This window comes from Nilaparvata lugens, chromosome 4 (genome assembly GCF_014356525.2).
Source record: "Nilaparvata lugens isolate BPH chromosome 4, ASM1435652v1, whole genome shotgun sequence".
NCBI classification, from domain to species: domain Eukaryota; kingdom Metazoa; phylum Arthropoda; class Insecta; order Hemiptera; family Delphacidae; genus Nilaparvata; species Nilaparvata lugens.
This window is the reverse complement of record NC_052507.1, coordinates 58,092,069-58,668,784: the sequence shown is the minus strand read 5'-3', so window position 1 is coordinate 58,668,784 and position 576,716 is coordinate 58,092,069. Positions and strand designations below refer to the sequence as shown.

The 576,716-nt window shown below is 34.2% G+C and overlaps 9 protein-coding genes and 1 long non-coding RNA gene across 22 annotated transcripts; 7 read left to right on the top strand and 3 right to left on the bottom strand.

Moving 5' to 3' along the window:
- The first annotated feature begins 1,538 nt into the window (after window positions 1-1,538).
- On the top strand, window positions 1,539-126,036 carry LOC111055029 (endothelin-converting enzyme homolog). Of its 3 annotated transcripts, none has more exons than XM_039425983.1 (18): window positions 1,539-1,679; window positions 69,766-69,997; window positions 71,645-71,877; window positions 97,979-98,174; window positions 105,837-105,932; window positions 108,977-109,197; window positions 110,169-110,243; window positions 110,721-110,852; window positions 111,634-111,729; window positions 112,778-112,902; window positions 114,350-114,533; window positions 115,985-116,161; window positions 117,204-117,307; window positions 117,751-117,806; window positions 119,925-120,196; window positions 121,818-121,976; window positions 122,814-122,890; window positions 123,253-126,036. In XM_039425983.1, the coding sequence occupies exons 2-18, from the start codon at window positions 69,772-69,774 to the stop codon at window positions 123,350-123,352; spliced, it is 2,529 nt and encodes an 842-aa protein (XP_039281917.1). In that variant the 5' UTR covers window positions 1,539-1,679; window positions 69,766-69,771; the 3' UTR covers window positions 123,353-126,036. The 3 variants fall into 3 exon arrangements, with proteins under 3 accessions (XP_039281917.1, XP_039281915.1, XP_039281914.1); XM_039425981.1 differs by lacking the exon at window positions 1,539-1,679 and adding an exon at window positions 12,123-12,422; XM_039425980.1 differs by lacking the exon at window positions 1,539-1,679 and adding an exon at window positions 37,383-37,602 and having other exon boundaries at window positions 123,253-126,032.
- A 3,227-nt stretch (window positions 126,037-129,263) lies between these two features.
- On the bottom strand, window positions 129,264-131,758 carry LOC120350881. Its single transcript, XR_005571077.1, has 2 exons — window positions 129,947-131,758; window positions 129,264-129,742 (listed from the first exon to the last, which is right to left on the bottom strand). It is a non-coding gene; the product is annotated as an uncharacterized LOC120350881 (long non-coding RNA).
- Window positions 131,759-133,503: 1,745 nt separating this feature from the next.
- Window positions 133,504-145,264, bottom strand: LOC111055026 (zinc finger protein 664). Of its 3 annotated transcripts, none has more exons than XM_039425977.1 (6): window positions 145,212-145,264; window positions 144,369-144,458; window positions 143,244-143,538; window positions 138,767-140,258; window positions 137,951-138,025; window positions 133,504-135,627 (listed from the first exon to the last, which is right to left on the bottom strand). In XM_039425977.1, exons 3-4 carry the CDS (start codon window positions 143,446-143,448, stop codon window positions 139,216-139,218), a joined length of 1,248 nt encoding a protein of 415 aa, XP_039281911.1. In that variant the 5' UTR covers window positions 143,449-143,538; window positions 144,369-144,458; window positions 145,212-145,264; the 3' UTR covers window positions 133,504-135,627; window positions 137,951-138,025; window positions 138,767-139,215. The 3 variants fall into 3 exon arrangements, with proteins under 3 accessions (XP_039281911.1, XP_039281913.1, XP_039281912.1); XM_039425979.1 differs by having other exon boundaries at window positions 145,118-145,258; XM_039425978.1 differs by having other exon boundaries at window positions 145,207-145,242.
- Window positions 145,265-163,238: 17,974 nt separating this feature from the next.
- LOC111044601 lies at window positions 163,239-187,973 on the top strand. Of its 2 annotated transcripts, XM_039425976.1 has the most exons (12): window positions 169,254-170,077; window positions 171,022-171,145; window positions 172,000-172,172; window positions 173,043-173,215; window positions 174,118-174,302; window positions 175,512-175,762; window positions 178,060-178,332; window positions 179,391-179,586; window positions 180,512-180,638; window positions 181,395-181,517; window positions 187,124-187,189; window positions 187,505-187,973. In XM_039425976.1, exons 3-12 carry the CDS (start codon window positions 172,076-172,078, stop codon window positions 187,517-187,519), a joined length of 1,506 nt encoding a protein of 501 aa, XP_039281910.1. In that variant the 5' UTR covers window positions 169,254-170,077; window positions 171,022-171,145; window positions 172,000-172,075; the 3' UTR covers window positions 187,520-187,973. The 2 variants fall into 2 exon arrangements, 1 of the variants encoding a protein (XP_039281910.1); XR_005571076.1 differs by lacking the exons at window positions 178,060-178,332; window positions 179,391-179,586; window positions 180,512-180,638; ... (1 more) ...; window positions 187,124-187,189; window positions 187,505-187,973 and adding exons at window positions 163,239-163,841; window positions 164,396-164,536; window positions 164,828-164,959 and having other exon boundaries at window positions 165,726-170,077; window positions 175,512-175,700.
- A 3,555-nt stretch (window positions 187,974-191,528) lies between these two features.
- LOC111057093 lies at window positions 191,529-398,280 on the top strand. Its single transcript, XM_039427042.1, has 16 exons — window positions 191,529-192,114; window positions 205,685-206,276; window positions 379,761-379,966; window positions 380,860-381,040; window positions 381,880-382,077; window positions 383,000-383,152; window positions 384,071-384,226; window positions 385,103-385,284; window positions 387,791-388,082; window positions 388,837-389,133; window positions 390,037-390,251; window positions 391,129-391,412; window positions 392,174-392,805; window positions 393,416-393,652; window positions 394,377-394,589; window positions 395,068-398,280. The coding sequence occupies exons 2-16, from the start codon at window positions 205,797-205,799 to the stop codon at window positions 395,509-395,511; spliced, it is 4,170 nt and encodes a 1,389-aa protein (XP_039282976.1). The 5' UTR covers window positions 191,529-192,114; window positions 205,685-205,796; the 3' UTR covers window positions 395,512-398,280.
- Window positions 398,281-398,661: 381 nt separating this feature from the next.
- LOC111057094 (major facilitator superfamily domain-containing protein 6) lies at window positions 398,662-422,854 on the bottom strand. Its single transcript, XM_039425975.1, has 12 exons — window positions 422,394-422,854; window positions 418,262-418,682; window positions 417,285-417,610; window positions 416,194-416,350; window positions 414,942-415,097; window positions 411,992-412,105; window positions 411,477-411,573; window positions 408,742-408,903; window positions 404,585-404,715; window positions 403,521-403,689; window positions 401,902-401,993; window positions 398,662-401,650 (listed from the first exon to the last, which is right to left on the bottom strand). Exons 1-12 carry the CDS (start codon window positions 422,780-422,782, stop codon window positions 401,492-401,494), a joined length of 2,373 nt encoding a protein of 790 aa, XP_039281909.1. The 5' UTR covers window positions 422,783-422,854; the 3' UTR covers window positions 398,662-401,491.
- Window positions 422,855-426,137: 3,283 nt separating this feature from the next.
- LOC111057099 (ornithine aminotransferase, mitochondrial) lies at window positions 426,138-451,126 on the top strand. Of its 5 annotated transcripts, XM_039425974.1 has the most exons (9): window positions 426,159-426,385; window positions 427,087-427,215; window positions 432,460-432,586; window positions 433,815-433,946; window positions 434,770-434,994; window positions 439,481-439,704; window positions 442,226-442,480; window positions 449,781-450,033; window positions 450,940-451,126. In XM_039425974.1, the coding sequence occupies exons 3-9, from the start codon at window positions 432,517-432,519 to the stop codon at window positions 451,104-451,106; spliced, it is 1,326 nt and encodes a 441-aa protein (XP_039281908.1). In that variant the 5' UTR covers window positions 426,159-426,385; window positions 427,087-427,215; window positions 432,460-432,516; the 3' UTR covers window positions 451,107-451,126. The 5 variants fall into 5 exon arrangements, with proteins under 5 accessions (XP_022200219.2, XP_039281908.1, XP_022200220.2 ...); XM_022344527.2 differs by lacking the exon at window positions 427,087-427,215 and having other exon boundaries at window positions 426,138-426,385; XM_022344528.2 differs by lacking the exons at window positions 426,159-426,385; window positions 427,087-427,215 and adding an exon at window positions 429,059-429,879.
- A 45,702-nt stretch (window positions 451,127-496,828) lies between these two features.
- LOC111057098 lies at window positions 496,829-514,327 on the top strand. The gene is made up of 5 exons (XM_039425972.1): window positions 496,829-497,285; window positions 498,655-498,884; window positions 506,309-506,495; window positions 507,581-507,677; window positions 514,178-514,327. Exons 1-5 carry the CDS (start codon window positions 496,850-496,852, stop codon window positions 514,230-514,232), a joined length of 1,005 nt encoding a protein of 334 aa, XP_039281906.1. The 5' UTR covers window positions 496,829-496,849; the 3' UTR covers window positions 514,233-514,327.
- Window positions 514,328-517,073: 2,746 nt separating this feature from the next.
- LOC111057096 (ornithine aminotransferase, mitochondrial) lies at window positions 517,074-538,639 on the top strand. The gene is made up of 7 exons (XM_039425971.1): window positions 517,074-517,258; window positions 525,718-525,908; window positions 527,632-527,856; window positions 529,262-529,485; window positions 531,816-532,070; window positions 535,611-535,866; window positions 538,119-538,639. Exons 2-7 carry the CDS (start codon window positions 525,728-525,730, stop codon window positions 538,280-538,282), a joined length of 1,305 nt encoding a protein of 434 aa, XP_039281905.1. The 5' UTR covers window positions 517,074-517,258; window positions 525,718-525,727; the 3' UTR covers window positions 538,283-538,639.
- Window positions 538,640-541,175: 2,536 nt separating this feature from the next.
- On the top strand, window positions 541,176-564,721 carry LOC111057095 (modular serine protease). Of its 4 annotated transcripts, none has more exons than XM_022344522.2 (9): window positions 541,176-541,380; window positions 542,804-542,855; window positions 543,445-543,683; window positions 543,877-544,086; window positions 551,696-551,857; window positions 552,694-552,812; window positions 557,641-557,850; window positions 558,644-558,803; window positions 563,989-564,721. In XM_022344522.2, the coding sequence occupies exons 1-9, from the start codon at window positions 541,308-541,310 to the stop codon at window positions 564,186-564,188; spliced, it is 1,425 nt and encodes a 474-aa protein (XP_022200214.1). In that variant the 5' UTR covers window positions 541,176-541,307; the 3' UTR covers window positions 564,189-564,721. The 4 variants fall into 4 exon arrangements, with proteins under 4 accessions (XP_022200214.1, XP_039281903.1, XP_039281904.1 ...); XM_039425969.1 differs by lacking the exon at window positions 551,696-551,857 and adding an exon at window positions 549,016-549,177 and having other exon boundaries at window positions 541,186-541,380; XM_039425970.1 differs by lacking the exons at window positions 543,877-544,086; window positions 551,696-551,857 and adding an exon at window positions 549,016-549,177 and having other exon boundaries at window positions 541,186-541,380.
- Window positions 564,722-576,716: the final 11,995 nt, after the last annotated feature.

Here is a 576,716-nt window from a genome sequence, read left to right as displayed (position 1 = left end):
CAAATTGAGCCTTTAAAGTAATTTTCGATGATTTTTCAAGGTAAACTCGTGATAAGGTACTCGAGATAAAACAAGCTGTTTCAATCAATAATATGAACTGCAATAATATTATTACAAATCACTCGATAAACACGGTACCGGTATAGTATTTTTCACCAGTTGATCACAAAATTATTGTTTTCTGAAAGCTTCCAAATCACAGTCAAGTCAAAAACAACTTCCAGAATCTAAAAATTTCAATGGGGAAGTTCCCGGACTAACCAGAAAAATTTTCCTCTCTCCTCGTCAGAACTATTTTATTTCGGGTTATAACATTGTGGAGCGGCGAAGGTTTCAGAGAAGGTATTAATTTGATAGTGTTAAAAAATAATGCATTCATAATATAAATGCCTCTGCTTCCTTCAACCCTTCCACCCTTCCCTTCGCATTACTTTTCAAAACTCCTTCAGCTATCTTTTCTGATACTCTCTAACTTTGCCTATGATTTCACCCTTAGTCATTACTGCCTACAGTAACGTAGAATAATCTGCAATTATTTTATACGAGATCAGATCACATCAATCCAGGTAAGTTGGCAGTGGTAAAGGAATATAGGAACGTGCTAAACTCCTACCTGACTACTGCCAAACTATACTAGCAGGGCCGGTTTAAGGGTTAAGCAAAGTACGCGGTCTCGTAGGGCGCCAACAAAAGGGGGCGCCTAAGCGCTCTCGTATTAGGATATTAGAAGGAGACTAGACTTTGAAAGTCAATTGCCAAATTGAAGGAGTAGTGGAAAGGAGTTAGGGTGAATCATATACCGAGGTGGGACCATTGTGCATACTCTCACTACTTGATTTAATTCTATTCCCAAATAATAACTGGACTCGTCTGTTGAGCATCCCTCTGTTATCTACTTGGACTCACCCGGCAGACGCCGGGTTACTTGATTACGCCGATTATTGGTTTTTGAATTTTTCAAATGTTTCATTCTATAAATATGGCCAAGCTTGTTAAACACTTGTTGATGGAGTTACCCAAGTCTTTTTTTTCATAATATGAATAAGTCTTTACTTATATTTAAAATATTATTTCGCACGTTCTTAAGAATTATATTCACTCGTATTTTGAAAGGTATCCAGAGATAATCCTTACTACCATATAAGTGTTTTTTTTGCGGAGGAATGTTGTTCGCTTACACTAGAACCGGCCCTGTATACTAGTGGAGGGAAACTACTGCTGTTCACTAATATCCTACGCAACAAGAAGCTTGGAATCATAACAATTCGACTAGTTTCAAATCTACAAGAAATACGAACTTGACTCTGGACTCGACTCAACCAATCCAAACTCGACTCTAGTCTTGACTCAACTCAACAAATTCAAACTAACTACTACCTAGCCTCTAGATTCGACTATAGTGAGATTCACTGTCCCATTACCAATGCTGCTTACCAATACTCCTCATTTGACCAATGCTGACAGTATGAAGAGAATCCAACAATAGCAGTCGACACACCTCTAAATCTAACCAGTGTTGAATTTACTGTTTGAGATTGCACACGAATCGCTACGCGTTGTGAGAACTGTATTATATTATCGATTTAGCCGCAAATTCACTCTGATGGTTGCTAATCCGTTGAAAACGGTGTGGTTGTCTGGTTGATGTGTGGTTTTCCCTTCTAGATTATTCCTGATCGGTGAGTTTTGCCACAATCTGTTTGTTATTTCAACCTATCCGCGTTCGGATATGCATGATTTGATAGGATTTTATTTATTGAAATTCAGAGTATCGCTTTATCCAATAGAAGAGTGCTTTCAGGGGCAGGTTTATGGCCTATCAAATTTATGATCCGACTTCAGGACTCTTTCCTACGGTCCTTCAAAGTTAACATATAATCCTTATGGGAGAAAATTTGTGAGCTGACCACACACAGAAATAAAAATCAGCTGTTATAATCATTGCGTCATCCAACAGCATCTGTTTTTTGTTTCTACTGATTTTAATTTTTATTTTTTTCAATTCCAATAAGAATGCCGCGGTACGAGCGACATCCAAACTTGGGTCGTAGAACTTAAAATGCTGTAAATTTAGAATATGCACGGGAATTAAAATACAAGGAGATTATACCATTCTATTTCCCAGCAAGCTGCATTCAACTATATCTAAAAATACAAACTGCTACACAAAGGGAGTCCATATTGAGATAAAATGTAAATACTGGTTGTTGGATAGTTTTCATAAAAATGTAGTGCATCAGATCAATTGGGCATTTTCACGGAGTACATTCAGTAATTCTGTAAATACAATAGTATTCTGTGACTAAACTATCGATTCTAATAAGCAACTATCGATTCTAAGCAACTATGGATATCGATATATATATATCCATGACATCATACTTATTGTGACGTCGAGACTCTGCTCTCCTCCTTGTGAAAAAGTGTTCACCAACATTAGAAGCCTGAGGTGCTGGCAAACCAGTCGGTTGCTATGACAACGGAAGGCTTTTTGAGGATCGCATGGCTGCAGCGATCCTACAACCAGTCATTGTATAGAAACTAACAATTCTATAACAAAAATATCGATCTATGAAGACTGTCTTCGTATCGATAGTCGATAGTATCACACTACAGACGACAGACCACGTTGAAAAGTTTTGATTTGAGGATTGTAAGTGATGGAGTAGGCTAATAAACGAAATAAACGAGAATATGTAACTGATCGTGAAATAAACAAAAGCTATATTTATTCTATTGATAAATTTATTGGATGATTGGATATTTAGTTAATAACAATTGAGAATTAAATTGAACTTGAGAAGTTTGTAAGACCTCCAAATCTTGAAAATTCCACACAAGCCGTAAGAGTTTGCGTGAGCGCTTAGATACAAGCGGCAGTTAAAAAAAATAATTATTGTGCTATTGTATTTCCAGACTCACTGTTCAGTCAGTCGAAAATTTCAATATTGGAATGAGGGGTATTTTGGCAAGCTGAGCAGAAAAATAAGGTCCTATGCACCTTTTCGTTATATCTTCAAATGAAAAATGAGTTTTGTGGGTTGTCAAAACTCCCTCTTAAAGGGAAACTATTCAACTTTGTCTATCTTTTATTAAAATAACAATGATCATCCATCCATCTATCCTCTTCTATCTATAATAAAGGAGGAAACTGGATTATGCATGTATACGCGTGTAAAGTATAGGAAAATTATGTTTGACGCATCATCACGTCTGAACTACTGGACTGATTAACTTGAAATTTTGCATATAGATTCTTGCTCAACCGAGGCTGGTTATAGACCTATATTCAATTCTTCAAGATTTGATTACATCAAGTTTTCAAATTAATTATTTGTCATGCTTCCAGTTGTTGTATGGAAGCAGCTGAACATTTCTCTTAAAAGGGAAATTAGAAGATAGCTATGATTGGGAATCCGTTTCGAATGATAAAAACAGGTTTTCCGTCGCACCCAATTTTTTTGCCATTTTGAATCCAACTTTTTTTTTATTGAAAGGTGGGCATATGATACATGATTTCGATACAGGACTTCCAGAGAAAAGGTATGGTGAAAACCACACATTGATATTTCAAACCTTTCAAAATTTATTCTCATTCATTTCCTTTATTATAGTATAGAACTGGCTCAAACACATATACACGTGTTAAGTATGGGAAAATTATGTTTGACGCATCATCACATCTGAACTACTGGACTGATTTACTTGAAATGTTGCATATAAATTCTTGATCAACCTATTCTTATAGGCTAGTTTCAATTCTTCTAGATTTCATTACGTCAAGTTTTCAGTTTGTCAAGTTTTAAAATAAATTTAAAGCTATTTCAATCAGAGCTATTCCAGGGAATAATATTATATAACTAGCAGGTAACCTGTGCTTCGCGAAGCACACCAGTTACCTTGCGAAGCACAGGTTACCTGCTAGTTATATAATATTATTCCCTGGAATAGCTCTGATTGAAATAGCAGTGCCCAATCAATTTTTCCGCTATAAATACGCATTTTATCTTCAACTTGGTGCCAACCTAACAAAGTCAACTCGCTTAATGCCAACCTGACAAAATTATTAATTTAGTTACCAGTTAACAACTGGTACTTCAAAGAAGTACTCTCTCTCTAGATTATCATTCTATATTAACATAATAGCAGGTAACCCATGCTCCGCAAGGGCCTATTTCAGAGCTTGGCAAGCTGATAAATTGACATAATAAAATCTAGAAGAATTGAAAATAGGCCTATAAGAATCCTCGTTTGATTAAGAATTTATATGCAACATTTCAAATAAATCAGTCTAGTAGTACAGACGTGATGATGCATCAAACATAATTTTCCTATCCTTTAAACATGTAAATGTGTATAAGCCAGTTCTTTCCTTATTATAGCGGAAAAACGGGAATGATTTAGAACTCCAAATTTTGAACATAGATTCTAAAAATATCAAAATCGTGCACCTCGAAGCCCAAATTTCAATTTTCTTTCTAGATTTTTCAGAAATTATGTTTAAATTTGATTCATGGAAAATCATACGGCATACCTACATTGTTGTAGATGTGTTTGTATAGAGGAAGCTCATAGAGAAATTGATACTCTGGTGTTATGTGTGTTGCAATACAGGAACCTCATACCGGAGATTTGATATAAATACTGGCAGCTTATGGCGATTGTGATAATATTATATTATTGTGATTTGTTAAGTTTTGAATATCAACATTTTATTGATTCTCAATCTTTCAAATTTTCGAAAAGCTGTTTTTGTCATCTTTAAATACGATATTAAACACTAAAAATCATCTACCATTATACAACACTACCGCCGCCGGTACGAGCGGTGAGTTAAATTATGTAAGAGTTTTGATTTTAAATGAAATCAATATAGTAATATAGCCAACATACTATATTATTTCACTGACAAATTCACAAATCGGTGAAATATTGACAACTTTTACTTAACATAAGAGATGTTTTCAAGTATGATGAAGGTTAGGTACCGGTACGGTACCTCATCTATCTATAGTCTACTGAAATCTGTGTATCAGAAACGAAAATTTGTTGAACCTAATTGAAGAGCTATATTATTCAGCTTTTTAAACAAACATTTTAAATAATATATGTCGGATTATTTTCGAACAATGTGCTATAAATAATCATTTTCTAGCTATTTTGGGGGCGAAATCAATCGCAGTCCAAAATTTAACAGCATATTCGAATAATGCCGGCATTTTCTGCAATTTATTTGTATCACTTCATAAATAAATGCAAAAATTAATGGATATAGTTATGAATCATCAGACAGAAACGAATTGAATCTTTATAAAAATAAATATGCCACATTTATTTTCATTCTATCACTGAAAAGATAGGCTAGGTAGGCTACGGGATGACACAAACTGTTCCAGTAAGAGAAAGGATAATGTGATGGAGGCTATAAGGTTGTTACAAGACAATACATTCCAATAGCACTCGTGGCGTAAGGGTAAAGAGCTCGGCTTCAAAGCGAAAGATACTAGGTTTGGGTCCCGAAGAAGTTTCAATTTTTTGGTTCTCAATTTATTCCCTCGAAACGTACTATAGTGAGGTCCATGTTATAATGGCAGTGTGTGATTTGCAATGGTTTTGCTATCCTTGTCTATCAGTCGACAAAGCAGATAGCGCTATCTCTTTCACGCTTTGCGATGTTGCCACATCGTTTATCAACAATGTAGAAATTCAACTAATTGACAAAATATTTAATCTCAATCATAAAAATTTATTATTACATCTTTAAAAAAATATATTTTCTTGGCAAATAAAATATGATTAACTATTTTCAACAATAATGAACAGTTAAATTCATCAGATATAACCAGTATCAGCTGTTTGGGTGGCAAGACTGAGATCTGGCAACCCTTTTCTCCTATCTTCCTACACTGCCATTATAACGTGGACCTCACTATATTATCTATATAAATAAAAATCGAGCCTCAAATTTTGACGTTCAATAACTTTTTTATGTATGCACCAAATTTGATGATTTTTTTTAGTTGTGTTCGTTATGTTTAGGACCAGGTTTATGGCCTACCAAATTTATAATCCGACTTCAGGACTCTTTCCTACGGTCCTTCAAAGTTTACACGTAATCCTTATGGGAGAAGATTTGTGAGCTGGCCTCACACAGAAATAAAAATCAGCTGTTATAATCATCGCGTCATCCAACAGCCGTCGGTGGATCTGTTTTTCTAGTTTCTTTCTTTTTACTGATTCACAAAATTTTAATTCTAATAATAGGCCTATTTATTTTAACATGTTTAGAATTTTAACATTAGTATAATTTGTGGATTTAAGTGAAATTTTTTATATTTTTTGTGATTGTGAAGGAAGATTTTGGTTTGGATTTGTATTTTGAAATTAATTAATCTGATAAATCCAAAATTATTGTAGTACATAAATTTTTTGGACTTAAAATAGTGTGTGAATTAAGTTATTATTTTACATAGGTAACCTCTGGTCCGTGTATTCCAAATTAAGGTTTAAAGCAGTTTTGGGCGAATGCCTGTTGTTTTTACCAGCATTGTATCTATTGTCTATGAATAAATAAAATGAAATAATGCCGCGATGCGAATGACGTCCAAACTTGGGTCATAGAACTCTGAATGCTGTAAATTTAGAATATGCACGGGAAAACCAGCAGCAAGGAGATATACCATTCAATTCCCCAGCAAGGTGCATTTAACTATATCTAAAAATACAAAATGCTGTACAACACTAGCACATAGGAAGTCCATATTGAGATATAAAATACTGATTGATGGATAATTTTCATGAAAAAATAGTGCATCAGATTAAGCAAAGACTAAGCACACCTGAGAAGGCACGGCTTGGCGATACAAAGTGTTGATCTTATGGAGATTGCTTTATCACACTGTTCCACGCCATGTCCGAATCAGTGTGTGTGAGTTCTTCCATTCAAACAAATAAGCAAGAAGCACCTGGCTGCAAACCGCATCGCGCCTCCTCCAGGTGTGCATCCAGCTAAAGTTTGTCATGTATGCATTAACTGTTTGGCGTTACGAAGTTCGCCGGGACAGCTAGTAGGAAATAATTGCTAAGCTGTGTTTTCTTTTAAGCAATTATGGAACATCATTATTACCAAATACTCCGCAACGTAACTCGGTACCGAGGTAATGTGATGATCAAATTATATTTTCCGGCATTGAGATTCATGAAAGACTTTATTAAACAAATATATGAGCCCATCATCAATTTAGAATAAGGATATTGTCATGTATATAAGATTTTGTGAAGAGGTAATCCTTTTTTTTAATAATGAATTTCTAATCTTTCATTGTGTTTGATTGAATTTTTCCTGAATAATTCATTCCATTAGATGAGAATACCGAATAATTAGTAATAGGGTTTCCTTATTACTGATTAGTTATAAATAATTTATAAAATATTTCAATATTTTTAGAAAATCGTTGTCTTAAAAAAATTTTTTTATTCAAAATTTCTTTTCAAAACCCATACGACAAAGATTTCAGTTGGCATGTTTTGATGCGAACACACGAACAAACGAACAAACACAACCCTACTCTCTCTTATTATATAGATGGTAAATGGTAATGGTATGAACATTCCAATTATAATTAAGAGATTGGAATAAGAAGAATATACATGCTAGAAGACGAACTTTAAACCCTTAAAAACCAGCCTTAGGGGTGGTTGCTCAGTATCAGTTTAACCTAAGTTTCATTTTAAACTGAATTAAATCCATATCAAGTCTTGTTCGTTATAATGTGGTTCATTTTTAGTTCAAGCCACCAGCTGATTAAATTCAGTTTAAGCTTTGACTGTGCAAACGGCCCTTAGAGTTAAAATATCGCCAATGAAGATTCTTTAGTGAGCACCTAGGACTTATAAGGAAGCTATATTTCAAGTTTTGTTGCAATCCGTCCAGTAGTTTTCCAGAAATTATTGTGATCAGTGAGTGAGTGAGATACGGATTTTATCAGTATAGAAGATTACTTTATAGTTATAGTGAGTAATCATGATATTATATTTCATATAAGAACAGCATAATATTCAGTTTCCAATACAAAAGTGATGATTATTTGCTTGTCTCACGCATACTTCTAGTTATAATATAAAGGAATTGAGCTCTAGAAAACAAGAATGGGTGGACAATAAATCAAACTTCTATTTATCAATATAAAATTATTACAATAATCTATAATAATAGATCATCATCCGAAAGAGGAAAACTAAACTTAGTCTCCACTATTCCTTCTTCAAATTTCAATGTTGATGGAGCTCTGTTCTATTTAATTGGAGTTGTAAACTGGAAATAAATTGGAATTTGATTCAATACCCGAAATAAAAAAAAAGTCTGGTGTAGTATGCTTTTCTAATAAAATATACCTGATTTTGAACCAATAACTTGATTAAAGTTTTTTCAAACCAGAATAATATTTTCTGAAATTGATAAATTGAGAAATCGAATTCGTGAAATTCGATTTATCCGAAATATTTTATTTGATGTATCCACGAAATTCCATCAATTTATCTGCCACCTATTCTCAATATATCAACACTATCCAATTCTTTAAAATTTCAAGAACAAGTGAAACGTTTCCAAAAACACATCCACAAGACCTTGAATTATTGACTTTTTCATGATGATTTTAAAAATCCATTTTTTAAATTGTTTTTTGACATTCTGATCTTGGTGTCTCTGAGAACGAATCTGCAATCAGAATTCCTCTATCTTGAAAAATAACGAAGAACCCCAGCTGCTGATCATCCGGCAACCGTCAACAGTCATACTGCAATGCGGCGGATGCGGCCGAAACACTTCCCGTTCAGACACGCTTCTCAAATTACAACTCAGCCAAGCTGTGCCTGTGGGAAACCAGCTTGCACTGCGGCGCAAGGTTAGTAACCCCTTCCACCAAGCACAATGGTCGACATAGCTCCGCCTAGCGGACAGATTCAAGATCAATCCACATCCAGTCGGTAGTCAGAGTCAGAGTCAGACATGTCTGAGCCGAGCGGTGCGTCAGTTTAGTTCATTCGTATTTACCAGTTTCAGTTTCATTATTAATTATATTTGGTATATAATTATTGTTTCTCAATGGAAGAAGATATCATTGCAGCAATTTTTAAACGAAGAGCTATTGGGATCCAACTGATAAAATGAGGAAAAACGCGAAAATGTTAACAACATTATGGAACCAAGTAGCAGAAGAAACAGGAGTTGATAGTAAGTAATATTTTTGTTATTTGAATCTCATATCTCTGCTTCTTAACGAACATACTAGATAGTTTTACCAATTCAACAGATATGGAAATAATTGAAAGAATAAGACTTTGATATTGTCAATACCACTTTTATTTATTAGAAAATTAATTCATAATTCAGTACCAGGTTTCATGGTAAAACCTACCACATCTTCAGCTGAACAAACTTATTGTTTGTTGTTGTTGGAGGAACAGGAAATTCAATTTTAGGTTATGTGTTGGGATTGTAAAAAGGTAAGGAGAATGAAAATTGTTAGTAGGAATGGATGGATTAATGATGAAATGAAACTATGTTAATATTTGAAGAATTGAAAATTATATTTTAAATGGAAATCTAGTCATCTTAAAAAATATATATATATACATATACATCAAATTTGGTTGGTAGTTTACAACTGGTGATTGTATGATCATTTATGGTTTTGAAATTTTGTCTCAATTATAAAGGTTATAATAATATTATAAAATTATAAAAACAAAGGGTATTATTATGAAAACAATACATAATAATATTGTGATTAGTCTAATTTAAAACATAATAAATTTATCTGTCTTATCTATAAAAAATTCTCCAATGCTTCCTTTAGGTTGGTACTGGTCATGGCACCAAATTGAATATAAACTTAATTTTGAGAAATTTATCAAACTAGAATTAAAAATCACTTAACCTTATAAGGTGCTTAATGTAGTGAAGAGGGGAGAGAGCTTAATCAGAAATTTAGTAAAGGGGTGAGGGAGATCTTAGTAATTGAATTATTCTGTTCAACTTTGGAATTAATTATTATTGCTACTAAGTAGTAGTTGGAGATCATGGCCTGAAATTGAGATCCCTCTTGGGTTCATAAGTTGAGTAATACTAGATATTGGAGCTAAGTATGAAAATTATTGGAGCTAAGTATGAAAATGATATTACCCACTGTCCACTTGTTATGTTAGGTTATATTGACCAGATCTTGTAATGGGAACTGAATTGGAATGTTATCAAATAGACAATAATATTGTTTATACTTAAAACTATGTGTAGTTGTAAGCAAGTAGTATGATAATATTTTAGTTGAGTTTTATATAGGTAGCCTACTCAAGTCAAATTCTTATAAAAAAATCTGGTGTTGCGCAATCATACAACTTTCCTTGCTGTTATGAAAATTGATCACCTGACGCTAGTGTTCCCGCGCATCTCAAGTCTACTATTCAAAGATTTGAGCCAGCTGGTGACAGGGCAATAACGCTGGAGACACACATGAGGTCTGCTATTTCTTCATAGTGAATGATTTAATAGAATCAACAATAATTTTTTAAATAGAATCAACATTTTCTCGAATTTGAAGCTTATTTTCAATTTTAGGTGAAAATGTTACTGAACATTTATTGTAGAGATTTTCATGTTCAATCTACTCCACTTGATTTTTTTTGTTTCAATTGTATCTGAAGCCTGATAATTGGGAATCTATCTGCATTGATGGGGCGGAGCTCCTGAAATTTTTACAGATATGGGACTTGTGGCATTTGATAGAGCTTATTGATGATTATTTTAGGTATGAATTTAATCAAAATCGTTGGAGCCATTTCCGAGAAAATCACGAAAAACCCTGTTTTTGACAACATTTTGCCATTTTCGCCGCCATCTTGAATTGCATTTGATCGAAATTGTTTGTGTCGGATCATTATAGTGGAAGGACCTTGAGTTCCAAATTTCAAGTCATTCCGTTAATTGGGAGATGAGATATCGTGTACACAGACGCACATACACTCATACACACACACACACATACAGACAATACCAAAAAACCAGTTTTTTGGACTCAGGGGACCTGAGATGTATAGAAATTTAGAAATTGGGGTACCTTAAGTTTTTTCGGAAAGCAATACTTTCCTTACCTATGGTAATAGGGCGAGGGAAGTAAAAATCTGAGATTATAATAATGGATATGTACAAATTAATTTAAAATTAGGAACTAATGTAATTGGGTCTACAGGGGTCTACAGTACCTGAACTAAGTGATATAAGTACCCTAAAAGTAGAAGAACAATATAATTGAGCTCATGTGGATTGTTTCATAGACTATGAACTAGAATATAACAACTATAATAAGTTCTCAAGTTAATGGTGATGACTGTTATTGATTTGTGGAAGTTATCTACTTGTTATTAATATCAATTCGCTTATCCTACAATTGAAATATTCAACTTGTTCATTCAAGCTTGTGGATTCAAGCTGTCTGTTTTTGTTTTGATTCAAGTGTCTGTTTTTAATTTGAAGATTTCAATGGCATTTAGTACATTGAGTAGTTTTTTTTAGCCTGTGTGCAATATTTGGATGTTATTGTTGGGGTTGAAATTGTGTCCAGAGTTTATAAGGTGTTCTGAAATTGATAAATTGAGAAATCGAATTCGTGAAATTCGATTTATCCGAAATATTTTATTTGATGTATCCACGAAATTCCATCAATTTATCTGCCACCTATTCTCAATATATCAACACTATCCAATTCTTTAAAATTTCAAGAACAAGTGAAACGTTTCCAAAAACACATCCACAAGACCTTGAATTATTGACTTTTTCATGATGATTTTAAAAATCCATTTTTTAAATTGTTTTTTGACATTCTGATCTTGGTGTCTCTGAGAACGAATCTGCAATCAGAATTCCTCTATCTTGAAAAATAACGAAGAACCCCAGCTGCTGATCATCCGGCAACCGTCAACAGTCATACTGCAATGCGGCGGATGCGGCCGAAACACTTCCCGTTCAGACACGCTTCTCAAATTACAACTCAGCCAAGCTGTGCCTGTGGGAAACCAGCTTGCACTGCGGCGCAAGGTTAGTAACCCCTTCCACCAAGCACAATGGTCGACATAGCTCCGCCTAGCGGACAGATTCAAGATCAATCCACATCCAGTCGGTTAGTCAGAGTCAGAGTCAGACATGTCTGAGCCGAGCGGTGCGTCAGTTTAGTTCATTCGTATTTACCAGTTTCAGTTTCATTATTAATTATATTTGGTATATAATTGTTTCTCAATGGAAGAAGATATCATTGCAGCAATTTTTAAACGAAGAGCTATTTGGGATCCAACTGATAAAATGAGGAAAAACGCGAAAATGTTAACAACATTATGGAACCAAGTAGCAGAAGAAACAGGAGTTGATAGTAAGTAATATTTTTGTTATTTGAATCTCATATCTCTGCTTCTTAACGAACATACTAGATAGTTTTACCAATTCAACAGATATGGAAATAATTGAAAGAATAAGACTTTGATATTGTCAATACCACTTTTATTTATTAGAAAATTAATTCATAATTCAGTACCAGGTTTCATGGTAAAACCTACCACATCTTCAGCTGAACAAACTTATTGTTTGTTGTTGTTGGAGGAACAGGAAATTCAATTTTAGGTTATGTGTTGGGATTGTAAAAAGGTAAGGAGAATGAAAATTGTTAGTAGGAATGGATGGATTAATGATGAAATGAAACTATGTTAATATTTGAAGAATTGAAAATTATATTTTAAATGGAAATCTAGTCATCTTGAAAAAAATATATATATATACATATACATCAAATTTGGTTGGTAGTTTACAACTGGTGATTGTATGATCATTTATGGTTTTGAAATTTTGTCTCAATTATAAAGGTTATAATAATATTATAAAATTATAAAAACAAAGGGTATTATTATGAAAACAATACATAATAATATTGTGATTAGTCTAATTTAAAACATAATAAATTTATCTGTCTTATCTATAAAAAATTCTCCAATGCTTCCTTTAGGTTGGTACTGGTCATGGCACCAAATTGAATATAAACTTAATTTTGAGAAATTTATCAAACTAGAATTAAAAATCACTTAACCTTATAAGGTGCTTAATGTAGTGAAGAGGGGAGAGAGCTTAATCAGAAATTTAGTAAAGGGGTGAGGGAGATCTTAGTAATTGAATTATTCTGTTCAACTTTGGAATTAATTATTATTGCTACTAAGTAGTAGTTGGAGATCATGGCCTGAAATTGAGATCCCTCTTGGGTTCATAAGTTGAGTAATACTAGATATTGGAGCTAAGTATGAAAATGATATTGGAGCTAAGTATGAAAATGATATTACCCACTGTCCACTTGTTATGTTAGGTTATATTGACCAGATCTTGTAATGGGAACTGAATTGGAATGTTATCAAATAGACAATAATATTGTTTATACTTAAAACTATGTGTAGTTGTAAGCAAGTAGTATGATAATATTTTAGTTGAGTTTTATATAGGTAGCCTACTCAAGTCAAATTCTTATAAAAAAATCTGGTGTTGCGCAATCATACAACTTTCCTTGCTGTTATGAAAATTGATCACCTGACGCTAGTGTTCCCGCGCATCTCAAGTCTACTATTCAAAGATTTGAGCCAGCTGGTGACAGGGCAATAACGCTGGAGACACACATGAGGTCTGCTATTTCTTCATAGTGAATGATTTAATAGAATCAACAATAATTTTTCAAATAGAATCAACATTTTCTCGAATTTGAAGCTTATTTTCAATTTTAGGTGAAAATGTTACTGAACATTTATTGTAGAGATTTTCATGTTCAATCTACTCCACTTGTTTTTTTTTGTTTCAATTGTATCTGAAGCCTGATAATTGGGAATCTATCTGCATTGATGGGGCGGAGCTCCTGAAATTTTTACAGATATGGGACTTGTGGCATTTGATAGAGCTTATTGATGATTATTTTAGGTATGAATTTAATCAAAATCGTTGGAGCCATTTCCGAGAAAATCACGAAAAACCCTGTTTTTGACAACATTTTGCCATTTTCGCCGCCATCTTGAATTGCATTTGATCGAAATTGTTTGTGTCGGATCATTATAGTGGAAGGACCTTGAGTTCCAAATTTCAAGTCATTCCGTTAATTGGGAGATGAGATATCGTGTACACAGACGCACATACACTCATACACACACACACACATACAGACAATACCAAAAAACCAGTTTTTTGGACTCAGGGGACCTGAGATGTATAGAAATTTAGAAATTGGGGTACCTTAAGTTTTTTCGGAAAGCAATACTTTCCTTACCTATGGTAATAGGGCGAGGGAAGTAAAAATCTGAGATTATAATAATGGATATGTACAAATTAATTTAAAATTAGGAACTAATGTAATTGGGTCTACAGGGGTCTACAGTACCTGAACTAAGTGATATAAGTACCCTAAAAGTAGAAGAACAATATAATTGAGCTCATGTGGATTGTTTCATAGACTATGAACTAGAATATAACAACTATAATAAGTTCTCAAGTTAATGGTGATGACTGTTATTGATTTGTGGAAGTTATCTACTTGTTATTAATATCAATTCGCTTATCCTACAATTGAAATATTCAACTTGTTCATTCAAGCTTGTGGATTCAAGCTGTCTGTTTTTGTTTTGATTCAAGTGTCTGTTTTTAATTTGAAGATTTCAATGGCATTTAGTACATTGAGTAGTTTTTTTTAGCCTGTGTGCAATATTTGGATGTTATTGTTGGGGTTGAAATTGTGTCCAGAGTTTATAAGGTGTTCTGCAAATTTGGAAGTATCTAGTTTTTTGTTTTTGAAGGCTGATATGTGTTCTTGTATTCTAGTTTTAAATTGTCTCCCTGTTTGTCCAATATAGCTATGCAGTCTCATTGCAGTCTCCACAATATATTCTACAGACTCCACTTTTGTTTTCTATTCTGATGGGGTCTTTGGAATTGAAAATGCAGTTGAGTAGTGGTGAGGTCTTGTAGGCTTCATTCAAACCTTTCATTTTAAAAAGTTTACCTATTTTGTCCAATACTTGGCCTATGTAGGGAATGGTAATCCAAGTATTGTTTTAATATTTAGTGAGTGAGACTGTTGATTTCATGGTGTAATGCATTTTCCTCTTCTTAAGAAGTTTGATTATGGTTCTCCTGCTATAATTGTTGTTCTTTCCTAATTCAAAAATAGTATTCAGTTCTTTGTTATAATCTTTGTGGTCTTGTGGTATTTTAATGAGTCTGTCTATCATAGAATGGAAAGTTGCCATTCCATGATTGAATGGATGACATGAGTGGGATGGGATAAGAGTGTCTGTGTTGGTGGGTTTTCTGAAAATCTTGAATTCATGTGTATTTTTCAAGGCAAAAAGTCTTGGGGTTGAAGCATTCATTGATATCAAATTTCTCTTTTCTCATGAAGTAAATAATGTCTCAGTATCATTAAGATTTTTCCACTTCCTGATTGAATTTCTCTGTTGTATCTTTGTCAATTGGTTTGAATTTGTTCTCTCTAATAAAATTTTCAACTTTGTCTGTGTAATCTTGTATGTTGAGGATGACTGTGGAATTTCCTTTGTCTGATTTAGTTACTATTAGGTCATTGTTTTGTACTTTGTATTGCAATGTTTTGAGTACATTTATTTCCTTTTGTGTGGAAAGGATTTCATTACAAGATCTACCCTACAAGATCTGGCCAATATAACCTAACATAACAAGTGGGCAGTGGGTAATATCATGTTCATACTTAGCTCCAATATCTAGTATTACTCAACTTTTGAACCCAAGAGGGATCTCAATTTCAGGCCATGATCTCCAACTACTACTTAGTAGCAATAATAATTAATCCCAAAGTTGAACAGAATAATTCAATTACTAAGTTCCCCCCCACCCATTTACTATATTACTCATTAAGTTCTCTCCCCTCTCCCCTCAATACATTAAGCACCTTATAAGGTTAAGTGATTTCTAATTCTAGTTTGATAAATTTATCAAAATTAAGTTTATATTCAAGTTGGTGCCATGACCAGTACCAACCTAAAGGTAGCATTGGAGAATTTTTTTTTAGATAAGACAGATAAATTTATTATGTTTTAGATTAGACTAAGCACAATTATTATGAATTGTTTTCATTATAATATTATTATAACCTTTAGAATTGAGACAAAATTTCAAAATCATAAATAATTATACAATCACCAGTAAGGTACCAACCAAATTTGATGTATATATATATTTTTTAAGATGACTAGATTCCCATTTAAAATGTAATTTTCCATTCTTCAAATATTAACATAGTTTCATATCATCATTAATCCATCCATTCCCACTAACAATTTTCATTCTCCTTCCCTTTTACATTCTCAACACATATCCTAAAATTGAATTTCCTGTCCATCCAACAACAACAAACTTATTAGTTCAGCTGAAGATTTGGTAGGTTTTACCATGAAACCTGGTACTGAATTATGAATTAATTTTTGAATAAATAAAAGTGGTATTGACAATATCAAAGTCTTATTCTTTCAATTATGGAGAAATAACACAACATCTCATACCATACAATCAAATTATAGATATGGAAATAATTGTAATAGGTAATATTTTCAGATATAAATATTCCTGAAAATATTTAGATAAATATTTTCAGAGTAATATTACTTTCCTTGCCCTGTTACCATAGGTGAGGAAAGTATTGCTTTCCAAAAAAATTAAGGTATCCAAATATCAATTTTTCTATACGTTTCAAGGTTTCCTGAGTCCAAAAGCATGATTTTTGGGTGTTGGTCTGTTTACGTGTGTGTGTATGTGTGTATGTCTGTGAACACGATAACTCCATTCCTAATTAACCAAGAGTTTGACGTTATATTCACCATAGTAAAAGTTGTTGGAATTGGATAAATCTCTCGGATATTGTATTATGACTATTTTTGAGCTTCCAAATGGCTGAATTGATCCGATATCCTCGAAATTATTGGAATTACAGACGATTTCTTGAAAATCGACATATTTTTGCCGCCATATTGTTTTTTTAATGATGACTAACATTTTTGAGATTGCTATCATGTATAATCTCTTTCTACACATCATTATAAAGAGATTGATACCATTCCAAAGTCTGTACCGTACCTTGAAGGAGTCATGAATTGCACGGTTTTCTAATTGTTGGGTGTGGCATTTAGTGGGAAAAGTGTGTTTTCTGCTGCAAACAGTACTTTTTACTCTTTTTCTGATGATCCTCCAGCCATAAAATATGGAATTAAAAGTCTCCAACCAGATGTCATTTTGGAGCTTTGGAAATATTCTACAACACTGTGCCAATAATACTAGTGTTTTCCACTGGAAATACATATACAGAGTGGAAAGTGAAATATTGTCCCCGAAAAATGTATGTTTTAAGTTTTTGAAGTTGAATAGATAATGGAAAGGGTGGTCGAAATGAGATGATTCTCTTGAACATCATAGTTTGGTTGATTCTTAACACTTTGGTGGTAGAACCAATCCGATATCTATCAATAATTGAATAACAAGCGATATAAAAATTTTTGTCAATAATAACCGCCATCATGAATTTTCCAATGATGTCGAATATCTTCGTTGTTCCATCATCAATATTCTTATTCGTCTTGTTGTAACGAAGAGATTGAGATCATTTGCAAGACTCTATCTTGAAGAGGTCATGGAAAAATCGATTTTATAGTTCTAGCTTGTTACCTCATGCATATGGAAAAATGCTCCAGAAATCATGCAAGGTTTTCTTTGGAGGGCGCTGGAGAACTCATTTTCTGACGTACAGCGCATAAAGATATATCGTTTCAAAGTTGAAAAAACGCTCTGAGTTTCAAAGATTTGAAATTTATCTATATCTCTTGAACAAAAAAAGCTATAATGGAATGAAATTTGAACAAATTTAGAAAAAACGTTTTTTGGGCTTTTGAAGGTTATAATTAAAAAAATATGCGTTTTAGAGGAAAATTTTATAAAACAAAAATTATACAGATAGATTTTGAAAATATTTCCATCTAAAGAACGGTTGAATATCTTAAACAGTTATTGAAATACAAGCGATATAGCAAAACCCTGAAAATTTTGGCGGCCATCTTGTTTCCGAGGTGTTCGCCTGTGATTTCGACTTATCATCATCACGATCCTTATCATGCTAGACCTAACGAAGAAATTGATACATTTTCCACGGCTGTTACTCAAAAATGACTACAGAATGACATTTGCGCCCGGAGTATTATGAAAAGAACACATAGTCAATATAGGGCCTATTTCATCTTTAGAATAGCTGTTTTGACAAATTTACACATATACAGTAGTCTGATTGAAGTTTCAAATATGTTGCCGCCAATCGTCATTATGTTATTCCCCTAAATTATTCTCGTTTGAGAATGAGGCTTACAGTTCAATGAGCAAGGAAAGTTCTGTGAGTGTACCACGCCAGATTTTTTCTCAGTTCTCCATATTCATTGTTAATTTATACGTATTTTGCTAGTTAATATGTATTCCAATAATTATAATATGGTACTCCAATAATAAGTAATCCTATTATATTAAGCAAGCAATCTCTCTCTATATCTATAAAAGGCTAAGCCCCGACAGACTGAAATCACTCCACAGCCCAAACTAATGAGCCTACAAACTTGAAATTTTGCACAATTGTTTATGATAGCCTCAAAACATCCACTAAGAAAGGATTTTCAGAAATTTGCCCCCCTGAGGGAGCTGGGGCCCCCAAAAAATTTTGTACTTTTTAACCGCTCATTGCACAGCAAAGTCATGAGGAACTTTTTTGTTAAGCTACGAAAAAAAATTAGATCTATGCAGAAAAATTCTGACCAGGAGCAGAGAGGGGTCCAGGAGAGGGCATTTTTTGAAAATGTCCATGTAAAATCACACTATAGCTCAAAATAATTGGCCTACAGACTTAAAACTCTGCACAAATATTCTTTAAACATGCTAGACGCGCAATAAGAACGGAATTTGAGATATTTTGCCTCTAATGGTTTCAAAGGATGAAAAAGGATCCTATTTAGTAAGGTTATGAACATGGTAAGTAAGTTGAATGCCATATGGAACTGAAATAATTGACACATGATATTCTAACATAATATGTTGTAATCATTGGAAAGCTTAAAATAATTTTATCAATCAGCTGATCAAATTTAATTCTCTTTGGATCAAATGCGCAAGCTTGCCATGAGTTTGTTCCATTGTTACATTCCAATTAGAACAGAGCACAGAGATTTTCTTTGGTTAGGAGTTTTTCGATAATTATTTTTTCAAATTCAAATTTTATTGCAAACAAAAATCACATTGAAAAATTTCTTAATAGACAACAAGATTACAAAAACGAGATGTCAAACATAAACCTACATTTATTTGTAGCAAGGCCAGAAAAAGACAAACTTGAGTATGGTACTAGCCGTGAGTTCATTCAATATACTGTAACTTATATTTTTGTGTTAATATTTTGTGAACAAAAAGTACGAGTTGATGAGAGATGTGAGTAATTTCTTATATTTGATCTTAATGGTTATTAATATTGTAGTAGTCGGGGTCACTTCAATCAAAGTTTATTATTTTGTAACTAATAAATTTCATACGTATTGATTGTCCATAATGGAAGTGATTGAACTACTCAAAATTAATGGCTTACTGGTCCTTCATAGAATTTATAGTATTCCTGGTGATTGAGCCTGTCTTTTTTCAGCATTGACTATCAATAATAAAGCTTTATTTACAACTAGCTTACCTGGTGAACTTCGTACCGCCAAAAAGTCAATGTATCTCATGTCACACTTTACTTTATTTGGTGAATCATGAAATGTATCTGACAATCAATATTTTCATTTACATCTGAATACGGACTTCCTATGTGCTTAGTCATGCAGCATTCATTATTCCCAAAACATATTCTTCTCAATCAATTGGTAGTAATATCTAACAGTAAAGTGTTGAATTAAAAAAAAATATATATATATAGGATAAATCAGTGTTTCAAAGATGACATATTCTCTCCATCTTCCATTTTAGGATGGATTTAAGCTAAGCTAAATTTAAAAAAAATGTAAATTATTCTGCCATTGATGAATGCAATATGAACAACTCTCTTCCATGAGGTGAATAGTTTTTTTCCAACATTTTCTGGTTACTCATTGATAGAGGAGTGATAATTATTCGTATAGGTCTTCTAAGGAACCATTATCTACAGCCGGTATCAATCAACTATACTTCAATCCAAACTACCGTTGTAATACCAGTAGCCTATACAATTTATCATAGGGTGACGTGTTTATTACAGCTGGTAACTTTAGATGCCAAATCATAGGCCTATTATCCCAATATGATCTTGAATCATGATCATCTTTCCATTCTTCGGTAGCCGCTAGGCCGACAATTTCGAAAACATAGGTCTGTAAAATGGATTAACCTAATAAATAATCATTATCAGCCACCCTATTAGAATTTCTGGTCAGAAACCATCCCCAATATTCACACAACATATTCTCAAAATTTCATGCCGTTATGTCAAGTATTTTTCAAGTCATAGGGAACAAACAAACACACAAACAGACATATAGAAGATATAAGATTCCGTTCGGCTCGAACAAAAGCCTCTCTAAATGGAGGTAGAATGATAAGGTTGAAAACTGAAAACTTTAAGTTCTGTTGTTTTAACATTTGGTTTCAAATCACTTCCAAAAAGTTCATGTAGTACCTACTATTGTGTTTGAGACACTTCTGGCGCTATCATAGTTCCACAACTATTCTGTTCCACACTCCTATCTCTTGCAGTTGTTAACCATATCTATAATAAAATAAAGAGTTGGCTTAAACACACGTATGGGATAGGAAAATTATGTTTGATGCATCAACACGTCTGAACTATAGGACCAATTAACTTGAAATTTTGCTTATAGGCTAGATTCTTAATTAACCAAGGATGGTTATAGGCCTATTTTCAATTCTTCAAGATCTCATTATGTCAAGTTTTCAGATTATCAAGTTTGAAAATAGATCCTTGTGAAGCACGGGTTCCTGCTAGTTTCTGTATATTTGTATTCTTATATCTGGTTATTTATGTTAATGGATCTCAAAAACGGCTCTAAAGTTTTTCACGAAATTTGGAACATGGTAGGTTTATGATATAAAAATTCGATTGCACTAGGTCTCATCCTTGGGAAAACTTGCTGAACGACATTAAAGGATAATTCATCCTTGGCTGAAACAGCTGTGGATAGTAAAAAAGTGAGTGAGTGAGTGATTCTGTCGAAAATATCACATCCCCGAAATTCATAAGCTGAGCTGAACGTATAGCTAGCTGTAAAATATGAAAAAAACACGATCATTTTAGAGAATCGTGTTCTGTTTATCAATAAATAAAAATAACGAGCAAAGCTCGGTACCCCGATATTCTATTTTATATTGGAACAGCATTACGTTTCAGAGTTTTCAATACAAAAGTGAGAGTATTATATGCTTGTCTTAGGCATAATTCTAGTTAATATTATGGATTTGAGCTCTAGAAAACAAGAATGGGCAGACAATTAATCAAACCTTTATAATTATCAATATAAAATTATCACAATGATCTATAATAATAGATATCATCATCCAAAAGGGGAAAACTAAACTAACTTAAGCTGCGTTTACACCGGAGTTAATAACACAAGTTTTTAAAATTTTTGTTATTAACTGATGTTAATTACAAAATTCATTTCGAGCTGCGTTTACACTGGAGTTAATAACACGAGTTGCTAGAAAAAGTTATCAACTTGACTGAATCGACAAAAAGTTCTCCAAACAAAAGTTAATAACTCGTGTTTTTAACAGAAAATTTTCTTGTTATTAACAAGATTTATGTTATCCATCGAGAGTTTGTAAAGATCAAAGGAAATGTGTTATGATACTGTTAAGAGCAATGTTATAATTCGGAAAAAGGGCTGAAACAAGCACTTCGTTCTAGCGTGTTTCGGACGCTATTTTCCAACCGATAATCATGAAAATGGTACCAAATTGTTCAGAAAGATTTGGACATCTCGGGCTGTACCGCAAAATTTTGATATCACTTATCAATTTTTTTTCTGTTGAATGTCAAACTTTGTCAAATTTTCTCCAAGTTCATCGAATTTTAAAGTCATTTTATAGTTGGAAAATTGGAATTTGGCGGTACGGCGCGAGATGTCCAAATCTTTCTGAACAATTTGGTACCATTTCCATGATTATCAGTTGGAAAATAGCGTCCGAAACACGCTAGAACGAAGTACCTGCAAAGTACTCTCAATCGAGAAAGCTTCAATTCCGTACTAGCCTTTCGAAAAAGTGTGGTCGAACTCACTAACACAGTCCCAAACTGCTATAATTGTGAGTACACACACTCACACACAACCGGTGAACTGGAAAACTGGTTTTCGGTCATCGAAATAATTGATTGTTTTTGTTCAATGAGTTATTGCCCATCTTCTTGTCTGCGCTATTGTGTTTTATGTTATATACTATATTCATACATGCTCTATTATTCTATATGCTTATACAGTAGTTTGACATCCATATTATTATTTATTCCCATTTAATTTCAATATCACATGAAATCTGTACTATATTCTATTTGTACAGCGATTTGGGAGACATAGTTCATTCTTCTCTCATCGAATTCTTTATTATCCACGTTCGGCCATGCATGGCAATTCAAATTCAACCCAAGAACTTTACATGATAACACCCGGGAAAAATTTAGTTTTGGAGAGATCAAGTTTTACACGTTTTTTTATTATACTGTAATTAGAAAACCACCAATCATTTGTAAATTCTCGAGATAAAGTTAGTTATTGGATAATATGAATAATAGTTTATGCTTCAACAAAAATTTCTGCAATAAAAAAATACTTTTAGTTTACTGCAAGATTTCCAAGATAAGCCAATTCTCTGTTCACTTTTTTTTCATTTACATTTACTTTCTTTGAAGTGGTAATAGGGTACAAGTATTCAATTGGAAGAAAGGTGAAATGCAAAAACTAATGTACAGTATGACACTGTACATTGTCATTGTCCAGGAGTGGTAACGTTGGGGGGGGGGGGGGAGATTGAGCAGACTGCGTCCTTGTCATTGTAGTGAGGGGGGGGTTTCCAATAGAGTCAATATTGTAACGACTGACGATCTTCTTGTTTGGAATGTTTTCTGAATCCTGCAGATCACAAATACTTTGCTTCTGAATAAAATTATGCTTATATGAATCATAACTTTTTTTGGGTTTAGGCGCCTGCTGGCGCCTGCGCGGTAGATTCTATTAAATTCATAATTGACCAGAAATGAATTCGATTGTTTATAAAATAGAAAAATAGACAGTTATCAACTGTCCATTATTCAGTTGTTTACAGGCCGTTGTACATGGTGATCTGCACTTGTTTTGGTGAATCAGGAATTAGGTACATCTCGTAATATTTGCTACCGTATATTAGCCCAGTTCTGAATCGTGCTAATACAGTCACAAGTACTTTGCTTCTGAATAAAACTAAGCTTATGAATCATTGTAGCAATATAATATTTAGCGTTGTTGTATGATTTGAATTTTTGTGCCCTGTTAATTATTTATTTATTTATTAGATTAGAACAAACAATATAATGATCGGGAAAGAAAAAACAGGTTATTGCCCAAAACTTTTTCAATTTCCCAATTCAGTTTCAAATTATTGTGCAAATATTATACATAGGTTATGTCCATTTCAATTTTCTACACCAAATCACAATCTGAGAGTATAGATTAGAATAAAACAAATAATTTTAAATTTTGATAGATTGATAGTAAAACTTTTGTAAAAACATGAAAAAAAACGTTAAATTCACTAAATATGAATAAAACCACTCAAATTTTGAGCTCGAAAATATAACGTTCACCTTAGCTATATAACAGCTGTTTCATGTTATCATGGATAATAAAAACCAATTTGATTTGATTTGATTTAATTTAATTTATTATATTATTGGAATCATTTTTTGTTTGTGATTTTCCCTGATAATATACATAAATACATTGAAATATTTGATCCTGTACTCCAAACAATATTATTACTGGAAAAATTAATTCCTATCTAGAATCAAAATAAATTTATTTAAATCTCAAGAATGAAGAATCATGATTTTTATTTGTCTATGCATGAACCATTTTATCAACAGCCTTCAGCACTTACTGTATCTATATAATATTGGTCGTCAGGCTCGCTTGCTCAATTGCCCTAATCAATCGCCAATGCCCTAATGGCTCAATCGCAAATGCCCTAATTGCTCAATCGCCATATCCGTTTGCTAATACTTGTCGACTTGGACAATTCCATTAAAAATAGATTTCTTAAAATCAGCTTGATAAATTGACAACCAATAATCCAAATATATATATTAAATTCTATGGTATCTAATAGATTTCTTTGTAATGAATATATATTTTATCTCAGGGTGCAAGATTCGGCACCTGACGGAATAAATAGAGCAATTCATCTAGTGAATCAGAGCTACAACAAACTATCGCAAATTAAATTGCAGAAATTAATGATCATATGAATGTGTATTAACAGCCTAGATTTTATACTTCTTTGATTTATAGAACTTCTGATATGTATTGACTCGTTACTTTTCTAATAAAATACCTTTAATACTACATTTACTTGCGCAAGTATTTTTTACCAAATTCTTAATTTATTAGAAACCCTTTCGACAAGCTAGCTTTGATTCTTATGTAATTTCGAAGCACTGAGGGCGCCCTATCACTATTTCAATATTTTTCACTCACGTGTCGAAATTTTCTTATGAGCTGCTGATGTCGATCCAACTCCTGGTGGTCCTGGATTATTGTAGCCGGAGTCGTCTCTTCCAAGGGGTTATAGAATTATTTAAAAATGAAAATGACTTTTGCTTTATAAGAGCATCACAAAGTCTTATAAGAAATTTAGTAATTCAATTTAACTTTAAATTATCACAAGATATAGCAAGGTATTATGCTCTATGATTTTTAGTGACCTCTCATGGTGGCATTTGGCAGGCGAGTGTCATTCTCCTTTCTCAATTTTACAATTCTCATTTCCGATTTCTAAATTTACATAAAATTTGAATATCCTAGTCCTCCGCCATTCAAGGCTCAAATAGACCGTACTGAAATATTAAATTATTACTTATGTTATATATTTAATAGTTTCTTTGCCTTCGGGCCATATCCAAAACATAGACTATACAACTATTTTATACAAATTCTATTTATTTGTAGAAATATATACAAATATTTTTGAATCGGCTCACTATTGCCGCCTATCAATTGCCATTATGTGATTGGTGCATGCAAATTGTTACAGTATTCATGCACCTGGTAACCTCCTATTTCCTTAATACATTTAATTATTTTTATTGGGTTTTTAAATATGCTCTCTACATGCTAATTAATTTTTTATATGTTATTATTTGTTTCATGCATCATAATAATTAGCCACGTGAGACCTTTAGTTCCTCAAATTGCATACCGTTTTGCCACAATAAATTTCTGCCAAGGTGTTTGGTCAGATTCTACATTGTATGGCTTGGTCGATCGTTAGGTCGCCGATCACTAAATGTTTATGCCTAACCTCAATTTTCAATATTCTATATAATATTATATATTAGCAAAAAATTATTTCAATTCCTCTTAGGCTGTTGTACAGTTTAGCCAGGACGTCTGATATTATCTAATCTTTATGTTATCTCTTTGGCGATATTAGCCAATTACTTCACTTAGACCTATAAATATTCCAGCTTCTTCTTCTTCTTCTTCTTCTGGCATTACAGCTCGATGTGAGCTTTAGCCTCTCGCACTAGAGCCCTCCACACATCACGGTCACATGCCTTTCGTCTCCATGCCACAACTCCCATTCTCCGGAGATCATCCTCCACTTCATCACTCCATCGATTGCGTGGCCTCCCTTGTCTTCTTCTACCCTCCATCCTGGCCTTATACATTGCTTTTGGCATTCGTTGGTCCGCCATTCTCTCAACATGACCAGCCCAGCGCAATCTTTGCGATTTGATGAATCGTACCACATCCTCACCCTTTAGGATTCCATTTATTTCATCATTTGACCGTCTCCTCCAGACTCCATTGTCATTGATGCCTAGGTGAAAAATATTGCCTTGATGAAAAATATTTCAGCTAGGGATTTTTATTTATCCATCCAAATTACAATATGTTACACGCGCCCCTGGATTTGAATTCAAAATATTTGAAAATCACAATGTTTTTAATGAAAATCCATCCTTCAACACATCGACATATTCCATACTTTGTCTACAAAATATACTCTCAAAATTTTACAATAGTTCGCAGATCTTATCTGCTGCGCTCCCTTTAGACCTCTATCAAATACAATAACAAATTCTCCTTATCAACACAAAAATATCATAAATATAACATCTTAGACATATTCCTCATTTCCACACTTGTAACACAGTATTTTTAAATTTGCCGCTTGCAAGGCCGCCAACCTAACTACACACATTACACTTGATTCTCTTATAATAGATTTCTTTCAAACAATAACTTCGATGTACAAATTTTCTGGGGCTTATATTTTATTGTAATTCCTAGGTCTTAATATAAATAATTTTCCATATATCAGGTACATTTCCTTTCTTTTGCAACATGGTTTTTTGGCTTTAGGTAACTAGCATTCAATTGAGATTTTTTAGTGACAAACATGTTATAAACTAATGGTAATAACTATAAAACATATAAATAAATATATTAACATTGATAAATACAATAATAACAATGATAAATAACGTTTTTGGGTGCAATATTTTTCCATAATCATATGTTTAACAGACATTACATATTTGATTTAGGTGGCTTTGCCCAGCTGGTCACTGGCTCTACAGAATTTGCTGTCGAATTTCATAATTAACCTAACTGCTGCATTTTTTTTTCTTTTAAAGGTAATTAACAAATTTTAATTATACTATCCCCGCTTGTGTCCTTTTTTATCTGATGTATATTATTAAATTACATACTTAAAAAATTGTTATTTGACTGTTTCAGGCTTCTAACAGTTGGAAGGAATAAAAACGCTGGATTGTTGCCATGCGGTCTAGGTCAAGATTAAATTTATCATGATAGGTCAGTAATTCTTCTGATAATGACGTTTTCTCTTGATTACTTATCATATTTATTTCAAATTCTGTGATATTGCATGTAAAATTTCATGGCTTTCCCGTATCTTTTGGCTTTCTGCTTGTAGCTATACGGTAGGCCGGTTAGGTTATCTGCTATCCATTTGTTGTTGATAGATGAGGCTGTCCTAATTGATAATTTATCTTCATGAATTTAAAACCCATGTATCTGGTGTATCTTTTAAAACAATTCCTTGATCTGGTTCTGTTTTCTTCCTTATTATTTCTATTTATTCCGTTGAATCTCGATATTTTCAATTTAGTGGCATTGTTTATAATTCTAATTACACCAATAAACAACTTTATAATATAAAGCTTCCAATCATCTTCATCCGATACTTTCCACTTAAATTCATTATTAGTCTTCATCATCATAATAAACAATTCAATAATATAACACTTCCAATCAACAATAATAAATTCTTTCAACAATAACATGGTCTTAATTATAACATCAATAGCATCACTTTTCAATATTATCACAGCCATTATAACAAACATTACACACCATATCAAAACATTTATCATCTTTTCAATAGTATAATCTCTAATCATATAATATCCAGGTACTTCCATTTTATTTATATTATCTTTTAATTCTTCCAATCTTATTAGCCACCGTTTATCCTTTATCAAACTCAATACGTAGTCCACTTTATTATTATCATCCACACATGAATCAATCGTAGTTTTCCTATCCGTTCCATTTTTATCCATTCATTCGATCCGTTTTTATCACATTTCTTTAGCCTATTCTTCCTGTCACATCGCTGATTATCTGCTTTAAAGCGAATGTGCCGCGGATGCATGCCGTCGATCCTCTGTTCCTGTCCTCCTCGGTGTCGGTTCGATGTCCTCCTCTGCCTCTTGAAGCGTGCATGCGGCCGGTATGCGAGCGCGCGGTTCCTCCTTCGTCGCTTCTTCTGCCTCCGGGCCTTGCGATGCATCTTCTTCTTCTCCCGAATGCCGTCCTCTCGTTCTTGATGTCGGTCGGGTGTCCTCGGGCGCCTCCGTCTCCGGGCCTTGCGGTGGTCGCTCCTCTTGTCCTGGATGCCGTCCTCTCGTTCTTCCATGGGGTCCTTGGTTTGCCGTGTGGTCGAATGATGCGCGGGTGCGGTGGCAGTCTCCTCCTGGCGACTGTTTGCATTTGATAGTGATTCTTCGGTGGGGAATAGTATGCTTAATAGAGGTTGATGCTTGTGGGGTGTTTTAATTTCATGGTGGGCGGCGGTTTTTTGTGGTAGGCTGTCTTGTATGGGGTTCTGTTTTTCCAATAGTATTTCCGGTAGATCATTCCTATAAGTAGTATGTGATGCTGAAGTTTCTTTATTTTCTCTATTTGTTTTTTCTGTGCTTTTATGTGTTATATTGGGGGTATCATATATTCAGAATTTAGATGTAGTCTTCTCTGTGTCTGGTGGTGGGTTATCTTGTGTTTTTTGTTGATTTAATCTGGACGCATGCTCTATGGTGTAGTTTGTACTTATTTGATGAGGTGGCAGTTTATGATTCCTGTTATAATTATTGTGAGCATAACCATTATTTGTGTTAAATCGATCACGGCCATCATAATAATTTCTTTGATAGGTTTGCTGTGGATAATGGTTTGTTTGGCGATTTTGAAAACTTCTATCATTCCAATTATTATTGTGTTTATGATCATTGCGGCGTTCAAATTGAGGAGTAGGTCGTGAGCAATCATATGGTACTGATTCATAAACTTGCCTGGCATACTGATTGATCTTTGAATTAGGTTGATTCTGTGCATACATTTGATCTGACCGGTGATTTGATTTTGCCATCATAGATTGTATATTGTATAAATGATCTATCAGCTGTTTGCAACTAGTTATTGGCTGTGTTGTAGTTAATGCTGTTCTGACTTGGAAAGGTAGCTTTTTTACAATTATATTTGCTAGAACAGAATCAATTATTGGCTCATCTAATTGAGCATTTTTCAGTTTAATTGTATTAACAAAATTGATGTATGTGTCGTCTGTCCTAGAATTATATTCGCTAGCAATGATATTGGCTAGTGCATCCATTTGTCTATTTTTACTCCAATATTGTTCCAGGAAAGCTGCACTGAATTCATCCAACGTCCTGAATTCGTGATTATGGATCTGGAAGAACATCAGAGGTTCACCGCTTAACAAAACTGGATAATTGAAGACGCCAAAAATTCCAAGAGGTGGGTGTTAATGATTGAACTAGCTTTATCTGATCTATAAATTCTTTAGGTTGGAGATAGCAGTCTGTATTGTCAAAACGGCCTAATTCATTGAAACTGTGCAGTGAATCAAACGTTGCTATGGGGATAGGCTCTATATTCTCGTGCGGAAATTGATGTATTTGACTTTCAAGTTGTACTAACTTCTCTTGGGCCTGTTTCCAATGACTAGTAGCTTCCGTTTCATTTTCTACTACTTCGGCATTTAATTCAGATGAAAATAATTGCTGTTCTCCAACGGCTGTCTCCAATGAATTAAGTAGTACTTCATTTTGATTGTAATCAGAATTTAGGTGAGCTATTTGTGTAGGTTTACTATTCTGTTGTTTATTTATGGAAATAAGTTGACTATTGTTCCTGTTTGTAGCTATTTCATGAATTTGCGAAGTGTTTTGTGCTGGTAGACTATCTTTTCATTTAGTTCACAGGTAACTGTATCTATTTTTGCTGCTAAGTCGGTTGTAATTAGTTCTTGATTTTCAGCGGTAGATGCTGGTATTGTGTCCGCTGTTTCCTTACCCATTCTTACTGATGTATCCTTCAATAATCCCCACATTTCCTTCATTTCCGCCTTCAAGTCCTTCATTACTGTGGTCATTGTTTTTTCTAAACTATTAGAAAATGACTTGATCATCCCCTCTACTATAACCCTCCTTATTTCTTCTTGAGAGACATTTAATGATTTATTACCGTTTCCAGGATTCTTGGCGGTGATTGGAGATATCTGGGCGTTGGACTCCATCGCGCCCCCTTCAGCGTCGATCACCGCTACTATCGCTGTCTGCAGTGTGTCTGCTACCTTACTTTGCGTGGACGAAAAGAAACTCATATTTTAAAAATGGATTAAGTGTCAAGTGTTTGTAAAACAAAGTGAAAGTTTTGGTTAATAAAATATTTAGGACACAAATGAGGATAGGCCTATGGACATTACAAGCCAGGTAACCTATTTATTACTTAAGCTCTTATAATATAATAATACTATTCATTGATTTCTGACTAGCTTATAGACTGTGACTTATACTTGAAATATTAATGACAAATTTCAGCAGTTTAGGCCCATAAAATATAATAGCTCTCTCTATAAAATATATTCTCTACAATAATAATAATATAAAATTTTCTTTAAAACACATAATTTCTCCTTATTTAAAGCTATTGATTCCCCAAAAAGTAATACAAGAAATACCCTGCCTGCTTTTCTTAATACTCCTATATCTATTATTCTATTATCCATCCACGACAAATTTCAATATGACTAGACTTGTCTTTAGTTATTATCCTCCATATAGGTCTTGACTTAATTTCAAATAATTATTTAATGAGCTCAGCTCTCATCATCAGTCCCACGTTGGTACGACATGTTGTGTCACATTATTTTTTATATTTAAATAATGATTAGCCTCCTGCTTGGCATCAGTCGGTAGAGCATGAAATATTTTAATAATTATAAAAATTAGGTCGTGGTTTTTCATAGGATACAGTCTCATAAAAATCTTTATAGGCCCAGATATGAGCTTCCACTATAATTCTGATAATTCATTAAAAAATATATATATATGGTACTTATCCTATAGTATTGAGGAATAAAAAATAAATCGCACACCATGAACAATTTGATACATATATTAACAAATATTGCAAAAAATGTATAGAGCGATAAAAAATATATAATATAAAATAGAACAATAATCGAAATCAATAAAATATCACAGGCTAAATACTATTCTTTAAATTTTATAGCACGAAACGTTACCATGTGCTTTTATTTTTATGATCATATGAATTTATTTGCATGTAGCTGCGATATCAGCTTGCCAATACCTGTCGACTTGGACAATTCCATTAAAAATAGATTTCTCAAAAATCAGCTTGATAAATTGACAACCAATAATCCAAATATATATATTAAATTCTGTGGTATCTAATAGATTTCTTTGTAATGAATATATATTTTATCTCAGGGTACGAGATTCGGCACCTGACGGAATAAATAGAGCAATTCATCTAGTGAATCAGAGCTACAACAAACTATCACAAATTATATTGCAGAAATTAAAGATCATATAAATATGTATTAACAGCCTAGATTTTATACTTCTTTGATTTATAGGACTTCTGATATGTAGATTGACTTGTTACTTTCCAATAAAATACCTTTAATACTACATTTACTTGCGCAAGTATTTTTTACTAAATTCTTAATTTATTAGAAACCCTTTCGACGATCTAGCTTTGATTCTTATTTAATTTCGAAGCACTGAGGGCGCCCTATCACTATTTCAATATTTTTCACTCACGTGTCGAAATCTTCTTATGAGCTGCTGATGTCGATCCAACTCCTGGTGGTCCTGGATTATTGTAGCCGGAGTCGTCTCTTCCAAGGGGTTACAAAATTATTTAAAAATGAAAATGACTTTTGCTTTATAAGAGCATCACAAAGTCTTATGAGAAATTTAGTAATTAAATTTAACTTTAAATTATTACAAGATATAGCAAGGTATTACGCTCTATAATTTTTAGTGACCTCTCATGGTGGCGTTTGGCAGGCGAGTGTCGTTCTCTTTTCTCAATTTTACAATTCTCATTTCCGATTTCTAAATTTACATAAAATTTGAATATCCTAGTCCTCCGCCATTCAAGGTTCAAATAGACCGTGCCAAAATATTAAACTATTACTTATGTTATATATTTAATAGTTTCTTTGCCTTCGGGCCATATCCAAAACATAGACTATACAACTATTTTATACAAATTCTATTTATTTGTAGAAATATATACAAATATTTTTGAATCGGCTCACTATTGCCGCCTATCAATTGCCATTATGTGATTGGTGCATGCAAATTGTTACAGTATTCATGCGCCTGGTAACCTCCTATTTCCTTAATACATTTAATTATTTTTATTGGGTTTTTAAATATGCTCTCTACATGCTAATTAATTTTTTATATGTTATTATTTGTTTCATGCATCATAATAATTAGCCACGTGAGACCTTTAGTTCCTCAAATTGCATACCGTTTTGCCACAATAAATTTCTGCCAAGGTGTTTGGACAGATTCTACGTTGTATGGCTCGGTCGATCGTTAGGTCGCCGATCACTAAATGTTTATGCCTAACCTCAATTTTCAATATTCTATATAATATTATATAATAGCAAAAAATTATTTCAATTCCTCTTAGGCTGTTGTACAGTTTAGCCAGGACGTCTGATATTATCTAATCTTTATGTTATCTCTTTGGCGATATTAGCCAATTACTTCACTTAGACCTATAAATATTTCAGCTAGGGATTTTTATTTATCCATCCAAATTACAATATGTTACAACACATTATAATTTTTCACATTAGATCAGATGAATATCATTATGTTAATGATCATACATGTTTCAATTTGAAGTATTTTAAAGACTATTTTTTGCTTTTTATTCTGGCTGTTATATCATATGAATAGTCTCGTCAAATGAAATCATGTGGAAGTCGATTATATTGATAACATGGAATTTTCTGTTAATAACACGAGTTATTAACTTTTGTCAAGAGAAATTTTTGACGATTCAGTCAAGTTAATAACTTTTTGTTAATAGCTCGTGTTATTAACTCTGGTGTAAACGCAGCTTTAGTCTCCACTATTCGTTCTTCAAATTGCAATGTTAATGGAGCTGTTCTACTGTATTTAATTGAAGTTGTAAGCTGGGAATGAATTTGGATTAGAAGTATTATTTTATTAATAATTACCGTATATATTATTATTGTAACTATGATTTATAATTGTTGGATTTTATAGGAGGAAGATCATTAATAACACCATATGATTTTGTCAATGTTATACTGTACTTCTTTAATAACCAAAGAGCGCAGTCAAAAATACAAATTAATGGAGTATACATAGGTTATTTTTTTATTAATCTGTAGAATATTCAATATAATTTATTTATTTTGAACCGAATAGTTGACAATCTATTAATAGCAATATTGCCAATCCTCCCCTCTAAGTTATATGGGGAAAATTCTTTAGGGCTGTTGCTTCTCCCTGCGAATAATGCTTTTGGGGAGAGCATAATCGTTTTGCCATGAGACTAAACCAACACCATTTAAGTAATCCCTATATTTATCGCAAATTGCCATTGCACAATCTATAAAACGATGATTAACTGGTCTCATATCATTTAGGATATGGCATTCTTGAATCGCTTGGCCTTGTGGAACAGTGTATTTTTTCTTGAGTGATAACGTAGTTGTGTAAAATGCAAATAGCCTTCACTACACCACTAGCATGCTGAGGATTAGTTTCAAAGCACTTATTCAGTATCCTCCATTTTAGACGTCATCATACCAAAAGTGCATTCTACATTGTCTCTAGCGCGGCTCAATCGATAATTAAAAACTTTGTTCTCATTTGAGAGGTTTCTAGCAAGATATGGTCGCATCAAATATGGTAGTGAGGGGAATCCTTCGTCAGCTATTAGCACAAATGGTGCTTGTATGTTTGAGAAGGACAGATTTTGCCTCATAGGAATATTAAGTGAGTCCTCTTCTAAAGAACGGTAGAGAGGAGATTTCCGGAAATCACACTGTTAATTTCTCTCCCTGGAGTACCCACATCAATGAAGATTAATCTTCTATTATCTGCATCTACCACAACTTGTTGGAGAATTATTGAAAAAAAATGTTTGTAGTTGTAGAATCGTGATCCAGAATTATCAGGTGCTTTAATCATTATAGGCTTACCGTCCAAGGTCCCCAAACAATTCGAAAAATTCCATTCCTCGTGGAACTTTTCAGCAATGGATTGTCATCTTTCTACAGTCAGAACCGGAAGATATTCTTTTTTTAATGCATGTCACAGTACCAAACATGTTTCTATGGCAATTTCGGATATGGTAGTCTCTCCAATCTTGAATCTTGTTGCTAGAGAGGCAAATGAGTCCCTATGGGCCAAATAACTGTAATGAAAAGACAAAAATTGACAACTGAACAATTTTAAATCAATTCAAAACACATTGTCTGAACAAAATGGGTTCTTCTGTATGTTGCAGTGAGAGTTGCCAAATCCAAATGGAAGCATCTACGATCATACTTTGTAAATGAATTTCGGAGAATAAATAAAGTGCCAAAAAGTGAAAGCCACGGTTCGGAGAAACTCACAAGCTCTTGGGCATATTTCAACCAAATGATGTTTATACGAGATACTCTTGGGACATATGATGAAGGAAGAGCCGATAGTATCTCCACACGGGACAATTCAGTGCACAGTGTAGGTGAAGACGTTGACAAACCAGAAATGATCGTGCCTGATGAGGTACTAAATGAGCTTCAAGATCCATCATCTTCTCAATTCGATTCTTCAGGTAATACCGTTGAAGTCATCAGAAGGAACATCAATAAACGGAAATTGGGGACGGAGCAACGCCAAAATGCAGTTCAACATGCAGCAGAATCTCTTGCAGTGGAAAAAAGGAAGGTTGTGCTACTTGAGACGGAGAAAGACATTGAAAGTAATTCGGATTTACAGTTTTTTAAAAGTTTAATCCCGTTCATGGCAAAACTGAAGCCTATTCAAAACTTAAGAATTCGATCGAATATTCAGCAGATGGTTCTGGAGGAATATGAAATTGCCTCTTCTTCGGACTAAAGTTCAGGTTTGATTACAACACGTCAAATTACACTGAAATTCAATATTTTCTTTTTATTTTTCCATTCAATGTCAATCAAATCAAATTTCAATTTTACTATCTTATCGTTAGACAATCTGGAAAGCTATATTTTCTACCTCCGAACTGTTGTCAAATCGTTTGTTGACAGTGAAGGTGCATGATGAACTATTAAAATATTAATTTAATGTCAATTGTAAAAAGGTATTATTAAATCATAAGAAGATATGTTTTCTTGACAGTTAGAATATATTTGTGATCATTATCAACAAGAATCAGCAATAATTAATCAGTTATACAGGAATAACTCGAATCATAGCTATCTAATGCAGAAGGCGGTAGTAACAGAGAATGGGCAATTCGTTAGTCCTATAATTTTTACTGGCTTTATTAAGTTAATCTCACTAGTGTACAATGTAACTTATGACAATGTGTAGGACAAAAATGATTGATTATTTATTTTTAGTAATCACAAAAACAAGGAAGACTACAGTCATTAAGCCCAAAACTATCTTCACTACTATTTACAATCATATTGAGGTAGTTATGAAAAAATACATGAGAAAATTAATAAGAAGTATGAAAAAACATAAGTAATTGAAATTAAATTAAGTATCAGTAATAGATAAAATACAATGATGAAAGAATTTATAATGAGAATACAATTGGCGAGAGAAAACATGTTAATTAGTTAAGGTAAACTAAATACAATCCAATTACGGAATTGAAGTCATTTTAAGAACAAAGCTATTATATGAATAATATATAAGTGAATTATCAAGATGAAATTCAATGTAGGATTGAACAGAGCAAGGCTATAGCTGCTTATACAAAAATAATAATATTAAGCATTAGTGTTATGTGTTTGATGATTGAAGATTGATGATAACAGAATGAAAAAAGGAATAAAAAGAACGTAGTAATAATAAACATTTGATTATAACAGTTGACGAATAATAAGTTGATTTATTTATACTTACTGTATCTTATCGGGCTCCTGGCTCTACTGGTGATGTTGCGTTGGCTTGTTTACTAATAGGTACTGTACTTAGTCAACTTTTCTATAATTTACTATTTCTATTGTAGGCCAAATTCTTACATTAAAGCTCAATTTAGATTTTGGAGCTGTAGTTATTTATTGTGTTATTCATGCTGCAATCTGTTTCTAACTTATGATTTCTGCTGAGAGTATAGAATACTTCTAAACCCTAATATTATAACATTTCATAAGTTACTCGTTTTATAAGTTGGATTGATGAGGCAATAAGAATTTTTTAATTGATCTGAAATGTGAGAGAGAAATTTGAATGCTCCTATTTATTCACAGTCTCTTGAAAGATGATATCATCGCCTTTGTCGTCACAGTTCAATAAACTCAATTTTCCAAGAACAAGTATGATGAGCTCATTGTTCCTGCATTTTCAGTTGTAAACAAATATAACAATTGTCAATGGAGGATGAAATCCTTATTATTAAGAATAATAATAATAGTATTAAACATAATAGTAATAATAAAAATGCAGCTGAAATGCGAGGAACTTGCACCAATGCGAGTACTTTTGAATGCGATTACTTGCACAGCAAGCATATTAGTAGCATTCACTTTATTCTTTCCAGACAACTCAGATGACAAAAGCTGCCGAAGAATCCTCTTATATTTGCTGCGTAGAGCCTGTTTTATGCTTACAGCATCATGGAATTGATTTTAATGGAATCCAAGATACCTGTAGGTCTCTCCAGCATTCAGGGCTCTTATTATGGTGCTATTAACCAGCTGCATTTCCTCGCATTTCAACTTCATTTCTATTATTATTTCAATAATAATAATCCACTGACCACCTATAGAAGGGGTATAAGGATTTGTCAATTTGTCATTAATCAAACAGTAAAATGTTATCTATATTACCTCCATCTTGAGGTTTGTAAAAATCTTTATATTCCTCCACTGAGTAGGCACATATGGATAGCAGCTCTATCTATCTAACCAAGGTTCTGGTAATACTGTCACATACAACTTGAAATTTTCCAATTTTGTTTTCAATGTCCCATTTTTCTTTATAACTGATGTCGCGTCCTGAATGTGTAAAGAAAGGATTTGATCTATAAACAAACCGTAGCTATCTATTAACTATATAAATATTCCTATAAACTATACATCTATAAACTAACAGCTCTACAAACAGAAATATACGCGCACATCCTTGCAGATAGTCAGTTGTGATTTTCTAGATCAATCTGCATGTATTTTAAAAATCGAAGAAAACGCATTCGCCTGCTGTGATTTGATTAAATGAGCAGTGTTGGATAGTTTACGAGTGTTGAACAAAGGCGCGCGAAACGCCGAGAGTTTGAGGCGACGCTCGAGCATTTCGATTTCTGCGCATGCGCAACTTAATTGAAGCGGCGATCGATGAAGTATCGCGAGTCTTTCAGTCTGGCCCAGGCGCCGCAATGTTTAGCACGCGCTTCACAACTTAGCCGGTAAGTACCGCCGGACTTAGCACTATTTGCCGAACTTGGTCGAGTCTTTTGGCTAGATTTTCGGCTTATTATATGAAAAATTCCCCTTACTACAAAAATACTCGTTTTTCATACTTTTTCAAACGTTTGTAGCCTGTTTTATAAAACTTGGAAGTACTTGTATTTCAAAAACAGTTTATTTCACTGTTTATATAAGAAGCATGCAATTATTGTTATAAAGTGATTAGTCCTTGAATATTTTTTTCGTTCTTTCTTCAATTTTAAATTGTTTAACCTATTTCATGAATTCTTTATCCTGTTTCACTTAGTTGTAGTACAGGGACCGCTGATTTATAAATTAGAGTTATATTAAATGGTGGAAGTTCTGTATTATGGGACATACAAGAAGTTCTATGAGAGGTTGAATATTTGAATTATAAGTTAATTTTCAATCAATTAATTAGAAATTCGACAACAGAATATTCAGTGTACTTTTAGTGTTTAATTAAATGCTGAGTAATACTTTTAAGTAATAAGAAATTCGACAAAAGTACTTTCAGTGTACTTTGAAATGCACTTTCAGTGCTTAGTTTAATGCTTAGACAAAACAACATATAAGAGGTTTCCAAATTATGATTGTTCTGTTTCTTTTTAGACAAGAAACAGTTTTGTCACACTTTGGCCCAGGTTGATTTTACTTGAGGGTTGTTGAATCTAGAGACAAGCGTAATTGGTAATTTTCATTACTTTCAAAGTTGTACGCTATGACCATGCGGCTCAGAATTCATTATGTTCCAGCATTGCTGATTTGTTTCTTGAATTGGACAATTGAGTTGTCTGATAGAGCCACATGATAAGAGTTTCATGATGAATATTTAGGAGATTTCAAATTTCTAGTAATACGTTTTTGTGGGTGAATAGAAAATATTTTGATTACTTTGTAAATAATGTTTATCATATTGGAAAATAATTATATCAAATTAATGGTTTTCTATGCATAATGACAAGTTTGTAGTTTTAAAAATGTAACCAGACTGTGGTTCTTCAATAATTAAGTTGTTCATGTCTACATGGCTCGAAAATGACATTGCGATTTTTCCAATGTCATGTTTATGATCAATTATTGGTGAAACACCGCTCAATTCAAAAATATTTCAATGTCACAAGAAATCTGTTACCTAAAAATATGAACTTTTATCGAATAATATTGAATATGAATATTTATTTTGCATCAAGCAAATTCATGCTCTTCAATATCCAATATGATTCTCCCTAACATGAGTTGTAAGCAGCTCTCAGAAAAATTTCCAGATTCCTTGCTCATCAAAACATAAAATTTGGTAGCATGGTTGTAATATTGCTATTTCAGTACTCATTTCTCACAATGGAGGCTTTGTAATTGCTGTTGATTTCCATTGATTTGTATCCTACTGAATATTCTTTCTTATCCTATGGATAATCTATTGTTGAATCTAAATTATTGTTATCAATTTTATAGGTACAGCTAGCTATTAAATTCTCAAGTATAGAATTCCCGTATTTAGCAGGACCTTGTTTTTGAAAATAGAACTATGAACTGTGTTCATTTTGCACTTTTCGAAATCTGGCATAATGTTCGTATTCGAAGTAAATTATAGCTGGTAGTGTCTCGTTTATTATCGGGGCTCTGTTTCACAAAGTGCACCGGAAGGTGTGCGGCACTGTGCTATATCTCACAAATAAATCACTACCACTTGCAATAAATTGGATTTTTGCCCATTCTGGTGCTTTCTACAATATGGCTTCCATTGCTAGTCTCCTTTCTTCGTTTTCAAATCATAAAAAAACTGGGAAATGAAGGGTGAATAAGTGGTGGAGAGGGGACAGTAAGACGAGAAAGAAAAAAAGAAGAGAAAGAAAAAGATGGAAAACAACAAGAAGAGGAGAAAAATACGAATTGTAGGAAGAATAAGATAAATAAGAGAGCTAGTTCATTACTACAGAGAAAAAATTTGATTATAGAATGAAGATTACATATTATTTGAAAGTGGAATGTATATGATCTTGTCAATCTCAGCCACATCTCTGTGTCTAGTGTGAATATTAATACTCTTTGAGATTGTATGGAAATCAATTTCCTAAGTAATGAAAAATGCTGTTGAATTTTCAAAGTTCCTGAATGAAGTTTACTTGAGTATTATCAAATAATACCCTCACCATTATAGAGTAGCATCGATTTTCAACTGGAAATCAGATTTGCTGGCAAAAGTGGGATGAAAATTTTGAAATCACATCCCAGTACAACTCCACCTGAAATTTATGTTTCATTCATCTATGACTTGCAAAATTGATTCCAATAAAGTTTTACAAGCCAAGGGATCAGGAATATGATGCTTGTGGTAACACAATATCATGATCCTATTAATTGTTATTTACCAAATTCGTTATTACTGTACAGTGAGATTTATGTCATAGATATTTATTCCAAATAGGTACTCGTGTATATAATAGATTACATAATTGTTTGCATGTTTGCACACAGTAACAGGTTTTGCATGTTTGATGGAATCCTTCAATAATTCAATATTATTTTCCAGAATCACTTATTATTCCACAAATAGCTGGCCCGGCGAACTTCGTACCGCCAAATAGTTAATGCATGTCATGACAAACTTTAGCTGGATGCACACCTGAGGAGGCGCGATGCGGCATTTTGCATCCAGGTGCTTCTTGCTTATTGGTTTGAATAGAAGAACTCACACACACTGAATCGGGCATGACGTGGAACGGTGTGATATGACAATCTTCATAAGATCAACACTTTGTATCACCAAGCCGCACCTTCTCAGGTGTGCTTAGCCTTAGCTTAACCCTAAAGAGACGCACTGGGGTGTTTCACACCCCAGGGATTTTTTTTCTGTTCTGCAGTTGACAATATCAAACATATGGGAAGTTAATGCCCAGTCTAAATTAGGTTTGTAGTATTGTCAACTACCCTCCACCACTTCCAGTCAGTAATAGCATTCTACAAGGTCACCAGCTCATATTGTTCTTCGTTTGGGGTGTCTAACACCCCAGAGTGTCTTTTACGTAGGACTTTTATCAAACACTTTTATTACAAAGATTTACTTGTATTGTCACTACGAATGTGGTATGGGATGATGGATCAGATTGGAATGAATGCTACGATTCTCTACAACTTGAGATTCAAAAACAATAAAATGAAGAGACGTGAGTTTTTGATAAAGTTGTCATAGGCAATGATCAAGCCATTCGTTCAAACCGGATTAGGAGCTCCAACACTTAAGCGGAACATACGTACTTCTAAAATTAGTATAAATATTGATAAGCAGTGCTTTACTTTTGATTTCTGTATGCACTTGGAACAAAAATGATTAAGTATGGTCTAAGTAACTGTTTTTTTTCATATTTTTCAACGAAAAATGCAAAATTAGATTGGGGTGTTCAACACCCCAGTGTGTCTACTGTGTTAGCATAAAGTAAGTGTGTCTCTGTAGGGTTAATCCTATATCACTAAATTTTTATGAAAATCATCCAACAATCAGTATTTACATTTATATCTTAATATGGACTTCCTATGTGCTTAGTTAGTTGTGCAGCAATTTGTATTTTTAGATATAATGCAGCTTGCTGGGAAATTGAATGGTATATCTCCTTGCTGCTGATTTTAATACCGCGGCATTATTAAGAACGACGTAAATAAAAAAACAGATTGTTTTTTTTAGTAAATTGAAAAACAGATTTACCGACGGCTGTTGGATAACGCAATGATTATAATAGCTGATTTTTTTTCTGTGTGTGGCTAGCTCACAAATCTTCTCCCATAAGGATTACATGCAAACTTTGAATGACCTTAGGAAAGAGAGTAGGAAAAAGAGTTGATTGTAAATTTGATAGGCCATAAACCTGGTCCTGAACATAACGAATAAACCTATAAAAACATCATCAAATTCGGTGCTCACATAAAAAAGTTATTGAATGTCAAAATTGAGTCTCGATTCTTATTTATATAGATAATAATACGTACTGCATTCAATGTCCTACTTGAAAAATCACTGCTTGGTTTAGAAAATACACGAAACCTCAAAATAAGCACAAAAAATGAAATTATATTCATTTTCTCATCCAATAAAGAACGTAATATAGTACAAAACTTTCTTCTCTACAATTTGATATTCAATTCAAAGAATTTATTACATCTAATAGATCTCACCAATCACACTAGCTCAGTTCTAGTTCACTCCCATACTCAAGAAGCTACACCACTACGATTGGTTGAAACAATCCTCATTTCAATTATCTCATTGGACTGCTGAGTATTTGATATACAAATCCATGTTACAGAGAAGTTGATTTTATATCGCATACAGCTCTTATCATTTCATCTTATCCTCTCATCTCTTATCTATTTTCCCAATCTAGTTGCTTTTAACAACTAGAAAATATAACACCTACTGAACTAGTTTCATTTCAATGAACAAAACTATGTCATGCATCTAAACATATCAATTTTAGCGGTTGCAAACACTTATAAGAATTTCAAATGAACTATTCAGAAAACCATTTGTGGGAGGCACAGTTTCCTGTTCTCTATCTATCACTTGAATGATTGGAATCTATGAATAAGACATTCAAGCCTTCGAGCTGATTCTTTTCTCTCCTTTTTTGGTTGGTTTGGTTGGCAGCAACTCTCCATTTCATCCTTCTCCACCACTCTTATTAACGAATAAATTATACGAAAATGATAATGAATAACAACATAAGAATGATAACCATTCTATATCACAATATACAGAGTGATATTCAGTGCTGTTACTCTATTTCGTGTGGTAATTTATCTCCAATAAAGGAAAAGTTTTTTCCGCATGAAATTGGTAGCCCTACTCAATCGGAATACAAAATGCAGTGCGAGTTGGTTATCCTTGGGTGATGTAGCATTCTGTGGGAATTCCAGTCCAGTCGTTTTATGAACAGAATGTGTTTCACCATGGAACATGAATATTAAATGGTGAAAGGAGTCAAATAGTATATAAATTACCTCAATGTTTGGACAATCAGAAAATATTCTTAGATAATCTTTAGTAACTAAGGAATAAGTAATGAAATACTACCTTGATGTTATAAATGTTTTATGATCTCCAAATTCATAAGCCGATCATCAAACGATCAAGATAACAATTTCACAGAATCTTCAAATTACTCAACAGGTCTCACCAGATAATCCCAGCCCAATAACAGTTCCATGAACAGTAACCATCTCAAGATGTTCACGAATAATTTATCATTAGAGTAGCCACGTAACTTGGGAGCATTTTTCCATTCTTATACTTTCTTTATAGAACGATAAAAGGTTGAATGGAAGATCACCAGGGGAGACAGAAAGATGCTGGCTTCAGGGATGAAAAGGAGGAGGAGAAAGAGAAGGGAAGGAGGAGGAGGAAAGAAATGAGGAAGTGCTGGAGTAGGTGGTGGAGGAGGAGGAGGAGGAATAGAAGAAGAAAAAGAGAAGATTGAGTGGGTCGAGGTTGAAAAGGAGAAGAAGGGAGCGGAAAAGAAGATGACGAAGAGGTAGGAGTAGGAGTGAAATGAAAGGATGAGAAAGAGCAGACATTGAGTAGGTGAGGTGCAAAGATGAAGAGAAAGTGGTCGGTTTGGGTTGGGGTGTGAGGGAAGAGGAGTAGGTGAGAGTGAAGGAGGCGGTGTAACAGTAGAAATAGCAGGAGAAGTGGGTGGACAGGATGATACTGAATACTTCATGATAGCATCTCTGCTAGAGTTTAGTCTCGAACCTGGGTCGGTTTGTTAAACTGAGAGAAGAAAAAAGCGTGGAGAAGTCAAAGAAGAAGAAGAAGAAGAAGAAGAAGAAGAAGAAGAAGATGAAGGAGGAGGAAGAGGAGACGAAGAAGAAGAAGGGGAAGAAGAAGAAGAAGAGGAAGAAAGTAATGAGATGAAGACGATTCCGAGTAGTGATAAGAGATGAGAAAAGAGCGAGATGTAGATTGGCTTGTTGGAAGGTGAGATTATTGTTCTGTTGGAAATGGGAAATACAGTAGTGAAAAGACATAACAAAAGGTGCTTCAGTCAGTGAATGAAAACACCAATTCAAGTTGAATACACTGTCTGCCAAACTGACCGACGAATCAAGTGAGATATTGATACAGATCAATAATTTGTGGGTGAGTGGTGAGGGGGATGAAAAAGGAGACGGTGAATGGAGATCGTTCAATAGGTGGACTATATTCTAGACTGGAGATATAAAACATTGCTCTTCAGTCTGTGGATGGAAACTTTTCAATCACAATTCACAGTATGAAATGAATGGAAATTACTGTTTAGAAAATTGTAAATTGATTCAATCTGTGAATTGGAAGGCTAAAAGAGAATGGATCAAGATGAATCAAGTATGGAGAGATTAGAATGAAATGAAATAAATCAAATGAAAAATATGGATCTAATGGAAGGGAATAATGAATTGAAAAGAAATCAACTGAGGAATAGGAGTGGCCGTAGTCGAGTGGATTAGATGCTGGCTTTGAAATCCAAAGGCCCGAGTTCGAATCCCAGCCCGGGCAAGATCATTTTCTCGGGCGACTCCCGTGTTTCGGATGGACACACGTTAAGTCGTCGGTCACGGCTACCTAAAAAGCAGTCGTTAGGTCATGTGAGAGGCCCTGAAATTGATCAGTTGCGACCTGGAAACTCTGACACCAGACCTGAGCCAGCCAGGTCACACGATATTATTAAATTGAGGAATGAATCATGTTGATTGGATATCTACATCAATTTTCCGAAACACGGAAAAGACACCTCACCAGTCACTGTAGGCAGAATATTTATATTCCCTATTTATAGAAGGAGAACGTTATCTAAAGTGATGAAGTGCACAATTTTCTCTTTTTCTTGATATACAAAAAGTAGCAACCTACATCACTTGCAGCTCATCAATAGATAACTACATTTTTCATCTGACCAAGTACATAATTATTCTTAACATATAATCAATAAATCATTCTGCATCTTATTCTCCCTTATTGCATGCAGAAACTGCATCAATTTTTGAAATTTTAAAATCTCTACAGCTCTTCAAGGATTCGATTCGCTGCAAAAATACACAAATAAATCAACTCCCGTTCTTGGTGAATTATTTTCACGCTTTTCAGTTGAATCGATACGATTCGTTCAGAGAAGGCGGTGTTTATCGCTCTAGACTTATCGAATGCAAAAAGAAAAGCCTCATGATAAATGAATGGATTACCTACACCTACAGCAAGTAAGCGCCTCGCGGCGTGAAGTATAAGAATAGGAGGAGGATGGGACAGGAAGAGGAAGAGAAGGAGTAGGGACAGGAAGAACAGGAATCTCGAGGATGAAAGTGAGAGGTGGAAACAGGAAGAACAGGAGAACCGCGGGTGGAAGTGAGAGGAAGAGGAAAAGAAGCACACGCACAGAGGAAAGAGTGTGAAGGAAAAGGGTTGATAGGGAGAGAAAGATGTAGTTGAGTACTTGAGTAGGTAAGTGAGAGAAAGAGAAAACTAAAAAAAATAGAAGTGAATGTGAGACGTAGAGCAAAAGATTCAAGGATGAGAGCAGATAAAAAAAGTAGAACACAATGAAGATTGAAGGAATAGCAAAGAGGATTAATGAAATACGAGTGAACTCAAGGGAAATGTTGAGGGAAAGAGAAAAAAATAGGCAAGGAAGACTGGAGTAGAAGCTGAGAGAAGATGAAGTAGGATTTGTAAGAGGGAATGGAAGGTGGAGACAAAATTCAAAGGAGATGAGTTTATTCTATAGTCGATTTTATTTCTAAGGAAAACTTGAAAATTGATTGAACATTCTGAAACTAGTTTTCATTGTATTTTATATTAAAACGTTTTTGAAAAAAAGAGTACTATGAAATCATTTTTCAACTAACAAATAGTCCTAATGGAAAACGTTATTAGAAATTTAGAGGATATGGAGGAGAAGTAAGATGAAAGGAGATAGCGAAGAAGAAGTCAAAATTGAGACAAAGGACTGACTATAAAGGAGACAATGATGATGATGAGTGTGAAGGAGAGGATAGTGTAGTGAAGGCGAAGTGGAAGAAGACGAGGAACTTGAGTGATGATGAAGAGGAAGAAGAAAAAGGAGGAAAAGCAAAGAGGTGAGGGAGAATGGGAAGTAGAAGGAGAGTAAAGAGAAATCGACGTTGACTTCGATAATCGAACGAACGTGTCAGCCATTGAGCGGATAGTTTGATTAATGGAAGACGAGAAGGAAATGGCTAGCTCCATTAGAGTGAGATGCCATCCCTGCAGGGGTTTCATGTCTCAGATCCGACAGACCCTGTCTACTCCAAACAGGCGGAGGAGTAGTGAGTAGTAGTCTACTTCTCCAAATGGGAGACAAGTACAGCGACACCACACACTGACCCAATCCAATCTTATCCAATAAAACACTCCAATCGAACCCTCAACCACTTCCTCTAATTCTGTTATCTAACTTTGTCTCACGAAATCATTGTTTCAATTCATCTTCGACTTGGGAGTTGGTCTTATTTTCCTCCTCCAATAACAGCTCATCCTTTGACAATGAGTTGAGTTCTTGTTATGGATAATGTTAGAAATTGTTGAATTTTGATGACTCGAGGTCTGTTTTGTTATAACAATAATTTCCTCAAACTCATGGAGCTCCAATACATACCAGAATACGTTGAGAAATCGTACCTCTAGTCAAGTCAAGGAAAGGTTATAGAGGGAAAAGTTGGGAAGACAATTTTTTACCCCGCAGTTCTGTTTAGGGCAGTAAGGAGGTAAACATATCAAAAGTCTCCACCCCTACCCCCTGTGCTAAAGGGGTGGGGGTGGTTTACAGGTACCATTTTTTTCGCATAAAACTCAAAAAGTATGTACCCTAAGGACTTGACTATCATGTAACAAATTGAAGCTTACATAATTTCTAGTTTTCGAGATATCTGCTCTTGGAGGTGTGACAAATACACATTTGCAAAATACATTTGAAAAAAAAACACATTTGACAAATACACATATTTTGGAAAAAATCTGGTGTGGCGTACTCACACAACTTTCCTTGCCGTTATGAAACTTTATCACCTGACGCTAGTGTTCCCGCGCATCTCAAGTCTACTATTCAAAGATTTGAGCCAGCTGGTGACAGGGCAATAACGCTGGAGACACACGAGGTCTGCTATCTCTTCATAGTGAATGATTTGAAGAGATAGCAGACCTCGTGTGTCTCCAGCGTTATTGCCCTGTCACCAGCTGGCTCAAATCTTTGAATAGTAGACTTGAGATGCGCGGGAACACTAGCGTCAGGTGATAAAGTTTCATAACGGCAAGGAAAGTTGTGTGAGTACGCCACACCAGATTTTTTCCTTCCCGATGACTTGGAAGTCCAAAAATCTGAGACCAGTCAAGTTTTTTGAGATTCAGATGACTTCAAAATTCTTAAAACATGAGCCTAGAAATATTTCATAACACTGAAGAATGTGGTGGAGATATAAATTGAAGAGAAGTGCTATGCGGATCATGGAAATACTATTTTTCCACCCTACCACCAAAATCTCTATTAATTTTTTTGCTAAATAAAAATTCAAAGGACTATCCGATTACAACGCTACTTCTTGTATATTTTGTATATTACTGGATTAATCAACCTAAAGTATTCAATGTCATTCATAGTAAGTTATTCCTGGTGCCATTGATTCAATGTTATTCCTGGGGCCGATATTTTTGTGGGTTAGTGGTGGTACAGATTACATGACAAGCATATTGTGTGGGATGCAGCATTCTAGACCGTCGTCATCCGTGATCGGATCGGAGTGGGTTCGGATTCGGAACGCTGCATGACAAATGTGACTCCAACATAATCCTATTCTAATCATGGCTAGGCATTTGTGCGACTCAGAGATAGAGACATAGGTAGATAATTACCTTTATTCATCGCACTTTAAAATACAACAGAGCTGTGGAGTTGTATTTTTAACTCGAAACTATTTTTTCAAGAATAGGAGTAGTCCAGGCAATGAATGCTTGAAAAAGGGTATAGAGGGAAAAGTTGGGAAGACATCCAATGTTTGACCCCACAGTTCTGTTTAGGGTAGTAAGGAGGTAAAAATATCAAAAGTCACACCTTCACAAAGCGAATATCTCGGGAAGTGTTGGGAATATCACAAAATTTTACCAGGCAAAAAGTGTAGAGAATTTATCAAGCTTCAATTTTGAATGGTTGGTTATGTCGGTTGAACGCATTGCTCTCAAGATATGATCGTTGAGAAATACAAAACGCTGAGAAATGCAACTTTTGAACCACCCTCATCCTCTTAGCTTATTAGTTAGGAATGGGGACTTTCGATATGTTCTCCTTCTATATCGAAAGTCCCCATTCCTAACTAATAAGCTAAGAGGATGAGGGTGGTTCAAAAGTTGCATTTCTCAGCGTTTTGTATTTCTCAACGATCATATCTTGAGAGCAATGCGTTCAACCGACATAACCAACCATTCAAAATTGAAGCTTGATAAATTCTCTACACTTTTTGCCTGGTAAAATTTTGTGATATTCCCAACACTTCCCGAGATATTCGCTTTGTGAAGGTGTGACTTTTGATATTTTTACCTCCTTACTACCCTAAACAGAACTGTGGGGTCAAACATTGTCTTCCCAACTTTTCCCTCTATACCCTTTTTCAAGCATTCATTGCCTGGACTACTCCTATTCTTGAAAAAATAGTTTCGAGTTAAAAATACAACTCCACAGCTCTGTTGTATTTTAAAGTGCGATGAATAAAGGTAATTATCTACCTATGTCTCTATCTCTGAGTCGCACAAATGCCCAGCCATGATTAGAATAGGATTATGTTGGAGTCACATTTGTCATGCAGCGTTCCGAATCCGAACCCAATCCGATCCGATCACGGATGACGACGGTCTAGAATGCTGCATCCCACACAATATGCTTGTCATGTAATCTGTACCACCACTAACCCACAAAAATATCGGCCCCAGGAATAACATTGAATCAATGGCACCAGGAATAACTTACTATGAATGACATTGAATACTTTAGGTTGATTAATCCAGTAATATACAAAATATACAAGAAGTAGCGTTGTAATCGGATAGCCCTTTGAATTTTTATTTAGCAAAAAAATTAATAGAGATTTTGGTGGTAGGGTGGAAAAATAGTATTTCCATGATCCGCATAGCACTTCTCTTCAATTTATATCTCCACCACATTCTTCAGTGTTATGGAATATTTCTAGGCTCATGTTTTAAGAATTTTGAAGTCATCTGAATCTCGAAAAACTTGACTGGTCTCAGATTTTTGGACTTCCAAGTCATCGGGAAGGAAAAAATCTGGTGTGGCGTACTCACACAACTTTCCTTGCCGTTATGAAACTTTATCACCTGACGCTAGTGTTCCCGCGCATCTCAAGTCTACTATTCAAAGATTTGAGCCAGCTGGTGACAGGGCAATAACGCTGGAGACACACGAGGTCTGCTATCTCTTCATAGTGGATCATTCAATAGAATCAACAGTTGCCAACAGTTTGCAATTGGATGATCACATTTTCTCGAACTTCGAGCTTATTTTTAATTTTAGGTAAAAATGTTACTGAACATTAATTGTAGAGATTCTCATGCTCAATCTTTTCCAATCGGAATTTTTTGTTTGAATTGTATCTGGAGCCTGATAATTGAGACTAAAATCAAACTTTGCATAGATGGGGCGGAGCTCCTGAAATTTTTACAGATATGGGACTTGGGGCAGTTGATAGAGCTTATCGATGACCATTTCAGATATAACTTTAATCAGAATGGTTGGAGCCGTTTTCAAGAAAATCGCGAAAAACCCTGTTTTTGACAACATTTTTGCCATTTCAGCCGCAATCTTGAATTGAATTTGATCGAAATTGTTCGTGTCGGATCTTTATATTGTAAGGACCTCACGTTCCAAATTTCAAGTCATTTCGTTAATTGGGAGATATCGTGTACACAGGCGCACATACACACACACACACACACACACACACACACACACACACACACACACACACACACACACACACACACACACGCACGCGCACACACGCACACACACACACAACACACACACACACACACACACACACACACACACACACACACCACACACACACACACACACACACACACAACACACACACACACACACACACACACACACACACACGCACACACACACACACGCACACACACACACACACACACACACACACACACACAACACACACACACACACACACACACACACACACACACACACTAAAAGCCTTCTGTATTCATAATACTGATTTGAACAACTATACTTGTAGTATAGTTTGAATATCATATTCATCATCATCATCAAATCATCGTCGTCGTCGCTGATTGAGCTTTAAATCCTGTTTCGGCGTCTATCTCTTCCTCGGACTACTAATATTTCTTCTGCCCTATGGCTTCTGGAGTAGGTCATTCATATTAAATATCATCTATAACATATATGACTATGAAATATTTGTAGCACATAACAGAAAACACTTCACAGTTTTATAATAATAATTTGAACAGGAAACACGATACAGATAGATTGAATACACTGAATACACTTAGAAACTTGCATTATTTTTGGAAATTTTCGGTTGCACAGACACCGAAAATTCCAAAAAAAATGTAATTTTCCAAGGTCCATTTGCACAGTATAGATCGCTAAACTGGTTTTCTAAATTGGTTTTCTCAGTGCATTTACTAATCCAGTTTAAGTGAAACTAGTTTAGCGTTAAGTTGATAATAGAATGTCATCGTTTATAACAGGAAGGCTGATTTTTACAGGAAATTTGTTATTTGTTTACTCACAAACCATCAGTAAATTGTGGTTATACAGCTATAATAAAATATTTCGTTGTTCAAAATCCACAGAGTTGTAAGCTGTACGGTAACAAAAGAGAAAAGCTATCAAGAAATTCTTCAAGAAATGATGTAATGCTATATTACTATTTAATACAAACTTATATTCAGTTGGCAGCACCAAAGAATATATTTTAGAAGGTATAGGTTTTAGAATATAATTATATTTAAGGTGAGATAAAAAAGTGCTCTTGTTACGCTTAAATCTACTACTGTCTTCCCCGATTATTAGAAATCTCTCAAAAGCAAAATATCTCAGTTATGTGTTATTAAAAACATGTTTTCTAATGAAAGACCACTGTCTTATTTTCTATCAAGTGGTTTATTTCATCAAATACTAAATATTGGCAGTTGCTTTACTTCAAAAACGGTGAACAAATTCTTTATCATCCCAGAAATTTAAATGTTTCATTCTTTGCCCAATTTTTCTCAGTTTCAAAATTTCTTCACAGTCATCTTTATCAATCGAATAAAAAACCTTTATCAATTCCTCCATGATAATTATTTATTTATACGTTCAAATAATGATTCACTAAAATCTTGAATACTATTTTTATCGATATCGTCTACAGAAGCATTAAAAACAACCATTGATAAATAATTTACAATCAGCTTTTTCCCCATCAAATCTTTACAGATGTCAAGTTAATTCAAATTATTTGTTTTAAACCTCCTGCTTTCGATGTCATGTAAACGATTTCATCATTACATAAACTCAATACAGAGTTTAAACTGATATTGTGCAAACGGAATTTTAGTTTAAACCGAAAAAATGCAGATTTGGTTTAAGCTTTAGCTTAAACTTACACTGTGCAAATGGCCCTAAGTGTATTTGATCTATCTGTATTGTATTTCTTCTCTAAATGACTATAAACTTTGATATATGATTATATGCTATATTATATATGATATAGAATATCTTTTACTCACTATCTGGAAGCTCAAATGTTCATTTGAAGCCCTCGTCAACTTTAATTTCAATATATATGCAAGTCAGGTATGAATAATAGAATTCGTACAACATTCATTCATGTCATGTAAAACATATGTAAATAATGTCTGACAGCCCCAGAATAGGAAAAATCTGGTGTGGCGCACTCACACAACTTTCCTTGCCGTTATGAAAATTGATCACCTGACGCTACTGTTACCGCACATCTCGAGTCTACTATTTGAGCCAGCTGGTGACAGAGCAATAACGCTGGAGACACACATGAGGTCTGCTATCTCTTCATAGTGAATGTATTAATAGAATCAACAATAATTTGCAATTGAATAATCACATTTTCTCGAATTTAAAGCTTATTTTCAATTTTTGATAAAATGTTACTGAACCTTAATTGTAGAGATTTTCATGCTCAATCTACTCCACTTGATTTTTTTTGTTTCAATAATTGTATCTGAAGCCTGATAATTGGGAATCTATCTGCATTGATGGGGCGGAGCTCCTGAAATTTTTACAGATATGGGACTTGTGGCAGTTGATAGAGCTTATCGATGACTATTTTAGGTATGAATTTGATCAAAATCGTTGGAGCCGTTTCCGAGAAAATCACGAGAAACCCTGTTTTTGACAACATTTTCGTCATTTTAGCCGCCATCTTGAATTGCATTTGATCGAAATTGTTCGTGTCGGATCCTTATAGTGTAAGGACCTTAAGTTCCAAATTTCAAGTCATTCCGTTAATTGGGAGATGAGATATCGTGTACACAGACGCACATGCACTCATACACACACACACACACACACACACACACACACACACACACACACTCACATACAGACCAATACCCAAAAACCACTTTTTTGGACTCAGGGAACCTTGAAACGTATAGAAATTTAGAAATTGGGGTACCTTATTTTTTTTCGGAAAGCAATACTTTCCTTACCTATGGTAATAGGGCAAGGAAAGTAAAAAGTTGTATCGATAAGAGTGTGTGAAAGAGTGAGAAGCATCTCATTGAAGGGAAAGTAATAATATTTTTGAAAATAAACTGTCAAGAGAGAGTTTTCAGGAAGCAGTGAGACTGAGAGAATTGAAAAATAATAAAGGAATAGGAGTAAGGGGAGAATGAGTTGAAAAAGAGTGAGATGGATATAGTGTAAGAAAGAAGAAAAGTCGAGAAATAGGGAGATGATATTTGGGATTTGGATGGAGAATTTCCGCAGCTTCCGTAATCAGAGAATATAACAAGTTTTATCAAGTTGTGCTATCAGAGTTCCCTTAGCGTTTGATTATTTCCGATTACATGAGAGCCGTGAAGTTGTAGAATATGAAGAGAAAAAAGAAGAGGAGAAGACAGAAGAAGGGGGAAGAGAAGAAGAAGGATAAGGAAAACAAGTAGAGGGTGATGAAGAAGAAGATTAACGAGAAGAAGAAAATAGACGGAATAAGAAGAATATAATGATGAAGAATGTTAAAGAAGAAGAAAGAGAAAGGATGAACGACCAGGGCTAAATAAGTGAAAATGGACAGTTGAAAAACAAAAAAAGGCGAATTATTGGAGCGGAAATGAGAAGGATAAGGAGGTGAAGAAGGTGAAGAAGGAGGAGAAGTGATTAGTTGGAAGAAGATGAAGATAAAAAGAAAGAGAATAAGAATATTGTTGAAGATGCAAGCGAGAAGAGAGAAGAATAAGGGAAGGAATAAATAATTACGAGGATGATGAAGAGAAAGAGTAGGATAGGAAGAAGAGAATGAAGTGATGAAATTAGTGAGACCAGAAATAGAGAGAATAGAATATGATTGAGTATATTAGAGAAGAAGAGGAAGTTGATCGAGAAAAAATGTCGAGTAAGTGGTGGGGATAGTGGAAGAGTATGAGGAAGAATAGGATACAAAAATTAAATATTCCAATTGTTCATGATTCAGTGAATGAGAGGAAATTGGAGCCAAAAACTCGAAAACTGGGAGGACGAGGAGAAGAGGAAATGTAGGCAAGAAGAAGATTATTCTGTTTTATTATTTCCGCTTTGCATAGGAGACGTGCAATTCTAATTGGGCACTCTGCTAATAACGAGTTGCAAGTAGAAAACTTCCTCTTCCTTCTCTTCTTCTTCTTTTTCTCCTTCTCCTTGTTGTTCTTCTTCATCTTCTTCCCTTTCACTCTCCACCCAACTTTTGCAAGGGGCTCCCAGCATACTCTTCATCCTAATTAAGTTGGTATAACGATGACAAACATTTAAATGTGGAGTGTGAAGTCTACGCTTCCCAGTTTCAGGATTAATTCTCGTGTACATTTACATGATTACATTCTGTATTACATTTTGTGTCATATTAGAGAAAATCCATCATAAAGAGTGAACATAAGACTGTATTTTTTGAGGGTCGAAGAAATCTTGTTCCCAGGGAGTGTGGTGTTTATGCTTTTGAATTTCCCTGTGATTCATATAATTTATGTAGTCATCCATTACTACAATTTAGTCTTTCCAATCCTTACCACTGATATGATATCTCAAGTTCATAGCAGAAAAAGTTACTGATTGTGAAACTTATTGCAACAAGTTTTGTTTTGATCTCCTAAGCAGATATAAATTACTGATCTTGGAACATATTCTAACAAATTCCGTTTCGATATTGTCAGAGATGACACTTTCCGTTAGATTAGTGATTATTCATATCACTACATCACAAAGGTTATCAGGATTATTCAGATGACATAGTTATGATTACTTGGACTAACCAGAATATTAATCATCCATTGATAGATAGATACAATATCATTGTGAACCATGAATGATTGGGAAAGGAACAATAGGCTTGAAGCCCAATTTAAGGAGAATAAAAGCTATCCTTGTACATTGACTATGAATATTGTTGAATCATTATCCTGATCTTGAGAATTATCTTGATCTATATAAGTGAAGATATTCATATAGTTGAGAAAGTATCATGCAACTGTCATCTCAAATACAAGTCTGTGGTAGAATTCGGAATGGAAGATGTGGAAATTATCGAATATATGATAAAAGCCCAATATTGTTTCCTACAAGAACTTTTCTATTCGCATAAAATAGAGTTTCCAAGTTCATGGCATTATTATAGATTCCATGATGGATTAATACTCTGTGGCCCATACTCGCTTCTGAGATGTGTTCCTGGAAGAAATAAAACTGATGTTGATGCAAATGTTATGCAATAGAACTATTCCCATAGGAATTGACTAAATGAAATAAATTGTTTTCATTCTATAAGTATTATTTCACTGTAGAATAGATTTTCTCTAGTAAACAATTCGAAAGGTGGAGGAGGATATTAAAAAGTATGCAAATGGAAGCACACAGAACAAGAGAGCTATTGCAGGGAAATAAACAGACAATAAGAGAGATTGAAAAAAGAATAAATGAGAGATCACTCAGTGTGAACTGGTCGAATTGATTCCGCCATTAGATGGAAGGGTGTGAAGCGGATAGAAAAGTGAGGGAGAATGGAGAGGTATATCGAATAAAGAGAGATAGGCGATTGAGAGCTATGGGGGATAGACAGAGAGGGAAGTTCGAAAAAAAGGAGCGTGGCAGTAAGAGTAAATTACAATTCCAACTGTTCTGTGGAACAGAAAGGTATTCGATGCCGGAATTGCCACTGTATATTACGATCGCGATTCCTTTGAAGAGATCTGTTCGGTTCGTGATTTCCAGACGTGGAATGTCTGTGCGATTAAAGAAGGAACGGTGAGAGACAGAGAGAGAAAGAGTGTTTGAGGAGGGTGGAAGATTGTGGTGGGAGTGGAAGGAAGATATTGGGGTAGAAAGGAAAGAGATGGAAGTTAAGGTAGTGCATTGTTCAAGAAAAAGGTGGAGGAAAATGAGGTGGAAATGTGGATGAGAAAACGATGTGGAATAATTATAGATAAAATAAGGACGAACAAGGAATTGAGTATTGAGAGAGGAGAATAATTCAAAAAGGAATCAGATGAAAGGAGGAACGTGACCGGGGATGAAAGAGGAGAAGAATCAGAGAAAAGGACGGTTGTTGTAGCCAAAGAGAAAACCATAGATGAGGAAGAGAATAATGATAATTAAGAAGCAAGAAGAGTATAATATGGTTAATACAGGTATTAACAGATATAGGTAGCATGGACAGGAAAGAAGAAGTATATCATAATATAGGATAGATAGAAACATAGAAACAGATCAATAAGGTGCAATTTTGGTATAATTCTAAATCGAAGTATACGAAGTGAAGAACTAAAAAAAGAAAATCGAAAGTAACGAGAGTATTGAGAATAGTGAATGTGAAAATAGAATAATATAGGTTAATATTTAGTCGAAGGAGAAGAGAAGTGGAAAATCTTAAGGAGGCAAAGGAAAGGACAAAATCATAAACACGAGAGTATAGAGAAAACAGGGACGGAGAAAGATAAGTGAATGGTGGAAGAGTATCATTTAGAAGATAAGTGGATCTATAGAGTGGAACAGAAAAATAAAACTAATGGGGAGTAGTATGACACTGAGTGGATGAGAAATGAAAAGAGAAGAGAAAGGCTAAGTGAGAATGAGGAGGAAAAGGTGAATAAATGAGTTGGAGGAGAAGGAAAAGAGGAAAATCAAGAAGAAATTAGTGTAGTAGTCAGCTTGAAAGACAAACAGCTGGAATAAAAGGCAAAAGCTTGCAAGGTTTATTGGTTTGGTTGTGTGTCGAAAGCTTTGAACCTCACCACCGGAGACAGGAAGGTAGGGCGAAAGGGATACAAAGATGTAGGAAGAAGAAGGGTGAAGGAAAAGGGAAAGACGGAATATCAATAACCTCTCTCACCCTAACACCCAAACAATTTCGTTCACGCTTTGACCCTCTTCCACATCGCGACCCTCCTCCACATCGTCCAACTCCTTCTTCTCTTCTACCCTTCAGCCTTACCCTTGTCCTTCTCCTTGTCCTTCACATTCTTCTCCTTCTTCTTCTCATTCTCATTTTCCTTGACCCTCTCCTTCTCCTTCTCCTCCGTCTCTTCCTCCTTTTTCCCGTTTTCTTTCTCCCTCTCCTCACTCATCTCCTACTTCTCCATCACCTTCTCTTCCCTTCTACCTTTTACTTTTCCCTCTCTCAGTTTTCTTCCGAAAGTACTGTAACCTTTTAGCCTGGCTCGTATCTCGTGGATTTGAAAGTAAGAAGGCGTGACTCCAGAATGGATTTGGGAAGATACATTAGACCGCTTTCAGGTTAGGAGTTTTATAGTGTGATTCACTAAAAATTGTCAGCATTCCTCACATGCAGCATCAATGCTCCCCATTCATCCAATGCTGACAGTTAAACTGAATCTGAGTGTAGGTGAGTCCACTTTGGTCACCGGAACACCAAAAGTCTCTTCGATTGTTTCTTATAGTGGTCACTTGCCAAGAATGGATCTCATCGTGATGTTTCCACTCTTTTTGTCTCTCTTTCCCACAATCCAACATGATCTCAGCATGTTCTAGGATAGTGGTGGGATTATTTGTTTGCTGAATAGAGGTAGGCTAAGTATTCGATTGTTTGTATTACCCACATGTATTGTGGGTGTTAGCGATGGGCTAATGACATATCTGAAATCAAGTATTTCAGATCCAGTATTTTTTTGAAAGCAATCTGCATATAACTTACTTTATTATAACTGATTATTTTCAGTAGCCAATAATGATATAATTATCAATAATTATGATCGGAATTATTGATAATCTGAAAATATGAAATTATTCCATCAGTAATTGCAATTGTTCATGCTTTAGATCATGTGGAATTTGGACAGGGATGATCACTCCTCCAAGCACAAGAACACACCCTCCCCCCTGTAATTGGGGAAAATTATGCTACAGTAAAACTTACAGATGAAAATGTCGAGATCTCATAATATGCTATGGAGAAATTTAATTATAATTATATGCCATGAAATGTACACATTACATATTGATTGTAACCATAACTTATTTCAATGTACACAATAATAATTATTGTGTTTTCATAACATGCTCAATGTAAACGTGTAATAACATAATATATTATGATATCTCGTAACACTTCATCTTTGTTACATTTTACGTGTTGCTTTTGATAAGCAACATGCTCGTCTGCTTCTCTCAGTAAAACCATTGTTGATCTGCCAAGTATCAGTTTATAGCCAACTTTCATAGAGAGACCCTTCATGTTACGTATTCTCACTTATTTATGTGCTTGAAACTTTTGAATGCCAGTCCCATGATGAGATAAGTTTGATGAAAGATGAACAATGTCGAATGTGAGACTCATCTGTTGATGAAATACCTTTTGTGTGGAAAATTCGTGTTGTGGAATATGGCAGACTGTTATAGCATGAAGCATGGTATCAGATTAAAAGCTTCTCAACATATAATTTACGAAAACGGGTTGGGACTTCCACCTACTGGTAAAAAAGGGTAAGATATTACAAGAGAAATAGAAGAGAGAGAGGGAGAAGAGAATATCAAGAAGAAGTACTCAGTACAAGCAATACTTAAGATTCTACTGTACACCTCTGAAATTTCGTATTTTAGTTCCGTCACTTCCCACTATGACAGATTCAGCGCTGGAGAGAGTTCGTTTGGAGGAGTAAAGACATATTGGAAGTCTAGAAGTGTCTCCCCCACCAATTGACCATTGCTACAAGTGAGCAACAAAAAGGAGGGAGAAAGAAATGACAAAAACCTCTGTCTCCATTCATGATTTCTGGTTCTGGAACAATGAGTCACGTTCCAACCAAGACACGACAAAGTATATTTGGCTACTACGTTATTGAATGCTAGAAAAGGGACAAAGCTATTCTCATGAGTGCTGCTCGTATCTTGAAATGCAACATTCCAACCTATTTCACACCAATTTGAACAAAATCATTGCTAGATTCTCTATTATATCAGTAGGCCTATAACTGTTATACAGTATGCATAAATCTGTTATACAAAAATAATTATTTATATTGATGACTCTTGGCCTTGTAAATGAGCGAGTAACGAAAAATCTTTCATAACAGGCATTTGTAAATTTAAAAATAAGAATAAAATTTATTTCCGTAAAATAATACATTGAAAAAATTATTAGTTTTGTAATCTACAATCAATTGTACAATTCAAGTCAAATCTAAATCGAATTTTTAGCATTATAGCAATATACATAGGCTACAGTTTACAATAAATCAAACTTGCATTAACAATAAATCAATAATAAATAAATATACAAATAAAATGAAATAATTGGAAATAACCCATAGGTTACAGAACCTGTTTGGGAAGAATGAAATTGTTCTTTTGAACAAGATGATTACAGTATGGAAAAGATTAGAACAAAAAAGATTATAGTAATGGATAAATAAATAAAATTGAAAATATATAAATAAAATAAATAGAAAAAAGAATAAAAATAACAGTTAAACATTTTCTTGGAACATTAAAGCCTCTAGAAGTGCTGCATTCACCAGCTATTTTTTAATCAATTTAGACGGATTTGTTGGAAAAATTGTGTAGCTTCAAGTAAACATGCTAGATAATGTAAATTAGTTTTATAGAATAGGATTAATTATTAATTTACATAGATAAACTACAATAAGTCAGAAGATAATTGAATTATATCCTAAAGGTAGTCAGCCCAGGAATTCAATATCACATAAATATACACTATACTGTTACTAGAACTACTATTACACTAGAAACTGAAGCTACTATTATACCCTACAACTTCAAATTTATCAATATCAGAAGAAAACTTTTCTTTGTGAGTTTTCTCAAACACAAAATGTGTGCGAGAAGTACAAACTCATTACTTGTTTTAAAATGGAAAAATTAATCTAAAAAAGTATTATTAATAATAAAAAAAGAATATAAAAGAAGTAATTGAAAATATATTTCTATGTATTTTAAATATATATTTCAGCGGAAGTTGAGACAGATAAGACGATAAAATATTTTGATGGTCTTCAAACAATATTACGTGAATTTTGAGAAATAATAAGCCTTACTTCTTCTTGTTCTCCTTCTTCTTGTTTTCCTTCTACACCTTCTCCTCTTTCTTCTCTTATTCCTCCTTCTTCACCTTCTCCTCCTTCTTTTTAATCTTTTTCTCATTCCTCCTTCACCTTCTCCTCCTTCTTTTCCCCTTATTCTTCTTCTCCCTCTTTTCCATCCACTTCTCCTCACTCTTTCCGTTCTAAATCTTCTCATTCTCCTCCTCGCTCTCACTCGTTTCTTTCTCTTTTTCTCTCTGCACAAATGCCCTTACCGGTGCAATGAACAATGAAAAATGACTTTGTTAAAAATGAAAATATTGAAATTTTGCAAAATTGAAGACACAAATATAGAATTGAACACAAACCATAACTACTACTATAAAAGGAGAAAAGGAAGAATAGTTATGTTTGTATAATTGATTGTGTTTGAGGAGATGTTGTGGTATTTCTCCATAATGGAAAATAAAAACAAATATTGTCACATACCAATTATTTATTATTAAAACTTACATTAAAGTAATGTAAGCCTAGGCCATTATGAAACCTAGGTACATTACTTTAATGTAAGTTTACTTTAATAATACTTTAATGTAAGTTTTAATAATAAATAAGTGGTATGTGACAATATTTGTTTTTATTTTCCAGTTATGTTTGTGTCATCATTATTTCTTCTTACGTGCTTCTTGCGCCTCAATAATCCAATCTGGATTTCGAATTGGCATTGAACGCGTGTGTCGAGGATCAACAAGTTCCGGCAACACACAGTCCATATAAAAATTTTTCACTTGTTCAAGAATCTTCGAACTCCAGAACTGCTCATCTTTGTATACAGTAACAACTTCTGTCCCCTTTGGCGACCATATACAAAATAAGCAGTACTGACGTTTCGTAATGTGGAGTTGTCCCTGTATTTGATAGTAGTAGTTATGGTTTGTGTTCAATTCGATATTTGTATCTTCAATTTTGCAAAATTTCAATATTTTCAACTTTGCTGCTTCCCTTGGGAGTAGGTCCTTTATTGTCTGAGGGCATTTGACCTCCACAATACCATGCCCATCTTCTAATAATCCATCCGGTGATGCTGCCAGAAATGGAAAATCGGCATCAATGAATAGCCCACATTTCAAAATTTTTTGTCCAGCTATCTCACTAACTTTTTTTAGAGCAGCCTCCTCGTTCATCCTCCCATACTCCATTGCTGAACAATTTTTACCGCCCCCATACAATAGTTCGCGAACTACATTTTCACATCCGGTATTTGGCCTTCTCTTGCTTATTCGTCCAAAATTTGATGCAGTAATCCTTTTCCGTCTCTCTTCAAGCCATTCAGCGGAGTGATGCTGCAGGACAGTCCTCCTTTCCAACTGGTGACGGCTCTCTTCTGATAACACCAGTGAGGCTAAAAACCTATTTTTCTCAATGACAAGTTCTTTTTCACGTAATTCGAAGTCAATAGGAATAGAATAGAAAAAGTATTATTCACTAACAAGGATTGTCTAGAATAAACAAGGCAAAACGTTTCTATAAATGAAAACCCATAGTAACTTATCACAAATGACTGGATGAACTGTCACTGTCACGTTTCAACGAACTAATAAGTCACACATGGCATGGATATGGCAAAAGCTAGCTGGAATTGAGAGACAGAGAGAGTGTAACAGACTTCTCATCTATTCCCCTCCCATTCCCACTCTTTCTTGTGGTCATTCATTCAATTCATTCATTGATACACTGCTGGGCAGTCTTAGTATGTAAGTAGTAGGTGGTGGGGGTTACGTTTCAACAGTAGAGCTCTCTGGAGAATAACCCTCGAACTAGGTTGGCAATGTAACGGTTCATTTTTGGTTCAAATTTGCAATTTAACGACTCAGTTTATTGCAAAACTATTAGGAATTTGAACAAAATTCAAACGGATTTAGATTTGTGTTGTTATTCTAAAGGTCACTGTATTTTCAAATTCGTTTCTCGATGCTTCTTTTCCAAAATAGCAAATTCATGTTTAAATAGCTAAAATAAGAAAAACTTGAAGAAATAATGAAATTATGAAAAGCGTATGCTCTCTGTAAAAGCATATAGTTGAGTCCTACGAACTTTCAAGGAAATAGTTCAATCCATTCTTGAGGTATGAGTGTAAGCAATATGCTTACTTTTCAGCTTGTTAGGTGGGTGTGCAGTAGAATCTTAAGATTAAAGATAGAGATTGATTGATTAATTGCCTTTATTAGGGCGGAGTTAGGACTTCTGGTCCTCTCTACCACACAACCCTTCACAATGAGAAAAAAATAACATAAATAGATTACACAAATACATTACAAAAATAATTGATTACATATTGTCACGTGGTATTTTAGCACCACAAAATATTTTTGAAATGAGCTATTGAACTTTAATAGAATTATAAAATGGAAAAGAAAGATAACCTAGTCAAAGAACCACTCAAGAAAAATCGAATGTTGTTAGTGATAAAAGAGTAATCGTATTATCTAAAATGATAAGAAAAAACATGCATAATTGTGATTCAACAACTATGAGGATCCATTGGCAGAATTACAAATTATAAAGCGGCTTATTTATCATTGGCAGATCATAAAAAATAAAAGTTTGCATGTACATTTGAGGTTAGAATTGTTTATTTACACTTTTAAATTAATCAATCGATCTAGGATAAATCGATAGTTATTTGAATCAACACCTAACGAATCAGCTGATTGTTCGATCAACCAGTACAAGTTGAATTATAAAGCTTACTCACAAAAGCTGTATTATATACACTGAGGAAGATTTATGTAAATGAATAGGGACAACTATTATTGCTGCATAAATATTTATTACAATCTAAGAAAGTACAAAAATCAAGGGTATACAAAACTCGTATAAAAAAACTGAATATATGTTACATGTTAGCATCGTATATCGCGATTTATTTATCAGAATAGTTTAAGACAATCACTCCATATATTTATATAAATACTTTTATTTATTTTTTCTATTATAAAGTTGAAGAAACCCTGAATCTGAAGCAACTAATTGTATGGAGTTTGTTAAATTAAAAGCCAATCAGAAAGAAGCTTACAAATCGTTCAAGGAAGAGATAAAATTTTTCTGAAAACCACTTTCTTCTGGCTTGTGATCTCGTTCTGAAAGGATGCACATAGAAATAAGGGTTCTTTCTTCCTTTGAATTTTAAAAATTATCAAGCCAATCCCTTTTTTAAATGTGAACTATTTGTAATTAATGTTCATTTATCTGTGAACTCAGTGTTGTTGAAGAGTTCTTAATTGTAACCAATTCCCATAAATATATCTTTAATACGGAAAAAAGACTATAAGAAATCTGGACCACGCGCGAGCCCAGCCGAAACGAAAAGGACCTGCATAATTAATTATTGGAAATAATTCATTCATTCTACGAGACCGTCAAGAACATCATTAATGTGAGTGTTAGATCAAACGAGCTCGTCTTATAAAGGCCTTTTGTTAAGAGTTGGGGAATTAATCGAAGCGCTGTATAAATAAATTCAAATCAAGGAAATTTCGCAACGTGTTGAGTGCTATCATATAGTTTATAAGAACGTTTTATGAATTTTATTTGATATATGTAGGAAGCTTACTTCCATGCACGGCACGGACTCATTAAAAACCCTGAGATTTTATTTTTTAAATATCAATTTCATTAATTATTATTTGCTAATTGATCAAAACTTGTCCTATTAAAGCTATAGACCGAACAGGTTTTAAATTGTAGAATTATGAATTGACTTGAAGTCCACGCATCAGTATTAAATATAATATATTATAATCTTTAAAGCTTACAATTGTGAATGCTAGTAAACCTTGTGATAATTATTCAATATTAGAAAATAATTTATTCAAAGAAATTATAGATATAAAATATTTTATATATATTGTTTTATGGGAATATATTTGTGTTTTATGTCAGCATACAAAATCATACAAGTTTATTTTATCCTAATTCATCTCGTGATATACAGTTTGTGCTGTCTCAGTACCAAGAAAAAATATTCTGCAGCATATAAAATTAGTGAATCAATTAATATTGATCTTATTAAGAGCATTCAGTACTTATCATCCTTTGATGATAGTCACATTAGTCCGCAAGAAAAAATATATTGATAATTATATTAATAAGGTTCCAGTTATATCATATAAGGATCCAGAGAGCTTCAAGAACTGGCGTTGTAAGTTCTAAGGAATTTCGGAAGGATAAATTGGTGGATACCTGTATTCATGGTGAGCGTTTTAGAAATCAACTAGAAGAAACTATAGTTGGTCTTCATTATTCTCAGTTGGATACATGGTTACTGGTAATCAGTCATCAACTGTCTTTTTGATTTCCTTATTGGTATTCTTCAAGAACTTCATAGAAGCAGCGGTAAGAATTATTAATCACCAGTCATTGAACCTTGTGGTGATTAAATATATTTTGGAAAATTCACGTATCTACCACTGAGCTAGAGCTGCGGTTTGAACCCAGCAATTTTGCGAGCCGGACGGCCTTAACTATTTGCGAATTTATTCGCAAATTAGGGACTTTAGCAACTGCTCTTATATATACTAAATTTACCATTTCACATAATGGCTTCACAACGTGGGACTCTATCATAAGAGATAAACCCCCAGGAAGTACGTCTTTACAATATTATGTAATAAGATTACATAAGATTGATAATAGAAATAAATAAAATTCTTAATAAGAATACAATCACAGATAAAAAGAGAGAATCTTTTACTCAATTTATTAATACAATTGAAGAACAATATTTTAATAGAATATTTTACTTGATAAATCCTATAAGAGAACCTCTAAGAAATTATGATTAGATTGAGAGAGAGAGAACAACGATGTAATCACAAGAATAATGTCAATTCCTATTGGCTGTTGTCGTGAGTACGAAATTTCTGCCTGTTCGCTGATTAGATCATGATAGGCTTATACTTTTCTGTTAATCAATTCCTATTATCTGTCATTATGATGATGAAATCGCTGCTCTTTCATTAGCTGGCTCGTGATAGGCTGGATTTCCTTACTCAACTCCTATTGGCTGTTTGCATGACAATGAAATCGCTGATGCTCTATTTTTCAATGCCCAGCAAGTAAAATAAGGAAATTCTTTAGAAATTTCAGTCTAGATTTCATTTTCGACTGTCTATGCTGTCAAAATCCATGACAGATGGATTTCTCATTGAGCTTTCTGCTTTCACTTGAAAATTGTGTCGATTAAAGTTCGAATTAGTTATTGTCTTTGATATTGTAATGTTGCCAGTAAACATTCTCAAGTCTCCTACATTTGATCAGTCAGCCGAACTGGAAGAAGGAAATTTGCCTTTAATAATGGCTCTATTACTGTTTGGTCCTCACCTGAAATCAGCCTCCAGTTTAGTTGACGGATTACATTGAAGGCAGATCTCTAAGTAGAAGCTCACTTCTTTAGATGAGACTCTAGATAAGTAGCCTAGTAGTAGCTTAGTTTGATTTAGCTAAGTAGAAATCAGTACTTTATCAGAAGTAAAAAGAAGCACACTACTTTGACAAAATAAAAAATGAGAAAAAGAGCCAAAAACGAAAAACAAGGAGAAAAAGGTAAGAGGATAAAAAAGTATACTAATTTGACAAAATGAATATAAGAAAAAGAGCCAAAAACGAAAAACAAGGAGAAAAAGGTAAGAGGATAAAAAAAGTATAAGAACCGAAGAACTCAAGAAGCAAGAAGTTATCTGGTAGTGGACTAGAGAGAATAACATGTGTCTGAGAAACGCCTCCACAAACGAGCTTGCCAATTCAACACACGTAGGCAACTTCCAATTCCATAGTGTGATTCACTTAGAACTGACAGCATTGGTTGAATAGGAATCCTTGGTAATATTGACAAGGGATGCTGAAATGAATCTCACTGTAGGCTACTATACGGATGGCTGCAGTTGTGATCCTCACCGAGAGAAGCGGCCTCCGACCATTAGAAAATCCAGCCCTGGAGGAAGAAAATGTCCGGAAAAGTAGGGAAAGTCTCCTCACGTAGCTGAGTAGTCGTGTCGGGTCGCGTCCAGCTCCACAAGGTCACCTAGAACAGTAACAGTTTTGTACGTCTCAAATCAGCAGAAATGGGGAAGCTACTATTTATATCCATGACTTTTTCTCAATTATTTAACTGATATTCATTGAGTTCTTTACATTCCAAACCGTTCCTTTACGTATATAATTTACAAAAAACATACGGGAAAGCGTTATCACTTACTTCCATGATTCTTCACTCAATTTATTCATCTATCACTGAACCTTTCAATAATGTGTCACATTTTCAAAACATACATCCGAAAAGTGATTCAATTTTCATATTTATTTCTTGTACATGGTAATCTTCAATACAGTTTCTAAACTTACCTTTGCTGTGTGATACGAGAATATCCTGTATATCCAGCACAGATTTTCATCCGATGTAATAGTTTCCAGAAGATTTACTAAATCGTTTAAACAAAATGTGGATTGGGGAGTAGAGCAGATTAGGTATGCTGCAATATAGCATAGTTGCAATAGTGTTGTTTGTCTAGAAGAGTTCCCAACAGAATAATTAAGCTGCGAACAGAACAGTAAAGATTTCGGTTTCAATCGATGCCACGAATCAGCTGTTTATGATAATAAAAACATTATAATATCATCATGCTGAACAAAAATTGAAACTCAACCGTACTTTTTACTTCCAAGCTCCACAATGTGTCTGCCACGAAGGACGTTCGCGACAGAGCGATCTTAAGCTGGGTTTACACCAAAGTTATTAAGAAAACTTAATCCTTAATAACTTAATCCTTATAGATTCTATTAGATTAAACGAATCTTGACAAACACATATGTTCATCATGTGTATGATAAGATATGTTAAATCTATAAGGATTAAGTTATTAACATTTTGTTATTAACTTTGGTGTAAACGCAGCTTTACAGTTCTGTTCGTACCCTAAGAAATGAAACAATCTAGGACAAGCAGCTAAATTGAATAGAATCCATGGTTAGAAATTGATTACAATATGTAATAGTACACAGATTCAGTTAAATCTAAATGATCGAGCAATCTCGATGTATCTAACCCATCAGTATGATACAACAGTCTATTCTGACCTTCAACCACACAATTACAACGAATGGAACAACCAATACCATTTTGAAGCTGATAGACAATACAATGCTGGAACAGAAAATGAGCAATAATTGTGAATGTGATGTACCATGCACCACTGTGAACGGTCTCGACAGTGGTTGAATCAATACCATTGAATAGCTAGTGAGAATTTCTACTACTGTAACTTTGATGGTGTGTCATACAATGAGAATGTGTCATCGAATTTTATCCATTGTGCGTTATAGCTTGCAATCTCGTTTCCATACTAACAATCTAGAATTATGATGGAGTGATTGTAATAAGTAATTGGGAGAAAAATTGCTTGTTATAAAAGTTCAATATGGAGGCTACATGCTCTCACGTTGAGTGTTGAGAGAAAAATACATGCAAAGCTCTCATTTGCAGTTCATAATGCTCAATATAACTAGAAGTATATAACTATGAACCAACTAAATTACTGTTTTGAATTTGGGAGTTGGCCAACTCGTGTCAAATTGAACTCGAAATTTGCATTTCGTTGAAGTAGGTCAATTGAGGAGATACATTGAGGAAATTTCCTGAATTGCTTTGAAGTTTCATCAAGTGGAAGAGCCTATTGTGGTGTATTATACTAGTAATGGTTATAGGGTGAAATCAGAATCGTTTTCAATAAAGAGTCATTGCACTAGCTTGACGTGATGAAAATTTTGATCAGTTCGTATAACTTGTTTCCCTTGCATTGTTAGAATAATCATTAATTGGATAAATAGCGACTTACAGTCGATTTTCTACTGTAAGAGTTTTTTACTCACATTGAAAAATTACAATAAACATAGTTGCTTGCTTGTATCTCAAGTCACAAGTATGATGTAATCACAAGTAGTGATTTGATGAGAAAGTGAGAGAATCACAAATAACGGAAATTATGCATGAAAATGGTTGTTAAGTGAAAATGACTCTAAAACTGAAAACACAAATTTAAATTTTCAACCACTACTTTTTACAAAACTTGACAGTTTTACAGTTGTGTTGTAGTACTTCTCCATAATGAAAACACAAATTTTAATTGTCAACCACTTTTTAGTAAAAAGTGGAATCTACGTTTTGTAAAAAGTGGTTGATAATTTAAATTTGTGTTTTCATTATGGAAAAGTAGGCTACCACAACATCACTCACAACACAACTAACTGTAAGACTCTAAAACTATTCAAATTTTGTCGAAAAGCTGTAATAGTTCTGTAGAACAAAATCTAAGTAATTTTCAATCAAGATACAGTATAATCATGCTGTCATCAACAGAATGAGTTTTCTACTAAAGTGAGATACACGTAATAAAGTCCGGACCTGATTAACACTGGGGTTACTATCATTGTCTGTCATTAGACAAAACACACAGTTCTATCCTTTACTACCTTGCCAGATTATTTTTGAACGATGTAGAAATATGATGAATTATTGAAATATTCAATCTCGATAATTGAAATTTATTATTATTCAATTGAAAAATATATTTCCTTGACAAATGTACAATTAATATCACATCAGATTTCAGGATTACAGGGTTAATAGACATCAGGGTTACACTGGTAAAGCAGACAATCGGTAACGCTGTTGTTATAGCTTTTCCACTGACTTTATAACTTGGACCTCACTACAGCATACTTACATTATTTAATTAGAGGATAAGAGCATAATTGACCAATCCCTCATAAATTAATGCTTATCAGTTTATCGGTATCCCAAGTTGAAAAGAAGATTTATCATCACTGTTTGTGATGGATATCAAGGAATTCTCAATCCAAACCATTATATTATCTTGCTTTGATTTTCATTATTTTCTTGTGCAATTTCTTGTACTGTCAGTGTTGAACTGAAGGTGATATACTGTATTGTGGTAGATAAGTAAAATAACAGCTGTAGATTGATGTCACTTATTTACTATTCAGTATTATTTAGTCTTTCTTGAAAATTCCGTTTTAATTCATCATCCATTGTTACTTGGAATTCCCCTGAAGATTTCTACTAAATGCAAACTCCAAAGAATAGCAGAGTGATGTATGATAAAACTGATTCATATACAGTTGGGGATCTGAATAGTGTATTTTATAGACAACTGGATTGACGGTGGAAAGATTGGAAACGCGATTTATTTGTTTGGACAGGCTGGTGTGTCAATGTCGGAGCACGACAGGGAAGTTGGATGTTTCCATCACAGTCGGTTCTGCCAGCGAGTCAATTTCATCCCAACATGTTTTGGTCCTTTTTCTGTTTTTTTTCGGAAGAGACTGTGACAACTGCCAATTGAGAGCTGCTTCAGTGTAACATGTTTTTATCGGCAGTTTTGTTTGAATCTGTGACTTGGAATTGGTATTTTGTTGAAGATTTCGAGCTGTATAACTGTATCCAATTGTTTTTGAATAGAAATTGACATGGATAGAACAATTTCAATCTGGCTTCAGTTTTAACTCCAATCAAGTGGTGGAATTTTTGTCAACATTATAATGTGGTTTGATGGTTTGCATTTTGCCTTCCATAAGTATCAAAGCATGAGAATTGGAGAGTATACAACGTTCATCACCTGTATTTACATCACAAATTACAAAATGCACATGCATTTGTCTAAGTGACTTTTGACTTGGTCACTTTTTCTTGTAAGCCGACGAAATATAAAAAACATATTTTACCAAAAACTGAACGATCCTTCTCCTTCCTATTCGCAACTAGTATCAATAAATAGCACGTAACCCGTGCTCCGCAGGGTCTGTTTGAAGCACAAATAGATTGAATTTAGCTTCATATTTCTATGCTAATATGGAAAGTATCAACAGTTGTAATAATATTTACAATAGATGAACGATTCGATTGGGCTTCTATTGTAACGTAAACTTTGTGTCACAAATTTATTCTAATCATGATAAATCGATTAAAATAATAAAAATAGACCTATGATCATACTTAGTGAATAAAGAATTGGTAAGCAAAATTTCAAGTTAATCAGATGAGTAGTTCAGACATGATGATGCGTCGTTCGTGAATTTCCTATCCCGTACATACTACAATGTATTACAATGCTTTATGCAATGCTGTATTCTGTGGTTATACCAACTCTTTTCATTATGATATTATAAATGATCTATAATCATTTTTTTCGTTCGATTTTCTCCTCGCTATTTGCGACTTGTCAATTATTGATTAGAAATTTCTTTTTTTGTTTGTTGATAGATAAGAATGGAAGCAAGCAGCACGAAATCGCAGTCAAGTAGCAACCAACCGGAGCCGTCTAAGCCACCCCTCAGCAGGCAGTTGTCGCAACAGGACAGACCGCCTCCAGAGCCATCTGCCGCCCCCAAGTCGACGGCCCCCACGGCACAGCAGCAGCGACAACAGGCCACCTTCAAGCAGCAGGGATCCATCAGGCAGCTCAGTCATGGACATCCACATCATAATATGGATGGTCAGCATTCTTCAACATCATTGTAGCTGAATGGCATCATGCGTTTCAAAAAGTGTAGAATTCGATAACTTCGATTCCATAACTCATACATAATCAAACTCTCATGTCGGCTTCACCCTAGGTAAAGGTAGGATCATGTTTCATGGTCTTTGTTTATGCGACCTTCGCCGACGATCGAAGAAGAAAACCGTTGGTTATTATTGGATTGTTCACACATTTACAGTTGGCGAATGTTTGAAAACTCCCATGAGAACAAATTCTCTCCCTCGTTTGCCGTGGTCGCATAAACGAAAACATACAGTTAAAATGAGATAATCAGAAAAAGGAGAAACAGGAAATTAATCTCAGATTTACAGAACTGTACTACAAACACGGAAACCATTTGTCACTTCATCTCCATTTGACTATTTGCTACTACAATATAATTGTTGAATCGTTTTCTATTTCCTACTACAATATCATTTTTAGTTCTCCAGTTACGTAATGAATTCATAAATTCGGATCCTATCATATTACGAATTGAGCTTACTGCAATATTATTAGTTGACTAGATGAATATATTTGAATTATTATTTTTATCATCATTATTAATTTATTCTGGTTCAATATCCACAATTATCTATTGAAATTTGGGGAAGGGCCAACAGGATCAGCCCAGAACTGTTCCTCTCCCAAATTTTGATTTATATAGGTACTAGTCAAGAAAAAAGGTTCTGTTCCCCACTATATGAAATCTCTGTCCAATTCACTAAGCAAACACTCAGAAACAATAAATCTGTTCAAAACGATTAGAAATTTGGCAAAGGTTTGTGGATGAATGTGAAAGAAATTCCCGAGCCTCCACTTCAAACTCAGAGTACTCGCTTGTCCAATAAATACCAATATATCAGCATATTGAATGAAAGAGACTAAGAAATTGTCAAAAAACCACTGACTTATTATAAATCAGTGGTTTTTTGACAATTTCTTAGTCTTTTTCATTCAATATGAATAATTACCACAATATCAACTTCTCAACTACACAAAAAAAAAAAAAAATCAGCATATCACTAGACGTGTCCGTTACAGTGGAGATATTACTTTCCTGACTTCCTATGGGATTATTAAAACTTAGCCTTGCCGAACAAATAAGTGTGAGAAGTCCAATTAGAACTTCATTATAACTCGTGTCGTATAGACTGTATCTCCATATAAACTGTGATAATATTTTCATCGTCCGAGACACACCGGACACTGATAATTGTGCGGGAATCATTATAATGTTAAGGTGCTTACAGATTTAAGCGACACAAACCCGCGCATTCCGCTTTTCATCAGATGACTATAATCTGTAGCTTACTGTTTCTGTGCAAATACAGCTTTTTATCAGCTGATGAGAAGTGAAATGCGCGTGTTCGTGGCGCTGAAGTCTGTACGCAGATTTGTGAAAAACTGTTATGCCACGTCGCTGGGCCAGTAAGCTGGCCCAGACTGATAACGCAAAGTAGGTCAATGTGGGCCAGTGAAGACCAGCGCTGGAAAATCACCCATCTACACACTGGCACTTGCTGTCATTGGCCTTCATTGGGATGCGCCATTATAATAATATCTTGATTCACCATTTCTCTAGTATTTATCAATAATTAGTTTGTTTGATTTGGCCATCAGGTGTGGAGGTGGAAACAGGGGGCAACAACCAAGGGGCAGGGGGCGTTTTCCCCGAGGCAGGCAGCTGGCTGTGTTGCTTGCCCTGTGCCTGGCTGAGGGGCAATGCAAGCGTGCACAAGGCGTCACTCACAGTCGCCATGCTGCTAGTCATGTCACTGCTGGTCGCATCACCCGTCCTCTTCCTAATCAGCAGCGCGCCTGGTGGTGATGTCATCAACAATTGTCATGCATTGGTGAGTCCTTGAACCATTCATATAAGTGCTTTATACAATCAACAGACATAATGTATTATTTCATATATTTCTGAATTTTGTTAGCAGTCTTGGTAGACAGTTCATATTTCAATTTTGCTATTTTTTTTCAATAGGCATTTTATATTTTGGATTTCTATCCTAACATACTACTGGAAAAATTTGATACCAAATTTCTCATTAGGATCTCTTAGTGTAATTGTTTAATTTATATGTGAACTTATTGACTGCACTAAATTCTGCTAGATTGATAGGAAATAAGTTCGGCCTGAGTACAGCCAACCTCGACAGACGCACGATTTATACAGAATATTCGATGTATCATGAAAATAATTGTGAGGACACAGGCAGTTCTATCGCCATATTCTCATATCCACTTACAGTACATTATTGTACCGTATTGTATTACGGTACAATATTGGGCTACTTGTATTTACGTGACCACCTCTTAGAATGCTGTATTGTTGCAAAATGCACAAGAAAATATGTCCTCTTAATTTTCAATGACAAAGCTGTTGAAGTGGATTATTATCGAAATATTGGCATAGGTATATAGAATCACTTGACACGAACGAACATAAAAATTTAAAATCAAAATACAAGTACCTACCCTTTCCAACAATTTTTTCATATAAATAGGTGTTGGAAATGTAACTTTTATTTTGATTATCATGTTTATTGTCCTATCACTCATATCTGAGGCTCAGTTCCCGAAATCCAAGTATATTATTACTTCAACCTGAAAATTACAATTTTTATCCGGTTTTGTTTATCAATCCTTAAAATTTAGTCTTTGTTCTAGAATCAAGTCGTTGCATTGAGAACCTTAAAGTTTTGTAATTCATCATACATTCAGAATAATTTCAGAAATCGACGTATATTATTGTATAAATGGTAACTAATGGAAGGACTACTGAATTAAATACATTCTACATTCTCAATTCATAATACTCTTCTATAACTCAGATTGAAAGCCTCTATCTCTCTCTCATCCCTATGATTCCATTTATCCCCTAGAGGACACTTTTGGTTCACCTCACTAATCGGTCAGACCACAACCGACAGCCAATAATGGGATATGATGGATTAATAGCTAATAAATCATTCATGAAGAGCTGCACTGGCTAATAATTAATCTCAAAATCTATCCGCCTCATCAATGTCAGCAGAACGAATCATCGGTCGCATTAATTACTCTTATGCAATTGTTTGAATTATTGAATGGATGGAAATGGATTTCGTATTCATTTTAGAACCAAGCTTGCTCAATCCATCACATCACATCATAGCAATTCTAATATAATGATTAATGAAATTTCTATGTTGATTGTGTATAAAATGAACTGGAACTAGTCAATTACAATTGTTTGACAATGACTCATTATTATCGTTAGATTATACTAATAATTTTATATTCCAATTGATCTTAGTGTACTAACAAATTATGTGCCTTATTGTAACCTTATTGGTTTGAACCACTGAGAAGAGTATTCTATAATAATCGTCCATATTCAAAGCTCCTATAAGGAATAAAATTCATGTTTTTTTTATGAAACACGTGAACGAAGGAGACCCGAAATTAATCAATTGAAATCTCCAATCAATTATAATTCACAAGAAAGGTTTGCTTCAACAATTGATACAATCAATGAGACAAGAGTTCAATGTTCCAATCATAGATAATATTCAGTTCATGTAGACTAGAAAGCAGAATTTGATTTGATTTCCTTGTATGATTTATGGAATAGGAAAATAATTATGAATCAGTTCAGAGCCGGAGAGTATAGTATACATTCTATACTCTCTGTTCAGAACCGATACACGATTCTGATTTGAAAGAGAATCATATTGAAGTTTGGTTTGATGAAAACTTGTTGTGAACATTCCAAAAAAGGAAACTGATTTGTTTTTGAGAGGTTTTAGTATTTGTAGCGAACGGAAAAGTGATGATTCAGTTGCAAAATACGAATCAGAGTTTATTGAGAGGGATTATTTATGGATATGTGTACAGATTCATAGCGAGTGATAGCTTTTGTACCCAAAATCACCAGATTATCAGTATTCGTATGGGTATTTCATACAGAAAAATAGAAGGGAAATTCCTAGCAGTGATGCTTTTTATCCAATTTGGATGGACTGCTATTTTTCAATTTGCAATCCTTTACTGAACAATATAGTCAGATAGTTCCTAGAAATGCATAAAGCAAACTTCCAATCAAAATTCCAATGGGCTCGTTCCATTGAAATCGTACTCAATGGTAGCAATTTCTATGGTGGAAAACTTTCCAATTATCAAGTTCTATGAATAACAAAGTGTTCCACTATTGATTTTTTTACTCTGTAGGCCTTCCTACCAAATGTCGGGATGAATCTAATTAAATAAAAATTCTGATTATTAATTTCATCATGATTGTAGGTCCACTCATCTGCACAGTTGAATTTTTTAGTAAAAAATTGTTGTGTTGCATATCCATACTTTTTCACCATTAATTGAAAAAACATGAATCAGTCTCCCAACAGTCCCCGATCAAATAAATCTCGTGCTCAAACTCTTTGAAAAAATAGTTTACAATTCAAAATTACCGCTTCACTAACGCATCCCTCAACCGCCACACCATCATCCATAGCTATCATCTTTCTTCATACATAAACTTGACATTAGAGTGAATTTCTACAGAATGATGATGACCCACACCAGGTCGAAACGATCGTCACCACTAATAGTAAGTGCATTTTCAGTTCATATGTGTTTTTTAAAAAAACTGTGCTAAGTTTGCCTTTCCTGCAGAAAAAATCTTTTTAAACCCTCACTGTAATATTTATCAAGGCAAGTGGTCCTAATTCAAAACTTCATCTGAAACTGTAGTAGGTCAATTCTTCATCTCCCCTCAGTAATCAGCCCTCACATTACTTACACAAAAACCCAGGGATGATGTGAACATCACATTTAGAGATACATAATGATAATAAACCTTTGTGATTGTTGACGTTGATGACACCACCCAAACCAACTTCTCCCTTCCAACTTGAGAGGAAGGCTCACGTCGCCAAAACTCCGTCGGCTTTTTTTATCCTACTTGCTATGCAAATGGCCTGGTCACATTATGTAAATTGAGATCGAAATGGGAGCGAATAAGAGTTGGTGGTGCGGCGGGGAAAGTGATGAAGCTTCCTGGTTACTGTCACATTCAAAGCAATAATTGAAAAAGTTTACTGGATGAAAAATTCAAATGATGAATCACAATTTTCATTGATTGAATCGTATATTATACAATTGTGGAAGTGAGAGTTGGGATGGAAAGAGTGATGGAACTTTTCAAAACCTGTCACATCCAAAACAATAATTGGAAAAGTTTATCTGGATGGAAATATTCAAATTGTGAATCACAATTATTGATTTAATGCTGATTAAAATGGGAACTGTGATCAGAAGAGTGATTGAACTTTTTGATAACTGTGACATTCAGAGTGATTATTGGGAAAGTTTATTGCGTGAACATTTTTCAAATTGTGGATAACAATTATTGCTTGAATGATGTACAGTTCTACATAGAGAAACTATGCTGAGGAGGGTGAGTGAGTAATGAGATACATTTTCGGTCAACTGTAACTTTTAGAGCAATAATTGGAAAAGTTGATTGAGTGTAAATATTCAAGCTAACAATCATTGCTTGAATGATGTACAGTTTTGGAAATAGAAACTGTGATGAGGAGGGTGAGAGAGTGTTGAGATACATTTTTGGTCTACTGTAACTTTCAGAGCAATAATATTGGAAAAGTTGATTGAGTGTGGATATTCAAGCTATGAGTCACGTGATTAAGAATTGACTTGATGCAGAAAAGATGAGTAGTTATCAAACTACCCAGTTGGTTCAGGCCTGGTGTCAGAAAGTCAGAGTACTTTGATAAACTTTTCAAATAGAGCTGCAGTACTTATCTAGTGGCAATTGCAATTCGTGCACATAGAATCGATGAAACCAATTATTTGGGAGTACTGCATCATTATTATCATATGACATCTGAAAACCTCCTAACTTCAGTATTTACCGGGGTTCGATGATCAGTATCAATAATTATCAACTATAATATTATTCAAGAACGGTAGAAAGTGCGATACAAATAATAGAAAATCGTAAAATTTGATTCATCAATTGGATATTCCATGTTATTTGGAATTACTTCAAGTTTAGGTTGCTTCATAATTCAATATCGGGGCACCGAGCTTCGCTCGGCATTTTTATTTATTGATAAACAGAACGAAATTCTTTAAAATGATCGGGTTCATATTTTACAGCTGGCTATACGTCAGCTTATGAATTTCGGGGATGAGATATTCTGTTTTTTCACAGACGCACTCGCTCATTCACTTTTTTATCATCCACAGACGACATAAGTCTCAGCTATTTTTCCATGGATGAGTTATCCTTTTTTAATGTCGTTCAGCGAGTTTCCCCATGAGACCTAGTGCAATCGAATTTTTATATCATAAACCAACAATTTCCAAATTTCGTGTAAATCGTTAGAGCCGTTTTCGAGATCGTTGGACATAAATAAGCAAATATAAAAATATATACAGATATAAAGAAATTGCTCGCTTAATATAATAGGATACTATAAATGTGCGCACAGTACTAGTAAGTCGCGGTGAAGATCGATGCCACTAAACAGCTGTGTCATGATAAAAACATTATTTGGTTCATTAATAATTTAGGAGAACCCTAGCGAGGTGAAATCTACATATCGACCTGACTGTTCTGTTCATATTCCTAGATTACTGTGTCCAATGAGCATAATCCCAATTGTGTAGGCCTCAGTAATCATTATTAGGTCTATGCACTAATTATTAAGCCTTCCCTTCTACTAGTCTGCTAACACACTGTAGCCTACTTCAGCTGCTCCAATAATTGCAGCAATGTTTGCCTATAAGAAAATCATCGTCTTTTTGAGTTATTTATCTTTGTCAACCTACAGTTTCCCCCTCCTTAGTTCGAGTTCTGCCTTCTCCTTATGTTTCTTATCCTTTTCCGGCTTCCTGTTTTTCATTCCCGTCCTGTCCCCTCACCCTCTCCTCCAAATCACTTTCTTTATCCGCTTCTGGTTTCCCTTCTCGCTTCCCTGTCTCCCTGTCATGCAGATTCTCTTCTTTGTCCTTCTATCCACTTTCTTATTCTTGATTCTTCTCGACCTTCTTCCTCCTTCTCCATAATCCTCTTTCTATCTTCTCGTATATTTTACTAAATTTTTATCACTGTTGAAATCGATTATTCTCCATATTCTCATTCTTCTTTTATTTCTTCCAATCCTCTCTTCACTCTTCTTCCATGTTCATAATCTCAATCTGTCTATTTTTCCTATACAAGTCTATTTTTCCGCTCTTTTTTCACCGTCTCTTCTGTCTCTTTTCTCATCCTACTCCACTCACTCCTCTTCCTCATTCCTTTCCAGTTTTTCCTTTCCTTTTTCATTCTTCTCCTCTCACTTTGGCTTTATCCCTATTTTTCTCCTTCATACAACTGTTCTCCATCTTACTCTTATTGATAGCTTCATTTTTTCTTTTAATCCTACTCACTTTCCCCCTCTAATACCTATTTTTCTTCATTATTTTTCTCTTTTCGACTTTCCATCCTACCTCCTTCTTGTACTTTCTTTCTATCCTTATTATACTTGTCAACCAGACTGTCAAATACTGAGACAGTTCCCTCCTCTATCCACAACCTCACTTCCCTCACTTCCCCTGGTCTCACAAATCTTGAAAGACATCCAATATAATATGATGGCATGGTGGCAAAAGCAGGAAGACGCCTCACAGCAATTTATCATAATATTACGTCACTGGTGACATCATGATTGGAGGGGAAGGGCGATTTGTAGGGGAGGAGGGGCAGTTTGATAGCAACCTGAGTTTAAACTGTCACCAGTTGGTGCTGGAGAGAGAGGGATGTTGGGGAATTCGATGAGGAAGGGAGTTGGAGAGAAAGAGTAAAACTAGTGGTGAGAGACAGAAAGGCATTGAGTAAGGTGTTAGGAAGATAGAGTGGTATGTGTTGAGATAGAGAGAGTTGAGAGAGACATTGAGTGAGGTGTGTGTGTGTGTGAGAGAGAGAGAGTGAGTGTGTGTGTGTGAGTGGGTGAGTGATGCGTGAGAGAAAAGAGAGTGAGGAAAAGAGATTTTCTTCGAATTTGACCTGGTAGCTGAGTGAGTGTGAACTGTGTATAGTGAGATTCCTTTTAACCGTCAGCATTGATTGATCAGGAAGCTCTGATGTTTTTCTACAAGGAATGCTGACAGTTGAAAATGACACTATATTGTAGTGCATTGTCTGCTCACCCTATAAGTTGTGTGGCTTCTTCACTGTCATTCACCGACAAACGCGAAAATTCATTCACTTCCCTATTATTTATTCACCTTTCAAAACTTAAAAAGTTATTAACTCTTATCTATTGTTCTTCCTATATCACATTATTCCCATCGAATTTTATTCTACAATATTTATTTATCAATTTATCGGGAGAAGGAAAAGAAATTACATTATATTTTGGACAGAAAAATCGCTCAAAACATTCATCTCTCTATTGCAGGTCCCTCATATTAATAAAAAATGCGTGTTATTATTATTCTTATTATCACAGAGTTTCACTGTAGAATCGTAAAGCATCAGTCCACTAATATTGCTGATTGAAGACTGTGACTCGTTGGCTATTTTGTTATTTTGTTATTTTGCTCTATTGGCTAATTATTTGTTATAATTGTCATTAAGTGCTATTGGATATCACTCTTATTATGATCCTAGTTTCTATAACCTTCAATTTTTCTCTCGCGTTTATCCAGCATCTTGTACAAAAAATCAAGTTGATGTAAACTATGAACTACAATATTTGAACAAGTCAGCAAATCTGGTAAGATAGAAGCAATACAATTCTCCACGTTATAATCTGTTGTTACTTTTCAAATGATGTGTTAAATTATGTTGGTTTCCCCATGAGTCGTTAAATTCCAATAAATTTTGCTAAATTCACCAATAGGAACCGGTTAATAGAGGAGTAACATTCAAGATGATTGATTTGACATTCAAAAAAGTGATCAACACTCATTCAATCAATGAAGTTCGCCATCCATCAATAATTCAATCACTCTTGAGGGAATCATCAATCTGGATTAACATGATTTTTTCACATTAGAAACTTCCCCTCACAACTGAAAATATAGTGGTACATCAATTTCGTTTCAAAGCCACTGTAGTGAGATTCGCTTCGAACTTTCAGCTGTTGTGGAATGAGGGAGCATTGATACTATCCATGGGGATGATGACGAATTGAAGTGAATCTCATCATAGAAATGATGTCAGGAGATGTGAACGGTCATGAGGGAGAACAACAATACCTGTTGTACCCCAAAGAGTGATAAAAAGAAGAGTGGACATCACACAGAAGCATAAATCAGCTGCAACCGGGAAGCGGACAAGCAAACAAAAGCAGTTAGCTTACCAGAGTACGTGAACAGGGGTTTGATGGGGCGTACGTTGGTGATAGAGGGTGGATTTTAGGGAGGGGGGACTTCGCCGCAACAACAAAGAGCTGTAGCAGTTGTTATGAAACATCCATGAAAAAGTTGACATCAAATGGCTAACATAAACCCACATCACATAGTTTCAAACTTTCATTAATTTCTGTTTCAAACGCGGTGTGGTTTGTCATAGCCAGGGCTAACCGGTTAACTATGAAGTATGCTTGAAATATGCGAGTTAATAAGCTTGGAGAAATTCGAAAATTTTGTTTGAAGCGAGATATGTGTTTGACAAGTCAGGAAAAATATGTTTCGGAACATGAAATGATTTGTTTGAAGCATCAATACAAGTAGCCTAAGTTGTATGCAAATATCTATGTTCATGTTGTAATAACTGTTTGTGAAGTAGGTTAAATTGTAGTTTTGAAGTCCATTCATTTGATAATACGTATGACAATTTCCTAAGCTTAAGCCTATTGAAACAAAGCTTCTTCAACAATAGATGCAAAGTGAAGAAAAATAAATAATACAATTCATAATAATTGAATTAAATAACTAGCAATTGATCAATTGGAAACGAGAGTGAGTAATTTTGATTGTTATAGCATTATTAATTTCTTGTGAATTGAAATCTTAGTCAGCAGCAGAATGTATATTGGAGCCTTGAAACCATATGATTGATAGTTTGCGAGAGTAACAAGGTGAGTCTGTCATTAACTGAAGCAAGACTCTCTCATCGTGGGTGAAACATCTATGTAACTGATATTTATTTTCCTCAGGCAAAGTATGGACACCCCACTCAGAATGGGCGTTTTCAGTTTCAGCCAATGAGAGCCTTTCATCTTGAGCCAAGTAATCCAACTACTAATCGTATGGTTCCATTTATTGCCTATACTGCTACTCCATACTGTTGAAGATTAGTGTTTGGAGAGTGATAATCGTGTAGAGAACAAGATACAAGTAAATTGTTTATTCTATATTATGAGTGATTCGGACAACTTCAGTTTGTCTCATTCATAAACATAATCTTACATTGGGTCTTAATTCTGCATCTGCACAGTTGCATTTCGGAAGTTTCATGTGAAACATTGTTTTTCTGATGAGGAAGCATTATCTCTTTTTTTATTATGAAATAATATTATTCAACAACTCAATGTCAAGAACACGGAGAATCCTTGAGAGACAAAAACTACTGAAAATCTTTCCTCCGTTTTGTATGCTATAAGTTCCCTCAACGTGAATTGAGTGAGACATTCTGTGAATTTCGCTAGTAGTTTTTCGTTAGGGAAGTGTGCTTGTGACATTCTTGTGAATTATTGAACCGTCCCATGTCCACTTCGATATAAAAAATCTGACACGTCTGGAATTGGTGTTTTGGTGCAGGAGAGATTGGACCGTCTTCTATTCAAATTCAGACTGGACCAGATTTATGGTTTGGTAGATTGTGGGGGTTGCTTGACAACTGAGTGTGAACAACTGAGTATCTGCAACTCTTCATTTTCACATCATAAACTTGTTCTTATCTTTACCTAGCCTTGTATATACTTTTTTACTGCATGGCTATCGCTTGTTGCAATTGGAGAGATTTCAATTAACCGCCATTGTACTATTAACTAACAATCTTCTTATTATTCATAAAATTATTTTTTTCCATTCATGTTCAAATAGTATAATAGTTGATCATCAGTCATCAAGCTTATATCATTTAGAAAAGTTGATTCTTCAGCTAATATATTTTTATTCATCTATACAAAATATAAACATCGAGGATGAGATTGAAGATCGGATTGGAAGTCTATTTATCATTACATTTCATGATGAAATTCGCTTCAATCTACGTTCATATCGTTCAATGTGACGGTGTTCATAAGCATGGCGATCAATAAATCTGAATCAGTATTTTGTGTTTCTCATTCAATCATGAGACATCCACAGACAATGACTTAGGTAATTCGTAATGATATAGATAAGATAGATAAACTCTTGGCTCTGTGTGGGTGTTGGTTCGAAGGAAATCAATGGTGAATCTTCTATTTCGAATATTTTCGTATTACTATTTTGTGTAATGAATTCGCATATTGAAAAAATCGCGAAGATCATTGGAAAGTTTTACGATTACTGAACATGATCTGTGAAATGCATCGATAATGTTTGGGCTATGGGACCCACGGCCCCGGTCACTTGTTGTCACCCTTTTAGAATCAAAAACCCAAAAAATATCAGTGAACACTACTTACATTTTTTAAGGCCCTCATGTGGGCACCCCTGTTAATTAAATCAATATACAAGTGTTTCAAAAAGCATCATGATAAATCAAATAGATGAATGAATATCCAATATGTAATCATAATTTTTAGAATATTAATGAGAAATAATATCTATTTTACTGATTATCCTGATGAAACCCGTTTCCATAAGTATTCGTATTCTCATTAAAATTCTACAAACTGGCACTTATTCAAATTCAAGAGAGCCACGATAGCTCTTGCGGGAGAGGCGAGAAGACTAATTCAACTAATGACAGTAATTAGAGATTCTCGAATTCCCCCAAGTGATTATTTCGAATCTCGGATTCTCCATTTTGACAAAGAGCGTCATATTTCTTTTTCACTCAGAATCATAGTGGCGCTCGTCTTGGCATTCAGTTGGTATATAATCAATTACGGTATTGTCTCAGTGGATCTGGAAGATATTACTGGTTTCATTGTCGGGTTTCCAATGAGCAATTTTTTTAATTAATTTGGAAAAACAGCTTTTCTCTACCAATTATTTATAAGGAATGATGATGCTCATGGGCTTCTTCTCAATATCGCTGAAATCATCTCAGAAAAGTTGAGAATCCTTATTGCCTATCATCTCTCATTTTTCATGCTCGAGGGTTTATTAGAAAATTGTCTTTCAAACTATAAACATTCTCCCAAATTTAGTAGGGAGTAGGGAGTACTGTAGATCTTATTCAGTATTCCGCTTTCATCCTATACTCACTCTTCCACCACTAAGTTCTTCTTTTTCTTCAAGTCTGAGAAAAATCATCTTTAGGTGCATTTTCGTTCGTGCGTAAACTTCCGCAGTCGACGACGACAAGCATTGTTGACATTCATATTGTCCAAATTTCAAGTGTGCTAGAACAACTGATCGAATAGCTTTTCATTATTAATTTGTGTTTATTATTCAAGAATCAAAAAAATTCTAATAATATCAACATATTGCCATTTGAAAGTATGGAAAAGTATAAAATTGACCTCCCCCATTAAAACATAATTGAACATAATGTTTTAGGTTATTCAGACAAATTGGAATATACCCAATCTGAGATTCTCACCCTGTCGTGGTTGACGACGGCATTCACGCACAAACGAAAACCCAGTTTAAAGATGGAGTAAATGAAAATGTACAGTACTTTTTTTGAATTTTATAAAACCATATTCATCCAAATTGACTAGTATCCACTCCCACATATTATATATTCGGAATTCTTACACATACATGAATACTATTGATGTATATTTTTAAATTGTTATGTTTCAGAGTAACATAAATTATGGAATGAGAAGTATATCTTATACCAAAGATACAATGCTACCAAGAGTAAATTTTTATTCTTATTCCAATCGATATCAACATTCGATTTTAAATCATTATTTCTCAAAATAATATCTTTCTACATTGAATTTACAACTTCCTATGTAACTTCTAACTCCATGATTAATAACATTTATGACTGAGAACTGTTCGCCAATTTCAAATACGTTTTAAAATGTCTGTTCTACTTTATGATAATTAAAATATATTAGTCAAGTTTATTGTGAATGTATTTGTTGTACTACGCATATATTATGAAATTATCTCCCACATTTCTTCAACCGTATATCATGATATATTAGAATCAATCTATATCTAACAAGAATTAGCTTCCAAAAACTTCCAAGGTCATTCAATTCATATTTGGAGAGAATGTGAAGATTAACTTCCAATCAAGGTTTTCCGCAGTATGGATGGTGTACTATTTTCTATCCTGATTTATTCAACCAATCAGCAAGTATTCCAGAGCTGAGCCAATCTCTATAATTTTCGTTGAATTTACTATGTGCTAGAGTGAGAAAGCTACTGCAGTCCCGTATGTGCACACCCACCAATCTATTGTTTTGTGCTCAGTGGTCACATGTTTCCTCTGCTGCCAGTGTCAATAGCAGATGGTGTATAGTGAGAATCACTTTAAAGTGTCAGCATTCCTTATGAATTACATTAATGCTTCCCTTTCAAACAATGCTGACAGTTTGAGGCGATTCTCACTGTAGCTGAGTTGAAATTAATAGAGTCATCCTACTTCCCTTCCTCCTCCACTCCCCCGCAAATCAAACCTCCCCCCACCCATCGACACCACGGCACAATCCTCAATCCAAACACAGCTGCAACACTGTACGTTGGTTCATTGAGTAAACTGAACTTAAAGTGCATAACTGTATTATGTGGGAAAGTTTATTAATCTGTTAAGCTTTTCATTGTGTTGATAAGTTATCAACGGAGTATGTACTGAACGGATGTATGAAGTCCCTTATTGACTTTTACTTGTCATTGCTTCAAGTAAAACTATAAACAACTATTCATGCTATATCCAGTTATGCTTTAGTTATACGTTATATAACTATACAATATCTTATTACTCAATGTTGTAACTGTACCAGTAAAACTAATTCCACTTGAAATAATTATATTAGTAAGCCATTAGAAGATTAGAAATATTGGAACAGGATTCACATACCATGCCTACAACGCCTATTTGAGTTCATAGAAAAATGATGTATTCTATTGTGAAAGTTTTGATAGCTCATACAAGAAACTGAATTTTCAGATCTGAATTCAGTCATTCATGAATTGAATCATTGATTAACAGAAACATCCATCACATTACATCATTAGTAGATTCTAAATTGAAAGAAGTCTAATATAATCAAAGCAGTCTACTATCACAAGTTAGTTTCGAATAATGAGTTTATCCTTGAGCAAGTCATGAATTTACCGAATATATGACGATCAGCGTCATATGTATTATCGTCAGATTAGATTCAGTTCAGCATGAATGATGTCCGCTCTCAGTTTGGATGACCGCTTGACACCAGTTTTGCTGAAGTTTCTAGTTCGTCAATAACACTTCTCGATTGTTTGAAACCTACTTTTTTGAGTGGATTTTTTATTTTTACCTCATTAACCATGTACATGGCTGAGGTTGATAAGGGCATCACTGTCAGAAAAAATTATAAGTTTCAAAACAAGCCCACACTTGCCAGTGCTAAGAAATGATATCTCGGTAGGTGCGTACAGATTTACGCGCCGCGAACATGAGCAATTCACTTTCAATCAGCTGATGCCAAGCTTTTTATATCTGTATCTTACCGTTTCTGTAAAAATACAGATATAGTCAGCTGCTGATACAGTAAAGTGAATTGATCATGTTCGCGGCGCGTATATCTGTACGCACCTTGTGAAATATGGTTGATTCCAATATTTACTAGTAGCTCTGTGAACAGTAGACCTCACGCAGTATTATCATCCACAAGTACCTGATTGAAACTATAGACCTTATGGAAATACAGCAATAGACTGGCTTCCCCACACATCTGTGTAATCACTTGTCAGCTGATTTATGATGAATAATTCTATAGTCTGATTTTAACTCTAATATTGGCGTATGAAGGAGGCTCCTTTTTCCTTTTATATTATCCTTGAAATGCAAAATTTCCAAAAAACCTTGTACATACGTCGACGCGCAATTGAAAAAGGAACATACCTGTCAAATTTCATGAAAATCTATTACCGCGTTTCGCCGTAAATGCGCAACATATAAACATTTAAACATTCAATGACCGTATTTGATCAACTTTGGTTTTGCTATCCTTGTCTATCATTTGACAAAGTCGGTGGTACTATCCTTTTCTAGGTCCACAACGATGCCAATTATGTTTTTGACAGTGTAGAAATATAATTAATTAATACAGAGAATCGGCATCGCTATTCTTTTATCTTTATCCACTGCCATTGTAACGTGGACCTCACTATAGATAGTAGAGAATCTATACACATGATATCTGTACTAAAAATATTTGAATTAATGGAAATTTTAATGAGTTTCAAAATATGGAACCCCACAGTATCAAAAGGAGATTTTGAAAAGAATGTTCTAATCCTCTTTGTATCGGAATGTAATTATGAGCCTACAAGCCATACGCCACCCACATCTCATGTACCGACAATGTTGTCATGCTTTTAAGTGACTGGCTATTGTGTTTTACCTGCTGCCTTTGAAAACAGCAACATCACAGGCTAAAAGGATTTTCTCACCCGTTTGAGTCTCGCAAAGCCAGTTAGTTCACTGAGTTACACCTCCCCCCTCCCCCCCACCACTCACCAATCCCTCCAACGAACACATTGTATTTAACTTGATTTCAAAAGCTACCAACTAAAATAAACCACCGTATTCGAGGAGTAATCTAGTTATGATCATATCTATAGTTATACAACAAACCAACTTCATACGTAAATGACGTCCTAGTTACGTTTGTTCCTGTTATGAAAAAGTCATGTCAATGTCAATCATTTCGTAGACTAGTTGTTTTCAGAGCAAGCAAACTCAACAGTATTGCTACTGTAATATTTTTTCCTGTAAACATTAGTTTAGAAATTGAATCTGATAACACTTTAAAATTTATCAAAAATATAACTTGATGTTATCAATGTAAAATGTGAAATAACTGTGGTAAACTCTCCTAATTTCATCCAATTGAATATCCAAATGAGAATAATATCAAGTCCCGTTCTAAACTATCCAATCCGTACTAGAAAGATTGTTTCACAATGATTGAAGTTCACCAATTCCTTTATTATTGTGGTAGATCCCCTCATGAGCTTACAGTTTTTGCACAATGATAAAAATTCATAGATTTCTTTATTATTGTGAAAGATCCCTCATGATTTCACAGTTTTAGCGTTTCATTCATAACGGAAAGTGCAAGGGTGATTTAATGAGATAATGAATCGTCCATGCCTACCAGCGGGACTCGAACCCACGACCAGGTAGCACTAGCAGACTGAAGAGTGTAACGTAGTAGTGTTAGTCGTCTTGGCTAACGTCACCAAAAAATATGGAGCCAAATTATCAATATCAAGAAGTGGAAAACAATGTCACTTGATATCATGAAAAGCATTAACACAGAAAGGTTAACTCACATGAGTTTCTTATAAATAGGACCTAGACATGTTTTTTTCGAATTATCATCTTGGATTAAGTGATCAGGTTTTGAAATTTTTCCCTTCTTATATATATTTCGGACAGATGTTTATCAATAAATCATTGTAGAATCCAAAACAGTAGAATCCCAACTAGGATTCCAAGATTTCCTCCATGCCTGTTTCTCCACTAAATGTAACGTGTAGATGCAATGTGACAGGGGGCCACTTGAGATGTTTGGAGAGTGTTGGGTGGGCACGATATCTTGATGAATGATCCCACTTAGAGACGGATTGGATCCAGTCATCCCTCGTCCCACATTCCCACTCCCAATCCCACTTGACAGGGAAGCAGGTGCCTGTTCCCATTTGATATCAGGCTAAAACGTTGCTCTGAAATGCTCCACATTCATCTTGTATATATCTTGAGCTGCTGGGAGAACCGACACAAATTCGAGGATTTCACATTGCTTCTTATGGGAGCTCGTGTCGATTCTCATATTTGCTAACATTACTGTAGCGAACGTCCATACCATATATTTATATCCTAAGTTTATCTCCATGAACGTATATCTATATTCACTGTATGTGCAGTATGTATCTCAATAACTGCCACTTTCGAATGATCGATCTTCTAAGGAATGCTCGGATGAATATGAATGGAGATGCAATATTTAGATGACATGTTGCTGGGATGATTGGTGATGGAAGGAGGTTTATGAGGGTGTAAGAGGAGGAGGAGGAGGAGGAGGAGAGGAGGAGGAGGAGGAGGAGAGGACGACGATGGTAGAAAGGAGAGGCTAAGAGGAGGAAGGAATGATGAGGAGGATGAGAGGTGGTGGTAAGGAGGAGGATAAAAGATAAAAATGAGAAAAGGAGAAATGATAAAAAGAAGAAAGAAGAAAGGAGAACACTCCCAACTTAAAACTTATATCTAAGAGATATGATCAAATTGTAATCCTGATAGATAATAAGTATTTCAAATATGATGTGATATGACCAAATCCTGTTTAAAGATCATATTCCTTACCATACCTAACTCAATTTCCTCATTTTAATTGACTTCTACCATAGCCACCCTTAATACATGTATTAGAGGTTGCTATTTTTACTACTTTCCCACTTACTTCTATTTACTTTTCTTTATTCGTTTGTGTTTTTGTAGATAAATGAGTAAATAAATAGAATAAATCAATCATAGCATAACAGTGACAGAGCACTCACAAATTCCAGTACGATTAACAATGGAAATCAATCCGAAAATATTTGAAATAAGCTTGTAGTCTCAACTAACTTGTTCAGGCATATCACCTTTCAAACTAAAGTGTTCTTGGAAGGATCTCCATTCCCATGAATTTGTGATGGAGCTGAACAACAGTCTAGAATTTCCTTAGTAGATCTTATTTCCTTATAGATCTCTCATTAAGTGAATACACTAATGATCAAGTTTCTCACAGCTTTTGGGAATAAAATCCCTATCCCTAAGACTTCACTAAAGTTTCAATCCACTAACTTATATTATGCCTTACTTTTATTTTTATCTTTCTTCATAATCTCTATCGTCTGTCCCAATCCACTTTCCATAAATATCATTATCAGCTTCTGAAGTTCAATGAAGATGAACCGTCCCACTCCAAAGAACATCAGTGATTGGGAATATTATTTTTCTCTCACTTAACAAAGTACTTGAACGTTAAGAATAATAAGTGAACTCTAGGGAACAATAGAGCTCGTTCCAGTTATTTAGAAGCAATTCTGCTTAAGTAAGATTTACTTCGAACTGTCAGGACTGCTTATGGATAACATGTATATTTTCCAATCAATCAATGCTTACAGTTTGAATGTCTCAATATAGCATATTTGATTGAATGGATAAACAAACAGGTGTTGAATATTGGCCTATTTGTTTGTCACCCAGTAGCTGCTGCCATCCACCGACCGAGTTCGGAAATACATTGCTGTTCAATCACAATATGTCTATAGGCGTGGTAATCTGAATTTGGTTCTTCATGGGTCCCGATCAGTGAGGATAGAATGTAGAATTACATTCTTGAGGGTAGAATGTAGCATAGAATTACATTCTATACTCTCTGGTCCCGATGCTATCATGCTCTGCCCGATTCAATAATTATTGATTTTGGAGCTCAAAATGTATGTGTTTTTATATCATTATTTTGTGAATTTGAAGTTTGTTTTATGTTTCTACGGAAGTTTTATTCACCCAAATTCAAAATTGTTCGTTTTATTCTGATTTGTATATTCAGATTGATGATATAAATTGAAATGGACATAACCTACGTGATATTTGGACTATTTTAGACAAAATTGAGAAATTGAAGAAGTTTTGGGCAATATACTGTTCTTTTATTTTCCCACTACTGTATTGTTCACTTTATCCAATAAATGAATAAATATTCTCATTTCAAATTTCACCTAATTTATCGAATATTGTTGTTCATATTCTTGTTTTATTCATATCGTTCTCTCCTACTTTTTCAATATTCAATTCATCTTCATCCATTTCTTCATCCCATCCATCCATATTTCTCCTTTATCCATCATTATTGCAGATAGACATTCAATACTTCTTACAATCCTTCCTATAGTCTTCCTCTCTTCATCTCCAGTACTTTCAAAATCCAGCCTTAAAATTACTTGCTGTGTCCGTTTGGCCAAGTTTCTCGTACAGTACAGTTTTTGGATTCTTCTCAACTTAAAAACTAATATACATACTTCTTTTTTTACTAAAAAACAGGGGCTCATTACTAATAAGACCAACTGAACAATATGAATGTCAGCATTATGTTGTCTACAAAGCAAGTAACGTTAATTCAACGAAGAATTACCAACACTTATGATACTAAAGATTGATAATGATGTTGTAAGAACTATTTTTTTAATAAATAGGATGTGAGTGATTCAAGTCGTTTTTTGAATGGTAATAATTCTGTTCTGTTCACTATACATTCTTCAACAACCAGTAGTATATTATTTTTGATATGCTAGGAATGTACATTATTATTGAATCCGAGAATTCCTGACCATCGTAAAATTAATAGCTATTCACCACAGATTGCATATGAACAAGTCCGGAATATTCCTGTTTCGGTAGAAATTCCTGCACATTCCTCTGATGTACCGGTAGGAATTCTAGCAGCCCAGGCACAACTTCGAGATTTACGTGGAAATTCCGTCCATTTTACAACTTGGAACAATGTTAGTTCAATAAATTCAATCGAGAATAGCGTTGAATATTCTGGCTCCACATTGTTTGTTGCTCAGGATTTCAGTCGTATCGAATTGTTCCCTGGTTTGTTGCTTGAAGCCACATAGTTTGGAGATCCAATGAATTTAATTGCCATCCAAACTTGTTTATACGATAGACTCTATTCTCTCGATTAAATACGCAGAACCAATAAAATCAATGAAAAAGCTGACGAAGTGTCTTTTCAATTGAGCAATTATTAATCAATAGAGAAAGTGTAATGAAAAAAATGATATCCTAGCATTATTGAGAAGCGGGAAATATTATTTGATAGATGAATTGCTCAGAAGTAATATTTTGTAAGCCCATTTGTGATGCGCCTATTCTGCTCTCCACAATAATTATTGAAATTATCACAAGAGTATTAACTAAAATTAATGTAATCAATCCAAACTATCAACTACTTGATAATAATAATAATAATAATAATAATAATAATAATAATATAAATTTATTTCCTTTGAAAAAATACAATCAAGCAATTAAAACATAAAAAGTACAAAATATCTACAATACAATAGGCTTATGAAAAAAATATGGGAATTTTTCATATAGCTATTGTTTTCATATAACAACAGTTATAGAAATTTTGGTATAGTGTAATTTTAGTGGTAATTTGATACATTGAAAGCGAATACAGTCATATCATCTTTAATCAACTCCAGAATATTTCAACTTCATTCCTTCCACAATTATTAATAAACTAAAAAATCATTTTTTTCTAGTTTCAATAAGAGTACATACTGATGGAGAACAGAGTATCAAAAATACAGTCATGTCAACTTTAGTTAACCACAGAAAACATTGACCCAATTTCTGTTCGCAATATGGTGAGTCCAAACTAATTAATGATGCTGTCAACTCCCAAACATTGTATGTAAGATAGATAATGATTCCGGCTGGTGACATCTTGACGAAACTAATGCTTCCTGACATCGTGATGTATTTTCTTCCGAAGAAAAGCTGAGAAGCTTTCGCTGACTTGACACTTTTTGAAAGGTGACATCCCCTGCGAGCAAAGATGATTTTTGCTCACGCGATATCGCTCGTGAATGTCATTCATATTTCTCATTTCAAAATTAAAACTCGCAACTTACAAAGATTGTTCTCTGTGGTACACTAATTAATTTCTTTGCGTTCTGATTGGTTATCACTGGAAATTGAAGAAGCAAGAAACTACTTATTTTTCAAGTTTTGGATCTTTTACATCTTCAATGTTGAAAGCATACTCCTATTTTTCAAGTTATAGATCGCGTTTGTCATTTTCAACAATGTAAGCTATTGTTTTCAAACTAAGCCGTTAGTGTTTATCTTGGAATAATTCAAACATGTTGCATGTAGTTTTTTGTTGTGATATGCTCACATCAGCCCTAGGCCTGTGCGTAAGTGATAGGAAGAATGCTAATACTGTATGAAGTTAGATTTATGCATCATGTAAGTTACAATATGCGACTTCACATCCTAGTTTCCAATGATTCATTCGTAATATGCTATATCCAATTCAATATTTTATGAATTTCGCCAAGTACAATGTGAAGGATTATTTATCATGGTAATTGGTGATAGCGAATTCACTGGACTGATTAACTTGAAGTTTTGCATATGAATTCATAATAAATAATAATAATAATATCGTGTGACGTTGCTGGCTCAGGTCTGGTGTCAGAGTTTTAAGGTCGCAACTGATCAATTTCAGGGCCTCTGGCATGACCTAACGACCGCTTTCATAATAATTTACCAAGGATGGCTATAGGTCTATTTTAAATTCTCCAAGATTCCAGTAGGTCAAGCTTTCAGTTTGTCAAGTTTTTAATTAAACCCTTACGTAGCACGGGTTACCTGTTAGTCCTTCATAAAGTGGAGAAGTTTGAATCTTTCAACGTCTATTCGTGGAAATTGTGATGAGATTCGAATGCTCTTGATAATTCGTTTTTGAATTATTTTTGACGACACAACAATCAGGTTTTATGAATAAAACCCTGTACTCACGTGGAGCTATTTCGGGTTTCGAACCTATTTTCAACACTGCTGCCTTCATCTCGTTGTCATTGGTAGGTAGGATGGTATCGGTGATGTTTTATATGAGTTTATTATTGGGTCAAACAGTTTATGGAACTCAAAGTTCAGTTGCTCGTAGTGGAATAGATGGTTTTTGATAAGTTTTAAACTAGTGGCAATTGACTTCCAGTTTTATTTTGAAAACTATTGGTTTGAAAACTATTGCTTGAGGCAGACATACTTTCAAAAGGAATGTTCTTTACCTAAATTGAGCGATTGTAATATATCACTCCAACAGCTGGACTAAACACATACCAATAATGAAATCTTCAGAACAAAAATCGTAAAAGTAGAGTGAAGTTGCCTCGAATTCAACAAACGCTACCAATTGTAAGAAAAGAAATCGGGCAACTGCTCCAACAACAATCATTTGCAAGAGAACAATACAAGAAAAGGAAAAGGGGAATTAGGAAGTGAATAGAGAGGAAGGGAAACGAATTGAGGAGGGAATAAGAGGGAAAGAGCATCATCTGTTCAAGTCAACCAGCCTCCTGAATAATTTCGGTGAACTCGGTCTATCTCTATTATATTCAGACTACACATCGTGTACAACGCAAATCACGATGCTCTCAGGAATTCCTACTTTCACTCTCTTGTTTGCAACTCGTCTCCTTTCACTTTCAGCCTCTTCCTCTCTTACTCACTCTATCACTCTTCCTTCCTTATTCATTTTCTCGTACTCTTTTCATACGGTAGAACACACATTAGTTTCTCCCTTCAAATTATTTTTCTCTCTTTATTTCGTAGCTAATTTTTCCCCGTCTCTGTATTTTTTACTGTTTCATTTCTCTCACCTCTCCTTGTCAAATACTCTCGAATTACCAATTCTACTCTCTTGTTCGCAACTCGTCTCCTTTCACTTTCCTCCTCTTTCTCTCTTAATCACTCTTTCACTATCTCTTTCTTTATTATTTTCTCGCACTACTTCTATATTGTAAAACACACATTAGTTTCTCCCTTCAATTATTTTTCTCATTTCTCTACACTGCTAATTTTCTCCCGTCTGTGTATTTTTCAACTGTTACTCAAATTTTCCTCTCTACTCTTTTTGTCACATACTCCAACACAAAACTGCACACATCATGATTCTCTCTCTAATTCTCTCTTCTTCTGTTTCTCGTTACTGATTCCCCAATTCTCTATTCCACTGTCCTCCTGTAGAATACTCTCTCTGTCTTTCTTCACTCTCCATGTATTTTCAATTTTCCTTTGTCTCCCTGTCAAATATCCTGACACATTACACAATGCATATTCGTGGTGAAGTGGTATAGGCGACATTACAGTCCAAACTTCGTCACGCTACAAATAAAAAAGCAATTCTATTCTATTCTTTTCATATCACGATTCTCTCTTCGATTCTCTTTTTCTGCTTCATCGTCTTCCATTTCCCTGCAATCATACTCTCCCTGCTTTCTCCCTGTTATGTATTTTTTGCAAACGTTTACCACACTCTCTACATAACGTTTAATCCATTATACTCTCTATAACTCCAACTTTCTTATTCCTTTATCTCCTTCATCTCTCTGTTCCGCTCTTTCGATCTCTCTACCACTACTCGCCCTCAACCTTACTCTCTTTTTCTTCTTCTGTTCTCTTCTTCTTCTTCTTCTTCTTCTTCATCTTCTTCTCCTTCTTCATCTTCTTCTCCTTCTTCATCTTCTCCCTCCTCTCTTCCCTTACTCTCTCTCACTTTCTTTTCACATGAAACCAAATCACCATAAATGAACTTTATGGTACTCTCTCCAATGCACATTGTCTCTTTTATCTCCCTTCTTCATTGCTCATTTCTCTTACACTCTCGATCTATACAACCTGTCTCTCTCACACTCTCTTGTTTCCTCCATTCTTCCCACTCCCTTTTTTTCTTTCTCTTCTTTTTTTAAACAATCTCTCCTTTATCTCATTGTCCCTATAACATTCCACCTTTTAGTTTCTCATTTATGGCTTTTTTTCTCCCTCTCAATCTCTCTCTCTCTCTCTCTCTCTCTTCCTTCCTCTCTCTCTTCCTCTCTCTCTCTATTTCACCCTCTATCACACTCTCTCTCTTATTCAATATCTCTCCCACTCCCTCTTACTCACTCTTGGTCTTTCTCTTCCTCTGTTATCTTTCCCTTTCTCTTACCTGCAATCTCTGTTCCTGAGTGGATCATCATCATCAACATCATCATCATCATCATGATCGTCATGAACACAGATCGCTGAATAAGACAATCAGTTAGCCGCCGCAGAACGACAGTTCTCAGTTGGGTTGCTCGGCCTGAATGTGAATCATGGAGTCCCAATTGGCTCAATTTGCCCTTCTAATTGAACATAGCAATCGATAAGCTGCCGTTTCCATTGCTGTTCCGCTATTTCGGGATGATCCAGCATTCGTGAGCAGTGGGTTGGGAATAGTTTAGTCGAAGATGGATTGTGGTTTGGCTTCCTGAGGCTCGGTTATGTGATGCAATATTCAACCGTAACTGCTTTATTCGTAGATGCAGAATTGCAATTGTATCGTACTGTTGTCTGTGGAATATGAATGATTAGTTCTGGCTGATTTGGTCCTTGAGATAATCCAGAAGTCAGGGGAGTAGAATTCTCAGCTTTAGTCGAAGATGAATGTGTTTCAGTTCCGTGAGGCTCAGTTATCTGATGTAATTTAACCGTAACTATTGGATTGTTCATGTATATTGCAATAATATTGGAATGAGCTACTGTAACACTGAGCTCATCTATATAGTTTGCAACTGTATTGCTATTGACATTGAAATTACAGACATTTGAATCATTCCGATTGATAATCTTTTCTGTTTTGAGATGATTCAATTATCAAGGGAAATGTTTGTTTGTAACAGGTCGTATAGCATCCAGGATCTACGTTATTCAGGTCATGTTATCCAGTTTGAAGTTTTAAAGTTGATGATTTGAAATCATTCATGTAGATTGTGATGTTTTTTTTGAAAATTAGCTGTGGCAGTTTCCATGGATCAAAGGCGTTTAATGTGTACATGGAATAACAGACCAATTCATGAATAATACAGTTTTGAGAGGTTACAAACCTGCGGTTTGTTGAAATCAATATTATCTGAGAAGTCTATTATAGAGCTTATCACTATTGTACACATTTGCATTCATGTAGTTTACATTTTAATCATAATGATGGTTTTATAGTTTGAGTCATTTCGATGAATTCGTCTGTATAATTAAGTAGACCAATGTTACGTAAATTTTGAATGATGGAAAAATGATATAGAGGTTTATAAAAATTATTGTGATGTTTTAATGATCAATTTGGAAATCCGATTTTCTTAGTAAACCAGTTTCTTGTTAACAAAGTATCAGCACATAGGTTTTTTCTCAGCAATCTTTACTCCCACCTTGTTAATGCTCTTTGTCTCTCCAGTGTTAAAACAGTCAGGATGTTGGCTTTATAACACCAAGGCTTTACAAAAGAGATTAAAACTGGGTACTTATATAATCTTGGATGTGGCTGGAATTTGCAACATATGCTTACAGCAGTGATGATGTTCTTTCTTCTCTTCCTCTTGCACTCTCTCTCTATTCATATGCATGTCCACATTATCTATCTTTCTCCTCACTTCTTCCTATCAAAACCTTCTTGTTTTATCCTTGAACTCCAAATTCTCCTCCGTAATTACGTTTTCTTCTTCTCCCTTCTTCTCATTCTACTCACCCTCTTTCTCCACCACTTCCTTGTCCTATTATCTTTTCTATTAATAACCTCCTCCTCCTCCGATGCCTTATTCTCGCCTTTCTTATTCACCCCTTACTCTTTTTTCTCTTTCTCCTTCTTCATTTCCTCCTCCACTATTTCATTCTCATACCTTCTCGTCCTCTTTTTTGTCATCCTCATCGATCCTCTTCTTCCTCCCTCTTATATTATCTAATCCCTTATCTTCCTCAAAAGCAATCTTCCTCGCCAAGTACCGAAACTTCCTACTTTTGTTATTAGTTGATCATAATTGAATTAGCTTGGCACGCCTATTCAGACGACAGTAGACAAACTTCCCCAGGTTAATACCCGCAGTTCCTTCCTTCCTTCCTGATCTTCTCTTCCAACTTGACATAAGACAGGATTTGCACGCACTTCAAAACAACAGACCGCCAAAGTTCATCCACCAAATCCTTGCTCTATCTAATAACTAAGATTGGTGTGAGATTGTATTGAGAGAGCACAAGACAAAGAATGATTCGAAGATGAATGAATTATTGTCCAAAAGGGTTGTCTTGATACTTGTTCTACTTTCTCAACATTCAACACTATAAAGCTCTGAAATCTCTGAAGACAAAGACTTATTTTGGGATTATTTGAGTTGATGTTGATCATTGTTCCTTACCTACATTACTACACACTTTCTAAACAATTTTAATTACAAGTTTGAATTATCTCCAGTTGTATATATGCTCGTTTTTTGTAAAAATTGAAAAATAGCTAGAAATAACATAGGCCAAATTCCGATTCAAATTTTTGCAACTTCATTGTAGGCTACAATGATGTAAAATTCATTAAATTTCAGCTTCATTTGTTTTAGAACAAAATTTCTATTGTTCAACTGTAATCAAAACTTCTAGAACACGTTTGTCCTGCGAACCCGCGATCAAAGTTTTGTTAGCTTCCACTCCCCCTTGGGATGAAAAATGGATTATGAATTTTCTGGTATCAAAAAGTAATTTGTAAACTCTTTACAGAATTCATTACAAGATTGATTTTAATGTATACATAACTCTCATTCAACAACAAAGAGCCTTGCAACTGAAACAGTTTTATGTATGACTAGCAGGTAACCCGAAACCCGTGATCCGCAAGGGCTAATTGAAAACTTGACGTTATGAAATCTTGGAGAATTGAAAATGGCCCTATAATCATTCTCGGTGAATTAGGAATCTATATGCAAAATTTCATCTTGTTGCTGCAATTGCGGGTGAATTCACCAATACACCAATACAGATATCGTTATCACGTCCCGCAATAACAGAAAAACGGGAAAAATCAAAATAAATAAAGGTGTAAGACAAGGGTGCCCAATGTCGCCTACTGTCTTCAATATATACACTGACGAGATTCTGGAAATTTGGAATCGATATGTTGACGCAGGAATAGAGCTCTGCAATAATGTTTTTATGAATTCTCTACTATATGCTGACGACACTGTGGTCATTTTCAACACGGAAGATAAACTACAATATGCTCTTTTCAAGTTGAACGAAATTGGGTTGGACTTTGGTATGAAAATCTCACCTCAAAAATCAAAGATAATGGCATTCAGGGGAAAGTGACCAGTCAGATCAAAAATCGTGATAGCCAATCAAGCATTAGATCAAGTGAGAGACTTCAGCTACTTGGGATGCCGCATTTCATTCGATAAGGATGAAGATGTTGGTGAAAAAGTGGCGAGATTCAGTACGGTCTGTGGCACTATAAGACGAGCTATAGGAAGGAGAACGAGACAAGATACCCAGCTGAAGTTTTACAGAACAATGGCGATACCGTTAATAACATACGGTAGCGAGGCATTGGTTTTAAACAGACAAACTGAATCTCGTAGACAAACTGCTGAAATAAGATTTTTACGAGCGGTCAAAGGGTTGTAGTAGACTGGATAAAATAAGGAATGACAACATAAGAGCTGAATTCAATGTAGAACCGCTATTGTATATTCTGGAGGAATATCGGGAAAATTGGTTACTCATTTATTCAGAATGCCATCCAATAGGCTCCCAATATTAGCATGGGAGTACAAACCCGAAGGACAGCGAGGCATAGGAAGACCAAGGAAGAAATGGATGCCGGTACAGGCCAATAGAGCGTAATCCTTGTAAGAAGATGATGATGATGATGATATGCAAAATTTCATGTTAATCAGTCTAGTATTTCAGACGTGAAGACATATCATTCGTGAATTTCCTATTCCGTACGTTATACCAGTACGGAATAAGCCAGTCCCTTATTCCTCGTATTATAAATATTATCATCACATATCATCCCATACGAATTTTATTGAAATATTCTCTCAATTGTGTGCTTCCAGGACGACGAGGAGCCTTGCAACAGCAACAACGCGGTGTGCCAATCAAACGCGTGTCGCGAGGCGGCTGAACGCGTGAACGCGGCGCTCAAGTGGTCAGCTGACCCCTGCAAGGACTTCTATCAGTTCGCGTGTGGCGGCTGGGGCAGGCATCAGGCCCTGACTGCTCTACAGGAGCGTGTCGACAATGATCTCAGACGTGAGTAGCTCTAGCAATTCATCTCAGACAATTGTTTGCTAATGTTACATTTGCAACAGGAGTTGAAGATTATTCAATTAAAACATTTATTAGAAATACGTACTTAATGAGAAAACTCATTAAAAATACTAAATGGTACATGAATCAATCAGTTACGAATCTGAAAAAAAATCTGAATCATAAGTAATTACTCACCCGACCAATATCAATATACATTTAGTTATCCACTTTATTCATACATTTTAAATCTCCAAAACTCATATCTCATCTTCTCTTGGTAATGGGCATCGGCAAGAATAAAAAGGTTTCAAAGATTCTTATCTTCGTATTCATGTTATGTGCTGAGACTTGTTGAATGATTGGATAAGGCAAGTAGATGAAGTATTCAGGAGAGAAATTGTGGAGGCTCATGACTTATTCTGTTCCAGTACAATAAATCAATAGAATGATCGAATTGAACTCAACGTAGTGTTCAAATTTACATTCAGATCACGGACATGCACATTTACATTTGGAAGTATAGAAGTATGAAGAATTGTGAAGTACTCACTTGATAGACTTCACTGAAAAGAGTTTCTTATGAGAGGAGCAATAAGGTTGGATTATCTTTCCTCATTGTTTCATTATTTTAAACGATATTCTAAGATATATAAAGTAGGAGTAATAAAAACAATATAAAAACTTGTAGTACCCTTTTATTAAAACATTTTAAAAAACTTTAAAACATATTAACGACTATTTTAAAAATGGCCAATGGTCGAAACCAGTCGATGGAATGTTTTAAAGGGTTTCAAAATGTTTTAATAAAAGGGTACCACAAGCGTTTATATTGTTTTTATCAATTTGAAAAAAGTATATCATATGAGTGAAGTGTTTTCATAATTAGGAGCTTGCAGTTTCACATGAATACTCTAAATCCAGAGTATTCAACTTGAAAAAGAATATGCAAAGAATAGCCTACGCAAACCGTTAGGAATTATAGGGATACTTTAGGGCCGGTTTCCAAGCTCGGGATCTTGCCAAGCTCTAGACTTCAAACAGTTGGAGTAAGAAAATTGGTTTTCCGAAACGGGGCGTAGTCGCAGTAAAACGATTAACGAGTTTTAAATTGAATTTATTAAAACTAGAAAATTGAACACAAAATCAAATAAAAATAAAATAGTGTCAAGTTTCAGCAATTTTGAATTATTTAGGAATGTTTCATTTCAACAAGGAGAAAGGTTTCCTATTACAGAAATGAGAAAATAAAGATTATCATAAAAACTGTGACTACGCCCCATTTCGGAAAGTCAGTTTTCTGACTCCAGCTGTTTAAAGTCTAGAACTTAGCTAAATCCCGAGCTCAGAAACCGGCCCTTAGTGCTTTTATTATAGGAATCCATCGAGAATATTGATTAAAAGTCTGACAGAAGCTCTCTGAAGACTCAATCCAATGTGCATTCATGCATTGAAAGCACGGGGTAGATGCGCTCTAGCGATTTCTAAAAATACCTCAAAAGTAATGATTAAAGTAGAAACGGACTAACCGTGTATTGATCTTGTCTGAAGCTCGCTTGTTTTCAGCCTTGTATCAGGCCTTTTTAGCCTTATATCAGACCTTTCCAGCCTTGTTTTCAGGCTTATCTTCATCCTTTATGCTTGCCTGCCTGATCAATGCTTATCGCTCTGACGTTCTAAGTATAGAACAGTGCCTCAGGCTTGTTGGATTTCTTCCTTCTCAACTGAGTTAACCCTACAAATGATAGACGTCGCATTTGCGACCCAAAAAATCCTTCCTTAAGTGATAACGTCGCAAATGCGACGCATTAGCAGTCGATCGCAGAAATCGACTTATCGACCGAATCGACTAATCGAATGTATCGAGTATCAATTCCATTCGATAGAGAAAATTCTGGTGAAGATTCTGATGTATGATTTTGTGTAGTTAGGTTGGCAACATTTCGGTCAGTCAGCCGTCAAAACAGCCATCTCTCCCGGTCGACTCAGTTCGCAACCCGAGCGTTGCGAAATTTAAAAATTTATAGAAAAATAATGAGTGGACAAATGTTTTATTTCTATACATATTTTGAAAGAGGACATAAATGCGCATATTTTGTATATCTTGGAATTCCACAGACTTGATTCTTTATGTGATTTATATGACGTGTAAGTCAAAAATACAAAAGTGAAAAAACTGTCTACATCTACATTTTTGTGTACCACTCGTGAAGGAGACAGATTGTGTTTGTCAACTTTATGTATGCTAATAGTTCATGATTTTCTGAGTAAAATGATATATAATAATATTGTGTTTATAGCATTTCCCTATTTATTATTATTTTTCCAAGATCATGTTGCGCGCTGCTTCAAAAAAGCCCATCACTTAAGGCAAAACAGCTCATCAGTTCTAGGGTTAATCGCCTGTCATGCTCACGGTTGTTCGAAATTGGAAATTGGAAAGTTGAATTTTCATGAGAAATGGTGATAGTTGATCTATAAACCCGACTTCTATCTTCAAAATCCCAAGCTAATGTTTAAGATGGAAAATTGGAAAGATGATTCAGAGAAAAAATAATGTTCTATCTCAGAATGTTGACTTCTCATTGGAAATTTTGATAGTGATACATTTAAATCGGACCAAGTATGTGCCTACGCAGATGATGTTGTACTCATTTCACGGTCAAAACAAAACCTACTGGATATATTGGGAGTATTAAAAGAAGAAGGAAAGAAAATGGGCCTGGATATTAACACAGAAAAATCTAAGTACCTCAAAATGACTGCAGAAGATAGACGCAGACAGATAACTGACATAAGTGACATTACAAGTCTGGGTCAACAGCTAAAGGTTGACGAGCAAGGAGTAACGCAGAGGTGAACGTGTTCCTGAATGGAGAAGATATTGTGCGTTTCATCAAAGCGCAGAGAATAAGGTGGCTTGGTCACGTGACAAGAATGGGAATAGACAGGTTACCCAACAACTTGATGAACGCACAAATGATGGGGATTAGAAAGCGTGGAAGACCAAGGAAGAGGTGGTGGCTACGGGATGTGGAGGAGGACTTGCATATCATGGGAGTGCGGTCGTGGAGGAGAAAGGCAGAAGACAGAGAAGCATGGAGGCAAATCGTGAGGGAGGCCAAGGTCCACACCGGACTGTAGAGCCAGCGAAAGTGAAGTAAAGTAAGTAATAGTATCATACTGGAATTACTAAATAAAATTCATGCATCTGTGAGTGACGAAGTTGAATTTGACTAGTTGAAGAAGACTAGTCTTTTTAATTACTGAATGTTGAAGAAGCTGACTTACCCCTACTCTGACTCTTGTTTGAATTGCTGAAGCTTAGTTTTGTTCCAATTCAAACTTCAACTGAATATTCAAAAATTCCCTACTTGGAAATGATACAAACCACTAATCTATTTACGTCAATTTAAAGGTTCTAAATTCGTTTTATTTTATTATGAATAGAACTTTTGAATAAAGCTTCGTTTACACTGGAGTTGATAACAAAAGTTTTTAACATTTTTGTTATTAACTGATGTTAATTACAAAAGTCATTGACATAATGATAAAATTACGAGATAAACTATAACGAATTATCTCAACTCTCATCCGATTCGTTGAGAGACCCTCAACTCTGAACCAACCAGGTCACATGGTATTATCATCGCACTTCAATTACAGCGAGCAAAAATTGTTATTACACGTTCTCGTATGTCGTAGAAAAGTTCTAATGAGCGAATTTCGGTGGCCGGTGAACAAGATTCACCCTTTCGCGTAATTTGGAAGAGCGACGCGCGTGTTGGAGCGGAAATTCTGGCTTCAATCCAATGTTTGAGAGCGTCAAAAGGGTTGCAAAAGAGAGAAAAAATGAAATTACTGAGCTTCAAATGAGAGCCGGCTTTGCCGCCCTGCTATTAGAACATGCTCTTTTTTATATTTTTGAAATCCCTCTCCAGAGCCCTTGGATCAAATCGTGAGATTCACTCCAGTCTGTCAGCATTGGATGAATGGAGAGCTTTGATGCTATTTATGTCGAATGCTGACAGTTTCAAGTGAATCTGAAGCTGCTTCTCCATAGTCAGATTCAATTCAACATTGTCAGCCTTGATTGAATGGGAAGTATTGTAGTTGATTATGAGGACTGCTGACTGTTTGTAGTGAGTCCTTCTGTAGCAAAGTTATTTGAGAGTACGAGCTGTTGAATATAGTGGTAATTAATGGATCACGATATAAATGTGTGGATGTAACCGCTTGGAAGTTTGCTGATTCCTGTGCGGAATTAATTTTTCCCAAAAGATTAGCTTCGTTAATGTAATTTGAGAGGTAGGAAATGGATACTAAGCGATCCGAAAGCATTATTAGTCAGTCAGTGAATATTTTATGTTCTTTGAATGAACGTGTCTGCGAGATATCGTTTTTAGCGTGAGAATTCGTTGATGTAACATTGCAGTTTCTGATGGATAAAACGTAATTGAATCATACATAATTTATAGATAATATAGAAAAAGTACAAACCGTATGTAGTCACCTAGTCACAATTACAGTCACAATATTTAAGTTAGGATAAACAAGCCCACGTTGAGACACCAACATTCAAACAGCTATAACTTAGACAAAAATAAAAAAAAATTACATTTTTTAATTTTATATTTATTGTATTCGCTTACACTTTCATCCTTGAGGATGGCAACCGCATTGATTGTCAATTGATTTTTTTATTGCAAAAACAATTTTTTGGGGAGTGTCCCAATCTGGGCTTAAGACCGGCCCACGATGGGACTTCCCTTGCCCAGGTTGAGATATTGAATTAAAAATAAGCAATTCATTATTTTTGTCAATTTATAACATTTTATTATAAGTATTGATAGTATATATACATTATTTGAAATTTTTTTAGTAAAAACTATTACCAAAAGTCATGTGCACAAAGTGTGTTTGAAATGGCTACCTCTGAAGCTACATTACAGGGTATAATCATATATCATATTTATTCATAATTTATTTCATTGATATGTAGCCTACATTGAGTAAAATAAGATTCAGAAGCAATGCTCATCGTTATAATATGGGCATTTTTTATCATGATTGCAGTGTCCCAATGTGGGCTGTCCCAAGGTGGTCAGATGGTCATGGCTTTGTTTTAGACAGAATAACTGGATTAAAAATGAGAGTATAATAATGTTCTACATATAAAAATATTCATAAAATGATAAAGAATGCATATTAGCTGTGAGACTTACCTTAAATGGTAAATGTTCAAAGTAAAAATTAAAATTCCTCTTCTCAAAAAAAACTTTGAGGTTACAAAAACATGTCTTTTATTTTTTCTTAATAACGACTGGTGCTTCATCTGAAATTATTATGTCTGTAATTAAGGCTTTAAACAGCTGATAAAACATCGCAGTTGTTGCCAACCTAACACTCACTAATTTCTCACAAATTGAAGTGTCCCAACGTGGGATTGTCCCAACGTAGGCTGGTTTACCCTACTATATACAGTAGCTTTAATGAATAACAATTATTTGTCTTGATACTCAAGTCGTTTTAATCCACATCTCTATTTATATAGACCAGATGCACTCTGAAGTACCTGTAATTTGCAGTTAATATAGAAAAACTGCCTATATACAGTACTGATAAGTAAAAAGGGGTTAAGTCACAAAATGTCGATTTTGACTTTTCTAGATGTTCTTATTCAGAGAAATTTGCTCTTTTTTTGTATAAAGGATTTAAGTCTTTGTGGTATTGTTTTAGAGTTATTCTCATGGTAAAATGGATAAATCTCAGGAAAATATCATTCATGTTTGATATAAATTATACAAGTCAACTCATAACCTTTAAAAGGTGAAATTAAAACTAATAGGAATGGCGAAAATCATATAAGTAAACTTATAACTTTCAAGAAATGAAATAGGTATTGATATAAATGATATCAGTCAACATATCCCCTTCAAGACGCGGTAATAGGGTAGTGATATAGATGATACAAGTCAACTTGAATCAAGATCAAAAAGGGTTAAGTCATAAAATTCTTTGATACAAAGGGTTTAAGTCGTACATATTTTTGTTTACACCTGTATAAAAAATGTCAATATGTAAGAAACCATTATTGGGCACAGTAAACATGTGAAGAAATATGTAGAGCAACGATTAGCGTTGTAATACTTTCGATAATTATTCATAGATTTCATTCAGAATTTTTTGAACTTTTTGTTTTTGCTCTACTGAAAAATTATGAAAACTGACTTGACACCCTTATACTTATCAGTACAGATAGTCACAATTACAGTTACAATATTCAAGATACTATATATTCTACCTTACAGTTACTCCAGTCACAATAAGGTAAATTATTATCATAATAATTGTAGATTGAAGTTTGAGGTATAAAAACAGGAAGGTGATTAATAACATACTCAATTATAAAATGTAATGGACGATGGAATGTATATAATATGTGTTGTACAAATTCATGCACTTTCGGCCGCAGAATAATATTTGTCAACATGCGAGCAATATGATAATATCCAACAAGTTTTTGGAATACATTATCCAATATTACTCATAATCATACTATATCCTCGTACATTACATATGCATATTTATGCATATTATCCTCGTGATACCATAGCATTAACAATATGTTTAAAAAATCTCATTACGTATGTATTGTTGTATGATTGTATCATTATATCATTATTGTATCATTATCATTATTGTTGTATGTGTTGTATCATTACGTATGATTGTTCATTCTATGGTAATACGTAATACCAAAAATGCAAACTAACTCTCTCTATTTTTATTTAGTCTATGGTAATATATTATCAAACAGATGCATTTTCTACGCAACATATAATTTATCAACCTGAAATGTATATTTGGAATATTATTCACTTGGCATTGTATTATATAATGTTGATTAAAATATTTTCAACTGATATGTTTATAAAATAATGGCTAAAGTGAATACGATAACTGTTGTGGAGCAGTTTGGAAAATTCTAATCGCACCAAAACCAGTCATCATAATGCGGTACCAACAAGTCGCAAGCCACATGCTGCAAGTCAAATGTTGCATGCCACATGCTGCAAGCCAAATGCTGCATACCACTGGCTGTATGCCACATGCTTTGAGCCGAATACTGCTTGCCCTATTCTGTATGCCACTTGCTGTATACACCGCATGTCGCATGCTACATCGGTCCAATTTTTGGCCTGTTATAATACGGGTGAGTGAATCTGTTGGCCTTCTGCCAGATCGCGTGGAGTGGATGTGGTTGATATATATTTTACGCCCTATAAAGCTGGGGTTCGCAGCTTTCAACAGTGCGGCGGAGAAGGCCCAAGGATGCCAAAAAGCAGAATTGGGAAAACTATAGTGAGATTCTTAGTGAGATTCTTCACTTCAAACTGTCAGCACTGTTTGGATGGGAATCATCTGTGTTATTTTTAAGGAATTCTGACAGTTTGGAGTGAGTCCTACTATATAGTAGGCCTAGTGGTTTTGGAGATTAAAGTTTTGTCAAAATATTATATTGTTGCAGACAGTTGGAGGATTTTTGATTTGTGTAAAAAGAGAGATTTCTTAAGAATTATTAGAGATTTGCAATAATTGAAATGGAAAACAATCATATACAACAATTTCTTTTTAGATCATAATTGTAAGTTTTCTTTACAGATTTATTGAGCGAGGCAACATCAGGAACTTTCAAGAAGCTGGGTGATTTCTATCAGAGCTGTGTGGGTGCCGAGAGTAATTCTTTGCTGTCACCTAGTAAGTACAGATTATGAAAATCTTATATATTTTATAATAATATTTTATGAGAATGTTGTCTCATATTAAACCAACAGAAAACTGGGAATATTTCAATAACTTTTAAAATAATGCAGCATGTAGGGCTAGTGCAACAATTGCACGAGCATAATATTATTTGTTTTGTTGATGAGATTAGATTTTTTAATTTGTACAAATTATGATAAAAATTGAAATTACTAATGATATATTGTCTTGAACTAACATAGAATATCTATTTATTCTTTTTTTGTGTAGTTGAGAAGTTGATATTGTGGTAATTATTCATATTGAATGAAAAAGACTAAGAAATTGTCAAAAAACCACTGATTTATTGATAATTAGAAAGACCGGTTCGGTTATTACACCATTGTCAATCTCTGATAAACTGTTTATCAGAGATTGACAATGGTGTAATAGCCGAAACCGGTCTTTCTAATTATCAATAAATCAGTGGTTTTTTGACAATTTCTTAGTCTTTTCCATTCAATCTATTTATTCATTTATTCCATTGACAATCACAAATCATAATTAAAATATAATAATATGATATGATTAGCGGTGTTTGAACGTATAACTCCGTAAACGATTTGAAGAACATGACAATTCTCCAAAACGATATAGAAAATTACCTCTTCTTTAACACTATGCATCTATAGCGCATTGTTGGAGATAAGAGAAAGAGAAATATCATGAAGGAACATGAAAAAATGACCGTAATTCATATAAGCCTACTTCTACATTTTCTAATTCTGTCTTCTGGTAGGGGATTCAGTAATACTAAGCCTTATACAGTTGAAAAGATTGTTTTCGATTATCTTGAAATAATGTGATAATATGGGCCATATTTTGCTCTTATTTCTAGGATCGCTTAATAATTTTTTTATATAATAGATCATATAGCTTGATATCATCAAAGTACAAATTATAAACTCATAGTGTGCTTACATATATGAATAAATCTTCTCATATACAGAAATTTGGAAAAAATTAGAGTTATTTTACTCATAAGTTCAAATAAAAAAGAACCCTGTTGATGAGAATGCTTTAAGCTCCATATGAATAAACATTATTTCATGCATTGGCTTTGCATACAATTATTATCCTTTTCTCATGTGTAGAATTAATGCATGAACTTCATAATCTTCCTTTTTCACGAAATCCTATTTATTCTCGTATTTTCTTCATTAACACTCTTCCATTTTTCTCAAAATTCTAATCTATTCTCATATTCTCTTTATTATCAACACTCCTTCATTCAAATCACATATTTTCTCATGAATGTGCACAATTAATGCAAAATTCAAAATTTCTAGGATAACCCTTCCATAGTGAGATAATCTTGTAACTGTCAACATTGGTTGAATGAGAAACTCTGGAGGTGTTAATAGAGAATGCTGACCGTTTAAAGTGAATCTCAATGAAGAAGGCTCCATGTATTTACGTAAGAGCTATGAACAGTATCAACTTTCTGGTTACGTTGACCTCTCCTTAATTTTCCAGTAGCTCTAAACCTTTTAGGAGGGTGTGGCAGGGCAGAAAAGCCATCAAAACCCTTCCAAGAAAATTAGGCTGGCCCTTATCTTCACATAAGGATGAATACTTTATGTTGTAGGGAGTAAAAAAGTCTTGCACTGAAAAGGAGAGGCTTGTAATTGCAATGAAATAGTAAATGGGTTTCATGAAATGATAAGATACAAGAAATAAAATGTTTTTATTGGAATGTGTTTTCATGACTATTCATCAATTTTATAATATCATCGTTTTCGTCATTTGTGACTTAATATTGTGAGTTAATATTTTTTATTAAGCTTTAATTTTTTCTCATTCTAATATTATTAATATGATCAAACATATTAAACGAATGTTGAAGCCTATAATGTCGCTTTCTCCAGTTAATATTGTTTTCTCGTTATTGTATATAGTAGGTATATCTGATGTGTAAAACGTATATCGTAGTTTTCTCAATTCAATTTTTCATCCATACCTCCATTTTTTGTGCTATTTCAACTTTCGAGTAAACTTTAAATAATTTTTTTATGCAATTTCCTTCACGTGGGCCTACCATGCATTTCGATGATAACTCCCACAGAGGATTCGATTGAAAGGACTAGGCCTACATCAATTTTCTCAAAAATTATTCCATTTTGTATTGTGATATTGTGTCTAATTCCATGAAAAATTAATTCTCTTTTCATTATGATTACAATGAATCCGTCAAGAAACGTATGGTACATAACTATTCCATATTTGCCTATCATATACTTATTGGATATTTTTTTTTCATAAATCATAATAAAGGTAGATACCATAATAATGATCTTCGGAAAATATTTTCTTCAATAGAGGCTTGGCATTAGGTTAAAATAGGGCAGCCATAAAATTGATGAATATATATTTTATTATATATCACGATTTTTTATCAAAATTGGTACCTATATCTAGTTTTCAAACTACAAATTTTCACTCAATATTTTTCAAGATGTCAGACCTGCGATGTTTCTCAGACAAGATAGTCTTGTTAGATACTCCATTTACAAAACTTTCCAACTACTTCCCTGAGATCCGGTTTTTAAGATGCTCATTGAATCTAATAGACCATCAAATTCAAAACTATACGTGTAATGGTCCATTGAATTTTATAAGTGACCCAGAAACCGGGTCATCAACGTCTAAAATCCTCTCTCCCATGGGAAGCTTTCTAAAAAATTCAAAGCCCAATTGGAATATGATGGCTCCCTATTAAAAATTGTATTAAATTGAATCAATTATTGCTCCACGTAATTGGAAAAGCGATTCAATTCCCAATTCTCAAAAATAATAAATGAATCAATGTCATGTATGAATAAATATGAGGTATGCCTTATATTTAATATGTTAGTTTGATTTTTATTTGAGTTGGTATCAATTTCTCATTTTGCTAACCTTTGACTTATTCGTTTTGCTTATTTTATATGTTAGTTTGATTTTTATTTGAGTTGGTATCAATTTCTCATTTTGCTAACCTTTGACTTATTCGTTTTCAGTGTTCGACCTGCTAGACTCGTTGGGCGGCTACCTGCCTCCGTCTTCACAGGGCTTTGTCGACGTGAGCCTCCTGCTGGGCCGCCTGCTGCGGGTGAACGGTGCACCCATGTTCGACGTCTACGTGGACCGCGACCTGCAGAATGGCACACGACATGTCATCTTCGTCGACCTGCCGCGGCGCTTCGGCCATACCAGTCGACTGTTTCACCGTCCTTATGATGTGAGTCAACAACTCAATAGATAGGGCAAACGTAGAATCAATTAATATAGTTTATTAAATAGAATTATAATAGGCCTAACCTTTTTTTGTTGAAATTAATGGAACAATAGATTGAAAATACAAATTATAACTAGATTTTTGTGTATCCATACCGCAAGTTATAATTTGTATTTTTAATCTATTATTTTATTAATTTTAAAAAAGCATGGGTACTATAATTCCATTTCATAAATAAATATAAGTAGCCCTGAATTCATAGATTTCAAGAAAATCATTAGAGTGCCTATATCGAGATTTGTTATCAAAACATTATAATTGAATAAGGCTATATATTCGGTTTGTGAGCTAGAAATTTTGATTTTATTCGTCATATTGAACTTTTTGTTTTCAAGATCATCAAATCGGGGATAATAGTTTTGATAAGATGAATAAAAAAATCTGATATCTAATTGTCATCTGATGCAGTTTCATTATTTTATCGAATTGTATTAATCTGATTTGTGTAGCCTATTTTTCAAATTAACTTGCAATGACAATTTTGATAGCAATATTTAACATTTCAGAATTTATGTCAATATGATGTTGAGTGGTAGAGAGGACTCAAAAGTCCTAACTCCGCCTAATAAAGATTTTTTTCATTTCATTTTCATTTCAATATTTCCATATTGGGCCCTACATGCCATTCTAAGGAAAATCCTACAGACTGTGAAACGAATGTGATCTTTCCAATTGTATTTTTTACAATTAGCCTAATTTATTATTGGAAAAAGCTAATTTGCTGCACTTTCTAACAGTGTAACGCTATGTGTGTTGATTATTTTGAGAAATGATGAATATTATATGAGGGAATGTCCCGCCAAAATGTGGCGCCAATACCTTACGAATTTTTATTCATTTCAATTTCTCTATTCATTCAATTATTTCTAATGTAAATTGAATAGTCATTTCACCAAACTATTTTCATTTTATAGGTAGATGACTTACCGACATTCTCAAGCAGAGAGAAGCGATATACTGATGAGAGTCGAGCTTATATTTACTTGAAGGTGAGTAGCCACTTATTAATTACTATACTGACTTATCAACTCATCACCGAATAGTACTCATCACCAATCAATGCCAGTATTCCAATAAACTGTGATGTATTCTGCTTTCCCAATGAGATTCCATGAAGAAATTTATTCACATGAGAAATGCCAAATTTTCAATTTTGGACTACAATAATCCATATCTAACTTCTCTCTCAATCTATCAAAATTTTATAATAACATCTTATTATGATATGATGGACAAAATACTGATTGTTTATCAATATGAAAATGATTGCTCTTAAATTATATACAATTATATTATTCAAGTATACAATTGAATACAGCAGAAACATTTTGTTTCAATTTCAAATGCAAAAATATTTATGTCTCCAAAAGAAGTGATCGAGTAACTCCAGAAGTATTACTTTGTATATATTCTCATTGTAGTAATACCTGTATAAGTCATTGTAGAATTCTTTTATGTGATTCTAGGACAGCTCCGAAGAACGAAGATTGCTGACGATGGAAAGCCTAATCCAGAAATTCCTGCCAGCCACAATGGACAAAGATCAGAAAGTGAAAGAGTCCCACAGCACCCTGCTCTTCGCTTCCATGCTAAGTAAGGTATTATCCTTTGTTCTTCTTCTATTTCTGTCTCTTTCTCTTCCTCTTCTTCATTCTTGTTTGTTTCCTTTCTTTTATGCATTCATCTCTCTTGGTAACATCTTCTCTACTGAAAACTATTCTCTGTACTCCTTGGATTGTTGTCTCGGAAACTTTTTATTTACCGGTACAATACCTATAATATCAATTATTTTCGAACTTTAATAATTCTGTAGATAATTGAAACTCTACTTCTGATAGATCTAAATCTCATTCTTCAAATTTATTATCAGGCCTTAATTTTCTTACAAACTTGGACAGGAAATTGTCCAATAATTTATAAACTTCCAAGATGAATTTGATTATAATATGATATTTTGCTAATCAAAGCACTCAAATATCAGTGAGTCGTATTCAATTCAAGATACATATTGAAATTCAACGTTTTTCATAATTATAGGTCTACCGTTAACTATCTTATTCTATGAGATCATCATTAATTTATAACTCCTCCAAAACCTACGTTTCGAGTATTTATCCCATTATAAAACTTTTTATTTACTTTAAAACTTTTAAAACTTTAAGAAAGTCCGAAACTTGTTATTTCTGAAATAAAATATAATATCATAATTCAGGGTACCTACTAGTAGCTATACTTTGCAATTGGACTTTCAAGTAACTCCATCAAAATACTTGAAAGATTACTCTACTCTGATGTTGTCTGGAGAAAATTACCAATATTTATTATTTCAAACTGTTTCACCCTATTTCCTGTTAACACTCAACATGTATTGTGTTGCAGTTATATCCAAGAGCCAAAGAAATAGCGCATCGTTTACAGCATGACGATTCATATGAATATCTCAACCTGACGCAGTTGCAGAAAACTTATAGTTTTGTAAGTATATGGAAATTCTCCTATCATTCGTGTTGAATCAATATAATAATTTTAGTCTTGAGTACAGCCTACTGCTTCCAACCGTAAATGTATGATTTTACGAGAGGTAATATTTTTCAGAGGTAGTCTAAGATTCTGCAATGAATGTCATAGGCTACGTTAAAACTCGTTCTTTTCCATTGCAATGAGCACTAATTAGAAATCTTAAACGAATAGTGTTGAATCTTTTTTAACTGTATCTTTCCTCTATGCACTATATGGCTATCTATATTTTCTTTATTTAGCTTTAGCACTTCTGAATATCAAGTAAGCCAATTATCAAAAAGTTTTTAATTGAATGATAACGGTTTTGGAAGATAATGTCGACTGAAATATCTAATTACCTTTACATAGTTCATATTTCCACAAAATTTAGCCCAATGTTTATGAGAACTTCGTGATTGTGATAACTCATTTTGAGATTGACAAAATCTGTTCAACTATGCCAATAATAATTGTAATTGTGAGGCGAATCAAATATGAAACAATTTGTTCGATAAAACTCTAAAGTCGATTATTTGGGAAGATAGCAACAATAATGGAGAATTTTTAAACAAAATTTAGTGATTATCACAAAAAGATATGATTCAATTTTTTTCAAAAGTTAACATTTCTGTTTGTCAAGAATCATTTTTGTCACTCAGGTTCATTGAAAATGTCTCATTAATGAGGTTTAATAGTGATTATGACAAAGAGATTATCATGCGAATTTTTCTTTCGAAATTTCACATGATTGTATTTTGCCATCCAAGCTCATTGAAAAATCTTTATTCCTCAAAATTTTGGAGATATTCGTCAATATCCATAATAATTATTATTATTACCGTATTTTATAACTATCATTGTTACCACAAATAAAATCATTATTATTATTTTTATAGCATTGTCTATTAAAAACACTTCACTTATATGGGCTACTTCATTCAAATTAATAAAAACAATATAAAAGCTTGTAGTACCCTTTTATTAAAACATTTTAACATTGCCTATTATTATTTTTCTGCCTCAGGTACAGTGGAAGCCGCTATTCGAGCATGTTTTCTCTACAAGTATATCCTCGTCGGATACCATCTATGTGATGGCTCCAGTCTACATGCAACACCTCGGTCATCTGCTTTCTCACTTTCAGACAAGGTAACAGGTGCGAGCTTTTCCCCCTCAACACCTTCAATATTATTATTTCATATCACTTAATGATTTTTATTCAACTTGGTCAGACTGAATGAGATTGATAAATTCAAGCTATAGTTTTTAAAAATTCTTTGATATTCTAATATAAACATGCCAATTTTCAATTCTCATGAGAGTTATATTTGATTATGAATGGAAGGAGAATCTATTGAATTTTACAGGCCTATTTATTCAGTCAACTCATCACCAAACTGACTCTATTCGGAGTCTACAAGGCATAATATAGATCCCAAAAATGGAATTAATCTATAATATAATAGAAGAAAGAATTGGCTTCTGCACGTAGGTCTACGGGATAGGAAATTCACGAATGACGCATCATCACGTTTGAACTACTGGACATGAAATTTTGCATAATTCTTAATTTACCGAGGATGGAGGCCTATTTCAAATTCTTAAAGATTTCAGTAGGTCAAGTTTTCATTCTGTCAAGTTTCTAATTAAACCCTTGCTGAGCACGGGTAACCTGCTAGTGGTAAATAAAATAATTATCAATTTCTATCATCTCATCGTTCCAGCAGGAAATTGTTTGTATTTGTGCAAAAGACATCTATTTAAAAAATTCAGTGATAAATTAAGTGATTGATGTTTATTGTGATTAGGCTACTTCAATAATTCTAGTTCCATTTTAATGAATGTATTACTTAAATTCAATAAATTTATAAAATTACCTTCCAATAGGTGACTTGGTATTATATTATAATGTATATATTGGTATTTTTGTTGAAATTATTAAAGTGATAGTATTATTCATGAATAATGCTTCAGAATAATAATTATAAGCAACTACTGCTTTAGACAAGAGTTGCAAATTTGAGTCCACATTAAAATATTATCATAGAGAAACAATAGCATAAGTAGATATCCCATGGCATAGGGCGTTTATGTCGCAACTTTTACTGTTATCTCAAGCCGATAGCCCACGCAGTTCTTCCCCGTGAAGCTTTATGACGCTGGTAGTATCTCATATTGTGCCGTTTATAAACTCTTACCCGGTCAAAAAAGTGAAAATCAACAATAATCGACAGTAAACGACTTGGGATAACAGTAAAAGTTGCGACATAAACGCCCTATACGATGGGATATCTACTTACGCTATTGTTTCTCTATGATATTATGTACATGAAAAATGGAAAATCGAAGTACATTTCTAACATTATTTATTAATGAAAATAAATGTTCATATATGGTACTTTGATTTAAAAATGTCATGTATATCTAGGCCTACATCTAAGCATATTTTACAACGAATAATAGATACCGCTGATAAATAGTGAGTTGAGCGTTTTGTTACTTTGATCCCAAATTGATTAATATGGTATAAATGATTGATGATTGGGTACCGCTAATATTAATAGAGTTGAGCTTTTCAATGGATGCTGTGTTCCAGGGTGATGCACAACTCTCTGCTGCTGATCTACGCGACTGACATCCTGCATGAGTTGGTGAACTCGACGACCAGCAACCGGTCGCTGTTCTGTGTGCGCGTGGCTGCCTCCGTCTACAGCCACGCCGTCTCCGCCATGTATGTCACGCAGTACTCACCCAACTACATTCAGCAGCTGGGTGATCGGGTCAGTATATAGCCACATTCTTTCTGAACTTTTACCATTAGTTGACAGATTGTTGACAAACAAACTTTGACAGAGTTTGAAATGGAAAAGACGCCCCCCCCCTAATCATTTGGGGACAGGATCAGTGGCTGGACAAAAATGAATTGATCAGAAAAAAATGCAACCATTATATTCGCGTATCATGATAATGTGTTGTTGATCAAGCTTGTTTTTACCAAGCACGTGAAATATTTTATACAATTCTTGATGTAGAAAGTGTTTACTCACTGATTACCCTACTCGGAATACGACCGTTTCGCTATTTTGTACTGGCATTTTTAGATATGCTTCTTACCCAGGAACAATGCCCTAGCCCTATAGTATAGGAAGGGAGTTCGTAAACACTCTGTATATCTAGGAAAATGCTAAGATAATATAGCAAAATGGTCGTACTTCGAGGAAGCAATCAGTGAGTATAGGCCCAAATAGCCATACTTTCCACTTCATATAAGTTTCAAAAGTTGTACCGGTATATTTAATATATAGGCTACCATATTTTTTATTTATTTATCTATTCATTCGTGGACAGAATCACAAATCATATAAATATGATTAGGATGGAACAACAGGCTTGGCCCAAATCTATTCCATTCCCAAATTCTGATAAATTAATAAAATGTCCAAAAAATAGGTTATGTTCCCACTGTAAAACGTTGAAGTTCAATTTTCTTCCAAATATATATATATATATATATATATTATATATATATATATATATATATATAAATGTTTAGCTTATTTATATATATATATATATATATATATATATATATATATATATATATATATATATATATATAAGCTAAACATTTTGAATTTAGAGAAATTAAAACACCAAACTATATTTGAATATAACACTTAATTATCACTTCATATTGAATTAATCAAGTTATTTTATAAAAATTTGAACTCAAAAATACAACTTCTCTGCTGTTGATCTACGCTACTAACTTCAGAAATTTCAGCCAAACTAAAATTCAGCCTACGAAAGAGTAATAAATTTATCAAAAATAAATTTGATATAATTTAAATATGAAAATTACCAACAATGTAATGTTTAGAATGAATTATTAACAATGTATTTCTGCAGCACAGTTTCATGGATAAAAATATTAGTTAGCTTAGGCTGTTATTTTGGACTATGGATATAATAAAATATTTTCATAATGCATTTTGTACACTAAAAATGTTACTGATTAAAAGGTAAGGCGTATTTATGGAAGATTTTGAAGAAAGTGAGTTTCAAGATTAAAATCAAATTCGTGTTACTATCAATAATAATCATTGCATTCACGTTTCTTGTTGATGTGATAAAATAGTTCATGTGGACATGTGTAGTACAGTAAGACTATTTTTGGCTTATATTGTATATTATGAACGAAACTAATACTACTATTTTTCTCATCTATCAGGTAAGAGAAATGTTCAATAAGCTGAAAGGCACGTTGGAGAAGAGGCTGAGAAGCGTTTCGTGGATGGATGACGAGACAAGAGTGAAGGCACTGAAAAAGCTGGCTGCTCTCAAAGTAGAATTCGCCACCTGGCCTCAACTCTCCAATCAAACGTTTCTTGACAGTCTTCTACAGGATGTGAGTGAGTGGAAGAAATGAGACATTTCGTTTTTCAAATAATAATCAAGTTTTTACTGGAGTATTTATCAAAAAATATTATAAGAAACAGGAGAATAATTTTTGATAACATTTATCACTACACTGCTTTAGTACATACAGGCTAGTTGGTGTATCATTTATTTGCATATATTGACGGACGATAAAATTTTTCTTGAGATATTTTGTTACAAGAATCTGGAAAAAAATTATATTCTCAATAATTCCTTGATATTGAAATTCAGGATAATTTGGATTATTTTTAAATCCAACAAAAATCAGACTTCACTTATTGCTTCATATTTAGGCCTAGCCTATCCTAATTTTGATGAAAAAATATGATCCAGCTTCTTCAAGTGTATTTTTGAGAAACCAAAATTACATTTTATTGAACTGGAACTTTTATCTTCGATATAACTATTGATATGAAAAAACTAAAAAACGGGTGGGTGTGTCTTCGGCTTCTGGGAATTACATGCTTTAACTTTCCGGAAATCGCGCCCTACTCAATCACACGAGCAGTCGCATGTTGTAATTTTTACAACAACCTATTTTTTATGCGTTACCGTATGTCCTCTGTTTACTGTCAAAACATATTAATTAATTGTATAATTGATATTTACATCTCATTGGATTATTTTACGCCTATGAACATTTGCATGATTACCTTTTCTTGGCCCAATAAGGTACACCAAGCAAAGCCAACAATTCTGTATTATTGGTTCGTTAGCAGTCTGTTTCCCCATCATTATGGACTGTCTATCATATGCACTACTTATGCACTGTCGCGACTAAATGGCACCTAAAGACTGAACCATTGCTCGGTTGATACTGCAACTCAGTGGAGTGATGGGAAAAAAGTTTTGGAATGCATTGGTGACTCATTCACTAACACCACCCCATCCAATAGTTTTGTGCAGCAAAAAAACTGACATCATCTCGAATTAATTAGATAGATTTGCATACTCTTATCTTTTATGACAAATAAATAAATTGTTTACCTCACATTGTTTGTTGCTTTCAGGTTGACGTATCGCGTGAAGACTTTTTCGGAAATGTTATCAACAGATACAGGCAGATGCGAACGTACTCTGTTGATTTTCACAAAGAGCCTTCATCGGATAAAAAGTAAGGATGTTATCTGTATATCTCCTTGGAATAGATTTTTTCAACTTTTCTGTGTGACAATACGGATTTCTTATTGTTCATTACCAGACAAATGACGTATTGAAATTATTGAATGAAAAAGACTAAGAAATTGTCAAAAAACCACTGAGTTATTGATAATTGGAAAGACCGGTAATTATCAATAACTCAGTGGTTTTTTGACAATTTCTTAGTCTTTTTTATTCAATATGAATAATTACCACAATATCAACTTCTCAACTACACAAAAAGTGAACAAAATATATTGAAATTATGTTGATACAATATAGGTCTATAGTGTATGTTATTATATTTCTGAAGAATGCGAGAATTTCAAAGGAATCAGCATTTCAAACTACATTTGTTTATTTAAATTGAGTCATACATAATTTTACCAATATTGATCATTCATAATTTTTTTCCAGGTGGGCATTCCCATTCATCGTCAATGCGTTCTATGAAGTGACACTAAATACAATAGGTAAGAAAAACAATCTTTTTAATTGGGTACGGTATGGCATCTCAAATCTCATGAGCCTCAAGGTTTATCCACCACACTAGACACTATTCCATCTTATCCACTTTCTCAAATCCTATATTTATTGTGCTGAGAGTTTTCAATCAATTAGATTTCTAAGTTATCGTTTTGCAGACAACCTACTAATAGTAAAATGTTCAATATTCTACCTTTCAATTAGGCCTTTATGATCCCAATGACAATTTTCACTATACCTATCGTCATTATTATTATTATTGATTGAATGCTAAAGAATTTAGGAATTCCTTAGCTCTACTCCCGAAACTTTGTTCCAATAATCTTACTGTACTGTACCTATACTAGCCTACGGCACTCAATTTCAATGACTAAAAATTTACAATAATTTTTAAATCCTGTTCATAACCAGAGATTAAGAACGGGATAATTTGTAGGCCCATATAGTACCTCTATGTTCTATAGTGAGGTCCACGTTATAATGACAGTGTTTGATTAGCAATGGTATTGCTATCCTTGTATATCATTCAACAAAGCGGATAGCGCTATCTCTTTCTCGCTTTGCTCTGTTGCCAGATCGTCTTTTAACAATGTGAAATTAATAATTGATCAGCAAAATATTTCATCTTCATTATGGAAAATCATTATGAAATTATTGAAGAATATAATTTCTTGCTTAATAGAATATAATTGATTATTTTAAACGAGAATAAACCGTTAATATTACATCATTAAACATGCATCAAAAACAGAGAATCGGCAACGTTTTCTCCTATCTTTCCTCATTGCCATTATAACGTGGACCTCACTATAGCCCCTACCGTGTATGTAATACTATCTTCAATAGGCTAATACGGTACTCAATTTTAATGACTATAAATTACAAGTTTCTCAAATACTGTGTACACCAGTAACTATTAAATTAAAACGGGATAAACTAGTACATCTGTTTCCCCTATAGTGAGGTCCACGTTATAATGGCAGTGTAGGAAGATGGGAGAAAAGGGTTGCCAGATCTCAGCCTTGCCACCCAAACACCTGATACTGGTACATATCTGATGAATTTAACTGTTTATTATTGTTAAAAATAGTTAATCATATTTTATTTGTCAAGAAAATATATTTTTCCTACAGTTACCTTGAAAAGTGGCCATTCCTGCACTGATTACAGAACGCAAAGAACCACTTTTCCGCTCTAGTGCGGGAAAAAAATTTTCTGCACTCCAGATTTGCAACATGGCAACGCAAAATAGTTAGTAGGTTATATGGTGCACCAGTGCAGCAAAATCAAAATGAAGTTGGTAACAGTGGTATAGTGAGAGGTGCACACGTTATAATAATATTAAGGACAACGAGGACAGCGACATGAGTGACAGCCGCCCCTTCATTCATTTACTACTACATTATTCAATTTTGAATAAATTAAGGTTTTTATTAATAATAAAATTACACAGAAAAACATTTGATGGATTTCAGGGAATTTTACCCATAATTACCCACTTTTCATATTCAATGATAACTGTAGGGAAAATTTAATGTGAAATTCGTGCGGAAAGTTCCTCTGCTGCACTCAAGAAACTCAGTAAACGTTTCTTTCGGTGCAGCAAACTGTCACTTTGCGCACTAGTTGTACAAATAACTAATTTAAAGATGTAATAATAAATTTTCATGATTGAGATTAAATATTTTGTCAATTAGTTGAATTTCTACATTGTTGATAAACGATGTGCCAACATAGCATCGCAATACGTGAAAGAGATAGCGCTATCTGCTTTGTTGAACGATAGACAAGGATAGCAACACCATTGCAAATCACACGCTGCCATAATAACGTGGACCTCACTATATGGTATAGAATAGCATAATATATTTATTTATTTATTCATTTATTCGTTGATATAATTACAAATCATATGAATATGATCGGGATAGAACAACAGGCATAGCCCAAAACTATTCAGTTCCCAAATTTTGATAAATAATGAAATGTCCGAAAAAATAGGTTATGTTCTTACTGAGGAAATTTAAAGTTCAAAGTTCTGTTCAAGGATATATATTAGCTATATATGAATGTTTGTGCTCGAAACCGGTACTTTTGTGTTGCAGTGATTCCACTCTCGCTGCTGACGCAGCCCTACTTCCGCAGCGACATGCCTCACTATATCCAGTACAGCACAGTGGGGCTGATAGTGAGCCACGAGATAGTGCACGCATTCGACGCACTAGGTGCAAGGTGGGGCGAGGGGGGCGAGCACCATGAGTGGATGTCGGCCAGCAGTCGGCTGCGACTCGAAGCCCGACTGCAGTGCATCGCCAACCAGTATGCGGCCAGCTTCAGGCGCCAGGTCGCTTTCAGGGGTGTGCCTATCGAGATTCAGGTGATCGCCATTCCCATCAAATAGCTTCTATTCATTGATAAAATAATATTGTCATTGCACGCATTTACAATAATATTGAAAAAATAAAACTTGTAATTAAATTACAAGTAACTCACCCTTTTTATTTCCATTGTTTCACAGATAATATGAAAAGGATACCTGTGATTATATTTTTTATTTACTCATTTTTATATGAAAATTTTTTATGATATTTTTATATGTACCGTACCGCATGATAGAATTTTCAAGTAGCCCTATATGGAAATAAATGAGAGATACTAATAATCATATTTTTTATTGTGTCTTGAAAAATATAGAAAGAGTACCCACCAGTAATTCTATGTAGCCTAATACAAAACGTTCAAGTATCCCTAAGCCTACTGAAATACATGAGAGATGTTAATAATCTTTTTCCATTGTCTCAAAGAATATAGAAAGGGTGCGAGTTATTCTATGTAATAAAACTTTCAAGTTGTTCTAGGCCTCTTGAAATGAATGAGAGATACTGATAATTATAATTTTTTATTGTGTCTCAAACTTTCAAGAAGCCTTAGGCCGATTGGAAAAATGAAAGAAATAATTATAATTGGAATTCTCATTTTTTATTGTGTCTTAAAGGTCATAGAAAGGATACCAGTAATTATATGTGGTAAAACTTCCTTTAGGTTCCAAGTAGCCCTAGGTATATTGGAATGAATTATGAATATTGATAACTCCCTAACTACAACAACTGTATTTTTCTCAATTCAACTGTTAAGTTTGAACGCGTTTCTTTTGACACTACTGAGTCCCATCTTCAGCAAGCAGTCAGGCAGGGAGTACAAAAAAAGTTGAAAAAGTACTACTAAGTTTGAACGCGTTTCTCAGGGCACTAGGCCCCATCTTTAGCAGGTAGAGGGTACAAAAAGGAAGTTGAAAAAGTACTTTCAAGTTTAATTGCTGCATTTCAGGGCTTGAGGCCTCATCTTCAGCAAGCAGGGAGGACAGAAAGCAACTAGGAAAAGTACTGTTGATGTAGTGATGTCCACGTTATAATGTCAGTTCTTGATCAACATTGGTATTGCTATCCTTGTTCATTCATCATTCGACAAAGCAGATAGCGCTATCCTTTTCTTGCTCCGAAATTTTGCATGATCGTTTTCAACAATGTGGAAATATCATTTATCAACAAAATTTGTAATCTAAATTATTGAAATTTATTATGAAATCATTGAAGAATATTTTCTCTTGGCAAAATAAAAATGATATAATTCATTATTTTTAACAAGAATAAAGAGTTAATATTACATAAAATATACTAGGTATGAGCTATCTTCTATAGACGTCAGTGGCAAGGCAGAGAATCAGCAGCGATATTCTACTATCTTCCTCAACTGCATATTTTATAACGTGGACCTCACTAAAGAGTGAAAATGATGATGTATGATATTATTTATAATCCAACAGTTCATGTTATGATGAAAAGGTTGGAAGGAATTGATCAATGAAATAGGCTATCTCATGTATAATACAAAAAATTGTATATATTCTAGGTTCACATCAATATTTTAGTTTTAATGGAATAACTATGATAGGCCTATTTTAGTAATTATTTGATCTTTTATTTTCTGTTGTTTCGCAGTTTGATTGGAATATCACCAGGAACGAGAACATGGCAGACATAAGTGGCTTGCAGATGGCATACGAGACATGGCTTCGGTTGCAAGACAAGCACAGGGACCCCAGTTTGTCCACTTTGAATTTAAAACCGACTCAACTATTCTTCCTACATGCTGCTCAGGTCAGAATCAATATTAAAAATATCAGTAATACTCTTAACCATGACTCATAATAATGAGACATGGAAAATAATATGCAGAAAACACTTCACTCATATGGGCTACTTTTGTACAAATTTATAAAAACAATATGAAAGCTTGTAGTACCCTTGATTATACAAAAACTTTAAAATATTACAACGACTAGTTTTGACCATAACTTGAAAATGACTTGAGTTATGGTCGAATCTAGTCGTTGTGATATTTTAAAGTTTTTAATAATAAAGTGTACCTACTACAAGTTTTTATATTGTTCTTATTAAAATAATATGATCATTATTTGAAAAATAGTTTAAATATTACAAAGCATGTATCAACCAATTTTTACGATTTATGAACACGTAGGCTACATTTATCTGGCTATAGACGAATCTGGATTTTTGATGGTAGCCTACAGATTTTCTTCTTCTGAATTTATCGACGCTCTACTGATAGATTATCTAAAAGAAGTCTATTCCAAACAAACTTTTGAGTGAATACTTGAACCCTATTATCCCCATAATATCAATTTACTCGCAGCATAATTATAAGAATAGAGTTCCAATGAATTTATGTTTTTTTCAAATCTATATTTATATTCATTAAAAACTCACACGAAACAAGAATTAGATAGCAGTGGAAGATATTGTAAAATGCTGTGATATTGGATGATGAGAGTGGAAGGGTTATTTGCTCTTTACTACTGGTTTGAAACTTTCAAAATCATTTTTCAAATACATTTATACTCGTATATCTCTATTCATTTTTATAATATATCTATTCATACCGTACATCATGTATATATTTTTTCCTATTTCCAGGTGTATTGCATAGATATATCGCCAGAAGACTACATTGTACTGGTCGAGAAGGATTTCCATACGCCAGCACCAGAAAGGTAGAATCTCATTTTGAAAAAGTACCTAATGATGTTCTTTTAAAAGGTTTTGTAGCAAACTATACAGGACCGAATTCTCTTGAGGAATTCATCAATGTGGAATGGATTATGAAAATTATACGAGGGTATCAGGCTTTTATATTGAGATTTTAAGTAAGATTCGAATTCAGAAAAAGATGGATCATCAACGGATGATATGTAATTAAAATTGATTTACATTATGAGTGACAATTATTGAGCGCTTTAAGACTCAAATGGAGGAAAATGTAATATGATTAATAATACAAATTGGTTGTATTATGAATTAGGAACTGTTCATCAAGAAAATGTTATTGTAAATAATGATGTTTCTCATTGTACAGGGTCAACGGAATCATGATGAACTCTCAAGGATTTTCGAATGCCTTCAAGTGTTTGATCGGAACGAAAATGAATCCAGCTAAAAAGTGTTCAACCTATTGAATGAAGTACGGTAATAGTCCAAATGACAATATTCCAATAATAATTGATTGTCAGTCAGTGATTGTAACACCATTAGTTATACAGGCGATGATCATTTTATAAATAGTATATAATTTGTATATCTGTGATATTTCATTGTAAGCAATAATATTTAGAATAATATACCTCTGTTATTGCTGAGGAGTCTACCTTGGTGCTTTGAATTGAACATTTTTTAATGATGATTGGAAATCCATGAGAAAATATTTATTTTATAGTAATTATTGATTTCTCTTGGGTGTGAGAATTTTTATAGATAATCCGATTTTATAAAAGAACAATAAACATTCCAGTTACAATACTGTTGAATCAATCCTGAAACAGTTATATTCATGTAATTTGAAACCAGTCCACGACTCAATAATAATTTAAACTTGGAGAAAAGATAGCTTTGGTATTTTTCAAAAAATGACTTTGGAGTTGACAGGTCCATATTCAGCACGTCCGCCTATTATTCACATGCTGCCAACATATATAAATTATTTAAATAAATGCTGGTATCAAAGAATTTAGTGATTGAGTAGTTTTATGATGTTCTTAAGAATAACATTTTTCTAACATTAATCAAGATCAATAAAACAATGTGTGAAAGTATTCTCATCAACTCTAAACACTGAACTATTTTTTTTAAATAGGCTACCTATATTAATTATCAATTATAAAGAAATATATAAACTTATGAATAAGATTCTACCCATTCAAGTTGATTTGATAAGATTGAACACCAAAGAATCAGATTTTGAAATGATTTAATTTTATATTGACGACATTGCGATTTTATGAGAAGTTTTAGGCGATTCTACCCAATCTTAGCTGAAGCAGTCGATTTTTATTCAAGTGATGTATGTTAAAAAAGTTGACTAGATATTTATATTATATCAATGAACGTACTCATAAACGTATGCACCGTATGGTTGAGTGATTTTAGTCATAATTTCATTTGTGTCTGAAAACAACTCGTCTACATGCAATCTATTGTAAATCAGAATTTGAAAATGTATTCGCCACAGTAGATAGAGAATGAATTTGGTACATCATTCTACAGAAAATGTATTTGCCACAGTAGATAAATAATGGATTTGGTTCATCAGTTTGAAAATCCTATCCTTTGAATTGTAGCCTTCCAAGTTGTGTATCTTTGTCTGGTTCCAACTCAAAACAATGAAAATTCAATGAATTATTTCCGTTGAAAGAAGTTTTAGAATTTTAGGTATCTTTACTTGAAAGTTGCAATACATGATGATAGATAGAATTATTTAGAAGTCTGAAGAATAATATTATGATTTTGTCATGCTGAAACCGAGCTTATTAATGAATATATTGCTCAATGAAAATTGAAAATTGCACGTTTCAACATTAAAATGTACCTACTAATTATGTAGGTACATAATTAGATTATTCATTTAATTATTTTCCGAAATAGGAATCACTGGTGTGGTGAAGTATTAACCCCTGTATAGTAGCCCAACTATGCGGTACTCTATAGACACCGGTATGTCATCAAATCAATGACTTATGTAGATACGCCAATCAATGTATTGTTGAAAATGTTACGGTACCTTTGAAGTAATTTAGAAAAGTAAAATATTATATGGCTAGTGGTGAGTATCTATCTGTATAATTTTTAACTGAATTAAAATAAAAATGGATATGAGTAGCATGATATTAAATTTACGTTTCATACAATATTGTTATAATTATTTGAAATATAATTACACAATAGAAACAAAACATTTCCAAAGTCTATCTTATTTACCCTAGATTGTTTTTTTTTTTTTTTTTGTAGTAGAGACCTGTTAGGAGAATGCATTTATTGAATACACTCAACTGTGCAAAAATTAACTAGGAATATTATTATTGTTGCCTTTATTTTATCATATTTTAGATACGGTATTTCAAGATAGGCTATTAATATATGGCAGTTGTCGACAGTATAACATATTTAAAACATGTAGTTAAATGAGATACCTGTACAATATAACTTTAAAAAACTTTACTAAAAGATTTTCATGCTGTTTTGTATCAGAAATTGAGTTACTTATCAGAAACATTATTTTGTACCAGTATGAAATCTTGTAGTTTTGCTGATGGTTTTTAGTCAATCTATCTGTGTTTTTCTCATTTGTAGGTATTCATAATGTAGGGTTTTTATTGTAATTAAGCAGTAGTTACCAAAAACTGTACTTCCAGTCAATTTGTTGTATCCATTAATATATTTATACACGTTTTTGAAAATGCCATCCTATTATCGGTTTTAAAATGTGCAATAAATTGAATTGCATTTCATGATTAATTCAATTATTGAAAAGAGATCCTTTCTCCGATTCAGGCATTTACCTTAGAAAATTGATGATTTTAGAGCTTTTTCCACTATTACTATTGTCACTCATCCAAACCTCTTGATGCAGATAGTAAGCATAATGATTGGATTATAAGCAAAATTATTGTAATTTACCACCTATTACCTAACAACGTAAGTGCCAAGTGAAGAAATCAAAGAAATAATGTAATAGATTGTTATTCAGCAAAGAAACAGCAATAATTTTTTACTGCCTGTAATAAGATTATGAATCATTGTTTGTAATGATAATTATTGTAATAATGTTGAAAGCTAATTGATTACATGAAAAGATTTGAAACATTAACCTTCTCTATTCATTTACCTAAATGGACCTTCTGAATTATCTAGCAGCCACTATATTATTGCATTTGTTGAAGTAAGCATAGGATTCAGATAATTCCAATACCGTGTACCGTGAAGATGAGGTAAGATAATAGAGTATAATCATTATCATTGGATAGGCCTATGCATAAAAATGGAATCATGAGAAAATAACCTAGAAAGTACTATTGATGAAATTTTGAAATGATTTTTCTGAATTTGTCGGATTCTTGACGTTATTATTGTAAGGTAAAGTCGATCTTTTTGGTACCGAGACAAGTTGATTATCGATTCATCGACTGTCGTGGATTTGGCCGTTTAATTTAAATGAACGCATTTTCGGAATGTTTACTCAGAAATCTCAAATTCAAGTCCCAATTTTTCAGGTTACTATTTCTATTGAACTTTTGCCAAATACTTACACTTGATCTTCCGGCTATCGCGCTGTTGTAAAAAGTACAAGTGTCAGTTTTTTCGCTGCACAAAACTATTGAATGGGGTAGTGTCAGTGAATGAGTCACCTATGCATTCCAAAACTTTCTCCCCATCACTCCACTGAGTTGCAGTTTCAACCGAGCAATGGTTCAGTCTTTAGGTGCCATTTAGTCGCAACAGTGCATTAGTAGTGCATATAAATGATAGACAGTGCATATGATAGGGAAAGAGACTGCCAACGAACCAATAACACAGAATTCTGGGCTTTGCTTGGTGAGCCTTATTGGGCTATGAAAAGGTCATCATGCAAATGTTCATTAGCGTAAAATTATCTAATGAGATGGAAATATCGATTTTACAATTAATTAACATGTTTTGACATTGAACAGAGTACAAAGCACATATAAAATAGGATGTTGTAAAAATTACAACACGCGACTGCTCGTGTGACTGAGTAGGGCGCGATTTCCGGAGAGTCGTCTTAACCGTAGAAGTGGAATTTGGAATGTTTACCTGGTACAAGTTGAACTTGGAATGCTGGCAACATGGCCAGCTTGATTTGTTCTGTAATTCTAGATTGATGATATTGAAATAATAGAAAATTGTTTCTATCGAAGATTCATAAATTTATTGGGATTAGAAAAAACATTCATTAGTGGATTCGCTCTTGATTATTTTTAATTTTATAATTTTTCAAACACTATTATCAAGTTGGCTTGACCGGCAAATTCAAATTATCAGCCGGCAAATTCAAAAACTAATAAAAATTAAAACTAACAAATAATTATTATGTATATAGCTTATATTCACTGTAATAGTTGAAATCTATTGTTTGGTTCTATTTATTGATTCAATTGTAGGTTTTTCAGTTGAATAGTAATAGCTTTAAAGCCATTAAACTGTTATAACTGAATGTAGGTATTCGGTTTCGCCGGTACAAACTGCTTTTCAGTTTAACCGCCAAGTTCAATTTCACAAAATCAAAATGTAACTTGCAGAGTCCCAGCAAACTGCATTGAATCTAATTGCATTATATTTTCTTGACCTCATGGATACCTCGAACTTTCAATAAAATTCACAATAAATTGAACAAGAATTTCGTAGTGATAAATTATCACTAATTTATTATCACTATTCGTGGAAAAGGTATTACATACAGCTTCTGTCTATGCTGTAGAATGATAGAAATCACTCGAAAAGTTAAATCATTATTTAACATGCTCATCATTTTAATCATTCATTCATACATAAGGTGTCCCTATACAGAAGGGGTACCCAGTTTCTTATTTAGTATCTTCACTGCCATTCTTATCTTTCTTCCATGTTAATCTGGATCATCATATATTCGACCAACTTAGATGTAACAAAAATTATTCATTTGTTTATCAGTCAATCAAAGAAGTCTGCCACATGTGTAAAAATAATTATATTATCCTAACATAATACTTATATTATTACAACGTTTGTATCAACTCATTTTTGTTCTTAAAGATAAAAATGGTCAAACAAGGTTTTACAAATTAGAACCTACTATAGGCCCCAAAACTGAAATGAACTTATGATATGATGATGTGAAAACAGTGCGTTTTTTATTTGTGGGGCCTGATATGTAAAAGTAGGCCTACAGTACCGTACTAAAAAAGGTACAGCACTACTTTGTACAAACTTGTATGACTGTGGGGACCTTTAAATACATGACAAATGTATATATATAGGCTATGCCAATTAGGCTTTTCAATTTTCTTCCCACAAATAATGTAGGAACAATGGAAATTAACTGTTTTGAAAGGTTTGTTAAAGTGGTGCCTGTATAATGTACGAGGTACATGAATTATTTTATACTAATTTTATGTTTTATTTGCATGATTTATAATGTTGTGCTATGTTACTGCTGTAAACTGAATATTGACCAGTTGGCCTAAATAGTTTTTGTTAAAAGAACTCACCTTTTCATGTGATTTGGTTCATTAATAAGAAACAAAGATATTGACAAATTTCACTAAAAATTTATTAAAAACTTTAAAACAGAACCATGGTTTCACGTAGTTAACCAACGCATCATCAGCTGTACTCATTAAATTGGTTCATTAAATTTTTTCCATAATTTCACTCTATTTCCTATTACTAAAGGCCCCCATTCACGGTCAAACAAGTTTGTACAAACTAATACCGCGTACTTAACAACATCACACCCCAAAACACATTGTAATATGATGTGAAATTTAGTGTTTATTCTATTTGTGGGGCCTGACAATTTAATTATGTAGGCTATTAGTTTGCGCAAACTTGTTCGATCGTGGATGGGGGCCTTTAGGCACAAATTAACATGTACCAATGATTTTGGTGATATCATTATGATCTTTCAGTCAAAATATTGCCGTATTCAATATTCACCTTCTTCTTACAAGTCAATTGACACTTTCTTGACTTTGACACGTTAATGGACTGATATTGTTTCCATCATAACAGGCTACAACTCATTATTTTCCGCATTTGGTTTTCAAAATGAATACTAAATATTATTCTACGAATATACAATTTTTGTTATATAATGGATCTTCTAGTACTCTACGCTCTAATGAATCACCACTGCAAACTGCTTGTGCACTAAAACATGATAAAATGTAGACCATCTAAATATTTAATAAAAATATGAAGCATAGAAGGATTAACTAGAATAAATAAATAACATTTTAGTCCCAGGATAGTAAGAATCTACTAGGATCAGTAGGGTTTACTAGGATGATGTGTTGAAGTGAAATAATAATTCCCAACATTAATAGAATTGAATTTATTTACAAGCATACAACATAAACAAGAACAGCTGAACAGTGACGTGGTGGTGGTATGTCACTGACATTTTGGCACTCCATAATTATAGGCCTATGGTCCAATGCACACTGGATTGGCATTTCGCCAAGCCACTTCTGTTTGCATTCAACCATTTATGTTTGTATGTTAAAAAGTCAGCGCCACTCCAAAGCCACGTCATTTCGATGTGAATTGGGCCTATAGGCACTTATCTGTGTCGTACCAGGAGTCTTGAAGCTCAAATACTAAAATTAAACACATGGAGAACATGCTAAGGCTATGAGTCCCCCAGCTAACGCTGTATTATCTGCTCAATGGCAGGGGTATCATCGGCGCCACCCGACTCACTGTAGCTCTTTCTGCTATGTTTGTTCCATGCACTTTTGACACCAGTAGAGTTGATCTAGCCTGTTGATGTTCACAAGAGAAATGAGACGGGTGTGCTGAAAAAACAAAGGTGTTATTCGCACTACATTACTCATCAAGAATTCACTATTCAATATTAATAATTATCTAGAAGCTACAAGAAATATTGAAAGTGTTTTGGAGCTAGAAAATGATAATGGGGTGACAAAAATGCAAAAATTACATTCATCAAGAACAGACACGAAGCTGGAAAAGTTAAATCATAAGATAAGTTGTCATACCTTTCCAAGTATTGGGAGAAATCTAAGAATTTCGAATCAGATGTAAAATTTGTTTTTTAACACCATCTGCAACAGAAAAAAGTATAATTAAATTAAAAAAATATCAGTTACAATCGAATCATTGAGGAAAGGTTAATATTGGTTTGATTATCACTCGGTGTTGATAAGCATATGGGCATATAAGTTAGCTTATATTCATATATATTTATATATATGATATATATAAATATATTATATTTATATATATATTAGCTTCTTTTTCTTATTCTTTGTCATCGTATTTCAAAATGTTTGTAGCTTCTATTACACCATCTGCAACATAAATGGAAAATAGTTATTTTGCGAACATTTTAATTGTACCACAAAGAAAAATTTATAGAATAACGTTTTCGGTGTTGATTTTAGTTTTTGTTGAGCAAACATTAAATTGGGATGTCATTTTTCATATTCCTTGTCATCGTATCTCAAATGTTTGTAGTTCCTATTACACCATCTGCAACATAAATAGAAAATAGTTATTTTGCGAACATTTTGATTGTATCACAAAGAAAAATTTATAGAATAACTTTTTCGGTGTTGATTTTAGTTTTTGTTGAGCAAACATTATATTGAGATATATTTCTCATATTCCTTGTCATCGTATTTCAAATGTTTGTAGTTCCTATTACACCATCTGCAACATAAATAGAAAATAGTTATTTTGCGAACATTTTGATTGTATCACAAAGAAAAAATTATAGAATAACTTTTTCGGTGTTGATTTTAGTTTTTGTTGAGCAAACATTATATTGAGATGTATTTCTCATATTCCTTTGCATCGTATTTCAAATGTTTGTAGTTCCTATTACACCATCTGCAACATAAATAGAAAATAGTTATTTTGCGAACATTTTGATTGTATCACAAAGAAAAAATTATAGAATAACTTTTTCGGTGTTGATTTTAGTTTTTGTTGAGCAAACATTATATTGAGATGTATTTCTCATATTCCTTTGCATCGTATTTCAAAATGTTTGTCGCTCCTATTACACAGTTATAAAACGTAGGCAATCAATCATTGTATAAGATTTCATTGAAAGTAAGCAGCTGGAGCAATAATGGTATGAGAAACATAATAAATGTAGCACCTGAAATTGACAGCATTAGAAGTCACACTAATTTAGTTATGAGAAAATATACAAATATTTTATAGATACAATATATACAAATAATATATTACATTATAAGCACCATCATAAAACACAGGCAATCAATCATTGTATTAGATTTCCTTGAAAGTAAGCAGCTGGAACAATAATGGTATGAGAAACATAATAAATGTAGCACCTGAAATTGACAGCATTAGAAGTCACACTAATTTAGTTATGAGAAAATATATAAATATTTTATAGATACAATATATACAAATAATATATTACATTATAAGCACCATCATAAAACACAGGCAATCAATCATTGTATAAGATTTCATTGAAAGTAAGCAGCTGGAACAATAATGGTATGAGAAACATAATAAATGTAGCACCTGAAATTGACAGCATTAGAAGTCACACTAATTTAGTTATGAGAAAATATATAAATATTTTATAGATACAATATATACAAATAATATATTACATTATAAGCACCATTATAAAACACAGGCAATCAATCATTGTATGATATTTCATTGAAAGTAAGCAGCTGGAACAATAATGGTATGAGTAACATAATAAATCTAGCAGCAAAAATTGACAGCATTAGAAGTCACACTAAGTTAGTTATGCACAGGGGGCATTGGGAGTTGGGGGGTTGGGGGAGCTTTGAGTCGATCATCGTACTCAAGAATGTGTTGAAAACCAGAATTAACCCACAGTATCCATGCTTGTCGTAGGAGGCGACTAAAATAGACCTCAAGGCGACTCCAGAAGTTGCCTTCACTTCAAACCCAAGGGATCTGCCCCATCAGGGCAGTTTCGGAGGGGCAAAAAGAAAAACCCAAGAGACCAGAGATGGGTGAAATTCCAGGCACAAATGTAGGTGAAGAGGCTAAGTCGAGGGTCACCAGATGACCTAGAGGCAATTTGGCGACCCCTCCTACAAAAAGGACCTACAAAGAAGCCAGGAGTGGAACTCACGTAGGTCACGAGTTTGTAGGTGGATAGGCCAAGACTCACCACTGCTCAAAGAAGGCCGGCCATTTAGGCAAAACTTCTTGAGAGGTGAGGCTTTTGATCCTGCAGAGTTTCGGAGGGGCAAAGAGAAAAAACCATGAGACCAGAGATGGTTGAAACCCCAGGAACAATTGTGGGTTAAGGGGCTGAGTCAAGGGTGGCCGGGCGCCCTAGAGGCAGCTTGGCCACCCCTTCCTCAGCGGAAGGACCTTCAAAGAAGGCCAGGAGTGGAACTCACGCAGGTCACGAGGACTAATCAGTCTGAAGAGACTGCCAGGCATATCACACTGGATTGCAACAAGCAACCGGGTGATGAATGGGATGTTAGTATAGGGAGAAACTCCTGGTTCTTGTAAAGAACACAGGTATTGGTTTGTCTAACTAACATACTACTTGGGAACACTATAAGCTTCGGTTGACGTGTAGGGTTATTTGAACCTTTGGATCCTTGAATCGTCCCTTCAAAACAATGAACAATAAGTTAGTTATGAGAAAATATACAAATAATATACAGATACGATATACAAATAATATATTTCTTAATAAGCACCATTATAACTAACAATAAACAATAAGTTAGTTATGAGAAAATATACAAATAATATACAGATACGATTTACAAATAATATATTTCATTATAAGCACCATTATAAAACATAGACAATCAATCATTGTATGATATTTCATTGAAAGTAAGCAGCTGTAACAATAATGGCATGAGCAACATAATAAATGTAGCACCTGAAATTGACAGTATTGTAAGTCACACTAGTTCATGACAAGGCTTCCCTTGTCATGCTTAATTAATAGCACCTATTGAGATTTTATTACAAAGAATCTGGTAGAGAACCTCATATCGATTGATGTTGGTTTCGATAGACTTAGTCTATTTGACTATAAACTATCAAAAATAATTGGCAACGTAAAAAATTGGATGTATTAATAGACGTGATTCTAATTTAAAAGTATGAAGTTGATTTAAAAATATCAATGCATGACTTAGTTAATATTTATTTGGTTATTAGTTAGGTAGTTGTTTATTAATTTGGTCAAAATTCATAAGTTCATTGTAATAATATATAAGACAACTAAGCAAATTAATAAAAAATGGATCAGAAGTAATGAATGAAAAGTAATATTGTTAATCATTTCAAGAGCAACAGAATAGAGAACTTGTTGCCAAAGAATTGGTGTAATAGCAATTGTATAGTCTGCGTGGACTTGTAGAGGTAGAAGATTTTGTTCACAACTTTTTCAGTGTTTCTCATACTGGTTGGGAAACAAAATTTTTTTTTTAGAACAAGGATATCCAGAAACTGCCTCAATTTGTTGAGAACTCAGTTAGTTGACAACTCTTGTGTGAATGTGGCCTAACTTTAACAGCAAATTAATTAAACAACTTAATTATTGAGTAATTCTAGTTTATTGCAGAAAAGCTACATAGCCGACATGAATTTTGCATTTAGTAATGAGGCATCTGATCATATAGTTTATTGAAAACCAAATTAATAGTATAAAAAGTTATAACAGCTTATTTCGATTCAGTAAAGTATGACCATCATGCCTCGTTATGCATAGCTAAGCATGATATTACTTTTTTGCAATAATTTACATCAAAGCACATCTTTGACAATCTCGGCAATATATTGATTTCTTGTGTACTAGACAATTAGTAAAATATTGAAAAATTATACTATGAGGGAAGCTTTTTATATTAATGCAATATCAAAATTAACTAGATGATATATAGTGCAGTTAAGGAAAGGTTATAGAGGGAAAAGTTTAGAAGACAATTTTTGATCCCGCAGTAATGTTTAGGGTAGTAAGGGGGTAAACATATCAAAAGTCCCCCCCCCCAACCACTTGTGCTAAGGGGGTAGGGGTGGTTCAAAGGTAACATTTTTTGGTTTCTCACATATAACTCGAAAACTATGTATCTGATGTGTTTGGTATGAGGGACTTCAAGTGGACTGTATTATACCAAGTTGAATGAAATGAATGAAACAAATCAAACTCACCGTAAAACTTATAAGAGTAAAACTACTAAATACCTGGTAGCAAGGTAGACGCCAAGAAATTGTAAGACAATGTAACAATAACAAATGATTGCATTTATTGATCTAAGTGGCACTTTACAAATGGCCCTAAGAGTTATGATGACTACACTAAGTAGGAAACAGGACGTTTAATGAAAATCAAAAATAACAAATAGTAAATTTCAATAAGCAGTAAAAAAGGAATTGACAATTGATTCAAGTTGGTTACCATAATACAAAGTATTCATATAATAGTTGTGTGATGTCAAAAATGATAGTGCAATGTAGCAACATTTTCAATATTGCAACTAGTGTCAACTCAGCGGTTCCACACCTTCAACAGAGGGGATAAAGATGTGCACTTTTGCTATGTTTATCTACTAACTAGTCCAATTTAAGCTGCAACGTCAAAAATTGTGTCACAGACACCCGCTTCAAATTTCATTGCCAAATGAATAACTGTTGTAGCATTGGAAATTTCATCCCCTACATTAAAGTTGATATAAAAATGAAACAAAAACTTTGAATAGTGGAATAATACACCATTTCAAAGAGAATTTAATGTTCTACAAACTTACGATACGCATTGATTTTTACGATACATTGTTGGAGAGTTATAGGCCCTGAAAGAGCAAAAACCTGTTATTTCAACAATTGCACACCTTCAAGAGCGAATATCTCGGGAACGGTTGGGAATATCACAATTCCACTGAACAAAAAGTGTGGAGAATTTATCAAACTTAATTTTTTAATAGTTAGTTATGTCGGTTGAACGCATTGTTCTCAACATATGAGCGCGGAAGCAAAAAGCTGAAAAATTCAACTTTCAAACCACCCTCATCCCCTCTCACTTAACACTAAAGCTATTGCAACACTTGTAGGGAAGTGCGTAAAAGTGATAAATTATACATCAAATTGAATAGAATTTATTGCTCTATGAGCTCATAATCTGCATTGATTTTTCACATCAATATTGTTAAAAAGTTACAAGAGTAGAAATAGAAAAATATTGGAGGCGAATATGTTTTTTTTCCAAAAATGTCACAAATTTAAGAGAGTATATTTCGAAAACTAGAAAAGTTGTGAGATGAATATTGTAGGAAATTATATAAGCTTTACTTTTGTATGTAACAGCTATGTCCGTAAGATACATAGTTTTCGAGTTATATGCGAGAAACCGAAAAATGGTACCTTTGAACCACCCCACCCCCTTAGCACAAGGGGTAGGGGTGGGGACTTTTGATATTTTTACCTCCTTAACACCCAAAACAAAATTGCGGGGTCAAATATTCATATTCAATAGTCTTCCAAACTTTTCTCTCCATACCCTTTTTTGAGCATCATTGCCTGGACTATATAATAATAAAGTTATGATGTTGGATGCTTGGTTCCTATTGTTAGATGCAGAATGGAAACTTGGTAACACACACGATGGCTTTTGATGTTCACGCTTTCTATCCGTCCATCTACACTGTGTAATATGTTTTGGTGTCTGAAAGAGAAAAAAACAAACGAATTATTGATTGATCGAATGATAAAAAATAAGTTGGTGAAATTTGAAAATAACATTAAAAATTTTCAAGTTCTAGCGATAGGTAGGAATGGTAGAATAAATATTTTGTAATATACTTCTACTTACAGTTCACTAAGCATAAGACCCAATTCACACCAAAGTGGCGTAGAGGATTCTCACACCTCTATAATTATAGAAATATGGTCCAATGGAAACAGAATGGACTTGGTGCTACATCTCTTCTGTTTGGACTATATTATAGGCGTTTTGCGCAAAGACTGATTTGCTTGAACAAAGTGAGGTAGGAACATGGTGTATTGGGTAGACGGGGAGATTTCCAGGGAAGTTAGTGCTGATTTTTGAGGGTATTAATGTAAGTCGGGAATATTCCCATTGGGAAGAAACTTATGATTGAGTAATATTTCTCTGCCCAAGAAACCATGGGAATAAATTGCATTAAAATAGTTTATATTTATCAATTTCAATCACATTTGACAATCATAATCAATAAATCATCCATTCAAAAAAGCAGTGTAAAAAGCTCACAAATTACATAAATTTTTTAGACTTTACTTTGAGTGAATCAGTGATATCCTATATCGATGAATCAAGTTGGGTTAGTTAGATAGTATTAATTAAATACTATCGATTTTAATGATTCAAGCAAAGCGTCCCTTTCTTTATTCTTTATCATAATAAGTATTTCTTTATTCTTTATCATAATAAGTATATCATCAAAATGATAGGGAGAGGAAAAATAAGGTGACCCTGTGCTGTTCCTCTCCCAAATTTAGATAAAGTTAGCCTACACATAGTCCGAAATATGTTAAGTCTTGTAGTTCTTCACTTCACAAAATTTTCAGCCCTAGAATATTTTCAAATTTACATGCTCCAAAACCAAGCCTTCGTAGAAAGAATATAACACATTATTATCACAAAAAATTAAATATTCACATACTAATGAAATTTTGAAGGAGCGAACATTCTAGTATGTTCTTTATTATTTTATTTGTGGGTTTAAATTATTGTGAGCTTCTTTGCAAAGTAATAGATGATTTATCATAATTCAATTTCTTGAGCAATACAAGACGAAGTGAACCCAAAATTCAACTTCTTGAGCAATTCAAGACGAAGTAAACCCAATATTTTGTTGACTAAGCTTACTTGACTGTTAGGAATATGAGTATAACAGATTTAATTTACAAGACATAAAATGAAAGTAGCATCATAATAGTGGTACCGTATACAATAATCAAGGATGTGCACCACGCTTTTTGATTCTTTTTACTGGTAAATTATCAAAGTATTACGAATTGTATACTATCAATTTATTTATATATTTGACTAATTTCAAGAAAAAACTTTTATCATTTTTACTTTTTGATATATTGGGCGCTTTGAAAGCGCCAAAAGTTCAAATCTTGGGGTAGATCCATTACATCATAAATGATAGCAAATTAATTCATACTTTGAGGATGGATCTTTCCCAATATTTGAACGTTATGCGCTTTTAACGCGCCTAATATCAAAACGAAAAAATTATGAAACTATTTTTTCCTTGGAAATATTATCTATTCAAGTATCTTGATAGAATTCAAATCAAAATACCTTCGAAATGGAACCAATAATAAGTTTACAAAAGCGTGGCGCGGGGCATTAAATTATTAGAAAATGAATGCTTATTCCTCCTCACACTCATCAAGAAGTGATAAATAATTATTTATTTTTATTCTAATCATTATTATAAATAATTATTATCATAAATAATTATTTATTCTAATCATTTCAATATAACTTGTTTATAACTGTTTATATGATTATCAATAAGTTTAGTTAAAAAGGCGTTTTCTTGGTAATCATACAAAATAATCATAAACTCCGGGCATTTATGAATTTTGGGAATCAACTCCCAGGGAATACATGTTTCTGATCTTGAATTTCTGGGAATTTTGCATCATAAGTTGAGAGATGTTTGATTTGAAATTGAGTTCTTAGTCAATTACCAACTCAATTTAAAATCATACACCCTCTTAAACATAATCACTGACGAAACAATTTATAGGTTTAATGGTCGAGTTAGATTTAATAAGTGGTGTCCAAGATTCAATAATCCATTAGATTTAATAAATGGCCTAGAAACTGGGCATAAGCGTAATATAATCTGACAGTTTTAAATTGGCAGGCAAGTGAAACAAGTTTGAATGTTCTTGTTTGGGGATGAGACTTGTTTAATGGATTCTAGATATTTCCGAATAATAATTGTTCATCTCTAAGACCAATGATCAAGTAACGCATTACTCACCGTCAAAGTATTTTGTGTCTTCATGAACAGGCCTCTCTACACTGACATGGGGGTAGATTACAGACTGCATGTTTTCTGAAAAATGAGAAAGTGTTGGATATGAATGGGAAGAAAAAAAAACTAAAATTGTAAACAAATTAAGAGTTTAAGCTAGGGACTTGCTCCATTCAGGATGGATTAGAAACTTATGCCACAAAACTCCTGCAATCATTATTTTTTCCTGAAGAATAAAACATAATTACTTATTTCAAACAAGAATGAAAAGTTAGGTAATAATATTACATCAGATATCCTTTATAGAAGACAGTAGACAGAGAATCGGAAACTCTGTTCTTCTATCTCTCTCTCCACTGTTATTATAACAATAATAAAAGCATATTATATTATAATATAGTAATATTTGTAAAGTGTCTATATGTAGACAAGTATGCACAATTGAAGTGCATTAAAAACTTGTGAGTCTATAAAGATCTAGATAGATAACAATAATTTTTACAGACGCCATTTAGTAAAAATTCTAACACAAAATAAATTATTAATGTCAAATGCATTATAAGAATATTTACATGCAATTTAAGATGCATTATAAGAATATGCAATTTACAGGGCTAGGGCAAATCTTCCAGTAGCAATGTTTGTTGGTTTTACAAAAAGTTATGCTACTGGTTACGGGAATGAATAATTATTGATAATCCTGAAAAGCTAACTAAATCATAACAATAATAAAAAGGCAAAAAATTCATTATTTTTTGAATAATAAATTGGACCTGTTTATTTTTAAAAGTTTGATTTTCAATCAAAATTTGTTTGTCTTACCTGGAACCTGGTACAGTGAAGAATAACATCAATCTTCATCATTATTTTATGTTATCATACAGCTATATAGTGTAGCTCAAATCGATTCTGAAAAATAATTTTATTTTGAAACTTTGGCTTTTGTAGCTAAAATATTCATATAACTTGCAAACTAATAATTATTGATTATAAGTAAACATAACCATTATTTTCCGCTAAAATTACAACATAACCTACAAAGAATAAAAACATGTCTCGTAACTCTCGTAGTTCCAAGTTCAGCATTCCAAGTTCACTGTGAAGATCGGCCGCCATCTTGGTAAACATTTCAAATTCATCTATCGCAGTCATGGGATTTGCAATAGTATGCGCAAGACTTTATTCACGAAACATCCAAGAGAACAACAGGAAACGTCCCAAATATGCATATAATTAGAAGATTCCAAAAAAACAAAAGATGGTAAAAGTTTTCAGGTGGAATCTGGATGCATGCGCTTGATATGTCTCTGTAACTGCAAATCGCGCATAAAGCCTGCATCACAACCAGGCCTGCCACACATGAAAGGTTTGACACCCTCATGGAAGGACATCCTATGTCTCTTAAGAGAAGTGTAGTCACCATACTTGGCGTCACACTGGTCACACTCGAACCTCTTCACACCCGTATGTGTCAACTGATGCACTTTCAAAATCGAGTTCCTGGAGAAACACGCCCCACATGTAGGGCACAGGAAAGGTTTGTCATCACTGTGAACCGTCTTCATGTGTGATTTCAAGCTTGACATGTGTTTGAACCGAGAGCCACATAATTCACAGGCATGTGGTTGATCAAGGGAGTGTGTTTTGGCGTGGATTCTGAGTTTGGCGGCGTTGTAGAAACTCATGCTGCACTGGTCACATTGATGCTGTTTCTGTCCACTGTGTGTTGTCAGGTGGTTCTTCAAATTCGTCAAACTACTGAACCTCTGTTGACATAAATCACAAGAGAACGGTTTTTCTCCAGTGTGTGTTAGCATATGTGAGCGTAATTTTGAAGGGTAGGCAAACCTGGCATGGCACTGTTCACAGGCGTACTGTTTTCCTTCTTTGTGAAGCTTGGCATGTTTGTTGAGGTTCAAACTGCAAGAAAACCTAACACCACATTCGGCGCAGCTGTAAGGCTTCATGCCCGCATGTGAATCGGTCATATGTTGTTGCAGCTTTCTCACACTATTCACGATTTCCCCACAGATTTTACACGGGAACCGTTTCACAGGGTGGCGTGATGCAATGTGCAACTTCATGTCCTGCCTGTCTGTGAATCGGGCGTCGCAGGCGTGGCACTGGAACGACGCCATTTTGGAATGTGTTGCTTCGTGTTCGATCATTTCCAGCTGATCCAGACACTTGAAATCGCAGAAGGAGCACACAATGCCCGCGGAAATTGTGTCTGTTGGATTGGTGGCACTGGAGATGTTGTCTGTTGGGTTAGCTGAACTGCATACGTCACTGTTGACCGTCAGTTTTATGGCATCTGGAAAAATCACAAAAATTGAAACAATAATGAAGTTGATTTCTTAAGCTGTAAGCCTCTATTATGTTGTAATACATCGATTGATATTAATAAATTAATACATAAATTGTTTGAAAAAATCATTACAATAGTGAGATTTACTTCAGTATCAGTTGAATGAAAAGCAAAGATGGTTTTACAAGGAATGGTGCCAGTTTAAACTGAATATCGGTAATACAAACGACCGAGCCTATTGTGCAATGAAATTGATTTCTGGAGAAATTACGTTGTTTGTAATCTCATCACAGCAAAGTTCATTTAGAGGATTTTAAAATATATTTGAAGTAATCTTCGAGATTATGGTGTTTTTGAATGAAGAATCTGATTCAGAATATAATACATCTGAGAAAAAATTCCTGGTTTAAATATTTTTAGAGTGAAAATTGAACTTAAGTTCATCGATTTGAAATATTTTCTACTTTTGGAACATATCTACTTCAATAAATCGATTTATTGGAAACGAAGGAACGCATTAAAAACAATCAAAGCCACTCCATGAGCCGAACTCCTCTAAATACTCATTATGGGAACTCCTCATTTATAATTTTTGAATTCGCTTCTCTATTGGAACCCACCTACTGGTGTAGGTTCACTCATTTCTCATCATCATACGTCCTATTACCAAGGCAAAAGCCTAAAGCTCATGTGGGCATAATATTCAGAAATAAATCTACGAAGGAACAGTATTAGCCTGAGAGTGTTGTCCTTTCAATCCTTATAATGATTTTTGTATCTATAAACATAATATAAATGTGAAAACCCTTAGAAGTTGGAATAATTACAAAACTGATGACAGCCAATGTGAATGTTATATTGGATGGATTTGAATGTTATACATTCCATTTTCACCAGAACAAACATGAGTGGGTTCTATGTTTTCAGGCTCTATTATTTTGTATTTTGAGAAAAATTATAGGGAAATCCTAAAGGATCAAGTCCGAGAGATATAACTTTCAACATGGAGAGCGGTAACCGATTTCTCTTTCCACAGTTTGTAGCATGGACAGAGTAGTGGACAGGAGTAAGCAGCCTGCACATCCTTTCGTTTGAACAGTTGTGTTTCTTTTCTGGCTCAAAATTTTGCAAAATTACTCAAGAATTTCCAATATTTGTAGAGGTTTGAGTGAAATATTTTTGTTTTTAATTAGTTTTTAAATATCAAAATTTAACATTTAATTAGTTTAGTCATTAGTTTTGAAGTGGGAATTGGACTTTTTAAAGTGAAAAGTGAAATCTTAACCTCATTCTTTTTTGAAACTTTTATTTGTAAAAAAAATGGGAGAAGACAGTTTTGGGCTGTGCCTGTTGTCTTTTCCCAATCAAACTAGGCCTATATATTATAATTATGATTTGTGATTGTCAATAAAATAAATAAATAAATACGCTCAATTGGATGCTGACAAAACAGTAGGAGAATGCTGTTAGGTAGAGGGAGTGATTAGTGAAGGAAAGAGTATCGGGCCTCTGTCTCCAAGTAAGAGCCATGTAAAAAGGAATATCTCTCGGACTATAGTTAGATAAGGTCCTAACTGTGAATAAATAAGATGTTATCAGTAAACTACAGTTGTTGTAATAATAGCAGATTCAAATCCACAACAAATGCTTGTCATCATCAGATAATCACTTCTTCTGATCGAAAACTACACAACATCTTGAAGAATTTGGAAAACAACAGTGTATATCTAGGCATTTGAAACTCATGAGTTATATAATTATTTGTTGCCATACGCTAAATAAATAATAAAATCATTTTATCACCTACCCACAAAAAACTTATGTGAGTTAAAACGTATTAGTGGAAGAACATTTATGGGGAAAATCCACTGAAGCACAGTAAGTGTAATTAATTACAATTTTCTCCAGAAATGTGAGTCGAAGTCAAAATCAGCCTACTGTTTTCTCAGCTCAGTTTCAACATGTAGGGATGTAAGACAAGAAAAATACTCAATCCTTCTAGTGTCAAAAGGATTTATATTTTTCATGCATAGAGTACCGAGTTATTTATCGAGTACGAATGGAACAAGTACCAAGTCTTTTTAGCGTAATTTATAGCGTTAAGGAAAAAATTGCCTATTGCAATTTTTGCTGATTTTAAATATCAATGTAGCAGAAACAATAGGTAGACAACTGGATATTGTGCGTGACATCAAAATAAGGAAGTTAACATACTCCGGGCACATTATGAGAGGACTTAAGTACTTGATTTTGCACCACATAATACATGATAAACTGGTTGGTAAGCGTTCAGTGGAACGTAGAAGAATGTGTTGGTTGAGAAACCTGAGGGAAGCTTTCAACTGCACGTCACAGGACCTCTTTCGAGCAGCAGTTAACAAAGTTAGAATTGCCATGATGGTAGCCAACCTCCGTAATGGAGAAGGTACCTGAAGAAGAAATAGCAGAAATAGTTATACTCTGAATAAAGCAAGTTGGACATAATATATAAGATGCAGAATTTTCCAATTATTATTTATGTGCCAAACGGGCTAGCCGAGACGACTAAGGCGTTGACCCGTCAGTCTGCTGGCACAGACTGGTCATAGGTTCGAGTCCCGCCGGTAAGCATGGACGTTTGAATCATCTTATCAAATGACCCACGCACTTTCCATTACCCACGTGAATGCTAAGATCTCATGTGAGTATGCCTAAAACAGTCGTTAGGTCATGTCAGCGGCCCTGAAATTGATCAGGTGCGACCTGAAAACTCTGACACCAGACATGAGCCACCAGGACACTCGATATTATTATTATGTGGATATAATTTTGCGACCTTTTCATGCATGCCAATGTGATTGAATTTATTAAATGAGACAATCCTGCATCTACTATGTTGTCAAATTGGATGCAATTCGACCATATGGGCTTGCATGATAAGGTTGCAATTTTAAACAATTCGGCAACGCGGGTATTTTGTCCGTCTAAAATTGTTTTCAAAGTAGGATTTACCGTCTTCTTTGTCAACTGTTGCTTCGTTGTGTACTTTAGTATCGACCTCCTCCTCCTCCTGCTCCATCTTCTTCGCCATATCCGAATGAATTTCAATAAAAACCTCATGCGGGTCATCATCAATATTTGTCATCAACTCTCCATCGTTTACGTTTCTCTTCTTTCTTGGGACAGCTGATTTGCGTCTACTTAATGACGTCATCATTACTCTCGATTAGATTCCAGTACCTTAGACGGTGTTCCAATGTGGTGATATAATTATTTAATGATATCCTCAGGTTTGTTAATACTGCATCTGGAAAGTGATGAATAAAATATTGCAATAAGAAGTATTGGAGACAGTAATTTTTGTAATAAAGTAGTTATGGAGAAGAATAACATTGCTTAATAACTCTAGCCAGATTTAACTAAAAAGAACATTAAAATTTAGAGTATCTTCGTTTTGGGAGAACTAGCTAAAAAATTATTTATTCATGATTAGCCACACTGACTCTAGTCTAAGCATGACTCTAGTCTCCTATGAAATAAGATGTATGAATCAAGTTAGTTACATAAAAGCGAACAGCCATAAGCACACGGAAAAATCCCTCCCCAGATTATCAAATGTTGCAACGCAACAGACGTCTGTCTCTGCTTATGTCTGCATAAGTATGCCTGTTGCTGTGTGCGTTCGCATCTAGGTTCCCGTAGGAAGAATCGATTGTTATTGTGGAATGACTTAATTATGTTTATCAAAAAATGAATATGAAAATCATGAATTTTCTAAGTTGAAAATAGGTAAGAGCTTTATATTGTCAATACTATTCAATCGAAAACAATGAACCTAATCATCATAATCTATTACTCATGATTCATTGAGTAAGGTAATTCAAATAGAATATTTTAACACCGGATCTGATAAGATTACCAATTAACTGTTTGGTTATCTTACAACAGTTAATTAGTTGATATAGGCCTATCGACAATCTGCAAGCAATTCGAATTATATTCAGCCTGTGAGAGATTTAGTCTATATTACATTTTGTCACAAATCTCAACCACCATTGGTTTGTCATAGATCAACCACTGGTGGCCAAATGTAAAACATGCTGGGAAACCAGTGAAATATGAGGATTAGCTGCTCACCTGCCCAGCTGGCGATTCAAGTAAGACATCTAGGAAGACACTGGGTCGCCAAATCTGGCGGTTGCCGCCAGAATCTGCCAATCCGGTTGTCTATAAAATACAAGTAGTATTTTACATTGTAATAACTTATCAAGGCCTTCCTAACCAATCAAAGCAATATTTTTTGTCATATTGTTACACAAGGTTTATGTCGTTTGAGAATCACCCGTTAGATGTAACTAATTTCAGAATTTGCTAGAGGGTAGGCGCTTAGTAGGACACCTCAAGGATCAAAATTTCAAACAACACTAATACAGGTGTAATGACACTGGACCTAGAGTTACGCCCATATATTCTGACAGTTTGACACAATGATCGGATCTTCTCCGATAGTGACCCACCGGCTTCCAAGACCAATGCTCAAATATGTAATACGAGCCTGGATCTAAGAGTAATAAGTTAATAAATAATCATAATTTTATTGGATCCTTTACCAAAATTCACGTAGGCCTAGCTGGCTAACCATTGGAACAAATTGATATAGATTGATGAATCCGAAAGGCTTCTAACAAATATTTGTTGAATGTGGGTCAGGAAAAATAGCATATTATTCAGCACATTATCGACTTAATTTTACGAGTGTGCAGCATAAAACAATTGATTGAAATTGCATTTGAATTAATGAGCATGAGATAACCTACTTTACAGATAGCTTCATTTCAGTAGATTTAAAGTGGTGGTGAATTAGATAGCAAAATTCAGAGACTTACATGAAATAAAAAATGCAAATACTAAATAATATTATTGAAGAATTATTTATTCAAAAACAATAATACAAATTTAAAATAATGGACTTAACCTCACTTTTGCGTTTTGCTTCTGCTTATGCACAAACCATAATAACAACAACAACAGCTGCCTGTTGAATAATAGATAGCTTGGACAAACGTAGTTTAATGACTTTTTATTGATATTACCAATAGTGTCATTTCATGAATAAAATATTCCAGAAAAATTATAGATGTTGAATTCAAGTGAGAGACTTTGTGCTTGAATGTTTATTAAAACTATAAGATTCTTTGAGGATTCACTGTGAGTGAACCAATCAGTTCCACGTTGTGGGAGTTGATCCAGAATTAATGTTCGTGAAAATATACCCACGCACAGAGCTGTGGCTATTTTGTTAACTAAAAAGGCCATAGTGACGTCCTGGTTTTAATAGCATTAAAATAATATCGGGAGAGCTTTGCTCTGGAATGTAAAAGCACAGGAAATTTGTAACGAAAGATTGAATTTATGAATTTATAGCTATTCATTTTATCAGTTGTACAATTATTTTTACAGTTATAATGGCTCATATGAATAAAACCAGAGCAAATGCTCATGAGCAAAAGCATGGAGCATAATAATAATAAGAAGAAAAATAATAAGAATGATAATAATGAGTTTCTGTTCATGACGGGGTCATAGGTATGGCCAAAAGTGAACAAGTCAAGAACATAAAAAACTGTCATAAGACAGGTCAAGAACAAATACACGTCAGAACACAAAAAGCAGCAAGCAGAAGAAGCAGCAAGACTAATGCAAGAAGTACCTCCTGAGAAGGAGTGCAAGAGTACAGTCTGAGGATCACAATCATAAAACTCCCTCAGAGAATAAAAGGGGTTCTCCTGAAGGAAAGCCCTCAGTCTCCTCTTCAAGACTGTCCCTGGCAGAGTCCTGGCTGAAACTGGCAGCTTGTTCAAAATTCTAGCTGGCTGGTAGATGAGGCTGTTCTGGGTCCTCCCCAATCTACAATATGGCAGGTCCAGTCTCAGCCTGCCTCTGGTGTCATGATGATGCACATCACCCCTGGTACGGACACTGTGGAATGCCTTTATAGCTGACCTGTAAATGTAAAAATTGAATACAGTGAGAATCTTTTCACTCACAAAAAGAGGCTAACAATGCGCTAAAAATTATGCCCAACAAAGAATCCAGATGGCCTTCTTCTGCACCAGCAGTATATCTTCTACCTCAGAGGCACCACCCCACAAGGTGATGCCATATGCCATCACACTTTGAAAGAAGGCAAAGTAACACATGCGGAGATGGGCCCCTGCTATGCATCTTCTCAGGCTCCTGAGCAAAAACAGCACCCTGCTCAACCTGCCACAGACTGCCTGAATGTGCCCGCCCCAGAAAAGTTTACGGTCCAGAGTGAAGCTAAGGGGCTTCACTGGAGGGAAATCATATAGTACTTCATTCCTGAGGCCAAACACAATTCTTTAGATCTTCTCGCCATTGAGAAGGAAGAGATTTGCCCGAGACCAGTCTGCAACAGCCCTCTCGGAAGCACATATCTTCCTGCTCACGTCAGTCATGTCACCACTGATATCCAGCATTGAGGTGTCATCAGCATAACACACCACAGTTCTGCCTCTGAAAAGGGCAACATCATTAATCATGATGAGAAACAGCAGAGGCCCCAGTACAGAGCCCTGGGGGACCTCACAGCTCACTGATCTGACTTGAGACTTCACACCATTTGCCAGCACTATCTGCTCACGTCCTTCCAGGTAGGAACGGAGAAGCATCAGAGGGCTGTCACCAATTCCATAGGAAGCGAGCTTGGCCAAAAGATAGCATGGTCCAGGGTGTCAAATGCCTTGCTAAGGTCACACAGTGTGAGCCCAGCAAGGCCTACCTTCTCAAAACTTGCATGGACCTTGAGAACAATATTCAACAGCCTCCACTTTCGATTTCCCCACTCTGAAGCCAAACTGTGTACCTGAAAAACAAATTATTCAACTCACAAAATCCATAGAGTTGCTCAGCTCACCATTTCAAATATTTTGAACAGAATAGTCAAAATTGAAATGGACCTATAACTATTAGGGTCACCCCTAACCCTCCTTGAACACAGGTAATACCTTTGCCAAGGTTTATGCCTTTGAGCATGAGGTTTTGTTTATGTGCAAAAGGTAGAAGCAAAAGCATTTGCTCATTTTTATAAGAATAAGCTGTACCTTATACTCTCACCTTGTGCTTCTGGACTCTGGAGCAAATGCTCAGGTATTTTAAAGATTTTTCATCAGCTGATTCGCTTTATTCGTTTTGTAGCCTTCAAGGTCTAGCCTTACTTTGTTCTTATAGCTCACGTCTGCTCTGTTTTCTATTTATGAATAGAGTTTTAGGTTAGTTGAGTTTAAAATTTTGAAATATAATAGCATGAAAAAATATCATCTCTATAATAATCTTCAGAATATTTTTATAATATCTTATAGTCGTCTACACTCTCATCTTCTTAAATGCCTATATCCTATTTTGTGATGGCTATCTTTATATCAGGTAGCTATCTTTTGTATTTATCCTTTTGTAGGATAAAAAGAGTGAATCTAAAAAGAGTTTTATAGTTCTCAACTATTGGATGTGATCTTATCTGGTTTAGTTTCCTCTTCCTCATACAGTTGAGCCATTTTACTCTGAGCAAAATGTGATAAGCTGCTCCAGACTAGACTCACCTCTTTTGAAGCATTTGCTTCAAAAATTGAGCAAATGTTCTAGTTTATTCATACAATTCAGAGTATAAGCTTTTATTTTTAAGCAATTGCTCAAACTATTCTTTTGATGAGCATGAGCAGAAGGTTTTGCTCACATTCATTCATAGAAAATGAAGCAAATTCTCAATATTTTAGAAGTAGGCCTATAAGCAAATGCTCAACTTTATTCATATGAGGAGGCACAACAGGCTTATGCCCAAAACTGTCCCTTTTCAAATCTATACTACAGTCCAAATCAAAATCTAGGTTAAGCTACTATCACTCATCAAAATAACAATAATTTATTCTCTCTTCAGAAAACAAACACAACATCAATTACAAAATTAGATATAGCCTACTATGAATTTGATTTAGAATGATATATGTTGCCGTGCTACCAATTTCTCCTAAATAGGTTGAATAGCATTTTTCACCTATTAACCTAAAGAAAGTTATCGGCTCCAAAATGGTAAATTCTTGATAAATTATGAATGGATCTATTGCTAATGAATAGGAAATCCAGTTTTCAGAGCAATTCAACTTATAATCTTCAGAAGAATTTTGGCAATATACAACACAAATCCACAAAACAATACCTTACACACTAAAACATCTAGCATCATTACAAGCTAAAATACTTATCCATTTATATAGTTGAAAACAATGGCTATAGGCTTGTAGACACACAAATCAAATTATACAAACTTAGAACACCATAAAACTGTTCAAATCTCAAATTAAAACATTATAAATTCCAATTAAACAGAAAAATATTCAGAGAGCACAAAACACTTTTCCATAGCCAGCCACCATTTTTTAGAGAGAAGCTAACAAGTACAGAGCAAAGCCACACCTCAAACCAGTGATGACGTTATGAATACGTCATTGATATTAAATTCCAAAAAATTATAAATTACAAGTTTAGAATTTACATTTTACATTTGTTCTCAATAAAACTTTATTTCAAAACTGTTATTTTAAATTTATATATATCCTCTATATTTATAATGATCTGTTAATTCTGTTAACTCTGTTTCGGTGATACCATGGAATGTGCAACACAATTATTTACGATAAATTCTCAGTTAAAAGTTGTCCGCATATCGATTACTCTGATATTTACTATCAAGTTTTATAGATCTCGAATTGAAGATTCGATTTTAATCGAGAAAAAATGTAATATTACAATGTACTATGTTTGCTACAATATTTATTAATATACTATGTACTATTCTACACTGACAGCATCTAGTTACTATTCTAGACTTTCTGAAGTAAACATGTTTTCTAAAAAAAAGAGAAATAAATGAAAATAATTTTTCTTGCTGAATTATTCATCTTGTGAGATCAGCTGAATGATCCCACACATGCACTCATTCAGCACTAACTTCCATTACGGTATCGACAGAGGACAAAATTTCCAGCTGTTTTTCCAAGGACTTATTTATCCTTTGTAACATATTAAATTTTGATAAGCAAGCAAAATCGCTAATGGAAAGAATTTTTATAGGTCTTGAGCAAACAGCTGCTCTATTATTGCCAAGTGTGATAGCAACAAGTGAAAGATTAGATAATAATGGGTACCATGGCTAAAATTAGAACAGCTGAATAGAAAAGAATTTTATTCCCTATTTATTATATTATATGGAATATTGGAAATTTGAGGTTAGGCTATAATACCTACTGGTCGGCAACCTAATAATCGATCAAGCCATATAATGTGAAATCTAGCCAGACACCTTGGCAAAAATTTTGTTGTAAACAAATAGTATTCAACTAGAGGATTTGGTAAGCACATGGCTACTTGTAGAGGGGAAAACAACTTATACATTTCAAAAATATTTATTATTCATAATGAACATTGAACATATATAAACCACCAAAAAAATAAATAAAAATATTAAGGAAGTAGGATATTCATAGGCGCATGGATACATTTGTGAATTTTGCATGAACCAATCAAATTACAATAATCGATGGGCGGCAATAGCAAGCCAATTCAAATTTATCTATAAATATTTTTATAAATGATAACAATTTATAAGTGATCACTACTCAGTTTATGTATCAGATGTGGTCCGAGTAATTATAAAATGTAATACCCAAGATATAAATAATAATTTAGCAGATTGGCACAGAATATTTGATCTTTTTAATGGCATAGTAGTGGAATATTTAAATATATGCAAATTTGTAAGTCGGAAGTATGATTGTAGAAAATAAGGGTAGAACAGACCCCACTTGCCTGCCAGACGCCACCATGGAATACCACTAAATTTTATAGAGCACAAGTCCCTTTGTTGAATTGTACATTTGAAAGACTTAAAGTTTAAATTCATTAATTAACTTGTATAAGACTTAGTGATGCTGTATTAAAGCGTGAGTCATTAGATATTTATTTATTCCCTTGGAGAAGATGACTTCGCCCACCAAAAAACCCAGGATGACCAGGAAATTCGGATCGCCACCATCATCTTGTGAAAATTCAGCACGTGAGTGATAAATATTACCGAAATATATAAATTTAGGGCGCCCTCAGTGCTTCGAGTGAAACAAAAATATAAAAAGCTAGCTTATTGAAAAGGTTATAAATATTAAAAATTATTATAAAACTTGCGCAAGTCTTACAAGGTACAAGAAACATATATTACTAGTTAAATGAATTACATCAAATGATGCATATATCCAAGGATACACAGATTAAATGAATATTTGAAATTAATATTATAATGGAAAAATGCTCACTCAATCATTAATTTTGTTAGCAAATTGTGAAGATATAAATATAGCTCTTGTTCATTGGATAAATTGATTTATCTATTTCCACCAGAGGCCGAACCTTAAGCCCTGAGAGATATATATTGAGAAATATACTGAGATCTATACATATTATTATATTTGAGATTTATGATCTATCAATTGATTATTTTTATGATTTTTGGAAAGGAGATATATAGTGAGATTTTTTAATTGACAAGCAGCAGCAAGTTGATATCTGAGCTGCATAGAATAAATAATGCATAGGATTAATGAATTAAAAGCACATGGTAACGTTTCGTGCTGATATATTTGACCTTGGTGATGTGAATGAAAGTCATACATAATTTTGCTCCTGGGTTTTGGAAGATTTTGTGTTATAAATAGTCACGGATAAGTACAAATTTTGTATTAATTTCATTATTAATTGTTTCTTGATTACGTTTTATCATTTTGTTTTAGATTTTAATTCTTAATTCTATTTTATAAGCCAAACATCGTTTAGAGGTTATTTTGAGGTTAGGTTTTCGAGATTTAAAAATAAACATAGATAGTTTACTTGACTAAAATTATAACCAAATTAAAATCCTATCATTTATAAATCAATTATTATTATTGCAAGTAATATAATTTCTTAGATAGGAAGATGAGCTCAAGTAAAACACCGAAGGTTAATAATAGAAATGTAAACATAGCGAGAGTACTTACGCGTTCCCAAAACCAAAATTCAAAAACGCCAAAACCAAAAACCCCAGTTCTTCAAACTACTTTAGCCGAAAAAGTTGCTCAACTACAAAGTAGCCACACTAATTTAAAAAACCAATTAGAAGTAACTTTAAAAACGTCTGAGGAAGAAAGGTTAGGGATGGTAGAAGAAATTAAATCTTTGGAACTGATTATAAAATTACAAGATGAAGACCATAAAAAAGAAATACTAAATCTAAAAAATCAATGTAGTCTAATGTCGGAGGAAATAAAGAAACTAAAATCTAAATTTGATAATACTAAATGTATGATAGAACCTCCGTCCAAATGCAAAAAAATAGAATCTAACCTAAATGATGGGAAATGCTCTGAAAATGGTCGAAATAAAACGTACAGTGAGGTTTTGAAGACAGCAACCAAAAATATAGCTGAGGGAAATAAAGATAGGAAAGGGAGAGTTCTGCTACTGACGTCCAGTCATGGACGTGATTGCAGTGATCTCCTTGATAAAAGATTAAAAAATAAATTTGATGTCCAATGTTTTTTCAAGCCAAGTGCATCAATTAATGCAGTTGTAGAGTCAGCTAGGGAACAAACTAAAGACTTTGATGAAAATGACTATCTAATTGTACTGGGTGGCTCAAATAATATAAATGAACCTAACTTGAATCATCTTCCTCAAGTAACAGAAAAAATCAAGGAAATTGTGCCACTCAGCAAAAAAACAAACTTAATAATAAGTACTATTCCTAATAGGTTTGATAGGCCAGAATTAAATGAAGCAATCAACTCGACAAACAAATCAATCCATAATACAATCAACAGCCTAAAAAATAAGAATTCTAAACAACTGGGGATTTGTTTTCTAAATGAAAGGCTGAAAAGACATAACTTCACTAATCATGGGTTGCATCTAAATCGATCTGGCAAAGTAATCTTTTGTAATAGATTGGCAGAGCTGATTGAAAGCCGTTTGCAATCCTCTGGTTTAAAAACAGTCAAAAAAACAAATAACGATTTTTTAGTAAATTGGCTCAAAACGGAAAGGGAAATAGCTACAAATGCTAGAGATAGAGTAGCACAAGATGGTAAGGTTTTTAGTATTTATCATCAAAATATTCAGTATCTTCGCAACAAAATTGACAGATTAGAAGTATTTCTTAAACAGGAGGATCCTGACATTGTTATTTTCACAGAGCATGGCTTAAAAATAAAGGAAATAAATCAAGTTAGGATTCCAGGCTATTCACTGAGATCAGAATTTTGTAGAATAGCTCATAGAAGTGGTGGTGTATGTATATTCACTAGCAATGCTAAACATACCCAAACTTATGAACTGGATTTTGTTAAGAGTTTTTCTGTTGAGATGGATTTAGAGGTGACGGGACTAAGGTTAAAAATTGATGATCGATTTGAGGTAGCAGTGTTAGGTATCTATAGGTCACCAAATGGAGACTGGCAAAAATTTTGTGAGCTGCTCCATACACTTTTGGAAATTACAACCGCTCGTTTCACAAATGTTATAGTAGTAGGAGATTTCAATACCGATTTTGCCAGGCAGGATAAAATGACAGAGGATATTAGAGATATTATTAATATGAATAATTTAGAAATTAAGGTCCACGAATATACAAGAGTAACTCGAACTTCACAGACAATTATTGATAATATCCTCACAAATATAGAAGGTTGTAATGTCAGGTTAGGTAGCTCAGATCTATCAGATCATAACTATCAAATTTTAGATGTTAAGTTGCAGGGCCAGAATCCAAGCAGAAAAAAAACTTTTGTGAAAGAAATTCAGCAATATGAGCTAGGAAATATAAATTGTTTGAAGCAGGAACTGCTTCAAGAAAATTGGAGTAGTGTTTATAACAGTTGTAACCTAAATTACAAATATAAGCAATTCATTGATACTCTAAGATTTCACATTAGTGTATGCTGTCCAATAAAAAAAGTCAAAGTAAAAAGTAAATTAAACAAAGTAGATGAATGGATAACTGAAGATATTCTTACTCAAAGAAATATTGTTAGGGAAGCTTATGAGGAATTTAAATTAGTGAGGGATGTTCCGAGTGAAGTCAAATACAAATGTCTAAAGAAAAACTATGCAAAAGAAGTGAGGAAAGCTAAGTGTAAGAAAACAGCTGAAATATTAACAACTAGTACCAATTTTAACTCTGCTGTTTGGGAGGTAATTAATAGAAATAGGAGAGCAGCTCAAAAAGATACAGTTACTAATGTCCCTAGGATAATCGATGAACATGGAATTATATGGATGATAGTATAGACATTTGTAACTTTTTCAATAAGTATTATCAACAGGTTGCATATAATCTCCAAAAGTCACTGAACACTAATACTTATAATACAACTACATTAAATGCTGAGCCAATTGAAAAGGTATTTAAATTTCATCCATTATCAAGAGATGAGTTGTCAAGAATAATAAAAAATTTGAATAACAAAAAAACAGTAGGATTGGATGGGGTCTCAAGCAAAATTTTAAAAGAATGTGAAAATGAATTACTGGACCCTTTATTGCATCTCCTTAATACTTCACTAGAGCAGGGTATTTTCCCTGATGATCTGAAACAAGGAAAAATTTTGCCAATTTTCAAGAGCGGTGATTCTGAAAGAGTTGAAAATTATAGACCCATTAGTATTCTAAATGTAATAAGTAAAATTTTTGAAAGAGTAGTTTTAAATAGGCTATTGATGCACCTGGAAGAAATTAATTTCATATGTGATGAACAGCATGGGTTCCAGAAAGGGAAATCTACTAAGACTGCAATAGTATCCCTTGTTGAAAGACTAATAGATATAATAGATTCAGGTGAGAAGGCAGCCGCAATATTTCTTGATTTATCCAAAGCTTTTGATTGTGTGAACCATAGAATATTATTGGAAATACTAAAAACTGTAGGTGTGAATGGTATAGAACTAAAATGGTTTGAATCATATCTCATAGGTAGAAACCAGTGTGTTGAGCTTACCAAGGTGGATGGGAATGAAATAGTAAAAATTAAATCTCAAAAACTGGAGGTCCAGGCTGGAGTACCTCAAGGCTCAATTCTGGGTCCCTTACTGTTTCTGTTGTATGTGAACCAATTACCAAAAGAGTTAAAAGATCACAGAGCTCTGTTGTTTGCTGATGACACATCGCTTATCTTTAACAATTATTTATTAGATAGTCTAGAAATAAATGCTTTTACTGGAGTACAGTCAATTGTCCAATTCTTGAAGCAAAGGCAATTAACAATAAATAGTAAGAAATGTCAATTCCTACAATTCAAAAGTAAATATAATTCAGTAGAGGATAGAGAAATAAATGTGTTTGTAGAGGAAAATGAATTAGACCAAGAAGAGAAAGTAGCATTCTTGGGAATTTTATTGGACAGGAAATTAACATGGCATCCTTACATTGAGAGGATATGTAATAAGATATCATCTGGAGTATTTGTCCTGCGGCAGCTTGCTAGGCTGAATGATAAAAAACTACTGTTAACTGCTTACCATGGACTTATACTATCTCATATTAGGTATGCTATTTTAGTATGGGGTAATTCATCTCAACAAAATATGGACAGGGTGTTTAAGATTCAAAAGAAGGCACTCAGATGTATAGAGAAAGTGAATAGGTTAGACTCTTGTAGGCCTTTATTTAAAAAGCTTGGTCTATTAACTGTGCCATCTTTGTATGTATATGAAGTTGTAATGCATGTGAAAACGAGTGGTGTGATCCAGAATTCAGATGTTCATGAGTATAATACGCGAAACAGAGCAGATTATCATATAATGGGTCACAATAGTAGGTTATTTGAACAAAAACCAGATTATATTGGTAGGAAATTTTATAACAAGCTACCTCAAATCTTGAAAAGTAATGATGATTTGAAGATTTTCAAAAAACAAATTAAAAAATATTTAGTTGATAGAGCTTTTTATAGTGTACAAGAATTCCTTTCAAACCTAAACTAGGTTGAACTACTTAGTGTTAGAAATATTATGTAATAACATGACTTGTCTTATACTCCATGACTGGAGTCTTTAGGACGTAATCTTAAAAAAAAAAAAAAAAAAAAAAAAAAAAAAAATAAAGAACTAGTGAGCTAATCTGTGATATTTTATTTTTGATATATTTGACAAGCAATATTTTATTATTTTTTCTTATTGCTCTGTATATTTCTATATTTATTTGTTCGTGATATTTTCCTGTACAATATATGTATCAAATTTTTTATGGTGTATCCTTTATTTATTTCCCCACTTCAATGCATGACCAATCTCATATTTATTTATCAAGTTACCAGTATTGAAATATCAAGAAAATTACCATCCGACTTTATTCTTCACCGAATAAGTTGGTTCAGTCAGCGATATTTAGCATTGATAATCAAATCTTTGGAAATAATACGTTCCAGAGATTTTTATAAATTGTCCAAGAGCAGTGAACTGCGGGAGCTCCTGGGCGAGCCTATAAGAATTTTGTCTAAGTTGTATTCTAAGAACCACAACCAGAGTTGTATAATTTTTTACTCATGCTTTACCGACTGCAGCCAAGCCAGGCAAACCGTTATTCACAAAAATAATGTTACACCTTTTAATGTCCTTCAGCGAGTTATCCCAGGAATGAGACCTAGTGCAATCGAATTCTTATATAATAAACCTACTTAGTTCCAAATTTCTTGAGAATCGTTAGAGCAGTTTTCGAGATCCAGTCACATAGACTATATATATATATATATATATTATATATATATATATATATATATATATATATATATATATATATATATATATATATATAAACATAAAAACATATAAACAGAAATTGCTTGTTTGATATATAGTATAGGATAGAACAACGTTCAATGATACCGGTATACTTACATACTTATTCCTTGGCTCCACAACCCATCTAGAGTGTTGTCTCTCCATATTTATCTCTATTTTTATCTTTTCTTCTCTATCCTCTGATACCCATCTGCCTCAAATCAGTTTCAACGTCAACTATCCAACGCATCCTTTAGCTTCCCCTCAATCTTTTTCCTCCTGGATAATTTCTTCGGACGCCATGAGAAGTTTTGTAAAAGCATTGTCAGCAATGCTACACCGCAAACTGCATCCAGCCCAGCACTGAAAAACTTTCTCGCGTTCACTACTCTCATTTCTTTTGAGACAGAAAAGTTTCTAGCATGTCGAGAATTCCATGTTTTCTACTCGAAATGACCCAACACTGATGAACATAATCATCAATAAATTGAAAAATAAGTATAGGTCGAATAAAAATGATTCAGACACCAATAGTAAGAAGACATTCTCCCCGTTATTTTGATAAAATAATTCTCACTTATTACGACATCCCATACAATTTTGAAAGGGGAGTATAATAGATACATATTTCCACTATTTTTTTTATCAAAAAATAACATTCCTTCAACCCTGAAACTTTTTTAGCACTACTGGAATATTATGGATGATATTCTACATCCAATTCTGATGTTGAATTTGTGAAAGTAGCAATTTTTATCACACGATTTGGCAACTCATTTTTCTCTATTCCTTTTTGGGAAACCAATTTTTCTTTCGTAATTGGATGGCCAAGTCTTAACTTATTCTATACAAACTATATTCTGCCAACTTTGCCAGAGTAATGTGGACCAAGGGGTTGACTTTGCAGAGACATACCCAGCCAAGCATGTGGCTTCCCTTGACCTTGAACGTGGATCAGCGTGGTCCGTGGATTGCGTGGGTATTTTTTTTTTGCGGCGTGTACTTTGGGAATACTATTCCAGCTGGAATATCTAGGTTATTGTATAGATCTTGCAGCTCTTTAGTGCGGATCTTATTCATTCTTCATCACTGAAGACAGAGGTTCATTAATTTTTTGGAGTGGTATCTTATTTCTTTCAGTCTTTCCCAGACATTAAGTAAGTTTTCTTCCCTTTGATTTAGTGTACCTTTGATACCAGTATATCAGATGTAACAAGTAGTTCTGTGAACAGTAGACCTCGCGCAGTTATAAACCGCAGCCTCCTCTTATACTGTCCATCAGAGTGAATCCTGTCTGTTGTCCTGTCGTCGAGATAATTATATCAGTGTGAAAACGGCTAATGACTATATTGGGGTTGGTGTATGAAAAATGCTAACATCAAAAGCTAATCTCCTTCAAGACATACTGGCAACAGGACAGCCCAAGTTCAAAGCAGAGAAAGTTCGAGAAACAATAATTATGTTATTTTAGTTATTAATTGCATCCGATATTGCACGCAATCAATAGTTCATTTATTCATTCACAATGGAAACAACGGATTTCCCCAAATATGTCTCCTTAACAATAAACATTGTACAGATACAAATATGAAAAAAGAAAATAATGATAAAAATAATACGAACTTATGAAATAATAAATAATAAAACAAAAATACCACCTAATTCAAAAATGAAAAATACAAAGATTTCAAATAATTATGAAAAAATAAAACAAATTGAGAATTCAAATTCCAAAACTTATAAAAATAAAAGAATATAATAACAAATAATAAACAAGAATTTTATCAATAGAATAAATAACATTTTTATAACTGAACGACGTCCCAAACCATATGCACATCCACACTTATAGGCTACACCAACTATTTATTTGATCAGATCATGCTTACACAAGATTTAAATATCAGGGCACTGAGCTCATAACTCGTTATTTTTATTCATTGATAAACAGAACACAATTCTCTGAAAAGATCGTGTTTATATTTCACAGCTGGCTATACGTCATTTTATGAATTTTTGGGATGCGTATATTATGATTTTTCAAATACTCACTTTTTTACTATCCACAGCTGTTTCAGCCAAGGATGAATTATCTTTTTAATGTCGTTCAGTGAGTTTTCTTGAGGATGAGACCTAGAGCAACCGAATCTTTATATCATAAACCTACTATGTTCCAAATTTAGTGAAAATCGTTAGAGCCGCTTTCGAGATCCGTTAAACATTAATAACCAGATATAAATATAGCCAGATGTAAAAATAACAAGATATATGAATATAGAAATTGCTCGCTTAATATAATAGGATCATCAAATAATGCTTTCCGTTATTTAGCGCGAGAGAACCAGAGGACATCTAGGCGCCCTGACAAGCTGTTGTTATGAGTTCTTTGCATCCTATTCAATAGTGCATAAAAATTGCATTCGATGAGGCATGCAATTTATAGTCTACACAGCTGCTGATTTTTTACCCGGTTACATTGAGATATTGAATTGCATGCGTCATGGCATGCGATTTATAATTCACTCGACAGCTGATTTATGGTGAATAATTCTATAGTCTGATTTTTACGGTAATATTGGCGTATGAAGGAGGTTCCTTTTTCCTTTTATATTATCCTTGAAATGCGAAATTTCCAAAAACCTTGTATATACGTCGACGCGCAATTCAAAAAGGAACATACCTGTCAAATTCCATGAGAATCTATTACCGGTAGGCCTACCGCGTTTCGCCGTAAATGCGCAACATATGAACATTCAAACACTAAGAGGAATGCTAAACCGTCGACTTGAATATATTAGACCTCACTTCGCTCGGACAATAACTGTTCATTCTAGTTCAATCAATCATATTTTATTTGTCAAGAAAATATATTCTTCGATCATTCAATGATAAATTTGCATAATTGAGATTGAATATTTTGTTGATTGATTATATTTCTATATTAAATTAGAAGGCGATCTGAAAGCATTGCAGAACTAGAGAAGGATAGTTCTATTTGTTAAATGATAGACAAGGATAGCAACATTAATGTTAATCGATACTGCTATGATAACCTTACTTTATAGTGAGTGCTGCACGCCATAGCAAAAGTGCCTCTTGAAGAATTTAATTTTTTAAACAATAAGGAATCCGGACTTATGAAATAATAAATAATAAAACAAAAATACCACCTAATTCAAGAATGAAAAATACAAAGATTTCAAATAATTATGAAAAATAAAACAAATTGAGAATTCAAATTCCAAAACTTATAAAAATAAAAGAATATAATAACAAATAATAAACAAGAATTTTATCAATAGAATAAATAACATTTTTATAACTGAACGACGTCCCAAACCATATGCACATCCACACTTATAGGCTACACCAACTATTTATTTGATCAGATCATGCTTACACAAGATTTAAATATCAGGGCACTGAGCTCATAACTCGTTATTTTTATTCATTGATAAACAGAACACAATTCTCTGAAAAGATCGTGTTTATATTTCACAGCTGGCTATACGTCATTTTATGAATTTTTGGGATGCGTATATTATGATTTTTCAAATACTCACTTTTTTACTATCCACAGCTGTTTCAGCCAAGGATGAATTATCTTTTTAATGTCGTTCAGTGAGTTTTCTTGAGGATGAGACCTAGAGCAACCGAATCTTTATATCATAAACCTACTATGTTCCAAATTTAGTGAAAATCGTTAGAGCCGCTTTCGAGATCCGTTAAACATTAATAACCAGATATAAATATAGCCAGATGTAAAAATAACAAGATATATGAATATAGAAATTGCTCGCTTAATATAATAGGATCATCAAATAATGCTTTCCGTTATTTAGCGCGAGAGAACCAGAGGACATCTAGGCGCCCTGACAAGCTGTTGTTATGAGTTCTTTGCATCCTATTCAATAGTGCATAAAAATTGCATTCGATGAGGCATGCAATTTATAGTCTACACAGCTGCTGATTTTTTACCCGGTTACATTGAGATATTGAATTGCATGCGTCATGGCATGCGATTTATAATTCACTCGACAGCTGATTTATGGTGAATAATTCTATAGTCTGATTTTTACGGTAATATTGGCGTATGAAGGAGGTTCCTTTTTCCTTTTATATTATCCTTGAAATGCGAAATTTCCAAAAACCTTGTATATACGTCGACGCGCAATTCAAAAAGGAACATACCTGTCAAATTCCATGAGAATCTATTACCGGTACCGCGTTTCGCCGTAAATGCGCAACATATGAACATTCAAACACTAAGAGGAATGCTAAACCGTCGACTTGAATATATTAGACCTCACTTCGCTCGGACAATAACTGTTCATTCTAGTTCAATCAATCATATTTTATTTGTCAAGAAAATATATTCTTCGATCATTCAATGATAAATTTGCATAATTGAGATTGAATATTTTGTTGATTGATTATATTTCTATATTAAATTAGAAGGCGATCTGAAAGCATTGCAGAACTAGAGAAGGATAGTTCTATTTGTTAAATGATAGACAAGGATAGCAACATTAATGTTAATCGATACTGCTATGATAACCTTACTTTATAGTGAGTGCTGCACGCCATAGCAAAAGTGCCTCTTGAAGAATTTAATTTTTTAAACAATAAGGAATCCGGACTAAATAATATTAAACAATTCTGAATCACAGTGCTAGGGGGATTTCTTGGGACTTGGAAAATGACTCTCTGGGAGGATTCTGTTTATTGAATAAATGAATAGGAGGGTATAATAGGAATACATAATGGGAGGGTATTATCTATTGAATGTTTCAGATTTTATTCAATTTTGGGATCTTGAAACTGTTACTGAGTAGGCTATATACTGCAATCAAAGTAGTAACAAAAAAAACTTGTCCATGGTACATTTATTTTATTCATAGTCTGGGTTGACATGTCAACCATTTTGTCTCTTCAGGGATATAATAAATGGTTTTATGTACCGTACATTATTACATGAAATATTACAAAAGTATGTTATGTGAGAAAATGTTTAATAGAAAAAAATAGGACATCAGTACGGTATTCATTCAAATTTTGACGTTTTGAATATTTGTTTTAATTCTGTAATCTTTCAAAAAGCTTTAAAAAATGTTAAGTTTATTTTTATCTCATTATTTACTCGATTTATATAATTAATTTGTATTATATTTCAAAAATATTCTCTCCACATCAATTTGAAACTATCATTTGAAAATATATGTACTTAGTAACTTCACTGTGATTCTTCTGCTCTGTTTGGCTATTAGCTTTTATTTTGGTAATCTTCGTAAATTTAATTACCATTTAATAAGTTGTTCATATACGGTACAGATTATTTGAGTTCCTTTCTCAAAAATAATGTGGTGGAATGGGTTGGCTACGAGGGATGTTGAGGAGGCCAATCATTATTGTTATTTTAAAAATAGAACCATATGCATTGTAAATGTCATTCTTCTCACAATAAAGAATTTGGACTAAACAATATTGAACACTCTCGAATCACAGCACTTGGGAGAATGATTCAGATAAATACTTCGTTGAACCGTCGGTCCAGTGTGCCTAAAAATCGTTAGGTCATGTCAGAGGCCGTGAAATTGATCAGGTGCTACCTGAAAATTCTTACACTAGACCTGACGGGTCACTCGATATTATTATTGTTATTATTATAATAAATTTTGACAAGTTACATTACAGTAATATATGTTTCTATTTGGGAATGTTTGTGAATCATGTTTATATAATGTAAAAACTGTGTGAATTGAATTGAATTGAATCGCTGCCTTTATTAAAAACCTAGGAGGGCGAAGTTAGGGCGCAGCCGGCCCTCTCTTACACTTAACCCTCCATACAATTCTAAGTTACAACTAAAACAACATCATAAACAATGAACTAAAGTAAAAGAAAACAATAACTTAGAAAATTTACAAGAAAAAAATATATAAATATAATAACTATATTTAATTTTTTATTATATTATAATTATTTATAATTATATATAAATATAATAAGAATAGAAAAAAGAGAAAACTCGAACTCCTTTCGAATTTGAGTACGTAAGGTGGTTATGCAGAAAGGAAGAAGAGAAAAGTGAATACAGTTGAGAATTTTCAGTCCAAATCCATAGATTATTCCGGTAGAAGAAAGGGAAGAAGGGAGAAGAAAGAAAAGAAAAGGAAGAGAGAAAGAAGGAAGAAAGAGAGGAACCACACATACACACACACACACACACACACACACATATATACACTATATAGACTTGAATTACGGGTTAGGGAGCATTCCAGCCGAGTCCACCACTCGGGTGGTGGTGGTCCACCACTGTGTGGTGAGAGAGGAGCTGGATATAGGGATGTTGAGGTGACAGTAACATTAATAGGTACTATATTATTGTTATCAATAAAATCACTGAGTTTTTCCAAATTTAGACCTGCTGAATAGGCCTATTTGTTTTAAATCAAATAGTTGTGTTTGTAAGTAATCTATAATATTCTCTAATAGTCTAATTCACACCTTTTTGAATTATATTTTCCGGCTTATTCTATTCAACTTCCACTCCAACAATTCAATTGTTGTTTACACTTCATTATTTTATATTTTCATTGTATTTTACACTTTTCCTATCATTCTGTTTTCTGTTGGATTTGATGGGTTTGTGTTCACACAATATTTTACTATTGCGATAGCTCATTCTCTTCAATTGTTGTTTACACTTCATTATTTTATATTTTCATTGTATTTTACACTTTTCCTATCATTTTGTTTTCTGTTGGATTTGATGGGTTTGTGTTCACACAATATTCTACTATTGCGATAGCTCATTCAGGTGTTCTCTTATATATATTCCAAAAAATGTTTTATGTTTTTTTTTTAATTATATGTTGATATTTGATTATTTTTATTAATTTTACTTGATTAAATTCACCAGGACCTCCTGAATATCTGGTATTTAGGAGGTCCTGATTCAACTGCTATAAGTACATGATTAATTTTGTTGCTGTCTGTCTAAACGTCCAAAGACTATACCCAGGGATTTTCAAAGTGATTTTCAATTTAAGGGCATTTCTACTGATTTTTTTCATGGTTCAATATGTGATTCAATGAAAAAAATATTTTGATCATATGGCCAATTACTGTTTATATAAATTATGACAGTGTTGTCAATATGCATGTTTTGTTTCTAATCTTTCCATGTACTTTATCGGTTATTTTTTAAAGTGTTTGTATAATTTGAGCTAAATGTGATTTATTCTTATCATCAATTATTAATCATTCTGCTATTTTGAAACTTTTCATGGTATTTTTAATTGTATTGAACTAGACCCTCAGACCTACATAGAGTTTTATGAGGTCATCAGACTGAGTTTGATGATGAACTAATGATTTAATTATGGAAAATTTGATAAGATTCTTGTCAGTTTTAGTAATTTTTTCATGTGACTTTGACTTTTTAAAATTCGTAAACTCCAAACCACCAGACAAGGATCAAAATGAACAGACATTTACACCAAGAATCCAAATACGTGCCATACTTATCAGGTGTCCTCAGCACATTATACCTGATAACAAGGTTAGGGCTGGGGGGACATCCAATGATGATAAGGTGATATCTGTGCTGCGAACTGATGACATTATGCGATTCTCAGGATTTGACAAGGATGAACTGTTGATGCATTCTGAGGTAAAGAATTGTAAAAGGAAAATGATTATTACGATGATGATTAACAATTCAGGAAGGGTAAGTATATTTCTCACAAAAATTCTGCTTTGCATTAATCAATGTTATAAAAACGTTGGTATCTTCTAAGCTATTAAAATTCTTAAGTCTATTATCAAATTTTGTATAATTTACAGCATATAAATAATAAAATGTGCATAGTTCAATAGTTAATAAGATCAACAAAAATAGCCTCTCTAATAAAATTTAATTGTAACTCACATGAATATGTTTTTGAACATGAAAAAAAATTATACTGGTATGCGTTAGTTTAATAATTCGTTTAGTTTAATAACGATTCATTATAGTTATTAAATAGAAATACAGATGTATACCGGTACTCCAGTTGTCTCAGGGACTGCTATAAGCAGTCGCATATTTTTTTCAAAATAACATCAATATTCGCAAATCATACAAAGCTGACAGTTTGAAGTGAATTCAATTGTTGAAACTCTTATTGAAAGATGAAAAACTGCAGTTTTTATGTTTTATTGTTCTGAATAACAAATTTAATTCATTATCAGTCGTATATCTGCCCTATGTGTTGATACTACAAGTCATTTTCGTATTTTCAGACGGTTACTGAAGAGGAATTTGTAGTGGTAGATCATGTTTATGATCCCGATCTCCATAAACGATCACGTCTGCTAAATCCATTAGTTTTCAAGATAAAACAAGACGCTGTTTTGCAACTTTATGGCATGCGGTATCTTCAGGTATGAATTACGGTATCTAATCAATTAAAATAATCATTTTCTGCTTGGTAACCCATCTCAAAGTAGAATAATCATATTATTTCAGGGTACTTATACTTTTGAAATAAAAATTATTTCAGTGATGATATATGAATAAATAACTATCATTATAGATTCCACGAAAGGCTTTTAGATGAGCTGGCAATTATAATAAAATATTGTATATTCAATTATATTGTTCTATTCAATGTTCTGAATTTGTTCATAAAAAGTTCTTCCTGAATTGGAATTTGAATTCGGTTTGTTTTGCAGTCTGTAAACGCTATGGCTAGAGAAGAAGTGCTCAATAAGGGAATGAATAACTTCACAGGGTGTGACACCACATCATCCCAGCCCACATGCGGAATGGTGTTACATAACAAGCGAGTTGTCCCGTTCAGTGAGGTGAGAAAGTAACATAAAATATTTTTCTTATAATCGATCTTTCATTTAAAATCAATACTGTGATCGCAATAATGGAGCCCAAAATGGAAAATGAATCGATTTAAAACTATTTTTATACTGGTACAATTTTAAATTTGGTTCTCAACTCCTACCTGAAATACTCGATATTTTTCAATTTTGTGAAAAAATTAAATTTTTAAAACACTTATTATAAAGTGAAAATGCACTTACTATTAGCAGTGAAGATCGCTTCGACCTGGTGTGGGTCATCATCAGATCAGACTCAGAAACAATTGTCACTACTAATAGTAAATGCATTTTTCACTTCATAAGTGTTTAAGAGTTTACTTAATTATTACCGTAGTGGAAGAGGATGGATATACAACACTCCAATTTTGTGTTACCTTATGAAGTAGGCTAGCTTTCTCTATAGTATAAGAATTTTAAAAACTGGAATAAGTATATTAAAAGTATATTAATCATCAATCATCTATCAGCATCAGGAACACGTTCACTGTTTGAAGTGAATCTTACCATTGGAAAACCTATTTAAAGAATAATTATCTCTTTATTTCACCTTTCACCTTGAATCCATCGATCAATCATTTATTTCCATTCCAAATTACAGAACCACACGCATCTTCACACTCTTCATTCCCAATTGTACAGTAAGTTGATAATTTCTATTCTTCATTTTTAAATTACCGTATACCTACATTTTCCGTCATCTTCATTTTCAAATTTCAAATTTGTTTTTTTATCGTAGGGATTCTGTTGCTCTTGTGACTCCTATGTGAACGTCCAACGGCAGCCGGGGTTGAGCATTGTGCGCCAACAGAAACAGTTCTCAGATCGCAAAGAGAGTCATTTTGCTGACGAGAAAAACTCCAACGATGCTGACAAATATTATCACGAAAAATCGAAACGAGATGTCAATGAACCGAAAGATGATAAATATCTACGAAAAAGAAATAAAGAGATGGAAAACAGAGATTATTCAATAAAAAATTCCAACAATCTTGATGTGCTACGCTCGAAATACATGGCAAGCGATTTCGATTTCGCAAAAAACGGATTCTACACACCGCAAATCGTGAGAAAAAGCAGTTTGGGTGACACTCTAAACAAATTCTCAAATCCTGAAGACAGTCTCTCGTGGGAACAGCACAAAGGCAGATTGTATGATAAAAGTAGTAGAATACTGTGGAATAACGATAATGCCAATCAGATGCCGAATAACAGCGAAGAGGACGAATTTGAAGATGGCGATAGTGAGGGGAAGAAGAAGAGAAGTGCGGATGAAGAGGGAGGACAGAGTTTGCATGAGGAACGGAAAAAGATCACAAAGAGAGAAGAAGGTGAAGAGAGGAAGGGAGAGGGTCACGATGAGGAGGGAAGAGAACTTGAATTGAATAGTGAAGAGAAAAATAGAACTGATTCAAATTATGAAATTAAGGAAAAACTTGGAGAACGAAATGAGAATTTACAAAGAATAAGGAGGGATGAGAAAGATGCTGGGATGGAAGAAAGTGAAGATATGAATTTGGAAATAAATAAAAAAGGAATATTAGATAGTATTGGAAGAAGTGGAATTGACCATAATAATTATAGAATGGAGAATAGGTATGGTATGTTGAATACTCGAAACACAGAGGAAGGGCCTGGACATAGGTTGAATTCGTATAAGAAAGACATTGATAATCTTTATGATTTAGAAAGAGGGGAAGAAAAGTTGAATGTTGAAGACGAAAATACGATTAATGAAAATAGTGAAGTTGAGGCAGATCCTGGTACAGACTCTGATCATTTAGATGGCTTGAATGGAGTTGAAAAAGAAATTTACGACGGAGATTTAAAAATGAAAAAAGTACGAAGTGTTCATGATGAACCAGAGAGCTTGATGCGCAGTAGCCTGAGAGTGACCGAAGAGAAACCATACTGGCTGAGACCGAAAGATTGGACGAGCCTGAAGGCGCTGAAGCTCAGATTGAAAGGTCTGAAACCCAATTCTCCACAATTTCAAAACTCGTATCAACCCGCTCACAGATACGTGAAGGTTCTAGAAGAAAATCGCCCGGTTATGGAAAACGCCAAAGGTTTCCAAGTGTCCGACTTTCGACCTAGTTGGAACCCTAGCTCAAAAATAAAGTTTCATAAACCTTCACCCTGGGACATATTCCCTAAAAAATGTGCCACCGATAAACGTAAGCACAGTATACTTCGACTTTTGACTAAACTCAATGAGGAACGGTGTCATCCTGATGAAGACTTCAAAATTTCAGATAATTTGATGAAAAATTCTGGACAAGATTCGAAATTATTTGATAGTTTGATGAAAGATATCGAGAGAAAGCTGGTGCGGAATAGCAGGAACAATGTGAATGAAACTGAACAATCCAATTTGAATCATACTGAGAGTCTCGGCGAAGAGTCATCCAACAAATTTAGTAAGAATGATTGTGCGGAAGCGTGGAGTGAACTTCAAACACTCCTCTTAGAAGAAGCTATAGAGGAGAAGTTATGTCTACATGATAGAAATAGAACCTCAAATGAGTCAAACATCGCTTACAATACGGAAGATAAAAACATTATTGATAGACTAAGGCGACAAATCGATCGTTGGGTTGATGATTATTTTGAAATAGATGCATCGAACATTCATGATAATTCAAGCAACAAATATATGAACGGTGATGATTTGGTAATGCCTGTAAACGAAGGTGATTATCTATATTTCGTGGACCCTGCTCAAAATCTTGCGTCATCGGATGGGTTGTTAAGGTATCCTTATAGGAATATCGGGGAGAATGGAGAGGTTGGAGGTAGGAATTCTCAAAATTTTGTTTTTGACGATGGACAAATGTTTCCAGGACTGGATAATATTGATGCAATGTCCGAGAACGATAGGAATGCTAGTAGTTTGTATGAATTTCGTCAAAGAAATAGGAATGCACTGGGTCTGTTACCAGGAGCTGGGAAAATTTTCAACTCTGATGAAGATAATTTCTATGGAAATTCACGTGAACAGTCGAAAATTGATGTTAAGAAAAATAATAATTGGAAAAGTGCTGTTGATGAAAATTTGGTATTGAATTATCCAGATTTGCCACTAAAAGAGAAGATTGATGGGAAAATTCACCCAGAAGGCTCTCTAGTGAATGATTATGATAAAAACCACATGATGATTAATAAAGAAGAAGAAAATAGTGGTCCAAACGAATTTCATCTAAATCCACCACTACACTTCCATAGTGATTCTGGTCCTGTATTCATTGATGTAACCAAGTATGGTCCACTATTGGATACACGACCTTTGGAAATATCGAAGTCCTCATTCAATTCCTTTCCATTGATACATAACGATCTAGATCTAATCAATTCTCCAGATTTCGATAAAATGAGAAGTGTTCACAGTAAATTTTCAATAAAATTGAATTCACCAGAGAAATCCTCCCCGGAATTATTGGATAGTAATTTGCAGGATCATAGAATAATAACGGATGGATCTGGAGAGAATTCAAATAGGAACTTTCATAATGAAGAAACTGAACATACAGGAAAAATTTCAAACTCAGGAAGTGATAATCCGAATTCGAAAGGAAAAGAAAGTTCAGGATTGAAACATAATTCAATGTTTGATAGACGAGATTCTTACTTCATTGACAATAACTCAAATACAAACAGGGATGAAAGTTCTCTCCTCATTAATAACAACTTCAATTCAAACTCGACTAAACTTGGGGGCTTCAAATTTGGGAGGGATTTTGATCAAAATGCTAGAAATTATCCGGATCCTAGTAACAGATTGGTAGGCTCAGGAGCCAGTAACATGTATAAATTTGAAGATGAGAATTCTTATAAATTAGCAAATAATGCTATGATGTTTGATGATATGCCTGTCCCCAATAATGTGTCTCATATGTCGCGAAATGATAATTTGTCTCACAAATCCTATCATGTTTACAAACAGGAAATTGAGTCACCGTTTATTATCGATACATCTCATGATAAACATAACCCAAACTTTAAAGTCATGAATTCTAATGACAATGATATTGATGATAAAAGATCACATTTCTTGGAGGTTGCCACAGAATTCGGGAGCCCTTCAATATTGAATACATCGGATATGCAGTATCTATTGCAAAATGCTATGGATAGTGGAGGGACTGAGAATTCAACCTCATCCGTTTCCAAAAACGCGTTCAAAGGTGAGTTTGACAATACAACACCATCTGATTTCCAAGAAAGTTTTTTGTTCAACACCTCGAAAGCGGCCCCTATTCTCATCTCCGGAAATGTAGGAAATATCTACGGCCAAAAAGGGAAACTCATTTTTATTCCTGATGATGATGATGATTCTGAAGAAGTGACTACTAAGAAACAAGTCCCCTATCGAGGAAATTTCATAGGAAACTATAACTCAAGGTTATATCCACCAATGAGTGAATCCAATATGAGTTATCCTGGCTTGATGAACTCTGGGGGAACATGTAATGTGGGGAAACAAGGCTATGGGATATCACATATGGGAAAAGACAATATAAATGTCAAATCGAGGATATTTCCTTCATTTTTGAAAAACTGGTCAAGGACTCCAGATGGAAGTTATCTGGATACAAGTCATGTAAAAGTTTCCAAAATTAGAAGTGTTTCTAATACTGATAACTCACAATCAAATTTAGTACAAAGGAACAATAAGTTGAATTACAGTTCGAATGAACATATTACTTGTGAAATGAGAGTTTCAAATGAACTGTCAAGCAATGAAGCTGAAATTCATGATAATTTTGTCTCGCCCAGACAAATCTCAACGCTAGACAAATCGTTTAATAATGTTGACTCATTCAGTACAGTTCCAAAGAAGATCCTTGATAAATATGGGTTAAAAAGAGACGTAAGTGGGTTGATGGAAGATGAGAAGATTGAGAAACGAGACATTGGGAAGGTATGTGAATCAAGACTGAAGAAAAATTCGAAAAAAGTTAGGAGACAAGTCAGTTCAAATGGGAATCAAATCAGAGGAGGTCAGAATTGCATTGATCGATATGTACCTTCAGGAGCCAATCCCATAACTTACCATGAAAGTGCACATTGTTTGAGATTCAGCGAATTATGGTAACTCAAATCAATTAATTGTCAATCTATTCATCACATTATTGATAGCGTTTTCATAAAGTCCAATCCCATGATAATAAAGAGCTGATTTTATCCTACAAGCTCACTATGGAAGAGCGCATTGCTTGAGATTTAATGACTCATGATAGGCCAAAAACTATCACTGATTTATCCACTCTTATTGAAGGATATTTATCTTATATCAATATGGATTTCCACATATCAGTATCAGTGACTGACAAATTGAAAATATAACATTGATGAGTTCTGTTTGGACCATTCCGACTTAGCAAGGCCCAGCGAGTATGAATTGTCCCTTTAGAACTTATGGGAATAATGTTCTCATTTTACCGGTCTCCTCCACTGATACTATGAGGGGATTCAGCTTCATTCATGAAGTTCTTCACAAATTTCTATATTTGTTCCTCAACATTAATTACTCGTATTATTATAGTTCAAAGATAATCGAGAGCGAATCTCACGAGTTATATTAGAAGCGTACATTGCTTGAGATTCAGTGTCTTCTCTCAAAGCTTAGGGTGCGTACAGATTTACGCGCCGTGAACATGAGCAATTCACTTTTAATCAGCTGACTATATCTGTATTTTTACAGAAACGGTATAAGATATAGATATAATAAGCTTGGCAACAGCTGATTAAAAGTGAATTGCTCATGTTCGCGGCGCGTAAATGTGTACGCACCTTTAGGTCTCAAGTAGCCTACATGGTAATTCTCAAATAATTTTCATGATGATCACTTCCAGTACTAGAGTGTTCACAACTTTTAATTAATGTTAATCAGTGCTATCAGAATATTGTTACAGTTGCCAACAACATACTATTATCAAAGTAGTTTGTTGATAAGTAAGTCATATTTTTATTTCCAATATTGTTTTGGAATGTAATGATCAATTATTCATAGAATTGGCATCTACTTGTTATAGGTACTCTGTGTACACCTTGAAAAAGCCAAGTCTTGATCATTCCCTGCACCTTCAAACTGTATGAGAAAGCTAATTTCCCTCATGCCACTCATTGGGAAGAGCTGACCAGAGGAATTACCACTGAGTGAGTTCAAAATATTTGTGATAACTAATTTTTCATCAATAAGGCTAATATGGAGTGGCCGTAGCCGAGTGGATCAGATGCTGGCTTTGTGATTCAGAGGCCCGGGTTCAAATCCCGGCCCGGGGCAAGATATTTATCTTGGGCCACTCCCGTGTTTCGGATGGACACGTTAAGTCGTCGGTCCCGGCTGCCTAAAAAGTAGTCGTTAGGTCATGTCAGAGGCCCTGAAATTGATCAGTTGCGACCTGAAAACTCTGACACCAGACCTGAGCCAGCCAGGTCACTCGATATTATTTATTATTATTAGGCTAATATCACTATACTTTAAGAGACATCACAATTTAATGCGTGATTTGTTTTCTAATAAAAAATAATCACTGTCAGTTATAGTCCGAGAGATATTACTATTAACATGAGAAGGGGAAATGGATTTCTCCTTCCACAGTTTGTAGCATGGGCAGAGTAGTGGGGAGGAGTAGGCATGCTGCGCACAATTGGATGCTGACACAATAGTAGAGAGGATGCTGTTAGGTAGTGAGAGTAATATTAGTGAAGGTGAGAGCATCGGGCCTCTCTGTCTTTGGAAAAAAGCCGTATAAAACGTATTATTTCTCGGACTATAGTTGGAGAGAGGCAACTAATCTAATATTCTTGTTGTCCATTTTTTTTCAACAAATTCAACAGTTGTAAACGGAATATAGCGTTATATTTTAGTTATACAGCCTATTTCTTAAAAAAGGAGAAAAAACGATCCAGTTTTATAGAATAATTGGAGAATGTTTCAGTAGCTCACATATATTTTTTCATTGAAAAATTACTCTACTTCAATAATTTTTCATTCGGTTGAATTGCAGTTTGGGAACGGGCAATCGGCACATAGAAGATGGCTACTCGACACTGTCATTCACGTACATTCCACTGACCGACCTGATGCGAGGGGACTTCTGCCTAGACGAGCACAGGGCCACCCTTCTCGTCCCGGAGTCCCTGCCTCCTGATCTGGCTGCCAAGTACCCTCAACTCAATGGTGAGGCTTATTATACAGAGGCATAAGTGTGGCCGTAATTAGCGATTTCATGATTGAAGTTTGACCTAAAGTAACTACTTTAGGATTGAGCTCACCTGGCCCAAGTGGTAGGCCGGTCCTAGCAGTTTTAATCATAAGTGTGTGTGTATACAGAGAGAGCAGTCAGTCTGACTGAGACCTTCTGTTCACGTTCTTTATGTTTATATGGACAGAATGGCGGCGGACAAAATAATATAAGCGGTCCAATTGGATTGGGGATAAATTGAAGAAATACAAGATAATATTATACATGAAGCTAGTATCTGTAGCTTCAGTATAAATTCAATGATATGATAAGCGTATCTCTCTCGTTCTAATTCAATGATCAACTTCAGCTTCCAATAATGCAGAGCTCGGGATGACTAACAGTTCTCTGTGTGCATACACACTAAATGTATTCTTTGATAAAATTATGTTTTAATGCTCTGTTCCAACAAGATTTTGGATCCTATTCTATTTATTAAATTACGGTTCGTCGAATCGTCCTGCTATTTTCCTACAGTTTCAGAGTGAAAATTCAATAATTCAACAGTTATTTAAGCAACATAACATGTGAAAATTCGAGTGGAACTGTAATTGTCAAATTATATCTATTCACTGAAGATTGTGGTTTGAGATTACTGCTAGCTATAGATTGATTATTTAACTCTGTTTCTATACACATGGGAGATACTCATGTGTATTATTTCCTTCCATTGGAGAATTCTAAAATACCTCTAATTCGTGATTGCATGAATTGAATGAATGAATAATACTTATGCTTGGTCTTTTGAGAACTTGAGAATAATTTTAGGCTGCACTTATTTAAAAAACAATTATTTGTGTCGTTAGGTAGTCCAAACGAGTATCTGTTGGTGCAGAGTGACGACATCTCATTGGAGGGTGACGAATGTAACAAGGTGGGAACTAGTTTCGAAGGTTTCGCCACTCAGCCTGACAGGTGTGCTCAGCCGCGAGGTACCTGTCTGCAAAATCAACCGATTGATATGTGGACTCATGATATTGTTAGTACTTTCACCATTCTTGTATTTCACTAGATTTGATATTTCAACCTCAGAATATTGAATACTTCAATTAGTACGCTGATTCCACTTTTGATATTGGGATTACTATTATATGATTTGATCTGTTAGATCATCTTGTCATAATATTAATATGATATCCTCACATTCAGCTTGCTTTAAAAACTATTCTTGCAATGATTATACAGATAACAGAGGACCTTATCTTGTAAAATTTCCACTCCAAGCAATAATTTGTTCAAATTAAAAAAAGATCATAAAATAAATAATAATATTGATATTAAGGCTATTTAATAAAATTTGCAAGGCACAATGAATACCATTGGAAAGATTGTGTTGCTGGAAATATGGTACTCGATACTTGGCTTACAATTATATACTTGAATAATTACTTATCAACAAATTACCTGAATCTCATATATAATAAGCTCTCTGCTTTGTTTGTGCTTTGTGCAACTTCAAATTCAAGGGCCGGTTTTCGAGCTCGGGATTGAGCTAAGTCTAGACTTTGATCAGTTGGAGTCAGAAAATTGGCTTTCCGAAACGGGACGTGGTCAAAGTCATAGTCAGAGTAAGGTTTAAAGTAAATTTAGAGAAACTAGAAAATTGAACACAAAATAAAATGAAGAGATGATAGTGTAAAGTTCCCGATATTTTGAATTATTCAGGAATGTTTCATTTCGTCAAGGAAAAACGTTTCCAATTATAGAAATGAGAGAATAAAGATTTATTTTGCTGCAACTACACCCCGTTTTGGAAACACAATTTTCTGACTCCAGCTGTTCAAAGTCTAGAACTTACCCAAATCCCGAGCTCAGAAACCGGTCCAAAAGTAGTCAACTCCTTATCAGTACTTAATGGTTCTAAAGTTTACTTTTCTGTAGATGGCACGCGATGAGGGAAGACCTGGCAAGTTTTTCTTGGAGAACTATGCAATTGTGGCCGAGCAGCCTCTTCTAATGAATCACTCCTCACAGGAACAGTCTCTGGCTCTCGAATATTACAGACAGTTCTCCACCATCATTGAAATTGAAGTCAAGTCAGACTTGAATGCGATTGTACGAACCGGGTGAGTTATTTGTATTTAAACCGGGTTAATTATAAAGGAATTATTATAATAACGTACCGGTATTGTAATTTTTCAAACAAAATTGTGTTCATTTGGCTGTAATAAATATAATTGACTGTTTAAATGGGCTAGTGAGATCAATGGGCTAAACTTATTTGAGACTATACTTGAGACTCCACATGAGTCTATTACTGCTAGAGATTTCACATTACACATATTATTATTATTATTATTATTATATTATTATTATTATTATATTATTATTATTATTATTATTATATTATTATTATTATTATTATTATTATTATTATTATTATCATCATCATTATTCATTCATACAAACACTTCCACTTGATACTAATTCTGTGGCTTCATTTATTCGATGAATTGATAACAATAATAATATCGAATAAACTTGCTGGCATAGGTCTTTGTCAGAGTTTTCAGGTCTCACATGATCATTTTCAGGGATCTGACTGTTTTTAGGCAGCCAGGACCGACACGGGAACGTGTTCATCCGAAATACGGGAGTGGCCCGAGAAAAATATCTTTCCTGGACCGGGATTCGAACGGCCCGAGATGGATTATAGAGCCAGAATTCACTCGACTATGAATTGATATTGGTTGGATTGGAAAAATATCCTGTGGAGACTGGATGAAAAACCATGTCAGCATGAATTGCACCATCAGATGCAACTTTACAACTAGATTTATGATTGTACTACCTCTAATGCAGTCAACCAGGACAACCATTCAAATTGATGATAAAAGAATTACAACAGTTGTAACTTGAATTTAAAAATGATCTGAAATAAAATGTTTCACCTCTCACTCATGTTCTCTCCACAATGATGATGTTTCACTATTTCCATCGAGATATATCATATTTTCATTTTTATATATACTTATTAGTCTATTTTATTATTAGACAATTATCTATATTATTGTCTTTTTTTCTTCAGTGCTACTTTTCAATATAAATAAGAATATAAATCTGAGTACGTTTTTTAAATTATTCCGACATCACAATGTTTCGGCTACTAATGCCATTTTCAAGACATGAAAAGCATTGAACATATCGTGACGAAATAATTTGTGAAGGGTACTAAGATTTATATATCCATTAATTATATCTATATTATGTACATATTTTTATATTTATTGTTTTCATATTCATATCTTAAATATTTTTGTGTGTGATTGTGACAGCGAATCAGGCCAACTGTCGGAAATATACGTGGACAGCACGTGTCACTCGAACACGAAGCTCACAGTGATCGTAACCAACCAGGGCCTGGCCTCATCTGCCTACTACCCAAAGCTGTCCAATTGCCCCGTGGAACTGCCCGAGGTGTGGACGCACAACGTGGGGCCTCTCGTCATGATAGCACCCCAGCACCGCCATGTCTTCCAGATGACCATGTACGGAGAGCTGCCCGTCGATCGCTTTCATTGTTCTGGTGAGTCGGTGGATGGTAATTCTCCACAAACTGAATACTTTTTCTCTCTGAGGTGAATGTTCGTCACCGAACGGCCACTTCCACACTTACCGATTGTCAGCCGACATTCATCGTTACGACACCCAGAATGTCCTGCGATTGACTAAGGACCAAGCCACATTAGCTGTTTTTCATACGAGTCTATTATATTCAATTATATTATTTGTACTTTTAATTGAATTCTCCGTATTATGTATATTTTATTATTATGCCTATTATGTATTATTTTCGTGTATTATTTTGAGAAAATAAATCAATTTGATTCGAGTTGGAACGGCACAGCACAGCACACTGATGCTTATAAAACGTCGAATAGACGTTACCCCTTAAACCCTTTGAAACGTTTAGAAAACGTTGTATGTTGTTGACCATAACGTTTTCTAAGGGTTTATTCAACCTTCAGTTTGGTACTGACCTTCAAGTTTAATAAACATTTATTTAAACGTTGTATTCAACATTTTGAAAAACGTTATATCAACGTTTTGATGTTGTTCCACTGAAGTGCAATCTTCCAACAGTGACTTCTGTTAGCTGCTCACCGTGGAGCAGCCTTTTGTTGAGCATTTGATTCATTGGAGTCAGTACATAATATCTTTAGGCTGGGCACATACTAAAAGGAGGTGCAGTGCGAAGCAGCACGGCATTTTGCATCCATAGGGGCTCTTTCCGTATTCATTTGAATGCAAGTACGCGCAGTGGATGAGGAGCGTTGCAAATGAGGAGAAATCTAAAATACCAATACCATCTTCTTTCATCACCATGCTGCATTGCGCCTCCTCCCACATCCAGCCTAAAGATAGGAACTGTCTCTCAGAATTCCAATGAACCTGCAACCATATCCATTTACTTATTGTACTAATAAAATTCTATCCTTATATAACTGACTCACTCACTCGCCTATAGCAATTACTGGAAAACTATACAATTCGAAAAAACAGGAAAATTCATAGGTGACGGCGCAGCACAAGATCAGGGGCCTGTAACATAAAAGTTACAAGTCCTGTAATACAGGAGAATTACCATTCCAATTACATGCTCAATATAGCCGATAAAATCAGCTGTTCCTGTATTACAGGACTTCTTAATTTTTATGAAACAGGCCCCTGTACTAGAATTCAGCTAATAATAAAACCAAACAGGACAGGATGCTCTCCGATTAACTGATTAGAGAGAGCTTCCTGTAGTGCCGACTGAAAAGAAACGCCTAGTGTGGCTTGGCTCTTATATTATCACCAACAGCTGATTCTCAGCCAATTGGATGAAACTCTGGGTATCATGACGATAATTAATTTCGGGTGACAATAAGTGTGAAAACGGCCACTGGTGTAACAAAGGGCATCAACTTATCTGAGAGAGAAAAGCTGCACTTCACTCTCTAGAAGTACCGTAAACAACATGTTTCCTCAACCTGCATCAACAAAATATATAATTTCTAAACTTCCGTTTCTCAAGATCCTTTGTTCAAAAAATCTTGCTCTTGTCCAACCTTGCTGCTCGGAGATAGCCTCTCCGATAGAGAACGAATAATAAACTCATAGAGAAGACATCCATGTTATTGGAATCGGATTAGACCTTAGGTTGAAGACTCTCAGACCTTAAGTCGTAAAGTAACTAATTTAGTGAAGTATCAGTCCAGTTAAGTATCACCATAGTAAAAAAAGCATGAGAAGATATCTCATGGTATAGAGCGTTTATGTTTCAAATTTCAATGTTAACTCAAGTCGATAGGCTTAGTAGCTTTTTTCGTGAAGCTATGTGACGCTGGTAGTCTCTTATACTGTGCAGTTCTTACTCTCTCACCCGGCCAAAACAGTAAGCTTAATAGTCGACAGTAATCGGCTAGAGATCGTCTTGAAATCGACCCAAAAAATCGTCTTGAAATTTGGAACATAAAAGATCTATACCATGGATATTTGCCAATCTTCTCATATGATTTTCTCTCTATTGTGTAACGTTATCTAAATTCAGGTGAGGAATAACACAAGGTTACCCTATTTTTTCTCTCCCTATGGATATTTTACCATGGATATTTGCCAATCTTCTCATATGATCTTCTCTCTATTGTGTAACGTTATCTAAATTCAGGTGAGGAATAACACAAGGTTACCCTATTTTTTCTCTCCCTATCATTCTAATAATGTACTTATATTGTGGGAATAAAGAATGAAACTGTAATGAAATTATTTTGAATTCAATATGATTTCCAATAATTATTGCAAACAGATACTATATTAAATTTCTATATTTTTCGTCCACAGTTGAACTAATGAACGACAAGAAGGAGCTGGTAGCCACCAGGCGAGTGCGCATCCAGAAGCACGACCGGTGCGTGTGTGTGTGGCACTGTTTGTGTGCGTGCACCGCCTCTACGGACGGCCTGTCCTGTGACGTCATGTCGCTGCCTCACTACCATGCCGCCGGCTTCCTCGGCTCACTGCCCCTCGTCAACCTCCATCCGGAGACCCAGGTCGAGAGGGTCATCAGGATAGCCATGCCGGTATTCATTGTCATCGGGTTCAGTCTCATCATAGGTATGTATAGGTACAGAATAGGGTTTCAATCTTCTCATTTTCCTATTTTACTCCTCAAAGTCTTCTTCTCTTCCTCCTTGTTCTCTCCAATCTCCTCCGTAATCCTGCTTTTAATTTTAATCACCTTCCTCTTCTACATCTCCATATTATCCTCAATCTTCTCTTTACCTTCATCACAATATATTTTTCTACTTCTTCTAAATCGTATTATGCTTCTTCTTCTCAACCTCCTTTTCTTTTTGCTTTCTTTTCCTTAATATTCTCGCTAATCTAATAAATCTTTTTTGTCCAAATTTTCTCCTCCATTACTTCTTAAATCCTCTGCGATTCCTTCTTCCTCTCATCCTCCTTCTCCTTGATATTGAGATCCTCCCTTCGGTTCATATTTGTTTCTCCTTTTATTCTCTCCTATGATTATTCATATTCCCCCTCTTTCTTATCTTTATTCCCTTCCTCTTATCTACTATAATCAATCATTTTCCTCCTTCACAATTTCCTTTTCCTCCTTCTGATTCTCTACTCCACGATGTTAAGTTCTTTCCTTTCCTCCATATTTGTTTCTCCTTCCATTCTTTCCTATTCTACTTTTTATTTTTATATATTTTCATCCTGCTATTACTTTTACATCTTCTCCTCACTTTTCTCCTCAATGTATTCTCCCATCGTCACCACCTTTTTCTACTACTCCCTTTTGTCATTCTTCTTATCATTCTTCATCTCCCCAATTCTCTTCCACTCCTCCTTTTCATCTACTACCCCTCCCTTTTCTTTTCCCTCTTCTCTCCATTTTCTATCCCCTTCTTCTCTAAAAGTCTCTCTTGAAGACATTTATTGTCCTGAGAAGTGATGAATTCAATCGAGCCAGAATCTTTGACAATATTACAATATTCCATTTTTGTCTCCATTGTACTGAATTTTCTCATAAAAACAGATTTTTAGGACTTATTGCATCTACCCTCTGCCTGTGTTTTTATATTGTGGTATCTTTGAATCAGAGTTAATATTCGTGTTCTGTTTTCATTACAGGCCTACTAATTTTTTAATCTCAATAACTTCAGGTCTGTTCAAAGCTATTATCGGCCTGTGTGTCGCGGTTGTGGGATCCTATGGACTGTGGGCAGTTTGCAAGAACACGTCAAAGAATCTGTCGGCCTACAAGGAGGATGATCTGAAGGACTTTGACGTTGAACATGATGTCCAATCATTTGCAGTTCATCCTGAATCTCATACTCGCAACATTAAACTGTTTAACAAGTGAGCTGATATATTTTCCAGTTGGAAATTATGATCAATATAACTATAATTTATTGCTGTAATTCTGACAATAGTTGAGATCAAGTTAAAATGTAACAACTGACAACTCTTCTAATGAGTTTGGGTTGATGTCTTAACGTGTAAACGTGTTTCATTTCAATCAATTCATCCAAATTCAACTAATCAGTTTCTACCTTACTAGAGCTAGAACTTTAGGATTCATCTGAGAATCATCACCCACTTGGAATTACCAAAATCTCATTTAACATATGAAGCAACTCCATTCAAGAATCACCCACTTGGAATCACCAAAATCTCTCCTGAACTATTGAAGAATTAAAAACATTTTTTCTTCTCAACAGAGAAAAAATAAGATAGGGAATCAGAACGATTTATAATTCTGAGAACTCTGAAGTTTAGAGTTAGTGATAATAATTCAGATTAGAAAAAAACTTAGATCCAATTGTTGTTATTTTGTGAGAAGTTTTGTTTCTATATTATCCACTGAATTACCGGGATTAGACATCAACAATAGGAAACAAGAATCATACTCTAATTACTAAACTTATATCTCACCTCATTTGATCAATTTTGTTCAGTTTAGAGTTATGTGTGATTGACAACAGTCAATGTATTTGTCGATAAACTTGAATTACATTCCATACAATTAGGTAGGTACTTCATTTCACTAATAATGTTTCTTATTAATTTTTACAACATTCTTGAAATCACAATTTTATAAGTTTCCACAACTCTTACAATGAGATAAACCATATAGAAGATGTTGAGTATATAATGAAGTAGTTCCTCTATTTAGTAAATTGCATAGCGTTAATATGAAGATTTTTCGGCGATATTGATTCGTTTCATAATCCGAATTCTATTCTGAATTCTCCTAATATATTTCTTCCTTTGTCATTTTCAGACTTTCAGAGTTCATACTCAACATATTCTTTGTGTTTCTTCTGATATGGGAGTTTATACTATTCATTTTATGCTGCGGCTGCCTGTCTGAAGAAGATGAGGAAGACGATGATGATGAGGATGATGAGGTTAGAAACTATTCTCATTTAAATTATTATGAATATCAAGAGCTACTTTCACTAATAAACAAAAACGAATATAGTACCTTTCTAAATCAATTTATTTTTGAATCAATCAATTATTTAATTTTTCATATCCGTTCACCAGAAGATGAGACATGTCGCTGAAATATAAGCTAAAGTACTTTTAATGTTTTAATAATTCGAAGAAGTGACTTGTGTTTCTATTGTGTTTCTTGTGTTCCTATTCAGATTTCACTTGAGAACATTTTCATTCCAGTATAAGAAGAGTTTCAAAATAACACATATTCAGAACGGGATTCTAATAGTTCATTGCATAATGTATCATTTCCATTTATTGCAATTTCAAGGTATGGCACAGTCGAATTTAAATGGAGTTTCTAGAATAATAAATATTTTTAAAAGTGAATATAAGCTACTCGACCAAGGAGAGGGATCTACGAGAGGATAATCATTAGAAATTCACGACATTCGATAATGCTAAACTATTTGAATATCATTGTAATATTTAAAAAATTTTCTATCAGTGTTATCAATAGAGCTAAACTAGATGGAAATTCTCTTTTGATATATTTGCTCAAGTTCAACACCGATATGGCATATAATTTAAGAATTTCCTTATTCTGAGTTCTGTTATTGTACATTTGCATCTCTTCATGTAATTACTGAATTTTGGGAATTGGAAATTGATGGATACATGAGATAAGAAGGACATTATATGAATGAAAATCTCTTTTTTTGCAGTCTGATGAGACGTCAGAATTGGATGATGATGATAGCAGCACCAGCAGCAACGAACTGGAAGATGAAAGTGTTACTGTCAATTCTGTTATTGAAGAGAGGAGACGCTGTGTGGAGGACGTGAAGGTATAACCTTTTAGAAGAATTTCTATAATAATCAAACATGTTTTTTCTAGAATTACAATTGATTATTCCACGAAAATAATGTATCCCACAAAGTACAGTAGTTTATAAAGATGATATGAGGATGATGATTATCTCAGTATCAAGATAATGTACAGTGCAAGGTACTATATCACTTTCTCTCTGTGATAAGTGTTATAGCCCAGTCAATAAAGGTTTTTTCGATCCGAAAATTAAATAAAAGCTGAATCTTCTACCATCGATAGAACCCTCCCAGAGGGTCATTCTCCCAAAAGTCCCAAGAAATCCCCTTGGAGCTTTCCCCCCTAGCACCCCTCAAAGTTGAAAAATGCAGGTAATCACGGAAAATCAATCATCTCTGTACCCATTGATCGGAAACAGCTCTATTATATGCCATTCGATCAGTTACATTATGGACTACAATATTTAGTTTCATTCATTTTTTCAATAAAATTAACAGTTTTCTTGATAAATTAATATATATGTAAAAATTTAGGGGGTTTGCGATTTGATTTTTTTGTTTTCTTCGATTAACTTCGAAGCAAGTAGTTTTAAAGAAAAATGAGCCGAATAATTAATGTAGCCACTCTTATTGCAAATCCATTGATGTATATTGTTATGTATTGCGATTCGATTTGACGCCGTGGAAGGGGAAACAGTCAACGCGGAACGGCGCGGCTGACTCTCTTAGCCATAGTAAACAGCAAACTGGAATTCAATTATCTCTGTAAACATTAATCGGGAAAAAATCTATCATATGCCATTCGATTCGTCAAATTAAGGACTACAATATTAGTCGAATTAATTTCCTCATAAATCGAACAGTTTCTTGATAAAATAATATAATGTAAAAATTTAGGGGTTTTTCGATTTGATTTTTTTGTTTTCTTCGATTAACTTCGAAGCAAGTAGTTTTAAAGAACAATGTGACGGATAATATTATTGTAGCCACATTCATTGCGAATCCATTTATGTATATTGTTATGTATTTGCGATTCAAGTTGACGCCGTGGAAGGGGAAACAGTCAACGCGGAACGGCGCGGCTGACTCTCTTAGCCATAGTAAACAGCAAACTGGAATTCAATTATCTCTGTAAACATTAATCGGGAAAAAATCTATCATATGCCATTCGATTCGTTAAATTAAGGACTACAATATTAGTCGAACTAATTTCCTCAATAAATCGAACAGTTTCCTTAATAAAATAATATAATGTAAAAATTTAGGGGTTTTTCGATTTGATTTTTTTGTTTTCTCTGATTAACTTCGAAGCAAGTAGTTTTAAAGAACAATGTGACGAATAATTATTGTAGCCACATTCATTGCGAATCCATTTATTGTTATGTATTTGCGATTCAAGTTGATGCCGTGGAAGGGGAAACAGTCAACGCGGAACGGCGCGGCTGACTCTCTTAGCCATAGTAAACAGCAAACTGGAATTCAATTATCTCTGTAACATTAATCGGAAAAAATCTATCATATGCCATTCGATTCGTTAAATTAAGGACTACAATATTAGTCGAACTAATTTCCTCAATAAATCGAACAGTTTCCTTGATAAAATAATATAATGTAAAAATTTAGGGGTTTTTCGATTTGATTTTTTTGTTTTCTCTGATTAACTTCGAAGCAAGTAGTTTTAAAGAACAATGTGACGGATAATATTATTGTAGCCACATTCATTGCGAATCCATTTATGTATATTGTTATGTATTTGCGATTCAAGTTGACGCCGTGGAAGGGGAAACAGTCAACGCGGAACGGCGCGGCTGACTCTCTTAGCCATAGTAAACAGCAAACTGGAATTCAATTATCTCTGTAAACATTAATCGGGAAAAAATCTATCATATGCCATTCGATTCGTTAAATTAAGGACTACAATATTAGTCGAACTAATTTCCTCAATAAATCGAACAGTTTCCTTAATAAAATAATATAATGTAAAAATTTAGGGGTTTTTCGATTTGATTTTTTTGTTTTCTCTGATTAACTTCGAAGCAAGTAGTTTTAAAGAACAATGTGACGAATAATTATTGTAGCCACATTCATTGCGAATCCATTTATGTATATTGTTATGTATTTGCGATTCAAGTTGACGCTGTGGAAGGGGAAACAGCCGACGCGGCTGACTCCTTTCACCATAGTAAACAGAATAATACTGCTGTCTACATTGCATCTCATTTACAGTATGGCGCTCGAAACAATCAATTTTGTCTATTGTTTTGACATGCGCTGTATATAGATTTTCACTTTTCAATACTCTTAAAAAATATTACAATTTTCTTGATTTAACCATGCTCATGATAAAAATCAGGAATTCGTTGTTTTCTCACAGAATTTATTATATTAATTTGAAGTGTGCCTTCTCCATACGAGTCAGAGGTAACACAATTTGATAACTCTAGTTTCAGATATTGATGTTTTTCATCAGTTTCATGATATATTATGTGTCCGACTCCTTCATCTCATCCTTATTTTGTAAAAATTAAGATTCAAAATTTATTTTCAAGAAAAAAAAAACAAAAAAATTTTCAAGCTGAAAGTAGATCAATTTGTTGCACATTCGGTTCAAATATTAACAAATGTTATCAAATATATTATCACATATAGTGAGAACGAATTATTCTGAAGCTTACTATTCTCACTGAACATGAAGAGGCAATACCAAGCCAGAATCGCAGTTCCGTTCAAATCATTATTATCAGAGCTTTCAAATTGATGCTATGTAACTATGGATGTTATCCCCATCTCACAATTTCCCTATTTATCCTTATCCTGATTCAGAATAAAGTAGTTGATCTCTATAATCACAGAAATCAATGTACAGTACCTATAATAAATAGTAAAAATAACAAAATTTCTAGTAATAATGCAACTTTTTCTAGGTATGAATTTCAAGGCTCATAAAATGACTTTTTCTCAATCACAGGCAGAAATTCCAATGATTATCATAATAGTAATTTAATGAAAATTGTTTATATTGTGCATTGTTCGACGTAAGATAAGCTACATCTTTAAGGTAACCAACGTATTTAGGATTATCATGTTTATGAATGAAAGCGAGACTGTGATAGAAGATTGGTCAAACTGAAATATAAACATTATAGACAATCCATATTTCTGATCAACTATAATTATAAATGATAGTATCAAGCCGTAATGAATTGAGCAACTGAATTTCAAAGTTACTATCCACTGTTCAAATCGCACTGTGATTTCCTTTTACTTCCAAATGGATTGACTTGCCTCACTCTTCAACGTAACAATTATTGAAAAAAACCAGTGGAATGTGAACGTCATCCAAAAAGCATTTGAATTTCAATTTTCATATCATGAAATTCATAAAAAACTAATTCTTGAGAGAATAGTGATGAATTGCAAACAGTGCAAGTAACATTGATACAAAGCGATTCAATGAAAGTCAACATCGATTAATTTGATATTGGACTTATCAAATTTATATTATTTTTAAAGCTTATAAAATGTGGAACCAACATTTTAAATTTTCTCTACTGGAGCAAAACATCGATAGAAAATAAAGAAGAGCCCATCATAAGCACAATATACTTGTGTACTAGAATTCACTTGAACTAACTCATCACTTCAACCCTTCAATGATCACAATGAACTAGAATGGTATAAAAACCATGGAATTGATAATCAGGTACATTTTTCAAAAAGCTTCACCCAACTAAATCTGTAAATAGATTCAATTTGAATGCTCCAAATAGAAAATGATCTATCCTTTTGGTGCCCTAATCAAAATCAATTTCAATCAACATTAATCGACATAAAGAAAAGCTTCTGCCAACCTTGTATAGTGAATGACAAGATGCGAGTGGAGGTGAAAAATCGATGTGTTAACAAAAATAATAGAAGATGATGAATCGTCTTTCAATTAATCTTATACGGTAGGGTACTTTGTGGTTAAATGTGAAACACTTTCATGATTTTCCTACCTTTTATGCATGCTTACTCTTCCTTAATTTGTATTTTTGCATGGCTTTCATCTTTAGAATCTACTGAATTTTCATATTGAACTGTCTAAATAATCTAGATTCAACTTGTAAGAACGGAAGATAAGCTACTTTACAGAGAGAATCATAGAAAGTTTCGACTCAACTATCCCAATGTATATTTTTTTTTATGCCTCAGCCGTCTTATATATTTGGCTCAACTGAAGGTATATTATCAACCTGGCTTGAAGAATATTAACTGTAGAAAACAGCTAACACTGCACGCTATGATTTTTCAGGAAATTGCCACTGTTAACACTATTGTAATCTATGATTTATCTCAGTTTTTGACAAAACTTATGATAAATTTTAGCATAGAATTATAATCATACACACATATTTTAAATATGTATTATTATGTAATAGTATGAATATTTTATCGGTTGCAAACAATATCTTTGTCTGTCATAGAATGCATGATTTAGCACATCTATAACAACAAAATGATTTTAGAGAATTTAGAGAATTAAAATGTGAAAAATTAGTTTCATCGCATGTCATAACAATAGACAAAATTGATTGTTTCGAGCGCCATGGTGTGAATAAGATGCAACTTAGAAAGCAGTAGGCCTACTACTGTCGTATTTTACTGTTTATTATGGTGAAGAGAGTCAGCCACGCCATACCGCGTCGACTGTTTCCCCTTCCACAGCGTCAAATCGAATCGCAAATGAATAACAATATACATCAATGGATTCGCAATGAATGTGGCTACATTAATTATTTGTCTAATTTTCTTTAGATTATTTGCTTCGAAGTTAATCGGAGAAAACAAAAATCAAATCGAAAAACCCCTACATTTTTATGTATATATTATTTTATCAAGGAAACTGTTTGATTTATTGAGGAAATGAATACGACTAATATTTTAGTCCATAATGTAACGAATCGAATGACATATGATAGATTTTTTTCCGATTAATGGTTACAGAGATAATTGATTTCCAGTTTGCTGTTTACTATGGCTAAGAGAGTCAGCCGCGCCGTTCCGCGTCGACTGTTTCCCTTTCCACAGCGTCAAATTGAATCGCAAATACATAACAATATACACCAATGAATTTGCAATGAGAGTGGCTACATTAATTATTTGGCTCATTTTTCTTTAAAACTACTTGTTTCGAGGTTAATCGGAGAAAACAAAAAAATCAAATCACAAACCCCCTCAATTTTTACATATATATCATTTTATCAAGAAAACTGTTAATTTTATTGAAAAAATGAATATAACTAATATTGTAGTCCATAATGTAACTAATTGAATGGCATATGATAGAACTGTTTCCGATCAATGGTTACAGAGATAATTGATTTCCCGTGTTTACCTGCATTTTTCATGTTTTAGGGGGTTGGGGCGGAAAGCTCCAAGGGGATTTTTTGGGACTTTTGGGAGAATGACCCTCTGGGAGGGTTCTATCGATGGTGGGGAAATTCAGCTTTTATTTAATTTTCGGATCGAAACTGCTTTTTTGGACCTTCATTGACTGGGCTATTAGTTCTATCTTAATATTTTCTGCAGTGGTGTGATTTATTAGAAAATACGGCTATCCTCATCAAAACATCTTTTCTTGCAGGGCTACAATGTTGACTTATCAAACCAATGCTTGATTTTTGTGGGGAAAAACGAAGATAAGTTGAATGTGAGTTCCATATATTTCCTTTTCCTCTTAATATAATCTATCCTTCACAGATTTTCGATACTCCTAAATGAACGGGAAATTCCAATAACCTTAAATGTTCAACCGGGTTGGATGAAAATCATTTCAAAGATGGTGGAGAATGATTAAAATACGAATTCTTTTCAGAATTTGAGTCCGAAAAATTTCATATAGCGGGACAAGTTTCGGCTTTCACAACAAAACTATTGTACTGAATTAGTTTAGAGCTAATCTTAAACATTATTCTTATAGGCTACCATTTTATTTTGGAGATTAATTTATTATTCCGAATTACAGAAAACTCAGACATAAAACGTTGGATGAAAACTAGCTATCCTAAAGCTGAGATCAATAAGAACGAAGTCTCACAAGACTTTGGTTTCTTGGAGAAACCAGAGTATCTTTTATGAATTTAGAAGTTGGAATCTGTATCAATGGAATTGCCTGAGAATGGAATCACCAAAATGGAGTCATGTTCATGAAATGAAAATCCCTTCCTAAAATATTTTGAAAAATCGCAATGTTGTTTCCTGTTTGTATGGACTGTTAGCATACTTTCAATTTGGAGAAGAAATACATTACCGATACTCTATAAAGAATTTTCCAAAATTATGTGCGGGAAGAATGTAAACAGAAAAGTTCAACTGTCAATATTGATGGCTAGAGAGCAATATAGATGTCAATGTTCAATGGCATTGAAGCATGTGAAAATATCAATTATACGTTCTGGGAAGTCAAAATATATGAATTGTCATTTTCTTAAGCTATTCAAATGAATACATTCTATTTTTTTATCATTACTTCCATTAAAACTAGTCACTAGGACTAACCATTAATTTTGTTCTCTTATTTCTCATCCTAAAATATTAATTTTTATTGCTAAAGTCTTCCAGTGAAGCCTACAGTTCCAATCTATAATTCTTCTACTTTTAAATTCTTTCGCTACACATTTATTTTAATTTATACTTTTTTCGCTTCACTAGCACTACACCAACTCGAAGGGCTTTGTTCTCTTCAACCTCCTTGTGAGTTCAGTGCTGTCTAGTAGTTGGATGACTTCGATGTTGTCGTGTTGATGAAGACGTGACTCATGATGGGCTGCCAATCTTCTTATTTCACTGGTCACATAGGGGATGTATAGATCTCGGTGCAAATCGCTGTTCCTTATGTACCAGGGCGCATTCACCATGTTCCGCAGTACTTTGTTTTGGAATGTTTGAATCTGATTGATGTTAGTTAGATATTCTCTAGAGCAGCCCCAAAGCTGAATACCATACGTCCAGACAGGTTTTAGAATTCGTTTATAAATCAATATTTTGTTGTCCAATGAGAGTTGTGATTGTCTGCCCAACAGCCAATAGATTTTACTGTATTTGAGTCCCAGCTCACTCCTTTTCATCTTATTTATTTATTTATTTATTCGTTGACAGAATCACAAATCATATAAATATGATTAGGAAGGAACAACAGGCTTGGCCCAAATCTATTCCATTCCCAAATTTTGATAAATTAATAAAATGTCCAAAAAATAGGTTATGTTTCTACTGTAAAACGTTCAAGTTCAATTTTCGTCCAAAAATAAGCTAAAGATTTTGAATTTAGAGAAATTAAAACACCAAACTCTTGATATGCTCTTTCCATTTCAACTTGGCGTCAAGAGTCATTCCAAGGTATTTTGCGGTGTTGCTATGTGATACTACATTCCCATTTAGATTTATACGAATAGGATCATTGATATTTTTGTTTGTGAAGTTGATATGAATGGACTTCATCTCATTCGATCGAATTCATTTTTTGGTCCAGTCACTGAATTTGTTGCTAGTATTCTGTAGTTTAAAATACATTCTAAGCGTTAAATTTTTATTTTTGCTACAATATAATATACCGGTATTGAAATATAGTGCAATATTATTCCACTGAGTATTAAGTTATAAGTTTTAATATTAAAGTTTAATATAAAATTTTAAGTTTTAAAATATTATTGCATTCTTATAATTTTTTTTCTTCAATTATTATTGTGATATTGAAATCCTGAGTTTCCCAAAATTTACTTACTCGCGCATCGCTAAAAGATCAGTAATAGCAGTTGAATACAGGGCATCAAGGACTTCTCCTTGTTTATCCTGAATCTGAATCCTTTTCGATGCTATCAAGAGTATATTATTCAGGCCCTCATTATACCGTCATTGTCCATCAGTAGCAGGAAGCTGCAAGCGTTGAACACCGCTTTGTCTGCTTGTTTTTTGTCTGCGATGTAATGGCGAATTGGCCCAAATTCGTGGCACGGTTCTGACACGCAAGATTAACGAAGAGGAGCGATGGATATATGTAGTGTGCTGGAATAGTTGACGGCGAAACATCAACTAGACGGAATAGGATGTGAATTAACAACTAGTTGAAATATTAACGTGTTTATAAAGTATGCGTTACAGTCCAAAAATTTTATGGAAAAGGGTGCGAAGAATAAACGTTTACCAAAAGTAATAATCAATCAACATGTTTACTGAATAGCAACACTATTTTCAATATATATATTATATATGATATTTGAATCACTCATAGTTGTCAATAATCTTGTAACTTAGAGTTCTTATCTTTGTTGAAGCCTTATAAGAATCATATATTACAGTCCTTGATTGTTTAGAGCTCCATTGATTTTATCATTTATACGGATAAAATACATGAAGCTAGTAGCTCCAGGTCTATTGAATCGTTTTCAGGATAAGTCGTCACAAATTTCTAAAAATAATTCAACTCAACTTCAAACTTTGATAACATTTAATACACAGTCATATAATACATTTAATCCACCATCACTATAGATATTGTATATTTTTGTCACCCCTTGCAAATTGTATAAACATTTTGTTAAGTTGAAGTAACCACTATTCTATGCGCTCGATCCCCACTAAATGGGTGAGCACTCTCTATTAACTAATTTACAACTAAATAAGGACCTTTAGAAACCGAAAACGTGTGTTCGTGACACACCCCCGACCAAATACATTACTTGGGATTCATTATCCATCTGAGTAATATCAAGTTCTATATTATGAGTAACTTAATGTATATAGAATTTTAAGTGATGTTGGGCTTTGATCAATATACCACATTCTGCTAACCGTATTACCAGAGATTAAATAAAACTTTTTTACTTTCCTCGCCGTATAACCATAGGTAAGCAAAGTATTGCTTTCCGAAAAAATTAAGGTATCCCAATTTCTAAATTACCACAGGGTTATTCGCGATTTTCTCAAAAAACGACTTCAACGATTTTGATCAAATTCATACCTTAAATAGTCATTGATAAGCTCTATCAACTACCACAAGTCCCATATCTGTAAAAATTTCAGGAGCTCCGCCCCATACATGCAAAGTTCAGATTTCCAATTTGAACGAAAAAGTGGAAAAGATTGAGCATGAAAATCTCTACAATTAATGTCCAGTAATATTTTCATCCAATATTAAAAATAAGTTCGAAATTCGAGAGAATGTCATTATTCAAATGCAAACTTGAAGAGAGAGGCAACTGTTGATTCCAATTTGCCTAAAATGTATTCTACATACCTCCATTGATCCTATTAAATTATTCACTGGAGGAGATAGCAGAATAAATTGATCTTGTCAGCTGATTGATTTCAAATTATAATGGAAACTTTCATAACGGCGAGGAGAGTTGTGCGAGTGCGCCACACCAGATTTTATTAAGCATTTCTTTTCTTCAGGATATAACATACCTATAATAATACTGTACTACAATATTGCTCTCGGTAACGATAAATATTCGATAAAGCCTGACTCTTCAGATGATCAAAAGTTTTCTATTTGAACCTCTCTATTCTGTTCTAAAAACTAACTGTAGCCTACCTTTTCAAATTCGATCAAAACTACCTAGTAATTAATTGACAATGCAAAGTACCCAAAATGTGGGTAGTCGACAATATTAGTGATAAGGCAAACCAGTTGCATATAGTTGACGTCCATCGTTATTCAACTAGTTATTCAACTAGAATCAACGTGGACCGAACTCAGATGCAGTGGTCTTTTCGGATTCCCCCCTCCACAATTCTAGCGGTCAGATCTCTGCTGCTGATGATGATGCTGGAACCCGGAGTCAGCTCGTGTGTGCCTTTTTTCGTGAGTGAGAGAGAACGCCTACAAGAGAGGATGAGTCGGACAGTGGAAGAGGTACGGTAATGGGCGGGAGAGAAAGAGAGAAAATGATTGAGTAAGCTTCTAGTTTCTTGTGGACGCTCCTTCCAGTTCTTCAGAGCACTGAAGATGCGAGATGCGAGTATCTCAGTCCTACTCTGCAGTCAGTTGTAAACAAACGCGGTCTAGTTTGACCTCGCGTAAATTCTAACCGGCGTTTGTGTGTTGATCTGAGCATAAATTGATCGTTTCCCAAACTGACAGTGTAGAAGTTATCAATAATATTGTTGTAGAGCGTAAATTTTGATTGAAGTTTGTTCGTTCATTTATGAATTGACCGTGTTTTAAAATTTGGAATATTGTAAACAAACGAGTTGCAAGAGTGCACAGTGTTATAAGTTAGTTGACTCCTCGTTACTTTTGACCGGCTCTCGGAAGTTGATGTGTGTTGACCTTTTTTTAAGTTGACAGTTATATTGTGAAAGATTCATGATTGATTCTGGCGCTCAATTATAATTCAATAAATTTTCTATTCGATGGAAAAAATCGCATTTAATTTGAAAATTGATTAACAGGAAATTATTTTATTTCCTATACAGTGACAACAGTGAATAGTGAGGCTGATCTTGCCATCTATCTTCAGGCATACCTTGATTGTTTATCGTTTAAGTGAAGTTTTACTAATTCTGTTTGGAAGTGCATATTTGACTACGTTAACTGGAATCATGTCTTGAAGAAGCTACTACTGGAATCAAGTGAGTTACTGAAAATCATGAAATTTAGATTATCTAGTATCTTACTATCTCAGTATTGCCTTTGCGGGTGATTAGGCCTACATTAATTTGATACAGTATATCAAATAATTAAAAAAAATGATACTCACCCTATGAAACTGTTAGGAGTTTAGCTTTAAATCCTCAGAAGATTTTTTGTTATTCGTTAGAAATAATAGAAAATCATCTTTCGATGAAGATTGCAATTTTTTTGCTTATTCGAGAGAATAGTAGCTTGAACACTCATGTATCACGATTTGTCTACTATAACCATAATTATATTATTAATGAGTGTCCATGAATGAATAAATGAATGACAAAAATAGTTATAGGAATAATTATTCAACTATAATTGTACTTTCACAATAAGAAGATGTTTCAAAAATATATGAGGATTTATTGTGAAAATATAATAGATATTTTTGAAATACAGTGTTTTGAATACTTCAAAATAGATTGGATTTGGAGGATCAACATGAATCAGAAAATCATTGTATTCAGCTTTATTCAACTTTTATTATTAGGCCAATTGTAGGATGTATGCAAAACTCCACCCACATATCCTATGCATTTCATGCAAGCTCTGATGCTAATAAGTTCAATAGCTGTGTGCTTCCTTCACAGAGATAAAAACAACTTATAACCTATCTAGGCTTTTTTCTTTTCTCAGTTGTACTTTATTTTAGAAGTGAGTCATATTGTGGGTGTGAATAATTCTCAAATTAACTCTGACTCCACTTCAGAAGTACATCTCTCTCAATAAACTAGTCTGTTATTTGCCTGTCCGAGTTTACTTTATTTTAATGTTCTTCGCACGATTGTGGTAGTAATTGTATGGAATCTTGTAGGAGCCACATGATTGTACGAGCCAGTTTTTCTCTGGAACGTATTGTTCATTTTCGTAGCCATATTTGAGTGGGAGAGACATGAAAATTTAAAATATAATAGAATTGTACTTGGTCGCTGTAAGAATCGACTGTATTTGAGGATTTGCTTGGTTCTCAGGTCTCTTATTGTGACAATAATTATTATTATTATAATCATTTATATTTTATTAGACAGAAGAATTACTCCTACTATTTCTCTATTATTTTGACAATATTTATATCACAGCATTAACAAATAAGTATTCTTGTATAATGAGCCAAGCTGAAATAAATATTCGAATGAAGAAGTGGAAAAATATCATGAATGGAGTAAAAAGAATTTAATTTTGCTAAAATCTTCTCGAAATGTATTTGCTCTACTTGAATTGTCTCTTAGAGAAAAATCTGGGATCAGAATTTGCCAGGATTAGGATTGATCTGTGAAATTATTTGAGATGATATATTTGCTGATATAATATTTTCAGGTTCACTGCAGGATAACCAAACAACTGTTCCACAATTCTTGTGACTGGTTGATAAAACTCAAACTGTCAAAAAAAGTATAGGTATGAAATCTTGTTATCCAATGAAATGATGAAAATGGTCCTTCACTATAATTTGATAAACCACCCTACCCATTCAAGAACCATTACTAACTGAATGTGGGCTGTGGTTACGTCATGCAAGAACAATGTCGTTTCATAACAATTAATTAATTTGGATTTGGAAGGACAATGCTGGATCATGTTGATGAGAGGAGACAGCCAGCCAGAAGAGAGATTGTCTCAAATGAAAGGCAATTAAAGTTGGAACTTTCACTTTTTTCCTCCAGCCTTGATATTGTCGTTTCTATTATTTTTAGTTCTTGATCACTATTCTTTGCAGTATCACCAGTATTATATTCTGTCCATCTTCTTCTTCTTCTTCTTCTTCTTCTTCTTCTTCTTCTTCTTCTTCTTCTTCTTCTCTTCTTCTCTTCTTCTTCTTTCTTCTTCTTCTTCTTCTTTCTTCTTCTTCTTTCTTCTTCTTCTTCTTCTTTCTTCTTCTTCTTTCTTCTCTTCTTCTTCTTCTTCTTCTTCTTTCTTCTTCTTCTTTCTTCTTCTTCTTCTCTTCTTCTTCTTCTTCTTCTGGCAACGGTACTCTTCTTCCTAATGATGTCGGTCGTATGTTGGCATGCTCCCGCCATTAGACTGTGCGCTTTTTATTGCTCGCAGGTGGCCCGAATTGCTCGACTACTCAACACTCGAAATTTCAGTCAACTTTTCCACCACCAACTCCACCTACCAAATTGAATTTCGATTATTTATCAATTAGCAGGTTTTCCAAGTGGAACATCTTACTTTTATCAATGGAATATTAGCAAAACTAGGTATCAATCATGAAACAACACTAGAAATGAGATATTTTGAAGGCCTAATATAATATTATTCTTGCAATTTTCTCCAGCGCAGATCAATGAGGGACATCAATGTTTCATTCAATTCCACCCTTACTACACCTTATTTCAACTAACCATAATTATTTTCATTGAATCGATGATATGCTTCTATTTATCCGCCATGAAAGTGTACGTATAAATTCTAATGTAGTCCAGATACTTTACTTATCATTTTTCACAATACTTGATCAGATTAGATTAGATTTCTTGTATGTTACAATATACTAAATTGATGAGATAGAGCTAAAGAATGAGCGTGATGAAGAAAAGGGGGAAGGAGAATCAGAAGATGAAGAGGAATAACAAGGAGTAAGAAGTTTTGTTGGTTGTAGATGGAAAGTAGATTGGAGGATTAATCTGAAAGATGAGGAAGCAGGAGAGAGATAAATGGCGAGAGAAAAAAAATCGAGAGTTGAAGAAGGAAGTTGAGGAAGCCGGACGAACAGAAATAGTTGGGATAACTAAAATGAAAGTAGTTAAAGTAGGAAGTAAAAGAAGATGAAGTAAAAGGAGACTAAACAGTGGGGAGATCTGAAATATTATATTTGATGTGGGTAGAGACGGAGGACAGATATGATACCGAAGAGAGTGAGAGAGAAAGAAATACAAATATGAAGAAGTAGAAGAAGGATGAGCAGTAAACAACCCGATGAAAAATGAAAAAAATGTGTAGGGGAGTTAAGTTCAAATAATGAAACTTGGAGTGTTGGAGAAAAAGTAGGTAAATTACCTTGCTTTTGGTTCAACACAAAATATTTTGACTGTACTGTTCGATGAGAAAATGTCAGGTTATTTTTTTTTCTGATTTGAACTCCTAACCGACCAGATGGTTACAAGAAAGTAATCATTTCTCCAATGAGAGACAACCAAATAATCGATTTGGAGAAGAAAAAATTATCGCCAACTTCTATTTTTACTTCTAAATTTAAAGATCTAACCGAAACGGTTTCAAAAATATGATTATTTTTCCCCCAAGAAGAGAGAGAGAAAGTGATAAATGGTAGGAATCAAGTGGGAGAAAAGAGAGAATAACCAAGTTTTAGTCGAGTAAAAGTGAGTTTCAACTGGAAAGAAGTACCAGACGGTTAACACACCTTAAAAGGCATGCAACTGAGTGGAATGGAGATGCTATTCTGTATATTATCCTCCCAGCCGTTACAATACAACTGAGATTTACTTCAAACCATCAGAATTTATTCTAAATAGCACCAACGCTTTCCATAAAACAGATGCTGACAATTTGAAGTGAATATTACTATAGTATTCTTTCTCTAGTCCTCGGGCTATTAAAACAACGTATAGATTCAGGGATGTAAAGTGTATAATTTAGTATTATTTTATCGAGTTCACATGTATAACAGAATCGTCCGTTGAAGGAGAGGGACAGAAGAAAGATAGAAGACAAAAATAATAGAAGGGAAATTGGGTGTAGTAGTGTGAAATATATAAGGTGGATTAGGGGAAGGTTTAGAAAGTGGTGGAAAAGATGGAGAATAGTAGGGAGTAGCTGAAAGGGAAACTTGAAACATTCAAGAAGAAGGAGAGAAAAAAGAAGACAATTGGAAAGGTCAAGATAGAGAAAATAATGTGATTTTGAAAAGATGATGTGGAAGAATCTTGAGATAAAGTTGGATGGATAATTTGCTGAAAGTTGAAAAATACTAGTGAAAGAGTATTAAGAGAATACGAGGAAGAACAATGAAGTAAAAAGATGTCCAGATAACTTGGAAATATCTCTACTTGGGGAATGGAAGGATTGGAAACAAGCTCTCAAGAGCCTGTGTTCCTGTAGGCTTTTTATTCGTGAATGAACGAATAATTAATTCATTTCTCTGGATCTAAGTATACAATGCAGCAGAACTCCAGCTTCTATAATTGGCAATCTCATTTCTTCGACGAATTTTTTTCCAGGAAACACACCCGTACCCATACAGTAATTCGTGATTAAAATACCTGTTCAAAGCCTCTCTATATTTTTGTGTACGCCTGAAGGAAACCTTTCGAAATTGTGTGAATGATGATCCTCAGTTCCGAATAAATATTAGACTGAGTAATAAATATCATGACGAGGATTCTGAAAACCTTGACTGCAAATGAAACTGTATAATGAATTCAACAAAAGAGAAATCCAAAGGTCTCCAGTAAACATACAGTGGAAGACCAGCGGCAATTCAAAATTTAATAGATTGAAAAAGTTCTCACAAGGCATACATATATCACGGCCATTCCTGTACACTCTCAATCACTCTCTCTCTCTCTCTTTTCCGTTTATCTCCTTGTATTTATAACTCTCTCCCTCGAAATTTCCAGCTGTGATCCTAATAAAATTCTCTCTACGGTCGAAAGTTTGCAGGGAAAACGTTTTTCTCTGGATTGAAATCGATTCTCGAAATTCAGGATCTGGTATAGCAATGCTCTAACACGGTTATCAGTGGAACTCTACTTAAGCCTCCTCACTATACCTATATATTATATGAACTCGATAGACTCGTTCCAGAAAAGTTCGCCGCCATTTTCTTTTTATTTGCGCCGTTTTCTATCGGTTTTCGTGATCAAATCACTGGGAAAAAGTTAGAACTGATAATCTGAGTACGGCACAACTTCAACCACATCTCACTCGAATGTAGTGAGTTCGTCTCTGACTGGTAACAAGGACTTCATTAGAATATAGTTAGTGTTCAATGAAGTAACAGTGGCTGAGATTTTTCGTGGAGTTTTCCGCAAAAGAGCCAGATAAAGAATCCCATCACTGGGTAAGGATACCATACCAATATTATCATAAGAAAATTCATAATATTTATTTATTTTTCAGGTTAAAAAAAATACAGTGATCGAAAAATAAAAAACAGGCTATTGCCCAAAACTTCTTCAATTTCCTAGTTTAGTTTCAAATTGTTCAAATATTATACACTAGCAAAAACCCGTGCTTCGCAAGGGTCTATTTTAAAACTTGACGTAATGAATTATATAAATCTAAAGTGTAGGTCATATCTAAATTCACAAAGAGCTCGATTCTTGTTGGCAAGATAGATGTTATTCAATGAAGAAATCATTGTTATTTTACTAAAAGATAGGATAAAATGAATAGTTCTCTTTCAGGGGGAGTTTTGACAACCCACAAAACTCATTTTTCATTTGAAGAAATAATATCAAAAAGGTGCATAGGACCTTACTTTTTTGTTCAGCTTGCCAAAATACCCCTCATTTCAATATTAAAATTTTCGACTGACTGTACAGTGAGTCAATCATTCTACAGTATCAAGGCTTGAATAATTTTGAAATTTTAATTAAATAAAAGTGGTAGAGAATAATTATCATGTAGATATCAACACCTTTATTTAAAGACATATTAACTGCATGCGTTTTCATATTGCCGATACAGCATTGATAAAACTGTAGACGTTTATTTAGCAGTCTCAAAAACCTTTTCTAGCTGAAAATTAATAATACATGCCACGTGTAGGCTTATACATTGCATCAGGAAAACGAAGTTCAAAACTATGGTTTTCCTAGACATATGTTTTTGAGATAATTTCTTTGATGCAGCTGTTTCACATTCACCATTATAAATTATACAGAATTTGTGAAAATAAAAATATTTATTGATTACCAAAACAATACTATTATTATATTAATGATAATAATTAATTATTAAAACAATACTTTTATTATATCAATAATTATAATATTATTAAACATATTTATCAATTATCAGAACAATAAAATTGAGGTTGAGTGGAATCAGGTAGAAAGCAATAACAGAACAGATGTTCTTTTTTGGATTTCTATCATATTATTTTGTTATTTCCAATGATTACAACATATGTTAGAATATCACATGTCAATAAATAAATTATCTCATTTCCATATGGCACTCACCTTACCATGTTCATAACCTTACTTAATAGGATCCTTTTCCATCCTTTGAAACCCTTAGAGGCAAAATATCTCAAAATCCGTTCTTAGTGCGCGTCTAGCATGTTTGAAGAATATTTGTGCAAAGTTTCAAGTCTGTAGGACAATTAGTTTGAGCTGTAGTGTGATTTTACATCAAAATTTTTGAAAAATGCCCTCTCCTGGACCCCCCTGTGCTCCTGATCGAGATTTTTCTGCATAGATCTAATTTTTTTTCGTAGCTGAACAAAAAAAGTTCCTCATGACTTTGCTGTGAAATGAGCGGTTCAAAAGTACAAAATTTTGGGGGGGCCCCAGCTCCCTCAGGGGGGCAAATTCCTGAAAATCCTTTCTTAGTGGATGTTTTCAGGCTACCATAAACAATCGTGCAAAATTTCAAGCTTTTAGGCTCAGTAGTTTGGGCTGTGGTGTGATTTCAGTCTGTCGGGGCTTAGCCTTTTATAAGTATAGAGATAGGTTATGTCCATTTCAATTTCTACACCAAATCCTCAATCTGGAAATATGAATTAGAATGAAAAAATTTGGATAAAACTTTCGTAAAAACATGAAACAAACTTTACATTCACAAAATGAAGAATAAAAATACTTAAAATTTTGAGCTGGAAAATATCGCCTTCACCATAGCTACAAACTGCCTTTTTTTAAATAATATTCTCACACTATTCATAATATAATAAAACATACATTCCACTGATATGCTTAACATAGAACATATTAGTCGTAACAAGTTTATTTCAAGTGTGAAGGGACTCATCTAACGGTTCACGATTTGTTGTTGAATAGCAAAGAATAACTACTGAAGTCTGTATTATCAGTTTAAAAATTATATTTTCCCATGTTCAAACGATTCTGAGATAAATCGTATCAAAGATAGAACCTTCACTTTACACAACCAACACAAACTATACAGCATTAGAAGCTCAACGTATCACTTACCTAATCTCTCAACTTCTCCAATTTGTTAAACATCTCGTTAACTCACACTGATCCCTTTTCTTGATATTGGTCTTTCAAAATGTTTAACCTTTTTTATATCTCGATTTTTTCCCGAGGGCTTAACTTTGGCTATAATCCCATACATAACGGTCCAAACACATCGTGCAATCAAGAGGAACGTATCATCTACAGGCTGGGAATGGAAAGATGATGATGATGATAATTATGAATGAGAAGGAGAAGAAGAAGAAGAAAAAGAAGAAGAAGGAGGAAGAGAAGAAGAAGGAGAAGAAAGAGAAAAGAAATGGAATCACGGGGATAGTGAGAAGAAGTGAAATAAATCAAAGCAGTCTGATATTATCCTTATTTAGTAGTCTCTCCACCCCTCACCTTTATCATCTTCTATTCTGCATCGAGTCGCTTTAACAATCTGAACGTGTTCTCATCTCCCCGGTAAATCTTAACGTGTAAAGTCTAAAGTACGGTAAGTTGTTACCTGTATGATATACTACCTTTGAATGTGTTCTTCATCTTCCACTTGTTTCACTTCTTGCTGGTTACCAACATTGTATCTTTTCTTGTCTGTTCTTTTCTCCTATTTCTGCAGCTCCTGCTTCTGCTTCATCTTCTTCTCCTCATCGTCATTTCATTATCTCCTCATGATTTGGCTTTTCTTTTCATGAATCGACAATGCATACTTTCCATAGTGCTCATGATGAATACGAATATAATGATACTTGTACAATATCTCACTCTAGTGGATGAATAACATAAATTCAATGGAAACTACATATATTGTCATACTTCATATTGTCAAAATCACAATTTTTTATTGAAATAATCTTATATTTTAGTTTCGATTGTTACATGTTAGACCATTACCGAACTCCAGTTGACTCTATAAACTTGTTCACAACAAAACAGAGAAATAATCAATCAATAATAGTACTTTACGTAATAAGTCCGGTAACGATAATTTACCGCATAAGTATGATTGTTTCTGCCCGAAACGTAGTTGAGGGCAGAATTATTATCAAACGAATGCGGTAAATACGTTACCGTACAAGTTACGTACAATATTTTTTGTCATACTTATCTAAGAAAGAATGATATTGCTGAGAAACAGAAACCATTACCTGGTGCTGCTCGAGCTACTGCATTCTATAAACATGACCTAGCCCGTAGCGCCAAGTTCATAACAGACTCACCCTGCGAGCTCTAATAAAATAATGAAGGCCTAAATTATAATTTCAGATGATTTCTTATAACTGAAAATCCTTGAATGAGTTCTTTAATTATTTGAGTTAGTATATTAATTACTCAGATGTTATTAGGATTCAGAAGTGTCCTAACATACTCGACTGTAAAGAGAACTTATGATCTCTTTACAGTATGGCCTCTTTCACACGATAGGAGACGTGCAACTTGAACACTGAACAGTGTTCTCGTTTTTTTTTCGAAGTACATTGAGTCAAATCGTGTCTTTCACATGGTGACTCCTATCCAGGAACCTCGTTTTGTCACGTCTTTTCCCCTCGAGGCAAGCAGAGGCAAGATCTAACAACTATGCCGACGGTTCCACAAAGTATGACTCATCACTTTTTTCTCAAAGTCTAACTTCCTTAAAAATATAGATAGAAGATTTCTGATTTCGGATTTGGATTCAGCGACCCTAAATTCTTTAAAGCGTAAGTCCCGTTTTCGAAAATATCCGAAAACAAGGAAGTTATGGCTGTTTTTAATAAAGCTTTCTATTATCATATAATTATACGGTAAAAACGAGCAGGTACTGTACTATACAGTACGTAAGTACTCTAGCTATTATAATACAACTTACACTGTATTCGTGTAGGAAATTTGGTAGGTTATTTATCTTGATTTCTGAAAATACCCCAAAATAAGGGAGTAAGATAACTTTGAAAAACCAAAGTTTTCCTGCCGATTGAAGAAACATTAAAAATATTAGTCTAAGACATATTATGTCTTAGAATAAAAACGTGTAACAAATATCAGATCACTATTCAAGCTATCAAGCTTTTCATAAATTTCATAAGTTTGTGTCGACGGTATCTATATATATAAAAGCGAAATGGCACTCACTCACTGATTGACTGACTGACTCACTCACTCACTCACTCACTCGCATAACTAAAAATCTACCGGACCAAAAACGTTCAAATTTGGTAGATATGTTCAGTTGGCCCTTTAGAGGCGCACTAAGAAATCTTTTGGCAATATTTTAACTCTAAGGGTTGTTTTTAAGGGTTTAAAGTTCGTATTTTAGCATGTATATTATTCTTTTTCTCCCAATCTCTTAATTATAATTGAAATTTTCATATCATATGTTACTATAGAACTATAATCTGAATAGAGTACCTCTTCGAAACAGTTGTTAACTGGCAACTTAATTAATAATTTTGTCAGCTTGGCATTAAGTTGAGTTGACTTTGTTAGGTTGGCACCAAGTTGAAGATTTGAATGCATTTATCGCGGAAAAATTGATTGGGCACTGCTACTTCAATCCTGGGAATATTATATTACTAGCCGTCAGGCTCGCTTCGCTCGCCATATCCGTTTAGCCAGACGTTTAGTCTGGACCCCCGACTGAATTGTCCTAACATTATGATAAAAATGCTCAAATGGAAAATGCAGGCGAGCGAAGCGAGCCTGCTGATCCCATTCCTGGACGATCCAGTCGGGGGTCCAGGGGGCGGAGCCCCCTGGCTAGACGGATATGGCGAGCGAAGCGAGCCTGACGGATAGTATGACATAAAAGGCAAATGCTCGCGCTTGGTCCATAGTTCTACGACTGAGGAATGAGGATTTAGGTCAGCAACTAAAATCGACAAGCCATGATTGTCGTCAATCTTACTCATGATACAAAGCTTTGTACTATGATACATGGTTTTCATTCCGTATCATTCTTTAATAAAAATAAAACAAGATTCCGGTTTCAAAAGCATCAAAGTCGCCAGGCTGGTCTGAGCTATTCATGTATTCATGACTTTTTTTCAGTATGCATTATCAACTCAGCAGTTCTAATACACAGACATCACATCACTACTTGGAATGCCATGACATTTTCTATTCTTTCAATTCCTATTATTACCATAGATCGATTCAGATCAGCACAATGTTTATACTGTATGTTCATAATAGATTTTTCTGATTGTAAAAAGAAATAGTCAATAATTGCTGGGAATTTAAAGTGATATTCAACGATTTGAACCTGATAAATTGGATTGTTGAATGACAATTGAAATTCAGTGAATTTTACTGTACAACATTCCTTTTCCTCCTATTTTATTGGGTGATGATTTATGATTTCATATTTGGATTCATCTTTTCATAGTTCAATATTTTTTTTGGAAAACTAGAACTTTTAAAAATCAAAAATGTTTATGTATAAACTTCTCAGGTGTTCAAAAACTTCTTAAAACCTTTGCCTGTCCCTTTGTGAGGCAGGAGTATTATTATCTTAGTATGTACTATATAATCATATGATAATGGAAAACTATATTAAAAACAGCTATAACTCCCTTGTTTTCGGGTATTTTTGAAAATGGGACTTACGCTTTAAAGAATTTGGGGTCGCTGAATCCAAATCCGAAATCAGAAATCTTCTATCTATATTTTTAAGGAAGTTAGACTTTGAGAAAAAGTGATGAGTCATAGGTTTGAGCAAACGTCGGCATAGTTGTTAGATCTGTCGGCTTATTCGTAAGATCCCCATGTGAAAGTACAGGAGAGCTGCAAAATATGAAATATGATCTTCCGTAATATGATATTCCAGGAGCGAGGTCTCTGCCGTGTGAAACTGGCCTATAGTATGCTGTAATGGAAATCACATGTTTTCTTATTCTGCAACAGCTGTTTACCGGCTTGATTCAATGCATGGAAAACAGCTGCAATTGAATAAGTATGACAAAAATTTTATTTTGTCACTACCTTCACCTATCATTCCATTTTTCCCTTCCTACCTCTATTAATTTCCCGATCTTCATCTACAATCCTCGATCCTCCTCCAATTATTTGTAATTGAAATATTTTTATCCTTTCTCGAGAAAGGGTATTCATCTCCTCGAATTACTTTCTATTCTATGATTTTAATATTACTATTCTTCTCCTTTCACTCATTCTAATTTCACTTTTCCATTTTAATACAGATTATTCATTTCCTAATTCTTCCCATCCCCATTTGATTCTCAAACTTCATTCCAGTCTACTTCCTTTAGTATTTTTTTCAACTTCTGTGTATTCCTAACAATTGTTTTTCATAATCCTTCTTTCTCATCTTCCACTACCCTTACTTCTTTTTCGTATTCCTGTTCCATGTAATATTATTCTAACTATATTTCAGTCTACTTCCTCCAATTACTTCCTAAAATTCTATGTTTTTCCAATAATATTGTTGATCATCATTCTTTTACTTTCTCTTCCACTCACCCCACTTCTTTTTCGTTTTCCTGTTCCATGCAATATTTTTCCAAAATATACGAAATATTGTTTGAAATATTATTTTTCATCTGTTCACTCCATCTCTATCTTCTCCCTTTCTTCAATAAATATTATATCAATATGATCAACCACTACCACCTAAATTTATAAATCTGTGAAATTGTAATTCACAAATTTGTAAATCTAGGTGGTAGTGGACCAACTCAATATAATCTAATATACGCATGTTCTTCATGGAATCCTGGAGATTAGAGACAAATTTAAGAAAATATAAATTCAAATATAGCCTGAATTCACATCGAGCTCACAATGATAGAATTTTATCGCTATAACTGATCCCACATTCGTCCAAGATTCATTGCTCCAAGTCACACCGCAAATAATGTCTGAATTCATTTCGGTTTGCTACCTTTTAAGGAATGTCTGCTTCAGTTGCTGGCCACAATTAGAGGTTTTAAATCAGCGCGAAAGTGATCAGAGTCGTCAATTTAGCGAGAGACACACCCATAACCTGATTGCAGTTAACTGGTTAGTTAACTGATTGCAGTTAACTGATGGTGGTTAATTCATGGATGGTTTCTCTGGTCTGGTAATCCAAGCAATTGACTTTCCACTGATCAAACACTTTTAAATCGGCCAATTGACCCAATTAGGCGACCGCTACGATATGGATTGAATTGGAGGTTGTATCTGTTGTCTCATTTCAGGTTGCTAGTATTTGGGTGGGATCGATTGTAGGGTTAAAGGTCTAGGTATTTATGGTTTTTGTAGTTACATATATGTGCAGTTGGGTTGTATGATTTGAATGATAATGTGATAAATTTGTCCGCACAATATTATTATATCGCCTGATTCCAATAAAAAAGTAATAAAATCCAGTTTCTCGAAATTGGACAATTATTCAACTAGAATTTTCATTTGGATCATATCAAAATCGTATAGAATGATTTCGTTCAATCATTATAGAAATCACTAGTACCCTCATTGCACTTTTGCATACAAACACAAAGCCCTATCACAATATATTATTAAAAAAATTTTGGACTTGTTATTCTTGAAAGGTATTTTATTGTTCTGCATGATTCGAATAATATCATGATTGTTACCTTTATTGCTTTTCAATTAAGTACAATTGAGATACAATTGTATGATGCAAATCATATAATTCTCATAACAATCATTGGATTTGTTTTAGGTTGTATTGTATCGATAATGGATGAATGAATTTTATTATAACCACTCTCGTGTATTGAAGATTTGAGAAATTGTTTCAGTTAAACGTTATCATAAATATTATTATCATTGTTTGATCATGATCAACAATCCCTAGTTAATCCAGAAACTGTAGTGTGCAGTTTACTGTAGTGAGCACTATAGTATTCACTATAGTCAACTTCAATAAACACTAAACAGGTGGTTGTAACTTGTGAGAATTCTTTCCATCCATTTTATTCAATCATTCCTTTTATAAGTATTGAATAGGAAAAGTAGGTCAAATAATGATTTTGGAGCCATAGAATGTAGTGGAGCTATAGTGGATTGGTAGTTGGTTACATTTATCAGAGAGTGAAAAGTTGTCATTGGCCAAGACAAGACACAAGACACTCTCGACTCTCGACTCAAGACACAAAAGCCATCATCATGGGCGCAGTTTTCATACTACAGCTAAGAGGAATGATGTGGTTGAATAAAAAGCTTTTTTGCTGGTTGTTCAATCACTGTATCACTTACTACTCTACATTCACAATAAAATCCCATACAGATATTTCTGAGTAATAATAATGATTCAAATTAGTCTACCTTTTCCGGCTACTCTGAATGCCATTCCATTCAACTATTCTCACAGTAATTTAGAAAAGTATCATTATTCTTCATTGAATTATTTTGTTGATATCGAATCACATTATCTCAACAATGATGTTTTGTTTTTCTGTTCCAGAAATTAACTCCACCCTCCAACCCTCAATCACAACATGCATCTACAAGTGACGAATTTCGCGTCATGCAGTGAGAAAGTGTGAACCAGTGAAAACATATCTCATTTTCCCAAAATGATTAGAAATGGTACAAACTCTTTGGGTAGACCCTATAGACCCAGGTCATCAACCTCAGAAACAATCCCTTTCGCAGATTCTCCCGACAGTCCTTCCATTTTACCGCCAAAAATCTCTCCCAAATCTGGGGGTCCATCCCCCCCACACAACTGTCGTTTACAAATGGGACGATATCCTCTACCATTACCCCCTCCTCCACCCTCTCCACCATCACTATCAACCCCTCCCCATAGAATTCACATGATTGACACTGATGATACAACCAGTTTGAATAATATTTTGGATGCCATTGAAGATCTGCCCGATGAATCCTCGGAGGGATCGGTTTTCGAGGAAGAAGAGGGTGTGGATGGAAAGGAGGAGGAGGAGGACCGGTTGACTCCGCTTCGTTCGCCCAAGGATAGATTGCAGGCTTGCAGGCTAAACTTACAAAATATGGCAGAAGTATGCAAGAAACAGGGAGCCAGAAATGTTCAGGTTAGTTGAAAAATGGTTTATCTCTATAATTCTTGAAAATACACATTCATAATGTTTTGAATTGGAATGGAGAATAATAATAATTATTATTGTTGACTTGTTTAACCCCCAATTGGATTCTATATTATCCGTTTTATTGGAACTCTTTCTACAGAATAATACAAAATTATTATAAAGCGTTGACAAATGTGTTAGTGGTAGTCATATTGGGAATAATTCCAATAATAGAATTCATTAACAATATTGTTTGTAATTACGTATCAGTATTAACAGCCAGTAACCAAAGTATGAATATAAATAATGTTAACTTCATAAATGAAGACATCTAATCTAATCCATCGCAATCTAATCTATCCTAATCCTGACAGTCTCATTCAAATCGAGGGGAAAACTAGATAGACTAGTTTTTTAGCAATAGTTCTCGGATTTATTTAATCCATCAGTTTTTAAACACCGTCATGCTGCATGAGACGTACTACAGGTACTCGTTTTTCACAAAATAAAGACACCAAATAATCGTAAATTAAACAATCATTGAACGATAAACGGTCAGTTCAATTGATAGCTATAATCTTGCAGCCGGCATGTCTGAAATTATTGAACCCGAGCTACAATCTGAACAAGCTAGCATCATGTTTACACTATCATTAAATCTGTAGGATGGTTGTACCCTGTCAAGTGCAAGCTCTAATTAAATGCAACTCAATTGACGGCTATCACTTGCAATTACTGACTAAACTGAATCTTGTGATATTGATACTACTGCTATTTGACCGCTGTTGTTCGAGTATGTTCTAGATTGTACTTGGTTTTGATAAGGTATAATGTAATCGTGAAATTCACTTAAAACTGTCAGTATTGTTGTATTGTGATTGATGTGGGTTTTCTGAAAAATACCACATACTCATAATAATACCTTAAGCTTATAATGAATGAACACTAGATGAATAAAAATGGAGGTTGAAAACATCCACTTTGTGTTCACTCACTATCAGTGTTGGTTGAATAAATAACATTGTTTTTGTCCCTATGGAATGCTGACAGTTTTGAATAAATATTACAGTGGTAATTGTTACAGTAGTAGATGTGATTGTAATTAATTATAAATTATAGGCGAATAGGAAGAAAGCTCGAGTTCAAGTGGAATAAGGGAATAGTGAATTGAAATGAATGTAGTGAAGTGATAATTAAGAAGTAAGACGTAATAATATTGAGAAGTAGAGTATAAAAACAACGCGAATGAAGTAAAGGGGAGGGAGATAGTGAAATTTCAGTGGTACAAGAGTACATGAGGAATAACAGAGTCAAAGAGAAACATAAAAAATGATGGAATATCTTTCTAGAGAAGACATTTAGTAGAGAAATAACTAGGAGAAAGAGAAAGTTGGAGTGAGGTAGAAAGAATAAATGAAGTTGAGAAATTGAATTCAATGTTGGAGAAAAGTAAAATACATAGAAGTACATGGATTAAAAGTAGTCTAAGTGTAAAAGTAATGTAACTTGTCGAGCACCCACAATCAATATTGTAGTTACGTACAAAGGATTGGGTACTGAGTATCATCATATTTCATATTTATATTGGTCTATATTTCATAGAAGAATTCAATCATGTCTATGTAGTCATACGAATCTATATAGAGTTAATCCAGATGGATTTCCACATATCAGTATCAGAGTCCAAGACCGGTACAGTGAAAATATTCTTCGCATGAGTTCTGCTGGTATTATTCCTAATCAGCCTGGGCCGGGTGAGTATAAGACCTAAGTAGTCCTGTTGAAACTCAAGAAAAAAATATTTCCACTGAACCGGACACAGAGTCTAAAACTGTTATGTGTGAAACCAACTTTATTTCGAGCTCCCACACAACAGTGAAAATATGATTCTCATAAGCTCTAATGGGATTATTCATACGTTCTGTGCCGGGCTGAATGGAAACAGTCCAATTAGAATTTGTGATGATTATATTTTCACTTCTCACTGTAACTACTGTTGTGTGGGAATCCCCGAATCCAACTTCATAAGTTGAATTGATAAAAATAATATCAATAGTACTATTGTAGGCCTACTTATGAGGTCGATACGCTGGAAGTGAGTTAGCCTAAATTGTATTGTCCCATAATTCTAGACAGATATTTCAACATTGCTTATGAATTTAGTTAGTATTGTCTGTAAATGGGATGAAATAATTCTTAAAGTACGGTATCTAGTATCCATTGGTAGATTTTCAAATACATTTTTTAAAGAGTAGTTGACTGAAAAACCGACTAAAGACAAAAATACTCAAATCATAATGTATCTAATTCAAATCATGATAATCCATTAAGAAATCTATTATATGAATGTGATAGAACACTATGATGAATGAAATGAATTTTATATACTATAATTAACACTATAATATTTATTATGATAATATACACTAAATGAAATCAATGTTCTCTGACAAATATATTATTCAATCACGATTAAAATATCTTTCATGTCCTCCAGCGAGTTTTCCCAGGGATGAGACTCAGTTCAATCTAATTTTTATATCTTAAACCTACTATGTTCCAAATTTTATGAAAATCGTTAGAGCCGTTTTCGAGATCCGTTGGACATGAATAACCAAATATATAAATATCTACAAAAATCGCTCGCTTAATATAATAGGATTTAGATAATATGCATAATCTTCCGTTAACTCATTACTTTTCCAACCCAACCACATTCTTCATATTGAAACATCAATATACCAAACTTCTGATGTGTGAGGCCGGAAACGTCCGAACAAAGTGATCTTAGTCACACACCGCATCTTCACATAATATAATCGTTCCAATTGTCGTCTCCAATTGAATAATGTAACTGTTGATCTGTATATCCGCGCTCTTGACTTGGAAGGCACAGCTATTGAACTGAAGTGAGATCCGCTTCTTACTGTCAGCATTGGTTGAATGGTAAGCATTGGTGCTATTCTTATAAGTGATACTGACAGTTCAATGGGAATGTGTTTATAGGAGGACCCTCCACTATAGTCTCAATTATTGAAGGCAGGACAAGCGGTTGAAGTTGAAGTAGTATTTGAGCTGCATTCTTATTCTACTGATTGAGTTTGAACTTGGACTTCGACTCAAACTTGAAGTGTCAATTGAACTTGAACTTCAACTTCGAGTGACGATTGAACTTGGATTTCATCTTGAAGTGGCAAATGCCTTTGTACTTCATTTCTTACTCCGTGAAGTTGTGATTGAGCGTGATCTCAATGTCGAGTGATAGTATTTAAACTTAATCCAGACTTAAAATTGAGCTGCATAATGAATCGAGTCTTTTCGAAGAAAATATTGAATAATGAGATATCCCATGATATAAGGCGCTTATTTTCCAAATTTCACTATTTATTCAAGCCGATAGTCCACGTAGTTCTTTTTCGTAACGCTTGTAGTGTCTCTTGCGATGTGCCATTCATACATTCTCCCTCCTCCAAGACAGTGATAATCGAAAGTAATCCACAATAACCGGCTCGATCGAACAGTGAAATTTGAAACAAAACGCCTCATAGCATGGAATATCTTCTTATGCTATCATTTCTCTATGATTGAATTTAGGATGGCCACTATAAAGACAGGACGAGTTTGTTGAAGAATAATTTATACACACAGTCATGCTCGTCATGCATGTTGTGTCATCAGCGAGAGGCTCCGAACAAACTGTTTTGAGGTTATGTTCTTGTATTTTCGTTTTTATTTATTCTAAAGCTGCGTTTACACCAAAGTTATTAAAAAAATGTTAATAACTTATTCCTTATAGATTCTATTAGATTGAACATAACTTATCATACACATGATGATCATTATGTGTTTGTCAAGTTCCGTTCAATCTAATAGAATCTATAAGGATTAGGCCCTAAGTTATTAACATTTTGTTATTAACTTAGCTGTGAACGCGGCTTTAGCTTCTCTATTTGAGATTGGATTTTTTGTATCATAATAGTTTGTAATTTTCCAGTGGTCTATATTGATTGTTTTTGGTTTTTTATTCTATGTTAGAAGCTACTGTTGAACATCCTTTTTCCGATCGAAGCCTTTCGCGTGAATGTCGTTTTAGTTGGAAGTAATGTCAATATTGGAAATAATGTTGATACTTTATTTCCAATATTAAATCCAGTACAAGTACAAGTTGAATTCATCTTGTGTTCCTGCATTCAAGCTTGTTTCTGTGGTTCTGCTGAAGAACTGATACTATTATCACTAATTAATAACATTTATCACTGAATATAATATTTCTTTGTTGATTGTCATTGAAACTAGTCTCAGAGACTTACCATTTATTGTTTTTGATTCACTATAAATCTCAGAAGCTGCCTACATACTTTTTTACCATTCGCGCATTACACTTTTTATCAGTTGATGCTAAGCTTCCTTTGTTTCACACCATTTCTCCACAAATACAGATATAATCAGCTGATGAAAAGTGAAATGCACTTGTACGTGGCGCAAAAGTCTGTACGTAGCTTTCAAAATTATGAAAAAATATGAGGCTCAGTTCATCCAATGATGATCCAATTAGTTCTGAAACTACCAATATGACCATGCTAAGCAATAAAATCTGAACTTTTACTTCAACTTTGAATTCACAGACGATTCATTGCTCAAATTCTCTGATCAATTTACATTACTAGAAATTTAGAAATAGTCGAAATCCTCTACTAAAGACATTCAAAATTATATTTTTATAGTGTTGAAAGCAGCTTAGTAATCTGAATAGAGAGCATTTCATTATCAGTTGAAAATTATTCGATTGATGCTGCATATCAATCTGGGGGATACTACGAATCAATTACAACATTTTTATGAATTGAAGGCTTTGAATTCGGTTTCATGATAGCGCTGATTAGCTATCAGTAATGATATATTTAGATACGTTTAGCTCCATGCGCCTGCTACTACCGTTATGAGGGTGACCACTTTGATAGCAGTACTCCTCCAAATACCATTTATGAGATTGAATTCGCTTCCTGGTGATTCCTAACTCACTCATCTCTCATCATCATCCGTCTCATTACTAACGCACAAGCCTAAAGCTCATATGAGCATCATCCTCAGAAAAAAAATTGTATAGTGGTGAAATTAGTTATTTGTACAACTAGTGCGCAAAGTGACAGTTTGCTGCACCGAAAGAAACGTTTACGGAATGGTTTCTTGAGTGCAGCAGAGGAACTTTGCGCACGTATTTCACATGACATTTTTCCTACAGTTACCATTGAATATGAAAAGTGGGTAATTATGGGTAAAATCACCTGAAATCCATCAAATGTTTGTGTGTGTGATGCTGTTATTAATAAAAACCTCAATTTATTGTCAAGTTGAATAATGTAGTGGTAAATGAATGAAGGCTGTGTGCTGAATGTGGTGGCTGTCGCTGTCCACGATGTCCCTAATATTATTATAACGTGCACCACAGTCACAGTTACCAACTTAATTTTGATTTTGCTGCACTGGTGCTCCATATAACCTACTAACTATTTTCCGTTGTCATGCTGTAAATCTAAATCTGGAGTACGCAAAGTACTCACTTTTCGCACTAGTGCGGAAAAGTGATTCTTTGTGGCCTGCAATCAGTGCAGAAATGGTCAGTGTTCAGGGTATCTGTAGGAAAAATCCATTTTATTTTTAAATCTCATGGAATGATTGAGAACATTCACGAATCCCTGTTACATTCAAGTAGAGTCAATTTTCAAGATACCTGAATTGTGGTTAATGCTACAGTTTACTGAGTATGCATCTATTTTCCAGCCGTGAATGATGAGAGAGATTTTGATGAAATTTGTGTAACGCAGGCACGCGCCATTGTTGACTAGAACGAGTCGATTATATTCCCGACCGCACTGCTCAGTAATGAACCAAAGAAAGTTGGCGAAGAGACCCGAGAGAGAGAAAGAGGAAAGAGAAGAGGAAAAAAGAGAGAGGAAGAGGGTAGGGAGAAGAGAAGAGAGTTGAAAATGAGGTGAAAAGGAAGAGTGGGGGAAATGTCATGCTCCGATTCACAATTTTTCCAAACTTGAAGTTTATCAATCAGTAGAATTTGGAAGGGTGGCCTTCACCTCGCTCTATCACCATGCTTTTCTTCAACTCTCAACTTCGTCTCTCTCTCCTTTTATTTTCACTCTTATTTCCTCTATCACTATCACTTTCATTCATGCTGCTCTAAATTTAAATGTTATTGTAACCCAGAAAATCAATGTTAGTTTCATTTTTTATCCAATAAAATGCAATTAACCCTATGTAAATCTAGAACGGAAACTGATGTGAAGCATTATAACATCCGACCAAATATTTCTTACTAACGCTGTGCTGAGATAGGGGGAGATTATATTATTCTTCATCTTCCAGCTATCTCAACTCTCCAAACAAAGCTGCATATTTGAAAAATAATTATTGTGTTCCAAACATTTCCCTGTTCATCTCCTCGATGACTTGACTGAAAGGCTCGTATTACATTGGGCCAAAAGTTTCCGGTCGAATCACGGGGCATTAGTTGTAATTATAATTGCGCTCATTGAATTATAGTGAGATTCACGTTATGAACACGTGTAGGTCATATCTGATTGACATTGTTGTAGCTATCATTGTCTGTCATGAGACAACGCAAATAGCTATATCCTTTCTACCTAAAAACATAAGATTTTTATTTTAGTTTTAAAAACTTTGATACAACAATCTACAATCAACCGAAATTGAGTTATTCAGTAGTTATAGGTATTCTATTTCAATTTCTTTATAAAGTAATTGCAAAATGGAAGTCCCATTTACAATAAAATAATTCCTAAATTACCTTTCAATATAAATTTATATAGTTATCATTAACCTATACTTTTAGGCTAACTGAAACATGCTTGTGAGGATGGACAAAGTCTACGCTGGTCAAAGTTATCAACTTATAAAATGTCTTTATTTTCAGCTATAATATTCCTGTTTTTCTTACAGTAATATCTGATAATTATTTCATTTATTAATAAATTGATTTTTTAATCAATTATATTACTTGTCTACTGATGTATTTTGTTACAGCCAGAAAAAACATGGATGATGACCATGTTTGTTTGTTTATATCTGTACATTCACTATCAAAAGTAGAAATAGAATATTTCTGGCGAACTGACAACATTGCATAGATAGAAAGGGATAGCTCTATCTGATTTGTCGAATGATAGAAAAATAAACTAATACTATTGTCAATCAAATACTGCCATTATTACTTGGCCTCACTCTAGATAGTATTGATCTGAAGAAGTCAGTGTTGTGTGATGTGGTTATCATTTTTTCAGTATAACTCTTCCACCTGTGTCGATTCGATCTACCTTACCAGTATTCAATGAAACAGTTCAAAATATAATTTTTCACGAAGCCTTGTGCACACTACTGCGATTCTCATGACAGCGACGGCAAAGATTTCGACCAACAGCGGGTTGAATCTTGTGCCGTTCCTGTCGCCATCTTGCGCATCGCAGTGGTGTAAACAACCCTTAAACAAAACATAATGCTTACTCCTGAAATAGACCAATTAAACCTAATTCATAATCAATAAAATTCCAACAACTTGAATTATGTTATGCAGGTGGTAACTTTATTTTTGTTTTCAAATCACATATTTTCTAATAAAAATAATTCATTTGAGAATCCGAAAAAATACATTAAAAAACGATTCATCCTAGAATCAGCTAGTTCGAATAACACACAAAGTTTTAGGTTCTTATTAACTCAATTACAACAGGAGTAATCTTTTCAATGTTGCTTCTCCTTAAATTTTCAAAAAACACCTCAAAAATTGCTTATTTGAGGTCGACGAGGAGTTTGCCGTCTCGCTTATCGTTGCCGTGGGAGGTCGGCCCCATTGACTTGGTTGACTTGTACTCCCCCATCTATCTTTGACTGGTGCTCGGAAAATGACATATATATAAACTTTTCCATCTATTGATCCTCTTCAAACTTCAAAGATTTTGATTTTTGGTTCGCCGCTTCTTTAAAATTTCTAAATCTACTATCAATCTTATCTTTATTTCATTTTTCAGCTTTTCCTATAATTAGTATTTAAGATTTAAAACCTTCATTTCCTTTTTAAATTTTCCTACTAGTCCCTTAAATAAACTTAACTCTAGCTAACGCACAGGCAATATGTTGACTATGTAAGCTTTTCCCTTAAACATTATTATTATTACAGCAACTTATTTATTAATTCATAAACCTAGCATTGTTTTAGTTCAATATTATTAAGTCAAATTGATTTTAGGGTTTGTTTTATTTTAATATGATTTATGAAATTAAGTTTAAAATGAATAATGTATCAATTTTAAATGCTGATATTTCTGTTGTATTTTTGGAGGAGGTAAATTTGATTTGATAAGATTTGAGTTTTCAGCAAAGGAAAGTTTTTAATTAACTTGAAACTAATGACTGATGCAATCAAAAGCTCAAAAGCTAAGTAAAACACTGTAGCCTTGAGCCTTATCGTCTACAGATCGAAATATGATAACGATAGGACCATCACTCAATTACCTTCAGGCCCATCATAACGCTATTTGATTTTTTCAATTTGTAATGATTGTACTTCTTGGCGATGAAACTTGGAATAGATTTCCGGCGTTTTTTGTGATCACAAATGTCCCAACTACAGTCACGTTTTTGTTATCAACACCTCTCAAGAAACGCTCATTTCTAAGATCCCCGATAAAAATTGCAGCAAGAATTTGCTGTTTGGAAAATTCCAAATCTGATGTTTGCTTCTTTTTATCTCCGCTTTCACCCACGATCAATTTGGAGTCATTCTTAAAGATGAGATCGTCATAGAATCTTCCGTTACCCAATACTCTGAGTTCTGTGTAAATTGTCAAAAAATCATTGCCAAGACGTGCATTGGAATTCAATAAAGGTGTTATTGTAAAGATAATGTATCCGTACTTTTTGAAAAAGTCTATGTTGAAACTGTATGATGTGCCAAGCTCGATGGTGTAGGTGTTGCTTGAACATGTGCCTTCAATAGGAAATGTCAAACGTGTTGAGCATTTTTTTAACACTCTTGGAAACGAAGGCAAATTTTCCACTTTTGAGTCTGTGTGGATTTTTAAAAGTTTGATACTTATTGCAAGTTTTTCCTCAGAAGTAAACAACATAGACTGAGAAATTTTAGAAACAAAGTCATCTGCAGTTATATTGGAAAATTTCATGTAATCTTTGAGAATGTTGAAGCTTGATGCTATCCCTCCTGCTTTTATATTCCTACGATCAGCTTCTGCGAGAGCCCATTTCTCGAAATAATCGAAAACTGCAACCTCTGATTTCAGTGTCAGTGATAGAGATTTTAGAACAAATTCAACTGTCTCTGGCTTTGCTGCTATAAAATGTTTACTTTCCATGACTTTATCGGTTTTTTCTCGAACAATTCTACAACACAACTTTTCAAACTCTGAGACTTTATACATTTGGCAATATTCGAAAAATTCTAATAGTTCTGTTGGATGAATATTATTTTCAATATATTCTGTACAGTTGAATACAAGTTCAGAGACAATATACTTCCGGGCAGCTATGAAAGTTGTTAACGCGTGAGTTAATGAATTGAAATTTATCTCACCTGTGTAAATGAATTCTTTCATACTTTGAAATCCATCCGAGTCCAAATCTTCAACTATAACAACCTTTTCTTCTTTGAGCTCACTGTAAAACATTGCATAAAATACATCACTTGCAACTGAGAATACTGCCTTGTGGCCTCTAATAACAACGTTTCCCAGACCAACACGAAATTCAACATCACATGTTTCGCCACTTTCAGTAAAACTTAGCAGTCTTTTGTAGTAGATTTTATTGGAAACATTACTTGAGTCTTTGGAACCCTCTGAATTTTTGGTAAGTGAAGACATTTTTGAAATATTTGTAGAAGAAATCAACCTATACCACCAACTAGATTGCAATCTCGAATTACGACTACAGTATTACAATAATTCAAGACAATAGTAAATACGAGGAAGAATTGACATAATTATCACGGTACACTTCTACTGCTTGCTGTCAATGAATACTGAGTACTGAGCAGAAGAACTAACAAACACGAATGATAATAACTTCAGCTCAGTTCATCTATTTACCTATCTATACAAGTACAGTATCTCTAACTGAGCTTCATTGATTATTCCTTGTTCTTTAATGCTTCAGGTAGACTGTGAGATAAAGTAAGGAGAGATAACAGTTCTTAAGGTTGCTATTGACAATCATGCTCCGGCTGGTTTTGTATTGATTGGCAGTAGACTGAGTATTTTTTGCCTCTTCAATTAAAATTCGTAGACGAATCAAACGATTGAAGAAAACGGGTGTCTCACGAGGGACGCAATCCAAAGCTGAATTCAAAACCTATTTCATCACATATGAGGGTATACATAGTGTAAAGTTGTGAAGAATAAAAAATATGAATACAAAATATTAGTAACTAGCAGGAACCCGTGCTTCGCAAGGATCTATTTTCAAAATTGATAATCTGAAAACTTGATGTAATGAAATTTTTAAGAATTGAAAATAGGCCTATAACCATCCTTGGTTAATTAAGAATCTAGCCTATATGCAAAATTTCAAGTTGATTAGTCCAGTAGTTCAGACGTGATAATGCGTCAAACATAATTTTCCTATCCCGTACATGTATAATAAGCCAACTCTTTATTTTATTATAGATATGGTTAACGACTGCAAGAGATAGGAGTGTGGAAGAGAATAGTTGTGAAACTATGATAGCCCCAGAAGTTTCTCGAACACAATAGTAGGTACTACATGAACTTTTTGAAAGTGATTTGAAAAAAATGTTAAAACAACAGAACTAAAAGTTGTCAACCTTATCATTCTACCTCCATTTAGAGAGTTCGATTCTTGTTGGCAAGAAACATGTTATTCAACTCAGAAATCATTGTTAATTTACTCAACGATAGGATAAGTTGAATAGTTTCCCTTTCAGGGGGAGTTTTGACAACCCACAAAACTCATTTTTCATTTGAGGAAATATCGAAAAGGTGCATAGGATCTTATTTTTTGTTCAGCTTGCCGAAATACTCCTCATTTCAATATTAAAATTTTTGACTGACTCTACAGTGAGTCAATAATTCTATCATGGCTCGAATAATTTTGAAATTGTAATAAAATAAAAATGGTAGAGAATAATTCATGTGAATGTCAACACCTTTATTTAAAGACATATTAACTGCATGCGTTTTTGTATTGCCGATACAGCATTGATAAAACTGTAGACGTTTATTTAGCAGTCTCAAAAAACTGTTCTAGCTAAAAAATTAATAATCCATACATTGCATCAGGAAAATGAAGTTCAAAACTATGGTTTTCCTAAACATATGTTGTTGACATAATTTCTTTGATGCAGCTGTTTCACATTCGCCATATTATTATACAGAGTTTGTGAAAAAAATATTGATTATCAAAACAATACTTTTATTATATTAATAATAATATTAAACATATTTATCAATTATCAGAACAATATTATTGAGGTTGAGTGGAATCAGGTAGAAAGCAATAACATAACAGATGTTCTTTTTTGAATTTCTATCATATTATTTTGTTATTTCCAATGATTACAACATATGTTAGAATATCACATGTCAATAAATAAATTATTTCATTTTCATATGGCACTCACCTTACCATGTTCATAATCTTACTTAATAGGATCCTTTTTCATCCTTTGAAACCCTTAGAGGCAATATATCTCAAAATCCGTTCTTAGTGCGCGTCTAGCATGTTTGAAGAATATTTGTGCAAAGTTTCAAGTCTGAAGGACAATTATTTTGAGCTGTAGTGTGATTTTACATCAAAATGTTCGAAAAATGCCCTCTCCTGGACCCCCCTGTGCTCCTGATCGAAATTTTTCTGCATAGATCTGGGTCCTGCAGTTACTATTCATAGTACAGCTTTCAATTTTTTCTCAATATTATGTAAACATAACTGGCTTTCAATGTGGTCCTATACATTTTTGCGATAAACCGCATAGTTTTTCCGTAAAAAAATAAAATATCTCGAAAAATGTATTTTTTTATTATGGACTTTTTGTTATTTCTCGAATATTCAAGTAATTAGCCGACTTAGAGGAAAAGGCTCCCAATAAACGTTGTAGGCCGTTTCTTGCTGAATCCAATGATATATATAGTTTGAGGGTTACGATCATAGATGCGGCGGTGGGAGGGGGATAAGTAGCACTGTTACGCTGCGGCGCGGTCCTCCCCCATGATTAATGCGCGTAATGGCCTGTCTATCGCATCGCTCCTACTAGTCTATGCATTCAAATTATGTATTTCAGGAACGCTATCTTATGTATTTTCGGTCGCTGAACACGATTTTTCAACTCTCAAGCCCTTATAATTGATAATTCGTATCATAATATACTAATTATGGTCAAAATTACAAACTTCATCTCATTATCATTATTTATGATTACATTGTAATGATAAACCATCCGGTTAGGAATCCTAATGTGTTTCTCAGTCGATAAAAAACTGATATTCCATTAGGAGAGAATAATTATTCGATTTAGTTCAATGATCACGTTGGAATTGCGAAAGTCAAGTAATGGAGTAAGTTAAACAAATAATATAGGCTACCCCATATAGAGCACCGTGCAATAGGAGTAAAATATTTTCTTAATATAAATTTACAGTTGAAGCACAAATAATGCCAATTACTCCCATGTGATATGACTAAATATTTGATTACAAAGGAAATACAACTCTAAAGCTGCGTTTACACAAAAGTTATTAAGGAGATGTTAATATAACTTAATCTTTATAGATTCTATTAGATTGAACATAACTTATCATACATATGATGGACATATGTGTTTGCCAAGTTCCGTTCAATCTAATAGAATCTATAAAGATTAAGTTATTAACATTTTGTTAATAACTTTGGTGTAAACGCAGCTATATCAACTGATTTCTGTAACTTATATCTACGGATAGATACTTTTCATCTGGCTGAGTTTGACTGATTGTCTTGGGGTGGTACTTGAATGAAAGTGGAATGAGAGATATCTTTTGTGAATTTGAAATATTTGGAGAGAATACTGTTGGAAATCTATTGAGGGGAGATCAGTATAATTAAGGTGTGAGAGCAAGCAATCAATTCAATGTAACAACTACAAGGACTCATGAACGGTTCAAATATGAGAGATTGTCAAAGTATATTTGAAAGAAGTCAGGAGCTATTTGTGGAGTTTTTTTAGAATCAAAATCAATTACCACTTGGAATTTATGACTGATTATTGTTGCGGAAGGACTCTGGTATTGCACATAGAAACTGTACGAGAAAAGATCCCATACTTTTTTCATATGTGTTTGCCAAGTTCCGTTCAATCTAATAGAATCTATAAAGATTAAGTTATTAACATTTTGTTAATAACTTTGGTGTTAACGCAGCTATATCAACTGATTTCTGTAACTTATATCTACGGATAGATACTTTTCATCTGGCTGAGTTTGACTGATTGTCTTGGAGTGGTACTTGAATGAAAGTGGAATGAGAGATATCTTTTGTGAATTTGAAATATTTGGAGAGAATACTGTTGGAAATCTATTGAGGGGAGATCAGTATAATTAAGGTGTGAGAGTAAGCAATCAATTCAATGTAACAACTACAAGGACTCATGAACGGTTCAAATATGAGAAATTGTCAAAGTATATTTGAGAGAAGTCAGGAGCTATTTGTGGAGTTTTTTTAGAATCAAAATCAATTACTACTTGAAATTTATGACTGATTATTGTTGCATAGTTTAAATTATCTTAAATTGTATTCATGCTCATAAGGAAGGACTCTGGTATTGCACATAGAAACTGTACGAGAAAAGATCCCATACTTTTTCCATTCAATCACACAAACTATGTTATGGAGTCTGTGTTATATCTAGAAAATATAAAAGAAATACCCATAGAAGTAGAAAATAATTTCCAATAAGGAAACATTAACTCTATACAGTCAATACATTGTCTCTCTGTCAAATGAAACCTTGAAAATTTAATAAATGTGACAACCGATGATGCTTTGGAGCAAACCCTCATTCGATCATCCAAAACTGAGTGATTGGAATAGCTAGTTCTTCAAAGGCTTTCCTAAAATGGCTGCTACTATATAAATAAATCTTTCATCAAAGATATTCTGTTTAAGTATGTTGACATCATTATGAATATCACTGGAGATTGTGAAGAAAGTCATCGAATGAAGTAAAACAAGAATAATGAGAAATGAGAATGATTTCCAGAAGCATAGAATAGAATAGAATAGAAATAGTCTTTATTCATCAGATGTAAGAAATACTGTTCCAATGTATTATATATATAATACCTATATATATATATATATATACATTGGAACAGTGTCAATGGATTAAATATATATATATATATATATATATATATAATATATATATATATATATATTTAATCCATTGAATCCAGGGAATATCTGGTAAAATTGTCGCTGTATTCATTTGAAGAGTTTAACATTGATTTTTGACGAAACGTTTTTATCTATACTAGGCTAGCCTAGTTATTTATATCTATATATAAATATATATATAAATATATATATATATTATATATATATATATATATATATATATTATATATATATATAATATATATTATATATATATATATATATATATATATATATATATATATATTATATATATATATATATATTTAATCCATTGACACTGTTCCAATGTATTATATATATATACCTATATATATATATAGATATAAATAACTAGGCTAGCCTAGTATAGATAAAAACGTTTCGTCAAAAATCAATGTTAAACTCTTCAAATGAATACAGCGACAATTTTACCAGATATTCCCTTAGATACTTTGCAAACATTGTTGGATCTTCTAATATTTGGAGACTGCTTGGCAACTTTACAAAACACTTCTTACCTCTGTATATGGTTTTTTTCGTAAAAAGATCTAATCTGTGCTTCTCTGTTATATGACCAAACCTTGTATTATAACCGTGAGTGTTATTTCTCAAGTTTGTGTCACCAAATTTTTTGAAAAAGATTATAACATCATATATGTATTGTCCATATATTGTTAAAATTTCCAGGTCTGAGAAAGCTAATTTTACAGAATCAGTTCTATTGAGGTTCAGCATAATTCTTATTGCTCGTTTTTGCTGTTTTAGAATTTTATCAAGGTTACTTTTACTTGTACTACCATATATGCAGAGACCATATGATAGATGTGCATGTACTACTGAGTGGTATATTGATTTCAATATTTGTATACTACATAAACTGGACATTTGACGCAATGCATATAGACCTGGGGATATTTTTTTCACAACATTGGCAACATGATTATCTCACGAAAGGTTACTATCTATTAACAGACCAAGAAATTGAGTTTGATCTTTACAATCCAAAAGGGTGTTATTCATAGCTACGCTTGTACACAATTCACTCCTGTTCTGCCTTGTTGAAAAGGGGACTACAATAGACTTACTTGAGTTCAGCAAGAGATTTCGGCTATTCAGGTATTCATTAATAGAGGACAGGCCTACAGCAGATGAGAGTTCTACATCCTCAATCGATTTTCCTGAAAATATGATGTTAGCATCATCTGCATAGAGACACACAGAGGCATGTGCTCGAACCACATCAGGCAGACCCTTGATGTAACATAGGAATAGTAAGGGACCCAAAATGGACCCTTGAGGGACACCATACTTTAAACTTCTTAGGTTAGAGCGATAACTGTATTTGTAACTATGATTGTTTTTCTCCTCAGTATGCTCTATTTCAACAAATTGCTGTCTGCCAATCAAATAAGATCAGAACCACTTCCTCTCCTTATCCTGTACTCCCAATTCCTCTAATGCGCGCGAAAGAACATTATGAGACACACTATCAAATGCACATGTCATATCTAAAAATATGCCAATAATTCTCTCACCTTTATCTATTCTATGAAATCCACCATTGCTGTTATTGTTGACTTTTTTGAGCGGAAACCATGCTGTTCTTTATCCAATAAATGGTTTGCTTCTAGGTATTTCATTAATTGAAATATACCACACGTTCAATGATTTTTGAGAAAACTGATAACAACGCTATTGGTCTGTAGCAACCTGGATCTTTGATGTCACCTTTTTTGAATATTGGAAAAACTTTAGCTATCATTTATCATTTTATCATTTAGCTATCTTCAGTTTATCAGGAAATTGACCTGCTATAAGGGATGAATTTATAATGTGTGTTAATGGCTTGATTATAGCTCATAAAACTCGTTTCACTACCGTTATTGGGATATCATCTGGCCCAGAAGAGTGTTTGTTCTCAAATGACATCACTATTTTATGTAATTGACACTCAGTAATAGGTTAAAATCTAAACCTCAATGAAGATTGACAACAACGTGGATTTTGTACAGTTACAGGTCTAGAACCATTGGGAATATCTGGTTTAACAAACCTATCAACAGCCGAAACAAAAAAATCGTTAAATATATTGCTCACAGTACTAGGATTCGTTGAGTGTATACCATCGCTTATTACACTTAGATTTGAGTTGTTCTTCCTATTCTTACCCACCTCAGCATTTATAATTTTCCAAGTTACTTTATTCTAATTTTTAGAATTAGAAATTTTCCCATCAAAGTATTTTTGTTTATTCTTTACAATCATAAGTTTAAGAGCTTTTCTATTATTTTTTATTTGAATCTTTAATTCTTCTCTTTTTGTTTGTCTATGTAAATTATCTAACTCTAATAATTCTCTTTTTTCATCAGTGACCTCTGGACTCATCCCGTTCCTACTATCAGTTTCTTTCATGGTTCTCAGGATTTTTGGAAAATTAATATTAAAATAATGTGAAAAAGTCGAGATAAAGACATTGTACTTTTCATCCACTGGTGATTGATAAACCTCCATCCAATTTAAATGAGCTAACTCTCTAAAGAACACTTCTAAGTAGCAGTCATCAAATCTACGACAAAATTTCCTGATTGGCTTATCGCGGAACACACTCATACCTCGGATCTCGAGGTATCTCGAGGTATACCCGATATCTAACTATCATCAGCTATGTTGGTAATAAAGTTATCTATCGCTGTTTCAGATGTGGTAGTAATTCTTGTAGGGAAATTGACTTTATAAATCATATTATGCATTTTCAGTACATTCACGAACTTATTATATGTGTTATTTTTCTCCAGAACATTGATATTTATGTCACCTGCAACGATAACTTTTTTATATTTTTTACATAGAATTTGAAGAAGTATTTCTAACTTTTCTAAGAATGGATCTAAATAACAATGCTGAGGTGTTCTATATAAGCAAGCCAGGACAAAATTAAAATTATCAAGTGAAAACTCAGTTAAACAACATTCAAACTCTTTTTCAGTCGTTATTGACTGAATAGCAGGTAGATTTACACGTTTACATATTGAGAAAAATTTATTGTGCACTAGAATCATGACCCCACCCTCAGTACTGTTAAGTCTAGAAAATTGTGAACTTATCAGATAGTTTGGTAGATTTAGTATTTCTGTTTCAGCACTTGACATTTTATGCTCTGAAATAGGTAGTATCTCTGGCTCCAACTCCTGTGAATTTATTTTCAACATTTCCAATCGTGATGGTAGGTGTTGAACATTTTGATGTAATATAGAAATCTTGTCAAAAACTGATCTATTTCTATGAATAGAAGTCTGATTAGGAGAAGTAACTCTCTTTTGAGCCTTGTCATTTACTGTCCGTTTAAAGTGCGTCTATGTGAGTGTAGTGTACCATCAGCAACGTTATCAGCCAGTTCATCAGTGGAAATAGTATAATAATCTACAGTGCTAGAAGAGTCAAGATCCAGTGACAAATTATGATACGCTTTTGCTATAGAATCCGATATGTAGCGCTTTCCCTTGAAACTGAAATGCAATCCATGGCGGGTATGGAAACGACGGCCAATGTCTTCAACATTCAAGACCTTAACATTTGAAAAACCACCGCAAAGCTTACGAATGGATTGATTGGTATTTTTAATAGTACAATTAATAGAAGAATTTTTAGGAAGATCATAACGATATGGAATGTTTATTAACAATACATTAGTGTGCATTAAACCCTGCAGTTGATTCCTCAATGAAGTTAGAAAGTCGCCAGATCGATCCTTATGCATGTCGTTGGTTCCACCGATGATAACAATGAGGTCCTTGTTGGATAGGGATGAACCCTCCTGGGTACAGCTGGATGCTACTTGATCGAATGTGGCCCCCGGTTTGATGACACCTTCTACGGCACCGTCGGACGCATCAGCCACCAGCTTCACCAAACATCTGCCATGACTGTCAGCAACAATTTTTATTTTTCCAGTTTCCTTATTTCTCTTGACAATTCCCTTTGAATTCAATCTAGTATGTTCAATATTTGATGGATTTGGAGCTTTACTAATTGATAAAACAGTTGTTGAGTTTTCGACAATGTTGTCTGATCGCTTCTCGTATGGAGATTTATTAAGCCTATTATTTATTGAAGACATCTTCGCTCCCTCCTCCAGCTCAATTCTATCCTCCCACCGACGTTGTCTCACCTCCATAAGTTCCATCTGCTTAATTCTTGATTTTTCATGGAGTCTAGAGCAGTCTGAACATGTCATTTTTGATTTAGTCTGTGTTGACATATGGACAAAATACCTAACTTCCACTCCAGCACTGAATTCAAGTTGTTCTCTATTTTCCAATAAATCATTGACTTGTTTTTTTAATCGTTGTATCTCCTGATCAGTTTGTTCTTCCATGTTTAATGACTCTTCAAGACAATCGATTCTTCTTTGCTTTTCAATATCTAAATTCTTTTTATTGAGAATTCTCGGTTGAAATATCACTTAAGATTCCTTGAAGGTCGTCATTTACTTTTAGGCAGGCATCTATTCGATTCAGAGTACTGATAAGATGAGGGACAATTTCCACAATTGCATCATTAGAATAATTGGAAGATATGACACCCAGTGCTCCATGTATTTGAACAGCCAACTGCACAACTTCCTCATTCATCAGTCCATCACTCAGATGCATGCAGTCCACATCTGACAATTTCAACAGTTCATTTCGATTTCTTCTGGTTAACATTTTGTAAGATTAAATATTCAACAGTCGTAGTGAAGAATATATCAATGAATAATGAAGAACGAGATTGCGTCGTTTATTCGATGTTGGAAAGGTCAGATAGGAATATTATAGGAATCGCCAAGAGAGCAAATAAGGCTGGAAAACATTATAGGAAGCTCCTGAGTACATAGGTTTTTCTATCGGACAAAATGAGAGGAAGGATAATGAATGAAACGAAATTTCAAAACGATGGCGGCAAAACATAAGCAACTGATCAGCTGTGTTTTGGTCCTGATAACAGCACTCTGATAAGAAATACCTGTCGGCTGCTCGAACTACTATCAGTGATAGCCAGCAGTCACAAACACAAAGTCAGGGTGAATTATTGTCAACAAGAAAGCATAATTTATTACAGGAAAGTGCCGGTAGACAAAATGGAGACTATTGTGCGAAAAGAAGCGTGTGTATGTTGAACAGTGTACATTAATACAACTTACTATTCTGTAAATTGGATATCCATACCAGGTAGCTGTGCACTTGAAAATATCACTACTTGAATACTCACTATGTAAATACTCGACACAACAAATGTTTAAATTTGAAAAATTTGGGAGCCTAAAATTTCATTGACTTAAGTGTGTAGCCCAGTGCTACCAACATTTCCTTCTCAAGAGAACATAACATTTTTCTTCAAGACTCTGATGGACAACAGAATCTGCATAATGTTATCAATGGTCTGGAAGCAAGTGAAGAAGTGACTTCAAGCAGTATTCTCTTCCACAAGTTCCTGATTGAAACTATAGACCTTATGGAAATACAGCAATAGACTGGCTTCTCCACACATCTGTGTAATCACTTGTAAGCTGATTTATGATGAATAGTTCTATAGTCTGATTTTTACTCTAATATTGGCGTATGAAGGATGCTCCTTTTTCCTTTTATATTTTCCTTGAAATGCAAAATTTCCAAAAACCTTGTATATACGTCGACGCGCAATTAAAAAGGGAACATACCTGTCAAATTTCATGAAAATCTATTACCGCCTTTCGCCGTAAATGCGCAACATTTAAACATACAAACATTCAAACATTCAAACATTCAAACATTCAAACATTCAAACATTCAAACATTCAAATATTCAAACATTCAAACATTCAAACATTCAAACATTCAAACATTAAAACATTCAAACATTCAAACATTCAATTATTCAAACATTCAAACATTCAAACATACAAACATTTAAACATTCAAACATTCAAACCATCAAATATTCAAACAATCAAACATTCAACATTCAAACATTCAAACATTCAAACATTCAAACATTCAACATTCAAACATTCAAACATTCAAACATTCAAACATTCAAACATTCAAACATTCAAACATTCAAACATTCAAACATTCAAACATTCAAACATTCAAACATTCAAACATTCAAACATTCAAACATTCAAACATTCAAACATACAAACATTCAAACATTCAAACATTCAAACATTCAAACATTCAAACATTCAAACATTCAAACATTCAAACATTCAAACATTCAAACATTCAAACATTCAAACATTCAAACATTCAAACATTCAAACATTCAAACATTCAAACATTCAAACATTCAAACATTTAAACATTAAGAGAAATGCCAAACCGTCGACTTGAATCTTAGACCTCACTTCGCTCGGCCAATCAATTACTGTAACAAACTCAACTCTTTAGGACACCTGATAATATTATGAATACAATATAAGCATATTATGCTTAACACTTCACATAGGATTTCCAAATTAATAGAAACAATATAAAATCTTGTTGTGCCCTTTGTTAAAAACTTAAAAATATTTTAAAACTAGTTTCGACGATGGGCTATTTTCATATGACATTTCATAGGTCATTTTTCATTTTAATGACTTTTAACTTGAAAATGTCCTATGGTCGAAACTAATCGTTAAAATATTTTATAGTTTTTAATAAAGGTAACTACAAGTTTTTATATTGTTTTTATTGATTTGAACAAAAGTAGCCCATATATAAGTGAAGTGATTCTATGGGATTTTCATTACAGTAGACGCTGATGACAATTCAGTCAGTTGATTAGTAATTAACTTATGTTGTGAATGGTGAGAAATGAAATATTTTGACGACACTAAGTCTAATTTTTGAATAATAGGCCTAGTGTTATTTAAAATTAGTGCTCACGTGTGGAGTGCTTTCTGATTTCTCATAATCCATTTTCAAGATTTTAAAAAGTCCGAAAACGCTCCACACGTGAGTACTAGTTTTTAATAACTATTATTAAAAAATTAGACTGTAGTGTTGTCAAAATAGTTCAGAGCGAATTATTAACTTGCAGTTCGTCATCGATAGTGGAAGAGATGTGTAAATAAATTATGAAAGAGTGAGAATGAAGAAATCATTTTATTTTAATATGGTGAAAAATCAATAGGCGTGAATTGTAAAGCAAAATGATGATTGTAATCAGTTGGTGAGTTGGTAGAGTGAGTGAAATAGTAGAATGATCTAGTTACAATTGGTAGAACATTGAGTGAGAGAGAAAATGGGCGTGAATTTATTGGAGAGCTGAATAAGGAAATAATTATTCATAATGAGTTACTGAGATGGTGTAATGGGTAAGGAGGAGAATCAATGTGAGAGAACATTGAGGGTGATATTGCTAGTAGGAATCAACGTGAGTGGGTGAAAATGAATGAATCAATAAAGCCTTAATTTTTTCTGTTTCATGCCTAACAATAATCAACTTTAGTGCTCCATAAAACTTTTACTGTACAAATTTAAAACATCGAAAAACAAAAAAAAAAACATTTCAACTTTCGTTTATATCTCTCTCACTTTGTATATCTTTCTTCACTTTTCATCTTTCAATATGTGAGATCTGGATATCATAAGCGGGAAAAAAGTTCTGAATGGTTGCTATCTCTATCACTACAACTCATTAGATTAGAATTATTCTGTAACATGAGATTTTATAATATAAATTTATAATAATTTTTCCATTAGAGAATCAAAACTTACTTGGCAAGTGAGAAAGAGATACTGAGTGAGTAAGTAAGAGATAGCTAGAGTATGACCAAGTGGGTGAGAGAGTGAGTGAGTGAAAGTATGAGAGATTGAGTGAAGAAAAAATAGAATATATTGTAGAGATAGAGTATGAGAGAGGAAGAGAGTACGAGGGAGTGAGATAAAGAACATTGATGGAAAGTGTGAAAGAGAGAGTGACAGAATATGAGTGGATGAATGAGGCGTTGATGAGGAACTGCCTCACAATGGAACCTCATTTTATGTGCTTTGACAGCGGCATAATCAGTGCGCTTTTGACCCAAATTCAAGCTGTCAATCACATCCCAAAATAATGACCATTTCTCCAAATTTACCGTCATTATTATTTGCAAGCATATTGCATTCAATATCAACATCAATATATTGCTCGATTTGGTGTTGAAAACAACTGTAGGAACATCATCAGATTCAAACTCTCATAAAAATTATGGATATTGCAGAAGTCATGACAATATTATTGTAATAATTGAAAAAAAAAATATTATGTCAGATTGCTTTCTTCTTCTTTCTCTTACTATTTTGACTTATTCGTCTCATTCTAATCAATCTCTTTCAATATTTTCTCGTCGTCTTCTTCTTTTTACCATCTTCTCTCCATCATGTTTTTAATCTTCTTCATTTTTATCTCCTTCTCAATTATATTCTCCCCTTAACTTATCAATATCCTCCTCTTCTTCTCCTCCTCCTCCTTCTTCTCCGTCAAATCAATTGGAAATGATTTTCTTCAGTCGGCCTGCTTCCAGCCGTACTTACCGCAATTCTGCTAATTGATAATAATTCTTCCATTATAATTTCCACTTTAAGTATCCTTTGGTTTTATGAATGTTAATAAAAATCCGTGAGATGTGAGCTTCTCGGTGAGTTCTTGCAAACAGGATCGTGTCAGACTAAACGCTAACTCGTGACTACCAACTATTATCGCGTGACTGATCGTGACATCTCGCGAATTTGACACAAGTAGCACAGTCGATGAAATCATGGATCAGATGCAATAGGCTGATAGAAAGGTGAAAATTTAAATCAGGAAATCAAATTCATGATCTCTATTAAATTTGAATTACTTAATAGAATAGATAATAAGGACAAAAATGTTTTGAAGAGGAACCTGTTAAGCGAGAAACGATGAAGAGCAAGAGATATGGCAGAGATGGGGGAAAAAGGGGGAGGAGTGGAATACTGGAACTGGAAGGTGAAGTGAGAGCAGAAGAAGTATAGAAAAATGGATGGAGATCGGAGAAGAGTAAGTTTAGTGAGGTGAAAACTGAGTATATACGATACAAGATAAATGTTTTGATGAGCAGGTAGACTAGAGTGGATGACAGTAATGGTGAAAATACATTAGAATACTCTAAGGATCATATCAGAAAAAAAATGAAAATTGAAAGAAATGAAGAGGGAAGATTACAAAAGGACGGATATTGTTATAGTGAAAAACAAACAGTTAGATTACAATGGGGGGGAAGATAAAGAATAGTGAATGAAGAGAGGTACAATGAAAAATAATCAGACTTGAAAAAGAGACAGAGTAACAGGAACGAAGACAAAACATGGAGTTGATAAGAATATAATAGAAGAGGATTAGAGGTATGAGGTTGATGGATACAGATGAAAAAGAGATAAGAAAACGAAAAGTGAGGACACAAAGGAAAGAAAAGAAAATAAATTAGAGAAAATATGAAGATGGAAGAAAGTAGCTGAGAAGCCCATCGCCTATTTGCAACTAATGATCACTTATGGCCACCTCATAGTAATTATACATCATGAACGAAGCCATAGCAATTCATTGCAATGGATGAATGGATGGAATGGAATGGAATGGATGCTGCATCGATGTGTAATTGCACGGAAATTGTAGCCGGGTGACGACCGGTGGACGTTTATGGCACATCTAATTACCATTTATGGCACCGAATGGCTGCCATCAATTTATGGCCTACGAATTTATGACCAAGGACATAGGGTCATGTACATACTTGACAGCTTTCAGGGTGATATTTGATGTTGGCTGCTAGTACCAAATAACTTATATTGTTTTTCAGAGTTTGTATACATATGATCATTTAATAGATTCTTCTATAAAATTTAGGGTTATTCTAAATGATAGACCCATTTTCAAAATATGGTATTTATTGAAGTAAAAATGCAAAATGGACATTCTCTATACCAATGGAAAGAGAAAGTTTCAAAGTTTTTTTTTAATACCAGTGTTCAATGTGGTCTCCGGCTGCTGCAGGGCAAACATCTACGCGGTAGCCAAAATTGTCCCACACGCGAGAAAGCGTGTCTGGTGCATCTGGTGAGTGCACGGTAGCAGTAATACGGTTCCGCAGATCATGCAGCAGCCGTAGGCCACATTGAACACTTGTAAGGTATTAAAGAAAAACTTTGAAACTTTTCCTTTCCATTGGTATAAATATTGTCCATTCTGCATTTCCACTTTAATAAATACCCAGTTTTGAAAATGGGTCCATCATTTAGCATTACCCGAGTGGGTTTAATATAAACTCACTTTGTATATTTGTATTATGGAATGTATTGATTGTACTGTTAAAAGTAGATTTGTATCATGGAGTGTATTGATTGTACTGTTAAATGTAGATTTGTATCATGGAGTGCATTGATTGTACTGTTAAAAGTTGATTGTTATCATGGATGTATTGATTGTACTGTTGAAAGTAGATTTGTATCATGGAATGTATTTCATGTACTGTTCGCAAATACTTTTATGAATTATTCACAATAATATTGTTCAGTACAGTTCATAACTCCTACTCGGTACAGCCAGAGACAAATAATACAAGAACGGTATCTTCTCTCTATGTTACAGTTTCACCAGATAATGTATATCTTCCATACTATTGATGATATAGAGAATTGAAATGCTCGAGGTTGGTTAACCAACCAAGCATATTTGGCAAGAAGCCGCTTTCCATTTTCATAGCTCGATTAATTCCAATTGATTTCATTCTTTTAAATAATTTATTTCTACTTTACATAAAATACTCAAATTAATCCAATAAAATCATTGTGAAGTTAGGACTGCAGTTGTTATCAATTATATTTCAAGTCAGTTTAGAGAGAGCAGTCATTTTTAGAGTCAACTTGCAGAGTTTACTAGAAGAACTGAATATTTAATTGAGAGGGGGAGTGCAGAATTATTATCATTCAAATACGTGGCTTATAATTTTCATCTGTTATTGGAGCGGGCGATAAATCAGCCTCCCTTCTAAGGAGCGCAGCTAGAGTACATCACTTATCTAATAGAATCCAATAGATCAACTCCTCGGCCTACTATTACTCCACTTAACTTGAAAACCTGATTAGTAGGAGTGATTTGAGCTAGTAAGTTAGCTACTAAACTGTCTAATACGTGTGGACCTCGGAGCAAATCCAAATCTCTCTTAATGAGTGGGCTGGCTTTCCAAGTGACGAGGAAACAAAATTGTTTCACGAGTCCCATGAGACTTGGTCAATCTAGAAGAGCTGCACAGCTTGATTTAGGATGTAAGAGCTTCTCTAGGACTTGTGTGGGATGTGGTTAAAGAGCAGAAGAACAAATTGAGGTTTAGTTCAGATGTAGGGGATCATCGATGAGATGACCTGATACCTTTCACTCATCACTGCTATGGCTTGGACTTTGCTAGTCATTGGCTGAAAGTACTGCATAGGATAGATGGAGGATGCTATCCATTTGTGAGAGTATACAGTAATGATAGTAGGTGCAATCTACGTTTATATTTTTTCCCGTATTACAAGTTACAAGTTCGTGGATTTTTTAGTTTGTTAGCTTGAACACGAATAAAACAGTCTAGAGTCAAACACAATATTCTGTACTAATAAAATTCCAATCATTGATACTGCTAACTTTATTTTGTGCCTAACCCTGCCTTTCAATCAAGCTTGTTGAATCAGAATACTTAATAATGTGCAATATTCCATAACATCTCGAATTTTCGATTACAGTAGAACAAGCTCGTTGATAAACTACGTATTGGCAAATTATAAAGTCAATCGAATAAGTTACTTCCTTAATATCAGAAAATTTGTGTTCTACAATGACTGGAAACATCCCCAGTTCCAATCAAATTTATCATTTTTCGGACAAGTTTATCGATGAGGTTCATTTCATGGGATAATAGAACCATCGACGGTTGAATGAAATACGCTGTCAATATCATAAAGTTTCTAATTAGGAATAACATAATACAACTAAAATTTCCCATCAAACTCTCAACTTTTCGCAGATCCTGTTGATGAGGTTAGTATTTCCAAATCAAACATTCGATAAAATTCGTTGACTAAACATTTGCCAGATGCGAAATAGGGATAAGACCGCTCTACTGTGAGCGAATACGCCCGCCCGCCCGCTTCACACTCTCGTGTCGAGAGCAAGCTGTTGGTGAATTTGTGTAAACAGCACACACTGACAGAGAGGTCATTTGGCATTTGACAGCTCTCAAATATGTTTTATTGTGGATGGCTGACCTGGGTTATAACGATGACATGCTAAATATACTTAGGTATATACTTAGTTCACATATGAGTAGGTATATACTTGGTTTATATCAGTACATACTATGAATGTTTGCCCAGCATTGTAGCGATGTGCACATTGGAGCACATTGTAAGTATGTACTGAATTATATACTTGATGTATATAAGTATGTGCATGTATGGGTTTGTGTGTAAATGACACGTGCATTGCGTTATGCATGACACACGCCTGAAGTGCGTTCCTGTGTCACATTCTGAGTCGTAATTTGATGTCATCTTTTGAGCGGTATTGTTGTTCTGAGCTTTGAGAAGGGGGCGGATGATGTCTGAAATGTCGTTTCGCTTTCGGATATTGAGGTTTCTCAGTATGAGATAATAAGTAGCTCACCTACTTCGATGTGTAGTAATGATGGATTATTGAAATGTGCGAGTTTGGGGCCTCCATTGTCTTAAGTCTTTTCAAGTTCACAAGGATTCTATTCTTGTCAATTTGAACTTTTGAAGACAAGTTCCATAAGCAAAGCTCAGACTGTTTCCATTCTATAGCCTCTATATAGATTCAATTCTCATTCAATAGACGTTCCATAGCTGAAACGTTATATCCTGTGTGTATTTGAGAATTGGTCATTCGAGTTTGGATAGAAATAAATGATTTGATGGATGATCTCTTCAGCTTCACAATGAAAGCCTCCATATTGCCTCATCACCCTTATTATTTATTCTATATTCTTCTGAATTGGTCCAAAACTGAATTATCGATAACAGAGAATGAATGTGCTAATATCTTGACTATTATCTCAACTCTAGTCTCTGATTCCTTTTCACCCAAGTTATGAATCGAATTGTGTACTAAATTGAAACATATATATAATATTAGTGTAAGGTATTATGGAAGAATCCATACGAAAGTAAGATCAAGAAAACAAAGGGAACATAACGCTAAAAAGGGGATGAAGCATTGACGCTTGTTTAGAAGATTTGATTACTTATAAGTAGTTTGACTCACAGAAGAGGAGGAAAAGGATAATATGGAAGGACTCATTCGAAAAGGACCTGGGAAAGACACGTTGAATGGAATATTTATTCAGCGTATGGCTTCCAAGACATCAATCAGTATCCATTTCCATCTTCACTTCTTCAGGATCATAATATGGGAATGATCCCTTGTCTCAAGATATAAAATTGAACAAACTAAAACAACTGGTAACTAAAAACAATTTAACAATTAAGCAATTTCAAATACATATATCGAGTCCATCCAGATAGGATATTGAATCTGAAGTTGCCATCAAGAAATCTTCCCCTGTTCCTCTTCTAAAGGCCGTGATGGGGCACTCTTTCACTATGTGGTCAATCGTTTGCCACAGGAGGGTGATGGTACTTTGCCCCATTTATACAACAAGTCAGCACATCGACCATGTTTGGTTTTAATTTCGTTTAGAGTCGACCATGCTTTCCGTGGTAAGCCAAAACCTGGTGGTTTTCGAAAGAATCATGGAATTTGACCTCGCTGCTTCAAATTCCACTCTTGCATACTGATGTTTTGTTCTGTGGCAGTGTCAATTGCAGTTCTTGTTGGTGGCTTTCTTGATCGCAAGCGGGTCTTATTTGCATTTTTAATATCCTCATGTATTCTCAGGTCCAGGTTATTTGCAATTTTATCAAATTCTCTGAAAAGAACATTTTTACAACGCAGATTCGGTGGTGGTATGTGACTTAGGACTGGAAGCCATTCATAAGGTGTTGATCCAATGACTCCGCTGATCATTTCTCATTGTATTATTGAGTTGGGTATCTACTCTATGAGTGTGAGGACTGTTCAGCCCTATGGGTGCACAATATCCAGCAGTGGAAAACACAAGGCTCAGAGCTGTTGAGCGCAGAGTTGAAGCTGAAGCTCCCCAGCTTGTTCTACAAAACTTTCGAATTATGTTATTCCTGGTTTTCAACTTTCTGCTGTTTTTGTCAAGTGGGCTTTGAAAGAAAGTGTTCTATGAGAGTGTTATGCCTAGGTATTTAGGAGTGCTGTTATGAAGGATCAATGTGTTCTCAAATTGTATTCTGAGTTCTCTCTTGGCAAGTTTGTTATTTAGATGGAAGCATGAAACCTCTGTCTTGCTGGCATATGGCTGCAAACGCCATTATCGAAAATATCTTCCAAGTCTTTCCAGGTCTTGAGGTAAGACTTCCCCTGCCTCTTCAAATGAATCACACCCAGTTGCTAGCGCCCAATCATCAGCATAGCCAAACCTTTTAGACTGCGTCTCTGGCAAGTCAGCAATGTAAAGAGTGAAGAGCAATGGTGCAAGAGCTGGACCTTGTGGTAGGCCATTCTCCAGTATTCGATTTGTACTCTTTTTGGCACCCATGATGACTTGGAATGTCCGATCACTCAGCATGTTATTCAGAAGACGAGCTGTCAATTTACATGGGATCACCCGGAGAAACTTTATACTTAGAAACTTATGTATATCATACTCTCCCTCCAAACCGTGTCATAAGCTGCTGACAAGTCAATGAAAGCAGCAGAGGTTTTAATCCTCTTCTGTAATTCTCTTTCAATGAATGTAGTGAGTGGAAAAACTTGGTCACAGGTGCTCCGCTTTGGCCTAAAGACAATCTGTTAAATTGGCATTATATCAAAAATCTTCTGACAGATCCTGTTGTAGATGAACCTCTCTAGTAATTTGTAGAGCACTGACAGCAATGCTATATAGGCCTGTAGCTTGCAGACAAGTCTACAGGTTCTCCAGGCCTCAGAATTGCTATTATTTCCGATTGCTTCAGCTGCTTTGGTATGTTACCTGTCTGCATTGGATCAGTGAAAAATCTTGCCAGCCATACTTTTTGTAAATTTTCCGCAATTGATGAGGAATTCTGGATGTATGTTAACAGATCCTGGTGCCTCACAAGGCTTTGTATCTTCAGGTGCGAATCTTATTTCTTCAGGTGTGAAAGGCTGGCCTAATTCTGTTGCCATTGCTTCATTTTTCATCTTTTTCATTTCATGCTTAACTTGAATTGAATGTTCCTCATCTCTTGGAACTCTGGATGTGGCTGTTATATGAGATGCTACATCATTTGGGCAGACATCTGTTTCTAGTCTGTGGACGGGTGCTGCACTGCCCAATTTTCTCAACAGAGTCCAGGCTTGGTGGCTGGAGGTCTGGAAGTTTAGGCTTTCTACTGTTCCTGTCCATTTTTGTTTTCTTGCAGAGTCAAGACTTTAAACAAGTTGATCAGCCACTTCCTGATTACCAGTCTTGATAGAGCACTGGTAGAGTTCCTCACTATCTTGAGACCAGCCTGGAACATATTCCCTGCGATATCCCCTGGGAATGCATTTCTTAGCAGTACATGTCACTGCTCCAATAAAGCTGCTATAGTTTTTGCTGGTAGGTGGGATCCATCCCAGGCATTTGTCCAACTCTTTTGAGAAGAGTACCTAGTTAGCTTCTCTGAAATTCCACCTAGGACTAGGTGTTGAGGTTACTAATGGAATTTGAATGCCTATCTTAATTATAGCTGGCCTGTGTTGACTATGAGGGAAATTACAGAGAAATTTGCGGTTGACTGGTAGCGGTTGGCCTCTCTCATCAGTTGATACAAAACATAAATCTGGGTTATATTTCTGTCTCTAAGCAGCCGACCTGAAGGTGAATCTATCCTTGGCGTCATATACAAGGTTGAGGCCCGCATCCTCAGCCCACCACACCACAGCTTCCCTATTTGCATCAGAGTATCTGTATTTCCACTGTTCATGATGGCTGTTGAAGTGACCCAAGTATACTACAGGGTTGGGTTGTGTTTGGATTACTGTGCCTGGCCATGCCACAGCAGGTGGCTTATACAGATATTCGATACAGTGATGCTTCCTATCTTAACAACCACACTATGGATTTCATTCATCACAGTGAGTTTCCTGGAGTGCAACCAGATCAATATTGTCTTTTTTGAAATCTTTGATCGACTCTTAGAATAACTGATGCTTTCAATACTCAAGTGGCAAAATTGGACTGATGGTCCAATATTTCTTGTCGGCAAGTCCTTAGAAGGACTGTTGGTTTTGTGTATCGGCAGGTTCATTTCAAATACTGATTAAGAGTCTTTAATAGTTAGGAGATCCACAAGATTTGTCTGAAATGATATAAAGAGGAAGATACAGAATAAAATAAGACCTAAAGATGAGATAAAGATTTAGATTGACTAAAGATAAGTCAACATAGGATAAACAATTATTTACAGTGAGAGGATGAGTATATCAATAAGAAAGATGAGAAGAGGTTTTATGACAACATAATTTGAACAAATCAGTTCCTAGATTAGATATGAAAGGGTGATATGGAAGGATTAACGTAAGAGAGAGAAAAGTGATGAGTTAGGAAAGAGTAGGAGATGAAGAGAAATAGATGAAAGAGAGCGAGTAGAGAGAAAATAGACGTATAGAAGAAAAACACAATGTTTATGAAGAGTAGGAGCATAAAAAGTAATAGGGGAAGAGATTTTATGACAACAGATATCAATTTAAGTTTGAGAAGTGTAGTCTGACGCAGGCGGAGGCGGAATAAAGCGTCATTTGCATCAGGAGACCTCTCCTGGGATCAAAGTGAATTTGCACAGCCATTGCTTTGATTTATCAGCTGACATAAGAAAGTTGATTAGATTCTTGGACATGCCACTCTGCTCTTGCACAAAATGAGATGAGATGAGCTTTTATCATCTCGCAGTGGGATTCACTAAGATCTGTCAGCATTGATCAAATAGGAAGCATTGATGTGATTCATAACAAATGCTGACAGAATGAAGTGAATTTCACCATAGTTGACATCACTTGGGAGCAGGGTAGTTTATTAGCAACAAGCTAGGCAGGCTACTGTTTGAGATGGGAAATGTGAGCTTATGAAGGAATGTGCTACATAATCGTGGAAGTGTATTTTCAGCAAAGCCACTGAACATTCTGTTGTTATTATTTAAGAACTGGATTGGCATGACACATGATAGGCAGAGGTCTGGGATATTGAGTTTAAGTAGTAACTCGAAAAGTTTTGGAATTTTTATTATTGCTGTTGAATTTATTATTTATTTGATTAATCTATTATGCTATTCTTGTAGCCCACTAGACAGTATAACACTATCGGAAAAGCACAAAAGGCTTTCCTCAAACCTGTTTCTTTTTCAAATTATAATACAATAGTTCGAATTTTCCAATTGAAAACACCACGATAACATCAGGTAAAATTTATTAGTTGTTATCAACGGATTATTCAATCTCATACGGGTACTCCCCAAATACATTCCTCTCCAAATTCATAGGATGTGCATGATATTCACGTTCTCTACAACCTAGTAAGTAATGCTTTACTGTATTCAATGCAAAAATAAAATCTTCATCAAAATCACTCATTATAGCATACACAAATTGGTTTTTCAATACATGAACTCACGAATCAAGCTTTAAGCACGACTGTCGGCATGAACAGTCGATAGAAGCTGAGCGCTACTCCCTACTAGCATCGCTTCTCTCATCGTTGCTAGGATCGTTTATCACAGCTTCGACATAAACGTACCCTTAGCCAATGGCGGACTTTCTCCTTGGAAGGTCTGTCAACTGTGAGTGTGTCCTGTCTTGGCCAATTGTTGACTTTCATCAATTGGCTACCCAATATCTATAATACATTTTAAATAGCGCATTTGACCAATCATACGCAATGCATCATTCGCATGTTTGAGTTCCATTGTTCTTTGGATATTGATAATGTTACAGCGAGCGGAACTAAACAATAATTTTGTTATTCTGATTAAGTAGATATTCTAGGAAGTTGTATTGCCTCAGTTCAGAAATGATAGGTAGTATTCCTATTGAATCTGTCATGACTTTTGGATCAAAATTCGTACTTATTTAATCCCCTCTGATGTCCTCTTATTTTCTCCACTTTACTTGGTTTCTCCTTTTCCAAAGTTCTATCTCCATCACCTGCTCCATTTCCCTACTTTTCTCGTTCCTGTCTCTGCTCTCTCTCTCTCTCTCTCTTGACTTGATTGGGAGAGTAACAAAACAGGGACAACAAAATCACCTCAATAGCTACTACCCGTTGTGAGACTATCAACAACTTTTTCCCCTATAGAACTATAGCAGCAAACTGCAAACAAGAAAGCAGAGATCAAAATTTTATCGCCCTTATTTTTCCATACGGCAGCCTTGGGTCGTAAAACGCCCTTGTCATCTAGGCAGTGCGAATGAAATTGAAATTTTTTGTCAATTTTTTATGGTTCGAGAGAGAAGAAAAAAAGGAAATGAAATGAAAGAGGAGGAAGACGAGGGAGGAAGAGATGGAATTTTGACGGGAAGGGTAAAATGGAAGTTGGAGAAGGATGATCACAAAGAAGAAAGAAAGATGAATGGGAAGCATGGACTGTACCATAGTGGAAAAAAATATCTTGTTTGGCTCTAGGTGATTTTCATAGTTCAGAAGAAGAGAGAAGAGTAAAGAAGGAAGAAAGTGTATAGGATGATAACGTGTAATAATATTATAATAAGAACAGGTAAAATGCGCAATGTGTGAAGCGTCACCACTTGATATCATTATGAAATCACATTTCATGTTTTTTTGCGCTTAATATTGACACAGATAATATGGAAGAAAAGAAAAATAATTTAGGAACGAAAAATGATCTCCAATTATGATTATTTTACTACATAGATTCGTAGATTTTTTGCTTCATACCCTCATGTAACCTGAAAATCAGTAGTTGAATAAGGATTTCATAATTCAAGAGTTGAAAACTAGAGGCTTCAATTTTATGTATACTGGTGATTTCACAAGATGACCTCAACAAAACTTACAAGGGCTAATCTAGCTTTTATCATTATCAGTCTTCAGTGAACTATATTTAGAACTAAGCTAAGAACTTTAGTGTTACTAGAAACATCTTGAGCTTGAAACAGCAAAATATTTCATAATGAAGGGGAGGAAGATGATTATCAAAATGGAAGGCTATGTAGATGGAGTAGCTCCGTCACAGTAGTCACTGTAGAAGTGACTTGCCTCGGCCAATTACAATCTTTCTCCCTGTTCGGTCAGCCAATCACCAATCGTATTACTAAACTTTTTTCGTATCCTATTGTTCCAAGTTCATGATTTCAAGATTGATTGATTGAAAACTGAAACTAGCTCCTCACATTTCATGATTGATTATGGTGTGAAAACTGAAACTAGCTCCTTACATACCCAAAAAATTGAGACTTTTAATAATTTTATCTACTCCATTGTTAATGAATCATTATGATTATACTGAAGGGAACGTGATACATGGGCAGATATGATAGAGCCTACTCTTATTGTGGGATTAACTTATATAAGCGACAGCTTATCAGCGCGACCACTGAGTCAAACCGGGGGCGCGACAGTCGAGACCTACGACAGTAGAGGCCTGCGACCGTAGAGGACTGTTTTCCAGTCCTCTGTCAGACACAGTAGAGGCCTGCTGTATAAGTATTAGGTACATAAAGTGAAATGGGCTATATACTGCTGCTTCATATAAAAAGTTACTGATGGATTCATTCCATGTCAACATTAATTCGGTCTGTCAGACACATTGAGCTCACATTTATACGGCAGCGAAAGGATTAATATTAAGTAGATATTTAGGAAATTATCTCCCACAAGGATTCTTCTATATTGTAGAATGTATTGAATTATTGGATCAACTATAAGCATTTTGTCTCTTATGAATAATCGTTTGAAATATCGGAAAATTGATTCCTTGAGCTCAGTAAGAATTCAGATTCGATACTGTACTAGATAGAGGCATATAGGGGGACTCATTATAATCAGAATTTCTGAAATTCCTGAAATGACATTCTGTGATAGGTAATGAATGAGTGGCCACTGTGCACATTTTTGGCATCGGCCTATTCTTATCGTTTCAAATTAAGAAATTTAATAAACGCTCCTGGTGGGGAAACTTGTGAGGGGGAATGGGGAATTCCTGTTTTGGGCTGATCGAGGGGAAAGAGAAGCTATGATTGGGTGGGAAGAGAAGAGAGAGAACTTCCCTACCCTTTCATCTTTCTCCATTACTTCATCAAACTATTATATATATTTCACTCGCTCTTTCTACTCTTCCTTATCCTTTTTCTCTTCTTCAATCGTTCATCTTTCTCTTCTCCTTGACATTTTCCTCTTCCCTCTTGATAATCAGTCCGTAATCTTTTTCTTTCTCATTTCTTTTCTCCCTCTATACCTCGTCCTTCTCATTTTTCGCTCACTTCTTCCCACTCCCTTCCACTTCCTTCTCACTTCCTTCCTCTTATCATCGTATTCACAATGTTTTCTGAACCGTTCTTATTCTTTCTCTTCTCCTCCTTCTACACCACCTTCTACTCATACTCCTCCTACTTGTTGTTCTCCTTGTTCTTCTCCTTCTTCTCCCTCGCCTCTCTTCTTATCTCTTTTCCGTTATCTCCTTCTTCTTTTCTTACTTTACCCATCCTCCTTCACCTCCTCACCATTCCCTTCATCTTTCTCATTCTCCTCCTCCTCTACCACCTTTTGCACTTCATGTTTCTCAATCTTATGCATTCCTATCAGTATATCATTGCCATCTCTCTCGACTTTACTTCTTTCATATCATTCTTCATCACCCGAGTCATCTGAGGAATGCAAACAATATTCTCGATGGAGAAAAAGGGCTTGAGGTTTTGGCAGCCAGGTCGCAGTTCGAGATTCCAATAATAATCGATTCCTATTTATAGCTTCCTTTGAGAATACACGTTTTATCAATATACGTATCAATATTCTATTTCTCCCATATCATTTTCCACATATCAAGCCTACCTCGTAGTAATAATATATATCAATGTGAAAATCCAACATGAATTTTATATTTCATTATCACATTGACTTTGACTCAGCGGTCACCTGGTGGCTGGTTGATTTTTGGAGGATGGGAGAAATTCAAGAAATAGATTCTAGAAGATGTATTAAATTGTCAAAAATAAATTAGAATTAAGTCAAGTTCAGTGATCGAATGACTTCCCACTTTTGACTTAAGGCTCGAATCATTATCTGTTTTTGGGCTTGTTGGACTGTAGGTATATTATCATAGATGAAGGATAAGTAAGATTATTAATTTGAATAATAATAATAATATAAAAAAACAGTAGAGTACAAGAGAATTTACAATATGAAGTGATTCGAACAATGTACAAATAGTGAAGAAGATTAGGTTTGTAATAGTGGACTTATTTTGTCAAAATTAATCAGATAAAATTATTATATAATATTATAGCAAGAAAATTTACGGGAAATTCAATTAGCAGAGTATAAATAATTAAAGGTGTAAACTATATATAGCAAAATTGATTGAATACTGATATATTACTACGTTATTGAGGAAAATATGAGTGATTGGAGGTTGGTGAAATTCAGCATTTAATAGTAGAACCATAGATGAAGGATAAGTAACTATATTTCTTGTCTCTGATATTATGTAGGACGATAACCTCAGAATGCTTCCATCAATTTACTTCAAATTTTAAAATTATATTCTTCCAAGCATGACACAGATCGAGTTCATTGGTCAACGAAATTGATTCACTGTTTTGTCTTTTTTGAGAATATGAAGTAGTATTTTGCACTAGCAGTATTTTGAACTAGTTCTCCAGCCCGTGGTGATAGGGGGGGGGGGTTGATGAGCATCTATTACAATATTACAAGTTAAGAAAATTAAGTTGGAAGTGTAAAGTACTATATATATGTAGTCCTGGGAAAGGCTCATGTTACTCCACACTGGCGTGATTGAAAGCATAATGTGAATGCATTAAAATTAAAATTGATTGTATATGACTTACAAACTTGTCCAATTTCAAAAAAAAAAAAATATTTGGAAGAATGCAGAAAATGGTTATTGATTCATTGCATACTTACTCAAATCACAGGGTGATCTGAGCAAGTTGGAACTGTTATTAATTCAACAATACCACGCACCATTCAGCTATTGTGACATTGAGCTCAGGCTGTAAAATAGCATGCTGCTTCATGTAAGTTACATGAATGTACTCTACAATGTCAATTCAGCTAATATCAATGATATTCCTGGAATTTGAATACCGTTAATAGTTAATTTAGCCTCATTCAACATTATTTTCGCACCAACATCTCTGATCATACAACAAGGATTAACAAAATCTGATCATACTCACAACAAGGATAGCTGATTGCCATTAGTTCATGAATTGCATGTAATGTTTGTACAGTTTGATTCTATAACAAATAATGGTTTCATCTAATATGTTCACAAGTTTACCGATGAAGATGATATCAAGTGTTTAAATTTGTGGTAATTATTGGATGAAAGATTCAGTTGTCGAGTTCCATAGATAATAAGTGATGAACGTTGAATATCGTCTGTGTATAATATTAGCCGTTTGAATACGGTCAATGGTAGAACCTCTGACGAATAGAGTCACAAACGAATACGGTAATGAATAAAAGAAAAAAAGATTTGAAGATGTGACATTCTCAAATTTGTATGATACTAGCATGTAACCCGTGCTTTCCACTGGGGAGAATTTGGTGTTGTAGAATGCAATCTTCTTATTCCCAGGAAACATTAAAAAAGTATAATTTTTCATCATTTTGTTCAAAATAGCATGGGTAATCTTCATGAACGTTGAAAATTTACAGCAAAAAGGAGAAAGAATGGGTTTCATATGTCTCGAACTCGCACCTTTAATTTATCAACCAACTACTAAGCTACGGAGTCACATGGAGAAAGCCCTGTTTGGTTGGGCTTCAATAATAAATACGTGAAATTTGAATCACAAATTGAATTAATTTGTTTTTATTATCAATAAGAATCAAATATCGGGGGACCAAGCTTTCCTCTGGAGTGTAAAAGCATAGGAAATTTGCAACGAAAGATTGAATTATTTGTAGTTTATATTTATTTATTCATTTTCTCAGTCGTACAATAATTATTTTTACAGTTATATGAGGAGGCACAACAGGCGTATGCCCAAAACTGTACCTTTCCAAATTTATACTACAGTCCAAATCATAATCTAGGTTAAGCTACTATCACTCATCAAAATAACAAATTATTCACACTTCAAAAAACAAACACATCATCAATTACAAATAGATATACTTTGAATTCGATTTAGAATGATATACTATGTTTGCTACAATATTTGTCAATATACTATGTATCACTAACAGCATCCACTTACTATTTTGGACTTTCTGAAGTGAACATGTTTTCTTAAAAAAAGGAGAAATAAACGAATATAAGTTCATCTTCCTGAATTTTTCTTCTCGTGAGATCAGCTGGATGATCCCACACACTTGCACTCGTTCACTCTCTTCCATTACGGTATCGACATACGACAAAATTTCCAGATGTTTTTCCAAGGACGTATTTTTCCTCTCCAGTATAATTATGTTTCAGATGATTCTTATCTCCATTAGATTATAGTTTCATACCGATTCGATTGATACATTCGACTATCAATCTCAGGTGTTCCAGAATTGAAGTGAAGAAAAAGAGTATTTTCCATACCTAGTCTCTTTAAAATGTTTGTTGCAATCTGATGAAGGTGTGTACAGATTTACGCGCCGCGAACATTAGCAATTCACTTTTAATCAGCTGACTATATCTGTATTTCTACAGAAACGGTAAGATACAGATATAAAAAGCTTGGCATCAGCTGATTAAAAGTGAATTGCTCATGTACGCGGCGCGTATATCTATACGCACCTTAACGGATCCAATCTCAGGAGAAATATTTAATTCAACAATGCTTAGTTTAAATACGATTGGATTCATGTGCAACGGACTTTGGATTTAGGTGAAACTGAATCGACTATCTGGAATAATTCATTATCTGTGAATGAAACATGAAATTCATTATCTGTGAATGAAACTTGATGAATGATTTACTTAAGATCAAGTATTCAAATTACTATGACCCTTTCCGTGAATTACATAATCAATATTCCATGAGCAAATCAATATTGACTTCAATATTATATCTCCTTATTCCAACTCCGAATAATAATTCAATATTGACTTTTATAATTTCTTCATCATCTTATTTTGGGGATTCGAGAGCAAATTCTCAAATAAATTTATTTTGTTTTGATGAAATTGGAAAATGAATTGAGAAAAATGTTTGATCACTAATAAATTCAAAATGATCCTATTGGTTAACAGACTCGGTCCATTTCAGCCATCATCGAAAAATCATATCATTACATGACGTGAGCTATCAAATTCCAATTGAGTTCAATATCTAACGATATCAACCTTGTGTCTGCTCCGAAGGGTGTAATTTCCAACTCAAATATTCGCCGAACAAACATTGCATAGAAATCGAGCCGCTTTGGTTGGGTGCGCAATGAAGCTGAACCGTTTCTCCCAAATTATTAATGAATTAGAATCTCGGTTAGATTGTATTGCAATTAGCGAAGTGTTTTCTGATCAAGTAGGAAGCGCAAAACCTAATCGTTCGAGTTTAGAGCAAAGTAATCAAATAATAATCTTTTGTTAGGTGCTAGCGGATTCTTGGATCAGGTTATTTACACAGTCCAGCAGTTTGCACAGTGCCAGTTTGAATAAAATTTCATTTCAAAGTGAATTAAATATATAAGTTTGCTATAATGTGAATCAATTTGATTATAAACTCTCAGCTAAAGCTGATTTGATATCAGTTTAAGCTTTAGGTTCAAGCTTTCAAACGGCCCCAACCATCTAAAATATGATCACAACATTCATGATATTCATATGGTCTGTAATAAATCCTTGTAATTGTTTCCTCAAATGGATATAAAAAAAATTAAATACTGATAATGATGATTCGTTAATAATCCAATTCATCATACGAATAATAACCCAATCGCAATCATATCGGAGCAGTAATTTTGTGTTTCCTCAAGAAGCCTTGAGATTGAGATAGCACCACAATCACTGAACAATTATTCCAAACCCAATAACTTGGGTGAATTCTTGTTGATCATTCATCAATTTCCAGCCCCCTACCCAGCTAGGGGTTCCACTCTCTTCTTCTTTCTTTTTTCTTCTTCTTCTTCCTCTTCTTCTTCCTCTTCTTCTTCTTCTTTTTCTTCTTCCCCCTCTTTTTCCATGATCTCTCTTCTCCTATTAGGCTTTCTGCCATTTAAGAAATATCTCTCCATTCACAGGCGCCCTATTATAATTATGTTGGAAGGAATAAATGCAGCCTAGAGCCTACCACCAAACATGGAAACGACTTTTGAATAGAGCGGGCGGAAACTATCCATCTTCCAACACCAACATTTCTCTAGGGTCAACAGTTCCACCCAATCTTCTCTTCTTCCATCTTCACTTTCTTCTCCTTCTCACACTTTCTATTTTTTGCACTTATTCTTCCCCATTTTTTCTCTCCATATTATTCCCTATATTCTTTCAATCTTGTTTTTTCTCTTACATATCTTATTCATTTTCTCTCTCTGCTTTTCATTAACATTACTCATTCACTTCCACTTATTTGTCATATTTATCACTTCCTTAAACCTTTTCCCTCACTAGGTTCCTTGCTCATCCCTGTTCTCCCACTACATTTTCCCTGGTGAATTCCTTATATCCTCTTTTTACGTTCTTGTATGAACTATTTGACTCAATGTTTCTCCTTTCGTATTCTTGACTGTTTGATTCTTGATGAAATTTTTTGAATGAGAATTGGTATTGTGGAATTTTTCAATAATTGAAAAAACACAGTTCTATTTTTGTCACATCCACATTCTTTAGACTTGTACACAGGGCTGCAAACACACTTACTCTTTTTACCCTTGATCCTCTCAATTCTTGTTTTTTTATATTCACTATCATATTTTCTCCCCGTCATAGTATTCCGAAATATAATTCCTCCTCCTCCTCCTCCTCCTCCCGATTTTCTTCTATAACATTTATTTGGTTCTGCTCCCTTCTCTCCCTCCACAACATGGCAAATCGTCTTCTTTGTCTCTCTAAGCTATTTCTAGAGAAACAAAGAAGAAGATTTGCCATGTTGTGGAGGGAGAGAAGGGAGCAGAACCAAATAAATGTTATAGAAGAAAATCGGGAGGAGGAGGAGGAGGAGGAATTATATGTCGGAATACTATGACGGGGAGAAAATATGATAGTGAATATAAAAAAACAATATAAAAAAAAATATAAAAACATATTCTAAAAAAATTCTTACTATTTTTCCCCTCTTTCTCATATCTATTAATCTGCATCGTTTTTATTTAGCTCTGGTTCTTCCTCTTTCTTTACATCCATGCATTATAGAGGTCTTCTTTATTTCTAAATTATCTTATTCTCATTTTCACTTTCTTTTTATTCATCCATTCATTACATCATGGCTCTAGCCATTTACGGAAGGCTTGAAACGAAAAGTATCTCCCCCTTCCACATATTCATACGCCAATGGAGTATCAATTTGTACCCAGATTCGTATAGTCCTTCATGAATTGTTATGATTAAGTGAACGTATACTTTGCAATAGTTCGAGGGCATTGATCCACCTCTGATTGATTCATAGCCACCGGTCAACAAGATAATGATCGGTTTTTAGACTCCATCGTTTTTCATCTTTCAAATCAATTTTCAACCAATTTATAAACTGGTCTTGTCTGTGAATTGATAGTCTCCCTTACTCCTCCCAAATGTGATAGGTTCTGATTGGTTACAATTTGTTATTTCAAACATTACAAATCGTGAATGTGGTTGAATTCTATCAAACTCGCTGAAAGACAGGATAACAATTTTCAGACATTATTACAATAATTATCAAGTCAAACTAGATAAGAAACTTCCATTCTGCGCAGGTGTTAACATTATAAGAATTAATTCTCCTTAAGATATAGACTATTGTGTCGGATCTCCGTCTAATACTGCGGACTAATACATTGAGCCATAAAGGCATGGCTGAACTTGAATTATTTCCAATAGTTGACTTTTATACAATAATCAATTCCATATTACAAATTACATTTTCGATCCCTTCATACGCTAGATTCAAGTCTATATATTACATCCCTGATTAGGCTGATTTACGACTCACACTGGCGAACAAGAATCTTCCTTTTGTCAGTGTTTTTGCCTCACCTACTGTACTTATGCATATGAACATAATTAAATCTTCATTTTATAACTATTATTTATAATATAAAGGATATCATTTCGTTATTATATCTAATTAAATTAATGTATGTATCTTGGTGCAGTAGCATAACTTATATTTATTTTTTGTAAAGCTTTTTTTGTATTTTGTTTTTGGCAACAAAAAAATAAAATTCATTCATTCATTTCAAATTCTTAAGATGTTGTGAATTTGGAAAGTAGAAACATTCTACACTTTTCAACCATTTTGGAAATGCTTGAAGTAATATAGAAATCTTATAATAAAATAATTTGATAGACATCTGAAGATGTGACAGAACTTTGTTGAACGGTCCAAGGGGATCATACATGTCCAATTGGAATTCAATAAGATTAGAATCTAAGAATCTTATAATCTAGTTATGCTCATTGTCACTTTCTTCTTTATTTATTAGTTTACACTATTTGAAAATGAAGAAAAATAACTGAACTGTATAGATAATTCAGAACTAGAAAGATGTAATGATATAAAGACGAACGTACTCAGCAACAGACAGACGAAAAAAATCAAACTTCTGCATGCAGCCGAGAGCAGACATACAAAGACAGTTGGACGTCTCTGTGCTTCTAAGTTCAGTTACGTTCTGATGTTTTCTTCCCTTTTTTTATTTATTCAAGAATTTTATTTTCCTTATTTGAATCCAATTGCCTGATAAGAACTTTGATAGTATTCTGACACGTTTGATTGATGAAAATATAAATTATACATCTGATTGACTCCTTCTGATTGATTGTATTTTCCTTTTCTCGGGTCAACTTGATTTCATCCAACTTGACTTTTAGAATTCTCATTTATAGAATCCAAAATGGAAACTACTTATTCATCAAATTTAGAACTTTTCAATGAAATTCAAGATTGTTTTTCAATTATATTCACAATATTACAAAATAGAAACAGACTTCCACATCAACTTTACCCATTTTCTACTGATGACATCAATAGAGAATTCACTAGAAAATTTCAGTGAATCCATTCTTCTGTCATCAAATCAATTCAACCCAAGATACTAGACTGTCCTGAACTCCTGAATCAAACCAAACTATGATAGTTCAACTATCAACTATCCAGCTTGAAACGGAGCGACTTCCCAAACTAATTTACAAACTATCGCATCTGCGATAATACAATAATTGAATCTCTTGGGCTATTATTACGTCCTATTCACTGTCGCAAACAGTGGACCACTCCAATAAATTATCTCACTAAACAAAGCAAAACTATTACCATGGATGTCCGACCCTATTATTGTGCAATAACTTTCGATGATTACTATTGCTGGAAATGCTGCTATAGAGATTCACTTTTATCTGTCAGCACTTTCTATGAATGACATTAATGTCTCTCATTGAACTAATGCTGACAGTTCAAAGTGGAAATGAAACAGTAAGATTCACTTTCAATTGTCAGTGCTTTCTGTGGATAAAATCAATGCTTACAATTCAACCACTGCTGACAGCTTGAAGTGAATTCAACTAAAACAACGGATGTAAATGTTGCATTGTTTCAGTTCTGAGAAGGAGGCTTTCAAAGCTTAAGGATTATATTATTGTTGTTGAATTCTAAGAACGGTGAAGTTCACTGCTGTTTGGACAGAAGCAGAGAAACCTGAATTGAAAAAAATATAGATGGTTGTTTATTCTATGGAAAAATATTGTAATTGGAAATTGAATAAATTCAGCTCAGCTACTTCCTAGTTTTATGGTCGTCGTCGTCTTGATACAAGGCTAGGTACCTGTTCCGCCTTCAAACGAAAAGTATCTCCCCCTTCCACATATTCATACGCCAATGGAGTATCAATTTGTACCCAGATTCGTATAGTCCTTCATGAATTGTTATGATTAAGTGAACGTATACTTTGCAATAGTTCGAGGGCATTGATCCACCTCTGATTGATTCATAGCCACCGGTCAACAAGATAATGATCGGTTTTTAGACTCCATCGTTTTTCATCTTTCAAATCAATTTTCAACCAATTTATAAACTGGTCTTGTCTGTGAATTGATAGTCTCCCTTACTCCTCCCAAATGTGATAGGTTCTGATTGGTTACAATTTGTTATTTCAAACATTACAAATCGTGAATGTGGTTGAATTCTATCAAACTCGCTGAAAGACAGGATAACAATTTTCAGACATTATTACAATAATTATCAAGTCAAACTAGATAAGAAACTTCCATTCTGCGCAGGTGTTAACATTATAAGAATTAATTCTCCTTAAGATATAGACTATTGTGTCGGATCTCCGTCTAATACTGCGGACTAATACATTGAGCCATAAAGGCATGGCTGAACTTGAATTATTTCCAATAGTTGACTTTTATACAATAATCAATTCCATATTACAAATTACATTTTCGATCCCTTCATACGCTAGATTCAAGTCTATATATTACATCCCTGATTAGGCTGATTTACGACTCACACTGGCGAACAAGAAATCTTCCTTTTGTCAGTGTTTTTGCCTCACCTACTGTACTTATGCATATGAACATAAATTAAATCTTCATTTTATAACTATTATTTATAATATAAAGGATATCATTTCGTTATTATATCTAATTAAATTAATGTATGTATCTTGGTGCAGTAGCATATACTTATATTTATTTTTTGTAAAGCTTTTTTTGTATTTTGTTTTTGGCAACAAAAAAAAATAAAATTCATTCATTCATTTCAAATTCTTAAGATGTTGTGAATTTGGAAAGTAGAAACATTCTACACTTTTCAACCAATTTTGGAAATGCTTGAAGTAATATAGAAATCTTATAATAAAATAATTTGATAGACATCTGAAGATGTGACAGAACTTTGTTGAACGGTCCAAGGGGATCATACATGTCCAATTGGAATTCAATAAGATTAGAATCTAAGAATCTTATAATCTAGTTATGCTCATTGTCACTTTCTTCTTTATTTATTAGTTTACACTATTTGAAAATGAAGAAAAAATAACTGAACTGTATAGATAATTCAGAACTAGAAAGATGTAATGATATAAAGACGAACGTACTCAGCAACAGACAGACGAAAAAAATCAAACTTCTGCATGCAGCCGAGAGCAGACATACAAAGACAGTTGGACGTCTCTGTGCTTCTAAGTTCAGTTACGTTCTGATGTTTTCTTCCCTTTTTTTATTTATTCAAGAATTTTATTTTCCTTATTTGAATCCAATTGCCTGATAAGAACTTTGATAGTATTCTGACACGTTTGATTGATGAAAATATAAATTATACATCTGATTGACTCCTTCTGATTGATTGTATTTTCCTTTTCTCGGGTCAACTTGATTTCATCCAACTTGACTTTTAGAATTCTCATTTATAGAATCCAAAATGGAAACTACTTATTCATCAAATTTAGAACTTTTCAATGAAATTCAAGATTGTTTTTCAATTATATTCACAATATTACAAAATAGAAACAGACTTCCACATCAACTTTACCCATTTTCTACTGATGACATCAATAGAGAATTCACTAGAAAATTTCAGTGAATCCATTCTTCTGTCATCAAATCAATTCAACCCAAGATACTAGACTGTCCTGAACTCCTGAATCAAACCAAACTATGATAGTTCAACTATCAACTATCCAGCTTGAAACGGAGCGACTTCCCAAACTAATTTACAAACTATCGCATCTGCGATAATACAATAATTGAATCTCTTGGGCTATTATTACGTCCTATTCACTGTCGCAAACAGTGGACCACTCCAATAAATTATCTCACTAAACAAAGCAAAACTATTACCATGGATGTCCGACCCTATTATTGTGCAATAACTTTCGATGATTACTATTGCTGGAAATGCTGCTATAGAGATTCACTTTTATCTGTCAGCACTTTCTATGAATGACATTAATGTCTCTCATTGAACTAATGCTGACAGTTCAAAGTGGAAATGAAACAGTAAGATTCACTTTCAATTGTCAGTGCTTTCTGTGGATAAAATCAATGCTTACAATTCAACCACTGCTGACAGCTTGAAGTGAATTCAACTAAAACAACGGATGTAAATGTTGCATTGTTTCAGTTCTGAGAAGGAGGCTTTCAAAGCTTAAGGATTATATTATTGTTGTTGAATTCTAAGAACGGTGAAGTTCACTGCTGTTTGGACAGAAGCAGAGAAACCTGAATTGAAAAAAATATAGATGGTTGTTTATTCTATGGAAAAATATTGTAATTGGAAATTGAATAAATTCAGCTCAGCTACTTCCTAGTTTTATGGTCGTCGTCGTCTTGATACAAGGCTAGGTACCTGTTCCGCCTTCAAACATTCTCCCACCTTTTTTTGGTCTGCCAATACTTCTCCTCCAGTATTTTCAGTGAATCTGTCCCAGTTTTATTCACATGAATATTGAATTGTTGGTTGATGGACTGCAGTTATCATAATACTCCACACATCCCATTTCATGTATTCAACTGTTAATTTTTATCGTATCAACTACCCTCTCAGCATGAGAGTTATTAGTTGATCTGATTCAGTGTATCCATGGAAGAACAGGAGTAAAACTATCAGGAGTAAATTATCAGTAGGATACAAAGAGTATCTTCAAGTACTCTGGATGCTGAACTGATTAGGAGGATATTCTTTTCTTAGGAGGATACAAAGAGTATCTTCAAGTACTCTAGATGCTGAACTGTTTAAAAGGAAATCCTTCTCTTAGGAAAATACAAAAAGTATCTTCAGGTGATCTGTATGATTAACTGATTTGGAGGATATTCTTTTCTTAGGAGGACACGAAGAGTATCTTCAAGTACTCTAGATGCTGAACTGTTTAAAAGGAAATCCTTCTCTTAGGAAAATACAAAAAGTATCTTCAGGTGATCTGTATGATTAACTGATTTGGAGGATATCCTTCTTTCAGGAGGATACAAAAAGTATCTTCAAGTACTCTGGATGCTAAACTGATTAGGAGGATATCCTCCTCCTAGGAAGTTACAGAAAGTATCTTCAAGTACTCTAGATGCTGGAATAATTTCAAATCGAAACTTCAATCTGTCGAGCTTATCAACAACATCTCAACTTTTTTCCAAAGTACAAGACAACGGAGAAACCAATGAAGTGTGGAAATAACCTGAGCCGCTTGAGCACTTGCAGAAACCTGCCCTTATTAGTATAGTGAGATTCACTTTGAACAGTCAGCATTACCTACATATAGCCTCACTACTTCGAATTTAACCCTGGCTGTTAGTTTGAAGTGAGCCCACTAGATCCTCTTTTCCCAGTATTGAAATGGGGAAGTTCTGCAGCCAAGTCTCATTCAATGCTCTACTGATTTTAAATACCTGTTAGTTTTGCGTTGTTAAAGCACAAGTATTCCAATATTGTTAGTGCACTAGCTTCACTTATCTGACACGGGATTTTCTCCAGTGAATTCTGGGAATGCTCTAAACAGTAAATTAGAGTATGTCCATTGAATGATTTTGTGGAATTGAATTCGCTGTACTGTAAATTCAGACCACAGATTTCAAGTTTGAACAAGTACCTAGAACTAATAAGAGGGAAGCTTTCCAAGACACAGATTAACGTCAGGGTTTAGTTATTGTTGGAGATATTCTGAGAATTATATTTCTAAACTTTGCTAAGTGAAGAGTACGACTTAAGAAATACTTACTCCTACATAAACTTGGCAAATTACCACTAAAATCGTAACAAGCTTACTGGAGCCAGTAAAGCAGCTGATGTTAAGTAACTGGAGCAAGTTGTACTTTCGACTACACGAAGTTGATAGATAAAGTCTTAAAATAGATCATTTCTACGAAACAATCAGTATGTTATCAACGTTTTGTAGAGAAAAGTAGAGTGACTTATAGTAAGTACCGTAGCCTACAATAATTGTTATAGTTGTAGCCTTCTTGAAAACTCTATTATATTGAGACAACTGAAGAAATCATAGTTTCTCATACCTTATACGCGGGTTTTTACAGACACCCCGGCTGTTTCCCGCACTAAACACGCCATCTGTCTCTATCTCTCCATACGTCTTGTTGGATGCCCCTGCTCTCCATGGCCTCTTCTATGTTTTGCTACCAAACCGTCCGTGGTCGTCCTCGTTCCCTCCTCTCAGTCGGAATCCACTCATATACATTTTTTGGTATGCGACTGGGGCTCATTCTCCTGAGATGTCCGTACCACTGGAGTTGTTTCTCCACCACTGACCTGTCCAATTTCATTTTCTACCTTATAACCTCATTTCTCACCCTATCTCTCAAGGCCAGCTGGCAACATCTTCTCTAGTAATTCATCTCCATAGCCAATAATCTTAGTTTAAGTCTCTTGATTAATGTCCATATTTCCGCCCCATAAGTTACACAGCTTAGCACAATTGTTTCGAAAACCTGTTTCTCTACTCTTTCATATATATCATCCGTCCAAAGTATTGAAATTAGTTTCTTATACTATTTCAATACTGAAGAGTCGAATTTAAATATGGAAATGACAAAATATAGTATCGAGAATAGATTAAAAGAAAACTCTCAAAAGTCTTGAAAGTTCCTGTGACATGGTCACCGACTTCATTACTACCTGTTGTCAGTAAATGTTGTAAAGTATAAAAGACTTAGAAATCTCCAATCTACAATCAATCTTTATTTTTATTTTATTCATTTATACAATAAGTAAATGATTAAAATCTCAATACATTATTCCATTCTAATACAAGCAAAAATAATATACAAGAATGATGCAAAATAACAGGATAGATTTTTCATCATTATGTCATACTAGCAGGTAGCCCGTACTCCGCAAGGGTCTAATTGAAACCTTGACAAACTGAAAGTTTGACCTACTAAAATCTTGAAGAATTTAAAATAGACCTATAACCATCTTTTTCAATCAGCCCATTAGTTCAGACATCATGATGCGTCATTCGTGAATTTCCTATCACTATACCGTATAAGTCAGTTTCTACCATTATTATATTGTAGTGTACCGTATACGGCACTCAAGTTTGGCCCAAAAATATAGATATATGTCATCATAATCTTCCTCTGGATACCTCTCATGACCTTCGCACAAATCTAGGGCTCATTTAGGCATAAATCAGAACAAAAAATCAACAGTATACTCTGTTTTCCAACTATTATTGAATTTTTCTGCTAATGAAGCAATCCTCTTCCCACTCAACCCCCCACTCCTCCACACCTCTCCTCATCACCCCTCCTCCCGCAATTATTTTGAAAGGTTACAGCCAGTTTGTCACTGTCCAGCATAGATAGTGTCAGCACTGTTTGAATGGGAAGCGATAATGTTACTAATTGGGTGTGCTGACAATTCCAGGATAGAATTCAGTTTGAACTAGCAGCATTGGTTGTATGGAAAAGCATGAGGCCATCAATATAAAATGCACTGACAGTTCAAAATGGATCTCACTGTAGCGTGACCTCTGTATAGACAACAAACGGTCATCCATGATGTAATAATAAAAGGGAGCCACTGTGAATCACATTGTCAGTGGAATAAAGCACGTGTGTGTATATTTGTGCTGTCATATAAAGCATATGTGTGTGCGATGAAAACGTACTCGTGTATTATAGGTCAGTTTGCATGCATTGTCCCCTCAGAAGCGTGCTGTTAAGGGGGAGGCGAAGAAGGATGAGGTCTTTCTGAAGGAAGGGAGGGAAGAGGAGAAAGAGTAGTTGAATGGGAGGAGGTAGTGTAGGATGGCGTGGTGGAGAAGGTGGAGGACGTGGTTGCGAAGGAGAACAGAAAAGTAGTAGAAAGAGACTGAGGAAGGGAAACTGTGGGAAAAGGAGGATGAGGTGGAAGAATGAGGTAGGAGTAGGAGGAAGAGAATAAGGAGGTGAAAGAGGAGGAGAAAGGGAGGAAAAGGAGATGGAAACGGTGTTGGATGAGGAGGAAGCTGTTGGGAGAGGGAGAAGAAAAACGACAAGAAGATTAAGATGAAGAATAAGAAGAAGATAAAGTAGGAGAAGGAGGAAGAGTGTGAGGGAGAGGAGGAAAAGGATAAGGTGGAGGAGGAGGATAAGGAGTAGGATGAGAAGAAGGAGGAAGAAGGTGGAAACGAGAGAAAAGTGGAAAACGAGAATAGGGCCTACTGATAGAATGGAGAAAGATTAAAAAAGTGAAAGGTACGAGAAAAAATGTGATATGTAGATGAAATGAGAAAATGGCAAAGGAAATAGGAAATAGTTGGTATATGCATTCTTTATTCATCTATACAATAAATACATTATCAAAATGATAGGGAGAGAAAAATAAGGTGACTTTGTGCTATTCCTCTCCCAAATTTAGATAACACATAGTCCGAAATAAGTTAAGTCTTGTAGCTCTTGAATTCACAAATAATTGTGAATCAGAGAGGAATAAAGAAGACGTGAGCGATATGAGAGAAAATGAAGCTGTTTTGTTGATGAGTGTGAAAAGTGAAACCTGTAGGGGAACAGAGGAGGAGAGATGAAAATGGGAGCATTATTTCAGAGTGGAAACAGAATGTGTATTTACAAACTCTACTGATGTGATAAAGAGGGGAGAGAGAGAGAATGGGAGAATGAGGAAATGAAGAAGATATATGTCATAAACTTTTGTTGTATGGAAATGATTCGATAGGCTGATTCAGGGTAGTGGTCATTGTTATTTGACATTTGGACATTCTGTTCCCTCATATGTCTCTCACCCTCTATTCCTATCCTCCCACTTTCTCTCTCGCTGACTCCGTCTGCTATTTTAAGCCTTTTTTTGAGAGTGGTGAAGAGAAATTCATGAACTTTTTCCCAATTCAGAAATGATCCCCTCATATGACAGTTCATTCCCATGCATGCCACGATTAAACTATGGGTGCAAACATTTCTACCTTTCCAATTCTCACACAGGTTTCCATGTCCTCTTTCACTCTCTAGCAGTGTTGCTTGAGCGTTTCAAGCGTTTCAACTATTTCCATTGTGAATAATTACTATTCATAATCTTATTCTTAATTGGCAATAATTGGTAGAAAATTCCTTTCCTTACAAACTGTGCAAACAATCGAGAGTTTCCTGTGTCCAAATTAAAGATTAAATTAAGACTCTGAACTTTAGACTCTCATATCTCAGAATTTCGTTGCGACACTGACATCACCAAACTTCAAGTTTTTTCATCCAGTATCCACAGCACCTTTTTCAAACGTAATTTCTTTACTAATATTAGATAACTCCTCTATTAATAGGCTATGATATTCTTTCCTCCATTCTTTATTATTTTCTCAGTTATTCTCGATATTTTCCTTTGCTCAATGACCGTTAGATTATCGCTTATACCACTCCCATTCCCACTCTTTGTCTTGAAGTTGTTGTTTCCCCTTCAATTTTTCCTCTCGATCAATTTTTACCGTTTCTCACTCATCTAGACCCAATTACTGATTGGCATTTACTGATATCTCGAGAACAACACAGTTAGCAACAATTCCTTCAACTTAACGGTATTTAAGATTTTCACCTTCTACTCACATCTATAGCTAACCAGATACAGGTTGGATAAATCCCCTACACCTATACCTATATAGCTTGAGAAGTGACTTTAAATAATTGTCAGTATTTCTTATTAAGACAATCAATGCTTTCCATTCAACCAACGCTGACAGTTTGAAGTGAATCTCACTATATAGCTGGGTTTTCAGTGCATTGAACTGAGCGGCAGGCGGCAGGCACGGTCAATTAATGCGTTTCACTCATGATTAGTTCATTTGCTCCGCATCAAAGCGGCCGATTGCTATGCTGTGGTGACATTCACTCAAAACTGTCAGTATTAGTTCAATGGAAAGCATTGATATTATTCATGCCAGGAGTTCTGACAGTTCGATGTAAATTTCACCATCCTAACCTCAAACGCGGTCAAAAGGCCACAGAGTATCAATGACAGCTCAATACTGTTTTGCTATGCAAATAATCTGTTATAATCTGAATTTCATATTGTAGATAACACATGTACTGTATATACCTGCATTCGGTGTCAAGGATAGTATCATCATCATCATCATACACATTCATAGTACAATAGCATTTATATTATTTTATGACTTGGGCTAAATTCCAGATCTCAATAATATAATAATTCATATATAAATTTCCATTCATAGGATCAGCCGCTAATTGTTGGTGATTTGAAATATAATAGGGGCACTTTTGTCAAGTTGTCGTCAATCTTTGTGTGATAATATAATGATGATTTTGATTTGATCATCACCATTCCACTTATAAACATATCAATCAACTTTTCCACTGACAAGCTATTTGAGTTGATTGGGCTATAGATTTTTCAAAAAATTACCAGTGCAATGTTTTCTTGGAAAAAATTGACCAAAGCTATAAATGCAGATAATAAATTTATTCTAATCAAGAAGCAGATGATTCGTATTGGGTGTTTAGTTTAATGCTTGATCAATAATTGTATCCATAAAAGCTTCCCAATTCATATGGGGGTGCATCTGGAAAAATCTTGTCACCATAGTCAAATATTCATGAAAACGTTACGGTAATTTATTGCTACATTTGAATTGCCACCATAGCCTACATACAGTATATCGCGTTGTTCAATAATAAGTTGTATGATCGCACTAATTCAATGTATGAATTCAACTCGTGTTACAAACAATTTGACTTGTGTTACATACAGATGGAATTTTCCCAACATTATTCCTGTCAACCTGAAAAGTACCTGACCTTTTACAAATGTGAAGTAGGTACTACGAGTACTACTGAAATTTTGGCGAGAAAAATTAAAGGAAAAAGAAGATGAAGAAAGATAGAATGCATATCATCTCTAACGACGTTGAATAATATCAATCAAATCAAAATTCTCTGGAGTGAAAAGGGAAGCCGTTTTGAATTGAGACTGTTGTTTTTTTCAATAAATGTTTTCAAAAATCATTGTTCTGTATCATTGAATGAACAAAAATAGGTTGACAAAAATAGGTACCTTCATTTTCTCTTAATACTTGTGCTACTTAAGGTTATCATCATTAACATCATCTTCATTTGTATTTTTTTCTCTCTTCATGAACGAATCCGTGTTTCTATCTTTTCGAAAACCTTCATTTGTGTGGGTGATATTATGATACCATGATCATGATAGATTACATACATGACATCATGCGATACTCAGATCAGATGAAATGAAACAAGCATCATACCATTTCATCTCGTTCAATAAAATACATCCAGACAGTTTTTGTGGTTAGATTTTGTGGTTGAGTGGTATTATAGATTGCGTTTCTCGTTTAGGATATTAGTTATCTTTGTTTCCACAGTTTATAAAACTGGACTGTGGTCGTATCATTTTCCAGTTCGTAGTTTCATTTTTCTGTAGGTAGTGTATTATTCAACCTAGAAAAGAGTGGGATCTTGAAGAGTAATTTATTTTAATCTGTACTGTATGTATGCATAGTGTTTCCTGTAGTGAAACCTTTACTGCATTCTATAGTGATGTATCTAAAGAATATCGTTCAGTTGAAGTGCAGCAATCACTGTATATTCTGTAAATATATGTATAGATATATAGTGAAACCTCAACTGTATCATATAGTGGAGTATCTATAGATTGTCGCAGAGTTGGATTGCAACAGTCATGACAGCAGTGGAAGCTGGAAGCAATCTCCAACTTGTGTGTGGGAAATTGTGTGATGGCTTGTTGCATGTCAATGTGTCCAAACTGTGCAAGCAACCGTTGCAAATGGTTGACATTTTGTCCTGGCTATAGAACACTCACTATTGGAATGGATGTTTCTATGTGTAGTTGTAACTGTAAGGGTAGCCGTTGGATTGAATGTTTCTTTCAACGGTAAACTGTTTTCTGTAGAAATAACTACTTTTTGAGATGTTTTGTTTCAACGTTAAAGAAGAATCATCCAATTTCTCCAACGTCAACTGTTTTCAACTGTCGTTGACACGGATTTAAATCAGTTGGTTGTTGTTCCAGCATAATATTGTTGTTTCTTCAACGTTCAACTGCTTCTTTAGATGCGGTAGTTGTACAGGTTTTATAACCAAATTGGGGAATGAGTTTATTCAAAAAATGGTACGATATTCTAGATTTTCCAACATTGTGAACTGCTGTCTATCTCCAGTCTACTGCGTGATACAGATACGAATTATAGAGTTATCGAGAGGTTTCAGTATTGTCACGATATTCTTCCTTCTAAATAACTGAAATTGACATATATGAATTATGGAAAAATCAAATTATAGAAAAACAAAATGTTCCCATCATGAGGAGGTTTTGCAAACCAATTCAAGACCTAGCAAATGTAACTACTACTATTATCTCACCTTATATTCATAATGTTTCACGATGCATCTTATCTTGTATGTCATTTATATAATAATAACGAATTTATTGTGCACCTACTTCCTTAAAAAATTATTGTTATGAATATGAATTATCGTAAAACTAACCTCATTTAGTTAACATGTTTTTAAAATATGTAAAAGGAGCACAGCCTCAAATAAATTATTCACCTCTCAATAGACGAGAAGAATGTTCTTTATTCTTCATATTTGAGTTTATAAAATATCTTGAAGATGTTGAATTAGAAGATATTGAGAGACAACATGCAATAAAATAAATAAATTAAAGTTGTGTTTACTCACCGGTATATAGTAGTTAAATTGTGGTTATAAGCAGACAATTACCTGACAATTACGCTTATCTTTGTACCGTTATTATCAAAATAAGCCTTCCTTACTATTGCCATATTTTCTGTCGTTGAATTAAAATTAAATTTATCTAAATTATTTTTTACTAGCTGGCCCGGCGAACTTCGTACCGCCAAATAGTTGATGCACACCTCAAAATCTATAACCCATACTAACAATCCTCAAATACAATCCTCCTATTATTTTTTACTGACCAAATAATCAGTTCAACATACTCTTTCATGTGCGTGTACAATAAAATCATAACTGACAAATTAATTGAGCATATCATTAATCGACGAATAGTTTAAGCTATGCTATATTTTTGCATAAATCATCATGTGCTCCGGTCAATCTTTATCCGATGGCATCGAGTGAGTAATTCCATTCCAGTATTTTGTATTGGGCCCAATGCACAGTGCAGTGCATCGATAAAATATAACAAAGCGCTAACGACGAATTATTTGAAACTGTGAGTCTCCGACAATACATGAAACTTGTGTTAATTTGTAATCTCATTTCTTGCTTTCCACGCCAGCCACCTGAGTCTGAGTCGCTCAAGGCTAGTAATTAATGCATTTATCAAATATCGTCAAACCTCTCCAATTCAATATCTATACTTTGTAGAATCAAATATCCAGCTGAAGACCTTAAATACAGTAACTCTTCAAATTACCATCACAGCGTTGAACGTGTTGCACATGTTAAACTGTGATTTTTTGTGCGTGATATATTTGCAGTTTATTATCAACTAATAGCAATTTATTTCATCCCCGTGTTTGGCAAACTCACAAGGAATAGTTATAAGTCGAGCAAAGGCATCCCTGAACTATATTCTTGGCTGTAGGAGTCAACCAAAAGTGTTGAGCTTATTGATACATTCGCAAGCGCCACGTTACACCACATTCCATCACCTGTGATTGAATCTTGCTTTGATATTTTTATTGATTTCTATGAGGACGGTGTAATTGAGTCGAAAGGAGAGATTAACCACCTACAAGACTGATTACTCCAGACTCATTCAACTCTTTCTTTGTATTGACCTTCCTGCTCCCGGGCGGAGGTGAACCTCAAACAACGTGGAGATCATTACAAGAGGGTAACCCCCCACGAAGCTCATTACAGTATTAAATTGAAGTTTGATTGAACAAATTCATTCTCAACATTCTACGCAATATAAATATTTAGATAATAATTTTATGTTGTTGAAACATCAACGTTCATAGAGTTTGAGACGACACGTTATCAGCATGTTGACAGAATGATAAATACAAGGAAACACCGAGCTATAAATTCAGTGGATGATTTTTCTGCGTATTATGCGTTACTTTATCGGAACAATGAAATAACGAAACAATTGGAACAATGAATAATCGAGAGATAGACAAATCCATCAACGTTGAATGAAACATATAATTTATTCTAAGAGCATGAGTTACTTCCATCCATTTATTCAATTGACTATTTATGATGAGGTTTCTCATCTGAAATAATCATCACACAGAATATTCCTCTCATACTGTATACAGGGTGCCCACGAAAGGTGTAACAGCCGAAGACCATGGATTCTACATTGAACTTGCAACAAAAAATGAGTGGTAAATTCTTCTTATATCGACCTTAGTTTTCGAGATATATTGATTTTTCGATATTTGAAAAAAAAATTAAAAAGTAGAAAACTATCAGTCAAATTCTAATTCCAAGAAATGATTGGAAAGAGGAAGAAATTTCCACTAAGATTCATATAATTTGTTCCCTTGTTTGATGTTTTTGAACTTTTTATGAGCGTTCAAAATTAAAAAAAAGTACATTCGTCGAGTTCAAAGCAAAACTTCAAACAGTTTGAACACTCATAAAAAGTTCAAAAACGTGGAATAAAAGAACAAATTATATAAATCTTATTGGAAATTTCTTCCTCTTCCTCTTGGAATTAGATTTTGACTGATAGTTTTCTAGTCATTGACGTTTTTCAAAAATATCAAAAAATCTAAATATCTCGAAAACTAAGGTTGATATAAGAAAATTCTTTTGGACATTTTTTGTTGAATCGGCTGTTACACCTTTCGTGAGACATTCTGTATATCCACACAGTTTCCTATCAAATTTCTTCCAAATTTAGTTGAAATTAAACTCTGCAACACTTGGTAAATGGATGAGTGGATGAATCTCAATTTGAATTGCCAATTTTATGAGTCTGAGAAGTCATACCTCACTACTTCCATAGAAATCCTTCTGGAGTGTCATTCTAATGTGCCCATGTATAATTATTAACTTCCATATTAGTTCGGTTGAAAAATCATAGCTCTGCAGCACTTCTATGAAAAAAATGAGTGGACCTTTATTTGAGTTGCCAGTTTTATGAGTCTGAAAAATCATTAGTACCTTACCAGTTCTGAAGTCAAGTCTCATCACAATGTGCCCTTGTAGAGCTCTCCTCAGAATTTGGTTGGGATTGAAGTTTTACTCACCCTTCATTCACCTCCCCTGAAATAATGAGCAAATTATTAGTAGTTGCTTCGCCTTTTGTCTTTGACACGTTCAGAGTAATATATTTGCTCGCTCATTGGATCTGTTCGGACAGAGATTAACGACTCCAATTTCCTCCATCTCCTCTCCAATACCCTCCCATCGAATACCACTTTTGTTTGTTGCCTTCTTATCGCCAGCTTTTCTTTTCGAACAGAACGCTTTCCCAGCGCTTTCCCACCTGTGAAAGACGTTTGCCGCTCGATTTATAGCTTTTCATTGCTCCTTGCTCTAATTTCTGGCGGTGCAAGGCTACAATGCAATTATCACGATTTGAATCAGGAACCGTTTTCTTATCAACGGATTTTCTGTTCTTATGAATACGGTTACTCCTAGTAAACCTCCAAGTGAGTGGAACCTCACCATTTCATGGATTAATCAGATAAATAAATAAATGAATGTTCATTCTCCAAAAAAACTTAAACTACTACATCAATTACAGAAAATATTAGATAAATTACAATTACATACAATTGTTAGTTACAAAAATTTCTTATAATGTGTCCTCTACATGTTTAGTGTTTCTGTGTGGAAATTGACCAATTCCACTATGGCGTACCATGTTCTAGAGTAGGTTTTGTTTGTTTTGTCTTTTTTTCGTGCGGATTATTAATTAGTTAGTGTTTAGTAAGTCATTAGGTGGTTAGTTGTTGTTTGAAATAATGTTTTTAATGTTCTGTCTTCCATTGCTCATCAACCAATTGTGTCCTATTGTTTTGAACTTTTTAGGGTGATTAATCTAGTTAAAGTTCACAGGAAGTAGAACTCACATTCGATATTATTATTTCCAATGCATCCTAGACATGTTAATTTATTCTATATTTCGTTGTCTTCTTCAAATTCACCAGTCGGTTCAACTAATAATTAAAATGTATTCTCTCATACGTATGGAATTGGTGTTAAAAATTTGTATGGAATCTCTTATTAACATAACACTATTGATTGTTTCTTTTTTGTTAATTATACGAACAATTTATTAATCCAAAGACGTGGGAGGGACTGACTTTCATTCTTCTCATAAACCATCCTTTATATATTATATATATTTTATATTCTTTTACATTTTAATCAACGAGTAATAAACATTGATTAAGTGAATGATTGATAAAGATGTGTTTGATTCAAATCATTCAATCTGAACATTATGTCATCATCGATCATTTTATCCAATTTAAATCACAGATTGTTAAAAAAAATCGCTTGAAATAATGGTGAGTGTGGGAATCTTGTCTGTTACACCATCATCATTATGAATGATTTACTGGAAAGCGTTCTAGTCTGTATGTAGGCCCAAACAAGGTTTTAAACATTCATATTTTTGGAAATGAAGTAAAAAATCGAAATGTTTTGGTGTGAGATTCACTTTCTACTGTCAGCAAAGCTTAAAAAAAGCAATAATGCTTTTCATTAGCATCAAGCTGACATTGTAAAGTGAATCTTACTATAGGCCTATGTCATTACAATCAAGTTTTTCAATGAAGATAGTTAGTATTAATCATGATAATTCAGATCATTACTAATCAATTGAATCTCATAGGCCCATGAACTTTCTTGGAAAATTTTCAATCAATCATCATTTATATTGATTCTCTTTTCAATTCATCAACAAATTAATGAAACTTGATGAGACAAAAAATTAATGACTCTGTTCAATCCATCAGCCACTACTCCCTCTTTTCCACAAAACACCTATCTATAAACTACTCTTGTTTCGTGACAGTTTGTAGTTTGGAATATTGTCAGGTTCATTTACAGGACAACAATATTTGGACCGGATATTGTGGTCAGAGTTGGGTGGTGTAAGAAGTGTTGCCTAGCTGTTGATAGCAGGCGCTAGCCGAGTGACTAAAGAGAGTATCGTGCTCTGTTTGAAACTTGCGGGGGTTGTCTGTCGTTTATCGTGATGGGAGGGATGTTAGGGTTGTGGGGGGTTGTAGGGTGGTTGTGAGGGGTGGTTTGGACGGTTGCTGGGCGACGGGCGGATCCTGAGTCCTGGCTCAGTAGCAAGCGGGACTTCGCAGGGAGAGGCTGTTTCAGTGTTTCGTGATACTGAACGCATCCATCAGGCTCTCGAACAATCCATCACGGTTCAAGGCCATTAGCCACCGGTTTCACGGTTGGACGCGTTCACGCGTTGCGTTTGTTTCGCCTTCACTGCGTTTTGTCCCAACCTAAATCACAGGAATTTCGGAGGTTTCACTTCGTGATATCAACAGCTGGCGGTGTATAAATAGATTGGTTCGACTCTTTCTTGTTCAATCACTCTCTCACTATATTACCTTCTTTCTTTTGTCTTTCATCTCAAAGTGACTCCGTCACTTTGTTGATTATATCAACAATGTTTTTGAGAACTCAATATTGTAGCATTATCAGCTGTTGAGTTCGGGAATACTTGTTGATATCATTATTGTTTCACCATCACTGCCAATATCAGCTACTTCCATCTCAGCTCGTCACTGTTTCATGTCAAAGTTCTTATTGTAACATCGTGATAATCATTATAAATGTAACAGTTATGATAATAATATTGTTGGTAATGATAGACTAATAATGTAGCATCGTTAATCTATCTGTGTATGATAAATGATTATTGGTTGTTGAATCCAGTCATCATAGTACTTGGCTATTATTCAATATTATTCAAGCAATACTTTATGTGTCAAATACACAGATTCTTACAATGCTATAACTTCTGTATTATGATTTATGTTATTGAACGCTGATATCCATTGAACGTTCTTGTTGCAATGCTATTCTCATAATCAATTATCATCTATTCGAAAAGCGTTGACGAATTTTGATATCTGTAGAATCAAAGTTTAATGCTTCTTGAAAAAACTGAATAGATTACAAATCTATTATAATTATTCTACAATAGCTCCTAAATTGAGCAGAATTATTGATTCATTGATTTCAAAGCATTATAATTTATTTCTATCTAAGTTGTAATTGCTTGATACATTCTATTGATTCAAGAAATCCGATAATCAAGTTGATCATTCCATTATAAGAGAGTTTATCAGGTCCGCAGTAACTCCCACATGCGCACAGGGAAGCTTCCCTTCCATGGGAGTAATTATTGTCATTCAAGCATTATGTATATTCTAAATTGTGTTTATCTGTGATTTTTCAATCATCCCATCAGTTGTTATCAAACATTTTATCAGAGTCATATCATATCTTCCTTTAGTCCCTTTCGTATCATATTAATCTGATATATCATTATAACTAATAGATATTTCTCAACCGTATAACTAACTAGATATATGAAAGAATCAATTCATTTGCCATTCTATAGAAGAACAGACAGAGTCCAATAAGAATGAAGATGCATGAGACTTTGTATATATCTTCTTTAAATTCTCTGTCAAATCAAGAGTTATAGAAACGCGTTGTATTTCATTGTCTGAATTGATAAACCAATACATCAATCGTGTGTGATGTGCTAATTATTGTGTTGTTATGAGGGAGTGTGATGTTCTTATCAATACAGGCAATTATTGTAGAGTATCAAAATGACAAATGAGTGTATTACTCTGTGTTATCATGTATCACGATTAGATATGTGTATCACCAGGAAGTATGTATCTGTATTATTGCTAGTTTGTTTCCAATCCTATTCATACAGCAGAATTCTTTCCGAATCACTTTCACATAAAGAAACTACTATAACAATCTGATATTGAACATAAATCTATCTCTAAATTGAACAAACAATAAGTTAATGAAAATTTGATTCATTGATAAAACTTTGAGTAAAACATTCAGTTATGAAAAATGCTTCATGACTTTCATTGAAATTGATCAATAAAGATCATACATCAATAAATCGAAGAAACAAAGCTCCTCAAATGAACAACTCGAAATAAGATCATACAACTTTGAGAGCCTATGTAGGCCTATGAGTATGTTGCATCTCTTGTTGGCAACCCGTTTTGCAATACAAACCTGATCTCAAGAGATCTCAATGCCTCACCTATCACACACAATACCACCAGCTTCGAAACATACATCTATTCATTTTCAAAGCGAGAACTTCAGTTGAGTAGCTGATGCTGTGATCAAAGCAGTCGTCAGTACTGTCAGTGGCCCTCATTAATAACACCGACGCTCTCCTTTGAAACAATGCTGACAGACGAAGTGGATCTCATCAAAGTAAAATCCTCTTCAAACTGTCAGCAGTCATTATGAATAACACTTAATCTTTCCATTGGAACAATGCTGACAGTTTGAAATGAATTTCAGTATAGAGACACAGTGTAGAATAACTAGAGACCTGGGATATTGTACGGCAGGCAACCTATCATAAAGAGTGGCATATATGAGCATTATTTCCAGCTAGGAGTTCCATATACTTCAAAATGTCAGCATTACAAATGGATAGCATGAATGCTTGCTTAATCCAAACAATACTGTCAATTTGAGGTGAATATCACTACAGAACTTTGCTTACCGTTAATTATAACTGCCTATACAGAGTCAGTGCTCTTAAAGTAGGATCAATGTGGTTCATAAAGAGATCAGATGTGCTAATTGTGTAGATTTCAGTCAAGGAGTGTGAGGTTCATTCCTATAAGAATATAAGAGTCTTGTTCGTTAAGAGAATAAAAATAGAAAGTCATTGCAGATGAAAATGCATTGCAACATTCTGAGCGATACGAACTGTACAATAATATTTTAGGAAGAATTCATCAACGAAGCATCTAGACTGCACACTGAATTTAGGAAGAACTGATTAAAAAATCCAGTGTTAGGACAAGCATGGAATAAGATAGCCCCTTATCAACCTATTCTATTGCAATTGTATATGAGCCTTGGTACTTTTGGGATATTCCAAAAATCCATTACACAATATTATTTAAGTAGAATTCCACCACAAGGATGTGAGTGTTATTCATGGTTTCGTTTTCTATCTCTAGAGTAGGAATTGAATTGTAATATAGGTTTAAAATTGTGTACTCATTTTGCATGGACGTTGCTTACGTATCTTGTGCCTACTGTGCTGTGATTCTCATGAAATAAGTTTTTCAACATTTTTCACACTTATGAATAATATATAGAACATTATATTCTCAAATCAATCAAGTTGTATAACCTTTTCCAAGGATTTGAATTGTTAAATGTATCGCCACAGAAGAACCAATCTACGAGTACCGTCTATGTCCATTTTTACTATTACATTATTTTATCCTGATTAGTCTATGAATAGATATATTTTGAACGTGGAAATTAAAGGATATATTTTCTTCAAATATAACATTAAAAAACCAGTAAATGATTCCATTCTCTGTTAGGGGACAAGGGATTAATCAGGGTTGAAATATGAGTAATGTTAAATTAGGGAGAGAAAGAGACACTGAAAATATCTCGAGGCACTGTCATAGTCACCGCCGACAACCTGGATGAGGTGGCTACCATTTCCAAGGATATGAGGACGTCGGATTTAGAGCTTGAACTGACTCAACAACGCTCGAAATGGCGGAAAAGGATTAGGAGGGCCGACCTCAAGAGAAATGGCACATAGGCTCGGGATAAAAGAAGTCGGTCATAATCACCTTTAAATTAAGAAGTGCAGATTTGATATAGCCAATATTGATTAGGTTTCACAAACGCAATGATTGAAGATCAGGACAAAAAACAGGAAGTTTTTGAGAAAAGAATATCTAGGCTATTCGAGAAAAGAATAGAATAATTAGAAAGAACAGGAGTTAGTTGTGAATTTAATTTAAACTGAGCTTTAGTGTTCAAGTTAAAAGTTTGTGTTTCTTCAATAATTCCAAATTTTCTTAAATAACTCAATATTTTATTCGTTACGAGTGGTAATTGAGTGGAATATGTCTAATCTATTTATTAATTCAAGCCGTCTAAATTCAAAATGTATAGTTTTCATGTTTATTTTGAACTAAAATTTTATAAAAATTGTACATATTCTAACCTTATCGTGGATTTTGTCACTTATAAATTTGGAAGAAAAATAGCACAAGGACTACCTTATTATTTTATCTGCCAATATTATTACATTAGTGTCATTTGCATTGTAAATAAATAGAATAAAATAAATAATAAGTAGAGAAAGGTAAGGTAGAGTGATATTATGATGATTGAGAGTGAAAGAAGGGGAAAGAACAAACACACACGCGAGAATTAAAAGAAAGGTACGCAGAGGAATAGATGTGAGAATGGAGAGAAAGAATAAACTTGGAAAGAGAGAGTGTATGTGATGGATGGAAGAGTATTCACATTTCTCGCAGTGTTCATTGCAGAAGGGCAATAAAGCACGACACTTGTGTCATAAATCAGTTTTTTCTACTTAATAAAGCTCATGTCGTTTCCATCTCCATCCATATGTGTTTACTCGTATATCATAATAATCATTCCAAGTTTAATCAGACATTTTATCATTCCAAATTTAATCGGATATCAGTTTTTTCCCCTGTGTTTAATATCATTGCACGTTGTCGAGGAATTATATCAACTCAGATAATATTCTTTTATCAAAAAAGCAATTTCCAGCTTGATTTGAAAGTACATTTCATTCGACATGTTGTGATGAATATTGAAAATGTGATTTGATGTTAGTCTACTGCACTCTGAAACAATGTTGAAATGAAAATTATAATTACTGATAAGGGAGTACTACTCATCAGGGATTAGTAGCTCTGCTGGGTTTATTAAACTCTTGAATTATTGTTTTATTAATTATTCTGAAATTGTGATGTTGAAGCAAATTCCTGTTATTGGATAGACTACTGATAACACGAAAATGGTGATAAGTATTCAGAAATTGCTTTAAATTAGTTATTTTAATTCTTTTCCAGACGTCATTTGAAATGACTTTTTAGCGAGCTATTCATTTCAGGCATGATTTTGTTCTTGAATACGGAATGGATAAGTTCTACCCAAAATTCCATTTTCTATCTCCGAAAAATAACTAAAGTCCCCAAATTCACTTTCTCAAAATATAACACTAAACCAATTTTGTGGCTATTAGTTAATTAAATACCAACACTCCATCATTGTTATTATAATAAATCCAACAAACAAGTATGAATTCTTCGAGCGTGGAGATGAATACTAGGTTCAAATAAATTCTAACTAAGGTCAGTAATCACGATTTGTGTATTATGCTTTTAAATTTTTTCAAACATATGAATTTCTACTCAAAAGATAGAGTGTAATGATCAATCATTATTATTGATCCATCTCGTTACTAGAGTGAAAAATCCGACAGGCCTATGTAGAGTTCCTAAATTTAGTTTTCGAAATCGGGCATTTTTGAGCATTTTATGATTGATGGAGATGGAATAATATTTTTTCGAAATTTGTCTCAAATGTCAGACGTGAAATCCTACGATTCAAGCCGTTTTGACAGCCGTTGCGTTTTTAATTTCCATTGTCTAAAACAATTGCCTGAGTAGATTTTGATGTATCTGTCAAATTCCGGTTGGAACGTCCAACTTCATGACATAGGCTACCTGCATTTCTCACATTTCTGCAACACGAACACATCTAAACATTCCCCTTCCTATTGAATTTCGACATAATCATCCAATCATGTAATTATTCATTTATTGAATATGATGCCTTTACACTTCTAACATGTTATTTGTGGAATAATTCTCCATACACTGAACCGCGTCTTCAATGTTTTTTTTTTTTTTTTTTTTTTTTTTTTTTTAAGATTACGTCCTAAAGACTCCAGTCATGGAGTATAAGACAGTCATGTTATTACATAATAATTCTAACACTAAGTAGTTCAACCTAGTTTAGGTTTGAAAGGAATTCTTGTACACTATAAAAAGCTTTATCAACTAAATATTTTTTCATTTGTTTTTTGAAAATCTTCAAATCATCATTACTTTTCAAGATATGAGGTAGCTTGTTATAAAATTTCCTACCAATATAATCTGGTTTTTGTTCAAATAACCTACTATTGTGACCCATTATATGATAATCTGCTCTGTTTCGCGTATTATACTCATGAACATCTGAATTCTGGATCACACCACTCTTTTTCACATGCATTACAACTTCATATACATACAAAGATGGCACAGTTAATAGACCAAGCTTTTTAAATAAAGGCCTACAAGAGTCTAGCCTATTCACTTTCTCTATACATCTGAGCGCCTTCTTTTGAATCTTAAACACTCTGTCCATATTTTGTTGAGATGAATTACCCCATACTAAAATAGCATACCTAATATGAGATAGTATGAGTCCATGGTAAGCAGTTAACAGTAGTTTTTTATCATTCAGCCTAGCAAGCTGCCGCAGGACAAATACCCCAGATGATATCTTATTACATATCCTCTCAATGTAAGGATGCCATGTTAATTTCCTGTCCAATAAAATTCCCAAGAATGCTACTTTCTCTTCTTGGTCTAATTCATTTTCCTCTACAAACACATTTATTTCTCTATCCTCTACTGAATTATATTTACTTTTGAATTGTAGGAATTGACATTTCTTACTATTTATTGTTGATTGCCTTTGCTTTAAGAATTGGACAATTGACTGTACTCCAGTAAAAGCATTTATTTCTAGACTATCTAATAAATAATTGTTAAAGATAAGCGATGTGTCATCAGCAAACAACAGAGCTCTGTGATCTTTTAACTCTTTTGGTAATTGGTTCACATACAACAGAAACAGTAAGGGACCCAGAATTGAGCCTTGAGGTACTCCAGCCTGGACCTCCAGTTTTTGAGATTTAATTTTTACTATTTCATTCCCATCCACCTTGGTAAACTCAACACACTGGTTTCTACCTATGAGATATGATTCAAACCATTTTAGTTCTATACCATTTACACCTACAGTTTTTAGTATTTCCAATAATATTCTATGGTTCACACAATCAAAAGCTTTGGATAAATCAAGAAATATTGCGGCTGCCTTCTCACCTGAATCTATTATATCTATTAGTCTTTCAACAAGGGATACTATTGCAGTCTTAGTAGATTTCCCTTTCTGGAACCCATGCTGTTCATCACATATGAAATTAATTTCTTCCAGGTGCATCAATAACCTATTTAAAACTACTCTTTCAAAAATTTTACTTATTACATTTAGAATACTAATGGGTCTATAATTTTCAACTCTTTCAGAATCACCGCTCTTGAAAATTGGCAAAATTTTTCCTTGTTTCAGATCATCAGGGAAAATACCCTGCTCTAGTGAAGTATTAAGGAGATGCAATAAAGGGTCCAGTAATTCATTTTCACATTCTTTTAAAATTTTGCTTGAGACCCCATCCAAACCTACTTTTTTTTTGTTATTCAAATTTTTTATTATTCTTGACAACTCATATCTTGATAATGGATGAAATTGAAATACCTTTTCAATTGGCTCAGCATTTAATGTAGTTGTATTATAAGTATTAGTGTTCAGTGACTTTTGGAGATTATATGCAACCTGTTGATAATATTTATTGAAAAAGTTACAAATGTCTATACTATCATCCATATAATTTCCATGTTCATCGATTATCCTAGGGACATTAGTAACTGTATCCTTTTGAGCTGCTCTCCTATTTCTATTAATTACCTCCCAAACAGCAGAGTTAAAATTGGTACTAGTTGTTAATATTTCAGCTGTTTTCTTACACTTAGCTTTCCTCACTTCTTTTGCATAGTTTTTCTTTAGACATTTGTATTTGACCTCACTCGGAACATCCCTCACTGATTTAAATTCCTCATAAGCTTCCCTAACAATATTTCTTTGAGTAAGGATATCTTCAGTTATCCATTCATCTACTTTGTTTAATTTACTTTTTACTTTGACTTTTTTTATCGGACAGCATACACTAATGTGAAATCTTAGAGTATCAATGAATTGCTTATATTTGTAATTTAGGTTACAACTGTTATAAACACTACTCCAATTTTCTTGAAGCAGTTTCTGCTTCAAACAATTTATATTTCCTAGCTCATATTGCTGAATTTCTTTCACAAAAGTTTTTTTCCTGCTTGGATTCTGGCCCTGCAACTCAACATCTAAAATTTGATAGTTATGATCTGATAGATCTGAGCTACTCAACCTGATATTACAACCTTCTATATTTGTGAGGATATTATCAATAATTGTCTGTGAAGTTCGAGTTACTCTTGTATATTCGTGGACCTTAATTTCTAAATTATTCATATTAATAATATCTCTAATATCCTCTGTCATTTTATCCTGCCTGGCAAAATCGGTATTGAAATCTCCTACTACTACAACATTTGTGAATCGAGCGGTTGTAATTTCCAAAAGTGTATGGAGCAGCTCACAAAATTTTTGCCAGTCTCCATTTGGTGACCTATAGATACCTAACACTACTACCTCAAATCGATCATCAATTTTTAACCTTAGTCCCGTCACCTCTAAATCCATCTCAACAGAAAATCTCTTAACAAAATCCAGTTCATAAGTTTGGGTATGTTTAGCATTGCTAGTGAATATACATACACCACCACTTCTATGAGCTATTCTACAAAATTCTGATCTCAGTGAATAGCCTGGAATCCTAACTTGATTTATTTCCTTTATTTTTAAGCCATGCTCTGTGAAAATAACAATGTCAGGATCCTCCTGTTTAAGAAATACTTCTAATCTGTCAATTTTGTTGCGTAGATACTGAATATTTTGATGATAAATACTAAAAACCTTACCATCTTGTGCTACTCTATCTCTAGCATTTGTAGCTATTTCCCTTTCCCTGTTTTGAGCCAATTTACTAAAAAATCGTTATTTGTTTTTTTGACTGTTTTTAAATCAGAGGATTGCAAACGGCTTTCAATCAGCTCTGCCAATCTATTACAAAAGATTACTTTGCCAGATCGATTTAGTCTTATGTAGTCTTCATAGTAGCATAGCTCTGAATAATAGTCTCTGAAGCTTATCCGAACTGGTGTAATTGAGAAATTATATGTTTTATTCATGAAGTAATTCATTCAAATTTTTATTTATCAGAGATTGAAAATATGGTATAGCAACCAAAACTCGTCTTTGTACTTTCAATAAAATCTGTGGTTTTAGACAATTCCTTAGTCCTATTATTTAATAATCCATTTAAAATTGGAACTTAAACAATAATCTATTCCCTGTCATTCATTAGATAATCCCAAGTGGCCATTCATCGGGTGCGTCAATACAATAGCCTCCTGTTCTATTATTCCTACATTTGCTACCCTCCTTATAGAAATTTCTCTTTTGAAACCTTTTAATCATCATTCATTAATACCAATTCATGATTCATGCCATATTAGTTAGGATGAGTCGAACTAATTCAGTCACTTTATATGTCCCCAACAGCTCTCATCCTCAAAGACTTTAAACAGATCCACCTCTCTAGCTACAATGTAGACCTTCGATAGTGTGGACAAATTTTTGAATTTCCCGCAATGTGCTGCGTGCAAGCGGAACGCGTGTTTCCCGCATCGGACAGCGAAGAAGGTGGTGAGGAAGGGGGCCGGGGCTCGGAACCCCCCCTGTGGGCCCCCCGCTGTCGACATCACCTGATGACGGCCAGGAGGTCTTTTTCGTCGTCGCTGGTTGCCGAGTTGAGTGCCGCTTCTCCTAGACCGTCGTCCTGTGATTTTCTGGTGAGTGACAGTAAGATTTTTTACCCTCGTGATTTCGTTCAAACGTACTACAAACGTAACACAGCAACAGACGGATGTATGCAGACAGACGGAGAAAAAACACTCCTCAGTGTGTTTGAACGATGCAACGCACTCGGATTTTCGTCTGTCTTCATAGTCTGCTCACGTCTGCATACTTTACCTTACTTGTTCTTCATTATTATTAAACTGCATCAAGGAAACAACGCTTCCGCAGTATATACATTATATGCAGTCGTCCATCTGCTGCTGATGTGTACGTTCGCCTTCATATGAATGTTGATCTTAATTTATATTACGAATGATATCAGAATAACAGCTCTCGATGGGTTCATTGAATTCCCCTATAGAATTAGACATCAAGATGCTCGAGTCGTTTTGTTGAAAAGAATATATTGTAAATTAGTTGACAGATTAGCGTTGAAGCAATTACTTGTGATCAATCTCTTCTTATTTTTTCCAGTATTAGACGTACACACACCTGTTCCTTTTTCAAAGGATAGCTTGTACACTCTTTCTCTGTCATCTTTTTAGTGGTAGCCTAAGTGTACAATAACTCTCCTACCATAAGGTTTATATCTTATGACAGGTTTTGGAGTTCTATATCTGGCATTTTTTCAGAATGATTCGTCCAGTAAAGTTAATTTCAATTAATAGAATATATATTGTTATCTTGAGAAGCGACTCGTGACTCATTTAGGAGAAAAAAGTCACTTGTCTTCACGAAGTCCGCATTTCAGTGAAAAGCATGAAATTTTGGTTTCATAATCCACTAAATAAATGATGAAAACATGATTTGAACGTCAACCATCCATTTTATGTTGGGACCATAGATTCATATGAACCATTTGAGCCATAACATTCTATGAGGTTATATTTTCTAACGTGGATTTGACGTTGGTAATGTAACTAATCGATCAAAATAATAATTATTCTATCCATTCTATCGTAAAATTGACTAGCAGTGATATTTGACTGTTCATCCACTGCTATCGCTTTGTTTTATGAAAATCCCATTTTCCTATGGTATCAAACTTTAGTTCTCTTGGCTTATTTTTATCATTATTTATCCTATCCCAATCACCAACCTGGAGGAGCTATTGCCATCAAAGTTGATGAAGCTTTATTTATTCCAAGTCAGACTCTACTCAAGAGCTACTGCGATCTAGGTATCTTTGAATGAAACAGTTTCAACAAATAGGAATACACTACAAAATGTCTGACCAATAGAAAAGCGCGATTACATTCAAGTAATGATCGATCGACATTACATTGAATACCATCCAATAAGATGGCCGTAGTTTCAAATCCAACTAGCTCATTTTTATGAGTTGATAATTGTAGCTATTGTGATAATTTTCTCAGAGCAATGATGCAAACTTAAATTCTATTCCTGATTCAAATAATGATATCTCATTTTTTATGTTGCTCATTCCAGAAGTAGTTCATATACTATTTTCAATTTCAGAATTATTGTGTGTGTCCAATGATCAATATCCGATGTAAATAATTGATTTTGAAGACACTTCAACATTACTCACATTCAGAATTTTGAAATTATCGGGAACAAAAACATTTATTCTGGGCGTGAATCTATTGAAAGTTTTTAAAATCTCCTGGGACTTGAAATGAATTATTGACTTTGATAAGCAAGATAGTTCTTGGTGTAAAAGTGAATGACAATCAATTCCTTCAAACACACAGATTCATCCCTTCGAACATAAATTTATTGAATTGAATCGAAAACAATTAATATACTTTCTAAAATTATCTAATATTCAATTTTCTTCAGTATTCAAAGTTATGTTCGCCTTTCTTATTATTTTTGCATACTTGTGCATTTATTGTGTCTGATTTGAATAATGTATCAATTATAATTCCCCCAAGAGCCTCACCTGGTATATCGTTATAAAGTTATCATCAATGTAACTTTCATTTAAATTCATATTGATTCTTTTTGAATATATAGGACTCTGACCACATTGTCCCCCATGTTAAAATAGAAAGGGAATCATACTCCTCGCCTAAAACCCCCTCTATTCCATCGTAAAATCCCCACAGTAATTACTTAATGAGTCGTGCAAGTTAAACTGCCTGCAGGCTTGTTCATTTGGAGCTGCAATTTCCAACTTGATCAAAGTTTAGCAGTTAAACGACAGTTAAACGGACAGTCGAATGGGTTCGGGACATTGTGACGTCACTATAACTTATTCATATAGTCACCAACATACTCTCACTCACTCTTTCTTTAACATGTTCTCATACTATCTCTCTCAATGTCCTCTCCCCTCTGTCCACAATAATTCCACACAGAATGTAGTACTCCACATAAATGTGACATGGACATTGTTCGGAACTCGAGTTTTTAAATGAAATTGTAATTTTACCGGTGGGCTTAAATGTGATTGGATTGGGGAACAGAAAGGACAGTATTTCCGAACCGACAGACTGCCATTTTAAACCGTGGAACAGTTTCATCGTGAGTGAAACTTTCTAACAACAGTACTGTCACTGTCGAACGTAATTAGACTGTGATGCTCAGCCATGTTATTGTTTCAACCTTAAATTTGTAATGAATGATTGGCAACTTAAATAGGCTACCTGTTGATCTTCAAATGGAGTACTGTTTAAGATAGGCCACGCCTAGAATAGTCATCAATCCTGATATAATAGGATTCGTGATAAATAATAAAAGAACTTTAATATTTTCATATTGTATATCTTAAAACTAACTATTTGATAACTTTCACAAAAGTAAAAAAATTGGGACCTGACAGGACAAGTAAACAGAAGCTGAATTCAGTTCAGAAGCAGGACATAATAATATATTTTCTAACTTAAAGTAGGTACGTTTGTATCTTTCAACGAGATAACGATATAATAATTAATAAACTGGGTTATTACTTGTTGGGCTACTTTCAAGAGAAATGATTCAGTCTGCGTTTTTTGATTATTGGAATAAAAATAATATAAAAAATTGTTGAAATTTTTAGAATAAGTCAACGAATAACTCCGCTTTGAAAGTCTCACGTTTTAAAATGAATACAAAACCATTCTGCAAGCTGCAATCAAGCTCAAACCTCACTAAATCAAGCGCTCAAATGGTTTATTCCTCTTACTGTGCAGAGAATGTATGCTTCTCATGAGTTGAGGGCAATGAAGCTTGAAATATTCCTGATGCTGTGAAATCAAGGTGTTATTCAAATTGTATAATGACTTTCAACTGTTTAATTCCAAATCGAGTTATTCTATTGTCCATAGTTCATTCCATTCTTCAATAACTCGCCGAATAAATTATTCAGTCACATTCCATTACGAAAATTTACAACATTTTCATTAAAGTCAACAAATCGCTTTGTTTTGTAAGTCTCACTTCCAGATATGAACACAAAAACATATTGGCAACCAACTAGTGTCCCATTATTTATCGTACAAAAAATGAATACATTATTATTATGATGATGGTGGTATTCTAATTTTCCGGGGCTTTAAATTTTAGGATCAGATATGTATCTCAGAGAAGGTTGGGAAGAAGGGAGCTGAAAGGGTATGAGGAGAGGGGGTTGATGGATGAGCGAATTAAAATGGCAAAAGAAAGGTCGGGTGGACTCCATTTCCATTATAAATTGTCGGCTAGGAGGAAGTTCACTCAATCAGAAAGAGGGTTCGAAGGGGTGCTCTGTATTCAGAGGTGATAGCCCCCTCTCAGCCCCCCTTTATTATCTCACTGGAAACGGAATTTCCCTTCTCTGGTACCCCCTGTTACTCCCTAGCTGCCACCAGAACCCCTTCAACATAGTAACCCAATATAGTAACATAGTAACCTTTCTTAACCCTCAGTCCAGTCGGTCAACCAATTTTTTGGAATCCCCTGAACCCCTCCAGTTTGTTTTTGTTTTTGTCTATATCATTGTAATCACCTTGGATATTCCATAGACCTCCTCTACCTCAAGACACAATTCTGAACCTTCTAAACACTCTGCAACCTCTATCGTCTTATAAACCTTCTAGAGCTCCCTGAACCACCTATGCTCACTCTAAATCCTTGTAGGAACATCAAACCCTTTCAAATGTCTCTGTACTCCCTAATTAAGTATTTTAAGCTCTCATCAACCACTGTAAACTCCCTTGTTCTCAATCTTTCACATTAAAAATATACACAAATAATTAAAAATGATTAAGAGAAGGTCAACAGGCTCAGCCCTAAACAGTATACGTTACCCAGCTGATACGTCTACCTAGCCCAAATTTTGATATAAATAGTTTCAAAAAAGTTACGTTCCTCCACTCCAATTCGAATCAAATTTTGATACCAAAAATAATTATACATAACATGGAGTTTAAATTCATGTAGATTGAAAAGTATCCTCCACTCCTTCACTTACTCCCCCAATTACTCCTTTTAACCCCTATTCTACCCCTTCAAACCCGTCTAGACATTTCTGTACCTATTATATTTCCTGTTCACCCATTGTAGCTTCCCTTTCTCCAATCTAAACCCTTCATAGATACTTCTGTACTCATTCCACCACCATTTCCCCCGCAAAGCTTCCCCTCATCACCTCTAAACCCTTCTAGACATCCCTTTACTCCTCCCATTCCCTCTTGTACCCCTCCCAGACACCCTCTGAACCCTACTATATATTTCCCTGTACCACCTATTCACCCCCTAGATCCCATCCAGTCCCTTCTATCACCCTTGTACTCCCTATCAATCCTCCTAGACCCCTGGAAGCCTCACAATCATCGTCATCAGCATCACCACCGAGCAGCAATGCCAGCAAAAACAGCTTTCTGCCATACATCTCCGCCTGTCTTTTGGTCTCCAATAATATTTCATAATTCATACATTTTTCTCGACGACCGTTATGGAGAGAGAATGGAGAAATGGTCGAATTGAGAAATGGAGAGAATATGTGTGACCCATGCGCTGCGGAGATATTTGTTCTCGATCGGTTTGTGGTGTGAGTGGGGTGTTTTTCACTAGAAGAGTCGAGGTTCGGTTGGCTTCGATAAATAATAATTATCGGGATTATTCTCAGCCCACGATTCGTACTGATATTGAAAGAGTTGTGTGGTTTAGATCTATACACTGTATATTGTGAAGGATATTGTGAAGGAAGTACATATTATATCGACAATAAATAATATCGATAATACAGACAAATCTCTTCTAGGTAGAAACGATCTGGAATTTTGGATGAAATTATTTTCCAAGATTGATAGGCTACTGTATTTCAATGGAATTCGAAAGTATTCTCCATTAGATTTCACTTGTTGGTGTATTTTCTCTCTTATCTTTGGTCTAGGATGAAAACCTTGGAGGAAATTCTATTCTAATAATTCGAATACTTCGCAGCTTGGGATAACTTTGTTTTCTTGAATCAATCCACTACACTGTGGAACATTATATTATAATTACTTACTTCACTCACTTCATTTGGCTCTACAGTCCTGGGTGGACTTTGGCTTCATCAACATGGAGCCTCCATACATCGCTCTCCTGTGCTCTCCTCCGCCAGTTCACCACTCTCAGCATATGGGGACATTCACTACGTCATTAATCTTCTTCTCGGTCTTAACTTACAGAGTGAGTCATATCTATGGGATCCTTTCAATAAATTGGAGACTGTTGTAGATTTGATACTGTAACTTTCAGGATAAGTTATTGGTCAAATACTCTACATTTTGACGTACAACTGAATTTCAACCCCTCGTAAGGGGGTTGAATATTTTAAATGTAAACATCCATTGTGTGGTACATCATTTTCAAGGTCTTTCTGAAACAAGAAAAAATGCATAGATAAAAATGTTCTATGATACTTGTATCCAAAATGGCGGCTGATTGAAGTTTTACTTTTTAAAGAAATGAGGGGTTGTAGCTCAACTATTTTGAACGTAAACACCCATTGTGTAATACATAATTCCAAAGGCCTTCTCAAAACTGGGAAGATTAGATCAATGAAAATGTTCTATGATACTATTATCCAAAATGGCGGCTAATTAAAATTTATCAATTATTTCTTTAAAAACTCAAACTTCAATCAGCCGCCATTTTTGATAAAAAGTATCATACAACATTTTCTTCTTTTTTGTATTAGAAAGGCCTTTAAAATTATGTACCACACAAAGGGTGGTTACATTTAAAATATTCGAGTTACAACCCCTAATTCGCCCTCTTATGAGGGGGTTGAAATTCAGTTGTACGTCAAAAGGTAGAGTATTTGACCAATTTTTACTCAAGAACAGGTTAGCAAAAACGCTACTGAGAGTTGCACTGGAAACATTTTTTGTAATGGAATGTAATGTAATGTTGGCTTTCCTTTTATAAATATTGTGAGTATTATTTTTGAAGACCTCGGACTCAATGTATAACCCCACAGGAAGTAATCATGGGATGGGAGGTTTAGTTACCTTTGAGACGATAAATCCTTGTTCATTATACCCGTTGTTCCATATAGGAAAAATATGTTCATATTTATTTATATTCCATATTGTGACTGGAATCAACACGGAATCGAACACAGCTCAAGGATAATCAAATCTCACTATTGTGTGTATGCAGATTCAGTAGGGATACTAACTTCGTGCGACAAAACAACATTTCTTTTCATTAGAAATTAATTAATGCACACTTTATTTAGGGTACCAGGACTGGAAAACCACCATGAATATTTCACACGAAACTACTTTTGAATGCCTACTTCTATTATATTAAATGTACTATTATTGTGTTTCATTTGTTTCCTTATTCTTTGTAATTATGTTTTGTCTTGTTTTGTGTGTTTTTGAAAAATTGAAATTGAAATTGAAATATACTATGAAAGTCCCTAGTCCACCATTACTAGATTCCACTCAACTACAAATCTGTTACGAACAAAAACAGTTTAACTCCACCACAAATTCTTGTCTGAAACTTTTCTCACTTCAATTCAATTCAGCACTTTTCCAGTATTACTCGTGCGAGACACAATTTTTAAATGAAGAATATTCAAGTGTCAGTATCGGGTGGGAGGAGAGTTTTGGCTGCGAAAGGGAGGTTCAGGAGGCAAACTAAACGCAGAAGAGCAGCGATAAAGGGGCGGAGAAAAGCTCATAAATATTTAGACTGACAGGACAATGGAATGAAATGAGAGAGAGAGGGAAACAGGAAGAGATGAACTGAATGAATGAAAGGCCAAAGCACACACTAATGATAACTAAGTCCTGTTGATGCTTTGAGCCAGTAGGCTGCTGCTGTTGCTCCAAGAATGGCCTGACAGTTTTCCTTGTTCTTCTTTTCTCCTTCTTCTTTTTCTTCTTTTTCTCTTCACTTTCGTAAAACCGGGGTCTCATACTCATCTGTCCTTCTAATTAACTGTCGGAGGGCCGATTTCAAATCTCAATTGCTTGACATTTATGTATTATTCTTATCTTTTTCTCCTTCCATCACATTGAACCCGGTTTAAAAATTATCTCACTCATTGAGCTTACACTTTCCAATTATTTTTCTCCTTTATCTTACCACTCTGAGTATTCTAGTTCTCCTTTTTATCAAACTAATAATATATTATTCATTTCTGGGCAATTCTTCTTGCCTCAATTTCCATTTACTACCCAATTCTTGAAATTTTAAATCGTTCGTTCTCTTTGTTCTTAGTATATTTGTTTTGTTTTTGTTCCATTTTCTCCTTGTCCTAATCATTTTAATCGTTTCGTTCTCTCAATCCTTCAGTTCCTCTCTCTTTCTGGTCTTTTTCGCCTCCTCAACCTAATCAGTATCTTCCCTTTTTCAAACTCGTTATTTCTCGCCCTCTCCTGCTTCCTGATTCTTGTTCTGCTGTCCTATTCCACATTTTGCCCTTTTCTTCTGTCCTTCATCCACTTGTCTGGAAATCCAACTTTTCTCTTCTTTTCCTTCATCCCCTGTTCCTACATGTAAGCATTGTCAATATTCACCTGTCATATCTTTTTTTTCTCAGTGTCATCCTCCTTCTCCTGTTCCTCCAATCATATCCTTCTTCTCGTTGTTATTCTCAGCACATTCATATTCTTCTCCTACTTCCATCCATTTTTGTCACTCATCTCATCCCATTCGCCTTCTTCCATTAAATTAAAGCTATTTAAAAAGTTATCACTCCCATTGTGCCTGTCACAATGCTTGAAATTCAAGTGGGCTACAATAGAGCAATAAACGAAAAAGGGTGAATTGGAAAGAGAGTGAGCGGGGTGAGAGAGAGAGAGAGTGTGAGAGGATGAAAAACAGAATGAGAGAGAGGAATTGTGAGTGTGATATGCAGAGAGAGAGAGAGAGAGAGAGAGAGAGAGAGAGAGAGTGAGAAAGGAATTGTCTGAGTGATATGCAGAGAGAGAAAGAGAAGAGGAAAGTCAGAAAAGATAGAGGGCGGAGAATAATAAGTGTGGAAGATAGCTGTAGAGGAATGAATAGAGAAATTGAGAGAGAGTGAAAGTTTGAGAAGGATGGAGAGAGAGGAGCGTCACTGGAGACTCGAACTCAATTTTCTTATCTGGAAAAACTTTGCGCTCAATTATAAGTGGAAAAGTGGCGCTCTCTGTCAGGAGGACCCCTCGACTATAAATCTGCACTCAAAGCACAGTTCATTCCAAGAGAAGAACTTGATACATTCGCCATTTTCGCGGAACTTCTTCGCCCCGTGACCAATCAATATGGTATTGAATTTAGCAAGCTATTCAGTGGACTAATTTCGTTTGTATAGCCATTATAACATCGCGGCAATACTGATTCATTGAATTGGAAGTTTGCTTCTGAATGAATTTTCTTGGAAACTGAATATGTTCCAGGAGTTGGAGGCATTTTCTTGGTTATTTCGAGAAGACTTGAGAAAAAGTTGAAATAATTTCCGTGATAGTTTCGAAAATGCTTGGAAATGGGTTTTTTAAATGTTTCAGAAGACCGTACTCTTTGCAAGTGCTTTATGCACATGCGTTATGACTGTCATTACTGATTTTCTAAATTGAAAGTTGAGATCCAAGATGTTTTCTTGGGAATTACAAGAATATTAGAGATAAACCTACTAAGTGTTTGAAAAGTCCGTATTTTTGTGATGCACATGGATTGTTATTCAATGCTCTCTCCTACATTTATTAGGTCAAAGGTGGTACAAATGTTAATAAACTTCACATGAAATTTAACATTTTCCAAGTTCAAAAGCGGAGCTAGAAATTAATGGAATGACATTTATAGGAGTTTCTGACAAGACTGGTATTTGGAATATCACTGTTATTGTGTAATTAACCAACATTTATTGACAGATCCAAATCTTATTATTCATCACTAATTGATATTGTACTACATCTAATGATGTTGAATGAACCAAATCATGATACATTTGTCATAAATGTCAATTCAATTTAACAAAATATTATCACAATAGTTGATTTATGTGAGATGGAGACTCGTTGTTGTGTTTCAGAATCAAACAATTACAAGTGGATATTAATCTGGATAGAGCCATTAATAGTTAATGTCCCTGTCATGCCCAATACGATAGGATAAGATGATTAGTACAGGGGTTCTGCTATGTTTAGGGAATGATATCCAATGAATGCTACCAGTTTACATCAAATTATAGAGGCATGATGCTGAAATCAATAAGAGTTCATGAGAGCTGTTGAATGCTTTTATTCGATACTAGCATGTAACCCGTGCTCGCTAAATTGAGAATCTATATCCAAAAATTCAAGTTAATCAGTTGAGTTGTTCAGACGTGATGATACGTCATTCATGAATTTCCTTTCCTGTACGTTTATGAATAAATTCTTTCCTTAATAAATTAGAAACAAAAAGTCAATTAGTTTCTCAGTCGAATTCTCCCCTTTATTATATTGTACAGGATGATCAAGAAGTCCCTCCGCAGTGAACTATATACTAAAAAAACACTCCATAACTCAAAAACAAGTATTTATTACAATAGCAAGGTGTTAAGCTATTAAACTTACGTGTACATTCATCACAGTAGAGGGGGAAAAAAGTGGGAGTAACTTGTCGAACGGGTCTCTAAACAGAACACAATCTTCAGCTAAAACAGAACGCAGGTACTGCGGAGAGACTTTTTGATTGCTCGGTAGATTCAAGAATAATAGATAAGTATTATTATTTCAATCGTTGATTTTTTTTTGATGCTGAAAAAAACTCCAAGGAAGTAGTTAGTTTAATCAAGTGAAACTTCCAATAACTGTGGATCATGCTATACGAGTAAGAATAGAATTATTGTTTTTCTCAAAATATGATATTTTGTTCTACTTTTTCTAAATTCCATTAAACAAGCTTTCATGGTTCAAGGTTCATCCCACATCCCCTTTTATCAGCCTCAAATGTTGAACATCCCTGAATTTACATGATTGGTGATGTAATTAATTCATCAGATATTATTTCATAATAGACTAAATATATCACCTTATTTGAATTTAATAATGAAATTTGTATGTAACATTGTGAATGATTTGTGAGTATGCGCATTGAAGGGGTTATTTTTTCAATTTCAGACAGCGATAGGTCTGTACTGGAATGTCACTCAATTGAATAATTTGAATACCACAATTTCACACAAAGAAGTATTGCAATGTCATTGAAATGGATTTCTTCAGACAAATAATTACTGCAATTTCACACAAAGATTCATCACACTTTCCCACTAAGACATATTATGTCTTTCATTATCAATGAAAGGAGAAGTTTGAAGTTTGAAGTGTCCTCTGACTGGTGAAGTCTCGTTGAAGAACTAAAGCTCACACAAGAATACTAGTAATAAACGTGAAAACACATAAATCTTGCTCTATATAAGTCCACCATTACTATATCCACCATTAAACGAAGCTTTATTGGTGGCTTTGTCTCGAGTACAAAGAAGATTGAGCAGAGAATGAAGGAGTAGGATTAGGAGAGAAGGGAAAGAGAGTAAATCTTGTGAGTTGGGGAGAAAGTATGTGAAGAAACAGAGAATAGGAGAAGGAGAGAAAGTATGAGAAGATGGGGAACAAAGATAATTTGTGTCTGTAAGAAGAAGAAGATGAAGAAGACGAGAATGACGAATGCAAAGAAGAAGAATAAGAGGGAGGAGAATATGAAGCAGGAAAAAAGTATTGCAGTGATATAGAAGAGAAATGGATCAAAGAGGATGAGGAACAGTGGAAGACGGAATTAGATAGAGAGAATCCAGAATAGAAAAACAATGCTGGTTGTCACAAGAGGAAAATAATGAGAAAATTAAAATAGAATGTGAAATTTAAATATAATTGGAAGGTGTGATGGAGAAGGAAAAATTTTGGATTGAAGTTGAGAAAAAAATATCCATTAGAAGAAGAAATCGAAGAAGAAGAAGAAGAAGAAGAAGAAGAAGAAAAAGGAGAAGAAGAAGAAGAGGGGCGGAAAAGAACAAGGAGATGGAAGGTGAAGAAGAAGAGGGAAGGAAAAAACTAGGAGAGGAAAGGTAAAGAAGAAGAGGGGAGGAAAAGAACATTGAGAGGGGAGGAGAAGAAGAAGAGGGGGTGAAAAGAACAAGGAAAGGTGTAGTGAAGAAGAAGAGGGGAGGAAGAGAACATTGAGAGGGAAGGAGAAGAAGAAGAGGGGCGGAAAAGAACAAGGAAAGGTGTAGTGAAGAAGAAGAGGGGCGGAAAAGAACAAGGAGATGGAAGGAGAAGAAGAAGAGGGGCGGAAAAGAACAAGGAGATGGAAGGAGAAGAAGAAGAAGAAGAAGAAGAAGAAGAAGAAGAAGAAGAAGAAGAAGAAGAAGAAGAAGAAGAAGAAGAAGAAGAAGAAGAAGAAGAAGAAGAAGAAGAAGAAGAAGAAGAAGAAGAAGAGGGGCGGAAAAGAACAAGGAAAGGTGTAGTGAAGAAGAAGAGGGGCGGAAAAGAACAAGGAAAGGTGTAGTGAAGAAGAAGAGGGGCGGAAAAGAACAAGGAAAGGTGTAGTGAAGAAGAAGAGGGGCGGAAAAGAACAAGGAAAGGTGTAGTGAAGAAGAAGAGGGGCGGAAAAGAACAAGGAGATGGAAAAAAAATTATAATTACATTATTTTTGAGACACGGTTCTGTCACTATCGTGACAATACTAGCATGTAACCCGTGCTCGCTAAATTGAGAATCTATATCCAAAAATTCAAGTTAATCAGTTGAGTTGTTCAGACGTGATGATACGTCATTCATGAATTTCCTTTCCTGTACGTTTATGAATAAATTCTTTCCTTAAAAAATTAGAAACAAAAAGTCAATTAGTTTCTCAGTCGAATTCTCCCCTTTATTATATTGTACAGGATGATCAAGAAGTCCCTCCGCAGTGAACTATATACTAAAAAAACACTCCATAACTCAAAAACAAGTATTTATTACAATAGCAAGGTGCTAAGCTATTAAACTTACGTGTACATTCATCACAGTAGAGGGGGAAAAAAGTGGGAGTAACTTGTCGAACGGGTCTCTAAACAGAACACAATCTTCAGCTAAAACAGAACGCAGGTACTTCGGAGAGACTTTTTGATTGCTCGGTAGATTCAAGAATAATAGATAAGTATTATTATTTCAATCGTTGATTTTTTTTTGATGCTGAAAAAAAACTCCAAGGAAGTAGTTAGTTTAATCAAGTGAAACTTCCAATAACTGTGGATCATGCTATACGAGTAAGAATAGAATTATTGTTTTTCTCAAAATATGATATTTTGTTCTACTTTTTCTAAATTCCATTAAACAAGCTTTCATGGTTCAAGGTTCATCCCACATCCCCTTTTATCAGCCTCAAATGTTGAACATCCCTGAATTTACATGATTGGTGATGTAATTAATTCATCAGATATTATTTCATAATAGACTAAATATATCACCTTATTTGAATTTAATAATGAAATTTGTATGTAACATTGTGAATAATTTGTGAGCATGCGCATTAAAGGGGTTATTTTTTCAATTTCAGACAGCGATAGGTCTGTACTGGAATGTCACTCAATTGAATAATTTGAATACCACAATTTCACACAAAGAAGTATTGCAATGTCATTGGAATGGATTTCTTCAGACAAATAATTACTGCAATTTCACACAAAGATTCATCACACTTTCCCACTAAGACATATTATGTCTTTCATTATCAATGAAAGGAGAAGTTTGAAGTTTGAAGTGTCCTCTGACTGGTGAAGTCTCGTTGAAGAACTAAAGCTCACACAAGAATACTAGTAATAAACGTGAAAACACATAAATCTTGCTCTATATAAGTCCACCATTACTATATCCACCATTAAACGAAGCTTTATTGGTGGCTTTGTCTCGAGTACAAAGAAGATTGAGCAGAGAATGAAGGAGTAGGATTAGGAGAGAAGGGAAAGAGAGTAAATCTTGTGAGTTGGGGAGAAAGTATGTGAAGAAACAGAGAATAGGAGAAGGAGAGAAAGTATGAGAAGATGGGGAACAAAGATAATTTGTGTCTGTAAGAAGAAGAAGATGAAGAAGACGAGAATGACGAATGCAAAGAAGAAGAATAAGAGGGAGGAGAATATGAAGCAGGAAAAAAGTATTGCAGTGATATAGAAGAGAAATGGATCAAAGAGGATGAGGAACAGTAGAAGACGGAATTAGATAGAGAGAATCCAGAATAGAAAAACAATGCTGGTTGTCACAAGAGGAAAATAATGAGAAAATTAAAATAGAATGTGAAATTTAAATATAATTGGAAGGTGTGATGGAGAAGGAAAAATTTTGGATTGAAGTTGAGAAAAAAATATCCATTAGAAGAAGAAATCGAAGAAGAAGAAGAAGAAGAAAAAGAAAAAGAAGAAGAAGAAGAAGAAGAAGAGGGGCGGAAAAGAACAAGGAGATGGAAGGAGAAGAAGAGGAGGGAAGGAAAAAACTAGGAGAGGAAAGGTAAAGAAGAAGAGGGGAGGAAGAGAACATTGAGAGGGAAGGAGAAGAAGAAGAGGGGAGGAAAAGAACAAGGAAAGGTGTAGTGAAGAAGAAGAGGGGTGAAAGAGAACAATGAAAGGGGAGGATACGATGAAGAATAAGGAGAGGGGTTGTTGTAGAAGAAGAGGGGTGGAAAAGAACAAGAAGATGGGATGAGAAGAACAAGGTGATGGGAGGAGAAAGAGAATCAGACGAAGGAATAGAAAAAAGGAAACAACTAAAAAACTATTCCGAAGTAAACTATTCCCAGACACAGGAAAACAACTCTACAAGAAACAAGAAGAAGAGAATGCCATTTCAGCCTCCATTATTTTACAATTGAACGTTACTGTGTCATTTTATAGCCTGAGTTGCGGCGATTTGTGAGTTGTGTGTTTGGTGACGTGTGAAGATTATGAAGCCAACTCAAATTCTCACTTCATACTGTCAGCATCGTTTGAATGGGAAGCGCTATGGTTACGTTCATAACAAATGCTGACACTTCTAAGTGAAGTACACGATATCAGCCAGAAGTCACTCCATTGAAACTGCCCAACTTAGCCGTGTTATGCGCAAAGTTGTTGAGATTAAGGTTAACTTCAACTTGAGATTAAGGTTAGTCGACTTCATCCTTAGTGAACTTTCAAGTCGTCTCCGAAACAATTTCACGAAGTATTAGTCAAGTTCAGTCAAGTGGAGACTATTCTAATGTAGTCAGATTTGCGGGTTATGCTCTGGCCTTTATTTCGAATTTGAAATAATTCTCCGTGTTCAGCTTTCGATTAGATTTTGTGCTAAGAGGAAGTGATGTTGGGCTTCAGATGTCACTTTCGGATGAAATTACTTGAAATTAACTGCAAGACCTATTTTTGTATTAGTTCCGGTTGCAACATTGTTATAAAAATCTGGAAAAATTAATGCTTGAAATTCAGCAGCAGAGTATTATTATAATGATGTGAATCAAGAAATGTGGAGTAATCTATCAGATAGATCTCTCTTTCTCGAATTAATTCTGAAATTACTGGGGAAGAGTAGTTAATGTAAAATGGAAAGCACAAAGCAGTGTAAATGACTTTAGAAAACATTCGTTAAAGAGTCCAGGTTTATGGTTTATCAAATTTATAATACGACTTCAGGACTCTTTCCTACGGTCCTTCAAAGTTCACATGTAATCCTTATGGGAGAAGATTTGTGAGCTGGCCATACACAGAAATAAAAATCAGCTGTTATAATCATTGCGTCATCCAAAAGCCGTCGGTAGATCTGTTTGACTTTCCATGCCCTATTACCATAAATGTAAGGAAAGTATTGCTTTCCGAAAAAAATCAAGGTACCCCAATTTCCAAATTTCTATACGTTTCAAGGTCCCCTGAGTCCAAAAAAGTGGTTTTCGGGTATTAGTCTGTATGTGTGTGTGTGTGGTGTGTGTGTGTGTGTGTGTGTGTGTGTGTATATGAGTGTATGTGCGTCTGTGTACACGATATCTCATCTCCCAATCAACGGAATGACATGAAATTTGGAAATTAAGGTCCTTACAATATAAGGATCCGACATGAACAATTACGATCTGATGCAATTCAAGATGGCGGATGAAATGGTAAAAATGTTGTCGAAACAGGGTTTTTCGCGATTTTCTCAAAAACTGCTTCAACGATTTTGATCAAATTTATACCTAAAATAGTCATTGATAAGCTCTATCAACTGCCTTAAGTCCCATATCAGTAAAAATTTCAGGAGCTCCGCCCCATCTATGCAAAGTTTGATTCTAGATTCCCAATTATCAGGCTTTAGATATAATTTAAACGAAAAATTTTAAGTGGAAAAGATTGAGCATGAAAATCTCTTCAATTGATGTTTTGTAACATTTTGACCTAAAATTGAAAATAAGCTCGAAATACTAGAAAATGTTATCATTTCAACTACAAACTGTTGATTCTATTAAATCATTTACCATGAAGAGATAGCAAACTTCATGTGTCTTCAGCCTTATTGTCCTGTCACCAGCTGGCTTGGATCTTTGAATAGTAGACTTGAGATGCGCGGAAACACTAGCGTCAGGTGATAAATTTTCATAACGGCAAGGAAAGTTGTGTGAGAGCGCCACACCAGATTTTTTCTATTTTCATCCTACTGATTCACAAAATTCAAATTATTAATAATAATGCCGCGGAACGAATGACGACCAAACTTGGGTTGTAGAACTCTAATGCCCGGTTTCTCAGTCGTTCAATAAACAACGCTATAGCTATTGATTCAATAACTTTATCAATTCAATAAATTTTTATTGGTTTCTCAAACATATTTATAAAATCCATAGCTATGGAACGATTTATCTGTTCAATGAATCTGGCAGCATGGCATGATTCCAAACCGACCACTTTCGTAAACAAACTTTATATGGTAGCCATGGTAACCAACTGAATCTTGTTTGTTTAATCCTTGCTGCTTGTTGTGAAGTTCAAGTTGAAGGTTTTTTCCTACTTTAATGATATTTTTTCAAGTTATTATTATAATTATGGCAGAGAAACGAGACCGGGGCAAGAATTTTGCAGAGGTTGAAAAGAACAATTAGTAGAGATCTGCCTAAAGTATAAAAATGTGATAGAAAATAAAAAGACACATAAATATTCAATAAAAGATAAAAGCAAGGCATGGGATGCAGTGAGAGAAGAATATAATTCTATTCAAATCTAACTCAAACACTCCATCATCTGAACTGCTGCTGTAACTAATTATATCTAGATCCATTTCAATATTGTTTTTATTTAAATAACAGAACATCGAACACAAAACATTCCAACATAACCTTTAAACACAATCATCGATTCGATATAGATAATTATTATTACAGGCTGGATTTTGGCATTATTTCGTTCAATAAACAAATCTATAGCTTATCCCATATGATTGTGATTAGGCGTACGGTAGTCAAAGAAGAAGAAGAAACAACGCAATAGCTATTGATTCAATAACTTTATCCAATCAATAAATTTTTATTGGTTTCTCAAACATATTTATAAAATCCATAGCTATGGAACGATTTATCTGTTCAATGAATCTGGCAACATGGCATGATCCCAACTGGTCACTTTCGTAAACAAACTTTATACATGGTTCCTATGGTAACCATGGTAACCAACCAAATCTTGGATGTTTATTCCATGCTTCCTGTTGTGAGGTAATTTCCTACAGTACTGACATCTTTTGGCTGATGTCTCCAAAACAGATGGGTGACACCAAATGAGGGCTATCGATGCTAGATATAGTGCAACTTTGATTCTGTTTTGTTTTTAAAATACTGGTGATCTACACTAATTTCAATTTTATTTTGTAATTTAATTTTTCTATCTTATTTTTTGATTGCTACCAAAAATTTGAGAAATTTATCCATTCCATAAATATTTATAGGCTGGATTTTGGCACTATAGTTTATCAATAGATTTATGGATTCAATAAGTTTAAGGAGCGTTCTAGGAACGCATTTCTCATTTTTATTGGTTCAATAAAGTTATTGAATGGATAAACAGCTTATGGAGCGACTGAGAAACCAGGCATATAGTGTTTATCGAGAGATTTAAGGATTCAATAAGTTTAGGGAGCGTTCTAGAAACGCATTTCTCATGTTTATCGATTCAATAAAGTTATTGAATGGATAAACAGTTTATGGAACGACTGAGAAACCGGGCATAAATGCTGTAAATTTAGAATAAGCACGGGAAAATGAAAAGCAAGGAGATATACCATTCAATTTCCCAGTAAGCTGCATTCAACTATTAGGCTATATATAATATCCAAAAATACAAACCGCTGAACAACTCACTAAGCACATAGGAAGACCATATTGAGATATGAATGTAAATACTGTGAGATTTTGGGTTTGACCTAAGGGTCCTTTTTAACTAGTTTTCCATAAGGAACGGACTCACCGGTTTTAATTTAAGCATCGTCCCCAGACAGCAATCCTCCGGTAGAGCATTAGGTAGTCTTCCATCCGCCAGCCTTCTTTCACACGCGTATTCACTAAACCGTTTAAATCACTTCGATTCTCCGCACACCTTTACAATTGCGAGTTCCGAGAAGTCTAGGAGAAGAGTGACGAAAACACAGGCGGAGTTCCTTCTCAGTTGCCGGGAGAGAGTCCTGTTACTCTAGCAGATAACGCCGATATTTCCCCAAAGTTATGGAGGTGGGGGTAAGCACCCTCAATTGTAAAAGAGAGAACTCTCAATGTGAGAGGAATGGATAATGAACATGGAGGTAGAGATAATTTGAAGAACACCCTTCCGAGAGAGAGTATACAATAATTATTAAAAATATAACTTGACATACATTGACAGCTATAATAAGGTACTGAAATGAATTTTTATTATAATTAAAGCTGTATGAACCGAAGTAATAGCAGGCTGGCATCTTATCTTATCGATATTGCTGCTCGCTACTATCGATTTGAGCTATGCCAGCCCGCTTGTGAAATGTGATGTCACATAAAAGCCCCAAATTTGCAAGAGGTTGAGTCTCAAGGTCTTGCCAATTTCTCACCCATACAGCACATTTCAGCCCTCACATCTGGTCAAGTGCAGCAAGACTAGCCAAGCATCTCCGATATTACACTATTACACTTTAGGATTATGGTAGTACCCAATGGGAAACAATCAACCATCAGTACAAAATTGATATAAGTCTGGGTCCAAGCCCTTCGACTTTACAAGTGGAATTCTCTCCACAATAATTACAATAATTAGTGAAGTGGGCAACAAGCCCCACTGACCTAAAAAAAAAAGAAAAGAAAATCCCAAATAATAATCTGGCCCGGAGGACCAAAGAAGATGCAATACTAAGTTTGCTGGCCCGCCATACTCCAATATCTCCAACATGACAACATCTGTGATGCCACATAAGTTTGCAAATAGCAATTCCTGAAGGCTAATTCCAATTTGAGCAACCTTCTTCATATTATATTTTGGACTCACACAGTTTGGTTCATGATATTCAATTAAAATTAAATTTGCAAATTGTATATCTGTGTTCGTTATTCATTCCGTAGACAAGCTTGTCTTTTCAATTGATTATTTCTCTCTCTTGGATGTGTTCATTTTGTGTTGGGCTCTATTCTTTCATTTCTATTTCATGATTAATCTTTCTCTACTCGATTTTTTCTTGTTTGTTGGCTGTGCATTGTTTTCTGTTACTATACTCTACTTCCTCCTACTCAACTTGATAATTACTTATTGACTATGTTTAGCTTTGAATCTAATAACTTTCTCATTTTCCTGACAGTGGGGCATGCTGATAATAACAAATAATATACATATAAATAACATCTAACAAATATAATAATAATCTTAACAATGATACTAATCTTAATGCTAATAACAATAATAATACTGAGTTAGTTTACAATATATCACAGACATTTTTCTTTGGTTAATTTTTATTTATTTTTTTTTTTTGCTTTGTTCTGTTATTTGATTTTATTACTTGATGCTTTTGTTCATTTAAGTAATTTTCTTTAATGTGTTTATTTATTCATTTTGCTTTTGTTTTGTCTGTGTTGATAACATTTTCAGTTTATATAAATATAAGATCAATGAGTATCATTGTTCATTCATGCAACCATGTGCATTGCATGTTAGTTCAACGTTTTGTGCAGTTATCCAATGCAAAAAACTGTATAGTTTAATTTGAAATATAGCTTCAAATATTTCGTCTTGCAGACCAGAAGGGCTACTCCTAACAGTGGAGTGCACTTAGGGTGCTGATAACTGCACTGGCACATAAAGAGACATAATATTATTACATTTAACACAAAATTTATCACATTGTCCTGCTGCACCATCTCATAACATTTAAAGAACATAAAAATCGAGAATAGAGTACATTAAGCTCTGCTCCAATTGAGAAAAATATTCTCGAATAGTGAATATTATGATATTCAAGTTCACAGAAAATATATCACAATTAATTAGTGTATTATACATTTGAATGGGCAGCAGGAGACACAACACACAACTTGACAATTTTCAAGTTGGTGACATAGAAATATAACATAAATTCGCCTTTGGGATACATTTACATACGGGCTTACAGTATAATAATATGATAGTAATAAATAACAATTTTGATTATCAAACATCCAAGCATATTATGACATAACAAATTCAAAGTGATGATTACAATTAAAAATGTAATCAAATAGTTTTAATTACTTGCACTCCATGTGGGTCGTAGATTGATCATCCATGAAGTGAAGAGACTTGAACAACGACAACAGTGATGCCATCCGGTGAAGTGAGGCTCTGACAAAGCGCATAATGATGTGAAGCTCTTGAAATAGGGTGACATCTTCTTTTAATTCTCTTTTCGATTCAGATCCTTGAGTGTTGATGGTTTGGTTAGAGAGTCCTGAAGCAAGAATTATCAGCCACTCGTGGAGAAAAAACGTCATTAAGCAAGTCCAACCGCTCACAGACAGCAGGGCTTTGAAAAAATCACACTGGCTTGAGATTTGTTGAACAGTGTATGGTCCCGTACCGAGATGAAAGTACTTTCTACCCAATTTTTGAAGAGCATCAGAGGCATAATGAAATTTTCGTCCACAGCTCCCTCTTAAGTGCGAAACTTTGAAAAAACCTGGAAGGTATTCTTTGCAGTAGGTTCAGGTTCAACTCACAAACAGTACATCGTCCATCATACATGTTGTTTGCCATCAACAAGTGCTGAGAGACAGCATGGGGCAGAACTGCATAATGAGAATTTTCAGAGCTTGGACTGGATTTTACAATTTGACTGGAATCAGTGTCCTCCAATTCGCTGCTCATACCAGCCAAACCATCCTTGTTGTGTGGATCAGCTTGAACAAGCACCACTTGTTGAATAGTGAGCTCAGACAAACTGGTGGTGTCAGTAGATTGATTGTTCTTCACCAATTGAACAACTCCTTCAATTTCTTCCACTTTGTTGGCAGTGATGGATCGCGGCATCTCCATTTTTTCAAGCGTTGAATCAATGACTAGATTGTGATTGGCTGTGGTAGAATCCAGTCTTATCTTTTCAGCATTGGTGAAAGCAGTAAAATTGTCATTCGATTCCAAATCTTCAGACAGTATTGTCGCTTGTGTCGATTCCATGATTTCTGAATTTTCCTCAATCATCACCTCCGTTGGTGAATTTTCAACTAGACTTATCACTTGTGATTGAAAGCTTTCCTGCATTTTCTCTAATCTTGTGTCCATGCTCACATATGCTTCTTTGAAAGTTTTTGTCAGTCTCTCCTCTAGATTGCTCTGATGTTCTCTCCGCTTCTCACGTAGTTCATTTAGAAAATCCCGAAAACTATCTGCCATGGCGGGTGAAGATGATGATTCATTCAATAATTGATGATCTCCTATTCCATCAGCATCGGTGGGAGAAGGCGGATTTCCATCACATGTACTGCTTGGCTGAGTTGGCGTGGCCTGCTGCATGACGTCCCACTGTGGAGTCACGGCCGTCACTCTGGTGGGCGACGCTCCCTCCTGCATTTTCTCTGCCGCATCCAGTTGTGTGGATGACATGTGATGCAGTACCTCGTGCGAGAACGCCTTCGAAGTCGGACTGCTGAACAGTTCAGACGTCAGTCTGCTGGACGGTGGATGCTTGCCATCAGTTGTCAATTCGTTTCCCATATTTTTCAAAGATGAGAAGTAGACAGGGTGAAGATCATAGCAAATAATTGATCAAATCCAACTATGATGAGAAGGCTAATCCAAATAAAGATCAGAGAGAAGATAATTGAAGACTATAACAATGAAGTTTCCAACTGAAGTGAAGCGAGATAGACGATAAGATAACAACCGGTTAATGATGAGCGTTGACGATTATAATGCGAGATAGAAGTTGAACGGTTATTGCTCATCAATTGAAAGCTTGTATAAAATAACCAGTATCGCAAAGTCTTCCACCCACATGAATCACAAGTAATATACCCTACTCATAACGTAATATAACATCAAAAATATAAAAATAAATTATGATGATTATTATCTATATTTTATTATATTATATTATAATAAGCCTCAATAAAAAATAACACTTTATTTGCAATGATTAAGTTACTCCAACATTTCAAACTTGTTGTACTGTGTCTCATAGAATAATACAATACCGGACAATAGAACTTTCAATAAAATATTGCAATTAGTTCTGATAATATATAATATCCCTTGATTTGCCAATAATATTGTCATAGGTTTTGATAATATTAATATTGCATAATATGCATCAATAGACCTCAACTTACAATATTCGATTATTAAAATGATTCCGAAATTGTTGTATTTAATTTGTATAATAATATTAGCCTCATTAAAAATATTACCTTGATTTGCAATAATATTGTTCATCGGATAAATAATTTTCGAATTGTTGGTGTAACCACAAGTCATGTAGTAGTTTAAGGCAATCCATATGATATCATAATTATTATATTCGATGAATAGGTTTAAAATACTAAATTCGATAAAATTCTATTATCGTTAATTTCGATAATATATGATTTATCATTATGTGTCAATAATATTAGCATTAATTTCGATAACATATAATTCATAATTATATGCCAATAATACCAATAAAGCATCGATGAATACTAATAACTCAATAAATAATATAGGGCTACTCAACATGAAATAATTTATTAGGAAGGTGATTTATATAATAACGAATTTATAATACTGAAATGGACTATATTATTTATGAAGTTCTCTAAGAAACTATTCATATAACTAACTCTCTAATGAATAATAAATTGTAATAATAATTTATATAATTCATATAGAGTCTGCTTATAATAATTATTTTGTAATAGGTTTATAGCAGTCGAGTTTAGTATGCCCTTCATAAATCCTTGACATCATCAAGCTATCATTTTGTTGCATGCCTTTGCAGGACAAATCTGCGATAATCATGTCTCATAGAACTATGATTAATCGATAATGAAAATAATATATTTTCCTTGGAATGTACAGTTCAGATTCAATTCAATGTGACTAGAATAGATATTATTTTTCAATATTAACAACAGCAGGCATTTTTAAGGTGTGACTTGTATAATTCAATAATTCATTACTTGTACAGCTCTGCTGAATGATATTATAATATAGCCCAATTTTCTTAAAATATTGTTAAAATTAATATGAATATCACAGAAAAAGCCTTATACATCTATACCAAAGGCGTAAACTTCTCTCTCGGTAAGGTGTGCTCTATAAATCATCCTAATAAATTTAATAATTTTTGAATGGTGAGCTCTATCTTAGGTAACTTGATCTTCAATTAATCTAAATTCATACTGGATCAGTAATAAATTAATATGCTGATGGTATTTCTAAATTCAAAATTTACTAAGAAAAGACTGATTGCTTTTTCAACAGATTATTTTTCATGAATAATTATGCACAGTGAGCCCCTCCTGAAGTCCCTGTTCGGGCGCCATTTTGTGAGATTTTGGGTTTGACCTAAGGGTCCTTTTTAACTAGTTTTCCATAAGGAACGGACTCACCGGTTTTAATTTAAGCATCGTCCCCAAACAGCAATCCTCCGGTAGAGCATTAGGTAGTCTTCCGTCCGCCAGCCTTCTTTCACACGCGTATTCACTAAACCGTTTAAATCACTTCGATTCTCCTCACACCTTTACAATTGCGAGTTCCGAGAAGTCTAGGAGAAGAGTGACGAATACACAGGCGGAGTTCCTTCTCAGTTGCCGGGAGAGAGTCCCGTTACTCTAGCAGATAACGCCGATATTTCCCCAAAGTTATGGAGGTGGGGGTAAGCACCCTCAATTGTAAAAGAGAGAACTCTCAATGTAAGAGGAATAGATAATGAACATGGAGGTAGAGATAATTTGAAGAACACCCTTCCGAGAGAGAGTATACAATAATTATTAAAAATATAACTTGACATACATTGACAGCTATAATAAGGTACTGAAATGAATTTTTATTATAATTAAAGCTGTATGAACCGAAGTAATAGCAGGCTGGCATCTTATCTTATCGATATTGCTGCTCGCTACTATCGATTTGAGCTATGCCAGCCCGCTTGTGAAATGTGATGTCACAATACTAATTGTTGGGTAATTTTCATAAAAATATAGTGCATCAGATTAAGCTAAGGCTAAACACACCTGTGGAAGCGCGGCTTGGTGATACAAAGTGTTGATCTTACGGATATTGCCATATCACACCGTTCCACGCCATGCCCGATTCAGTGTCTGTGAGTTCTTCCATCGAAACCAATAAGCAAGAAGCAACTGAATACAAAATGCCGCATCACGCCTTCTCAGGTCTGTATCAAGCTAAAGTTTGCCATGAGATGCATTTACTATTTGGCGGTACGAAGTTCGCCGGGCCAGCTAGTAAAGGATTTTCATATCCACTGACCAAATATTATAAGGTTTCCTTTTACTAAGATATTGATAATTGCTAAGCAAACAAAAAATTCAATAGTCATCAATTGTAGCAGCGAACCATTCAATTTTCCCCATAAGTAAGTAATTGGGCCATCATTCAATTGAATGAACGATTTCTTCATGAAGCTTGTAGAAATTGAGTTTATTAGTGAATAGGTTTTTCTTACTATTCCTATGAAGTTTAAATCATCATAATAGGTTTAGTAATGTAACCATATCATTTTGTATTAATGGAAGAATAATATTATTGTGTTGGATATCCTCATTAAAAAAGCGACTTATTCCATGATCTCTCTTATTCTTCCAATTTGGCTTCTTCTCTATCCATAATTTCATATTCAAATTTGCCACAATGACTCAATAATATGTAACCGAACTGGCGGGTAGATCTGGTAGCGGGCCCAACCAGTTCGGACATAAACTTGAACCTAGTTAGGAGGTCGGCCCAGTCCTGCCTATACGACCCTGGAAGAGGCCCTCTGAGTTCAAGTGGGTTGAAATCTCAACCCCAATGGGAAAGAGGCACAAACTCCTCCAGGAGACGCAGACCACAGCAGAACTGTTCGACTCTCCCTCTTATCTATTTAACATGCCTTAACTAAGTGAGAACAAGGCGACTGGAGAAACAACGACTGTTGAAATGAAATAGATTTAATTTACGAAATAAATTGATTAGATCAATATTATGTATCCCTCACTAGTTCGCAAGAATGTCCAATTAGTTGTTAACGTTGAAACATAAAATTTTTCTCAACTCACATTAAATTCGAATTTTAATACTACACCAAATTAATGCCTTAGACATCGGCTTAAAAAGTAACATAGGTACACACATTTAAATACTCTCTACATCATAAAAATATGCAACTGTCGTCAGGATAATTGTTAACAAAATTATAACTGTCTTCTCGTTAATGGTACAATTGAATAAAATGGACAAATTATTATAAGTGTTCCTCAATAGTAGGCGAGAGTATCCAATTAGCTGTTAACGTTGGAATATAAAAACCCTTCGCCACTCTCGTCCAAATCAAATTCTAATAAAACACTAACATTTCAATTAAATAACATTCAGAGTAATTATCAACTTGGTCAATTAAATAATATTAAATAATAATAGCACAGTACAACCTATCTCTTACTCCAGTCGCCAAATAGACTAAGATAAAAATAATTCTCGACAATTTCAAAGGGAAGGTTCGGTCAAATATTAATCAATTTTAGTGGCCAGAATAGATTCACTCACCCGTGATAATAATTCCGAGGGTCACTTTCATTAGGATCCAAAACCGCATCTTGGCTTCTGGATTCAGGTTAGAGTCACATGAATACGTTGTTCCCGCGAATTAATTTATTGTTCTCACGGAAAATAATCACACGAATAAGTTCCACAAAATATATCAGAAAACTACAGGCGAACTTTATCGTTCATACTTCAGGAATAAGTTCAGCAAATTGGCCTATAACGAAAAACTGGAACCAATCCTTATTGTCCGTATCGCTCGAATAATTTCAACAATATTATAACGAAACACAAAGATAGATTCTATCGTTCATATCTCACGAATTGTTCAACATAACACAACGAGTACAACGAATTAATTCGACATCAACTAAACACTAAAGACACATTTTATCGCTCGTAGCACGCGAATAATTACAACAAATATAACGAATCAATTGAACTTGATTTTTATCGTTCGAATCACAAAATAAATTTAACAAAATATAACAATTAAAACTTATTTCACCGCAGTGCGTCTCGCGTTCGAGAGTAACCGTTCGCTCAGGAGTCCATCGCTGACTGACTCGAGGGCTGTCCATGCACATTACCCTAGCCTGAAACGCATGGGAAACTCACCTTTTTCTCACGGCAGAGAAAGAGTGAGAGCTCAAAATTGGATGGAGAAAGAGATAGTTCCTCGTGGAAAACTGTCACCAGATTGCAGTTTTTTCTCCACGAGACAGAAGAATACGCTGTACTGTGCACAATTCTTATATTCTATAACGCAATAATCTATTTCTCACACTAGAGAAAATTCAAATACCCTTACGTCTAGAAAAAAAATGAACATTAGAAAATTCAGTCCGATCACGCCATCGAGTCCAAAGTTCAATGATTTTAGATTGGCGTATCAAGAGAAATAAAAAAATTAAATTAATTCACCTCCTCTCAATAATTCTACCCATTACAAATAATTGAAGAAAATAAACTTAACTCAATAACTCTTAATTATGTGGAATGATTTTCAGTTCTAAATCAAACATCAATTTCTATTGGACTAGAATATCGAACATGGAGCAGCAGAGGATATAGTCGGTGAATGAAAGCATGCGACTGGTGATTAGATAACCTATCAGAATGGAATGCTGTCATTGGCCGATATAAGACACGCCAGAAGCATTCATACTTCAGCTGAACGGTAACATTGGAAAATGTTGAAAATGCTGAAAGATTATTGTTGACAGATTCAATTTCGCTACGATATCTATAAGGTTTTCTTTGAATATGAATGGAAGGACCTTAAAACATTCTGACAAGAGTTTCAATTCAATTAGGAATTAATTTTGTGTACAATAAGAATTAGAATTTCATCGTGTAATAACCCAATTTGTTAGTATCAAATTGAATCAATATCATGTTATAAACCTGATACTACCAAACACAATAATAATTCATCCTTTCAAGTATGTCTGATACTACTTAAAAAAATATATATATAGAATCTTGTAGTAAAGGGTACTACAAGATTCTATATTGTTTTTATTAATTTGTACAAAATAAAGTAGCCCATATAAGTGAAGTGTTTTTATGTCGAATACTACTTCTCCAACTCAAACAATCATAATTTTAATGCTTGATAGGCAAAATTATTCTTCAGCTTGTTCCTTAAAGCATATTATTTATAGAAGGTAGTCCAAATGTTGCAAATGATGAGGAGAAAGAAGTAGAAGGAGATGAATAAAGAATGGGGAGAAAGTAAGAGAATCGGGAGAATGAAAAATATGCGTACGGTACGTGTAGAATAAAGCGTGCCTTCCAACAGTATTGCAATCTTGAAGAGTTACAGCACAGATGAAAGAAACAAATGCTTCTTCCGTGGTTACAGTGAGTTGAGAATCAACTACAGTACATCTCGATCATCATTAGCGATATACATTCGAAAACCAGCTACAGAATCCCGATTTCATAAATATGGGGCATGAAAGCATCGCTCTCAAGGTAGAAACGATGAATACCCCTGTTATACAGGGTTTTCTGTTCAATGCAACTTCACCGGATGAAGAAAGTCTTTCTACTTCGAAGACTACTCTCTGTGATACATCATCCATCCAGATTAAAATCCACTTTGAACTGCCAGCATTGATTGAACGGGAACCATTAACGTTATTTATTGGAATCGCTGACATTTTAAAATGAATCTCACTATAGCAGACATCCTCAACATAAAAGAAGGAAAATCTTATCTCATGAAATCACAAGCGATGCAGGAAAGCTTCCTAGATTTCATGAACAGAGAATCAAAGAGAGAGGGAATGAGCGAGTAAGCGATCAAAAGCTCACTGGTTGCTTCTTGCAAGCTTAAACTCCCAATAAATTCTTCAAGGAGGAATTTCATCTGTCAGGAGCATTTTGTCGCTGAAAGATGCGACTGATACGACAAAAGTAAAGTATTCATGCTCTTTAGAAGACTCTGTTACCGATTCTAAGTAATGGAATACAGTATCCAGTTCTATCATGTTTGCTTGGATAGTGAACAATATTCAGGACTGGGGAAAGAAATTTCTATTCAAAGCAGGTAATATTGAGAAGATATTACAGCAATAGGAATATAGCAACAGCCGTGTCGGATGAAGTTCTTGAGAATAAAATACATCCTTTATATATCAATAACAAGAATTCGAAGAGATGCTATTGCTTTTGGTATGAAATAAATATTATAAGGGGAAATTTCGAGAAGATATGAGATAATTTTGGAATGATGATGTATAATAATATTCACACCAAGTGGGTGTGATCAGGAAAAGTTTACAAATTCAATCGTGAAAAACGTTAATGCAACGATTTATGCAACAAAAGTGAAAAACACTAAGAAAATATATACAATGATGCATGATAGTATCAAATGAATATCAGTAAAGATAGATTGATCCAGAACAATGTGGAAAGACATTTTGAAAAACATTCAGTGATGAAAAATTATTGAATCCTGGTTAAGTTAAGAAGAAGATTTTCATAAGAAGAGGAAGAGAAAATTTTCACACAAACAGAACACAAATCTTATTGATGTATATAAGATAAATAATATCACAGAGTTGTAATTTGGAATCAGTGAATTTTGTTATTCATGAATTTTAAAAAATTGTTCAAGTGAAATAGATATCAATAATACATGAATCATATCACCCTTTTTGGAAAATTCGCATATTATGGGGCTCCAATTCTTTCTAGAATTCTCTGGAAATCTCATCTTCTACACGAAATACGAACCATGCGATAAAAATAATAATGGATCATGTCTCTCAAATTGATGAACTCGTCTCAAAGTTTTTTATTGGTTGCTGGAAAATTAAATGTAGCCAGTGATGATTCATTACAGATGCTACTCATGAACTTAGATGAAATCTACTCCAGCTTCAATCTTTCTGAATAAATCAAATGAAATCTAAATCTAATGCTTGATGTTGGTTTCATCCCTGATAACCGTTATCATGGAAATAAAGCTTTCAAGAAACTTGACCGATAATCAAAAACAACCTTCAACTATACAACTAATCCACGCTCCAAATCTTAACCAAACCTCCCCTATTCAACTCGATCTTAATTAGCTATCAAGCTAACAAAACCCGCAGTATCTAGATTGAGTCTGAAGTCTGTTCCAGGACAACTAACAGAGGAGATTTAGTCTAAAGTCTGTTGTATATTTGTACACTAGCACCGGATTGTATACAATGTACATAATATTGTGAATGTGTATATACATTTGTACCGTGTTGTATACAATGCTCCCTTGTCTGTATACTTTTGTTCTGCAAAATAGCAGACAAGGATTTGTGCTGCAGTGGGATCCACTTTAAATTGGAACTATCAGCATTCCTTATGAATGAAATCAATGCCTCCCATTCAGCAAATGCTGACAGTTTGTAGTGACTCTCAATGGAGATTTTCCAAGACCGTTCATCACTGTGCCCATTACACGGTTGACCTCTGTTTAACAACCTGCTTCAGAGGGTGTACATTGTACGACTTATATACATATATAAAGTTGGCCACTATTTATATAATACTGGCTACATATTCATATACATTATATAAAGTTGGCCACTCTTTATGTGATTTTTTTATATTTATAGTGGCTACTGTACACTACTACTATTTTCACTGAACCGTTTTCTTGAATCTTAGACCTCACTTTGCTCGGTCAAAAATTGTACTATATTGTGTTTTTTTAAACTAGGTATGTCATAAGGTCTAGGACCTATTAAACTTGCACTACTTCAAAATTGTTGATTGTGACCTTCTGCTAAGTTCCAACCTACCTATACAAATTGCTCTCACTCTCTCTGTGAGACATGAGAGTGAAACAATAGAGAACGATAGCGTAAGGACTTGTTTAAGTTATCTCTGGTGAAACCTACTCCTGTGACCTCACGTCAGGCATAATCTAGACAAATCACCTCGATTCGATTTAATTCCCTCTAGCTTCTTTGATAACTCCTACACCAATTTGAAGCGATGATCATGTCATCAATACACTAAATTAAGCAGTAGATCAGTGCTTTGAACTGAAGTCAGGCCTGGTGAAGATTCATTGGGATGTCGATGGCATTAGGATGGGGTTGTTTCAGATAGGAAGGGAGAAAATTGGGAGTTTTGAGAGGAGATTTTCAGAGAGATTCTATAGAGAAAGGGTAAACGGTTTTCGGCGATGGAAGTGAATGATAGATTTTAGAAGGGACATTAGATGCTAGGGGGGCGAATACAAAAATAGATAAGGGGGATTCGAAGGGGGTTGAGAGGTGTGACAGAGGCTCATGAGGGGGATTTTTGGGGGGTAAATTGATGGTGACTAAACCGCTTACAGCCATAACTCAATGGTCACATTCACCCGTTTTAGAATAATAGCCGAGTAGAATTATTGCTTTATAATGCTGTGAATTGTGCAAAATGCGTGTTGTCTGCCCAATTCGAACTGCTCCCTTCACCCGCAGACATTCATTCATTAAATGCCTCATTCATAATGGTGAACGTACCTTCTGGTAACGCTACTAGAAATGTTTTGTCTATTACTTCATTATGTTCAAGTGATGATATTATCATCATTCGCATGTCATTCCAGCCTTGATTGATCGACAAACTTTTAGTAATTTGAGAAAATAATATAATTGAGAAAATTTTACAGTTTCAAATTGAGTATTGTCATTCATAATTGACGGTCAAGGTTTTGGAGATGGATGTAGCTGTGTTGTTGATTATGGTTTTTGAATATCATTTTCAAAATGTTTGAATAAAGAGATTTATTTTATGGAAGTGTATGAACATAGAATTGTTGGATATAGATGTCGATATATTTTCTGAATACACACATAATGTTTCGAATGTATAATATATTTTGCACTGAACTTCTAAACTCACAGTTTGAGAGAGCTGTAGAGATTGATTATCTCTATCCCACCTTGTTGAAAGAATATCCTTAATTCTATTGCTGAAGTTGATATGCAATTCAGTCCTAGTCTTCTCTGATAACATTGAGAGAATCATGAACGAAGAACTCACAGTTACAGGTAGGGTTGAAACCTCTAAATGAGTTACACCCCCTCTGTTATCTAACTCTCTTTTATTCTATTTCGGAATTGAAATTGAATCAGCTTACTAAAATCCGAAACTTGTGAACGGAGTTCAAAAAAATGGAAGATTGATTTTTTATAACAAAAGACAATGTTTTGCCAGGTCTTGAAATGGGTGAAAGAATGAACCCTCAGTTCTAAATAAGCCTTCAGTCACCGCCTTGCATAGGTAATACTTCCTTCGTCATCTGAAAACGAGTATCCCTCATTGTTGCTCTAATTAATCCTCAAAAGATACCTTTTTAATCCTTGCTCTCGATTTCACCCTCGAAAAAACACTCTCTCAAAACTCTTCCAATTTTAATCTGGAATTCTTCTCAATTTATCACCTAATAAGGAGCCCCAACGTCCATCTAATCCCGCAATGCGAATACTGGGAGGCCTCCAGTATTTTAATAATAGCACGCGTACTTAGATGAGTAGTCTCAAAAGGCTGCATAGAATTAATCACCACCTCTCATCCTATGATCCCAGCCTACAGTGAGACTGTCAGCATGAGTTGAATGGAGAGCATTGTTGTTATTTAAGTTGTAGGATGCTGACATTTTGTAGTGACTCTCACTATAGTGGCAGGGTGCAGAAACTTAATTAAAGCTGCTGTTCTCAAGCCATTCCGGTTAAGAGCCGAGAGACAGTACACAGCACTGCTACATATCAAACGAGTCAAAACACCAACTCAACATTCTTGGTTTGAGATGATGGTGGAGGAGTTGGTGGCGGAGGAGGAGGAGGAGTAGGATGTGGAAGAGGATTAGGTGGAGGTGGAGGATGATCAGGGGTGTTAGAGAAGGAGCTGAGTGGTAGGAGTGAGAGAATGAGTATGATGATGAGGATGAAGAGTAGAAAGAGGTGAGGAGATGAGGAAGTGGTGCTGGAGGAGGATGAAGATGAGGAGGATGGGATGATGATGATGATGAGGAGGAGGTTGGATTAGACCTGTATTGTTCCACATTGCGCTAGAAGCCAGGTGAAATCATCAGGTTGTCTAAATGAACAATTGTTCATACTCATTCTGATAGGTACATTGTTGTTGGAGTTGACTTAGTGGTTTAATATACAGTAGTTGCAGTTCCATAAATAATATTCCATTCATTAGTTCATAATAACTTGTCAAGTTTTGTACATAAGTTAAGTTCAATGTGAAGTTTCATGCATAAGGTAATGATATATGCATAAGTGAAATCAATGAAATTTATCGTGTCGTAAGATAAAAATTGAGTGGAGATACTTTATTCTTCCTGATAATTTTTGTGTAGATTGTTAATGCGTTTAGGCAATTCATTCAGTTGTTTATCAACTGAATGAATTGCACCCGGTAGTACCCGGATAAGTCTCTTCTACTAAAATACAGGAAAAATCAGATTGGATACAGGAAAAAACATTTGCAACATTAATAATTATTAATAGATCAATTCTTATTCGATGTTCTATGTCTCGACCGACCAAATGCACGAAAATAGCATTTAAAAATACGAATACAGGTTAGACAAAATACACATAATAGCAGATAAAACTTCTATAATGTTGCGATACTGTATTAATGACTGTATTGAATGACTGTACAATACTGTATTATTTGACTGTACAACACTGTGACTGTGACTATACTGTTCTATTCTGTGACAATAGCATCATGGAAACAATAGTATTTTGTAGAAATACATCAAGTGGTAACCACTGGAGGGGGTTTGCACGCAGACTGCGTCCTTGAAAATTTTTGGGGGTTCAAAATCAAATATCTTCCAAGTGCGGAGGATAGGGGGTGTGTTCAAGGACTTGGTTGGATACACAATCAACATAACTTGAAAAAAATGATAGTGCAATAATCTCAAGATGACACGAATGAGTGACTCGTGAGAGAGATTTTTGGGGGGTAAATTGATGGTGACTAAACCGCTTACAGCCATAACTCAATGGTCACATTCACCCGTTTTAGAATAATAGCCGAGTAGAATTATTGCTTTATAATGCTGTGAATTGTGCAAAATGCGTGTTGTCTGCCCAATTCGAACTGCTCCCTTCACCCGCAGACATTCATTCATTAAATGCCTCATTCATTGTGGTGAACGTACCTTCTGGTAACGCTACTAGAAATGTTTTGTCTATTACTTCATTATGTTCAAGTGATGATATTATCATCATTCGCGTGTCATTCCAGCCTTGATTGATCGACAAACTTATAGTAATTTGAGAAAATAATATAATTGAGAAAATTTTACAGTTTCAAATTGAGTATTGTCATTCATAATTGACGGTCAAGGTTTTGGAGATGGATGTAGCTGTGTTGTTGATTATGGTTTTTGAATATCATTTTCAAAATGTTTGAATAAAGAGATTCATGTTATGGAAGTGTATGAACATAGAATTGTTGGATATAGATGTCGATATATTTTCTGAATACACACATAATGTTTCGAAAGTATAATATATTTTGCACTGAACTTCTAAACTCCCAGTTTGAGAGAGCTGTAGAGATTGATTATCTCTATCCCACCTTGTTGAAAGAATATCCTAAACTCTATTGCTGAAGTTGATATGCAATTCAGTCCTAGTCTTCTCTGATAACATTGTACCTATCAGAATGAGTATGAACAATTGTTCATTTAGACAACCTGATGATTTCACCTGGCTTCTAGCGCAATGTGGAACAATACAGGTCTAATCCAACCTCCCCCTCCTCCTCCTCCTCCTCCTCCTCCTCATCATCATCATCATCCCATCCTCCTCATCTTCATCCTCCTCCAGCACCACTTCCTCATCTCCTCACCTCTTTCTACTCCTCATCCTCATCATCATACTCATTCTCTCACTCCTACCACTCAACTCCTTCTCTAACACCCTCCTGATCATCCTCCACCACCACCTAATCCTCTTCCACATCCTACTCCTCCTCCTCCTCCGCCACCACCTCCTCCACCATCATCTCAAACCAAGAATGTTGAGTTGGTGTTTTGACTCGTTTGATATGTAGCAGTGCTGTGTACTGTCTCTCGGCTCTTAACCGGAATGGCTTGAGAACAGCAGCTTTAATTAAGTTTCTGCACCCTGCCACTATAGTGAGAGTCACTTCAAAATGTCAGCATCCTACAACTTAAATAACAACAATGCTCTCCATTCAACTCATGCTGACAGTCTTACTGTAGGCTGGGATCATAGGATGAGAGGTGGTGATTAATTCTATGCAGCCTTTTGAGACTACTCATCTAAGTACGCGTGCTATTATTAAAATACTGGAGGCCTCCCAGTATTCGCATTGCGGGATTAGATGGACGTTGGGGCTCCTTATGAGGTGATAAATTGAGAAGAGTTCCAGATTAAAATTGAAAGAGTTTTGAGAGAGTGTTTTTTCGAGGGTGAAATCGAGAGCAAGGATTAAAAAGGTATCTTTGAGGATTGATTCGAGCAAAAAATGAGGGATACTCGTTTTCAGATGACGAAGGAAGTATTACCTATGCAAGGCTGTGACTAAAGGCTCATTTAGAACTGTAGGTTCATTCGAACTGTTCATTCTTTCACCCATTGCAAGACCTGGCAGAACATTGTCCTTTGTTATGAAAAATCAATCTTCCATTTTTTTGAACTCCGTTCACAAGTTTCGGATTTTAGTAAGCTGATTCAATTTCAATTCCAAAATAGAATGAAAGAGATCTTTCATTCTATTTTGGAATTGAAATTGAATCAGCTTACTAAAATCCGAAACTTGTGAACGGAGTTCAAAAAAATGGAAGATTGATTTTTCATAACAAAAGACAATGTTTTGCCAGGTCTTGCAATGGGTGAAAGAATGAACAGTTCGAATGATCCTACAGTTCTAAATGAGCCTTCAGTCACCGCCTTGCATAGGTAATACTTCCTTCGTCATCTGAAAACGAGTATCCCTCATTTTTGCTCGAATTAATCCTCAAAAGATACCTTTTTAATCCTTGCTCTCGATTTCACCCTCGAAAAAACACTCTCTCAAAACTCTTTCAATTTTAATCTGGAATTCTTCTCAATTTATCACCTCATAAGGAGCCCCAACGTCCATCTAATCCCGCAATGCGAATACTGGGAGGCCTCCAGTATTTTAATAATAGCACGCGTACTTAGATGAGTAGTCTCAAAAGGCTGCATAGAATTAATCACCACCTCTCATCCTATGATCCCAGCCAACAGTAAGAGTGTCAGCATGAGTTGAATGGAGAGCATTGTTGTTATTTAAGTTGTAGGATGCTGACATTTTGAAGTGACTCTCACTATAGTGGCAGGGTGCAGAAACTTAATTAAAGCTGCTGTTCTCAAGCCATTCCGGTTAAGAGCCGAGAGACAGTACACAGCACTGCTACATATCAAACGAGTCAAAACACCAACTCAACATTCTTGGTTTGAGATGATGGTGGAGGAGGTGGTGGCGGAGGAGGAGGAGGAGTAGGATGTGGAAGAGGATTAGGTGGTGGTGGAGGATGATCAGGAGGGTGTTAGAGAAGGAGTTGAGTGGTAGGAGTGAGAGAATGAGTATGATGATGAGGATGAGGAGTAGAAAGAGGTGAGGAGATGAGGAAGTGGTGCTGGAGGAGGATGAAGATGAGGAGGATGGGATGATGATGATGATGAGGAGGAGGAGGAGGAGGAGGAGGGGGAGGTTGGATTAGACCTGTATTGTTCCACATTGCGCTAGAAGCCAGGTGAAATCATCAGGTTGTCTAAATGAACAATTGTTCATACTCATTCTGATAGGTACATTGTTGTTGGAGTTGACTTAGTGGTTTAATATACAGTAGTTGCAGTTCCATAAATAATATTCCATTCATTAGTTCATGATAACTTGTCAAGTTTTGTACATAAGTTAAGTTCAATGTGAAGTTTCATGCATAAGGTAATGATATATGCATAAGTGAAATCAATGAAATTTATCGTGTCGTAAGATAAAAATTGAATGAAGATACTTTATTCTTTCTGATAATTTTTGTGTAGATTGTTTATGCGTTTAGGCAATTCATTCAGTTGTTTATCAACTGAATGAATTGCACCCGGTAGTACCTGGATAAGTCTCTTCTACAAAAATACAGGAAAAATCAGATTGGATACAGGAAAAAACATTTGCAACATTAATAATTATTGATAGATTCATTCTTATTCGATGTACTATGTCTCGACCGACACAATGAACGAAAATAGCATTTAAAAATACGAATTCAGGTTAGACAAAATACACATAATAGCAGATAAAACTTCTATACTGTTGCGATAGTCATGACTGTACAATACTGTATTAATGACTGTACAACACTATACTGTTCTATTCTGTGACAATAGCATCATGGAAACAATAGTATTTTGTAGCAATACAAGTGGTAACCACTGGAAGGGGTTTGCACGCAGACTGCGTCCTTGAAAATTCTTGGGGGTTCAAAATCAAATATCTTCCAAGTGCGTGGGATAGGGGGTGCGTTCAAGGACTTGGGGGGATACACAATCAACATAACTTGAAAAAAATGATAGTGCAATAATCTCAAGATGACACGAATGAGTGATTCGTGGAAGAGATTTCTGATAGACTTGCAATACTTGGATGGGTAATGTTCATTGTTTCAAAGTTCTCCTCACTTTGTAACAATTCCACTATCAATTTATAATATAATTTTTCTTTATATGTTGTACGAACTCTATATCACAATCATCCACCTCTGATTAGCTCACATCCCATTTCTTCGATTTTAATTCTTTGAACTAACTGACTTCTAGATAATGTAAACCTTTTTCACTTATTAGCACCTAACGTGTACTCACTTGGATTGGTTGATGTCATAAGACGGCAATATAGTACCATTAAGTATTGTAACAGTTGGAGTACTATTTATAAGTTTATTTTTCTTCTGTTTCAGGTAAGCGTGAGTCTACCATTTTAATAGTTTTCTACTGCTGATAACATCATCCATAAGTGGGTGAGTGCTTCTACGAACAATTTGAACTGCATATCAATTATTTTCACAATTTCAGAGGATTCGTTTCCGATATGGGTACACCATTTCTATCATTTCTGAAACAATTTGAATGAGTTATTTTTGTAATAGTTTGAGAAGTTCGAATTCAATATAAGACGTGAACAATTATATTGAAATGCAATAACTTTGAAGAGAATGCTTGTCTTGTTTAGATGTATGACTTGATCTTAACACTAAGTATAGCTAATCAACACTATAGTTAATAGCATATTTCACCACTACTCTCTAAGATCTTCAGATCAACCTTAAGGTCTGATTAATCCGCGACAAGAAGTTGACTTGATATCATTCCTGTGGAAAATTTGATCTCATAAGTAGTTAGTCCAGTCACTATATACATTGGTGCATGCAATTTATATTGTAGTTCTGATTTTTTAATATATTATTTGGGTACATGAGAGAAGTTCAGAACCAATTTCTTCATGCGAAATTTCCTTGTGCTAGATACAGGTTGGCCCAAAAACCTCATATTTTCGGCTCATTTTCCAGTTTTCAGCTATTTCTGCCGAATCTCGTAATCTCACAAACATGTGCTCTCGCTTTTTTTTTTAGATCATGAAATTTTGAATCAAATGAGATCATTCGGAACTCTCTATCTCCAATGAGTACTGAGTTATGATTTTTCAAAAATGAGTGAAATTTGAAGGAAAAATCATTTTGATGAATTTTATTTTTTGATCAACATATCTTCCGATTGTTAACATTTAGATGTATAATTCAAAGTCCCTCTAGGCGTATTTTTGTGCTCTACAATCTGAGATCAGGGAAACGCTCTATCTCGAATAGATTTCCAGTACACCTGACAACAATGCTCCTTGTATTGTGAAAAACACCTCATTTTCAGCTTCAACCATCATCACCAACTACATTGTCTTCACATTGATATTTCGCACGATGTCATGAGTTTATGAGATCATGTTCTATGAGAATCACCCGCTGGATGCAATTCATTTCAGTATTTTATAGTGAAGAGCGCGCTTAAGGACACCTAAGGATCAAAATTTCAAACACTTATAACTTTTGACACAATGCTCAGATTTCATCGTACTACACTCCATTTTTCTCGGCTTGTCAAGGCGGTCCAAAATAATGCATCATAAGTCAAATTCGGTCGAAAAATGAAAAATTTATTGGTGAGTGTACACAAAAAATGGCCAATTTCTCTATTCAAAGCTGCATGTCTTGTGAAATACTTCTGATAAAATTTCCAAATGAAGTGAGGATGTTGAAATTGTCCCCCTCTACCCACACCAATAAATAATACTTTCAAATCCAATACAATAATTCGAATGTCAAAGAGGATTTTTAAAATGGCATTTTTAGTTTTTACATTCTTTTCGTGATTTTACTGTTGATCAAGAGTTTCTAAAACGAGTCTGATATATCATAGAAACCCACGATTGATTTAAAATTGTACATAAATTCATCTTCTACGAGCTCAGCTGCCTAAAATCTATCTTGGATCACTCTGGCATATCATAGAACTGCCAAAGCTGTTGATATGAGGAAAATATCTACAATTTCCGGATTTTTTTCAACAATCATATCTCACTTTACGAACATATTTTTTCATGAATCGTTTGCAGCAGATGAGGAAAAAAAAGCTATTCCACATTTCAAGATCAAGTAATGATTTTTATAATAAGGGGTTACAGAGATGCATAGCTTTGAATATAGAATCGGCAATTTTTTGTGTATTGGAATATGGGCAATCAACAATAAATTTCCCATTTTTTGACCGAATTTGACTTATGGTCCATGATTCTGGACCACCTTGATGAGAAAATGAAGTGTAGTACGATGAAATCTGAGCTTGTGTCAAAAGTTATAAGTGTTTGAAATTTTGATCCTTGAGGTGTCCTTAAGCGCGCCTCTCCACTAGGAAATACTGAATGAAGTGCATCTAGCGGGTGATCCTCATAGAACATGATCTCATGAACTCATGACATTGTGCGAAATATCAATGTGAAGACAATGTAGTTGTGATGATGGTTCAAGCTGAGAATTAGGTGTTTTTCACAATACAAGGAACATTGTTGTCAGGTGTACCTGGAAATCTATTCAAGATAGAGCGTTCTCCCTGATCTCAGATTGTGGAACACAAAAATACGCCCAGAGGGATTTTGAATTATACATCTAAATGTCAACAATCGGAAGATATTGTTGATCAAAACTAAATTTTATCAAAATTGATTTTTCTTTCAAAGTTCTCCTCACTTTATAACAATTCCACTATCAATTTATAATATAATTTTTCTTTATATGTTGTACGAACTCTGTATCACAATCATCCACCTCTGATTAGCTCACATCCCATTTCTTCTATTTTAATTCTTTGAACTAACTGACTTCTAGATAATGTAAACCTTTTTCACTTATAAGCACCTAACGTGTACTCACTTGGGATTGGTTGATGTCCTAAGACGGCAATATTGTAGCATTAAGTATTGTATCAGTTGGAGTACTATTTATAAGTTTGTTTTTCTTCTGTTTCAGGTGAGCGTGGGTCTTCTATTTTAATAGTTTTCTACTGCTGATAACACCATTCATAAGTGGGTGAGTGCTTCTACAAACAATTTGAACTGCATATCAATCATTTTCACAATTTCAGAGGATTCATTTTCGATATGGGTACACCATTTCTATCATTTCTGAAACAATTTGAATGAGTTATTTTTGTTATAGTTTGAGTTCGAATTCAATACAAGACGTGAACAATTAGACACACATCATATTGAAATGCAATAACTTCGAAGAGAATTCTTGTTTTGTTTAGATGTAGGACTTAATCTTAACACTAAGTATAGCTAATCAACACTATATAGTTAATAGCATATTTCACCACTACTCTCTAAGATCTTCAGATCAACCTTAATGTCTGATTCATCCGCGACAAGAAGTTGACTTGATATCATTCCTATGAAAAATTTGATCTTATAAGTAGTTATAAGTATATAAGTAGATATAAGTATATATCTCCCTATTTTTTCTAACTTGAATCAATGAATGAGTAATTCTATCGTAAGAAACCTTATGAAGATAAACTGAATCCTCTAAACATTTCTTGTACCATTCTTATCAATAAACATAGGCTGTTTACTTTTATGAGATAGGAAAGGATCATAGAAAAAGATCAGAGTTTAGAGCCAGTTTTGAAGCTTTAGTTCCCTATTTTGACCCCATGTGCTCAGATGGGAGATTTGTTTTATTTCATTGAAAGCTATGCCATCCGAATTGGTCTCTGATTCTCAATGCTCGGGAGTTTACAGACTTCTTCATTTTCTTCTTCTTTTTTCTTCTTCTTTTTCTTCTTCTCCTTCTTCTTCTTCTTTTTCTTGTTCTTCTTTTTCTTCTTCTCTTCTTTTTCTCCTTCTTCTTCTCCGAATTATCTTCCCTCTCCTTCTCCACCTATTCATCCTTCTTCTGAACCTTTTTCCTTCCTTTTACATCCTCTCCTGGACCTCCCTCTTCGTATGCTTCTTTTCCTTCTCCAGCTTTCTCTCCCGCTCTCACTTCCTCCTTCACCTCTTCTGATCCTCATTTTCATCATTAATGATCTTTTTTCCCATTTTATCGCCATCAAGCCCACTTTCCATACTTCAACTCTTCTTCTACTCCTCTCAATTCAATTTTTCTTTCTGTTTTTTCTTGTATTACACCTTGTTCATAATGATTTATCTTCTTCTTCTTTCTCTCCGTTCACATTGCCGTCTCTTCCCTGTTATTTCTCCTCCTACTATTTCTTTTCCCTCTGCTGCGCATTATTATCATTTCTATTCTACGCCTACGCTTTCCAGTATACTCCTTCATCTGCCTTTTCTATTTACTACCTCCTTTTCTCTCTCATCATTTTCCTCCTTTTCCTCCTAGACCTTTTCCACGTACTTCTCAGTTTACTTCCATTTCTCCTTGTTATAAATCATTTTCTTCTTTCTAATTCATACCTTGTCCTATTCTGCCACTTCTTCTTTCTCTTCTCTCTCCATATCTTTCCCAATCATGACTATTCTCTTTCCCTTATCCCTCACTTACTCCTTGTTCCTCTCATCTCTTACAAATATTTCCCCTCAACCACTCTTTTCTCTTCCTATTACCTCTTCATTCTCTTTTAAACTATTCCTCCCTCCCTACTCCCACCATCACTCTTACTTCTCAATCTCTTCAACTATTCCTCTTTCTCTGTCTATTCCCATCCAAATCATCCCCCAGACCCCTGGAAAAATCCAGAAAAGGGTTCAGACATTTCATTTTATAGGCTCCATATCCTATTCCCTGGATTGCATGTTGTTTCAAAGAACAGACTACGACTTCGCTTGGAGCATTGCTATTACAAGCCGACCGTTTTCAAATAATCTCGCATCTTTATCGCATCTGTGTATTCGATTCTCTGATCCTTTGACTGTGATGTACAATCGATTTGTGATTCGTTCTTTGTGATTGCTATCGATGTTACAGTATTATATCAAACAGATTGTCAAGTGGAATGTAAACCAATTAACATATCTCACATCTGAACAGACTGTTGGAATCTCGTCTAATTGATGACACTGAAGCTTCGATCACGAAAAATGTATTTTTCAAATCAAAAATGACCGATTCAATACTTCTACATTATTAATTTAACTTAGAAGAGATTGGTAATGCTTATTGAACATAATATCTCAACTTTGCGTATTTTCCTCCATTAGCGGTTCGGAAAATCAGCGATTCGGATAATTTGGAGTGCTAATAATTGGGAGTTCTCCCAATGAAGATTAATGCTGAGTTTGTTGTGGACCTACTTCCACGATCATGAAATTGAAATCCAGAATCAAAATTGGAAGAGTTCAATTCCAAAAAAAAATCTTTGATCTCTGCTGCTTACTCCCTTTGATATTGTCCAATTATATTGTCTCTCAAGGCTGTAGTTATTGGTTGCTCCGTCCACAGTGGGCGTGTCTTGCTTCGACCAATGATGCAGTGGTATTGTTAGGTTAACTAACAACCAATAATATGGCTCCATCCACACTTTATATCCCGCTGATCCATGTTTGAGCTTTTATAAACATACTTCAAATTGAATATTCTGGTAATACATTGTAGAGTATTCCTTCATAACCTTAAAACTATTCAGAAACGGGACGTAGCTATTTATATGTCTAATTATAGACAAAGATAGCAAACCAATGCGATTGGATGTTCACTTCGAAGACTTATTATTAATTAAGAATCATTCTATTTCCTTGAATAAAAAATTAGTCCATGGTAACGTTCTTTTAAAAAACGTTCTAGTATAAAGTACAATAACAACTTGTTTCGGAATGTTGGATCCATCAAGTATTTCTTGAAAAAAACTAACAAATCATAAAGTAGCCCTGATAAAATATGTTATTGGAAAACAATCAATTTCCTTTTAATTCGATATTCTCATTATCACTTTGCGATATATATTTTCTCTCATCGTCATAAAATTGGTTCTGAAGCATCTAAATTTAAACATCTACTTTGTGAGAATAATTATATTAAGGACTAATTTTTTCTAAAACAACTACAAACTTAACCTATTTCGGTTATGTGTAACCTTATCCAAATTCAGGAGAGGAACAGCACAAGGTAACCTTATTTTTTCTCTTATCATTTTGATGATGTACTTATTGTATGAATCAATATTGTATGGGACAAGTTTCTTAGTTCCATTTATTGTGATGCTGAACTAATATTGTGGAGCTTTATTATTTCCTTTTTCAATAATTCTCTCAATAATGAAACAAAGTCGCGTGGTGTACTACTCGTGGAATATCAGTCATTCGAATAGAAGCTATGCTAATATTCATATAAATATATTACAGTGCTCCAAATGTGATGGATGCAAGAATTCGCTTAGCTTGATTAAAGTTCAAGTGCTGGGAAAGTATGCTGATGCTTCACTATGAAATGAAACATACCTAGGTTGGACTGCAGTGCAGCGTAAGTGATATTAGGTTATAAATCAAGAAGTCAGACAGCAGCTATTTGAGAATCTATGATGGTGGCGGTGCTTACAAATAATAGCTGGAATAACTTAGCTCAGACTAGAACTGAAGAGCGCTCATCTAGCCGAACTCTCTGTGGCAGGAGAAGATGGATGGAGTGAGACGGTGGAAAGAAGGAGACGTAAGAAAGGTGAAGAGGGGATGGAAGAGGGGAAGGTTGAGGTGGAAGCTGGTTATGGAGATGAAAAGACGGGTGGGAGAAAATTAACAGAAGAAGGAGACACAGGAGGAGGCAAAAGATGAGATGAAAGTGAGTGACAAGGAGAGAGAAGTGTGAGTGATATTTAAAAAAAGAGGAGAAGAAGAAGGAGATGATGGAGAAGAAGAGGATGAGGATGATGATGATGATGATTGAGAAGAAGAAGATGATGTGGAGAAAAAGTGGAAGATCGAGAAAAAGATGATGATGATGATGATGATGATATACGATAGAATATTATAGAAAAGAGTATAAGAGGGTGGAGACTTGCTAGGGGGGAGACTTAACTCTTCAAGAAGCAATGTGAGAAATATGAAGGAGAAGAAGATTTAGAACACTCAGTGGATTAGATAAAATATATGGATTGAAGGAAGAGGAAGAGAGAGGAGAAGAGAAGGCTAATGGACTCAATGGAGTAATACGATACAGGACAGATAATTTTCAAGAAAGAAACTTCAATACAAAAAGAAATATACAGTAGTAACATGGAGAAACAGCAGACAAATTGTGGAAGTCACACGAGAGAGAGGAAAGAGTCAAGGGAATAGAGTCATAAGAGTGGTTTATAAGTAGAGCTGGGGTTGTTTTAAGAATGAATGTGATTATAAATAATATACGAATAGCAGGTTAATAAAGATTCAAGAGATATTGACGATTCAGAAGAAGGTGAAAAATAATAAAGGAATGATTCGGAGGAAAATTTGAATTAAAGTGGAGAAGATGAATAGGAATTAATGAGGAATAAAAGATGATAAGTGAGCAGTTTTACAAGGAGAAAGGGAAACTGAGAAGAATATGTGAGAAGGATGAGAAGCACTATGAGGAAGAGAAAAGCTAGGAAAAGTTAGTTGAGGAGAAATGAGCATAATGAGGAGTATGATGAGAGTAGCTATGAGTTGAATGAGGTGGAGGAAGAGGGAGAAGCAGATGATAAAAAAGAAGAAATGGAAAAACAGGTAGAAGAAGAAGAAGAAGAGGAAGAAGTGGAGAGAGAAGGAAAAGAAGAAGAGAAAGAAGAAGCAGAAGAAGAAGAAGGAGAAGAAGTAGAATAAGGATCGTTTCAAAAGCTAAGCTGCGGTGAAGGCAGCTTTGAAAGATGCCACAAGTACCCAAGAGAACCACTTCCCTCCCTCCCTTTATAACTTAGCCGATAATTCAGCCAATGAATATGCATGAAATATTGGGCCACGTCAACACTCCTGCTAGGCCACGCTTCGCTATGCTATGCACTGCAATGTCAAGTGTATATGCGAAAATGGATTAGCTTTGCAAACTTTGTTAACGGTGACATGCTGATCGATTTCCATAATAAAAGAATTGAATTTCGCGAATAATTTTCAAATCGAGTTGGTAATTAAGAGTGTGGTGTAGAAAGTAGAATTATTTTTTTATTTTTGTCATGATTTCAATCAAATTTTATTTATGAGAATGTTTGTGATCATTATTTTCATAGAATATTGGAATGAATTATTATTGTCTCGATCTGTTGAAATATGATTGTTCAAGTTTCATGATTTTCATACGCACTGCCCCAAAAAGAACTATTATTAAATACAGGGTTGTCGTAGCACTTGGTATGAGCATACTCACGACTGTTCGTTCCACGGCACGGCAACTCCGAGGTACAGCAGATAGCTTTTCAATTGAAACGATTTTTTTTTGCTCGCCCTACATGGTCTTGTGTAATGTCAATTCCAGACACGAATTTATTGTATCGATAGCTCGATGAATAGTTTCTGAAGAAGGTATCTGTAACGATTTTATTCAAGAGCAAGTTATGCATTGAGCCTAGAGGTCCTTGATTATAATGATTATTGTGAATAGATCAATGCATTGGTAATATTGATTGTATTCCATCATGCTTGTGGCTAAAATAAATTTGTGGTAAGCCGATATTTCAATATTGTGAACTAACAGAAAATTGCAAGGGAAAGCCTAGACATTTTCTCAAGAAAAATACATAATAGTATGGAACTTGCCATAATCCAGAATAGTTCTATGTTGACGTGCTAAGCCGATTGATAGCCAGTAAACTAGAAAAACTTCTGCAACATCCTTCCCACCTTCATTCATTTTAAGTGGTTACAGATCCCAGGGTACCTGTTGTTTGGCGCACTGCAGTTTCAACTCTTTTCAGGCTCCTCTTCCTTCTCCTTCTCCTCTACCTCTTCCTCCATCTCTTCGTACTCCCACCATTTCTGCTCTACCTCATCTTCCTTCTGCTCATCCTTTTCCCACTTCTCCTCCTCATCATCCTCCTCTCTCTCCTCTTTCACCTCTTCCTCCTCCTCCTCCACCATTTATTCCTCTTCAACATCAGCAATTTTCACTGCCTCTGATGCTTCGTCGCTCGTGTTTCACACCTTGTTCATGGTGTGGCTGTGATGCATCATCCTGACGTATGAATGATCTACCAGCTGCTGCTTGCTGACTCCACTAGTTGTAATTCATCTTGACGCCGTATGCTACGTCCTTCCACGTTCCCGTCCTTCTCCCCTCCTCCTTTTTCTCCTCCTCCTCACCCTTCTTCTCCTCCTCCTACTACTACTACTCTTCCTCATTCCCCTTCTTCTCTTCACCAACATTTCACCCTGCTTCTCATCCTGCTTCGCCAACCCATCAATCCTTTCTCCTTCTTTCCCCTTTTGTCATTCCTAATTCTCATCCCTCCTTGTGCTTTCTTCAACTCTGTACTTCTCAAACAGTTTTACATAAACTGATTCTCAGGGTGATGTGGTGACTTCTTACTATGTGTATACATCAGTTACAAGTCATGTTGGAAAATGTAAGTCTACATCACCTATTAGGAGAGAAAGGATCTTCTATCTCCTCATCATCTGATTCCTTCCCTCTCTCTCTCATGATTTTTTTACTCTCTATTAACACACATTCTCTTGCATATTTCTCCTTCTAGTTCTCTTTCAATCTATTACTGTCATGAACTAGAATTGAAGCGGTCTAATTTATGATTATCTGAATGAAATTAATCTTGTATCCTTTGATATCGTAATTTTCCTCACAACTATTCACCTTCCACTTTCTTTGGTGGTTCTCTTTCTTTCCAACGCCTCATGTACTCATCTCCATTCTTTCCTCCTATCACTCTGTTTTCCTCTACCTCGTATACAATATTGAATATATTATGGTGAATAGAATAAATCAAATATAATAAGAAAAATGGTTGAAAAAAAATTTTTTTTTCTACAACTATTCACCTTCCACCTTCTTTGCTGCTTCTCTTTCTCCCCATTGCCTTATGTACTCAGCTCCATATTTTTCCCCTATCAAACACATTCTCTTTTTCCCTCTACCTTGCATACTATATTGATCTTAGAATGATGAATATAATAGATAAAATATAATTAGGTGAATGGTTGAAAAAATTTACAACTATTCACCTTCCACCTTCTTTGCTGCATCTCTTTCTCTCAAATGCCTGCTGTACTCATCCGAAACCTCTCTTCCCATCCTATGCACCATTATTTTCTTTTCTCCTCCAACTTCGCACTTTGTGCCAACTCCTGTACCTCCCACCACATTTTCACCCTCACTCCATTCCCTATAACCTTCCTTGAACATCCTCCTTCTCCATCCTCTTCCATCTCTCTCGAAGACCTCCCTCGTTGAGCCGTGAAAGCTTGTTCACTCACGTTGTCTTGCCGTCACCTGGTATGTCAGACTGACTCACATCAAAACAAGTCAAGCCGCAAATGTGTGTGCTCTCTGATTTGATTTGTGGTTACAACGTGTGATGTGCCAAATAACATTTGTGCTTCTGATTTTCCTTGTTCCTCGAATTTTCGCTTCGTTATTTCGAGTTCATAGCATTCCTATATTATTATACAGTATATACATTGTTGACTCAGCTATGTAGTTCCGTAGGATTCCAGGATAAGCTATATTTTCCAAATATTTAACCTTACTCAAACTACATCTCTTTATAGAGCTGAAACTAATTTCAAACTCTATTTTCCAAAATTAAAATTTTTCATGGAATTCCATCTTTTGATATCAAAATATATTATTGGAATTGGAGGGGTTTTGGAATATAATCCCTTGTTGACTCCAGCTATAACTTAAACGGTATATTATATTGATGGAGGCTTCATGAATAGAATAATAGAATAATCAAATGAATAATAAATTCAACAGCAATATGAAAATTCCAAAGCTTGTCAAATGGCTCCTGAATCTCAATAACTCAGAACTCTATCATGTGTCATATCAATTTAGTTTCTCATTCATTACAGAATGTTCAGCAGCTTTGCTCAATGATCTTTCATAAATAAGGCCCCTAGAATTAATATTTCTATTTTGGTCGATAATGTTGTCTGCGAGAATAGAACTCTGAATCATTGTAAGACATTATTTGAATCGTTCGGTAATCAATCAGAATGAAAATAGTCTAATCGCTTGATTGGAGGGCACGTTCCCTCATAATATAGATCTCAGAGTTTATGTTAGTGAAGCATCCATCTGGAGTCATATCCCAATAACTGCCTACAAAAAAGGAGATCTTTTCTTAACATCTTGAATACTCTCTTCCAGTGATGAGATGACACGGACATTCTCTCCCCTTCCACTTCTTTATTCTCTTCTTCCTGGTCTTTCTCTTTCTCCTTCTATTCTTATGTCATTAATATTATGTCATTTGAAATGAATTTTTAGTTATCTCTCTCTCTCTTAAGCTTTAAGTTAGTTTTAGTTTCGACGTATTCATGTATTCATATCATTACTCTCTTCTTCTTCTTTTTCTTCTTCTTCTTCTTCTTCTTCTTATTTCTCTCGTTCACATCAATTTTCTTCTTTCTCCTCCTCTATTACCTCTTTTCTCATCATCATAATCTTTTTTGTCCACTTCTTCCTGTTATTTTGTTGTTTTCTTTCTCAAATCAGTTTCCTTCCTCCTCCATCACATTTTACTCCATCATCATCATCTTTGTTGTCCTTTTCTACATGTTATTGTCAATCCTCTTCTTCTTCTTTTATCATCATCGCCCCGAAACCTAATATGTTTGGATACAACAACTCGTGTTGATAAAAGTAGTCTGAACACGTAGCCGGAATTGTCGCAGCCGAGTTTTGTTGTTTAGCCTCAGGGCTGCCAACATCTCAAAATTCATCCCCTAGGAGACACCTTCTCCCCCTCGCTTCATCTTAGTCACGGGCACCAGTTCTTGTGTTTATGAACACTTTCCCATTTTCTCTCCCTCTGTCTTCAACTTTCTCTTCATCTTCCTTGGTGTTTTGTATTTTGTAGGAGTTGTCTCATTCGTGACTGTATCTGAATCGCAGCATTTATTACCTTTGAAACTGATTCGAGGGTCGCTCTGTGTATAAACAAAAGATATGACTTTTCGTTTTTGGGAATCTGAACACTATCTTTTCGAATAGTTAGGAATGTAATGGGTTGAGTATGTTCGGGATGCAGAATGATAGTTAGAAGGGAATAGGAACAATATAAGGAGGGAGAAAAAGTATGATAAAGAGGAAGTATGGAGTGGAAGGATGAAGGGGGGATAGAAATAGGTTTGAGAAGGAAGATTTCAAGATGAAGGATGATTGGTGATAGGTGCAAGATGAGGAAATGAGACCAAAAGAGACGAATAGGAGGAAGAGAGAGAAGCAGCAACGGATAAATAACAAGAAGTATGTAACAAGAAGTAAGCAAATAAGAAGTGAGATAAGGAAAATTGAAGGGGTGAGATCCAAAGAAACCAATGAATATTAACATTGGAGTTCAGAAAGTGAATCTAGTGAAAGAATAAGGAGAAGGGGAAGAAAAACAAGAATAAATGATAGGTAGTTAATAGTGAAACATGTAGCAATTATGAAAGGGCGATGAGAATGGCGGTAGATACATTTCAGGAGAGTGGATCATCAAATAATGATAGGTGATGATTTCTTGATCCATTCCGAGCTGCTTTGTATAAACACACTTTTTCTATGTATTTTAACACGACATGCAGTCAATTAACTATAATTATAATTGACTGCTTGTCGTGTTAAAATACATAGAAAAAGTGTAAATAATGATAGTTGTCTTCTGATATGGTAGCCTAAATATTCTCCAGTTAGATTTTGACGGGCTTGATGTATGAAGCAGAATTGAGAATATGACTGCTGATTTATAATAAGTCAGCCTGTGATTGTTGAATTCTCTCTCACCCAACCAACTTTCTCAACCATTGGCTACTTTCTTGATGGAAACCCCACCAAACACTATGCTCAGTTCTGGTGAGATTTTTCCTCATTGGCCTCATTTACTTTCATCACAGCAACAGAATAGCCACTACATGCACACCATCAAGTTTGTTGATTTCTAATTTTTGTCTCATTCCACTATTATGACAAGTCATGACAAGATTGCTGCCTTGGTGGGAATCATATCTAAAAACTTGATAACTCAACAATTTTTATTCTTCAAATTTCTTAACAAAATTTAGTATGTTCGCCTTGATTGTTTTCGTCCAACTGAATGAGCTGTTTCCCAAATGAATAAAAATTATCTATTTTATTAATCATCAATTTCCTTCATAGGATTTGTACCCTCGAACGATGTGTAGAAAAGTTTTTTCTCAAAGTAACCCAGAATTTGTTGATACATTAATACAAATGAATAATACAATATCATGTATTATTTTCTATTTCTCATGTATTTTTTATACTATTGAAAGTCAGAAAAACTGCAGTAATCAATACTTTGATGGTAAAGAAGTCGAAACAATGTGTCGAGACATTCTACGAAGATGAGCAATCCATATCAAAATGAAATAGTTTTATAGACCTTAGTTAGTTGCCAGAAACTAAAGCATGAATAAAACTATCCGAACCATGTTCCGTAAAAAGTACAGTCCACCCAAACGATATCTGGAACAGTTATTTCTTGAAGTAACAGTTTTAGAGCACAGCTATTTTATAAGTTCTCTCTTTTATTTTAGACAAGAGTAGTGAGTCCATTAGCTGGCAGGAAGGGAAGCGGAAAAAGTACGTGTCTTTCCACATCACGGCTGCTCTGCTATTTCAGAACGATCGTAAACACGGCTTCGTTTATATCTAGTATTTTCCTTTTTCCAGATATTTTCACCTCTTTTATACAGCAGGAAAATGATGTAGAAAGGAGAGAGGTGAGAGAAGGATTATGAAGAGGAAGAGTTACCCAGTAGAGGGAGAAAAGTTCATGGAAGAAGGAAAAGCTAGTATAAGAAGGAAAACCCAGTAGATGGAGGAAAAGCATGTTAGGAAAGGTGAAACCACTGGAGCGAAGACCCGTAAATGAAGAAGAAATCAGTAGATTTGAGGAGGAAAAAGGATAAAGAAAAACCAGTAGATGAAGACTAGAACCTTTTAAAGTCTGAAGCAGAAATAATCTACCAGAAGGGAAACTGGATGAGAATAGTAGGATGTAGTATGAAGAAGTATAGGAGTACTGGAGAAGGAGGATGGAGTTTGTGGAACTAGGGAGTATTGGAGTTAGAATGAAGTGAATTGAGATTAGAGAAGAGATAGGATTGAGAAAGATTGAAAAGTCGAAAAATTAATACAATATTTGAGTATAAGTTATGTAGAATGGTTGGGTGATTAAGGTGAAGGAGAATAGGGACATGAGAGGAAATGATGAGAATAATTATGTCCCACATATTCCTAACAAAAAATAATAAAATGTTCCCTGAGGGATATGTTTCTAGAGAATTAAAAGAGGAGATCTATGTCAACCCATTTGTAACTTATCAATGTGAAATATAGAATGTAGTGACGTTGAAAAAACAGAATTGGAAATCAATTATTTGAGGTTAGTAGGAGGAGAAAAGTATGAGCATAAGAGGGGTAATTCAGTAAATGATAAACACTAGTGGCTAGTGGAGGAGAATACTATTCAAATAACAATAATTGATAATGAAAATTAACAGAAAGATTATTCACAGACATAATTTATAAGGGGCATTATGAATAAAACATACGGATGAATTAGAGAATAGCTTTAAAATCTTTATTGGTAGAGAGTACTATGATGACTGAATAGAGAAAATTATTGAATATTGAGTGAGAATGAAGTACAGAGAAGCGATGCTTGGAGATGAAATAAATGGAGAGATTAGAATGGCTGAAGCGAAGTAGTAGCAGAAGAAAAAACAAAACAAGAACAAGTTTTTTCTCCAGTTCAAATATTGTTTTGTTCAGCCACGAACTACGATACCATTCATCTATAAGTTGTATAGCCCATTTTATATTCACTTTTACTCTCATATTTGATGCTCAAGAGCGGAATACCTTACATGTATATACAAGCCTGGATGAATATAATCCTACATGTATGCAAACATTTTTCTCATATATATAGATATTCAATAATGGGGAGGAAAACCGTTCCATAATATAGTAAGATTCACTTCAAACATTCAGCATTGGTTGAATAGGAAGCAGTGAGGTTATCTGTATGGGATGCTGACAGTTCATATTGAATCTCACTATAGCACATGAGTATGGAATGTTGAGATAAACCATTACATTATTTCTATGGCCTTCCATGGCTAAGGCGACTGCTTAACCCGGCCTAACTGTGTCGTTAATCGAGAGTTATTTTCCCATTTTCTTCCACCAAACAGTTTTCCACGGCGTCGCTTCTCCCCTGCTGAGTTTCCCCCTGAATATTTTACTCATATCCCCCTGTGAGGTTGCCGCATTTTTGAGCAATAACATCTGAAAAGGAGAGTAGATCATACCGTGTTACCACTTTATTGATAAGAAATTCGTGGCTCCGAATACCATGTATTACATAATAGGATACATACTATATAAATATCACATCTGATAAATATTATATACTATAAGTAGGATATCTTATATTCTATTGTTAATTTCTATTAATTTCTACTGTTACATAAGATACGAAACATTCCATATGAATCTATTAATAATACAGACTTGAATTAAATTACTCATGAAATTCAATTAATTGCAAAGATTACATACTCTGTCTTGTTATATCTTTATCATATGAACAATATACATGAATATGGTCTGGGTGGTATCAATTAGTTCTCATAGTAGGCTGAATACAAACAAATAAAAACTTTTAGTATCCTTTTATTAAAAACTTTAAAATATTTCAACGACTAGTTTAGACCATAGGTCATTCACTGTGAAATTTTTTATATTGTTTTTATTCGAATCAAGTAGCCCATAAAATATGAGTGATTTTAACTGAATACAATATACTATGTTAATATCATAATATAAAAAAAAGCAAATACGTAATTTTTTTCAAGGCATCCTCCTATATTTATTCAAATTCAGTAGTGATATATTAGTAATGCTTATTTATTACAATATTTATCTATCACATTGAACGGAATCCTAGCTCCAGTAGATTCATTCAATGTATTGTATTGGCTCATATGCCATTTATACTCATATTGTAGCTATTGTAGCATATTGTAGGTGCACTTTAAACTTGTAAAATCTGATTTTATCCATGTGCAAATCTGACAGATTCATGTGAAACTCATGCATCTGATAAAGCTGTGATATTTAACAGTATTCGATAGTTTTGGGAAGCATTACAAGCTCAAGTCATTGTGTACTGCTGAATGTGGTCATAGACCAGAGCTGGAAAATGTACGACTATTCCACGTTTTGAAACCAAAAACCACATTTTCCGCGCTAATCAGAACCACGAAACAGGGGTTCACAGTTCACACACCACACAACAGGACTCTGTTGAAAGCAGCACGGAAATTATTTCCTCTATTTCTTGGCTCTCATACGATAACGCTATCGTGAACTACCTTCCAACACCACATAACCATATACTATATTATACGTACCTACGTACAACTTCGATATTACGTGAAAGAGTGGAATCAATGAGTTACTATATGATATAATGAATATTATTCAATCAATTAATTAATTAATTATTGTAGTCTACTCATGAATTCATAAATCAATGAATTGTGAATAAAACTAAGGACGAATCTGAAGTAGACTTCCATATGATGTAACATATTTTAATTCGGATAGATAAATAAAAATCCCTAGCTGAAATATTTATAGGTCTAAGTGAAGTAATTGGCTAATATCGCCAAAGAGATAACATAAAGATTAGATAATATCAGACGTCCTGGCTAAACTGTACAACAGCCTAAGAGGAATTGAAATAATTTTTTGCTAATATATAATATTATATAAAATATTGAAAATTGAGGTTAGGCATAAACATTTAGAACGATCGACCGAGCCATACAACGTAGAATCTGACCAAACACCTTGGCAGAAATTTATTGTGGCAAAACGGTATGCAATTTGAGGAACTAAAGGTCTCACGTGGCTAATTATTATGATGTATGAAACAAATAATAACCTATAAAAAATTAATTAGCATGTAGAGAGCATATTTAAAAACCCAATAAAAATAATTAAATGTATTAAGGAAGTAGGAGGTCACTGGGCGCATGAATACCGTAATAATTTGCATGCACCAATCAAATAATGGCAATTGATGGGCGGCAATAGTGAGCCGATTCAAAAATATTTGTATATATTTCTTCAAATAAATCGAGTTTATGAAAAAATTGTTGAATAGTCTATGTTTTGGATATGGCCCGAGGGCAAAGAAATTATTATATATATAACATAAGTAATAGTTTAATATTTTGGCACGGTCTATTTAAGCCTTGAATGGCGGAGGACTAGAATATTCAAATTTTATGCAAATTTGAAAATCGGGAATGAGAATTGTAAAATTGAGAAACGAGAACCACACTCGCCTGCCAACTGCCACCATGAGAGGTCACTAAAAATTATAGAGCGTAATACCTTGCTATATCTTGTAATAATTTAAAGTTAAATTGAATTACTAAACTTCTTATAAGACTTTGTGATGCTCTTATAAAGCAAAAGTCATTTTTTTAAAAATAATTTGTAACCCCTTGGAAGAGACGACTCCGGCTACAATAATCCAGGACCACCGGGAGTTGGATCGACATCAGCAGCTCATAAGAAAATTCCGACACGTGAGTGGAAAATATTGAAATAGTGATAGGGCGCCCTCAGTGCTTCGAAATTACATAAGAATCAAAGCTAGCTCGTCGAAAGGGTTTTCTTATAAATTAAGAATTTGGTAAAAAATACTTGCGCAAGTAAATGTAGTATTAAAGGTATTTTATTAGAAAAGTAACGAATCAATCTACATATCAGAAGATCTATAAATCAAAGAAGTATAAAATCTAGGCTGTTAATACATATTCATTATGATCATTAATTTCTGCAATATAATTTGCGATAGTTTGTTGTAGCTCTGATTCACTAGATGAATTGCTCTATTTATTCCTTCAGGTGCCGAATCTCGCACCCTGAGATAAAATATATATTTATTACAAAGAAATTTATTAGATACTATAGAATTTAATATATATATATATCGCTGGCCTGGTTGAACACTACTACAACTCAAAAATCCAAGTTTTGAGAAAAAGGTAATTTTATGTTTCAAATTATTACTATGAATTGTGCATTGCATATGGAATGTTGATTTCTCCCATGTAGAAGTATAATATTCTTAGACTTAGTTGGGTGTAGCTCTGAAAAGAGGAAGGAAAGCTGAGTAAAATGATGTAGAAATCTGAAAAATGATAATTTTTTAGTTGTAGCACTGCTGAACTGGGGCAGCGATATATTTGGATTACTAGTTGTCAATTTATCAAGTTGATTTTTAGAATTTAGTTTTAATGGAATTGTCCAAGTCGACAGGTATTGGCAAGCTGATATCGCAGCTACATGTAAATAAATGCATATGATCATAAAAATAAAAGCACATGGTAACGTTTCGTGCTATAAAATTTGAAGAATAGTATTTAGCCTGTGATATTTTATTGATTTCGATTATTGTTTTATCTTATATTATATTTTTTGTCGCTCTATATATTTTTTGCTCTGATTTATTTTTTGCAATATTTGTTAATATATGTATCAAATTGTTTATGGTGTGCGATTTATTTTTTATTCCTCAATACTATAGGATAAGTACCATATATATATATATATATAAATAAATTATCAGTATTATTTTTATAAGCTCCTGTATGAGCCCATTAATGTATGATGACAAGAACATGTCGTACTAAAGTGAGACTGTATCCTATGAAAAACCACGACCTTATTTTTATAATTATTAAAATATTTCATGCTCTACCGACTGATGCCAAGCAGGAGGCTAATCGTTATTTAACTATAAAAAATAACGTGACAATGATAATATAATATTTATATTATATACTATTATATATTTATTTTCAAACTCTTTTAATTCAACAGTAACTGGGTAATATTATCATTATCAGCAATCTATTGATTACTGGCTGAATCGTCTAGCTTCAAATTTGGGTGCGAGCAAAACAATCACATTTATTTGGGATGATACACCAAAATTGAGTTTTCATGATATTGTGATGTCTTCAGCCAATAAGAGAGCGTTTTGGGTGGGAACTTCTACTAAGCAGCTAAAACTGTACTCGCCTGTGATTGGTCGACGTTGTTTGACGTAGAGGATCACTCAGCCCATGTTAAAACTCGCAACCGTTAATAGAATTAGAGAATATCGTTCCATAAACTGGAGTCATGCTTTTCATAAAAATTTGTAAGTAAATAATTTCTAGTTACAAGCAATAGTAAATTATTGAAAAATGAATGAAAGTATTCAATTTATTAGGAATAAATTAATAAAATAGTGTATAATAAATTCAGGAAAGATTTCTCTATTTCCTTCAAAAGAGCAGGGTTGATATCGTTGAGTGAATCACTCAACTAATGAGTAAATATTAATACTTGTTTATTCTCATCATAAAACAGGGTCAATCATCATGAATGTATGAATGGATCTTTTTCCCTATTTCCATCATGAAACAGGTTTTTTACATCATGAACCTCGGTTGTACAGCAGGAAAACGAAAATCATTAGCTGTGGATTAACTTCGGGCTGCTCAATTAATCATTGAAATGGCGGTTGGGAAAATGATGGGAAACGCGGAAAATCTCGTGGCTGGACACGAATTATTGGCTGATTTCGAAATGAGAATTCACAGCAGGATTCGGACCTAATCAGATAATCGGCACATTTTGTTCCGTTCTATGACGGATTGAAATTAGTCTACAATGTTCTCAATGTTTATTCATGGATGTGAATTGGAAATATCTGGTTCTGCAATTTAATGGTATGTGTGATCGTTGTTGACTTTTTCAGTGGATTTTTGTTGAATGATTTGTTCGTTCGGATTTTTATTTGATTAATTTCTTCAGCAGAGAGCAATGAAAAACACTGATTTATATTCACATTTCGTCGGTCATACAAATAGAAGGATTGTGCGAAAAATCTTGCTTCCCCTAGTAATTTTGTCCTCAATATCGGCCAAGCAGTCCAATAATATGTATTCAGTACCTATTCATATTTTCTGCAATTTCATTTTTTACATAATCCTATCATATCCATCTATTCATTTATTCATTTATTCATCCACACAAATCATATGAATCAATGGAGAATTATAATATTCTGCAATTGAATGTGGAATGTAAGTGGTGAAACAGAGTTAAGAATTATATTATATGTGAGAATATTCTGAATAGTGAAAATGTGTTCGAGTGTTTTGTAAAGGTGAATGATTCCGTATAATGATTTCTATTTTTGATTTCACTCATATTATCATAATGACCCCTCATTTATTTGAATCCTCATTCTTAATCATACAAATTTATAATAATTATTATTCATCAACATTTATAGAAGAATAGTATTTTATTATGCTTTAACATAAAATACTTGAAATACTTTCACATCAATCATACAAATTTCCCTCTCTTTTCAGATCAAGGAACTTTTCCAAGATCTCATAGAGTGGAATATTGAGATTACTCAGCTTCCACCACTTTTATCCTGTACAATCCCCCCCCCCCGTCATTACACTTCTTCCTCATTCTATCCGCATCTTCGTACTTTTCCTCTTCATCCCCCCCTTCTCCCACTTCTTATCTACATCGTCCTTCATCGCCACTTCTCATCCTCCTCCTTTTCCTCTCACACCCTCATCTTTCTCCTTCTTATTTCTTCCTGATTCTTCCTCCTCATCGGTCTGAGAAAATTTCATTAGAGCCGTCGCCATTCAGCGGAAACCTGGCCAGAAACTGAGAAGAATTTGGCCCAATTTTACGCAAGAATAGAGGCACACGCGCGTGCGCGCACTTCTGCATTCTGTTAATTAAAAACAAACATCTTGCAACAGTGTGCCCCCGCCTAGGTTCAGGTTTGGTAGATGCTAAATTTCTAGATGAGTCCAATCTCTGTTCTCTTAGGTTCCAAAAACAGGAGAAAGGAATCTTGCGTTCAATTGAATTTTTTAATTATAGACAAGCAATGTTCTTCGAAAAACATTCCACTTCTCAACTATAAAGAAGTTTCCATTTTTCATGAGACCATACAATACAGGTTCTGTCTAATAATGAATGAAAAAGACTAAGAAATTGTCAAAAAACCACTGATTTATTGATAATTAGAAAGACCGGTTTCGGTTATTACACCATTGTCAATCTCCTAATAATGTTGACTCTACTATCGTCGCATTACCTACGCTGAAACAAACAGGGATTGGAGGATATTTTTTTGTCATTCATAGACCTTGTAGAATGACATTTTTCCTCGAAAGAAACCCTCATTCAACTCTCCTATTGATGTTGCTGCTATTGATATACGTGGCTATTACGTGGCTCTACACCGTTCTAGAAAACAGAATATTCTGAGAAGAAGTCGATTTTATTCGAAAAAGGAATATTTCTGGAAAAACAGTGTGCTGGACATCTGAAGTTGAACTGAATTTCTGGCTATCATGCGACTCGAAATTTCATCTCAAAATTCTCAAAGTTTCTATGTACGTGTTCACTAAACAAATAATAGTAACAAATCTGTATTATACCATGGACTTTGTAAATAGGTTAGATCTGTGCTGTGATTATACGTAAAATTTTCATATAACTGAGGTGTAAAATCTCAACATAGTAACTGGTCATTTATTCGATTCCTATTTTGTCTGGCATTTACTGTATCTTCATTCACTTCATTCATTTGTACGGGTTACAAACTGAATAAATAAATTGTAGAACTTGATCTTATTGAAAGACTTTGAATTGAATAAACATCATCAGCAAAAAAATGTTCATTTCTTTCGTGTCTCATTCATTTTGTCTGAGAAAATAAGTAGATACATCTAGCCGAGCTTCAAAGCCACTCAGTATAAGTAGAGATGGTGGTTCAAGAAATAAGCCACTCAATAAATTCTCCCACACCGCTGCTTGATCCTTCCAAAAACCACCCATCTAAATACACACGTGACTGACGAGGAAGGACGTCTATAATCTCCAACCCTTCCGAACAATGTAGTAGGCCAGAAGGAGTTTTATCCTTGAATTTAGAGTTTGTGAGGAAAAAGACGAGACTGTAAGGAGCAAAGGACAGGTTCTGGGAGGGACACCCTGTATTGTTACAGAGGTAAAAGGGCTGGTTTAAGTTTTATTTATTTTCACATTGTCAAGACTCGAGCGTTATTTATGGGCGGGCACATGCTCCAGTCTAGTATAGTGGTTTTATTAACTTTCTTGCGCTTGAGATTATATGGGATGACCGGCGGGGTGGTAGTGGGGTTGTTTGGAGAGGAGAGATGTAAAGAGAAGGAAGGAAGAGGAAGATGGTGGTAGAGAGGAGGATTCAAGAGAGATGTTTTGGAAGAGGTGTCAGAGGATAGTGGGAAGAATAGGAGTGTGTTAAGAAGTAAGGTAGTAGGCGATGTAAAGAGAAACAGAAACAAGAGGAGGGGTGCGGTGCGGTGCTACTTGTAAAAGAGCGACAGGAAGGTGATCCGAATTGAAGATAGAGAATGAAAGTTGCATTTGAGACCAAGAGAGAAGAAACAAGGACGAGTGGAAAAGAGAGAGTAATAGCAGAGGAAAAATTGAAAGAGATAGGGGGAAATTGATGGGAGGACGAGTAAGAGGAGGATGCTTGAGTGAAAGAGACAGAAATGTCCTCTTAGAGGAAGATTTTATATAGTTGAGATAAAATAAGAAATTGGGAAGACGATAATTAATGTATCAATGAGCGGAGAAAGAATGAATTGGAGAGCACAGTTATATTGTGGAACTCCACAAAATTTGGTTGTGAATGAACTTGAAAAACAGAACAGAGAAAAGAAGATAGAACTTCTATGGCGAAAAAGAAAGGATAATAGGAAGTGGAAGAGATGGAGGAGGAGTGGCAACGAGGGAACGGAAGAGTCGAAGAAGATATTGGATGAAGAAAGAAAAAATCTCGCGATTTGAAATTACTATGGAGAATTACTATGAAAGAGGGTTCTTAGAGATGAACTTGGTTCAAAGAGTAATGAAGAAAACACAGAGATACCATGATGAGTGAGTGATGAGAAGGAAAATTCACAAAAGAAACTGAAAAGAATGCATTGTTTGATATAGTGACAAGTGCATCATTTCAATGAAACAGGGAATGCAATCTTGTCGGAAGTCGAATGGGAAATTTAACAAATCATTAATTGAAGTTAAAGAATAGAAACTCCGAAGCGAACAGAGTCGAAATAAAGGTAGTGGAGAGGAGGGGAACCAACATTGACAAAATATCGTGAAAAGATGGAGAGATTGGAGTAGGAGATTTTTGATGAGTGAGAGAATACGGAGAAGAAGTTGCTTGAAGAAGGTTCAGCTGGGAAAGGGATAAATGGTTGAGCAGATCTGTAGGTGAATTTGATGAGAAAGAAGATGTGAGAGAATTATACTGAGTGAGAGAGCGAGAGAATAAGTTCGAAGAAAGACAACGGAACGAAAATAGGGTGACAAGCTTCATAAGAAGAAAAAGGAAGAGCTACTTGAGAATTTAGTCACATACTTTCCGCACCCCATAACCCTACTTTCCACTACCCTTTTTTACTTTGATACTACTTCTTCATACTTTGATACTTCTTTCCTTCATACTTTCATCCTCTCAGTGATACTTCTTTCTCCTCTCCTCTCTAAAACTTCTGTCTTTGTCATTTCAGTGTTTGGAATGAATTATTATTGGTATTAAGACACGCCTTCACATCTCCTTCTTGTGATGTTTCCTTCTCTGTCCAGCTTGCTGCATTATTCTATCTTTCTCTCAGTTCCTCTCTCACTCCCTCTCTCTTGATTCAGCTATTGATTTCTTCACTTATCTATGTATTTATTATTTTTTCATCATGACATATTTATCACATTCTAACATCTCATTTACTTTGTTCAACTCGACCAAATATTATGCAAAATAAATCAAAATGAATCTAAAAGCATTCAAGTAATTATTCAAATATCAAATGAGACAAATACTTGAATCTTATGCAAATTGAAATCCAATGAGACAAACAATTCCATGGGATTAATTCTCAAAGCATGAACTAGCTTTTCTCTTCATAATATTTTCCATATCACGCTTATTACATGTTTGATTGATTATTTAGATGAAAATATCAATCAATGCTTTGATCATTTCACCAACCCCAAGTATCAATTAATTTTATATTTTTAAGGGAAATATTTATTTCATGACATAAGTTCAACGTTTTTCATACATCATAAACTCTACTATTATCAAAGATTATAATTATTCCTTGTATCAAAATACGGAAGAGCTTTTCTGTGTTATTAGGACAGACATTTTTCAACAAATGTAGTAGGTCTTTAAAGGTGCAAAATCATTCCTGGATAGTATCGGGAACCGTGCCAGTTGGCTCCTATACAAGCATAGTAAACGGGCACTTTTCAAGAGACTTGGCAATGCATTTAACCAACTTTAATCAACCACTGTAGTTGTGAATCACAGAAACAAATCGTCCGAACCTAATAAATCTCCATTTCCAATTCGAATGGTTTCCTATCAACAAGCCGTTTTATGGTGTTTTATAACATTTAATTTCCATACGAGTTGTTAATACCGGAGGAATAGAAGGTTCATTACATTATTTAATGGTAGTGAAATAGTAATTTGTATATCTAGAGTGAAAAGTACTGTTTTTTCTCCCTGAGGATAAAGTTCGAAGCCCGAAGCGAAGCCGAGGGCAACAATTTTCCTGAGGAAGAAAAAAACATTTTTCTCTCGTGATGTATACAACATTTTTCCTCCTCCTATATTTTTATAAAAACTGCAAAAAAAATTTAATAACTTAAGCGACCAGTAAAATGTGTTCCAATATAATTAAAATATTAAACAGCTGTCTTGTAATCACACAGTTCACCGTCGACAAAAGTTGTAACAACAATGGCTGCCGACTCGACTACAATACAATGATGAAGCTCCCGTTTCAAATTTGATTAGTTCTGTTAATGAGGAATATTCGTTGATTGGTATTTTGAGTAACATGGAATAATATTAAAAAAAATATTTTTACATTTTTATGGTATACTGATATGAAGTTTGTAATAATTTTAGCATGAAACATATATTTCATATATTGATAAAATGTCTGGTTGAGGTATTGAATTTAGTTTGTTTAATTACTACTCTATATGCTTCCTCATCTGAGCTTAGACCTCCCAACCTATCTCAATAATGTAAGTTTTTAAAATAGAGATGCTTCCCATGTTATTTAAATGGAATTACTTTTAAGCTCTAGGGAGTTTTTTTGTTTTTTCCCACCGAGAGCGAAAAAGTGACACTTTAGTATTATGTTTCAGGGAGTAAAGTAGGCTCTTTAGCCAGTAGGTGGAGGAAAAAGCTATAATCATTCAAATTTTTCAATCATTCATTCATTTTTACTGCCAAAAGATCCCACAATTGAGATCAAAGATTAATCAAAGGCTATTTTTATTAATTACTTCTGATAAATTGAGGCTAATTTATCCAATTGATCATCCAATTGAGAGTTCAGTACTATTGAATCGCCTATCGGAAAAAAATTCCTATTGGGAATTCAATCTTGGAAAATGTTTGGCACATTGATAGAATAAATCAATCAAACGTTGTATAATGAAATAATAAATATTCAGTTTCATTTATGATTCAAAAATTTATGTTGGATAAATCATTCGATTTAGAATCTGGTTGGAATATGAACCAATTGAATGCTGAGATGAATCCTATTTCTTTTTTGTATCCATGCGGATAAGCAGTGAATTTCTTCCCTGAATTTTGTTCTAACCAAATGAGAAGCATAAATACAAGATCTTATTCGAATCATGAATTTTCATGAATACATGCAGAAAAAACCAATACAAATTCATCCCTTCATCTATCAATACAGCAGTCTGTGAGATTTCAATTTGAAATGTTTCAAGCTCTTGTCAGCTTGAATACTGTAGAAATCTAGGGAATACCACTGACATGCATTTGAAACATGGATGTATCCTCAGTTCCTCTCATTCATTTCAAACGAAAAAAAATACTATTCATACTCATACTGCAAAAAAAAAGCTAATGAAGAGAGTACACGATGCTTCTTTTTCACAATCTCTGTGTGGGACTACTGCAAACATATTGATTGAGAAGCAATGTTCCAAATTGATACCAATAGAACTGCATTGCTCCAATTCTATTAGCATGGAATGTATTCTCTCTTTAATTGGAAATTTGATACCTCTGTACTACTGTAGCTCTAGATACAGAAATACCTACTGCTCGGTATTGTCTTCATAGAATGTAGGAATGAATGTAGAGTATGGTGGAAAGTTGATATAGGAATCTAGGGATTTAATGGAGATAGATTCCAGTTTTGAGAATAGAGATTTAATGATAGAGAGCATTCATGGAGTGGGATGTGTAGTGTTAGGAATGCCAAGGTAAATATATAGTAAGATTCACTTGGATCTGTCAGTATAAATTTCAAATGCCATCTATACTTTCTGTTCCACAAATGCTGACAGTCAGAAGAGATATGCGGAATTCTGTTTATTAAACCAAGTTTCAACGTTACACCAAAGTAACAAGTTGAAGTTATCTTGCTATAAAATGCATACTTCAGTCATTGGTAGCTCATGATTTCGTTGAATTATTATTTTGTCACAGTATCGGAAATTTTCAAAAGCTTATTGGATGGAAACTATTTCTTTTCATATTCTATAATTTAAAACAACTGTTCGGTTGTTGTCATTATTGATGCCCACTTCTTAAGGCCATTCCACACAGCACGTGGCGTGCGTGGCTGGACGCACGCCACGCCGGCCACGCTAGCCACATGCCAATTCACACCGCCACAACTGTTGCGATGTTATACCGGCCACGTTTCCCGTCAGTATGCAGGAAGATGTCAACTCCGACGGTCCCGTGGTGTTAATCTGGGTTTTCTTGTGGCTCACCTTGGTTTGATGACTCCAGCAGCAGCAGTAGTAATGATAATGAGCTGGTTTTATTGTATTCGGTGACAGCACGGGACCAGTGGGTACATCCAATCAATGAAAAAAGGAAGACCTATGGCGAATTCCATCATTTAATGCGCGACCTTGAGGCTGACAATGATAGTATACGTTCTATACGATAGTATACGTCTAGTATACGTTCTGCGCATGCTCGGACCAAAACGTGGCCGGACACGTTTGAAAAGATCGCTCAGAGAGCGAACGGTAGCCACGCGTGGCTAGTATAGCAAGCGTTGTCGCGTGGCCGTGGCTGCTATGTGAATTGCTTCATTTGATTAGATGGGAAGCGATGTTTTGAAAAGTAGCTAGCGTGCGTCCAGCCACGCACGCCACGTGCTGTGTGGAATGGCCTTTAGGATTTGAATATGCAGGTTCTAATGTGTATAATGTTCTCCCCTTTCAGAACTCCATAGAATAATAAATATATTCATTGATAAATCTGTATTATGTTTACTTGAACTAATTATTATTATGTTCTTCAGTTATACCAGTCCTCTTAACTCAAGCAAAATTCATTCAATATTTTAACATATATCCTCTCCAACTCTCTAACTTCAGATTTAGTACAATTGATCTAATCCCCATTTCATGGGAAACTATTTTCAAACATGTTACATTATCATTATTATGTTAAATGAACGGGTAAGTTCATCTCTTCACTTGGAGAATCAGTTTGCTCATGGAACACGGAACATTACAATAATTCATTGCTCGTGGATGATTTTTTTGCACAATAAAGTCCTTTTCCCAATCATTGTATGGTTTCTACGATTGAATTAGTAATATTATGAATAATATGGAGAACACAACTTTATCAAACAAACTGTCTTGCGATGAAACAAACGACTAATGAATGAAACTATGATTCTACTCAGTTGGAACGTCCCTTCAATTCTATACAATGTAAGCTTTTGAACTGAGAGATCTACCACGTCACACAACATACACCAATCACCAGCTATTAGACTTTTGTTCACTTGGTGCCTAACACGAATCAAACGCTCTTTTATTTTGGCTGATACCATCACTTTATCATACTAACTCAATTCTGTTAAAGCAAAAAGCGCTTTCGCTGATATAAATTAAACGAAATTTAATAAATTGATGATTTGCATGACAGAATATCAACGGCATTTTCAGTGAGTTCTCCAGCCCAGGGGCTCTCTAGTATAGCGATAGCCTATATTGGGAGGGTCAATATAGTAAAATAATAATCGATGTTCGATAGTTGATTTCACGTCGTACAGTATGACCTATTTTATGATCTCAACCATTCCATGTGAGTCCCTGAATATGTTGGTATTTAAAACTTTGCACACGATTATAAAAATTTCAAGTTGTGCAAAACAAATTGGAAATCTGTTCTATATTTTGACCCTATTTGACAATATTATTCAACATTATCATGATCTATGTCATGATAATATTCTATCTCCATTTCATAAGAGATCATGTATACAATATAGAAGTATCGTGATCTAAAAATCCAACTCAACCCAATTCAAATTCTAGACTTGAATTGATGAGATTTGTCGGAAATAGAAGGTGGTGGCATGCAGTGCGATTCACGCAAAACCGACAGTATTGGCCGGATGGGAATCATCGATGTTAATGCAAACAGTTTGGTGTGGATTTCACCATGAAACGTGGTAACCAGGGATTTGGTGGTGCGTAGAGAGTAGGTGAGAAGAACATGAACATGGAGAACATTTATGAATGGAACATTTCTAGGGCAATTCTCGATTGTTCCCCTGTGGTTATGCAACTTTAATGAGAGTCCCATCTGTGGGAATTCGGGTGGTTCGCAGCAGTCCCACACTGAGATTCACTCGGATCTGTCAGCATTTCTTAAGAATAAAATCAAAGCTTCTCATTTAACCGTTGCTGACATTGGTGGAACATTGGATATTCACTTTTAACTGTCAGGATTCCTCATGAATAACGACAATACTCCCCATTCAACTAATGCTGACAGTTTGAAGCGAATCTACAGGATCCTGTAAGATGGAATTTCTGTTGTGAGCTGGAATTCCTGTAACTGCAATCTCGATTGTATAATTGAGTTTCGCCTTAAACTGTCAGCACTGGTGAAATAGGAAGCCTGGGTATTTATAATTGGGAATACTGACAGTTGAAGGTAAATCTCTAGAATTGTCAGCCGTGGTTGAATGGAAAGCTTTGATGTTATTCATAAGGAATGCTCACAGTTCAAAGTGAATCTCGATTTTAGAAAGGCCTTGTTAGTGGGAATCTGTGGTAACTTGGGGAGTGTATAGTTAATTCCCGCTAACTTCGCACATGTAGGCTGGAATTCCAGGGCTCATCACGAACTGAGAACTGCTAGGCCTAGGGGGCGCTGAATGCGGCAATCAAATGTAATAAAGCGATGGAATAAATTAGACAAAGTCCTCGATGTACAATAGTTTGCAATGGAATGTGTTAATGGCTGGGATTGAAGTGGGAATTTTGGTAAGTTCATTGAGCAGTAGTAGGCACAGTAGTAATACTGTCTCCATATTTGGAACAATTAAATTTCATTTTTTAAACAATTCTTCCAAAAAAAAAAAACAATTTTTCCATTTGAACAATTAAATTTCCTTTTTTGGAATTATTGTCTATTATATCCTGGAAATTATTTTTAGAACTTGTCAGTTTGAATAGAGTGAGCCAAGTCTTTCGATATGAGAATAAAATTTGGAGTACTATAGAATAGAATGAAAAGGGAATGGTAAATTCACCAATTTCTCTGGATAATTCCAGAGGCGGTATTTATAAGGACCAGTTATATTAAAATAGAACTAATCAATATAATTTTACAGAAAAAGTTTGGCGTGATTACCTGGCTTTTTAACTGAATTTATTATGATTCACATCATAGAATGGGAAAAAGTTGTGATTCACTAACGTTGAAAAGCTGGAGCTACTGAATGAACGGACACCAATACCTCAAATATAATTAGTTCACAGTCCGTAGTCATGATTCAAACAAAATCCCGTCAACCAAATCGCTTTGAAATCCAATGAGCTACAGATTTCACTTTGCAAATCTGCAAAGGATACAGACTCCGATAAACAATTTCCAGTTGGAATATCGCCCTGAAAGACTCATTACTCCATCCAGAAGCTTTCAGCGTTTATTCAAGTTTACAACGTGCCCAGGAACACTTGAGTTTCTACAGTACGAACCCAGCAGTTTTCCGAATAAATACACAACTTGAAAAAAGTACATACAGTATAAGTATGCGGTACCGTCTACATCAAACATGGTTTTCTAAATGATTATATATCGTCCGAAGTATATAAAAAATTTTAACGAGGTAAAAATATTTTTTAATCAAATAGACCAACATTTCAATCAGAAATAATAAAGCTCATGTACATGTGAAATTGTCCACTGGAGTAACTCACAAGTGTTTTAAATTATTATAAACAAAGAGGATAAGGGAGTGAATATGTTTTAGTATTTCGACCTTTTTATGAAATTGAGTACTCCGACAATTTTTACATAATGCTGAAAAAATTCATATACTTTCTATGTATTTGTAGTGTGAATACAGAATATCACTGGCAGTTCTGTGTATGTGTGTATCAAAGCTCTGGGTGTTGCTGCAGTGAATACATTTTAATACGAGAGAATGCTAAGTATGTCGCATGAAGCCTTTTATTCAGTACGCAGGCCGTTCTATCCACTTGAGGTTTTTCTTTTCGACCTTGAAGTTCTCTTCTCACTTACCACCCTCCAAGTCCTCGAGTCCTTTTCACTGCCTTCTGAATTCCATTCTGGGCCTCATGGAAGTGCACCGATATTATTCACAACTCGTGCTATGTCGTCTTTCTCTGTGTATTTTGCAGTTTCTATCTCTCTCGCCCTGAACTTACTTTATTATTTGAAATTTTCATCATTTTCATTAATCTGACTGTACTACACTAGCTCTATAATTCTTTCGTAAAGTTTTGATACATTTATATTTTTTCTCGTCATTATTACTTCATCTACGTCTTCATGTCTCTCTTTCATCAGTTTTATTTACATGTGTTCTTCCTCTTTTCTTCCTCTTCTCTGATGAGAATATTCCTCGCTCGTTTCTTATCTCTTTTTTGTGCTCCATTTCTATATAATATCAATTTTTTCCAACAATTTCCTTCTCCTTCCTTGTACCACCCTTCTATCAGTATTTCTCCGTCTGATATCAAACTTTCTCTGATATGACATACCGAATCGTTTATTTCAGAAAATACCCAAGTGCAGTTTTTAAAACTTCTGGCAAATCAATAAAAACTGGTTTTAACAATACTTTTTGATCAATTCAGGTTATAAATACTTTTAAATGAAAGTTGAATATGTCGGAGGAGTGTACATAGTGAGTTATACTCTATAAAATTATATTTGTTTACAAAAAAAAAATGTATATTTACAAATTTCAGTTAGGTTGTTTCTGCAAAAATGAGCTCTTCCAAATCTACTCACTCAAAAAAAACTGGTGAAGAAGGTGCCAATAGGCTGAAATTTCCAAGTAGTGATACACAGAGGTTAGTTAAAGCACTCAAAATACTTATTGAATTGCTATCATTGCTAAATTGCTATTTATTTATAAAAAGGAAGAGAAAGTTTACTGCAGGAACAACCTATGTGATGTCGCTTAGGCACAGGCTTAGGTACTTTCTGAAATAAACACGATATTCTACCATCTGCCAGGCGCTGACTATCATATGTAGATAGGTGGTTTATGCACAAAACGGTGTATTTATTTCCTAATAATGATATTCAGTCAAAAACGCCATTTTGAAAAAAATGTCACCTACGTGCTTTCTGAAATAAACGATTCTTCTCAGGTATGAACAATAACTGAGATTGGGTAAACTGAACAACTGAGATTGGAAGTATGTTGAAAGGGCAATAGAATGAGATATCTCAATGTATGATTTGAGATATCTTATTCCGTTGCCCCTTTAACATAACTTACTTCCAATCCCAGTTGTCCAGTTTTGATGTTCATTCCCTGTTTTTACTCTCTCTTAAATTGTTTCCTGCTTTTTCCTTGTCTCCTTCATCAATCTTCCTCCTATATATTGTATCATTCTACCAATTTTCTTTCATCCACTTCAACCCTTTAAACTTTAGTTCTTTTTCAAATTGCTATTTTTCCTTCATAATTTTTTTTCCACATACAGTATATAACCTTTCTTTTCTTCCTCATCTGGATATTATCCTTCCCATATTCCCTTACACCTCTCCCCTATCATTCTTTTTTCCCCCTGTTTCTTCATCAATCTCTCTTCTACACACACTCCTTCTGTCCCATTTTTCGAAAAATTCTCACCACTCCAAAGTGCAGTATACCCGCTGCTACTTTTTGAAGTAGCAAACTAAATTCACTCAGCTAATCCATTTCGTCGCTCTCATGAATATAGCCTGCTCTCGACGCTTCATTCACTCACTTTATCTCTCTCTTTTTCTCTCCATCTCTCGCTACGGTCTGACTGACACTTTTCATAAACGCAAAAATGGCGCAGTGTCACATCAACACTCCCAGTTTCATATTGCATATTGCGCAAATATCACAATTATTGCGAAAACTCCCAAATCATTTTCCAAATTTCTCCCCTCTTAGAATGCAGCAATATGTTTGTTTTCATTCTTTTCTTGATTGTTTGTTTATTGCTTTTTCTTCATCAACATCATCATCATCATCTCCGTCATCATCAAGATATTCTATTCTATAATTGTATGAAAAAAGAGTTTCAATTTAATTTCATCACTTCATCAACATCATCATCATCATCATCTCCGTCATCATCAAGATATTCTATTCTATAATTGTATGAAAAAAGAGTTTCAATTCAATTTCATCACTTCATCAACATGATCTTCATCACTATGGTTTTCTATCATTGAAATCATCATAATCATCATTCAAATTATTATCATCACCATTATATTCAAATAGAACAGAAAAATATTATCAAACCAGGCTTTCCTGATATCAAAGCTAGAATAATTTTTATCAACTCCGTCTCCAACATCGTCATCATCATCATAATTATTATCTGACAACTGATAATAATCTGGTAATAGTAGAATAATCGTCATTAATGTCATCGGTTTTCGACTTCAATAAATATTGTTTGATTGTATTATCGATTGTTTGAAATTTGACAACTTGCATAGTCTTGTATGCTACTGGAAATGGCAGACGGCTGAAAATTCAATTTCCTCCGTCAGTATTTTAATTCGTTTAGCACAGATTATTTCAAGAGTGAGTATAGGCATTCATTGCTGTTTTGAAAGCTCTACTCTCTCGTTTGGGTATATATGTAACTACAGTACAGCAGTATATTTGCATTGCATTTGTGACACTGAGCTGTTCCAACGGTCGTATATGATGTGAGTTAGAACATAGATGCTATTCAGAATTGATTTGATTTGGTGTTTAATATATTTTAATCTGGTGATATTGCCGGTTACTTTTCGAATATAGGTGTGGGCGACATTCATGGCTATTGAACGGAAACATTAATTGATTCTTAATTGAATGAAATTTTATTCAAAAACGTGGTTATTGGCTCAATTGAAATTGGAATGCTTTGATGCCTGATTTTGATTGAACAGGGGTTCTGTTTCTGTTCAAATTCAGAGCGAATCCGAAGACAAAAATATAATATTAATACAACGTTTATATTCCATAAAGCAATCATTGTACATCATCCATGAGAGCAGTTAGAATCTTATCTAGTCACTGATTTTATAGAACATTCATCTTTTTACATGTTTGGGTTCTCATACTTTCATGAAAATTTGAAATTTGATAACCTACGATATTGCTATACCCGAATTCTACCGACTTTTAGTTCAAACTTTAACTGTAGTTACCCTATTTCAAGATCTACTACAGTAGAACTTAGTTATAACGTCATTTAAGGGCCCACACATTCAATGACGCTATATCAGAATGACACTGAAATATTAATATTAAACCGTGGAAAAATTGAAAAACATAGTTTTTGAATGGAAAACTCACTTTGAAAGAAGGTAGTTCAGGATACATACTTTTGCATAGACATTATATGTACAATTGAGTCTTATCTGAAAACTCAAGTATCAAAATAGAGTATGAAGTAACAAACATGAAATGCCCTAATGGTCAAGTACGATAATGGAAATGACAATTCACAGTTATAAGCACGATCATTGGAAGTCCTACTGCACTAAGAAGTCTGTAATTTCCTTCTGAACAGTCCTCTCAGTCATTGATCCAATTTTATTGACGTTATATAATAGGTTCGAAAATTTACCAAAGAATCTATTAGCTATTACCAATTCGAGGTTTTTGCAATGTAAATTACTTATAAATTGGCAGGACCTATGGATAAATACTGTAATGTAGCCGATTAATTGACATGAATTTCCACAACCCCAGAGTATCCATTGCTCAAAAATTGAAAGTGTCGACGACGGTGAAAATTCATGACAAGTAAAATTGGACTGAAAATGTATGCCTCTTGTCAGTCGGTTACAAGGACGGGACATGGAACTGTCTACAGCAGATAATCGGGCCCGGCTCTACCCCTCTGTTTCACCATTGTGTGACACCATTCTCCAGGTTCACTGAGTTACTATTATTATCATTATAAATTATTCATCGATTTTTATTGAATGCAAATCCTGTAATTTATTCTATTGCTTGTTTGAAAAGTTTTCTTAATATTTTACTTGCGTTTCCAGTTTCATTTTGAGTTTCAATATAATTAAATCGAATATTAGATTCTCCAAAATATAATCTGTTTTGTTTATTCTTTCAAATTATAGTTCCTTTCTCATGAGTTATAGAGTTAGATCAATTTAACCTCTCGCAAGCCAAGCGATTCCCCCATTATGAATTGTTACCATAATGTGGAGTGATCCGTGGTCTAGTCGATAGAGTGCTTGCGTAGCAGCATAGAGATCCCGGGTTACCAAAAGTTCATTACCAAAAGTTTTTTAACCAGGTCACTCCAATACCTACTACTATATCTACTAGATGTAGTAGTAGGTATTGGTCACTCCCGTGTTATCGGATGGGCACGTTAAACTGCCGGTCCCGGCTGAAGTATGACAGTCGTGAGGTCCATTGACGGATTAAATTATATATTCAGGCGGTGGGACCTTACCGCAAGGGACTCCTCACCAACAAAAGCCATAAGAATTTACTATTACCATAATGTCCAGCTAATTAAGTCAACTTTGAATAAGTTGATAATTCTCATAATCCTATAATACCAGCTAAATACCTACCTTACATAAGATATCTCCTATAATTATACTATTACCTTTAATAATATTAACCCTATTACAATACGTATAATATGAAGCTATGGCCAAGGCAAGGAAGTAGTAGCTCCAATGTCTAGTAGTTCTAGTATCTGAAAGTAGCTTTCTACTGTACTTATTACTCAGCAAGTAGTACTTGCAAAGATAACAAAGTTACCAATTTCTGCGTCCCCACTAACTTGGGGCTACTCCCGCCCAAGCTGAGAGATAATAGAATTTGCAGGTAAGACCCAGTATGAAGACAGTGACGTCACTCGGAATTATAGCAACGCTGCATTTTCATTTCGCAACTTTTTACTCGCGATTGCAAAGTTGTCCCGAATCACTATGAATTAGCGACAAGCTCACGTAAAGTTTGTCCGTCGACTTTTATTCGGTAAATTGTTGTAGAGTGTAAAGCGTAAAGTGTAAAGTGGAGCTTGGAACAGGGATACGAGGAACAAGAAAGAGAAAGTGACGAACAGAGACACACGCTAAGAAAGAGATTGAGTGAGAGAGCGCCAGTGTGTGAGAGAGAGAGAGGGTTTGAAAGAGAGAGAGTGTGATGGAGAAGTAGCCTTGCACGCTGAAACCAAAGTGGAGGAGTTCATAATTTACTGAATTTTCCAAGTGCCACTGATGAGAAGTACCTTGCTACGCACAACAATGTTGGGAGGTTGTAAGTGTATAAATTTAATATCTTGTGACTGAATTATAATGATTATTGGTGTGATTTTTATAAGAAGAAAGCATGATTCATCATAAATATTCGAATAATAAATTAGAAACAAGATAGATTCAAATCTTCGTAATATCAATATCAAGGATGTCATTCAGCAGAATTTGATGAAAGTATTAAACTGCACTGAAATTATTGCAATTTTCTTCCTTTCAAGAAGTAGAGATAAACTTTTTTAGTTAAGAGAGCTTCAAGTTATTAACATTAATTTATTCCGGTTGTTCCAATATAAGATTCCGGATGTTTCAATGAAAGATTTCGCTGTACAGAGTTGATTAAAACTATGAAAACAGTTGTTTAATATTTCTTTCCCAAGGATAATTTGTCGGTAGGTTTCATTGAGAATCCCATTTTATAAAAAAAAATACTTTCTGTTACTCAAAAATTTCGGTCCGCCATTTCGTATTCAACTTCATTTTTTAAATAAGAAGGTTGTCATGTAATATATTATATTGATACAGAATTTCAAGAGAAAATGAAATGCACTTGAAAGGTGGATTTTGATAGTTCGAATTGTCAATATCTCTACTCATTTATTTCATTTTTGTATTATTATTCATATTAAAATGTGAATAACTTTGGAACGGTTTGAAATATCGATGTGCAGTTTCCTCCATTCATTTCTTCCTGAATTTCTGTATCGTCATAATTTTATCATCCATTCGACAATCTTCCCATTCAAATTAATAAAACTGGATTCAAAATGGTGGATCCAATAAAGCTGACCAGAATTTTGAAGTAACAGAGAAGTCGTTTTCTTTTGATTGAATATGATTCCTAGTAGAGCATCGAGAAGAGTGGACAAGAATCAACTCAGAATGGTATGCATTCATTCTGTTATTCATCCTTGCCAATGATTTTACATCAACAGAGATTAATGATAATTATCGAAAATTCGACAAAGTTGTCACTTAACTATAATGTAGCAACTTTCTTGCATTTTCAGTAGTTCTGTTTCTGAATGGAAAAATACGGAGAAATACCATACTTTTATTATATTTTATCACAAGAAAAAATTGATAATGAGTTGGATGAAGGAAAGTGTAAAAAACTTCCTCCTTTTATCGAGTAATCAATCATCCATCCATAAACCAATGAATCTCATAATATGAGGATCTTGAGAGCATGGACTCCAGAAACTTCCATAGAATTAAAAACTAGGAAATTGAATATCCGAAGCTCAGCTTCTCTATGAGAAACTGTGAAAAAAATTGCACATAAGGATGAATAATCTTTTTGAATCGCTATTTAGAAGAAATTCTATCTTAGAATGGTAGAAAGTGGAAAAGTAATATGGAAGTTTGTGATTTTCCAATCCAGATCACTCTACAAACTTCCCATGTTGCTCCAGAAATTGGAGTAGAATTTTTTGAACTAATCTCAAAATACAGTGCATATCAAAGAATGAGAGCTACGATAATTCAGAGAACTCAGTGTATTAGAATGGGTTACATCCTTTTCATTATCATAGGGAAAAAATATATAGGGAATATAAGAATTCTTCAAGAGATTACATACCTTTCAAATTGAATCTGATTGGAATCACTTCTAATCAATTCACCATGATAGAGAAACTTTCAGTTGACTCACACATATGTATAAAATCTGAGTGAATCTTGTGAGAACTCAAACCTTAAAACTGAATTCCCGTCTTGAAGTTCTGGAATCTAGAAACAACAAAATTACCTATGGAAAATCTTGAAATAACAATGAGAGAAATACTCAGACCAAAAAGAGAAGATGAATAAATCCATTTATTCATCCATGATCAATAGAAAATAATAGAATATTGAAAAATAAGACATGCAACAAGACAAGAGCTGCTTGAATCTGTCAAGAAAAAAAAACAAAAATCTAAGTTTATGATGGATAGAATGTATCCTATGGAATTCTATTGGAGAGATGTTTGAAATTTAATGATAATCTTAAAATAGAAAAAGTTGAATCAGTCTAAAAAAATACAAAAAAAACTTTATCGAAAATCATTGTTCAAAATACTGAAAATATACAGTGCTAGTCAGCTAGAGAAAAGTCTTGGATTGAATCTCCATCTTGAAACAGGAAATAGTTGAATGCATCCACGAAAATACAGAACTTTTAATAGAATCCATAGTCACTATAGTATAGTGCATAGGATCTGTCTACTGGAGCAAACTCTGCAAATCGAATTTTCATCTTTAAACTGAAGATTCTGGAATCTTCTATACTACATCGCAAAATTGTCTCAGCAAAAGGAAAACCCTTTTCATACACTGACTTTGTGCGATGGGAGTGAATGTATCGCCCAGTATACAGTGAAATTGATTTTGGTGGATGAATCATCAAGTGAATACTGAAAAGAATACAGTAGAATTGATTTTGGAGAAAACTTGACTTTTCTCGCCATGGGAACGCCCTGCCAGTTTTCTCGGAAGCTCTTCAATTTTGCTGTTTCACATCCTCTATAATTTTCCACTTCTCTCCGACACTCTCTTTCACTATTTGTCTCTTCCTCCCAGAGAAAACATCTGTTTCTGTTTTTTTTTTTCAAAGTTCTTGGAAACGTAAGTGTGATCATTTGGAAACTTCATCATGTTTCTTCCTTGCTTCTGCTCTCTGATAGTATCAATTTTTCGTCGCTTTTTGCAAAGTAAACTCTTTGTGTTACACCCTAAAGTCTCATGACTCAGATAATATGCCCTTTCATCTTATAAATTGGCGTTTTTCATCTACTTTAATCAGGTTCATTGAGAACTATAAATTTTTCTATAGCTGTGAAGATAATAAAGTGTTGGATCTGCATGATGTTCAGAGTTTCATCTACTTTAATCAGGTTCAGGAAAATTGATATTTATGATAATTACTTGAACTAATTTCATTGAGCTGTGTATAATTGGATCAATTTTGATGAATATGATGTAGAGATTTTAGAAGATATGAGAATTACAATGGATAGATATAGTAGATATATAATGTAAATTATAGATGTATAATGTAGGGGTATGAATGGACTTCTCCAGGTGGGTTCCGAACCTACTTCTCTCACTTCCGTTATTGATTTTGAACAGAACCAAAATGTCTGACAGCTGAGGTTGGAAATCAAACTCAGATCACTGGACTAGATGAGCTTGCCGAAAAGTTAGAGTGGTTCCACCATGGACAACAATAACAAAACTTGAACATCAACTAAGTAGAATCAACTAAAGCTGCAACTAACTATGATCAACTGAAGTTAAGAGTCAGCCATCACTTGCAACTAATTTGCTTCTCGTGGCGGATTTGGAGTTTGAGTTTAGATTCAAGTTTGGCTGTCGGTTCGGAAGTATTGGAGCTGACAATCGAAGGAGAAAATGTGAGAAGAGAGACAGAGAGAAAAGGTGGAAGAAAGGAAGAAAGAGTGAGAGAGGAAGGAAATAGTGAATGGGCATAAGATTATGTCAGAGAGAGAATAAATTTGTGAGACCATAGCCTACATCAATTATTATGATTTGCTTTCATATATTTCCTCTACCTTTTACTCATGTTTCTCCAACTCTCCATCCTATCTCTCCTCTCTATTACTATCATCTCATGATTCTTCCTTTCCTTTCCTAATTATCATCCACAATCTTGATCTATTTTATTATCCTCAAATAACTCCCCATAGATATAATTTCATCATTCTACCACTTTTTCTTCTCAGTTTTTTGTCCCTTTCCTATTTTCCTTCCACTTTATTTGCATGTTTCTCTTCTCTCGATCCTCCCAAAATCATACAGCTTTTAAGAACTGTTTGCTCTTTACTACTCTCTTCTCCTCTCACTTTTTCTCTCTCTCCATTACTGCTTCTCCCATGTTTCCTCATTCTATTCCGCTCCGTGTAATAATATTATTATTTTATTCTTTCTGTTTTCTCCTACAAGTGATCAAGTTATCTTTAATCGTATTCCTTTTCAATCCTCTCTTTCTTTCTCTTTGTCACCTTCTTCTCTTAATTCTACTTCATCCTACTTCGCTTCCTAATCTTTTCTCTCCTTGTTTTTTCTCGTGCTCGTTATCTCGCACCAATTCTTTCTTTCTTTCATAACTCTCACATTTGTGATTGAGTGACTTGAGTAATTCTGATTTAAAATGTCTTATTCTTTTTATAATTGTTCGAGTAAATGATTAGCTATACGGTCATTCAATGTAAATATTTAGTGTATGAACCAGAATATATTGTAACATAAATGGATGAAGAATTTTTTTATTTTATTTATTTATAATTTTTACGAAGTAGCACTGATTGGGAGAGAAAAACTTAGGATACTCCTTTTACCATTTTTCTCTCAAATTTAGATAACATTTTAAAAGTCCGAGATAGGGTTATGGTTTCACTTTTCTAAAATTTAGTCCATTTTCACTAAAAAAACAACGAAAACTGAGAATTTTAAATGTTGATGGTTGATAACAGATGGTTAATTCCAATCTTATCTAACCTAATTTGAATAGCGCCAGTCAGCTGAGCTAGGTAATTTGTCCATTCTCATCTCTTCTACTCCTTCTTTTCCTTCTTCTTCTTCTACTACTTCTTGTTGTTGTTGTTGTTGTTGTTGTTGTTGTTGTTGTTGTTGTTGTTGTTGTTCTTCTTCTTCTTCTTCTTCTTCTTCTTCTTCTTCTTCTTCTTCTCTTCTTCTTCTTCTTCTTCTTCTTCTTCTTCTTCTTCTTCTTCTTCTTCTTCTTCTTCTTCTTCTTTTTCTTCTTCTTCTTCTCCTTCTTCTTCTTCTTCTTCTTCTTCTTCTACTACTTCTACTTCTACTTCCACTTCTTCTTCTTCTTCTACTTCTTCTTATTCTTCTTCTTCATCATACTTCTCGTGAGATGACGTCAGAATTTCAGTTCCATTGCAACCTGACTGGCTGTGCATCCAACAGCAAGTACGTAATTAGAGCATCTGGCATTTGCTGGCGGATAGGATAATGCTAATCGCCACTCAAGTAGAATGGTAGAATTGCGCCAAATTACTGAAACTTCTGCATGTGCCACACTCTGTCTTTAAAACGAATTCCACTTCAAACTGACAGCGTTCCTCATACGCAACCTGAATACATCCCATTCAATCAATGCTGACATTCTCAAGCGAATCTCACTCCAAGAAATAGAAGTTTATTCTGTAGCTAACTGACAGCATTTGTTGATTGAGAAATTTCAATATATTACTTATACGGATGCTGACAGGTTGTAGCGAATCTCACTTTGGAAAATATAAGTGAATCTTGTTAGCGAAACCAATTTCGTAGAACTGGGTGCCAGGTGCCAATCACTCATTCTACTTTCCTTCTTATTTGAGGCGAATATGGGGAGAAAATGGTCTTTCTGTCTCAACCTCCTCTTCACATTCCATTTCCCTCTTACTCCTAACTCTTTGTATGGTTAATATCTTGTGGGTATCTCCTTAACATGCAATAATTTGATCACAATAATTACAATCTGCATTATATGTTCAACTTCTCAATTTGTATAAATGATTGTACAATATAATGATTTATGTTCCAATAACTAGATGATCACTATGCACAAGCAAAATGATAATGATAACACAATGAAATGCTATCATCAGATCATTATCTCCATCTCCCAGAATTGCAATTATGAATTTGTGTTCATGAATAAGTTTTCTCAATTTTAAACTTCATAAAGTGAAAACTCATGAAGTGAAAGTGTTAATTTTTAGTGGTAAAAATTGAAAACCCCAATATATAAATCTATAAACTTGTATGTAAATAGGAAGTTAGGATGCAAACTTCATGAAAAAGGTACTCCGGGGTCATTTTTGGACAACAGCCGTGGAAGATGTCTCAGTTTCTTCGTTAACTAGTACTATGAGAAACGCGATTATGATAAGTCGAAATCATAGGCAGACACCTCAAAAACAAGATGGCCTCCAAAATGTCTAAGGTTTTGCTATATCACTTGTATTTCAATAAACGTGAAAGATATTCAATCATTTTTGACGACAATATTCTAAATATAATCCTCTATAATTTTTTTCCATAAAATTTCCCTCCAGAGCGCATCCATCATTTACAATACAACATTCAAAAGCCCTACAAAACATTTTCTCTCAATTTTTTCAAGTCGTCTGACATTTGCGCCCGGACTATTGGCTAATACGGCGAGGCAGAACATCCAAAAGGATCTCTCTGCCAATAAAAGCCATATGAATAAATAAATGAAAAAACCTCCCATAATGAGCTTTTTTATTGTACCATTGATTGCACTATCATATTGTGCTTAGAGTTATGTCAATTCTTCACTCTCTATTTTTGTTCACAGGTAAGGATACTGCAAGTTCCGAAAATCTGTACTCTTTTAAAGCAGGTTCTATTATTAGGTGAGTTCTCCATGATTATTTATAAAATGAAATTGATTAATTCTATTTTATATTGATTTCAAGAAATCAACCACTACATTGTAAATTACAATTCCATCATGACCTCTCTATTCACTGATTCAAATGTCAAAGGTATGGAATACAATATTTCAAAGTCACTGGACTTCACAGAGTGTAAATTATAGGCTTGAATTTACCCTGTATTCAACAATTCTGTGATTGCTATTATTTGTATCAGCTACATAATACTTCAGTCTTGAATAGCTTGAAGTGTTTTAGACAAATTGTATTGACAAACAATAAAGGTCTATTATCCATCTCACTTTTACCTTCAGACTGGTGGCGCCTAGTTTGATTATCATTCTGTCTTGTTCTTCTTCTCCCACCTCCTCCACTTATCCTTCATTTTCTCCAGCGCCACTTCTTCGTTCTCTTCTTTTTCTGCTGCACCATTATCATTATCATCAGCATTATCATCCAATGCTCAGGCGACACTCTGAATGCCAATTAAGGCAATAAAAATAATTCAAACATGTATTTATGTAGTATTATAATAATAGTCGCAGTAACAGTCGCATCATAATAATAACAAGTTATTCAAATGATATGGTCTACCCACTAACAACAATACACCATTTAAAAGCTGCCCACTCGAAGTGTGTAATTTAATCGAGATGTTCGAGTGTCATTATTGTGCTGTAAGTTAGTATTCTTTTGTTGAATAGGTTAGTTTCGTAACATACAGTCACAGCTGAATGTCACAGGTCTGTAAGGATGATAAATTCATTTTGTTCAAGTTCATCAAGTTTGAGGGTTGAGTTCAAAAATAAATTGTCATTATAAACATTACTTGAGTTGTGGGCTAAAAATTTGCTTTAATTTCCAAGATTTGATACCATGCTGGAATGTTTCACTAATTCAAGGATTAGGTAGAAAATATAAATTTTATTAAGATCAAATTGATTTCAGATATCTAGCTAGAATCTACCTACAATTTTCAATATTGAAGCTTGTGTTGGAAGGGTCACTTATGCAAAAATAAATGATTATTGACCGAACGAAGTGAGGTCTAAGATTCAAGTCGACGGTTTGGCATTTCTCTTAATGTTTAAATGTTTATATATTTATATGGTGCGCATTTACGGCGAAACGCGGTAATAGATTTTCATGAAATTTGACAGGTATGTTCCTTTTTAAATTGCGCGTCGATCTCTATACAAGGTTTTTGGTGATTTTGCATTTCAAGGATAATATAAAAGGAAAAAGGAGCCTCCTTCATACGCCAATATTAGAGTAAAAATCAGACTATAGAATTATTCATCATAAATCAGCTGAAAAGTGATTACACAGATGTGTGGAGAAGCCAGTCTAGATAGTTTCAATCAGAGAGGTATGCATCTTTAAGCTGGGTTTACACCAAAGTTATTAACAAAATGGTTATAACTTAATCCTTATAGATTCTATTAGATTGAACGGAAGTTGACAAACACATAATTATGTTCATCATGTGTATAATAAGTTATGTTTAATATAATATAATCTAAAAGGATTGAGTTATTAACATTTTTTTAATAAATTTGGTCTAATCGAAGCTTTAAGGTCTTTGGTTTCAATATTTTGTTTTGAAGTCATGGTATTATTATGCATGCCCATCAGTATCAATATTCTCACATTCGAAAAAACTAATTTAATAGGTGAATAAAAATTAACAAATAAACTAAATATAATGCTGGAGAAATTATAATATTTTTGATTCTAAAAAATTGATTTTCATCAGATAGAAAGATCATCACTGAACTGCATGAATTATATCATATGAAATACACATTCAAACGTGAACTGAGTTTGTTAACATTTAAAACAGTTGACATCTGTTACTTGTGGTTGAGAATACTCCATGAGGTCTTCTGTTCAAAGAACTACTAGTAGAAAATTAAGTACTTGAAAGACAAGAAATCAAGCTTTGAAATTATTTTTGTTCTTATTTTGTTGTGTGATCCTTCAATATTCGTGTCGTTTTTAAACATTGGAAATTGAAAATTCTCACTCTCCCTTCCCAAATAATACTCTTTCTTTTAACATGTGAAACATTAATGATGATGATAAATCGTTAATCCTCTGAACTCCCACGGATTGAACAAACATTAGTCAATACCTTGCGTATAACCTCCGATAAATTTTAATCCAATATTCCGAGAATCCAGAGATTGAATATGACCGTAGTGGAATATTTTGAACTGTTAACCTCACCAACGCTTCCCATTTAACCAAAAACTGACAGTTGTTAGTGAATCTCACCATGCTTGATTCCGTTTTCAAAATGCGACGCGAGAAGGAATCACTCAGCAATGGAGAGATGGATTTTGCAAATCGAATTCCATTTATTTCCATCCGAATAAATTTTTCAAATCCAGCTTCCATACGCCATATTACATCGCTGTAGTTGGAATTCAATTTATTTTTAGTCTCTGTTGAAACAAAGCTTCGGAAGCCTCTCAAGTTCACGATTTTTAATGAAACAGTGACTGTTGATTCTAACAGAAGAATGAATGGAACTCATGATTGAAATGTTTTTACATCTGTAAACAATCTGTTATCGGTTTATCTGATAACTTGTCGTGATTTTATCGCTAGTAGCATTTTATTATTCACAGTTTTGCTCCTAATCACTCGAACTATAACATTTCAAAATAACATTAATGTTTTAATGTTCTAAAAGGATTGTAAACCTGTTTTTTCAACTGGCATAATATTATATACGATATAACTTTAGGCAGTGTAGGATCATTCCTATAAGATTCCATTCATCATTACAAGATTCATTTGCCTCTTGAATTTTCAACCTCACCAATGATATTTCTCGAAATCCTATTCATAGACTATTCATTTCTACTTATTTACTTTACTCACTCCAATTCATTTTGAGTGTTCAATCTTTGCTATTCGATCCACCATGACTGTAGATTGAATGCTTTGCTCATTGTGGGTGTGTCTTATCTAAACCAATGACCAATGACATATTAGAATGGTCAAACACCTTCCTATCATATCACCGCAGTTTCAGTTTCATATTCTAAAAGTGAGACTTTTATATCTCATGTTGAAGCTTGTGTAGAGCAAGAATGATAATGCTGCATGGTATAACTACGGAGATCATTTTCATAAATTACTTGAATAAATATGTAGTTGTGGCCATTCAAGTAGTTTCATTTCTTAAGATTCATTTTCTGTTGATTTTCACTATTTGTTCGATCGAAATAAATAATTCTTCTCATAAAATGGAAGAATCTTCAACTTCAAATTTTTAGTCGTAGAGCCCGGTTTATAATAACATTCCTCTTGAAATTATTTTGTGTCAAAAATATTTGTGTTTGAAAGTGATGACGAATCATAACCTCTTTTGGTCAAATTTCCAATCAAAATTCGGGAATGGAATAGTAAGGGCTATAAGCCTGCTTTTTTCATTTCCAATCATTTTATGATTATGTGTTTTTGTCTCTGTTTAATGAATAGCCTAAAGAAATGAACATTTTGTGAGATGCTCAAACAAGTCCAAACTCTTAATTTGGAATGGATATATTTCTTACTCTGCTCAAAAAACTCACTGAACATGCCAAACTTTTTAATTTTAAAATTTTCACATTTTGCTTTTTTGACAATCAATAATAATAACGCGTAATACACCCTTCAAGTACATAAATTGTTTGTATTGAAGTGACCTTGGAAAAAGTATGCATTGCATCATACATGGTACTATCTACTATCATGATAGGCTCTCATTTCAATTAGAATGATTTGTAAGATTAAATCATTTCATGAACAATTTCATTTCACAATAAATCCTTCCTTAACCATTATAGGATTGTAGGCTAATATGTCACTAGTAGGGCTATATTTTATCTAGTATTGATAAGAAAGTTTTTATAACCTATGAATAGGAACTATTAGGCTACAGCCTATCTACTGATAGATTAATGACAAATAGAAGTTGGATGAAGGATTTCTATCTCCGACTTGAAACCAATTAATCAAGCCAACAATCATGGGAACGCCCTGTTCAATTCAGGAGTAGCATGAATGCGCGTTCATTGATACTAATATTCCATTGTAATGATAACAATAATAATTATTATTATAGTAATCACAATATTCTATTGTTCATTATTCTAACATGTATATATTTCATTCTGATAAATCATAATGGTTGTGATTCTCTTCGACTCTTCCATTCAATTATCTTTTTTCTTTTCTTCTTCTATCCTCTTCTACTTCTCCTTCTACTCCTCTTTTCTCATAATCCTCCTCTTCCATCATCATCATCATCTACTCCTTCATTCGTTCTACTCCTCCTCTTTCACATCTTCCTGCCCCTCCTCCTCCATCTTCTCTTCCTCCTCCTCCTCCTCCCACTCCTCCACCTCCTCCTGCTCCTCCTCCTCATTCTACTCCTTCACCAACACTTATTGGTTTTTATCTACCTCCTTTTCCCATTTGTAATTTCTTTCTTATCTGTATTTTACTTCTTTCCCTTAATTCTCCTCCTTCTCTATTACATATTTCCTTTTCTTTTTTCTTTTTCCAGCTAAATTCTCGTGTCCATCATATTCTCCTCCTTCTCTTCATCTTTTCCTCACTCACCTCTTCCTTCTTACCAGTCTCATTTCTCAATTTCTTCTCCATCTTTTTTTGTTTACTTTCTTTCTTCTTCATTATATAAACTAATTCTGCCTTCTTCTATCATTTTTTACTTTCCATTCTCCATGTAACGTTTTTGAGTACTCCTCTCTCACCTGGCTATTATTTTCTTCTCCATCATCATCATCTTCATCGTCTTCTTCTTCATATTTTTCTTTTTCTTTGTCTGCTGTTTTACTATAATCTAAAATTAGTTCTTCCACTCACACAACCCTGTCCTCTATCAAGTAGCTATTTGCTCTTTCTCACAATGAGCCACCCTCTCTCACTCACCCACTATTATTCCTTTAATCTTTTCCCTTCTCTACACAATCCTCCCTCAAAGCATGGAAAAGAGAAAAAGCTATTTTTCTCTCCAATGTGCTCAATAAGCCTCCAATTCTGCTCTTTTTTCACTTACTCTTTCTCTTTCTGTTCACACACCTTCTACCTCTCTCACTCACCATCTCTTATCTTCACCACTCACCTATCACACCTTATCACGTTTTCTCTCTCCATCTCTTCTCTCCACCTCTTACCGATCACGTTTTCTCTCTCCATCTCTTATCTCTCCCTCCCATTCAACACACCTTTATCAGCTAGCTACTATCACCACTCTGCTATTCCACTAGTCTAACCGGCTGCCGTAACGGTTGATAGTGATTGCAGTTGCCGAGTTGACCGGCGATTAGGTAACCGGTCGTCAGTCTGAGTCGAGCCGTCGTCACAGCCGCATCTGTGATCTGTGATCTGTGACGTGGTCGTGTGTCGACCTTGTGACCGACTTACAGCGTATTTTTGTCTGGTCTCGTGGTGCATCTATCTCGCTCTGTTATAATATATTATCGGCCCGCCACTGTTTACGGAAAGATACTGAAAGCGTTCAGTTTTACACGTCGTTCAGTTCACGTTCAATCTGTTTGCAGTCCAAGTTTTGTGTCAGTTGTTTCAAGTGACCGAAATATCGTACACCCATTTTCATATGTTTGAAATGTTGTTTGGATCGGTTTCATCTAGTATTTTGAAGTGATAGAATTAACATAAGAATATGTTATGTATTTACACGCTCTAAATTGTGTTTTGATCAGTTATATGAAACTGAACATTTGGAGTGATGTTTAAGTGTTGAGTATATATTTCAAGTGTTGAGTTTGCCAATAGCGATTCTGGTCAATGTTTTGAAGTGATATAATGTAGCCTACAAAAAGTGACAAAATGTTTGTTCGTATTCATATAGTGATTGGAATGATTTGAATAATATGGTAAATATCATTGATGTGATAACAAATGGTAGTTATTGCACATCTTCGAATATATTACTTGTCAAAATCAAAACTTGACAGGGTTTGTTTCTTGATTCATTATGTGGTTTATTGTGCAAATAGTAAGGAGATGTAGGCCTGCTAATACGTTTATATACCTAGTGATTGAATGGTAGAATCTTACGATCCATTCATGCATTTATGAATTCTCCAATTACATAAACATGATGTTTGATATTGTTCACTGATTATATCTGTTTTGTCGGAATGTCGATTCGTAGAGTTTACTCATAGCTTTATTATAGTGATAATTTTCACGTCATGTCACTCCCAAATTCCTAGTGAACAATATGATTTGGTTAGATCTCAAGTAATGTCAGCATGGTTTTGCTTTTGCATACTGTTAAAAATAATGTAAAGATCCCAATTGAGATTTGAGATTATCGTTATAGCAATAGAAATTAAAGAGTTGAATATGCGAATTTTATGATAATAACTTATAGTGATCACTGTATCATAGCCTATCCTAATTATTATTCTATCCAATTATTGCATATCAGGTTTTAATTAATTCAATTGCAATGATTTTGAGACTGAACTATTTCCTTTCATCCAAAACAGAATATTAAAATAAATACAATTGACACAAATTGGTTGAAAAAAGGCATAGACCTTCAACTATATTCACAATGACTTAATTCTGAAGAAATAAATTTGATTTATGCTCAAAAGAATTTCAAGAATGTTCAAGGAAATTTAAGCAGAGGTTCAAGTTATCAGAGAATTCTCAATGCCTAAAGAAAAGACAACAGTTCTGAAATAGTCCACTAATATTATATCTAGAGTCTGAATTATCCACCTAAAAAAACTATTTCTCTAAAAAGTCCCTCTGAATCAAGATTTCACTTTGAATGTATAGAAGATATTTCAAGACATCTGAGATATAAATTAATGTCATGGGAGATTATTATAAGTTCTCTTCAGGAAAGACAACCTACCAGATAATAATTGCCTTGTTTCTCAGTTTTTTAGAACAGTGTGTCTGAGATGTTTTCAAAAAAATTCAAAGCCGTTTGAAATATTCCTTTCATTTCATCATGAGAATATAACAATCAATTTACTCACCTTATATAACATATTAAGTAACGGGTTGATAATACTGATAATTAGTTAGGCTACTGATAAAACATTGGTTGTCATCCCATGACAATAGATAGACAATGATAAGTTATAAATAAAATGAGGGAACTTCAGATACAGTAGAAATTTCCAAGTTGTTAGCAAATCAAAAATCGAACAGATATATTCATAGTTTTCATTTTCAAATACGTGTTCAACAAATAACTAGCAATTTTATATATACAGTACAAAAGGCCTAATAATATAGTAAAATAAATAAATTCAATTCATTTCCATCAACAAAAATGTATTAATAAAACATTTACATCAAAATTCAATCCATATTTTCAGAAAATATATGTTTCCCCACATAGACTATTGGTCCGTGTGTGGGGAAAGAATTCCTATCTATAATAACTGTAAAATAAATCATGTAGAATTATTGCAGTTAAATAATGTTTTCGAATAGGCTACATTCAACCGAATATCCTCATGAGATAAAAAAATTGAGTGTTTGCAAAGCTACAACAGGAAATTATATCATTCAAATTTCTTCTTTTTACAATTTTGTACTGCATTGGAAACACTTTCAATGCAATTGCTGTAATAGCAGCAACTGAACTGTGAAGTTGGAGAAACTCGTAATTGGTTATGGATGATTAAACTGGAATACCAGTACTAGGTTTCTTGAACAATTCAATGAAAGTTTTCAAATATTCCAACCTGTAGAGAAGCTAATTCCATTCCTTCCTTGCGATATCGGCTACAATGAACTTCCGTCAAGTAGTCCTTGTTATATAATATTTAAGTATTTTATCGAATTAACTATCATCGGAACAACAAATACTTTTCACAAAAATTGTAGATTCGACTACTTTCTCTCCTCAACTGCAGTATAAGAATATCATTGACAATTCATTGGATTTTCAAAAATAAAAGAAAATATTTTCTTATAAACTATTCGTGAACTGAGATATTTGAGTGGATTGAATAGAGTTGAGCAACAAATTCTCATTTTTTGATTCAAACTGGATCGGAGTATGTAATTAAATTTATTTATTCAAGAGCCGTTAGCACAGTGAAAGTTAAAACTGAATTGAATCAGCAGGGGCATGTTGCTTTTCAAAATACGAGCTAATATCTGAGTAATTCCCTATTTAATTCTAATAACCAGCTGACTAATATAATATTATTAGCCGTTAGGCTCGCTTCGCTCGCCTTATCCGTCTATCGAGGGGGCTGGACCCCCGACTGGACCGTCCAAAAATGAGACGCTTCGCTCGCCTGCATGTAGACCTCAGCGGAACCTCTGTACCGAATTTGAACGTATTAAGTATGTCAATTTGATCTCGAACATTTCAGAAAACGGAGAAAACGCTGGTAAAAACACCTGTTACTATATCTTTGGCGAACAAAATACTTCCACTCAGCTAAACCTGTGTACTGAATTTTCTTTAATTTATTTCCATCAATTATTGAAAAAGGTGGGGAAACGCAGAAAAGCTGAAAAAACGCTAATTTTGGGTGTATCTTCAGCGTTATTTCAAACTCCTTCTAACACAACATTATTGCACCCCAGCTGAGCTTCTGTAGTAAATTTGGACATTTTCTGTTCATTTGTTCTTGATAAAGCTGAGAAAACGCTGGAAAACGCAGATTTTGGGCGTATCTTTGACGTTATTGCAAATTCCTTCCAACACAATATTATTACACCCTGGCTGAGCTTCTGTACTAAATTTTAACATTTTCTGTTCATTTGCTCTCGATGAAGTTGAGAAAACGCTGGAAAAACGCATATTTTGGGGGAATCTTTGACATTATTGCAAATTCCTTCCAACACAACATTATTATACCCTAGCTGAGCTTCTGTACAAAATTTGAACATTCTCTGCTCATTCGTTCTCGATAAAGCTGAGAAAACGCTGGAAAAAGGCAGATTTTGGGGGAATCTTTGACATTATTGCAAATTCCTTCCAACACAACATTATTATACCCTAGCTGAGCTTCTGTGCGAAATTTGAACATTCTCTGTTCATTTGTTCTCGATAAAGCTGAAAAACGCTGAAAAAACGCAGATTTAGGCGTATGTTTGGAAATTTTTCCAAATCCGTTCTTTGTTCGTCTCTAAAGGGCCAACTGAACCTACTTACCAAATTTGAAATCTTATGTCACACTTTTATCATAATGTTAGGACGATCCAGTCGGGGGTCCAGACTAAACGTCTGGCTAGACGGATATGGCGTGCGAAGCGAGCCTGACGGCTAGTAATATATATAATATTCCCAGGAATAGCTTTGATTGATGTAGCAGTGCCCAATCAATTTTTCCGCGATAAATGCATTTCAATCTTCAACTTGGTGCCAACCTAACAAAGTAAACTCAACTTAATGCCAACCTGATAAAATTATTAATTAAGTTACCAGGTAACAACTGTTTCGAAGAGGTACTCTCTGTAGATTATAGTTCTATGTTAACATATGGAATGGAAATTTCAATTATAATTGAGAGATTAGAATAAGAAGAATATACATGCTGAAAGATGAACTTTAAACCCTCAAAAACCACCCTTAGAGTTAAAATATTGCCAAAAGATTTCTTAGTGCGCCTCTAAAGGGCCAACTGAACATATCTACCAAATTTGAACGTTTTTGGTCCGGTAGATTTCTAGTTCTGGGAGTGAGTCAGTCAGTCAGTCAGTGCCATTTCGCTTTTATATAATTATATAGATTAGTTTTTCCCTCATGCAATGGGCTTCTGGTAATTTCAAAAATGAATTGCATCATAGCAAACAAAGCTTGTCATTGATTTTATTCAGTAGCTAAGATTCTGTTAAAACAGGCACTTTATAACAAAATTCATTTCAAATCAAATCGAATCAATTTTATTGTCCACATCATTTTGTAACATAAAAATCATCAAGAAAAGAAATTTTTCTTCAGCAATAAAATTTGATGCAAAATACAAATGTCTTCAACCATGAAAAATTATTTATAACTTAAATATTGAAAATGCTGATGATGATGTCAAGAAATAATTGGAGCAAACTATAAATTTTACTACTCACAAAAAATCAAAAAGCTTTTGGACATGAGCAGGAGTTGAAAAAAATAAAACACACACATGCACACATTCACACACTTTTTACACCAATTGAATACATTTCCATTTACCATTTTCAATAAAATTCATTTCTAAATACACCAAATAATAATGAATATCTGAATCACTGAAGACTGGAACCACTCCAATGAATTAAAAATTCTTTTCAAATTTTATTTCGTAATAATAATAGAAATAATAGTTCATTATACAAATTAGGAAAAATAATAATCAATCCTCATAGGTATACATGAAAAGTTATTTCGTCAATCACTTACTATCAAGCATAATATTGTTGGCCCACTAAAGAATCCCTATCAGATTGAAACGTAAATAGATTCATTTTTAGTAGTGAACATTTTCTACTGTGAAAGTTCACTTTATCCTTCAAGTTAGTATTCTTCCATCGAAGTGATTCAAGAATACCCCTATTTCTCCAAACGTGATGAAACGAGACAACAAGTAATGGAATAGTTTGAATTACCTTACATGGATTCAGAAAATTCTCAAGGATTGATATTTTTGTATGCAATGTTATGAAGACATAACATAGCTACACTACTACATAATCCCATTCATATACAGCCTATTTTCACAAATTTTAAATTTCTCAGAAATATAATCTGAAGTCTTCGATACGCTATGCAAATATTATCATTGAACCTCTCAAAGCAGCATGCCATTTTTAGTAATGCACTTGTTTTCTGTATTCAGAATAAGTCTTTTAATAGACATCAAATTATTATTATTATCATAATCATCTCAATTACAATGAAACGTAATAATTAATAGTTATCATCTATCGAATCTTGAATGTTGCTGGGTTTACATTAAAGTTATTAACAAAGAGTTAATAAATCAATCCTTATAGATTCTATTAGATTGAACTGAACTTGACAAACACATATGTTCATCATGTATGGATAGAATCATTCAATAGAATCTATAAGGATTAAGTTATTTCCATTTTGTTTATAACTTTGGTTTAAACGTAGTTTAAATAGAGTGTTGATCTGAGATTAAACAATGAGATTAATGGAGATCTTAATACAGTGTTGATCTGAGATTAAACCATGAGATTAAACTTGGAGTAGTTGTCATAATAATTCACTATTTATTAATGCAGTAGCCTTTGTCTACGAGTTATATTTTATTGAAGTTCATATTTTATATTCTACTCATTGATTAATCAGCTAGCCCGTAATTGATAATTTCACTAAAAATTGAGGTGCAGAAGCTGAATATTGAATACTATTTCTATAGGACAATTTTATGAATGACACTGTCCACTGTCACGTACTCCACACGTGGTCGAAGCCGGCTAATTATCAGACTAATCAATAATAGGTGTGGTGAGTGGGCGTGTATGTGAGTGCGGGTGCAGGAGTTATGTAATTACAACAATGACGTAATTACAGTATCAGTGCACTGGAATTAAATTCGGCTCATGCTCATGCTATTTTCAACTGTCAACATTTTTTGAATGCAAAGCATTGATGCTGGGATTCAGGAAATGCAGACTGTTCAATGATGGTGGATAGGACGTCTTTATAGTGACATACCCTGTTATTATGGATATAGTAGGCCTACATGAAGTAGGATTCGTTTCACAGTTGAATTAGTAAAACAATATTTTGATTATATTATTTGCTATAAAAAGTTCAGTGAAATTTTTAATGGTATACAATGGTTATGGTAAACTATACGATGTCTTTCAGTATAATTGGATTACTCTCAATAGATTTCATTATCTACTAGGAAAAGTAGATTACTCTACTGTAATAGATTACTGTTAAAAGTTTCAAACTTCCAAGTGATCTTCATTGAATAAATTGTGAGTGGAAATTTCACTCCTAATGGAGAGGACTCACCTATTATTGTCAAACCTGTCATTGTTTTCGGCCTCTCACAGTCTATTAAGATTCTGTCAACTTTATCTCTATTGTCTTCCATGCTTGTAGAAGCTCACTTCTTTAAAAGTTATCGTAAAACTTGGAGTGCAAATATGCCTTGGGATGCTTGTTTTCACACTCTAGGTAAACAAGCCTGTACGTGAGACAGATAAGACCTTTAGCATTCAATTTATGTAAATTTATTTCCTTAACTTGAGGCCTAAAGCTGAAGCTATTTTTTTAACTGAAACTATATTCCATCACTCGGTAATAATGATATATTCTTTTGGAATTGGAATTCAGATAATGTAACTTATGATTGTAAGATCAGTATGGGCTGAATTATGATTTCTGATCACAAAAATCACAGTGAGCCCCATTCTATTCTGATCTCTATTGGAAATATAATAACTATATGTATTTGAAATAATCAACAAATATAAAGATTTTTTCAATAACTATACACGTTTCTCATCAACTATATTCTTGGATCTAGGTCACTTAGTAGTCTTATCTATTGGTTCACTTGATGATCAAATACTACCAAGCGGTGAAACCTATTGATAAATAATTTATGAGCTAATAATTCACATCATATTGTTTGATGATTGACAATACAAGAGTTATTGTCTGCCTCAAAGTACAAACAGATAAATAAATTTGAAAAACACAATAAATGACGAAATAAATTACAATTAAGAGAAAAATGGTTCAATAATTTGTAGATGATTAGTTCTTTTGTTCCATTCATCTATTGTAATTAAGATACAGCATTAGGCAGCCGTAATAGGACAAGTGAATAACTCAGAAGATAAGATAAGGCTGGACATTTGTGAGCAGCCTAAAATAGTATTTGTATCCTCCTTATCGATTCTAGATGTATGATACGCTCATAGAAGAATAATTACATCTCCACTTTATTACGTAGGCTACTTCTGAATCCTTTTGATAGATGCAGCAAAGTTGATTAACAAACTTTTGATGATTGCTGTCATTTTTCAAAATTGATTAATTTTGTTATCGATATTAACTCTTCTACAGTGAGAATGAATATCAGGTTCAGTTTCATCATTATATTATTACTCTTCAAATAGTTTCATACCTTCATAGTTCTCGTACTAAAACTTCAATCATCATTAAAACTTAAAAAAATATCTCATCACTTTACCAGTGAGTTTTTCATAAAATCTCACATAGAGAGACCTCAGGGTATATTATGTGAGCATGGACGTACCAAATAAGGATGATAATGAATATGATAGATATTTCTTTACTTGGGAGTGATTTTTGATGAGAACATGCATTTATCGATAATGATAGAAGTGATGGAAAAATGAACAACTATTATGTGACATGAGTTATAGCTGATGTGAACACCCACATATGTGTGGCCAAGACATGCGTGCACGAAAATGGCGATGGTGTATCAAAAGAGAAGAAGAGGAAGACCATCAATTTGACCATCAACCATGTCGACTTATATCCATGCATTCTTTGGCACAGGTACAAACTTTTGATACTTTTTATAGCATTGCCTGCTTTTTAATGAGGAGGGAACGCTTTGGCTGATAAATAACCAGAAAAAATCATTCAAGAGTGATAAGAATGCTTGAAATAACAATGTTTATATTAGCTGATAATGTGAGTTGGAATAATCAGAAATATTATTGAGATGGACGAAAGTTATAATGATGCTTAAAATAACAACAGAATAGATATACTTGACTAACAAAGGAAATACACCATGCAGAAGCAATAATAAATAACGTGAATGCTGTAAATAACAATAGCTTCTTGTATCAAACACTGCATAAGGTGCTCAGTATTGTAATATTCAAATAAAATTGATCAAATACTTTGATCAACATTGAGAAAGATAATGAATAAATAATAAATAAATAAATAAATATATTTTATTGTCGTAGACCAATATCGGTAATTGACAAAGTCATAGTAATACAATTACAAAATAATAGAGTCAAAGCAATAGTTTAAAGTTACAAAGTAGAATAAATTGCATCAAGTAGAATTGAAGAACTCTGTCAAACAATAGAAAGGTATTAAAACCAGCCACTCAAAAAGTAATTTTTTGAAAATAACAATATTTTCACAACATTTGATATCCAATGGCAACTTATTGTACATTCTCAAGCCTATGCTGTCATAGTATTTCATGCTTAAGACAAGACGTTGATATGGATATCTAATACCAAGCCTGGTTTGTGATTTAAAGTATAAGCTGATAGAATTTCATTCAATAAATAGCAAATTATTGTTTTTCTAGCTACGTATAACTTACCATCCGTTCTTCTTATATCATGAACGTGAATAACCCAGCACCTACTGCAATCTACCGGTAGACCTTAGGAGTACGCTTTAAATAGGCATCGACCAATCTCAAGATAATAGGCGGAGCTTTGAGGTGTGATAGTCTCAAATCCGTGATTGTGATTGGTCCCTCGTTCTTATACTTCTTCCCCGTTCCATTATTCTATACTTGTCAAACATCTTCCCTTTTATCTTATTAATTCTTTTTCTTTGTATTCCATTCTCTTGTCTCTGTCTTTTACATATTTCATCTCCTTTCACTCTTTAATCCTTCTTATGTTGTGGTCCCGATTTTCCTATCATTCTTACTCATTCTCCAGTAACCTTTTTCTCACTCTCAGATTGCTTACCATTCACCATTCTCTGTCCAACATTTTCTGTTCATTTTCCAGTTCTTTCCTTATTGAAGTCAGTTTTTTCCAAACTAAAACCAAGTTTCCATTTCCCAGTTCTCTCCTCGATATAGTATCTTTTTCGATACAGTAGCCTATATATGATCATTCATTGTTAAGCTATCCCTCTAGCAAGTCTCACAGAACAATATTGCATCTCTGTCCTCAAAATGTCAACATCACATTTCTCATTACATCGTTCAATAAGCATGGAGAACGTATTGATGATCTGTCGTTTACGTTTCGATTCTCAATACAAAGCGTCACTCCAGAGCCATGCAATATCACGTAGTCAAGTGTTCTCTATATTGAGAATGAGTTCTAGTTCATTATTGAAAATGTATGAACCGCTTATTTCAGTCTCAGTATTGAGCCTCCAAGTCTCCAATCAAGTTCTCAAGATTAACTTTTGCGACTGTTTCATGAAGTAATTGCATGTGATTTGAAATACGGCCGTTATCTGCTTTATTGGGCTTTGCTAATCCGATGGTTTGGAACTCATTCAAAATACTGGTGCTTTCATTTCTAAAATTTGAGGTGGAACTACCCATAAAGGGTATCAAACAAGCTATGTCGCTTCGTAAAAATAAATGTAATTGCTTCCTCTAACATTGCAAATGGTGGTATATGATTGAATAATATTATCTTAATGAATATTTATAATATTTACCCAATGATGAGTTGTGTTTGAATCGTATTGATTGGCAGATGAATAACACTTTTGCAATTTCTCTCTCCAATACCAACATGCAGTCAGTCATTGATGGAAAAATCGCATTATTGTCGCCTATGATCCATTTTCGATTAAATGAACTGTATAAACGAAACCTAATTTACATTGGCATTCATATCTATTGGTGATTAGCGAAGACTGCAGGCAGAACCTTGATAAAAGTACCCATTAGCTATCAAAACATCCCAAATTACGCGTATAATGGGAAGTAAATATAATAAGGTTGAATATTATAGCTGAACGTGAATTTTTACGTAGATATAGTATACAAAGTACAAAAAAAGCTTGTTTTACAGCTCAACTTTTATTTAAAATAATTTCAGAAACTGGGTGACTCTCGAAATTCCTATTAGATTTACTCATAGCTGATGATGATTTAGAAGATTACAAAAAATCAGGGTCCATGGAATCAGGTCAGGACACCAATGGTTGATTGGTCTTATCGATTTTTCAATCGGGAGCTGTTCTCATACAATATTATCCATTACATTTAATTGGTTATACAATAGGATTATATTACATTACACTGTATTCCTCATCCTCATGCTGATAACATGTTATCTGGTCATCAGCTCAGACTAACAGCATGAAGTAAGTAAATACTTACATAAAGCAAGTAAATATTATTTCTGTGATCTCTGCTAACAGTAAGTATAGTACACATTGTTTTCAACTCAATATTATGGCCGCGTGCCCAGACCATAATTATGGTTTAATTACAAGGTTGGTAGAAGAAAAGGCTCTTACCTGAATTTTTTTAATGTTGGAATTTGTGAGTCACTCACGCTTGTTGAAATAATATGCTGAAATATCTTCCCTCAGGATCCACTAGGAAAGGCAGTCCCTACCCTCAGGGTCTTTACACCTAGCCTTTGAAATAGTGTGAAAGGGGAAATGCAAAGGGTTTCCTACGGTAATATTGAATTACTTGGGGGAAAATAGGAGGCTCACGATAGCTTTAAAACATCAAATCACATCTCACGTCTTGTTTAGGCACGGATTCACCGCTCCTCGCTTTTCAAGGATTTCAAATCTCTGTCACTTTCGATTAGACACTCTCTCCCTCTCACTCTCCCCCCCACTTTCTCACTCTATCTTCTTTTCTCTCTCTCCAATACTCTCTCAATCTCTTACCACTCACTTTTCATCCTTCTCTCTCTCTTTATCTATCCACGTGTATATCATTGACTTCAATGTAATCAACACCAGCTCATAGCAAGTCAAGGGTTGGTGGCTGGCTTCAGATTCGGTGGATATATATTCACACTACATACATATGCATAGTTTAAATACATGTCTATATGGTGGACATGACACTTCTCGGATCATCAAAGCCTACCAAATTCAGAGCGGTAAGGTTGTCAGCCCTGTCTATGCGTTCATCATTGCCCAGCTATGTTATTCCAGCCCCGTCTGTGCGTTAATCCTTCTCAGCTATTTGTTATTCGCTTAGATTGGTAGTTGAGGATGTCGATGATAGAGATCCATCTACTTGAGCTGGACTGGATTTGTATCGGTATTTGGTGCTGGAGATTTAGGAGAAGTAGAGGATGTGAACGGATGGGAGAAGAAAGAGGAGAAATAAGAAAAAGGAGAAGAAGTGGAAGAAGTAGAAGGTAGTGGAGGAGGAGAAGGAGAAGGAGAAGGAGAAGGAGAGGGAGAATAGGAAAAAGAAAAAGAAGAAGAATCTCATTCTAATAAGATTATTTATTAATATTATATTATCTTAATATAATATAATATCTTAATAATAAGAAGAAGAAGTAGAAGATAGAGGAGGAGGAGGAGGAGGAGGAGGAGGAGGAGAAGGAGGAGGAGGAGGAGGAAGAGGAGGAGAATAAAGAGAAGAAGAAGATGAAGAAGAAGAAGTGGTAGAGAAGGATGTGGGTAGAGAGATAACGAAGAGAACGGGGAAAACATAAAGGGTTGCATGGAGAATAATAATTGAAAAAGTGGGATGGATATGTAGTGGAAACTGGGAAGAATTATTGTGTAGTCGGACTGAATAATGAGAAGGAGAGGAAAAGGAAGTAAGTGAAATAAGGATAAGAAAAGTATTATTTACGTATAGAAAAGATACGTAGATTTTCGTACGATTTCTTTCTCTATAGAGAAGATCTAGGCTACGTAGAATATGCTACAGAGAAAATAAAATTGTAAATTGGAGAACTGTAGGTTGAAATCTGAAATCCTATCCAATCGATAAAATAGAAAAAATGGGTGAGGGAGAATAGTAGAAAACGATAAAAAAAAAGATGAGGAAAAAGTATAAAAGTGGAGAAGAAGGCAAAATCTGTAAGTTTAATCTGTAAAACCAGAACGGTATATGTACATAAACTCTGGTATACATAGCAGTAGAATCGTTCTGAGTATAGGCCTACATTAGTACTCGTAAAGTGAAATGTAAAGTGTAAACGCACTCATGAAGGTAACATGCATGTTTTCACACACTTCACTTAATCATGAATGACACATGATGACATAGGGAGGTGTTCTGTTAGCTAATGCGGGGAGAGTTTAGGTTGAACCTGAAGGGACACCTCATATCAGAGATCTGTTAGTTCGTATGGAAGTTGCTATCCCTCCGCTGGAGGCTTCTGTCACTCTGATGGAAGTACCAGTACCTCTAATGCATGAAGGCGAAAATGTTTCAGTTCAACGCATCTTTACGTCTAACAACATTATTTGTTGCTAATCCCATTTGCTGTGCTCTGTAGCAAGATTCAATTCATACCGTCAGCATTCCTTATAGATAACAGCTGACAGTTGAATGTGGATCTCTCATTAACGTTTCGATTCTCAATACAAAGCGTCACTCCAGAGCCATGCAATATCACGTAGTCAAGTGTTCTCTATATTGAGAATGAGTTCTAGTTCATTATTGAAAATGTATGAACCGCTTATTTCAGTCTCAGTATTGAGCCTCCAAGTCTCCAATCAAGTTCTCAAGATTAACTTTTGCGACTGTTTCATGAAGTAATTGCATGTGATTTGAAATACGGCCGTTATCTGCTTTATTGGGCTTTGCTAATCCGATGGTTTGGAACTCATTCAAAATACTGGTGCTTTCATTTCTAAAATTTGAGGTGGAACTACCCATAAAGGGTATCAAACAAGCTATGTCGCTTCGTAAAAATAAATGTAATTGCTTCCTCTAACATTGCAAATGGTGGTATATGATTGAATAATATTATCTTAATGAATATTTATAATATTACCCAATGATGAGTTGTGTTTGAATCGTATTGATTGGCAGATGAATAACACTTTTGCAATTTCTCTCTCCAATACCAACATGCAGTCAGTCATTGATGGAAAAATCGCATTATTGTCGCCTATGATCCATTTTCGATTAAATGAACTGTATAAACGAAACCTAATTTACATTGGCATTCATATCTATTGGTGATTAGCGAAGACTGCAGGCAGAACCTTGATAAAAGTACCCATTAGCTATCAAAACATCCCAAATTACGCGTATAATGGGAAGTAAATATAATAAGGTTGAATATTATAGCTGAACGTGAATTTTTACGTAGATATAGTATACAAAGTACAAAAAAAGCTTGTTTTACAGCTCAACTTTTATTTAAAATAATTTCAGAAACTGGGTGACTCTCGAAATTCCTATTAGATTTACTCATAGCTGATGATGATTTAGAAGATTACAAAAAATCAGGGTCCATGGAATCAGGTCAGGACACCAATGGTTGATTGGTCTTATCGATTTTTCAATCGGGAGCTGTTCTCATACAATATTATCCATTACATTTAATTGGTTATACAATAGGATTATATTACATTACACTGTATTCCTCATCCTCATGCTGATAACATGTTATCTGGTCATCAGCTCAGACTAACAGCATGAAGTAAGTAAATACTTACATAAAGCAAGTAAATATTATTTCTGTGATCTCTGCTAACAGTAAGTATAGTACACATTGTTTTCAACTCAATATTATGGCCGCGTGCCCAGACCATAATTATGGTTTAATTACAAGGTTGGTAGAAGAAAAGGCTCTTACCTGAATTTTTTTAATGTTGGAATTTGTGAGTCACTCACGCTTGTTGAAATAATATGCTGAAATATCTTCCCTCAGGATCCACTAGGAAAGGCAGTCCCTACCCTCAGGGTCTTTACACCTAGCCTTTGAAATAGTGTGAAAGGGGGAAATGCAAAAGGGTTTCCTACGGTAATATTGAATTACTTGGGGGAAAATAGGAGGCTCACGATAGCTTTAAAACATCAAATCACATCTCACGTCTTGTTTAGGCACGGATTCACCGCTCCTCGCTTTTCAAGGATTTCAAATCTCTGTCACTTTCGATTAGACACTCTCTCCCTCTCACTCTCCCCCCCACTTTCTCACTCTATCTTCTTTTCTCTCTCTCCAATACTCTCTCAATCTCTTACCACTCACTTTTCATCCTTCTCTCTCTCTTTATCTATCCACGTGTATATCATTGACTTCAATGTAATCAACACCAGCTCATAGCAAGTCAAGGGTTGGTGGCTGGCTTCAGATTCGGTGGATATATATTCACACTACATACATATGCATAGTTTAAATACATGTCTATATGGTGGACATGACACTTCTCGGATCATCAAAGCCTACCAAATTCAGAGCGGTAAGGTTGTCAGCCCTGTCTATGCGTTCATCATTGCCCAGCTATGTTATTCCAGCCCCGTCTGTGCGTTAATCCTTCTCAGCTATTTGTTATTCGCTTAGATTGGTAGTTGAGGATGTCGATGATAGAGATCCATCTACTTGAGCTGGACTGGATTTGTATCGGTATTTGGTGCTGGAGATTTAGGAGAAGTAGAGGATGTGAACGGATGGGAGAAGAAAGAGGAGAAATAAGAAAAAGGAGAAGAAGTGGAAGAAGTAGAAGGTAGTGGAGGAGGAGAAGGAGAAGGAGAAGGAGAAGGAGAGGGAGAATAGGAAAAAGAAAAAGAAGAAGAATCTCATTCTAATAAGATTATTTATTAATATTATATTATCTTAATATAATATAATATCTTAATAATAAGAAGAAGAAGTAGAAGATAGAGGAGGAGGAGGAGGAGGAGGAGAAGGAGGAGGAGGAGGAGGAAGAGGAGGAGAATAAAGAGAAGAAGAAGATGAAGAAGAAGAAGTGGTAGAGAAGGATGTGGGTAGAGAGATAACGAAGAGAACGGGGAAAACATAAAGGGTTGCATGGAGAATAATAATTGAAAAAGTGGGATGGATATGTAGTGGAAACTGGGAAGAATTATTGTGTAGTCGGACTGAATAATGAGAAGGAGAGGAAAAGGAAGTAAGTGAAATAAGGATAAGAAAAGTATTATTTACGTATAGAAAAGATACGTAGATTTTCGTACGATTTCTTTCTCTATAGAGAAGATCTAGGCTACGTAGAATATGCTACAGAGAAAATAAAATAATTGTAAATTGGAAAACTGTAGATTGAAATCTAAAATCCCATCCAATCGATAAAATAGAAAAAATGGGTGAGGGAGAATAGTAGAAAACGATAAAAAAAAAGATGAGGAAAAAGTATAAAAGTGGAGAAGAAGGCAAAATCTGTAAGTTTAATCTGTAAAACCAGAACGGTATATGTACATAAACTCTGGTATACATAGCAGTAGAATCGTTCTGAGTATAGGCCTACATTAGTACTCGTAAAGTGAAATGTAAAGTGTAAACGCACTCATGAAGGTAACATGCATGTTTTCACACACTTCACTTAATCATGAATGACACATGATGACATAGGGAGGTGTTCTGTTAGCTAATGCGGGGAGAGTTTAGGTTGAACCTGAAGGGACACCTCATATCAGAGATCTGTTAGTTCGTATGGAAGTTGCTATCCCTCCGCTGGAGGCTTCTGTCACTCTGATGGAAGTACCAGTACCTCTAATGCATGAAGGCGAAAATGTTTCAGTTCAACGCATCTTTACGTCTAACAACATTATTTGTTGCTAATCCCATTTGCTGTGCTCTGTAGCAAGATTCAATTCATACCGTCAGCATTCCTTATAGATAACAGCTGACAGTTGAATGTGGATCTCTCATTAACTTTCATGCGTGTCAGTCAACATGCTAGAGCTGTGGACCAGGTTTAGTTCAAGATAAGTGGATCCTCACTGTTTATTTATTGTTTAAGCTCCACTGAACTTGAAAAAGTATTGATTTTTCATATTAACAACGCTGTGTGGAAGAAGTATTCATATACACACCTGTACACATTCATGCATCCATATAGTGTACTTATAATATTCCTATACTAATGGAAAAGATTTAAAAAAAGTTGACTCGAAATAAAGGTGATTTGAAAAGATTTGAGTTTAAAAAATTGTTGGTTTTGTAATATTATTTTTTTGAACAGTATTTGACTGGATGAAAAAATGAAATGAAAATGAAAATGAAATTTATTGATTCCTTTCACAAAAAACTAAAAATAATTACAATTTAAAAAAGTAGGAACTAAGTTGACCACTCTAACCAGTATTCGTGGTCAACTTACAAAAAAAAAATAATAAAAAAATCATCATTACTAAACAATTACATAATGATTGACTTTGTTAGATTTCGCTAGTTCAAAATCAGGGAATGATGAAGTTTAAACATGTTCGTTTAATGTTCAATGAAATAAAATAATTTTAAACTATCACAGCCGCATTCACTTAATCCAACAAATGAGAAAATTATCTCAAATGAGTGACATTATATCATTATCAATTATTCCCATTCAATTGATCGCTTGAACATCAAACAGCAGAATATAATATAGTGTAATTTGAAGTCATTGGTGACCTACCATCTTTGTGGAAACATTGTATTCAATTTTCAACGACATTTTATTGTGAAAATCCGCAAATATTCATGTTTTTTGAACACTACACTTCATAACGCTTTTTTCTTTACAGCGTGTATCAACATTATCTCTAGTATGAAATAATCTCTCATGTTTTTTTATGAAAATAATAAATGTAATTTATCAGTCCTGCATCTTTAGAAAGGAATTTTCTCCGTCAAAGAAAAAACTCAGTTTTATTCATTTTCGAAACAACTATTGGCTAATGAATTCACGAGGAATTTTGGGAAAACAAAACCAAATCGCTAACATAAACTGAATTAATACTTTTCTATCTCATTGAAGATGGCAGATGAAACCAACATACGTAAACTACCGATAAAGCTATATTATCTCAAAGCTGGAAACAACCCGGATTTGTTTTCAGAATAATACGAATGTTTTCAGTGGAAACAGTTATGAAGCAATTTTGTGTCCAGTGATAATAACAACTAATAATGTATGACGCGAAGTGTCATCAGCTCAGAGCAGAGTGCCTCTGTTGATCAATGACTCATTGATGAATTATTCATTCCGGTATTTGTATTCCAATTTACTGCAGCCACGATCCCACTACAACACTACAACAGTTCCAGACTCTGCTATTTGTCAGTGATGAGTTCCAGTCCAGACAGATATTCAGTTATAACAGTTCCAGAATAACATTATCTAGAGAATTCGTGAATTATTTCCTGAAAAAACAGCTTCAAATCCTATTGATACTTGATGGGATTAATTTCATTGTGAGATTCTGTTTTGACTTCAATCCATAAAATGCCAGAGTTGAAAGACATTATAGAATTTTCAAGATGGTACGGAACTTAAAGTTTTGGACAATAATTACAGTGAGGAGATAAAACTATGCTGAATAGTTGTATAGGATGAGAGAATCAAGAATGATAGGCTATACGTAAATATAATCAACTTCAAATGATTTATGACTTATGAAATAAATGTGATGATTTATGAGTTCTCAATACTATTTGAAACAGTCCAATTAGCAGCTTGGAAATAGTTATTAATGTTTGTGAGACTCCATTCAATAATAAAAAATTATACAACAATTTTTTGGACTCAAAATTGTGAGTGAATTAAGTTATTATTTAAGTTACCCAAGTAACATAACCATTAGACTGTGTATTCCGAATTAAGGTTTGAAGAAGTTTTGGGCAAATGCCTGTTGTTTTCACCTGGATTGTATTTGCATATTAATAGATGGATGAATGAATGAATAAGATCCATGTTTTGAAGTCAGTGGACGATACAGTTGCCATGTTTCTTTTTCCACCGCCTTCTATAGTGGATAGCTGTGATTCAAGTCCCTCTGGTGTATTTGATATAATATTATTTAATTGTTGACTCTTGTCGCTAATGATAAATTATATCTTTAATATTATATCATACCCATCAAAAAAATATATTTTAGTGATTTCATAATAATATCTCATAATGGAGATTGAATTGATATTACGGAAGCTAGAAGCAGTGAAGTATATTATCCATAAGACGAAAAGTAGAGAGTTTGAAATGGCTATTAAACTGCTTATAAATAACTCTTCAAGGCTGGATCTAGTTCTGTGATGAAAGAATAAAAACGTGCAAGGATCTAAGGTCATAAACGAGAACATTCGCTCATAACATTGGAAGCATCGATGGAAAGAAGATAGATAGACTAATAACAGCATCATATCAGAATACTATTCTGTCTTCAAATCTTCCTGCTCATTTTGCAGCAGCAAATACGGTTGAGAAAACAACATGATATCCTATATCCTATTGGATTGTTGAGGTTATGATAATATTTTATCATTATAATATTTATTACATTATGTCCCAGTATAACAAGATTTCTCCAAATATCAGCCTACACATTCAATTTTCTCTAGTTTTTTCGAACACTCTTCTCTGAGTACATTCATTCTGAACATAATATTTATGATAGCATAAGGAAGATTGAGAGTGAGAACTATAAACATCAGTCTGTCAGAGAATAGCTGATGCAAAAAAATTTGAATAGCCAAACGTGTAAAAAGATACGAAGAATAAAAATAAAAAGAAGAGGAAGAAGAAGAAGATGGGAGAAACCGAAAGGAAAGAAGAGAAAAACTGATAAAGAAAGTGTGAGTGAGTGACAAGAGGTAGCCTGGCACTCTTTGCTATGTACTTTTCAGTCTTTGAACAAGTGGAGTGACTTTCGATTTCTGCAGTCACTGACAGGAAATTAAGTTTGCCACAGAATAGCGACATTGCAGACTGCAGAGCGCCGCGACGCAGATTGAGATTTGCGAAGCAGTCGAGCAAAAACGCAAAAATGGAAGAGTCAGTCAAGTATTTCGCATTCTTTGTTGACATCATTTTGCCAAACGGAACGAGAACAATACATAATGCAAACAATAATAATGCGAGATTTCTTGTCAACCGCATAAATCATGAAAATTTACCAACGGTGACTTCAATATTTCTTTATGATGAGAATATTCATTCCATTACAGATACGACTTTGTATTATTTCTTGGTAGAAAATACAATTATTATTCATTTTTTTGATAACGAAATGGAATGCATTTTGATCCTGATAAAGAATGAGTATAGCATAAACATCCTGATGAGGAGTAGAAGAGTCACGGGTGAGGAGAAATCACTTCACTCTGGTCTCTGTGGAACTTTCCTAAAAAAATGATTGTAGTTTCAATGTTACATTCTTCTGTGAAATCAGCTGTGAAATATAAACACGATCATTTTAGAGAATTGTGTTCTGTCATGGCTTACTTTAGATAAGTAGGCTGTGGTTCTGTTTATCGATGAATAAAGATAACGAACGAAGCTCCGTGCCCCGATATTTTCAATAATCAGAGGTTGTATTTAGAATAATAGCCTGGGTACGACTTGAAAAGAGAGTGAAATTTTCATTATCAAATACTAACCAGATGATAGACCGACCTAGAGACTCTCGTCCTAATGTACACTAGTATTTATTATGGATTATAGTATGTGTAGTAGTGTAGTATTGTGTGTACTTCATATCATTATTATTCATATTCACTTTCATGGAATAATTTATAAACAATTATGAATATCTAATACATTTTTCCTTACCCCACAATTAGAAAATCATTTACAAAAGTAGATGTTATGCTGTCCAGAGGACCAGAAAGGGAATGAGTCAGAAAAAATATTCAAATTCAAATTCATATTATTTATTTGCATTTTCATTCATTGACACTATGAAATTGATGTGCGGTTACATGAAACATGAAATCTTTCTCAAATGCTTTCCACTCCACCTTTCCAAACATTATTGACGATTATCGTTTTTTAAAAATATTCTTTGTTTTATTAGGATGGCAGCCTTGCAACGCCACCATGCTCACCGCTGCACTCGCCAATGCTGCCAACTGCTCCGGCGTCCATAGCAGGCGACACTCACTACATATCGTCGGTGAGGGCGTCGTCGCGACGCACGGGTGGCAGTCTCGGCAGTCCCGAAAAGGAAAGAGACAGAGATCCTCTCACTCGGTTGTTGCGGTTTCTCAGGGCGTTCTACAGGTACTGATATCTAAAGTCTTATTTGGAATTCTAATACAAAGCAATGATAATAATAATGTTTCTTTTAGAAGTAGTATTTTCAAATTGTTAGTTATAGGTATCTGATGGAATGTTTTGTATTGCTGATGTAAACAATAAAAAAACTTGAATAATACTCAACATTTGATTATTAAATGCTGATATTATTCCATTCTCAAGCACAATATGCATAATCATGCAAACCAGTAGAAGAGCAGAGTCAATAAAAGTACATAATATGAATTAAACAATAGAAAGAGTGCAGTACCAACTTCACCATTGTTAAATTATATTCATTTTTTAGGGTGACTGACATGATAGAGAGACGGTTGAAAGAGTGATGGTTTTGTATTTTGTGTGAAATAGGATTCACTCCAAAAACAAATTGAGAATAATGCTCGATGAACGATAACTCCCAAATCTATCGGTTTTGGAAATTGGTTCAACAAGACAAGAAAAAGATTGCAATCCTCACAGATATCACTGTAAAAAACAGTGTTATTCATCTCTGATGTCGAAAATTATCAATAACGATTCAATTTAAGTCATAGATATATCTGTAGGCCTATGTCAGTATGTCATCATAAAGCTGTTTTCTCAACAGACATGATATGTCTGTACACTTGACCTTCAAGTTAATTCACACACCCCCCTAATTGATATTTGTGTACATACTGTATGAAAACAACTAAAATAGTGTATTAGAATAGCAATAAATTTTACCACCATTGATGGGTTATACCATTATAAATTAAATTACCAATTTTACCATTTTAAATGTTGTTTATTTAAAGGTTCTCTTTTTATTGATTTACAAAAAATCATATCTTCATCAATGTTTTCACAAAATCATCACTTCAACTTTTTTTTTACAGGGAGTTAGCCGCCAGGGACCCTGTTTACCCCCCACCATGGGCGCCCCCTCTACCCCCGGGGACCACTTGTGCGGCCCACTTCGAGCCAGCACTCCTCCTCGCCCCTCTCTCTACCTCCTCGAGAACCGAGACCGAGCCACGGGACTACATAGGCATCGACCAGATATTCTCCGCTGTCAGGGTACGTTTTTCAAAATTTGAAATTTTTAACTATTCACGACATAAATAATATAAAGTAGTTGAATGTAATTAAGTATAGAATGCTATTAAGTAGGATTCCCACCTATCGGTACCATAGTGAACGTTACCGGCATAGTCGAAAGAATTATAATTTTCATTAGTTCTAATTTGCTTATTTTCACTCAGTCCAGAAGAACGAGTATGGATACTAATCTTAATAACCTATTGGAACCGTTTACTGATAATGTACCAGACGCGTTCAATGATACTCATATGTCGGAATAATTCAGCTTGATAGTAGCCTACTGGAGCTGAGCTGGAAAGATATTCTTCCTTGGTTGTCGGCTGCGGTCGAATGAACAAAACCTACCTGTATTATTAATTTTGATAATCCAATTTTTCAACAATATACTTTTTGAAAGATTCATTTCTTTTGTTACAATTTTTTTCCATTGATTCAATCGCTTTAATCATCATTTCAACTGAGGCTCATATGCACAAGCATGACTAAAACATAGATTGATCAGCTATCAGCCTGAAATTAAATACAACATTGTGCTGTATGTGGCATGCCTACTTGTTATCGCAGCTTGGCGTCCAACAAAGAATGGGCCTTAGGCTACTATTCAATAATACACTCTGGACTGTGTCAATAATTTACTGTTTTGATTTTTTTTGACAAACTTTTTCTCAAAAAGGTTTACTTTTTAAATGAAATAAAATTTCATTTACTAGGCTTTATTCAATAATTCAAACAATTCTTAACTACACTCTTTTACTACTATTATTAGATAGTTGGTTATTAATTCATTGTAATTGATTGAATTCCTGCATTTGTAGACGACAGACGGGATGGTATACGAGGCGCCGCGACGCGTGCTGATCGAGGGGTCGGCCGGCAGCGGCAAGACGACGCTGGCGCTTCGTGTTCTGCACTCGTGGGCCACCCATGACCATGACTCCAACCCCATCCAATTGGCCCTCTTTGTGCCCCTCAGGGAGCTCAGGGGCGGCTCGCTGTCTCATTACCTTGGCAAGGTCAGCTTGTTCAATCCATCATTATTACATCGAGAATAAATTCATCAGTTTTCAATGTAAATGACTAAAAATTGTCGAGTCTAATTTGAATAGTCAAATTCTTTATAATACGATCTTCAAGAACTGCAATAGATTTAGTTACTAGATATTATTAAACCTTCCAACCCGCTTCAATTGAAATTGAATAAATAGAATATGATGGATCTGAGGGGTAAGTTATTGTCGATTTCCTCGTTTATGAACCTTAGTTTATTCAAAATAAGGTAAAAGTCTATTCCACTTTGTCTTTGAATGAAGCAATATCAATCAAGGTGAACCCGGTGGAAGTCCACAGAGTATATTATTAATTTCATCTGTCCTATAAGGAGAAAACATTTAAAACTTTACAGAACAAATATTGATATTGAATTTGAAGTTTCAGAAATGAACTAGTTTTGTCTCGTTTAGCACGCACCATAGACAAAATAATCTAGGTATTGAACGGTATCTTTACTGTATGGCAATGCTATGATGTCATAGTTCCGCTTACTTTGTTGAGACTGGACACTGCGGACACTGCAGTACTGTACTCAGTACTTAGTACTCAAGTAGCGTGCTCTGACAAGAACTTTGTCAAGTTTTAACCTTGTTGACCACCTAACTCTTGGTGACTTGGTAAATAAATTGATGACTATTTATGACTGAGGTAAGCTTGGTGAAGGACATGAAAAGGATAATAATTATTCATCCTTGGGAAAATAGCTGCTAATTTTGTCGCCTGTCGATAATGGAAGATGCGAGTGCGTGTGTGGGAGTGAGACAGAGTTATGTTCAGCTGTTGAACTATTTAAATCGATCAGCTTATCACGATTTCAGCTCCACAACTACTCTAAGTTTTTCCATCTTGATTGATCGTTAGCTATAGAAATGTTCATGATCTCGATTTCAAACATTTATTTCATGCAGGTTGCTAATTACCTGCTGTCCCGGATGGAATGCTGAGCTGGCACCTTTTGTGCAGAGGCGGCTACTTCTGCAAGGACTCGACTGGAAGCATGTACAGCGATTGGTTTATTCATTCTTCTCCTCAAATAAGGTGAGAAACTTCAAATCAACCATTCACGTTGTATATTCACAACATAATCAAGATAGACTATTGCCATTTTTGAGCATTATCAAACAGTAGCGTATTATCAGAGATAAGATATTACTAATAGAAGAATATTAGTAATTATTTCTCTATGGTACTATGCTCATGAAAGGAATTGTTTCTTTTGATTAATAACAGTTATGACACAATAAATTGGGATTTAATTTAATTTGTATTTAGAGTTCTTTTGATACGGATATTATGATACGCTCTATCTAAGGCTAAATTATTTTTGAATCATTATAATTATTTGTGATTATGCAGTGGTTTATTTATTGTTTTATGGAGTGGCCGTAGTCGAGTGGATCAGATGCTGGCTTTATGATTCAGAGGCCCGGGTTCAAATCCCGGCCCGGGCAAGATATTTATCTCGGGCCACTCCCGTGTTTCGAATGGACACGTTAAGTCGTCGGTCCCGGCTGCCTAAAAAGCAGTCGTTAGGTCATGTCAGAGGCCCTGAAATTGATCAGTTGCGACCTGAAAACTCTGACACCAGACCTGAGCCAGCCAGGTCACTCGATATTATTATTATTTATTGTTTTAGAAGTCTATTCTATGTTAGAAGGTGCTTTGAAACAGTTTTTTTTTTGTTCATGAAATGTCCGTTCACATTATGCACGACACATTCTTGTCCTGTCGTTAGTGGCCACCCTTTCAGCAACTTTTTTGGAAATATAATGAGTCATTTCTTCAATTCTACTACCGTTCTTTTGAATTGAATATTTCAAATTCAGAACAATAATATACTATCTTAAAAATGTAGTGAGTAACGTCTGTAATTTTATAACGGTTTTTTACATGTAATATTTCAAATTCAGAACAATAATGTATCGATCTGTTAGAAATATATCGTTGTGTGGACAGGAACCGGGTCTAGCAGACACATTCCTGGAACAAGTGACGTCGAGCCCGGCTGTTCTGCGCCCTCTCTGCGGCTGGCCCCTGGGTTGGTTGCTGCTCTGCGTCCTCTTCGACGAGACGGGATGTCGGTTACCTTCCGAATCACTAGACCTGCATCAGGTGAGAAATAATTCATATGAAAAATCATCTAGTAATGGTGAAAGTTACAGTAATAAGTGAAAACCAATAGTAGATAATTGTAATAGTAACAGTGAATTGGTTCTAGTGAAAGGCCTAGCGGGACTAGATTCAACAATGTCAAGCCAGTAAGTACCCTTATGTACTTTGACTTCGACTGATTTAGAATCTATATGATAATTTTTATAGGTAACAAATCTCATTCTGGACAATACCAATGGTTGAAAGAGGAGAACAGCTTTCCCCTGATATTGTTGCCTTATATTGTTTATTTTAAATCAACTCTACTTTATTTTTATAGTATGTTTCAATGTATCTCCTTGCATTCTTCCAATGTCTTTGAATTAGTTGTATCATGTATTCTACTGTGTAGGATGAGTTAATTTCAATTAAAGTGTGCTGATTTTTATGTTGTATTGTATAGTATTGTGTTATGCTTCTCCTTCTTGAACATGTAGTTCATATTCCAATTATTAATTTTTTCATTTTTCAGAAAATAACTACGTTGAACTTTATATTATGATGCATTTTTTGCATTTAAGTAATGTGTTGGAATTTGTTGTAATCCTCTATTGTGAAGGATGTGTTAGTTTCAATTCATATGTGTTGATTTATATTATGTTGTAAGAGATATCATGTTGAAATTCTGCTTCTTAGTTCCAATTCATTTTTGTTGATTTATATTATGTTGTAAGAGATATCATGTTGAATTTCGGCTTCTCGAGATTGGATAAATTGAGATTCTCCTATTCCAGTCACTGTTCAAGTGTCTAATTAGACGAAGTTTGATATTGTAAGATATATCATGTAAAAATCTTCTTTTCGATCTGAGGTGGAATGAAATCTTCCTTTTTGCAGTCGCTGTTCAAGTGTCTAATCAGACGAAGCCTGATCAAACGCGGAGACGCGCTCAACTCTCCCCTGAATGGCGCCGCCCCGGATTTGCCCGGCCACTGCAAGAAACTACTCGCCGAGTTTGGAAAGCTGGCTCTGACCTGTGTCAAAGAGGATCGCTTTTCTTACACGGATTCCGAAATTAGGTGAGAAATTCACCTACATGTATCAAATCATAGACCAGAAGGTAAAAGATTGATTGGAAGACAACGTAAGAGATGGCAATAACTACACGTAGGCTAATGTAAGAAATGTAATCAGTATTTCGTTTCGTTAACACATTTTTTTGTGATCTTGATAACTTTAAATATGTTCATTCAATACGCTTAGTTATAATCCGAGATACACTTAAAGAACTTTCAGGTCAAAATCCTATTACATTCCTGGAATTTATTGGAAGTTTTCAACTCACACTCTCACAAGACGCAACTTTTCTGCCGATATGAATGTATCGAATAAGATGGCGAAAATTTTAGGACGCGAACTGGAGAAAGTTCCCGAGATTTTTGTTGAGCAGAACTTTTGATGGAAAGTGCAGCGGATACATTATTGAGAGGTCGCTGTCCTCGAGGAAAGGCGAGAGAGAGAGAGAGAAAGGGTAGACAACAAATGGAAAAATCTGATGGATTTGAGAGATGGGGTGGAAGATTGAACTTGGGTCACAGTAGAAGGATGGTATTGCTCAGGTACTGTATGTAATTTGCAAGTTAAGAAGAGTACCTAGAAGAGTATTGATGAGAAAAAAATTATAAGAGAAGATATTCAAAGAGATATGAGGGCTACGAAAATGAAGAATATAGAGAGAATGTAGAATACGAAGAAGAGTGAAAAGAGAAAAGAAGTTAGTAGGATTATAGAAGAAATGTGAAGGAATGTGAAAGAGGGGAAAATAATATTGAGAGGAGATAAGCATAAAAAAGGATAGAACGATTGAGAAAACTGGTGGAGAATCATAATGTGATGGAGGAGATCAGTGAGGATAGTGCCTGGTAGAAGTCACTGATGGGAATAATAACAGAGTGATTGAAGAGGAATTGAAGCACAATAAGAAAAATATGAACCCATCAACTGAAATAAGAAGGAAATACAACAACGGACAAGAAATTGAATCAATGTAGGTGGAAAACTGGCGAACATGAGAATGTCGATGAGAAGAGAACGAGGAAATAATATTTGATAATGATGGAATAGTAGAGGTAAGAAAACATCAAACTCAAGCCTCATCTTGTAGGTATAATTTTCAGCCCTCAGCAAATCACATCAAATGAAGGATGAAGAAAATAATGAAAAGAAAGAGGACGGACTAAGAGATGTAAGAAAAATGTAGAAGAATAGAAAGAACAAATAGAAAAGGGAAGAAGTGGAAGGAGAAGAAAGCTCTGTCAGATGTTCCACACACTTTTTTATTAGCTTAGCGACTCGGATATTGGAGCTTAGACAGCTGGAAATTTTTCTCTGACAGCTCTCCGCTTTCCCGACCGCTTTTCCGAGTGCTATGCTCTTTTCAGCATTTTCCTACTTCACTTCAACTTCACTCCTGCATCTGGAATTGAACTTCATTTCGAACTTTTCTCGCCCGACCTAACAACTTCTCCATTCTACTTCTCGTAATAATCGAAGCTAAACTGATGTGTATCGGTCAGAGAAGTTCAGGGTGGTGAATTTGATTAGGACAAGTCTGTCAATATCAGTGTTGAGTGTTCCACGCTTGAGTTCTGAGTAAATCAGTGGAGACTGAAAAAGCTGATAATCTTTCACTGATTTACTAATGTTATTATTGAGTGTTGAGAGTACATATCATCCATAATATTTTTCAAGCTCTTGTTGAAAATTTGAAAGAGCTATTTCCAATTATTGAATAACTTTGCTCCTCACTATTGAGCTTATGAACATTTTCAACTGTACAACAACGATAAACATTGTTCTTATGTTGAATCACGTTCAGATTTTGTTGCTGTACAATCAAAAATATTCATACGATGAAAAGTTACGTTAGTGGCTGGCCAATGTATAATATATAAATAGCGTGACTTCCGCTTTAGCAATTCGATTTATTGAATCTTTGAGGACTTTGGGTACTAGATTTATTTGCCTTAGAGGCTGACCTTAGTAAATAGTAACTGTGTTGTTATCCATCATTTTCCACTTTTGATTAAACCTTTGTATTTGAAAACACCTTTCAAGTGTGAGAAACACTTCCATTTCATCAGTGTCGAAGTTTTGACTTGTTCTTGTTCATGATATAACTCACTTTTTAGCAGTGATGACGATTTAACCAGTCGTTGGTCATTTTCAGACTGACGAGACTGACTCTTGCTCCAATACTATAATAATAAAACCTTGGACCAAGGTTATGTACCGTTATAGCAAAATTCAGTTTTTTGTCTAAAGATCACCAACAACTGGTCGAAACGTCGTCAATGCTGAAGGGTAAAGGTTTTCACTCTTTACCCTTTACACAACTAATGTAGCGTGACTCGAAATAGTTTCGTCTCGAGACGAATATCTACGTCTTCGGACGACGGAGCCGTGCTATCTTCCTTGTTTTGTGCATTGACGATTTAGAATTTTAGGATGCATTTTACTCCTGATAAGAAGCTTCATCAGCCTATCGATATTGAAGTTGATAAATTTTAATATTATTTTTGTCAGAGCCCACTGCCGAGGCGGCGGTCTGGAGGTGACTGAGCTGGGTTTCCTGATGCGCGGCTTAAACTTCGGTCGCACGCATGCGCAGAAGAAGCGGCCCGATCACTACACGCCGCTGCACCGGTCGCTGGCCGAGTTCCTGGCCGCATACTACCTGTCGTCGGTCGTCCACTACTCCAACATCCTGCGTCGTGAACTGGAGGATCTGCCCGGATTGGCGGCCGGCTGCGTCAAGCCTAGCAGTGTCCTCGTGCTCAGGTTTCTGCTGGGGTTACTCGGCAAGAAGGGCCATTTGGTGTGTTCATCAAGTTATTCACTCTCATTCAAGTTTTCTAAATTACTAATGGTCGCATAATCCGAAAACGTTGAGCTCAAATTCTAGTTTGAACCATCAGCTGACTCAATTGACTCGAAAATGCAACCATACATCGATTGAACGTGTTTTAAAGCTTAACCAATGGAGAAATCCTAAGAATCGCTCAACAAGCGAACAATCTTAAGTTCAAGTTTGTATAAGTTTTCTCTAGTTTTGCCCACATATTTGTAAGATGTTAGGAATAGTTAGCGATTACCACATATATGTGTAAAGGAGAGTCACAATGAGTTACGGTTCACTTTGAACGGTGAAAACATCAATTTTATTGTACATTCTTCTCTGATCTACTGTGATGCTTGGTAGAGCTACCATAAAGCTGAAAACGCTTCATTGCATTTCTACTCTGCTTGACAAAAAATTAAATTTATTTTTATGAGAGTTAACACCTTTGCGAAACGAAAATGTGCAGAAACACTAACATAACAACCAATGGTCAATATACAATTATTGACTACATTCTACGAATGTATCATATACTCCTAGTATAAGAGCAATCTTTTTCTATTCCGCAGGAACAGGAATTCATCTGTAAGCAAGGGTTTAAGTGAAAATCTTCTTATTTGTATTCTGAATTGTATGCTTACTCCATTCATAAAAACTAGAAAAATAACAATGAATTTGTGGAATGTATGTTTGTATTTTTGTACTTACGTAATACTTCGTTCTTCCGCAGGTATTCGGCCAACTGAGCCCCCTTGACTTACCCACCCGAACCCTGTTCTCCCTGCTTCAAGCTGCCGGCCCCTCCGAACTGAACGTGGCCGCAGTGTGCCGACTGGTGGGCGCTGCAGGGGGGTCTGCAGGGGGTGCTACGGGTCAACCGCCCCCTCACATGGGCGCAGAGGGTGGCCAGGGGCTGGTGCCCCCCCTGGTGCATACCGCGCCTCTTGAACTCGAAGGTTGGGCAAGTGTCTTGAGAAGTGACGCTTGTACCCTGGAAGCGTTGGAGCTGGTGTTTCAGTTTGATAAGGTATTCATTCACAATTAAATTACTAAGGAAACAGCTCATTCTTTTGACTGGAAACTTGCCCATGGTTAGGAAAGTTCACAGCCAAAAGTTTCCAGTAACCTTGCCTAGGTTACTCCATTGAAACAAAATATTGTTTGTTTAGAACAAGAATATCTCAAACTATTTAGATTTCTGGTTGTTTTAAACTGGCTGTACAATCGAATCGATTTCAAACGGGTAATAAACTTTCTGATTTGTTTTAAACTGGATGTGAACATTTAATAACTATGATTTCAAACTGGTAATCAGCCACAGCCATGACCCTGGTTTAAAAATGATTTTGATTGTTCTAATAATTGAATAGACTTAAAACGTTGTTTGATTGTCTTAAGCTGTCAATTAGTTTCAAAAATGATCGTTAATTGTCAATATTTGAATTGGAAGTGCTCTATAGGTACCTACTATATAATAATATGATTGAAAGGTATATAACTTCCTGGAATATAACAAAGAATTAATAATTCTATATCGTTTTAGGATCTTTGATTGTTCATCATTAATAGTAGTCTGTTTTCAATAGTTCTTTCCGTTCTCGCTGGGTTTCAAGACAATCTTATCACTGGAATTGTCAATAACTTTCAATGTCTCTACATGATTCACTTTCTCAAGTCATATTTGATGATTCATTTATTCATTCAAGTAAAACAATGATGTAGTTATATATATGTTATATATGCTGTTATATAATTATATTAACAAAATACACATTACATGAACCAGTTATCTAATAACTAGATAACTGATTTATGCAACTGATTCAGACTGCAATATTATAAGAATCTCCATCACAAACTCTTCCGACTATAATAATTATGATAATTGAATATGATTCTATCCAGCTGACCATCCTCTTCTTCTCCTCAGGGCGAAGACTGCGAGCCCCTTCTGGACTCGTTCTTCGCAGCGTTGTCAGCCAACGACAGCGTTCGCACTGTGAGGATATCGTCACTGCTAGGTCATGAGTTCACAGCCGCCGAGGTGGAAAGGCTGGCCGTCTACGTCAAGACCACACTTCCCAAGGCACGGCTGCACACTTTCGAGCTGGTCATCACTTGTCTCGAGGATAGTGTGCATGATAGGTCAGTAATAATTATTTACTTACCGAACTCTATAATTTGATTGTAAATTGTAGTGGAGTTGTTTTGGGCTTGATGCCTGTAGTCTTCTTTTTTCTGTAATGGATAAATAAATAAATAAATTTAGAAAAAAACTGAAAAAAAACTTGGAATTTACATACCTTATACTCTCCCATATTCAAATTTCAACCATTCAATCACGGTCATAGAATAAAACAATCTTACAAGTTTTCTCTGCCTCGGTTTAAAATTTGTCCCGCTACCGTCGCCATAATGCGTTTCGCACTGAGACATAGCCTCAGATTCATTATAAATAGTCTTTTGAAAAAGTTGTTGAAATAATTGAACCCTGAGCGATCTGAAAATGCTACATTTGAATGTGTACATAGTCTACTTTCAAAACTCTTCACATAGCCATCATGATATTTTTGAAGAATATGCTACCTCCTTCAGTATGTCTAGTTACACACACATCAATTTTCATACGTATTTTTTGCTGTTCTTATAAATTTTATAAGATTCAATATAACTTGACAAACAGTCATGCAGTCAAGAATTTCCCAAGCTCCATTCAATCTGGTAGAGTTTATAAGGACGTGGAAAAATCGTATGTCTAAAAAAGATGTGTATGAAAATAGCTTATTTGTTTGGTAATTGTTTGATCTGGCATGTAACGAAATTGAAATGATGGTCTTATCAGTGACAATTCTAATAAATATGGTCCTTGATCTACCAATATGACAGTGAACTCTTTATAATTTTCCCACAGTACTCCCACAATTCCTGTCGATAGACTCAAAAACTTCATTCTTCTTTAAATTTTCCAATTTCTTCAACAATCTTTCGATTAATTTTCCAATTTCCAATTTTCTTCCAACAGGTTCCAGTGCCTAGTAGACGCTCTGTCGGAAGGCCTGACGCACGCTGCCAGTGCCAACCTTAGCAAGCTGGTGTTGGACCTGAACCTGAGCACAGCTCAGGTGGCCCAGCTGTGCGGTGCACTCAGGTGCGCCCCTCAGGTGAACGTGCTGCACCTGCCGCACCTGGGTTGCGGTCGGGATGGCCTCAAGGCCATAGCTGGCCTCCTCACCTGCCGGCCACTGGTAGCATTGAATCTGTCGGGTAGTTGGGGCATGCGGAGGGAGGATCCGCCTTCTTCCACAGGTACAGACCCTTCTGATTGAATGGGTAGTATTCATGCTATTGGTAAGAAACTAGAAAAATCATAGGTGTGTACATGCTATCGATAAGGAATGCTTTCAAACAGCGTAATTGGAATAAGCTTGAAATTGAATATAAGGTGTAGTGGATCAAAAAATCAAATTTGGAATGATTGATACAACCCTTATTTTGCAATGATGAGTTTCATTTACAGTCTACAAACTCAATCTTTGTTATTATGAATCATATGAGTATGGCCTCTGTATTCTTACCCCTTTTATCAGTTTTGCCAGACTAGTGGAAGAGAATCCTATTTAAATTAAATTGGCTCGTCGAGGGGTGAAGGGATTATTTTCCCAAAGTTTTCTTTGATATTCTTCATGGACTTTACTACAGAATGTGAATCTGGTGAATCTGAATTCACTCTTAATCACGGTTGACGTTTCTACCAATTGCCACTTTATTATTGGTTTAGAATTCAAAACTCTGCTGTTCGTTAATAAACCCAAAATAGGTTGGATTATTCAGGGCTAAGTGGGTTAATCTCTGCTGTGGTATTCATTTTTCGAGGTAAACTACCTACTTTCAAATAAGTTCATTTTGCCTACTGATTTTTTTGTCATATCCACGAGGCGATAACATTGTTATTGTTGATTAATTCTGTAATGGAATAAATAAACTTCTTAACAGAACTTAGATTGACATTTCGATAATAGTTTATACCTTGTTCTTTCAAAAATATTAATGTCTCATTTCTGTTGAAGGCTCAGGAAGCATGAGCAGCAGTGGCCAGTACTCGACGGTGAAACAAGCAGCGCAGCAACAGGTATCACCGAAGACCAACTCTTACTACTTCAGCTCTCTGCCACGGGGAGCGTTAGGCGCCTACAACAGCCTCACCCGTCCCGCCACCCTGCCAAGACAGCCGCTCCAAAACTACGTCCTCGACGGCTATAGCACCACCACCGACTCCAAACGCAACTCAGACTCCGTACTTTTCCAACGTCTCTTCCACCCTCTACCCTCCTGTGATGCGGCTCTACATTCGTCCTCCGGCTTCCACGATGTGTTTGAAGCGATCCGTGACCCGAGCTGCAAACTGAGGAGTTTGAACGTGAGCAAATGTCTGCTGGGGGCTGAAGACGCGCTATGTCTGGGTGAAACAATGCGACGGTCAGGGTGTCTGGACGCACTGCGACTGGAGGGTGCAACGCGGTTGGGTGAGGTGTTGCCGGTTCTGCTGGGCCTGGCTGATAATAGTAGTTTGCAGCTACTGGATTTGGGGTCGCAGCGCCTGGTGTTGGATGATGGGCCCACGCAGCTCGTATGTCAGGCACTCATCAAGAACACAAGTCTCAGGTTGTTGAGCTTGGAAGGATGGACGTTCCGGATAGAGGTGAGCAAAGTCTCTTTAATTGAATTCTTCTCACAATCAATTTTATCTTCTCATATTATCCACATCGATTTCTTAATAAAAAAACTCTTATAATATGAAAAAACTCAGTTTAATTCTGGTCGTCACATCCACATTAATTAGATTTAAACACAAAATTGCAGTTTCGAGCTAAAATCTACTGTAGGCTACTGATGATGTAGCCTACAGCTGAAGATGTTTTGGTTCCAACACGAAAATGTAGTCTAATAAATGTGGATTCCACAAAGATAAAACGGTGTTTTTCAATTATGAAGGAATTCACAATATCGATTCATATCAATTATGACGCATAAAATTATAATATTGAAAACAATTACGTTCTTTTGAATGCGAAATCTGATTTATTGATGAATTTATTTCATACTCACTACACTGTACCTGAATGATTTCTGTCCAATAGATTTGAATTCCAATTTTCATTTCACAATAAATTCCAATTTAAACTATCATTATCAATTATCATTTACTCAACAATCATGATTTTTGATCTAACTATAACAATATTTTATTATCATTATTATAATATGAATTTCATTTAATGATTTCTGGAATGATGTTGTGTGACCAACAGGAAGAAGGTTCGCTGCCTGTATTTCTGGCGTTCCTGCAGGCGACATCTGTCCGTGACCTGGTGTTGGCGAACTGCCGTCTGCACGTCGCCATCCACGACGGACGCCTGGGCGGACACGGACGGATCACGGCCGGGTCACGTGGCGGTCACGGTGATTCCATCGCTCAGCTGCTGGCCTACCTGCCGGCCGACTTTCAGAGTCAGACGGTCGTGTTTCTCAGGCTCGGCGGATTTCAGGTATGGTCGCTATTTCAATCGGATTTTTTTGTCGAAATGTGATAGGTTCTATCACAAAATTGCTCTCACCGAAGGCTTGTCTAACCGTGAGGGGAGGGTCGCGCCTTGTCTTTCACACCCAATCATAACTGATGAAGGTCATTTATGTATGGAAAATATGCGTTCGTACCTTCACATACTCTCAAATGAAGACACCACCTATCTACAGTATGAAGTATTCAATTAAAAAAGTATTCAATGAATACACTATTAAGCCAAGCAATTGGCACCTCATTTCTGTTGGCCCAGTCATTGATATACACGCATCTTCACAAGTACTAGGTTTACAAGTTCTTGGTGTCGTACTCACCCAGCACGACCCAGTATGAATATTGTTATACATGTTCCATAATTCAAATAATTATCCTTTCTCCAACAGTTGAAAATCAAGGGTTGCATTCTCGAAAAAAGTTTGACTCAAAATTCTAGTTTAAACCATCAGCCTACTCAATTGAAACACATTATAAAGAATTAAACCATACATTCATTAAACGGGTTTAATAGTCACCCCAGCTTTGGAGGAAGCGACCCTTATTGAATCATGTAAAAAAATGTGAAATATTTGTTGAAAAAAACGAATTGTTCAAAACGAATTGTTGAAAAAAACGTCAGAGTTCATCAATAAATGAATCGATGGATGTAAACTATTACATAAATCTATTTAATAAATATTATTTTATTCCAGGTTACCGTCAACGATAGACTAGCTCTCCGTGGACCACTGCTCCTTCCGTTCCTGCGAGGCTTCACTCACCTGAGCGACCTCGACCTGAGCCTTGACAAGAATTCGACCCACTCCAACCCACTTCTCATCGATGACAAGACGCTCGTCGCATTCTTTCAGACTCTTTGCATGCACTTCCGATCGCTGCAGAGTCTTAAGATTAGTTACTGGAGGGTCGGTACCTACTCTTCGTATCCCTCTCAATAATAAATTGAGTAACTCCATGAAAATAAAATTAATTTGTCAAAAATTAATATTTTGAGAAAAATATTTTTCATAGTTTTCTGGAACTTCATAGTTTGTTATGTAGATAAAATTTATCCTCTAGATTCCATTCATTAACTGCTACCACTAACTTCTGAAATGAAGATCTATACGGATTTACTATACGTACCTGTTACTTGTAACTTGTTAGTAGGCTATCTAACTCGAATAGCTTTGAAAAATGATACAAGTAAATGCTGAGAACCCTTGAAATATATGATCTTTTATTTTATATTGATTACAAAAAAGGGTACTATAATGCTATTTTATAAATAAAAATGAGATAAGTAATAGTTATAAAACTATTGTGGGCGTATTGTGTGTGATTTTTTTATAGTCAAGTGGGAAGCCTACTTATTTGATTGAATTATTTTAATTTTTTTTGCAGATATCACTAGAAGAATGCGAGCGCACGTTGCGCACAATCGGTCGTTGCCTGAAGACATGCTCGCTGAGCTATCTGAAACTGAACGGTCTGGTGGTGACGGACACCATCCACAAGGCATCGCTGGAGCACTTCCTGCTGCAGACGTGCGTCGCCAACCTCAACTACCTCAGCTGGTTGTCCATAGTCGGCGTGCCGCTCACCCCCGGTCAGGCGTCCGGCTTCGGAAAGTGTGTCAGGGAACGGTTCCCGGGAACAGTGCTTCAGCTCAGTGCCAAGGACGTGGGAACTGAAGCGCTCAAGAACATGGTCAATGTTCTCGAAGAGGGGGGCAAGATTGCGGTCTTGTTTATTGGGGGTCCCAGTTGTAACTTGAGGATACACAGGCTGTTGAAAAACCAGAAATTGAGGGGGAAGTTCAAGAGGTTTACGTCACTTAAAGAGTGAATATATAGTTGAAAAATAATAAATTTTGATGTTGTCTGTATAAAGGCTCTTTGATGTTATTTGAAGATGTATAGGATTTTGAAAAACCGGAAACTAAAGGGCAAGTAATGGAGTTTCGTCGCTTAAGGAATAAATCAATAAATGTTTTTATAAATAGTAAAATATTGAGAAACTAAGGGGCAAGCTTACGTCGCTTAATGAATGAATGAATGATGAATAATTTTATTTGTATAATGAATTTTATTCTTGTCTAAAGAGTTGCAATTTGAGGATTCACAGGCTTGTATAATGAATTATATAGTTGTCTAGAGAGCTGCGATTTAAGATTTCACCAGGCATAAACTGTAGTATAATTTTTTTAGAGGTTTAAGTCGCTCAAGGAGTGATTTAATAATTGAAAAATAATATTTTCAGTTTTGTTCATAGAGAGTGTTGTCCCAGATGCAATATGAGGAATTTTTGTTGAAAAATCAGAAACTTAGGAGGAAGATTATGAGGTTTACGTGGTTTGTATGAGATATTTGAATCCATTCTTCTAGTGGAATATTTCCCAATGTCCTTTGAAACGATAATAGGGAGTTCAAATGGTGAATGGGCAGTGAAAGTTGAAAGAATGGTAGAGAATGTTCAAATGGTGAATAGATAGTGAAAGTTGAAAAGAATGTAGGTTTTGTAAGAATTAGTATTCTGAATTTTTTCAATAATTATTGTTGGAGAGAGATAACAAATTTTATATCTTCCTGCAAATCTGGATGCAGGCATTTTTTAATATCTGGAATGGTTCACTTGCCTTCAATTTTAGAATTGAATGTAGCTATAAATGCAACAGGTAGTAAATATCTGGAATGACCCAAGAAATCGAAAGAGAAACAAATTCAAGATATTATCTTATTGGTGATGAGAATGTGTGCTAAAAATTTTCCAATATGAAATTATTATTCTGAGATATTTTGGATTTGTGTACTCTCTGTCCATCTTTTTATCAGTCCATACATACATACCATAAGAGTAGTTTGCATGTTTTTCAACCAATATAGTATTGAGGCATGGCATACGTTCTACGTTGTCACTTTTCGAAACTTCTAAGCTCTCCAACATGTCCTATGTGTAATGCTAATAATATTAATTCATGTGCATAGTAAAAGTATTTAGTTATGTTGAGTAAAATTCCGATAGTCCGCAAACAATAAATTATAAAAAGTCTTCTCGGAATGAATCACGGAAGAGTTTTTGGAGATTTTTCAATTTTATAAAACTCTTTGTGGTCTTTGAACTCTTGAAATAATATCTATATGAAACAAATAAGTGAACCAGAATACAAAGTACTGCCATATCTCTATTTATATTTCAATTTATGGATGTAGCCTATATTTCATACTTTTGCAGTAGCCAATCATGATTTTCTAGAATATGAGCTTAATGTCAATAGCTTTGATATCCGTTATACATTTAGAGTACCGGTACATGAAAAATTTCTTACGTTTTTTGAAAATGATTTATTTTTCCCTGTATGAATACGAGAATCGGTTTAAATAGAGTGAATGGACAGACACTTGAAATAAGATATAACGTTGTTCAAATAATATACCAATAATACAACTATTGGCCCAATAGAATTGAAATTACCCATGTGACTATCTCATATCCTACTTGAAAATTTCTATTCTCTAAGCTCAAATGTATCATAAACTTCCCAAGTCATTCCCTCTTCAACTACCATAAACTATATACTCGATCGTGTGACTTTAATGAATTGTAATTTAAAAAGTATATTCTCCAATCAATATGATTATTATGATCTCAATGTATTCATGATAAAATATGCCATTAACACTGCCTGGATGCATTTATGTTTCGATACTGCGAATACGATTAACTGAATGACATTTGAAAAATAACCACATTAGTTTTTATGATGATTGGATGAGGTCTAATATCATTTGGTTCAATTTTTCAATGAATTTTAAAGTGGAAAAGAGTATTGTTTCTCTGTAAGCTATGTTATCGATGGATGCCACCTTTCTTTAGGATGCATTTAAAATGTATATCGTGTCCAGATATACGAGATAAGATTGACAGACCTATTAAACATATAAAAATTAAATATCATTTCCATTGAATTGGAAAACTATGAACTTGATGTTAAATTTGTTAATTCACTTGAACAATATCATCTTTGTCCAATCGAAGATATTTTTAGAAAATTGTATGTGCAGCCCACTTCTCATGTCTCCAACCTGTAAAAATTGTATTTGTAATAAAATTGAGCTTTAATATCATTATCACTGGAATAATTAATCCATATCGTAGTTTTTAAAAATATTGCTGTTCTCTCCGAAGTGTAACAAATATATCCTGCATTGTTGCAGAATGATTTAAGCAAATCTAGTCTGTTGATAGGGAATAATATTGTTGGATATTAATAGAATACTCCTATTGGAACTAAAAAATTGATTTCATCCCAGTCGTTGTTGCTTGAAAATGAATATAATATCGGCTGAGCCTGCATTTTTATCATTATCCTGTAAATATTTTTTATAGATAACACTCGAATAATCATAAAAATAATGATAATTGAGAGAATAGTATATCATGTGAATATATATTATATATTTATTGCATTTTTGTATGTATATATTATATATATTGTATGGAATAAAACAAGTTCTATATATTAAATTGTGATGATCTTATGAATAATTATTATTGTGATACAAATTTTCGTTGTATTTTGTGGTGAAATTTTATTATTAAATTTATAACAGAAAACAAAATTTCCCTTCAATCTATATACCCATTTCCTCCAATGAACAGGCTGTAAAACTTCCATACATCAACGTTTTCAAAGATTTGATGAGATTTTTTATTTTTTATAAATTTAACACTGTATTCAGAGATGTGGCTTATTGAGATGATGCTTATTTTCTTCCTATGTGAAGCGGTTTGATGCTGTTTGCATGAATTTTGACAGCTTTGTTTTTTGCAATATATTGGCATTCTATTGTCCTTTAAAGTTCACTCCAATATCAAAAACAATTCACAATAATTTACTTTGATTCAATCAATGCTATGCATTTTTCGATGCACTCATCTCAAATATTTTTGTCATAACATGGGAGGAAATACTAAAGGATTGAAAAAAGAGACAAATATTTTAAAATAATTTTAATTAAGGCTTAAAGTGCTTTCTGAATAGTTGGTGCTTACACATCGTTACATTGCCATAAATACTATTTTACCATACTACCTTCTTGTGCCTTCAATAAGATTTGGAGCTCCAAATCCAAATAACATTTCGAAGACTTACATTAAATTATATATTGATCTCAAATTCAACAAATATTAAACTGTAAACATGTTGGTTATCAGGTAATAGAAACAGAGTTGAACACTGGATAAAGTTTTATGATGAAAGTTTTATTATTATAAATAAATACTGTACTTTATTCCTATTTCAATATGAATGAATTCTTTGATTTCCAGAATTCGATATCTGAAAATAATGCAATTATCTGAAAGAAATTCAATATCTTTCCTATAACTATACAGAGTTTAGGACTATTCCGCCTATATTACCTATCAATAGTTTGAAATTATTCTCAAATTTAGATAAACGAATTTCTCTCAAATGAATGATAAATAGGGGAAACTCCACTTTTATCAGTCACAGTATCTTCACTTTTTCACTTTCCTGGCTTTTCCAAATTCAAATGATATTGATTTCATATTTTTTCGAATTCAATTATACTATAATTTCTTCCAAAAGTTTTATTGCTTGAAATTATTGTTTTTCCGACTTACCATCTGAGTCTTACGACAAGTTTCAACTTCAACAATGTATCTTTCAAATCATTCTCAGCAATAATAATTTGTAAGAATTGATTTTTTCAAGTACAGTATATTCAACAGAGTACAAAGGTTCATTTTGCTCTCAATATTTTTTCATTCATTACGGCATTTTTCTTTTCCCATAATTATGTCTCCCCTTATTCTTATTGTTATATAAATTGGAAAAAAACTATTAGAATAATCTTTTCTCTATACTCAAACACATAGTATCCAATTCTCAATATGGATAATATAATATTACGATAGACAATATACTTTATAACCACTTATCAATACTTTTGTATATCTCATTTTTGTACCTATACATTTTATTGCTGTGTGCTGTTTCATTTAAGCACTGGTAACTTTGCTTTGAACAACAATAACAATAAGACTTGACATGTACTTTGTACTTTTCAAGCTTTATGGAAATTACATAGCGAACATTTCATGATATGTAGCAAATAAGTAATTCTCGAGCTCGTATGAGTTTAAATATTTTCCAAAAAGGATTCAACAGTATATTCAGCAATAATTTTCGTGATACAACAATGAGAACTTGGACAGGCAATTAAATTCAGTGAACATCACTGAGAAATCAATAACAGCGAATTAGAAGCTGTAATTTAAAGGCTTAGAACTGAATTTCAATCAGCTCAGTGGGTTTGGTGTTCCAAATACTCTTACTTCTAGAGAAATTAACAGATTTTCCACCATTTTGAATGAAAAACTGTTCTCAACATTTTAAAAATATGCATTAAATTATTTCATACATACTGTACAACAAATATATATTACATCAAATAACATCTAGAATTATTAATAATGTAGTGTAGTGTCAATTTAATTAATAAATGCTTAATATTTCATGCCTTATACATACAATACCAGTAATCACAAATCGGTCTATACGGGTACTTCAATGAATACGATTTACTCCACAAATCACAATCCTTTATATATGTCATTGATGATTCCAACAATCACTTGCTGGTGGAATACACTTCACTATGGATTCACTCATCTCTCATTATCATCCTTTTCATTATCTACGCACAAATCTAGAGTTTGAACCGGCATCAACCCTCAGAAAACATTCTATTGAAATTTGCAAACATAATAAATCTTGCATACTCTACTTGCTAATATTATATCACCCATTACCCATTACCCATCACTCATCATGTTTCTATGATAAATCTTGCTGCTTGAGTGACCAATGAATATTAGTTGCACACCAAGTCCAAGACAATATATGAAAAGTAATATATCTCTTTTAAAAGTAACATGCTACTTGTATTTTTAATAGTACCGTATTATAATCAACACATTTTATACCAAGTTTACTTTTTCCAATTTCATTTTAATATGAGTTTCCTCTCTACAGCTTGTAAGTATCATTGGCCATTATCTTCCCAAATCATCAGAATATTATTTTCCACTGAGTTTCAATCATTATTTTTCAGCAAATTTGTTTATAACAAATTAATGAACACAAACATGTATAGCCTACATTTTTTATTTCTGTTTCCACATCAATCACCTGAATGTCTTAAATATAGTTCCACACAAACCAGTTGGTTAATTATGTGTTCATATCGCTTTATCAAACAAGAAGTCGAAAATAATTATATTCCTACTAAAACTATTCAATGAAGATATTGCACACGATAAATCAGAATCTGATATACCTATACTTAACACTATCTATATGTACCATTTATATAGTTTTTGAACCTCTATGAACAAACTTTTCAAGAATGATTTATTCTTTTATATTAAACTAATATTGATTTGCTCACTCGATCTCTTTTTAAAAAATTATATTAGTAAGATAAATTACATTACTTATAGCATTCAATTAACATAATTATATCGTTGAGTACGTTGGCTACATATTTATATGCTAGCTTAAAAAGCAGATTTTCGAGTTTCCTCATATATTATATTCGATTCAACAATTTAATTATTTATACAGTTCAATGTACACATAGTTAACAAGAGTTTAATTGGACTAACACGATAATTCAATGGTATTTATAATCATTGTTTATAATGTACACCCTACAGTATTTAGATTGTATGTACATTAAAATAAAACTATTATTCATTAGATTTTCACAGAATACCGATAGTCCTGAAATATATCTCCTCACCAATCGTAGGAGTTTTCTGATATTGCAGGCTGTTGAGTATGAAGACGAGTCAGTGTGGCTTTGGTAGAATTACCGTCTTCATAGTTATTTTCGTTATTTGTAATATTTTTGCCATTGTTGATAGTCTCGTATTGGGCTAGGACTTCAGTGTACATCTGAAAAAGAGAGATCAGTTTGAGAAATTATTGAGACAGATGGAGAAAAATTATAATTTATTCCAGCATCATATATCACTTTCAGTAAATGTGAATACTCCCTGCTTGAGGAATGCGGTGTGACTATGCCTCATTTTTTTTCCTCGAGAGATGAAAAATAGAATAAAAAGGACCGGAATTGTGCTACCTGAATAATGAATATCTATTCCAAAAATCAATAGTTCATTCATGGAAAATAGGATTCAACCAACCTGGAAGTGTCGTTTAATATTCTCTTCTTCTGAGCTCAGATTATTTGTCCTGTAGTTATTGTAATCAGTGCGGAAGGGATTCGTGCTTCCACCTGAAACGAAAATAAGATAAAATACCTTTGAACTTATGTAGGATAGTATATTTCATATCTACCAGAATCATGATATTTTTCACCCGAGCTTCAATCGAATAAGCGCATAGTTTTTTAGTCGAATATTATTGTAGGTCTATACATCTGTCAAACTCCCTCGAATTCAATTCACTTTCATTTATGTGTAGATTTGCCGATATAAAGTCTCGTTTGCAAATTTTACTGACTTTTTTGCATAATCGTGAATTTATATCTTAAGAACAAATCGCAGAATCTATCTTTTCAAAAAAGTATTGTGTGATTGGTTCTTGTGGCATTTAATTGTGACTTAAATTCAACAGGTTTTTGTGCAGGTTTTGGGCCTGAGAAACTTGACTAACAAACACATTTATTCATTACTGGATTGAATTGATAAAGTGAATCTGTCATATTAATTATAATAATCACACTCAGTACAGTATTGATGAAATTCAAATTTGGCATTCTGTAGCCTAGTCATTAAATTCAAAATATAGATAAAAATAGCGTTTTCCAGCAAAATTGAACGAAAAACTCTTTCAAATAAGCATGAGAACTGATAATACTATAGCCTACATTTCCTTTCTCAAATAAAGAATTTTTTTTTATTTCCACATAGAAATATTATAGGAATCATTAAGACGAATTGAACCTCTTCCCATTCCAAAATAAGTTCAAAATGCTGCTCAAAACATGATAATCAATTGATTTTTGATACTATAAACATAGAAAATTACAGCATTAAATTTGGATTTTCGTTTAATAATAATTAGAAAATTGAAATTACAAAGTGATTGTAGAGAGTATTATAATATATTATCATAGAGAAGAGATAGCATAAGAAGATACCGGGTGACCTGTTGTGACCAGATGAGTATAAGAACGGTACAGTATGAGAGACTACCAGCAACTTATATAGCTTCACGAAAAAGAACTACTCACTAGGACTATCGGATCGAGTTAAAAGTGAAACTTGGAACATAAACGCTCTCTATCATGTGATATCATCTTATATACTATATTTTCTCTATGATTATATTGTAGTTCAGAGTATTATCTATCCTCTTTGCTGTAAATTACCGTACCCTATATCACGCCTCATATCATGAGATATCATCTTATACTATCTTTTCTGTAACGATTATATCCTTCATTCCCCAGTAAACCTTCATTGGTGTAAATTAAGGTATATTTAAGTAGGCCTACTCTGTATAGTTACATTCAAATTCTATAAATAGATTATTGAACTGTTTTGATTAGTTAACCACACTATTATACTATATTATCACTATTAATTATTCAAAAATACCCAAAAACTACTTTTTTGGACTCAAGGGATCTTGAAACGTATAGAAATTAAGAAATTGAGTTACCTTAATTTTTTGTGGAAAGCAATACTTCTCCCTTACCTATGATAATAGGGCAAGGAAATTAATAGATTATTGAACTGTGATAGATAAAACTGTGATTATTGAACTGTGATGAATAAAAGTTGAGTGTTTGAATTACCTCCAGCGCCTCCACCGCCGGGAATGTCTAGATTGCCACCGGTTGTGCCGTAGGTGGCGTAATTGTCAGGCTGCTGCGACAGGTCATGCAACCGGTTGCTCGACAGAGCTCGCGGAATCGGGTTGCTGGGGACACCGTGGGGTGCCAGGTGCGACGTTTCCTCAGCAACCTGCAACAAAATTAACGGCTAATGTTAATAGCTCAATAAGGCCCCACACAGATCATCTCGGGGCTCATTATATTTGTTCGATATTACTTGTATTATTGTTATTGAATATGTAGTGTGTTTTTTATCCAATAAATTTGAAATTTGAATTATAATTAAAATTCAAATTTGAATATCGAACGTTGGTTATTAATTGCAAAGTAAACATCACAATATTTCAATGCCTGAATTCATTTTCTCTGGCATTTAAATAATGAAATTTTAATATTTAGGCTGTATATTCAGATGATTCATCATCAAAAAGCATTACGGTATCAACTTCATGCCTAGTTTTATTTATTTCTAAATATTATAGTAATAAGTCTGGAAGCATCATTTTTGGAAAAGGTTTTGATGAATACCTATAAATTTTCAACAGCTCTAACTGGAAACCTAATTTCTCATGTGTCCCAAATTTAGACTCCTGAAGTACAGTGATAATTTCGTGAGATAGTCTATAATGATGAAAAATAAAACTTTGAATGAAGACTTGAATGATAATCTGGAAAACTGAGATCATAGGCTATTTAGCCCGGTTTCACAAAAGCATGTTGAATTTCAATTGGGATTGAATGCCACTTTAATCGATCAGTGAAGCATTTCTTGAGAAAAAGGCTTCTCTGATTGGTTTTCATGATAATTACTCTCGGTATTTCAACAGGGCAACCTGGCCTCAGTCTTATTTCTTGTCACTGTGAAAAGAAAAGTTTTGGCCGTTTATTTTTGTTTTTTATAATGCTAATTGTTTGAAAGTAAACTCATTTTAGAGAGTTTATTCTCTATTGGAGTTTCCATTTATTATTGAATAAATAGGATCTATTTTGTTTAGAGGTGATATGGAATTATTCTCTCAACTTACCTGATGTGGATCCTCAGTCTGCGGTAGGTCGGTTACAAATCCGGTGTCTTTATGGTAAAAATTGATGAATATAAATCCGGCCAGAACTAGGGCGCAGCACAGACCGTATCCTCTGAATGTGGCTGTTGTTCCTGTCAATATTGATACAAAATGAGTGATTTTAGACCATAAATCATGATACAATACCATCTATTGTGGAGAGAGAAATAGAAAGAGAGGGATAGAGAGAGAGAGAAAGCGAGTGCGACTGAAAAAAGTATGCAAACATGAAAGAATACTTTTTTAAATGTATGAATTCAGGGCTACTTTCTTGTATTTATAAAATAGAATTATAGTACCCTTTAAAATTGATAAAACAATAATACAAATTGTAACGTAGCTCCTAGTTTCGGTGATCACACCATCGCCAGGTTATAAAATAACAGTAATATTCTCAACGGTGGCACTCAGTGATCGAACACTAGATTCAGAAAACATTCCTGAAACATTGTTCATTTCACTTATCAACAATGCCATACAATCTCTCAATTCTTCAACAGCTCTATTACACGTCTCATCCGCTTCTTTCAAATCAGTTAGCTTGGTTTCCATTTTCAAACTGGTGATAGTCTCTTTCATTGCATTGGTGCAGCTCATCATATTCTCGATTATCTGCACAGACAAGCCTGCACTCTCGTTTTAAAGATTGTGCTCTACGACATTCATCATAGACAACAATTTGCCTTGCAGGGCGTTGAGAGATAGGTCGAGGATTTTCACTTTTTTGGGGGAATGATCTTGGAATATCATTCTTTGTCCTCCTTGTCAGAAGATACAGCTTCAATGCTCAATAAGGTTTTATAACCTGACGATGGTGTGATCACCGAAACTAGTAGTTACGTTACAATTCGTATTATTGTTTTGTAATAGTGTGAATAATGAGTGGGTATTATTGTAGTTGTTTTTGTGTATCGTATATTATTTTCCAGGTTTTTGAACTGGAGTGAACTTTGATTTTAACTGAACCCTGCGACTTTAGTGTGGGAATTGACTATGTCTTGTTTGAATTTTCTAACTTGCTTATTAGTTGTCAAAATTGAAGCAATTTTCGTGCATTTCTCAAGTACTGTTCCAATATCATGTCGAAAAAGCCATTGTATTTGAGAATTGTGCGAGCATCGACCTTTTTGCAGCTTTGGCTTTTCCACTGGAAGTTATGCTCAACGCTCGTGGAGGGGGAATAAGTTTCAGTGAAAAGGACACAGTACAATTTGAGACACCGACGCGCAACAATTAAAACATCATGTAACGGGGTGCGAGCCTCGGTCCTCTGAATGGATCTGTTTTCCATTCAGAGGGACAAATTGACAAGTTCTCGTTATTATCATTAATTTCGATCTAGTTTGAAGAAGAAACCGATAAAAACAGTAGAAGTAGAATTAGGAGATTAATTGCGTGGGTGAATCTGAGTAAAGTATAGTGAGTTTTCTTAAATCGTATGTGAGTGTTTCTTATGAGTCGAAGTTTAAATTGTGAAAATGGTGAGTACCAAATTTTTGTTGTTTTCGTATTATAGCTCAAAATTTAGTTACATAGAATCACCGAGGCCGAATTTAGTTGCAGGAAGTTAGCAAGTTCCCAGTTGTAGAAATTGAAATTTGAATAAATGCCTTCTGTCCTTAATCAATTACTGGATACATTTTTTTTTGAAAATTTGACATGTTACATGACTTTTATTATTTCGTTCTATTTAGAATTCAATAACCTGAAGTTGAATTTTATTAGTATTTTTCATTAAAGTTCCTGGCTCGTAGTTGCTAGTTGCTAAAATAGGTGACAATTAAATAATGAAGATAATCTGTGCATTTGAATGAACGAATCCACTAAAAGCTCCAAACCAATCACGGTTTCCAACATAAGTTTAGTAGTATAATCTCAGCAGGAATACCGATTACATTTGGTGGCGTGCGGTGAGATAGTCTGCAAGAATATGACTATCGAACCCTTTGTTTTCGAAGATTCCTATTTTGGAAGATTAACCAAGTCATGAGACAAAGATATCACCGGGTTACAGTTACATTAATTTCAAAGGGTACCGTACTATAATTCTATTCTATGAATGAAAGAATAAATAATAAATCATTATGAAATATCATTTATTTTAGAAAAATCATGAGAGAGAAACATAGGTCGTGTGTGTGTGTGTGAGAGAGAGAGAGTGAGACAGGGAGTGAGACTGGGAAATATACCGTATTCTTTTGCATTTGATTTAAAATATGTTTAGTTCACATTGTATACACAAGTATGTCGTATTAACAATAATAACACCCTCATAAACAAATAGATAGCCTACTGCAAGTTCCATTTCCTAAACGACAACTCTGGGCACGCAGCTAGATTTGCAGCATGGTTGTAGCCTCGCGACTAGAGATATTTTTCAGGAATTGGACCAAGTGAATGACTCAAAAGAAGGCACTCAGATGTATAGAGAAAGTGAATAGGTTAGACTCTTGTAGGCCTTTATTTAAAAAGCTTGGTCTATTAACTGTGCCATCTTTGTATGTATATGAAGTTGTAATGCATGTGAAAACGAGTGGTGTGATCCAGAATTCAGATGTTCATGAGTATAATACGCGAAACAGAGCAGATTATCATATAATGGCTCACAATAGTAGGTTATTTGAACAAAAACCAGATTATATTGGTAGGAAATTTTATAACAAGCTACCTCAAATCTTGAAAAGTAATGATGATTTGAAGATTTTCAAAAAACAAATTAAAAAATATTTAGTTGATAGAGCTTTTTATAGTGTACAAGAATTCCTTTCAAACCTAAACTAGGTTGAACTACTTAGTGTTAGAATTATTATGTAATAACATGACTTGTCTTACTCCATGACTGGAGTCTTTAGGACGTAATCAAAAAAAAAAAAAAAAAAAAAAAAACTCTTATTCCAGTCAAGTGAATGACTCTAGGCTCTAGCCATGCATTTCAAATGGAGAGACCGTTTTGGCGAATCCATCTAAAATCGACCGACCGGCCGCAGTCCCATCGCAAACGCAACACAGCAAAGTCCCATATGTCTGAATCAACCTTAATAAGGCTGTGCAAAGGCGGAAAATAAACTCTCTACTGATGATATTTTTCAAAGTTTTTCGATTTGTATATTATCAAGCTATCAAAATGAGAAAGTTTTCTCAAGAAAACATTTTTCCGATCAATTTTTCTTGAGATATGAGAGCCGAAAGTTTTCTTAGGAAAAACATTTTTCCGATCATTACTTTTTGAGATTTATAAAGTTTAAATTTTTGGGACAGAAAAATTCGAATTCAGTAAGAGATAAATCCATAAGATTTAGAGGACTCATTCTTGATAGTATTGTTATTCTACCAAAAAAACTCAACTGAACGTTATTTTTAGTAATTTGAATAACTTTCTCAAGAATCAATATTTTCATGAATTTTTTGTTTTATTCAATCAACAATATCATGAAGAATTTATATTCTGAATCTCATGGATTTATCTCTTACCGAATTTGAAATGTTCTGTCCCAAAAATTCAAACTTTATATATCTCAAAAAGTAATGATCGGAAAAAAAAATGTTTTCCTAAGAAAACTTTTTTATTTTGATAGCTTGATGATATACAAAACAAAGAACTTTGAAAAATATCACCAGTAGAAAGTTTATTTTCAGCCCTGTAGAAGATTATCTAAGAAATAATCCATTGTTTTTTGAACTATCTCCACTCATACAATTATTTTCTCTTTCCATTGATAAACTTTGGTAGAATAGAATTTAAAAACTTATTTTGAATCCAAATGAGGTAGAGGTTGCTTAGCAAGATATCAAATAATACAAACATCCTAAATGGAATACAAAAATATATAGGGCCAAACGTACACAAGTGAACATTATTTTCACTCATTGGAGGACTGAAGTTATTATGATTATGAATTGTATATCCTAGTTGTGGAAATTATAGTCATATATATGTGTAAAAATGAAAATAGGTCTGCCCAAGGTACCTAGAATACAGGTATTCTAGGTACATTGGGTCTGCCTACAGTTAATATAGGCCTATCAAAGAGCTACTATCTATGTAGTAACTGTAGGTCTGCCTACCAATAGTGAAATGGAACAATAAATATTGAGTGTTTGATTGAATGCTTGCTTACCGAAATAGTTGACGAACATTCCGCCGATGACAGCGCCACAGCCCCTGCCGAGTCCGTGATGGATGCCCTGCAGCACTCCCTGTGCCGAACTCCTCAGGTGTTGAGGTGTGTTGTGCGCGATATATGAACAGCAGGCAGCCCACACTGCCGCGTGAGTGATTCCTGCACCAGACATTCAAAAAATAAAATACTTATTTGTCCCAAAAACATAATGACAATGGTTATACAATAAAAAATTAAAATACAATATAAAATTACATCTATCACCTTTAAGCTTACATTGTAGCAATTGGTTCGTCAGAAAAACAAGGACATAAAAGTATATCAACGAAACAGATTTTCATAAAGCTTATATTGATGAGCAAATTATATTCTTTGAAATACCATCAAATACAATAAAAATATATTAAACTGGAAGTCCCTGCAGGGTTCGAAAAAACCTGAGCGCAGAGACCCAGTGTTCAATTCAACAAATATTTATTCTATTGAGATAAATTCATATTCTTCATTCACTATACTGGCATAAACATATGTTTATTGTTTCAAGAATATGGAGCCTACACTCGTTTCGCAAAAATCAATTGATGTGGTATTTTAAAAGATAGCCTAAGTTAATGATGAATGAGTACTGGTGATAATTGGATCAAAAAATAACTTAGATATGGGTAAATCAATAATCATGAACTCTACATAACCTCTGGACTATTTTAACCCTCCGTCGGGCGCAGCCGGCCTCAGAGACCAACCAACAATATAATTTCCCTCTTCACTCCATACAGTCGGCCGAGCGCCCCACCACTCCATTTTTTCGTCTAAGTCTATCAACCTCACAACATGCCAGCCTCAGTCAATCGCCAACTTTTGCATAGTTCGTGTTATTTCAACATGGCTTCACAGGCCACATGCGCCTGATTATGTCATAAACACAAGATGCTGGCCAATGTTTATTTTTTATGCCTACCTGAATGTTGAATGTTGTGCATCAATGCACAAGTGATCTCGATTGGAAATCACCTTGAACCTCAGAAAAGGAGAATATATCTAAAAACTTTGTCTCATCAGCTTGTGATGGGACAATTAGCCCGGCGAAGTCCCAATACAAGTGGAATGCCAATTCAATTGCAAACTCGCTTGAAAATGTTTTTGCCCAATGAACTTGAAACATCAAATGACCAACAATACCTCCCAAAAGAAGAAAGTGTGGAGTATGAGTGACTGAAACAGGATTCAGGAGAATGACAAATTAGAAAAAATGACAGATTAGGATGACAAATTAGGCCACTGTGACAATCCTGTTTGACTACAGCTAATTTGGGAGCCTCAACATCACAATGACTAATTATTGAAGATCAGTTCCAATAATTTCAACGAATAGCCTAAATTTCTAAAAGAAAAAATATTTTTTTCTTTTACAATATTGATAGTTTCCATTTTTAAGTTTAACCATACTAGTAGTGTTAAAAAATCAATTTTTTGTAATATGTTTGGTATAATTACTTAGAATAGATCCTACCAATCATTACCCTATTAGTATTTTGAATTATAATTGATCTAGTGTGAAGTGGTGGTTAGAATATGAAGGTGGCTTCTCAGGCCGGGTGCGCCCGATTTCGGTTCGGCCATAGGTGCGCGTGACGGAGGGTTGAATTAAGGTTAAAACCAGTTTTGGGTGAATGCCTGTTGTACCACCTGAATTGTATCTATTTTCTATAAATAAATAAATAATTAACAGGGGTGCTCACAGTGATTGGCGGAGGGGGAGGGGCGAAAACGCAGGCTGCGACATTGAAATTCTTAACAGTGTTAAAAAGACCACTGACGACTTTTTTTGCGAGGATGCCTTATTTGTGAAGGGCTGGTACTCAATTTGAGATATTTAAAGGGGGGGTGCATCACTGGTTTTTTTAAACCCCTGAATATCGCTTGAATGTGAGCTACCGTATTATTAATTTCTTGATTATTTGAGTTGAGGAAAATTTTTGAAAATCGTCATGTATATATACTTCTTCATCAAGGGAAACTCCATCAACCTTGTTTTATTTTAATCTTTTATCATCGAATTTGTTTTACAATTCAATGGATTAATTAATATTCAATTACAGCTTCGTCTGTGCATAGGCTGATACCGTGAAAGAGATAGTTCAAGTAGAAACTAAAATAATATTATAATGATGTACTGTATGTGATTGTATTCATTTCTTGCCTATTCGTCTAGATTAGATACTCGTCTAGATATTTTCTAGAACCTTGAGTTGAACATTCGAGTTATTCATTGAGAGTTTCAATCCTTTTTAATGAGTCACGCAATGATTTGATTTTTTGTTCAGCAACATATTATTACTACAATGCAGAATAATGAAGGATTTCATACTTTTTCAACTGCTTGAATTGATTTTGAAATTTGGATATTTCTATATTCGATAATAATATTATTGAGTATTCATTTCTTTCAAAGTGGGCTATCAAGTACATTCCATACGTCATTTTTATCTTGGCTTACACGTTCATACTCGTTGTTGATGAAATTTTTTGATAAAACTAAAAATCAGGCATGATGTCCTGAGAATCAGCAGCCCATTGGAACATGGAAGCACTTTCATCCTAAATATTCATCCAAATAGTGTTGACTGAAAAATATATTGTTTTTCGTTAGCTACAAGAAGTGAATATTAATAGTGAAGATGATTTATTTGAATAAAACCTATGAAGGTAAGGAATTTTTACCTCTCATTTACCTTGCATGAATTCGAAAGGCAGAACCCACCATGGATTCTTCAGATAGGAAATGTACAAGAATCGCAGAATATTTCCCACCAGTCCCAAACAAAGAACCTGTAAGCAAATGCATGGATATCCATTTAAAATGACAGTGATAGAAGTATTGAATAAAGAATAATGACAGTAATTAATTCTTCCAATATCTATTACATAAAATAATCTATGATATTATAATAAAGGAAGAACCGGTTTATACACGTACGGAATGGGAAATTCACGAATGATGCATCATCACGTCTGAACTACTAGGCTACACTGATTAACTTGAAATTTTGCATATATATTCTCAATTTACCAAGGATGGTTATAGGCTTATTCTAAATCCCTATTTCCAGTACGTCAAGTTTTCAGTTTGTCAAGTTTCAATTGGACCCTTGCGGAGCACGGGTACCTGCTAGTCTATACTAAATGAGAATCATTCAATTTCATATAGATTCTAATAGTAATTAATTTGAAGTAGCCTACTACTTACTTTGACGTGGCCCATTTGAGTGATGAGTTTAAAACTGAAGAAGTAGGCGAATATTTCGGATATGTGATTGATGACTGATGCTACTCCGAATAATGTTGGTGATCCACCATAATCCTGGAAAAAGCACTCACATTACTGTTTCACTTGATCTCATATCAATTCCTTTGATTTTCCAGTCTTCTTAATTCTTAAAAGTTATCATCATCACAAAAATATATAAATACGAATTATTGTTTTTCAATTGACTATCCACTTGGAGAATATCAGTAAGAAAAAGTCACTTTATTATGTCAGCTCCCTTTTCGACCAATGCTAATAGGTTTGACGTCGATCTCGCTATAGGCCTAGCTGTTGTGAAGAAGGTCTTCAGATTCCCCTTATTAGTAGGCATACTGAAACTTTATTGGATGCCTAACATGTGAGTCATAATAGATGAAGTATAAATGTTATGTTCTGAGTAAAAACATTGTATTTTATCCTTATCACTCAGTGATAGTTAATTATAGTTTGTGTAAAATAAGTTGAGACTTGGCCCTCCATCCAAAGAAATTACATGGTTGCCAATTCATGTAAAATTGCAACTTTCTCAAATTTCCAATTCAACGTCAGAATTGGATGTAGAATATCATCCCCGATATCCTAGTAGTGCTAGAAAAGTTTCAGGGTTGAAGGATCAAAAGGAAATTTAACTTTTATGATAAAATTGGAAACATCGCAAAAATTTGTTTTTCTTTTGAATATCACTTTTCTCAGAATCATGGGGCGTCGTAATGCGTAATAATTTCATATCAAATTAACGGGGAGAATGTCTCCTTTCTATTGGTGTCTGGATAATTTTTATTCGACCTATAGTTATTTTCTAATTAATGATTGACCGAGCGAAGTGAGATCTAAGATTCAAGTCGACGGTTTGGCATTTCTCTTAGGGCCGGTCTCCGAGCTCGGGGACCTAGTCCTAAAGTCCTAGACTTTAAACAGCTGGAGTCAGAAAATTGTTTTTCCAAAACGGGGCGTAGTCGCAGTCATTGGCCCATATGAATAAAACCAGAGTAAATGCTCATGAGCAAAATCAGTGAGCATAAGGTTTTGCTCATGAGCAAAAGGTAGAAGCAAAAGCATTTACTCATTTTTATATGAATAAGCTTCACCTTATACTCTTACCTTATGCTCCTGAATTCTGGAGCAAATGCTCACGTATATAAGAGATTTTTCATCAGCTGATTCGCTTTTGTAGCCTTAGTTTGTTTTTATAGCTCACGGAAGCGCTAAATATGCAAGTAGGGTGCACCGCTTGTGTTTGCGTCGTCTGCTCTGTTTTCTATTTATGAATAGAGTTTTAGGTTAGTTGAGTTTAGAATTTTGAAATAAAAGCGTGAAAAATGTCATATCTATAATAATCTTCAGCATATTCTTATAATATCAATAGCCTTCTTATAATCCGCTACACTCTCATCTTCTAAAATGCCTATTTCCTATTTTGTGATGGCTATCTTTATGACAGGTAGCTTTTGTATTTATTCTTTTGTAGGAATAATGGTGATATATATCATGGTTGAATCTGAAAAGAGTTTTATAGTTCACAACCATTGGTTGTGATCGTATCTGGTATAGTTAGTTTCCTCTACCTCATACGAATTAGTTGAGCCATTTTACTATGAGCAAAAGGTGATAAGCTGCTCTACACTAGACTCACCTTTTTTGAAGCATTTGCTTCAAAAGTTGAGCAAATGCTCTAGTTTATTCATACAATTTTGAGCAAAAGCTTCTACTTTTGAGCAAATGCTCAAACTATTTTTTTTTTTTTGATGAGCATGAGCGAAAGGTTTTGCTCACGTTTATTCATAGAAAATGAAGCGAATGATCCATATTTTAGAAGTATGAGCAAATGCTCAACTTTATTCATATGGCCCTAAAAAAAGGTCGAATAAAAATTAGACACCAATAGAAAGGAGACATTCTCCCCGTTAATCTATAAAAGCGAAATGGCACTCACTCACTGACTGACTGACTCACTCACTCGCAGAACTAAAAATCTTCCGGACCAAAAACGTTCAAATTTGGTAGGTATGTTCAGTTGGCCCTTTAGAGGCGCACTAAGAGATCTTTTGGCAATATTTAAACTCTAAGGGTTGTTTTTAAGGGTTTAAAGTTCGTCTATTAGCATGTATATTCATTCTCCCAATCTCTTAATTATAATTGAAATGTCCATATCATATGTTACTATAGAACTATAATCTAGATAGAGTACCTCTTCGAAACAGTTGTTAACTGGCAACTAAATAAATAATTTTGTCAGGTTGGCATTAAGTTGAGTTGACTTTGTTAGGTTGGCACCAAGTTGGAGATTGAAATGCATTTATCGCGGAAAAATTGATTGGGCACTGCTACTTCAATCAGAGCTATTCCTGGGAATATTATATTACTAGCCGTCAGGCTCGCTTCGCTCGCCATATCCGTTTAGCCAGACGTTTAGTCTGGACCCCTGACTGAATTGTCCTAACATATGATAAAAATGCTCAAATGAAAAATGCAGGCGAGCGAAGCGAGCCTGCTGATCTCATTCTTGGACGATCCAGTCGGGGGTCCAGGGGGCGGAGCCCCCTGGCTAGACGGATATGGCGAGCGAAGCGAGCCTGACGGCTAGTTTGATATAAAATTATTACACATTACGACGCCCCATGATTCTGAGAGAAGTGATGTTCAAAAGAAAAACAAATTTTCGCGATGTTTCAAATTTTATCATAAAAGTTAAATTTCCTTTTGATCCTTCAACCCTGAAACTTTTCTAGCACTACTAGGATATCGGGGATGATATTCTACCACCAATTCTGACGTTGAATTGGAAATTTGGGGAAGTTGCAATTTTACACGATTTGGCAACCCTGTAATTTCTTGGGATGGAGGGCCAAGTCTCAACTTATTTTACACAAACTTTAGTTGTTTGTCATACCTGTAAATGCCAGAAGAGGAATGTGAATATAAGTCCAATACCGAATCCCATGAACCAGGCAACGAATAGGAATGAACCACATTTCAAGTTCTTGAAGTAGTTCAAAACGGTCACCCATTCTGGAATTTCTCTTGTTGTTTGGGCAAACATTTGTGTCTGAAAAATGAAAAGAAGAACATCATAATATAAATACGTCTCTCGATGGTAAACAAACACAATTCTCATATCAATACGTTAACCTTTCTTGCAATATTTGCTCCCTAATGGGAGAAGCCTCTGGCCTTCTTGATTGATTGAGAGGAGAATTCTTGATTCAATTCATCCATTTGGGATTTGATTCTTCAGCAAGTCTTAATTTCTCAAAAAATATTTAGCTCAGGTGGAAAATTCCTTCACAAATCTTCGACGTGACGTATTGCAGGATGATTCTCATGAGACACAATTCTTGAAAGTTCACACTCTGTTTCCCAAATCCACATAGATTACAATTTGAAAAAAATATCACACCCCTAAGAACATTGAAAATTGAATAATATTCTTTGGAACTGCAATAATGTGTGAATAATCTACTGTAATGTTTCATTTCTCAAAAATGTTGATCAATGTAAACAACAGAAACTCTTTAAAAATGTTCAATCCTTGAATACGCATAAAATGGTGGGCCTACTCAATACCATGGAGATTGCATTTCAAAAACTTTACAAAAAATAATAATTCTTGGCTTACAGAATAGAATGTCTAAGTAGGTCTGATTTGTATTTTATACAATTTGCAGTAAGCATCATGTTAAGGCGGCATCCAGATTTCTTGGCAACTTATTCCAAATCTTTATTCGCAATTATTTCTTGGCGGCTTATTTATTTATTCATTCATCCTCAGTGCAAATACTTTTACAGAATAACAATCACTCAACTTATATCATTTACTACTTAGACCGCTTTAATAGGTCTATACAGTAATATGCTTGATATAGGTATTATAAATATGCTTGAAAAACAGGCCACTTAATATTATATTTCAAAAAAATAGATAGAACATTTTTTAAAAGAATTCTAGAATTTAGAATTAATTTATGCGGTGATGAAAAGGAATAATCCTCTGATAAGCCCACTTTTGTAATAGTCCCAAGTAGACGGAATTATTTACACTCATAGGCTTGTTATTGAGATCAAGAGTAAGGAAAGAATGGTTCATCAACAATATATTATTAGAAATGCATTGCATGTATATCAGTGAAGTGTATTACTGATACCTTGCCAACATTGGGTGGCGGTTGTGAAGGAACGCCACTGTTTTCGGCGAGAGCCGGCAGATTGAGCTGTTGTGCCAACTCCTGCTGCAGGTAATCCTCCTTGGTCGGCTGCGGTGGTGGAGGGGGTTTCTCCACTTCCTCTGGTGGATACTCGTACCTGCGCAACACAACATAATCATTCAATAATTAATGATCAACTGCCAAAATGTTGGTTGTTTAGCCTACAAATTTTATTCGATACTGAGGGTCAGAGATTCCCCCCAAAAACAATGACGTACCCTTCTGAAAATCCCAGTTTTCAGTACAAATCACCCCCATTAAGCACCCTCGCATTTAAAAGTCGTCAGTTGTTATTTTCCTCCGCCCCCTCCAGCCACAAAGAATTGATCTTCAACCCCGAACTCAAGAATTCTAAGCCGTCTGCCTCTTCGCCCCACTGTGGGCTACCCTGATTTATTATCTAAATATCAATTACTCATCGATCCATATTCTATGGAGATGGACCTATTGAGAAGAATATTTCCGAACATTAACTGGACATGGACTCAGATACTGGTAGGTTTATGTGGAAATCTAGCTTGAGAGAGTAGTCGCATAGTTAGGAGGTCGTCATAGAGATAGATATAGATGAAATGGCAAAGGTAAAGGTCGAGGTCGAAGGCGAGGTCGAGGTAGAAGTCGATGTCGATGTCGAAGTAGAGGTCAATGTCGAGGAAGAGGTCGAAATAGAGGTTAAGGTGGAGGTCGAGTTAGAGTTAGAAGTAGAGTTAGAGATAGAGGTCGAGCTCGAGGTAGAGGTCGAGGTAGAGGCCGAGATAGAGGTCGAGGTGGAAGCCGAGGTAGAGGTCGAGGTAGAGGTCAATGTAGAGGTAGAGGTAGAGGTCGAAGTCAAGGTAGAGGTCGAAGTTGAGATAGCGGTGCAGTACCTCAATGTAACCCAAATACATTTTCCTGTCGAGGGCGTCGTTATGGTGAGCTGTTGAAAGTATATTATATGATATACTCATCTAATATGAGATATCCATGTGGACAATTCTATATTTTTATACAATTCAGGCAATTCAGTTATTCGATTGTCCAAAGTAACTCACTTGAAATTGATCTGCGTGGCCGATATCAAGGCGGCCGCCATTAGCACCGAGAAAGTCGCAAAGCAGATGGTGTAGTTCTTCTCGCGCTCGTCGGGTCCCCCACATGGATGACCGGGGAAGGCTGTTGAGTGGTCGAGGGCGATGCCGACGAAGAACATGGAGATGCCCCAGCCGAGCGAGCCGAACATCCGTTGATGGCCGTAGCGGTCGGCGTCTTCGCCCAGGATCGTGATCACGGCCGAGTCGGCCAACGTGATGGCCGGCGCACTGAAGAACTCGCCAATCACCACCAGTAGCAGCAGCAGGAAGAAGGCTTTCTGGATGTCCTGTTCAGAAAAAAAGAGTAATTTTTATCATAGATCGACATATTTTTGCCGCCATCTTGTTTTTGTCATGTTGACAAACATTTTTTAGATTGCCATCATGGATAATCTCTTTCTACACATTATTACAAAGAGATTGATACCATTCCCAAGTCTGTACCTTCAAGGAGTCATGAGTTACACGGTTTTCTAATTGTTGGGATTGGCATTTGGTGGAAAAAGCGTGTTTTCCGCTGCAAACAGTACTTTTCTCTCTTTTACCGATGACGCTCTAGCCGTGAAATAAATAATTCTAGATTGAATTTAAAATAAATGTAATAACTACAAATTTTGGAATTAGAGTGCAATTGAGAACAGAGCAAAAATAGCTCTGCCAGCCCATTGATATGTTTTTGGTGTGAGCACAAACTCTGCGGACGTTCAGATTATATTGCTCTTTTGCTCTGCAGAGTAAAATGGCTTGGTCTGAATATTACCTCTTCTTGATCAAGGCTCTTCCAAAAAAACTTTTGGATAGTCTCTGTATAGCTGATATTTTCTGGCTATATATTCAACCAAGTCATTCAATAGAAGCTATATAAGCTGCAACATACATTTGAAACATGAATATTTCGACAAATTTAAAAATGGAACATCATTTTAAAATTCACTCACTTGTGTCGTGTAAACAATAGAGCTGAACACTGGCCTCACTAGATTCTTCTGCAGCTTCTCGTTGTAGTCTGAGATGAAGGGAATGTTGAGCGGCGACTGTCCGGCGAAAATCTGGTTGTGAGCCGACCGGGTTCTCCTGATCAGAGTCTGATGACTTTCCTCGATCGAGTCCAGGTTGATCAACGATTCCGGGTCAAAAGTTGACTGCTGATCGTCGTTGAATGTGGGCTCGAATCCTGGGATCTCCCGTTTGACCAGGCGGTCTCGGGGTTGAACCGTCTCGGGACTTTTCAGACCGTAGGTTGTCGTGTTCTTCTTTACGAGACAGAGAGTTGCGGGCGGTTGGATGAAGCTCAACGGGAGAGTGAAGATTATCCAGCACGAAAGTGACGCTAGCAGGAGCATTTTGCCTTTTTGCCATCTGTAACAAAGATACAACATTGATTATGGGCATACAATGGTTGAATTAAACATGGGATAAAGCCTTCGGTTTTAAACCGAAGGGGAAATGACATGTATGAAAATGAGAAGTATATTCATTCAAATATAATTATTGTGAGTCGGAACAAGCAATTAATAGCATAATCCTTGAAAGCAAGAGGCAAGAGAATAGTGGAGCAGTAAGAGTGTATCAGAGAAAGTAGCCGAGAGTGTTTAAAATTATGTATTATTTTTTCAAATGTGTCAGTCTGTCAGAACATTATTATTGGAGCAGCGAAGGTAGGGTAGGAGGTAGATGGTAGCGGAGATATATTACTCATACATATATACATCAACACTCTAAGCTACCTTCTCTGCTACACTACAAGCCTACCTTCGTCGCTCCACTATGTTTCGACCATATATCAATTTTGAAATTAAATAGCTGTTGAAAACATTTGCTTTGAGTTTATTCTACTGATATAATATTTGACAGATTATTACTAACTTTGAATATTGATTTATCTCAAAATTTACATTGTAGATTGGAAATCTATTTACATTTGAAATTTTAAATAGATTTCTGTGAGTTCTCTCCGAGTACTTCTTCTACATTAGAACGATGAGTTCTCGTATTATTCATTCAACTTTTTCTCGAGTGAGTAGGTAAACTACTTTTTCAACGACATGACCTGACTAGCTGCGTGAATTATTGTGGACATGCAATAACTCATCACGAATTCACCCCTTTAATAACCAAAGAAAGTTCAGTGACCCTCTAATATTGTTATGGAATGTATAATGTTTTTCAACAATGAGCTAAACGGTTTTTTTTTTGTTTCTCTATTTTATTAACAGGAGTCTACTTCTAGTCATTCAAATAGAATGGAATAGAACTGTTACTATAGGCTATTTCCTGTTATAAAATAAAATTTACAAAACACTTCTGATGTTTCGATTTATTAGATTTCTTGGAAAAAATAATAAAATCATTATACAGAACTATTAGTTAATAATAAGAGTAACCTTTTTTGTGCGTTAAAACAATCTATTCTGATTTCTATTCATTATACTCATCCAATAATAATTTATCATATTTAATCAAGAGGTTGATTAATAATTCCGATTGTGACCGGAAGTTTTCATTTTCAGCTTAAAAGTAAGAGAATTCATGTTCCATGAATGGGACAGCGGATCCAGTTTCGGTTTCTGGCACAGCATGAATGTTGTTATGGGGGAGGGTCCCAGCCGGTAAAGTTTTGTTGGCTGTTTGCCAGACTGAGGGTTTAAATTATGTGGCTACTGAAAGCCACTTGACCCACCCAAACAAACAGTAATCTACATTCATTACTTGGGCAGTTGCGAACTGCAATCGATAGTACTATTCAACCTTGCGATTTTTGGCAAATGTGCTTAGCTTTGATGTATATAAATGGAGAGAAACACTGGTTTGATTTCTGTTTCACTTAGTATTTTCTTTTTTTTTGGAAACATCACTATAATCCTCCCCCTCTAAAAATGTGAACATGTCTTATTTATTGATTTATTTCTGGATACAATCAAAAATCATATGGATATGATTGGGGATGAACAACAGGCTTGGCCTAGAAATATTCTATTCCCAAATTTTGATAGTGTATAACATGTTTAAAAAAAAGGTTATGTTTCTACTACTGAATTTCAAGTTCGATTTTCGTGAAAAAATATGATATCGTATATCTTTAGTGGAATAATTTTCGATTGTGGAAACTTAATACATAATTGAATAGCCAACGGATAACATTGAGAATTCTAAACATAAGAATACAGTATTACTGGTGGCCTCCCAATTTTCTTAACTACTTTGAAGAAATTAAACAGATGAACTGTGGCTCCCAATGGAAATGAAGGAAATCAATGTTACATATTGAGTTGCCTCCTTGCAAAATATAGATAGATGGATAAGTTGAGCCACTTTTATATTTGTGAATAATTTATTTGTTCTATTCAATTTCAATTCCATGAATATGTATTTCTGTTTAGAATCATACTCTGTTCTAGTCAAAAATCAGCTCATCAAAATTGTGTTATATTCACTGTAATTGATAAGCATAAGCATCATCTATTTCTAGAATTTCTGCCGGTCAAATCCAGTCTACTATTGAAATGATGGGCCCGTTAAATTAATTCTTGGAATCTATATGAATATTCATTCATATTATGGTTATGGAGCTTTGGGAAAGTTTTGAAAAATCGTTTCACTTTCTCTCCCGTCTCATCCCATCAGTCACTTTTACTTCTCCTCTCTTTGAATCAATCTTATCCTCAGAGAGAGATAATAGAACTAGGTATTTTTATTCTTCATAACAATATTAACTATCCAATTAATCCTTAGACATCATTTGCATCACTAGTCTTGATGATAATCTCAACTCTACCAAATTCGCCTTATTTTTGGGATGGTCAGTACTGAACTTGATATATTTGTTCAGGGGGGGAGGGTGAGGTATATGTCCCAGTCAATATATAACTATATCTATTCAAGCAAGATCATTCGAAATGTTCTTATCATTACCAGCTTGTCAGTGGCATCGATTGAAACCGAAATCTACACTCCTTATCTGTTCGCACCTTTAGTCTAGTTCGATACTGTAATGTGAACCAGTGTAAAGAGCTTGACCCACTTCAACCTTGGCAGATAATGCATGGTGGTGACTGGGGAAGATTAATGATGTGAGGAGGTTGTGAATGAGGAGAAATCTGCAGAATGAGGGGGTGCGATAGGGGAAGAGAGGTGAGTGGGAAGAGGGTGGTTTGGTTAGTAGTTAGAGGAGGGGTGGAGCGGTGAAAAGTACTTTATCTTCTCCGTCTTATTTATTTTATAAATATTTCTGTAACAATAACAATATTGAAAGAGTACCCTAATTAATATCACAGAGAAAGTGGAGAATAGGTTGGAGAAATTTCTGATACATGAAGAATGCACATTTTTCTCCTTTTACATGGAATTTATTTTATCATTAACTGTAATGAAAATCTCACTTCGCTCTATAATATTATGAATATGCTTTGTCTAATCAATCGAGCTAAGTCAAAAGAACTCATGAATGAATGGTTCTAGATGTTATTAATTAACAAAAAATAAATAGAGAGAGAGAGAGAGAGAGAGAGAGATAGGGATGGAGAGAGAGAGAATGAAATGGAAATCAAGTGAGTGAAGTGGAGAGAGAGAGCACATAAAAGGAAGAGATCATTATTAAAAAGAGTCAAAATCAAGGAATATTGATTGACTACACTCTCTACAGGCCTATCAAATCAGCTATGAATAGACAGAATTATGTGACGATGATAATGATTTATTATTCAATCCTCATTATGATTACCCATCAGGCCTACCTATTACCAATTAGTACTCATAACGCAGAATAGCATGGCGGGTGTGGAAGTAGAGAGAGGAATATATTGAAAAGGAATTGAAGAATTGAATAGAATCGCTGCTTTATTCTATCCAGTGAGAGCGAAATATAGAAAGACCTGGAAGGGAAAGGATCGAATGCAGAAATAAAGTTCGAATCGAGTGAATCAATCGATGAATGAATACATTCAATTACACTAATGATATTTTGATTGGTCAATGAAATTGAATATACATTTATTAAAAAATAATATTAATTCCTTGATTTTTTAATAATATTCATCTGGATTCATTAATAAAATTGAAAATATGTCTGACCTGTCAGCAAGACTCCCCCAGAATGGCGCGGCCAGAAACTCCACAAAAGGCCTGGACCCAATGAGCAGACCACACTGGGTTGGATTCATACCCATCTGCTTGAAATAGACACCCATCAGGGGAAACAGGGACCCGAAAGCCGCGTAAAAGAAGAAATAGAACGACTTCACAGTCAACAACTCCTGATCAACCGTTCCACAGAGCATCTCAATGATATCCGAGCGACCCCTGATTTTATGTGTGGATTCCTTTGGTTGTGGGTAGAGATTAGGGTCCACTTCCCCGAGGGCCTCAGGGTCCACCATAGGCCTCACGCCTGGGGGCACCGCTGCGCCCCCCATGGGTGGCCCCATGGGGTAACTCTCCTGTCGTCCTGTGTAGTTGTCCATCCCTGAGACGGTCCCTTCACTGACTGGCTTCAGGCTTTCCCTATCGACCTGATGGCTCCCTTCCCCCACCGTGCTCCCATCCCCTCCAAATCATCCCTGGCTCCAATCAATACGAGACTCGTGTCGAGAGGGGGGAAGTGCCCCATGTTAAATAAGGATGAGAATAGTGGGGGGACAAGTATAGTGGAGGAATATATCCCCCGCTTGCGAGTGGGAGGTTGAAATAGGTAAGGAGCGAAAACATTCCTAGAGTGGAAGAAGGATGGAGGAGTTAAATGTGGGGGAACTGTGTCCTAATCTGAGATAAGGGGAAAGTACACCCCGCTTCCAGTAAGGGAGTTGAAGTGGATAGAGAGGGAAAACATACACATAAAGTGAAAGAGAGTTGGTGACATGGAGATGTTCCCCCAATATGGGGGATTGTACTCCCAGTCTGTAATATGGAGGAGAGAATCCTCCGCTCTGAAAAGGGTTATGAAATAGGTTGGCAGGGGGGAACGTACCCCCCAAATTGAAGGAAAGATGGAGATATTTTCCTCGGTGATGGAGAATTGTACCCCTAGTCTGTTACAAGGAAGGAAATTCCCCCGTTTGTAAAAAAGGGGTTAGAAGTTGTAAGGGGGTGTTTAAAGGGAGGGGGAACGCACCCTCCGAATGGAAGAGGAAGATTGAGAAGTTTCCTCATCGAGTTAAAATGGGGAATTTCCCCAACATAACAGAAAGTGGGGATGTTCCCCTATATTCTATGTGAATGTAATATTGTGGTACATTCATTCATTTGTATATTGAATGAATGACTTTTGAATATTGTGAGATTGTTCTACTCTTACAACAAGAATTTGTTGAATACAAATTATTGATATCGTGGATCTTTTCCATAATTATTGAGAACACTGTTATTCATTGTATAACAATCAACTTATCATTGAAGCACTACCATGTGTTGAAATTCTCTTTCGACTATCAATTCTACTTCATTAAGTATTCTACTGACCAGGCTATAGTTTTTTTTTATTGAGAAACAACTGGTTTTCTCAAATCTCTGTCATAGTCTTTGTAACATGTAACATGACCAGTTTAATAGTAGTAGCCTACTAGTATTTGAACCCCCCAGTGTTTCTCACTAGTAATTCCATTTTTTCTAGGGATATGAAGTGGTGTAACAATCAAATCTAGTTCCTAGAATATCTAATTAATACGTGTATGTGACAAATTCAGTCGTTTTACTCAATATCTGTCATGTTTAAATATCGAAAGCTACTTCAAAATATAGAACAAAGATGGACATAGTTCAACAGTAGGAATCACTATGATCTGTCAGCATTGTTTGAATGGGAAGCATTGATGTTGTATGTGACGAATGCTGACAGCTCCTGAGTTTGAGATTCGCTTGAGACTGTCAGTATTGTTTGCATTGGCTTTATTCATAAGAAATGCTGACAATTTGTAAGTGAATCTCATCATAGAATGGGTTGGTACCTCTCCTAAAAGGGGTGATGATAATGATGGTGAGGTTTCCCCTGCAGGGGAATTTATTTCCACTAGTTGGGGTAGCAGAGTACCCCCAAAGGGGGTCCGCGCATGCGCAATTTGGTCTACTATCTTGCCGACGTCTTTCGTAGCTCGTAAATCGAGCTTTTTCTTCACTGACACTTCTCCTTCCCACACTCTTTGTTCAATAATAAGAGGGGATTTACTACTTCGTTTAATGACCGTTGTTTCGCATTTCTCGAGATTCGTCTCAGTTTCCAATAATTCTTTTCCGCTTCTCTTCTCGTCACGTCCCTTCCATCATTCGTCACACTTTTTCCTCTTCATGTATTCTATTGCGGATGAAAAGATAGAACTAGCCTAAAGTTTATGTATCGTCTTGAGAGTCATGGATCACAAGTCACAACTTATTTATTTGGATAGGCCTAACAAGAAACTCATTTTGACTAGTGTATTTCAGTTTGAACTGTTAGAATCCCTGATAAACAGAAACAAAAAATTCCATTCAGCCAATTATGACATTTTTAAGTCAATCTTACTCTCCTCCCACTACCAATCTCTTATGAGCTAAGATTAGGTAATACACACTTCACTGAACTGTGCTATGATAATGTGTTATAAGGCTATAATTGAGCTGTGCTATAATGCCAGCTATATGTTACATCAGTTCGAACGTCATTATTTCAATGTAGATTAATCGTCACTCAATATTATCTCATTGATCGTAGTATGTATATTGTCAATTAAAATGTTAATTGGTGCAATTAAAAAAATAAATAAAAATATATCCATCATAGAGAAGGGAATATTTGAATAAATGAGAGCAAGAATAATCAATAATAGGAATGAACAAATCGCTATTCACAAAAAAATACAGTAGCCTACTTTGTTCAAGAAAAGGAGTCTCATGCGAATAATTATTAGCCTATTGCCTATTTCTCCTGTATGCGGACGTGACCTCTCTCTTAAGATCATTTGCATACAGTAAATGACTTATTTCTGCATGTTGTACCTATATGTATTATAATCTTTGTAACTTGTGAATCTCTATCTTGAGTTGCTGTCCACTGTTATTTTATTGTATCTCTAGTAGAGTAGTAGTGATGTATTTTTCGTTCGCAGTGTAGCTCTATTAGAGTAAGCCATTAGCTGTATTGTTTTTTTTTTTTTTGCTTCTTTGTTTTGTTTTCTCTCATTGTATTTCTATAGTGGAGCAGAATGATAATACTGCAAGCTTAGTTTTCTAGTACTCTTAATTTTCACATGTTTTGTATATTTTCACGCAGAAATAGAGTCAAATTTATTATTATTATTATTATTAGTTGGGAAAACTCTTGAACATTATAAAAAGAGTTTGAGCAGAGCCACGTATGTGAAGTTTTTTCATTCTCTGGCTCCAATGTTTCTAAATTTGAGGAGCAATTTATCAAATAAATTTTTACCCTCTTAGATGACAATACTGACTGATCCTCAGTATCAGACCTCGGAGGCACTAAACAATATAAGTACTGTTGATGATCACAATAACAATACGGTCAATCATAGATCAAATCAATCCAGATTCCATGATGAATGTAACATCATAATAATGATCATAACTATCATAATAATGATAGTTATAAATAATCATTATAATATTAATTGAATAATAATGAATGTAAATGATAATTATAATATTAAAGACCTTTTTTTGCCATGAGAAAATGTGTTTGCTTTTTAAAGCGAATTTGTTTTATTTAGAAATTAGTCTTATTCATTATAAATGTAGTGCTTTAGTCATATCAATCTATGAATCTGAACAATCAAGACGCGTAATTGATAGTAGATGGAGAATACCGTAGTAGTAGGCTAGTTGAAAGATAGTATAGAAGAGATATTGAGCAGTCGTCACGCTAATCTGCCGGTAAATATTGACTTGGTCACAAATTGAAACTTGATTTGGATGCAGAGTCTATTTGTTGTTTTTGTCAGACGGTAATGTCGAAGTTTAGGTTGGTGTCCTTCAGTCTGAGATCGCAAAGCAGTTGGACCACTCTTGAGCTTCGGCTTCCAAAATCTGCATTCATCTTCGTGGGAAAAAGAATATAATATACTTCAAGTAATAATATTAAGGTAGGTCCAATTCAGCTACTTATTTCAAATTTAATATATGGGCTGTTCATCTAATTTATAATGTTTTAATGGCCGAAGTCATCATCAAAGTCAACATTGGTGAGCTATATTTCAATTTAAACAAATATAAGTTTCGTAACACCTCATCGGCTACCGGCAAACCCATTTCGCACTATGTTTAGAGGATGAAAAAAATGTAATTTGAAAGATTAAATCTTCAAAGATGAACAATGACAAGACAACTGAAAACAAAACTGTTTCATGCAACATTGAAATGTTTCCCATTTTGTGAATAATATCTACATACATTATGTGCTTTCGAATTCATAGAAGAGATTCAATCAGTGGAAACGATACCTACTTTTGAATGATGATTATTTTTTCAGCTTGGATGTTTTATTTTTATAGATTGGGAACCAAAATTGGTTGGCTTATAATCCATTTAAAATTGAATGGGTCAATCACTCAAAAATGAGCTGATATTACCTGATCAATGGATCAGATAATCATAATATTATCAAAGCATATATTTATATATTAATCTGAATAAATAATTTTCGAATATTACACGTAAAACATTGATTTTTCCCAATGTAATGTTCAGTATGAATTGGAAAGCAAAATAATGATAGTTAATAACACTCAAAGTCTTTATCCTGTCATACCTTCAACTTTTTATCGCAAGTGTCAACTTTTCACAGTTCAACTGCACCAGTTAGTTATGGAAAAAACTTTCTTCCTACAGTAATTATAGTGCTACGGGTTATTGGCTTGTGAACCTGGTTCTCATTTTCTTTACAACTGCAAAGAAGAATTCACTTCCAAGCACGGTATGAGAATTCTATTTTTTTTTTTTTGTTTCTTTATACATTAGAGGATTTATATTTTGAATCAAGGCCTATGCAAAAAATTCATTTTAATAAAATTATATAATCAATCAATTATACATATTCAATTCATAACATATAATTATAATTCACGTGATGAAATTTGAATTTTAGCTAATGAAATATTTTAAAATACGGTATTATTTCTATGTGGAATAATTACCTCAACTTAACACTAGATTATTAATTCACGTTATTAATGCTATTTTATAGAAACGTGAGTTCAATTGTGGAATATTTTATATTTCACATTGAAGATAAAAAAAGTTGCATATATAACTATATAACGATGATTTGACGTGAGGATTTTTATTCTGATCTCTTGGTGCTAAACAGATTGAGGTAATAATAATTATATTATTGAGGAAAATTATCATTCCAATTCACTTGATAAATTCTCTTTCCGAATAAGTTAATCTAAACTTATTTAAGGCTCATAACCTGTTGAATCTACATGAAATATTTCTACATTGATACTATATACAATATAGAAACCAATGTTTGAATGAGATAATTTCTCTATATATATAGTGTCTAGCCTAATCAATATTTTTATGCTTTTATACTATCATAAATTTATCATTCCATTCATAATTTTTAATCGCATTTTTAGTGTTTAGTAAATTTGACAATTTTCTTATCAGTATAAGGTCGTGGACTCGTAGAATTCCCATAAATAATAAGAAAATGAAGTGTCTCAGATTACAATTCCAAGTATAATTTGGCCTAGAGCCAATTTTATTGTCATGATGATTTGAGTTTCAAGCTCAATAAATATTATAGGTGCACAAATAAGTGGAATAATGAAAGTTGATTATTATTTAGCATTGAAATCAAACGTATATTCTCTTCTACAATGGGTCTGGAAGATTATTATTGTTTAGTATGATCTTATTTTGATTTCTAAATACATAATATGAACTCATAATAATATATATATGTTTTCAAAGTAGATGTGAAAATATTCAGAAAAAACTTCCTGCGTTGTTGTGAAGGCAATTTTTTGGTCCTGATATTCATATTAATATAATGAAAACGGATTGGCCTACTATAAAATTGAAAAAAACTATGAAGGCTTTCAGTGTATGCCACCAGAGTTCACAAGAGATTCACAATGGTGTGACAACCGAATCTAGTATCATCGATTGTTCCAATAAACCAGTGATTTTCACAATATCAAGTGGTTTTCATTTAATTCAACAAAACATACAGAGCTTGAAATTGAGTACCGGTATAAATATCACTCAACAAGAATGTCCATCTCTATTTGAAACTAAACCTTATAATGGAGCAATAATAATTTTTTGTCAGCTATGAGCATTAATAATCATCTCATTTGCAACTCAGAATTCACCTGAAACTGAAGACGAATTCAATTCCATCATGATTTATATGCGCACACCATATTATCATAATAATAACTAAGGACAATATTATATCATCCAAATTATAAAAGAGCTTTCAATCAGCAAATATTGAAATTCGATGGTAGGCCTACATGAGAAAAATACGTGATATACAGGTATTGCATTTTTTTAAATAAAATTTTTCTATGTCATCAGAATGGAATTCAACTCATGTGGATTCGAAAAAAAATATTTTTCAATGAATTCATAATTTTATCCACACCCATTGTTTCAAATAAAAATTCATCACATTTTAGTTTTAATAACTGGATAAATTTCGATTGAGTTACAGTCACTCTTTCTATCATAATCTTTCTCTTATCAAAATCAGCTTCGCTCGGCACTAGATTGATACAAATGACCCATGAACGTTCTAATCTATACAAACAGTTCATCAGAATGTTGTTAGCAAGGAAAGTATTGTGCGTCTCAACGTTAAGTGATTCATTTCAGAAGCAATATTTAAAATTTCATTATGATTGGTTGTATTATTGGAATAGTTTTTGAAGATGATTGAAATTGCTGTCGTTTTAGTTCTTTTTGCTTTGATTAGTTTCTACTTGGTGCTAATCTATTATCATTTTATTGATCGTGAGGTGTATATTTAACAGAGAAGTTTTAGTTAATTCACAATGATAGGTACTTCTAGAACAGTTTGTTTTTCTGAGATTGTTGTTGGAAGTATAATTTTGATCGTCTTGAAGATCATATTTGAAATTGAAGTGAGGTGTTCGTAGTTTGGCACCAAGATTGATATAATTTCTTTTCAAAACCATTTAATTTAATATTACAAGCAATACGTACCCTTCAAGTTTGCTCCACTACGGACAAAATAATAATGAAGATGTTCTATATATGAAAACAAGACTATAGTGGCAAATAACAGAATATACCGTATACTTCGAGTGACTTAAAAAGTCTTTAAGTGGAAGTGACATTTATATCGTTTAACTTGCAATCGGCAAAATTATAATAATACTCAGTGATATAATATAATGTCGGTTCATAGTATTTATACCCTAATCGGTTGTTGAATATAATATTAGCAGAAAGGTTTCTAGTGATTCGGTAATTATAATGATATACCTGAGAATAAACTTGGAAGTAGTGATTAAATTTAGTGAGTTGTGGAAAATATCGTGGAGGAGTTTTGAGTTGAACAGAATTTTGGAACATTGAATAATCCACTTGTAAATTATGGGTGAGCTTTTTGAAAGCATGATTCATAACTGTAAGGTTTTCCTGTTTTGATGTGGAATTTATATCTGACAATTCTCCACTTGAATAAAATAAGAAATAATTACGAATTTCTTCATCAATAATAACTTATATTATTCTCTTCATAATCATTATATACACCACTAGCTACTTTATTGTCTTTTTTCTTTGTGGGTACTTTTAATATAAATGAAAATATCAATCTGAGTACCCTTTTAAATTATTTTGTCACTACCTGTTTCGGCTACTAATGCCATTTTCAAGTGCATTTTGACTTGAAAATGGCATTAGTAGCCGAAACAGGTAGTAACAAGATAGTTTAAAAGGGTACTCAGATTTATATTTTCATTTACCGCTAGCTACATACAGTGCGGTTCACATAATTATTTGATAGCATTAAGAGAATGTCAGATGATTATTAGGCCACTTGTTTGCTGCTGTCAAAATTACTTGGAAAATACTTTATTCAAATCTTTACCAGTAGGCTACCGGTATTTGGAAAAAAAATTATTGTATACAATGCTATATCATAGGACTATTGTAGTCAGATTCTACTAATATAAGTAGACCAACTGAAGTCATATTTTAAAATAAAAAAACTATAATTTATCTGTTATGCCTCTCCATCTGTTGTAGTTAGAAGGCAACATGCAAAAAAGTTCAATAACGTTTATTTTTTCTCTTCATTATAAATATCGGGGCACCGAGCTCCGCTCGTTATTTTTATTTATTGATAAACAGAACACAATTCTCTAAAATGATCGTGTTTATATTTCACAGCTTGCTAAACGTCATCTTATGAATTTCGGGGATGCGGTATTTTGATTTTTCACATACTCACTTTTTCACTATCCACAGCTGTTTCAGCCAAGGATGAATTATCCTTTTAATATCGTTCAGCAAGTTTTCCCAAGGATGAGACCTAGAGCAATCGAATCTTTATATCATAAACCTACTATGTTTCAAATTTCGTGAAAGTCGTTGGAGCCGTTTTCAAGATCCGTTAAACATGAATAACCAGATATAAAAATAGCCAGGCATAAAAATAACCAGATATATAAATACAGACATTGCTCGCTTAATATAATAGGATAAAGAAGGCAGGCATACATCCGATCAACTATCACTATCTGCCTAAGAAAACACCTGCTATTCTCATACAAGAATATTATCTACAAGAATTCATTCATTAAATAGGCTAATTGCAAAGCCTATATAGACTACATTTTATTTTTTGTAACTTTTGTCGTTAATTGATTGTTTCTCAATTTGATAACTGTTTCATCAAAAAATTATAGATTGCCATCAATGGTTCGATATGAGTATGTAGAAGCATATTCTTTTATCGAAAGCCATTCGATTTCTAAATCTCCACGGTTTAGGAATAGTGTGATAATTTTCTTGATAGATAAAATCGAACCATCAATGAAGAATTCAAGAGACACTATGGAAAATTGTAGCCAGTAATGATGAACTGAATTTGGATTATTCTGTTCCTATTCATCCATATCGAATCATATTATAGGCCTACTATACGTAACTATTAAAAATATGAACAATTTATATCATTTTCAGTTGATTCTTGAATGATAATCCTTTGAAAAATGATTTAAGACGTAAATAATGTAATGACGATCAGTTTTTATCAGTGTACAGTGATACTTCACCTTAGGCTTCTTATTATTGAGTTGACTCTACTTTCCTGTAATACTAATTACTTCTTTGTAATAACCTACTTTAATACTGATTTCTTTGAAAACTTGATTCTCAATAAAAAGTTGTCTGAGATTCTATTTTCCTGTTACGATTTATTTCATTTTTTCATCACCCATTTTTCCTCCAAGTCTTCTCCCACTTCTTTACGTTTTCATTCCTCTACTTTTACCTTACAAGAGATAGGTACTTCACTTTACTTCACTATATACTGTACTTTACTATACTTCACAAGAGATAATGTGGGACATTTGAGACAAGCAAGAAAACGAGTTTAATTGGTATGAGAATCTATCTATTTCTTATTAACTTATATCACTGTCATAATTATAATAATAATAGGTAAGTTACTGTCTTGAAAATGTACTTGATATTATCAATATTATTTTTTTCACGAGAATGATTTCATTTATTTTAAATATATTTTCAATTTTTCCATCACACAGTAATTTATCACTAGCCTAGAATTCTTGCTTTACAAATGTCAATATTCTATTGTATTTGTTAAACAGTGATAGAGGAAGCTCATGATTTTTGTGGAAACTCTAACAGTAATATATTTTTAATTTTCCGATCACACAATAATTTATCACAAGCCTAGAATTCTAGTTTTGAAAATTTCAATGTCTATTATATTTTTCGAACAGTGATAGGCTACCATTTTCATAATCTAATAGCTTTTTGTGGAAACTCTAACTATTTGATGCAAAAAATTTACTGTAAAAGATAAACGCAAATTTACGATAATTTCTGTAAAATTTCAAATGCATCTTCAACTTTTATCTATAATTATATAATAGCAGAATCTTTTTCAATGCTTTATTGATAGTCTGGTTGACTTTTATTGCAGAGATAATTCAGTCGATTTTCTTCTCAAGAGTGGAAATAAGAGGCTCCAAGTATTACAATGGCAATGAATGCATTATTAGCCAAGCCAAGTGGTAGATTATTACAATCATCATCATCATTCAAGTCATGTAAGTACAAGTACTATGCGAATCATCATTAAGCTTATTCTATTCATAATTTGATACTGTGTAATATTTGAAACTTTGAAAATTTGCTACGGTACTGTATTAGTCATGCTGTTACTGCATTATATATTGAGTATTTGGGGGACATTTTTCTTCCTACATTATTATTAAATTTCCATATGATAAACCATTAAATATCAATGTCATTTTATTGTTTATATCTATCTATCGATCCAGTGGGAGAAAATCACTGAAAATTTCTCATTTATGGTAATAAAGTGAACTAATGTGATTTTCCTCACATAGGGTAATTAATTTCTCCAATAATATGATATCTATTCTATTTCCAAATTATATTTATTTTGTATCTTTGAGGTTCTTGTCAACCTATGCGAATCAAAAATTGTTTGACTGGTTTGCAAATTTGAAGTGGGAATACTTTTGTGTTAATATGAATGTACACTATTCTGGGAAACAACTCGAGCTTTCAGTTATTTCCTTTGTTTTATTGATTTCTGAAATCATTTTATAGCCTATTTGTATCATACAATACAATAAATTAATGATGGATGAATGTCTATAGACATAAAATTACCACTCAAAGATTGACTTTCCTCTTAGATACCGATTAAAAGGTTGGAATAACATTCTTATAATTCATATAAATATTTATGAATTCATAGGCCTACAAGCATTTTATTCTGGTCTTGCTATTTCTAGGCTACAGTAGTATATGAAATGAATTCCGAATGTTCAATTGTTCAACATACTTAGGATCTTGCTGATCCCGGACTTGATAATAATTACGATTTAATAATAAATGACTTGAATAATTATTATTAAATGAGTGTCACTATTGTCTTATTAAGCTATAAGTTGACCTACATTTTTGAATAAGAATCTCTTTTTTACACAAATCTTAAAAGGTATAAATAACTTTCAACAATATTGTGTATGATGTATTTTAGTAGTAGCCTATTATAGTCTATTATTCAAATAATGTTCTTTCCATTGATAGGAAGCGAGATAGTCTTATCACTTCATCATATTATATTAAATTGATTCCTGAAAGTTATTAATAGAGAATATACGGTACCTAAAGGTAATAAACAAAATATACTAAAACTCACTAAGTGATTCCCACTTATTCGAAAAATCAAATCATATGAATGAAATCATCATTGATAATAGTGAGAGAATTGAATTTTATATTGTTTTTCTGTACTTCCAGTACTGAAGTTGACACAAAATGGCGAATCTGTTGTGAAGAGGTCATTGACCTCACAGGAAGTCTTCAGCAGAGAAGATAAGTATGGAGCACACAATTATCATCCACTTCCAGCTGCTATTTGCAAGGCACAGGGTGAGATTTCATTATTTTTCCATAGTTGATAGAATCTATATTAGTGGAGAATCCTATTTTCATAATGGTATAGCATTATTCCAGAGCCTAGAAGTAGGTAAATTGTTTTTTTCAGCCAATACTTTAACCCTCCGTCGGTCGCAGCCGGCCTCAGAGGCCAACCAACAATATAATTTCCCTCTTCACTTCACTATAGGCGGCCGAGCGCCCCACCACTCCATTTTTTCCGCGATAGCGGAGATGGGGCCTATTTTTCATTTTAGAACTAGATAACCCAGTAAAGACTGTAATATTGGATGTTCTAGTAATCTGTCTAGTAATAGTTGTAGTATTACATGCTCATTCAAAAAGATTCCAAGACAATCAAGAATAACAGTTTCATGTTGGCTCTGGATTTTCATGATATGTTTACAGGCATTTGATGTAATTGCTTCAGCCAATAATGCTTACAGGCTGTTGATGTCAAACTCACAATTTTTCAATTATTAAATTATTCAATTTTCCAATTATTCTCTAGATCCGTTGTTGAAAATCTATCACAACTTGTGGTTTTTCTCTTTCTTGAACGAAACATATGGAATAAAATGAATTTTTTGTGAATATTTTAACTCTTATAATAAAGCTAATAAAGTTCAAAAACTTCAACATTGGTGCGTGGGTGTTGATGGAAAGGATAATTTTGAGAGTAGACCTACAGCTTCAGATGAGTTATGGACAATTATTGGGAACGCATTTCAATGATTTTTCCATTTCATAGAAATTTTATAAAAATGATTCTTTATCCAATATACTAACTTTAGTTGTGTGAAACTATATATTCCAGGAGTGTACATGTGGGACGTTGAAGGCAAGAGGTATTTCGACTTCCTCAGTGCCTATTCTGCAGTGAACCAGGGTCATTGTCACCCGAAAATAGTGAAAGCCCTTCAAGAGCAGTCTGAAAAGCTGACTCTGGTTTCGAGAGCATTCTACTCAGATGTGCTGGGTGAATATGAGGAGTACATCACCGGAGTTTTCGGCTATGATAAGCTGTTGCCCATGAATACTGGTCAGTTTATTATTTAAGCTCATAATGTTTGATGGCACTCATGAACATAATTTTCCCTGAATATTTGACTAATGGAGTGGGGTTTACGTCAATTAGACTAATCTTGTTGACAGTGTTTTCAAACGGATTACTTGTTATTTTTATGTAAAATCTGACAAAGCATTTATTGGAACAGGTCCACTTCGATACTCGTTCCGTTACTACATAGACGTTATTTTGTCCGTTTGCACTGTCCGGTGCATGTCACGGTTACACGTCACTGTCATATTCAAGATTGTTTTCTAATATTATTCGTCGTATTATTCGTCGTTTCGATTTTAATATTTTTATTATTCAATTTTTTGAATTTTATTTCGTCTTTTAGGCATTGTACTTTCTAGATATTTGCTACTTTTTCATCAAACGTTTGCGAACGTTTTGCTTACGTATCGAGCGTTTCCAGCTTGTCCTTTGTTAGTCGAGCCTTAGCTTGCTTTCTCGTCTTTCAATTACATCCAGTCGGTGAGTGCACATTCGCTCCTGGTCTACTTTTCTTCATCCAAATTCATCTGGTTTACTGAACGTTTTAAATGTGAATTATTCCTTCAAATTAATTCTTCAAATGTATTCATCAACTGTGATGCAATTATTTATCAATTTCTTCGTATATTTACAATGATAAACCTTGTCAAGATTTCACAATCTCGTGTTGGCGTCTATCGCTTTTCTTCTAACAACTGGCTTCACCTCTTGAAACTCAGACTTTTGATTTCATCATCTCTTCCGTTTGGAAATCGTTCTGAAAATTCCACAACTTGAATTTCGGATTATTTGTTTGGAATTCTACATGTTCCTGCTCAAATTCCCATTGGGGGAATTGCCTACTGTGTTGGATGCTTCCATTCTCATCATCACATGGCCATCATATCATTGCTTGCTGAACGTCCTGTTCCTTGGGGTACCGTGGATTCCTTGCCTATCTGCCTGGCTGCATCTCTTCCTCAAAAATTTAATTCAGGTTACGTGAATCATTCTATTCAATTTTCATTTTTTACTCATGTATTGCATAATTGTTCATGAAAATACTAACAGCGTGTTGAAACTGGACCACGTTGCTCTCTATTTCCAATTCAAACATTTCAATGTGTATTCATATTATTTTTGTAGCTATTATTCAGCTTTTACGGAAATTAAGAACATTTAATTGTCCATACTTTCGGCAATCGAGCCTATGTACATGAATTCAATATGTTACAGTGTATGTCTCATTGAGAGCACTGTCCTACGTTATTTAAAGGTTATAATATGTATTCATTGTATTTGATAGCTACCCTTGGCTTACAAGTGTATTAATGTCAACCGAGACATTCAATTTTGACAGCTACCCTTGGCTTACAAGTGTTTTCATTGAAGGCCTATGTCGCCTATATTAATGCATTCAACATTAATAATTATTTCATTGTATTTAATAGCAACCCTTGGCTTACAAGCTTATTTTCATATCTGAATTGTTGTATTGATGTCTAACTTGACATTCAAATCATTGAGGGCCTATGTCGCCTATATTAATGTACTCAACATTAATAATTATTTCATTGTAATTGACAGCTACAAGTGTTTTCATTGAAGGCCTATGTCGCCTATATTAATGCATTCAACATTAATAATTATTTCATTGTATTTGACAGCTACCCTTGGCTTACAAGTGTATTAATGTCGACCGAGACATTCAATTTTGACAGCTACACTTGGCTTACAAGTGTTTTCATTGAAGGCCTATGTCGCCTATATTAATGCATCCAACATTAATAATTATTCCATTGTATTTCATAGCTACCCTTGGCTTACAAGCGTATTTTCATATCTGAATTGTTGTATTGATGTCTAACTTGACATTCAAATCATTGAAGGCCTATATGTCGCCTATATTAATGTAGCCTACTCAACATTAATAATTATTTCATTGTATTTGACAGCTACCCTTGGCTTGCAAGTGATATTTTAAGGCCACCGACGCCTATTTATTGTTCTATTGATGTCTAACTTGACATTCAAATCATTGAAGGCCTATGTCGCCTATATTAATGTACTCAACATTAATAATTATTTCATTGTATTTGACAGCTACCCTTGGCTTGCAAGTGATATTTTAAGGCCACCGACGCCTATTTATTGTTCTATTGATGTCTAACTTGACATTCAAATCATTGAAGGCCTATGTCGCCTATATTAATGTACTCAACATTAATAATTATTTCATTGTATTTGACAGCTACCCTTAGCTCACAAGCGTTATTTTAAGGACACTGAGGCCTATTTCAATGTGTATGACATTGATTTTGGAACTTGCTTATGTTAATGTCAACCAAGACATTCTCATTCCTGGACTTACTTATTGGTATTAATGTCGATTACTCTAAGGTTATTTGTACTAGTGTCAATCAAGACATTCAACTATTTCAATATATAGAGCATTATCTATATCTCATTGTCATTTGCTATTATTCTTTTTAAAATCATTAACATTGAATTTTTCAACAATAACTTTATTATTGTATCATTTAAAATTTTCTATTCTCAATTCAGGTATCATTGACAGTACCTTATCAATTGTTGTCAGTCTTCATTGGTCATTAGTATCATTAATTACATTCATTCAAAATTTTGTAATTGTTTTCGTTCTAACGGTTTTATTCCATCTCATAATAAATTCAGTTAAAGATTTTATTCGATTTAATTTTCATACACTTGTTTTTGTATGTGGCCATCTGCCGATTATTTCATTGCTATTAAATCTCAACTTGTTTACTCATTTTGTCTTTTATTGGCGTACTCCCCACACTTCAAGCTATCAGTTTTTTATGCACAGAATTCAGAGATTTATTTTGTAGGTATTAATAACAACTATCATTCACAGTCCACTGCCCTGACTTTGGATTCTGTCAGATAGTTTTGTCATTTTGTTATAATGCATGTCTTTAAACTATTTGGGACAATTATCTGACCTGGATTATTGATGACTGATTCATCGTTCAAGTATAAAATAATCGAGCTAATAAATTGATCATCAGTATGTTCTATGAAGTTTGCTTATTAGCCTGAGCATAGATTGAAAACGGTCTTTCATTGAAAGTTGAACTGCGATAAATTAACGTGATCTTACAAATTCTTTCGGCCTATCCTTTTATACCGTACCGGTACCCCTACTTTTAAAGGCAATAATATTCAATAATATTATTTTGAACTTCAAATAGTGCATAATATAAATCTCTAACATATACGGTAATAATTTTAAAAGATGCAATAATTAATGAATTTAATTTTTATAAGGAACAAAATAATTGAAAACCATACTAGCCACCTAATTGTTGGCAAACATCAATTTCTTGACTTTCTCATTGTAAGTAATGACATGTTTTTTCTTCAACCTATGCAAATACAGTAGTATAATTTGAATACTCATGTATTTTTTCCCAATAAAGGCTATACCGTACCGTACGCGTACGGTATAGGCTACATTTATTAAGCTTCTGTTTTTTTTTTCTTCTTAGATGATGACATATGGTTTCTCTTTCAACCAATGCACAAATAATTCAAACATTCCTTATTTTTCAATAGTAAACCAGCCTACGTTGGGACAATCCCAAGTTGGGACACTCCAAGTTGTAGGAAACTAGTGAGTATCAGGTTGGTAACAAATGGGATGTTTTATCAGCTGTTTATAGCCTTAATTACAGGCATAATAATTTCTGAGATGTAGCACCAGCCGTTATTAAGAAAAAATTGAAAATATGTTTTTGTAACCTCAAAGTTTCTTTTTGAGAAGAGGAATTTTAATTTTTACTTTAAACATTTACCATTCAAGGTATGTCTCACTGCTAATATGCATTCTGTATTATTTTATGGATATTTTGACATATAGAACACCTTGGGACAGCTCACCTTGGGACACTTCTGAATCTTATTCTACTCAATGTAGGCTACATATCAATGAAATAAATTATAAATAAATATGATATATGATTATAGCCTGTAATGTAGCTTCAGAGGTAGCCATTTCAAACACACTTTGTGTAAATGATTTTTGGTCATAGTTTTTACTAGAAAAATTTCAAAAAAATGTATTTATACTATCAATAATTATGATAAAATGTAATAAATTAACAAAAATAATGAATTACTTATTTTTAATTCAATATCCCAACCTGGGCAAGGGATGTCCCATCGTGGGCCGATCTTAAGCCCACGTTGGGACACTCCCAAAAAAATTGTTTTTGCAATAAAAAAATCAATTTATAATCAATGCAGTTGCCATCCTCGAGGATGAAAGTGTAAGCAAATACAATAAATATAAAATTAGAAAATGTAGATTTTTCTATTTTTGTCCAAGTTATAGCTGTTTGAATTTTGGTGTCCTAACGTGGGCTGGTTTACCCTAAATATAAGTCTAATAATATTGTAACAATGACTCAGACTCTGGAAAATTATTCAATTTTTGTATTAATAGGTGTGGAAGGAGGTGAAACAGCATGTAAACTAGCAAGAAAGTGGGCGTATGAGGTGAAGAAAGTGCCTGAAAACAAAGCGAGAATCCTGTTCGCCAATGGCAATTTCTGGGGTCGCACCCTGGCTGCCGTCTCCTCATCCACAGATCCCTCCAGCTACAGTGGATTCGGCCCTTTCATGCCTGGCTTTGGGCTGGTGCCCTACAATGATCTCAAAGCTCTAGAGGTAATGTGTGATTTCCAAAATATTATTCACAACTTATCAGATTTATCATATATCATGAGATTTTTAAAAAAATCAATAATGGTCTTGTAAAACTTCATGAGAGTCACTGAGGCAAATGTTGATTTTACAATATGTGAGAAGATTGGGGAAACCTATATGTTACCACAGAGTAAAGAAACTGTTCAGGTATCAACCTGTGTCAGTTGTCTGATATTATTCTCCTCTTGAAATATAAGGGTGGGCCCTACAGTATGAAACAAAAGAGCAAGAAAACTGCATTACAAAATTAGAAAAATACTATAATAGTCTTAGATAGAAGTGTGAAAAGAGATATAAAAGCTGATATGCTTTTTTAATGATACTATGATCATATACGTGGTAATTAATTATTCTCTCATTGATTTATATTATTAATAATTTATCACCATACAATCTCATTATTATTTTTTATGATGATTTTGACAGTTGAGTAGTTGATCTCCTTCAAGAATATGAACTTCTATTTGTTGAAGATTCTTTCTCGATTATTATTGCTCCATTTTACATTGATGAAGGTTGTTACATTTTAATAGCTGTGTTATTAGGCCTTCTATCAGACCTATTATTTCAAGAAAATGCAGTGAAAACAGCGAACACATAATACAAACTATGTAGTCGCTGAGTGAAAATTAATAACAAGCTACCCAATGCATAGTGAAGAGCAATAATGTACCTAGAATAAATTAATAAGAACAATATGAAAACTTTTAGTACCCTTTATTATTTAAAATATTACAAAGACTAGTTTAGGAAACTACAAATAAAGGGTACTACAAGTTTTCATATTGATTTCATTAATTTGTAAAAAAGTAGCCCATTCAAGTGAAGTGTTTTAATAATATATGGCTAATGTACCTTGAATACAAGGGTAAACCAGCCCACGTTTTAACAATCCCACGTTGGGACACTACAAGTTGTGGAAAATTAGTGAGTGTTAGGTTGGCAACAAATGCGATGTTTTATCAGCTGTTTATAGTCTTAATTACAGATATAATAATTTCAGATAATTATGTAGCACCAGTCGTTATTAAGAAAAAAATAAAAAACATTTTTTTGTAAGCTCAAAGTTTTTTTTTGAGAAATCGAATTTTAATTTTTACTCTGAACATTTACCATTTAAGGTGAGTCTCACAGCTAATATGCATTCTGTATAATTTTATGAATATTTTGACATATAGCACATTATTGCACTCTTATTTCTAATCCACTTAATCTGTCTAAAACAAAGCCATGACCATCTCCCCACCTTGGGACAGTCCACATTGGGACACTGCAATCATGATATATATGCTCATAATATAACGATGAGCATTTCTTCTGAATCTCATTATACTCAATGTAGGCTACATATCAATGAAATAAATTATAAATGAATATGATTCATGATTATAGCCTGTAATGTAGCTTCAGAGGTAGCCATTTCAAACACACTTTGTGCACATGACTTTTGGTAACACTTTTTACTAAAAAAAAAATTCAAATGATAAATTTATACTATCAATAATTATAATAAAATGTTATAAATAAACAAAAATAATGAATTGCTTATTCTTAATTCAATATCCAAACCTGGGCAGGGAATGTCCCATCGTGGGCCGATCTTAAGCCCACGTTGGGACACTCCAAAAAAATTACTTTTGCAATAAAAAAATCATTTGACGATCAACCCAGTTGCCATCATTAAGGATGAAAGTGTAAGCCAATACAATAAATATAAAATTAAAAATGTAGATTTTTTTATTTTTGTCCGAGTTATAGCTGTTTGAATTTTGGTCCCAACATGGGCTGGTTTACTCATTACTAATACATAGACTATGTAGTATTCATATCAGCAAATAAAAAATGTGATTGAAGTTTTCAATAAAGGCTACCGTGCTTAGATTGTTCATTTCCTGATATAGTAGCCCTCACCAAAAAGTTAATACATATAATACATTCTGTAAAATTAATACCGGTACAATACCATAAATAGCCACCCCTAATACAGAGGTATTAGAGGTGGCTATGACAATACTCGGTACATTGGTGAGATAATAGGTGAGATTTATAGATACATTGGTGAGATAAGTGTTTACTCGTTGTTTACTGAATGAGTGACCACCGTTTTGCCATGTTTAAGGTACCGAGATTCTCAGACTGTCAGATTGACTGCTTGCGGTCAGCTCTAGTAGCCTTAATTTATATGAACGCTGAACCAAACACTGAATGAACACTCTCTATTGAGAAATTTTGGGAGATGATTGTGTATACTAAGCTGACGAAACACTGAATAAAACAAACACCCTCTACAGAAAAGATTGTATATATACTACGCTGAATAAGCACTCTACTGAGAAAACTTGAAGAAATTGTATTTACTACTCTGACAAAAAACCTTAATAAACTGAGAAAAACACTCTCCATTGAGAAATTCATAGCAATTGTGTATACTACATTAATGTTATTTTCTTATGTGAAATATAATTTCGTTCGATTATCGCAGCACGAGCTGAAGACAGACCCGAACATCTGCGCGTTCATGGTGGAGCCGATCCAGGGTGAAGCCGGAGTGGTGGTTCCCGACGAAGGCTACCTGAAGGAGGTGCGCCGCCTCTGCTCGCAGCACAACGTGCTTTGGATCGCCGACGAGGTGCAGACGGGTTTGGGTCGCACCGGACGACTGCTCTGCTGCGATCACGATCGCGTACGACCTGACCTGCTAGTTCTCGGCAAGGCGTTGTCTGGCGGCGTTTATCCGGTAAATAAATTGATAGATAATATGTTTCCATCAAAAAGACTTTATGGCTATATGAACCTATAACTATATAGGACTATACCTAGGCTATATGAACACATAAAATCACTTCACTTGTATGCGCTACTCTATTAAAATTAATAAAAACAATATGAAATCTTGAAGTACCCTTTTATTAAAAACTTCAAATTATATTAACGACAAATTAATTCATTTATATCAATATATTAAATTATATAATATTCATTTTCAAGTAAAATGACCAAACTTGAAAATCACCAATGGTGAAACTAGTTGTTAATATAATTTGAAGTTTTTAATAAAAGGGTACTCCAAGTTTTTATATTGTTTTTATTAATATGAACACATAATATAATTATAGGAATAGAATATTGCACTAGAAATTGCACTTCCATCTCATAATTCCAATGAATGTGTAGCTAAGTGTTCAGAAAAGATAAGAATATTGTATAAGAATAACCAAAAATAGCACTTTGAACACATATCGCTTCAATAAAATGTGTGTGAAAGTTTAGAGATCATATAACAACGTACTCCCATACATAGGTTATCAAACAGAGTATCAGAGTATTGATTGATTCATTGAGTACTTTATTTATGTAGATTACAATATATACTGGCTTATACACTTATATACAATAGCTTACAATACAGCAAAGTTATAGATGAATTTACATAATATAGACTAAGAAAATAACTATTGAACTGTATATGATATGAAAAAGCAATTTGTAATATAATAACTATAGATAATAATCATATTGTTATGCATCTACATAAATTTGCGGAGCTTTGGACATATCAATGTCCATTCTTTGAGAAGAATATTAAAAATATCCTCCCCACTAACTCTCTACCAAAACGTTAATTTCGTTATTTAAACTAAGGATTTATTTATTAATGGAATATTGTAAAAGTTTTAATCAATATGATGTTGAAGAGAAAAAAAAACAGAAAATTGATAAAGTAAAATAATTATATAGGTAGATAAGATCAAATAATTGATTAATAAAATGAAGTAGGCTGAAGTAGATCAGGTTATCAAATTTCAGTAATATACAGCAGTATGCAGTGGATAATTGAAATAACATGAGTTTATATTTTATATATATATATATATATATATATATATATATTATATATATATATATATACACAATTCGTTCTATAACATGGTTTAAAGGTTTATATTGATGGAGTGGCTGAGGGATGGTTGTCATGTGATCGTTCTAGGGCCGGACAGTTTCAGTCATTTGTTCCAAAATATGTTTTTTTAAAGTCAGGTTGAAGCTCGCTCGGCTCTCGATAGACCTGATGGAAACAGGAAGTGTATTCCATGCACGACAGGCACTGACTAAGAAGGATTTTTTGAAAATAGTAGTTCGATGATTGGGTATCCTTAAAGTACTTTCTCCGGTTCTAGTATGTGAAGCATCTATCCTCCTACCTTCAGAGACAAATTTGAAATCATCTTTAAAATAGTTCGGATTACCATATTTCAAGATATCTCTAACAAGCTTGACTATTCGAAAAAGCCTCTGATCGGGAAGCTTCAATGTTGAACTAGCAATGTGGGCTGGGGTGATATGATCATGGCGTTGGAGAGAGTAGACGAAACGTAGACAATAATTTTGGCAACGCTGTAGTTTATCATTCAGAGTGACTTGCATATCATTAAGAACAGAATTACAATACATTAAATGTGGGAAGATGAGAGATTGAACCAATAATAATTTAATGTTTCTAGGGAGGATATCGTGCTTTTCTTCAATGCATGCATGGCTGAGAATACCTTTTTACAAGTTTTGTTCACTTGTTCTGACCAGTCAAGAGTATTATTCATAATAATGCCTAAATTTTTAACTGAGCTACAGTAAGGAATGTCATTACCGTCTACACTAATTTTGTGAATCGATTCAAGGTCAATATTGTTTATAAGACGAGAATATCCAATTATAATGGTTGTGTTTTGATGGGATTAAGCTTAAGGCCATTTTTCTTTGTCCATTCCACTATCGAATTGATATCCTGATTCATTATTCCAACTGTTTCATTAATTTTTGTTATGGGACAGCTTAAATAGATTTGAAGGTCGTCTGCATAAGTATGGAAACTGGAGAATTTGATAATGGAAGAAAGGTCATTAGCATACAAAGTGAAGAGGAGAGGGCCTAAAATTGAACCTTATGGTACTCCATGCATAACGTTTTTCCAAGTTGACTTTTTGTCGCCGACAGATACACATTGTTTCCTACCTAATAGATAGGATTTAAACCAAACTAACGAGTTGTGACTGAAACCAAGAATAGCCAACTTATTCAGAAGGACTGTATGATCAACAGTATCGAATGCTTTAGAAAAATCAAATAGAGTGAGGATGGTGCATTTTCTTTGGTCCATAGCTAACCTTATATCATCAGTGACACGAAGCAGAGCTGTCTCAGTTGAATGGAATTTTCTAAAGCCTGATTGAAAGTTATGAAGCTTACTATTGTTGTCTAGAAATTTTACAACTTGAGCATGAATGAGTCTTTCTAGCACTTTGGACAATGCAGGTAAAATACTGATTGGTCTAAAATCCTCAACTTTATTGGGTGATGGAACTTTATTTAGAGGGCGAACCAGAGCAAACTTCCAGTTTTCAGGGAAAATGCCTTCTTCAAGTGACTTGTTGAAAATGTATGTAATGGTTGGTAAAACAGCAAATAACATCTTCTTGATAAATTTAATAGGAATTTTGTCTACACCCGTAGCATTACTATGATACGTTGAATTGCTCTGAAAGTGTCTTCCTCTGAGATTGGATGGAAATGAAATTGATCAGTGATTGGTAAATCTAAGTTTGTAACCTGCTCTTCAAGATCATCTATATGATTAGCAATGACAACTTCGTCGCGTTGGTTAGAGTGTGAAACGAAATGGTCATTTATATTATTCAATGGTAAGTCAATTTGTGGATTCGATTTCTGTTTGCCAAGCCCGAATTCTTTTATTCCCTGCCAAGTGATTTAGAGTCTTGTCTATTGTTTGTCATAAACGAATTCAAGTACCTAATCTTTGAGTTCCGTATTCCTGTTTAACCCTATTTCTAAGGCTCCTTTACTCTATCAAACTGTCCAAGTCAAATGTCTTTTTAAATTTTCTATGTGCTTTGTCTCTACGTCCCATCATCTTAAGTATGTCTTCAGTCATCCACGGTACTCGTCGTTTTCTATTAATCCTCCTTGTCACATAAGGTGCATGTTTGTCATACAAAGTCAAAGTCCAATTCTCGAAAGTCTTGACCATGTCATCAACTGAGGGTAATGCTTCATTTGATGCCATGGAGTCTGAGCCACATCAGTCAGGAAGGCGGCTTCATCAAAGTTTTTGAAGTCTCTATAAGTGATAATTTTCTGTTCTGGCTTGGGTATCTTATGGGAAAGTACACAGTAGATCAAATCATGTCTAGAAATAGCTGGGACTGAGATTTGGCCAGCTTGAACAACCTTATTGGGATCACTAACAATGAGAAGGTCAATGAGTGTGTCTGATTCATTAGTATGATGAGTTGGATCGAGGGGTAAAATAGTCATGTTTAGGCATTGGGAAATTGTAGTCAGTTGAAAGTAGTCAAAGTTACGATTCGTCATGTTCAAGTCGGTGTTCATATCCCCCATAACTAGTATACGGTTATAACAAGGCATAAGAGAAAGCAAGGCATTTTCAAAATCTGTGAAATGACCTATTTTTGGTGGGCGATAACAGATACCAACGAGTAATTTATCATTACTAGATAAGGATAATTCAAGTAGCATAAGCTCTGGTCTGGAACAATACTCTTGTTTAGATGTGATTGAAACTTTTGTTTTGATACCATCTTTCACATAAATTGCTACACCCCACAAGCTTTATTTAATCTATCATTCCGGAAAAGATTATATCCAGGCAATGCAACAAAATTTGATGAAATACTAGGCTTCAAGAATGATTCGGAAATTCCGATTATATTGAAGTCCTGAAAACGGAAGATTGCTCTGAGTTCATCAATGTGGCAACTGAGGGATTGTACGTTAAGGTGAGCAGCCTTGAAAAGTTTTTTGAAAGAGTGGAGCTTATTTGCTAGAAACATACCTGCGTCATCATTACTATTATTGAAATAATCATACCTACTTGAGGGCGAGCGAGCTGACGTGTCAGTGAGAGGCATCATGGAAGCAGCAGACCAACCGTGAACCGACCTCAGAACAACACATGACGGGGGAAATGGGGATGAACTGATAAAACTTAACCCAAATGAAAAAGTCTCTTGATTCGAGTGCATTCAGTATGCCTTGACAGTTCGGCTCCCTTCACTATTTAAAGCACTAGTTCAAATTCACTAAACACAATAAGATGTAGATGTGTGGAGTTTCGGTGATGAATAATCCTAATGGTGAATAAGATGAAGATTGAGGAAGAACTGGTAGTGGGAGATCAGGTCCAAGTGGAGATAGAGCGAGTAGGTATTCAGTAGTGGAAGAATCGGGTCCAAGTGGAGGTAGAGCGAGAAGGAATCCAGTAGTGGAAGATCGAGTCCAAGTGGAGACAGAGAGAGATGGAATCCAGTGGTGGAAAATCGAGTCCAAGTGGAGATAGAGAGAGATGAAATCCAGTAGTGGAAGATCGTGTTCATGGTGGAGATAGAGCGAAATGGGATCCAGTAACAACTGAAAAAGAGAAGAAGAAGCCAGCAGAAAAAACGAAAAATCTTTGAAGAAAGTTATCAATAGAGGAAAGATACATAATACAACTGATAATGAATAATATTCACATAAAATTGAAGAGGAGTAGTATGATTTAATGTGGGAAAGAATCGAATATTATATGGATGAATATATGGATATTATAATATAATATATGGATATTAGTAGAAGGTAATCAGATAGAAAGAGAAAAGGTAGAAAGATAAATAGATATAGAAAGAGAAATAAACATTTGAACATGCTGGATAGCAAGTGGAAAAATCACAGGGAAAATAATGATAATAGGGAAGAAAAGAAGAGAAAGAAGGAATGTGCACAAATTGTGAAGAACTTATGAAACTGAACTATAGAATAAGAAATAGAACATCGCATTGTGATCTTGAATTAATCAAGGAGAGAAGAAAAAGAGAAAAGAAAAAGAAAAAAGAAGAAGAAGAAGAAGAAGAAGAAGAAGAAGAAGAAGAAGAAGAAGAAGAAGAAGAAGAAGAAGAAGAAGAAGAAGAAGAAGAAGAAGAAGAAGAAGAAGAAGAAGAATAAGAAGAAGAAGAAGAAGAAGAAGAAGAGAAGAAGAAGAAGAAGAGAGAGAAGAAGAAGGAAGAAGAAGAAGAGAAGAGAAGAAGATGAAGAAGAAGAAGAAGAAGACGAAGAAGAAGAAGAAGAAGAAGAAGAAGAAGAAGAGAAGAAGAAGGAAGAAGAAGAAGAAGAAGAGAAGAAGACGAAGAAGAAGGAGAAGAAGAATAGAAAAGAATAATAATCATCATCGCAAACAACAATATTCAAATAATCATTATAAATATAAGATCAAGAAGAGAAACGAGAAAGAAAAAATAAGAAGTAGAGGAGACGATGGAGAAAGTGCTAGATTATTTTAGATGAGTTTTAAATAGTATTGAACGGTGAAGTTGCAATAACGATAAAAGTAGTAAATTGAGAACTGTAATAGTTTAGTGATGAATGTCTAAGAAAACGTTAAATGAAACAGCCCCTATATAAGCATATGAACAAACTATATTGAGAACTGTAATAGTTTAGTGATGAATGTCTAAGATAACGTTAAATGAAACAGCCCCTATATAAGCATATAAACAAACTACCCACCCCTCTGTTCTATCAATAATTCTTCACACATTAGCTTCTATTGTACAAGCTGTGACAACAGTAGAAGATATCATTATATAGGAGATTACTATCTTTACCTATAGATTACATCCATATCTATAACATATGTTAATCATCCAATTTATTTGAAATTCAGCATTTCGAAAATTATTAATTATGGAAATAATTTTGGTAAGAGATGTGATAATTAATTATTAGTAAGAATAGAGATAATGATTCTCTAAGTACCCTCTGGAGTATAGTAGTTGATGCATTGAACGTAGTTTTGAGAATTAATATCAAGATAAAATTATTAATCAGTATTAACAAATGTGGATCTCCTTAGTTTGGAATAATTGCCTCATATATAATCATAAATAGCAGTGGAAAGATTCATTTATAGAACAGAAAGCCAGCTCATGAAAAATGCCAAGGTATATCTACTGTGAAATGTATTAATACGAATTTCCTATTATTGTAGTGAAGGGCACCTTAGTCATCGAATCCTGAAATGATTTAATTTACCTTTTATTTTTTGAAGGTCGGTCATCCTCTCGAGTAGTGAGACCTGTAGAGGTATAGTGAAGATACTGATAATAATTAGCTAGTGAGTGAAAAAAATACTAATAAGATACAATTCCTGTGAGTTCTAAGAGACTTATCCCACTCTAAGCCCAGTCGAGCAAGTACGGTATGAATATACAGAATACAAGTATGAAACACTGTATTGGGCATGTTCACAGATACTCATATTTATTTAGTGTGGGAATCTACCTTTGGGAACAATATTCCAAAACGTTCATCCCGTAAATAAACGTCAGTATGAAAGGAAGTGGAGGATGTCCCCACCATATGCCTATATAATAATAAGGATGTATGGAGGGTTAGTGATTATAAAATAAAACATTTTTTTATAAGACTTTGATATGATAGAACTGTACATAATATAAAGAATTACGGTCGTGTCATAATATAAGGAATGCAGTCGTTGATGCTTCTGAGGTGATTTTTGCTAGTTGATGAAATATGTAGTGAATGTTATATGCAGCGCCGCTACATAAAAAAATAAAATTCCAATTTACATTATTCAAACAACAATAATCGAATTATAATTGAAAAACAATTTCGTATTTCTCGATATTCATCTGTTTATTATTGGGCTTAAGCTTTCTATTAGATGGATTGAATTATGCGTGACAATCCAAACAGACTATTTGTAAAGTATAGGGCACCAAACATTGTTATTGATCATGGTATAGGAAAAAGAATCCAAGAGTATCGAAACTGTCCAAACATAAATAACAAAAATCTATTTCTTTGTTGTTTTGACAAATTTGAAGACCTATAATTATATAGAGAATCCTAGGCCTACCATGTGTTTTTATTATTGTAACTTTTAAATTGGTAATTTGTTGTGGAATATAAACTTCTTCAATAATCACATATTATTATTGTTGCAGGTGTCAGCAGTATTGGCCAACGACGACGTGATGCTTTGCATCAAGCCAGGCGAGCACGGCTCCACATACGGTGGCAATCCCCTCGGCTGCCGCGTGGCAATGGCTGCTGTCCAAGTGCTGATAGAGGAGCGACTGGCAGACAACGCCGACAAAATGGGACAAATTCTCAGAGACGAACTGGCAACCATGCCCAAGGATATTGTGCCTGTCGTCAGGGGGAGGGGGCTGCTCAATGCTATTGTCATCAACAAAGGTAGGCCTACCTATCTGGCGAAAATTGAAATAATAAATTCAGCTATTGTTTTCCTTACGAAGAACCTTAATTATGACCGAGGTAACGGCGATTTAGCCTGGTGTCTCAATGTGGAAAAGAAGAGAACTTGATAAGTTTCTCTCTTGTGAAATTGTGAAAACTTGTGCACAAGGTAACTTGATGAAAACTCACATCGATTCTAAATAGATTGAATATCAGACTAAACAATTATGAAACTCGAAAGCTCTACTTGGAAGTTCCACCCTTGACCAACGAATAGTTTCCAAACTCATAAATGTTGAATCGAAAAATCATAAATATATTCCAAATAAAAATGTATTATGTAGAAAACACAAATCCAACTCTTGTATGACAATATAAAAACTTGTAGTAGGCTACCCTTTTAGTAGAAAATTTTAAAAACTTTAAAATATTTTAACGACTAGTTTCGACCATTGGCCATTTTTAAGTTAAAATGTAAAAAAAAGTTGATACTAGATAATATTATATTATAATATACTATTATACTAGATAATTATGTTCATATGCTTATTCTCATATATGATTTATCTACTGAATTTCTTATTAATTATTTTTGGTTGAAGTTATTAAATTTTATTCAAGTTAAATTGAATTATTCCTATTTGATTTTGCAGTTTCATATATATAAAATTCTTCTTTTGAATAAAGTATCCCATATAAGTGAAGTGATTTTTTAATAGATTATTGATCAATTTTGAATTCCATCACGAACTGCGATTATTAATTCACTAAAAATTCTATGAATCGATGACCATTTTCTAAATCATACTATTTCATTAATCAATATAATGTTATTAGACCGTTAGTTTTAATTGAACAAAATTCAAATAATGTTGAAATATATATTTTTCTATTTTGTTGCAGAATTTGATGCATGGGAAGTGTGCATGAAGCTGAAAGAAAACGGTCTTCTTGCCAAGCCAACTCATGGAGATATCATCCGATTTGCACCACCGCTAGTCATCAACGAGCAGCAAATAAGAGAATGTATAGAAATCATCAAGAAAACTATTCTGTCTTTCAAGAAATAAAGTATTTAATCAAAACCATATGAATTTTGTTCTTCCTCAGGCATGAAGAGCCTAATATAGGTCCTATGGCTGGTGGAGTTCAAGTGATAGATTAGACAATGTGATAGACAAGTGATACATAGACAACCCAAGTAGCAAACAAATATTGTCTCATTATTGCCACAACATTCAGCAACATTGTTGAAGATATTTTCATTATGATATTGTAGCAGTATAGTCATAATATTGTTGCAATATCAAATTATATTTTACATAAATATACTTAATAATATCTATACAACATTGTCGCGATATTGAATAATACATCATGTAAATAATGTTTGGCAATATTGCGATAATATAAAAACAACATTGTCACGATATTAAATTATATGTCGGAAATTTCATGTTTTCTGCTCGCTATGTCTCGACATTGACGAACATAAACATTAATCAAAAAATAACTTTTGATCGGATAAACATTATCCGCAGACACCAATAGAAAGGAGACATTCTCCCCGTTAATTTGATATAAAATCGTTATAATGACCCATCATTCTGAGAGAAGTGATATTTAAAAGAAAAACAAATCTTCGCGATGTTTCCAATTCTATCATAAAATTTCAATTTCCTTTTAATCCTTCAACCCTGAAACTTTTTTAGCGCTACTAGGATATCGGGGATGATATTCTACATCCAATTATGACGTTTAATTGAAAATTTGAGAAAGTTGCAATTCTACACGATTTGGCAACCCTGTAATTTCTTCGGATGGAGGGCCAAGTCTCAACTTATTTTACACTGACTATAACTTGTTGGCGTCAGTTATACGTGACGAAGAAGAAAAATGAAAAACCGGTGTTTCTTGCTCTGTCTGCTCCTGCCCTGTTGACATTCACTTGATAGAGAGAAATCCTTTGAATAAAGTGGATAGTCAATAGAATCTATTCTTTTAAATGTTTATTCTACAGTTCCACCCTCTTTCTTCCTTTCTTTGTTCTCTCTCCGTCTCTCCACCAACCCAATTAACCAATGCTTGCTACTCACGCACTTTTCTTCTTGCAATATTAGAGCAGCATCTGTTGGATTCGGATGTTTGAAACAGTTCATTTCTGAGTTGAAGAAGTGTTAAGTGAGAATGAATGTATCATTTTCTACTGGCAAGTTTGAATCCTTCTCCTCCTGACCATTCAAACATGCGAACACAATAAATTAGAAGAGAGAGAGAGAGAAAGTGTGACTACTCTATCCTTTACGCTACTACCGACCCTCGACCATAGAGTGGGTGGGAGGAACAGCTCTTGCGATCAAGTCGATAGTCCTACTGTGAAATTCTTTCGCAGGTAAAAAGTTATTGTCTGCTCAAATCGGTGTATGAGATTGGGAGTTAACAGTACTTCTGCTTTCATTGGAATCCAAGTTTGCTAGTTAATATACTTCTCAATGAAATAGAGAAACATAACAGACACCTAGATTTTGGACACCAAACTGCAGTAGAGCTTGGCCACTTCAAAATAGCAGCGTTGCTGAATTGTGTAAACTTTTTCTAATACAGGGTCATTCACGTTTCTAACATAATCATAGAAAAATATATAAATTTTAAAGCGTTCTATGACATATTTCTGTCATCAAATATATTTGATCGAACGCAGTGAGGTATATGTTTTAACTCAGATTTTTTTGTCTGTATGTATGTTACGCATTTACGGCCAAACGCGTTGATAGAATTCAATGAGATTTGGCAGGTATATTCCTTTTTTATCTGCGCGTCGATGTATACACAAGGTTTTTTGAAATTTTGCATTTTAAGTATATAATATGGAAAGAGAGAAAAGGAATTCACAGAACTACTAGTATAATAATGCTCTATATAGGAGACCATATAGGACATAGGCATAATGCAATGACACGTGCAATGCATCAGAGGAATATAGACAACTTCTCACAACGTCTACAGGAGTGTATGGACAAAACAAACAACTTTTAACAGATGTTATTTTTCGTGTAATTGATTTTTCAATTTTTTCCTCTCTAATTTTTATAATGGCGACATCCAAGGTGCACACTGAAAAAATAAATTTTGAGTTACCGTACGTTCAATAATGAGTGTGTAACTGTTATTTTAAATCATTCATACCTCCCTGCTCAACCCTGTAATACAATGCAATCTTTTGCCAGAAACTGGTAATGAAATTCCAAGGAAAGGTTTCACGGAAAGTAACACTACAACAATAGCGCTCACTAGATTGTTCGTTTTCTGAGAATTGGGCCAGAAATAGTGAATACACAGCACATGTGAAATGAATGAATGAATAGAGCATTGCTGTTGAAATCGTATTTCTTATTGGAATGCTGAAAATTCTTCCTTTTCAGAAAATTCTGTTCGACTGGCTGTAAGGGTAAGGCTACAAGACAAAAGACCTTATCTAGGAAGTCGAGGAACTGAATTGAAAAGCACGAGGCATGTTATGAATAGATGAATGGAACTTCGTGGAAGTGGAAGGTAACCAGGTAGCAAAATCGGTCCGACTCTTGAAGCGCTTGTGTAACCACTTTGAGGAAAAATGGCGTGGGCATTTTGCTGTATTTCTTTATCACAATTATACATAAAGAAATTATTTGTGATGGAGAAACGTTTTCAGTGAATTGAATATAGCGAAAAAACAACAATATAAACATTATAAAGTGTAAAAAACATTATGTTTCGGTACACATCCCATGAGTGAAAGAGAAGTAAAAACTTTTGAAATGCAAAAGAAAAACATATTTTTGAAATTTTTCAATATTAGAAAAAATCCAATTTCCTTTGAAAACTTCTACCCACGAACTTTTTCAACACTATACTGGCATCTTGAGGATGATATTCTACATACAGATAATAAATATTAGGTTCAATCGGGAATGTGAAGAAGTTCCAATTTCACACAATCTTAGGACGCTGCTATTTCGTGGGTGAAGTGCTCAATAACAAACTTACGTTGTGTGAACTATATAGAGCGTTTCAGGATTCCGAAATCAACTATAAACTGAATTAAAATTTAAGTATCAAATGATCCACATGAAATACTACCCCAACTTCAAAGATAAAGTTGAATCAAGCTTGAATTGATATTGCTTGACATTCAACTTCGAATTCCATTGAATTTTTTTCACTTGAATCGAAACATGCCCTTGTTGTTCAATGCTGAAAAACTTGGTTGGAATCGAACTCAAATATGGCTTGTTAGGTATTTCGCTTTAATCTAGCTTTTATTGCGATGGTCAAACAAGTCTTGACTTTGGTTTGCATTCTTCTTGTTGATCGAAAGGCTGACAAAGATAGATGAGATTAGAATAGGTAGGTAGAGTTCTCTACTTAGGTAGTTACAATACACCATACTGGCTTATATACACTAATTTCCATTAAATGACAGTATTTCTATTATTATTCAACAAATTTAACAAGGCATGAAAAATATATTAATACGAATGAAAATTGAATGCAATTTGAATAACGATAATATAATATTGTGATGTAACTACATAAATTGGCCGTGTTTTAGCAAATATTTGTCCGAGAGAGAGATAAAATAAGATATTTATTGATAATTGTTACAAGGCTGTTGCCTATGGTAAAATTTAAAAAATTGACAATATAAAATCAAATCAAACTTAGGAGATGAATAATTATTTAACAGTTCCTCATCAGTATTAATCAATTACAAATATTGAAGAAAATAATATTGTACATATTGAGCCATCAACACTATAGTGAGGTCCACGTTATAATGACAGTATTTGTTCAACTTTGGTTTTGCTATCCTTGGCCATCATTCGACAAAGCCGGTGGTACTATCCTTTGCTAGGTCCACAACGATGCCAATTATGTTTTTGACAGTGTAGAAATATAATTAATTAATGCAGAGAATCAGCATCGCTATTCTCCTATCTTTATCCACTACCATTATAACGTAGACCTCACTATATACTACACCTTTTCCAACTGTATTTGAGAAAGTATCAATTGTAATATTGAGAATAGTCATTTGTATTTGAGAAAACGTCAGATGTAAATGAGAATAGTCAATAGTATTTGAGAAGTCATCACTTGTAATTGAGAATAGTGAATTTTATTCGAGAAAGTATCATTTCCATTTGAAAAGATACGATTTGAAAAGTAGAAGTTGTCAGTTGTAATTGGGAAATGATTTTAAAAATCCAGTACTTCCAGTACTTATATTTTCCATAACTGTACTCATTCAAAATAATATGGAAATTTATTTAATATTCCAATAAAACGTTTAGTTTTTGGATAAAACATTATTTTCAAGCCTCAAAATCCATTGAAGGATTGCATTTGTTCCTTCATCTGAATCAATTGATCAATAGATTAAATTGATTGATGATAAAGTTTAATTGCGCCGTAAACATAGAGAATTTGATCTCTGTTGTTTTGCTTGGAGACAAAAGATACATTGCCAGTACATACATAGAAATAATTCACATTAATCATTCGTAAATAGTACAGGGGAAATACTTTCACCATTGAAAATATTAAATTTCCCCCATGCAAAGCCTATGATAAAAATTGTAATACTGTGTACGAAGTACAGTATCCTTTCCAGCTCAAATCAAACCTGTACTGTAGGCTACAGAAGAGTCATCACATGTCAATTGGAAAATTTCCTCATTTTCAATTGATATCTTCTCATTTGCATTTGACGATTTCTCAAATACAATTCACTATTCTCAATTACATGTGATGATTTCCCAAATACAATTGACTATTCTCGTCTACATCTGACATTCCTTCAATTACAAGTCACTATTCTCAAATACAATTGATACTTTCTCAAATAAACATGATACTTGGAAATTTAGAAATTTGGGTACCTTACTTTTTTCGGATAGCAATACTTTCCTCACCTATGGTAATATGATATAGGGCAAGGAAAGTAAAAAAGGTCATTTTAGTTATGGGCTCGAAGTCGTGCTGCTAAATCCAATATCTACACTCACCAAATGCATTTTAGAGGTTGTGATAGCTTTTTTTGAAAGTTGTTTATCGCTAAAAATATGGTGAGAAATCTCGCCAAAAGCCAAGATTCGCCAAATGGTTTATCAATTTTATGTGAGGTATTTTAGGTCTGTTCACAGTAATGTCGATTGAAACTTTCCCCGATGCTAAGACATCGGTTGGATAGAAGCATGTCCGGAAAAAACTGAATAGAGCTGCAGTGTGACTTGTGTGATGCTATTTCGAGATATAGCTAAATGGGCTTCGACAAACGACTGCAACGAACAACCATTTATGTCAGTGATTTTAAACTATGTCTCACATAGTTATGTTTGATTTTATGTAACGACTCTGCAACCGGGCATTAAGAAAAGAAAAAAAACATCAAAATCAAATTTCATATTCTCGTAACAGTTGTTCTTTATATAGAACTTCTATATAAAGTTTTCTAACTATTACCTTCCTTGCCCTATTACAATAGGTAAGGAAAGTATTGCTTTCCAAGAAAAAGGTAGCTGAATTTATAAATTTCTATACTTTTCAAGGTCCCCTGAGTACAAAAAAGTTGTTTTTGGATATTAGTCTGTATGTGTGTAAAACTCTAAAATGGCATGGGACCAGGTAAAAATTCGTTGTTTAGAGGATTTCGTTAAGTGAAGGTTTGTTATAGATAAGTTCGACTGTAATATTACATTACAGAGAGTGATAGAGAGAGAGAGAGAGAGTGAGAGAGAGAGAGAGAGACAGAGAGAGAGAGGGAGGGAGTAGGTGGGAGAGAGAGCGGAAGAATAAGTATGAGGGGAGGAGATAGAGAGGAATGATAGAGAAAGTGAGAGAGATTTTTCTTGTCCTCTTGTAAGAAGTTCTCATCTAACTGCCCACTATCACTAGTAGTATAACTATAGATACCGGTATTCAACTATAGCTACAGTATTTACAAAGCAGGGACCTTGCTCGATGGAAAAAGTTGAAAAGTAGACAATGATTCAAATTCTTCAATAGCTCAGAATTGAAAAGAGTGTGACAACGCCCCTAACAGGATTTTTGGTGAAGAATATTCTTGTCTTTGCTGGCAGGTACTGAAAACTGAATCCTAAACTTTAGCCTAGTACTGCTACTACTATCAAGTTTTTCTTGATACATCGCAGTAGTCTACTGTTGCATAATTTGAAGTAGGCTATAGTACATGAACGATACATAGCGTTCACTCAGGCACGGCCCTAGGGACTTTGCCGCCCTGGGCGAGATCGGCAACTGCCGCCCCCCCCCCCGCAAGTATCCCGTCTTTAATTGTTAATACCGGGTTCCACCCCTCCTTGAACGATCGCCTAACGCCGGTTACACATTGGGCGGTTTCTGCCGGGGCGGTAATTTCGCCGTCGCCGCCGTTCGAGCAGTAGTCTATGGACTTGAATTGAAGCTTACACACTGGGCGGCAGAAACGCCGCGCGGCTATATTGCCGTTGGCGGCAGCTGTGCAGCCGTCCACTGCCACTGCGGCTGGCGGTATTTTTGCCGCTCTTGTCTACGCAGTGGCGTACGTGACCAAATGGGCGTTAACACATTTGGCGGTTGTCTACCGTCGCCGCTGATCATTCGTCTTTCCCAGTTGCTCCAAGTCAGAGGTCTTTGAAAATCAGCCTTTTAATTTGTGTCTTGTTGTAAAGTTTGTAAGTTGTTTATAACATTCATTTATTGTTTTAAGTGTTTGTGGTTGACGAGTGTAAGAAAATGAGTAAGTTAATAGACAATGAGTTGTTAATATCATTTGTAGAACAGAGGCCAGTTTTGTGGGACAAAACCCTCGTCATATTATTAAGGATCGAGATGCAACAAGAAATGCGTGAAGGAAGTGTGTATGGAGATTAGGGGGGATTTTGAAACTCTGGAAGACAAGGAAAAAACTGTAATATGTTGTATATCGCTGTCGATTTAATAAAAACGTTCATTTCAATGAATCCAAGCAAGGCGATTCCTCTGCTGTCTTCTTTTCCTTCGACGGTACAACAAAAGTGGTAAAAGTTGTTGCCTTTCCATTTTAAGTTAAACACTTAATAATATATACTTTTGAAAAATGTGCAAAATACAATTAACTGAACATTCATGAAACAGAGAAGTTACAACACATTTGCGATGAAGAACTACAAGAATTATTTTGACTACTGATCATACGTGGCGGTAATTTTGCCGCTCGATGTTTGGCGGTATTTTTTCCGCTGAATGTGTAAGCTCGACTTTTTCTCGAGGCGGCGACGGCAGTTTCGCCGCCGCGGCAGAAACCGCCCAGTGTGTAACCAGCGTTACTATTGTGTCTCCGCTGTGATGCGACACCACAGAGTCTCAGTAAACTCTAAAAAATTATGTTTAACAATATTTATTGACATTTAAACAAATATTTGACAAATATAAATATTGGGGAACAGTAAAGTCCAGTCAATATAGACATAAAAATGGGGGTTTGCTTGCAATTTATATCGTAGTTCTGATTTTTTAATATTTTATTTGGATACATGAGAGAAGTTCAGAACCAAATTCTTCATGTAAAATTCCCTTGTGCTAATACAGAGTGGCCCAAAAAGTTCGTATTTTAGGTTCATTTTCCAGTTTTCAGCTATTTCCGGCAAAATCAGTGATCGGACAGAAAAATTTGCTCTTTCCTTTTTAAGATCATAAAATTCTGAATGAAATGAGATCTTTCGGAACTCTCTATCTCCAATGAGTACTGAGTTATGATTTTTCAAATATGAGTGATATTTAAAAAAAAAATCAATTTTGATCATATTATTTAGTATTTGATCAACAATATATCCCGATTACAATCTAGATGTAAAATTCAAAATCCCTCTGGGCGTAATTTTGTGTTCTAAAATCTGAGACTAGGTATAGAGCGCTCTACCTCAAATAGATTTCCAGGTAATTGACAACAATGCTCATTGTATTGTGAGAAACACCTTATTTTTAGCTTCAACCATCATCACCATCTATATTGTCGTCACAGTGATATTTCGCACAATGATATAAGCTCATGAGATTATGTTCTATGAGAATCACACGTTAGTTGCACTTCATTTCATTATTTCCTAGCGGAGAGGAGCGCGAGGACACGATCAAGGATCACTTAAAGATCAAGCTATCAAAATGAAAAAGTTTTCTTAGGAAAACATTTTTTTTCAATCATTACTTTCTGAGACATGAGCGCCTAAAGTTTAAATTTTTGGGACAGAACATTTCAAATTCGGTAAGAGATGAATCCATAAAATTCAAAGGATAAATTCTTCATGGTATTTTTGATTTAATAAAACAAAAATTTTCTGAAAATATCAATTTTTGAGAAAGTTATTCAATTTACTAAAAATGACCAAAAATAGTGTTTAGTTGAGTTTTTTTTTTTTGGAATTGAATAACTTTTTCAAAAATTGATATTTTCAGAAAATGTTTCAAAATTTTCTTATTTTATTCAATCAACAATACCATGAGGAATTTATCTCGTACCGAATTTGAAATATCCTGTCCCAAAAATTTAAACTTTAGGTGTTCATATCTCAAAAAGTAATGATTGGAAGAAATTGTTTTCCTAAGAAAACTTTTTCATTTTGATATATACCGGTAAAAATCGAAAAACTTTGAAAAATATCACCAGTGCAAGAAAGTTTATTTTTAGCCTTTGCACAGCCTTAAGACGTAGACTGCAACATAGTATTAGGCCTACTTAACTTGCTAAGTAATTAGAACTACAAGTTTGTTTAACACACCTGTTTAATTAAGTAGAACTCGTCTGACCTTTGCATGGGGAAATTCCTTCACCAATTCTTCAAGATCTGGGGACTGAACTATTTTATGTTCGCTAGACCACTCAGACGTTCCTGGGACATTGCTGATCTTAGAAAAGTCTTCATTAGCTCGAGGTTGAAAAGCTTCTTATATAATTTTACCATTCACATTTGATATTATAAATTTATTATTTATTTGTATTTTGAAATTTTCCGTTCCTTTAAATTTGCCGCCCCCAAAACCTGCCGCCCTGTGCGGCCGCCCGGTCCGCCCACCCCTGGGGCCGGGCCTGCGTTCACTGTCACTACGTAATCTGAGTTGTGAGTGAACTGTTCACTTATTACTGATCAGTAATTATCTGTATCGGATGAGTAAAAGTAGTACCTATAGCCTAATCATCTTCTAGAAAAATAACAAATGCTGAGAAGTATGAACTTCTGAAGAATGAATATTAACCTATGAAATATTATAAATGCATAATACATAACTCATAAAAGTTTGATAGTAGAAAACGTGTTGCAAACATAATGTAAAAGCAATAACATTTTATAGAACACACTACAGTTTTGTAACACTTTTTGTAGATGAAATAGGTTTTCACACTAGTATTTGGAAGATTTGCTGCTTAAATTCTCACAAGTCTCTCCCTATCCTGATTTATAGTATCTATCAAGATTATAGTAAGTTTACAGCAAAATAATGTACATGTAAGTATCATGTAAGGTGTTATCTTACATGTTATCTTCCGTATCATGTGAATCACGGTAATAATTTGTCTGTGTAAATTTTAAGATGTTAATATCTATAACATAGCATAATAAAGGAATGAATTGGCTAATACACGTACGGGATAGGAAATTCACGAATGACGCATCGTCACAGCAGAATTACTATACTGATTAACTTGAAATTTTGCATATTGTTTCTTGATTTACCGAGTATGGTTATAGACCTATTCAAATTCCTGCAACATTTCAGTGGGTCAAGTTTTCAGTTTGTTAAGTTTTTAATTAGACCCTTGCGGAACACGGGCTACCCACTAATTATAATTTTAGGGAATCTCACATCTACAGAGCACTAGCACACCCAAAATAGCCTAAATGTTTTCGATACATACATTGGACGACACCCTAAAGGATGTCATGTTGAAAGAAAACCGTCCTAGAGTTCCCTCTAAACCCTTTTCACCATTTTCCTCTTTTGTGGAAAATGTTTGAAATGGAAAATGTCAGAACTTGCTAATGAACAGTTTGTAACAAACTGATATGGTAACAATATTATACCTCACTTATTCATCTGTCGCCGGCTGCTTACTTTCCTGTGAGTCCCTCAGTGAGGAGTGTGATCCAATCACATAGCTTGTCGTAGTCCCAGCAAGCCCGGGAGATTTGAATTTCTCTTCAAAATTTTCAAGTCAATCTACCCAAATAGCCTACACTAACAAGGTTATTTTGTATTACTCGGATCTAATGTCAATAAGCAATAAGGATTATTCCGTTAACTTCTCACCAAGCGTAATGTCAGGAATTTTTGATTTCCATTTGATTTTTGAAAACTACTTATACTGCACTGATAAAAATAATAATTCAATTTCATCGTTCGGGATCACGGAATCATCTTATATTTTGTAAGTTGACTATCTATATTCTTTACAGGTATTGATTTTGATGTTCAGGGCTACCATTGATTATACTCAACAATTCATTGTTGAGTATAATTGATTTAACAATTCATTCAAACACAACATAATGTTCCACCATCATTAATTTAATAATACTATTAATTCTGTGAACAGTAGACCACGCGCAGTAGACACCGATATCTCGCCTACATAATTCACTCTGTTGAACAGTGGTAACTGCGTGAGGTCTGCTGTTCACAGAGCTACTAGTATTGATTATTATTATCATCATTAGAATGCTAATAATTTGTTGTAAACACAACTATCATTAAAAGCTTACCCAGTTGAAAGCAGAGAAAAGACGGGAGAAAATAATAAGCTACTGTAAGTTATCAGTATTGCATGCCTCATCGCTTGCAATGAATAGTCCACACGACAGCTGATTTTTCATCAAATTATATTGGGATATTAATTGTATGCAATTAATAATCCACTCGACAGCTGATGTATGATGAATAATTCTATAGTCTGATTTTTATGGTAATATTGGCGTTCGAAAGAGACTCCTTTTCCTTTTGTATTACCGTATCCTTAAAATGCTAAATTTCAAAGAACCTTGTATATACGTCGACGCGCAATTTGAAGAGGAGCATACCTGTTAAATTTCATGGAAATCTATTTCCGCGTTTCGCCGTAAATGCGAAACATTGAAACATAAACATATAAACATAAAGAGAATATTTTAAAATAGATTTTCAACTTGAAAATGACCTAAGTTATGATAGAAACTAGTCGTTGTAATATTTTAAATGATAAAGGGTACTATAAGTTTTTAAATCTCTTCATGTTTATATGTTTTTATGTTCCGCATTTACGGCGAAACGCGGCAAAAGATTTCCATGAAATTTGACAGGTATGTTGAAAACTTGTAGTACCCTTTATTATTTAAAATAAATTTTCAAATTGAAAATGACCCAAGTTATGGTCGAAACTAGTCGTTGTAATATTTTAAATAATAAAGGGTACTACAAGTTTTCATATTCTCTTTATAAATTTGTAAAAGAGTAGCCCATCCAAGTGAAGTATTTTTAAACTTGAACAGAAATGCAAAACCGTCGACTTGAATCTTGGACCTCACTTTGCTCGGTCAATGACTTAAAAATGCATCTAAATAGCAGAACATGTTGTTTTCCAATGAAAATAGTTGAAAAGATAATGTGATTTTTATTTAATACAAGTACAATCTGTATAGATATGTAGCCCATTTTATGTGGTACAGTTCATAATATCTAATCTACCAAAAACGCAATAGAATCCAAGTTTCTCTAGAATCTTCTTCAATTTCTCTCATTTTTTTGTCTTTAATGCATTTAATTATTTATTTATTAGGTTATCATAAACAATACAATGATCGGAGAAGAAAGAACAGGCTATTGCCCAAAACGTCTTCAATTTCCTAGTTCAGTTTCAAATTACAGCATTCATGTGATTTAACAAGAATATTAATATCCCTTCTTTGAACTGCGCGATAGGATGTGCAGGCTTGTGAGAAGTTTTTTGTACTCTGCATTTTGAGAACACGTAAGTAAGGATGAACTATGGACGAAATCCATGTTCATATTCCAGTAACACAAAAATGAATAGGTAGCATAAATATGATCAATTTTGTGATTCCCATTTTGACTAAGTAGTCTAATTTCTAGATTTTTTAGTAGATAGTTTCTACTATTCTCAGTAGATTTTTAGTTCTGCTGATGAAACAGTCAGTGCCATTTCGATTTCATATAAAGATTCCACTCAAATGAAGGAATCGTGTTGTATTGAAAAATAGTAACAGAACTAAAAATCTACCTGAGAGCCAAAAACATTAAAATTTGTCAGACTAGAATCGTACTTTCGAAATATTCCAAATACACATTTTATGCATTCATTTCTCATCTAAGGTCAATCAATACTAAGCTCAAACGAATACATCAAATTTTTCAAAAACAAAATATGCAAAACTCATCTACGTCAAATAAATGTAAACTTTTCCAATGAATAAAAAATCATTTCCCTATTTTTGGTAGACCCTTTTTTGAACCAGCAATCTATGAGGTACGGTATTACAGAACAACTTTCTGCTCAAGGAGAAGATAGTATTTCATTTTCTAGTAGGGCATTTGGCATTTTCAATTCTTCCAACAAAGAGAAGTTAGCCTAGGCTTATGACTTTAGAAAAACTCTGAGCACCCCAGAGTCCAACTCACTGCACACACACACACATCTTCTCTCTCACACACACGTAAGCCGAGTCGCCTAAGAAACGCGGATTTCACTAGCAGACTTTGGTGTCGGAAACAGTGATAAGACAGAGCTACCAACTAAACCTGGTAACCGCTACTGTAGCGGATGGATAGCAGTCTTGTTAGCTGTTACCTTTTTATCACTTCCTATTCCTACTTAACCGCGAATTTTTAATTTCAATCACGAGATTCATACATTGCGAATTATATTAATTTACTAGGAATAAATTTGTTTGATGGATGAATTACGAGATTTTATTTGATGAAGTAGGCTAAGTTTTGTAGCTTGATGAAAAATTAATAGTCGAACCTGTCATTTGAAAAATCAAGCAATAAAGTATGCTGTTACGACCATGCTGAAATGAACAAAAAATATGATTTGACTGACAAAATTTATCTTTTGATAATTATTGAGATTTTTCAAATGCCAGGTTCGATTATTATTTTTCATCAAGCTACAAAACTTAGCCTACTTCATCAAATAAAATTGAATGATGGTGACTAATTCCTAGATAAATAATATCCTTCCTTATTTATCCAGCATATTGTTGAATTGAAAATTAGAAAGATCTAAGCAAGTAAATAAATAACATTACATTTTAAAAATAATAATTGCAATATGGAAACAAAGTTACCGTATATATTCACTTCTCCTTATATGGCCATCAAAATTGATAGAATCAATGAAAATTCTTAAGTAATTTATTGAAATGTTTGATTATAATATTGATTAATTTTTCAATTACAGTAACTTAATTAATTGAAAATGGCAAAGAAAAATAGTCGATCATGTCAGTAGTCGGTAAATTGATGAAACATTTTGAAAGCTATATAGGTAACTACTTACTTGCAATGAGAATTTTTATTTCATTCCGTTTTCAGTAATATTATGAGGATTTTTTTCATGAATATTACTGCCAAGCAGTGCTAGATTTAAACCGGTGCACAACAGAGCTGAACAATATTAGTACCTACCTCTACCTAGGCATATATCAGCAGTTTAATTTCATCCCAGTTAATACATTTAAGAGAATTTAAATCCTATTCTAATCCTGTATATGTTATGTTTGCTGTCTTTCAACTAAAAGTGAAACATGAAAATGAATCGTCATCATGATATAAAATACTATTGACCTAATGCTGATGATTTTTATTTAAACCTGACACAGGAAAAATTTCGTTTGAATAGTAATCAAAATTGATACAAATTGGCCATTTTATTAAATAAAGAAAAAAATTTCCCGGGGGAAGACTACAGTATACTCCCTTCCACATGGGAGGCATTCCATACCCTCCCGGAGCATAGCTCCGGTACTTTCTTGTGTCAAGTATCAAATAATTAACTATGCTTTTTTAGATTTCTATTTAAAAAAATATTATGCACATAATTATATAGCCTACCTGTATGGGCCTACAATATAGAATGCAGTTATTATACAATATATTGTATCTTATCGCTCAAAACGATGAAAGATTCAAGGCTGCTACCGTACTCCTTTAAACCAATGACCGCACTTGAACTGGCTCTGCTTAATAATCGAACCCCACCTTGGAATAATATTATATCATATCCATCAAAAATATTGATATATTATATCCTTTCCATATCCACATCATCATTATTTCACATACTGTACCCGCTCTTTCGAGGAACACGTTCAGTAAAAAACTTCCACAAAAAATAGAAAACAGACTATCATAAAAATTTTTAATTCTTAATAACGTATAAATCATTTGCGCTCTTTATTTATTGTTTAAAAAATTATATTTTAGTTTTTTATATCGACATCTTCTATAAAATTATTGAATAAAATCTCAATGCCCATTGCAACTTCAAATTCAAAATAATTAATCACAGTTATATCTATGCAATTGTAAATAAGACAAAAAAACTCACGTCCCTTAAAATAAGAGTGCCGTCTCTGGTGGATGTGCTGCCACATTTCCACTTGTTCGTCAAGTAAATTCAAGGGCTCATTTTCGAGCTCGGGATTTAGCTAAGTTCTAGACTTTAAACAGCTGGAGCCAGAAAATTGGCTTTCCGAAAAAGGGCGTATTCGTAGTTTTTATGCTAATCTTCATTTTCTCATTTCTATAATTATTGGAGACGTTCATTGCCTTGACGAAATGATACATTTCTAAATAATTCAAAATAGGTAGCTGAAACTTTACACTATTTTCTCTTTATTTTGTGTTCAATTTTATAGTTTTTCAAAATTTAATTTAAACGTGGACTACGACGACGCCCCGTTTCGGAAAGCCAATTTTCTGACTCCAGTTGTTTAAATTCTAGAACTTAGCTAAATCCCGAGCTCAGAAACTGGCTCTAATATTTTATATTTTCAAATCACTCCAATTATTCCAGTCCGTTCATTCCATTCAGCTGTATGTATGAGTGAATTAACGAAGTTGATAAATTGTGACCCATTAAAAAAATATGATTCCACCTCTTGGCAGGATATAATTAGCAACGTCCCGTCCGAATCCCTCCTCACAGGGATAATAAACCGATTTTCAGTAGCCGCTACCAGGTCTAGTAGACGCCAAAAGTAGATTTAAATAATAACAATAGAGTACTTAAAGTGAGAAAACGGAAAAAATGACATGAATTCAATAATTATAATAATAATGCTGTTTAATTCATAAATAGTAAAAAATAGACTCAATTACAATTTTACGATATAATTCTAAACAAAAACACTTATTTTAGAGGCAAAATAATCAAATTGTTAAAAAAGATCACCATTACACTACTTCAACAAACAGAGTGCCCCAATATTAGATTTTATCAACTTGTAGGTTATACAATTCAAGAGATTTAGGTTATTACTGAATGACCCAAAAAGAATGGTCGGCTTTTAAGTGACTATAACTAGAATAATTTCCAACATACATCTTATTTCTATATATTATGAGCTTGTTCAATTGTCTAATTTCAGAAAACGTCATAATTAACAAAACTGCTTCAAAGTCGTCGACGTTCCATTAGGTGGCGTGATTATCTTTTGGCCTTTGTTTGCCGCTCTTCCTTTACAGTATCACGTATGTTAATTATGACGTTTTCTGAAATTTGACAATTGAACAAACACAGAAATATAGAAAACTAAATGTATGTTGGAAATTATTCAAGTTATAGTAATTTAAAAACCGACCATCCTTTTTGGGCCATTCTGTATCTTACAACAACACACAACGTTCACATTACACATAAGGAACTAATTTTATCATCGGAAGAAACATAAATTATCAACCATACTAAATTAGGATATTTATTGAGAACAATATTTTCAATAAGTCAAAATCACACTGATTATCCAGAAGCGAAATGCTAGTTGCAATTCAATACAGAAGTGGAATTAGTGTTAATCTAGCTCTAGAAGATCCACATTTACGAGTAACATTTTGAATGAATAACGCAACACATTGAAAAAACTGGTTATTTATATAGTAATCAGTCTGCTACTATTTACATTTTATTTTACATACTACTATATTCATTTCATTTACATTTATGACAGACTGGCACACTGTCAAACGAGAGAAGGAGGTAGTAATTTCAAGCATCTTTTAAAATGAAATGTTAGTAGCAGACAGATTACTAAATAAATAACCATGTTTTTCAATGTGTTTCGTTATTCATTCAAAAAAGTGTTGATTTAAGTTTCATTTCTTTACAAACTAAAACTTCAATCAGCCGCCATTTTTGGTAGAAGTATCATAGAACATTTTTATTGATGCCATATTTCTAGTTTTAAAAAAGTATTTAAAATGATGTAGCACAAAATGGGTGTTAACAATATTAGAGTTACAACCCCTAAGTCACCCCCTTCCTTATGAGGGGTTGAAATTCAGTTGTACGTCAAAAGGTAGAGTATTCGTCCAATAACTTATCATGAAAGTTACAGTATTATAACTACAACAGTCTCCAACTTATTGAAGGGTTCCCATACATTATGACTTACTCTGTATAAATACATTTTCAACTCAACTAACTTAGCTACCTTATATGATATGTGCAGAATAATAGTTTCTTCGTGTAGATACCTCTCCAGCCGCTTCCAGTAGAATGGGAAATTATCAATTTGAAAAACAACTTCCTCACTTTACCAAAAGCGGCCCAGAGAGCCTTGTTTGTCAGTTATCTTGTTAACAATAAGTTAATACAAAAGTGGTGAGTCTTTTTTCCTATTACATGAATATTAATTTCATTTATTGACTGATGGAAATATCGGTATGGATCGCTAACGATTTTTCATCACTGTATAAAAAATATTATTAGAAGTTCAATTCAAATTTATGTTTAAGTAACTTGAAAGTAAAGCAACTAGGAGACATAATTTTAGGGCCGGCCTCCGAGCTCGAGATTTAGCTTAGTTCTAGACTTTAAACAGCTGGAGTCAGAAAATTGGCTTTCCGAAATGGAGAGTAGTCATGGTTTTTAAGATATTTATTTTCTCATTTCTAAAATATTGGAAACGTTTTTTCTTGACAAAATGAAGCATTCCTAAATAATTAAAATAGCTGAAACTTTACACAATTTAGTCGTTATTTTATTTTGTGTTCAACTTAAGTGTTTTTGGGAAATTTAATTTAAACGTGGACTACGACGAGGCCCCGTTTCGGAAAGCCAGTTTTCTGACTCCAGCTGTTTAAAGTCTAGAACTTAGCTAAATCCCGAGCTCGGAAACCGTCCCTTAAAATATTTTTATGGTAAACTTCATTCGCATTGATCTGGCAAAAACCCATGCATAATTCTGGGTGATTCACAACCGGACAAAGATAATTCAAGAAACATAAATTCGGGTTGACCGTCACCTTTTCAAGTAATTCATCTAGCACTTCAATCTCAAGGGTTTACTATAAAATGAGGATTATTGACATATCGGAGATGTTATCAATTGACTTATTATAGCATGGTAATCCAAGTCTGAGCAGAAGTAATCTATGATGAAGCCTGGTGTATAGACTAGATTTTTTTTAAGATTTCGTCTTGGAGACTTCAGCAGGGAGTATAAGACAAGTCATTCTTATGAATACTCAAATTCCATACAGTACAGAACAGTCAAAGTGTATAAATCACCAATCCATACGGAATAGTCAAGTGAAATAGATGGTGATGTTCTTGGTTGTGTGGTATAATAGCAAGTTCCGTTGAAGCGGCGACAAACCAGTTCAACTGAAACAGGAGAAAAAAGCGAGCAGAAACAACAGCAAAATACCAAGGAATAATAAGCTTTTAATGAAATTTGTTATTACTTCATTACAAGGCATATAAGTGCTGAAATTATTAAATATTGAATATGAAAAATATTCAATATATAATATTTCTTGTATCGGTGGAGGGTTTTATCATAGCCACCTCTAATACAAGGCCCCGGCCTTGCAACGTCGCAGCGTAGGCCTAGAATCTAATACATGATTGGTGAAAAAGATCAGCTGGTATTTTAAAAAATCTTTTTACCAATCATGTATTAGATTCTAGGCCTACACTGCGACGTTGCAATATCGTAGGCCGGGGCCTTGTATTAGAGGTGGCTATGGTTATTTATAAGCCTCTTCAACTCACACCGTACATAAAATTATGTAGCTGAGAATCTCTCTATACGATGACTTAGTTAATTTTCCAAAATATGAAATATATAAAAATGCATGTGGTTCGATAGACATTATACTACTGCTGTGCGAGGTATATCGAGGGGGTGTTTCTTCTCTTCAATAATATTTTCTAAAATTATACTGCTATGAAATCTCTTTTGATTGGTTTAGGAGCTTATAGTGACAAATGCACAGATTATTATCATTATTCAATTGTCACCTAGTTAAGCAACTAGCAACTACGAGCCAGGAACTTCAATGAAAAATATTCATAAAATTCGACTTCAGGCTTATTAAACTAATCAAAACTAATAAATAGAATCATGTCACATTTGAAATTTTCAAACAAAACAAAGTTATTCAGCAATCAATTCAGGTCAAGAAGGCATATTCAATTTTTAATTTAAATACTTGGGAACTTGCTAACTTGCTGCAACTATTGTAGGTTTGGGCCTCGGTCATTCTATGAAACTGAATTTTGAGCTATAAGCTTATAAGAAAACAACAAGAGTTTGGCACTCACCATTTTAACAATTTAAACTTGGACTCTTCAGAAACACTCACATACGATTTAAGAAAACTCACTATACTTGAGCTCACACGCACAAATTATTTCCTGATTCTTCTCTTACTAACTCTATAAAATTGATTTCCTATTTATATAGATAAAAATTACTGATAACTGAAATTTGTCAATTTGTCCCTCTGAATGGGAAATTGACCCATTCAGAGGACCGAGGCTTGCACACCGTTACACGATGTTTTCCGGTAACGTCTCAATTAGGACTGTGGCCTTTTCACTGAAAATTATTCCCCTTCCACTAGCGTTGAGCATAACTTTCAGTGGAAAAGCCAAAGCTGCAAAAAGGTCAACATTCGTAAAATTCCCAAATAAAGAAGCTTTTTCGACATGAAATTGAAATTGTATTTGAAAAATGCACGAAAATTGCTTTAATTTCGACAACTAAGCAACAAGTTAGCAAATTCAATAAAAACATGGTCAATTCTCACACTAAAAACTCAAGGTTCAACATAAGGTAAAAATCAAAGTTCATTCAGTTCAATAACCTGCAAAAGAATATAAGATACACAGAAAAAAATAACTACAATTATATCCACTCAATATCACACTATTACATTTCAAACAATATGAGTATGAAATATTCACAATACAGACAATTAAAACTTACAAAACTACAATATGAGATATCCAAAAACTGTATAAAGATTTCCCTTTTGACACTGCCAACTGACTGAAATTTTGTGAGTTGTGATCACAGTAGGAAAGAAATAATTCTTGTTAGGATGTAGTAAGCTTAATGAGCTCACCCATCATCTCTCGTTCATCACTGCTCATATATTTTCTATGATATGCACAACCATTCTATAGTGAGGTCCACGTTATAATGGCAGTGGAGAAAGATAGCAAAACAACGTTGCCGATCCTCTGTCTTGTCAATGCCTTCTATAGACAGTTGCTAATACAGGTTTATTGATATAATATTTAACTTATTTCTTGTTTGAAATAATCAATTTTATTTTATTAAGCACGAAATTATATTTTCCAATAATTTCATACTGAATTTTAATGATGAAGATGAAATATTTTGTTAATTTATTATTAATTCTACATTGTTAAAAGACGATCTGGCAACAGAGTAAAGCGAGAAAGAGATAGCGCTATTTGCTTTATTGAATGATAGACAAGGATAGCAATACCATTGCTAATCAAACACTGCCATTATAACGTGGACCTCACTATAGGAAGTTGTATGGTCGCTGAAGAGAATGAATTATTATTGTTTGTAAGCAGGATTATACCAGGGTCATCTTTTTTAACCTCCGATCTCATATCATAAGACACAGACGAGCGATAGGGGGGCAACTTTCACAGAGCTCAACAGTTAAATATCATTCCCACCAAACGCCCTGTGATCCATGCGGCCAGAACGTGAATTTTTGTCAAGTTATAGAACCACAAACATGGCCGCCTAACTTGAGTCTGCTGCCAAGTGCTAGTTACGTAGCGTTATTAGTTTTTGCAAGCAAAATGCAAAAATTCAGCATAAATCTGAAAATTATTTTAATAATGTGTGGTTACCGGAAATCAGATGCATTTGAGTACCAAGTACTAAATGAAGTAACGTGAGTAATCAAAGTATCGTTTCTATTGAATACATTAAGTAGTGAGGGATAATGGCTGCATCAAGTAGATGCTTAATACCAACATAACAATATCACTGAAGAGAGAAAGAAACCGAGGATTAACGTGCCGTTCGTAAGATTTGGAGCCAAGCCATATGAGGCGTTTTTCAGACGAGTCGACAGGGCAGGAAGCTCTCAGATTGACTGATTGGGTAGGCGTTCCGGAATCAGCTGATAATTAGCCAATCGGTGAGCTTCCTGCCCTGCCGACTCGTCTGAAAAACGCCTCATGTGGCTTTGCCCTTGGATCGTATGGATATATTGGAATATTACGCTAAGAAAGCGGACCTCAAACATAAATTCGGCAGACATCTCTAAAAACATATGAGTAAATTTGTAAATTCTCATTGAATAAGCTTGAGATAATATGTCAGCAACAGACTAAAATTTTTAAAAATAGTTTTTTAAACAGACTATGTCTAAACCCCAACAAACCGACACTGTTGGAGTGTGTGACAAGCTCATATGAGCATCATCCGCAATAAAAAAAGCTTTCCCTGAAAAGGTAATCTCTCATTTTTTGAAAGTTCCTTGGCACCTACGTTCTCATGATTTGACTATCCCAGACATATTTTTTGACGTATTGTCGTTTGAAAACAATGAACGAAAATTTCGACAATCAATATAATGTGATGAAAACATAGCCTCAGAGAACAGTGGAAAACATTTTGTTAACAGGAAGGACGCCGTCTATGCAAAGTTATCAATACGACTTATTTTTCGTTATTCTATATAAATTCCGATTTTATAGGGTTGCGTAGTCGATCTCATTACTGATGTTCAATTGTAAGTCATTAAAGTTTTTCCCATTAATGTAAGTTCAGGTTGAGTAGAACTTTTAAAGTTATTGTTAGAGCTTAGCAATTAATTAGCAATAAAATAATATCACGATAACTCTTTTTTGAAACTCCTTGAAATCATTAAATCAATATATCATGAAATAGACATTATTTTATTACTTTACAACATTTAATTATTTTGATGCCATTTACTTTATTTTTAATATTGTTGTTTAGCCTATGTACAATTACTTCATGGATGAATTTTCTGAATGAATCAGCATCAAAATGAGATTGCAGACTTTCACCTAACAAAAGTTTGTGGGAATAAAAGCATATGAGTGGTCCACAGTTATGTCCATCTTTTTGTAATACATGTGGTGGAGTGAATGGAGGGGTCCACTCTTGAAGATTGTCTCCTAACAATTTACTTAGAACAGTTTGACATTTGTTCAAAAGATATAATTGGGGATTCGACATGTTATCCATGTTGCAATGAAGAGGATCAATGAACAACATTTTTCTCTCAGTGGCTTGAACTGCAATGAGAAACCAGTGTTGGTTAATACAACAAGGTAAAAATATTTGGCTGAAAGCTTTATAGTCTATTTGAGGTAATCTATTTATACAGTCATCAACGGAATTGTTGGGTTGCATAATGATGTCAACCTCATATCCTCTTATTAGTAAACTATTATTATTCATATTTGTTATTTGAATACGGAGAAAAACATCAATAACCGAATCGTATAAATAGCCTCTAGTAAAGTGGTTTTTAGTGAATTTCATAATTTCAATCTCCTCACGTTTCGAGATGTTAAAATCTAAGGACTTGAGTTCAAGATCAGAAACAAAGAAATCGTCTATGACTTTTTTCTGAACTGACGCTGCTTTAAAATCAGTTATGGGATTTGTGAAAGTACTTTTTTTATTTATTGTTCCTTTTTGAGCAATAAGTAATGGTTCTGGTTTCTTTTCAATATATGATTTGTTTTGGGTTGTTCTGAAAATAGTTTGTTGATTCTCTGCATGCAACTCTTGATTTGAGCTCAGCAGTTCACTTTTTGAATTTTTAATAATGCTGATATTAGGTTTCTTTAATATTGACCTACATTTTGATCAGTTTTTCAAAGTTCTGTAAAACCTTGGCTGCGGTACTAACTTCCTATTAGGAGAAAATCGAATCTTCATTGGTGGCATTTGGCATATTGTATCACAACTGATTTCTACATTACATTTTTCAGAAGTAACTTCATCAATCCCTGACTGTTCATTACTAATGAAATCGGAAAACTCATTAAAGCCTAAATCACAATGCAAATCACTAATACTTAAAGAAAACACTCTATGTACATGTACACATAAATTTGAAATGTCATCACAAGAGCAACTGTAAAGGTGGGAACAAAGGTTTGAACACGACATATTTCCACATTTATAGAAGCAGTGGTCAGGGATGTTGCATTCGTGCGTAAGCTGCGTAACAAACAACTTCTTACTACCATATTCTTGAACCTCCCAAACCCTATCGGAAATCTTATTAACACTATCAGGTGAAATTTTCATGCCATTCTTGTGACGGTGATCAATCTTAACACGGAAGTCTACGTGTGGCTCACTGAAACGTTGTTGCTGTAGAACAAGCCATCTTTCGTTTTCCATGTCATATAAAATTTCAATTAATTCATGCACTCTCTTATTGGACATACGATTGAGCCTACGTTTCAATTTGCTGTGATATGATTCTAAATACATATTTGTGTTGGTATTACCGTGATAGAAATTGCGATAGCACATGGCCCACTTCTCTTTTTTTGGGAGATATTCATCTAAGAAATATTTTTTAAACTTTCAAAGTTGAGGGTTTTCGAATTTATTAAATAACTTCACTAACTCAGCTCGTTTCTCGTTTCTAATCGTTCTCGTTTCTCTTATTTATCATTGCCATTAGATTTTTCTCAACCATTTCTCTTAGACTTGGGTCACTGATTTTCTTCACACAATTGGACCTGAGAGCTCTCTTCACGTGCCACTCACATAACAAATGTCTTGTATCCTTAGTGAAAACAGTTTCGACGGCATTCCATATACTTGAGTCATTATCCGCCATTACGGCATTAACTATCAAATTCGGAATCCTCTCTTTGATGCTCTTAAAGAAAATCTCATAAATTTCTTTTCTCAAGTGACTTGTAATTAGTTGACCTACAATAAATCCCTTTTTGAACTCGTCTGGAACAAGTATGTTAACCAAATAGAATCCATCCCGGTTAGTATCGTGGGTGGCATCAATACAAACAATTGTTTTTGCCCCTTCTTCCATCTGTCTCAATTGGCGTTCGGTTTGGAATGCATAAATGAACAAGTCATCGCTGTATGGTAATTCATCATATCCTTTGTCACCAATTAAAGTTTTACAATTTTGCGGCTTATATGCTAAAATACACCTTCTTTCGCTGTCACTCATGCCGTCAACATGATTTTTCAAAAAAGTGGCATCATTGCAGTAGCCTCTCTTCTCCTGTAATAAATTGTATTTGTAACGCAATATCTGTCGGTTAGTCATAAATGATTCTTTTTGGATAGCGGCACCAACCATTTCATCATTCATAGTGAATTTCTTTCTTATTTCATTTGGATCAACTCCATCCTTTAATGAACTCTTCACTGCCTTCCTCGTTTCAGGGGACCATCGATGATAAATCAGCGTTTCCGGGCCACATGGATGTGAGTGTTCAGATGAATATGTTGCCTCAACTTTTCCATTCTCATATTCTATCACATTTATTCGAGAATGGCACTGTCCTCTTGGGATTTGACCATATTGTCTTCGACGAACTGTGCTTCTGGGAGTTTGAGCACGGGTGTTGTTAAATATGCAACTGAAATTATGATTTTTCACATTTCCTTTCAATGTTGATGTACCTCGAACTTTTTTGAATTGCGATGACGTTCTCCTACTTTCATTGATCTTCCACTCTTCGAATTCAAACATTGAGTCAAAAACTAATGTAACCTGTCGATTGTCACACACTACACAACATGATTTATGCCGATAGAAAGCACATTCATTATCAAACTGAACATTTGCATAACTGCAATAGGATTTTTCTGTTTTCTTCTGTTCTGCAACATACCTTTTCTTATGATTTGCGAATGAATACAGTGTTTTAAAAACTACTTTGCAATCTTCACAAGTGCGATGGTAGGAAGAACCGTTACAAATTTCTCTATGTTGAATAAACATTTTTTGAAGTTTGTAAGAATTGTTGCACAATTCACAAGTGAAAACGGGGGGTTCATTGGGAGTATGGCAACGTTTCTTATGATTTACAAAAGAGCAACGTGATTTATAAATCTTCTTACATCTATCACATTGTTTAGGGTAGTCTCCACCGTCACCTCCACCATTCAAAAGTTGCTTCAATTGAAGCTGCTGGAAGGCGCAGGATTTATTAGGAGCAAAAGGATAGGCTTCACGAGAAGGAACATAAGGAGGTACTCTTTCAACACCAGCAATTTTTGGTGATGTCTCATCACATTTCTTTCCCTTGCTCTTCATCGTTCCAGCCAAGATCTTTTTCATAGCCATAGAATTCCATTCTTTGGCCTCATTCCAGTCGTATTCAGTATTATCATTCTTCAAAGTTATTCCCCTTCTTTTCTCATAAACAGCATTCAATTTTCTCTGCTTCTTGTCAGATTCCTTCTTCATCACTTCTTATTGTCAGTCAAATTCCACTTGGACCCAGCTCCCCTTCTTCTACGTCTTCTCTGCTTGGAGGAGCGAGAATGATTGAGGGGCTGAGCGCAGCTGGCATCTGATGAATCATGAACAAGTGATATATCAGGAATTTGATCTCTTGCAGATTCATTACTGCTCTCATGCGATAAGGAAGGAGAAGAGCTTCGCAGAGTTGAATATATACCTTCATACATGGAATTGATCTGGCTGGAACGATGACGAGACATGGAAATTCGGTGATGTCTTCCTCTGCAAGTAACCAGTTGGTAACCATCAGGATCGATTAATTTGGCAGGAGAAGGAGATGAAAATACAGGTTCAATAGTGACCGGCGGTCTGGGTTTGGTCACTTTGGGTTGGATTCGAGGATGAGAGGATTTCGGTTGAGGTTTTGGTTCCTCAACTGCTTCATGTAGAATGAGCGCATCACGGTATGATGTAGCATCATCATCAATTGTTGATGTAGCAAGAGGGAGTGGAGCGGAGGGCGTGAGACTGGACATTTGTTTCGGACACAAAGGAGGAAAAGCCAATTCATAATTAAAGAGAGATGGAAGGTGAGGTGGACACTCTCTTAATCTACTGCAAACGCTAGAAATAACATTACCTATTAAAGCGATGATCCCTGCTCTTTGTAGGTGGAGCCCGTCTTTGGAAAGGAGACCTGTTTTCACAACATTCAACGAGTCCATGAAAAGTGAGTTGTTGTTGATGACGTGACAGCGTTCGATTCTGTGGCAAACAATAGCATTAAAATTATCAAAAAGACCTATTTGCTGCATTTCCAGTCATGAAAATGATTGCATTTTTGTAATCCTTCTAAGAGGTTTAAGAGAGAAAGAGAAAGAAGGGAGAGATATTAGAGTTTTTTATTCATGTAAATTACAATATCTTCTGATTACTTATACTCGGATTTACAATAAATGACAGTATAGCTAATTATTCAACGATTGTTTCAAAATATTTATGTGAATGAAGATTGAATGCAATTTGAATATTGATAATATAATATTGTAATGTAACTACGGTACATAAAAGGGTGATGTTTCAACAAAAAAAGGGAAAAAAGAGTATTATTATTAATTATTCGTTGAATAATTAGCCATACTGTCATAAATTATAAATTAGTGTATAAGACTGAATAAATTGTAACATACATTGATAAATAACTCTAATATAATCTTATCTCTCCCATTCTCTAAATCTATTTTAAATTGTAATTTATAAAACATCAATGAAATAAACAAATTGAGGACAAACAATTATGACTGGTTGAAACTACTATGCGCAATGTCATCCTCTTTTAAAATCACAACAGATTATGACAGTGTTCAGTTTGTATGTTAGGCTCCTTCTGATAAAAGTAAAAAACGAGTTGCATACTTTGAAGTGTAGATCAGAAATGCATAGGCACGGCACTAGACAGGGTAATTATTTGAATGTTCCCTACGTAAAATTGAGAAAGTTGCAGTGTCAATCTGACGTCCCATCAATAAAAGCTTTCAATAGATTACCGTTGTGTTCCAGGAATCTGAGTATATCTGTTTTCAAAACAATTGTGAAAAGGATGCTTTTGGAGAACTCACTGTACAGTGTTGGAGAGTTCATTGATCTCCCTTGTGATATTGTAAATAGTCTATTCTAAGGTCATATTTTGTTTTATAATTATTTTTGTTGTACAAGAAATATCTGTGACAATATTGAAAAAGCTTGAAATTAATTTTATAATGTTTTGTTTTTTAATTCCTATGAATGCCACAGGATGGGTTCTAGGAAGAAATATAATATGATATCAGAAAAACTTGTCTTCTTTTATATTAAATCTCACACTGTGTTTCCTAACAAATACAAGTGTGGTATGCCTCATCTTTAGGCAACAGTGGGTAGAAAGTAGTGCTGTAGAGAAGAAAATCTCAAACAAAATAGGAGCACCGCAGTGTGTAACTGGCTTAAGGTGTTGCACCCTTCAGTCTGCTAGCGATACCCGGTAGTGGGTTCGGATCCCGCCAGAAGGCATGGACGATTGATCATCTTACCAAAACACCCACGCACTTGATTCCATTTCCCACGCACAATAAAAAAATGTTTTTACAGAGCTTGGTGAAACTGGGCATTAGTGAGTATCTAGGACTCACAAGGAAGCAGTGTTTCAAGTTTCATTTCAATCCATGCAGTTAGTTCGTCAGAAACAATAATTGTGATCAGTGTGTTTGCGCGAGTGAGTTCTTATTGTAAGGTATTTTGAAAATAATGTTTATCGCAAGACTTTTATTCACATCAACGCTTATGACATCATCCTTACATTTATCGCTTTAGTTTCAATTCAGCTCTTTTTGAACGAGCGTTAGCGAGTTTTCACTTTTGACTCAAGACCAAAATCGTTGTACTTATGTATATTATGTTTGTTTGTCAGTATGTTTTGCAATAACTTTTAAACGTTTTGAACAGCTTCGAATTCTGAACACATATTCTTCAAACCTTTTAACAGATAAGAAAAAATATGTTGTGATTTAGTCAGCTGGATTTTCAATCGCATGCAATTTCGACAATTTTTCAAGGTTGTGAGATAAATTTTGTAGGGAATTTTGCAAGCTTAAATTTTGTATAGAATAGTAATGTCCGTAAGACGAATAGTTTTGGAGATCTATAAGCGAGAAACCAAAAAATGGTACCCGAGAACCACCCCCACCACCTTAGCACAGGGGGTAGAGGAGGGGACTTTTGATATGTTCACCTCCATACTATCCCAAACAGAACTGCGGGGTCAAAAATCGTCTTCCTGACTTTTCCTTCTATACCATTTTTTGAGCATTGATTGCCTGTACTAGTTAGTATTATTAGTTTAGGGATTTTGAATTTTGATTCTGAATTATTTACCCATTTACGGAGTAACTATAAAGCTCTTAGGACTCACATAGGCCTACAGGCATGTGAAAATCATGCAGGTGAAACAGCTTATTAGGTATCTCTTTTCAAAATATAATTTTGCAGTATGTTTAATTGGGGATCATATTCTAATTAAAAAACTACTTTTCATCTTGAATCCACCATACTGATTCTAGTTTAGATTTTAATTGATTTTAACTAGATTGAAATATAATAATTGTCACATCCAAATCACTTTACGTGGAAAATTATAATCATAATCAAAATCGACAGATATTTTTGCAACTCCAAGCTACATTGTTGATATCAACCTTTTCGAGAACTGATGGATAGGAAACGATCATATCCGTTACAGGGGCTCAGCATAGGTCCAAAATTTCTTATAGAAAGAGCTCTAAAAGTATGCCAGCGATAAGACCGAAATCGGCGTTTTCCAGTGTTCTATTGCGCGGTCTCAGTCAACTTGTAATTGATTCGAGATTAAAAGTCTGTATATCAGTATTTCACGGGAGCAAGCAAGCTCAAATAAAGATTGCAGGCGAGCGAAGTGAGCCTGCCGGCTTGTCATTATATATATATATATATATATATATATATATATATATATATATATATATGTAGTTTTTGTGTCACAGATGAATAGGCTATAAGACAATTCATCACATGTTAAAAGGCAATAGAACGAAAGTACCGAGTGTATTCAGTAAAGCAATTTTTGATCATCGAGCACAATCAATGAACACCAGAATTGACCAAAGTTTTTCCCAAAGTATTCAAATCAAATCAAACTGTTTATTCCTCAAAAACAAAAAACACAATACATGTTATAGCAGCAATAAAACTCAGAATATACACAGAATTATAACATGACTATGAGCCTAGTAGCCCATGTTGGTATTATAATGTATATAAAATAAAATTTCTAAAAATACATGACCATGATTAACAAAACTGTCACTGTTAAATTAATAAACATTGATAACTATTATTGCTGTTAACACAAATAACTGTTGAATAGGAGGAAGGTCCCCGCATGGGCTGTGCCTGTGCGCGGGGACCGAGTTGCATTGGATTTTGATCATGTACTGCACCGTGTAATAGTTGATTATTATTTTTAAGAAGAAAAATAAACATACACATATATGTTCACATATGCATGTATAGACCTGAGAATACAAAGATAAAAATAAGATTGGAGATCATTGAAGATAATATATCAGAAGGGAGGAGAAACTGTGAAATGTATTTTTAAATATAAGTGGTGTGGGCTGACTTCAACATATTTTTAGAAGATTCTCTACCAGTTTGAATTAGCCATGAGGTAAGCATTCTTTTGTAGATATTTGTGCTTGGTAAAACTGTACGCAAATCTGTTGGGATATTCTGGTAGATAATATGGATAAGATGGTGGGGGTTGGATGCTGATGCAGATCTAATGATAGGGGGGACAGTTATGCCGACATTAATTCTATATCTAGTTGGATAAACATGGTTCACAGGTTGCAACATATTGAAATTTCTTTTAAAACCAAACTAAAGTAGGTTCTTGATAAAAAGTTGTCTCAGGTCCAGCACTTTAAATGAATTGAACAATGCTTCTGTGGGGTAACGGATCGGAACACAAAGAGCTGCCTTGATAATGGCCTTCTGGGTTATTTCCAAATACTTAACTGATGCATTTGTGGAACCTCCCCAGACTATAATGCCAAATTGAAGGATGCATTGTACAAATGCATAATACACCATTTTCAACTGTCCATGGTTGAGGATTTTGGACAACACAGTGAACACATAAATAAACTTCCTCAGCCTACCATTGATGCATGCAGTGTGAGCCGACCAGGAGAGCCGGTTATCAAAAACAACACCCAAATACTAGTATTTATCGACCAGCTCAACAACTGGACACTGGCAGCCCTCTGCAACAACACATGTATTGGAATGCAAGTGCAGCACCCTGCCATGAACATCACCTTGAGTCCGCAGGGCTAGCACCATGTATTTAGTTTTACCAACATTCACAGACAACTTATTGTGGTCAAACCATTGCTTGACTTTCTTAAGCCCCTGGGCAGCCACACTGTAGAAATCCGCCCATGTAGGTCCCTCAAACAGTAGGGCAGTGTCATCAGCATACAAGAACATCTGTCCATTCTGGAGGTTTACTCTTCCGAGATTATTCTGATAGATCAGGAAGAGGAGAGGTCCCAGAGTGCTGCCTTGAATTACTCCGTAATCTATGCGTCTGACATCGCTCTCAACTCCATTCACCGATACCGTTTGAAATCTGTCAGAGAGGTAACTCCTGAACCAGCTCAAGGCATTTCCATTAACCCCAATACACTCAAGCTTGTTCAGGAGGATGCTCCTATCCAAGGAATCAAAGGCTTTGGCAAGATCAATAAAAACTAATAGAGCCCTTTTACTACGATCAGTTAACCGGTGAACCTGGTCTGCGAGACCAGGAATCTCCTGGTCTGAGATTTTGATTGGTTGCCTTTCAGGGATTTGATGTGCTCTGGCAATTTATTGAAAAATATGACACCTTAATAATAAATTAATCATTCTCTGTTAGTTTCTTATTTACCCTTATCATGTGATAAAATTTAGAGTTTCTACTGTTCTTGCTATGTATGTCACTTGAAGCAGTCAATTTATGTGAATTTTTGTGGATGAAGATTATGGTTTTATATATGTAGAGAGCATAAACTGTCAATATTTTATAGTTTTGAAACGTAGTTCTACAAGAGTCTCTATATCCTAGTCTAAAAATATATCTCAATATTCTTTTTTGAACGGGAAAAGGTCTATTCATGTATTTATTGGCAGCTCCTCCCCATATTATACCATAGGCTAGATGAGAGTAGCTTACATGATTCCATAATAAATCAGAAGAAGCCGATCTTCAGTTAAATATTTGGAAAGCCTTTTGAGAATGTAGGAATTTCTATTTATTTTATTTGTGATGTAATTGATATGATCTTCCTGGGTCAGTTTTTCAACAATGTGAATACCAAGAAAATTCAACTTTTTCCTTACTTCTAGTGGTTCATATCTACGAGAGCAGTTTGGATCCAGTGAAAATTGATGTAAAAATCTGGTGTGGCGCACTCACACAACTTTTCTTTGCTGTTATGAAAATTATTGATCACCTGACGCTAGTGTTCACGCGCATCTCAGGTCTATTATCCAAAGATCTGAGCCAGCTGGTGACAGGACAATAACGCTGGAGACACACGAGGTCTGCTATCTCTTCATAGTGAATGATTTAATAGAATCAACAGTTGCCAACAGTTTGCAATTGAATAATAACATTTTCTTGAATTTCAAGCTTATTTTCAATTTTAGGTGAACATTTTACTGAACATTAATTGTAAGATTTTCATTCTCAATCTCTTCCACTTATTTTGTGTTTAAATTGTATCTGAAGCCTGATGATTGGGAATCTTAAATCAAACTTTGCATAGATGGGCCGGAGCTCTTGAAATTTCTACAGATGTGGGACTTGTGGCAGTTGATAGAGCTTATCGATGACTATTTTAGGTATAAATTTGATCGTGAAAAACCCTGTTTTTGACAACATTTCGCCATTTTAGCCGCCATCATAAATTGCAGTTGATCGAAATTGTTCGAGTCGGATCCTTATTGTTTAAGGACCTTGTTATAGCCTACACTGTATCTTATAATATTCAACGTGACATTTGCCGCTTGCGTTATATGGTAATTTTCAATGAAAAAGAAATTAGACCTTTACCTTCGATCTTGTTATGGGTGAATCGAGCATCTGCACTAGATGCAACGCCAACTCTTTCACGATGGAACTCAGCCGGAATATTCTTGCACTTCATTCTATAAAGAAGAATAATTCAAGTTTAGAAGTTGTTAATCAGTTGGTTTCTACAATTGTTCACTAAAGGCGTAATCCCTTAGCGATGGCTCTAGCCGCGCAGAGGAAAAAAGTTGTTGGGAATAGCACTTTGGGAAGTAAATTGAAATAAAATGATTTTATATACCGTACACAATTTAACTTAGGCTATGCGTTAAATAATATCAAAATCAAATCATTTATTGTCACACAACATTAAAATGTTACAACAACGTCATTAATAACACAGAAACATCAGTTTAAAAATCTATTACAAAGAAATATTCAACTTTCATTGACCAATACTTTTTTAAATATTTACAGTAACTATTAAAGCTCATTCTTTTGATATTTTCAGGCAAAGAGTTATAAAGTTTTATTGACATGTATTGCCAGTTTTTTTGGGAACTTGTAAACTGGCAATACTCGACTCTTATATTATTCCTATTTCTAGTGTTATGTTGGTGTATACTAGAGTTAACATCATATTGATTTTCAGTTTTCTTCACTGAAATCAAGCATGACAATACATACAAAGATGGCAGAGTTAATAGTCCGAGTTCAATAAATAATGATTTGCATGGACTACGAGGAGCCTTGTGGCAATTTATTCTCACTGCTTTCTTTTGACATTTAAACAAGATGTCTGTAGTTGAGCCATTTCCCCACAGCTGGATTCCATATAGCAAAAGGCTATGAATAAGGGCAAACTAAACACTCATTAAAACAGACATATCTACAATATTACATAATCTACGTAAAAGGAAGATGCCCTTGTTGATTTTTTTATAAATTAGTTAGCCTATATGACATTTCCAAGTCAGGTTAGTATCAATTCTCACGCCAAGAAACTTAGGCTTAATTGAGTTTATGTCATTAATTTTTCTGTCAAAGCTCAAAGTTATATCCTCTGTTTTTGTGGAATTAATGCTCAGATTGTTTGCTGCACACCAATCTTCAATTTTAGAGGTATTATTCAATGTGTTAGAATACAAATGATCCTTATTCTTATTAGCCACTTTCAAACCTAAGTCATCTGCAAACAAATACGAAGCACTATCGTCATTACAAGAATCAATAATATTAGGCAAATCATTAATATAAACAATGAATAACAGTGGACCAAGAATGAAACCTTGTGGCACACCGTATTTGACTATTCCACCTCTATAATACTCGCCATTTTTTTAAAACATACTGTATGGTACTCTATTTGTGAGATAGGAATAAATAGGGTCAACAGCCAATTGATTCAACCCGTAATAAGATAGTTTATGACATAATATAGTATGAGTAATATAATAAACAACAATTTTGGTGTAGTGCACTATATTTATGGGCTTCTGACAATTAAGTTAGTTAGGTTTGGTATGGGTTGTGTAGGTTTTAAATCCATACAGTACCGTACTGATCAATGTTTATCACAAAAGTCGATGTAGCCTATATTATTATTTTACTCCCACAGGTTGCAGTGTATGAGCTTTTCTAGAAGTGACGTGAATTTTAAATTAGTATGAACAAACCAGATGATATTTTAATGATCTTTCCAAGCGATCAATTGATTACTGTAGATTCATACATTTGGAAAAAGGTGTACCGTATTTTATTGCCATTTGAAAAGATATTCATCTGAAAAAGAACTACCTATTTAAATCATGAAGATTTATTGACAGACACCCATATAGGGCACTTTTTTTAGAAATTTCAAGCAATAGGAAGTTTATAATTGAGCAGGATATAGGCCTAGTTTACTAAAGCACAGTTCTAAGTAGAATTTAGTTTATGTTACTCTTTATGCTCAAGTTACCTACTCGTGTAAAAATATTTGTTGTATGGAGTTGACTTGACTTGAATATCATATCAATTGTTTGTTTTATTCTGATTTGTATATTCAGATTAATGATTTAGTGTATAAATTAAAATGGACATACCTAACCAACATAATATTTGGACAATTCAAGAGAGAATTAGGAAATTGAAGAAGTTTTAGGCAATAGCCTGTTTTTTCTCCACCAACTATTGTATTGTTTGCTCTATCCAATAAATGAATAAAAGTTTTAAATAGATTAGCATCCTTGCACTCCAATCCTAACCTACAAATTTGACTAACCTTTCATTTACTTTAAATGGTTTTTGTATATTATTATAAAAAATCACATTATTTCTATTCTTTACTTTTACTACTCTATTGAAATATTTTGTCTTCTGAATAAATGATACATTTTATGGCCAACATTGGAGTCTTTCACCAAATCTCTATAGGTTACGTGATTTCAATAGTTACCTAACTGAAAGCTTCAGTTGTAAATTATAATCCTTGCTGCCCAATTTCTACAAAATTTAATTGCTCGCACAATTTAAATAGGCTTAATTGAATCATGCAACATAAAAAATTGAGCTTATTAGATAAACTTTAGCTTTACTGTATTTGTATTATACACTAGCCTACCTTTAAAAAATACATTTAAGAAAGAATAAGTGTAAAAATAAATACATCAAATCTCAACAGACTACATAAACTATAAACATTCTATTATAGAAAATTAAAAAAACAAACTAGTTTTACCTTCAAGAACAGCTCAAGACCGGCTATTACAGAAATATTTGCAAAAAGATAGTTCTATATTGAGATTCACTTTTAAATATTTTAGATAAGAAACTCAATTATCACATTCAAAAAACACTCAACAGTATACTAAATATAATTACATTTTGAACTCATAATAAAGTCTTAACAAAACATAAGACTGGAAGGTGAAGATCAGTTAGTAAAGCTTGTATAATAATAATTTATTCAAATCAAAACAGTACTTCTATAGTAATAATTTAAAAATGGAACAGATACTACATTCTGTAACAGAGTATTAGAACAGTTGAAATATTATAGTAGTTTGATATGAGAATAAACACAACACGGTTTACATACGAAAAATATATTGTGAATTTGAAAATAGGGTTGAGTTACAAAATATTGAGCGCAATGTCCAATCTGAGGACATCAAATATTGAAAAATCTTGTCTGCGATTTTTTTTTCAGTTACTTTCAATTTATTGTTTTTTAAGTCTCTCGTTTCGTGCCATGAATATGATGTTGAAAATTCCGTTCTTTTACATGGTTTACAATATCCATCCATACTTTGGGGAAAATTGCAATTAAAGCTCCGTTTATTCACATATGGTGTTCGATATCCATCAATTTTGATAAGATGTGTACGGTATAATTCAAGTTACTTGTTAATTTGAAACATTTTTGAGGAAATTACAGTAATATTAATTAATTGAATAATATTCTCTCGAGATAATAGTGTAAGAACTTATTACAAGAATATTTCATGCTTGTGAAACAATGACTCTAAGGTAAATGAGCCGCCTCTTGTAATTAGCATATTAAATTATGAATTTACAATTATTTATTGAGTATATTATGGTATTATTATTATATCTGTATTACGCCACTTAATGGATGCTTGAATTATTTTACACTACCTGCCGTCCACATTTGAACTTGTGAACATTTATGGTGTTTGATTCTTTAATGAAATGACTAGTAGGGCCCCATTTCACAATGTAACAAGTTTTGTTACTAACTATGGTTACTGAGAAGTAGGCTACCTGTAAGGGGCGATTCATATAGAAGGGACGGTAGGACGAGGACATTCAGCTGATCATATGAAATTAATGTATAAACTTATAAAATGAATAGTAAACAAGTCCCTTCTTATTACATTGAACTTTTTCATTGTTCAATCAGAGCTATTTCTGGGAATAGGCTATAGATATCTTTGTTTGTGTGATGGATGGATTATAAACTATTTTGATTGAATTTGGATTATAAATATTTTGGAAAATTAATCTTATATTTTAATTCCCTTAGCGAAGCACGGGTGCCCCCGCTAGTCACATATATTGATAATTAATCAGCTGACAAGTGGATTATTCATTGCATGCAATTCATAACGCTCAACGGAGCATAGTATTTTCCAGTGGATTATAAATTGCATGCAACTAATAACTCAGTGATTTTTCACGACCTTTCTCTGCTTTCAACTACAAACTACAACTTTTCAAATTTTATTTGAGGAAGTATCAAGTTAATTTGAGAAAGTATCAATTGTATTTGAGAAAGTATCAATTGTACTTGAGAATAGTCACTTGTAATTGAGAGAATGTCAGATGTGAATGAGAATAGTCAATTGTATTTGGGAAGTCATCACATGTAATTGAGAGTAGTGAATTGTATTTGAGAAATCGTAAAATGTAAATGAGAAGATATCAATTGAAATGAGAAAATTTTCCAATTGACATGTCGTGGCTCTTCTGTAGCCTACAGTACAGGTTTGATTTGAGCAGGAAAGAATACTGTACTATTCCAATCATTACCATAGGCTTTGCATGAGGGCAAATTAATATTTTCAATAATAATAATGATAATAATAATAATAATGATAATAATAATAATGATAATAATAATAATAATAATAATTTCTCTGGATGTTGGACGACACATCCTTACTTACTTTACTTTCATTGGCGCTACAGTCCGATGTGGACCTTGGCCTCCTGCACAATTCGCCTCCAATCGTCTCTCCTCTCCGCCACATTCTCCCATCCTCTGATGCCCAAAACACGCAAATCGGCACTCACATCCTCCAGCCATCTCCTCCTGGGTCTTCCTCTTCTACGCGTACCAATCATTTTACTTTTTAACAACTTATGCGGTAGTCTGCAGTGCTCCATTCTCTGGACATGCCCCAACCATCTCAACCGTTGCGCCTTTATAACTCGTACAATATCTTCTGGTCCCATGAAATTGGCAATCTCTTCATTATTTCTGATACGCCACCCATATTCTGTCCTGACTGGTCCCATGATACGCCTTACAATTTTTCTCTCAACAATTTTTCTCTCAATTTTTCTCTGGACGACACATCCAGAGGAGTTTATTCATAAATTCATACATACATTACATTATATTACATATTTTTTAATATAACAATATTCAGGGTTTAGAAAATGATACCTCACTATATAATATATGTGTCGAGGCTATCATCAAATTAATACTAATTTATGCTACAACAGATAATACAAAAATTCCAAAAAAATCTTAAACTATATCTATTAACCTAGTACAAAAGATACTAAACCGAGGTACTATTTTCTACCTATAAATTACCTTATTTAAAAAGAATACTACTCAAATCTAAATCCTACTTACTATTAGTTCCTCACTACTTTGTATCCCAATACTGAATAACCAATGTCTAATTTTTCTTTTGAAGCTATTGAAATTTTCCTCTCCTTTGATTTCTAATGGTATTCTATTAGATATTGTAGGCCCTAAATATCCTAGTGATCTTTGCCCAAATGCTGTATTCATCCTTGGTACTTCTTGGTTGTAACGTTCTCTTATTCTAGTATTATGGCTATGATTTATGATATGGTTCCTATTTTGATGTTTTTTCATATAGGTACCCTAATAACAACAATATATACAATTGCCTAACGCTGAGTACTCTATTTTCTATAAATAATTCTACAGTTGGAAACCGGATTTTCCTGTTTCCCATTATTTTCAAAATGCGTTTTTGAGTTTTAAATAATGGATCTATAAAACTGAAGTTAGCTGCAACCCAAACTAACAGACCGTACCTTAAAAGAGATTCAACTAATGTAAAGTATACAGTTTTTAACATTTCTTTGTCTATGATACGCCTTAATTGATAGAATTTGTATAAGTTTCCTTATTTTGGCAGTTGTATATGTTATGTGCTTGTTCCATTTCAATGAATCATCTACTATTATTCCTAAATACTTTATATTGTCAGAGTGTTCTATTAGTGGGCAATTACAATTATTGTTACTATTTCTATCACAATTATGAAGCTTCATTGTTGTCATGTGTGGTTTTGTGCTATTTGTTAAAGAAAAAGCTAAAAAATTTGTTTTTTCTGAATTTAATGACAATAAATTATTTCTTAACCAACTAGTGATTTTTGTTAGTTCTATCTCTGCTGTTTGGAACACTTCTCTCCAGTTTTTTCCTTGAAAAAGGAGTGTTGGATCGTCAGCAAAGGCTATAACTCTACCTCGAATTTGAATGGAGCACAACTCATTTGCAAAGATCGAATAAAAAATTGGTCCTAAAACTGTTCCTTGAGGTATTCCAAACTTCATGGAACCCTCTGCACTCATATGGTTTTCAACCTTTGTTTTTTGCTGTTGATTGCTGAGGTAGGATCTGAACCATTCAAGTGGCACTCCTCTTATACCTATTGCCTCAAGCTTTTTTATTAATAAGTCATGGGAAACAGAGTCGAAGGCCTTTGCTAAATCTAAAAATACTGCTAGACATTTATTCTTTTCCTCTAAATTGCTAGTTACAAATTTTGATAATTCTAGTACAGCTAATCCTGTACTTATACCTTTGCGGAAGCCAAATTGGTTAGGAGAAAGAATATTATTAATTTCTAAAAAGCTTATTAATCTTGATTTAACTAGTTTTTCTAAAATTTTTGATACATTGCTAATCAGTGAAATAGGTCTATAATTACTAATAATTAGTTTATCGCCTGCTTTATGTGTAGGTCTGACACAGATTTGCTTCATTGCTCTTGGAAAAGTACCATATAACAAGCTCAGATTGAAAATATGAGTTAAAGGTTTAGAAATTAAATCTTTTATTCCTTTCAAGGTCCTGTTATCTAATCCATCTAGACCTGGTGCACTATTGCTGTGTAAAGAATCAATTGTGATTATTATTTCCTATTCATCTATGGGGAAAAGAAACATATTATTTGATACATGCAATTCTGGTACATTATCTGCTATAATTTGGTTAATATTTTTATTCAGACTCTCAGATATTTTGTTAGCCATACTCTCTCCAATATTAACAAAGAAATTATTTACATGACTCAATAGTTCTCTAGGATTATCTTTCAGTGTGACTATGTCACCATTAATTTTCAAAGCATTCAGTTGTATATCCTTTTTCTGATTTGAATCATTTTCCATGTCTTCCTTACATCATTGTTCGCTTCATTCAGTTGCATCTTGAAATAATTTTCTTTTGTAGTTTGGATGAGTGATGTCAGTGTATTTCTCTATCTTCGGTAGTAGTTAGCGAGTTCTCCGTTCTCTGGGTCCAGCTTTCTTCTTCTATTTAGAGAATCCCTTGTTCTTATAGCTGAGATAAGTCCTCGTGTTATCCATGGTTTTATGCTCTTGATCCTCTTCTTTTGTCTGTAATGATGTGTATTGATTGCTCTCAATATGTTTTTGTAGAATTTCTAGGAACTTTTCGTAAGCTGAGTCTGTGTTATTTGACTCAAAAACCTCCGTCCATTGTTCCACTTGCAGTCCTTTCCTCAAGCCGTTCAAGTTGACAGATTTACAGTTAGTTGAGAGTTGACAGTTAGTTGAGCTCTGTTCATCCCCATTTGTTCTGTCTAACTGATGTTCTTCCTGTACAAGAATTGTAATGAAGTGGTCTGTGATACTCGAGTGATATACGATTGGATGGATTTTACTTTTACAGTTGGTCAACATATGATCCAAACAAGAAGACATTCCCGCTGTTACCCTGGTAGCCTTTTTAATGCAGTTCTTCAAACCGTGTTCACTCAATATAAGTCGTAATAGTCATCAAGTTGATAATGGTGATGCGGCTGTAGCGTATTAATGTTGAAGTCTCCTGCGCAAATAATAAGTTGACCTCTCAGTCTACCAAGCACTGTTTCAAAGTCCTCTAAAAACTCTGATATGCTGGCGTAGGAAGGTGATCTGTACACTGCTAATATATTATATCTCTCCTTTGATGTTTGAAGTTGTAGATGAAGAACGTTGGCCTGTCTAATATTTAGTTCTACCGATTGTACGTTGAGATTTTCTTTTGCATATACAATTACTCCATCATTTTGAGTACGATTATTCAAAGAGTGGAAAATATTGTAGTCCTTCAGTTGCTTCTGTGTATAATCTCTTTTGATCCAGCATTCTGTTAGTATTATTATATCGAAATCATAGGACATATCCTGTAGCTGAATCATCAGGTCATTGAAGTTCTTCCTAATACTTCTGATATTGAGAGAAAATACAGTTATATTAGAGTGTTGAAGAGCAGCGTGGAGTTGTTGTTTATCCTCCATCACACTGTCCTCTATCTCATCCACGAAATCCAGTTCGTTTGCCACATCCAGCACGTTATTATTACTCATCATTATGCTTATTCAGACGCACCCCTACATGCTTGTTCTCCTCTATTTTCCTCTGCCATCTCATTATATATTTATCATCAAAGCTTAATGTGTTATTTATAAGCAATGATGAGATCATTCTCTGCTGCTGTTAGTTGAAACTATGAGTGTGCCTACTGAGTGCTACAATCACATGACTCACTGTTATAGATCTCTAGATCCTTTGAATTTGTCCTCACCAGCATAACATTTCTATAAGTAAGACCTTGTGCTTCGTGTATCGTGTGAATTTTTATTGTTTTATCAATCCTGTCACCTAGTAACTCTTGAATAATTTTTTCTCATTCTGCGTGTATGTTAATACGAGTGTTTCTGGATCAAGCTGTGGAAGACCGCCGTTGAAGATAGTCTTTCTAATTGAGTGAAGATTTCCACTAGTTGTTTCAATTTAACCATAGAATTTGGATAGTGCGCAGCATACATCGATCGTGACATTCTAGTCAATGTCACTTTCCGTGTGGGCTCACAAAAAACTGAAGGATGAGACCGTCTAACTTTCAGTCCCTCCTTTCAATGTACGGAATCTGTTTAGAATCACCAAGTAGGAAAACTCCGGAGCATCCTGATAATTTTGCAATGAAACCAATGTAGCCAGCATGCATCAGTACAGCCTCATCTATAAAGACACAATGATATTTCTTGCCCACTCCATTTATAATGAAAGATGAAACTGTTCTGTAATCTAATCTGATTATCTTTCTACAGTAATCCTTACCGTACTTATGAATGACAGCCTCTCTGATGTCTTTGATTCCTGCTCTTGTTTGATTTAGAACTAAATCTATTCCTGGTTTATGCTGGTTCAGTATTTCAAACGTCTTTCCACACCCTGGCACACCATCTATCCACGTAATATTGGGAAGACTTGAAGCAGAAATGTCAACTGATGATATTTTCTGATACAGCTCACCGTTTAACATGAGTTGTGTATCTCTACTAACAAGAATGTATTTTTCTTTTGTTAAGAATCTTTTATTACTCTCGTTGAATTCCACGTAGGTTCCTTCATTATCCAAGCAGAAGCCCATTCTATAACTTTTTCCAGTTGGCCATAGAAACCTTGGATTATTATCATAAATATTCATATCTTTACACTTTATATCTATTAGTTACGAATAAGAGCTCAATAATTGTTTTCTTGTAATGTTAGTCAGAATTTAATAGTAAATAATAGAATTTATCTGATCATGTTGACTCAGAAGATTTCATGTTTGGGTTGTTTTTCAGGTAAGTATCCCGTTGGACATGCTTTCTCATTGTTTTTCTCTTCTGGAATATTTTAAAGTGTAAGATTATTTATACCCTTGTAGTAAAACACATATTTAATATGTTTTGTTGCCAAGACAGTACTTGAGAGATCAATACAAGATACCGTACATCATCAGCAATGGTTCCAAAAAATCAATTCCAACTGTCAGAGCTTGTTTATCTGAAGCCCATTCATCGATCATAGATAGTAATATGTTTAGATTGGAAAGCAAGTTACTATCATCTGTCAATGAAAACAAATTGAGTATTTTTAATGACTCGTCGAATTTGACTGACGCATCAATTTGCTTTGTTTGTGAAAATATAGTAGTTGAACTATTGAAGTAATCAATGCTCATACATTTCCTATTTACTACGGTAGCAATAATGCCCTTGGAAATATTTACTTTTTCGTTTTTTACGCTGGCGAAGGAAATATTCAGGTCAGTGTAACCTCCAAAATTAAATACGAGTGATGTCCTACTTTTTGATCTTTGTTGAACTCTATTTGTATCATTCAAATTACCTAAAATTTCATTAATATCCAACACAATATTTCCAGCCTGATTCATTATTTTTTGAGAACAATATCTATTTTTAAACAATCCCATAATTAGTCTTTTCAATTGCTGCAATGATTTCTGGTGGCTAGGACATTGTGGATCGTGAACTTTATGATTTGATGGCTTTTTGTTCTTCTTACAATTGCTACATATTGCTTCCTTGGCGGTATTTGGACAATCTTTAGTGCTATGATCTTCAGCACAGTGACCGCAGACTTCACTTTCTTTTTTGCAATACTTTGAAACGTGACCAAAGCACTGGCACTTGAAGCACCATTGAACCGAAATAAAGTCATTTAACCTGCAAGAAGTCATGTCGACAAAGACTCGTTTCCTATTTATTAGAATTCTTCTTATCTCGGGCTCACATTCAATGATCCAATGAACTACTTCCTTGTTCTTTGGTCCAACCTTGTAGAGAGGCTTACATCCGTTTAAAAATGCGTCTTTTCCTAGTTCAGAGCTAGCAAAGTTTTTGTTGAAAATACTCTCGGCTAGTTCCTCTTTGCTTAAATCACTAGGGTCATCATGAATTATTAAACGTGGCTTCCTATTCTGTGGTTCAACTATTTTCAAATTTTTCATATTTCCAGTCTTCAACGCCTTATTTTCTTCTTGTCCTCTTCCGAATTCAGAAAAATCATGAGGCCACCTCCTCTTACATTCACGGTCTTTTTAACTCTAATATCGTCTTTGTTTTTGATATTCTCCCGCAATACATTTTTAATAATTCTACTGTTTTCCACTTCGTTCAGGACTGGTTTGACTGGCTGCAACATAACTATATGCTCCTGTGGTTGTAGTTTCCTAACATTGTTCCCTGCAACTTTATTTTCCTTCGATTTTCCTGGCAACTGCACTATATCAGCATAGCTTAATGTAGGCCTACTTTCACTACTTTCACTTTGTTTTATATTGTCTACCGCCTTATTTATATTTTTAAGGGACTCTTGAATACCCTTATTGGTGTTTCCGAGCCCTGCCGCTAGCTGTAAAATTGTTACTGACCTTGTTTCTAATTTGACGATTGTTTCCGACAATTTATTAGTTATTGAAATAAATCTGTCGAAATCAGCTCTCAGAACTTTTCTTTTTTCATATTCCGCTTCCGCCCATAGATTAAGTTTGTGCTTTATCTGCTTTAAAAATAAATAAAAATAAATTCGTATGGCTTTTGTTGGTGGGGAGTTCCCTTTCGGGAATGTTCCACCGCCTGAATATATAATTTAAGCCGTCAATGGGCCTTACGACTGTCATACTTCAGCCGGGACCGACAGTTTAACTGCTTTAAAAGTTCATAATCCTTTGAAAATTCATTGCTGATTACCTTTGATGTAGATTGCTCTGCTGGTTGTTCCATTGTAGGGGACTCCTGGACCTGTCCTGAAGATGATGATTGCTCCTTCTCTTCTCCCACTTCCTCAAATTCCGGAATTAATCCATATGGCGCCCTGACCGGTGATCTCATATGTAACGTACGGTAACGGATGGATTCACTAGTCTATCAGCTATAACTCACTTTTGCAATAATGTGACTAACGCTTTATATGTAACACAGCTGAAATGGTGTTTTCTTATTGGATTTCAATTATTATTTCAAGTATTGATTTATTGATTGAAAACATTTTTTTAAAACTAATTTTAGAACATATTTTTTTTGGGTAGGGCTATATAAAATATATAGTCCAGTCAAGGAAGGGTTATAGAGGGAAAAGTTTGGAAGACAACTTTTGACCCCGCAGTTTTGTTGAGGGTAGTAAGGAGGTGAACATATCAAAATTTTCCACCCTCAGGCATTCACCTTCTAGTCGTGACCCTGGGTCCCAGGGACCCAGGCAATTTTTATTTTAGTTTTAATTTTGCTTCCGTTTGCTTTACTGTCTATTGTGACCCATGTAAATTCATGTCAGTGGACACTTAAACTTGATGTAGAGTGTTAATGCTCTGTGACTTGTTGTTTTCGTGGAATGACGCTTTTGGGTCCCTGGGACCCAAGGGTCACGACTAACTTAACTTTTTTCATTTTTTCCAAATGCACATTTTTATGCAATCGTGATTCGATTCAAGCAGTCAATATTTACATTTTGAACAGACACTTCGAAGAATGTACAAATTGACTCCTAGATCTCTATTCCAATGACATTATGATGATAAAAATAAATTCATAGTTCAAGATAAGAGTACCGTACTGACCCTGAGTAGAATGATAATGAAACCGATGAACTTCATGTGAACCCAGGGATACTAAACCTCCCCTAAAAGTGAACTTCATATGATCTTATATATACTTCAAGTCTCTAGTAGTGTTTCATGTAGGTTTTAGGATTTATAATAGTATTCATCACTATAATTTCATAAATTTTGCAAAGATTGTGCAACATGAAATTGAGGGTGGAGTAAAAACTACCCTAAGAGTGAACTATGACCTTAAAATTTTTTCCTATCTTTCTAGTAGTGTTGCTTGTAAGATCCATCATAGTATTCATCACTATAATTTTTTGATCACTTTATATAAAATAACCAAACGTTACTTTTCAATACCCTAAAAATGCAAGGTTATATAAATTTATTTTTATAATTATAATGAAGATCTATTTCTGCTTTACATAAGTGCTCGTTGCGTTCATCAATAACCCTTGGACATATTATAGAATCATAGAATAACATTATACCTTGAAAAATTTTGAGATATGAAAGAAGTGGGTCCCTGGGACCCAGGGTCACGACTAACATCAGAAAAAAATAGGGTCACGACTAGAAGGAATCCAATTTTAAAAAAACTAGACAGAACACAGCTGAAATAGTGTTTTCCTACAGATACCCTGAAAAGTGACCATTTGTGCACTGATTGCAGGCTGCAAAGAATCACTTTTCCGCACTAGTGCGCAAAGTGAGTACTTTGCGTACTCCAGATTTGCAGCATGACAACGCAAAATAGTTAGTAGGTTATATGGAGCACCAGTGCAGCAAAATCAAAATTAAGTTGGTAACAGTGACTGCTGTGGCTGCTATAGTGAGCAGAGGTGCATATTATTAAGTAGATATTATAACCAAGGACAACGACAGCACAGTGCCACCACAGCACACACCACACAGCTGCCCCCCGCCATTCAAACACTACTACATTATACAGGAAATTTTACCCATAATTACCCACTTTTCATATTCAATGGTAACTGTAGGAAAAATTTAATGTGAAATACGTGCGCAAAGTTCGTTTGCTGCACTCAAGAAACCATTCAGCCCCTCGCCTACGGCTCGGGCGTAAACGTTTCTTTCGATGCAGCAAACTGTCACTTTGCGCACTAGTTGCACAAATAACTATTTCTTATTGGAACTCGATTATTATTTCAAGTATTGAGCTATTGGCTAAGAACATCTTTTTAAACTAATTTTTAACTCATTTTTTGGGAAGAAAAAAGGTGCCCATAAGTCAGGGCGTGATTCCTCACATGGAAAGTTAGTAACAAGACTTGTTACGTTGTGAAATTGGACCCCTGTTGTCATTTAGCTTTTTCGAAATAGCCGCCTGTGCCTAATTAACACTGTGTGTATAAATATTGTCCTGTAGTGTTGTAAGTAATTTTATTTTTTGATAGCAATTCTTAATTTACAGTTACGTCAGCTTGAAAATGTCGAAGGAGTCATTTGGTTTGGGCTACCATAGGTTGTCCAGAACAACAAAATGGAGGAGATGTAATTCTCAAAAACAGCCAACATCTTGGCTGTCTGATAGCAGCTCTGATGATAACTCATCTCCTCAGGGATTGGTAAAATCTCCCTCCTCTATTGTAATCCCACAAATAGACCCTGAAGAGCTTCATTCAAACCTTTTGAGTGAAGTTCATCCTCTCCTACCTCATTCTTCCCCCACTTCTAGTTCATGTGAAAGTGAAGTGCCCGATTATGTTTCTGATGATACTAACAGCGAATACTATCAACGGGGTATGACGGATGTCTTACGTTTTTTATCAGGGAAATCCTCACTAACGTCCTCAGAAAATGAGGAAAGAGGGCGAGGAAAGAGGAAGGCGGTGAAGAATCGTAGATTTGAAAATATGGTGAATAATGTCGAGGAAGCTGAGGATGAGGATGAGGAGGAGGAGGAGGAGGAGGAGGTATCAGTTTCATTTATGCAAGAATCTCCACTTCGAAGAGTCCGCTCATCCCCAAGTTCGAGTTCTCCTATTTCTCAAAAAAGTTCCTCCAGTTCCCATAGTCCACCAGTTCTGGAACCACTCCTCAAAAAGAAGCGGTGCGAAAAGGTGTTTGAGGAATCTAAAGGGTGTTGCCGAGTGGGCAAGAACAAAAAACATTCCTGTCCCTTTGATGGAAGTGAGGTGGGATTCGAACAGCTGGCACATACAATGTGCACTTTATCAAGTAAGTAGACGCCAACTTAATTTTAATAATTCAACATGTACTTTTTAATTTCAAATTAATTATGTTTAATTGAATCCCGTTCCACACACCACGAGTTTTGGACGTCCGGTTTTCTACCGGTCCTATGAATTTTACTTGATTGAATGAAGTTTGGCAAACATATGATGTTGTTTGAAAAGTTCTGTTCAATCTAATATAATTTTTAAAGACAGCGAAAGCCAGACCTCAAATAATTGTGGTGTGTGAAACGGAACTTAATATTTCTTATACAGTACAAAGGTGATTTGGAAAAAACTTATCAATCAGTTGATACCTCGAAGTGAATATTCATTATGACATTGAAATTATGTTATCATGTATCACATACCCAAGGTTATTACAACAAAAATTTTAAAAATAATAAGTCCCCCATCTTGAATATCCAAAAATTCACATATATTTTTCTAATGGGGAAAGGTGGGGAAGGGAATACATGATTCCAGTACAAAATTGCATGACAGAATGAATGGTGACGACTGCAAATCAATCAGTCAAACCCTTTTTGAGTAATAAAACTATTCATAATTATCTGTGTCTCTTGAAAAAAATGTATGTATAGTCTATATCATGTTATCTTTGTAGGGGTTTGAGATATAGCATTGTGCAATTCTCAGCAATCAAATTGTCTTTGAATTCTCGATATAAATCATATACCACATGTCCACCTTCCCATTAAAACATGGACCTTGGATAATAGATGGCTGACAAAATTTCTTATGTCAATTGAGTTGAGCTCTCAATGTTAATTAGTTTATGAACTTTTCTCCGTACAGACTGCTTGATAATTTATATTAAGTATCGATGTTTCTAAGCATTTTTCAAATTAAAATGTCAAATGTTCACGAATTTAAAAAAACAATTGATTGAATTTTAGTATCATACCTACATTAAAATGTATTGGTTCAGTTGCCAATGAAAGAAATAATAGTCTATAGTTACAGAGCAAACATATCAAATTAAAGTCAAGTATAGGCTATACATTCAAAATGATGTTCTCAATGGTACATTAATTGTTAATCAGAAAAATGATACTGAACAAGATTTGTGTGATTACATAAATATGATCACGCTGTTGCGCAACTTCTTACAGCTTCAACAGCTCATGCTGCTGTTCGCTCTGTATAACCAGCAATTCCACATGTAAAACTCAATTTGAATCGCAAATTTTCAAGATATTTTGCAATTTCCAAGGAAACAATTGATAAGTATTCATATTAAGTCACAAAATTATTGTTTAATAAATTGCATGTCATTACAAACTTTTTTTAAAGTTCATATTGTGTTTGTGTAGGGAACGAATTGATTCAATAACTTCTGTTACTTTTTGCAGGAGAAATAAAAAAAATGAATACCAACTTGTTCTACTTGAGGGAAACGCAAAACGAGCTTGTGAAATCTGTTGAAGTTCTAAGAACTGCGCAGGAAAGCCGTGCAGATGTGAATATGCCAAGCCTGCACTACCCCCCAGAGGGAATAATTGAGGATTTTCCTGCTTCAACTATGGAGAGTTTGCAGAAAATTGAACGAAAACTCATGGAAAGGAGTTTCCTAATCAGATGTGTGAGTTTACAATTTTACATTCTTCAGTTCATTTAAAAATATAATATCGGGGCACCGAGCTTCGCTCGTTATTTATTTATTGATAAACAGAACACAAAAATTCTTTAGAATGATTGGGGAAGGACTAAAAGCGCAAAACGGTTTATTTTTCGAATTTTGATCTATACACTATAAATAGTACAAAAAGTAGATTATGTTTCATGCACTTGAATTAAAGTCCAATTCCCAGTCCAAACATTTGAGAACATAAAAGTTTTAGTTTAGATTGTCTAAAAAACAAATTCAATAGCAAAATAACACTCACTAATCACTTAAAACTGTAAAATATTGATCAACTTTGAAAATTCTAATATATACTTTAATTTTGAATGATATACCATGTCATGTCAACAAATCAGATATTTGATCAAGCTGATTGAAATTTCTAATTGATTAAGAGCCACCCAGCAGCTGAGTGCATTTACTAAAAAAAGGTTTATTCAAGTTTCAAGTATTAAAAGAAAAAATAACTTTGTTGATGAATTAGGAAACATCGCGAAAATATGCTTTTAATTTAAAATATGATTATTATTTTTGATCAATTATGAATAATTTCACCTATCAAACTCTTAAGGTTTCTTTATCTTTTTAATCGTGTTTTTATTTTACAGCTGGCTGTATGTCAGTTTATGAATTTTCGGGGATGAGATATTTTGATTTTCCACAGACGCACTTGCTCAATCACTTTTATTATCCACAGACGACGAAAGTCTCAGCTGTTTTTTCAAGGATGAATAATTATCTTTTTAATGTCCTTCATCGAGTTTTCCCAGGGATGAGACCTAGTGCAATCGATTTTTTTATCAACCTACTATGTTACAAATTTCGTGAAAATCGTTAGAGCCGGACATAGAAAATAACCATATAGATAACCAATAAATAAATCAAATCAAATCAAATCAAATTCTTTTATTCTTCATCCAAAAAACAATACAACAAATATAAATAAATTCTGTCACCCACACTATCAGAAAAATGTTTACAATACAATAATGTTACTTACAAAGCATAATAATAATAAAGCATAATAACATAAAAACTTTCTATTCTACCATTAATGTTTATTATTCCTCTAATAGTGCAAGCTGACAGGCCGTACTTAAAGGAATTAATCCCTGCATGGACCTAAGGTCTGTGAGCAAGGATGAGCCCCCATCAGTCAGCCTGACGAGAATAAAATTTTATTATTAAATTACATATAAATTCATTAATAATTTATATTGGAAAAGGATGTTGACGTATCCTAAGATATTGAGAGGAGGACAGGGAAAACTCGAAATGAGAAACAAAGCACAAACCCCGACGATGTTGGATTTCAATTAGAAAAAAAAACTGTAGAGCTATTATAGGAATGATACCTTAATTGAAATTCTAATAAATAATTATGAATTGAATGAGGAGCAAAATTTACCTTAAGTCTGATGCAAGACACTAAACTCAGAAAAATATTATGAAAAACCTTGAAGCAATAACCTGAGGTTGATCTTCTCTCTAAATCACCACCCCAGTTTGCATCTACATAGCCTACAATCATATCATCATTCAATTCTCTCTTATATAATAGCTCTAAATCTAAAGTACATTTTACATATCTCAATACACGTTTTAAATTTTTATACAACATTTCACTGGCACAACTTTGGAATCGACTCAAGAAAGATACAGTACAACACAAATCAGGTCTAGATCCTACAACAACATACATAAGACAACCAATTAGTCTACGACATTTCTTTTCTATTTCTACAGACTCTGACTTATCTCTAGTCAATAATTCAAAGTTGAAATTTTTATCCATGGGAGTGTCCATTGGCTTACAATCCTGCATGTTGAACTTTTCCAATACATGTTTGAGATACTCCTTCTGACTAATAACAGTTACCCCCTTCTCAATATATTGTTTGACATTAATTCCCAAGAAATTAGAAACTAAGCCCAAGTCTTTCATCTTGAAATTTTCTTGTAAGACTGATTTCAATCTTGAAACATCATTCTCATCTGAACCAAAAATAAGTATGTCATCTACATACAATAATAGAAATACCTTTTTACCCTCCACAATTTTAGAATACAAGCAATAATCATTTTTAGACCTAGTAAAATTGTTCATTTTCATTACAGAATCAAATTTAGAATTCCAATCTTTTGGAGATTTCTTCAGACCATAAATTGACTTCTTAAGTTTACAAACCTTATTCCTAAATCCTTCTACTCCCTCTGGTAATGACATATAAACGTCTTCTTTGATATCACCATTAAGGAAAGCATTTTTTACATCCATCTGATATACAGGAAACCCTAATTTATTTGCAACACTCATGAAAATCCGAAAAGTTGGCAATTTGGCCACAGGGGCATAAATGTCATTTAAATCTATGCTATCCTTTTGTTGAAACCCCCTAGCAACTAATCTAGCCTTGTACTGAATGTTACCCTTCTCATCATTTTTAATTTTAAATACCCATTTGCTATCAATAATTTCTTTGTTTTCTGGTACAGTATCTACCTCTGTCCAAGTATTATTCTCTTTCAAAGCATTTAGTTCAGTTTTTACTGCCTCCAACCACTTTACAGAATTGTTTGATTTCATAGCTTCAGAAAATGTAAGAGGCTCATCTACTTGTAGACTAAGATAACTGGTTTCATAGTCTTTCAACCACACTGGTTTTTTAATCACTCTTTTCTCTCTCCCTCTTATTTCATTACTTTCATCCATCATTTCTTCTCCACTTTCTTCATTTACTTCTACTTCATTGATTCCATCTTCAATATCATTTGTTTCAATCTCAATACCCTCAGCTTCACTTGTATCAGTTTCTTCTACTTCATTATTTTCAATTTCTTCAACTTCATTTATTTCAGTTTCTTGTACTCCATCATTTTCAATTTCTTCAAATACATTGTTTGGATCATTACCTTTTGCGATTCCCTCAATGTCAAAGCCTTGATTTATCTTGAATACTTTGGGGTCAGAATACTTTTCACCTTGGTTAGATTGCTCAACATTTGAAAAAATTACATCCCTAGAAACAATTATTTTCCTCTTATCAGCATCCCACAACCGATAACCATTTTGCAAATATCCTACAAACGTTAGCTTCTTGGTTCTACTGTCAAGTTTCTTAAGATTACCTGCAACATGACTGTATGCTATACTTCCAAAAATCTGTAGTCTTGATAGATCTGGTTTTTTACCGTACCACTTTTCAGCTGGAGTACAATCAAGAGTACATGTTGGGCTTCTATTAACAATATAAGCTGCTGTCCTTACAGCCTCACCCCACATTTCCTTTTTCAATCCTGAATCAAACAAAAGTGCCCTAACCTTTTCTAGCAATGTCCTATTGATTCTTTCTGCCTTTCCATTTAATTCTGGAGTGTATGGAATGGTGAAATCCATGAAAATCCCTCTATTTTGACACCAATCCTTGATTTTATTACTAGAATATTCCCCACCATTATCACACCGAAATTTTGAAATTTTAGAATGCCATTTTGCCTCTACTTCAGCTACAAATTGTTTCATTATATCAAATACCTCACTTTTATTTTGAATAAGAAATACCATGACAAAATGTGTGAAATCATCTAGAAAAGTAACCATGTATCTTTTATTGTCCCAACTTACCGGGGTAATAGGCCCACAAACATCAGTATGTACTATTTCAAGGGGTCTTGTTGCCCTTTCCCTGACTGTTTTAAAAGGTTGCCTTGTTTGGCGAGCAGACAAGCATATTTCACATGGGTTTTTTGAAAAGTCATCAATTTTAGTTTTAATATTCATTCCCTCACTAAGATTTATGAGCTTTTTCATGTTATCTACACCAAGGTGGCCTAGCTTCCTATGCCATAATTCTACTTCATTAGACTCATTAGACTTGGGTGAAATAGTGCTAGTCATTACATGATGGACTGAATTTGAATTATGCATTTTCAAGTCAACTTCAAACAAACCATTCGAATTTTTTATGCCTTCCATAATGACTTCATTGTCTTTCAACACCTCAACCCTATTTCCACTAAATAAGACCTTACCATCGTTCTCAGTGATAGCACTTACAGATAACAAATTTTTAGAAAGTTCTGGAACATATAAAACATTATTTAAGTTGCATTTGTCTGATTTGATGTTTCCTACCTCAAGAGCAAACATTGATTCATTTTCCTTGGCTACTCCTACTTTACAACTAATTGGAATGGAACTATCAAATAGTGATTTAGATTTTACCATATGTGAAGTAGACCCTGAGTCAATTACGAAAGTGTCATAGTATTTTACATTAGAATTAGTAGTTAAAAAGGATACTTGGTTCTTCTTCTTATCATTCTGTTTTTTACGAAAGTAACAGTCTTTGTCTTCATGATTATTCTTCTTGCAAATACTACAGAATAGACCACTTTTCTGTTTCATTTTATTTCTGCATTCACGGGAAATATGTCCATAATTTTTGCATCTGTAGCACTGGATTTCCGATGTTTTGAATACCACTGGTTGCACAGAATCACCTTTATCAGTAGATAGTCTGCGTTCTTCATTCACCAACCGGGAGGTTAGGTTTGTGAGATTTCTGTCACAAATTGCGGTTGCTTCCCACGAAGTTTGAAAGTGGGTGTATTTCCTGGGCAGGGAGCTGAATATTTTGCCAATAACCATCTCGTCATCGATTTCGTGTCCAACAGATTTCAATTTATGGGTCAAATTTTCCAGACGGCTGATGAAACTAGCAATGTCTTCATTAGCCTCTAGTGTAAAATTGAAAAAGTCCTGCATTAGAGAAAATTTCTGTTGTTTTTCATCACGTTCGTAGATTTGACACAGTTTTTTAAACATTTCACATGAAGTTTCACAGTTCAAAATGTGATTCAAAGGTTTTGAGTCAATTGTAGTTATTATTATTTTCTTGGCTTTAGCGTTCTTCAAATTGAAAATAGAAAGTTCTTTTTCTTTACTAGGGTCGTTTGGTTTTAATTCTTTTCCATTAACAATATCACTAAGTCCTTGAGAGTCGAACAAAATTTTTATTTTAAATTTCCACATTTGAAAGTCTTCATCGTTGGATAGCTTTCCAACCATACCCAAGTCCGAATCACTGGAACCAGCCATTTTTACTTTGAACTCGATTGCCTTACCTGATTTTACTTTTGGGTATTTTACTTTTACTTTTAATGTTTTTACTAGAGTTCAATCACTTCACCGGTATTACTATTTTAGAGTTGAATCTCCGAACTTCCATTGTTGTCTTGCACGAGAGTATTTAGGTTAAAAAAATTTTTTTACTTGCACACGAAAGATCCATCCTGGGCCCATAACCTGTTGAAGGTTATATCGGTGAAGAAATAAAGTATTACGATTATTTGAACATTATTACTGATTTTATTTTTTACTTTAAAGTCAAACCAATACATTGAACTCAAACGTTTTACTTAAGGCATGTTACGCACACTTCACAGAGACAGAGTTCAGTACAGAGTCGTTTTGGCGTGCAGCTGAGTCACCAGTGCCTTGTCAATCACACATATTATTATTTAGTCTATTTCATTGTAACGGGTGTTATAAGAGTGTGAGACTACTGAAAAGATTGAGTTTTGATGTTTGTACATGTGAATGAGAAGAACTTTTATAAAAATTTGTCTTACTGTAAGAATAGATGTTTCATAACCAAATATATAAATATATACAGAAATTGCTCGCTTAATATAATAGGATTTCTATTATAAGTACAGAAGTAGTAGTAGTAGTAGAATAGTTGGACGAAAATTTATTCACACCTAGCAAGAACACAACGTTATTAATAATCTTGGCAAGAATCAGGTTGCCTCGGCGAGGAGGGTAGCGCTTTTCTGAAAACATTATTCAATCAAAATATAGAGACATTGGAGTAGAGCAGCACGCATTGTTTTCAATGAAGTTAATTAACTACAGTCAGCAGTCAGGTGCCAAGAAATTTTGACCCAACTGTTCTGTAGTAGTAGTCATTTATAAAAATAAATATGGTATTATGAAATAATTGTGCTATACATTTCCATGTTCTTATCGAAGTATGGGCTCCCTTGCTTATCATTCTTTCAACATTATGGTTTTGAGATTTCGCATGGTGCAGACACGGGGCATGCAAAAGACATGCATGTTTCATTGAACTCCATCAGATACCGTAACACACATGTGTTGTCGATTTGTAAGCATGCTATTATGTAGGAATTGTCACAAAACATCAAGAAACCACAGAAATAAATATAGAAATCCAAATACATTTTTTTCAAATTGTTAACTCACAACTTGTTTCAGCTACGATGCCATTATCAAGTGATTGAAAAATAAATAGAATGACATTAAATAAATACTATTGCAAGCTTATTATTTTTGATCATATGTTTGTACATTGATTTTATAAACAAGGACTGTGAATTTTGATATGAAACTCTTAACATTCAGTTTTCCACTTTTATTACGATAATAAACGTTTATTCTTTTTGTTGTATTGTTTTTGCTAACCTAATAAGTGAATGAATAATTATTTATTATAAATGTACATATAAATGCACATAAGATCAAGAATAAGATGCAAGCTATAAGAAGCTATATAGTATAAGCTTCTTATAAATACTGCAATAGTATTCATTTAAAATAATTTTGATTATTAGTTTTCAATCACTTGATAATGCTGGCATCATAGCCGAAATATTTTGTGAGTAAAGAATTTAAAAAAAAGGGTACTTAGATTTTCATTTTTATTTCTATTCAAGAGTAGTCCTAACAAAAAAATTCACATTCTGTGTGAACTGCTTAGAAAATCGACAGAAATTTATAAAGAGTCTTAAAAGGAAACAAATTGAGAGTGATAATTTAATTTTATAAGAAGCTTTTTAGGCCAGAAACACTACGATTTTCAACCGTGTACCTACCTATAAATTCCACTAATTGAAATATAACCTAGCACTTAGAACAAACTCAAAAATTATTTGCATACATAATCTGTTTTCTAATTTCAGTTCAATTTGTGATGTTTTTGGAAATTGTAAAAAAATCCCAGATCACATTATGAATTCAACAGACATAATGAAATAAAAACACACATATGTTTTGTCTAATTCTACACAGTTTTATTCTGTACAGGACCATGGATTCGTGACCACACTGGTCATATTTTTCAGTCAACTTAAAAATGTGACCTATGTGGTGACGAAACCATGGTCCTGTACAGAATAAAACTGTGTAGAATTTGACAACATAAATGTGTCTTTTTATTTCATTATGAAACGGTTCTACAATATTGACAATGACTCAGTCGAATTTTCAACAGACATACGTGATCCCTTTGAGAATATTATTCTTTAATTCATTTTATTATTCAACTTAAGTATTTTGTTTTTTCATTTGTTCAAAGGTGACATATGTCGCGTCATGCGCCGACAAAACCTCAGAAGGGCGCACAATCACAAGCATAATGGGGAAGCTGGTGACGCTCGACGTAGCCGTTAACTTTTCTTGGAAGGGAGTGCAACGGAAGGATCATAAAATAGGCCTAGAGAAGAAACCATTCAAGAATCTGCTAATAGCCAAAGTTATGATTGGTAAGATTCCAGCTAATTTCTCCTTTTGCAGTTTACTGTCGCTTGCTTTATATTTTATAAACTACGCTAATTTGGCAATATCAATATCAGGGAGACAAAATACCACTTGAATAGAAAATTCGACTTCACTGACTCAAAAAATTCAATTTGTCTTTAAATATTACATCCACAAAGATCGTGGTTAAGTGGTAGAGTGGACATTACTGTCCAAACTTCGCCACGTCATTGAAATAAAGAAGTCATTCTATCCTAATGAATGAATAAAGTAATCATTCCATCCAGGATCTGGAATATTGAATCTCTAAGTTGATTTTTTTCAACAAGGGAGGTGGTCATTATTATGCTGATCATTAATTCGTATCGGAAATATTAATTGATTTGTCTTTGATTAATACTTCATATAGCTTTGAAAGGGTTTGTCCTATTGATTTGAGGTAATCACTATTCACTTCATACTGGAATTCTATATTGGAATAGAATAGAATCGTTGCCTTCATTTCAACCTCGGAGGGCAAAGTTAGGGCGGAAGGAAGTTAGGTGGTATCATGCACAACAAGACCATCTTTCAATTTCCAATAAATAAATACTATATGGAGAACTAGAGATAAATTACTTTTATCCAAATAAATTTATTTCTATTTCGAGTTTCTTGGATATCAAGATAAGGTCTACTAAAGACTCCATTGTCTAGGACACTCTTAATCCTACATAATAGAAGACAATCATGATTTCATTACTGATTATTGAATATTTTCATCGGAAATTCATTAATACTACAATTTTCTTACAACATGTTCATTAGATTCGCTTTTTCCTTTTAAATTATTTTTTCACCCCGACTTTTTATCGGGTTTTCTGAACCCTTTCCTGTTCATGTTTCATTACAATCTGCATATAACCCTACATGATAAATCATTATCCATGAGGTATTTTTTCTCATCTTATCTTCCTAGCCGATTCCACTTAGAACAAGTAGTTTTGTTCATACATTGTTTGTTCTTTATACATTGTTATTTGTACTTTTCTCTCGCATTGTATTGAGTAATGTGTGAGAGATTGGTGTTCTAATGATTTTTTTGTTACAGCTGCTACAAAACGGTGCTGGCCAAAATCAGAATCAAAGCAGGTCCAATTGAAAGCGGCTACATGGCTTGCACAAGCACAATCGAAGTTGGACAAAATGTAAGCATCCATCTCACAATCAATTTCTCTAGAAAATCTGCATTGGAAAAATGTATTACACGACCATCTTCCCATTCGAAAAATTTGAGCTAGGATTCAATATGACTGATCCAAGATGGCGGACCAAATTTTTAATGTCATGATTCAGTGGAAACTTTTAGCACGATCCCCCACGTCACCTACCATGAAATTACCTCTATGAAAAGTATCAAGCCGTTTCCAAACCTTTTACTCACTCTGTATTGAGCTGTTTCCTGAATAAGCATCTTTCGCCCAAGGTTATTAGAAAGAAGGTTTTTCCATAACTGCCTGATATTAGGAAGAAATGGAAATTGGGTGGGGAGACTAGAATTTGAAGTGCTGCAGATCAGAAATTCTAGTACCGTGCACATGCACTTGTCTTTTCAGCAAAATAGTTATTTGTGCAACTAGTGCGTGAAGTGACAGTTTGCTGCACCGAAAGAAACCGTACACACAAGCCGTAGGCAAGGGCGGAATGGCTTCTTGAGTGCAGCAGATGTACTTATATAATAGATAATGTATTTCACATTAAATTTTTCCTACAGTTACCATTGAATATGAAAAGTAGGTAATTATGGGTAAAATGAAGGCTGAAATCCATCACATGTTTGTGTGTGTGATGCTGTTATTAATAACAACCTTAATTATAAGAATAAGAATATTTATTTGCCAATGTACAATACAAATAATGAGATGAAATACATTTTTACGCATACTTGGCACAGTCATAAAAGTAAACTTGTGCGCTGGCTGTGAGTTCATACAGGAAATTAAATTATATAAATAAAGAAATTAAAAGTAACAAAAATCCAATAGGTAGTACAATGACAAAAAAAAGAAACCTCATTCAACACATAACCAAAATGGAGCTGGTAACGAAATTATGAAACTATTAGAATTTAGGTAGTCTATAATAAATATTCTGTTCAACCCATATATTTATTTCTTTAAGAAGTTTTTTAGTAATTTTTGTATTTATGGAAATAATTGGAGCTTTTTTCGAAAATATATTACAAAAATAAGAGAATTGGTGTCTACTCACCACTAACTTAATAAAATTTATATTGAAAATGTTTGATACTGCTGGTCGTATTTTGTATGGTGTATGCCTTATATCTAAATTACTTATATTTTTATTTAAATGCGAAACAATCTTTATCACATATAACTGCCTAAGTGTGGGTACCCTTAGTTCTTCAAAAATTTTCCTACTCGGGTATCGCCTTGCTTTACCCAGTGCTGCCCTTATAAGATGCTTTTGCAATGTGAAGACTTTATTAAAATGAGTATCAAATGCACCACCCCATGCCTCAATTGCATATTGAAACAATGAGTGGGCATAAGCGAAATAAATTGATCTCTTTATGTCAAGGTCTTTTAATTGATTAATTTTGTAAAAGTTGTATATAAGAAATTTAAGTTTAGAACACAAATAATTAATATGAGAATCCCATTTCAAATGTCTATCCACCATTATTCCCAAGTATTTTATAGACATGACTTTCTCAACTTGTTGGCATAAACAATTTATCCTGATATTTGAACAGAGTGAATCAGTATGCATTTTTAATTTTAATGAATCATCAGGTTGACCCGCTAATGTTGGAGAAAAAGTAATATATTTTGTCTTTTTTAAGTTGACTGTTAAAATATGGTCATCCATCCAATTTTTCATAATTTTTAGGCCATCATTAGCACTGTGGCCATGATTCACTCGAAAATACTAATGCTGCATCATCAGCAAAAGAAATCTGGGTACAATTTGGTATAGGCAATTTTAGAGCATCGTTCAAATAGATCAAAAATAATACTGGGGACAGTACTGTATCCTGTGGTAAACCAAAACTAGATAAATGATCTGTTACTGATATTCCACACAAATTTGATGTTTGTCTTCTATCTTGAAGATAGCTAGCTAGAAGATCATTACATATACCCCTAATCCCACATTTCTCTAATTTTTCCAATAAAATGCTGTGAGGGATTGTATGGAATGCCTTTGCCAAATCTAAAAAGACAGCCAATGTTTTTTGTTTAGAATTGAAATTTTCATCTATCAATTTAGTTAGGAGGATGATCGCATCAGTTGTAGACTTCCCATGTTGAAAACCAAATTGATTTTTTTCAAAAAAATTATTACTATTTAGGAAGTTTAAAACTCTTTTTTTAATAATCTTCTCGATAATTTCAGAGAAGCTATTTAAAATACTAATGGGACGATAATTTTCTGGTTGCGATTTATTCCCTGACTTGTGTAATGCAATTATTTTTGCAGACTTGAACGCCCTTGGAAAATAACCCTCTGAAAAACATCTATTAATTATATGTTCCAGTGGACAAACAATATATTTACTCATTAATTTAACACAACGTCAACGTGTACTGATATTATCTACACCTGGAGAAGCGTTATTCTTCAATTGACCAATTACTTCTAAAATTTCATTAATACTAGTTGGGTTTAGGAACATGCTATCTGTTGGGGGTGCATTTAATGATTGAGGTATTTCAATATGCTTTACAGAATCCAGCAATTTCTTAGCATGCTCAATTCCCACATTTACAAAATATTTATTCAAAATTCCAGGATCAATTTTAGGTTCGTGATATTCTTTCTCCTTTCCCAACAATTCAGAAATGCACTCCCATTTTGTCTTGGAATTATTTCTATATTCAATAAATTTATTGTTGTAGTAATCATTCTTTGATTTTCTTATTAAAGAGTTCAATACATTTCTATAATTTATGTAATCTTGTTTGAGGCTTGCATTGAAGGGCTGCTTGCCTAATTTGATATGCATCCTATCTCTTTTACGAATGGCTGATATTAAACCCGGAGTAATCCATTTTTTCAACGGTTTTCTTTTATGAGAATACTTAATAACTTCAGTGCATTTATTAATATTTTCATTAATTTTGTTGGTAAACCTATCAACCAAGGTGTCAATATCTTCTGTCACATTGTCACAAACATCGTCCCAACTTTGAGTTTCAAGGCATAATTTTAGCTTACAAAAATTTATTTTAGTTACAGCATCACTTAAATTTATCTTAGATTTAACATCATGATATGTCTCTCTGATATGGAAAACAATACTGTAATGATCAGTAATACTTGATTGCAAGATTGCACCTAGCACGTCCAACTCCTTATTTGATTCACCCTTAAAAAACATGTGGTCAATACAACTGTTAACTTGCCCATTGGCATTATTGAAAGATCTAGTATATTTATTGATGTAAGATTTAAAGCCATTTAATTGTAAAATACTAAGGTACTCATTTGTTAAGTAATTTAGATTATTTTCGTCCATTATATTTATATTTATATCACCCGTTACAATGACAGATACCTCATTTCCAATACTTTGCAAATAGGAATCCAAACTTAGCAAGAAGGCATTTACTTCTAAAGAAGGAGACCTGTAAAGTGCGATCATCTCATATGATGAATTTTTTAATTTAAATTTAATTATAATTGAATTTACGTTATCTTTTTTTATATTAACTTCTTGAAAATCAATATCCTTGCTTACAAATATACATAATCCATCACTCCTCGTGAACCTATTATTTCTATTTACAACAGAGTACCCCTCTATATTGAAAACAAATTCTGAGTCATTACTAATCCATGTTTCAGATAATATTATAATTTCAAATTTAGTTTTACAATGGCTTATGTAATAAATGAATTCATCGAAATTTTTCTTGATGGACCTAATATTCATGTGAATGACATTTACATCATAAAAGTTAGCAATTTTATAATTTAATATCTTCTACAACTAATGTTTCATAATTACCTATCATAAACAATTTGATTTTCAAAGTTCTCAAACGGCATAAAAATATACAAAAGAAATTAATTGGGTCCTGATCCTGAGTCTACAGAGAGTTTAAGTCCTCCTTGCGATGTATCACAATTGCCGCCTGGTTATAGTATCTTTGCGAACAAATATCTTCCCCTCTCTCGACCACAGGAACTTGTACCCCTTTTCAGAGGCGACCTCTCGTACCTGTTTGAGTTGTTCAAGGATTTGAGGAGGCAAGTCTTGGTGAGCCAATACATTGCCATCAGGGAGGGACTTATTTTTTTTATAGATTTTGTCGCTATACGGTAACTAGTTTCGTCCATGGATGACATTTTTCTGAAATCAGCTAACCAAGTCTCTTCGTCCTGCCTTCGTACAAATTTCACAACTATCGGTTCGATGCTATTCTTGCCTTTAATTCTAGTAGGAAGTCTGTGTGCCGTACTTAAGTCTTTTGATGTTAGTGGGCTACTAATTGCAGTTGATACACTGTTGAAAATTTCGTAAACCGACTCATTAGCTGTTTCTGGAATTCCAGTAATAATCAAATTGTCCCTACGTGTATATTCATGAATTGAGTCCAATTGTGATTTTAATTTATTATTGTCACATTTCAATGTAGTATTTTCCTTTTTGAGTTCCTCAACCTTATTTTTAAAAGTAGAAAGTTCACTCTTAAAATTATCAAACTCGTTAGAAATGAATTCAATTGATTCTTTTATTGCACTGAACTCTTGCTTGATTGGCAATAGCTCCGCTTGAATCATTTCTCTGACAATTCGACCAATAGCTTCAAGGTCAGCTTTAGTCAGTGATAGCGAAAGTGAAGCACTGCTACTCTTACCGTCTGAATCCAACTGAGATTGCTTATCAGTGGTTGATAAGCCAGCCACCGTTGACGAGCATGTACCGGTGTTGACTAATTTACACTTTGAACAACACCATTTCGATTTTGTTTCGGCCGACATTTTTCGAAAATTTGAATCTTTTATATTTTGACACACGAAATGATGCTCAATCCTACAACGAGAGCACAATAACACATCGCGATCAGGCACTTCACATTTACATTCACTGCAAATCATTTTACTTTCGGTTATGAATGAAAGATAAGAACTGAGATAAGGGAGCTACAAAAACACAACCTGTTACTTCGACTGCTCCAACTGAACTGTTTAAATTCATTTAAAAATTAATAATCCAATTGAAGCTGAAAATTCTCAGCCAAAGTTCTCATTTTTATTCATTCAAGAATCAGAAAAAAATAGATAGAACAAAAAATTTGCATTCAAATACACGCCAACAGCTGATTGGGATGGCTGCAAGATGCCTGAACCGACAAGCGCGCGACCTAGTGGGAAGAATCGTACCTAAGTTTGTTTCATCCAGCTAAAATGTACTGAAACAGGATACAAAAATTTAGACTTTTGCTCAAATTATCGAGAAAAATGCTCAAAGTAAACTCAAAAGTAAAGGTAAAAACTATGCTCAAAGTAAAGGTAATCATTTAACCTCAAAATTCGAATTTTATAATGTATAATATGCTACTTTTCTCATTGCTTGCAGTTGAAATGATAATTATCAATAGAAAAGAACTATTATTTATCACTAAATGATAAGAATTCGTAAATGATGATTATTTAATTATGATTTAGATGAACATTATTCTTGTTTTGGATTTCTAGATTGGGATTTTATCATAAATGTAGGGTAGCCATTGAAATGATTCTTACCTAAATCTAACCACAGTCATTGTTACCAACTTTATTTTTGTTTTCGTGCACTAATCCTCCATATAACCCACCAAATATTTTGTGTTGCCATGTTGCAAATCTGGAGTACGCAAAGTAATACTTTGCGCACTAGAGCGGGAAAGTGATTCTTTGCGATCTGTAATCAGTGCAGGAATGGCCACTTTTCAAGGTAACTGTAGGAAAATATCATTTATGTTATCTTGTTACACTTCTCAAACTAGAACACTTATCACTTGGTTTCTACTAAGACTAAATCTAATAAAAAGATCAGATTTCAACATTACAGAAACGTGATATCATTAGTAAAACATTGGTAAAAATGTAAAACTCAATTGATTAATATTTTTTTTATTAAAGCAACCTTGTGGATGTTATTAGCCATAAAAGCTCAATATGATTAATATTTTCAATGCACCAGTCGTGATCTCCAGTGTAGTCGGGCGATCTCTGATCTGTAGCCTACTATTTTTCGGGATCTTCATCATTTTTAGTTCTCTCAAATCAGAATAATCTTGTTTTTAATAACCTTGTCTTTCACCAACCAACAAATTTTTTATTGGGTACTCTAGCTAACTACATTCTGGAGAGAAAGTTGATTAGCATGATTGTGTAAAACTTGTAAAACTCTTACAAAATCGAAAGACTAAAATTTATTCAGATGTGCTATGGTTTAACTTTTTCTTCTTCTTTTGATCGGGATTTCTGAAATTTGAGTCACTTTAACACAATCACTGCCATCTAACGTTTTCTTCAGAATCGGATTCTCTACACTTTCTATCAATAAAAAATACAAGTTTATGATTTCATATCCAATTATAACCCTTCAGTATTTAAAATACAAATTGATCATCTATTTTCTGCTTTGTATTAGTTTCTTTCTGATTTTTTTATTATTTTCATTTTTTTCCAGGAATCAGCCATCAACACCAGCTACCTACAACAACAATAATCAACATCGATTGTGAAGATGAACCTGTCGAATAGATAAGAATATAGTACATAGTAGTAACAGAAAAGATAATAGTGACATCATAAACAATACATTAGTAATTGATTATAATTACGGTTTTTAATTGAATAATCAATCCCTGGAACCTCAATATAGTTGAAAATATTAATTGAAATTTACAAAATTGCAAAAATTCATTTCTAATAATTTTCAAAAAATATTAAAGGTTTCATTAAGATATTGTCAGAGTATTCTGACAACATTGACCAAGATTTATTGGTCAATTATTTTTAAAACCACTAATTATTTAAAAGAACGCTCTCAGTATCTGACATTGGATGGTAAAACGAGTACTATTAATTTATCGAATTATGGGTTGCCTCAGGGGACAGTATTATCACCAATACTATTTTTGATCTACATCAATGATATGCTTAGAATGGGAGTCAAAAACTGTGAAATTTTGTCCTATGCAGATGATACTACACTTGTTTTTTCGGCTGATTCCTGGGAAGACATGAAGGTCATCTGTGAAAATGGTATGAGAAAAATAAAAAACTATCTGGATGAACACACCTTAACTTTGAACTCAAAGAAAAGTATTTATTTAACTTTCTCACCTAATAAGTCGGGTCTCCCTGGAAATCTTAATGACCTAAAAATTCATTCCTGTTTGCTTAACGTCAATAGAACCTGTGACTGCCCTAGCATAAAAAGTGAAAAAAATACAAAGTTCCTAGGTATTATCCTTGACCAACACTTGAGGTGGGATGCACACATCAATAACTTATGTCGTAGGCTAAGATTCGTAATTTATAAATTTTACAACATCGGCTTGCTGAAAGATAGAGATATTGCTCGATTGGTGTATTATGCTTATGGCCAATCAGTCCTTCAGTACGGAATCATCGCCTGGGGGGAGCCAGAAATGTCCATTTCAATAAATTGTTTGTCACACAGAAATTTTTAATCAAAGCTATATCTTCCAAACCCAAACTGTACCCAACTAACGATCTCTTTACCGATTTCAAGGTTTTAACCGTCAGACAGCTGTATTCAAAAAGCCTTATCCTTTACATAATAAAAAATAAACACAAATTTCATCCCCGTGTGACTCAATATAATTTAAGAACATCTAGTATAACCTACAACTTTGACCGTACTGTTCTCGATGTATGCTGTAGACAATTTGTATTTGTAGCAAATAAATTAGTTAATTTTCTTCCTGGTGAGGTACTAGGTATTGCAAATACTTACAATTTAAGCAAGATTATAGATGAAAACATATTAGATTACAAGCTTGATGAGAAACTATTCCAGTAACGTTACTTAATATAAGTGTCCGTATTGTCTCCTTTTCATTTTTCCTTTTCATTTTACGTCGATATATTTATATTTCGACCATTTAAAACTTGAGTGACCCATATCCTAAAATACTTAATCAGATTACGCTGTGATCTGTCTGATGTATTGAATAAAAATATCTAATTTATTAGATGCAATATTAAAAAAAAATAAAAACATCAAAATTTCTTGATTAACCTGTCTCTCTCTTAGTATTTTTCTTCTTTTCCTCTCAATTAATATTTTTAACCGCTAATTCTGAGTTGTTGGTTTTTTTTTCTCATTTATTTTTCCCAATTTCAATTTTAACTACTACCGTATTGAATTCTATATTTGGGACTCATATCTGCGCACAGGTTCAACGCCTATGCAGGTATTAATATTTTCCTTTTGAGTGTTCTGTACTTTTTGCATAGATTAACATTTATTATTATTATGTATTTTTTCTTATATACACTGTTTATAAATCTCTTTAGTGTTTCTCTATGCTGTAAAGTGGTGTGTTATTATGTTTTGTTTTTGTTTATTCTTGGGAAATAAATTTCATTTTAAAAATATTTCTACGTTAAAGTTTAAATGTGTGATATATAATAATAAAATGTATTTGAATTTTTTAAAAATATTTACAACACATTGATCAATGTTGTGATAATTTTTGTAACAATATTGAGACAATATTTTTTAAAAAATGTTTTGCAATATTGTGACAATATTTTCCAATATTTTTTCAAAATATCTTAGCAATATGTACCAACATTGCTATAATATTTAAAAAAAAAATATTAAAGGTTTCATAAAGATATTGTCGGAGTATTTTGACAACATTGACCAGCATTTACAATATATTAAACAATATTGGGAAAACATTCCTTCCAATATTAAGACAATATTGTTTTGCTACTTGGGAATGATTCATGAGTGTGGATGAGTCGAAAGTAAAGTTTTCGTTTTCTATCCATCTCTTTTCCATGTTTAATTGCTGGTTATAATATAATTGCTTGAAACATGTTCCTGCACAGTAGTCTAGTGATTACTCTACTAGATTTACTCTCTAGACCTTCAAATTCAACAAGTTTTTCCTGAAAGGACCTCTATTAGATATTTTTGGAGTAAACTTTCATAGTCATCTGTTTCAGAGATTAAACTATATAGTATACAAATGAAGGTCTGAACCAATGAACCTAGAATACATTGTACTCTAGGTACCTTGGTCTGAACGAATTGTTCTGCTTTTCAAAGAGGTATTTGAGAGACCTCAATGATTATCTAGGAGCGAATTAACATGTATGTAGCTCAGAACACTTTCCTAGCATCATCATTCTAATTGATCCCTTTTATCAGATTTTTTCTTATCAAATTACTTTTTATGCTGTGATTTTTCTAGACATGATGTAACGATTTGATTATACAAGACTTCATCAGGATATCTTATCGCAATCACATAACAAATCATTATTCTATACGACCCAATAACAGTTAAGAGAAGTATGTTTATCGGTAGTATATAAAGTTTGAATGAAAATGTCACAACCTCTGTTTGTGTGCGTGAGTGGTGGGTGTCGTTTGTTTGTGTGTATTCAAAAAGTAGACATAACTGCAAGCTATTTCTACAAAAATTTCATTTAGATGAAACAAAATCTGCATTTCAAACTAGTGTTGAGGAATTTGCTATTTCAGAAGCTACAATTCGTTTTACAGGTAAATAAAAGTCAATAATTTTTTAAATACTTGTTTTTAATCGAAATAAAACAAATATTTGTTCACTTTTCCAAAATTGATTCACTTCATTGTGATTATGTAGATTCATGGTTATTATTCAACAAATTGTAATTGGCTGCGTAAAAACTGCATAATACTGTGCGATTGGAAATACCAAGTTAATTCTCAGCTTAATAGAGATGCTGGGAGTAGGTAATGATTTTGATAGTGGATTGTCGTGGAGGCCTCATATCGATTATTTGAGTAGGAGACTGAACTCTGCTGTCTTTATAATTCGAAGTGTTAGAGGTTTGTCAAATATTCATAATTTGAAAAGCGTCCACTATGCATTGTTCCATTCCCTCATATCATATGAAGTGGCATTCTGGGGGAACATCTGATCAATACAGAATCTACAGAATCCATTCGGTAGATTAAACAGTGAGAACAAGCTGCCGGCCATTCTTCAAGGAACTGGGAATTTTCCCTCTTCTCAGTCTTCCCATTTATGAATGTATTTCCTTATTAAAAAAAAAATAGAGCGATATGACAAGAGGATCGGCAATACATTTTTACGAAACAAAGAGACGCCTCATCTTAGAGATGATCATCATCGAACGAACTACTCTTTTCACTATAGGGGTTAGGAGTATGGGTATCAGATTCTATGATGCCTTGCCTGATAACATGTAAAAATATCAGAATTCAAAAAAATATACGTGAATTAGAAAATAGCTAATTAAATGTAGCTAAAATAGCTGATTTATGTATCCTCCAATAATGTTTTTATCAATTGAAAATTAAAATGACTTAACTTTAAAATTGACATGACAAGTCATTTATACCCCTTCAATAAGAGGTTACTGGATGCTTCAAATATCAAAAAATATCTCTATCAAGGATCTCTGATCAAAAAATGTATTGTAGGCCTAATGTCTGATACAGTGAATCTGGACTTGTCTTGTTGAAATTGATTACCCTAGTCTTGTAATATAGGAGATAGAACACTATGGTAAGGCGAAAATTGAATTTTTGTAGTGTCCCATATGTTCCACATTCATAGGACTTCTGAATTTTCATGGAGCATTGTTCGTGATCGAGCATTCATGAATTCCAATCCCTTTGAATGTATGAATTATTGCTGTTAATCTCTGAAACACACCCTAGATTTTTCAACACTATATTTTTTTTCAAACTATATAAAGCAATGCAGAATAAATGCAGAAATATTTTACATGTAGACTATTCTCTTTTCAAACATATATGACAATGTAATAATATTCAATTTCCAACAAGAAATGATGGAAGATTACTTATTGGAGTTAATAAAAACAATAATATAAAAACTTGTAGTACCCTCAAATTGAAGTTTTTAATAGAAGGGTACTACACGTTTTTATATTGCTTTTATTAATTTGAATAGAGTAGCCCATATAAGTGAAGTGATTCTACTTATTGGAGTTATGAATGAATAATATAAATTTTAGTATTTCATTCTCAACAGGAAATAATTTGGGGTCTATTCAAGTGATAATTACAATCTCAGATGAAAAAGATTAAATGGAAATTGTAGTTGGCCAACTGCTGGAATCACTATTATTAAGCAATCTTTGATCAGTATCGACTAGGCAGTCGTAGTGAACGGTTGATTTGTTAAATGCTCCGTTGACCGTATCTTATCTGACTGATACTGACTCGCGTAAACTGTTGAATTGGAACTTTCCATCGTTGTATTGTTTAACACTGAAATTCTTGCAATTTTTAGAATCGGTTATTCACTTTTCTAACCATGTCTGTGTGTGGTAAGTGCTTAGTATCAATTAAAAGAAACGAGAAAAATCAACTTCAGTGCTCTCAGTGCCGGTCTTCTTTTCACGGCAAGTGTCTGAAACTTGATGACTCTGAAATTGAAATTTTGTCAACCAAATCGTGGTCGTGTGATAGTTGCTTTTCCAATGAGAGACGTTTACGTTCACAATCGGACTCTACACCGGTGAAATCTATTCATAAGGAGAATCCGACTCGTGAAGTGATTGATCGGGATACTCTTGTTTCGCTGTTTGAAAAATTCAAGATGGACATTATAGCTTCTCAGAAAAATCTAGAGAAAAAACTCGATGACCATATCGCTAGTAACAACTACTTAATGAAAAGATTAAGCTGCAACAGGATTCCATTGATTCATTGAAGAGTGATTACGCAAAAGTGAAAGCTGAAAACATCAAAATATTAGCGCTTCTTGAAGAGCGTGATCAATACTCCCGTCTAAATTCCGTTCAAATTCATGTATTCCTGAAAGCGTTGGTGAAGATGTTGTTCAGATTGTTACCTCGTTGGGTCGCGCGCTGGACATTAATTTGAACAGTGAATCAATGACTGCGCTCATAGACTGGGAAAGCCGAGTGGAGGTCGCCCCCCTACACTTCATGTCAAATTCGTACGTCGAACTGATGCTCATCTTTTACTTGAAAGAAACAAGAAGAAGAAACTCACTCCCAAGTCAATCAACCTGAATGGGGATGGCCGGATCTTCGTCAATATGGCGCTTTCCAAGGGCCAGAGAAAACTTTTCAACGCTTCAAGAGAGCTGCAGAAGAGCGGATTGGTGCGTCATGTGTGGTGCGATCGAGCGGGTCGAGTCAAGTTAGGAAGGTAGACGACGGAAAAATTTTCATTATCAAATCGGAGAATGATCTTGAGCAGTTTCGAGAATAGACTTCTTCATGATTGCCTTACTCATGTATGATGTGTCTATTTATTTTGGACGTGTGTGTAGTTGGAAGTGTCATATCAATGTGCCTAGGTTAGTACGGTATCTTATTCAGTTGAGTTTTCCTTTATAGAAGTTCAATTATTGGACTTCTATATTGATAATAATGAAATTTTATTTCGTTCATTATTATCCTGTTCTCCTATTGTTTGTATTTAAGCTATCAATAGCTGTGAGAATACTTAGATAACAGGTAGCACTTATCATATCAGTAAAATGTTTTTTCGGGATGTACAGGATTTAGCTCAGTACCTATTTTATCTTTGATTTGGAATCATTACTTCAATCCATTCATAATGAAATAGTATATTACATCTCTGATAATACATTGTAATATTGCATTTATAATGGCCTAATTTATAAATAATTAAAAAAAAATAATTAAAAAATATATTTATATCACAGAATATACATTTTTGGAGAATAATAGGACTGATTACAGTTATATTGAATAATCATATTAGACTTTACCTCAAATAAATCGTATACCTCAAAATAAATACTATATCTCAACGATAAATCTGATACAGTCAACATATAGCCTACTGTTATCATGAAGATGTTCTACACTTATTATAATATATATGATTCTATACTTATTATAATATTATGATATTAATATAGTGGACACTAATGGTCTAAGATTATATTTATGTATGTGTATATTATTGTTATTTTTCAATTTTTTCGGTAAATACATGAATTTGGAGAATATTTCACTTCTAAGATAATTAACTATTTGGCACAATCAATATTATTCTCTCTAATCTGATCACTGATTCTGTAATAATATTGAATTAGATTCCGGAATTTGATATTGTACAGCTTCTGACAATTGTAATATTGCATTTATAATGGCCTAATTTATGAATAAGTTAAAATACCATAGGCTATATCACAGAATATACATCTTTAGAGAATAATAGGACTGATAACAGTTAAGATTAAATAATCATATTAGAATATTTTGAATATTTTTATCATTATTTTGAGGTAATTAGAATTTTGTTATTGAATACCGTATTATTTGTCAATGCAACTTGAATTTCTATTTCCACTTATTTTTCTATTTCTTCTTCTTTTGGTTCCTATCCGTTCCGGATGTTGGCAACCATTCTGGCTATGATGACCCTGTTGACTGCCGCCCTGAACAGCTGTGCTGTGCTCATTCCATACCATGTCCTCAGGTTCCTAAGCCACGATATTCTCCTTCTTCCAGGACCTCTTTTACTTTCTACCTTGCCCTGCAATACAAGTTGGAGTAGCTCGTATCTGCTTCCGTTTCTCATTATATGTCCGAGATATTTGAGCTTCCTCGCTTTTACAGTATTGAGAATTTCTTTTCCCTTTCCCATTCTTCTTAGAATTTCTTCATTAGAGACATGGTCCACCCATGACACCCTCAGCATCCTCCGGTAGAGCCACAATTCAAATGCCTCTAGTTTGATTCTATTTTTCTATTAATCGAGATGAATTTAATCGAAGTAGATAAACTCTTATCAATTCTTAGAGGTTGTGATTCTTATCTATTCATAACAGTGATTGCTTGAGATTATCAATCTGCATGATTCTTAATTTATTTGTTGTAGACTATCTAGATTATTTATATTCTGAGCTCATTTTGGATCAATTTGTTACTAAAGGGTTTAAGTTTGATATTGTTTTCCAAGTGAATTTAATTGATGTAACTAGTGGTTTATTTTTACATTGAATTACTCTAAATATTTTAGAAACTATTCTATATTCAGGTCCTAGTCAATTTGAGCCCTTTGGAAAAAAAAAACTTCAATAGGTTTGTAGGTATGGTCTAGTTTAAATTCTTTCTTTCAATTTTTTAATAATTTCATCCTATTCCAGGTTTGAATCATATACGTATCTTATACGAATATCTTACTGGGTTATAAGGAGTCTTCCTTATAACCTTCTCTCAAGTCATAATCCAATAGTTTATTCTATACCTAAAAATGTTTTATTCTACTTCCATTACTTGTTCCTTTATTAGATAAAACTACTTTTTGAGTCATTCAGTCTTGTTAGTGCGGTCGAGACTACGAAAACTTCTTTTTTTTCTATTTTTTCCAGTGTTTCGTTTTCATTTCTCTTTTTTTTCATTTAGTAGAAACTTTATACTATGAACAATGATTTTGAATGTAAATATTTAACTTCAATTGAGGACTTTAATGAATATTTTAAGAGTGATGAGAGTCTTATTTTTTTCCATATGAATATTCAAAGCATTAATAGAAATTTTGATGAATTTTTGTTATACTTGAACAATTTAGAAATGAAACCAGATTTTATTGTTTTGTCTGAAGCGTGGATCCAGCCTGATGTAAATATAAATATATATGATATTAAGGGTTATGTTACTTTATTCTCATGTAATGATAACAGATGTGGTGGTATTGTTGTTTATCACAAGGAGGAATTCACCTGTTGCACAGTAGCTAGACAGATTGATGGGGCAGATTCTCTTATATTTGAATGTGTGTACAATAATGTTTGCTTCACTCTGATAGGAATTTATAGATGGCATGGAGTTCCGGTTGATCGTTTCTTGACTGATTTTAGTGATATGTTGAGTAGCATTAAGAGTTCGGTTGTTGTATGTATTGGTGATTTTAATATAAATGTTAATAATTCTGATCGAATTAGCGACAGGTACTTTGAAATAATCTCTTCTAGTGGTCTTGAAAATTTGATTGATATTGATACACGTGTGTCACGGAAAATACTTCAACGTGCATTGATCATGTGTTGCTGAGAGGTGTTGGTCCATCTTCTGCGCGCTCTGCTGTTCTTGAGGTCTCTATAAGTGATCACAGAGCTGTGTGTCTTTCTATGCTGGCAAAAAAGTCTCGGCCAGGGGTGAATTTTGGTTCATTTCAAATTGGGATGTTCTCACAGGATTACTTACAATCCAAGATTGGTCTGTTGTATTCAGTGCCGAAAGTGTTAATCACGCATATAATTGTTTTTGTTATGTTTTGGACTCTGCCATTCAATCATCTAAGGTCACTAAGTCCACTCAAATAAATCACAAGCAACGATTATTGAAGCCTTGGATGAACAGTGGACTTTGTGAAGCTATTCGGTCAAGGGACAAATTATATAAGAAGACAATGAATGAGCCTGAGAACATCAGATTGAAACATGAATTTGTTACTTTGAGGAACAAGATAAAAATGTGGGTAAAGATAGCAAAGGAGAGATATTACTATGATCGGTTCCAGACTGTAAGAGGTAATTCCAAAAAACAGTGGAAACTTATCAATGAATTGATTGGAAGAGGAGCCAAGAAAAGTAAATTCAATTTGGTAACCGAGGATGGTGTTGTAAGTGAAGATTCAGAGGTTGCTAATATGTTCAATGAATACTTTGTCTCTGCACCTAAGTCTGCTGTTCCACCCCCTTTTCCTCAGCAAGCGTTGAACGACTATAACAATGTTTTCAGAGAGCCACGTTGTGATAGATCACTGTTTTGGTATCCGATTTCTTCTTTGGAGATTGAAAAAGTCATTGCATCCCTGAAAAACCCTAAGGCCCCTGGCATCGATGGATACTCATCAGTCATGGTCAAGAAAATAAGCACAATCATCAGTCCAGTGTTATGTTTCATATTTAATTTAAGCATTTCTGAGGGTGTTTTTCCATGTAAACTCAAAATTGCGAAAGTAGTTCCAATTCCCAAAAAAGGTAACCCAAAATTAATCCAGAATTATAGATCCATTTCTCTTCTCTCTGTTTTCTCAGTTATATTTGAAAAACTGATCAAAAATCGCTTGTTGACTTTCCTAAATTCAACTAATTTTTTCTCAAATTGCCAATTTGGTTTTAGAGAGGGCCTAGGAACTGAGTTAGCTTTGAGAAAGTTCATTTCAGAGATATGTTTGAACATCAATAATAGAGAGGTGAGAAGAGTATCTGGCTTGTTTTTGGACATTCGGAAAGCCTTTGACACGGTTGACCATGCAACACTCATTAGGAAATTGGAAGCAGCTGGTATTCGTGGTTTGCCTCTAACTTGGTTCTATTCATACCTTTCTGAACGGTCTCAGGCAGTTAGCATTGGCTTGAGTTCTAGTCCACTTCTTATGGTGGATTGTGGAGTTCCACAAGGCTCTGTATTGGGACCTATCCTGTTCCTGGTGTATATTAATGACCTGTATCATGGCCCTTTCAGTGGAAGGTTCACAGTTTTTGCTGATGACACTGCCCTTTCTTATGGTGCAACCTCAGATTCGGATCTGTATGATCAGATGTCAAATGACCTTCGCTTGATTTCTGTGTGGTTTGCATACAATAAATTGAGCCTGAACCTTGAGAAAACCATCTACCTGAATTTTGGGATTGCATCTTCATTCATGCTTATCCAGCCCTTGAAGTTTCATTTTGTTGGTTGCAATGAAGTTGATTGTGGCTGTGGAATTATAAATCAAGAGAGAAGTGTAAAGTATCTTGGCATTACCGTTGATGATGATTTATTGTGGAAAAACCAGATAGAGTCAATGAAAAAATACTTGCGTTGCCTTCTACATAGGGTTTTCAGTCTTAGAAACTTGTGTCCAACATTTGTTCTGAGAGACCTCTATTTTGCCCTTGCTCAGTCTCGTCTCTCATATGGATTAGTTTGTTGGGGAAGTACTTACATAACCCATTTGAAGCCTGTATTGTCACTCCAGAGAGCCTTAGTAAGAGCAATAGTTGATAATCAAGAAAATCTGGATTTATTCTCTTCTTTTCAGTCTATGAAAATTTTGCCTCTGAGACACTTGTATGTTTTCAAGGTATTATCTCAATTCTATTGGTCTAGTGGGAATGAAGGCGCTACCTTGGGGCACGAGGCCAATGATAGGAGAACTAGGTTTGCTGAAAGGTTTCCCATTCCTAGACCTCATAGTACTTTTTTCCAAAAGTCTTTCTGTTTCCTGCAAGGAAGATTTTTCAAGCAACTGCCTCAGGATATTGCTTCTGCTAGTTATCCTCTCCCAATTTTCAAAAGAAAAGTGAAGAAGATAATCTTGGCTCTCAATATTGATGTGATTGAAAGTTGGTACCACATCCTAAGATAATCTATTCAATATTCCCTTAGCTTCATATTTCTAAGATCTGGCATTTCAACATAATATAGCTTTCAGGTTATTAGGTTGCATAACTGTTATTGTATTTTTGGCAGTTGCTGCTATTTTCTAAGTTCTATTCAATTACTATTTTTCTTAGCTCTATCCACCTTTCTATTCCTGGGTTATATGATTGCTGGTTTAATTCTGAACATTAATTAATTATATTAATCACATGTTTTTTTTCTAATTATAGACCTCATTACTCTCATTACTCTTATAACAATGTTTCTTTTTCATTAACTTACTCATTATATTATGGATGTTTTTTTTTCAGTTTATTTTCAAAAAATAGTCCTTGTATTGTAATTTTAGAGATTTATTGATACTCCTATGCGCGGACAGAAATTTCATTCCTTTGCGCCCAGTACATTTGCCATAATATTATGTTTGCTTGTATTTGAACACAATGTTACTTTTGCTTTTCTTTTGTTGAGATTTGTAATCTATTGTTCACTATTTTTTGTATTTATTTTAATTTTTTATGGCAAATAAAAGTTTCTATTCTATTCTATTCTATTCTATTATTGGAAATATTTCATTTTCATCTTTTTTATTTTGAACACCAGGACAGACAAGATGTCTACAATAATAAAGTGCACCAGTGATTGTATAATAAACAATCTGTTCAAATCAATTGTGGCCAGAGGAATATCCCCTCCATCAAGAAGTCTCTCTTCGAAACAAGTTATAGAAAATGAGAAGAAGTTTCATGCTAACAATTATGAACCAGTGCCTATTGTCATATCCAAAGGGAAAGGTGAGTGTATTATATTGTGAAATAAATTTATTCTCATTCTCAGTTAAAAAATTATACCATAGTACCCTTTCTCTAAAAAAACTTCTTAATATAACTTTTAAAAAAGGTTACTATGATATTATTTTTCAACTCGTCGCCCTGAAGAAATATAATCATTATTCTCATTCTCATTTATTTATGCTTCCTACTAACGGGCAAAAGACTTTGTTCTTTTTTATTAGTAGTAATTTTATTTTGCTCTGTGAAAATCATGAGTTTTTATTTTCCTTTTCTCTTATTATATATATTTTTTAGTTTTAAATTACAGTATGTTATTATACTCAAGAGAAGGAACTTGTACTATAATATGTTGTATTTGTTTTGATGCAAAATAAAAATCTGATTTAATGATTCACAGTCCTAGTATCTAGTGCTTTCAATACTGTTTGAGTTGGACCTGTAATTCATATTACTTCTCAGGGAAACGATTATAATTTTGATGGTTAGGCCTGATTTTTGAGTTCTATAAACATTTCTAGCCATTGAACAAAACGTTCTTCTCTATGAAGCTCTTATGATGAGTGAGAAATTATTGGTTTTTTAAGTGCTATTATATTCTTAAAAGTCTGATTTTGAAATAAATATGCATTTCTGTTTCATCTGAAATTGTTTTTTATTCTAGTAACTCTCCAATGAATAATCATATTATTTCAAAAATATTGAACATATATTGCTATTTTTGTTACCGGTACCTACATTATTCAACTCTCTTACTAATTCGATCAATAATATTATACATTTTTCTCTAATTGATAAAATTATTTAAAATTATATTTATATTACCGTACGTTTCTATTTGGAATTCCATTAAAGCTATTATTTTTCATTCTTGCGTAGAAATAAATTGAATGGCTTCTTAACTGAACATGGATTACTATGAGACAAAGCAAGTCAACATTACTAGGCCTATATATTATATTAACTTCCCCAATTCAAGAACTGAAGAAATATTTATCTTAGGAAATCGCATGATCCAATGCTTGGGACGGTAGTCAATATAAACAATATCAATAATCTACTCATGAGCCTGCGCATTATTTTTAAGGATTCCAGTCCATCTTCATGGAATAACTGTCCTATCAATACAATGCTTGAATAATCGCTTTGGGGAGTTGACAGTGAAGAATAATATTCCACATTATTTCAGTCGAGTTTTTAATTAATAAAAACTACATTTATGGATGAGAATCCTTCTCTAGTAGATTATGTGACAATAATATTTCTGTTATTTGAATTTTCCTGCTAATAAATAAAATTCATTAATAACTAACTTTCAAATTCAAAACATATTCAGGAATTCATATAAGTTATATATCATGGGAGGTAAACGCTGAACAATACCTTCCTGTATTTCAATTAATTTTCAATAAATGAAGATAGCCTATTAGAATTATCAGAAAAAAATTCAAGAGTTGATAATATCTTCTGTCTTCTCTTATATTATATAATTATGTGACGTAGATGCTGAACAATAGCATTTCTGTATTCCGATGTTTGTTTATAATTGGACTGGGCCTATAATATACATGAATATGGAGGTGTTAACCCCCCCTCTCAAAACCATAGACGCACCCCCAAATTCTAGGAAAGATTTGGTTTAGAGCCCCTCAAAAAATTTCATGGAAGCACAGTCAAATATTTCCGATACTATACGATAATATTATTTTTGAAAATATTTTCCCAGGAGTTGATGTATGGGACGTAGACGGCAAACAATACCTGGATTTTCTGGGTGGATTTGCCACCCTCAATCAAGGCCATTGTCATCCTCGCATTCTGAAAGCATTGATGGACCAGGCCAGTAAATTACATCACACTTCCCGCTCGCATTACAACGATGTGCTATGGGAGTTCTCAGAGCATATCACAAAGCTTACGGGATTTGATAAAGTGCTGGCTATGAATACAGGTAAAATATGCAATCATTGTACTACTTATGGTATTGTAAATTATTCATCCATCCATTTATTCATGGGAAAATCAATATTATCACAATATTTTATTAGAGAAACAGGCGAACACTTCCATATTAAAATTTATGTTTCCCTCATACTCATATTTCCGCCATTCATATACTTGTTATAATCTCACTCTCAGATATAACATTCTCCGGAATAAAGTCAAGGAACATTTTCCACATTTAAATTTAAACAATATGAATTACATAATTTTATATGATATCAAATGATGAGCAAACAAAAATTTACATGATTCTAGTCAATTTTATAAGAAAAGTTGTGAATTTCATCCGGACATCTTCACATCTACAGTGACAAGACTATAACACAACTAGTTTCAAAAGTTTTCTCTTCAGCAACCTCTCCATCTTGTGAATCCTTGTAATCTATCATTCTTATTAAAATTTCGTTCAGTCTTCTTCTTTTTTCTCCCTCTCGAATTCATTTTGCTCTTCCATCTCTCCCACTTATCGCAATTCCAGATTTCCCCCCTTACCCCCTGATGGGGTGATAGCACCTCTTCCATTCCCCAGTTTTTATCTGAAACCATGAAATAACCAACTCTTATGGCTATTCTCTATTAAAACACATCCCTTCACATCTTTCCCTATTCAATGATTATTCCCTATCTAAATATAGATCATAGTAACATTACACTACTTATTTAGCGTCCTTCTCATATTCCTAGATTCTATCCTATTTCTCTATATCAATATTTCTCTAGTTCTCTCTTGTCCTCCTCATAATCTTGTTCCCATCTCAAGTTCCCTCATTCTTGTCCTTTTACTCCAACTTCTCCTTTCCTCTTCCAGCTTCTTCACCTCTTTCGCATTATCACTCTACTACGTCTGTTCCATCCTCTCTACTTATGAACCTTCTAAACCCTTTCCAAAACCTAGATTTGGAGTTAGCTTGATGAATTATTCATCTCCGTTCTGACAGTATACAACCACACAGAAAACATTGTTACTAATAATGTTTCAATTTCGTATAGGCCGATACATACAAATTCACGATTGAGTAAAAATACATCTCTCCAGTCTACTTATTATATCATATAAGTGGTGATCTCATAATCTAGTTCATGAAAAATTTTCACGGTGGAATGGAAGCGATATTGTCAGTTCCACATGGTTTATTTGAGACAAACTGAAGTATCAATGCACTTGATGCATCATCATCAGTGATAATTTTTGTTTAGTCTAGCCTCAATTTGGCTGAAATAATAATTACCTATTAAAAATTATAAATTTTGTGGACCTGATAATATCGCTCTTATTTTACCTTGATAGGCAGAAATTCCACAACATCTTTGTACATAGGGTAAATTTCTCCCTACATGGATTTCTCTTGTAGGTGTTGAAGGTGGTGAAACGGCAGTGAAGCTAGCTCGACTGTGGGGTTACAAGAAGAAGAGAATTGCAGCCAATGAGGCGATTGTGCTGTTCGCTCGCGGCAACTTCTGGGGTCGCACCCTGGCTGCCATCTCCAGTTCGGTGGACCCCTGGATGTATGAGAACTTCGGCCCTTACATGCCCAACTTGAATCTGGTCGACTACAATGATTTGGAGGATTTGGAGGTGAGTGAGAGTTCTGTAGTTGCTTCAACTATTTATTTATTTATTCATTCATTTTCTTCACATACAAAGGCTCACAGAGATCCATAAAGAGCCTTATTTACACAATTAAATGAAACAACAATTTAACTTATATACATTTTGAAAAATAGTAAATAAAGAAAAGAAAGCAAAAAGCATTTACTCAGAATAATCAAATAATTTCATTATTATAAAGAAAAATGTGAAAAGAAAGAAGGTAAAACAATCCTTTCCAAAGATTCTAGAGGAAAATACAATTAAAAAAACGATTTAAAGATTACAGGAGAGAAAATAATAACTAATAAAAGAAAAAAAGCTAAGTAAACAGAAAAAGAAAAGTCTTAAACTAGGAGAGTTCCAGCCAGAGTTTACAAAACAATTCATCTAAAAAACGAGCGTCTGATGATAGATTCAGTTCACAATGTTTCTTATATTCATTGAATGAGCTCGAAAACGGATCAATGTATTCATTCAAGCTATTAAACAGTCGTAAGGTTTTATAAATAAATGAGTTGTAATGATGGTTTGTTCTAGCAAAGGGGAATCTCGAACAATATATTCCTTCTAGGTCTGATAGGTCTTAATTAGGCTGATAAAATATGGTAAATGGACGTTATGATTTAAAATATTATATAACAACAATAGGGCATTTAATGATCTCCAATCAACTATGAACCAATTGAAATTATGTATATTGAATGCATTGATATTCCCTTCCTGGTCTGTAGCAGTCTACTTATCATATTCGATTCATCCATAGTTGAAGAGTTAGATATTCAATATTATTATTGGGGAACGCAAGGTCTTATGGAAACTGGTCATCTTTATCACTCATTTCTCCTTTCCAATCTCATCATTCTCTTTTCCTCCTTTCGTCTTCCCTTCTCCTCGTCATCAACATTCTTCTTCTTTTCGACCTTTAATTTTTCTATTTCTTTTCACTTTGTATCATCGCGGCCCCACCACTTATTAGTCTTCTCATTCTTGAGGTTGAAGTCCTTACTCCGCCTAGTAAAGAATTTTTACATTTCTTCATTCTTCTTTTGTCCCCTTCTACTTTGCCTCCTTCTTCTCCTGCATTCCTTCTACACCTTCTCGTGATCCTCTCTCATTTTTTATAATGATCGAATCAAATAAAATGCTTCAATATTATAGAAAGCCCTTCAAAACGTTTTTCTCTCTTCTCATTTTTTGCTCTTCTCTTTCTACGTTCCTCTCTTATTCTTCTCTCATGGTTTTCCCCACTTTTCCTCATTCTTCCCTCCTCCTCTATTCATATTATTCGTCAAATGAAAAAACAATCACAGAAAACCTTTCACTTACTTCCCCTCACATTCCCTCAATCAATTAATCTTTCTTCCTCCCCACCACTTTTTTTCATCATCATCATCGTCCTCCTTCTCCTTATCCTGCTTCTGGTATTGAATGAATTGAATAAGAACACATTAAATTGCATTAATCCCTGTGGATCCCTCACCTTTATGAGTCCTCTTTCCTTCTTCAATTGGTATTCTCTTTCTTCCCCTTCTCCTCTCTGTTCTGCTTGTTCTTTCTTGTTCACTCCTCTTGTTCTTCTTCTTATCCTTCGCATCATCCTTCCTCTTCATTCATCGAATTACTGGAATTAAAACACTTGGATAAAAATCAAAGTACCTTGTTTTTAACTTTTTCCCATGTGAATATACAAGTAGCCCTCACCAATACAGCGATTATTGAACTACTTATTCCTAAAATGCAATAACTTTGAATTGGAGATTCAAGTAGGCTACTCTGCTTTCAACTCAATTTTATGCAAATACGCTAGTAGCTATTACCAATACAGTGGATATTGAAAAGCCGTGTCCATACTGAACAAATGTTCGACATACATTTCCGGCAAACATGTTTGTTGAGGAGCTCAGGGACAAACATTTTAAAAAGTTTGGACAATCATTGTTTGTCAAACAAAATATTACTGTTTTTCCAAACATTTTCAGAGTTGACAGCTGTAAAACATAAAACCTGTTCTTCCCACTTACAAATATTTTGTTTGGTGACGCGTCCACACTGGCCACGGGCAAACATTGTTTGTCCAACATAATAGAATTTGCCTAAACTTTCCCAACAAAAATGTTTGTCGAACAATTTGTTCAGTGTGGACACGGCTAAACACTCATTTCTGAAGTACTATAGCTTTGAATTAAAAATTGAAGTACCGTACACCGGTACCCTGTTTTCAACTTAATTCTATGTAAATACGAGTAGCCTAGCCTTTCTAGGAACGTGGATATTGAAACACTTATTCCTGAAATACATCATCTTTCAACTTGCAGAAAGCCCTACAAAACCCGAACGTGTGCGCGTTCATGGTGGAGCCCGTCCAGGGCGAGGCCGGAGTTGTCGTTCCGGATGCAGCGTACCTGACGGGCGTGAGACGGCTCTGCTCCAAGTACAACGTGCTGTGGATCGACGACGAAGTGCAGGCCGGGTTGGGGCGCACCGGGCGCCTCTTCTGTCACCAGCACTACGAGAATGCCCGGCCTGACGTCATGGTACTCGGCAAGGCGCTGGCTGGAGGCGTATATCCGGTGAGGGTTACATTACTATAATTCATCATCTACTGGATAAATAATAATAGAAGGGCTATTTTTGAACCTCTGATTTGTCGTATATGAAAAACAAATGTAAATAAATGCTTATATTACGTTTTTGGTTATGGATACTCTCAATTATCAAGAAATGTAAACAAATAATCGAAGCATATAAATTTCTTTTAAAATTTTTACTCACAACATATGTTTCAACATTATAAATGTCATTTCAAAGTAAGGCTTGACTTGATAATGACATCAATGTTGAAACAATGAATATGTCACATTGTGAGTAAATATTTTCAAAGAGGTTACTTAGATTTTTTTAATTTTATTTCTTGATAAATGCTTATATTTATACCTCTTGTGAATTAAATTCGAATGCACGGTATTGCTGTGGTGTACATCTCTGATTCTATTTACATTCTAAATTCGATTGTAAAATATCGGGGACCGAGCTTCGCTCTGGAGTACGAAAGCATAAAAAAATTATAACGAAAGAAGAAATTATAAAAACATTCATAACAGAGATGTTCTATCTAATCACAATAAATTGAGATCAATTCCCAGAGGAATGCAAAAATTTCCCTCACAAAGGCCCGGTTGCACAAAAGCCGGTTAAATTTTAATACTGATTAATTTCACGTGAACCAAATCAGAGAATACCATTTCGAAAAGATGGATCTACTGGAATTCATCAGGATTGGAAATAACCCGGCTTTTTTGCAACCGGCACTAAGTACCTGATTGAATGATTACAAAAGTTCAACTGCTGAGTCATAATTTTGACACAGTCCCACACACATGAACTCGCACACTCACTTCCATCACCAACAGACGACGAAATAATTATTATCAGCTGTTTTCCCAAGGATGAATAATAGTTATCCTTTTAATGTCCTTCAGCGAATTTTTCCAGAGATAAGACCTAGTGCAATCGAATCTTTATATTATAAACCTACTATGTTCTGAACTTCGTGAGAATCGTTAGAGCCATTTTCGAGATCCGGTGAAATACAAACATAAACATCTAAACATTCAAACATCTAAACATTCAAACATCTAAACATATGAACATATAAACAGAAGTTGCTCGTTTAATAGTATATAGGATAGTAGTGAAGACTGATTCAGGCGTAGGCCTTATGCCTGTTAGTAGACTCCCTTATTAAAAAATAATAGTTATCATAAATAATAATAATGAATTGCATACACTTATGGTTATTATTCTTTAACAGAATCGCCGTGAAGATTGTGGCATTTGTCATACCAGTAAATCAGCCTATCAAAATCCTGTCCATAAAATGATTCTTTATTGATTCATACAATAAGTACATCATCAAAATGATAGTGCGAGGAAAAATAAGGTAACCTTGTGCCGCCAAATGAGTTGAAGTGGGCCAAAACTTTGTTTTGGAGCTGTTCGTTAGTTTGAAAGCTGTGCCTTTCATGTTCTGGCTTGAGCTTCAGGAAGAGAAAGGTGAAGGCTGGCAAGTTATTAGTAGCTAACTCAGGTTTGAATGACTGGTGATCGGAAATATTCCTTTTGGATTATTGCTGATAAGGATTCGTTTGGTTGTAACAAAACTGGGTGACAACACTAACGTTGTCATGACGTCTCACAATGTTTCGTAATTCAAACTAGCATCTTTGAATTCCTGACATGATTCATGTCTTTAGGGGGTGCCCGCAGAGTGCATTCTTGGTGAGGGGGTCCCAAGAAAGACCAGCAGCGTTTAATATGACGACGGCCAACCTTTTTTGCTAGTATGACTTTATTATCACTCATGAAGCTTTCTGCATGAACTTGACTGATTTTATGGTAGATTCCTATTGAACTATTTCTTTCTTCTTGCGAATAACTAATAACGATAAGCAACTATGGTAGCTACGGGAGACTAAGTTTATGGATACACAGGGTCTGTATAATAAGTAACCGGACTGACCTCAGGAAATTTTTAATTGGCAAAATATGTACAATTTTTCTCTAGGAATCTTCAAATTAGTCCCCATTGGAGTCAATAACACGCTGATACCGGATTTTCCAATCCTTGAACGCTCCCTGGAAGTCAACAATCTCTATGCTGTCTAGTCTAGAGCCCTCGTCGTAGCACAATGAACGTTTTCCAGAGTCCTGAACCGCGTCCCCTTAAGTTGTCTCTTGATCTTGAGGAACAAAATTATGTCCAGTGGTGCCATAAACGGGCTGTAAGGAGGATGTGGCTACGTTACCCTCGACTGTTTGGCCAACTGCTCGGTGACAAGCAGACAGGTGTGTGTTTACAGTTTGGTCGGGTGGCACAAACTCTTTGTGAACGGCCAGTACTACAGAGAGGTGCTCCGTCGACTAACTGCCCGGGTTCACCAAGTCCGTCCGGGGATTGCCGATTCGTGGATCCTCCATCACGACAATGCTCCGTTGCACACCTGCCTGCTCGTCACCGAGCAGTTGGCCAAACAGTCGAGGGTAACGTAGCCACATCCTCCTTACAGCCCGTTTATGGCACCACCGGACATAATTTTGTTCCTCAAGATCAAGAGACAACTTAAGGGGGCGCGGTTCAGGACTCTGGAAAACGTTCAACGTGCTACGACGAGGGCTCTAGACTAGACAGCATAGAGGTTGTCGACTTCCAGGGAGCGTTCAAGGATTGGGAAATCCGGTATCAGCGTGTTATCGACTCCAATGGGGACTTCTTTGAAGATTCCTGGAGAAAAATTGTACATATTTTGCCAATAAAGAATTTTCTGAGGTCAGTCCGGTTACTTATTGTACAGATCTTGTATATCTTGACAACAATTGACGATCAGGACGCACCGATTGATTGATTGATTGATTGAGTACTTTATTTATGTAGATTACAATATATACTGGCTTATACACTTATATACAATAGCTTACAATACAGCAAAGTTATAGATGAATTCACATAATATAGACTAAGAAAATAACTATTGAACTGTATATGATATGAAAAAGCAATTTGTAATATAATAACTATAGATAATAATCATATTGTTATGCATCTACATAAATTGGCGGAGCTTTGGACATATCAATGTCCATTCTTTGGGAAGAATATTAAAAATATCCTCCCCACTAACTCTCTACCAAATTAACTCTCTACCGATCACAGATCATTTGGTGAGGAGGACACGCTTTTGAACTCTGTGAAAATCGCCCCCTCACTCCGTCCATATCTCATGATACCTATGTGATCGGAGGTTGAGACAAATTATGACCCTCAGTATTGTTGCAGTAGCCTATATAATTATCATTAATACAATGGAATCTAATTTTCCTTGATGATCCCGCAAGCTTTCGCTTGTGCATGGATGATGAGATAGAAAATGATAATAAAGCATAAATTGATGATGAAATTGAACTGATGAAATATGATAGAATCACTGGGGATAAAATGATAAGAGAAATGTATGCTCTTGACGGGATTTGAACACACAACTATAGACCTACATAACTACTGGCCAATGTTCTCTATATTATTCTGATTAATGTGAAATTTCGTCAACCCCCAGGTATCAGCAGTGGTAGCTGACTCAGACGTGATAGACTGCTTCACTCCGGGCACCCACGGCTCGACGTTCGGCGGGAATCCACTGGGCTGCAAGGTGGCCATCACTGCTGTTGACGTCATCACTGAGGAGGGTCTGGTCGACAATGCTGACAAGATGGGACAGGTATTCAGGGACGAGTTGGAGCGATCTCTGCCCAAAGAGAAGGTGTCGCTGGTGCGAGGCATGGGTCTTCTTAATGCTATTGCACTCAATACAGGTGAGAATTAAAAATCAATTCATTCAGTGGATATAATAATTGACATTGATAAAGATCAACTGATCAAATTTCTGTTTTCATTATCGATTGATAGAAGTCGAGAATTAATGAATAAGATCGATGAAAAATATCAGTGGGAATCGCTAAATTAATAATAAGAAGCTTCTAAAGTAATAGTACTTTGAATTTTTGTTTGTATGGCTTTGGAGATGCATTAGCATTTCCTAAAAAAATATAATCAATTTTGACAAAAGTATAAAGTAATGATGTTGTAATATGCTGTCAATATTGTAGCGAAATATTATAATTCTCTCCAAAAAATAATTCGTCACCCGTCCTCCACCACGACCCTATTGAGAACTCTGGTGTAGAAAATAAAATTTGTGGACCAAAAAATCCAACAAAATGCTATAAGTTAAGCTTCAGTAAGAAAATGTTCTGATATGAATAATAAACCCGCCTCCCATTGCAATACATGATGAGAGTAAGTATTCAAACAGTTTGGTGAAAAAAAACGATGATATACATACCGTGAAAAACCCGCCTCCCTTATCCCTCCATTATGAGTTTACATTCTTCATGAGACTTTGGAAATGCGTATCATAGATTTAAAGGTGTTTGTTTACTTTTACTTTCAAGATCATAGTAACATTCTCAAACATTGTTTCGTTAGTTCCTTCACTCATATAAGAATGCGAAGAAACTAATACTGGAAACTATGGACGAAGAGTCTCTGAAAAGGGCGCCATGCCAAAAAATTGTACGTATGAGAAGTGAGATGGAATTGTTATTATTTTATTCTTCCATAAAATAGACTGATTTTAGACGTGAGATATTTATATTGGAGAAAAAATTTGGAAGAAATTTTGTGGGAGGGCGAGGTCTCGCTTGTTAGCTGAAACACTGAAAGTTTACCACCTTCCCAATTCGTGGGTGAGATTGAGCGCGCTCGCCAAGACATCTGGCAACAGGTCAGCCCGAGTTGAAAGCAGAGAAAGGTCGAGAGAATAATTCTATGTTACTTTCATTTATTATTGCATGCGTTATTGCATGCAAGTAATAGTCCACATGACAGCTGTGGACTGATTATTTTTTACTAAGTTACATTGAGATATTAATTGCCTGCATCATTGAATGCAATTAATAATCTACTCGACAGCTGCTGATTTACGATGAATAGTCTGATTTTTACGGAAATATTGGCGTTTGAAGGAGACTCCTTTCCTTTTGTATCATCCTTGCAATGCAAAATTAGAGAAAAACCTCACTATAATGTAGAAGCGAAATTCAAAAAGTAACATACCTGTCAAATTTCATGAAAATCTATTGCCGTTTTTTGCCGTAAATGCGCGACATAAATATGAGAGAAATGCTGAAACGTCGACTTGAATCTTAGACCTCACTTCGCTCGGTCAATTAAATTAAGTAGACTTCCAGGGCTATCGATATTGTTTAGAAAACCGTATTCATGGCTCTTATCATGGAATAATCAAGTCCTTGTTACTCTTATTTTGGCACTAGCCGTCAGGCTCACTTCGCTCGCCATATCCGTCTAGCCAGGGGGCTCCGCCCCCTGGACCCCCGACTGGATCGTCCAAGAATGAGATCAGCAGGCTCGCTTCGCTCGCCTGCATTTTTCATTTGAGCATTTTTATCATATGTTAGGACAATCCAGTCGGGGGTTCAGACTAAACGTCTGGCTAAACGGATATGGCGAGCGAAGCGAGCCTGACGGCTAGTAATATAATATTCCCAGGATTGAAGTAGCAGTCCCCAATCAATTTTTCCGCGATAAATGCTTTTAAATCTTCAACTTGGTGCCAACCTAACAAAGTCAACTCAACTTAATGCCAACCTGACAAAATTATTAATTTAGTTGTCAGTTAACAACTGTTTCGAAGAGGTACTCTATCTAGATTATAGTTCTATAGTAACATATGATATGGAAATTTCAATTATAATTAAGAGATTGGGAGAAGAAGAATAAACATGCTAAAAGACGAACTTGAAACCCTTAAAAACAACCCTTAGAGTTGGAATATTGCCAAAAGATTTCTTAGTGCGCCTCTAAAGGGCCAACTGAACATACCTACCAAATTTGAACGTTTTTGGTCCGGTAGATTTTTAGTTATGCGAGTGAGTGAGTGAGTGAGTGAGTGAGTGAGTGAGTGAGTGAGTCAGTGCCATTTCGCTTTTATATATATAGATTCCTTATCAAATGTCATCAATTTCATATCTAAAATGTATTTCAGATTTTTGTTCTCCGTGGGACTTCTGTATCAAGCTGAGAGACAACGGCCTTGTGACTCGTCCTTGCAAAGCGAATATCATCAGATTTGCTCCTCCACTGATCATCAATCAATCACAGCTCAATCAAGGACTGGAAATCATTGTGAAAACTGTGAATGAATTGTAAATTTCTACAGATTTGAATAGGCCTAAACAATGGAATATGTTTTACTACAAAAACGTTTATAGTTATTACTACCTGTTTGATATAACTTGATCGGTATAACTTAAGTGATGGTAACTTAAAACCTACAATTTAATTTGGACTGTTGTGAAAATTTGAGAAGGGACAGTTTTGGGCATAAGCCTGTTGTGCCTTCTCACATAAGTGTAATAATTTTATGTAGGCCTACATGACTGATAATAAAATATGAATAACATGTTAGTAGCCTTACACTGTTACACTTGTCCAGTACAAGAGCTTTATAGCTTATTCAGTAAACTGTATGAAAAGGATATCAAATTTAGTACAGGCAGTAGCTTATTACATTGAGCATACATGAGAGAGGCAGTTAATTTGTCTCCAGATTATTGATAGGGGGTCATTAGTATACATGAAACTCGATGTCGTCACGTCCCAGGGTGGTCGACAGATTGGGTGGGAGGGGGATAAGTTGTAAAAACGCGCGCTTAAAAAATCGCCTGTCCTGCAGTTACTATTCATAGTACAGCTTTGACTTTTTTCCGAATATTATCTACATATAACTGGCTTTCAATATGGCCCTCTACATTTTTAAGACAAACTGCATAGTTTTTCGGTAATTCCGAGGATCATATTGAAAGCCAGTTATATGTAGATAATATTCAGAAAAAAGTCAAAGCTGTATTATGAATAGTAACTGATTCAGGACAGGCGATTTTATAAGCGCGCGTTTTTTACAACTAACCCCCTCCCACCCAATCTGTCGACCACCCTGGGACGTGACGACATCGAGTTTCATTTATAATTATACTAATGACCCCCTAACAATAATCTGAAGTCAAATTCTCTGCCTCTCTCATGTATGCTCAATGTAAGCTAGCGCCTGTACTGATTCTTAATTCATTTTTGGCGAAGGAAGTATGTAAATCATAGATGATGTCACCCATTTATATGATTTAAAGGATGGATTCGCATACTAATAGCCTATATAGGCCTAGCCTGTTTTTTTTTCAATAGCTTGGGATGAATATTTATAATTGAAGAGTAAGTCGAGTTGAATGTTAATTCTTTTCAAGTTTCACTCGTGTTTTACTAAATATAATCTCATACTCGAACAATGTGAAAATTTTTATAACAGATCATACATTATGCAATTTTGTTAGGACGTCACATGCAAAACAATACTTATCTCAGAAATACCTTCTCAGCAGAAAATAAATGAATAAATCGATGATATTACAAAAAATTCTCAGAAAAATCACAATAGTATACGGTAGGCTATGTGAGAATAACAAAAACTTCACTGTATTAATTTGATCTCGTAGCCTAATTGACTATTATAGAGCTTATACAGAGTGTTTCAGAATTAGTGTCGAACATTTGAGGGTATTGTTCCTGGATGATATCAAACTACAAATGTCGTATTTGAACTGTAATGGAACCATATGTTTTCTTTACAGTCAAATATGTTTCCCAGCTCCGAAATAGCAACAGCAAAACTGCTACAAAATAACCACCATCAGCACTCCAGGTGGAAGTTTTGTCAACTTCCCAAAATTCCTGATTCGGAATTTGTAAACTAGGTTAAGTTTATAGAATGCATGTAGTAACTTCAGCAGAAGCAGGTAATGTTTCCTATTTCTCAAAATTATTCTTCTTTAGATTATTATGACAAAAAATAGTGTACGTTACTTGGACGTGAATGTCTTTTGCAGTGCTCGAATGAAATTCTAGACTCGACTAACGCCTTGACTATAGTGAGGTCCACGTTATGGTGGCAGTGTGTGATTTGCAATGGTGTTGCTATCCTTGTCTATCGTTCAGCAAAGCAGATGGCGCTATCTCTTTCAAGCATTGCGATGTTGCCACATCGTTCATCAACAATGTAGAAATTCAACTAATTGACAAAATAATCTATCTCAATCATGGATATTTATTATTACATCTTTAAAAAATATATTTTCTTGACAAATAAAATATGATTAATTATTTTCAACAAAAATGAACAGTTAAATTCATCAGATATAGCAGTATCAGCTGTTCGGGTGGCAAGGATGAGATCTGGCAACCCTTTTCTCCTATATTCTCACACTGCCATTATAACGTGGAACCCACTATAGAAACATCATTCTCGCCTGCAAAAAACCCCTTCCCATCCTTGTGACGTAAGATACTGTATTCAGAGTACAGCTTAATGTGAAATTTTTACCGGCTAACCTATCGTTTTGTGAGACAGATATTCTCTTGTCAGTATGATAATAATTATTATAAGCTCGATAATCATTATCATAAGAAGAACAGAATATCTGTCTCACAAAACTATAGCTAGGCCTGTAAAATCTATACACAATAATTAAGCTGTTAGTAGCCTACGCTGAATGAATAATAGATAACTATAGATAAATAAATGAACTTCATTCATATTACATTGGGTAGCCTATAGGCTACTCTTATCACATTTTCTATATTGATAATATTGATAAAGATAGTAGTGAGTTATTGCAATGAATATTCATTTAAGTTATAACAATATTCAATAATTCCTGATAAGTCTTGTAGAAGGAAATATTTGTTTTAATGTTAATTGAATAATAACAATTTCGAAGCTTTATTCACAGCCTTATTCAAGTTTAGAGGCTAGCGATTCTATATGCTAGCTTATATTAAGAATTCCAATTGAATAAAAATTAGCTCATTGCAAATACGAATCAAATATTAATAATAAATCTTGACAAACACATATTTTCATCATCTATCGTGAGGAAAATCGAACAAATTGAATTTATATATCAACCACAATCATATTATCAGGAAATAGGATATGATTATGGTTGGAAATATATCGAAGGTTATCCACCGACTCAACTAGAATAATTCTAATTCACAGTATTTTTTCACTAATCTCACCAGCGTTCTTATGGATTCAACCTGGAATGAAATTTATCCTTAATTATTGAAGTGTAGTTGAAAATTCTCAGAATCAAAAATTCAATTTCTCTCAAATTTTTAGATGGGAGTGAGACCAATGAAGCTGTTAATATGTGGATGTGGATATTTTGCAATAATCATGGTTTCAATGCTATGTAAGTACAGAGTGCATATAGTACCTTAAATCTTAAAATTCAAATTATTATATAATGAGGCTTATTTCGAGAGAAAAATTCTCTCAGACACTCTCAGAAAGTTCTGATGGATCTATTATAGTTTAAAAAGACCATGGACCATTTCAATCATCAATCATTCAGGCTGACAATATCACATGAATAGATTGATGATTATTTGAAAAATTCAGTACCTAGAGGAAATAATTTATTTTTAATGAATTAATTTAAAAAATCTGAAAATAAGATAGGCTAAGTAGCTTGGATTATCTACAATGAAACTGAGTTTCTTTAAATGCAATAGAATACCGGTATTCTAATAAGTTTTAAAATTCAATTTCAATTAGGCTCCTACATTAGGCACTTGTACCGTATCATGTAGGCACTTGTACCGTATCATTTTAATTTATTCGGTAGCCTCTCTATAATATATATTACTAGCCGTCAGGCTCGCTTCGCTCGTCACCATATCCGTCTGGACCCCCGACTGGATCGTCCAAAAATGAGATCAGCGGGCTCGCTTCGCTCGCCAAAACGCAGATTTTGGGCGTATCTTTGGCGTTATTACAAATTCCTTTCAACACAACATTATTACACCCTAGCTTAGCTTCTGTACTAAATTTGAACAATTTCTGTTCATTCGTTCTCGATCAATCTGAGGAAAAGAAAAAAAAATGCTGGAAAAACGCTAATTTTGGGCGTATCTTTGACGTTATTGCAAATTCCTTCTAACACAACATTATTACACTCTAGCTGAGCTTCTGTACTAAATTTGAAGATTTTCTGTTTATTTGTTCTCGATAAAGCTGAGAAAACGCTGGAAAAACGCAGATTTTGGCGTATCTTTGGCGTTATTACAAATTCCTTTCAACACAACATTATTACACCCTAGCTTAGCTTCTGTACTAAATTTGAACAATTTCTGTTCATTCGTTCTCGATCAATCTGAGGAAAAGAAAAAAAAATGCTGGAAAAACGCTAATTTTGGGCGTATCTTTGACGTTATTGCAAATTCCTTCTAACACAACATTATTACACTCTAGCTGAGCTTCTGTACTAAATTTGAAGATTTTCTGTTTATTTGTTCTCGATAAAGCTGAGAAAACGCTGGAAAAACGCAGATTTTGGGCGTATCTTTGGAAATTTTTTCAAATCCGTTCTTAGTGCGCCTCTAAAGGGCCAACTGAACATACCTACCAAATTTGAACGTTTTTGGTCCAGGAGATTTTTAGTTCTGCGAGTGATTGAGTGAGTGAGTGAGTGAGTCAGTCAGTCAGTGAGCGAGTGAGTGAGTCAGTCAGTGAGTGAGTGCAATTTCGTTTTTATATAATTTATATAGATTATCATCCATATGTTTCTATACTTGAAGTGAATTACACAATTGTATTATTTTCTCATGATTCAGATATAACCTTCGCAGAAAAGACGACTGGCACGATTATTGGAAAGACTGTAATGTAAGTTAATTTATATTTATTACAGTACGTAAGAATGATATTTTGGTGATGCTGGTCCTCCACTATCAAGCTTCTTTAGACGCAATTTTATCTTGTATATTTTTGATCTCAGCTATTTTTTATAAAGTCTTCAGAAAAACCATGAAATCTCTTAAGAAGAACAACACACTTCTGAGTAGTCTACCAGTCTTGATTATACTAGGTAGCTGTTGAGAAAACTGCAGATAGAGATAATTACCTTATTAACTTAATAAGTTCCTTCAACATTTTTTTTTGTATAAGGCAAATTTACATTTATCGTCATAAAGATCAAATGAATTATTCTATTATAGTGCATTACTTTTTAAAATAGATTAACACTGATTCTATAAATATAAGTATATTTTACTTCATTACTTCCCATACCTATTGATACAGGACTTTAGTTTCGTGTTTGAAATATGAACATTACCCGTTTTAACTAAGCAAAAATGTAAAATATAGGCCTACATTTAGAAATTTCAAATTGTTAGATTATTTTAAACTCTTCATAGATAGGCCAATCTCAAATTGACATTCTAGAAATTTTGATCAATTTTGAACTTCACAGGACTACCAGCAATAGCTTCAAATCATGTCGAATACCAACAGCTGAGAACACAATCTACCAGCTGATGAAGTCAGACAGAGAGCATGTAACTTTACTGCCCAACTCGCCTGTACAGGGCAATGGTACAGTGGTACATATTGAGTGCCAGGGGGCCAACAGAGGAACCACCAGTTGGTTTGGCCAGGATTACATGGTATGCTACAATGGAGAATGGTATCCTCCTGGAAATCTTTGTATAAGTGAGTAACGAATATTTTTATGTTATACTGAGTTGTAGTTTTTCAGTTTTTTCAGTTACAGGACTTTAGATATTTAATCTCTATATTGAATAATATTGTTATATAAGATTTTGAGCAATAAAAAATTACATGATTTGATTTGACTCCTCTATGATTTTATACTTTGCGAATTAAATTTTAATTTGATCAACAGAGTTTTGTCCACCATTAAACCTGTTGAACTCAGTGATAGAATGCACCCTGAACGATAAACCGGTATCCTGCCAGGAGAACGTGAGACCTGGCACAGTGGCTGATAATCGGTGTAAAGCAGGCTACAATGACTCATCCACCAAAAGAAATGAGAGAAATATCTGCCTCAATACTGGAAAATGGAGTTATCAGTTCGTGGAATGCTTTTTATGTAAGCACAAGAAATAATAATATTTTTATCATGTACTATCAAAGACTTTTCATCGATAAAGGGCATAATAACTCACATCGAATCACACATATTATAGTACATAATCATCTCATAACATTTTCATACATTGAAATATTGTATTCTTCATTCATGAATAGGTCTACTCAATTATATCATTGAACTTTTCATGTGATATTGGAAAACACTGATTGCAATGTAAATAATCTCACATACTTTCAATTCAGTATTTTCAAATGAAAACTATTTTGTATTGCTATGCATAAAGAAATGAATGGAGTTTCTTTATGGTATCATATACTTGATATGAGACGACATTTTATGTTGAAAATGGAAATACAGCTGAAGACGTGATTGATTTAACATACAGCTTTGATCCCATATAAAAATGGAACAGGTAAAAGTGCAATTGACAGCACAGTAGGCCCCATGGATTAGACCTATTTTCATGTCTCTGAAGGATTCTAAACTCACTCAGTCATATTTATATTCATTCTCTTTCTTTATTTTGCTAATTGAATCATAAATTTTGTGATATGGGAATCATTGGCTTATTCAATGATTATTGGCTTATGAGATGCTACTGTGAGTTTCATTCACAATAAGTGAATTTCTATCTCTATAAGTGAATTTCTATATTGTGAGCTTTTATCTTATACATACAATTTGAGTTTTTTAACAGGGACATATCCGTGTCAACTCAAAGAGAGTGTTATAATAACCATATTCAAAGGAGGAGACACAAAATTAATGAATAATTACAGACCCATAGCTTTATTATCTGTCTTTTCAAAAATTTTAGAAAAAATAGTCAAGAACAGATTACAGAATTATCTTAAATCTATTAAATTTTATAGCAACAACCAATTTGGGTTCAGGGTTGGGTTTAAAACGGAAGATGCTATGAAAAGGGTGATTTCTAAATTTTATACTGGTGTGAACGAGAGTAAAAAAGTCGCAGGTTTATTCCTTGACATCAGGAAAGCTTTCGACTGTGTCAATCATAGAAAGTTACTGAGATGCTGGCGTAAGGGGTGTATGTAATAGCTGGTTTGAGAGCTTTCTATCGGGACATTCTCAGCGAGTTAATGTGGGGGGTTCCATGAGTAATTCAGCTATCATAAAAAATGGCGTGCCTCAAGGGTCAGCTTTATCAAGTTAACTTTTTCTTGTTTATATCAATGACCTTTGCAATGGTAACTTCAAAGGCACTCTCACTTCTTATGCCGATGATACCGCTCTATGCCACACCACAGATTCAGAACCACAACTACAAACATATATACTTGAAGACCTAAAACTAATCAATATTTGGCTCCGTTACAACTATTTACAACTAAATATCGATAAATCAAAAATTCTCAGGATTGATCTGCGGCTGCAACCAATTCCTCTCTGTCTACCATTCCATAGCCCAGTTTGTGATAATAGGGATAACTGTGACTGCAGACTAATCACTGAAGCAAAATCCCTCAAATACTTAGGATTAACATTGGACTCGCAATTGAACTGGAACGAACATATACAGAATCTAAAAAAACAATTAGTCATAGCATGCAGGAAATTTTACTTTTTGAGAAATCTTTGTCCTGACCATGTTTTAACCATGTTGTATCATGCACTTGTAGAGAGCAGGCTACAGTATGGCATTACAATGTGGGGAGGGGCTTACATAACAACACTCAATCCCTTAGTAGTAGGTCAGAAATTCATAATGAGAGTGATAAGTAGGAAACCAGCGCGACATCATTCCCCATTCTATTTAGAGATAGAAATATCTTACCATTAAGGTATTTATATTTTCACAAAGTGCTAGAACTATTTTACAAAGAAAGCGGCCAAGATCTCAATGAATTCATCTATGAAGTACGTCACCCAATGCTACGTACAGGAGGATACTTTATTCCGCCTCGCCCAAGAAAGGAAAAATTCAGGAGATTCTTTCTATATGTCGCTCCTTGTATTTTCAATCTTTTGCCTAGTGAAATAAAGGATGCATTACGCTTGAATAGATTCAGACACTTGACCAAGAGTTGGCTATTGGAGAGGAATGAAGTGGAAACATTGTTTCAATAAATTTTATCTCAGTAGATTAATTTAGTAATTTTATTATGTATGTATGGCATTTCAACACATTCAAATTACCAGATTGCATTATTTAAGCTCAAGAGTTCAATTCAGCTAAATTTATTTCTTATATTTCATAGCTTTATCTAATTCAGTTTTATTCAGCATTCTCTCTCATTATTTTGCTAATTGAATCATAAATGTTGTGATATGGGAATCATTGGCTTATTCAATGATTATTGGCTTATGAGATGCTACTGTGAGTTTCATTCACAATAAGTGAATTTCTATCTCTATAAGTGAATTTCTATACAGTGAGTTTCTATCTTATATATACAATTTGAGTTTTTTAACCGGGACATATCCGTGTCAACTCAAAGAGAGTGTTATAATAACCATATTTAAAGGAGGAGACACAAAATTAATGAATAATTACAGACCCATAGCTTTATTATCTGTCTTTTCAAAAATTTTAGAAAAAATAGTCAAGAACAGATTACAGAATTATCTTAAATCTATTAAATTTTATAGCAACAACCAATTTGGGTTCAGGGTTGGGTTTAAAACGGAAGATGCTATGAAAAGGGTGATTTCTAAATTTTATACTGGTGTGAACGAGAGTAAAAAAGTCGCAGGTTTATTCCTTGACATCAGGAAAGCTTTCGACTGTGTCAATCATAGAAAGTTACTGAGATGCTGGCGTAAGGGGTGTATGTAATAGCTGGTTTGAGAGCTTTCTATCGGGACGTTCTCAGCGAGTTAATGTGGGGGGTTCCATGAGTAATTCAGCTATCATAAAAAATGGCGTGCCTCAAGGGTCAGCTTTATCAAGTTAACTTTTTCTTGTTTATATCAATGACCTTTGCAATGGTAACTTCAAAGGCACTCTCACTTCTTATGCCGATGATACTGCTCTATGCCACACCACAGATTCAGAACCACAACTACAAACATATATACTTGAAGACCTAAAACTAATCAATATTTGGCTCCGTTACAACTATTTACAACTAAATATCGATAAATCAAAAATTCTCAGGATTGATCTGCGGCTGCAACCAATTCCTCTCTGTCTACCATTCCATAGCCCAGATTGTGATAATAGGGATAACTGTGACTGCAGACTAATCACTGAAGCAAAATCCCTCAAATACTTAGGATTAACATTGGACTCGCAATTGAACTGGAACGAACATATACAGAATCTAAAAAAACAATTAGTCATAGCATGCAGGAAATTTTACTTTTTGAGAAATCTTTGTCCTGACCATGTTTTAACCATGTTGTATCATGCACTTGTAGAGAGCAGGCTACAGTATGGCATTACAATGTGGGGAGGGGCTTACATAACAACACTCAATCCCTTAGTAGTAGGTCAGAAATTCATAATGAGAGTGATAAGTAGGAAACCAGCGCGACATCATTCCCCATTCTATTTAGAGATAGAAATATCTTACCATTAAGGTATTTATATTTTCACAAAGTGCTAGAACTATTTTACAAAGAAAGCGGCCAAGATCTCAATGAATTCATCTATGAAGTACGTCACCCAATGCTACGTACAGGAGGATACTTTATTCCGCCTGGCCCAAGAAAGGAAAAATTCAGGAGATTCTTTCTATATGTCGCTCCTCGTATTTTCAACCTTTTGCCTAGTGAAATAAAGGATGCATTACGCTTGAATAGATTCAGACAGTTGACCAAGAGTTGGCTATTGGAGAGGAATGAAGTGGAAACATTGTTTCAATAAATTTTATCTCAGTAGATTAATTTAGTAATTTTATTATGTATGTATGGCATTTCAACACATTCAAATTACCAGATTGCATTATTTAAGCTCAAGAGTTCAATTCAGCTAAATTTATTTCTTATATTTCATAGCTTTATCTAATTCAGTTTTATTCAGCATTCTCTCTCATTATTGTTCAGATTTTAACATGATAGTTTCTAGTACTGGATCTGATCATATTTACTATTCATATTGAAGGCATTATATTTATAGTTTATATTTACGTTTCTATTCATGCAGAGCTCTGCTGTTATATTTTTGTTTGATTCTTATTTTTATTTGTTCAACACTGTAACCATACTAATCAAGAGAATAAAAAATGCATATGGAACATGAACGACCCCACACTGTAGTAACTCAGGGGTTGTTTAAAGCAATATTTTTCCACTATTTTCAGTTATACATTGTAATATATTGTAATTTATTGTATTTTTTGGAAGAATAAATTTCAATTCCAATAAATTTCAATTTCAAATAACTTATGCCTATATTATCATAAATCATACTCATCATCGATATAACTTGAAATTTGGAACATTATACTTTAATGAGATACACTCCAAACTGTAAGCAAATACTAACAATTTATTGGACAGGTGTTACTCGTGCTACGCAATGAGTGAAAATTGGAAATGATAAAAAAATAGCATAAGTATTATTAAATTTATTGGAGTTGAAAAATTCGTACTGCTGCGGTAGCAAATCCGTTCGAATTCGGCTGGATTCGAGTCGGAAACCTTCGATACAAGAATCACGCGCGTTACCGCTGTGATAGCTGTGATATAATACTCATTATACTGTACTATTACTCTCATAATATAACCCTAGTTTGATTTACTTTTAAAATATCATATCAAATTAAATGTCATATTATTAGCTGTAAAATCTGAATTTTTCCAATGAACCAACTACTCCCCTCTGATTTCCTTCTTTGAATGTTGTAATGTTTCGACCCATTTGAAAAAAAACCAGAGAACTAGTTGATCAGCCCTGGAAAAATACAGTGAAGTTTTCATATTGATGTTGGAGTATTTCACCATAATTATCTTCCACAGCTTGTGAAGGAATTGACAAGGAATACAAATCGAATGATACAGATCTAATGGAAGTTGTGTATTCTCCCTGGATTGCTGGAGTGTACGTATGGAGCAATACTTCTGGAAATTTTGTATTTGTTTGCAGTGCGTCTGTTGTGGGAACTGATATAATTGTCACAGGTCTGTTGGATAATTTACATTCGATCTCATACTTTAAATATACCAAGAGAAATATTATTATTTGTTATTGATGAGTAACATATATGGATTATTAGCTACGATAATCCAAGTGCGATGCTTCCTCAACAACGATTCATGGACTTGAATAGGGAAGTTTTGAATAATAATATGTCCTGTAATGGATAGTAGAAATAATTTTTATAACATTGAGATATAAATACTCATCTGTAACATATAATACTTATTCAGTGGATTCAGGCCCGGCCCCAGGGGTGGGCGGACCGGGCAGCCGCACAGGGCGGCGGATTTTTGGGGGCGGCAAATTTTAAGGAACGGAAAATTTTTAAATGCAAATAAATAATAAATTCAATGTGAATAGTGAAATTTTATAAGAAGCTTTTCCAAACTCAAGCTAATGAAGACATATATCTAAGATCAACAATGTCCCAGGAACGTCTGAGTGGTCTAGCAAATATAAAATAGCTCAGTCCCTAGATCTTGAAGAACTGGAGAAGGAATTTTTCTATGCAAAGGTCAGACGAGTTCTACTCAATTGAACAAGTGTGTTGAACAAACTCGTGTTGTAGCAATTGTAGTTTTGATTACTTAGCAAGTTAAATAGGCCCAATACTCTGTTGCAGTCTCTTGATTTGGAACTACCGTCTTAATTGTGTTTTCTTATTGTGTACCATATCTGTTCCGAACATACAAATAGTTTAATCAGATATTTTGTGTTACTGTTCTAGTCCAGTCAATTAAAGATTATAGAATGGAAAGTTTGGAACACAATTTTCAACACCACATCTCTTTTAAGGATAGTAAGAGGATTAACATATCAAAAGTCCTCACCCCTACCTCATGTGCTAAAGGAGTGGAGGTGGTTTGAAAGTACCATTTTTTTATTTTTCTCATATATCTCGGAAACTATGCATCTTATGAACATTTGTACACTGTACAAAATTGAAGCTCACAAAATTACTAACAAGTTTTGTTCTCTACATTTTCTTCATATCTCTTATAGTTTCTGAGATATCCGCTCTTGAAGGTGAGACATTTTTTGAAAAGACACTTCTGCCTCCAATTTTTTCATCTTTTCGGCCTTATAATTTTTGAACGATTGATGAAAAAAATCCGTGCTAATCATAAGCTGACGGAGCATCAAATTATCTTCAATTTGATGTATATTTCTACTATTTTACGCATTTCCCTACGACTGTTGCAGCAGTTTTAGTGTTGAGAGTGAAATTTTCTGTTCAGCAACAATAGATCAGTTGACAATGAAATTTGAAGGGAATGTTTGGAACTCAATTTTAGACTTTGCAGCTTTGTTGATACTAGTTTGGAGGTGAGAATATCAAAAATCCCAACCCCTACATCATGTGCTAAAGGGATGAGGGTGGTTTGAAAGTTGCATTTTCCACTTTTACTTACATGCTTATATCTTGGAAACAATGAGTTCTATTGACATAATCATCCATATAAGAATAAAGCTCAATGAATTTCCCACAAGTTTTGTTTTGTAGAGGTTTTCAATAAATATGATACTAACTTTTCGAGATATATATGTTCTAAAGTGATTCATTCTCAAAAACCCAGTTTTTCTTCCATTTTTCGCTCTTTCAAGTCTTTTAATTTTTCAACAATTGATGAAAAAAGAATGTGCTAGTCACGAGATTTTAGAGCATTGAATTATCTTTCATTTCATGTATAATTCGACTATTTCGAGCATTCCTATACGACTGTTGCAGCAGTTTTAGTTTTGAATGTCTTGTTTGGTAGGAAGTTTAGAAACACCCCCTGTGTTCAGTTCCGCAGACGTTCCAATAGGTACTCAATATGGATGTTCATACTGAAGCACACTCCAATTTTTTGATCACAGAATAGTGTGATATTCGAAAAAAGTCACTTGTTGCAAATCTTGATATTTGACTCTCAAACCTAAAACTGCTGCAACAGTCATAATTAAGGGAATGCGTGAAATAGTCGAATTATACATGAAATGAATGATAATTTAATGAGATACACTCCAAACTGTAAGCAAATACTAACAATTTATTGGACAGGTGTTACTCGTGCTACGCAATGAGTGAAAATTGGAAATGATAAAAAAATAGCATAAGTATTATTAAATTTATTGGAGTTGAAAAATTCGTACTGCTGCGGTAGCAAATCCGTTCGAATTCGGCTGGATTCGAGTCGGAAACCTTCGATACAAGAATCACGCGCGTTACCGCTGTGATAGCTGTGATATAATACTCATTATACTGTACTATTACTCTCATAATATAACCCTAGTTTGATTTACTTTTAAAATATCTTATCAAATTAAATGTCATATTATTAGCTGTAAAATCTGAATTTTTCCAATGAACTACTCCCCTCTGATTTCCTTCTTTGAATGTTGTAATGTTTCGACCCATTTGAAAAAAAACGAGAGAACTAGTTGATCAGCCCTGGAAAAATACAGTGAAGTATTCATATTGATGTTGGAGTATTTCACCATAATTATCTTCCACAGCTTGTGAAGGAATTGACAAGGAATACAAATCAAATGATACAGATCTAATGGAAGTTGTGTATTCTCCCTGGACTGCTGGAGTGTACGTATGGAGCAATACTTCTGAAAATTTTGTATTTGTTTGCAGTGCGTCTATTGTGGGAACTGATATAATTGTCACAGGTCTGTTGGATAATTTACATTCGATCTCATACTTTAAATATACCAAGAGAAATATTATTATTTGTTATTGATGAGTAACATATATGGATTATTAGCTACGATAATCCAAGTGCGATGCTTCCTCAACAACGATTCATGGACTTGAATAGGGACGTTTTGAATAATAATATGTCCTGTAATGGATAGTAGAAATAATTTTTATAACATTGAGATATAAATACTCATCTGTAACATATAATACTTATTCAGTGGATTGAATAAAAGTGATGTAGGCCTAACTACTGAAGAAATTAACATATCAGGCTGAAACTGTTTCTTCTCTTGAAGATTGGACAATATTCATGATTAATAACATTAATATTCGACAATATATGCATATATCTATCATAATAACATCTATCAATAAGTTGGAATGTGAATATATTCTATTAAGAAAAGGTGACTTGTCTTTCAACTCAGGAATAAACAGTCTCACGCAAAAGGTGGGCTTTTCCATCAAACTGGAGTTCATATATATGAGCGTAAATTCATTATTACCGTCCTTTATGAAAAAAACAATATGGTATGTATGAGAATATTTTTCTATTGAAATCTGGGAGTCTGATAGTACCTTTTGTTTCGTCTGTTTCAATATTTTGAGACTTGTTTCTTATTGATTATTTGTTTTCCCTAGTGAATTGGAGAAAGTAGGCTTATCATCCAAGACATAATGTAGCCTAAGTATATTATCTGTAGGGGATGAAGAATGGAGGATAAATAAATTTCATCCTATAACTTCTATTCCATCTTCCATTCTAATAAAATGTCTGAAACTATAATTATTTATTGTTTTTCAGCTGCACGATGCGTGCAGGAAAATGGAAAAGCGTTAGATGTGAATCTAGTGAGAGTTGCAGTGGGAAAAACCCATGTTGATTGGAATGATGAACGTGATATCTACTCTCAAACTCTGAAAGTAAGTGATTATATTGATGAGAATGGCAATTGAATGACTGATGTTATACACCACTTCACAGTGAGTAATGTCATTTATGGTAGATTCTGGTAGAACCAAAATTCCTCTCTGACTACTAGTCAGAAGGCAATTCCAATAAATATTTTCATCACGTTCATCTTCCCATTTTATCATTATGTTCTATTCATTCCTATTTCATTTTCCTATTACATCTTTTCCCTCATTTTATCTTCTATACCTACTTTCCTTTCCTCATGTTCTAAGTTTAAGTCTCATATTTCGTCTCCATCTTCTCCATAATTATATTATCTCTTCCTCTAATTTCATTTTTCTTCTTCTTATTCTTCTTCTTCTTCTCCGTTGATTTTCCCAGATAAGAAAGAGGAAGAATAATTGATAAATAATGGAAGCTTATATTAATATGACCAGTCAAGCATTTGAACTTGATCGATTCAATCACGTGACTAATCAGCGTACGGTAACCAAAAAATATACAAAAATTGATGGGCTCTAATAGGAACAGATGGATGACAAATGGAAGCAGAATAGTATTACCAGGAAAAGAGAGTTGCTTGCAATGGTGGAAGAAAGTCAAAATAAAGGATTATTGAAATATTTTAAAATAACAAAACAGTTCTGAAGAAGGTTATCAATCTTGCAAAAAGGAAAGTGAATGATGAATTTTTTTACAATTCGAAAAACATAAATGAAGCAACATGGAAGGTCGTGAAGGGAGAAATTGGAGGATGCTTAAAACAAAGCGCAATCCCAGAAATAAATTTGTCTGAAGAAGTTATCACTAATCCGAAACAGAAGGCCAGCTTGTTCAATAGATTTTTCATAACATTTGTAATATTACATTTTTTCTCGATTGGAATCGAATCTTCAATTCGAGATCTATGAAACTTTATAGTAAATATCAGAGTCATCGATATACGGACAAACTTTTTGACTGAGAATTTATTATCGTAAATGATTGTTGCATTGTTCCATGGTGTCACCGAGGCTGGGTTGACAGAATTAATAGATAAATGGTTTATTTAAATCGAGATGATATATAAAAATTTAAAATAATAGTTTCAAAATAAAGTTTTATTGAGAACAAATATAAAAATGTGAATTCTAAACTTGTAATTTATAATTTTGTTGTTGACGTGTCATGAAGTCATCACTGATTTTGAGATGTGGTTTTTGTTCTGACGACGAAGCTTCCTTGTAGCTTGGCTTTTCCTGTTCTTCTCTCTGAAACATGGCTGGCTGGTGTGTGTTGTAATTTTGTGCTCTCTAAATAATTTTCTGTTTAAGTGAATTTATTAATGTTTTAAATTGAGTTTTAAACAGTTTATAGTGTTCTATTTTGTCTATATATTGTTATTTGTGTATACAAGCCAATAGCCACTGTTTTTCAACTATATAAACTGGATAAGTAATTAGCTCGTAGTGACTAGATGCTTAGGCTTGTAAGATATTGTTCTTTGTGTATTTGTGTAGTATTTTGCCAAAATAATCAACAAGAACCAATTCGGTTTCCAAAATGGTAAAAGTACATCCGACGCACTAATAAAATTCATCAATACTTTATCTGATAAAATAAACTCCAATAAGAAAACTATTGCGGTCTTCCTGGATATACGCAAAGCTTTTGATACAATACCTCATAATACTTTGTTCAATAAACAGGAGTCCTATGATTTCAGAGGAGTCTCGCTTAAATAGTTCAAAAGCTATCTGAGTAATAGAACCCAGTCCCTAACCATAAATGATCAATCTAGTGTAACTAACTTAACTTCTTATGGTCTTCCTCAAGGTACTTTACTTTCTCCCATCCTTTTCATACTCTATGTAAATGACTTTTTAAATTTAAGACTGCTAAACTCAACTGTGATATCCTTTGCAGATGATACTGCAGCTATTTTTCACGGTAATTCATGGAATGAAGTTCATACCATGGCTGAAAATAATATGCTTTTAATTAAGAAGTGGTTAGATAAGAATACCTTAAGTTTAAATATTGAAAAACTAATTACATAACTTTCTCTGCAAATAGAGTAGGGCAGCCTAACGAGAATCAAGAATTGAGACTCCATTCTCAGTGCAATTTGAACTTGGGTGATAATTGTGATTGTCCCTCCATTAAAAAAGTCAATAATACTAAGTATTTGGGAATCATAATTGAAGAAAACCTTAAATGGGATGTTCATATTAAATACATATGTAGAAAAATTGGATATTTATCTTTTAAATTTTACCAAGTTAACAGAGTTCTTAATAAGAACCACCTGAAAATAATGTATCATGCTCTAGTCAAGTCAATTCTACAGTATGGTATAGTTGTTTGGGGAGGCTGTTTCAACTGTCATATTGCTGAATTATTTGTAGCACAAAAACTGATAATTAAAGCTATATTAAGCAAACCCAGGCTCTATCCAATGGATATGTTTTTTAGTGATTTTGAGGTCATGACTATACGTCAATTATACATAAAAACCGTAATTGAGTACTTAATAAAATATAGATCCGATTTTCCTCTCACAATAAACTCTACTCTTAATTATTATAGTCTAAGGGCCACTGCTAACAAATATGTAACCTATAACACTAATATTGAATGTATAAGGAGGCAGTTAATTTACCTAGGTACTAAAATAATAAACCTCATTCCAAATCACTTTCTCATGGACAATAAGATCAGCGGAAAAATTAAACTGGATATAAAAAACTGGACATACAGTAATTTCTTCTTCCATTTTGATATATGACTCGAGATTTCTGCTCCAGCATTGTTTTTTCATTAGTTTTTTCATTTTTCAGTGGACTCGCTTACCTTTATTTTCAGTACCTATTCCTCTGTTTTCTTCCTTCCCCCCATTTCTCCCTTCCCTTTTCTCCTCATTACTTCTCTTCTCTTCTTTGCCTGCCCATTACATGGGAAACCATAGTTGGCTAGGTACCTTCCTCTCTTTTTTTCTCCTCTCCAACACACCCAAACACAAAGCCCATGGTTTTTTATATTTGTAACATTTTATTGTGTTTTATTTGTTTCGTAATTCTTTGTTATTTTGTTTTGTCTTGTTTTGTGTGTTTTTAATAAATTGAAATTGAAAATTTAAAATTGAAACTAAGGATGCTATTCTTAATGTTGTAAATGATGTGCTGGAGAGTTTGGATCAGAAAAAAAACATGCAATGGGGATCTTCTGCGACCTCTCCAGAGCTTTTGACATGATTAATCACCACCTGTTGCTTTGCAAATTCAATTATTATGGCCTGGATATTTCAGCTTGAAATTTCTTTAAAAGTTATTTATCAAATAGGAGAACAGAGAGTGAAGTTACATGATAACAATGGGATCAGCTATTTATCAGAATGGAGAAATATACCCTTCGTTGTACCACAGGGATCTATTCTTGGCCCTTTGTTATTCATTATGTGAATGACTTTCCAGACAATATCACGTCCAATGTCTTTCTTTTTGCGGATGATACAATGGACATACAAAACTAGCGCCCAGCGGTCGAATGGGAGTGATACATGGCTCCGATACACACGTTCACTGTTTACGTCGTTACGTCATCACTGCCAGTCACAATATTTGTCTGTCTCTCTTACTCTCTCTGGAAGTGATAACGTATATAAAATTTCCGACAACCATCTGCTTTATAACTACTATATATGCTTTATAACACTACACTGAGTGACGGAGGTTCAACGTTATTAGTGTTTGAAGGTTTTGAGTATTCAAGAAATATATCTTTATCCATCACCCACATTGTCCCTGTCATTGAAACAAGATTCAGAAATGAAAAGTCAAAATTAGAATGAATGATTGAGACGATATGTCTGCTAGAACCAATTTGACAGAGATTATTCATTCAAGATGACTTTATCTTAATGAATGATTGATTGTTCGTACAATCATGGTTCTAGCCCAATCTTTCAATATCAATTAGAATCTAATTATAGGATAGAAATATGTATCTCATTAACTTGGCTAATATGTTGTCATAATGCAATAGTGTTTTGCTTGAAGCTTCCTTAGGATACTATAGTGAATTATTTGAATCTCGCTCCTTCAGTCGGAACGTAATGTAAAAACACTATTCCATGGTTATTAAATGTCGATAATTCAAAACAGCAAAATGTTTTGTGGGATTGGAAAAAAATCTCAATTCTGTCTTAAAAAACCAAAAAAAGCCCTCAGAATTGTCGACAACTTGAAGCCTTATGAATCCTGTAAAAACTCTTTCAGAAGACTTAGAATTCTAACAGGTCCTGCATTGTACTTCCTCGAAGTAGCAACTATGCCAAAGGAAAACGAGAAGATATTGAGAGAGAGTCATATCCATCATAGTTACAATACTAGAAACCAAGGTAATTCATCTTCAGTACCCGCAACACAGAACAGCAAGCTTAGAGAAAGGGCCACATTATAGCGGACTAAGAGCTTATAACTCTCTTCCTACTGAAATAAAATGTATTGAGAGCTCAGAAAGGTTTAAGAATGCAATAAAAGTTCAATATTGATTGATGCATCTCTGTACAGTTTAGAGGGAAGCTTTACCTGTTGGCGCATGTAAGCATTTTTTTGCAAGCATATTTTTAACTCCTTTGTATGTTCTGATTCTCTTCTCTTTTATTAATACTTTTTTGAGTACTGTACTCAATATTTTTGACGTGTCATATTATACTACCAAGCTTTGCTTTATTTTTTTAGTGTTATATGACGAAAATTAAACTGAACTAAACTAAACTGGAAAGTACCATTATTTCTTATCAATAATAAAAATCAACAATTTACGGTACATTAAATTATTGAAAATATTTTCCAGATGAGCAAAATTACTGACCAAAATCTTCATTCGAAAGCAGCAAAGGGCTACATGGGTCTTCTAGAAATGTTCAAATCGGTGTCTTTTCTGCTACTGAAAGACAGAGTCGAATTCAATTCGTTCGTTCGAGCAATTTGCCCTCAATTTAAAAGAATTTTTAAAGGTCTACATATGGTCTCCAAATCCAACATGAGATATTTAAATGGAACAGTGAGTTCAATTTTATTATTTAATAGTTATGAGCAAAATTGGAAAAGTACAAACATTTTTAATAAATCATTTTTCTAATTCAATCATTATGAATTTATTCAATGTAATTTCATGTTCATTTTCATCTCCAATATTTACTTTCCAGTGATTTTGGATGACTGTTACAGTAGTACACATAAAATAATTTCGCATCTATTTCAGCTCATCTAATTTGATTATTGTGATGGGTTTTCATGTCATTTGTCAATTTCAAACCAATATTGTATTTTATTAAGTTTTTAACAATCGAGATTCGAAGTACCAAGTTTATTTTGATATTACCGCTTGATCATATTGCAAGTTATATCATTACTTGTGACTGTAAGTGAATTGATAAATAAAAAATAATGAATATATTCAATTCATACTTTTCCTACATTATCAAATTGATATGAACAGAGGAGACCGTCTAATAACTTGGCATATTGATTATCAACTTTTATTTACATCATAATGATCAATCGAGGAGAATCAACTGAAGTTGGGAGTATAGGAATCAATTATTTCATTTCAAAAATTTTGCAAACTTTGCACAAGCACAACTATTCGATGATTTATTTCCAATCTACAAGCCTCAGCTCAGAGACTCAGCTTATTTTCGAATTGCTTTCATTCATGATTTCATTATATTGTTATATATTTCATTATCATCATATAGCTCTTTATAATCCAATATGAACGTTTCCATAGATTGTACTTCAGTCTTCATGCAAGTTGATTTGGATATAGAAAAATTTCATTGACTTTTGTATAGGTAACAGGTTGGGACAAGTCGGGAAAACGCATTTCATTCAGAACTACATTTTACAATAATGCAGACTGCAGAAAATTGATATCAGAATTGGATGAGGATGATGAAGAACGTGAACAGCTTGAGAGTGAGATAAAGAAGTTTGGTAGCTATTGCACTGATAGTAAGTAATTTTCATTTTTACAATATCGGCACACTAGAATCAGTGAGTAGAATTACATTCTACATTATAATTCTATTCAATTATTATTTGTATTTCTCATTCATTTCATTTATAGTACTGTGATATTCTATACTACTCACTGGATAGGCGTTTGAATTTTGAGCGCTTATAGTTGGTAAGTACACCTTTTCGCTACAGTGCTGCTAGTGAACTACATGCTCTTATTGCCCAGGCAATTCCGTCAGTAGTTGCAAGCAGTTCGTTGTACTATTGTTATGGGTGATCGTGGGCACGTAATATGATTTCAATTTGTATTTTATTTATAATAAATTATCAGGTCTGGAAAATGGTCGTCCAGTAATAACTCAGTGTGTGAGTGAAGAAAATATTGTTTTAAAAACCCTAGTGGAAGATTATAACATTGTAAAATACTACAAATTATCGCAATGGCAAGTCCAGTTTGAAAAACTACTCAAATACTTACTTATTTAGCTAATTCTTATCTATATCCAATGATCTTCTAACCACTACCCTCATCGCAAATAAGGTATTCATTCGTATATTGGAATGGAAGGAAATGGTGAGTGATTTTTCAATTTATAAGCATGTTTCATGTTCAATTAAAATTGGTTGTCAAAGGTTAAGGTTCCCTCGATTTGTAGTATTATTTTATCGTACAGAATACAGTTCACATTACCGTTCACTCACATTCTATACTCTCTGACTAAAGCCCCACTGCTCTGATTGAATACTGCTTTGCTGGTCACAAAATAAAATATCAAATTGTAGACTACTCTGTGCAGAATTACTTCATACTTGGGATGGACATGCGCAGCAGAGAAAATATACAGCGGGAGGGATACAGAGGCGCGATGTTGCCGTTTTGAAGCGGACAGCGTTCTCCAACATCTAGTGACTGTTAATGTGCTCATGCTATGCATGCGAAGTTTCCTGTTTGAAAGTAGGCATATGACTGACATGGCAACTGCGCTTCTACCTATGACTCTATTAATCACTGTAATTGGCTGATCTCCCTCCATTTCTTTGCGCTGCATGTTCCTCCAAGTCTGAAGTGAATTTGTACAGACTATAATTCTTCTCAAATAATACGAAAAAAGTTCACAAATCGCAAGTGAGTTCCACAGAAACAGAGTATTAGAAATTCAAGATTGCACATAAAACAGAAATCAAGATAAAATCAGTTCATCGAGGAAGATTCATTTCAATCTGTACCATTGAGCCTTGAATGAGTGTGTTCACACATTATCAGTAGGCCTATACGAATCATTCAAGTTTTGTATAGAGTTTCACCCAAGGTACCTAGAATAAATGTTTTCTAGGTACATTGGTTTCACCTATAAAGGTTCACTAGGCCGGTGGAGAGCAGGAAGTGGAGCAGTTGGTGGTGGTCCGCAGGAGAGCGGAAAATGGAAGGTCCGTGCACTGCGAGCGCGGCGGGGCGCGCCGTTTTGTACTAGTTAGTCGTGACGTAGACTTGTCAATTCCGAATTGAATTAAGACATAGTTGTTGAGTTCTAATTGAAGTCAGCTCCAATTTGAGGTTCAGATAAAGTGGCAAGACGTGAGTGATGGATGACTCAGATGAAGAAATGTTATTTTTGGCAGTTGTGGATGAAGCAGAGAAAAAGGAACTATCAAGGAACAAAGATAAAATCTTGATACATCCAATTAACTTACCGTAATCATAGGTAATTTATTAGAATGTGAACTCGAAGACGACACAACAGCAGGCTGTTTACTAAAGCAGAGTTCGGAAACAGCCGAGCCCTCACGAAGTTACCCGAGCCCGGGAAAATTCCGACCTACCCTCCGTGAGCAGCTTCTCTTTGTCGCAGATACAGAGTAACGGCCAGCAACGGTCACAGTTATCACATAGTTATTCAAAAGTATTCTTTGAGTATCTATAGTGATGTAATGGAAGCAATTTATTGAAAGTAGTGTTATTGAAATTAGTGGAATTAGAATGTAATATTTTATTTGCTGGCTGCCTAGCATAGGCTACGGAAAGCTTGCATTTTTTCAACCGATGGACGAGGTGAGGATCTTTCTCAGGGTTGGGAACTGCCTAGCTTGCATTCCAGCCTGGGAAAGATAGTTTCCATCCACTCGTCCCATCAACAGTTTCCGGCTCTTCTTCCCCCCTGCCATAGTCTAGTTTTCCATGTGTAGGCCTAGGAAGAGTCAGACCTGAGACAAAAATTGCATTCTTTCCGTGCACTCTTGTTTTAACCGTTGAAGCAAACACAGCGCGCTCAGACATCAATTCTTTTCGGGAGTGTGGATCACCAAAATCATCATTTAATGGATTTCTTCAGCGTCTTCATTATGGGTGAGTCCCGAATATTAATCCTATTCAAATGACAAGGGGCGATCGAACTTTATTTGCATAACGATAGGTTTTTCCTTGTTTATTTGTACCATTCCAAATCTCTTTGAATGTTTTCTTTTTGTATTAGGCTAGGCAGCCAGAGTAGAGTCAAAATTGTTGTAAAAATTTTGTAGAGAAAATGTTTAAATACAAAAAATTGTCATAGAATAAAAATTAGCTTTCTTTAACCACGTTTACCCTTTGGTAAAAGCAGTTAATCGTACTAAATCTACCCGAGAAATTACAATGGTGGCAGCGGTGGATTTGGCTGCAAGAATGCCAAAAATATAGAATACAGTAGAAATCAGTAGAATAATTTATCAGTGGATTGAAAAAAAAATGTCGGGAAGCACTGATTATAAAATAAGAAAATGTAACTTTTTAACGCTAGTACAGGAAATAGTGGAAGTTTTATTGGAGCTGCTTCCAATGTACGAATATAACGATTTGTTGATGGAAGCTTCATTACTAGTCATTGATCTTGTTAGTCCACTACTCGACAAAGAACTTGATGATTAATAAATTATCATTAGTTGGCTGCCTACGCAAAATTGAATACTGTGAATTGTTTGAGTGTAACAAAATATTGAGTAATCATAAAATATTTTAACAAGTTATTACAATTAAATTGAAACCAAATTGCTTAGCTTTTGACCAAAATTTTTAAATACTAGAATTATTGAAAAGTTGATTTTGACTGTTTTTTTTTATGGAATGTAAGAACTTAATCATTGATGTAAGAATATTTAATGTGGGATCATTTTGCTTCTAATACTAAATTGTGGAAAAAACCAATTTATGAAGGGCTTTCTTGAAATATGTTACACAAACAGAAGAATTTGAAATTTAATCCAAATTATCAAACCTTCAAATTAACCATTCCAATATTTTTTTTCTCTTTCTTTCTTCGAGTTATTAATTGCTGAGTATAAGAATAATTATTGCGTTCCAAAATTATCACCTTCGACCGAAATAAAGAGTAGGAAGAGAGTCTTTAGTGACAATCTGTTCAATTATTTCAAAGGCTAGGGTCCAGGTAGAGTTATGTTTTTTTTTGTTTCAAAGGTGAAAGGATAGGTTAGGGGGTTAGGAGTTTGTTTTGAAATCCAAATTATTGAATGTGAAAGGGTTAGGGGTTGGGTTTTTTCAAGTTATATTTAATAATATTTCATGAGGCTAGGTTAGGTTTTTGCTTTAAAATTGCAATATGCTAGAAAGGGCTAGGGTACAGGTAGATATTATGGTTTTTGATATATCAAATGTGAAAAGATAGGTTAGGGGTTTGGGATTTTGCTTTTCAATTGCAATATGCTGGAAGGGATTCCGGGTTTTCACCAAGATTTATGTTTATTAATGTTTTAAATATGGAAGGGGGGTTGGAAGGTTAGGTTTTGGCTTTGAAATGACAATATGCTGACTTAGTTGTAGTGTTTTTTAACATTAGTTAAATAACAACCGTTATATTTTATTGATTATATTATTGAAAAGTACTCTTTCTTTTATTAAATGAAATGGTGATAATATGTTGAATATTAAATCGAATTTAATGATAAATCATCATTGGTTAATAATATTATCATCATCAAAATGGAATGACGGCTCCAGTTACGGTGCTCGGTAACCATCATCACAAGGAACGTTACATTCAAAGAACTGACTGAATGGAACGGGAAAAAACCGTTACTAACGCATGCGCGATGCGGTGCTGTCTGAGACCGAGAGTGGTTTGTCCCTCCGTGCACTAGGAGTGCCGCGGCGGACGTGGAGGTACACTACTTGATCACATGTATTTAATTCCAGGTCGAAAATTCTCCGCGCCGTTCCACCGACCTAGTGCACGATCTACTTAACAATATCGGGGCAACGACCTTCGCTCGTTATTTATTTATTGATAAACAGAGCACATTTTTAAAAATGATTGGGCAAGGCCAAGCAGGCAAAGCCCAAAACTGTTTCATCCCTGAATTTTGATTTATACACTATAAATGGTCCAAAAAGTGGGTAATGTTTCATACACTTGAATCCAGGTCCAATTTTCAGTCAAAATATTTAAAAACAGAAAAGTTCTAATTTAGATTGTTCAAAAACCAAATTGAATAACAAAATAACACTCACTAATCACTTAAAACTCTAAAATAATGATAAACTTTAAATATTATGATATACTCTAATTTAGAGTGATAAACCATGTCATGTCAACAAATCAGATTATTTTGATAGAGTCTATTAATTTCTAGATAATATTTCTCGCGAGATACGGTAAGCTGTTTGAATGATTACACAGCTGATGTCCCACACAGGCACATCATCTTCTGTTATCGACAGACGATGAAATTTGTTCTTTCAATGATGAATTATCCTTTTAATGTCCTTCAGCGAGTTTTTCCAGGGATGAGACCTAGTGCAATCGAATCTTTATATTATAAACCTACTATGTTCTGAATTTCGTGAGAATCGTTAGAGCCGTTTTCGAGATCCGGTGAAATACAAACATATAAACATCTAAACATCCAAACATCTAAACATATAAACAGAAATTGCTCGTTCAATAGTATAGGATTTCACATTGATTGAATAGTAGTATTGATTCTAAATAATGGGAATTAAGTGCTGAAATGTTCATAGACCTATCTCTTTATTTTTGAAATAATATAGGTATAAAAGCAAACTTCACTCTGCAAACTTCAAAATAGACTAATAAGAATATTATTTGGAGTTAGATTCTGATTTTTTTATTTTTCCAAACTCTTTCGGATGCAATTTTTTCCATTTCTGAAATTTTCCATTTTTTTTCAGGAGGATTCCCAGAATCTTTTCTCGGTACAGGAGCTATTTACTACGATGAAGGTTTGAAAGCCAATCGGTCCGTTGGTGCTCTCACACGCTTGTTCAAGTCTTTCAGTATTTTTATGGGACCCAGGTCAGATGAAGTTCTAGACGAGATGACACGCTTTTATTCTAATATGATTGACAAAAACTATCGTGGAAAATATTAAGTTTCAATCATCAAATTCTCATGGTTAAATTCAGCCCCATTCATCCAATGTCAGCATTATTAGTTGAATGAAAATGACCATTATGCATGGTTTCTCCATACTCTATGCTAAAACTGACGGTCATGAGACGAGACCAAACTGTGAACGTATAGGCCTCATACATATTACTGCTGTATTGACATTATCATTTATCATATCATTAAAAATTGAAAAATATTATATCATCATCAATATCAACAACTTTTGAATAAGATTATGTTAACTAGTAACTTTGCAATGACATGGCTGTTATTACACAGTATTATATCAGATTATTGTAATTGGTTGACTGTAGCTGAAAAAATACGCCACGATTTGTAAGATCAGTTTAATAATTGTAGTCTAGTCACAAGATTCAAACATTCTGTAATATATTAGTATCTTTATAATGAGTTGAAATTATATCGCTTTATAAGAATTATATTTATGAATAAATATAGAATAAACGTTTTTAAAATGAATAATTAATAATAATAAATAGTAAATTAGTCCTGCATTTGATTTTTATTCGTTATTATATTTTTATTTGCGTTATAATCATACGAATTAGAATAGAATTATGTAGTTATGTTATATTAGTTGAATGAGAAGATTTTCGACAAGGACGAAAGATCAGCCTTCAAAAGAGATAGAGAGAGAAGTAAAATCTTTGCTACTCGTAGTGAGACAATGCAATCCCTCGTCATCAGAAAATCATCTGCGACGAACCTATAGGATTAGTGACAATGGATTGTAGATATATAGTAAGTTTTGTGGAAGGACCTACGACAACATATTGACGAAGAAGAAGAAAATAATACAATAATAATGATAATAATATCTCTCTCTTCACTAACTGCACTATGCTCTCTCATGATTTCGCCTATGGTACATCTAAAATCATGTGTCGAGACCAAACTGTGAACGTATAGGGCTCATTCATATTACTGCTGTATTGACATTATCATATTATCATCTCATTGCTCTAGTCCATGGTTTTGCTCAATTTTTTGTGAAAATTAAAAATCTGGTGTGGCGCACTCACACAACTTTCCTTGCCGTTATGAGAATTGATCACCTGACGCTAGTGTTCACGCGCATCTCAAGTCTACTTATAAACAAAGATCTGACCCAGCTGGTGACAGGACAATAACGCTGGAGACATACGAGGTCTGCTATCTCTTCATAGTGAATCATTTAATAGAATCAACAGTTGCCAACGTTTGCAATTGGATAATGGATAATCACATTTTCTCAAGTTTAGAGCTTATTTTCAATTTTAGGTGAAAATGTTACTGAACATTACTTGTAGAGATTTTCATGCTGAATCTTTTACTGACCAATTTTTTTTATTTAATTGTATCTGAAGCCTGATAATTAGGAATCTAAAATCAGACTTTGCATAGATGGGTCGGAGCTCCTGAAATTTTTACAGATATGGGACTTGTGGCAGTTGATAGAGCTTATCAAAATCAAAATCGTTGGAGCCGTTTTTGAGAAAATTGCGAAAAACCCTGTTTTTGACAACATTTTCGCCATTTTAGCCGCCATCTTGAATTGCATCCGATCGAAATTGTTCGTGTCGGATCCTTATATTGTAAGGACCTTAAGTTCCAAATTTCAAGTCATTCCGTTAATTGGGAGATGAGATATCGTGTACACAGACGCACGTACATACACTCATACACACACACACATACAGACCAATACCCAAAAACCACTTTTTTGGACTCAGGGGACCTTGAGACGTATATAAATTTAGAAATTGGGGTACCTTAATTTTTTTCGGAAAGCAATAGGTTAGGTACTTTCCTTACCTATGGTAATAGGGCAAGGAAAGTAAAAATTGCTCAAACTTCGTGACCTTATGCTCTTTGATGCGAGAAACACGAATCTGGAATTGGATTTGAAAAATTCTGTACCGTTGATACAGAATACGTACGGTGGAACGGCGCGAATCGGCGCGGCGCGGCGCGAAGAATTTTCGACCTGAGCAGACTGTGTGTTATCATGCCACGTCGCGTGACGTCTCAATATGCTACCAGCCTAGAAGTTAGGTTTCGAATCTTGGGTCTTTATGAAGTTTATAAATTGATAAATAATGTATAACTTCAACCAGGTTTTAGAAATCTACAATAATCCCTCTTTCTAAAGGTGCGTACAGACTTACGCGCCACAAACACGCGTATTTCGCTTTTCACACACAAAAAAAAAACTAAAGTCAAACACGCTATGCTCTTTATCTTTTGCATTTGTACAGAAACAGTAAAATACAGATATAATAGGCATAATATTAGCTGATGAAAAGAGAAATACGCGTGTTCGTTGCTCATAAGCCTGTAGCACCTTCACAATGAACAGTTCTCACTCTTAAATGTTCCTCTGTAAGAATATGCTGCATACCTGAGATAAACTGATATCTGTATGATGTAGCTCACCTTAATATAATTCTAGCCATGAATTATAAAATCTGATTCACAAATAAAGTCTATATTGTTCTTACGTGATTGTGTTTTTGATATAAATTGTATTTGGTGAATACCAACGTATGTAGGTAATCATTAACCTAATTATTGAATATTTGATATTTCAATTCTGGTCCCTCCCACAGCAATACATAAATCCTGGCTATGTATTCAACCCTCAACTGATAATAAAAGTACAGATGAAGAAAAAAATAGAATTGAATCGTTTTCAACTGTTGCAATTATTTAACAGAAACTTGAGATTTATTTTGTACTATTTTTCCAATAAATAAATTTTATTTTTATGTGACAAAGACTGAAAGCTTAGAAGCTTAGGCGTGGATAATATCGTACAGGACGACTGTTCTCGTGACTTTTTTTAATATCGGACTTTTCTGGTGATTTGAGCCCTGGATAATCTTTACTGCTTACTAAAATACTTAAAAATTAATTTAAAAATTAAAAAAATCACTAAAATAATAATTGATATTATTGATTTACAGCCAAGTATTGATATTCAGTTGTAATAAACCAGTGTGTACGGTTAGTGGTTTTGGGTGCGAATTAAAATGGCTGGTGCATTGAAAAAGGAGCTTAATTTGGATTATTCATGATATTAGATAATGGTGATGGGTACGGTACGGTAGTGAAAGTTTCATTTTGTTCTTAATACCATTATTCATAATGGTAGTTATTCATAATATCAGTTTGATTATCTGTTTCTCAACACTGTCTAGGCCTCAGTCAACCTATATACAGTACTACTAAATTTAAAAATTTTCTGCTCATTGATTTTCGAAAAAGCTTAGAAAACGTAGAATAGTGGCAAACACTGAACACTAATGAATGATCAGTTTTCACGAATAACCATTTCCAAGTACAATATGGGAGAAAATATTTTGATGGGAATTCCCTTACATAATCCAGATGCATTGGAACTTGATACTTTGTTCATAACATACCGTACTGAACATTTATTGATCTCTAATGAATTTTCTACAAGCTCAGTTTTTACCAGATAATTTTTTTAAATTTAAGATGTTGTAAAGTTATTACAATTAGAATCCTGTGAGAACTGTGCTATACAAAATTCATAGTTTAATATAACATTTTTCCATATTTTGTACGCATTTTTGAATGCGTATTATTAAGAAAAACTGTGCTTGTACAAAGTCAAAGCTTCACAACATATTCTGGCAACACGAAGTTCAAAGTTTCTTGTCAATTTTTCTAAAATATTTCGACACCTGCATTCTACAAGTTCACGGAGCGTTACGAAGCCTGTATCTTTGGCGTTTATTTTGTAGCATAAATATAAAGCATGATAATATCATTCTAGAATGATGTTTAAAATCCATATAGAATAATGATAAACAGAAAATAGACTATATAAATAAATTAATTTATTTCTAGTTTGAAAAATATAAAGAAATTAATTCATCAAGGAAGATTGTAATTCTTAAATATTTTATAGAGTATAGAATTGGCTTACACACATTTGGGATGGGAAATTCACGAATGAGGCATCATCACGTGAGATCTACTCAACTGATTCACTTGAAATTTTGTATGATGACTCTTGATTTACTGAGGAAGATTATATTTTATGCCTATATCATGTTTGTTAATTAATGAGTGATGAAAACAAATTTATTTATTCTGTGATACAAAGTATACGTGGGGTGAAAGAGCCAATCTAATCGTTTTTTCTATTGATTGTCAATATTTACAGTTGATTATGTTCAATATCAAAACCTAAATTCAATCTATAGCACTATTTAGTGCTTTAAAAATACCCTTGCGGGGTATGGGTTAACTGCTGGTATTATTTATATTTATGATTATAATATTATTCTATGAGTCTAGTCCAAGCAGCATAATTATTTAAGGTTTATTGATGATAATAAACTAGGCTACTGTATATATGGCACAAAAAAACTGAAATCCATTTGAAGACGAAAATTTAGATTCAATCATTTTAGATTATTTTGGATCATATTTTTATCACGTATTCCAATGCTGAGTAAACAAAATAACTGTTGTAGCTTATAATATTGTTCAATTATTATTAAATAGCATAGTAATGGTACATACAAATAATATTATAATACTATTGTTTAATTATTATTCTAGAAGAATCATGTAGATTTGTAGAGAAAAGAATAAAAAGAATTTTTTTTATATAGGTACTGAAATTCCATATCTATATCTACATATTTTATCTATATAGAAGTTATAATGACATGATAGTCATTATTTGATGACATTCAATGACATTCCTAATTAGTCAGAGTATTTAGCTCCTGTTCTATAATGAAAGTTGTTCTCTAATGAAATTATTTATGTCAAGTGAATATCACTACATCATATTTCATGCAATGATAGTAAGGGAGAGTAGGTGAACAAGAGTGTGAGAGAGAAATAGGCTACTGTATAAATGTGTGTGCTTGTGTGAGAAAGAAGGAATGTATAGGACTGATGGAAAGAGACGTTGACAGAGCATCAGGTACGCGCGCGCGCGGTATTATTATTTTTTCCTTATAATATTACTTAATTACTATTGAGTATGGTGTTCTATGAGAGAGATCGAGTGAGAGTGAATGTTTGAGCATGGTGTCGAGCAGGGGTGCCCAGCCCCCCAAGGGCAATGGCGCAAGCCCCCCCCCAATTCGAGTGTTTTGCCCCCCCCCAAAATACCCTAAAACCATACCCTAAAACCCAACCTTTTAGTTTTTAATATTAGTCAGTGTATGACAATAAAATTCACATCATACACTCTAATCTTCCAAACTGCAATGGACATTATTTACCTTTGGTCTTGTCAGGAAGTCTTTCTGTTTTCATTATTGTAAAAATATATACCACTCCTTCTTATCTTTTTTAGAATAGAAATGAAGTATCTTTTTGTAATGATTTTTTACAGTAGCAGCGCACCTGTTATTTGTATGGGAGGACTAAAAAATAGTAAACAATTATTATAGTTTTTAATATTCATATACCAGTATAATATGTTTATCAAAGCACTACATTACATCAGGAATATTTTAATAGGATATTAAATTGCCAGTAAGGGAGGCTCTGCCTTTTAAATGTTAAGGCTACTTATAAAAAGTTGTATAATAATATCATTTTTAATTCTTTATTGCAAAAGAATATTGCATAGCAACTTTGGTAAACATTCATACAATTTTGGAACGTTCATAAAAAGATAGATTCCAGCCAAAACAAAAAAGAATTGAAGAACAGAAGGTTAAGGTTATCAAAGGTTAAGGCAATGAAATAATAGCACTTCAATGTATATTTCATTTTAAACACTTTTATTTATAAGTAGTTATACTGTAGTTCGGTAGTTCCAATAGCAATTATAGTGACTAGTATGTTGCCGTCATGAAAACAATGAAATACAATTTACAGCTGATCATACATTACAATGCAAATAGTACAAAATATTTAAATCCAAAGTATTGTAAATTTTATTTCATGAAACAGCATGTATTGAAAAGTTTAATAAATAATGTATTAATTCAATATTTTGTTTCTATTATGGTGGAGGCATCATGTTTAACAATAACCAGAGTATTCAGAAGTGAATAGAATGAGAATAGCTAAAAATTAATATATAATGTCAATGTCAGCAAGTTTAGTTATTCCAAATTATTATAAATTGGGACAGGTTGTTACTGATGTTGTGTTGTACGTTGTATTGACTTTTACATTGCATGAGTAAATAACAAAAATCTAACAGAATGTATCATTAAATGGCTTGGTTTTTTGAATAAAGATATCATCTGAACAAGTAGGCTACATTTTGTAAATTCTATCTCTATTAATACCAATAACAACTTATACAAAGAGAAAAAGTAATGAAACATTACAAACAATAATTACTCAATTACTGTGTGGTAAATAGGGTGTGAACTCAAAAGATTGAAATTGGCTACAGAAAGGTATAAATTTTCTTAAATCTTTGACAAAAGAAGTTTTTTTCTTTTCACACTTGAAAGTGCGAACTTGTTAATGATTTCTTCATTTGAGATCTGTTTTAGAATATCTTTCTCGCAAGAAAGAATGAGCAAGCTTGAAAGCAAACTATCCCCCATGGTGCTTCTAAGACGATTTTTAACTATCTTCAACCGACTCATAGTTCTCTCAGCAGAACAACTTGTGACTGGCAGAGACAAGAGTATCCTATAAAGTATACTGAGATGAGGGAATCCTGATAGATTCAATAGGCACCTGTATGGTCTAATAAATCCTCTTTTCATCCAGTCATCAACATTTTTCTTTTTCTTGAACTTGTCAGTCACTGTAACGTCCTCCTGTTCTTCATCTCCATCATGGTCAGAGCTTAAACTATCCTCGGGATTAGCAGTACTGGTTCTCTCTGAGTTCTTCTTCTCAGACATTACATCAGAAATATCTATGTCCAAGTAAGTAGCTTTGCAAACATCAATGAAGATGTCTAGTTCGTCTACAATTAACTCCTTATCTAGATCGTAGTATTCACTAACATTCTCGATTGAAGATGGATTAAATTAAAGGCCTTTCTTCTTATCATCTACCATCTTCAAAATTCCATCATGAGAAAAATATCCCATCTGCGTCACCATAGCCAGAGAACTTTCTGGAAATCTGTCAGTTAGCTGGGTGTAGAGAAAGTCTAGAACGTGGAAATAAATATCAACCTTTACTTTCTTTATAGGGTCTTCTATGCATTCATCAATTGCCAACTCGTCCATGAATCTTTTCCTTTTTCTGATTCTTTGTCTGGTGGGTAAAGGAATGTTGTGTTCTTCAGCAAAGGAAGTAATGCCACTTTCAATCTTTTCCCATGCCGAATCTTGGCGCATGGATGCCAGTTTTTCCTGTGTTTCTTTAATAACTTTTGGGACTGTACTGTAGTCAATGGTAGGTGACTGGAAACAAATTGCTATGGGAGACAATATTTTGAACAAAGAAGATGCTATGTATATAGTGCTTATATTTTCAAAATCTGTCATTTGCTTTAGGAGTCCCATTGCTTTTGCTTTTGTGTTATTGTCAGAATTCTTGTCAGTTGACAAATCTTTCAATGTTTCTCTTATTGTTTCAAAACAACTTACAAAGGTTTGAAGGGCATCATTTTTACTTGACCAACGAGTAGTCTGTACTCTTTTTAAGCGTCTCTTGCTTCTTTTTTCCCCCTTTTCTAAATTTTCGAGCAAAAGGTGGTGTCTCCTGTGGCCTGACATGAAAACATACAAGTCTTCCAAGAATGAAAACAAATTCCTCATTTGACGGCATATATCAAGGGACTGCTCTACAACAAGGGCAAACCTGTGAGAGCAGCACCATACATAAAAAGCTCTAGGGTTTTCTTCTGTGACTAGTGATTTGAGACCTTTGAACTGCCCTCTCATGTTCCCTGCACCGTCCATACTCTGGCCCACTATACCTTTTAGATCAAGGTTTAGGGCTGTTAAGCATTTCTTTAGCTCTCTAAACAACATTTCCCCGGATGTATCCCCACTTGTAAAAACCTTGACCAAGCGCTCTTCTGGTTTTACATTTGATATTGTAGTTTGTTGTGTATCATCCATGTGCTCAATGTAGCGAAGTATGATAGTGGTACATTCTTTTTTACTCACATCCTGGGTAGAGTCTAATATAATTGAATAAATATTGGTTGATTTCACACTTGTTACAATTCTTTTAACTACCACATCACTCATTGTATTGATAAGATCAGAAATATTCCTGTAACTCAAGAAATTGGATGAAAGTCTTACATTCTCAGTCCTTGCTCTATCAATTTTTTCAAGGTAAACTCTTGCGTCTGGACTATATTTTCCTATAAGTCTAAATAACCCCAACAGCTTTCCTTCTAAAACATCATTTTTGCGAAACGCAATCATTTCCTCACTCAAGTAACGACAACAATCAATGACAACTGACAGGACTTCTCGGTTTTGGTCAACTGCTCTGTTAGATTGTTGAGCAAGGCTCGAATCTAGTCTCTTTTTCGAGATCCATTGGATTCTGGCAACCTCTGCAGATATATGATTTTTGGAAGTCTCGTGGAGTACAAAATCTCTTTCTCCTCTATGCTCTGTCCATCCTCTGTAGCCTGCTGTTCCCCATACAGACCGTTCCGTTGGAAGTGCAAATAGTGTGCAAGGCAAACAAAATACAGCGTTTTTTTTTTACTGTACACTAGCCACTTCCTAGGTTTCACACTGTTATTGGGTAATATACAATTTTTCCACAGAGGATTAAATTTTCTTCCACTTGTTGAAGGAAATTCTATTGATGATAAGTCTTGATTTTCCAAATTTAGAGCCACGTTTATGTCTTCAGGAGAGAGCTTGAGGTTGGCATATGAAGCTGGATCACTGTGATCTTCATTAGGTAAAATATCCAAGTCTGGTTCATCTACATCACTTTTCCCAAAATTGACAGGTTCCTCCTGTTCTTCCAGTTCTTGGTCTGACCTACAAATATATACAACAATTTTTTTATAGTCTGAGAGAATTTATTAAGCCCTAAAATAATAGGTTTAAAAATTCTAAAAAAATGTTAGGCCTATAACTTCCAACACATGCCTGAAGAAAGTTAACCCTACTCACGCTGAACAGTGAACACAATATTGTAAAAATACTCGTAAGTGCTATACCGACTAAAAGATCCATTTCAAAATAAATAGCACAGCCCCAATGCTGTACATAATTTTAGAGGAATTAAGACTCAGTTAAAAGTAAGTGATAGATATTTTATATGAGTATGATTCCAATAAAAATAGGGTCCATTAGGGACATGAATTGGGGGATTATTGCCCAGACGGCAGGAAAGGGCGTGGGGTACTACTGAAACTACTAAAAATCCTGCATTCAAAATATATCAATAATATTTTTATGCTTCATATTGAGTTACACTTAGCAAAATATAACATTGTTAAGGTGGGAGAAATATTAATTAACTACATTAGGATATCTCTATTCAATAACTTGATTTTCTAGTCAAGTCCTAAACATATTTCATAGACTAGGTCAAATAAAAGACTAAAAGACATGCAAATCAGGGTTATGAACTAAATAGCAAGTATTGTTTCATGTACACTGGCAAAACAATTAGGTTTTAAGGAATACAGCTTGGGTAAGCCTACTTGCAATTCAATTTTATAACAAAAAACCGTTTTAAATTTTAAGAAAACTTGAATTTTTAAGTTTTAAAAATTTAAGTAAAAACCGTTTTTGCCCCTTAGATTTACATTACTTATTACAAAGTTAGGCCTACCTTCGTGTTTCTAGTTCAGAGTCTGTGACTTCTACTAGTGGTAAAGTAATAGCATCAGTCTCGATCTCGCTGGTAGATCTATCTTGGAAACTTCCTGATGTTGACTCAAAAACATCTTCATCTTGGTCGTGGGTAGGTCCACTCATTGAAGTATGAGGGATGTCATCCAGGGAAGTAGATTGGCTTGAGCTTGGGCCTGGAATGTATTTTTGCCATGGGCCATTGTTGACTTTCATTTCAACTACTTCATAATTAATGTTCAAATTGTTCTTCAACTTGTAACTATGCTTTTTATTACAGTGATCCAACCATTTGTCTTTGCGATGGATTGTGTTGCACATCACTTCCAGGCATTTAAATTTGTACAAAGTTTTTGCTCTCTTCGGCATGTTTAGTTTTAGTTATAAAAATATAAACACAAATCCACAACAGCTAAAGTCTAGGTTCAGTGCTGAAATACCTGTAAGCTGTAATCAAATTTTAGGTTGGGATATATCTATGGGTAGATGACACACAGCTGATAAGTCATGATTAGTAAACTTTTCAGGAGAGCAATTTGAAAGTTTGGCATAGCTGCAAAAATCAGCTTCGACTTATTATCTTTTCTTAGGTACCCATTTTACACTACAGTAATATAATCAGCTGATCTTTGACTATTCGAATATGAAATATCAAGGGTTATTTATTTTCAGATTTTATAATAGCCTAACAGTACAAACACTTATCAACTTTTGCCATCTTTTGATAATTGCATTATTATATAAACCGGTACCTAGTAGAGTGTTGATATTTATGTGTACTTATTGATATTTGTCATCTTAGGGATTGGAAGAAAATGTTTTATCAGGCTTAGGCAAGGTCTATATTTCTGCTATTTACAGAGATACAACATATCTAGTAATATCATCTAATTTTCTATCTAGTTTAGATCTAACTTTTCTGAACACAACCATTATTATGGATAAGACAATTTGGTCAAAAATGTGACTTATGTGATCTACCCACAGATATGTAGTATGTTATTTCAATCACAAAAATTAAACGGCGGCCACTTATTTAAAAAAAATTGGTTTTACTAATCTCACTTTGTTCAAGACTTTTCACACCCCTCTGGACATATTTACACTGGTTAGAGACCGTTTTGTTCTATTTCAAAAGGTAGACTACTTAATAACTCAAACTCAAAACTCACGATTCACATTCACCACATAGTCACTAATGGCTGAAACTGTGACAGACTGCAAACGGCAGACAGGGTTGCCAGTCGAGCCACTGCCAACCTTACAACCCTAAACAGATAGAATATTTCTCTTAAGGATTTACATGGAGATCCTGGAGTAAGTTTGAACAGAAGAATAATAAATATTTAGCTATATTTTGATCTTCATGATATGGTAAAATGATTATTCAGTACTTTTAACTGTTGAGTATAATTCTCATTTCTCTGGTTATCGACATGGTTAAAAATGTTGACATAAAATCTAAAAAAAAATCATGCCCCCCCCCAAAAATGTTGATGGCGCAAATTGCGCCATGCCCCCCCCCTTGTGGGCACCCCTGGTCGAGTGAGAAAGAGTGTAAGGAGCGAGCGGAGGGAGCGGAGCACGTGTGTGCTTGTGTGAGAAAGAGTGAATGTATAGGATTGATTGATTGATTGAGTACTTTATTTATGTAGATTACAATATATACTGGCTTATACACTCATATACAATAGCTTACAATACAGCAAAATTATAGATGAATTTACATAATATAGACTAAGAAAATAATTATTGAACTGTATATGATATGAAAAAGCAATTTGTAATATAATAACTATGGATAATTATATTGTTATGCATCTACATAAATTGGCGGAGCTTTGGACATAATTATCAATGTCCATTCTTTGGAAAGAATATTAAAAAAATATCCTCCCTACTTACTCTCTACCAAAACGTTAATTTCATTAATTGAACCAAGGATTTATTTATTAATGGAAATATTGTAAAAGTTTTAATCAATATGAATGTTTAAGAAAAAAAAACAGAAAATTGATAAAGTGAAATGATTATATAGGTAGATAAGTTCAAATTATTGATTAATAAAATGAAGTAGGCTGAAAGTAGATCAGGGTTATCAACTTTCAGTATTATACAGCAGTATGCTGTGGATAATTAAAATAACATGAGTTTATATTATATATATATATATATATATAATATATATATATATATATAATATATATATATATAATTCTTTAACAGGTTTAAAGGTTTATATTGGTGGGATGGGTGAGGGATGGTTGTCATGCGATCGTTCTAAGGACAGACAGTTTCAGTCATTTGTTCCAAAAGATGTTTTTTCAAAGTCAGGATGAAGCTCGCTCGGCTCTCGATGGACCTGATAGAAACAGGAAGTTCATTCCATGCCTGACAGGCACTGACTAAGAAGGATTTTGTAAAAATAGTAGTTCGATGATTGGGCATCCTTAAATTACTTTCTCCGGTTCTAGTATGTGAAGCATCCTCCTACCTTCAGAGACAAATTTGAAATCATCTTTAGAATAGTTCGGATTACCATATTTCAAGATATCTCTAACAAATTCGAAAAAGCCTTTGATCGGGAAGCTTTAATGTTGAACTAGCAATGTGGGCTGGGGTGATATGATCATGGCGTTGGAGAGAGTAGACAAAACGTAGACAGTAATTTTGGCAACGCTGTAGTTTATCATTCAGAGTGACTTGCATATCGTTAAGAACAGAATTACAATACATTAAATGTGGGAAGATGA

Coding starts and splice junctions, on each gene's coding strand:
- LOC111055029 (XM_039425983.1), top strand. CDS start 69,772: ATGGAAGCAAGCAGCACGAAATCGCAGTCAAGTAGCAACCAACCGGAG. Junction 98,175..105,836: donor TGTCGACAATGATCTCAGAC/GTGAGTAGCTCT, acceptor TTTTCTTTACAG/ATTTATTGAGCGAGGCAACA. Junction 110,853..111,633: donor TCGCTTCCATGCTAAGTAAG/GTATTATCCTTT, acceptor ATTGTGTTGCAG/TTATATCCAAGAGCCAAAGA.
- LOC111055026 (XM_039425977.1), bottom strand. CDS start 143,448: ATGATGACGTCATTAAGTAGACGCAAATCAGCTGTCCCAAGAAAGAAG. Junction 140,259..143,243: donor AACAGTTGACAAAGAAGACG/GTAAATCCTACT, acceptor TGATTTTTCCAG/ATGCCATAAAACTGACGGTC.
- LOC111044601 (XM_039425976.1), top strand. CDS start 172,076: ATGCGAGGGGACTTCTGCCTAGACGAGCACAGGGCCACCCTTCTCGTC. Junction 172,173..173,042: donor CAAGTACCCTCAACTCAATG/GTGAGGCTTATT, acceptor TTGTGTCGTTAG/GTAGTCCAAACGAGTATCTG. Junction 175,763..178,059: donor CGATCGCTTTCATTGTTCTG/GTGAGTCGGTGG, acceptor TTTCGTCCACAG/TTGAACTAATGAACGACAAG.
- LOC111057093 (XM_039427042.1), top strand. CDS start 205,797: ATGATTAGAAATGGTACAAACTCTTTGGGTAGACCCTATAGACCCAGG. Junction 388,083..388,836: donor TCGGCAAGAAGGGCCATTTG/GTGTGTTCATCA, acceptor GTTCTTCCGCAG/GTATTCGGCCAACTGAGCCC. Junction 391,413..392,173: donor GGATCCGCCTTCTTCCACAG/GTACAGACCCTT, acceptor TTTCTGTTGAAG/GCTCAGGAAGCATGAGCAGC.
- LOC111057094 (XM_039425975.1), bottom strand. CDS start 422,782: ATGGACAACTACACAGGACGACAGGAGAGTTACCCCATGGGGCCACCC. Junction 416,351..417,284: donor GCCACGCAGATCAATTTCAA/GTGAGTTACTTT, acceptor TGTGTTGCGCAG/GTACGAGTATCCACCAGAGG. Junction 411,574..411,991: donor CTCAAATGGGCCACGTCAAA/GTAAGTAGTAGG, acceptor ATTTGCTTACAG/GTTCTTTGTTTGGGACTGGT.
- LOC111057099 (XM_022344527.2), top strand. CDS start 432,517: ATGGCAATGAATGCATTATTAGCCAAGCCAAGTGGTAGATTATTACAA. Junction 439,705..442,225: donor ATGATCTCAAAGCTCTAGAG/GTAATGTGTGAT, acceptor CGATTATCGCAG/CACGAGCTGAAGACAGACCC. Junction 450,034..450,939: donor TGCTATTGTCATCAACAAAG/GTAGGCCTACCT, acceptor ATTTTGTTGCAG/AATTTGATGCATGGGAAGTG.
- LOC111057098 (XM_039425972.1), top strand. CDS start 496,850: ATGACGGATGTCTTACGTTTTTTATCAGGGAAATCCTCACTAACGTCC. Junction 506,496..507,580: donor AATAGCCAAAGTTATGATTG/GTAAGATTCCAG, acceptor TTTTTGTTACAG/CTGCTACAAAACGGTGCTGG. Junction 507,678..514,177: donor CAATCGAAGTTGGACAAAAT/GTAAGCATCCAT, acceptor ATTTTTTTCCAG/GAATCAGCCATCAACACCAG.
- LOC111057096 (XM_039425971.1), top strand. CDS start 525,728: ATGTCTACAATAATAAAGTGCACCAGTGATTGTATAATAAACAATCTG. Junction 525,909..527,631: donor TGTCATATCCAAAGGGAAAG/GTGAGTGTATTA, acceptor ATATTTTCCCAG/GAGTTGATGTATGGGACGTA. Junction 535,867..538,118: donor TGCTATTGCACTCAATACAG/GTGAGAATTAAA, acceptor AATGTATTTCAG/ATTTTTGTTCTCCGTGGGAC.
- LOC111057095 (XM_022344522.2), top strand. CDS start 541,308: ATGGGAGTGAGACCAATGAAGCTGTTAATATGTGGATGTGGATATTTT. Junction 541,381..542,803: donor AATCATGGTTTCAATGCTAT/GTAAGTACAGAG, acceptor CTCATGATTCAG/ATATAACCTTCGCAGAAAAG. Junction 552,813..557,640: donor TCTACTCTCAAACTCTGAAA/GTAAGTGATTAT, acceptor AATATTTTCCAG/ATGAGCAAAATTACTGACCA.